This window comes from Lissotriton vulgaris, unplaced genomic scaffold, assembly GCF_964263255.1.
Source record: "Lissotriton vulgaris unplaced genomic scaffold, aLisVul1.2 SCAFFOLD_842, whole genome shotgun sequence".
Taxonomy (NCBI): domain Eukaryota; kingdom Metazoa; phylum Chordata; class Amphibia; order Caudata; family Salamandridae; genus Lissotriton; species Lissotriton vulgaris.
In genome coordinates, this window is record NW_028250691.1 from 297075 (window position 1) to 873790 (window position 576716).

Below are 576716 nucleotides of genomic sequence, written 5' to 3' on the forward strand. Positions count from 1 at the left end.
GGATGAGATCAATCCCTGTATGCCCTCAAATCAAAACATTTCATTTTTTCTCTGCTTGAATTTTCTGGGAGCTAAAGGAAACGTTATGAAACAACATTTGCCACTCGTTCTGTATTCTGGCAGACCTTAGCAAGGTGATTTCGGGTCTTATGGCGCTTAAAACGGATGAAATCAAATGCTCTTGTTTGTTTGATTTAGGTAAATATTAAAAATACATGCAGGTGCTGGTCAACATACATTTCTATATATTGGACACTTGCGGCCACATGCATCAAAGTCCGGTTTTGCGATTCCTTATTTGCGATTTTTAGGGAATCGCAAATAAGGAATCGCAAAATGGGATGCATGATTTAAATAGCATAATATTTGCGATTCGGTAAAAATCGCAATTTTTACCGAATCGCAAATATTATGTGAATTCTAATTTCGATTTCGCAATTCCCATTGATTCCTATGGGCCAAAAGGCCCGTAGGAATCAATGGGAAGGCATTGACATTTTGCTAATTTCAATTCGCGATTCGCAAAATGTTAATGCATTCCATGGGTGCAGGGGGGGTCCAAAGGACCCCCCCCCTGCACCCCTGAAATGTATTTTGAAGTGCATGTTTCACACACACATGTCCTAAGGACATGTGTGTCTGTAACATGACAGTGTTTTAAAATGCAATTTTGAGCATTTTAATACATTTTCGCAAATTACCACGAGGTTCACCCTCGTGGTAATTTGCACCCCCTAATAGCGAATTCGCAATTTTAAAAGTAATCATGCATTGCTTTTAAGGAATCGCAAATTTGCGATTCCTTACAAGCAATCGCATTTTTGGAATTCGCTAAAAATAGCGATTTTTCCAAAAATGTTTGATGCATCCCAAAAACCTATTTAGGAATCGCAAACGGCCGAATTTACCGATTCGCACCGTTTGCACTTCCTAAATAGGTTGATGGCGATGCATGTGGCCGTTGATCCGTTGATTTTTCAGTTGTTTATTCTTTAAAACAGTTTTAAATGTTTTCAGTAATGCCATTTTTTAAATGAAACTGTCAAGCAAAATCACAAGATTGTGTTATTGATTTCATATTAATGTATACAAATTGATATTTGTTATCTGTTAGGTGTTCGGAAACTAAAATATTAAATATAGCGTATATGGTCTGGTCTTTCTGTTAGTATGCTAAGGAACTTCAGAACTGCTCCTCACAAATTGCTTTGACCTCATTATTTACTTTTAACCTCTTGGTGTACGGTACGTGGTTAAATCACGGAAATAAATCTTGTTTCATCTCCTTGACGTGAAATATTGAGGTGCCCGAAAAACCCAGTCTTCCTCACGGGTACAAACCTTTTGGGGGACTCTCCTTGTCATCTGTAAGCTTCATTCCTCCTTGCCTCATCAGCAAAGTTCACTTGAGATGAGCCAGTCTCTTAAAACAGGCACTTCTCCCATCACCTTCATTAACCCCTTCCATGCTGATGACAGAACGGTTCCGTCATCAGCATTGGTTGAGCTGTGCTGATGACGGTACCGTTCCGTCATGACTCCGCCCGCGCAAGGCGGAGTCAGCACAGGCGGAAAATACGCCCCGCACGGAAGGGGTTAACCAAATAAACAAATCCCATCATAAGCACTTCTCCACTTGCCAGGAGTTGCAAGAGCCTCTGTTCCTTAGTCCCTCTATTTAGTACCCAAGCAGCCAAGCAAGCCATCAAAGACGGGCTTGAGCTCACAGGTAGGAATGGGAAGACACAGATGTGGCAGTAAGTACTAAAGATTATCAGTAAGTTTTCAGGCCATAGCTTCTGACCCCACTTCATAATCCCATATTTTCCTAAATTAGGAAATAACCTAGTGGCACATGGTTCGACCAGAGAGCTCGCATGAGATCATTGCTGCTGTCCCACCTGTGTATTGGTTTCCATGACTGCACCTCGCTGCAGAGGGAACAGTTGAACCAAATTTTCAGCGCGGCCTCCTGCCAAATGGGCAGTCAGTACATAAGAATGGAAGTCATTGGCACTGACAATGAAGCAGCTTCATAAATACACAATTATTAAAACCCATGAGTCACATCCTATGAATTTGCCACCATTCAAGTGGATTCTCCAAATGGGACTGTGGTACTATATGGGGCATATTATCAAGGGGGTTTATCTCCACTTTTTTGGCTTTAAAAGCCAAGAAAGCGGAGATAAAATTATCTCCCTATTACCCAGCTGTCGCTAACACCAGTTAGCGACAGCTAGTAGGAGATAGCGACCATCTTGGGCCCCGCTTTGCATGTCAGTGAAATTTATCACTAATGACATGGAAAGTGGGTGTGCCAAGATGTTAGCGACTGGAAACAGTCGCTAACATCGCTATCTCCTATTACCAACTTTTGGAGATATTCGCGCTAAGCGCGAATATCTCCAAAAGCTAACACCTGCCCCTGAGCAGTTCTTAGCCATGTTATCCAATGGTAGGTGGATAACATGGCTAAGAGCATTAGCTCGGTAATGCATGAATATCGCTGACTTTTCAGCGATATTCATGCATTTCGGCCGATTTTTATCGCTTAGGAGATAAACCTTGATAATAGCAAGGTTCCTAAGCGATAAAAATCGCCGCAGCTCGGCGATAAAAATATTGCCGCTAAGCCAACATAGCGATAATTATCGCTAGTTGTTGGTAATATGCCCCTATGTTCCTATAATTGCCATCCAGGCCGCCCTTTGGGATTGGGCAGAAACCTTAAGACTTTCAGAAAGAGCGTCACCGTGGATAAATGTCTTCAGGTAATTATTGCATCAACACTTCCTCTGATGATTAGGGTAGGAACTTGTCAGAGACGAAAAATGCTTTAAGCACAAAGGAAGGCATATTCGCAAAAACCACCCAATCAAAGAACATTCTAAATTAGAGAGGTTTACAGAGCAGGTCCCTAATTTGTATGATATATTGGCACCCAAAAAGAAGGTATTTGAGGGCAGGAATTTAATACCAATAGCCTAGAGCGAGCTGTATGAGACTTAACACTAGCAGCAATCACAGGGACTAACCCTGCAGCAATCTCCAGGCATACACCCTACGGCTCTCTAGAGGTCCCATTGGCAGAGGATTGACTCCTTAATGTACCTACCTTCAATTCAATACCAGAACCCTTATGAAGAATTTAGAACCCGTTCAATTCCTTGATCTTTGTCTCTTTGGAGTAATGCCTTTGGAACGAGGACAGTGATGTGTAACTTCAAGTTGGCAGAGCGATGAAAACGATGTGCCAGTTTTTGCCATATTTCTGCGAAGACCCCTTTGTTGCAGCCCAACACTTTGAACATTCATATAAGCTTGAGTTGAGAAACCCAGTCATTTGAGAGGAGCCTTAATCAGACACATTGTCCATTCTGGCACCAAAATCACCTGGTGAGCAATAGGACCTCGGGCATTCTTATCTAAGTGCTTATTTATTTTGTCATTAGTGCCCAGGTTCGTCTGAGTTACCCTGAATATTTGAGAAGGATAGCATGTGTAACCCATTGACATGGAAGAGATTTAGCTAGCTGTTGTGGGCTTGTGCTGGTTTGTATTTTATTACAGAAGCTAGTGCTGTAGCGCGGGTTTGCTTACATTTGTCTGGGTTCTTGGTTCATGAATGTTGGAGGGTTCTGTGTGAGCAGTTGCTGCCTGGCACCACACTGGGAGAACATGTTACCCCATTACGTATGCACTTAAGGAAATAAAGTGCATCTTTCGAGGATCTACTTGTACCTCATTACTACACCAGCGCGTCAAGTTTCACAGTGAAGGGGGTTCAAAACATAATACCAGACTAGAAAACAAGATTTATCAATGAACACCCAGGCTTGCGGCAGACCTTTGCCAGCTTCTCGTTAGACAAAATGTAACCCTGAAACTAGGGAAAAACCTGCTGGAATTGATTCATTTGAGACTTTAGTAACTCATTGAATTTGGATATGAATTAGAAAGTCCAACTTGGTTGAAATCTATCGAGGTGGATTGTAGGAAGCAGGCTCTTTATGGCCTTTCTCAGGAGAAGACGGTTTTGCGGTTGGATTTATGTTTTCCTCCGTTAGTGGGTTACCAATTTCAGCAAGAAATAAAATGAGAAATTGACACCAGTATGTAATCTTGTAATATTCAGCCATATTTCACTCGAGTGCTGCTGCTAATGCAAGACACTGGTCTTTTTAGAAAAACAAGGGAACCCAAAAACGGGCCTTTGGACCATGGGTAATAAGCTTATTAAGGAAAACAAGGGTCCTCAGGAATTACAATAAACAAATTAATAAAGCTATAGACCACGATAAGTACTATAGTTCAGTTTCCAAACCCAGCCGGGCAAGGAATGTTTTATTTAGGAATAACAACAATTTGGTTGACCTAAGGAGGGTCATATAGGAACTTATCAGATAGGGCACAATCCTGTACCTATCCCGAGAAATTGAAAAAACCTTAGATAAAGGAAAGGAAGTAAGTCAAAGAAAAGATTTAACAGGCAAGAAAAAGTTTTTGGGAGCCAATTGTTGCTTGCAAATTAGTATTCAATCAGAGCAAGTCACAACATACAGTGTCTACACAATAATATGTAAAGTGGATTTCATGCAACACTCTCCGCCGTGGCAGCCCTATTCTTTCCGAGGAAAGGGTTTGCACCCGACACATACAAATAAACCATGTGTCTTTCACATAGCAACTATTCCACATTGTAGGCGTGGGAGGATTATAGGGTGTCTCTTTCCCTATTTCTCTCCTCATATTTTCTTCTCCACGGTCCTAATGAAGCGCTCTAGGATCCGCTAGGGGCCATTGAGTAGCGCAAAACATGTCGACCCCTCACAATTAGACACAATAGCACTTTCACACACGGGTTAATAGAAGTGGTAATTAATTTGTTTCTATTCCCACCCTACCTGCAGAACTAGCATCTTCATCCCCGTTCAGATTTTAGCCTAACCCTTTGGAGCCTCTAATAAATACGTTTGGGTACCAACTGGTTATATTATCTACACTCACCTACACCACTTGGCCCCATATACCCACATGCACAACTGCGGCACCTCCTAAAAAGTGCCCTCCATGAGGGCCCGTGTGGGACTGCAGCGCCACCCCCACAAGGAGCAGTGCCGGATGATGAAGCTTTACACTCGCAAGGGTGTGTGAGGGCACAACAGACACAGGAGTATCACTCTCTCCACTCACACTCTCATTCCTCTTGGAAGACACTCTTTCGTGCAACTAGAAGAGGCTGCACCCCACCCTACCATTTCCAGGAACTAGTACCTCCTTTTGTATTTATACTGTTCTTTGGAGCATCGGTACAGGACCTTTTCCAAGTGGTTCCACGTCCCCCTCTCTTTAAATTGTGGTTACAGGTTCAAATCCCGACCAACGCTTTCACAATGCTATGCTGGTCGCAATGCTAGAATTACACATGTTGCAATGAACAAACAATAATACACTGCGTAACGATACAATCCTGTGCTGGGCAAAGGATAAATAATACAATGCGTAACGATACACCCCAGTACCTTGCAATGGGAGAAATAATGCAATGCGTACCTCTACAATCATGTACTGCGTAATGAAGGAATAATGCAATGCGTCACACCCCAATCATGTACTTTGCAATTAAGAGACAATGCAATGCGGGCCGCTACAATCATGTACTTTGCAATTAAGGAATAATGCAAGGCGTACCCACAATCATGTACTTTCCAATGACAAAATAATGCAATGCGGGCCGCTACAATCCTGTACTTTGCAAGGGATAAATAATGCAATGCGTAACGCTACAATAGTGTATTTCGTTATGCAGTAATAATGTCAGGCGTCATAAGACAGTCAGGCAGTTTGTTAGCAGCAATATTGGCAATGTGTAGTACGCCAATCAACCTCTTCAATAACAGTTGCCCTCCACACGGTTTAACGGTGACTTAAAGTACAGCTCTTTACTCTGGCCCCAGTACTGCCACTCCTTTCGTCAGTACGGGCCCCCACACTGAGCCAAAACACAGGCTCACATCGTCGGTAGGACTGAGAGGCTGAGAGAGTGTCCCTCCGAGCCCGCACCCCGCCCACGTAGTGATCCACGTTACCTGGGGGCTCGACCCCACTCCCCTTTCCTCCTTCCGCGAACTGGGCCTTCAGTGCAGAACTTTCTCAATGGGCCTCAGCGGCTCGGCCTGGCAGCTCAGCTCCTCCGGGCCTGCCGGTCTGCGACTATTAGGAAGGTCTCAGGTGGCCGCAGGGCACACGTACCCTGCGCCCCGAGATTACTTTGCTCTGGGTGCACGTTCACCACCTCATCCTCCTGGTCTCCTCTGGCACGAAGCCACACACACAACACTGATGAGACTCCATGTCGACTCCAAGTGCACACTCACCAGGCACTCCTTCCTGCGGTCTCAGTTGGCACCAAGACACGCACACTGTGTTGCAGAGACTCACTTTCTTCCGGTGCACACTATGATCAGCCGATCACCTCCACAGTCCCAGGTTGCACCAAAGCACGCACACTGCTTTACCGAGACTTACTCCAACTCCTGTGCCCCGATCTCCAGGCGCTCCTCACCAACGCCTTCGTCCGCACCTCGACACACTCACCATGTCCGAGCCTCACTTCAGCTTTGGTGCACTCGATGACCAGGCGCTCTCCACCAAGGTCTACTGGTGCACCCCAACACGCACCCTGCACGCCTGAGACTCACTCCACTTCCGATGCACACGTTGATAAGGTGCTCCTCACCAACTCCTCTTGTGCACCGCAACACGCATCCGCGTCCGAGACTCAATCCACAGCTGATGCACAAACCGACCAGGCGCTCTTCAGCAGCGCCTGCGGTGCACCACGACACACACCCTGCGTATCCGAGTCTCACTTCAGCTTCGGTGCACATGTTGACCAGGCACTCTTCACTAACGCCTCCTTTGCAACACGACACACACGCAGCGCGTTCGAGTCTCACTGCTCCGTCGTGTGTCCAAGATCACAGGGCATACCTTTTGAGGTTCTCCAGCTGCCACAACATGCGCTCCCCACGTTGCTTAAAACTTCTCCGGAAACTTTTATGGTCCTGTGTTTCCAAACAGGGAGCCAGCTCACCTCAGGCCATTGGGGTTACAAGACACAGCACAAAGCACAGTCTTCGTCAAGCAGGGGGACCCTGCGCACCATGCATAGTCCCAACAGCCAATTCCTTGGTTAGAACAGCAAACTGCAGACCAGCCCCAGATCAGGAAGCAAGGATTGGTTCTTCCCCAGCAGTCTCTTCAGTTGCTCCTTCCTTAGCAGAGGTTCCTCTTGACCACAAAATGGGTTCAAGCCTTTTCAGCCTCAATCCATTTCTGTTTCATTCCAACGTTCAGGGGTTCGTTGTGCTCAGAGGTCCCTGACCCCTCCCTAAATCAGTTCTGGGTGTCTCCCTCCCAGTGTCACCTTTCTCCCTTTGATACTGGGGGTCTGGGTCCTTAATTACTCAGCAGGAGATGGGCCAATTAGTTTATTGCACCAGCCCAGGCCTTTTCTCCTCCCAAGCTTCTCCTCCCCCTAATCTTCAGATGCAGAGCAGCCTGGTGCCATCTCAACCCGTCCCTGGGTCAAGACCTCACCCAGCTCCTCTCACCTCTCAGATCCAGACAGTCAATCCATATTCAGCAGAGACACACAGAAATGCTTAAAGCACAAAACTCAGCCACTTTCTAAAGGAGTGGTTTCTGGACACACAGTGACAAAACCACTTTTATAGAAAGATGTGTTAGGACACTGTGAGTTCATATATACCAAACTTCACATCTCCATTTTAAACTTATAGGAAACTAGGCTAACAAACAACACCCAGCCTCCCCCAATCTGTCCTATGGGCAGGATGGCCTTTCAGCAGTGAAAAACGAAATGGAGCGTTTTTCACTGTCAGGACATAACACACACCTTAGTATATGTCCTGCCTTTTACTTACACTGCAGCCTGCCCAGGGGTTACCCTGGACCTACCACAGGGGTGCCCACTGTGTAAGCAAAAGGGATAGTAAGGACTGACAAGTGGTTGCACTTGTCAGGACAACATGCTAACTTAGCAAACTTTGTGCAGGCCCTACACTGCAGGTCTGAGTTCCCTTCTCAGCGCGCTCTTGCATTACTAGCCCTGGCACACACAGTGCACATCACTAGGGACTTTACTAGTAAGGCAAACATACCAATCATGGCCAACCTATTATCATTACACTTTACATAGGGAACCCTTGTACTTTGACACTGATCAGCAGTGGCAAAGTACCCAAAGCATCTAAATTGGCAACTCTATGTCAGGAAAACGGTCTAGGGGGAAAGCAAAAAGTTTAGGGAACTTTAGCCAAAAAGGCCAAGTTCTAATCCTACATAGTAAAATAAATTCACTTATGTACTAATAGACAATGTACTAATACCATAGGAACGTTACTTTAAGGGATCCTGTCACTTTTAGTGGCGTTCCTGTGGCCGTATGGACTTCTCCTTGTTTACAAGGCAGCGTTAAGCCACTTAACGTGGCTGAACACTGCCTTATAAATAAAGCACCCTTTAACGCTATGCTTAGTGTGAAAGGGGCGGGCAATGGTTGTTGTGGTGGGAGTTCCACCACAAGAACCATTGATTTTGACTCTGCCCCATATTTACATGGGTGGCATAAATATGTGGCAGCGCCAAAATTAAGACAAGGGAAAAGCTGGTCTTACCCTGGCGAAAAGAAAAAAAATGCTTTATTTCTCTTCGTTTTTGCTGTTTCTATGTGTGTTACGTTGTGCAGCACACATAGAAACAGCAAAACGCCATTGATTGAAAAATGCTGGGTTGCAACTTCTATATGTGCTGCACAAAGCAGCACATATAGAGATTCTAAAATGTCATTTCAGATTGTTTTTATGCTGGAAGGTGTTCCTTCCCGCACATAATCCTTCCCCTCAACGCAGGCACCCTTGCACTATTGTGCAAGGGTGCTTGCGTTGGAGCTAGACAGCTAAATTAGCACCAGCGCAGGGGGAAACGGAAGGCTTCACTGTATTCCTGTAAATACAGTGCAGCCCTGCGTTTCAGAAGTAGGGGAGCACAGCGTTAAGCCAACAAGGTTAACGCCTCGCTCCGTCACTTCTTTTGTAAATATGCCCCACGGTACTTAGCATACAATATTTTCTAATAAAGGTTAAAAAAAACGTACCCCACCTCATTAAATTAACGGAGCTGTGTCCTAAAATTGTTCAGAGCCAATTAACTATATTTTAACTTGTCAATAGTAAGCGGGGGTTACCAGTCAGATGGTTCATGTTAACCCGACAAAGAAAAACAATAGTCATTGGCCCAATATGTCGTTGCTTTTGTGAACCTGCCTCCATATATTTAGGTAAGCACCCAAGGACACATTGAAATGGAATTGGGTACCCTATTATGAAGGCGGTGTGCATGGCAGACCTCACTCTGTACCTCCTAATGCTCTCATTTTAGCTCTGTACATGGAATGACTTATGTTGTATGGCCCACCTCGGTTGGGAACCCTCAGTTTAATGGGGTCCTCTAAATCTTTGGGCCTTTGCCGGGACTTTCAATAGCAAGTGGGTAACTGGTTTGATATTCTAACCTGGGATCAGTCTTGTGTAATACAGCTTTGTTTGCGACCCTCTTCTCAGTTCTCGTTCTGCCTGATCCTGTGTGTTGTCCTGTGTGGGAGACTTGTATCACAAGCCCCCTTCTTCTTGGATGTTGCACACAGAGTGCTAGATTCTCTTAGGCAATAGGGTTGTGACATTACCAACAGTTGGTGGCGGCTGAGTTACAGTCTGTGTACAGGTTATCTTTATGTCTATCCTGGTATAGAGCTGACTTTCCCTTGTAAATCTGCTTACTCCGTCAGTGTTTTAGGGTTTAGGGTAGTGTTGTGGTGTTTGTGTAGTGTAGGGTCGTGCTGGGGGTAGTGTTTTAGGGTTTAGGGTAGTGTTGTGTTTGTGTAGGGTAGTGTTTTAGGGTTTAGGGTAGTGTCGGGGGTCGTACAGGGTATTGTTTTAGGGTTTAGGGAAGTGTTGTGGTGTTTGTGTAGTGTAGGGTTGTGCTGGGGGTAGTGTTTTAGGGTTTAGGGTAGTGTTGTGGTGTTTGTGTAGTGTAGGATAGTGTTTTAGGGTTTTATGGTGATGTGGTGTTTGTGTAGTGTAGGGTAGTGTTTTAGGGTTTAAGGTAGTGTCGGAGGTAGTGCAGGGTAGTCTTTTAGGGTAGTGTTGTGGTGTTTGTGTAGTGTAGTGTTGTAGGGTTGAAGGTAGTGTTGGGGGGTCGTGCAGGGTAGTGTTTTAGGGTAGTGTTGTGGTGAAACTGTAGTGAAGGGTTGTGCTGGGGATGTGCTTTCTGGTTTAGGGTAGTGTTGTGGTGTTTGTGTAGTGTAGGGTAGGGTTTTAGGGTTTAGTGTAGTGTTGGGGGTCCTGCAGGGTAGTGTTTGAGTGTAGGGACCAGACTGGGGGTCGTGCTAGGGGTAGTGTTTTAGGGTTTAGGGTAGGGTTTGTGTAGTATAGGGTAGTGTTGTGGTTTGTGTAGTGTAGGGTTGTGCTTGGGGAAGTGTTTTAGGGTAGTGTTGTAGTGTTTGTGCAGTGCAGAGTAGTGGTTTATGATAGTGTTGAAGGGTCATGCTGGGTAGTGTAAATGTAGCAAAAGGTCTGGGTGTCGAGGGAGGGTCTGCAGGGGTACTACATTAGGGTGTAGGGTAGGGTAGGGTACTCTCACTTACCTTTAAAACTATTACAATGAGTATACCTTTACCACACATGCATTTGCGTTGTAATGGCATGTGTGGTAAAGGCATAGTCATTGTAAAAGTTTGCTTTGTGATAATTTGCAGGGTCTTGGTTATTGCGTTACAAAAAATGCTGGGTGATGGTATGCGGGGTAATTGATTGCGGGATAACGTCACATATTCCTTTGATGACAGTTTTTAGGTCACCGTGCTATATTAGGGTTGTAACTTAGGAACGGCAAGTACCAAAAGGATCTCGATGATTAAAGAGGTAACCTCCTATGCTATCCACATAAATACAGTTCTGTAATCTGCACGGTACACGCTCGTAGCAGCAGGCACATTATCCCTCTGCACTACTTGAGTCAAAACTGCAACTAGACAAAACTCCAATCACTCTCCAGCAGGAACAATAATCACTAGAGTTATTTTTAGGTCTCGTGTAGCAACGCAGCGCATGCGTTGCCGCCTTGGCGTGATCTATTATCGTTGGTTTTGCTAACGAAGGGTGACAGGAGATGTGCACGCGTATGGATCCCGCGATCAAGTGGGCATGGTGCGCTTGTGCTTTTACTTTCCCACTTTCACTTTTATTCAATGCCGCTTCCATTTGCTTTCCCGGCCTACGCTGGGACAGGGCAGGCCCAGTGTAGAGTCAGACATTTGCTCCAAAGATAGCAATCGGTCTTTGAGGGTAACCTAATAACCAGTGAACTGGGGGAGTTGTTAATCAGAACCATACTGAGGACAGGGGTGCGAGGCAAGTCCCTGTAGTGCAACCCTCCCCCTTCCGGGGATTCCATTTTCAGCCCAAGGCTGCTGCATTTCCGCGTGGTTATAGTTTTGCTGCATTTGTCACATAATTCACCATTTGCTGCATAACCTGCAGATGTGAACATAAACTTTTATTGTTACAAGCTCAAACAGATCAAATATTACTAAAATGCAGTGTCACGTGTTTCAGCGCAGCGGAAAGCCTGTTGCAAACAGGGACTGGTCACCTTTGTTGCTTATTGCTATATCGGGAAGTTACACCCGTACTGATGATGTGAAACCTATGGCCTGGCGTTTTAGCAAGTTTAACAATTAAAAAAAATAGAAGTGTTACTATCACAAAACATGCGCGTTACACCGTATAATTTGCCTTGCTTGCCACGTGATTGACTCAACACTGCCTCCTAATTTGGTCTCCCTCTACCACATATTTCCAGTCAGTGGCCCTGCCTAGAGCCTATTCATGTGGGATTCTCGAGGGCTCCTTATTCTTTTTTTTTAAAAGTTTTTAAAACCTTTATTATAAAAGAGCACACAGCTATTCAGCCTAACATCCCGGAGGCAAGGCAGCACAGAATCAGGAGGAGAAAAGTGCAAGGTGATTCACAGCAGAACATTGCAGGTTGTTTTTTGTTTTTTAAGAAAGAGAACTAAACCAAGAAAAGAAACGCCAAAAGGCGCGTGAGAGTGGCAATGGAGCAACAAAGACATCAAGGAGTCGGCAAAGGGCAGAGGAGGACAGGTAGAGAATCGATAAAAAGAATGAATGTTATAATGGGGAGGGGGGAGGAAAAAGCAGGAGAAGTACAAACAGCATAAAACAGTTGGTGTCACAGGTTACGGTGATGAGTGTTCGTCCAGGGGGACAGGTTCCGGCGGCAGGCACACATCGCCCCTGTACGCATTCCATGCCCCCCACACTTTATTCCATGTCTGAGGCCTCCCCCTGGCTACATAGACCGTCTTCTCTCGGAACATGCACCAATCCATGTTGGCTTTCCATTGTACCACCAGGGGGGCTGTAGCAGCACCCCACTTTTGAGCAATATCACGCTTAGCAACCATATTGCCCAATGTCACCCAACGAGTCTGCGCCGTGTTGTGGTCAGACGGTTCCAAAACATTAAGGAGACACCTCCGTGCCTCTGCAGCCAACACCACACCAGTCACCTCTCCCATAATCCGGTGCACTCTCGCCCAGTAGGGGGCAATGACGGGGCATTCCCACAGAATATGTAAAAAGGTCGCGAGAGCACCACAACCTCGACGACAAAGGCCATCGGGCGAGAATCCCATATGCAAAAGCCGAGGGCCGGTGACATACACCCGGTGAAGGATTTTAAATTGCACCAGTCGGAGACGTGAGGAAATAGCGACCTCCTTAGGGGAGGACACTGCACTCTGCCAGTCCTCATCGTCAAGTTCCAGGCCGTCCGCCGTCCATCCCAGAGGGCTACAAGATCGCCCGGAGGGACCGAAACGCCAACCAGATGGGAGGAGGCATCGCCATCATCCACAGGAGCACCATCCGTCTCACGACCAGCACCGACAACACCCTGACCAGCGCCGAACACCTGCATTTCCAGATCCACACCAACCCGAACACCACCCTCAGAGGCACCCTGATCTACCGACCCCCTGGACCACGCACGCAATTCAGCGAGGACATCGCCGACTTCGTCAGCCCGCATGCCCTCCCCTCCGCTGACTACATCCTCCTAGGAGACCTCAACTTCCATCTGGAGAACAACAACGACCGCAACACCAGCACCCTGCTCGACAACCTCGCCAACCTGGGACTCAAGCAACTGGTGTCCACCCCCACCCACCTCGCCGGACACACACTCAACGCAGTCTTCTCTTCCAGCACAGACATCGACTTCAGCCACGCCACAGAGCTTCAATGGACGGACCACAGCTGCGTCCACTTCACCTTCAAGAGAACGACGACCCACCAACACCAGCAACAGGCCGCCCGCAGAAGCTGGAACAAGATCACAGCAGACCAGCTCGCCACCTCCCTGAGCCAGCACCCTCCTGCCAGCTCAGCGAACCCCAGCCAGGCCGCCGACAACCTCACGAAGTGGATCAGCAACTGCGCGGACGAACTCGCCCCACTGAGGACCCCGCCTAGCAGACCCGGCAGCAAGAAAGCCCCATGGTTCACCGACGAACTCAAGAGCTCCAAGAAGAACTGCCGAGCCCTCGAGAAAGTCTGGAGAAGGGAACCGACACCGGACAACAGGACCTCCTTCAAACTTGCCACCCGGAAACACCACCAGCTGATCCGCGCCGCCAAGAAAACAGCATTCAAGGACCGGTTGGACAACAACGCACACAACTGCAAGGAACTCTTCAACATCGTGAAAGAGCTTTCCAACCCCAGCGCAGGAAACAACGACATCACCCCATCGCAAGACCTCTGCAACTCCCTCGCTTCATACTTCCACAACAAGATCGCGGACATACACAACAGCTTCAACAACCAACCAACGCACACCATGACCGAGCAACCACCCCCCACCACCACCCTCCACGCCTGGACCCCGATCAGCACCGAAGACACCATCCGCACGATGAACTCCATCCACTCCGGATCACCGACCGACCCCTGCCCTCACCACGTCTTCAACAAGGCCGACGCTGTCATCGCACCCCACCTGCGAGACATCATCAACACATCCTTCGACACCACCATCTTCCCTGAGAGCTGGAAACACGCCGAACTCAGCGCTCTACTCAAGAAACCAACAGCGGACCCCACCGACCTCAAGAATTACCGCCCCATCTCGCTCCTCCTGTTTCCAGCCAAAGTCATCGAGAAGACCGTCAACAAGCAGATGGCTCCTTTCCTCGAGACGAACGGATCTCTCGACCCCTCACAGTCCGGCTTCCGAGCCAACCACAGCACCGAGACCGCCCTCATCGCCGCCACCGATGACATCCGAGCCCTGATGGACAATGGAGAAACAGCGGCCCTCATCCTCCTAGACCTCTCCGCGGCATTCGACACGGTCTGCCACCGCACCCTAGTACGGCGCCTCAGCAACATCGGAATCCAAGACAAGGCGCTGGAATGGATCATCTCCTTCCTCGACGGAAGAACACAGAGAGTCCGCCTACCACCGTACAAGTCAGAGGCCTCCGAAGTCATCTGCGGCGTCCCCCAAGGATCATCTCTGAGCCCCACCCTCTTCAACGTCTACATGAGCCCCCTCGCGGCCATCGTACGCAAACACAACCTCAGCATAATCTCCTACGCCGACGACACCCAGCTGATCCTCTCCCTAACCAACGACCCCGCCGCCGCCAGAGCCAACCTGCACGAAGGGATGAAAGAGGTAGCCGAGTGGATGACGACCAGCCGCCTGAAAGTGAACTCGGACAAGACGGAGGTCCTCATCCTGGGCTCCTCACCCTCCGCCTGGGACCACTCCTGGTGGCCTCCCGCCCTGGGCACCGCACCCAAACCGACAGACCATGCACGCAACCTGGGCTTCATCCTGGACCCCTCCCTCTCCATGACCAGGCAAGTCAACAACGTCTCCTCGGCGTGCTTCAACATCCTACGCATGCTACGGAAGATCTTCTGGTGGATCCCCACCGAGACCAGGAAGACCGTCACCCAGGCCCTCGTCACCAGCCGACTGGACTACGGCAACACCCTCTACGCCGGTACCACCGCCAAGCTCCAGAAGAGACTCCAGCAGATCCAGAACGCCTCAGCCAGACTCATCCTCGACATCCCACGAACCAGCCACATCTCCGGACATCTGAGAGACCTTCACTGGCTCCCCGTCAACAAAAGAATCACCTTCCGCCTCCTCACCCACGCACACAAAGCCCTACACGACCAAGGCCCGAGCTACCTCAACAGCCGAGTCAACTTCTACGCTCCCAAACGCCACCTCCGATCAGCCAACCACGCCCTCGCCGCCGTCCCCCGCATCCGAAGAGCGACTACAGGAGGAAGGTCCTTCTCCTACCTGGCCGCCAAGACCTGGAACTCCCTCCCGACCGACCTGCGCCTGACCCAAGACCACCTCTCCTTCAGGAAGAAGCTGAAGACCTGGCTGTTCGAGCAGTAGCGGCACCCCCCCCCCCCCCCCCCCAGCGCCTTGAGACCCTACGGGTATGTAGCGCGCTTTATAAGTGTCACTGATTGATTGATTGATTGATTGATTGGTCTCGCAAGCACAGGAGGAGATCAGTTCGGACATTAATCAATTTCTTATAGGACAGGGAAATAGCACTGTCAGGCATATGGCCATCCAGTATCCTGTCCTCTAAGGGGGAGCTTTCGGGGATCTCTCCCTCCGTCGGCTTGGCAGAGAGCGACGCGTGTCTCAGCTGGGCGTAGCGGAAAAACTCTGAATCGCCCAAACGGTATTCGGCCTGCAGTTGAGGAAAGGTCTTGACTTCGCCCTTAATAACAATGTCGTCCACCCTGGAGATGCCTATGAGATCCCATTTGTCGAAGCCCTTGGTGTGCCACAGCCTGCCCAAGATATCCGAGTCGTACAGTGGGGTAAACCTAGTCAGTCTGCCCTGCCAACCCTGCGCTTTAGTGATCGTCCGCCAAATGTGAACCGCTGCCTTGGTAGGGCCTGACAGGCGTCGATCGAAGGATCTAGAATACAGAGCACGATAGTAGTTGCCACCGCGTAAGAGCCACCTGTCCATTGCGTAGCCTGGGCTATCGATAGGGCCATAGAACCTGTGGTTGATAGCAGTGAGCTGAGAGGACCAATAGTACCGACGTACATCCGGTAGGGCTATGCCACCGTCGTACCATGGTAACGTGAGCTTCTGGATGGCGACACGGGGTCGACCATCCCAGAGCAAGGCCCGTTGCAAACTCTGAATCTCCCGAAAATAGCGGGCCGGAACCGGGTCCTGAGTGTTCTGTAAGGCATACAAGAACCTGGGCAAGGACATCATTTTGAACAATGCTGCCCGGCCCAGGAGAAAGAGCGGGAGTTTGCGCCAGCTATCCACGTCTCTCCGCAGCCGCTGGAGAGGGGGGAGCAGATTGTGGTCGTATCGCGCCTTAGAACTACCGGAAATGTATATTCCCAGGTACTTAAAGCCCTGTCCGGCAATCTGGATATTGCAGCCTCTGGGGAGGCGCGGTGTGTCCCCCTTTAGAATGTAAAGAGAAGACTTGGCCCAGTTGATGACCAGGCCAGAGTGGCATCCAAAAAGCCTGAGCACGTCGCATGCCACAATGAGCGACTTGCAGGGGGAAGTAAGGTATAGCAGAATATCATCTGCGTACAGGGAAACTCTATCTTCAAAGCCCGGGGCCCAGGTTATGCCATGTAAGTCCGGGTGTGTACGTAGCATGGCCGCAAGCAGCTCAAGAGCCAGGGCAAACAGGAGAGGTGACAGGGGGCAACCCTGCCTAGTACCACGGTGAAGGGCAAAGGACGCCGACACGCGGCCATTGACCGTGACATTAGCCAGCGGGCAAGCGTAAAGGAGTTGCACCCAACTCACAAAGACCGGTCCAAATCCAAGCTTCGCCAGCACCGCCCAGAGATAACTCCACTCGAGAGAGTCAAAAGCCATCGTGGCGTCAAGAGAAGCAAGCACCGCCGGTTCCTCGAGGGTGTGGGCTTTGGCCATAACACCATGGAGCCGACGCAGGTTAAGGGCAGTGTTACGGCGGGGAATGAAACCAGACTGGTCTGGGTGCACCAAATCACCGATGACTCCAACCAATCGATTAGCAAGCAGTTTGGCTAGGATCTTAGGCTCCACATTGAGGAGAGAGATAGGGCGATAGGATCGGCACACGTCTCTCGGTTTTCCCTCTTTGTGAATAACCACAATGGTGGCCAGCCTCTGATCTAAGGGGAGGAGGCCCTCGTCCAGTGCCTTCAAAAACATAGTCCGCAGGTGCGTGGAGACCACATCCGGTCGAATTTTGTATAACTCGACCGGAATACCATTGGGGCCAGTCGCTTTACCCGACCTTAGTGCACGGATCGCCAAGGCGATCTCGTCAGCGGATATGTCTCGTTCTAAGTCGGCACGGTCCTCTTCAGAAAGACAGGGAAGGTCAATCGTTGAGAGGAACGCAGCCGAGTCAGCCTCGGAGCGGTCTGAGTTGGAAGTGTAGACACCCCGGAAATAATCAGCAAAGGACTCGGCAATAGCACTTGGGTCCGTGACGGCGACCCCGTCGTCGCCCAAGATCTCAGGCACCACGCGGCTAGCCATCTCGCGCCTGTCCAGCCAAGCCAGCAGTTTCCCAGCTTTATCCCCAACATCGTAGATACGACCTTGCTGTTCCTTGGCCAGGGTAAGGGCAGCATTCGTGGCAAGATCATGGTATTCCGTCTGTTTAAGGGAAAGGGCATGTAAAAGAGAGGGGTCGGGCTCAGGTCCCAGTCGGGACTCGAGGCGCAAAACCTCGTCTTCAATACACGTGAGGTCGGCATCTCTGACTCGCCTGGCCTCCGCAATGAGAGCAAGAGCCTCACCCCTTAACACAGTCTTGAATGCCTCCCACAAGGTAATAGCCGAGCCAACCGAGCCCACATTCTCCGAGAAGTAGAGGTCGATGGCCTTAGCAAGGAGTGCACGAGTCTTGAAATTACGGAAATACCATGGGTTAACCGCCACCGGTCGGTCAGACAGGACGATGTTAAAATCAAACGAGACCCACAACGGGGAGTGGTCGGAGATACCCTGTGCCAAAAAACGGGCCTCAGACACGGCAGACGCATGTGAAGCTAAGGTAAAAACGTAGTCTATACGGGAGAGACTACCATGGGCATTCGAAAGAAAGGAGAAATGGCGGAGCGCGGGATGTAGTAGTCGCCAACTGTCCACCAAACCCATGGAGTCAAGAAAGGAAGGCAACCACAGTTGGGAACTGCGGAGATCTCTCGGCGGTTGGCGGTCCAGGGAGCCAGAGCAGACTGAGTTGAAGTCCCCCCCCCCATTATCAATAGACCATCAGGCAAGGACAAAATGGCGCCACCAAGGTCCTGGAAAGTACTGGATTGTAGGCCTGGGGGAACATAAACTGAAAGTAGCGCGAGGGAACGCCCTTCCCATCTCCCCGCCACTGCAGCATAGCGCCCCCTCTCATCAATCACAGTGACGTCTATCTCAAGGGGAAGGGACGCACGCACCAGGATTCCCGCCCCTCGGGAGCCCGAAGAGAACCCAGAGTGGGCCACCATCTTGTAGCCTTTACGGTTAAGAGCTTTGCAAGAGTTTCCAATCAAATGCGTCTCTTGTAGGAGCACAATATCGGGCATATGTCTCTTAAGCAGTTGGATCACCACCCCTCTCTTAACACGGTCACCCAACCCATTAACATTCCAACTGATCACTTTTAGTTTCCTACCCCCCATTGTCCCGCAACCCGTCCCACCCAACCCCAGCCAACCCAACCATCAAGTGAAAAACAGCAGTAAGCATGATCCATTGCCTAGAGGAAAGAAGAGAGAAAGAACGAACAAACAAATAAACTTGTACAAATGCACCCCCCACCCTGCACCCCTGCATCAGACTAAAAAGCCTCCCCAACCAGCAGTGTGCCTGTCGCCCCATAAACTACTCTACAAAAAGTCCCAGAGGAGAAAGGAATCTCCGCGAACACCTCCCGCCACCCTCCATGTAACGACAGGAAAGTCAGCAGGGTCACTTAAAAACAATACCGACAGTCTCATGAAGCGGGGTCACCAATCGCCGGTGTTACACAATAGAGCCAAGTCTCATAGAACCGAGCCACCAGCCGCACCTCCATCTTGTTCATCTTGAGCGTCCCGACGCGGCGACAAAGTGTCCAACCATTCACTCACATTCTCAGCGAAGTCAAAGAACAGGGCACGGCCCTCATGTTCAATCCGGAGTTTGGCAGGGAACATCATAGAGTACTTATATCCCATGTCTCGCAGTCGCCGCTTTAAGCCCGCATAGCTCTGGCGCTGTCGCTGAACAGCCCTGGTAAAGTCCGGGTAGAAGTGTATTTCAGCGTTCTGGTACTTAAGCGGCCCATGCCGTCTGGACGCCTGCAGGACCGCATCTCGGTCCCGAAAGTTGAGAAGCCGTGCTACGATGGGTCTAGGCGCCACGCCCGACTTCGGCGGGCCGCCCGGCACCCGATGGGCACGCTCCACAGAGAAAAAGTTACTGAGACCAGACGGTGCCAAATGGGTCTTTATCAGGTCCTCCACAAAGAGGTCCGTCGCCGCTTCCTCCGACCCCTCCAGAACTCCGACAATGCGGACGTTCTGCCGCCTGGCACGTCCCTCAAAGTCCTCCAGCCTCCTCGAGAATTGGTCCGCAGTCATCCGCAGGTTCCGGACCTCGGTTTGCAGGTCCGCGACGTCGGCCGTTAGGCTGGAGGTCTTAATGTCCAGTGACTTCACTCGATCATTAGTCTTGCCCAGATCGGCTCTAATGAGAGTAAATCAATAGCCATAGTGTCCACCTTGTGGGTCAAGATCTCATGTTGCTGCTGCATGTCAGCCCGAAAACTGGTAATGGCACCCATGATGTCGCTCAGGGTAGGCTCTGAGCCATCAGGTGAGCCTGTAGGTGGAAGGCTCTTGGCAGAAGATCCCGTGGCAGGCGGCGTCTTCGGCTGGACATATCGCTCAATTCTACTCTGTTGTGACTGTGCTCTTCCGCGGACGCCTTTGTTCGACGTCTTGTCGGGGTCCCCTCTGCCCGCCATGTTGGTTCCGATGAGGACAAAGGGCTGCACCAGCCAAGCCCGAGCCCAGCGAGCCAAGAAGAAAATCCGAGCTAGGCAGTTAGACCAGGCCGATGATAGAACTCACTGTAGGCACTAGCACTCCGCCAGTAGGGACAGCAGGCAGTCACTACGCAGTCCAATCGAGCGGAGTGGCGGAGACCGGAGAGACAATGGCACAGCCCTGGCACGGAGTTCAACTCGACGTAGCTCAGCGTAGGAACCACCGATTCGAAGGCGGAAGGCAGCTCCCGCCTCAGTAGACCACCAGCAATAAGAATCCACCCGCGTGGATCAGGATTTCAAACAGGATATATGAGGAGGATCGGAAGGTCCGCGGAGCTCCGAGCTTACGCGGCCATCTTGGTTGCCCGCGAAGCTCCTCCCCTTCTCGAGGGCTCCTTATTATGTGGGGGTGCAGCAGCCTTGTTCACTACCCCTCTGACTAAAGACCTGAACAGTGTGTGTGGAGTCAAGCTCACCCCAAATCTAATCCCTCCATCCCCTTTTGAGTATACTCTGCCCCAGGGCAAAACTTGCAAATTTCCTGAACCTCACTATCTTTATGGGCCCGGCTTAGAAAGCACTTAGAAGCAGCATACATCCGACTTCAAACGCTGCACATACAGAAAAATAACGAACTTCCCTGGCAAGATGTGGAGGGCAACCTAGGATGTAATCCGGTTACTCGTCGTGCCCCGCACAATATCGAGAAGCTTCTCACTGCTCCACCCTTTACTTGGGAATTACAAGGCAGCATTTGAAGGGAATTGGGTGAATTGTAGGCACGAAGTCTGAGTTCTGGAGACCGCTGTGAAGTGAAATGAAGGGTATGCACGTGTGACCGACTGAAGCACTGGTGACTCCCCGGGGTATATTCCAGGCCTGTTTCAGTGAAGGGAATGGGGTGAATTGTAAGCACAAAGTGTGAGTTCTGGAGACCGCTGTGAAGTGAAGTGAAGGGTGTGCACGTGTGACTGACTGAAGCACTGGTGACTGCTCGGTGTATATTCCAGGCCTGTTTCCGTGCCTTGGGTCTACCGGTAGAGAAGATCAACAGACGAGTGCAGTCTCCACACCAGGCAGCGTGTTCAGGATTGCAGCTGTGCGCCCGGGTCTGTAAACACACAAACGCCTTCCGGAAGAAGAGGCACACCACCAAATAATGCACTTTTTACCAGTCGGTCTTAAATGGCATATCATCAATCTAAAACACACGCTGCTTACCTACTGTCAATCAACTTCTGTGCAAGGGATTCAGACACCAGAGAGCAGACACCACAATAACAACAACTATGTGACAATCAGCCCGCAGCTTTTATATCTACGGTACACTGAATATAACAAGCATTTGCAGTGCAATAGGTCTCGCATTTGCGAGAGTTTGAGCTATTGGCATTGTAAATGACAATGCCTTTTATTTATGTGTTTCGAAAACATGCAATCAGTGCATAAACACACACTTTGTACTTATAGTAGTACTTGCTTATGAGAAGCAAGGCTGTCAGTAACTGTGCCTGTTTTACTGCCAGCCGTGCATTCCGTAAGCAAGGACTGTAAGTACAAAGTGGATATTTATACGCGCTTGCAGGCTTTCAAAATACATAAAGAAAAGACCTTGTCATTTACAATGCCAATAGCTCAAACTCTCACAAATAAGAGCCCAATTGTATTGAAAATGCTTGTTTATTTTTGCCTGAAAACGGCTGGACACTGCAACTGGTGCTTTTAAACTCCTAGTACATTTCTATATACAACGCTCTCATCTGCGCTCAGTGCCAGGTGCCGCTGCACCGGTCACACCACCCGAAAGCCAGCCCTGGCTCCCTATACACTTTAGGTGTGAAATGTGTGTGTCTGTGTGCGAGTTCCTATGGTTTTCCCATGAGGGGTGGGGTAGCTCCAGTTTGAGGACACCCACATTTATGTAGCCTCTAAGGTTGTAGGGTGCTTCATCCCCAAGTGTATGTATCTGATTTGCAATCTGACATCCTTGAAAGGAGCAGGAAGAATTGTTAATATTCACCCTGCTCAGCCCACAGTCAAGCAGGTCAGCCTGTCACATGAGATCTGAAAGACCTGAACAAAGGACTTTGATTAAGATCATGACCACATATGCGCAAAAGAGATGGGTATCCTGCCTACCCCTTACATCCTCTGTCTTGAGCTGCTGCGGAATGACAATTCAACAGTAGTCCCAGTTTGGCCCAAAGGCTGTCTGGTTTCAGAGTGCAAAATACCGTGGACGTTATCCGATGCCTGCTATCCCTAAAGAAACCAGAGGGAAAGTGCTGTTTTGGTAACTAGGGGCCATGGGATAGCTCAACACCTACAGGAAGATGGTCTATGTATTGATTGGTTCTCTGCAAAATGATGGGGACATCTTTACATCTGAGGGGATCTTTGCCTGGCATCCACTGTCACTGTAAATATAAGGTGTCACTCCTTTTTCCTTTTAGGAGCTCTATACACCTGTGCAGAGAAAGGCTAAGACTAGTGACAGTATGACTTGGCCGCCTTCCTTGAAAATATAAGGAATATACTTCAGGGTTAAGAGAAAGACTATGGGGCAGATTTACAAGCCCCTTGCGCCTCTTTTACGCCGCAGTTGCGCCACTTTTGTGACGCAGCGGCGGCGCAAAAGATGCGCCATGGTTCGGGATATTTACAACGTGACGCATCTGGGAGATGTGTCAAGTTGTAAAGCCCTGCGCCATAAGGAGGCGTTCCGGCGCAGGAGGGGTGGGGCGTTCCGGCGCAGGAACGCCTCCTAAAAGTGGCTGAGTGAAATCTATAAGATTTCACTCAGTCACATTTAGGCCAATGCTGCGTCAAACCCCTGCGCCTGTTTGAAGCAGGCGTAAGGCTTGACGCAGCATTGGACAGATAGGGCCCCCCAGAGCATTGCTGGAGCTGCGTCGCAACTCCAGCAATGCGCCACTTTTATGGCACAGATGCGTCACGCATATGTGCCGTTTTTGCCCCATGGTGCGCCGCATTGTAAATGCAAACAAAACAGGTGATGGACAGAATGTGGATCAATGTCACACATTCACCCCAGTCCAAAGATCTGGGCCCAAATCCATCGTTTTTTTGCACTCCACACCACCCTGGGTTAGACAATGGCGATATGCAAATCAGCTCTGACCCTGTGCCCCATGGGAACAGTCCAGTCCGAACTACAAAAGCCATGTCCTTCCCAGAACGGAATCAAGCATCCGAGGACCGGACCGGTTTCGAGGTAACACCTCTCATCAGCCCGGCTAGCTTGACTCCAGTGGTGTGGAGTGCCTGGGACCCACGTCTGAGCATCCCCAGCGCACTTATGGCGGTATTGCAAACAAAACAGGTGATGGACAGAATGTGGATCAATGTCACAAATTCACCCCAGTCCAAAGATCTGGGCCCAAATCCATCGTTTTTTTGCACTCCACACCACCCTGGGTTAGACAATGGCGATATGGAAATCTGCTCTGACCCTGTGCCCCATGGGAACAGTCCAGTCCGAACTACAAAAGCCATGTCCTTCCCAGAACGGAATCAAGCATCCGAGGACCGGACCGGTTTCGAGGTAACACCTCTCATCAGCCCGGCTAGCTTGACTCCAGTGGTGTGGAGTGCCTGGGACCCACGTCTGAGCATCCCCAGCGCACTTTTGGCGGTATTGCAAACAAAACAGGTGATGGACAGAATGTGGATCAATGTCACACATTCACCCCAGTCCAAAGATCTGGGCCCAAATCCATCGTTTTTTTGCACTCCACACCACCCTGGGTTAGACAATGGCGATATGCAAATCAGCTCTGACCCTGTGCCCCATGGGAACAGTCCAGTCCGAACTACAAACTACAAAACTACCTTTAATGAGAGGCGTGGTTCAAAGACTCATGGGATGTGTAGTATGTTTTACTGTTTACTGTTTTTTCTTTGGCTGGCTGCTATTTTTGGAGTAGGAAAGATTAAGAAGCATAATCGGAGCGCTGGTCCTGCCATAGAATCCACCTTGTGTGCACTGCTGTGCTTACTGTACTGGCGGCGCCACACAGCCCGTTCATTCACGCACGCATGCACGCCTGCAGCCCGGGGGCGGGGTAGCCCTCGGGTATAAATAAACGGGCGCAAGACCGCACGTGGTCTTTGGCCCTTACGCTGCAGCTAGTCTCTGTGTGTGTCTTATTCTCAGAGTGTTAGTTAGGCCCCACTCCGAGGCCTAGGTTGTCCTTGCCCCTCAACACACTACATTGGCGACGAGGCGGGTCCCTTGCCCACGCCTCTCCCCGCGGACACTTCTGCTGTGTCCCGCGGTGCTGCCAGAGCCGCGCTCGCGCTACCTGCACTGGAGCCTGCAGCCGGCGCTGTCTTCCCCTGCGGGTGCCACCCCGCTGTGCTGCTTCGTCCGGCCCTGCCGGGGCCGTGGGAATCTCGCACCTGTCGCGGCGCGCAAGGTGAGCCGTCCCGCTGGTGGAAGATTGCGCCTGCTGTGAGGCCCGCGCTACGGCGGCCCCGTGTTGTGCCCAGCGCCTCCTCTCTGCCATCGCTGACGTCAGGCATCGGAGCGCGTGGGAGGGGAACGCACGCAGTGTGTATCGGAGGGACTGACTCGGCTCTCACTGCGTCCCCCTACGAAAGCTCACGCATCTCGCGGAGGCGAGAAGGCCGCCCTTCCGAAGCTCACGCATCCCGCGGAGCTCTATTTCGGCCGTTTCCTGGGCAGAACACGCTCAGCTACCTGGTGCACTGGCCACCACGGCCCAGAGTCGTCAGGAGTGAGTGGGGCACTCCATTGTGCAGCGGTTACCCGGCAGGAAGGCTCAGAGCCCACGTCAAGCTCGCACAGTCAGTCCCAGAGGGTCACTGGTGCTACCACGCCATCAGTGGACGTCTCACGCGCCAAAGATGAACGTGCAGGCGGACGGAGGGGCTGCGGCCACAGGACCAGCACCGAGAGTCCCTACTCCACCTCCAGTACTGCCACTGAATGCAGGACCGGCGCAAGGACGTCTACCACCCCAAGTCCCTGCGCAGAACACTGCTCCCGCCGCGCCAGGCCATGCCTGGCTGCCCCGATTCTGCCATTTAGCAAACTGGCTGAACCAACCACAGCTGCTGCCCGATGGCGCCTATGGCTTGGACGCCTAGAGCACTACTTCGTGGGCGTAAGGGAAACCGACAATAGAGTCAAACGCTCGCTCCTGTTATGCTACGGAGGAGATGAACTGTATGAACTATTCGAGACTTTGCCGGATAGAGGGGACAGCGACGACTACACACGGCGATCACGGCTCTCAACCGCCATTTTGACCCCCGCGCAAACCCTGACTTTGAATGGTTCAAGCTGCGCCAAGCGCGTCAAGCGGAAGGGGAGGCAATCGACGTCTTCTGTGCAAGGTTGCGCAAGCTAGCAACGTCTTGCGAATTGCCAGATAGGACACTGGAGATCAGAGCACAATTGATACAGGGGTGCAGATCCGTTCAACTACGCCGTCTCATCTTGCGACAACCACGCATCAGCCTGGATCCTTGTGCTAGCCAGGTCGCATGAACTCTCAAACGCAAGAGCAGAAGCGATGCAGGCCGCGCTAGACGGTCCTGCGACACCGGCGAAGCACGTGTCGATTAAAGAGGAACATGTGGATGTGGTGCGGAGGCGGCCCCCACCATATGCGCAGAAGAACCAGCCGATGTTCCCTTCCAGGTCCTCGTGTGGGAACTGCGGTATGGACCATCCTCCGAACGGACGGTGTTTTGCACGAGGAAAAACGTGCTCGAACTGTGGGAAACTTAAACATTTCATGAAGGTGTGCAGCGGCAGCCGCCGTGCTGGGCCTAGTGGAAAGAATGTCACCCAAGGGGTATGCCAAATCTCGCTTGAAGACCCTGGACCATGCGGCGACGCACATCAAGCATTCCGGTTGGATGAGGGGGAGGATGATGACGATGTTTTTTTCGTCTCCTTCGTCGGTCGCGATGGATCCAGGAAAAGGCCGCCCCCAATGTGCGAAGTCGACATTGAAGGCTCCCCGGTGAATGCGCTGATCGACACAGGGGCGTCGGTTAAAGTGATGGACAGCATACAATATGAACAGCTTCATCCTCGTCCGCCACTCTTGCCTTCGAAAGCCAGAATCTACACTTATGATAGTGATGAACCGTTGTCCCTACGCGGGGTGATCGACGTAACCGTATCGTGCAACGCCCAGAAGGTAAAAACCAAGTTCCATGTCACAGGGGCAGACAGGGCACGCTGCTCAGTTGCCACACAGCGGAGGACCTCCAACTCGTGTTCTTTGCTAACCAAGTGCACGAGCGTCATGCCGATGCCCTGCTGAGAGACTTTCCGTCATTAATCCAAGGTTTGGGCTGCCTAAAAGGGAAAGTGTTCAAGTTGCACATTGACAGCACCGTGAGACCAACTGCACTGCGGCACCGGAGGGTGCCGTTCCACCTGCGGCCGCAGGTGGAGGAGGAACTCGTCAAACTCGAGAAGCTGGGGGTGATCGAAAAAGTGTCAGGGCCCACTCCAAGGGTATCACCCCTCGTGGTTGCGCCCAAACCAAAGCTAGTAATGCTCTCGTTGTTAGACGAACTGAGAGGCATGGCTGACGGCAAAAAACCGAGCGCCCTGATTTTACTAGACCTGTCAGCGGCGTTCGATACCGTCAGCCATGACCTGCTCCTGGGAAGGCTGGAGGCCTTTGGGATCAAAGGCTTGGCCCTCAAGTGGCTGCGATCCTTCCTTTTAGGAAGGACCCAGAGGATACAACTTGGGGAGTCAATATCTGAAGTGGGCCTCTTAGAGTGCGGAGTTCCACAGGGCTCCGCACTGTCCCCACTTCTGTTCAATCTTTACCTGCAGCCTCTGATTGCATCCCTGGCCGAGTTGGGCTGCAGAGTCTACAACTATGCTGACGATACTCAGCTAGTGCTGAGTATCGATAACACAGGGACAGCACAAACCCAAGCTCAAAATATCCTGAGGTACACCGTAGGGTGGATGACGAAAAACCTACTAAAGATCAACCCGGATAAGACCGAGGTATTGGTAATTCCATCTACCACCTCACCGTGGAGTGATCTGTATTGGCCTGCTGAGCTTGGATCAGCCCCAAAACCTGGTGCCAATGTAAAGAGTCTGGGGATTAAATTAGATTGTGACCTATCAATGTGCAGTCAAGTTTCCGCTGTTGTTGGAACTTGCACGAACATCATCAGACAATTGAGAAAGTTAGCTCCCTTCCTTTCTCATTCTATGATACGTTCAATTGTAGCAGCAACTGTCATCTCACGGATCGATTATGGGAATGCCCTGTATCTTGGCCTCCCAAAAATGTTGACAAACAGACTCCAGGTCGTAATGAACGACGCCGCACGGCTAATCTTCGGAGTGCCCAGACGAACAAAGGCCTCCCCTCTTCTCCAAAACCTTCATTGGCTCCCGGTTAAGGAGAGGGTTGAGTTCAAGAGCCTCTGTATAGCACATAAGGCGATCTACGGCCATGCGCCGGCCTACATCAAAGCTCGCCTGGAAGTTTACAACCCGACGAGAACACTCAGATCATCAGACTCTCAGTTATTGGTCTGCCCCCGCTACAAATTAGTGACTAAGGGAGGGAGAGCCTTCTCTGTTCTGGCCCCCCAATTATGGAACAAGCTGCCTGAGGGGCTACGCAGGGAGATGAATCTCCTACGGTTCAGGAAATCACTGAAAACCCTGCTGTTTAGAAGAGCCTTGATTGCAGTGTAGTCCTGTAGCTGCATCTCTCTCAGGAGTGAACCAAGTTATTGTAATGACATTGATTTCCAAGCGCTTAGAGGCCTGCAGGTGATTGGGCGCGCTATAAATGTAAACTAAAAAAAAAAAAAAAAAAAAAAAAAGCAACCGGGTGCAATAAGGCTATGTGTGGACCGAATAAGGCTATTAAAAGGGAACACCATCTTACACCAACTATGGACGACATAGTAGCTGATTTAAATGGCGCCAAATGGTTTTCCAAGTTGGATTTAAACTCAGGATATCACCAGCTGGAGCTCCATCCGGACAGTCGCAATATCACGACTTTCTCGACCCATGTCGGTCTCCGCAGGTTCAAGCGTCTGAGTTTTGGGGTTTTGGGGCCGCCGAAGTCTTCCAAAATGCAATCAGGGAGACACTATCCGGACTACCTGGAGTCATCAATCTCAGTGATGATATTCTGGTTTTCTCCAAGACTTTAGAAGGGCACCATGGGCACCTGAGGGCCGCGCTCCAATGTCTGGCGGACCACGGGCTAACGCTACACAGGGAAAAATGTTCATTCTACAATGAATCGGTCGAATTCTTTGAATACATCTTCTCTCGGGATGGGCTCAGAGTGGACCCTAAGAAAGCAGAAGCCATCCGGTCGGCGCCCAAGCCGATGTCCACAACGGAGGTCCGCAGTATCCTAGGGATGGCCACTTACTGTGGCTGGTTCATCCCCAACTTGACATCCCTGTCGGAGCCGCTGCGGGTGCTCACCAAGGCAGGGCAACCGTGGACATGGTCCGTGAAGGAGGACGATGCATTTCGAGCGGTGAAGGAGGCCCTAATTGATGATAAGGTCATGGCGTACTTCCGGCCACATCGCCAAACGGAGGTTGTCGTGGACGCCAGCCCGGTGGGGCTGGGAGCTGTTTTGTTGCAGAAGGCGGAGGATCACACATGGGTGCCCACGGCTTACGAGAGCCAGGCATTGACGGCCACCGAGATGCGGTACGCACAGATTGAACGTGAGGCGCTCGCCATTAAGTGGGCGTGCCAGTACTTTCATCTGTACCTGTTCGGGGCATGAGTTCACGGTTGTAACTGACCACAAACCGTTAGTCCCGCTATTTGCAGGGTCGGCCAGGCTTGCGCCGCCCAGGATTGAACGGTGGGCCGTCCAGCTTCAAACATACAGGTTCGAGGTCGTTTTTCGGCCTGGGGCGGACCACCCAGCGGACTTCCTCTCGCGCCACCCGCGCCTCGACTCCGTTACACAAGTGCACGAAGAACTTGAAGAGGTGGAGGAATTTGTGAGGGTCCTGTCACAGGAAGCGTGCCCCAAAGCCCTCACGTTGGAAGAAATTGGGGCGGCCACTGACCAAGATGAATGCCTGAGGAGGGTGAAGCGCACCCTGTTGGACCGAAGTTGGAAACACTTCTTGCACGGGGCGAGTGCCCTCACGGTCGAGGAACAGACTTTTCGCCAACAAATGTGGCGCGCACAGAGTGAGTTGAGCACAGGACCTCATGGCATGGTATTGCGAGGAGCCACCATAGTCATTCCCTCGAGCCTGCAGAAGGAGGTAGTGCGCCTTGCCCACCAAGGGCACCAGGGCATCGCAAAGACAAAGGCGCGACTAAGGGGCAGAGTGTGGTTCCCCGGCATGGACGGCGCAGTGGAAGAGGAGATCTGCAATTGCCATTCATGTACTATAACAAGTCAGGAGCCTGTCCCACATCCTGTTATCACGGAAGAGCTGTGCGACACGCCTTGGTCCAAGATTAGTATTGACTTTGGGTCGTTCCCGGATGGTCAACAAGCCATGGTACTGATTGACTCGTGCTCACGATTCCCAGTAGTAGAAGTAATTCCAACCACCGCGTTTAGTCACAATAAGCCGGCTCTGGATATGGCATTTGCCATGCTAGGATTACCCGATGAAGTACGGTCGGACAACGGACCACCGTTTCAAGGTGCAGAGTTCCAGACATACCTAACCAGGCGAGGCATACGACACCGGAAGATCACGCCGCAATGGCCTCAGGCCAATGGAGAGGTGGAGCGGTTTATGAGGACAATGAACCGGGCACTAAGAATCGGCGTGGAGAAGGGGGAATCAGCTGAAGAATGTCTGTCTCAGTTCTTGAGTGCCTACAGACAAGCACCGCACTGTACCACCAAGTGCGTCCCGGCGCACGTCATGTTCAAGAGACCTCCTCGAGATTGTGTGCCAGTGGGTCCAGCATGGCAGGCCCCAGCGCTAGACCATGAAGCAACCCAAGACCGGAGACGAAAAACAAATGAGAGGGCAAGCCGAGCGAGGAAAGCCGGAGTCAGGCCACTAGCAGTAGGGGACCGGGTGGTCCTCAAGACCCGTCACCATCAATGGAAGTACCTAACCACGTTTGAACCAGAAATATGGGAAATTGTAAACATCCATGGCACAATGGTGACCACATCCAGAGGCACAAGAATAGTGACAAGAAATGTGTCCTGGTTCAAGCGAGTGTTCATGAGAGAAACAACCCAAGAACAGGTGGCTGATGACATGGAAATCGACGAGGACCTGCCAGCTGCATCAGAGATGGCACCGGACCCTCGAGCCAGAGAGCCCTCACCAATCCGAGGGAACCCCAGGTCTAATGTCCCACCACCAGGCCCTGACAGGGCAGCAACAGGATCACCAGAGGAACCAGGGGCTGAGGTACCGCGAAGCCAGAGGTACAACCTGACCCAACTCCCAGCCAGCGGCTCCGGGACTACGCCTGGAGGATGCGCACCACAAAGAACTCTAAATAAGGCTGGACTAACCATCTGTGGGTTTGGAGGGATGTACTGGCGGAGCCACAGGGCCCGTTCATTCAGGCACGCACGCCTGCAGCCCGGGGGCGGGGTAGCCCTCGGGTATAAATAAACGGGCGCAAGACCGCACGTGGTCTTTGGCCCTTACGCTGCAGCTAGTCTCTGTGTGTGTCTTATTCTCAGAGTGTTAGTTAGGCCCCACTCCGAGGCCTAGGTTGTCCTTGCCCCTCAACACACTACACTTACCGTCATTGGTCTTCCGGGCAAACATTTTCGGGTTATGCTGCTCTCCAAACGCTAATTCCATTCAGCAGTCGCATTTCCCACCGATCTCTGTGTGCGGCCACATGGTCAAACAGACCTAAAATACATAGTGATGTGAATTGGTTAACATTGGTTCAAACACAGTCCAGCATCACAAGCAGTACACTACATGGAGGACTAGGGTGACTCATTATTTTGGCTGAACTTGCGCCAATCCTTTCCAAACAGATCACAATAAAAAATACTTAGCATCCAACACAAATCCATCCTACTGGGAGGACAACATTGCCTACAGTCATTATTTTGGTAACTGACTTAAGGGCGTTATAGGTGAACTGTGCATTTATGGGTAAACTAGATAGGTACATTTGTGATCAGATGATGATGCATACTTCAAACAAATCTATTTAAAAAAATTGTAGGGTGCCTGGAATCGAACAAAGTGGGACATTCTAGACATAGCTAGAGGAGAGGAACTAACTTCAAAGTGTGTTAACTTGATGAATGAAAATAAACTCACGCAATGATAAGTTTGGAGAAGCAGAAAGAAAGCAAGATCAAATTTGAGCAGGTTAATGCAGTCAAATGGAAGTGTAATGTTGGGAAAAGCATCAGTAGATTTGAAAGTAAGGGTATCAGCAAAGGCAAGAGCAAATCCAAAGTTATGTTAAAAAATAGCTGCGTCAGGCGTGGTGGGGTGGCATGAGTCATTGGGCCAATGATAAATCATGCCCGGCAAGGAATGTAACCTGCATTAACTATAGGAAACGGAAACACTATGCATGAATGTGCAAGGGCTCAGGTTTTCCTAGTAAGTCTGGTGGGTTAATAGGTGAAGAGGTTGGATTATGAAGGTGATTCAGAAGTTGGCAATGATGCAAATCTTCTTAGTAAAGATATTTAAAATGATTTTAGTGACGAACATTTGTTAACTATAACATATTACGGCAAGGAAAGATTTTCGAAAATAAAAGTTCCCAAGTTCAAGATCGAAATTAATGGCATTGTGTTCTAAATGCTGTTAGATTCTGGAGCTTGTTATTGGGACGGAAAAGTCCTCTGCTTTGTAATGGTCGTGCATCCCTGCCCTGAGTGCCCAACGGTACTATGGTGTGGATACCTAATGTAGATTTTTTTGCCGTAGGCAAACACGAATCATGCGTGTGTGCCATGACATATGCCTGTCTCAGGGATTGCGGTCTTGTTTGACCGGGATGGGGGTCTTACTTTCTACCCTCATAGTAGTGGAAGGCTAGTGCCTTCACCAAGAGTTAAGCAGCACAAGCACGTTGGTGCCAGCATACTGTGTAGTGATCAGTTGTATTGAATAGGCCCTTTTTACCCTGTGAACACTGGAGTGAGACCTATAGGTTCAGTTACCTTTTTAGGTCTCGCCTGTCGATGCGCATGCGCATCGAGCAAGCGAGACTATGGGGGCTTATCCACTCTTTATCCAACTTGCAAGGAATCGTGGCGATTCCTTGCAGTGCCCGTGACTTTTAAGCTCAATGCGCATGCGCATTGAGCTTAAAAGCGCGTGCACATGCCCCCAGCCGCCTGCCTTGCCTACTCTCCCGCCCCCTCACTTCTTGATTGCACGGCCGCTAGGCCGTGCCTCCCCTACTCTCCTCCTCCTACTCTCCTCCCCTCGCCGTCTGTTCCCGCACTCCTCCCACACCCCCGCTCCGCCACCTCCCCTGCCTGCCATGTCGCGTCGCATTTCTCCTCCCCCCTCCCCACAGCAATGCCCTCCTCCGGGTTTCTTCTCACAGCCTTTGTTTTGTGTGTCTTGTCTTTTTTTTTTTTTTTAATACATTTTGTTTCTTGATTTGTCTCTTTTTCAGCGTTCTCACGCCGTTTGTTATTCTTTGTGTACCTCTAAGTAGCTTTAATTCTGAAATGTGGGTGCCAGTTTCACACCCAACCTCCCTCCGCCTCTCTTTCTTTCTTTTTTTTATTTATATCGGAATGGGACATTTATCGCACAGTTCAATGTGTGATGAGAGTACCACTCCCGTGGAAGCCTCGTTCTTGATCAATGGCCGGATCCGGCCTCCGCTGGTCATTATGCCCCCCACACTGCACGGCCCAGTCGCACGCTTATTTTTGTGTGCTATAGCACTGTGCATGCATGTGTTTGAGAGTATTTTGTACGTGTGTGCAAGAGGTATGATTGCAAACACACAGAACACTTAAAAAGCGCACAATCATTTATAAGAAAAATGCCAGCGCTAATTGCGTTGCCAGTGCTTTGTTGTGGTTCACAGTGGCTCGGCTTACACTGCAGAACCTTTCAAAGAGAAGCAAAGACTAAAGTCAGAATGTGTAAATCGTGAGTTCTATTGTTTTTATTGCTGTGGTTTGAAGTGTGATTAGCTTCCGCCTGTCGTGCTACATCAGACGTCAGACTGCACACGCAGCCTAACTTGAAACATCTTGCACCCACTTCTAGGAGTGTGCTTGCTTCCTTCTTGGCAGGAGCAGATGTTAAGTTTCTTTTCTGTTTGAAAAATGCTGCAATTCTTCCTCTACACCCATATCCGTCCTTTCATTGAGGAATTCTTGAATTGTTGCAGGTTTTGAACACATTAACCTGTCAGGAATGCTCTTATTTTGGCAGCTGTGTTACTTTTGAAATGATCTATTTCACTTTGCCTATCATTCCCACATCTACTCGCATCCAACAATTCATTTCCTTCTCTCACTGCCCACTGGCGGGGGTGTCTCTCAATCTCTCTTGCGTTGTGATTGCAGTCACTCGGGTGGCACCAGGCGTTTTCTTTTTTCTTCGCAGACAAGTTAAAGACAAAGACACTCACCTTGACCAGTGCCTGCCGCTGGCACCGCAGATGGGAAATGGACATTTGTCCATGAGCTGAAAGCAGAAGAGAGTCCACAAGTCGAAGGCTCTTAGGCAGATGTTCTGTTTGTATGTTTGTGACTGTCGCATTGTGTGCATAGGTGCAGGTTTGTGTTTGAAGGTTTGCATGTGTTTGTGTGGCTGGGTCTATGTGTATGCTTTATATGTTTGTGGCTGCAGCCATTGTGTGTTTGTGTACCTGTTTTTGTGCATTCCTCTATTTGAGTCTGTTTTGGCACGCACTTGTGAAGGTATATGTGTATTTATAATCTGTGTTTATGACTGTTTTTGTTCGACTTCTTTGTGTTGAGTGTCTGTCTCGGCTCCCTGTGACATCAGCAGTGACATATGGGTTAAAGCTTTGAATGCAGGAAGGCCCGGAACGACTTTCATCTTCCCAATCTCAGTAATACCGCAACACCTGGCAAACCTTTTCAGCAAATTCTACTTGGCCGTCAGTCCGGCAGCCTCACCTCACCATTTCTAGCTTGTTGAAACAAAAAACTAGTACGTTTTTCCTGCTTATACAGTTTACTGCTGGTTAAATAACGTAAGCAGCTTATACGTAATTCATGATTTCTCAAATCAAAGGCTGGCTGTGCATAATTAAATGGTACGTCAATATATTGTCTGAAATATCAGAAACCTTTAAAGGTGAAGGAGAAATCGGACTACAAGTTATTTGCATGTGAGAGGAGTCTACTTATTTGTTCTCATATTGCAAGAGAAACTCCTTCCACCTTTAAAATACCTTTACTAACTGTAATTTTTGGGATGAACCTACATACGAAGGTTCTTTGTATTCGGCTGTAAAAGACTAACATAACGCAATAATATATTTGACTTTTTTTCACAATTGAGTTTGATGTGGTCTGTTCCGAACCTTTGAGCTGTGAATTTTGATCGTGCTTATTTGGTTATCCATTTGGTTTAAGGTTAATGTTTATTGTAATCTCCAATTCAAATTGTGTATTCTAGGAAATAGTTTAGAGATATGGCATTATTATCTTGAACGATTTGGATTTTTTGAAACCATATATTTGTTTCAGCCTCACTCACCCTCAACCCCTCACCCTCACTCACCCTCAACCCCTCACCCTCACTCACCCTCAACCTCACTCACCCTCACTCACCCTCAACCCCTCACCCTCAACCCCTCACCCTCACTCACCCTCACCCTCACTCACCCTCAACCCCTCACCCTCACTCACCCTCAACCCCTCACCCTCACTCACCCTCACTCACCCTCACTCACCCTCAACCCCTCACTCACCCTCACCCTCACTCACCCTCACTCACCCTCACTCACCCTCACCCTCACTCACCCTCACTCACCCTCAACCCCACACCCTCACCCTCACTCACCCTCACTCACCCTCACTCACCCTCACCCTCAATCACCCTCAACCCCTCACCCTCACTCACCCTCAACCCCTCACCCTCACCCTCACTCACCCTCAACCCCTCACCCTCAACCCCTCACTCTCACTCATCCTCACTCACCCTCAACCCCTCACCCTCACCCTCACTCACCCTCACCCACCCTCAACCCCTCACCCTCACTCACCCTCAACCCCTCACCCTCACTCACCCTCACCCTCACTCACCCTCAACCCCTCACCCTCACTCACCCTCACCCTCACTCACCCTCAACCCCTCACCCTCACTCACCCTCACCCTCACCCTCACTCACCCTCACCCTCACTCACCCTCACTCACCCTCAACCCCTCACTCACCCTCACTCACCCTCACCCTCACTCACCCTCACTCACCCTCAACCCCTCACTCACCCTCACGCTCACTCACCCTCACCCTCACTCACCCTCACTCACCCTCACTCAGCGCAACCACAGCATCTTCACTAAATATATTTAATAAACTTTAAGCTATTGGCAATATAAAATAAAATCCATTTTATTTACGTATTAATTAATAATTGTTTTTTAAAGCCATTGATTTTTTTTATATCAATACATATAAGTCACATATAAGTCCCGTTAATACAAAACATGTTGCTTTACAAATGCTAGAGGTGTCACATTTACAAAAATTATAACTATTGGCTTTGTAAAGAAGAAAGCTATTAATTTAGCTATTTAGAAAAAACAACACATAAATAAAAAACAAAAAAATAAATAACACCTATAGCTCAAACTTTACTACTGCGAGACCTATTGCATTTCCAATGCTTGTTAACGTTCTGCTGCTGTGTGCATAGCTCACCTTTGGCCTACATCAGGTACATTTAGAGTGCTTTGTAGCACAAGAGTAGTGACTGCTGCATGTATGTGTACCTGGGAAAGGTACATGATCAAGTTAGAGCAGTTTTGTGCAGTATATCTGTGTATTTTTCATTTATATGTATGCCTGCAAAGAATACGTTACATGAGAGATGTAGAACTGTGTAGCACATGCACAATAAAAACATGTTCTGGATGTGTGTGCTTATGGGAAGTACAATACTTGAAGAATGAAGTGCTATACAGCTTGCTTTTGGTTAGTGTATGTGTTTGAAAATAGCACACCTGGCATAATACAGAAAAACTACGGTACTGAACAGTGTGCACAAACTGAATGTGTTTGCTGAATATATTTGACACATTGCATGGAGGTAACAATACTGGAGTACAAAGTGCAAGTGTGCCTGCAGTGGTACATTACATGGATGACCCTGGGTTCCATTTTGGGAAGCCCGGGCCTGGTGAAAACATGAGGAGTAGAGGAATCCCCTCAGACGGATTTGCATATTACGGAATTCCTGTGAGCTGGGTGGAACACACTGAAGGAAGAGACAGAGAAACCCCCATTATACTTCAAAAGGGTCCTCTTTGAATTAATGACAGATCACACAGAAGTGGGCCTGTACACATCTATGGAAGGAGATGGTACTGATAAGGGAATAATAAAAAGTAGGGCTGGGAGTGACAAGTACAGGCCTCAGCAAGGCCCGTCAGTGCAAAGGGTTCGCCCTTCTGTGCACGAAGTTCTCAGACTATAGAAAGAAATTGGCACGGAAACTGAAAATACAAAAACATAGTTTAATAAACCTTTGAAGGTGGTCCTACAGCCTACACAACACTCTACAGCATTGTGCAGGGTAGCACACAGAACTCAAGCACATAGCCCCCTTTTATACACAAAGAAGGGGTTCATAGGTAGGCGGGTACAACACAGAGCATGATTTAAGACCATATATGGACATTTCTGAACATGATCAATACATGGGTGGAGTTAATGGTTCTCGAGGCCCGCAAAAAGCACATTCCTATCTACACTGATCAAAGACAGATGTGATTCCTACTGAGCATGCGCTAGACACACAAAGGGGTCTATTTATAGAGTGTTGCTGGGCAGATCTTAAGGGCGACTAGCGAAGAGGTAGGACTCGTCACATGGCGGGCACATGGCAATATGTAGCATACAAGATGGAGGACATGAAAACAAGATGGAGTCTGACCATTACGAGAGTTAGAGCGGGAAAACGTAACAAGTGGGTCATATTATCATGTCTTTAGCTAATGCTTAACATTATCGCTTTTTTATTTACAACAGGAGCCCAGAATTAATGACCATATCATTTTGGCTGACATCCAGGTGTGAACTCTGGTCACTTCCATGAACTGTGTTGTGGGTCTATCAACTTTGAAGTATTTCCTGCTGTGCCAGACAACGTTTCAAGAGGGAAGAAGAGATAGAAAAATGTGCACTTCAAAAGAAGCAGAACCTTCCATAAAACCTCAAAGACTCAGACCCTAAATCCATTTGTTGTCTGGAAAAGGACTATAAGAAGGGGCAGTTGAGACCCCAAACTTTGCTATCTGCCAAGCAGCCAGACTGGCTATGTGAGAAGGGGAAGCTCTGCAAGACTTTTGTCACCTGTGAACAGAACTGGAGGCCAAGGCCAGCTAGTCTCCATGCTGGGTGAGGGGACATCTCCCAGGGAAACCAAGACCACCTTCCATGTAAGCTGGAGCACTAGTGCCTACCTGTTTGCTAAGAACAATGTGCCCTATGAGGAGTGGAGAGCATAGGGGGGGGGGGGTCCAGTTGAGAGCCTTACCATGAGTGCTCCCTTTGAGTGGTGTGATGATTCGACTGTGCCCAGAGATCGGGTCATGTACAGGATTGTTTTCGGCAACCTCGTATGCCAGGAGAGGACAACCGTGTACTGAGCCGTGCATTGAGTGCTGTGCGGGGAGTGCTAAACCTTAAGGCCTCGTTGAGGTGAACCCTAATGACATAGGGGACCACTGTTGCAGTATTTGTGTTGCCAGCATTCCAGAACTCATTAACGCCCTATCAGCGACCCTTTGTGCAAGGAGGAGCCACTGTGGTGAGGCCTATTGACCTCAAGGAGTCAACTTTTTTTCCAGTGGTACCTTTGCAGCCTTGTATGCCGGGTGGGGCTGCCAGTACTAAATTGCCAATGATGTTGGGCCATTGCCTGGGACTAGTGTTGAAGCTGTAATGAGTGGTCGAGAATGCACAATGAGGTCTGCCCTGATTGACCCCCGAGGACTGTGGAGGACAACAAGGAAGACATTGCACCCTAGCTGGGCTCTGGTCAGGACCTGGAGGATCGAATTCCCCACCACCTGACCTTCCCTTTCCTCCTGGGGAATATTGACTTAACCCATCTTTGCATACTGACAACTCTGATCACTGGGGAGAGCCTTTAAATAAGAACCAAGCCCCGCCCTTGGGGGCCATGTTGTACAGTTCTTACAAATCTATATAGGATCTGCACTTTTAGACAACATAAACTAAGGGATTGGTGTCCAGACTGATTCCAGACACCCCAAGAGGATATGTTAGTCTGTAGACCAGCTAGCTCACAGTGCCACTATAAGATCCTCTTACCAGGGAGCGAACAGTTTCTGGCAACTATTGAACATGACTATCCTGACCCCTCAGGGATTGTGGAAACAATTCAATACTTTTCGCTCAGTCACTTATGCTCACTCAGTCTCAGAGAGATACACAGCATAACCTGTGGGGACCTTTCAATAAGAATTTATTGAACCAGCATCGTTCTAGTATAAAATACATGTGCTGCAACCAGAATTAGACAGAAACATATGTATACGGTTCTAAGCACCAATAGAGTAAAGAAAAGGTAGAATTCTACCAAAGTGCTAAAATAATTAATATATTCAGGCATATAGATATATAGCAATAAAATTTGTAGTCCTACAATACAAGCCCTAACTAGGTGTACCTACGTGTACCTAGCATGTATGTAGGTATATAGCCAAGAATACCCTTGGGATAGAGCCAACCCCATTACCTGATGTGGGAGAGCGAAGGACCCTGTCTTGGTCTTGAGATGGACATCCTGCAAGGGATGTCAGACCACTACATGCTGGAGTGTCAATTTGCAGGGACCTCAGCGTGGAAGTCTTTCTCCTCTATACTTATACAGAGTTATTATGCAGAAAATAGTAATCCTGCTGCGATACCAAGAATCCTCATGCATAATAAACTAGGCTAGATCTCGGTGAAAGCCACACAACATTTATGCAGTGCCTAACTAGGTAAAAGACACCAAAATTGTTAATGAGTTAAACAAAAAACAACCTGTTCACAGTATAGCATTCTACGAGATTTATTCTCTTTTTTGAAATGTTCATGTTTTTTGGCACAATATTATTAGTGCATGGGGATACAAAGAATTTATATACACTATATACAAACATGTACAACAATTACAAAGAACATTTTATACATTTCATACACACATGGACACTTCAGTCATACAAACAACAGTCACACAAAAAGCAAAAAAACAATAACAAAGAATGCCCACGTATTGGTAACGGATAGCTGGAAATAATTCTGTTTGTGATAATCAGTTTTTAAAGTCTGTATAATACAAAGTTCAACCAAGGGGTCTTTTATCGCAAGTCAGACGAGCTGTCTTATGACATCAGTGAAAAACCAAATACGGGGCAAGGCTGGTCGACGCGTTTCGAACCCCTGTTAATTGTTGGGGTTCTCCTCAGGACCGGGTGGGTTCTGAAAAAATGACAACAACAAGCGCTTACTGAAACAGATTTGATGAAGGGAATGAGAGACCAACTCCATATAAGCCATGGCAACTCCCTACCTTGAGAAAAGTGCACTCGTGTCACTTGTGGGACACCCCCGCGCCGCACGGCCACCAGCTGCTGCGTGTGCCCCAGTGCCTGCCTTCTGCCTCAGCGCCGGCCTCGCTGCCGCCTTGAGCGCTCCTCTTTGGTTTTAGCCGGTTTCTGACTGAAATTTGTGCTTGTTTTATTTGTTTGCCGTAAGATCGTTTGTCAACTGTTTTTGCCTCCGTTTTGACCTGCATTGTTGCCTGTATTTATTGTTCCGTTTCTTCTTCGTGTTTTGCATTTGTGCCTGTCTCCTTCCTGTGTGCCCGCCTACCTCGCCGCCCTCCGCTCTCCCTCCCCGCTTCCCGCCACCGCCATTAGCCCCGCCCCTTTTCTCTTCTGTTCCCTCCCCGCTCCCGCCTCCCAGCTGCTCCGCCCACCCGCGCACTTGGCCTTTAAATGGCGACCGTGCGACGCAGGTGAGTGTGACCCACTTGTGGGACACCCCCGCGCCGCACGGCCACCAGCTGCTGCGTGTGCCCCAGTGCCTGCCTTCTGCCTCAGCGCCGGCCTCGCTGCCGCCTTGAGCGCTCCCCTTTGGTTTTAGCCGGTTTCTGACCGAAATTTGTGCTTGTTTTATTTGTTTGCCGTAAGATCGTTTGTCAACTGTTTTTTGCCTCCGTTTTGACCTGCATTGTTCCCTGTATTTATTGTTCCATTTCTTCTTCGTGTTTTGCATTTGTGCCTGTCTCCTTCCTGTGTGCCCGCCTACCTCGCCGCCCTCCGCTCTCCCTCCCCGCTCCCGCTTCCCGCCACCGCCATTAGCCCCGCCCCCTTTCTCTTCTGTTCCCTCCCCGCTCCCGCCTCCCAGCTGCTCCGCCCACCCGCGCACTTGGCCTTTAAATGGCGACCGTGCGACGCAGGTGAGTGTGACCCACTTGTGGGACACCCCCGCGCCGCACGGCCACCAGCTGCTGCGTGTGCCCCAGTGCCTGCCTTCTGCCTCAGCGCCGGCCTCGCTGCCGCCTTGAGCGCTCCCCTTTGGTTTTAGCCGGTTTCTGACTGAAATTTGTGCTTGTTTTATTTGTTTGCCGTAAGATCGTTTGTCAACTGTTTTTGCCTCCGTTTTGACCTGCATTGTTGCCTGTATTTATTGTTCCGTTTCTTCTTCGTGTTTTGCATTAGTGCCTGTCTCCTTCCTGTGTGCCCGCCTACCTCGCCGCCCTCCGCTCTCCCTCCCCGCTCCCGCTTCCCGCCACCGCCATTAGCCCCGCCCCTTTTCTCTTCTGTTCCCTCCCCGCTCCCGCCTCCCAGCTGCTCCGCCCACCCGCGCACTTGGCCTTTAAATGGCGACCGTGCGACGCAGGTGAGTGTGACCCACTTGTGGGACACCCCCGCGCCGCACGGCCACCAGCTGCTGCGTGTGCCCCAGTGCCTGCCTTCTGCCTCAGCGCCGGCCTCGCTGCCGCCTTGAGCGCTCCCCTTTGGTTTTAGCCGGTTTCTGACCGAAATTTGTGCTTGTTTTATTTGTTTGCCGTAAGATCGTTTGTCAACTGTTTTTGCCTCCGTTTTGACCTGCATTGTTGCCTGTATTTATTGTTCCGTTTCTTCTTCGTGTTTTGCATTTGTGCCTGTCTCCTTCCTGTGTGCCCGCCTACCTCGCCGCCCTCCGCTCTCCCTCCCCGCTCCCGCTTCCCGCCACCGCCATTAGCCCCGCCCCTTTTCTCTTCTGTTTCCTCCCCGCTCCCGCCTCCCAGCTGCTCCGCCCACCCACGCACTTCGCCTTTAAATGGCGACCGTGCGAACGCGCAGCGGTCACGCGCAGCGGGCGCGCCGATTGTGCGCCGAAGGCGAGCCAAAGGTAAGCCCGTCTGCGCCCGTCCGCGACCGGACCGCGCCCAGCGCCAGGACCCCTGGCCCACGAGGACCCCGACCGACCCGCCTGACGTACTCCGCCGCCACCCTCACCGCACTCAACACCGGCCGACTCCCAGAATGCCATCAAGCCACTCCACGACGTACCCACGGACCTTTCAGCTGCCACGCCTGCAAGTTCTCCTGCATCCGGACCAGCCTCGCACCAGCACCCGCCAAGTCGAACACCAGCAGCACCCACCTCAAGTGCATCCTGCTCAACACCCGCTCCGTCCACAGACACGCCATCGAACTCTGGAACCTTCTAGACGCCACAGCCCCTGACGTTGCCTTCCTCACGGAGACCTGGATGAACGCCTCTTCAGCCCCCGACATCGCCATCGCTATCCCAGAGGGCTACAAGTTCGTCCGGAGGGACCGAAACGCCAACCAGATGGGAGGAGGCATCGCCATCATCCACAGGAACACCATCCGTCTCACGACCAGCACCGACAACACCCTGACCAGCGCCGAACACCTGCATTTCCAGATCCACACCAACCCGACCACCACCCTCAGAGGCACCCTGATATACCGACCCCCGGGACCACGCACACAATTCAGCGAGGACATCGCCGACTTCGTCAGCCCGCATGCCCTCCCCTCCGCTGACTACATCCTCCTGGGAGACCTCAACTTCCATCTAGAGAACAACAACGACCGCAACACCAGCACCCTGCTCGACAACCTCGCCAACTTGGGACTCAAGCAACTGGTGTCCACCCCCACCCACCTCGCCGGACACACACTCGACGCAGTCTTCTCTTCCAGCACAGACATCGACTTCAGCCACGCCACAGAGCTTCAATGGACGGACCACAGCTGCGTCCACTTCACCTTCAAGAGAACGACGACCCACCAACACCAGCAACAGGCCGCCCACAGAAGCTGGAACAAGATCACAGCAGACCAGCTCGCCACCTCCCTGAGCCAGCACCCTCCTGCCAGCTCAGCGAACCCCAGCCAGGCCGCCGACAACCTCACGAAGTGGATCAGCAACTGCGCGGACGAACTCGCCCCACTGAGGACCCCGCCTAGCAGACCCGGCAGCAAGAAGGCGCCATGGTTCACCGACGAACTCAAGAGCTCCAAGAAGAACTGCCGAGCCCTCGAGAAAGTCTGGAGAAAGGAACCGACACCGGACAACAGGACCTCCTTCAAACTTGCCACCCGGAAACACCACCAGCTGATCCGCGCCGCCAAGAAAACAGCATTCAAGGACCGGTTGGACAACAACGCACACAACTGCAAGGAACTCTTCAACATCGTGAAAGAGCTCTCCAACCCCAGCGCAGGGAACAACGACATCACCCCATCGCAAGACCTCTGCAACTCCCTCGCTTCATACTTCCACAACAAGATCGCGGACATACACAACAGCTTCTACAACCAACCAACGCACACCATGACCGACCAACCACCCCCCACCACCACCCTCCACGCCTGGACCCCGATCAGCACCGAAGACACCATCCGCACGATGAACTCCATCCACTCCGGATCACCGACCGACCCCTGCCCTCACCACGTCTTCAACAAGGCCGACGCTGCCATCGCACCCCACCTGCGAGACATCATCAACACATCCTTCGACACCACCATCTTCCCTGAGAGCTGGAAACACGCCGAACTCAGCGCTCTACTCAAGAAACCAACAGCCGACCCCACCGACCTCAAGAACTACCGCCCCATCTCGCTCCTCCCGTTTCCAGCCAAAGTCATCGAGAAGACCGTCAACAAGCAGATGGCCGCCTTCCTCGAGACGAACGGATCCCTCGACCCCTCACAGTCCGGCTTCCGAGCCAAACACAGCACCGAGACTGCCCTCATCGCCGCCACCGATGACATCCGAGCCCTGATGGACAATGGAGAAACAGCGGCCCTCATCCTCCTAGACCTCTCCGCGGCATTCGACACGGTCTGCCACCGCACCCTAGTACGGCGCCTCAGCAACATCGGAATCCAGGACAAGGCGCTGGAATGGATCATCTCCTTCCTCGACGGAAGAACACAGAGAGTCCGCCTACCACCGTTCAAGTCAGAGGCCTCCGAAGTCATCTGCGGCGTCCCTCAAGGATCATCTCTGAGCCCCACCCTCTTCAACGTCTACATGAGCCCCCTCGCGGCCATCGTACGCAAACACAACCTCAGCATAATCTCCTACGCCGACGACACCCAGCTGATCCTCTCCCTGACCAACGACCCCACCGCCGCCAGAGCCAACCTGCACGAAGGGATGAAAGAGGTAGCCGAGTGGATGACGACCAGCCGCCTGAAACTGAACTCGGACAAGACGGAGGTCCTCATCCTGGGCCCCTCACCCTCCGCCTGGGACGACTCCTGGTGGCCTCCCGCCCTGGGCACCGCACCCAAACCGACAGACCATGCACGCAACCTGGGCTTCATCCTGGACTCCTCCCTCTCCATGACCAGGCAAGTCAACAACGTCTCCTCGGCATGCTTCAACATCCTACGCATGCTACGGAAGATCTTCTGGTGGATCCCCACCGAGACCAGGAAGACCGTCACCCAGGCCCTCGTCACCAGCCGACTGGACTACGGCAACGCCCTCTACGCCGGTACCACCGCCAAGCTCCAGAAGAGACTCCAGCGGATCCAGAACGCCTCAGCCAGACTCATCCTCGACATCCCACGAACCAGCCACATCTCCGGACATCTGAGAGACCTTCACTGGCTCCCCGTCAACAAAAGAATCACCTTCCGCCTCCTCACCCACGCACACAAAGCCCTACACGACCAAGGCCCGAGCTACCTCAACAGCCGAGTCAACTTCTACGCTCCCAAACGCCACCTCCGATCAGCCAACCACGCCCTCGCCGCCGTCCCCCGCATCCGAAGAGCGACTACAGGAGGAAGGTCCTTCTCCTACCTGGCCGCCAAGACCTGGAACTCCCTCCCGACCGACCTGCGCCTGACCCAAGACCACCTCTCCTTCAGGAAGAAGCTGAAGACCTGGCTGTTCGAGCAGTAGCGGCACCCCCCCCCCCCAGCGCCTTGAGACCCTACGGGTATGTAGCGCGCTTTATAAGTGTCATTGATTGATTGATCATTGATTGAATATATCACAGTCAGTCGTGTGAAGAGTAGACAACCCAATTAAGGGGTGAGGTATCCCACAGGAGAAGTGTTCACAGGGACTATAAGGGAAAAACATATAGACACGCGCTGTATTAAATCATACATTCTCACGAGCCAGCATTCATTCTGCAGGTGCTAACTCGAGGGAGTCATCCTTACCCGCTGTTGTGGCGGCTTCTTGCTTGCCGGCGTGTCCTCTTTAGTCAGGAGCAGTCATTCCTTGGCTGTGGAACAAAGCAAAGAAGCGTTTCAAACGTTGGGTATTTTTGAGTCTGCTGCGCGTCTTCAAACGCTTGAGGGGTGACGATCTACCCGTGATATGGACATACCAGTGGGGGAAAAAAGGAAGGCGTCCGTCCTTCTCTCTCTGGCGTTCGTCTGAGCTGGTTGCGCTGCTGAACGCCGCACTTCCTGGTTCGCTGATAGACTCACAGCGTTCATGGGACTTGTAGTTTGTTAATGTATTAGCGTCCTTGAACAACGGTGGGTGCAAACGTCGGACTGGATTGTAGTCCATTGGAGGACTATGCGATGTGGACACGAATCAGGCAGTCGGTTTATAAATTTCAGAAATCTCGTTTAGACCGCTGATTGCCGTATTAAATTTCATTATTAACATCGCTTCGCGCTGTGACAGTTTTGCATCTAAATCGCCGCCTCTTGGATCCTTTTCGATTTTCGATAATACTGTCCATTTTAAATCACTTTTCACATGTTTACATTTCACCCAGTGATTTACTAATGGGGCATTTTCCACTCCTCTGTGGATTCTCGATTTATGCTGTGTGATGCGATGTCTCACTTCTTGCGTTGTCTTCCCAATATATACCAGGGGGCAAGGGCAGATGATCGCATAAACAACGTTTTTAGTTTTACAATTTGTAAAAGCGTCGTGCTTCCAGTAGGTGTTTTCGAAGGTGAACACAGAGTCTTCTATGGTTTCGTTGCAGCACGTGCACGTTCCACACTTGTGATGTCCTTTGGGGGGAGGAAGTCCCAGCATACTTTGTAGTGTTGGTGCCCTTGCAATGGGTAAGGCAGCTCTAACGATATGATTAGCCACACTTTTCTCTTTTTTGTATGCGAAGAGTGGGGGTACAGCAAAATCCTCATGGAGGTTTTTAAGTAGATGCCAATTGGACATTATAAGTTTCTTGTGTTGATTAGCGGCTGGGCAAAAAGTTGTCACACATACCATCCTTTTAGTGTCCTCTTTAGTTTTTCTTTCAAGTAGAGTTTCACGTGGAGTCCACCAAGCACGTTTCAGGGAGTTCTTTAGTAGTTTTTTAGGGTACCCTCTTTGTATCAGACGATTTCTCAGAAGGTCAGCATGTTTGAAGTATTCATCCTTGCTCGAACAGTTGCGGCGAATCCTTAAAAATTGTCCATATGGTAGATTTTGTTTGAGACTGCGTGGATGATTGCTGTTGAAATGCAATGCTTTATTCCTATCTGAAGGTTTTCGAAATAAGGTAGTGTCTAGGCCTTCTCCATTTGGGTCTACTTTTACGTCCAGGAAAGTGATAGATTCCTTTGATGCTGTAACTGAAAACTGGATGTCACATGTTCTTGAGTTTAACCAGCCAACAAAGTGATTCAAGTCCTCGTGTCCTCCTGTCCAAATGAGGAACACGTCGTTGATATACCTCATGTAGTTGGAGATGCAGTTGCCGTATGGGTTATCGTTATATATGAATTTGTCTTCGAACAGTCCCATAAACAATATGGCTAGCTCCGGAGCAAAGGGGCAACCCATCGCTACCCCTTTTATCTGGTAAAAAAATTCCGCATCAAACGTGAAGAAGTTTTTTTGCAGTGCGAAGCGAGCAAGGTCGAGGATAAAGTCAGTGGGAACTCTGACTGGTCTTTCTCTTTTATCCAGGAATATGGTCAATGTTTCCAGTGCTTGCTCTTGTGGGATCTGGGTGTATAAAGACACCACGTCTAGTGTAACTAGGAGTTGTCTGTTTTGATCGAAACGGATGTTAGATATTCGATTTAAAAACGCAGGGGTGTCTTGAAGATGCGCTGGAATAGTCTGAATGAAGGGTTTGAGAAAAAAATCGATGTATTTCGCTATAGGTTCAAAGAGTGAGTCGCACCCTGAAATTATTGGGCGGCCTGGAGGATTATTTTCATCCTTGTGCAATTTAGGGAGCACATAGAACACTGGTGTTCTCAGATTTTTATTTTGTAAGAACACCAGTTCTTTTGGTCCCACAAATCCAAGGTCAAAGCCTTTCTGAATTACATCAAATAGTTGATTTTTTATTTCTGATGTTGGGTCTTTCCCGATGCGTCTGTAACAATTCTGATCGTCAAGCTGGCGGTGTACTTCTTGTTTATATTTGGTGATGTCCCAAATAACCACGGCACCGCCTTTGTCCGCCTGTTTCATCACGATGGAGGTGTCATTTTTTACAGTCGACAATGCTTCTTTCTCGGCTTTTGATAAATTATACTTCACAAATGTTTTTTTCTTTTCAATCGCGGATATTCCAGATAGAACAGTGCGTTCAAATGTTGTAACCTCTTTAGGAATTTTGGGTCCTTTTGGGCACAAAGTGGATTTTCTTTTTAGGCCTGTTGTTTCTTCTTGAGAGTCGTCAATTACGTCTTGAAAAAATGTTTTGAGACGAATCTTTCGACAGAATTCCAATGTTTCGAGCTTCATCTTAACATAGTCCATTGGTCTGGATGGCACAAAATTGAGTCCTTTAGTCAACACAGATGTCTCTGCTACTGTGAGCGTTCTGTTTGAAAAATTGTAAATTGGTGAATTGTCTAATTCTTGTAAAATTTCTGACGTGTTCTCATTTCCCATGGTTGGGTGTAGCGTGTTCGGCCTCTGGGTTTTTGTTGGCCCCGTCCTAAAAAAGGCTGTTGATTTTGTGGCTGTTGTTGGTATTGATCTGATCGGTTTCCTGTTCTATTTTGTGGTGGTCGGTTGGAATTATCCGGTTCACTTCCTGATGAAGAAGTTGTGTCTGAGAACGTCAAGAATTTCCGACGTGATCGTCCCCGGTTATCCTGCAAAAATCGTCGCGAGTCAGAATGCGTATAAAAATCCTTATTGAGATAGGGGTAAATGGATTCTAATGAGAAGTTCTTTTTGTCCAGTTCAAATTTATTGTTTTTTTGAGTGACTGTGAAATCCTTAAATTCCAGAATTTCCTTCTCAATTTTTTCCAGAAGTGTTTTGGAATCCGTGATCAGTTGGTTTGACTCAATTTCTTTTTGTAAGGTTTCTATTTCCTCCAATTATTTCACTGATGTCCTATGTGCAGTTTCGATAGTTAGGACCATGAGGTCTCTACTGCATTTAGTTTCGATCCCGCTGAATCCCTTCTTATACAAGGGGTCATCCGTAAACACGACCGGAATGTTACGGATGACCAATCCTGCTGGGATGGTACCTGCCCGAAGGTGTTGAAGCAGGAAGTGACCATGCAGGTCTGTCCGAATTTGTTTCTTACGTAGACGAGTTAGTTTATCAGACTCGTTCTGAGTGTTGGCAGTGAGGCTCAAAGTTGCGGAGGCAAATTTTGGAGGGTCCCTCATAAGTTTTTGTATGTGTTCCTCACTAAACGCAAGTGTATCTGTGTCAGCCATAACACAAACAATTGAACGTATAAATAAAAACAGAACAACTAAATGAAAAAGAAAAGAAAATGACAGACTGGTGAGATCCGACAGAATGGAAAAGAATCACCTCCTGTGCACCCATACACACCTGCCCCTCGACTGGGCACGTCCAAATAACTTCACAACAACACTAATACCCTGCGGTAGACAGTTTCCTACCTATCAGGACCTCGCGAGCAGCCGCCCGCTCAATAGTCAAAGAATCAAACAAGGGTCTTGACTCCTATCTCAGCAAGGCTGAGTCCAACCAAACTTTATATAACGAAACAAAGGCCAATGCTGGAAAATCTTCTTAACAGCCAAAAATTCACCAAAATTGATAATGAGTTAAACAAAAAACAACCTGTTCACAGTATAGCATTCTACGAGATTTATTCTCTTTTTTGAAATTTTCATGTTTTTTGGCACAATATTATTAGTGCATGGGGATACAAAGAATTTATATACACTATATACAAACATGTACAACAATTACAAAGAACATTTTATACATTTCATACACACTTGGCCACTTCAGTCATACAAACAACAGTCACACAAAAAGCAAAAAAACAATAACAAAGAATGCCCACGTATTGGTAACGGATAGCTGGAAATAATCCTGTTCGTGATAATCAGTTTTTAAAGTCTGTATAATACAAAGTTCAACCAAGGGGTCTTTTATCGCAAGTCAGACGAGCTGTCTTATGACATCAGTGAAAAACCAAATACGGGGCAAGGCTGGTCGACGCGTTTCGAACCCCTGTTAATTGTTGGGGTTCTCCTCAGGACCGGGTGGGTTCTGAAAAAATGACAACAACAAGCGCTTACTGAAACAGATTTGATGAAGGGAATGAGAGACCAACTCCATATAAGCCATGGCAACTCCCTACCTTGAGAAAAGTGCAATATATCACAGTCAGTTGTGTGAAGAGTAGACAACCCAATTAAGGGGTGAGGTATCCCACAGGAGAAGTGTTCACAGGGACTATAAGGGAAAAACATATAGACACGCGCTGTATTAAATCATACATTCTCACTTCCTGCTTCAGCACCTTCGGGCAGGTACCATCCCAGCAGGATTGGTCATCCGTAACATTCCGGTCGTGTTTACGGATGACCCCTTGTATAAGAAGGGATTCAGCGGGATCGAAACTAAATGCAGTAGAGACCTCATGGTCCTAACTATCGAAACTGCACAAAGGACATCAGTGAAAGAATTGGAGGAAATAGAAACCTTACAAAAAGAAATTGAGTCAAACCAACTGATCACGGATTCCAAAACACTTCTGGAAAAAATTGAGAAGGAAATTCTGGAATTTAAGGATTTCACAGTCACTCAAAAAAACAATAAATTTGAACTGGACAAAAAGAACTTCTCATTAGAATCCATTTACCCCTATCTCAATAAGGATTTTTATACACATTCTGACTCGCGACGATTTTTGCAGGATAACCAGGGACGATCAAGTCGGAAATTCTTGACGTTCTGAGACACAACTTCTTCATCAGGAAGTGAACCGGATAATTCCAACCGACCACCACAAAATAGAACAGGAAACCGATCAGATCAATACCAACAACAGCCACAAAATCAACAGCCTTTTTTAGGACAGGGCCAACAAAAACCCAGAGGCCGAACACGCTACACCCAACCATGGGAAATGAGAACACGTCAGAAATTTTACAAGAATTAGACAATTCACCAATTTACAATCTTTCAAACAGAACGCTCACAGTAGCAGAGACATCTGTGTTGACTAAAGGACTCAATTTTGTGCCATCCAGACCAGCGGACTATGTTAAGATGAAGCTCGAAACATTGGAATTCTGTCGAAAGATTCGTCTCAAAACATTTTTTCAAGACGTAATTGACGACTCTCAAGAAGAAACAACAGGCCTAAAAAGAAAATCCACTTTTTGCCCAAAAGGACCCAAATTCCTAAAGACGTTACAACATTTGAACGCACTGTTCTATCTGGAATATCCGCGATTGAAAAGAAAAAAACATTTGTGAAGTATAATTTATCAAAAGCCGAGAAAGAAGCATTGTCGACTGTGAAAAATGACACCACCATCGTGGTGAAACAGGCGGACAAAGGCGGTGCCGTGGTTATTTGGGACATCACCAAATATAAACAAGAAGTACACCGCCAGCTTGACGATCAGAATTGTTACAGACGCATCGGGAAAGACCCAACATCAGAAATAAAAAATCAACTATTTGATGTAATTCAGAAAGGCTTTGACCTTGGATTTGTGGGACCAAAAGAACTGGTGTTCTTACAAAATAAAAATCTGAGAACACCAGTGTTCTATGTGCTCCCTAAATTGCACAAGGATGAAAATAATCCTCCAGGCCGCCCAATAATTTCAGGGTGCGACTCACTCTTTGAACCTATAGCGAAATACATCGATTTTTTTCTCAAACCCTTCATTCAGACTATTCCAGCGCATCTTCAAGACACCACTGCGTTTTTAAATCGAATATCTAACATCCGTTTCGATCAAAACAGACAACTCCTAGTTACACTAGACGTGGTGTCTTTATACACCCAGATCCCACAAGAGCAAGCACTGGAAACATTGACCATATTCCTGGATAAAAGAGAAAGACCAGTCAGAGTTCCCACTGACTTTATCCTCGACCTTGCTCGCTTCGCACTGCAAAAAAACTTCTTCACGTTTGATGCGGATTTTTTTTACCAGATAAAAGGGGTAGCGATGGGTTGCCCCTTTGCTCCGGAGCTAGCCATATTGTTTATGGGACTGTTCGAAGACAAATTCATATATAACGATAACCCATACGGCAACTGCATCTCCAACTACATGAGGTATATCGACGACGTGTTCCTCATTTGGACAGGAGGACACGAGGACTTGAATCACTTTGTTGGCTGGTTAAACTCAAGAACATGTGACATCCAGTTTTCAGTTACAGCATCAAAGGAATCTATCACTTTCCTGGACGTAAAAGTAGACCCAAATGGAGAAGGCCTAGACACTACCTTATTTCGAAAACCTTCAGATAGGAATAAAGCATTGCATTTCAACAGCAATCATCCACGCAGTCTCAAACAAAATCTACCATATGGACAATTTTTAAGGATTCGCCGCAACTGTTCGAGCAAGGATGAATACTTCAAACATGCTGACCTTCTGAGAAATCGTCTGATACAAAGAGGGTACCCTAAAAAACTACTAAAGAACTCCCTGAAACTTGCTTGGTGGACTCCACGTGAAACTCTACTTGAAAGAAAAACTAAAGAGGACACTAAAAGGATGGTATGTGTGACAACTTTTTGCCCAGCCGCTAATCAACACAAGAAACTTATAATGTCCAATTGGCATCTACTCAAAAACCTCCATGAGGATTTTGCTGTACCCCCACTCTTCGCATACAAAAAAGAGAAAAGTGTGGCTAATCATATCGTTAGAGCTGCCTTACCCATTGCAAGGGCACCAACACTACAAAGTATGCTGGGACTTCCTCCCCCCAAAGGACATCACAAGTGTGGAACGTGCACGTGCTGCAACGAAACCATAGAAGACTCTGTGTTCACCTTCGAAAACACCTACTGGAAGCACGACGCTTTTACAAATTGTAAAACTAAAAACGTTGTTTATGCGATCATCTGCCCTTGCCCCCTGGTATATATTGGGAAGACAACGCAAGAAGTGAGACATCGCATCACACAGCATAAATCGAGAATCCACAGAGGAGTGGAAAATGCCCCATTAGTAAATCACTGGGTGAAATGTAAACATGTGAAAAGTGATTTAAAATGGACAGTATTATCGAAAATCGAAAAGGATCCAAGAGGCGGCGATTTAGATGCAAAACTGTCACAGCGCGAAGCGATGTTAATAATGAAATTTAATACGGCAATCAGCGGTCTAAACGAGATTTCTGAAATTTATAAACCGACTGCCTGATTCGTGTCCACATCGCATAGTCCTCCAATGGACTACAATCCAGTCCGACGTTTGCACCCACCGTTGTTCAAGGACGCTAATACATTAACAAACTACAAGTCCCATGAACGCTGTGAGTCTATCAGCGAACCAGGAAGTGCGGCGTTCAGCAGCGCAACCAGCTCAGACGAACGCCAGAGAGAGAAGGACGGACGCCTTCCTTTTTTCCCCCACTGGTATGTCCATATCACGGGTAGATCGTCACCCCTCAAGCGTTTGAAGACGCGCAGCAGACTCAAAAATACCCAACGTTTGAAACGCTTCTTTGCTTTGTTCCACAGCCAAGGAATGACTGCTCCTGACTAAAGAGGACACGCCGGCAAGCAAGAAGCCGCCACAACAGCGGGTAAGGATGACTCCCTCGAGTTAGCACCTGCAGAATGAATGCTGGCTCGTGAGAATGTATGATTTAATACAGCGCGTGTCTATATGTTTTTCCCTTATAGTCCCTGTGAACACTTCTCCTGTGGGATACCTCACCCCTTAATTGGGTTGTCTACTCTTCACACGACTGACTGTGATATATTGCACTTTTCTCAAGGTAGGGAGTTGCCATGGCTTATATGGAGTTGGTCTCTCATTCCCTTCATCAAATCTGTTTCAGTAAGCGCTTGTTGTTGTCATTTTTTCAGAACCCACCCGGTCCTGAGGAGAACCCCAACAATTAACAGGGGTTCGAAACGCGTCGACCAGCCTTGCCCCGTATTTGGTTTTTCACTGATGTCATAAGACAGCTCGTCTGACTTGCGATAAAAGACCCCTTGGTTGAACTTTGTATTATACAGACTTTAAAAACTGATTATCACGAACAGGATTATTTCCAGCTATCCGTTACCAATACGTGGGCATTCTTTGTTATTGTCTTTGTGCTTTTTGTGTGACTGTTGTTTGTATGACTGAAGTGGCCAAGTGTGTATGAAATGTATAAAATGTTCTTTGTAATTGTTGTACATGTTTGTATATAGTGTATATAAATTCTTTGTATCCCCATGCACTAATAATATTGTGCCAACAAACATGAAAATTTCAAAAAAGAGAATAAATCTCGTAGAATGCTATACTGTGAACAGGTTGTTTTTTGTTTAACTCATTAACAATTTTGGTGAATTTTTGTCCGTTAAGAAGATTTTCCAGCATTGGCCTTTGTTTCGTTATATAAAGTTTGGTTGGACTCAGCCTTGCTGAGATAGGAGTCAAGACCCTTGTTTGATTCTTTAACTAGGTAAAAGGTCAGCACCAAACCCGTTATGTAGAACAGTGATAGGATAAATGTAGGTAAAAGGTTGTGCAACTACGTAGGCCTATATTGGGGTTCATAGCACTTCATGGAGGCATATAATTGTATAGGAAAGAGCATATGTTTCATCAAGGGAGTGTCCATGGATTTCCAGTGAGTCTCTTGTATACACACAATGTCCTGTCAACTTTGTGTACTGCCCAGCACACCTTATGACATTTAGTTGGGCAATTCAGTCCAATTAACTTCCAGGATATCAATTTTACACTGCACTGGGACGTAAACGTAAATTCGTATGAATGCATTCTGTGTGGTACCCCCCTGGACTGGGTCACCCAGCTCACCAGCTAATGATTGTCAACTGTTTAAGAGTGCCCTGTGAAGGATAAACATGTCAAACAACTTCCCAAAAATTACCTACCCTTCCACACTCCCGTCCCTCTCCACACCGTCTACTGGTTGTAACCCCATCGCCCACCCAAGTGTAAGGGAGAACAGAAACACTTTCTGCATGGTGATGAGCCATGCTGCAGCCTGCTAAACCCCTCAGCCCTTCATCTGCGTCACCCCTCCCCCACACCCCAGAAACAAAGCACATTACCTCTAGAGTGATTATTAACACGGATCACTGAAATAATATCGAGCGACAAAATATCGACATGCAAAAATATCGTGGACAAAATATCGACAGTCAAAATATCGAGTTTGCATCTACAAACAGGTAAGTACAAAAATATCGAGTACAAAATATCGTTTACAATAATATAGTTGTAAAAAATATCGACTTTATTAAAAACAGTGTGAAATTAAACTAATATTCAAATTTAATTACTAAAATATACTTAAAAATACTTAAATTAACTTATAATAATTAAATAATAAATGAAAATAATAAAACTAATTTTTTACAATCTTATTTGTTAAAACATATATATATAGTAACATACTATAAAACAGTAGGGAAAACTGACCCTGAACCCAAAAAATACCCCTTTACCCAAAAACTGTAAACTGACCCTAAACCCTAAAAATACCCCTTTACCCAAAAACCCAAAACTGACCCTGAACCCTAAAAATACCCCTTTACCCAAAAACTGAAAACTGACCCTGAACCCCAAAAATACCCCTTTACCCAAGAACTGAAAACTGACCCTGAACCCTAAAAATACCCCTTTACCCAAAAACTGAAAACTGACCCTGAACCCTAAAAATACCCCTTTACCCAAAAACTGAAAACTGACCCTGAACCCTAAAAATACCCCCTTACCCAAAAACTGAAAACTGACCCTGAACTCTAAAAATACCCCTTTACCCAAAAACTGAAAACTGACCCTGAACCCTAAAAAAAACCCTTTACCCAAAAACTGAAAACTGACCCTGAACCCTAAAAATACCCCTTTACCCAAAAACTGAAAACTGACCCTGAACCCTAAAAATACCCCTTTACCCAAAAACTGAAAACTGACCCTGAACCCTAAAAATACCCCTTTACCCAAAAACTGAAAACTGACCCTGAACCCTAAAAATACTCCTTTACCCAAAATTAATTAATATTATTTAATTACCAATTAATTATTAATTAACAATAACAATAAAGTAAATATATTAGCACATTAGCTGTAATTAATTTAATTTAATAATTAATATTATTATTTCCCAATTAATTAATTAACAATAACTAAAAATTATATATATAAATAAATTACTCTAATTAATGTAATTAACTAATTAATATTATTTAATTACCAATTATTTACTAATTAAAAATATGTAAAAAATTATATTAATTAATTAACTAATTAATAATAATTAATTACCAATTAATTATTAATTAAAAATATTTACAAACATATATTAATTAATTAATAATTATTAAATTACTCCCCACCCTTATCCCCTATTAACCCAACATCCCGCTCCTAAACATTAACTACAATTTATATTACTATTAATAACATTTTTTTTTAACCTTTTTTCTACATATTATTGAAATTTTTTACTTTGACTATTTATAAATATTTTGTCTTGTCAATTTTTTTGAGTCGATATTTTTGTACTCGATATTTTTTAATCATTATTTTATTCGATATTTTGACCAACGATATTTTTGTTATCGATATTTAATTATTGTCGATATTTGTAACTCAATATTTTGTCCATTCGATATTTTGGAGTCGACATTTTGTCTGTGCACCGGTGAACACGCCCCCGAGAATCTCTCCCCTGTGTACAATCAAATGTAACGTCACACATCGCTATAATTACAACATTGATACTGTCTGTGGTGAGGTATACTGTTTGCCCCGGCCCCAGAGTAATATTTAATTGACTACATTACCAGCAAAGAGCATTTGAACAGGTAAGAGCCACAATTGGGCACTGATACACCATCCCAGCTCTACAGCATGAACTTCACGTCCCATAAGTATTTTGTCACTTGCGGATTACCCGGCAGGACATTCTGGGTTTCTCCCACTGTTCCTTAGGTTCCTTTCTCTCTTTCAGAGGTGATGCAGGGTTTCGTTTGATGGCCCCAAGATATCCTGAACCTTCTCTGGGGCTTGCACTATGTGTGCTTTAGCGTTCAGGTGAAACCACAAGGCAAGTGTGAATGTCCTTCTATATTGAATTTGGCACCGTCATAATTCCCCCATTACCTGGGCTAGAGATCGTCTTTATTCAGTCTGGTTTGATATAGGTCTTCATGCATCTCAATACGTTGTTCCTGGAATACAATTTGATCGTGTTTTCAAGCCTCTCTCATTATTGTGTCTTTTTATTGTGAGGTACAGAGTTTGGTGATGATAGCCCTCAGTCTTTTTTTTATTTTTATATATTTTTATTTGTATTTTATCATAACTCAACAGTACAGTCATGTAATTAGCAGTACTCACACCACTACTTCCACACCCACCCTTCCCAGAGTTGTACATCGCTGTCACAGTTCGTAACATACTGATTCGATGTCCATAAATTCGATGTGCAGTTACCTCTTAGTATCCCACCCAAAGTCTTCCTGGAGGTGCTCTCGTAGTCGTGCAGCCAGATACTTAAATCACCTCCCTCATAACCCCCCATCCAATCCATGATAATGTCGCCACCTGGTCCAGACCCTACGGAATTTCTTCGGGCACCCCCTAGCTTTATAAGTCACTCTCTCGGCTGCCATGTAAAGGTCCAACCCTCTTCTCCATTCCTCTAATCCCGGCGGTTCCAGTGCCCCCTAGTGCTTCGCTATATCTCTTTTCGCTACCACCAGTGCCAGTACCAGGAAGATTAGGAGAGGGCGCAGTAGGTCCACGTCGTTGGTCATACCCAGTAAAGCCAGCTTGGGCTACGGGTGGAGAGGGACCCCCAAGACCTCCCTCAGTTCCGTGAAGATGTGGGTCCAATAATTTTGTATTAAGTTGCATGTCCATATAATGTGATAAAAGTCTCCGTTGTCTAGACGACATCTAAGGCATTTTGTGTCATCTATTTTCCCCATTCTGTGGAGTCGTACCCTATCGTAATAGGTTCTGTGGAGCACATTAAATTGGATAAGGCGCAGCCTAGACTTAATTGCCACCTCCCGGGGATGCATTAGTACCATGTCCCAATCTAAGTCATCCATGTGTCCCACCTCTGTTTCCCATGTCTGTCGAAGCTTCGCCAGGTCACCTAGCATGTTGTTAGTTAAGGTTTTATATGTGAGTGAGACAGCCTTCCCCTGGATCTGTTCCTGCAAGAGCCGTCCCTCCAACGGTGCGTACTCTGGGAGTCCCCTTAATTTGATGTTTTGGGACCGCCAAGCATGGCGCAGGTGCGTGTATTTGAAGAGCTGTGAGTGATGAAGCCCAAATTCCGTCTTCAGGGCCAAAAAGGATTTCAGTTCCCCCTTGGCGATCACGTCCCCTATGGTGGAGATGCCTATGTCGTCCAATCGTTGGAAGCCTTTCAGTTTATGTAGTTCCGTTAACCACTTGCAGTGCCATATCGGTGTCTGCCGGATGGGTTTCTTCTCCCATCCCGTGCGTTTCGTAGCCTTATTCCATGCCAGTAATGTAATAACCGTCGCTGGGAGGAGTGGTGCCCGTCTAGTACCCCCATAAAGATAGTATAGTAAATTTTGCGATGACATTTTATGTCTTTCTAGGGCATAAGTGGGATGATCTGCCTGAGCATGTAGCCAATCGTTAATCGGGGCCATGTGTTCCGCCCAATAGTAGGCTTCTAGGTTAGGGAGTGAGATCCCCCCATGTATTGGTGTCTCTGGAGAGTAGTCAACGCTACTCTAGGTTGCTTACCCAACCAGAGAAAAGCCCTCAGATCCGAGTGAATTCTAGATATCACCGTTGCCGGGAGTGGATAGTGTTAATTTTGTAGGGCATATAAATACTTGGGAAGGATAATCATCTTGTACATAGTCTCTCGACCTAGAAGAGTAAGTGGAAGCTGTCTCCAGCGGTCCATATCTGCAGTGGAGGTCAGTATAATTCTCTCCAAATTTTTTGGGAACGATAGTATTCTTTTTTATACACAAAAAACTTAGGGGTCTAAGGGCTAAACCAGAAAAGTGTTTGCTAATGTAAATCCTATGTCTGATTAGTACTATAGGAATACAAAGTATAACAGACCAAATCGCCAATAAATGAAACACCTGTAATCGTGAGTCACCCCAGTTGTTTTGGATTCCCATCAAAGTCTTACAAGATCAATATTATCATTTGGTAATCCTTGGCGGGTATTGTGTCTCCTGACCATTGAGATCACATGCATACCCTCTCGGATGGTTCGGGGTAGCGACCACAATCACACAGGTATCACAAATGATGTTGATTCAGTGGGAAAAGTGCAGTGCAAAAAGAAAAGTGTGATTTAAAATAGGATAGGGAACTAACAGAAAAAAAATTTAATAGGCGTTGGCCCCTTCCTGATTAAAAACAAGAACAGACTGGCAAAATCATCGCATTGATAACAAATATCTGCGAGGAGACCAACATGTTTCAGCCTCAGAGGGAGATACCTCAGGCTTTCTTCAGGGTCTCTGTTCTAAGGTGTGCTACTGCCTGTATATGTGTATAAAGGAGTGTGAAAAATTATACAAAAAAACACACAAGTGAAAAGAGCCAGAAAAGGATATAGTGTTCCTTCTTCTGTGCGAACTCCTCTTCGGAAGCAGGTACTTGGTTACTGTAATCGGGGGACAAACATACAAGTGAAACACTTCCAGCAACTCTGGTCTGGATATTACAGTGCAAGAAGTCAAGAACTGTGTCATCCTACGATACTCACCCAGTGCTTCCGGGGAGTGGACCTCACCTCTTCCTGGACCTGGCTCAGGATATGTGAGACCCCGCTCTACGGGAACAGAAACCGACCTCATGGTTATGATAACGGAGGGATCAGGGATAGATCTCCTCTCGTACATACTGCATGAAGTCAAACATGTTCTGAACGTAGAGTATACTGTCATACACCAAAAACGCGCTCCCGTGTCAGTGCCCCTCGTCGCACCCACCCAACATAAGTCAATGTTTCCGGAATTATTACGATGACATGACTATAGGTGTCTCATTCAGATCAGTGTCAGACGTAACCCGCCAGAAGTACTAGCGGAGCTATCGTCTTACCTGTCCGTCGTTGTCTCGAGCTGTGACTGAGTCAGGGGGAGGCTCAGACCAGTATACGTCATTCTTACTTGAATGGTTTGGAAAGAAGTTCACAACCAATCAGCAGGAGCTGCAACGACGTAACCTCATACTGAGGCTCGAACTACTCGATGACGTCATACTCAATACTCGGGTAGTTCCAGTGGTATGCAAAGGACCCCGTGATTTTTCAGTGGCTGGCCAAGATTGCCTGACGGGGAGTTTAGGAAAGACTGAACCAAGGGATGTCGTCATTCAGTCCGTGTTGATCAGTACCTAATTTGTACACCCATCTCTGTTCTTTGCGAAACAGGAAATTCGACACATCGCTAACATGAGCAGGAATGTGTGGTTTTTCAAGAACATGCCATTTGAAGTCATTTTCACTATGATTGTGCTCAATGAAGTGTTTAGTAAGTTTAGAGATGTCCTTTTTGCAACGGAAAGTGCTTTTATGTTCCTGCATTCTCACTCTAACTTTTCTAGTGGTCATGCCAACATACCGTTCGTTACAGATACAGGTGAGGAGATAAATTAGGTTGTTGCTGTTGCAATTTGAGAATTGTCTCAGCTCCCAAGGTCGATCTGTCCCGATATCCACACTCGTGATCTTAGATGTGAGTGGGCAAACAGAGCAGTTACCACAGGGGTGGTGACCTGTTACAGGCGGCAGGTCCCAGAGGGTACCCACTTCTCTCTTAGCAGTGGCTTTGGGACGGGTGTGTATCAGCCGATCCCTCAAGTTTTTTGAGCGTTTGAACGCAAACAGTGGGAGTTCGAGTTTGTCTTTCCCGCTGTTTAGAATGCGCCAATGTTTCTTGATCACTTTCTGAACCTTGTTGGACTTGGTGTTATATGTGCTCACAAGAGTGAGTCGTTCGGTCGGTGGTTTGGCAGGTTTAGGTTCAAGTAGAGCAGCCCGGTGGTTATTGGCTGCTCTTTTACATGAGCGATTCACCAGTCTTTTGGGGTAATGTCTGGATAAGAGTTGTTTAGATAGCTCGCAGGCATGCCGTTCGAAGCTTTCTGGAGTGGAACAGTTCCTTCGAACTCGTAGGAACTGCCCAAATGGGAGATTGTCCCTAAGGGACTTGGGATGCTGACTCTCATACAGTAGGAGTGAGTTCCGTGCCATTGGTTTGCGGTAGAGTTCGCTCTGTAGGCCGGTCGCTGTGCAATAAATCGAGAGGTCCAGAAAGGCTACTCGTTCTTTGCTTATTTCAATAGTGAACCGGAGGTAATCATTTTGGTTATTGAGCCATTCATGGAATTGTAGTACAGATTCCTTAGACCTTCTCCACACTACCAAGACATCGTCTATATATCTCTTCCACCAGATAATAGACGCGAAATGTGGGTTGCTCACATGTAGTACAGTGGTTTGTTCAAATTTGTGAACATACAGGTTCGCCAGGGACGGGGCAAAAATACTTCCTATGCTGGTCCCTGAGATTTGGTGGTAAATTTGTTCTTCATACATGAAAAAGTTTTCTTTCATTGCTATTGTAGCAAGAGCCATGATGAAGGGTACAGGGGTAATGGAGTCAAGCTCAGATTCCTCTAGGATGGTCCGGATAGTATCTAGGGTAGCATCCTGGGGGATAGAGGTGTATAGTGACTCAATATCCAGCGAGACAAGGTAGTCTGTCTCTTGGCAAAAATCAATGTCAGGAATTACCCTCAGGACATCAGTGGTGTCCTTAAGATACGTGGGCATGGTGTGCACTAGGGGTTTGAGGAAATGATCCGCAAATGCTGATAAGGGCTCTAGTAGAGACCCTTGCCCTGAAATGATCGGTCTGCCGGGAGGAGGTCTTTGCGGTTTGTGTACTTTGGGCAGGGTATAGAAGTACGGCATTGTGGGATTTTTAGCCTGTAAGAACTGTGCTTCTAAGGTAGTAACCCAACCCTCAGCTAATGCTTCCTCCACTAGAATCTTGATTTGATGCATCAGCCCCGGAGTGGGGTCGCTGGTCAGTGGCAGATAGGCTGTGCGAATGCTCAGTTGACGGGAGCATTCCATCCTGTATGTTTCTACATCTTGGACCACAATGGAACCCCCTTTATCGGCGGGCTTCACGACTATGGTGTCATCTTGGCATAGTGTATTCAGTGCTTTTCTCTCAGCTGTTGATAAGTTGTTGTAACCTGAACGAGTCGAGTATTGAATTTGGTCAATATCATTTTTCACGGCCATCTCAAAGGCAAGTAGCTGGGGGGGTATTGCATGAGTGGGAGGAAGAAAGGTGGACTTATTCCTGAGACCTGTGTTGTTGTCGTGTTCAAGACGAGTTTCGTCACTGTTTTTCTGTTTGAAAAAGTAGTGTAGCCTAAGTTTCCGAAAAAACTGAGCTAGCTCGATTTGGAGTAGAAACGGGTCCCCCTCGTCTGTGGTAACAAATCCTAGCCCTTTGTTGAGGACTGCTTCTTCCAAGTCTGTGAGTGTACGTTGGCTAAGATTAACTACCAGACTCTCACTTGGGGTGTTGGTTATTCTTGGGCGCCCCTCCTTGTGTGGCTCCTGGTCCCTGCATGTGGACCTGCTGTGTCCTCCCATTGGACCTGAGGTTGTCCCTGTGCCGGTCTTCTTTTGCCCCGTGACCGTCTGGGGCCACGCGCTAAAAAAGGCTGGTTATTGAAATTGGGGAAACCTTGAAAAGGGGCCATGGGTGGTTGGAAGGTGCCAGTAAAACCCCAAGGTCCCGGTGGCCACCATGGCTGGTTCGGCATGTTATATTGTCCCCTGTGGTTTTGGTATCTTCCGCCCCCTCTACCCCGATTGGGGCCAGCTTTAGGTGGCTGATTAGTGGTGACTGAGTCGCTACCAGTATCTGAACTGGATCCAGAGTAATTGGATCCGTATCTCCTGAAGCTTTTATTTGTCCTTCGAGGACCTGTATCTCTTCAGTCACTTCCAACTTCAAGAAAAATAAAGACGAGTCTGATAAAATCAATAAAGAATTTGCTGAGTCCATATTACAAACCAAACTTGAGAAATTCAAAAAAGACTTAGCAAACTTCAAATTAGAAACGGTGTACCCTTACACCAGCGACAACTACAAAGCTCCTGACTTCACTAAAAATGGGAGGAGATACGGATCCAATTACTCTGGATCCAGTTCAGATACTGGTAGCGACTCAGACACCACTAATCAGCCACCTAATGCTGGCCCCAATCGGGGTAGAGGGGGCGGAAGATACCAAAACCACAGGGGACAATATAACATGCCGAACCAGCCATGGTGGCCACCGGGACCTTGGGGTTTTACTGGCACCTTCCAACCACCCATGGCCCCTTTTCAAGGTTTCCCCAATTTCAATAACCAGCCTTTTTTAGCGCGTGGCCCCAGACGGTCACGGGGCAAAAGAAGACCGGCACAGGGACAACCTCAGGTCCAATGGGAGGACACAGCAGGTCCACATGCAGGGACCAGGAGCCACACAAGGAGGGGCGCCCAAGAATAACCAACACCCCAAGTGAGAGTCTGGTAGTTAATCTTAGCCAACGTACACTCACAGACTTGGAAGAAGCAGTCCTCAACAAAGGGCTAGGATTTGTTACCACAGACGAGGGGGACCCGTTTCTACTCCAAATCGAGCTAGCTCAGTTTTTTCGGAAACTTAGGCTACACTACTTTTTCAAACAGAAAAACAGTGACAAAACTCGTCTTGAACACGACAACAACACAGGTCTCAGGAATAAGTCCACCTTTCTTCCTCCCACTCATGCAATACCCCCCCAGCTACTTGCCTTTGAGATGGCCGTGAAAAATGATATTGACCAAATTCAATACTCGACTCGTTCAGGTTACAACAACTTATCAACAGCTGAGAGAAAAGCACTGAATACACTATGCCAAGATGACACCATAGTCGTGAAGCCCGCCGATAAAGGGGGTTCCATTGTGGTCCAAGATGTAGAAACATACAGGATGGAATGCTCCCGTCAACTGAGCATTCGCACAGCCTATCTGCCACTGACCAGCGACCCCACTCCGGGGCTGATGCATCAAATCAAGATTCTAGTGGAGGAAGCATTAGCTGAGGGTTGGGTTACTACCTTAGAAGCACAGTTCTTACAGGCTAAAAATCCCACAATGCCGTACTTCTATACCCTGCCCAAAGTACACAAACCGCAAAGACCTCCTCCCGGCAGACCGATCATTTCAGGGCAAGGGTCTCTACTAGAGCCCTTATCAGCATTTGCGGATCATTTCCTCAAACCCCTAGTGCACACCATGCCCACGTATCTTAAGGACACCACTGATGTCCTGAGGGTAATTCCTGACATTGATTTTTGCCAAGAGACAGACTACCTTGTCTCGCTGGATATTGAGTCACTATACACCTCTATCCCCCAGGATGCTACCCTAGATACTATCCGGACCATCCTAGAGGAATCTGAGCTTGACTCCATTACCCCTGTACCCTTCATCATGGCTCTTGCTACAATAGCAATGAAAGAAAACTTTTTCATGTATGAAGAACAAATTTACCACCAAATCTCAGGGACCAGCATGGGAAGTATTTTTGCCCCGTCCCTGGCGAACCTGTATGTTCACAAATTTGAACAAACCACTGTACTACATGTGAGCAACCCACATTTCGCGTCTATTATCTGGTGGAAGAGATATATAGACGATGTCTTGGTAGTGTGGAGAGGGTCTAAGGAATCTGTACTACAATTCCATGAATGGCTCAATAACCAAAATGATTACCTCCGGTTCACTATTGAAATAAGCAAAGAACGAGTAGCCTTTCTGGACCTCTCGATTTATTGCACAGCGACCGGCCTACAGAGCGAACTCTACCGCAAACCAATGGCACGGAACTCACTCCTACTGTATGAGAGTCAGCATCCCAAGTCCCTTAGGGACAATCTCCCATTTGGGCAGTTCCTACGAGTTCGAAGGAACTGTTCCACTCCAGAAAGCTTCGAACGGCATGCCTGCGAGCTATCTAAACAACTCTTATCCAGACATTACCCCAAAAGACTGGTGAATCGCTCATGTAAAAGAGCAGCCAATAACCACCGGGCTGCTCTACTTGAACCTAAACCTGCCAAACCACCGACCGAACGACTCACTCTTGTGAGCACATATAACACCAAGTCCAACAAGGTTCAGAAAGTGATCAAGAAACATTGGCGCATTCTAAACAGCGGGAAAGACAAACTCGAACTCCCACTGTTTGCGTTCAAACGCTCAAAAAACTTGAGGGATCGGCTGATACACACCCGTCCCAAAGCCACTGCTAAGAGAGAAGTGGGTACCCTCTGGGACCTGCCGCCTGTAACAGGTCACCACCCCTGTGGTAACTGCTCTGTTTGCCCACTCACATCTAAGATCACGAGTGTGGATATCGGGACAGATCGACCTTGGGAGCTGAGACAATTCTCAAATTGCAACAGCAACAACCTAATTTATCTCCTCACCTGTATCTGTAACGAACGGTATGTTGGCATGACCACTAGAAAAGTTAGAGTGAGAATGCAGGAACATAAAAGCACTTTCCGTTGCAAAAAGGACATCTCTAAACTTACTAAACACTTCATTGAGCACAATCATAGTGAAAATGACTTCAAAGGTCATGTTCTTGAAAAACCACACATTCCTGCTCATGTTAGCGATGTGTCGAATTTCCTGTTTCGCAAAGAACAGAGATGGGTGTACAAATTAGGTACTGATCAACACGTACTGAATGACGACATCCCTTGGTTCAGTCTTTCCTAAACTCCCCGTCAGGCAATCTTGGCCAGCCACTGAAAAATCACGGGGTCCTTTGCATACCACTGGAACTACCCGAGTATTGAGTATGACGTCATCGAGTAGTTCGAGCCTCAGTATGAGGTTACGTCGTTGCAGCTCCTGCTGATTGGTTGTGAACTTCTTTCCAAACCATTCAAGTAAGAATGACGTATACTGGTCTGAGCCTCCCCCTGACTCAGTCACAGCTCGAGACAACGACGGACAGGTAAGACGATAGCTCCGCTAGTACTTCTGGCGGGTTACGTCTGACACTGATCTGAATGAGACACCTATAGTCATGTCATCGTAATAATTCCGGAAACATTGACTTATGTTGGGTGGGTGCGACGAGGGGCACTGACACGGGAGCGCGTTTTTGGTGTATGACAGTATACTCTACGTTCAGAACATGTTTGACTTCATGCAGTATGTACGAGAGGAGATCTATCCCTGATCCCTCCGTTATCATAACCATGAGGTCGGTTTCTGTTCCCGTAGAGCGGGGTCTCACATATCCTGAGCCAGGTCCAGGAAGAGGTGAGGTCCACTCCCCGGAAGCACTGGGTGAGTATCGTAGGATGACACAGTTCTTGACTTCTTGCACTGTAATATCCAGACCAGAGTTGCTGGAAGTGTTTCACTTGTATGTTTGTCCCCCGATTACAGTAACCAAGTACCTGCTTCCGAAGAGGAGTTCGCACAGAAGAAGGAACACTATATCCTTTTCTGGCTCTTTTCACTTGTGTGTTTTTTTGTATAATTTTTCACACTCCTTTATACACATATACAGGCAGTAGCACACCTTAGAACAGAGACCCTGAAGAAAGCCTGAGGTATCTCCCTCTGAGGCTGAAACATGTTGGTCTCCTCGCAGATATTTGTTATCAATGCGATGATTTTGCCAGTCTGTTCTTGTTTTTAATCAGGAAGGGGCCAACGCCTATTAAAAAAATTTCTGTAAGTTCCCTATCCTATTTTAAATCACCACTTTTTCTTTTTGCACTGCACTTTTCCCACTGAATCAACATCATTTGTGATACCTGTGTGATTGTGGTCGCTACCCCGAACCATCCGAGAGGGTATGCATGTGATCTCAATGGTCAGGAGACACAATACCCGCCAAGGATTACCAAATGATAATATTGATCTTGTAAGACTTTGATGGGAATCCAAAACAACTGGGGTGACTCACGATTACAGGTGTTTCATTTATTGGCGATTTGGTCTGTTATACTTTGTATTCCTATAGTACTAATCAGACATAGGATTTACATTAGCAAACACTTTTCTGGTTTAGCCCTTAGACCCCTACGTTTTTTGTGTATAATTCAGTCCTTTGAGGGACAATACTTAGGCATTGGTCTTTAAACGTCCCTCTAGCCCTCCCCTACTGTTTGGTTTGTCACAACGATAGTATTCTATCAAGGGTGATGTATATCCTGAGATACTGGAAACCCTCCACTGTTGTTAGTAGTTGCCCTGGCAGTGTCACCCAGCGGCCTCGGCCCCCGGGGTCATACAGGATCGATTTGTGCCAGTTTATTTTGTAATCCGCGTGCCTACCATATCGCTCTAGTTCCAGGAATAGCTCCGGAATAGTCGTCTCTGGGTTTGTAATATATAAGAGTATATCATCCGCGTAGAGGGATATTTTCTCTTGTGCGGGGTTTGTGTCTGCTCTTCTAAAACCGGTGATGTCTACATTTTGTCGGATCCTGGCTGCAAGTATCTCAATAGTAAGTGCAAAGAGGAGGGGGGACAAAGGGCATCCCTGACGGGTCCCGTTCTGGATCTGGAATTCACGAGACAACCTCCCATTCACCCTCACTCTGGCCCTTTGTGTAGTGTAGAGGAGCTGGACCCACTTCTGGAACTTAGGGCCAAAGCCGAACATTTGCAGAACACCCTCCAGAAACGGCAAATGAACTGCATCGAAGGCCTTCTCAGCGTCGAGGGAGAGAAACCAATGTGGTTCCTCTCTTCCCCGCACTTCCTGCAGCCAATTGTGGGTACGTCTAAGGTTCAGTCTGGTGGCTCTGTCTGGCAGAAAACCCGTCTGATCCAGGTGTATAAGGTCTGGGATCACCGACCTCAGTCGGAGCGCCAAGATAGTCGCCAGGAGTTTCACCTCAGTGTTCATGAGGTATATGGGGCGATAGGATGCACAATCCTCTCGCGGTTTTCCCTCTTTATGTATTGGGATTATTGTCGCCAAGGAGAGGTCTGGAGGGAGTCTCCCCTCCTGATAGGCCCCCACGAAGAGACACTTCAGATGGTGAACCAAGAGGTCCGCCGTAAGCTTGAAAAACTCAGCCGGGAAACCGTTTGGTCCCGGTGTTTTACCCGGTCGCAATCTGGCTAGGGCTTCAGAGATGTCTTCCACTGTAATGTCAGCCTCCAGTGCCCTAAGGGCCTCTGGAGACAAAGAGGGCAGGTCCGTCTGCTCCATATATTGTAGAGCTTCCTCGCAAGTCCCCAGGTCTCTGGCTGTGTAGAAGAGTTCATAATGTGTAGCAAACGTCTCAGCAATTTGTGCATCAGAACTAACAATCATCCCATCTGCATCTCTAATGTGGTCCACCCATCTAGCTGCATGCTCCTTCTCAGAACTAACAATCATCCCATCTGCATCTCTAATGTGGTCCACCCATCTAGCTGCACGCTCCTTTTTACTTAGCCACGCTAGTAGTTTGCCTGACTTGTCCCCCACGCCATAAAGGCGATGGAGGGTGGCTAGGGCTTGAGTTTTAGCCTCATCAGTCCCTAGTTCTCTATAATGTTTCCGATTATCAAGCAGTCTTCTGAGAGTCTCAGCATTTCTCGAACTCTGGTATTCTCTCTCTAGGCCCAGGATAGTCTGTTCCAGTGCAATAATCTCTGACTGAAGTTTTCTCCTTTCCTCCCCCAGTCTACTCTGTATCCTGTCCCGCATTACTGGCTTCAAGGCTTGCCAGAAGGTCACCCCCGAATCGACTTTTCCTTCGTTTTCAGCAACATAGACCTGCACATCTGCTCTCAGGATCTTTGCGTTTTGAAGATCCCATGCTGCAAGGCGCCAGGAGGCACCCACATTACTCCGAGTCCGTCCCATTCTTACTAACAGTGGGGAGTGGTCAGAGATTCCTCTCGCATTATATTCTGCGGTGTCGTCCACTGTCAAGTACTGTCTAGACATGAATATATAGTCTAATCTCGAGAATACCTTATGTGCGCCCGAATAGTATGAGTAGACCGTCTGAGTGGGGTGCAACCATCTCCAGACGTCCGTGAGTCCTATATTAGCAATCAGTTGAGATAGAGGGGTCCAGTTCCCCCCCCTGGACGCCATTCCTGACCGGTCCTGCCCTATGTCCATTACGTTGTTGAAATCTCCTCCTACTATTTGAATGGTGTCAGCTGTATCTAGGAGTATGTTGGCTAGTGTCTTGAGCGTGTTTGCCTGTAACTTAGGCGGTGCATATACTGAGATGATCGTGTATGTGCGTCTATTCCATGTCCCCTGGACCCCAACATAAGTCCCAAGAGGGTCTATCCAGGTGCGTGTATTACAGAACGGGGTGGTTTTCTTTATAATGATAGCTACCCCTCTCGAATCAGTAGTGTAGCCCGCATGAGCCAGAACTTTGTGGCGACCCCTGGCTATGAAGGCACAGTTAGTTCCTTTGAGATGGGTTTCCTGTAGGAGAGTTATATCCGGGTCTAGTCTCTTAAGGTAGGAGTTCACCAGTCCTCTTTTAATCCTATTACCAAGCCCAATCACATTCCAAGTCAGGACACTAACTCCCTTGTGGTCTGTAAGTGGTGTAGCTGCGTCACTTGCCATTCAGAGGTACAGATAGTTCAGTGTGGTCGGTCTCTGGTGTAGACGTGTAGTGTGGAGCACTGAAGCACATGACTGCATTCATCCGACTGTCTCCCCCTCCCCCCTCCCCCTACCAACTTCTCCCCAACTGAACTTTGCAAAAACCCTCACCCCCCCCCCCCCTCAACCCCCTCCCCCCCACCTTTCCCCCGTCCATCCCATCTGGGTAACAAGTAACTTACAGGACTTTCAGGTGGTAAAGGTCTGTCGCCCTCCCAATAAAGAAACCCCAACTAATCTATCCTTAAGGCTGTATCTGAACTACCCACAGAGGTCTCCGTATCTCGATGATCAAGCTAGTGATGGCACCGAGCTCCCTATATAGTGTAAACAGATAGAGGAACCAATAAACAAACAAAAGTGGGACGTGTCAAAGGAAAGGGGGTATGTGCTTGTAACTTGCGTGCCCCCATAGCGATGAGCTGCTGCTCCGGATATCAGTTCTATTCTTCATCAGGAATGTGAATCCTGTGTCTCAATGTCCGGATCGTCTGGTGTGCCGGTCGCTCCCCGCTCCGGCTCTCGGATTGCTGTGACTAGAGGATGCAAGGATTGTTCCGCCAGTTCTTCTCCATCTGACGTAGGGCCACCCATGTCTTCTTCCGCCTCCGAGCCAGTGTGGTTCACCAGGCAACTGAACCTGGACCCCGGTGCCGCTTCTTCCTCTGCTGGCGTTGTTAGATTCTGTCCCCCACGTCCCGATATGGAGGGATCAGGATATGGAGTTGTATGCGAGTATCTTCTGGTCCGCTGCTTCTGGGACCTTTGGGCCTTAGGAGGGCTCCTCCGGAAGTTGGCGGCCGCCATTTCGGACCGTATTCTGCTGCCTTCCTCCTCTGCCTCCCGCAACAGCGGGCGTTCCTCTAACCATTGCCAGGCCTCCTCCGGTCGGTTAAAAAAGTGTGACTTGATTTGAAAATTACTTTCAATTTCGCCGGGAAGAGCAGCATGTATGATATGTGTAGATCTAGCAATTTTGCTTTCACTGAGTCATAGGAGCGTCTTTGTTTCTGTACCTCTTGGCTGTAATCCGGGAAGATCATGATGTTCGCGTTTTTCTGGCTTCTCTTAGTATGAGGTCTCTGTCCGCAAAATTGAGAAAGCGTGCAATGATCGGTCACGGCCAAGCTCCCTCCGGCGGCTTCACCAGCAGAGCCCTGTGTGCCCTTTCGATGACGAAACAGTTCGAAAATAGGGCCTGCGGGAAAGTTGTTGTTAGCCAGGAATGTAGGTAGGCCGCCACATTCGTCCCCTCGATGCCCTCTCTAAAACCTACGAAGCGCAGGTTGTTACGTCTTGCCTTGTTCTCCGCATCGTCTACCCTCCATAGCAGTTGCCTGTGTGATGCTTGGAGTTCCGCCCCGTCTTTTTGGAGGGTGGTGAGGGAATCCTCTGCTTCACCGATTCGGGTCTCCGCCGTCGTCACCTTCTCCTTTAGATTCCGAAAGTCTTGGCGCAGCAGTAGGACCTCTGAGCCCACCTCGCCTATTTTGACCTCTAATGCTGCTCTAGAATCCTGTATGTACGTCCTAGAGGCTTGAATCGCCTCCAGCAACATGGCAGTGTCAGTGCGCGTGCCAGGCGCCGTCGGGATCATTTCCTTCTGTGTACAGGCCGTGGCATAGTTATCAATGGTTTCCTGCCGTGCAGTTTTTGCCACTGGATCTCTTTTCCCCATCTCGCCCCCCAACGCTGGTCAGTAGCACTTAAGAAGGCTCTCTCTTATCTCTTCTAAGCCGGTGGGCTTCAGCGGGGGAGAAAAGGGTGGGCGGAGAGGATGAGGAACCGCGATGGTAATCGTGTGTCCCGTCTGTACAGGCCGCTGTCTGCAGTAAGATCACACCACTCGCCAGGTCTCACGGCCGAGAGCGGAATCTCAGCTTGAGTGTTAGTTATAAGGAATCCCACCGAGCACTCCTGTCCTTATGGCTCTAGTGGGGTGCACCCCGTGGCATCAATGGTTATTCACACTCTCTTGGTGGTCGTTTGTGGGGGCTCTCAGGCTGCCCGCATGTCTGGTGCCTCTCAACGCGTCCCCTTTGGCACGCCCGTATGGCTGGTCTGATAGCCCTCAGTCTTGAGCCAGGGGCTGGTCTCGGTGCTCCCACTCTATGTGCATAAACAATAGGCATCTCCATGGGAACCTCTTTGAGAAGTGGCCTACCACAGAAGTAGCCTTTCAAAACTGTCTCAGGCCTGCCAAGTCCATTGGCGAGCTCAGTGGTGCTGGTGCCCAAACTTCCCAAAGGGAAGAAAGGGAGAAACCTGAGATGAGGTTTCGAGTGACTACAGGGGCATCAATGCGATCACAAAGACTAATGCCCATCACATTCCAAGAGTTGATGAGCTTGTTGATAAGTTGGGGGCAGCTAAGTATCTTATTGTGTTTTTATCTAGGAACCTGAATCAATATTACCATTTTATGCCCTTGTACGGCTATAATCAATAATATCCCTATAATGGCATAGGAATCAGATCCATATTTCAGTAAATCTCCCTTGCAGTCCAAGGCACGGCAAAAGCTACTTCCTTAGATTCCTAGAAAGGACAACAAGTTCTTTCAACACACCAAACCTCCAGCAACCTGGGAAATCCCCGCTTGCTTTGTTTTGATTTGTAATAGAACTCCTGCGAGCACTGTAAGAACTGCCAGTTCTTAGTGACATCTTTATTGACGTCTTATGTCTAAACCTTACGTCAAACTCGGCACCTTTCAGGTATAAATATACCAACGTTGCCTTAAGCAAACACACGGTGGTGGTTTTGGAGCAGAACAGCTAGCTACTTGCATAGAGGCCAGCAGCCGCGAAAAGCCCACGGACGCTGCCCCTCCTCTTTGACGCGCTGAGAAAGACGCTGTCTTTTCTCCTGCCGAGAAAATCCAGCTCCGGTGTTTCCAGCCTACCCTTGCAGGTGACTGGTATATCGAGTCCTGAGAGAGAGATACCAGACCTCCTACATTCTATTCCCAAGGTACAGTGCTGACTAAACCCTTAGAGAGAATTCTTGAACCAGATTCTTGGCAAAACCAACTTAACTTAAACTGCTACTTACTTACTCCTTCCCACGTATTAGGCTTAGGTCAGGTACACCGGGGTAGGCGTATTTTAGAAGCACCAGTTGAGCACGTTAGCCAATGTATATATGTATGTATATATTTTATCCGTTTTAAAGTGTCCTATGGCTAAGAAACCATATCAATGCTTTTACAGTATTATTTCATAATACTTCTTTTACTGTACGTACTTTACTTTATATTAAGTATTGCAATTGTGGCAATTCATTTCTCTTGCATGAGAAGGAAGACTGCTCAATAAATAATACCTTTTATTGAAAACGCCCGTCTCTCTATTCTCTGCACTCTGGTGAAACTAAGTACGCACATCTGACTGAGTGAAATAGCTGTCTATTGTTTTCACTTGACTCTAGAGATTTACTCTTATTCTGAGGGAGCAAAGTTGTCATGTTTATGCGGTTGTCGGAAGCTGAATCCCTTCTTGTCTGAGCCAGGGAAGCTGATCCCTTCCTATTCATTCAAGAAAGTTTCCAGTGACCTCTGAGCTAGCTGGCGCAAACCTAAATTAAGTCTAACATAGTCAGTAGAGACCTAGAAGACCTCAGTCCTACGTCTACACTGCTGTTTATGTTATTCCAATGCGCAGAGCCTATAGGGAAAATAGGAACTACACTACATGGCGCCCAACGTTTGGTAAGGCGATAAAACTAACGCAAGACGTTAGAGTAACTCAGTCGTGCTTTTTCACACAGACCCTTTTTCCCGTAAATACTCCAATAGACGTCTGAAGTGGGTGAAAGGTTAGAATCCGCTGGAACTTAGTAGGAAGAGATTCCTATGTAAAGTTTTTGGTTTAGTCAACGTTGAAGGGTACAGTGTTTCAAAATATTGTGCACCTAATCTTTTGTTTCCTTGAAACTTGATCTGCAACAGAAAAACCTTTCTGCCAATAAAAATGACAGATAGTGAAGACGAAAGGGAGGCAGCTAGAATGGCAGCTCAACTAATAGAGGAAGACACAAGTCTCCTACAGAATGACCAGCATGCTATCCTCATTCCGGTCAACATAAGAAAAACTATAACTCTAAAACTTATAGAAAACGGACTGACATCACGAGGTGGTACAGTCATTTTCGTGATAGAGGCACACAAATATCAGCAGACAGAGGTATTCTATTCATGGATAAACTTTCCAGCGGCAAACGCTACAACACACGAGTTCCACTATTACAAAATAAAGGAACCTCCGGAAGAATACACTCCTTTCGAGGATGTGGAAATTCCACTAAATTACCAAGAGCACCTGCTCTGGTTTAACGGCGCCCTAAAAAATAATAATCACATCACCAGGCTCGGTGGCCGGTTCTAGCCAGCTACACACCACATCCAGACATCGAAAAAATGCCAGACAAGGAACTTTTAGCCCAGCTAAAATTACTAATTAAAATTCATAGACAATTAGTCCAATATGTAATGCGGACTGCAACAGTCCAACCAGCTACTAACATTCCACAGCTGAACCCTCATCAGGGAAACACAAACAAAATTACACCACAGAACATACAATCATGTCTTGGTAAAACTCCCGCAAAACGGGAACAAATTCCATTCTGGCTAGCACAAAAAATAACTCAAATAGAGGCAGTATTCCCGAATACTACCCCTAGTGAGAAACACAGAATTCTGACTATCTGCCTTCCAATGGGGGTCACACCACATGTGGAGGATTGTGACACTTGGGGTACAGTCTTTGCTTCCATTTACACAAAACACATGGTGTTCCGTCTCTGGCGGTAATACCAGATGTGCTAAGACAGATTCAAAATGAATACGGTCCAGAACCTGCTTTAACTCTTGGTATGAAATTACTGAAAGATTTCAAGCAGGTGTCGGCTATATTATTAGCCAACATAAAAGGAGAAGCAGCATCTGTGGCGATCCCCCAGAAATTGAAAGAAACAGATATAGCAGACCAACGAATTGAACTTGCCAGAATCATAGAAAAATACTATGAAGAACTAGGTAGAGATAGTTTGGGTGGGAAACCGGTAAAACCCCAACTACTTGAAAATCCTGAAAAAATATTTATAAAAAATAATCTAAACACTCCAAAAAAGAGCTGGGATGGAAATAAACAATCCACTCCCAAAGAAAAAAGATTCCAGTCCAGAGGAAGATCTCCTCGGCGGAGGGAAAGAACTCCGCACCGAGAACACCAGTCTCCCCAAAGGGAGCCCTCTGAAAAAAGATACAACCTTAGAAATAGGGATAATTTGAAAAAGCCTGATAGATATCAAGATATTGATACACGTCCCTCTCGATCTTTTCAGACTTCCTCACAGAAATTGAAAAGAAGAGGACGGTCAGAACACAGGGAAGAGCACGTCAAGTCCAAAGACAAGGAACCTGCTCAAAGTAAAAAATTACAATTTCCAAGAAAGAAGGTAGCAAGTATTAAAATAATCAAACATGCCGAGGATACTGAGGACACAGCTGAAAAACGCAGAGTGGGCACAGACAATGCTAGACAGTGCAGCCGAAGTGACCATAGCTCGCAAGATCCTGATGAATCATCTGGAGACAGTGGACACTAATTAATACATTCAAGTGGAAACTGCAGATACCAGAGTTAGCGAACCTCATAAAATATACAAAATAACATTGCGTATAGAGGGAGATAAGACTAGGAAGGTAAGGGGTCTGTTTTGGGATAACCTCTCAAAAGGCTATGATATCCTATTAGCTGAGAAAGACTGGCCACCGGAGTTTGTCAGGGAGTGCCCTCATGGCGAAGAAATGATTATGCCTGCCTTCTCAAATCATATTCCAATACATAGAAAATACATATCTGCAAGAAAATGGGCAGTAGCTCAAGCACCTGCATTATATAAGAATCATGTAGGATGGGATGAGGACTCTCCTCCTCACAAAATCCAGTTAAAAAGTCAACCAACTGCACAAAGACAGTACCCAATTCAGCAAGAAGCTAAAAAACAGGTCAGGGAGATCTTAGATCAACTTGAATACCAAGGGGTGATTGAAACATGCACCTCTCAAATGAACAATCCTTTGTTTCCTGTCTCCAAACCGGACGATTCATATCGTCTAGTCTTGGACTACAGACACCTTAACTCATGTTGCAAGATATTTGCGGTACAAAATTCGCACAATGCGGCACTAATGAATAACATAGTTCGCAAAAAATACAAAACAACATTAGACATCTCTAATGGATTCTTTTGTCAAAATATTGCACCAGAAAGCAGGTATTTAACCGCTTTCTCAATAATGGGGTCACAGAAAAATTTCTGTTGACTCCCACAGGGATTCAAGAATAGCCAAGGATTATTCTCAGCCAGAGTAACAGAGTTACTACAAATGTATGATGATGAGGCATTATCTTATGTCGATGAAATCTATCTCACAGATGACGACCTGGATACTCACTTGAAAAGAGTGAACACCATAATACTTGGGTTCGCAGCAGAGGGTTACGAATTCAACTTTAAAAAGTCACGAATCGCCCATCTAACTGTCCTATTTTTAGGATATGAATTATCAAGTGAAGGCAAAAGCCTAGCAGACAACTTCTTAGAGAAGTGCGCTGTACTCCAAGCACCAAAAACTGTGGTTCCGTAGTTCGAGGGTCCGTGGTTCATAGGTTCCGAACCCGTTCAATAAAGGTCGTCGGATATAGACGATTTTGGTATCAGCGGACCGCAAATCACGAGAGCGGTGTGTACGAGTGTTTTCGTCATAATCGATCAAAAAGAACACTACGTATTCAGGGATTTCGTTTGAACCCTCGGGTTCCATTTTGTTTTCGGCAGCCATTTTGTGTGGTTACCCTCACATAGGCCGATGACTATGGCCGAGCGAGTCCTTGGGACACGTACACCTTAGCTGACTCCTGAGTGACCTGGCCGAACTGACTCCCTTGCCCGAGGATGACCTCGCTGAGCCAGTTCCTTGTTAAGCAGCTGGTCAGATAAAGATCAAAGAGCAGGACATTGCTGAGTTTACAGTACACTGCACCCACCCTTCTATCTTTCTTCTCATCTGTTTCTGCTCCTTCCTTTACGACATAATCACTGATTTGGGTTGAGATTTTATGATGGGTTTGTCCGGCCTGATCAAACAGGATATTGGAATGTGCTTGGTCATTTCTGGTGGGCTGGACAACGAAAGTGGGATTGTGGTCATGTGCTACTTTCAAAATGTCACGTTCTGATTGGCCAGTTTGTATGTAATCGATGCTAGCCTGGAATGTGATTTTTGGCATAAAAGACCATGCTCCGCTCATTGAATTTGTGCAGTCTCTAGCGAACCACCCGTGTTGTGCTTAGTAGACCTCTGTTCCTGGTTGCAGCCAATAAACCTTGGTCTTTGACGTCATCAAAGAAGTGTCCTGTGTCTCTGTTTGCCGAGGTAGGGGAATCCGAAGACTTCGAGCGTTATCCCTGGCGCTGCTGGGTTCTAAAACCCGGTTGTTCAGTTGGCGCCCAACGTTGGGTGACTTCAGCGGTACCGGTCCAAGCCAGAAGATCGTGAGGAGCTTCGTGTGGAAATTCTGGAGGAAGGCCTGCCACTTCATCGACCCCTGTATGTTGTCGTGGTCCGAAAGTCTTTGCTGCTAGGTTCCCCGCTTTCCGACGGCTATGAAGGACTGCTGTCCTGACTGTCGCCCTGTCTTGGAGCAATAGACGATTTGTAGAGCGAGACAATAGACGGGTCTCCCAGTCCTTAGTTTGTTTTGGTATCCCTTCGAGGATCGCTTTGATTTGGTACCTGCAGGCCCCTAAACCGAGCAACTCGTGTATTCACGAGACTATCGTTTTGAGATTTCCCTTGAAGTTTGAAGCTAGACTAGTGAGCGAAGATGCCTGGTCTTAGCAGATTTGGAAAGATATTTGGTTTTGGTTGTACTAGGGATTCCTGATTGGAGGATTCGTGTCCGGTTCCTCCGATTGGAACTCCGACCTATGAGCTCTATGTAAAACATGGTGTGGGCCCCATCGGATATAATCAATCAATCAATCAAAGCATTTATATAGCGCGCTACTCACCCGGAGGGTCTCAAGGCGCTAGGGGAGGGGGGTCCGCTACTGCTCGAACAGCCAGGTCTTGAGCTGCTTCCTGAGGGCGAGGTGGTCCTGGTTCAGGCGGAGGTGGGTCGGGAGGGAGTTCCAAGTCTTGGCGGCGAGGTAGGAGAAGGACCTTCCCCCTGTGGTGGCTCTTCGGATGCGGGGGACGGCGGCGAGGGCGTGTCTGGTCGATCGGAGCTGGCGTTTGGGAGCGTAGAAGTTGAGGCGGCTGTTGAGGTATCCTGGGCCTTGGTTGTGTAGGGCTTTGTGTGCATGTGTGTTGAGGAGACGGAAGGTGATTCTCTTGTTGACCGGGAGCCAGTGCAGGTCTCTCAGGTGTCCGGAGATGTGGTTGCGGCGGGGGATGTCCAGGATGAGTCGTGCTGAGGCGTTCTGGATCTGCTGGAGCCTCTTCTGGAGTTTGGCGGTGGTTCCGGCGTAGAGGGAGTTGCCGTAGTCCAGGCGGCTGGTGACAAGGGCCTGGGTGACCTCCTTCCTGGTCTCGGTGGGGATCCACCGGAAGATCTTCCGTAGCATGCGCAGGATGTTGAAGCACGACGAGGAGACAGCGTTGACTTGTCTGGTCATGGAGAGGGAGGAGTCCAGGATGAAGCCCAGGTTGCGTGCGTGGTCTGATGGTTTCGGTGCGCTGCATAAGGCGGGGGGCCACCAGGAGTCGTCCCATGCGGAGGGTGAAGATCCCAGGATGAGGACTTCCGTCTTGTCCGAGTTCAGTTTCAGGCGGCTGTTCTTCATCCATTCGGCTACCTCTTTCATCCCTTCGTGTAGGTTGGCTCTGGCGGTGGCGGGGTCGTTGGTGAGGGAGAGGATCAGCTGGGTGTCGTCGGCGTAGGAGATGATGTTGAGGTTGTGCTGGCGTGCCATGGCTGCGAGGGGGCTCATGTAGACGTTGAAGAGGGTTGAGCTGAGCGAGGAGCCTTGAGGAACGCCGCAGATGACTTCGGTGGCTTCTGATCTGAACGGGGGGGGGGGCGGACTCTCTGAGTCCTTCCGGCAAGGAAGGAGATCATCCACTCCAGTGCCTTCTCCTGGATTCCGACGTTGCTGAGGCCCTGCACTAGGGTACGGTGGCAGACAGTGTCGAAAGCCGCGGAGAGGTCTAGGAGGATGAGGGCCGCTGTTTCTCCGTTGTCGAGCAGGGCTCGGATGTCATCGGTGGCTGCGATCAGGGCGGTCTCGGTGCTGTGGTTGGCCTGGAAGCCAGACTGCGAGAGGTCGAGGGATCCGTTCGTCTCGAGGAAGGCGGCCAGCTGCTTGTTGACGGTCTTCTCGATGACTTTAGCAGGGAACGGGAGCAGCGAGATGGGGCGGTAGTTCTTGAGGTCGGTGGGGTCGGCAGATGGCTTCTTTAGTAGAGCGCTGAGTTCGGCGTGCTTCCAGCTCTCCGGGAAGTTAGCGGTGTCGAAGGAGGTGTGGATGATGTCTTGCAGGTGGGGTGCGATGACAGTGTCGGCCTTGTTGAAGACGTGGGGAGGGCAGGGGTCGGTTGGAGATCCGGAGTGGATGGAGTTCATCGTGCGGACGGTGTCTTCGGTGCTGATCGGGGTCCAGGCGTGGAGGGTGGTGGTGGGGGGCGGTGGTTCGGTCGTGGCGTGCGTCAGTTGAGTGCTGAAGCTGTTGTGTATGTCCGCGATCTTGTTGTGGAAGTAGGAGGCGAGGGAGTTGCAGAGGTCTTGCGAAGGGGTGATGTCGTTGATTCCGGTGTTGGAGTTGGAGAGCTCTTTAACGATGTTGAAGAGCTCCTTGCTGTTGTGTGCGTTGTTGTCCAGTCAATCCTTGAATGCAGTTTTCTTGGTGGCGTGGATCAGTTGGTGGTGTTTTTGGGTGGCGAGCTTGAGGGCAGTCATGTTGTCCGGTGTTGGGTCTCTGCGCCAGGCTTTCTCGAGGGCTCTGCAGTTCTTCTTGGAGCTCTTGAGTTCGTCGGTAAACCATGAGGCTTTCTTGCTTCCGGGTCTGCTGGGTGGGGTCTTTAGAGGGGCGAGGTAGTCTGCGCAGTCGCTAATCCACTTCGTGAGGTTGGTGGCCGCTCGGCTGGGGTTCGTTGCGCTGGTGTGTGGGTTGTTGCTCAGGGAAGTCGCGAGCTGGTCGGCTGTGATCTTGTTCCAGCTTCTGCGTGCAACCTGTTGCTGGTGGTGTTGGATCGTGGTCCTTCTGAAGCTGAAGTGGACGCAGCTGTGGTCCGTCCAGTGGAGTCCGGTGGCGTGGCTGAAGGCGATGTCCTTGCTGGATAAGAAGACGGGGTCGAGTGTGTGTCCGGCGTAGTGGGTGGGGGTAGTCACCAGTTGCTTGAGTCCGAGGTTAGCGAGGTTGTCCAGCAGGGCGGTGGTGTTGCGGTCGTTGTTGTTCTCCAGGTGGAAGTTGAGGTCCCCGAGGAGGATGTAGTCAGCGGAGGGGAGTGCGTGCGGGCTGACGAAGTCGGCAATGTCTTCGCTGAATTGTGTGCGTGGTCCTGGGGGTCTGTAGATGAGGGTGCCTCTGAGGGTGGTCTTGGGGGTTGATGTGGATCTGGAAGTGCAGGTGCTCGGCGGGTGCGAGGGTGTCGTCAGTGGTAGTCGTGATGCGGATGGTGTTCCTGTGGACGATGGTGATGCCTCCTCCAGTCTGGTTGATGCGGTCCCTCCGGGTGATCTTGTAGCCGTCTGGGATGGCGATGGCGATGTCGGGCGCTGAGGAGGCGTTGGTCCAGGTTTCCGTGAGGAAGGCGACGTCAGGGGCTGTGGTGTCGAGCAGGTTCCAGAGCTCGACGGCGTGTCTGTGGATGGAGCGGGTGTTGAGCAGGATGCACTTCAGGTGGCTGCTGCTGTTGTTCATCTTGGTCGGTGCTGGTGTAGTGCTGGTCCGGATCCTGGTGAACTTGCAGGAGTGGCAGCAGAAGGGTCCGTAGGTGCGTCTCGGGGTGGCTCGGTAGCAACCCGGGCTTCGGCCGGCGTTGAGTGCGATGAGTTCGGTGGCGAGGTAGGTCCGGCGGGTGGGCTGGGATCTGCGGGGGCCAGGGGTCCTGGCACTGGGCACGGTCCAGGCGTGGACGGGCGCAGACGGGCTTACCTTTGGCGCACCTTCGGCGCTCAATCGGCGCTCCCGCTGCGCGCGGTCGCTCTGGGGGCGTCATAAGAGAGGAGCCTGTACGGTTGGTCAGCTGGGTGTCGGGAGGGGGGCGTCCAATGGGCAAGGGGGGCGGGGTCGGCGGCGGAGGTCTGTGGCGGGAAGGGGCTCACAGGGCGGCTCTGCGGCGGCTGGGTCGTCCGGCGGAGGAGACCCAAGCAGGAAGGGAGAAGGAAAGCGAGGAGGCAGCAGGGGGAAGAAAGAGGTAGGCAGCAGCGGGGCACCAGGAGGGGGGAAGTGCTGAGGGCAGCAGCGAGGCGGCGGAGCAAGGCACAGGAAAACGAGGAGGCAGCAGGGGGAAGAACGAGGTAGGCAGCAGTGGAGCAAGGCTCAGGCAGGCGGCAGGCAGGAGCAGGCTCAGGCAGGCGGCAGGCAGGAGCAAGGCTCAGGCAGGCGGCAGGCAGGAGCAGCTGCGTGGGGGCGACCTCGCCTTGGAGAAGGCTCAGCGGTCGCGGTAATGACATCTGGGTTAAATACACAAGAAAAGACAGTGTCCTACAGTGGCCCCGTTATGGTAGCTTTGAAACAGAGATTTTAGACAATCTCGAAGTTAAACTGTTCAAGAAGAAAGCCCGGCCGGCAATGTTTGACTCTTACCGCATATGGCGAAAAGAAGCCAAACAGAAAGAAATTAAGTTAGCGAAGAAAAATAAACAAGAACGAGGTCTGTCAATGGTGCAAGCTGCTATACAGTTTAGGGATAATGAGGAAGAGCAAGAGAGCGAACAGATGCTTAGGATCCGTAAGTTAGCGGTAGATAAGTGCTACCCAGCTTTGCCACCTAAAGAGCAAGAAGAGAAGAAAGATCTTGTGAAAGATCCTTTAATGTCGCATCTATTGAGTTCGCCACCCCCTTATGCGCAGAATGCTACCTCACCACCGCCGCGAGTTGTAGTTGTGCAACCTCCGGTTGCTTTGCCACCTGCGATTCCTCCACAGCCAGCTCCTCTTCCGTTGGCTACTATTCCTTTGGTGCAGCCTTCTCAAGGGCCGCCGACTTTGCTACCTCCTTCGTCTGCTACTCCTACGCCTGTCTTGTATACTCCTCCTGTTCCGACTTTGGCTTCCTCTCATGTTGTTCCGTCTCCTCTTATTTTATCACCTTCTCCTTCTGCTAGACAAAGAATGACTGCTGCAGTTACTAGTATCTTTTCTCCTCTGTTGGGATCATTTGGCATGTCTCCTGTTGTTGAGCGTAGACAATCACGTAGTCAGTTGCCTGATGCTAATGAACGGACGGTGTTGGATCACATGGCGCGTAAATGGGTTACGTATTCTACGCAGTATGATCTTGAGGGTATTATGGATGTTTTCCATCAATGGGAAGCACCAAAGCAACGATACGTCTTTGATATGATGTGTGCGTTCCTTTTTGAACAATGGGTAGAAGAAGTAGGACAAGCTCCATCTGAGTTGTACCGAATACGTTCCAAGTTTGCGAAAGGGACCGTTCTGGGTCTCGAGATTGAGTAAGCAGTTGCGACATTGTTGTCATTCCGGAGTGCATCTCCTTCTGAGCGACTGTTTGAGCCTGATTCGTCAGTAGGGAGAAAGGCGCGTCAATATCCGATGCGTGAGGTTCCTCCAGTTTGGAGACCTACTGATGGAAATGTTGCTGCACACTTTCAACGTGTCTGGGTACATGTTCCTTGGAAGCGTGTTGAAGTTTTAGCTATTAAGCAGTCTTTGCCTGATCCGCGCAAAAATCCAGCAGGGTACTATAAGGAGCTAACTCAGACTGCGAGTTCGTGCATCATGAATTTGGCAGACATAGACATGTTGTTTGGGAATGTTGTTCCACAGCCTATTTGGGGTAAGATTCGTCACACAGACCATGCACATGAATTAGGTGACACATGGGCTCACCTTAGAGATGCTGATAATAGACAAGTAGGTGGCGCTAAGCCTGAGGATTTGATTACTGAACTTCCTGATAGGATTATTACTTATATGAAGACTTTGATGCCTGAAGTGCGTGTCAATTGGGACAAGTTGTCTGCGTGCAAGCAGAAGAAAGATGAAACTGTGTCCGACTTTTTCACGCGCTTTGAAGAGACCTTTGTAGGCCACAGTGGTCAGGATATGACTACCGAAGGTGGTCAGAGATTGTTTGTCGACAAATTTGTTCATAATTTGCTTCCCGAATTGTGTAATACACTGAAGGATTCTGAGAGTGCTTGGGCCATTTCCACGTCAGCGCAGATTTTAGCTACTGCCCAGTACTATGAAAATAGGAACAAGCGGATAAGACGACTAAGGAATTGAAGACTAAAGTTCTTCTACAACAAGCTTATCCACCCCGTACTAATAATCAACGCGATTATCAGCAGAATCAGCAATATTTGAGAAACTCCCAATGGTACGAGTCTTCTCAACAACGTTTTCCGTATGGGCCTAATCAGTGTGCGTATTGCAAAGAAGAGGGCCATTTCAAGAGTAGTTGTCCGGTTTTGTTACAGCGCACAAATGGTGCTTCTGGTGTGAGGTCGAGGTGCTCAACAAGCGCCTAGAGGTAGAGGTCGTGGTCAGAACACGCGTTCTTTGCCTCCACAGAATTCTATGAATAGTTTTGATCAGCAACAGGGTGCGTCTGGTAGGACAGCTCAGTACTATACGGATGATTACTACGTCGAAGGTGAGGAAGTGAATGGTAATGATTGCTAGGACAGCCATAGACAAAGAGGGGGAGTTGTTTCAGTTCCAGTAGATCAGAGTGAACCCAATGTTGAAGTGATTGCATCAGGTGTGTCAGAGCCTTTTCTGTTGGATACTGGTGCTGCGAAGAGTTCTAACATGCACTCTAAACTCCCTGGCGCACCTTTGTCTGGCTTAAAGAATGTTTCAGTAGGTTTTTCTGGCGCCCCGGTTACAAATCCGATTTCTACTCCGTTGTCTCTTTCTGTTGGACCTCGTAAATTCGAAGCACCCCTCATTTTGACGACCGGTTGTGGTGAGAACTTGTTTGGATTGGACTTGGTAAAAAGATTGTATGCGGCACTATATTGTTCTCCGTCAGGAGTACATCTGACATTGGGTGAGAGAGTGATCTCTCCGATGTATATATCTAAAGATCGACTTCCACCTGAATTGTCTTCTCTCCCTGATTCTCTTTGGGCTACTGGTCCGAATGATGTAGGCCTCTTGGAGATTCCACCGTATGTTGTGACACTGAATGCGAATGCTAGGTTACCGCGTATTCCACAGTATCGTATCTCGAGTGATGGTGAGCGAGCACTTTTGGCGATCATCTACGATCTGATTGAAAAGGGTGTGATCGAGGAAACGAGAGGTAATGTGTGCACTAGTCCGGTTTTGCCTGTTTTGAAGAGGACAGATTCTTCACAGCCTCCTGTATATAGGTTTGTGATCGATCTTCGCGAGGTGAATAAGATCGTTGCTCCGCAATTTCCTGTTGTGCCTGATATCACCGCTTTGTTAACTTTGATCCCGGCTACAGCCACGTGGTTTTCGGTGATTGACTTGAAGAATGCTTTCTTCAGCATCCCGATTGCCATGGAGAGTAGAGATATTTTTGGATTCTCTTGAGGAGAACGAAGCTTCCGCTTTAAGCACGCTCCTCAAGGCTACTGTGAGAGTCCATCGATCTATAGCCAAGCTCTGAAAACGCAACTTCATTTGTTGGTTTTACCTGATGGTGCTGCTCTTATTCAATATGTTGACGATTTGTTAGTTGCTGCTGACAATGAAGAGATTTGTAGAGAGGCTACTTTGTCATTGTTACGTCACTTGTCTGATTTTTATCACAAAGTTTCTCTTTCGAAGTTGCAATATTGTCGACAAGAAGTAACCTATTTAAGTCACCTCTTATCGAAGGAGGGAAGGAAACTGACCCCAGAAAGAATTCAAGTGATTGCGAAAATGAGTGTCCCTACGACACAGAGAGAAGTACGTGCGTTTTTGGGTATTACGTCGTACTGTAGACAGTGGATCCCTAATTTCTCGTTGTTAGCGAAGCCTTTGATAGCTCTTACTGTTAAGGATACTCCAAATCCTATTCCTTGGACTGACGAATGTCGAGAGAGCTTTTCAGAATTACGCAATGCGTTGTGTTCGGCTCCTGTGTTGGGTACCCCCGACTACAGTAAGCCTTTCACATTGTATGTCCACGAGAAAGAAGGATGTGCATTGTCAGTGTTGACTCAACAGTTTGGCGATAAGCAGCGTCCATGTGCTTATTTTTTGTCGACTTTGGATCCGGTAGCAAGAGCGTTGCCGAGTTGTTTGAGAGCTACAGCAGCAGCGGCTGTTTCGATTCGGCAGTCTGCTGGTTTGGTTATGGACAATACACTGATTGTGATGGTTCCACATGCAGTGGATACCTTGTTGAATCGTACCAAGACACAGCACTTAATTAGTGCTCGGTTGTCGGGTTACGAATGGACCTTGTTAGCGAGTCATGTGCACATTAAAAGATGCAACACGTTGAATCCAGCCACGTTGTTGCCAATTTCAGCTGAGACAGATAATGTTGAAGAACAGCATGATCGTTTCCTCAGAACTGAGGAAGAAACGAAAGGGAGGATAGACCTTAGGGATACTCCTCTTACAGAGTGTGATGGTACTTTGTGGGTTGATGGTTCGTGCTTCAAGCTTCCGAATGGCGATACGACTGCGGCATATACTGTTACGACTTTGCATACGATTGTTGAAGCTGCACGTATTCCACACAATTCAGCGCAAGCAGCAGAATTGATTGCATTAACTAGAGCATGTGTGTTGGCGAAAGGAAAACGAGTGACTGTGTACACTGACAGCCAGTATGCGTTTGGTGTGGCTCATAGTTTTGGATGTTTGTGGCGAGAGTGTGGGTTCCTGACTTCGCATGGAACAAAAATCCAGCATGGCCCGTTGGTGAATGAACTCCTTGAATCACTTACTTTGCCATTGCAAGTAGCGATTGTGAAATGCAGTGCACATAAGAAAGTTACGGATGATGTTGGTCGTGGAAATGCGTTTGCAGATGAGGTTGCGAAAGAAACTGAGAGAAATGTGATGAGACGAATGTATGTTGCAGGTCCGGCGAGAGGGGTTCCAGATAGAAGCATGTGTGAAGATACGATTGAGAGTGTGAAATCCATCCAAGCTGAAGCTACAGAGAAAGAGTTGAACGAATGGAGAGAGAGTAAGGGTAGATTGGACTCGAATGGTTGTTGGATTGATTTGTCAGAGCATCAAAGATGGTTGTTACCTGATGCGTATGTGCTCCAAGTGGTTACAATGGCTCATGGGATGGCACATATCAGCGTGAAAGGGATTTGCAAGTTGTTGAGTCGGGTTTGGCAGAATGCAGGAATTCCCAAATGTGCAGAGAATTTGGTTAAGAACTGTATGGTGTTTTTGATGTACAATCCTGGTAAGGGAACTCCAACCCCGGCTGGTCATTTTGCTCCTCCAACGTATCCGTTCGAGGCTTTGCAGCTAGATTTCATCCATATGGAGAGGTGCAACAACCTGAAATATGTGTTGGTGGTTGTTTGCTCTTTTTCTAGATGGGTGGAAGCTTACCCTTTGAAGGACAATACTGCCTTGTCCACAGCGAAAGCCCTTATCAAAGAGTTCTTCCCTAGATTTGGATTGCCGAGAATAATCTGGAGTGACAATGGGAGTGAATTTGTGGGTCAAGTGATGAAGAGAGTATGTGAGGGATTAGGAATAAGGCAGAAATTCCACGCTGCAAATCACTCCCAATCAGCTTGTTTAGTCGAGTGCTACAATTGCACCTTGAAATTAAAATTAGCCAAAATTCAAGCGAGCTCTGGTTTGCAATGGCCAGATGCTTTGCCCCTAGCCCTTCTGTCCACGAGAATGACTGTGCATTCGCGAATGGGTTTGAGTCCGTATGAGGTCGTGTTTGGCCGCCCGGCGAATATTTGGGGTGTGCCAAGACCGACGAAGTTTAGTGAGATTGAACATCCTGTGTTACTTGATTATTTGTACGAACTGACGGCTAAACTGCGTGTCTTACACCAACAGGTTCATGACAGTTTACCACAGCTTTCTGAAGATCCAGGTCACGCCATTGAACCCGGCTCGTGGGTGTTTGTCAAGAACTTTCAGCGGAGCAAGAACGAGCAGCCTCGCTGGACCGGACCCCACCTGGTTTTATTATCTACACGTTCCGCAGTTCGAGTGCACGGCAAGAAAAACTGGATCCACGGCGTACACTGCAAAAGGGCTCCGTTGCCCTTGCCGTACGACCGGTGGGTCCAGAAGAGACTTCCAGACTCTGAGACTGAGACCGTGCCTCGTTTTCTGCCATTCAGCGATGCCCGTTTGATTGGAACGAACACTGAGAAAGAAAGTGACGATCTTCTTCAAGAAGCTGTGCCTCCCTCGAATCGTTTGAACACTACTGAGCCTGAACTCCTGTTCCGCGAACAAACATTGCCTGGCAAAGACCGTTATAATTTGCGGCCGAGAGTCGCTGGACAAATAAACAAATGAATTTTTTTGATTTTTCTGTTTACAGGTTAACTCTCCTCCGAGGAACTACTTTGATTTTTGTTTTTCGAACCGCCATCCGGGTTCAGCTGTAGGGTCGCGGTTGACAAGTCTTTGGAGTGCAAGCCTGAGACAATAGGTCGACGGTTCTGGTTGGCCTAAGGTAGTTGCCCTGGGCTGACAGAGGCATTCCTTAGCATAGAACACCCTACCACCGCGAGCAGCATATTTAGTGAGGATGGACTTCTTCGAGTTGGAGAGACCTGTTGAGACAATAAGCTTTAAGAGCAAAATTTACAAACTAATGACACGAAAAAGATTTGTAATATTGTGTTTATTTATGTTGCTGAGCGTAATGATATTTTTAATTGGTTATGTGACATTTTCTTTTAAAGTGACGTTTATGCCCACTGTGCAACCTACACCTCCTCCTACTATTTCTTCTCATTCTTTTCACCCTCTGCCCGAACATGAAGTAGTTAGAAGATTGGAATTTGCCAATAATTCCTTTATTCAACTTTTGCACCAGAACCAGCTAGTTATGAATACGACAAATTGTTGGATTTGTGGCCTAATGCCCCATACGACCGATAAAGGTATTCCGTACTTGGTTTTGCCTTTCAGCCTAAATGGTTCTATTTGGGCATATAGAACGATGTTCATTTATGCCCATAGTGTCGATCCCCAACGTTCACCGAAAGATAATCCGAAGAATAGTGCTCTGGCCAGGGGTATAGTCGACATGGTTAAAGGGACTAATGCGGTTGAGACTATTCCGAAAGATGAGAGACAACCATACATTGGTTGGGTCGTTACTGGATATGGAGTTAGTCTGAGTGTTAACCAGCGAGCGAAAAGTTCTCCACCGATTTGGATAGTGCCCCATCAGGGTCGCTATTGCCTGCAGGGTAATGGCAAGAATCCGAAAGCTCAGTTAGGGAAGAGTGTCTGCACTGAGACTTATGTATTTACGTCTCAGACTTCCCCAGCGTTTCTAGCAGCTAAGGGTACCTATTTCATCTGCTACGACAAAGCGTATACATGGTTGCCCCCTGACTTTTCGGCACATATTTTGTTTCTTTCCTGTTGCCTCCCACTTTTACAGCTGCAGAAGATTACCATAAGACAAGAGTTGCTAGAGGTGTCTTCAGTAAGGAAGATACCGCAGGGCAAGAGTTGGGAGCTTTCTTTTAGGGTTTTCTGCCGTTCTGGGGACCGATGGCTAACAGCAGGAACATTCGCCAGTTGACGAGAGTGGTTGAGTCCACCATAGTCGAAACTGTCGGTGCCCTTAGTAACTTGACTGCTGAACTCCAGTCGGATCGACTTATGACACTTCAGAATAGAGTTGCTCTTGATGTCATACTTGCAGACCGAGGTGGAGTGTGTAAACTGATTCAATCAAGCTGCTGCGTTTTCATTCCAGACAACGCTCCGTCAGTCTTCCAGGCCATTTCCAGACTACATAAGATCTCCGAGTCTGTACATATAGACAAGGGGGATTGGTCGTTGATGGGATGGTTTTGGGGATTGATATCCACTTGGGGATGGAAGGTTCTGATGATCATTGGGATGGTCTTAGCTATCCTTTTCCTGTTCTGTCTCTGTGTACAGTGTGCTCCTGCTATTTGTGGCCTTTGTGCTACTTCGTGTGCGAGGAGACCTGTCCAGAGAGAGGTACTAAGTACTAGGATGATGCTACAGCAACATATCGATGATCTGATGAATATAGACCTAGATTCAGACTGACATGGGTTTGGGTTTATTGCCTATGTAAGGGCAAAAGGAGGGTCTGTGGTTCCGTAGTTCGAGGGTCCATGGTTCATAGGTTCCGAACCCGTTCAATAAAGGTCGTCGGATATAGACGATTTGGTATCAGCGGACCGCAAATCACGAGTGCGGTGTGTACGAGTGTTTTCGTCATAATTGATCAAAGAGAACACTACGTATTCAGGGATTTCGTTTGAACCCTCGGGTTCCATTTTGTGTACGGCAGCCATTTTGTGTGGTTGCCCTCACATAGGCCGATGACTATGGCCGAGCGAGTCCTTGGGACACGTACACCTTAGCTGACTACTGAGTGACCTGGCCGAACTGACTCCCTTGCCCGAGGCTGACCTCGCTGAGCCAGTTCCTTGTTAAGCAGCTGGTCAGATAAAGATCAAAGAGCAGGACATTGCTGAGTTTACAGTACACTGCACCCACCCTTCTATCTTGCATCTCATCTGTTTCTGCTCCTTCCTTTAAGACATAATCACTGATTTGGGTTGAGGTTTTATGATGGGTTTGTCCGGCCTGATCAAACAGGATATTGGAATGTGCTTGGTCATTTCTGGTGGGCTGGACAACGGAAAGTGGGACTGTCGTCATGTGCTACTTTCAAAATGTCACGTTCTGATTGGTCAGTTTGTATGTAATCGATGCTAGCCTGGAATGTGATTTGTGGCATAAAAGACCATGCTCCGCTCATTGAATTTGTGCAGTCTCTAGCGAACCACCCGTGTTGTGCTTCGTAGACCTCTGTTCCTGGTTGCAGCCAATAAACTTTGGTCTTTGACGTCATCAAAGAAGTGTCCCGTGTCTCTGTTTGCCGAGGCAGGGAAATCCGAAGACTTCGAGCGTTATCCCTGGCGCTGCTGGGTTCTAAAACCCGGTTCTTAAAAACGCTGAAGAACTTACAATCGATAGTAGGCTTTCTGAATTTCGGAAGAACTTACATTCTAAATTATGCAGAGAGGGTTGAACCTCTCTACGAATTAATAAAACCTGATTTTAAACCAATCAATTGGACTCAAAAACTCACAGAAATTTTGAGATCATTGCAAACAGACATGTTAGCTAAAACAAAATTAGAAACTCGTGACAATACACGCAACCTTGTAATCCGAGTCATCCCAGGAAGATGCGGATTCACGTACCTGACCTCTAATGAGGGAGAAACGGTACCAATAGCTTACAAATCATATTTGTACACACAAGCAGAAAAAACATTCAGTCTTACAGAAAATACTGTAAAGGCGGTTCAGACGGCTGTAGCAAAAGAAAGAGCCCAATCCCAAGGCAAAAGAATAACTGTTTTTACAGCAGAATCAGCCTTTGAGGCGTTATTCAGCCCAGTTAATCTAAAAACGGTGGCACTAGATCCAAAATGGATACAGTGGGAAAGTTCTCTTGCTGCAGAAGATGTGACATACTATTTTGTTTGTCCCGAACATGAAAAAACTGAATGATTTGACATATGAAGAAGAATATCCTCTGCCAATCGAAATTCTGCCTCTCCAACAATACTCTTGTATAATCTATACAGACAGATTTGTACAACATTACGATGTGGATAATAAATCCTACAATGCAGCATGCGCGATAGTTAAAGGTCGCTGGCGCTGTGGTAAATTCAGACCAAAAATAACAAAAACTGAATCACTGAGAAACTGTTCGGCTCAGCGAGCTGAAATCAGATCTTTGAAGATGGCGCTTGAAAATGCCGATCGTGAATTCCCGACACTAATAATGTGCGATTCGCATTTCTGCGTAAAATCTTACAATAATGACTTGCAGAACTGGGTTCAAAACAATTATAAAGATGACACAGGTGCCACAATCAAGCATAAAATGCTTTGGGAACAAGTAGTTCTTTTACAGAAAGAACTACAGAAGACTCACGTGATACACACTCTGAGTCATCAACGTGATGGTGTTCATGTTGCAGGGAATTCATTGGCTAATACAGCCACAGCGGAAGCGACTAAACCGGCTTCCGTAGCCACAAAAAAGCGTTCAGAAAAATACATAGACAGGGAAACCATGCTGGCGGTAAAAACGTCTTCAAAAGGCGACTGTGCAGCACTGCCCGTGAACTACCCACTCAATTATACATACGTAATTGACTCCAACTCCGTTCCTTTTGCTCGAAATCCTGGAGTGGGGGATAGAGTAATTCCAAACATGAACAGGAGAGTCTTTTTAATAGCAGACGCACACATGGGTGAAGGTCCGAGGCACAAACAGATCAAGGAATCTCTGACAAAATTACAATCAGAATACTGGTGGCCGGGGATGAGCCTGCAACATTATAAATTTGCAAAGAGCTCTCCAAACTGCAACAGAGATCACAGTAACGAGCCACCCGGAGTATTGCCATGGCCATTTCTGTAAGTTAGCATAAGGCTATCTATACGTAAAATCCAGGGTCCCATTAATGTCTTTTAAGACTAGATTCACTTAAAAATGTGGCCCCAGCGCTCGGCTGACGCCGGAGCTGTTCTAAAAGATTTGCGAGTCTTTATCGGCACATACGCAATTGGCATGCTACATTCTGATCAGGGTCCTGCTTTTATCTCTTGAGCTTATAAGGAGGCCATGACCAGCATGGGCATTGCGTTGCGGTACTCTTGTCCCTTCCAACCTGAGGGAAACGAGATTGTGGAAAGAAAAAACCGAGACATAAAGCAATCTATAACGGCAAAGGTACTAGGTTCGGGTGACGGGTGGGTCCAACATTTAACAAGTGTCCAACTTAGTCTTAAAATTCTGCCAAGAAATTCTCTAAAAGGTTTCAGCCCGTACGAACTATTGTTCGGAACTAGAATGTATATTCAGGATTTAGATAGTCAAACTTCAGTGGTACAAGATAAGAAAAAATGCTTTGACATCAAAGATCGTTTGGCTGTTTTACAGGACTTAAATGAAACAAGAAAAGCCCATAGCAACATAAAGTTCAAACAACAGCCAACAACAACTGAAGATACACCACCTGTCCCAGCAAGACCTGTCTGCATTCCAAAGATTGGGGATCTGGTCAGAGAGAAGATTGCGGTGAAGAAGGAATTTGGGCCTTCTTACAGAAAAGCAGTACCGATCTTAGCTGTCAGCGGAACAAGATCAGTTGTACTATCGCCCCTTGCTGGTAAAAAGGAGAACCGAGTTGTATCCATCGACCTGGTAAAACCACAATCATGTGGCCAATAATAAGTAGTAGGCCCTGTGGACTCCCAAGATATAGCAGAATACCAAAATTTGCTACAATCCAAGAGGTTCAAACTGAGAGACTAATCACATTTGATAAACCTGAAGTGAATAAAAAAGGACTATGCAGCAATGCAATGGAACTTGTGCCTCTTGAAACCCAAATTGAAACAGTTCGTCAAGAAACACCAGTCTACAACGATGTAGCCTCAGACTATGCAAATGAAAGTAAACTTGAAAAAGCAATTCCATCAATTGACAGAACTGCATCTGGCTACTTCATCAATTTCGAGAACTTTTCTGAAGATCAAAGCGACCCTGAAGTAACGCCAGCCACAAAAACGTTTAAAGACAAAGCAACAGAACTCTGTCATCAACTCAAAGAAACCTATCTGATTTCTCCATGGATTGAATTTTGGATTGTGTTAGGTGTACTTTTCCCCCTGCTTTGGCTCATCATGGTACTTTGGTTGGGAAAATTCATTGAGGGAAAATACAGTACAATGGACACAGCAAGTCAGAACATCAACTTGGTCCTAAAGCCACACAAGTCATCTCACATCGAGAAAAGAGATCTATCATCAGTGAATGTCACAGCCATTCCAATACCCGGCGGGGTAGTTTGGGACAAAACGGATTACGAAATCTATGGCCCGGTCGAACTCTTGAAATATCCTCATCAGTTTAAAGTTTCATTAAGTGACTTTGTAAAACCAAGTACATTCTCTGATGATTGGAACTTTGAAAGCATAAATAATATGATGTCAGATTTAGTAATGTCGGCAAAATTTACAGAACATTATTATTTACAGGGTTCATCGAACTATGAACAGATGTATTGCTATAACAACTATGCACATCACTATTTGCATAAATCTGCTCAACCTAGAAATGTTTTTAAATATAATCAATGGGAACATTGTGCAACTCCACCTAAAAGCAGTTTGAAAACATTTTATGAGAAATTTCCATACTTCTCAGGGTTTAACACAAGTGATGCAGAAACATTTTATTACAAACTGTTAGATAAAACAGGGACAAAAACTATGCTGAGAAATACTAAATTGATTTATTTTGAAACGTTTTATGAAAAAATTATTACATTTCGTTTTGATTTCTGGAAGAACAACATTGAAACAAAAACCATCTGGGGTACAAAAGAATGGCAGGTCCAAGGATCAGAAGCATTATTTCGAGCCTGCATGATCCCAGAACAAATAATGTTCTTGAATGACACCATTCAACAAACTACTTGACTTGGCCTAGCCAAGATTAAAGACTTAACCAAACCATCTATTCCAAAGCCAATACCTGATAATACAACCACAGATATTGAGTTAGACGTATCCCAAATTTTACATCAAAACAGAACACATCCTGATTGGAAAAAGTGGTTAATCTGGCCAACAGACACAAATAACTGTCAAGATAGATTCCTGAACAAAATACAGGGGTTAAAAATGACCAGATCAGACCCTAGATACTCCCAGAGACAACATCCACTGATAGTAACAACATACAGTGTAGGGAAATTATGCCTTGAATGGCTACAGACATCCACACTGGCAGAAATTAAGCAACACTTGACTTTACTTAAAGACGGTGCTGACTTGCGCGATTTCATAATGGGACCACGCCAACAGCGTCAAAAACGTTTCATAGCGGCCAGTATGTACGCTGCGTACAACGAAGCTTGGAAAGTGACTCAAATTGAGACAGCAGAGAAAATACGAGAAATTGATTGTATTAATTTGGAAAAATCACTTTCTGTTGTGGACAATGGGTTAATGACTCTGTCCTCCAGAATATATTCACTGGACAGTATTGTATCATCTGCTATCGATATAATAGATCAGGACTTGCTAATGTTACAACATGGCCAGTCCCAATTACGTTCTATTGTACAGCTAGGCTGGACGTTGCAAAACCTGCGTTCGGGCTATGTGCCATGGCGTTTAATCAACACAACGTCATTGTTCTCTATCTTTAACCTTACTGATAAACAAATCAGTTTGGCACAAAAAGGAGCAGACTATACGATTCTGAGCATTGAAAAACTTGAGAGATTACCATTGACAATGTCAGAAAGACCTGTCATTGAATGGATAATACACGGAATAATCACAATTCCAATAACAACTTTCCAATTTAAAAAATGCCAAGAGTATATACCAGCAGGCCAGTATGAAAGGTTGGGTAAAGGGTACATTAAGTCATCATGGAAATTACCTTATACACACACATATTATAGTGACAAAAACCCGAATGTATTTCTTAGTGGTAATAATTGTAAACGATCACTAAGCGGTATACTTCTGTGCCCAGGTATTAATTTACATGGGGCTTGTGAGGGGACGTCAAATAACCTTTCATGCCACCAGCACGGCACATCTGCAACACAAATAGAGCCATTCTTTAGACAACTTTCTAACGGGAGTTACGTTCTAATAACGGATCACAGCTGTTGTGGCATGGTGCCAGGTAAAGCATATCTCGTAAGCGTTAGTTCCATGGTCACTTGCTGTATGCAAGTATTGTATCCAAACGGCCCTCCTGATACAGAGGCGACGATTTGGCCGTCCTTGAATATCTCTTCTATACGAATTGATACTTTAAGCAGAATGAAGTCTGTGCTTTTACAGACAACAGTGCCTATAACGTCATCAAAAGAAACGTATGATCTTCAAGTTGCAAGGAAAACAGCAGAGAAACATACACTTTTATCAACTAATTGCTCCGGGCATTTCGTAGAAATGCTAAGCCAAATCCTAAATATGTCTGATGCCAGTGGTATCGCACATGTATTTAAGACAATTTTTTCTGGACTATTAACACCCTTTGAAGCAGTCCTGGGCATCTTTCCCAATTTTGTCCATTCGGTCTTTGGTGGCCTACCCCTACTTTTGGGACTTGTAGCAGGAATTTAATTTTTGACTCTTCTGCTCCGATATGGCGAGCCAAACCGCAGACAAAACTCCAGCAACAATGGAAGAAACGATCCTAGCTATACGCTATCGTGACCGCATAACTAAAGTCCTTGGATTAGCCCGGCTAAGAGATCTGAATATGACCTGGTTTCTTTCATTCAGACCTATATGGCAGAACTGCATCTTGCCTGTGCTTCGATGTATGCTATGCGGAGAAGAATGCGTGTTGGACAACTGTCTTACACTACAATCAGCAGTACCAATGGATATCGATACTTTGCTAAGTCCTGTAACAGCTCATGCATCGTGCTGTCCCCAGCGGTTACCAATCCTGATGACGGCTTCGTTGAAACTTCACCACTACGACTAGGTGGGAGTGAAGCAAGAAATGAGCAACATCACCCAGGTACGACCTTCTGTGAGCATTGCTGATCCTGACATCGATGATAGCAATCATTCTCACGACTGCCCGGTAACAGCATTTTCAACCATGGTCGAACTTTCACCTGCAGCTGTAGACTGTTTTTTTTTGCACATCTGTCTGAAGTAATGTTCTCCCCTGAACAGAAAGAATAACTTTTTAAGCAAACCGGCACACAGCGTTCCCCTGAACTCTGAATTCGGCCTTCAGCTTTGATAAACAAAAGCTACTGAAAACATTTGGAACTATTTTTTCCCCTGAAAACGAAATTATTTTTTTCCAAATTCCAAAATATTTACCTTTTTTTGGCACATGTACTCTGCTTAAAGTAGAACTATTCTTAAAGAACAGAGCTTCTATTTTTAGTAATTCTAGAGACAAAATATTACCTCAGCCTCAGCACAAGCACAAGCAATTGCATTTATATGTGATGAAATAGTCTTGACCTTCTTTTCTGTATTAAGAGACATTTCATGTGTAATTTTCGCAAATCGTTCAGCTAAATATATATATGCATCCTTTTTTACTGAATGATTACACTGCTTAAAAACGTACAGTACCAATAATCTTTCGTGTATTTCGCATACACCATTTCAAATGCAAAAATGTATTTTGGGGTGGGTTGGAATACACATGCACGTTTACATGTTTACTATTGCCTGGATTACTTGAGGTAATCCCCATTACTCTTAGTCCTACTCGTCCTCGACCCAGTCATAACACATGAGGTATTCCACCCGACAGGAAACAAAACAGGAAACGCTTTTTCAGACTCCACCCACCCTCCTGTCAGGTGCTATATTACACCTCACCACCAGAAGCAAATCCTGATGTACCAAGCACCAAAGGCCCGGCAAGGGAGGGCGGGCGGGTTGTATGACTGGGTCGAGGACGAGTAGGACTAAGAGTAATGGGGATTACCTCAAGTAATCCAGGCATTACCTCTACGTCCCTCGTCCTCGACCCAGTCATAACACATGAGGCATACCAAAGCAACCCCAACGGCCTTTGGCACACCACAACCAGAAACAAGAACAGACACAAAAGCGTGCAGCAAGACATAGTTTATTAAGAAACCAAATCAAACAAGTGGAGGAACCCCCACCGCACGCAGCACCCCAGAGCCAAAATTCAGGCGGCCCGAAAGAGCACAATTCAGGCGATAATGTCGCACAAAAGTGGACTCGGACGCCCAGGTCCCCGCCCGACAGATTTCATCCAGGGGGACCCCATGGAAAGCCGCCCAAGAGGCAGACACACCCCTGGTAGATCTAGCCTGAACACCAGAAGGGCAAGGCAAACCAGAGCCCTGGTAAGCCAAGGAAATCACCTCCTTGATCCAACGACCCAAAGTAAGCTGAGAGGCAGCTTTACCCCTACCAGCCAGACCAAAGGTAACAAAGAGGGAGTCAGAGGACCGAAAGGCAGCAGAACGAGCAACATAAATAGACAAAGCCCGTCTGACATCCAAAGAATGGAGCAAGACGTCAGAGGGCGAAGAGGGAGAAGGACAGAGAGAAGGAAGAATCAATTCCTGGGAGGAATGAAACTTGGAACGAATCTTAGGTAGAAACCCGGGGTCCAAAGCAAGGACCACCGCGTCGTCCAGAAACCTCAAGAAGGGGGGAGAACAGCGCAAAGCTGTAAGCTCGCCCAACCTCCGAGCCGATGTAACAGCGACCAAAAAGGCCACCTTGAAGGACATGAACTTCAAGTCCACAGACTCCAGAGGCTCAAAAGGGGGCGACTGTAAGGCACCCAAAACCAACGAAAGATCCCAGGGAGGAACCGGGGAACGTACCACAGGAGCAGAAAGAGAAAAGCTCCGAAACAAACGGGAAACCAACAAGCCATCCGAAGGCAAAAAAGAATCAGGATCCCGAAATGCCCGGATAGCAGCCCACTGACCCTTCAAAGTGGACAAAGCAAAGTGTTTGTGAAACCCATCCAGAAAAAACTGAAGAACAGAGGACACCGCACAAGAGGCAGGGGACAGGCCCATGGAAGCACACCAAGAAGAGAAGGAAACCCAGTGTTTAGAATATGAGGAAAGCATGGACTTCCTACGGGAAGCCTGCATCACTGTGATGAGGTGATCGGGCAAACCCCGGACCCCAAGAGACAGCCGTTCAACCTCCAGACCGCCAAGGTGAGAGGTACCAACAGCGAGGCCGACTGGCAACTCAGAGGAGACGGGTAGCGGGGCAGGATCCAGGGAGGGCCCACCGCCAGCCGCAGCAGAAGCGGGAACCAAGAGCGGCGAGGCCAATAAGGCAGAACAGCCACCACCTGAGCCCCCACCCGCTGAACCTTCAACAAGAAAGCAGGGATCAGAGGAAAGGGGGGGAAGGCATAAAGTAACCAAGGAGGCCAGAGGACAGTCAAGGCATCCACTCCCCAAGCCCCCTCCTCCGGAGTCCTGGAGCAGAACAGGGGAAGCAGGGCGTCCTTCAGCGAGGCAAAGAGATCCAGCCCCGGAGTCCCGAACCTCAGGCACAGGGACCTGAAAATCCGAGGGGACAGGCACATGGTGATAGAGGACGGGAACCTCCGACTCAAGGAGTCCGCCACCACGTTGTCCACACCCTTGATGTGTTGCGCAGACAGGGCCACCAGATGACACTCGGCCCAACTCGCAATGGCACAGGCCACCAAGTTCAGGGAAAGGCAGCGGGTACTGCCCTGGTGGTTGATGTAGGCCACAGTCACCGTGTTGTCCGACCTCACCAACACGTTGCAACCCAGAAGACGATCCTTGAACAGGCGAAGGGCCCTCTCCACCGCCGACAGTTCCCTCCAATTCGAAGACCGGTGCGACTCCGAAGGAAGCCAACGCGCCTGGATCGCCCAAGGACCCAGAGTCGCCCCCCAACCGGAGGCGCTGGCATCCGTCGTCAAAACCAAAGGGGGCGGAGGATGGAACCACATGCCCCTCGACAGATTGGAGGGATCCAGCCACCATTGGAGAGCAGACACCAATCCTGGGGTCACCGGAACAGGAATCGAGAAGTCCAGGACAGGAAAGGGCACCCAACGCTGAATATGCCACAGCAGCGGCCGAAGATGGACCCTGGCCCAGGGCACCGTGAACACAGTGGCAGACATATGACCCTGGACCACCAACCACTGTAGGAGAGGAGCAGACCTCCTGGAAAGCAACGTCCTCAGCAAGGATTGTAGACGCAGAAGCCGGGACTCCGGGAGAAAAACCTTGCCCATCACAGAGTCGAACACAGCCCCAATGAAGGTCCGCCGAGTAGACGGGTCCAGGTGACTTTTTGGCAGATTGACCAGGAAGCCATGGGCCTCGAGCGTACGCATGGTCAACGAAAGGTGTACAGACATGACCTCCGAAGATGGAGCTTGGAGCAGCCAATCGTCCAAGTAAGGAAACACGGACACCCCCAGTAGATGGAGATGGGCCACCAAGGGAGCAGCCACCTTGGTGAACACCCTGGGGGCGGACCGGAGACCGAAAGGAAGGACGCAGAACTGCCAATGACGACCATCCAGGCAGAAGCGAAGGAACTTCTGATCCTCCAACGCCATCGGGACATGCAGGTAAGCATCCTGGAGATCCAGCGACGTGAACACCCAACCCTCCTGGATCAGGGGGATCACCTTCTGCAGCGTCTCCATTTTGAAGGGTATCTTCTGAACAAACAAGTTCAAGGCCCGAAGATTGATGACAACACGGAACCCTCCCGTGATCTTCGGAACCACAAAGACAATAGAATAATTCCCCAGTCCCCGCTCCAGGCACGGAACCGGGACAATCGCCTTCTTGTCGAACAGGGACCCAACCCCCTCCAGCAACGCCCTCCGGCGAGCAGGGTCTGCAGGTACAGGGGTCACCACCAACCCCGAGGGAGTAGGAGGGGACAGGAACTCCATCCGGTAGCCCCGAGAAAGAACATCCAGCACCCACCGGTCCGATGTCGTCACCAGCCAAGCATGGAGAAACAGCCGCAGTCTCCCACCAACCGCGGACTGACCCCCAGCGAGAGCGGGCACTGGAACGGAATAGTCAGGAGCGAGCCGCCCCCGACCCCCCCTCCGGCTGAGGCTTCTTCTGGAACCTCCGAGGAAAGGACCTGCGAGCCCCCCGCTGGCCCTTAAACGAGGACTGCTGGAACCTGGAAGGCTGGCGAAAGGACCTGGCATTCGAGAAGGACGACCCCTTCTGAGAAGCAGGCTGACGGAACGACAATGAATGCTTCCTCTCCTTGAAGACTTTATGCAGCTTGGTCTCCAGGGCGTCCCCAAAAAGCTGAGTACCAGAGAATGGCAACCTCAAAGCCATAGAACGCTGCGCAGCATCAGTCTTCCATCCTCTCAGCAGCAAGTTCCGACGGGCAGCCACCGAGGAACCACAAGACAATGCAGAAGCCCTGACAGAGTCAAAAGCGATGTCCGAGAGGAACTCCGATTGGCGCTCCATCGACTCCAGCAAATCAGGACAAGCGATCCCCTCCTGCATAGCAGAAAACAAAGACTTGAAGTCAGCCAGCAAGGACTGCGCCACATAAGCCCCATAGACTCCCGACCGCAGAGCCAGGTGAGAGCCAGCATAGGACTTCTTAAGAGCAGAGTCAATTTTCTTGTCAACACCATCCTGCAGGATATTATCCTCAGCCATGGAGGGACGACCAACCAGTGAAGCAACCACCGAATCCACCTGCACCGAATCAGGCAGGGCAACCTCCAGATCCTGCAAAGGATACAGTTTAGACATGAACCTGGGCACAGAAATATGGTCCGGGTCCTTCCATTCCCTAAGGAGGACATCCATGACAAATGGGTGTACAGGCATAGAAGAGGATGCAGGCTTCCGAAACTGCGGCAACACAGTATCCTGGGAGGTACTGGGCACAGGCTCCACCGGGAACCCCATATTCTCCCGCACATGGCAAAGCAGATCAGGCATCAACTCCCTCGAGATGTACTTGCCCTGTAGATCCAACGCCCCCAAGGTAGACTCATCAGAGGAAGCAGCGGAAGAAATGTCCGAATACAGGGGAGTAGCCTCCCCAGAGCGACCCCCAGCACCCTTCTTGGAAGTCTTGAGACTGGACAGAGTCTCCAACAGCAGGCGCTTCAGGCGACCCGTGCCCCTCTGACCAGCACGCCGACCAGCAGGCGCAGAATCCTCACAGTCGGAGGAGGACGAGGAGGAGGAAGAGTACCGAGCAGGAGAGACATGTTTCCTCTTCCTGTGGTGCTTCCCCATGACAAGTAACGACAGCAAAAGCAGGAAATACAGCAAAACGTTCCACACACAGCAACACCAAGGCGTCACACTCCAAACTGAATTCCAGGACAATATATAGGGACTGAAACACTCACCCCCGCAGCTGCATCCACTTCGAAATTCAAACGGAGGGGCAGAAGCAGCCTCCCAGCAAAGACCAATGAGGAACGCAGAAACGGCACTCCAGCTGAAGCGCTCCGATGATGTCATCAGGACGCGCCATCCCGGCACTCAGGCGAACGACAGGGGACCCCGGAGCCCACCCGGGCTCCCGACCATGCCAGACGGAGCAAATGAAGGTGCCACCGGAAGCGTCCCGCTTCCCCACACGGGCTCCACACCCGGCCGATGCACCCGGACACCGGCAAACCGAAACCCCGCCAACCCGGCCCCGCCCACAGGGGCCGGCAGCAGAGAAGCGGAAGAAGCGCGTCCCTCCCACAAACATAGGCAAGTGAGGGACGCGCAGGCAGTCGACTGCCCCTCCCAGCAGCGAACAGCCCGGATCCAAAGCGGAGGCTCTGTGCTACGAAGACAGGAGATCCACGGGGACCCGAGAAGCCCCGCAACCCAGGGTCCCCGACCGGAGGAAAGCCCAGGAAGCCCAGCAGCCCGGCTTAGTAAAAGGTCCCACGTCGGTCCATGAGCTCCCCCAAGGCCCCGCCAAGGAAGACACCACAGGACTCCTGATGCAGGTAAGTGCCCAGCACTCACCCCAGCGTAACCCATCAGCATTCCGACCGACAGGAAACAAAACAGGATTTGCTTCTGGTGGTGAGGTGTAATATAGCACCTGACAGGAGGGTGGGTGGAGTCTGAAAAAGCGTTTCCTGTTTTGTTTCCTGTCGGGTGGAATACCTCATGTGTTATGACTGGGTCGAGGACGAGGGACGTAGAGGTAATGCTTAGTTTTTAGTAAATGATGGACATTCAATCGTGGAGTCGGTATTGTGTTTTTATCTAGGAACCTGAATCAATATTACCATTTTATGCCCTTGTACGGCTATAATCAATAATATCCCTATAATGGCATAAGAATCAGATCCATATTTCAGTAAATCGCCCTTGCAGTCCAAGGCATGGCAAAAGCTACTTCCTTAGATTCCTAGAAAGCACAACGAGTTCTTTCAACACACCAAACCTCCAGCAACCTGGGAAATCCCCGCTTGCTTTGTTTTGATTTGTAATAGAACTCCTGCGAGCACTGTAAGAACTGCCAGTTCTTAGTGACATCTTTATTGACGTCTTATGTCCAAACCTTACGTCAAACTCGGCACCTTTTAGGTATAAATATACCAACGTTGCCTTAAGCAAACACACGGTGGTGGTTTTGGAGCAGAGCAGCTAGCTACTTGCCGAGAGCCCAGCAGACGCGAAAAGCCCACGGACGCTGTCCCTCCTCTTTGACGCGCTGAGAAAGACGCTGTCTTTTCTCCTGCCGAGAAAATCCAGCTCCGGCGTTTCCAGCCTACCCTTGCGGGTGACTGGGATATCGAGTCCTGAGAGAGAGATACCAGACCTCCTACATTCTATTCCCAAGGTACAGTGCTGACTAAACCCTTAGAGAGAATTCTTGAACCAGATTCTTGGCAAAACCAACTTAACTTAAACTGCTACTTACTTACTCCTTCCCACGTATTAGGCTTAGGTCAGGTACATCGGGGTAGGCGTATTTTAGAAGCACCAGTTGAGCACGTTAGCCAATGTATATATGTATGTATATATTTTATCCATTTTAAAGTGTCTTATGGCTAAGAAACCATATCAATGCTTTTACAGTATTATTTCATAAGACTCCTTTTACTGTACGTACTTTACTTTATATTAAGTATTGCAATTGTGGCAATTCATTTCTCTTGCATGAGAAGGAAGACTGCTCAATAAATAATACCTTTTATTGAAAACGCCCGTCTCTCTATTCTCTGCACTGTGGTGAAACTAAGTACGCACATCTGATTGAGTGAAATAGCGGTCTATTGTTTTCACACGACTCTAGAGATTAACTCTTATTCTGAGGGAGCAAAGTTGTCATGTTTATGCGGTTGTCGGAAGCTGAATCCCTTCTTGTCTGAGCCAGGGAAGCTGATCCCTTCCTATTCATTCAAGAAAGTTTCCAGTGACCTCTGAGCTAGCTGGCGCAAACCTAAATGAAGTCTAACAAAGTCAGTAGAGACCTAGAAGACCTCAGTCCTACGTCTACACTGCTGTTTATGTTATTCCAATGCGCAGAGCCTATAGGGAAAATAGGAACTACACTACAATCTGACCACCTGAGACCTGACATCAGGTTATTGGCAGATTGCCCTCACTCCACGAATTAAGGAGAGGTCTGCTTTCTCCACACTTGAAGGTCATTTTCAATTCAAAGTGATTCCCTTTGGATTGAAGAATGCCCCTACCACCTTTCAGAGGTTGGTAAATCGTGTACAATCAGGATTGGAGAGTTTCAGTGCAGTTTATCTTGATGATGTTGCTGCGTTTAGCTTCATCTGGGAACATCACCCGGTCTACCTCAAGGAAATACTTCAGGCTTTGCAGCGGGCATGCCTGACTATCAAGGCAAGCAAGTGCCAGATAAGGCAAGGATATGTAGTATACCTGGGCCACCAAGTTGGTGGAGGCCATGTACACCCTTCTCCAACCCAAGACCCAGACCATCCTGGCTTTGGAAGCTCATAAGAGCCAGGTCAGAGCCTTCTTTGGTCTGAATGGATACTATAGGAGATTTGTGGAGGGTTATGGTACAATTGTGGCAACATTAACTGATTTGATCTCCAAAAAGCAACCCAGAAAAGTTATGTGGACTGAGCATTGTCAAAAGGCTTTTGACACACTCATGGAAGCACTGTGCTCAGCACATGTCTTGAAGATCTCTGACTTGGGATAGGTACAGTGTTGTCACAAGAGAATGATCTGGGCCATGATCAGCCAGTTGCCTTCATCAGCAGTTGACTCCTTCATAGGGAGCAGCGTTGGAGTGCCATTAAGTAGGGAGCCTTTGCAGTGGTTGGGTGACCAGATACACATTGGCTCTTGCAGATAAGAGGAGAGAAGCCCAAGTTGTTAAAGTGGTCCGTTTCCCTACAGGGTATGGACTTCTCAGTGGAACACAGACCTGGGACCAACCATACTAATGCAGATGACATTTCCAGATTCTTCCACTCAAATGATCACCAGGAAAAAACTAGAAGCCCGGGTGCCGAATTTCTCCTGGCTGTCCCTGGTGCTGAAGCAGGAGTCACGGGGGAGCTGGTTTTACTGCTTACATGTTGCTGTTGAGGAAACAGGTGCAGAGGTCAACAATGGGGCCATTGCTGTGGTCGGTTGAAGGTGCTGCAGAGTTCCCTCGGGTTGCAGCATTGAGTAAAGGTGATGGTTGCTGATCTGGCCATTAACAAGCCTCGACAGCGGTAAGGTCAGCAAGAAATTATTTCAAGGTCCGGGGGAAAACGGTAGCCACATGAATCTTGCTGGAGGTCAGGACTATGTTTTCCACAATGTACTGGACCATCTACTGTGGAGCAATCCCCCGGAGGGTCGGATAGCTAGCAATGTTTTGGTTCTGATACATAATTTTGACCTGCAGACTTCAGCTGACTAGTGGCACTAATCCAACGGAGTCTGGAGTTGTCTTTATCTCTCAAAGGGGTACTTCTGTCTGGGGGAACCGGTGTTTGGTCCAGGACGAGGTGCAGTAATGTAGTTTATAGGAAGGTTGCCACAGGTGCAGAGTATCACGCCTGTATTTTGAGCAGCTACAGTTTGGTCCAAGAAGAGGTGCAGTAATGTAGTTTCTAGGATGGTTGTCACAGGTGCAGAGTATCACGCCTGTATTTTGTACAGCTCCTGTTTTCACAGACTTGGGTCTCATCTCTGTCCTTGGTTGCACTTCGAATCAGAACTGACGTTCTGGTGTCAGGGGTGCCCCATAAATCCTAGATAGCCAATGGGCTATTAGGCCCAGCAGCTAATCCGCTGCTGAGGTGACGACATCTGGGGGGGGGGGAGGGGGAGAGGGTGCCTCCTTTTCTACCCAGAACTCTCTATTTTACCACTTTTTAAATTGGCAGAAACCTTCCTTAGCTGTACAGACCAGCTGGCCCACCATGGGATTTGATAAATATATTTTTAGAGTACACTAAAACCTGCAGGTACCAAAGCTCTGGGGCCAGACAGACTAGTCAACAGAGCAGAAAGACCAAGAAATCAGGGAATCTATAATGAAAACGCCAGGTTTTCATGTTTTTAAAAGACATTAGGGAGTCTGTTTCAGGGATATGGATGGGTAGGGTATTTCACAGCTTGGCAGTGGCACCTAAAAGGAACACCCTCCCACCTATCTTTCCAGAATCTGGGAATCATAACTTTTTTGCAGCGAGAGGATCTGAGAGATCTACTGGGCCTGTAGGGATATGGATGGGTAGGGTATTTCACAGCTTGGCAGTGGCACAGAAAAGGAACACCCTCCCACCTATCTTTCCAGAATCTGGGAATCATAACTTTTTTGCAGCGAGAGGATCTGAGAGGTCTACTGGGCGTGTACCAGTGAATTAGTGCATTCAGTTGGCTATGGCCCTTCTTGTGCAAAGGTAAAAAGACTGTATACAGAGCCTAGAGGTGTGGCTAGCCTTCTTGGGGTGTGCACCTCATGGCTCCAATATTGTCCCACCTGCCCAGGTGCAAATGTGCCAGGGGGAGAGCTGTTTCCTCCTTTGGGAGGCAGCCTGGTTACGTATCACAGGTGGTGTGTGCTTTGAATCTCACAACCTTGATGTGCCACTTCACTAGCCATACTGTCAGGGAGGTAGGTTTGATCTCCTTCCTGTCAAGGCCATTGTTTCTCACTGCTAGTAGAGTTCACATCTCTTGGCAGGGGGTCATATTCCTGTCTTGGCAGCAGCAGCTGAAAAAAACCATAGCACAGGAAAGGTTGGGGCAAGCTCTAACCCAGTCACCTAGGTGCAAGCCATATTGACCTCAACCTGAGAATCATGTCAGGGGTGATGGTGCAAGTTGTTTGATCCCAAACATTACATATTTCAGCAGTACCATAATTGAGCTGGCAACCTCAGGGGTGCACAGGTGCCACCTTGTGTTTTTCTGTGGACCGCTTATTACTTATAGTAGCCCTTAATGGAAAATACTGCTATGGGACATATAAACTTGCACTTATAGGTCCTCACCTTTCATATAATGCACTCTGCTTCCTGGGCTCAGGAGGCCTTCCTTAGGGGTGACTGGCATGTATTAAAAATAGTGCATTGAACTTGCCCCACATAGTGAGGGCAAATTCAAGTTCGAGCTGTTTGCACTGCTCCTGCAATCTTCAATGGCAGGACTGTAGTCATCGGTTTCTTAGGTCACTCAGGGTGGCACAAATAGTGCTTCAGGCTTGTGACCATTTTAACTCCCATGCTCTGGGTATCACTCATGCCATTGTAAAGATGTTAAATTGGGGTTACCAATTCAAAAGCATCAGTTTATGGGAGAAAGCACTGGCAGTGAGGCCTGGGCAGCAGGCTCCTGTGCACTTGCAGTGTCATAACCATCAGCATTGGGGCAAAAAGTGTGCGGAGGGTGACCATACAAACATGGCACTTTCCTACTTAAACCTTTAATGGATGAATAGCATTTAGTGAAATATTCATAGGTGAAAATCACTCTGAAAACCTTTTAGGCTAAAGCTTAGGTGACACCTAAAAACAGAAGGGGCTTCTTAGCAAGAACCTCGTTAAAATTATCGCTATTTTAGCGGCAGGAAACTGCTTCTAAAACGGCGATAATGGGCTTGCTAATATGTCCTGCACATCTAACCTGGGCTTCTATTGGAATTCTATAACGCATATTAGCAAGCCCATTATCGCCGTTTTAGCGGCAGTGTCCTGCAGCTAAAACAGCGATAATTTTAACGAGGTTCTTGCGAATATGCCCCAGATTCTCTTTATAGGACTGGATTGTGTTAGAAATTTTATAGAAACTGGGGTTATCTATTTGTTTTAGCTATGCTAGATGCATTGTTATTTTTTAATTAATAGGTCAGTATGGCTTTAAATCATATAAATACATTTTGCAGCCCAGGGCCTCGGGATTATCAGCCCTCCTGCCCCACTTCCCTCTTTCTGATGAGCCGGCACTGTGTGGCTTGCTCAGAAAGCGAGCTCCTTATAGTTGCATTTCAGGCTTGACAGGTTTGTCAGCCAAACAGGTACTAGGGGCATAGTCCATGATTTGCTAGACTCATCATATGGTACATTTTCGCTTAAGATTGGTTTTCTGAACGTAGACAACAGACACTTTGCAACATTGAATATGTATTTCTGCCTAGTCTCTATGCACAGGACCTATCATCAAATGTCAAAACTGCAACCCATTATGGTATTTTTTGTCAAACTGCCACTAGGACACAGAAGGTCCAAGTCCTGGGAATCCCACTCGGGCGCTCGTAAATGTAAAAAGTGTTCCCTCACGGTTGCTGTGTTGGATTCCCCAGGAACATTCCAATCTGGGGCATCGCAGAGATCTTCAGCTGCTGCTGGTGGTAAGCAGCACTCTTGAGGCAGCAGCTGATCGTCACATTCTTCAATGATATGGTAAGTTCCTCTTATGCTTTTCCCTGGTAAGGGGATGATTCTTAAGTCGGGGCTCAGGCACTCACAGACGGTGTCCTATCTTCTTGGCATCAACGAAACCAGGTAAAGCTTCTGAACAGCCCTGCGCCATACAGGGGTTGGCGACATTATTCTCCACCCAGGTGACAGCACAATCGGAATTGCAGTAATATACTTTCCACAGCAGTCCCCTCTGGCATATGGGGTCGCTGACTTTACTCCACATGCAGATGATGGCACGATCAGCACGGTAGTAATGCAATTTTCACAGCGTCTCCCTCTGGCATCTGGCATACAGGGTTGTCGACTTTAATCACACACAAGTGATGGCCCAATCTGCATGGCAGTGATGCTATATTCACAGCAGCCCCCTGTGGCATACGAGGTTGCTGACTTTACTCTGCACATGGGCAAAGGCCCAATCGACAGGGTAGTAATGCAATATTCATGGTAGCCCGTTCTGCCATACAAGGTCATCGACTTTGCCCTGCACACGGCCAATAATTTGGGTTCATCCGCATACGAGAGCCCGCAGCTCTCCACCACATGTACTAACGGATGACAATAAAGAATAAATAACAAGGGGCTCAGTGCAGAACCCTGAGAAACTCCTGAGGAAAGAGTACAGAACTCTGAACGAGAATCTGCAGAAAATACTTGGAATTATCTTACTTTTAGCAATGAGATCAACCATGCGAGGGTGGTGCCCTCCAAGCCAATTGATCTCAGTCTTGTCTGTCAGGATAGAGTGGGACACTGTGTCAAAGTCTGCACTCAAATCCAGCAGTATTGCCATAATCAAGTAGACTTCTTAGGGGATGTACGTTGTTACAACGCATGCTTTTAGCACGCATGCTGTAACAACGCAAGTTTTAAAACGCATTCCTTTACAACGCATTATACTAAGGGGTGTTGGATAGTGAATATTTTAATTTACTATTCCAACACCAGCCCCCGTGAACACTAGGTAAGGTGTTGGATAGTAAATTAAAAGTATTCCCTATCCTAGAGCGCCCCCCAGTGTAATGCGATGTAATGTAATGCGTTTTAAATTCTGCGTTGTAATAGCACTGCGTGCTAAAAGTTGCGTCGTAAACGACGTTTCTCTTTCTTAGGTGCTCTGTGGCCCCTAATAAGGCAGTCTCCGTGCTATAACCCCTTCTGTGTCCCTATAGAGACGGGTGAAGGAGTTGGTGGGCTTCTGTATACGTGGTAAGACTTGCATTTATATTTCTTTCAAAAATGTTGGCAAAGAGGGGCAGATATATGGTAGGATCAAGATTAGTTGTTTTTTTTCAAAGCGGGAGAACCATAGCATGTTTCCATGCTTGTTGAATATAACCCTCTTTGATTGAGCAATTGAGCAGATCTATAACCAATTGTAAGAGATCCAAGGAGCTCTAATTTGGCCTGGGGAAGTGGATCAAGAGCAGATCCTGATTTAATAGACCGTAAGATTGAAAGAAAGCCATCGCAGTCTAGTAACAGCCAAGACTCCCTTTTTTGAGCCATACAAGGCATACCCGGGGATGAAGGTGAGTTCTGAGTGGAAATTGGTTGAAGAGTACTATGCAATTCCACACTAAAAACAACAGACTTTGAACTAGCCTCTAATTGCATTTGAATGGTGGTCAATTTATGTAAAAAATATGGTACTAAATCTGAGCATTTGGGCTGGGACAGAAGAGCAACAGGGGACCATTAACTAGGGTCAAACAATTCTTTAACAATAAAAAGAGTTTTAAAGCAGTTCTGGGTCTTTGCGATTTTATCTGAGTAATATGAAGCTTTTGCAGCTCTACAGAGGGCACGATATTGCTTAATCGCAGTTTTGTAATTAGCTTTAGCTTCCAACTCATACATTTTCCTCCAATGTCTTTTCAAGCCTTTGCATTTTTTCCTCTCTAGATAAAGCATGTCATTAAACCGAGGAGCTGGCAAATGTATTCTAGTTGTAGTTTATCAGTCAAAGGAAGGGAAGATTCTAAGGCCTCACTAATCCATCTATCGACTAAGAGATGGTCAACATCAGTGCATTGTGCTAGATTAGGTTTAGATTTATGAAGTACAATATTAAACACTGGAGCATCTAGTTTGCACCAGTTCCTGAACTTGGATTTGAAGAGCCAGTAGTAAATTGATGAGGTTTCCTAATAAAAAAAGAAACGGCCAAATGGTCAGACCAAATGAGTGGAAGTGGAGCTGTTGTGGATAGACCATCCACGTTGGAAAAGATGGGATCAAACAGGTGCCCCGCCTCATGCGTGGGAGTTAGGTTGCAGAGAATTAGATTAAGAGCATTTAAATCTTCAGTAAGAGTGGAGCCAAGCATGCAAGCGGGGTCTTCTAAATGAATATTCAAATCACCCAGCAGGGTGAAATCAGCACATCTAAGAATAAAAGGGGAAAGAAGATCCATGTTATTAGCCCACCAGGTGCCAGCATGTCCTGGAGGGCCGTAGATCATTGCTCCTGACATCATAAATTTGTATGATAGTGATAGCGAAAAGAAGCAAGCTTGGCAGCCTTCGATAGAGAGATTTTCAATTTTGCATGTAAAGCTGTTTTTAAAAATAATCGCAGTGCCACCACCTATCTTATGCTGTCTGTCACTTCTTACCATCAAGTAACAAGGGGGGGAAGGGCTGTCATTATATCTGGTATAGAAGAATCATTTAACCAAGTCTCCCTGAGAAACAAACCATCTGGATACTTTTCTTCCAGAAATTCAAACAGATCCCGGATGTTCTCCTTAGCCCTAACATCCATGTAGCTTGGGGGATGGTGAGCACATGTTACATAAGGATATTGTGATAGAAACGTGAATGAACATTGATTGCGGCACATAGCGTCTGTCATTGGGTTCATGTCTGTTAAACAACCTTCCAAAATACCCAGGCGAAGTGACAATAGTTGATAAGAATCATACCTTAAGACATCCCGCTGCAGAGAGGCAGAGTTCCTGGACCCTGGGCACGTTCAGGCGCGGACGGGTGCAGACGAGCTTGCCTTGGACGCGCCAGATGGCTAGACTGCTAACCACCACCGAGTAATGGCAACTCAAAATAGCCACCAATTAAGGAAACGGACATTGAACATGTGTTCCCGCCTCCATGTATCAAACACACAGCATTCTTAACAGCAGTTAGAAATTACCCAACATATTAAAAAATAGCGCAGTAAAATCAGTAAAAACACTTGCTAATGCGCCACACGTCCCTGCCACGGCCATGTTAAATAGGGCTGGATGTAAGATGGCTAGACTGCTAACCACCACAGAGTAAAACTCAAAATGGCCCCCAATTGGGGAAACAGGCACTTAACTCGTACTCCCGCCTCAAAGTATCAAACAAACAGAATTCTTAACAGCAGTTAAAAATGACCCAACAGATTAAACGATAGCTCTGTGAAATCATTAAAAAACACTTGCTAATGTGCTGCGTATCCGAGCCACTGCTGTTTAAATAGGGCCAGGTGTAAGATGGCTAGACTGCTAACCACCACCGAGTAACCGCAACTCAAAATGACCACCAATGTGGGAAACAGGCACTTAAGTCATGCTCCCGCCTCCAAGTATCAAGCACACAGAATTCTTAACAGAAGTTAAAAATGACCCAACACAGTAAAGATAGCCCTGAGAAATCAGTAAAAATCACTTGCTAATGCACTGTGCGTCTGCGCTATGGCCATGTTAAATAGGGCCGGGCATATGATGGCTAGACTGCTAACCACCACCAAGTTGCAACTGGTCAGCTGGGCACTTTAGAGAGAAGGCCTCATGCAGCATGTGTCCCTGTAGCCACGTTAGTGGTCAGCCAACTGACCTTTGGAGTCCACTTCTTTGTCCTGGGCACCAGTCGAAGAGGGTCCAGCCCTTTAAATCTACTCACATGCCTCAAATAGCAGGTGCACGCCTTCTGTTCTTCCATAGATCCAGAAAATGTTCAGGTGAGTTGTTAGTGAGGTACCAGCTTTATAGGCTTCACTAGCCAGTGGGTCTGGATGACTCTGGTATACTACCTAACCAATGGGGGAAAAAGTTCAACGAGTCATCCAGGCCCACTTTTACAGTACATTTTTGTTGTATCATAGACTGGGATAGAGTGCACTTTTCTAGGGGAAATTCAAGGTGATACATGCCTTCTGCAGTTGGAGGGAGCTTGTATGCCAGGAAGGAGTGTGTTTAGGGAAATAATCAATGTCTTAAGCTACACTAAACTTTCTGGGGCCAGGTCCACCTCCTACTGGGCTGGTGCCCAATTGTCTATTCTTGGCCTAATAAACAAAGGCCTCCCCTTTCTCAGGTCTCTTTTTATACTAAACTATGAATAGGCAGGCTTCACTTCTATCCCTTTCAAATTAATCAAGTTCCTTGAACCTTCCCAGCTACACCTTCCCCACAGGATGCCCTACATGGGCTGATAGGGATCACATGCCCCACACCCAGCCAATTTTGTCAGTAGGCATAATCAGTTGCCCTGCTCTGGAAGCAGTTTTCACACCTCATTAAGGGCAAGCACTTACAAGGCACCTGGTGGCAGGCTAAAATAATTTAGCCTCCAGGAGCTTCAGGAAGGAAAATGGGGCCTTTCTAAAAGTCACTTTTCTTACATATTTCGTAAAAATCTAACTTCACCATTGATTTGTTTTTTTATAAATATAAAAGATAGCGGTTTCTCTTATGGGCCCCAAACTTCAGATAGCAGAATTACATTTCTAATCTGTACTCTGGTTTTCCTGTAGAAGAGTCAGAGCCTTCCACAGTGAAAATAGCTATTAGGTGCTTGTCACTGTAGGAAAATAGTAACATTACATTTCTATATGTTTTTAGGTTTAAAGTATTTTATTTAGCACAACATACAAGGACAAACATACATCAACAAGGAGGGACTAGGTAGGGCGGGCAAAGCCTCAGCCCCAGCGAAGAACTATCAGGTGCAATTCGTGTGTGCCAGTCCAGTACAGTAGTACATAGTATGCATTGTCGCAGCATGAGGTGACATTTTAATTGCACACACCCCCCCAAAACCCCAAACTACCCAACTCCCCGACCCCCCACCCCACCCCTCGTCCAGTGCACAGACCCTAACCAGAAAAAACACCAAAGCCACCCCCCACAGGGAAAGCGAAATTCTCATCAGTTCACGGGGCTGGCGTTGCCGGGCTCGTGAGTCGCAATAGGCGGAGGTATTTGGGACAGGTAAGTTCTTTAAATTCTGAAAGCAGTAAGGAATGAAATGGTTGCCAAAGCTCATTAAACTGCGCTATATCTCCCGCCGCTGTGAGCGACAATTTCTCCATGCCCAACACGTGCCACAATCTATGGAGCCAGCCAGTGATAGAGGGGGTAGTGGAAGTACGCCAATGTATCAGGATGTTTTGGACAGCTGAATCCAGTGCGATGGCTATTTGCCTACCCCTACGGGATCTGAGTGGGTACATCAGGCCATTCGGGAGTCCTAGAAGGGTGTATGCTGGAAAGCGTGGTAGTTCAATGCCAAAGTTGGAATCAACCTCATCCAATACCTCCTTCAGTAGTTTTCCAGGAGTGGGCAGTCCCATAAAATGTGCGTAAGTGTACCCCGGTGCCCGCACCCTCGCCAACATGTGTCCTCTTTGCTACGGTCAAATTCGTAAACCCGCTCCGGTGTGTAGGACCAGTAGGTGGAGACCTTAGTCAGCGTGTCAGTGAGACCCATGTGGTATGCCAAATGCCTCGCTCTATAGGATATGTGCTCCCCTTCTTTAGGGCTCAATGTCCTTCCCAGCTCTCCCGCTCCCAGCGTTCCCTCCCCGGGTTATAGAGGTGTGTTGAAGGCGTTTGCAGCAACCTATAGAGATCCGTAATCAATTTCGAATCAGATGTACACGACAGTAGCCATTTTTCATACGGAAGGAAGAGCCTATCGGCTGTCTCTCGCACCTGTGGCTGAAGAGCCCAATGGCGAGCTTGCATATAGCGGTGCCTCTCAGTCTCAGGGAGTGAAAACTCTTGGCGGAACTGCGGGAAGGGGATAACCCCTTCTGGGCCATACATGTGACACAGGGCCCTACATCCCGCCCGCCTCCAGTGGGTGAACGCTCCTTGTTCCAGTCCTGGGGTAAAGTCCGGGCTGTCCACCAACGGTGTGAGTGGCGACGGGAACGAGGTGAGGCCATACGCAGTGCTAGTGGCATCCCAGACCCGCAGGGGCACTCTCGTAAAAGAAGCGTACAAGTTTTTGGGTCGGTGAGCCCGGCGTAGAAATGGGACTTCCTGCAGGGGTCTGCCCGCCACTGCCTGGTCCTGAAAGAGCCAGTGCTTATCGGACTCCCACCTACTCTACTCCACGAGATAACGCAACTGCGATGCTTGGAAATATTTACGGAAATCAGGTATTCCCAAACCTCCCGCTTCAGGGGCCAACAGTGAGAGGGCTCTGCGCATCCTGGGCTTTTTCCCCTGCCATACAAAGCGCGAGACATCCGTCTTTAGTTGCGGGATCCATCCGACCGGCGGCTGGAGCGGCAGGGCCCGGAACAAATAAAGCACTTGAGGCAGGACCCTCATTTTAACGGCAGCTATCCTGCCCAACCAGGAGAGGGTTCCATCGACCCAATTCTTCCCAAATCTTTGCGCCCAAAGCTATGTAGTTGGCCGATACCATGGCCGGCAAAGTGGGGGCTATCTGGATCCCCAGATAGGGTACCGCCTCTGACGACCAAACCATGGGGAATAGGTTCTGTAGATGGGCCCTAGTGGTCGGCTCTAGGGAGATATCCAGAGCAACCGACTTTCCCATGTTCATTTTGAACCCCACGACCGCGCCAAAGGAGGCCAGCTCCTCAATGCAGGCCGGCAGGGCCGTTCTGGGCTCGTCAAGCGACAAGATGACATCGTCAGCGTAGAGGCTTATAGCGTGTGTGAATCCTCCCATCCGCACCCCCGTCACCGCCGGATTGTCGCGGACCCGTTGGGCGAATGGCTCCATATAAAGCACGAAGAGTAAGGGCGAGAGCGGGCATCCCTGCCTAGTGCCTCGTTCGATGTTAAAGTCCCTAGAGTTATACCCATTCACGCGAACCATAGCGGTCGGTTGTTTGTAACAATTGAGGATCATGAAGCGGAACTTATCTCCAATGCCTGCCTTCATCAGAACTCGTTCCAGGTAAGGCCAGTGCACCCGGTCGAACGCCTTCTCCGCGTCCACCGCCAGCATCATTCTTTCCCCCGGAATCCGGGAGGCTTTCTCTAGCAGGTGGACGATCCGTTTCGTGTTGTCAACCGTCTGCCTCCCCGGGACAAAACCAGCCTGATCAGGATCTATGAGACCGGGTAAGTGGGGGGCTAGTCGGGCGGCCAAGATTCCGTGTATAATTTTAAAGCGACATTCAAAAGAGATATCGGTCTATAACAGGGGTCTCCAAACCGGTCCTGGAGGGCGGGATCCATGCCAGATTTTTAAAATTACTACATGTATCTCAATGGGGCTATCCAAAAAATCTGGCTTGGATCCGGCCGTCCAGGACCGGTTTGGAGACCCCTGGTCTATAAGATCCACAGTGTTTCGGGTCCTTCCCAGGTTTGGGGATAACAGTAATGGAGGCCCGTAGAAGATCAGGTGGGATGGCCCCCGGTTCAGCAAACGAGTTGAAAAGACGAGTAAGGATAGGGGCCAGCGACGTACAAAACGTTTTGTAAAAGAGCGAAGTGTATCCATCCGGGCCTGGCGCTTTGCCATGCTTAAGCCTGGCAAAGGCAGAGATCACCTCCTCCATCTTGATATCCCGGTTGAGGTGCTCCGCCTGCAAGCGATCGAGGGAAGGTAAGGAGACCGAATCCAAATAAGCGGCCATGGCTGTCTCATCCGGTGGCTCGCTGGTGTAGAGATCCGCGTAAAACCTGCGGAATATGGCTGCGATGTCAACGTCTTCCCTCTGCACCATCCCCGTAGGGTCAGAGATCTCCTTCACCAGCTGGCGCTGGCGCGCTACTCTGAGCCTGTTGGCCAGCAATTTGCCGCAGCGGTCCCCCCCCAGTGTAAAAGGTATGGCGCAGCCGAAGTGCAGCGTACTCCGCTTGATCCAGGTCCAGGGCCGCCAGGAGCTTCCTCGCCTCCCTGAGCTGCCGCCAGATTCTGGGGGCCCCTGTCTGTCGATGTATCTGTTCGAGCTCACGAACCCTATCGGTAAGTTCTTCCCTTTTGGCCTGTCGCTCTTTATTTTCAGCAGAGGAGATCGACAAAAATTCCCCCGGGAGGACCGCTTTCAAGGCTGCCCACTGTGTGGCCCGGGCGGTGTCAGAGTTGTCATTGTGAGTTAGATATTCCCGGATCGCGTCTTCAATGCAGTCCACCACAACCTTCCTGTGCAACAGGGTGTCACGGAGACGCCACGTTCTGGGAGGGCGAGCTGTCGGAGGCAGACACAACGTAGCATCGACCGGGGCATGATCCGATAAAGACAACACGCCCATATCCGACCCCGAGACCAGCACTTGCACCGGAGACGTGACCAATAGGTGGTCTAGCCTCGCATACGTCTTGTGTGTGGGGGAATAATATGAATAATCCCTGTCCATGGGGTGCATGTGTCGCCATAGTTCCAGGAGGTCTACCTCCGCCAGCCGCGCCCTACAGCCGGCGGAGAACTCCCCGACCTGCGGGGAGCGCTGCGCCGACCTATCCATAGCGGAATCAAAAACCAAGTTAAGGTCCCCCCCGAGAATAATGTGTCTATCTTGCGAGGCAGTGATATCCTCAACCGCCGATTGTATTTGTAGAAAGCGTTCCTGCCGTTCATTAGGGCTGTACAGGGACCTGATCGTAAAAGTAAGACCCCCAATCCTAAACCGGTATGCCAACAGCCTGCCTTTCTGTTCGGTGAGCTTATGGAGGATCTCCCCTTTAAAGTGTCTGGCCACCAGTATCGCCCCCCCCCCGCTGTCTTAGTGGCACCGGAAGAAAAGAATTGGGACGGGAACTTATGGGAGCGCATTCTGTGTGTGTCCTGTGGCAGCGGGTGTGTCTCCTGAAGGAGACATATGTCCGCACATGTAGTCTCCAGGAGAGAGAGCACTGCCCGCCGTTTGACAGGATTATTCAGACCCCTGACGTTCAGGGTCACAACCTTAAAAGTGTCAGGAGGCATCGGGAAAGATGTCGAAGAAAGCGTTAAGACCCCGCTCAAATAAGGCTGTGTGTACAAGCGCCCCATACGGTACCAGAGGCTGCAGGGCAAAGAAGAGAGTGTAGATGTTTACACAGTGTCCCCGTTCAGGCAGACCAGGGTGTATGAAATTCGCTAGATTATCTAATATCCGCACAGTGCACTGGACGACCCACCCCCCCTTCCCAATTCCCAGATCCCCTCCCCCCTCCTCCCTCCACCCCTCCATCCCAACTCCCCAACTGTCCCCAACCCCGACCCGCAACTGTAACTTCCCCAACGACCCCCTCCCCTCACCCCTGCTCTCCCAACTGTTCCCAAGATTCCATTGTCCCAGTCCGGTCCTCAACGGACAAGTCTGCGGAAAGTTACTCAAGTGGACGTCCAGCCACTGCCCACCGCCCCCCCCCTCCCGAGCCCCCAAACCTGCATCGTCAGAATGGCAATGTCGATCTCCCCCCGGAGAATATTTAGGCCGTCAGAGCGACTTCAGTAGGCGCCGTGTTTTTAGCCACATCTTGGACTGCATTGGCCATGTCCGCCCGGATAGTGGGTGAGTCTGAACGGGCAGAAGAGGCAGGAGACCTGCGTGCAGGGATCGATTGCCAACCGTCTCTGGTAGCACACCGTCAACGGGGAGCGGAAGTCGCGTCGTCCGTCGCAGTAATGCCAAGTACCCCGCAGGTGTCCTGGAGGGAGCGAAGTTGATGCAGAGTCCAGTTCCATCGGAAAATCAAGCGGAAAGGATGGCCCCATGAGTACTGTGTATTGTGCTCCCTCAGGAAGTCCGTAGCGATTTTGAACCCCTTACGCTTCTGGAGAGTAATTATCGAGAGGTCCTGATACAGAGCAACCTGGTGCCCCCGGAAGCACAGGGACTGCTGCTGACGTGCTTCATGAATGATCCGCTCCTTCAGGGGAAAGTCCGGTAGGAAAGCCAATATGTCGGGAGGAGGCACAGAGGCCCTGCGAGCCGGGCCCACCCTGTGAGCCCTGTCTATTCTGATGACAAAGTCATCTGGCTCTCCCAGTACCTCTCTGAAGAGTTCCCTGAGATACCCAGCAACGTCCTCGCCCTCGTCTCCGGATGGAATTCCCCGGACCCGTATGTTGTTGCGACAGGACCGGTTCTCGAGGTCTTCATTATGCGACTGGAGGTCAAGTTGCTCATCCCGTAGGGGCAGTACCTCCTGCTGCAGCTGCATAATCTCCTCGTCCCTGCAGTGACCAGCTTCTTCCATAGTGGCCACTCGCTCGCCAAGACCATCGACTTCTCTTCGCACCTCACGGACCTCCCCTGCAACTTCCTGCTTTAGCGTTTGGAAATCTTCCCGAAGCGAGCTGAAGAGGGATTCGAGGAAGGATCTAGTCACTGGGGGTTCTCCCCCCACTGCCCCTTGGGAGCTGCTCGATTGGCCCGGTGATTGGTGCCCCCGTTCTTGTCTCGCTGGGCCTCTATTCAACATTTCAGGCAGTGTCTGGTCCCCCTTCCGGGTACCTCTGTTACCGGCCATATCGCCGGTGAGGGAGCGCGCTGTCGCCTGCCGAGCTCCGCAGGTAGCCTCACTCCCGATATCAGGCGTCTCAGATCTGGCTTGCCGTAGGTCCCGCTGATCAAACCGGTGGCCGGGTGGGTAACCCTCGCATCGGAGGAGCTCCGGACTAGGCCCGCTATCACGTGTGGGTCGTTCTGGCGCTTCGAGCCAAAGTCCGTGCCCTAGCGGCAGACACACGTGCCGCCCCCAATCAATTGTGGGGCCTGCTCTGTCCCTCTAATGGACCGTCGACGCTGGGGGGCCGCTGCAGTGGGGATCTCCGCTGGGCTGCACCTCCGGCCTCGCGTAGCGATCAGCGCCACATTCTCGGGCCCAGTCTCCTACCCCCAGGCCCTGGCCAGTCACACTGCCCCAGTCCGTGCAGCAGTCAGCTGCGAAAGTTCCAAGTCCAATCTAACGGCCAGCTGCCACCGTCGGGGGGGGGGGTCTGCCTCAAAGGAGCCAGCCGTTAGGTCTCACACGGTGGTCATCGGCGTCACACCGGGGTTCGGTCTCCCTCTTCTGGGCGCCGGGGCTCTGCGCCTCTCCACCGGGGCTGTACTCTGCCACAGGGGATTCCGCTCCGGCTCCGCGACAACCTCCACTTCCGGAAGAAGCGCGCATCAAGGGTGTGTACTGCTAGGCCTCATCCCCGGCCTCGCGTAGTTTCTTGCGTCGGCCTTCCGGTTCCCAGTTGCACACCTCCGGGCATCTGCACTCAGCTGCTCAAAGCCGTGGCCAGCTACAGAGACTCCAACTCCAACTCCGGACCTCGGACGCGTCTCCGCCACCGGTGAAGCTTCGCCTCAGGAGAGCGTGCCGCTGGGCCTCAACCCCGGTCTCGCGTGAAGATCCGACCCGGGGGTCCCGGTTCACAGCCTATCACCACCGAGCACTGGATATATGCACCGCTCCGTGCAGTACAGGAGTCCTGCCTCAACACTCCAGCCAGCCGCTCCACCGCAGGACTTCCCCAGACTGAGTCGGGCCTCGTGGCCGCGGCCCGCCGTCTTCTCGCGGAGCCGGCTCAACTTCCGCACACCTTCCTAGGGCTCTCAGACAGCGATTCTGAGGGCTACCAGCACCGCTGATGTCCTTGTAGGAAGATCTCACGATCCCTTAGCAGATCCCCGGCCTTTTGGGGGGAGATCTGCAAATAAAGGCGGTCAAGGGGCTCGGGTTCACGGTAGCTCGCAGAGAGTGCGACCGCTCACTCCGCCATCTTGGCCGCGCCCCTTCTATATGTTTTTAAATGGATCACGGACAAAATATCAAAATATCAAAAGACAAAATATTGTGTTCCCAAAATATCGGGACATAAATATCGATGTCAAAAATATCAACATCCTAGCTTCATAATGGTAAGTACTAAAATATCGAAAAAATATATATGGGGTTTATTAGAATGTCAGGTGATCCGCCTGACATTCTCCTCCGCCCGCATGCCATTTCCCTCTGCCATATTAGTATGGGGGGGATTCCGGCAACGGAAAGACCGTCCGTCGCTGACAGCATCGCCCGCCGCAATGCACAAAATGCGAGTTGCCCATGCGGGACCGCCGCACCATTAGTGGGCGGTCCCATTTCCAAGGGCGTCTGCCCACCATCATAATAGACCCCACAGTTGTTAAAAATATCGAAGTTACATTTTTTTTATATGTATTAAAAATAATGTAAAATAAATTAAATAATACATATAATTAAAACAAATATTTAGAATTATTGGATAATGTTAACAATAATTAGTAATAAATGTAATGTAAAAATAAATTAAACATACATATATAAAATGTCATATACATTTACTTAATATTAAATAATTTTAATAAACTATAAAATGTTAGAAATATATTACAAATTATAGAACCGTTGCATGTTGCTGCGATCTCAGAAGAAAGGAAATTTAAGGAAACTTGTTATGATAACATTCAATTTACACTGTGTCATTTTTATTGAAACTTATTCATTTTAATATGGAAAACATTTTAAAGTGTTGTTTTTATTCTGTTTATTCAGTATTTTTTGTTTTTCCGTCTGGTGCGTACACGAATAAATCAGAAGGTTTTCCGACACGTGAGATGGTCACATACAGTTGTTCCTGTGATTAGCACGGATTCTCCAAATCTAGTCCACACACTTGCAGCGATTGTCCTTGTGCTTTGTTGATGGTCATTGCAAAAGCGAGTCACACCGGAAACTGTAAACGTTCAGTATGTGGAAAAAGGTAGGGCTAGGACCTTTCTCAGGATTTGCCCGGCGCTAACCGCCCTTGTACCATTCAAGTTTACCAAGCAATGAGGCAGGCGCCGGAGACCAGAGGGCAGGAAACAGAAGTTTATTCCGACGGAGCAGAACACATCAGATCAGACAACAAGGTATCGTCTCGAGGTGCTCTAACAGCCTCTCGGAGGCCTGGCCTCTTATACACTGGTTTATGGCATGTGACCTTTCTTTATTACAATCAGAACTTTGTAAAGCAAGGAAAAGACATCCCCGTAATCCTCGTGTCAATCCCACCCCCATATACCTTCACAATAGAGGTCCTCAACCTGCTGATAAGAGGAGGGGGTCATCACGCAGCTGAGTGTTCCGTCGAGTCTTAGGATGTGTGCGCCTGATCATTCACAGGGGGTGGGGAGGCCTGGATCAATAGAGGGTCCTTTGAAGGAGAGCAACCTCATACAATAAGGGGCAGTAAATGATATCTCCCGGCTTAGGCAATGGCCTCGGACCTGTGTGGACAATCGGACACGGGGTGAGGGGCCATCAATGGAGTGGTATTCATGCTGCGTGGACAATCCAGTGCAGAGGGGAGGTTTATCAACAGAGGGGCATTCATGGGAGGAGAGGAGGTGTTGGTCAGGCGCTGGCGTGACTCCCAAGGACAGGGTCATGCAGAAGGGTCATGCTCATAAGGAGGAGGGAGGGGGAGCCAGGGTGCGCGGAGGATGCTTGCTGGGTCAGAGGGGCGCGCTGGCGATCGATCGTGGACAGGGAGACCATGATATCTAAAATGGCTGCCGTGCACGTAGTACATAGGTGACAAGCTGGCGCAGATGATGTTCAGATCGCAAACTAAAATTCCACAGTCCTCCCTTTTAACATGTCTCGCCAACTTGTCAGTTTGAGTTTATGTAACGGGGTGCCCGAGACGCCCCCTGGGGTCGGAGTAACCTGTACACCCCCCTTTCTGTTTTCACAGCCCCGACAGGAATCACCGTGCTGGCACTCCGTGGAGGAAACGTACAGCGGAGAAGAAGAGGACAGCGCCGGCGGCCCCTTTAACTGGCCTCCAGCTACTGAGGGGGAGTGGCCAGACTCCGCTAGAAAAGAGGCAGGTGAGGCAGACCAGGTGTGTCTGTACACCGGCGGAGCAGTGTGTAGGAGGAGAGACGCGGAGCGAAGTGGAGACGAGGAGGACGTTGAATGGTGGGAGGACGACTCACCCGATCTACGTCTACAACATCGGATCCAGTCCCGGGAGCTGACGGAGGAGGTGGTGTCCTACGAGGGATTTCCGCGGATGCAGGAGGATCCCCCGGACTACCGCCAGGTCGACATCGCGGAGTTGGAGCAAAGGTCGTTGGTAGTCCGCCCCGCCGAGGAGGAGAGGAGTGAGGACGAGCCACGAGTAGACAACCCCAGGACCCGGGACGACGGAGCGGAGCCCCGCAGCAGCGAGAGTTGTCAAGCAGCCGCTGGAGGAGATCCAGAGCCCGGACCGGAGCCAGGAGGCCATCGACACCGCGTTCCGCCCAGCCACTCCCCCGGAGGGGCGTGGCTCCGCGAGGTACGTGACCGCATAGCGGGTTGGATCGGGAGGAGGGCGAGGCGCTAGAGCGCTTCCCACTTAGATACAGGGAAGGGGACGGAAAGGAGCGCGGATGTATTCCAGTTGCCCAAAAACCCCTATTCTAGAGTAAACAAGCTAAAGACTCAGATACGTTGGGTGCACAGAGTATACCTCCCCTCACTTTCCCCCCCCCCCTGGTGTATGGGATTTACACACGGAAGGCCGTGACAGTAACGCGCTTTTCCATTTTATTTGCATGGGACCGCCTTGAGAGAACGGCACGACGGAGCCGGACGCTGCGGATCGAAGGCGGACTTTAAAGACCAGGAGGACCGAGGGTGTCATCTCCAAGAGCCGGGCTGAGAGGAGTCGCTCACCAAGGAAGCCACCGGGGAGACTCAGAAGCACCGACCAGTTGTTATCAACAATAAAACCATTTTCTTTGATCACTAAGACCCGTCTCCTGCCTCTTCCTGCAGTCCCGCTTACAGTGGTGGAGAATGCGGGCAGAGTGACCATCTGCGACGCCAAGATGGACGAGGTAGTACAGTCTCTGGTAAAGGGGCAGGAGAGGCTAGAGTGGGCCATACAACAGCACATTATTACCTCAGCAGCTGACAGGGAGGCCATGAAAAACGCTGTGGCCGCTAGAGTAATGGAGAATCCCGTTGTAGCGGGACCGGGCACCGCGTCCGCCACAAACCCCCATATCAGTGGGGTGTCACTTCAAAAATATCAGCCAGGCGAGGATCCGGACGCATTCTTGCTCAATTTTGAGAGGGCGGCCCGTGCTTGCGGGTGGCCGGTGCCCAAGTGGCCCTTCTTTTTGGCCCCGCTCCTCGTAGGAGAGGCCCAGGCGGCCTATCAGGTGGCCAACCCCACAGGAGATACTACCTATGAGGAGGTGAAAAAAATAATCCTAGACCACCTGGGACTAGACCCGGAGGCTTACCGCCTCCGGTTTCGTAAGGAGAGGGGAAACCCCGGCGAATCCCCTAAAACCTTGTTCGTGCGGCTCAAGATGGCCGCTGATAAGTGGCTGACCCCGACCATAAGCACCAGGGAAGAGATCATGGACAGGATATACTTAGAGCAATTCCTGGAAGCCCTGCCCTACGCCACCCAAAGGTGGCTACGACAACACCACCACCTCACTACGGAGAAAGCGGTGGAAATGGCGACGACCTTCTCTAGAGTCCAGCCTCGGGTCCCTCAAGGCTGGGAGACCGAGAAACACAAAGCCCCGATGAAAAACGAAAAGAAACCGGTGAAACCTTTGGAAGTCACCCGGACCAGAACATGGAGAACAGAGGGGCCTGTACCATCCGGGCCTCAATGCTTTGAATGTGGCGCCTGGGGACACATCGCCCGGTTGTGCCCCCGGAGGAAACCGCAGGAGGAACCTATGGAGGTCGGGTATCTTCCCAAGGCGGTGATGTTCTCCAGCGAAATGGGTCAAGCATTTAGGGTAAGTGTTGGGGTAAACGGCACCTCTCTCCAGGCCCTGTTAGACTCAGGCTGTCGTCAGTCCGTGGTACACGCTCGTCTGGTTTTGCCCTCCCAGCTACTGGTACAATCCCGGGTAAACATTCGATGCGTACACGGAGATGTAAAGTCTTATCCTGTGGCCATGCTGCCAATAGCACCTGGGGGGAGGAGTCCACATACGATAAGGGTGGGGGTATTGGCCACTCTCCCTGAGGACCTCATCATAGGGACGGATAATCCAGAGTTCCTAAATATGTTCAAGCATAGCCTGAAGACGAGAGGCCCCACCCCCGAATCGGAAACAAAGGATAGGAGTGTCCCTGCCTTAGTGAATGACGAGCCCTGGGTACTCGACCGTAGTTTTCGTTTCTCTCAGCGAAATGACTCCACACTCTCCCACGCGTGGGAAGCGGCCGAGAAATACAAGAACCACCTTCCCTTGCTATACCCAAGGTTTCTGGAAAAAAACGATTTACTGTATAGGCAGGCCCAAAAGGATGAGCCCGACCAACTATTAGTACCCCACTCCTTCCGGGAACAGGTGTTGTTCTACTCACATGCACATTTAGTAGCCGGACATATGGGGGCTGAGAAAACCACGCAAAACCTGCTACGCCACTTTTACTGGCCAGGGATATATAAAGACACAGTGAAATATTGTCAGGAGTGTGAGGTATGTCAAAAAAAGAACATGACCCGGCCCCCGGCGGTTCCCCTACAACCCCTCCCTATCATCGGGACCCCTTTTGAGCGTATTGGCATGGACCTCATAGGACCTCTCCCCAAAACAAAGAAAGGGTATCAGTATGTATTGGTTATAGTGGACTATGCCACTAGATTCCCTGAGGCCTATCCATTGACTGTCACCACCACCAAGCACATAGCCGACCGGATGGTCGAAATGTTTTCAAGAGTAGGATTCCCTAAAGAGATCCTCACCGACCAGGGAACTCCTTTCGTATCGAGGCTCATGAAGGAGGTGTGCCAGCTTCTAAGCATCCACCAGATCCGAACGGCGGTATACCACCCCCAAACCGACGGCCTCGTCGAGCGATACAACAGGACCCTGAAAGCAACCCTAAGAAAGATGTTAGAAATCAACGGAGCAGAGTGGGATCAGGTACTGCCCCTTGCTTTGTACGTTCTAAGGGGCCAGAAACAGAGCAGTTTGGGGTTTTCATCTTTCGAGTTATTATATGGTCGCCAACCCCGATCTCTCCTAGAGATGACGAAAGAAGCGTGGGAGAAGGAAACCCCCGACGAAACCCTGAAAACCTTAGAATACGCCCGTAACCTCCGGTCCAAAATCGGAAAGTTGCGCGAGCTAGCGTATGCCAACCTGGAGAAAAACCAACAGAGACAGAAAACATTCTACGATAAAGGGAAACGATGGAGAAGGATGTCAGCAGGTGATTGGGCTCTGGTACTACTGCCCTCCTCCTCACAGAAGTTTAAGGCCGAATGGGGAGGCCCTTTCAAAATCATCAGCACAATCGGTAACACCAGCTATAAGCTACAACTCACCCCGAGGAAGACTCAAGTTTTCCATGTCAACCTATTAAAGAAGTGGCTCGGACCCCCTCCCACAGGGATACACGTGACGGAACCCCTCCCCCCTCTGTCCTCCAGTACAATAGACCAACTTGTCATTAATGAAGACCTACTGGACACAGATAGAACAGAGCTGATGAGTACCTTAAAGAAGAACGCAGGGGTCTTCTCAGACATTCCAGGAAGGACTACGTTAGCCACTCATCGGATATGTACAGAGCCGGGAAAAATCGTGAAGATCAGGCCATACAGAGTCCCTGAGGCCAGGCGACAAGGAATAAAACAAGAAATCCAGGAGATGTTGAAGTTGGGCGTAATCCGACCCTCAAGGAGTAACTGGTCTAGCCCAATAGTGTTGATTCCAAAACCCGACGGAACCAGACGCTTCTGCATGGATTTCCGCGCCCTTAACGAAGTATCGCTTTTTGACGCGTATCCCATCCCCCGCATAGATGAGTTGATCGAGAAGTTGGGGGAAGCCAAATACATTAGTACCATCGATTTGACCAAGGGATATTGGCAGGTGCCCCTCCATGAGGATGACAGACACAAAACCGCCTTCTCGACCGAGGACGGTCACTATGAATTTACCGTCCTCCCCTTCGGACTTCACGGGGCCCCTGCCACCTTCCAGAGACTGATGAACACGGTGTTGAAGGACTTGTCAATGTTCACTTCGGCGTACCTCGACGACATCGTCATCTTCAGTCCCGACTGGAAAACCCACTTAGAACATCTCCAGAAGGTACTACGGACTCTACAAGAAGCAGGGTTAAAAATCAACGCAAAGAAGTCGCGCCTGGCCTATCAAAAAGTGAAATATTTGGGTTATGTCTTAGGGCACGGGATGATAGAACCCCAAATCGAGAAAGTACGAGCCATAGCCGAGACATCATTTCCCTCATCTAGAAAAGATATGAGGGCGTTCTTGGGATTGATTGGTTATTATCGCAGGTTCATTCCCATGTTCTCACAGATATCGGCCCCCCTTTCTGACACCCTGAGAATCCGGACTCCGGAAAACACGCTTCGCAACCCCACGAGAGAGATGGTAGAGGCATTCACCGCCCTGAAAAAGAGTATCACTTCCACCCCAGTACTGACGTCCCCTGATTTTTCAAAGCATTTCTTTTTACACACCGATGCTTCAGACTATGGGATAGGGGCAGTACTCTCCCAGAAATCCGAGGAAGGGACGGATCATCCTATATTGTATGTTAGCCGTAAACTGTTTCCCCGAGAACTAAAATATGCCACAGTAGAGAAGGAATGTTTAGCGATAAGGTGGGCAGTGGGTAAATTGTCCTATTACCTGGAGGGTAGGCCGTTTACCCTATATACTGACCATGCTCCCCTACAATGGATGGCCCGTAACAAAGGGAATAACGCCAGAGTAATGCGCTGGTTCCTGTCCCTGCAACCCTTCTCCTTCAAGGTGGTACATACCCGTGGAACTGACAATATCGGGGCTGACTTTCTTTCACGCTATCCCCTTCCCGAACGGAAGTGTTCAGGGGGGGAGGTATGTAACGGGGTGCCCGAGACGCCCCCTGGGGTCGGAGTAACCTGTACACCCCCCTTTCTGTTTTCACAGCCCCGACAGGAATCACCGTGCTGGCACTCCGTGGAGGAAACGTACAGCGGAGAAGAAGAGGACAGCGCCGGCGGCCCCTTTAACTGGCCTCCAGCTACTGAGGGGGAGTGGCCAGACTCCGCTAGAAAAGAGGCAGGTGAGGCAGACCAGGTGTGTCTGTACACCGGCGGAGCAGTGTGTAGGAGGAGAGACGCGGAGCGAAGTGGAGACGAGGAGGACGTTGAATGGTGGGAGGACGACTCACCCGATCTACGTCTACAACATCGGATCCAGTCCCGGGAGCTGACGGAGGAGGTGGTGTCCTACGAGGGATTTCCGCGGATGCAGGAGGATCCCCCGGACTACCGCCAGGTCGACATCGCGGAGTTGGAGCAAAGGTCGTTGGTAGTCCGCCCCGCCGAGGAGGAGAGGAGTGAGGACGAGCCACGAGTAGACAACCCCAGGACCCGGGACGACGGAGCGGAGCCCCGCAGCAGCGAGAGTTGTCAAGCAGCCGCTGGAGGAGATCCAGAGCCCGGACCGGAGCCAGGAGGCCATCGACACCGCGTTCCGCCCAGCCACTCCCCCGGAGGGGCGTGGCTCCGCGAGGTACGTGACCGCATAGCGGGTTGGATCGGGAGGAGGGCGAGGCGCTAGAGCGCTTCCCACTTAGATACAGGGAAGGGGACGGAAAGGAGCGCGGATGTATTCCAGTTGCCCAAAAACCCCTATTCTAGAGTAAACAAGCTAAAGACTCAGATACGTTGGGTGCACAGAGTATACCTCCCCTCACTTTCCCCCCCCCCCTGGTGTATGGGATTTACACACGGAAGGCCGTGACAGTAACGCGCTTTTCCATTTTATTTGCATGGGACCGCCTTGAGAGAACGGCACGACGGAGCCGGACGCTGCGGATCGAAGGCGGACTTTAAAGACCAGGAGGACCGAGGGTGTCATCTCCAAGAGCCGGGCTGAGAGGAGTCGCTCACCAAGGAAGCCACCGGGGAGACTCAGAAGCACCGACCAGTTGTTATCAACAATAAAACCATTTTCTTTGATCACTAAGACCCGTCTCCTGCCTCTTCCTGCAGTCCCGCTTACAGTTTATCCCCATAAGGCCACGTATTTCTACTTCATAGAGGGGACTCATGTGCTCATTTCGGAAGTCCAAAGTCTTTGGGCACATACAATTGGAAACAAGGCCGAACAAAGGTGGCAGACATTGGATACCTAGGCAACACCCACATAATATTACAACAGGTATCAGCACGAAGGAAAACAACTTCCAACCCCAATTCTTCAAAGTGTCCCAAAACCAGCTCCCAAGCGACCATCCTTCCTGTTCTTGGTGAACCTCTGAGGACAGTCTGTGGAGGTGTTCAATGGCTTTGTAGACTGAAGGCGAGTTGTCTGGCACGTAGGTGCAGCAGCTGGATCCGATGATGCGGCATGCTCCTCCTCGGTCGGCTAGGACCACGTCTAGGACAAGACGATTTTGAAGGGTCACGAGGCGAACCGCCTGAAGCTCCGCAGTGTTGTTGGCGAGGATGCCAGCCGTGATGTTGATCGTTGTTTCTACTGCCTGGGTCAGGTGTCGGATAGCACGGCTGTTTGCCATTGGGCCCCACAGAGGAACAAGTCCCTTTGCTGCATCCAGGAACTGTGCTCCGGTGGAGTCGGCTTGTCCAAGGTCGTCTGCACGCCTCTGCCGGTGATGGTTGGCAGGGGCTACATATGTGGGTGGAAGAACGAAGGCAATGTAACAGATACCCCTCCAACCCTTCGGGAGCCAGGTGTAAGCTTTGGTGCCACACACAAAGTACATGTTTGGAGAAGCAACAAAGGAAGGGGGGTCAGCCGAGTCCAATGTTCTGGTGATTCGGCAGGCGCTGTGACCCACCAGCTGCGTTCCATGGCCTTCGAGACACACGAGACCTGTGACATTGATAACGGACAGGGCCACAGTTAGAGTGGCAGTAGTTTGTTTTTGCAGATGAGTGAAGGTGGTTCTGGCTGGATTGTGGAGCACCTGTACTTCGACTCGTTCTTTGGCTGGAAAATCTTTGATGAAGGTGGCGCCTGCGAGCGCAGGACACAGGGCAGCGGGGGTCTTTCCTGTTTTGTTCAGCCAGAACCCAGAGTAGAAGTGTGACACTGTCCGGCTGGAGGTGGCGTTGTCCTTGTGGCTCTCTTGCATGAGGATCAACCAGGCGAGGCAAGAGCCGTGAACTGAGAAGGGTGAAGGGATGAAGGGGATGGAGTGTCCAGTGGCATGCGGGAGCAACCCGCAGATCCAACAGTTCGTAGCATTCGCAGCAAGGTTGTGTTGGTGCAACAGTTGCACGAAGGAATTGTTCCAGAATTCCCTGCGCCTTTCTCGGAGCTGAGGCGACAGAGAGATTAGGTGATGCTCTTTCAGGGGTGTTGGCTGTGCAGTAGGTAGCAATGTCTCATGAGCCGGTGTGCTTTCCTCCAGAATCCAGAAGGAGGTCATGAGGAGGAGGCAGAAGAGGAAGACAATGAAGAGTGCGATTGTCTTTGATTTGTGCAGGTTGTCAGTCTTTGGATTTCTATACCGGGTATTTCCTGTTGCTTCCATCATCTTCTTATCTGGCGCTTCCATCATCTTCCTATCTGGCGCTTCCATCACCTTCAAGGGGCTCGGTAGTGGGCAGAACCACAGACTTCGTTTAGCTTCTCTCCCGGCAACCCTTGATTGTGTTTAGGTCACCGTTCTGAGATTTAACTTAGTCCGTGGCCTACTTAGCCGAAACTCCCTCCTTTCGACGCAGGAAATACCCTTCTCTGGATGGCACAGTGGGGTCAGAGAATTTTGCAAGTTCGAGTGCCTCAGTATCGGGATAACAGTCCAATATCGGTCGGTCTTTGCTCAGGAGCTCTTCTTGGGCGCTGACGTTTTCTGTCGTGGCCAGGTTTGCAGAGACCTTCCGGCAATGATGCGCGTGCAGCCAGTGCTTCTTCCCCTCCACTCGGAGTGCCGTTCGGGTGGTGATCAGCACTTGCCAGGGGCCCGTCCACCGAGGTTCCAGACTCTTGGTTCGCTGGAAATTTCGTATCAATACGAAATCTCCCGGTTGGATGTCATGGCCGGGGCCCCTGGAAGCATCGGGGATGGCCTGCTGCACCTTTTGATGAATGACAGACAACGTTTTAGTTAACTTGCACAAATAATCAGACAGTAGGACGTCCGGGACGTCGTGAATGGAGGTCGGTTTGGGAGCAGTCCAGAGATTCATCGGTCGCCCAAACACGACCTCGTAGGGGGTCAAATGGTGCTTGGTGGGAGTGGAGCGCATCGATAACAAAGCCAGTGGGAGGGCATCCGGCCAGTTAAGTCCAGTGGTGGCCACTATTTTTGCCAGTTTCAGCTTCAGTGTGGCATTATGGCGTTCCACTAGACCGGCGGATTGGGGGTGGAAGACTGCATGAAATCGTTGCTTCACCCCCAACCCCTTTAGGATTAATTGGATAACCTCAGCTATGAAGTGGGGGCCATTGTCGCTCCATAAAATTCGACAAAGGCCATAGCGAGGGAAGAATTCCTTCAGTAGCACTTTGGCAGTAGTCATGGCAGTGTTGTCACGGGTTGGATAGGCTTCTACCCATTTGCTGAAGGCACACACAATGACTAGTACATACTTCAGGCTTTGGCATCTCTCTAGTTGGATGTAGTCCATCTGAAGGACCTCGAAGGGGTGATTGGGGGTCCCAAACCCTCCCCGGGGCACTACAGTTCCTTTCCCGGGGTTGTGTTGCAGGCAGATAAGGCACTGTTGAACTAGGCGTCTGGCTGAGTCAGGGATTTTGTCGTTATGCCAGACTTTGGAAATGAGTTCGATCATGGGTGCAGATCCTATGTGTGCGGGGGAGTGAGCCATTGTCAGTATGGGAATCAGGTATGAGTCGGGTAGCAACCATTTGCTTGCATCCTTCGTTCGCCAGCAGCCCTCCTCATCCTTCAAACCCACCCTTTCCCACTTAGTCAGCTCGTGAGGGGTGCTGGCCGACTGTATGTCTCTGATCATTATCCTTGTGTCACTCCATGTTTCTGCTTGTGACCTGGTCATGTACATGCGTGTCACCGTCCTATTCTCAGCTGTGGTTCGTGCAGTGATGTCGGCCAATGCATTCCCTTGTCCGACCAAGTCTGTCACCCTTTTGTGTGCCTGACAATTTATCACCGCTAATCGTTTGGGGAGGAGAACTGCTTCAATCAGAGCGGAGACTAGATCTCCGTGGAGGATCGGGGTGCCGTGGGACGTCAGGAATCCCCTCTCCCTCCACAGGAGCCCAAACTGGTGGACCACTCCGAAGGCATACTGGCTGTCCGTATATACGTTCGTGGTGGTCCCTGCGGCTATGATGCATGCTCGGGTGAGGGCTATCAGCTCTGCTGCCTGGGCAGATCGTTGTGTGATGCAGGCTGTCTCAACTACTGTTCGGACTGTTGTTACTGCATAGGCAGCTGAAGTGGTGCCATCTGGGAGTTTGATGCATGAGCCGTCTACCCATAGCTCTCCATCGGGGTCAGGAAAAGCAGTGTCTCGGAGGTCAATCCTACTCCTAGTTTGTTCGTCCGTGAGGGTCACACAGTCGTGGATGGGAGGAATGTCGGGTCATTTTCAGGCAGGGGTAACAATGTGGCAGGATTCAAAGTCGCGCATCTCTTTAGTGTGATGTGGGGTGCAAGTAGAGTCAACTCGTACCCTGTCAGTCGTGCGCTAGTCAGGTGTTGGGTCTTGGTCTGGTTCAAGAGGGTGTCGACGGCATGGGGTACTAGCACTGTGAGGGAGTTGGAAAGTACAATTCCCTCGCTCTGACGGATAGAGACAGCAGCGGCGGCTACTGCTCGAAGGCAGGCAGGCAAAGCTCTGGCTACAGGATCAAGAGTGGCGGAGAAGTAGGCACAAGGGCGCTGCTTAGGACCAATTGATTGAGTTAGGACAGACAATGCGCATCCCTCCCTTTCGTGGGTGAAGAGGGAGAAGGGTTTGGAGTAATCAGGGGTTCCTAGGACAGGCGCTGAGCAGAGTGCATCCCGTAATTCCTTAAAGGAGGCTTGACACTCAGCGGTCCAAGGAAGCGGGGAGGGGACATCTTTGGTCAGCAGGGCAAGTAATGGTTTCACAATGAGGCTGTAATTAGGCAACCACTGTCTGCAAAAAGAGGTTAGGCCAACCAAAGAGCGGACCTGCTTTTGTGTTTTTGGGATGGGGGTGTCTAGGATGGTTTGGATTCGGTCGGGTGTAAGTTTCCTCCCTTCTTTGGACAGAAGATGGCCTAGGTAAGTCACCTGTGGCTGACAGAACTGTAACTTCTTTTTGGAGACTTTATGGCCATTTTCTGCAAGAAAGTGTAGGAGTTGGACGGTGGCTGTCGTTGCAAGCGGGGTGGTGTCGGCCGCCAGAAGGATATCATCGACATATTGGATCAACACCACTCCCTCTGGTAGCTGGAAGGCATCCAGCTGTCTTTTGAGGGCCTGGCTGTAAATGCTGGGACTTTCAGTGTACCCCTGGGGAGCTCTACAAAATCGGTACGAGCGGGATTTTAAAGTGAAGCCGAAGAGATAACGGCTGTCTGGATGAATGGGGATAGAGAAAAACGCGTTCTTAAGGTCGATAACAGAGAAGGTGGTGGCAGTGGACGGGATGAGGGTCAGAATGGTGGTGATATCTGAGACCACAGGATATTGGGGTACAACCACTTTGTTAATCTCTCGTAAGTCGATGATGAAGCGGTACGCTTTCTCATCTCCTTCACCTTGCTTCTTAACAATAGGTAGGATTGGGCTGTTGCAGACGTTGCTAACCACCTCTTCAACCACTCCTGCATCTACCAGAGACTGAATGATCGCTACCAGTGCCTTCTCACCCTCTGGCGATATCCGATATTGTGGGAGTTTCGGGAGCATAGCGTCCTGTCGTACAGTTATGTGAATAGGATCGATCATCATTCGCCCCACATCAGAGTCGTTTTTGGCCCACAGGTACGGAGGCAGGGTGTCAAGCAGGGACAGGTCAGCGTCAGTTATGGAGCACATGTGTCGTGGGGGACGGGATCTGGGCATGTCTGGGTTGTCGTACAGGATGACTCGTATTCCATCTGGGGAACACCTAATGGTAGCTCGAAAATGTTTCAGTAAGTCAATGCCCATAATGGCGTCAGGGGAATTGGAGGAGAGTAGAAATGTCGCGTCAGTGGTGTTGTTTTCTAGGTCAAAGGTAATAGGTACGGACAGGGGGTTAGTGGAGGGCGTTCCATCGAAACCTATCGACGTTATGTGTGAGCCAGACAAGGGTGCCCTTGGAATCAGTCGTTTTGATAACACACTACGTGTCGCCCCAGTGTCTACCAAGAATGGAGACTCTGTACCCAGGACCTTAGCGGTGACATAAGGACCTTGCTGGTCAACACAGAGCTCAACTGGATCCCTCCCTTGCCCCTGGCAGTCCTATGCAAAGTTGGGGGCATTTTCACCTTCGGACAGCTGATATTGGTTCTGTCGGGGACGGTCAAATGTGTTCAGTCTCCCTGATCTGTCATTGCTGGTGTCGTTGGTGCTCCCTCGTCCTTGTACTCTATTTCTCGGACCACCTGCCACATCCCTGGAGTCTCTATTTCTATTCACCTCTAGCAAAACCGGACACTGGGATTTCCAATGGCCGAACCCTTTGCAGAAGGCGCATTGGTCATTGCTAATGTCTCTCCGTCCAGTGTGGGATGTTGGGGTGTGATCTTTAGGAGGTAGATCTCTGGGGGTGGTTGATTGGTAGTTCCCCCTTTGGTGTTCCCGTCCTACCGCTATACCCTGTATCTGGGCTATCATTACCCTTTCCTTTAAATCTTTCTTCTTTTTCTCGGACGCCCTATCATTCTCATTCTTTTGATGCTCGTAATACTGAGCCATCTGAAGGATAGCTGCGGGTTTGGAGGCCCCCCAACTACTCTCACTCGTCTGCAGTTTTTGGGAGACTTCTTGTGTTAGTCCCTTTACATAATTTTGCACAAACAAGTGCTGTCCGGTTGCGGTGGTCATGTCTTGGCCACTGTAGTCGGAGAACACTGTCTCGAATCGGGAGAAGTATTCTGACACATCTTCCTGGGGTTTCTGTCGACAGGCCGTGACTATCGACCAGTCTACTTTCCTTACCGGGACCAGTGTTTTTAACTTCTGGACCAGTTTGTCTGGGAGTTCCAGTATGTCTTTCACTGGTTTACTCCCCGGCTCTCGCTGTCTATCTAGTTTACCGAGTTGGTCCCAGGTATGTCCAAACAGATCCGTGTGGTCAGCCTTCCGGATTTGCTTCCACACATCAGCTGGCAGGCATAACCCAAAGAACAAGTCAATGTCCGCTAAAGTCATTATTGTCGAACCCAAGGCTGTGCCTAATTCGGTATAAAATGCCGTCGGGTTCTTTCTTAAATCGGGCAGGGTTTGTTTGAAGGTTAGGATATCCTGTCGGTCCCATGGTTGGTAAACCCAATTGTACACAACCCTCCCCTTTGCATTTTCACTATTAATATCATCGCTCGTTCCCTGGCTCCGTGGCGGGATCCAGTAAGGAGCCGCTTCTCTGATAGGCATCATAGTATTGGCTACTTCTGCCAAGGTTGTTTCAGGGACCGCAACCTTGGCTTCTGGTTTCTGTTCCGCGAGGTGGCGGAAGACCTCAAGCATTTGCATGAAGAGCTCCGTCGCCTCACGTTCGGTCCCATCTCCAACATCAATCTTCCTATACAGTGTTGTTAGTTTAGCGGGACCCTTACTCTGATACCTATCTTCATATGCGTTCAGGGTGTGGTAGCTGAATCGCAAGATGAAATGCCGTCTGTGGCTGTCGGCATGTGAATTATATATGCTCATTGTGTATTCTTCGCTCTCCCTTCGTTCTACTAATGTCTTTGCTATTTTGTCGATCCCATCCCGCTCATCTTTGCTTAACCTACTTAGCCTGGCTGATGATTGTTTGCTAGCCTCGGGGTCGTCTGACGAAGTTGTTAATGTGGCTGGTGCGGAGGCCGTGAGGGCCGGTGCACTAGCACTAGGGTCACTTTCACTCACACTCGGGGCTTGCAGGTTTTGTTGGCTGGGAGCATATGGAGGGGGCATGTAGATGATTGGGGGACCTAGCAGTAACTCATCGTTTGCCCGTTGTTTGGAGGGCAGTTCAGGGTAGAGCGCAGAGGGGGTCCTAACAGGACATTGGCCTGTTGACCCTGATTCTTGGTTTTGTGTAGCTTCTTTTCTTTCTTTTATTTCCTCTTCTAGTTGCTTTGCGGCCAGGTGGGCTGCCTTTCGTAATTCTTTCCCTATTTTTGCTTCTTCTCTTTTCTTTCGTTGTTCCGTTTCTTTGCGCCACATGCCGATACTGTCGAACATAGTGGGCGTGGTCTTATTCTTCTGGAGCGCTATTTCTAATGTTTTTATTTTATTTTCATTAAAGGAACCTATCAGTGGCCACTGACTTTCAGGGTTCTTTTTCGTATATTTATGCCATAGTTTAGTGTAAGCTATAGCGACTAGTCCATACTTAGTGAACATGTCCTTATTAGGGGTGCCCTCCAGTGGAGCTCTAATAAGCGGTCCGGGCTAAACAGGCTACCAACCAGTGGGGAGAAGATAGGCATGACGGATTACAACGGGGACAAAAGTCTGCACTACCTATCTTATCACGGCGGGCAAAGACTAGACAGAATATTTCTATTCTCCGTTGTTTGCCGGCGGTGAATACCTCAAATGAACCAATACCGAACAATTGGTCAATCAAAACAATTCAGTGGGGAGAATAAGTGGGCACGAAAAGTTATCGTTACCTACTCTTTCTCTCCCTGCAAAGAGAGACCTTGTTCTTCCCTGTTTGCAGAAAAAGAATCTCCAGACAATAATCCACGAACGACAGTTCGGGAAACAGTGGGGGAGGAAGATAGGCACGACGGATTACAACGGGGACAAAAGTCTGCGTTACCTATCCTTCACTGTTTGCAAAGAGAGAGCCTGTTGTTTTCTCCGTTTGCAGACAGCGAATCTCCAGAGATTTCAACAAAGCGTAATACTAGTATTATCCAAACAAAACAATTTTTTCTCAGTTCGTCGTGTTTACACGACCTTACCCGGACCGCATGGACGGTTTCCTGTCCTCTGGATCCAGCGCCCGATCGTCCTCTCTCCTTCGTGATGTTCGCGGCACTCCTGATGGTTCCCAGTCAGGACCGTAGATCACTCGAGAGAGGTCTGTTCAGAACTAGTGAAGGTCGGATGATCGGCTGTCAGACGAGGGTCTATCGGACACAAGCTCTTCCCGATCGTTGCAGTCGTTCACTCTGTCATCGGGACCTCTCCCACTGGATCCACGTGTCGCTGATGGGCCCCACGCTTTGGGACGCCAATTGTGGAAAAAGGTAGGGCTAGGACCTTTCTCAGGATTTGCCCGGCGCTAACCGCCCTTGTACCATTCAAGTTTACCAAGCAATGAGGCAGGCGCCGGAGACCAGAGGGCAGGAAACAGAAGTTTATTCCGACGGAGCAGAACACATCAGATCAGACAACAAGGTATCGTCTCGAGGTGCTCTAACAGCCTCTCGGAGGCCTGGCCTCTTATACACTGGTTTATGGCATGTGACCTTTCTTTATTACAATCAGAACTTTGTAAAGCAAGGAAAAGACGTCCCCGTAATCCTCGTGTCAATCCCACCCCCATATACCTTCACAATAGAGGTCCTCAACCTGCTGATAAGAGGAGGGGGTCATCACGCAGCTGAGTGTTCCGTCGAGTCTTAGGATGTGTGCGCCTGATCATTCACAGGGGGTGGGGAGGCCTGGATCAATAGAGGGTCCTTTGAAGGAGAGCGACCTCATACAATAAGGGGCAGTAAATGATATCTCCCGGCTTAGGCAATGGCCTCGGACCTGTGTGGACAGTCGGACACGGGGTGAGGGGCCATCAATGGAGTGGTATTCATGCTGCGTGGACAATCCAGTGCAGAGGGGAGGTTTATCAACAGAGGGGCATTCATGGGAGGAGAGGAGGTGTTGGTCAGGCGCTGGCGTGACTCCCAAGGACAGGGTCATGCAGAAGGGTCATGCTCATAAGGAGGAGGGAGGGGGAGCCAGGGTGCGCGGAGGATGCTTGCTGGGTCAGAGGGGCGCGCTGGCGATCGATCGTGGACAGGGAGACCATGATATCTAAAATGGCTGCCGTGCACGTAGTACATAGGTGACAAGCTGGCGCAGATGATGTTCAGATCGCAAACTAAAATTCCACAAGTATTGGAAAGATTATGAGGGCCCTGGGGGTCCGGGTGGCCGATATTTAACACATTTTTCTTTTCTTTTTTTTTTTGCCAGAAACCTTCGCGGGACTGTACTCAACAACTTTTAACAATTTCTTTTTGCCAGAAACCTTCGCGGGATTGTGCTCAACAATTTCCCAAAGTTTCATGCCGATCGGATGAATGGTGTAGTAATGCATAAAGGACAACCAGACAGACATACATTCGTTTTTATATATATAGATATGCATATACATACACCTGTAACATTAAAAAATATATATATTATAAATTGAATTATTAAAATATTATTCGTTTTTAAAACATTTAAAACTACATTCAGTGCAACAGTAGGGAAAGTGTTGGATAGCGGAGCTGAATAAATTACTATTCCCACTCCAGCGAGTGCAACAGTAGGGGAACTGTTGGATAGCGGAGGGGTAAAAATTACTATTCCCACTTCAGGGAGTGCAACAGTAGGGAAAGTGTTGGATAACGGAGGGGAATAATTTACTATTCTCACGTCAATGAGTGCAACAGTAGCAAAAAGTTGGATAGCGAAGGGGAAAAAATTACTATTCCCACTCCAGCAAGTGCAACAGTAGGGAAAGTGTTGGATAGCGAAGGGGAAAAAATTACTATTCCCACTCCATCAAGTGCAACAGTAGGGAAAGTGTTGCATAGTGTAGACATAAAAATTACTATTTCCACTCCAGCGAGTGCAACAGTAGGGAAAGCGTTGTATAGCTAAGGGGTAATAATGACTATTCCCACCCCTGGGAGTGCAACAGTAGTGAAAGTGTTGGATAGCAGAGGGGAATAATATACTATTCCCCCTCTGTCAAGTGCAACAGTAGAAATAATGTTGGATAGGGGAGGGATACAAATATATTATTCCCACTCCAGCGAGTGCAACTGTAGGGAAAGTGTTGGATAGCGCAGCGGAATAATGTCCTATTCCCACTCCAATAACTGCAATAGTAGGGAAAATGTTGGCTAGCCGAGGGGACAAAATTACTATTCCCACTCCTTGGAGTGCCACAGTAGGGAAAGTGTTGGATAGAGGAGGGGTTAAAATTACTATTCCCACTCCAGCAAGTGCAACAGTAGGGAAAGTGTTGGATAGCGTAGGGGTAAAAATTACTATTCCCACTCCAGTGAGTGCAACAGTAGGGAAAGTGTTGGATAGCGTGGGGATAACAAATACTATTCCTACTCCAGCAAGTGCAACCGTAGGGAAAGTGTTGGATAGCAGAGGTGAATAATTTACTATACCCACTACAATAAATGCAACACTACGGTAAGTGTTGGATAGCGGAGGGGAATAATTTCCTATTCCCACTCCAATAAGTGCAACAGTAGGGAAAGTGTTGGATAGCAGAAGGGATAAAATTACTATTCCCACTCCTTGGAGTGTCACAGTAGGGAAAGTGTTGGATAGGGGAGGGGTTAAAATTAGTATTCCCACTCCAACAAGTGCAACAGTAGGGAAAGTGTTGGATAGCGTAGGGGTAAACATTACTATTCCCACACCAGTGAGTGCAACAGTAGGGAAAGTGTTGGATAGCGTGGGGATAAAAATTACTATTCCTACTCCAGCAAGTGCAACAGTAGGGAAAGTGTTGGATAGCGGAGGTGAATAATTTACTATACCCACTCCAATAAATGCAACACTAGGGTAAGTGTTGGATAGGGGAGGGGAGTAATTTCCTATTCCCACTCCAATAAGTGCAACAGTAGGGAAAGTGTTAAATAGCAGAGGGGATAAAATTACTATTCACACTCCTTGGAGTGCCACAGTAGGGAAAGTGTTGGATAGCGGAGGGGTTAAAATTACTATTCCCACTCCAGCAAGTGCAACAGTAGGGAAAGTGTTGGATAGCGTAGAGGTAAACATTACTATTCCCACTCCAGTGAGTGCAACAGTAGGTAAAGTATTGGATAGCGTGGGGATAAAAATTACTATTCCCACTCCAGCGAGTGCAACAGTAGGGAAAGTGTTTGATAGCGGAGGCGAATAATTTACTATACCCACTCCAATGAATGCAACACTAGGGTAAGTGTTGGATAAGGGAGAGGAATACTTTACTATTCATACTCCAATGAGTGCAACAGTAGGGAAAGTGTTGGATAGCGAAGGGGAAAAATTACTATCCCAACTCCAGCGAGTGCAACAGTAGGGAAAGTGTTGGATAGCGTTGGGGTAAAATATACTATTCCCGCTCCAATGAATGCAACAGAGGAGAAAGTGTTGGATAGTGGAGGGGATAAAACAAAAGTTCTGATGGATACTTCTGCCTCTGCATTCCTCACCTTTTCAATACCCCCTGCGCCACCATTCCGCTGGAAATTCTTGCCTAACATGGAATGTTCGAGGTCTTAACTCCCCACAAAAGATCATGCGGGTGTTGGCGTCTATAGATAAGACATGGAATCCAGATAGCTCTTCTACAGGAGACACATCTGGCCACTGCAGCTGCAAACAGGATTGCATATAGATGGGCTGGGTACAAGATCGCCTCGTCTTACTCAACTTACTCTAGAGGGGTAATCATCCTGGTCAAAAAGGGCATACCTTTTACACTTATCACAACTTACACTGACGCTGAAGGGCGCTGCGCTATGGTACATGGTAAACTGGGTCTAGCACTAGTCACCATTGTTAACATGTACAATCCCGTAGTGGACGATCCACAAGTGTTTTATCGTCTACTTACTGAGCTGCGGGTTTGGCTCGAGGCGGCCGTTCTGTGGGGAGGGGACATCAACACTCACCTGGATCCTACTAAGGATAAATCTAGTCCTCACATCTCTCGCACATTGGAGATATCCCAAAGTATTAGGAACGCCATGCTAGAACTAGGGCTGGAAGATGCTTGGCTAATATGCAATGCTGAGACATGTACACGCACGCACACCACACCTGCGCACAACAGCTTGTCCCCCTTAGACTACTGGCTTCTGAATGAAAGGGCCAATAATTGGGTTATGAAAATTGGGACTTTACCTCGCAGATTGTCTGACCATAACCCAGTACATCTCGCTTTTGCTGTTCCCACTAACCCACGTCGTCCCTTCACTTGGCGCTTTCCTGCGGAGGCCCTTCTTGATTTACACAGACACCATTCACAAAGCGATAGTCCAGTATTTTGAGTTGAACGTAGGCACAGTTGACAGCATGTCCACCCTATGGGAAGCTTTTAAAGTAACAATAAGTGGGACGTGTATTAGTACCACAGCGGGCAAATAACGGGATATCAGGGGCCAACTGCACAAAGTAGAGACTGATTTGGCCAAGCTTGAGAGAGTATACAGCCCAACCCAACGGTTCCACGTTGGCTCGCATTCACGAGCAACTACTGGAATATGATTCACTGGCACATTCTGAAACATGCTACATCTCACGCAGACACACTACTAGATCATACAGAGAGGCTGGCCGACCGGGTAGGCATCTGGCGCCTAAGCTCAAATATCGGGATGAGCATCACCATATCACAAAAATAATAGATGCACAAGGAAACGAACATTATGAGCCTCAGGATATAATTGACCAATTCCAGGACTGTTAAACGCTTCTGTGTATGCCTCTCGCAGTGGCCTGGACGATGCAGCCCTAGATGATTATCTATCCGACATTGCCTGCTCGTGGTCGGTGGTCGGCCAGCGTGAGTATCTCAGTTTAACCGTGGATGAGATGGATGTACGGGCCGCAATCCTATCCCTACCAAATAAAAAAGCGCCTGGACCAGATGGTCTCACAGCGGAGTTTTATAAAGCTTATATTGACTTGCTAGCTCCCTATCTACTTGAGTTATATGCTGGAATACATGAGACGGGTACATTACCACCCTCCCTCCGAAAAGCCATGATCATAGCCCTACTTAAAAAAGACAAACCCCCTCTCAGTGTGACACTTATCGCCCCCTTTCATTGATCAATCTAGACACAAATATTCTCACTAAAATACTAGCCACTAGGCTTCAGCCTCTCCTGCAACGACTGATACTTCCGGACCAGTCCAGTTTTTTACCGGATAGATCCATCTCCCACAACTTACGGACCATTTTTGCTATGTTTCATGTATTGAACCCTGATTTCTCTTCCAGGGGATCCTCATCAATAGTCATAAGCATTAGAATATTCCCGCCTACGTGCGGGACCCCGGAAACACTATATTATATGTGCCCCACATATAAATACACATATATATATAAACCATATATATATAAAAAACAAGCAATAGCAGCCAGATCACATTAGAGCTGAAATATGCTGTGAAGAATTTCCACCATACATGAATAATAAGCATTAGAAACAGGAGAAAACAACACCAAAGCTTGTTTAGGAATTGTTTTAATGCTCAAAAAGCAGTAGAAATTCTCATAACTCACTGGAAGCATAGAAAGCTCCCAGGCTGCATTGCAAACACACAGTCTAACCAGACTGAAAAGCTAACCTGTAGCTAAATAACAAAAAACTGACACTGTGCCTTTAAGGCACTCATGACCCCCTGAATCCCATCATGCCTCAGGAGTGGCAGTTAGGCAGTTGTTCTTTCCGGCTCCTTCAGTGAAGGACCCTGGCTAACACAGCTCCACTAATTTTCTGAATTTTCTGCAGAAGATTGCTTCTTTTTCAAGCTTTTTGCTCTTACTTCGACGTCTACCACCTTGTCAAGTAAGATACTGCCTTTTTTGAGCAGTTTGGAGGGCATTTTACTTCGAAAATGCCATCTCTTTTTGATAGATGTCCTTCTTGCAACAGCAAGAAGGCCAAGACAGACAGCCACGAGGTCTGTATTGTTTGCCTGCCTGATGACCATGATCCTGAAACCTGTCCACACTGTGAGAACCTATCAAGCAGGACTCTCAAGGACAGGGAGAGAATTCGGATTTATGGCCTGGCCCACAGAGCTTCGAGAGGAAGGTCCCCAGTGAAGAAGGGCTCCAAGAAGGCCCATTCGTCTTCAAAGAAGAAGTCTTCACGTCCTTCTACCTCAGCGTCGGGCTCGGCGCTGAGAAAAGATCCACAGGAAGGATTTTCCTCTGGGAAGCTGCCGTCGACGGCGGGCTCGCCATCGAGAGGAAGGCCAGGTGCGTCATCGAAGGCGGCGTCTTCGAAATCGCCTCCGCCGTCGTCAACCGGGCGGCGATCGGCGTCGAGGAAGGCTACTCCGCCGCCGTCAACAGGGCGACGGTCGGCGTCGAGATCCGTTACCCCTCCGCCGTCGTCAACCAGGCGACGATCGGCGTCGAGGGACGTCACCTCGCCGTCGTCAACCAGGCGACGATCGGCGTCGAGGAAGGTGACTCCTCCGCCGTCGATGGGTGCTCGTCGATCGGCGTCGAGGACGCGGTCCCCGTCGGTGCAGCAGCAGCGGCGTTCGGCGTCGAGGGTGCCCAATACCCCTCCGCCGTCGTCACACAGGCATCCGACGTCGAGGCATGGCTCTACGTCGGCGACTGACCATCGCCATTCGGCGTCGAGGCAGAGAGCTCCGTCGACGACAGGCCATTCAGCGTCAAGAGAGAAGCCTCCATCGGCAGGTCATCGACGTTCGACGTCGAGGCTGAGGTCCCCGTCGACGACCAGACACCATCGCTCGACGTCACGGCAGAAGACTCCGTCGGCGGTTGCTCATCGCCGCTCGACGTCGAGAGACTATGAACGTTCGCATAGCCGCTCGGGATCGAGGTTGTTTGATCCCCCGACCCCTCGGAAGCGGTCGACGGCGAGAAGGGAGCGCTCGACGTCGAGGCGCTCGGACACGGTCATGGTGACAGAATCTGCTTCTCACCATTCTTCTCATCGGTCCTCGGGCTCCTCTACTGCACACTCCAGATCTAGAAGCCCGGTGCACAGGACCCCTGAACGTCGGCCAGACCCTTCTGCGGGACGCATCCGGCTGTCGCCAAGATGGTACCGGTCCCTGGACCATTGGAGAGACGATGGGGCTACCAGGCGTATGCAGGAATATGCCAGCCCGCGCCACAGGTCAGCTCTCCAGGACATGGTGGAGGAGATAGACAGACGTAGCCCACCCAGGCGCTCCACGCCTGTGGATCTACCCACCAGGGCGCCAAGGGGGTCCCGCTCGCCCACAAGGGAAGCCAGGCGGGTCGGTCGGGGAAGATCTAGATCGCCTGCAAAAGACCCTAGACTGGATAGCCGAAAGGCTTATGTCCCTCGGGGCAGGTCTCCTGAGCGGTCTCCAGCCAGATCGGCCAGGGCATCCCGATCTCCTAGAAGAGACCATCGCCCAAGGGATCGGGTCAGGTCACGCTCTCCTAGACGGGAGGAGCGTCCCAGGAAGTCGAGGGAGCGGGGACGCAGTTCTCACCATCGGCATAGACGTACCCCGTCTACCTCTTCCACTTCATCTACCAGGTCGTCGAAGAGGGACTACTCTCCGACTTTGACAGACAGTCCAACGTCCAGGTCCTCCCCTGTGGATGATATTGGCACATACCTGGACGTTCTGCAGAGAGGTGCACTTAAACTAAACATTGAAATGTCTGTTCCTCAAGTCACGACGACGGTCATTTTCGAGACATTGCACAAAAAGGCCATCTCCAGACCTCTACTGCCGTTGGTCCCAGGGATTTTGGATCCGGTCAAGGACGTTTTCCTGACCCCGGCTTCAATCAGAGCAGTGCCAGCGCGCATCGCGAAGAAGTACAAACCTGCGGCTTCTGACCCGGTGTTTGTGAGGTCTGACCCTCCGGCGGACTCGGTCATCGTGGCAGCGGCGAGAAAGACACATGCGGTTGCTGGTTCGTCTTCAGTCCCACCAGATAAGGACAGCAAGACCCAAGACTCCTGGGGTAGGAAGGTCTGCAACTCTGCGGCTTCCACTCTTAAGGTCTCCAGTGCAGCTGCGCTCCTGGGCCGGTATGACAGGGCCTTATGGGTCTATGGAGAGATTCAAAGCGAAGCTGCCGAAAGAGGATCAGCAGGACTTTGAAGAAACTGTTACGGAGGGGTGTCTGGTGGCTAACCAGATGATCAGCACGGCCGCGGATGGGGCGGTGCTGTCGGGTCATTCCTATGCCCATGGAGTTTGCGCCAGAAGATCGGCCTGGTTGCGACTTACAGGGCTGAAGCCGGATGCCCAACATCGGATTCTGAATCTCCCTTTCTCGGGTTCTGCCCTCTTTGGAGAACACGCAGACGAGGAAATGACCCGAATGAAAACTGAACTGGACACGGTGAAGGCGGTGGGCTTGGAGAAGAAGAAGGAGTTCAAGCGCCGCTTCAAGTCCAACAGGGGGAGAGGGGCCCAGCAGAGGGTTCAAACCCCTCAGTGGTCGCAGAACAAAGCTCAGGGTAAACCCCAGTTTCACGGTAAACCCAGCAGGGGCAGGGGGGGCCGCCAGCAGTCCTCCAACGCCCCGAGAGGAGGAAAGGCCTGAACAGTGGCTTCCTCTGACACCGTTGCCCACTCCGGTGGGAGGAAGTGCATCTCAACACCTGGAGGAGTGGGTCAGCATCACAAGAGATCAGTGGGTGCTGAATATACTGCGAAGTGGTTACAGGATACGTTTCCGTGCTCTTCCAAAGAGCATTCCTCCCAAGAGCTCTTGCCCTCACCAACTGAGCTTGCTCCGTCGGGAGGTGGCGATCCTGCTGCAAAAAAGAGCGATAGAAGAAGTTCCTCGCGCTCTAAGAGGCCAAGGAGTTTACTCCAGATATTTCCTTGTCCCCAAAAAGGATCAGGAGGACAAGTTCAGGCCCATACTCGACCTGCGACTCCTGAACAAGGTCATCGTCAAGGAAAAGTTCCGCATGTTGGCGCTTCACCAAATATGTCCACATCTACAAGCCGGAGATTGGATGTGTTCGGTGGATCTTCAAGATGCGTACTTTCACATCCCGATTGCGCAGCAACATCGAAAGTACCTGAGGTTTGTCGTGGGGCACAAACACTACCAGTACAAGGTGTTACCCTTCGGTCTCAAGTCCGCACCACGAGTCTTCACCAAATGCATGGCGGTGGTGGCGGCTTTTCTTCACAAGAAGGGTCTCTTCATTTACCCATATCTGGACGACTGGCTCCTGAAGGGTTCATCCCCGGTACGGGTAACACAAGATCTGCATCGGTGCCTGCAACAGCTTCACAGGCTCGGCCTCCATGTGAACCTGGAGAAGTCAGTCCTGCGGCCTACGCAATCCATCCACTACCTAGGCTCCGTTCTGGACACAAGCGTGGGAAGAGCGTTTCCTTCGGAGGAGAGACTTTCTTCCATGACCCTGAAGTGCGGGATTCTGCTGGAGTCTCGCCCCCCAACAGCACGACAGGTGGCGTCTCTACTGGGTTCCATGGCGTCCTGCATTTTTCTCATTCCACACGCCAGGCTGAGAATGCGTCCTCTGCAACAGGCCCTGGAGGATCAGTGGGACCAGGCGACAGGTCGCTGGGAGGACCATATCCATCTTTCCCAAGCGACAAAAGAGTCTGTCAGATGGTGGACTCGGAGACACAATGTGATGGTGGGAGTGCCGTTTCATCAACCCATCCCATCCCTATCTATCGTGACAGATGCCTCCCTGCACGGCTGGGGAGCACACATGGGTCCGCTTCAGATTCAGGGCCGGTGGTCTGCGCAGGAGCAGACATACCACATCAACATGCTGGAACTCAGAGCGGTATTCCTGGCTCTCAAAGCTTTCTTGCCAGCGATCACAGCCGACTCAGTCCTGGTTCAGACGGACAATACGACAACCATGTTCTATCTGAACAAGCAGGGAGGCACAAGATCTCGCCCACTGTCTCGAGAGGCTCAAACAATATGGCATTGGCTCCTCGCTCGAGGTCTCACAGTGGTGGCGGTGCATCTTCCGGGCGAGTTGAACGTCAAAGCAGACGCACTCAGCAGGCACTTCGAAGATCAGCCAGACTGGGTGCTACACGACGAAGTAGTAGAAGAACTTTTTCGTTGCTGGGGGCGTCCGTCCATAGACTTGTTCGCAGACGACGAAAACTCAAAGTGCCACGCCTTCGCGTCCAGGTTCCACAGACCGGGGACGCTGGGGAACGCTCTCCTGTTGGATTGGGCAGGGATGTTCGCGTACGCGTTTCCTCCCCTGGCTCTGATCCCGAGAGTGGTGTCCAAGCTCCTCAGGACGAGCATGGTGATGATCCTAATTGCCCCGGACTGGCCTCGGCAGTGGTGGTATCCGGACCTTCTACATCTGTCTGTGTGTCCACACAAACGACTCCCTTGCAGACCGGACCTGTTGAGCAAAATGAACGGGAGGATAATGCATCCCAACCTCCCATCATTGAACCTAACAGCATGGCTCCTGAGGTCCTGCAATACGGACATTTGAACCTACCTCCTGACTGTATGAGCATTTTAAAGGAGGCTAAGAGACCTTCCACGAGAGCATCCTATGCCTTCAAGTGGAAGCGGTTTTACTTGTGGTGTAGGGATCAGCATTTGGATCCGATTAAGGGGCAGGAGGACGTCATATTACCATACCTCCTTTCACTCGCAACAGCTGGCTTAAAGTACGCTTCCATTAGAGTGCATTTGTCAGCTATTGTGGCTTACAGGAAGTCGCCTGACCAGGTGTCCTTCTTTCAGGTTCCAGTGGTCAAGGATTTCCTCCAGGGGTTGAAGAAGGTGTATCCCCCTGTGCGAAATCCTTCTCCTCCGTGGGAATTAAACCTAGTTCTATCAAGGTTGATGTCTCCACCTTTCGAGCCAATCCACAAAGCTTCCTTACAACATCTCTCTTGGAAGGCAGCTTTTTTGGTGGCGATTACCTCTGCACGCAGGGTCAGTGAGATACAGGCGCTCTGTGCAAAGGAGCCTTATACGGTATTCCACCATAACAGAGTGGTTCTGAGGGCTCACCCTTCCTTCTTGCCTAAAGTCATATCTGATTTTCATATCAATCAGTCTATATCTCTCCCTTCTTTTTTTCCAAATCCGGCGACCCCGGCTGAGCGGTCACTTCACTCATTAGATCTTAAAAGAGTGCTGAAGTTTTATTTGGAAATGACTAAGGGGATTAGGAAAACTGACCAACTGTTTGTAAACTATGGTGCGATGAGAACTGGTTTTCCAGCGGCAAAGAGGTCCATTTCTAGGTGGATTGTTTCTTGCATTAAGCTGGCCTATCAACTGGCGGGAAAACCTTTGTTGATGTCTCCAAAAGCGCATTCCACTAGAGGGAAGGCGGCTACAGTGGCTTTCTTGCATGATGTTCCCATGTCAGAAATATGCAAGGCCGCGACCTGGAAATCGGTGCATACCTTTACGAGGCATTACTGCCTCGACTCTGATTCCAGGACTGACACTCAAGTAGGGCAAGCCTCCTTGAGGAATCTGTTTGGGTAGTCGGTTCTGTCTGCTCAAGCTTGTTGATGAGATTTCTGTCTTATCTTTCCTTTGCCCGCAGAGATGAGGAGAGGCTCGCTATTCTATTCTAATGCTTATGACTATTGATGAGGATCCCCTGGAAGAGAAGGATTAGTTACTTACCTGTAATCCTAGTTCTCTTCCAGGGGTATCCTCATCAAAGTCATAAGCAACCCTCCCGCCTCCCCGGGCAAGGAATAACTGTTCATAAGGAGATATTGTTGACCTAAGTGTTATTGGGTTTGGTTTTCAGTCTCCGAAAAGAACAACTGCCTAACTGCCACTCCTGAGGCATGATGGGATTCAGGGGGTCATGAGTGCCTTAAAGGCACAGTGTCAGTTTTTTGTTATTTAGCTACAGGTTAGCTTTTCAGTCTGGTTAGACTGTGTGTTTGCAATGCAGCCTGGGAGCTTTCTATGCTTCCAGTGAGTTATGAGAATTTCTACTGCTTTTTGAGCATTAAAACAATTCCTAAACAAGCTTTGGTGTTGTTTTCTCCTGTTTCTAATGCTTATTATTCATGTATGGTGGAAATTCTTCACAGCATATTTCAGCTCTAATGTGATCTGGCTGCTATTGCTTGTTTTTTATATATATATGGTTTATATATATATGTGTATTTATATGTGGGGCACATATAATATAGTGTTTCCGGGGTCCCGCACGTAGGCGGGAATATTCTAATGCTTATGACTTTGATGAGGATACCCCTGGAAGAGAACTAGGATTACAGGTAAGTAACTAATCCTTACCTGCAGCTGCAATCATGCTTGATGTGACTAAAGCATTTGATTCGATCAAATGGTCATACATGTTCCACATCCTGAATCGTATGGGGTTCCCGTGTGTTTTTATAGGCTAGGTATGGCTGCTCTACTCTGACCCGTCGGCCATGGTGCGGATTGGGGGATTCACCTCCAGGCCTTTCCAGATAGAGCGAGGCACTCGCCAGGGTTGCCCGCTTTCGCCCTTATTGTTTGCTATCCTACTAGAACCCCTCGCATGCGTGATCCATCAGTGTCACAGAGCATCAGCATTGAATTTTAAGCACCGCCCAATTGGCATATCTCTATATGCTGATGATGTGGTGCTGTTTGTCTGAAAACCGCAACAATACCTTGCCCCTGTTCTCCGGAAATACATTCGCTTAAGATTATTTTCCGGCCTCTCAATCAACTGGGACAAGTCGGTGGTTATACCACTAACACCTATAACTACCCCGACCATGGAGTATACCTTATCATGGTCTACAGACCCGGTTAAGTATCTGGGCGTGTGGGTGCATCGAGATCCTGAAGTGGTCGTTGGGGAAAACTACGGAAAGGCTTGTGTAGTCTCTACCACTATCCCTAGCGGATCGCATTGCTCTTATAAAGATGGTCTCCCTACCCTGGTTCCTATATTTATTCAGTAATATCCCTATAACACTTACCACTCATTTTTTTAAGACTGTACGTACCCAGCTGCTCCGATTTATTTGGGGGGGGAAGACAAGCTAGAGTGAGATGGAACACAATCACATTGCCTTATGGCAGTTGGGGATTTAATGCTCCTGATTTCTATATTTACTTTTTGTGTGCACAAGCACAGTATGCATACCATTGGTTCCATCCGTACGCATTCACACCACATGTTGCGGTGGAAGACGGGGACGCACATCCCATTCCGCTTGCGGGAATACTCACACACTCACGCTGAGGAACACCTAGGTCCGAAATAAATACCATATACGCTACCATTGGTGCCTAGCAGGCGCTCGGGAGACTTACGGACAGACTTCCTCTATATGCTCCAGCCCTACCGTAAGCACATCATGCAGCACTCACGGTGACACCAGAACGAGGCTCAATGCGCTTACTCATGGAAATTGGCTTGGACTGTATGCAAGACATTTATCAGGAGGGGCAATTTCTTACGGCTGATAACTTACAGCACATTGTCAACCAATCCCCACTATTTCAGTTCGCCATGCATCGTTTGAAGCTAGCACTTAAAACGCAATATACCACATTCCCCGCTGAGCCGTCCTCACTGATAGCCCTGCAGCTCCTTTTGGTGGCACCTACACGGCGTCAAATGGTCACCAAGCTGTACAAAGCTATACGCGAAGACCAAACAAAGGGATCTGACAGCAGTCTGGCACAATGGAATGACCGGCTTGATCCCCCTCTGACACCACTGGAATGGGAGCATATCTGCGCCCTCACTGGCAAACAATCTCCCAATGGCAACTTGAGGATTATTCACTTTAAATACATTCATCAGGTGTACCACACACCCCTTAAATTACATACTTTTGGCCTTAAAGACATGAGTAATTGCAAGCGCTGTGGGCTATCGTGGGCGGACTTTTGGCATTTAGCATGGCAATGCCCACTGGTGTCTCAGTACTGGGGGAGGTGACACAAGGTATTCAGGAAATCTCAGGAGTTATGGTGGAATGCACGCCATTGATCTGCCTGCTGGGCTATGTACCTCAGCTAAAGGGAGCGCTGGGGAAATTTGTGAGATTCACTCTCTCTGGCCAAGCAACGCTTTGCGTTGACATGGGAGAGCACCTTGAACCCCTGGGTACAACATTGGGTTTGGGATATGGTATAAAGAGAATCTTGAGCTCTGGGCAGAGGACCTCCCGACAGTTTCCAGGCCCAAGGATATATGGGAACCATTACGCAGTTATCTTCTGGCGCAAAATCCGGGGGACGAATATAAGAGTTGAGAAATATTAACTTGAGAAATACACTGCAAGGCACACCAAACATGCAGGGACTTCGCAGATGATATGTGCAAGAATACTCTATGTAAGATCAATCACAATGTTCTGGTTGTTTTGTCTTATGTTGTGATATGTTTGTCAACTGCATCCACCCTGTGTGGCAATGAACATATTTGGCTTTATGAAACTCAATAAACAAAAGTAAAGAAAAAAAAACACTTGCGTCACAATGGACACGCTCCACTCGCGGCACCGTATGATGTAATCTGAGCCACAAAAGGACCTCTTCGGTGTGCTGACGTCAGTTCCCTTTTTTCTGCGCCATCAACGCTTAACGGTTTTTCTAGGAGCTCTCCATTTTCTACTGGAAAACTTTGTATCTCTTGATTGTTTCCTGATGTCTACTTCTAGGTAGATGGGTTTTAAACCCTGCAGAGAGTGCGACGGGCATATGTCAATCACAGACCCGCACGAAGACTACATCTGATGTTTATCTTGGGACCATGACGTCGAAGCGTGCAGAAGCTGCAGGAATATGAATCTAAAGGCGATTAAGGAGCGTGAAGCCAAGCTGTTTATGGCCAAATCCAAGAAGGAGAAGAGGGGTCGAAAGAGGCCGAAGTCTTCTTCTTCTCGCACTTTGAAGTCAAAGAAATATAAGAAATCTAAGAGAAGACATGGCTCTCGGCATCGTTCTTCGAAGGCCAGGGCTTCGAGGTCAAGGTCGTCGACTCCGGTTGAGGGACCTCGTAGGAAGGACTTTATCTCTCCATCCCCTTCAACTCAGGTGACGCCGGTCCCATCTTCCGGTTCCGGGGTCGCCAGCGTCGAAAGGTTCTTTGCAGTATGAAGATTCACCGGCTCCAGTGACGTCACCGGCGCCGAGGGAGACCTCTCCAGGCCAGGTGGCATCACCAGTGTGGGCGCTGTCTACGGCTCCGCAGCTTCCAGTTCGACCTCAGGTGACTCCTCTTCAGGAAGGCATGGATCCATATCCTCATTTTCCTGCTCCTGGGTCAGATTCTTCGCATTTTCTTACTGCGATATTTGGCATGTTTGCCAGGGCCTCTGCTCCATCCGGCGTGCCTTCAGGCCTTTGGCCTTTAACCTGGGGGTTCCTTAATTTTATCCCCAGGCACCCTTCATGCCATTTGTCAAGATCTACGTGGCGCGGGTGAGCGCTGAACTCTACCCCAGTACAGAAGACAGATCACAGCCCGGAAGGCTCAGGAACTACAAGTTCCGGCATGCCAAGCGTGTGCATCACGCACCCGGAAATGAGTATTTAAGGAGCATGGGCCGAAGGGACATTGTCGAATATTTTGATTCCTGATCGGCTGTCCGTTGTGTCCCGTTTGTTCCGTGTTCTCGGGAACAAGGAGCTGTGTCTAGTTCGGCGTTGGAGTAAGTATCGCAGTTTGGAACTACGGTAAAGTCTCCAGGAAACGAGCGGCTGCTTGTTGTACTTTGCATCAGTGGAGTCTTGGTCGAGCGTTGGTTTCTACGCTCCCGAGACGGACAGGAATAGAGACGCCCACCAAAGGAGGTGGTTGCTGCGTCTCTGTTTTGGGTTTTTGGTTGATTACTGAGCCATTCGGTAGAGCACCTGGACTGGTGTTCCCGAGGCCTTTAGGATTACAGAGGACTCCTCAGCGTGCCCCCCCATCAGTCGTTTTCGAACGGCATTTTCGGCCGTTTCTCTGCACAGTGTCCTCTGTTGGCCGGACACCGGGACCGGTGTCCATGCAGAGGACGGTTGGATCTCTGCTCTTATAATTAGGAGTCAACGGCTGATGGGTAACGTATGAGAGACCTTGTGTTGCGAGACTTGAATCGCTCTTTCTATTTTTGTTTTCCTTATTCTATGTGTACTTGTGATTATTAAACAAGAACATAGAAATACAATTGTTTCCGTGGTTTGTTCTGCCATTAGTCCTCGATCCCGAGAAGTGGGGGATTACATAATATTCGACCTTAACATTTCAATCGTCTCCCGATCGAGGCAGACAGAACATGGCCACACTGGAAGATGTGGTGGCAGCCTTGGCAGCCGTCCAAGTAGAGCTTGCGGCGTCCAGGCAGGAGAATGCGGATCTAAAGGCCAGGTTTGACGCAGCTCAGAGGAATCCCTTTGATGCAGGAAACGGCACCGTGCCTACCGCCCCTGCAGTAGTAGTAGAGATGCCTGTGGCTGTTCCTCTAGCCAATCCGGAACGGTACAGCGGAGACCCCGAGACTGTTCAAGTGTTCATGACTCAGGTGGCATTACATTTATCCTGCAAGCCCAAGGCATTTCCCACGAGTCAGACCAGAGTGGCCTTTCTCATCTCGTACCTCGCTGGAAACGCGGCTCAATGGGCGGTGCCCCTTGGGAGCAGGGATGACCCCATCCTATGTGATTGGGGTGCGTTTTGTGAGGAATTCATGAAAGTGTTCGATAGACGGGCGGATACCTACACCGCTGATCGTGAATTACTCGAATTACGTCAGGGCAACCACGACGTAGTACATTATTTAAACGCCTTTCGTCGACTAGTTGCGGAAACTAAATGGCCTGTGTCTAAACAAATAGCCGTGTTCCACCAAGGGCTGAGTGAAGATCTCAAGGATGTCGTAGCACAAATCGACCCCCAGCCCAAGACATGTGAAGGGCTAATAGCATTGGTCCTACGATTGGATCATCGGTTAGGGGAACGCAGAGGAGATCACAAAAAGAGAGTGAAAACCTTGCCCTCCCCGGGGACGCCAGGGGCTTCAGAAAGTAGTGACTCTAATAAGGCCGAGCCCATGGATATTGGGGCCGTTCGGGCCAGTCTTACCGCCACAGAAAAGGAAACCCGACGTAAACAGGGCCTATGCCTGTATTGCGGCAAAAAGGGACATTACGTCCGTGAATGTCCGGCTAAACCAAAGACTATCCGCAACAGGGCGGGTAGGCCTGTAACCGCTGCCATAGATGTCCCGTCGGAAAACTCCCTGACTCCCTGAGAGACGAAGGGACCTCTCGGAGTCGCACTGTCATCCCTTCTTTGTTGAGTCCTTCTGGATCCCCACCACAGCACATCTACATCACAGTCCACATCTTCGTAGACGCCAGGTGGAAGGCGGTAGAAGCCATGGTGGACTCCGGGGCCACTGGTGTTTTTATGGACCAAGAAGAGGCAGGTCGACTGGAGATCAGCCTGGTACCCAAAGAACGCCCTGAGGATGTGTATGCGGTGGATGGAAGACGACTGGTCACAGGCCCCATAGGGCATCACACCGGTGTGCTACCGGTGAGGTATGGAGAAGTTCATGAAGAGGGCATCGATTTTAGCATCATTTGAGCCCCAAAGTACAGGATCATCTTGGGCCTTCCCTGGCTAGTGAAACACAACCCGACAGTCGATTGGGCAACCCACCAGATCAGGATGACATCGCCGTATTGCAGCCAACACTGTGGAGTGCAGACGGTGCACACATCCGGAGCAGCAAGAGAATACATGGTGGCCACAGCGGCCGAGAAAGCAGTTGTGTTGCCCGAAGTCTACCTTGCCTTTCAGGACGTCTTCGATGAGGCTAGGGCTGAAGTGCTGCCCCCGCACCGGGTCTACGATTGCCAGATTGATTTGGTTCCAGGTGCCAGCATCCCTAGCGGCAGGTTGTACGCACTGACTGAACCGGAGAATCTCCATTTGCGCTCATACCTAGATAAACTCCTGGGTTTAGGGTTCATCAGACCCTCAAAATCTCCTGCCGCTTCACCCCTTTTCTTCATCCCAAAGGCCAATGGTGAGTTAAGGGCCTGCGTAGACTTCCGGGAGCTGAACGCTATCACCGTGAAGAATCGGTATCCTCTGCCGCTCATAAGTGTCCTACTGGAACAGGTGAAACAGGCCCAGGTGTACACGAAACTGAACCTCAAGGGGGCATATCATCTGGTGCGGATGCGCGACGGCGACGAGTGGAAGACGGCGTTTAAGACCCGCTTCGGCCTCTTCGAATACCTAGTCATGCTGTTCGGGCTCTGCAACGCCCCTGCGGCCTTTCAGTTCTTCTTAAATGAGGTGTTCAGAGACATCATGGATGAGTATGTAGTGGTGTACATAGACGATATCCTCATCTATTCCAACAATGAGGAGGACCATGTACGCCACGTGGCCACCGTACTCCAGAGGCTCAGAGATCACCAGCTGTTTTGCAAACTCAGCAAATGCGACTTCAACGTAACATCTGTGGAATTCTTGGGAGTGATGCTGAGTCCTGCTGGACAGGAAATGGCGGAACGCAAGGTTAAGGCCGTGGAAGAATGGCCAGCCGCACAGGGGGTGAAAGACGTACAGTGCTTCATTGGGTTCGCCAATTTTTATCGTCGCTTCATCGATGGGTTTTCAGGATTGGTGGCCCCTATTACACAGTTGCTGCGGAAGGCGCAGCCCTTCAAATGGACCGCAGATGCGCAGAACGCCTTTGTAAAACTGAAGAAAGCTTTTATTTCTGCGCCAATCTTGGCTCATCCGAATCCTGACTTACCATATGTGGTGGAAGCAGACGCTTCCGAGGTGGCCATAGGAGCCATACTGTCTCAACGACACCAACACTCTGGGGTGTTACACCCTGTGGCGTTCATGTCCCAAAAGCTGAACCCTGCAGAAAGAAATTACCATATTGCAGAGAAGGAACTCCTTGCCATAAGGGAAGCTTTTGCGGAATGGAGACACTGGCTGATGGGGGCCAGGCATGAGGTGAAGGTGTACACGGACCACCGCAACTTGCAGTTTATGACGGCAGCAAAACACCTGTCACCGCAGCAAATGCGGTGGATGCTTTTCTTTTCCGGATTTCGCTTCCACATCACCTACAGGCCCGGCTCGGAAAACAGGAAAGCGGACGCCTTGTCCCGTCAATCGTCTGCGATAGAATCACCCCCTGCTCCGGTGCACTCAATCATCCCGCCGGGTGCGGTGATAGGGGCGGTACAACCTGACCAGTTCCTAAAAGGGGTCCAGAAAGGAATCTGTACATTCGCATGGAGACAATGGCTATCATGCCATAAGGAATGGAAGACGGTAGACGGCATGCCGATGCATGGCAACCGTTTGCTGATACCCACTCACCGTTTGAGAAAGCAGGCGTTTGCTTGGTGCCACACGTCGCCATGCTCGGGCCATTTGGGGTTCGAGAAAACCGTGTCCAGTCTGGGTAGGCACTTCTGGTGGCCATCGATGCGGTCGGACGTCCGTCGATGGGGAATGGAGTGCACCGTGTGTGCCACAGCGAAACAGGACCACCGCAGACCACAGGGCCTGCTGCAGCCTCTTCCATCGCCCAGCAAACCATGGGAAAGTATTTCCGTGGATTTTATAGTGGGGTTGCCAAAGGACCAGGACTGTACGGCAGTGATGGTGGTAGTGGACTACCTCACTAAGATGGGGCACTTCATTGCCTGCAAGCAAGTACCCTCGGCAGGCCAGCTAGCCTTGCTCCTCCTGAAAAATGTGGTACGGCTGCATGGATTACCCACCACTATCGTATCGGACAGAGGCTCGCAGTTCACGGCACAGTTCTGGAGGAAGTGGTGTTCGGCGCTGCACGTCAAATCGGCTTTGTCTACCAGCTATCACCCGCAGACGGACGGCCAGACGGAACGCCTTAACCAGTCCCTCAAACAATATCTACGATGTTTTGTGGATCAAGGAAAGGAGGAATGGGTTGATCACCTATGGCTGGCCGAAATTGCCTACAACAACGCTACCCACAGCTCCACCAAGTCGTCCCCATTCTACTCCAATTATGGTCACCATCCCAGGTTCCTACCTTTCGTTCACCCGGCAAGAATCCTACAGGTGCCAGAAGCTGCAAAAAGAGTGGCACGCATCAAAAAGGCTCTTCTTCGATCTCGTGCATGTCTGGAGGCAGCCAAGAAGTCATACAAGGCTGCTGCGGACAAGAAGCGGAGACCGGGACCTCTGTACATGGTGGGGGAGTATGTGTGGGTATCCACCAGGAATCTACATTTCCGGAAGCGAAGCATGTTTCACCCTAAATTCATAGGACCGTATCGCATTACCAAGTGCCTCAGCCCAGTGAATGTACGCCTGAATGTACGCCTGTGTTGTGGATCAAGGAAAGGAGGAATGGGTTGATCACCTATGGCTGGCCGAAATTGCCTACAACAACGCTACCCACAGCTCCACCAAGTCGTCCCCATTCTACTCCAATTATGGTCACCATCCCAGGTTCCTACCTTTCGTTCACCCGGCAAGAATCCTACAGGTGCCAGAAGCTGCAAAAAGAGTGGCACGCATCAAAGAGGCTCTTCTTCGATCTCGTGCATGTCTGGAGGCAGCCAAGAAGTCATACAAGGCTGCTGCGGACAAGAAGCGGAGACCGGGACCTCTGTACATGGTGGGGGAGTATGTGTGGGTATCCACCAGGAATCTACATTTCCGGAAGCGAAGCATGTTTCACCCTAAATTCATAGGACTGTATCGCATTACCAAGTGCCTCAGCCCAGTGAATGTACGCCTGTGTTTTCCTAGCCACTTGAGGATCCATCCGGTGTTCCACGTATCCCTCCTGAAACCAGCCGCTAAAGGCGATCGATTGCCCTCGACTCCTGTGTCAGTTGCCGCCGATGTGGAGTATGAAGTCGAAGGGATTCGGGACTCCAAGTGGCGGGGAGGCAAGCTGTGGTATCTGCTGGCCTGGAAGGGATACGGCCCAGAGGAACAATCATGGGAACCCAAGGCTGGCATCAACGCACCTCGGTTATTCGCGGCCTTCCACAAAAAACACCCGAATAGCGCGGGGCCTGTTCGGAGGGGCGGATAGGGGGGATGTACTGTCAAGATCTACGTGGCGCAGGTGAGCGCTGAACTCTACCCCAGTACAGAAGACAGATCACAGCCCGGAAGGCTCAGGAACTACAAGTTCCGGCATGCCAAGCGTGTGCGTCACGCACCCGGAAATGAGTATTTAAGGAGCATGGGCCGAAGGGACATTGTCGAATATTTTGATTCCTGATCGGCTGTCCGTTGTGTCCCGTTTGTTCCGTGTTCTCGGGAACAAGGAGCTGTGTCTAGTTCGGCGTTGGAGTAAGTATCGCAGTTTGGAACTACGGTAAAGTCTCCAGGAAACGAGCGGCTGCTCGTTGTACTTTGCATCAGTGGAGTCTTGGTCGAGCGTTGGTTTCTACGCTCCCGAGACGGACAGGAATAGAGACGCCCACCAAAGGAGGTGGTTGCTGCGTCTCTGTTTTGGGTTGTTGGTTGATTACTGAACCATTCGGTAGAGCACCTGGACTGGTGTTCCCGAGGCCTTTAGGATTACAGAGGACTCCTCAGCATGCCCCCCCCATCAGTCGTTTTCGAACGGCATTTTCGGCCGTTTCTCTGCACAGTGTCCTCTGTTGGCCGAACACCGGGACCGGTGTCCATGCAGAGGACGGTTGGATCTCGGCTCCTATAATTAGGAGTTAACGGCTGATGGGTAACGTATGAGAGACCTTGTGTTGCGAGACTTGAATCGCTCTTTCTATTTTTGTTTTCCTTATTCTATTTGTACTTGTGATTATTAAACAAGAACATAGAAATACAATTGTTTCCGTGGTTTGTTCTGCCATTAGTCCTCGATCCCGAGAAGTGGGGGATTACACCATTCTTGCCGTCGACTCCAGCTTGGCATTTCCCAGCGCCGTGATCCTCCCCTCCGGCTCCTCGAACTCCTTCGGCTGCTGAATCCTCGAGGTCGATCGACGTCAAGGTTAGAAGCCGAGGCCCCTCCATCGACACCGTTGATGTCTTCACCTGCGCCACGTATGGCTGCACCGACGACTATACCTAAACAACGTTCTAGGAGAGAGGCGCAGAAGCTCATTGAAGAGGAGGGATATGCACAGAATCAGGAGGAAGGGGTAATTGTTGACTGTATGGACGAGTTTGAAGACCTTCATGAAGCTAGTGGCCTTGATACTTCTGAATATAACGTTCCATCTGCAAGTGGTGTTGTTGTACAGGACATTGCTCCATACCATGTGGTTATAAAGAAGGCGGCTGATTTACTTGGCCTTCAGCTTCCTTCAGCTGAGGTAACATCTAATATTCTTACAGAAGTTTTAAACACATCTTCGTCAGTTTCTGAGCCGTTGCTTCCCTTTACAGATGCTTTAACTGAACCAATCCTGGAGGTATGGCAGAAGCCTTTGTCTGCTACTGCGGTTTCTCGTTCTATCTCAAGAAGGTACAGGCCTGCCCCTGGTGATCCAGCTTTTTTATCTTCACATCCTACACCGGAAATCATGGTTGTCCAGGCTTCTTGTTCGAACCAGTCTTCTGGTTCTTTCTCTACCATTCTGGGTGATAGGGATTCTAAAAAGATGGAGCAAGCTGCAAAGAAAGTGTTTTCTTCTGCGAGTATGGCTCTTAAGTCCACTAATGCAATTTGCCTTTTTGGATGATATATCCATGCTTTGATGGACTCAGTTGTGCAATTAGCACCGTGGTGGCCTGAGGAAGATTATGCCAATTTCTTCGAAGTCGTTTCAGATTCGTAAGCTGCGGCAAGTCAGGTGATTCAGTCGGGCATGGACACTGCAGACTCTGTGGCTCGTGTGATGGGGTCTTCTGTGGCTGCAAGAAGACAGGCATGGCTTACATCATCTGGTTTCACTGCTGATGTTCAGGCAACTTTGTTGGATTGGCCCATTGATGGGTCAAAACTCTTTTGTTCAAAGGCGGATTCAGCCTTAGAGCGTTTTAAAGACAGCAGGGCTACTGCAAGGTCTCCGGGTCTCCAGGTGCAGTCTAGAGGATACGGCTACAAGAGGTATCATGGATTTGGGAGGTCTGCTTCCTTTCTTGGCCGCCAACAAACACAACAAGGTCAGCAATAGCAGAATCCCTTGTAGAAGTCGTACAGAGGGAAGAATAAAAGAGGTATCAGAGGTGCAGCTCGACAACAATCCTCCTCCTCCTCTTCTACCTCTCCTCCCGCCACCATTGGTACAACAGGAAAGCAGTTCTAGATCCCCCATCTTAGAACATGTTGGTCCAGTTGGAGGTCGGGTGTCCCACTGTCTACAAGATTGGAGATTGATCACGTCCGATCGTTGGGTCTTGAATCTTGTAGAAAATGGGTTCGCCCTTCCCTTTTTGGAGTTTCCTCCTCCTTACCCTCCTCGCCAGTGTTGGTGCTCAGAGGACCACTTACTGCTTTTGCAGCAGGCGGTTCTTACTTTACTTCAGAAAGGTGCGATAGAAGTGGTTCCAGAGCAGGAAAGGTGTCAGGGTTGCTACTCCCGGTATTTCCTAATCCCAAAAAGGACAGTCGCTTGAGACCAATCTTGGACCTCAGGATTTTGAACCTTTACCTCAGGCAGGAGAAGATCAAATTGTTGACCTTGGCTCAGGTTCTTCTTGCGCTGCAACAGGAAGACTGGATGGTGTCCACCGATTTACAGGATGCGTATTTTCATCTTACCATCCTGAAGTCGCATCGGAAGTATCTCCGGTTCACTGTAGGGTCGCAACATTATCAGTTTGCGGTGCTCCCGTTCGGTCTTACTTCTGCACCTTGAGTCTTTACAAAGGTGATGGCGGTGGTACTGGCTCATCGCAGAAGGTTAGGGGTTCTTGTTTTCCCCTACCTGGACGACTGGCTGTTGAAAGCGGAGTCTCCAGAATTGGTTTTGCGCCACTTGCAAGTGACAACTCATCTGTTGTTCAAATTGGGTTTTTCGATAAGTGTAACCAAATCTCACCTGGTGCCTTCTCAGCGCAGCCTGTTCATAGGGGCAATACTGGACCCTTCTGTGTGTCGAGCAGAGGATTCGCGCTATTCAGGAAATTATTCCTTTATTTCACAATGGAGCGGTTGTTTCAGTCCTGAAGGTCCTTCGCCTGCTCGGTCTGTTCGGTTTCTGCATACTGTTGGTCAACCATGCACACTGGCACATGAGGGCACTCTAGTGGTGCCTCCGCAGGCAGTGGTATCAGCACAACAGAGATCTTGTGGAGAAGAGCAGAATCTCCATAGAAGCTGCAGCGGAGCTGACTTGGTGGAGTGTGCAGAGCAACCTGGCTCAAGGAAAGCCCTTTCAGTCTCCGCCGGTGGCCACAGTGATCACGGATGCCTCCTCTCTAGGGTAGGGTGCTCATCTGGGGGATCTGGAGGTCAAAGGTCTTTAGTCTCCAAAGGAAAGGTTGCTTCATATCAACCTGTTGGAATTGCGGGCGATATGTTTGGCATTAAAGGCAGGCTTTCCTTCCTTTCCTTTGCGGTCAGTCGGTTCAGATCCTTACGGACAACACTACCGCGATTTGGTACATAAACATAAACAGGGAGGTGTAGGGCCGTATTGTCTCTGCCGAGAGGCTTTGCAACTCTGGTCCTGGGCTCAGGATGTATTTACAAATCATCTGGCCGGTGTGCTAAATTTTTTCTTGCAATCAGTCTCAGTCGGCGTTACTCGCCCGATCACGTGTGGCGGCTTCATCCGGAGGTGGTCCATCGCATCTTTCAGATGTGGGGATTTCCTTGGTTGAATCTGTTTGCCACTCACGAGAACGCGCACTGCCCAATGTTCTTCAGTCTGCAGTTTCTGTTGCAGTGGGCGTTGGGGGATTCGTTTCAATTGAAGAGAGATTGCAACTCCTTTACGCGTTTCCTCCCATACCGTTGATTCCTCAAGTTCTTAGGAAGATTTGCCAAGACCGGGCCCAAGTCATATTGATCGACCCGGATTGGCCAAGAAGGGTGTGGTACACAGATCTACTTCACCTCTCATTGCACCGCCGCTCTGTCTTCCTCTGAGGGTAGACCTCCTCTTGCAGTCGGAGGGGCAGGTCCTACTCCCCCACCTCCACAGCCTGCAACTTCATGCCTTGAGATTGAACAGGGCAACCTGAGTTCCTTCTCTCTCTCACCGGATATAGTGGATGTTATTTTATCGTCCAGGCGACACTCCACTACGTCTGTTTACTCTTCCCGATGGTCCAGATTTGTGAAGTAGTGGGGAGAGAGAGACATTTATCCTCATAAGGCCTGTTTGTCTAATAATTTGGAGTTTTCTCTTTCTTTGGCACAACAAGGTTGTGCTGTAGCTACTGTCAAAGGCTATTTATCAGCTTTGTCAGCCTTTCTATGTTTGCCGGACCATCCATCTTTATTTAAGTCCCCCATTGTCATGAGGTTCATTAAGGGCCTCACAAATAAGTTTCCTCCCACTCCTTTCATTATGCCTCAGTGGGATTTAAATCTAGTCCTCACTATTTTAATGGGTTCTCCATTTGAGCCTCTTCATTCTTGCCCGTTGAGGCTTCTTTCTTTTAAAACTGTTCCCTTGATTGCCATTACCTTGGCTAGGAGGGTAAGTGAGCTTCAGGCTCCTAGTTCGAAACCTCCTTTCCTGACCATTCATGCAGATAAGTTGGTTTTAAGGACCAGGGCTGCTTTCCTTCCCAAGGTGGTTAGCCCTTTTCATATGGGACAATCTATTACTTTACCAACCTTCTATCCTCCCCCTCACCCGTCTAAGGAGGAAGAGAGACTGCATCGTTTGGGCCCTAAGAGAGCTGTCAGCTTTTATTTGGATCGGACAAGAGATCTGAGGCTGGAAGATCAGCTCTTCGTTGGACATGTTGTGAAGATGAAAGGCAAGGCTGTGCACAAGAGGACCCTTTCCTGGTGGATTATCTTGTGCATCAACATTTGCTACTCCCTGGCCAAGAAGGATCCTCCTGAAGGTATCAGAGCTAATTCCACCAGAGCCAAGTCTACTTCTTCTTCTTTGGCTAGAGGTGTTCCTGTTCTTGATATCTGTAAAGCAGCAACATGTGCATCCCTCCACACCTTTGCAAACCATTTCTGCTTCGACTCTGAGGTTAGGAGGGATGGCCATTTTGCTCGTTCTGTTTTGCAGGATTTTTTGGTTTAGTCAGGTGGACACCCTCCGCCAGGAGAGGTACGTCTTTGGGAGCCATTTCAAAAGGTGAGGAATCCACAGGCAGAAGTATCCATCAGAAGAACAAGTTACTTACCTTCGGTAACGCTTTTTCTGGTGGATACTGTATCTGCCTGTTCATTCCTCACGGTCCCACCCGCCTCCCCGTTGTCCATCTGCTTCTACCCAAAAATGTGTTATTGTAATCATGTTTATGTTTTAATAATGAGAAATGCTTTTCTCTTGCTATTTCTCCTGGTCTTTATTGATTATGCATTTGTGATTTTACATATGTGTATATATTTGATATGCTATGTATATATGTATATATTGAAAATGTTTTGGTCCGCCCGTTTGCCTCAGTGGCACGGATTAAATGGGTGGAACTGACGTCAGACGCCGACGAGGTCCTTTTAGGGCTCTGATGACGTCATACGGTACAGCGAGCGGAGCCTGTCCATTGTGACGTCGTCATCGACGTGGGAGAGCTAGGAAAGAATTTCACGCGGAATACTGGCGCATGGGGTATTCAAAAGGTGAGGAATTCACATGCAGATACTGTATTCACCAGAAAAAGCGTTCCCGAAGGTAAGTAACTTGTTCATTACAACTATTGAACCTAAATCACCAAACAATATAACAATTGCATTTAAATGTAATTACTTTCCACCCTCTACCCCAATAAACACCAAAACACACACCTAAAATATTTACACGGTTTCCATAACTAATTTTACATTGATACATTAATAACAATTAACAACAAATCATATATTTTTTTAAATCTTCACAAAACTATAAACCCCACAACTCAGGCATCAAAATTATTCCACAACTAGAATATTTAATAATGAATTAATGAGCCCTAATTAACACATAATTAATTAAATAGCATTAATTAAAAAATAATTAATTATAAATAATTTACCTCCCCACATATTCCCCTATAAATAACAACACCAATGTTGTAAAACATGACACAATTAACATAATTAATTAATTAATAACAATTAACAAGAAAAATAAAAACAATTAATAATAAATTAATTCACACAATTAGCACTATAAAATAACTAACTACATTTTATAATAAAAATATTTTTAAATGTTTTAAAATTAAATTACTTCCCACCCTGCCCCACTATCGACCCACAACTCGCTCCTAAAAACAAGGGCACAATTAATATAATTACCAATTAATAAATAACTAAAAATATAGTAATTACCACAATTAACAATATTTAATACAATATTATTAATCAATCAAAAATATTAATTATTTAATTGTAATAAAATTACTTCCCACCCTACTCCCCTATAAACACACAACCCGCTCCTAAAAAAATGACACATTTACATAATTACCAATTAATATTAATTAACAACCAATTCATAAATCATTAATAATAAATGAATTGCCACAATTACAATATAAAATATTAAATACATAAATATTAAATAATACAAATATTAATTAATTAATTATAATTAAATTGCTTCACATCCTAGTCCCCTATAAACCCACAACCCGCTACGTAACCAAAACGCAAAATTTACTTAAAATAAAATTAATAACTTCTGAAAATTCAATACATATATTAAAAAACAAATGCAATACTTAGACAGAAAAATAGAACACATACATTTAAAATACATACTAAAATTCATATCACGGGGGCGTGGACAAGATGGCGGAGTGAGAGGTTGCACATCCAGAGCGCTCCTCAGCTTCTGCCCTTCCCGGTGTAATGGTATCCAGGCAGGTTCCGCAGGAGCGTCAGGAATCCGAAGACAATTCCACAGCCTTCCCCTACAGCCTTCCGATTCTATCAAACACTAGAGTATCGAGAGGCTCGCCAGGGGAAAACAGGGAGACAAAACAAGGAAAGGTTGGGAAGAAACAAAAGAAGACTTGACTGTAATCTTCTGTGTGATTGGACAACCTGCTGTGCGGAATTCAGGAGGACATCGGGCTGAAAGAAATATATATTATCTAACAACAGCTTCTACTATACATAAGCCTTTATGTTCTCTATATCAATATGAATGAGGTGGTATGCACTCCGAGTTTTTCAAAGTTAATCCAATATAAACGACCTCCTGTGTTTATTGCGTGCAGAACTAGGTAGTGCCTCGCCCTCAATGCACTGAGTTAAATACATTGAAATGGGGAGCGCAGGTTCCACGCTCAACTCCCAGACGCACTGCATAACTGGATACAAGATCCAACCAATTAATCATCATTTAGCTTTACTCAAAATTTTTCTAATTTAATCCGCGGTTTTTCAAGATATTCTTTTTCTTTTGCAGATCCACATCGTAACAAAATGCATTTTGGAAACTTCTCGTATTTACGTGTGCCCATCCGGACTTCTGCGAAAATATGATCCAAATGCAACCAATAGTTCGGAGCAGCATTTCTTTATTTATAAACCCAATGCATTTCGGGCTGTGTCACCAGCCCTTCGTCGGGGGTCACTGCAAATCAACCAATTCAGGAAAAAACATCAGTACCAAGATATACCGTTTTTAACTTATGCTAAAAAAATTTTAACCTAGTGTAATTCACTTTTGCATTCAAATTTTGTCAAAACATCTATTAAAGTACTCAGGTCCATAATCTCCCCCCACCAACCAAAAACGAAATCATACTGCAACCCACCTGTCCTTAATTGAATAGTGCCACCCTCTTTCCACTCAGTACGCTCTCTAAAATTCTATACCATCCCTCCGTTAGGTCACATTCTTGGTTCATGACTCATATTCAACACTGAACACGTACGTGTTCAAACCTTCCTTACACTTCCCTTCTCCCAACTTTCACCTCTCACTCCCAGCCAATGTAACAACGTTGTCATTCTCCTGTGGACTTCATTACTTGATCTTTCTATAAACTCGTGCTCCTATATTTCAAACAGCTCTACTTAGTGCATACCTGCTTACTCCATGATCTTTAAGCCGCTCGACGTACACTTCCAGCAGCCAAGGAATTCACACGTATCTAGCCCGCTCTTCAACCCACTTTTAAAATGTGCGTGCTCCACCCCCTTCTACGTAAACCTGAAAAAATCACTTTAACATCTTGTTGCCTTTTAACAAACTACAATCCCCATCATACACCTATGCAACATAAAACTGAATATGAGCAGTCGTGCGCAAAATGAGCAACATATTAAATGTCATGTTTGTTATTAAAATATCCTGGACTTCCTGCGTGCAGTTTTATATGCTAGCTTTTCCGTCATCATCTCAATTGCTCTTCCGAACTTGCCGAATGTGGAGCTTTTCTGTAAGTCATTTCGTCAAAAAGCATCTTTTATTCCTGGGTGCAAAACCAACGTGGGGCAATATAATGTAACATGAATGAGGTGGTATGCACTCCGAGTTTTTCAAAGTTAATCCAATATAAACGACCTCCTGTGTTTATTGCGTGCAGAACTAGGTAGTGCCTCGCCCTCAATGCACTGAGTTAAATACATTGAAATGGGGAGCGCAGTTTCCACGCTCCACTCCCAGACGCACTGCATAACTGGATACAAGATCCAACCAATTAATCATCATTTAGCTTTACTCAAAATTTTTCTAATTTAATCCGCGTTTTTTCAAGATATTCTTTTTCTTTTGCAGATCCACATACGTAACAAAATGCATTTTGGAAACTTCTCGTATTTACGTGTGCCCATCCGGACTTCTGCGAAAATATGATCCAAATGCAACCAATAGTTCGGAGCAGCATTTCTTTATTTATAAACCCAATGCATTTCGGGCTGTGTCACCAGCCCTTCGTCGGGGGTCACTGCAAATCAACCAATTCAGGAAAAAACATCAGTACCAAGATATGCCGTTTTTAAGTTATGCTAAAAAAAATTTAACCTAGTGTAATTCACTTTTGCATTCAAATTTTGTCAAAACATCTATTAAAGTACTCAGGTCCATAATCTCCCCCCACCAACCAAAAACGAAATCATATTGCAACCCACCTGTCCTTAATTGAATAGTGCCACCCTCTTTCCACTCAGTACGCTCTCTAAAATTCTATACCATCCCTCCGTTAGGTCACATTCTTGGTTCATGACTCATATTCAACACTGAACACGTACGTGTTCAAACCTTCCTTACACTTCCCTTCTCCCAACTTTCACCTCTCACTCCCAGCCAATGTAACAACGTTGTCATTCTCCTGTGGACTTCATTACTTGATCTTTCTATAAACTCGTGCTCCTATATTTCAAATAGCTCTACTTAGTGCATACCTGCTTACTCCATGATCTTTAAGCCGCTCGACGTACACTTCCAGCAGCCAAGGAATTCACACGTATCTAGCCCCGCTCTTCAACCCACTTTTAAAATGTGCGTGCTCCACCCCCTTCTACGTAAACCTGAAAAAATCACTTTAACATCTTGTTGCCTTTTAAAAGTGTAAGGAAGGTTTGAACACGTACTATTGACCTCTAGACTGATCGCTATTGACCTCTAGACTGCGATAAAACCTTTTTTTTCAACCTTGAGGCTGGTAGAGTACTAGGGTTCTGAGGGTAATTTCCTGTGATAGGAAAACTTTGGGGCATATTATCAAGGGGGTTTATCTCCCTATTACCTAGCTGTCGCTAACACCAGTTAGCAACAGCTAGTAGGAGATAGCGACCATCTTGGGCCCCACTTGCATATCAGAGAAATTTATCACTAATGACATGCAAAGTGGGCGTGCCAAGATGTTAGCGACTGGAAACAGTCGCTAACATCGCTATCTCCTATTACCAACTTTTGGAGATATTCGCGCTAAGCCCGAATATCTCCAAAAGCTAACACCTGCCCTGAGAAGTTCTTAGCCATGTTATCCAATGGGAGGTGGATAAGAAAACAAGTTACTTACCTGTAACTTCAGTTATCCAGTATTGGTATCTTTCATAGATTCACATGCCTGAATCATTCCCCGTCGTCGAGGCGGGAGTCCCACGGTAAATAAAAAAGCAGTGCCAAAAGCACTTTGCAGTAGTAGGCCCTAGAAAAAAGGCCTGAGGCCTATATTATAGTAGCCTATCTACCTCATTATGCTAAAAGACCCAAAGTCTTTGCTCCAACCAATCAGCTCACAGCACCCTCTAGAACCTTCCCTGCAGAGCCAGCTCTCCTCAGATTTTCGTAGCACAAGTGGGAACAAGTATCCCAAACTTAGAGAACTGACTCTCCGGGGAGGAGGGTGGGTTGCATGTGAATCTATGAAAGATACCAATACTGGATAACTGAAGTTACAGGTAAGTAACTTGTTTTCTTATCCAGTATTGGGGTATCTTTCATAGATTCACATGCCTGAATCAGAATAGCAAGCAGTAAGCCAGGCAAAGTCGGTTGCGGATGGTGGGAGACTAATTGCAGTGCACCCCCATGAATGTATCGTCAACAACCAACAAACGCTTAGAGATTGAACCATTACTACATCATGTTCAAGTTCAACATTGACATTACGCATTTTCTTTCTGGAAAGAAATCTTAGGCATCATACAACAAAACACAACATGTTAAATGCTTTCATATATATATAAATACAATCTAATAAATGCATGTACTTTATATGAAATAAGTGAACATCAGTACCTGAACATACTCCTTATGGAAACAGGTGACGTAAAACAGCTTGACCTACTGCCGCATCATCCTGATTTGCTGATTGTAGGCAGTAGTGTCTTGTAAACGTGTGGACATTCTTCCATGTCGCAGCACGGCAAATGTTCTCAAGCGTCACTCCTGCAAATAAAGCCGCAGACGCTGCTACAGCTCTTGTGGAGTGAGATCGAACAGACCTTGTCAATGGTCGATTAGCCTTGACGTGGCAGAATTGAATCGCGGATGCGATCCATCTTGAAATTGTGGCTTTAGTGACCGCTTTCCCCAAAGTATTTTGACCATAAGCCAAAAACAGTTGATCTGATCTTCTCAAAGTCTTGGTTCTCTGAAGATAGAATTTTAAGCATCGCTTGATGTCTAAAGAATGCAATGTCTTTTCAGCCGGGGTTGACGGGTTTGGAAAGAAAACTTTCAGCTTGACAGGTTCATTTAAATGAAACTGGGAAGGCACTTTCGGTATGAATGTTGGATTTGTTCGTAAAGTGACATAGTCCTGGGAGAAATGCAAAAAGGGCTCCTTTATAGTGAAAGCTTGAATTTCTCCCACTCTTCTTGCGGAAGTTAGCGCCAATAATAAAGCAACCTTCCATGTTAAGAACTTTAGGTCGGCTCTATGGATAGGCTCGAACGGATGTTTCATCAGTTGTGATAGAACCGTGTTGAGCTCCCATTCCGGTGGTGAGGGCTTGACTGGTGGATAAGCCCGGAACAGACCTCTCATAAATTGCTTGATTAGCGATGAAGAGCAGAGTGATTGAGAATTGGTCCTCTTTCTGTACCTGGATAAGGCCGCTAAGTGGACCTTTATTGATGAAAAAGAAAGGCCAGATTGCGCTAAGTGTAACAAATAGGGCAATATCTTTTCTGCCGGTGCCTCTATAGGGTGCAAAGCACTAGAGATGCCCCATGCGCAAAAACGCTTCCACTTGAGACGATAAGTCTTTAATGTACTCTGGGCTCTTGCCTTCTCTAGAATGTCCCGGCATTCCTGAGGAATTTGAAGATGCTCAAATTCTAAGAAGTTAGGAGCCATGCGTGCAATTTCAGTGATTGAGGATCTGGGTGAAGTACTTGACCCTCGTTGCGTGACAGTAGCTTCGGAACTACCCGCAGCTTGATCGGTGGCTCCTGAGAAAGTAGCATGAGTTCCTGAAACCAATACTGGCGAGGCCACTTGGGAGCAATGAGGAGAAGGCGACAACTCTCCACTTTCATTTTGCGCACCACTCGTGGAATCAGAGGGATCGGAGGAAAAGCGTATGCATATGTCCCTGACCATCGCATAGAAAGGGCATTGACCCCTGTTGAGGATATCTGCTGGCGTAGTACCGGCATTTCTTGTTCTGTTGGGTCGCAAATAGGTCCAACCTGGGTTTGCCCCATCTCTGAAACACATAGTTCAACTGGCCGTTGTCCAGTTCCCACTCGTGGCACTCTGACAAAGTTCTGCTCAGTTTGTCTGCCAAGGTGTTGTAGAGGCCTCTGACATGCTCCACTTTGAGGGTTATGTTGTGAACTGTTAACCATTTCCATAGCTCTTGGGCTTGTTTGGATAGTGTTGCCGATCTCGTTCCCCCCTGCTTGTTGATATAAAACATGCTTGTGGTGTTGTCCGTTCTGACTAAGACCGAGGATCCCACTATCCTGGGGAGGAACGCTTGAAGAGACAGACAAATGGCTTTCAGCTCTAGGCTGTTGATGTGGCATCTCTTGTCTTGCTGAGACCATCTTCCCTGCACTTGCAGTTCCTGGAGGTGACCACCCCAACCCTCCATGGACGCATCCGTTGTAAGAATAAAATCCGGAGGATTCTGCAAGAATGAAAGCCCCTGCTCCAGATTGCTGATCTGAGACCACCATTGGAGTGCGTGCACCATCCTGTTGGTGACTGTGATGGTGTCCTCGAATGAACCTGTCGCTTGATGCCATTGACAGTTTAGCTCCTCTTGCAGTGGTCGCATCTTTAGACGCACCAATGGAATGAGGTTGATGGCTGAAGAACACATCCCCAGAAGTGATGCATATAGGCGAACTGAAAGTGACTTTCTTCTTGCCAGTTTTCTGGCTAACGTCTGCAGACGGAGTTGTCTCTCTCGAGACAAGGATGCCTTGCATTCCACCGTGTCCAGGCAAGCTCCTAGGAACAACAGGCTTTGTTCTGGATGCATCTGAGATTTGGTTTTGTTGATTGTGAGGCCTAGCGATGCGAAGAGATTGCAGCATGCCGTAATGTCGGCTCTCACTTTGGCTTCTGATGGACCTTTGACTAGCCAGTCGTCCAAATACGGGAAGACCTGCACTTTTGCTGCCCGAAGAGCTGCTGCCACAGGGGCCAGGCACTTCGTGAAAATCCTTGGGGCCGACTTGAGGCCAAATGGGAGAACTTGATAATGGGCGCCTGCCACAGTGAAACGGAGGTACTTCCGATGGTTTGGGTGGATTGGGATGTGGAAGTATGCGTCTTCCATGTCCAAGGAGGCCATGTAATCTCCCTCGTTGAGGCAACTGAGATTGTCCGAGAGGGTGACCATTCGAAATCCCTGCTTCTTGAGATATTTGTACAGATTGCGCAGGTCTAGGATCGGTCGCCATTCCCCTGTTTTCTTTTTTATGAGGAAAAAACGGGAATAGAAACCTGTCCCTCTCTGATGGATTGGAACCTTCTCTACTGCGTTCTTGAGTAGCATAGCTTGAACCTCCTTGAACAATAAGTGAAGACGAGGGGGAGGGGGGCCCCTGGGCGGAGTTGGTGGAGGTTTGGTGATGAACTCTAGGGTGTGACCATGTTGGATCAAGTCTAACACCCACCGATCCGATGTTATATTCTGCCATTGTTGTTGAAAAGCAGATATTTTCGCGCCCACGGGAAGGTAAGGGGTTGGAGGTGGCGCCCAATTGCTCTCACTGTTTCTTGTGACTGTCTCGTCCTTGGTTGTTTGCGCGCCTTCTTCCTCCTTGACGAGAGAAACCAGCCGATCCAGATTGTCTGTAAGAAGACTGGTAGTTTTGACGGTATTGTGGTTGATACTGTCTGCCTTGTTGGTAATAACTTCCTCTGGAAGAATAACCTCGTCCTCTAGCTCCTCTGAACGAACCTCTTTTATATTGTAAGGATCCTAGTGACTTTGCGGTATCCGTGTCAGTTTTAATCATCTGGAGAGCCTCATCGACATGTTTTCCAAAGAGAGACTCTCCGTCATAAGCCATGTCCAGTATTTTCAACTGAACCTCCGGACGAAACGTAGTGGCTTTTAACCACCCTTGACGTCTCAGGACAGCTGCCCCAGCCAACTGCCTGAAGTTCGTATTCGCCATATCTAGAGCGCAGTCGATGGATTCTTCCGCTGCCCGCTCTCCTTCCATTAAAACTTTCCTGGCTTCTTGCCTTGAGTCCTCTGGCAATAGCTCAATGAATCTAGCCATCTCCGACCACATTTGGCGATCGTAGCGTCCAATAATCGCCATTGAATTTGCTATCCTGATGGATGCTTCAGCCATAGTGGAAAACTTCTTCCCAATAAGGTCTAATCGTCGCCCCTCTTTATCTGGTGGAGTAGAAATAGGGGTAGCTGGGTTCTTTGACCTTTGCTGCGCCGCTTGAGAGATTACCGAATCCGGGCGTGGATGGCCAATAAGACACGCCGGACTAGAAAGCGGAGCACGATATTTCTTTTCTATTCTGGGTAACACAGCAGGCACAGATGCAGGGTTTTTCATTATCTTTATGCCTTCCTTCCAAATAAAATCAATCATGGGAATGGCTCTAGATATCTTCCTTGTTTCCTCTTTAAAGTCATGGAGAAAACACTCCGTTTGCTCCACTGTAACCGGGAGCTTAAACCTGGTTGATGCCCTCTGCATCAGGTTGTGAAAACCACCTACATCTTCAGGCGGTGAATCTGAAGGTTGTGGAGTCGGAGGGGACGGCATGGGTATAACATATTCATCCCATGGGTCCGATGAAGGAATATTAGGCAACTCTCCATCTTCTACCTCCTCTTCTGATGATGAATCCAGAGTTTGTGGAGGCAAGACCGGTTGCGGAGTTTCCACAATTGGAGAAACCGGTGGCTGCTGCCGAGGAGGAGCTACCGTATCAGATTGAGGTACTTGCGGAGGAAAACGCTGTTTGTAATCCGCCAGCATAGCCTGTAAATCCTGTATCAAATTAGGCGGCAACTGAGTGACTTCCGGGACTCTAGGCCTTCTCTGATGATCCAATGAATGAGGCACTATGATATCCCCTTGGTAATAGTGCTCAGCGTATGAATCCTCCTCATCATCATCTTGGCACTTGATGACAAGCTCGGATGGATGACGTGCCACACCAAAAGCACCCTCATCATCATCATCTTCATAGTCATCTTCTTCATCATCCGCATAGGTTTCCAGAAGATGAGAAGGCATAAGTGGAGATATGTATGAACCTTGTTGCCTTTTAAAAGACACTAGTTGAAAGTTTTTTGTCGCTATAGGCGTACAAAAGGCCTGATTCCCAGTGGCAGGTCTTAATAAAGCTGGTTCCATCGACCTTGATGACCCCGGAGACCAAGGCGCATCCACTTGTTGAAAAGATGTCGTCGTCGACGGATTTATCGTCGACGAGATCGACGACGAGGTCATCGTCGACGATAGACTTGCCGTCGACGGGGCTGTCGTCGACGGGCTTGACGTCGACGGGACAATCGTCGATGGACTCGTCGTCGATGGAGCCACCGTCGACGGGACGGTCGTCGACGGGGTAACCAATGACGGGCTCGTCGTCGACGGGATAGACGTCGATGCTTTCTTCGTCGACGAGGCAGTCGTCGACGGCGGCGTCGCCGACTTCGTCGACGGGCTCTTCTTAGATGACGAGTTTTTTGATGATGACGGCGTCTTCGTCGACGAGTCGTCCACGAGAGTTCTTTTTGTCACGATACTAATTTTAGTAGACACAATAGGTGTAGTGATAGACGTAGTGGATATCATATCCATAGAAGAAGAGGTTGAAGTGGAGACAGTGGTAACTGGAGAGGAGACAGTAGAAGTCTTACTCACTGTTTTCTTTGCCGGATCGTTGGTGGCTGAGGCTCCAGAGACAGAATGTTTGGATCTCTGTGAAGAGCCTGAAGTAGAGTGGGAGGTCTTAACATGCTTTCTCCCCTCACTTATCTTATCCTCTTGAGACCTCGCCCTCTTGCTAGAGGTAGAGGCTCTGTCATCATCATCCTTGGAAGAGGATTTAAGCCACAAAAGGACTCTGGCCTCCCTATCCCTTAAGGTCTTGGCAGGGAAGGTAACACAGATCTTACAGGTTTTTGCCTCATGCTTGGGATACAGGCAATAAATGCAGTCCTTGTGTAAGTCATCCACATGGACCCTCTTCTTCTTGCATGTTCTGCAGGGTCTGAACAAGGCCTTCTTGTCAGACATCTTGAAGCTCTTGAAGAAAAAACTGAGTCAAGACTCAGGGAGACTCCCTTCCACACGACGTGCGGTGAAAATCTGAGGAGAGCTGGCTCTGCAGGGAAGGTTCTAGAGGGTGCTGTGAGCTGATTGGTTGGAGCAAAGACTTTGGGTCTTTTAGCATAATGAGGTAGATAGGCTACTATAATATAGGCCTCAGGCCTTTTTTCTAGGGCCTACTACTGCAAAGTGCTTTTGACACTGCTTTTTTATTTACCGTGGGACTCCCGCCTCGACGACGGGGAATGATTCAGGCATGTGAATCTATGAAAGATACCCCAATACTGGATAACATGGCTAAGAGCATTAGCTCGGTAATGCCTGAATATCGCTGACTTTTCAGCGATATTAAAGCATTGCGGCCGATTTTTATCGCATTTGCGATAAACCTTGGTAATACCAAGGTTTATCTGCGATAAAAATCGCTGCAGGTCGGGGATACATTTTTGTCTCTAACCAAGCAATAGCGATCATTATCGCTATTGCTTGGTAATATGCCCCTCAGTTTTCCCTTGATACATTCCGGAAAATTAAACCTGCTAAACTTTATCATGGTAAAAAGCCAGGGAAAAAAGCCAAAACGTGGAAAACTGACAGTTTTAAAAATTGGTTCTTAATTTTTTGCCTCATTTTCATGTTGGAAGCTCGGACGAGGGGTTTACTACACGTGGTAAATACCTCACCCTGGGTAATAAGATTTACCACGTGTGGTAAATACCTCACCCTATTAAGAAGAACTTGTGATGAGGGCTTTGCCAGTGGTGTACCAGGTGGAGCGGATTTTGCTTCAGAGTGCACCAGAGTAAGCTGCGTAATGCTGAAATATCAAGGATGAGCCAAGAAATGCTTAAGGAAGAAAAATGTTTATTTTCTTAAAGAAGTGGTCCAGATTAGCAAATTGCTTTATTTGACAATAACAGCAGCACATTTCTAGATTTTTGTGTTTAAGTAGGGTCCTTAAACATTGCGGCTTGTAGTCTTGCTAAACTGTTAGAAAAATGTAAAGATCCAAAATCAAATGTGTTTATTTTTCATTAACCATTTTATTGAATTAAAATAATCTTCACAGTGACATGGTTGAAGATGTTGTAAGGCCATAATGTGTTCACCAGTAACACTTTGAATTTTAACATTTAATAAGTTTAAAAAGAGCAAAGCTAACATGAAAAGCTACATAATGGAGTATGTGCAAAAATTAGCCAAAGCATTATTAATTCATGGTTCATAAAAGTACATATGATGGTATATGTCGATTGATTTCAGCTCTTATTGTGCTAAACAGCCTGTACTTAACAATGTTTGTTCCTATAACTTGCTACACATTTCAAATTATAGCACCCTTTGTTAAGAATGTAATCCGATGAAAGTACTGTAAACCTTGTATTTATTCTGCCATAAAGTGCATTTTTATTATGATCCACATACATCACTGGGAGTTTCAGTCTACGGTCACACAGATATTTGTTCATAATTGTTGGCATAAAATAAAACATCAATCATAATGAGAGTTATCAATTTCTGGTAGGTGGCGCTGACAGCTCGTAAGAAGTTAAATCTATTACTACTTTTCTAATATATTAAACTCGAAAAGACATTTAATGGGCGAATTAAATATCTTGTCTAACTCCCTAAGAACTGAAATCTGCACTTAAACTGTGTCGTAGTTTTGCAAAGTGAACTGTGCAAACATAAGGAAGCATAACAGGAGTTGCCGAATCTTTATATATATATATATATATATATAAACACACAGTTGTGGCTATTCCCCGAGCCTCTGATTCGGCGGGCACACGGCAGGGGTAGCAACCCCGTCAATATTAGCACGTCGTTGTGCTCGCAATAAACTGCATCTTGAATTGAGGCCACGGCTCCTGTGTGGTTTCTTCCCGTGACTGGAGGAGGGAACCTGCCGGCGAAACTGTGTGTGTGTGTGTATGTATGTATATATATATATATATATATATATATATATATATATATATATATATATATATATATATATATATATATATATATATATATATATATATATATATATATATATATATATATATATATATATATATATATATATATATATATATATATATATATATATATATATATATATATATATATATATATATATATATATATATATATATATATATATATATATATATATATATATATATATATATATATATATATATATATATATATATATATATATATATATATATATATCTATCTATCTCCAATGGTCAGTGGAGGCCGAACTTGATGTCATTTATCTTTTCAGTTGTGGAGGTACAGCCAAGAGATAAGTGTCAGCCACGCGTACATGGTAATCTAATAAAGCAAACATATATCCAATCTGCAGTGTGATTGATCCACAGTAAGGGATCAAAACTTCATCCCTGTCATTGAGGCAAGAAATAAAACAAATGTACTAGCGTCTTACAGATTTACCTACACAGTTACCAAGTTAATATAATAGTCCAACAATAAACACTGAAATATGTCCTGGAAAATGTAAACAGCTGGTTTTATTTACCATTATTGTGGGGAACTTCACAGTAGTAAATTCAATGCAAAGGGTGGGAAGTGAGCATTACTAGGCGAGGTATACCTTGTATATTTGTATACGCCCACAAACATAATTTTGAGGCCCTTCACAAGCTCATCCCTGATCCCTTACTGCCATGGAAATGGTGGAAAATGTAATTTTCTAGGACGGGACGGAAACGGACATGCCAGAAGAGGTAGTGAAAGGCTTTTAGACAGAATTGCATTTACTACTACATAGTTCTCTGCCATAATTGTGGAGAAACCCGTAGTAGTATTTCATAATTAAGGGAGGGGAAGTAGGCGTTACCAGTAGGTATCATCAGAAGTATCCATGGTGGTTGATTATAGATCTCTCCTGAGGTTTCTCCTGGAGCAGCCTTAGTTCATAGGCTGTACCAAAAGTATGCTATTGCAAATGCTGTTTTTTTTTAATGCTGCAGCTGAAGGAAATACATTTACTCCCACTGTAATTACAATATAATTTTCCTCCAAATAATGTGCTTATATTTGCAATAATAACCGATATGCTTATGTTTTTCAGACTGATATCCATCACAAATGATTGGCTAGAAATGTATAGGACTATTGTTTTTGGTAAAATCTCTCAATTAAGAAAAATATGTTTTGGCAGTATGCTCTTAAATGCCACACAATCCATCACTAAAAAGCCCTGGTTCATCAAAACTCCTGCCGAGTGGTACATTTCTTTTTGACTGTAAGCTGTTATATTCTAAACTATTTGATATTGTTTAATTTTGTATTAAATTCCAAATCGAGGTTGGATCACATAACATTTTTGTCTGGCGCCAACACGTCTTTGGTGAAAAGTAAGTCAGGAATTAGTGAAAACGCCTTTTGGCACCATATTATGAAAACAGACTTATGGAGATGGTAAAGTGTGACAAGCATATGTGTGTATATTTATTGGGTTGCATTTTGCCGTGGTGGTGAGTTGTGTTTGTTATTGTGCTGACGTATTTTTGTGCATTATTGTTCTGTGTGGTATTGCAGTGTGTTCTGCTCTGACTGTTTTATATTGTGCTCTGTTATGTTTTCGTTAGTTAATTACCACCTAATGCCATACCATTTTAACCCTTGAAGGTGGTTAAATACTGTGTAATTGTATACAGGTCTGCCTCCACTACTCTGTCTCTGAAATGGCACACGTGCCAATCGGGGGAACATCCACATGCTTGCGTTGCTTCAAGCTCTGGCTTGGTTAGTTAACATGCAGGCAGTCTCATCCCATTTGCCAGAGGGATCAGGGATCACTCCACCTGCTGACAGGCAACATTTCTTACTTGTTTTTGCCCCTAAACTCTCTAGCTAATCATAGAAGTGTGAAAAGAGCACGGAATGTGATTTTCATGTTTAGGATCCAACCATGATTGTCATGCAGTATAATTTATTCTTTGATATTTAAACAACTCGGTCCATGATGTTTTAATCTCAAATGTGCACTGCAGGTTAATTTAGATTAAAGTCCATACCCTAATCAATTTAGTTCAACACATGGATTTTGATTTGATTAAATATATTTGATCAATTGAGCTTTTTCAACTCTTGAAATCCCCAGCATGTATAAACTGGTAACTTCCACTGCTAATCCTTAAATAGCTTTATGAACCAGTCTTTTCTCAAGCCGGTTTGCTCTATATAGAATGAATTGAAGCTTATGTAGTACAAAGTGGTCCATATATTTCGGAGGTGTGTGTGTGTGACTGTATTTGGCTGAGCACTGCTTTATGACATTAAAGTAAATCCTCCCACTCTGACTTGGAAAAATGTACGATAAGCATTACAAAATCTAGCCTGTTCTTTTCTCTCACTGTTTGCAAGTACTTGGTTTTATAAATGTAAAATGACAAAATTAATAGTACTTTGGTGCTAGTCATACAATGGAACTAGCACAATTGTGGCGGAAGTTGCTATTAACAAAGTCCTTGAATGCTTCAGATCTAATGTGATCCTAAAATGTAAGTTCAACACAAAAATTGACTTTTTAGGCAGCTGGACTGTTTAGAATTTAAACAGTAGCCAGCTGGAATATTCTAATGACGGTGACATTATGGGGCTGATACTGATGTCAGTGGAATTGCTTCTGCCCGACACCACACTCGGTCCTGGGACCGACCAACACCCGGTCGGAAGTGCCGCCCGCCTGATTACAATGCGGACGAACACTGTTTGGTCGCGCCGTAAACCAGCCATAACACAAGCTCCCATTGAGAATAGGGAGGTGCAGTTTATCCCTGTACCACATGGCAGGCACCGCAAGGTGTCTGCCACAAGATACAGGGATCAACAGGGGGGCACCTTCGGCCTCCAACTGGAGGCTGTGCACCAAAGGGGTCCTTACTTGGGGCATCAAAACATGCTTTCCGACATGGTTTCCATGGCCGGCATGGAAACCATGTCGGAAACCGTGCATCGTAATTTAAAGGGTGGTAAGGCCTGCCCTTGAGAGCACTTGTCGGCTTCTGACTAGCCGAGCCTATCAGAAGCCAGCCGGAATGACTTGCCGGTTTACTTTCCGACCGCCTACATCATAATGAGGTGGTTGGAAAGTAAACCGCAAGGCCTCTTACGATGCGGCCCTGAAGGCTTCGACCACAAGTCCGAGGGGCAGATTTACAATTACTGGCGCATCCCTGCATATCGGCAGGGATGCGCCAGTAATTGTGCGCCGCAGCTCTGCCACCCTTGATGCGCCGCATTTACAATGCGGCGCACCAAGGGGCAAAAACAGCACAGATGCGTCACGCATCTGTGCCAAAAGCGGCGCATTGCAGGAGTTGCGTCGCAAGCGCGACGCAGCTCCAGCAATGATCAGGGGGGCCCTATGTGAACAATGCTGCGTCAATCCTTCCGCCTGCTTCAAGCAGGCACAGGGTTTTGACGCAGCATGGGCCCAAAAGTGACTGAGTGAAATCTTGTAGATTTCACTCAGCCACTTTTGGGAGGCGTTCCTCCGCTGGAACGCCTTCCCCTGCGAAGGTACGCCTCTCCTGGCGCAGGGCTTTACAACGTGACGCATTAGTGAGATGCGTCACGTTGTAAATACCCCACACCATGGCGCATCTTTTGCGCCGCCGCTGCGTCACAAAAGTGACGCAACGGCGGCGTAAAAGTGGCGCAAGGGGCTTGTAAATCTGCCCCCGAGCCTTTATGGGCCGCATCGTAATTGGCCCCTTAGTGTGTGCACATCAATGTTCTAGTGAAAAACATGAAGACTCTGCATTACAGTATTACAGTAGTGTGTCTTCACTCTAAAATCCTTTTATATATATATATATATATATATATATATATATATATATATATATATATATATATATATATATAATCCTATTATATATATATATAGCAACATCTTAATCTATTTGCTTCAAAATGGGAGCTAGAAACTTACAAAAGTTTACATCCCTGAGCCATTTCTTGTTGCAAGTACTCTCGTGCTGATTACTGTAATCTTATTTGGTCTCTTGTATGGCGTATAATGCCTCTGCTTTCATATATCTTATGGTTGTCATGCCAACCGTCAAATGTCAATGAACTTATTTCATGTAATTCACATCTAACTAGTTGTGATGTGTTCTAAGAAAAGCAGTATGACATAAAGACCGAGCACAACAAGTAAAGCAACAGGTCAACAACTCACTTTAATAAAGATTCTCTAATTTCCTAATGACTTTGACAGTGTTTACTGGGCAGCACTGGCTTTCTCTAGATTGTAACTTTTCAGAACACAGCCTGTATGCTGCATTCTGCATCCCAAACTCAATACAACAAAAAGGAAAGTCTGGTTCAAAACATCCATGTCGTCTGACAATGCCTTTAAATGTATTTGTGTTTTCAGTGTTTTCAAATACATGACTGATAAACATCAGTGTCTAACTCCAGGCTAAGATAAACGAAAAGGTGCTCCTTCCCCCTTCTTTAGCATATCTCACAAACATCAAGTCTCAGCCTTAGATTATGCCTCTGATGTTGATATTGGAGAAGGACATGGTTTTAAAATTTAGATTCTGATGTATAGTTTTAACCGCAGATTACGCACCTTGTGAATACCCTCAGGCACCAGACTATATCCTGAGATTTTTTTCTCAGCAATTGCCTCGCATGCTGGTATGTGGCGTCATGCAGCTCCACAAAAAATACTGTCCAAAATGTTTCCAGTATGCCATAGACATGACATTGCTAAGACTACAGATGACCCTTGTGCCAACCTTCAAAAAGTCATTCAAGATGGTCAGGATTCAGCAAAACATGTAATTTGGTCAGACAACCTGGGTAGGGCTGTTGGTACCTAGCTACCTTCAGCCCCATGCCTGGATATGCTCCACAGGATTCTCTGGTGATGTCCAACAATCAATCATGAACATGCCCCGGGACAGCACCCATCTCTTCGGAAACAATGCAGACTCAGCTTTCAAATGCTTTAAAGAGGGCAAAGCAACAGCACCCTACCGCATCTTAGCACCACCCGTACTGCAGTTTCCGGTGCAGCATCTACCCTTTTGAGGCTTCGGAAAGGTTTTGAGCAGAGACCACATCAAACCTTGCTTCGGCAACAACAGGCCTCCAAAGCCTTTCGAGGCAAAGATGGTGTATCCAGCTGACAATGTCCAGGTCCCCAGAGGCAACAAACTACCCAATCTCCTGACCCCCCTGCCACTGCAAAAGTCCTCTAGTTTGCCCTCAGTGATAAATTGTCACCTGGTTAGAGGCTGGATAAGTTATTGTCTCCACAAGTAGCAACGCATCACATCAGAAAAATGGAAGCTGCAAATTGTACAACATGGCGATGCCCTACACTTCCTTTCCATCCCTTTCATGGAGAAGGGATCTTTAAAGAGGGTCCCAGCATCAGAAGGACTGGTTGCTACTCCTGTTACTTTCTGGTGCCAAAAACATACAGAGAACTTAATCCTATTCTAGCTCTCTGCGCTCTGAGCTTTCTCCACAAGAAGGAAAAGTTCAAGATGCTTACTGTGGCCCAAGTTCTGTCTGTCCTAGATCCTGGTAACTGGGTATTGGCATTGGATCTGCAGGACGCCTATTTCTACGTACCCATCCTGCAGTCCCACAGATGCTGCCTGTGGTTCCAAGTAGGCCACAGCCAGGGCGAACAAACTCAGCCGGTGTTGCCTTGCTACTCCGAAAAGTGTCCCGGCGCGGAAATACAGGAAACAGAGAACAAGGATTTGGAGGAGGGCTACTTCCTGCCGTTGTATGATTAGTTTTGTGAGGTAGTAGACGCCTCCATACAACATGGTTCACCCTGGCCTTGGTGTCCCTTAAAAGTAAATTTGAGCAGCTGGCTCAAGGACAGCAGAAAAAGGTCCCACATCAAGCGGACAGGGCATTGATAGGGACACTTTCGAGTGCATCAAAAAGGTCTTCTTACAAGAACAATCGCAGGCTCCAGTGCCAGACCCCTCTGTGCAGTCTCCTCCCTCTCCCTAAACTTTTGGGGGTAACAACTCTCCCGGTTCTGATTGGACCTGGGCCCTTCCAGGCCTTGGTGTCCCTTAGCGGACAAAATCCCAATTCCTACCCCTACTGCTGTCTCAGAATCTCTATCCCTAATAATGGATATGTTAAACCTGGATGATCTCCTTCATCGTAGGTCTTCTATGTAGTCTCCCAACAAGAAGGTCGTGGCGTATGTGCCATTGAGGCTTCGTAAGAAACTGGACAAAGATGTTAGAGCCCGCCTGTGGGTGCAGTGTCCCCGGCCGTTTCTGGAGGGCAAGGTGGTATTATTCCAGAGCTAGATGAGTGTATGGTTATGTTCTTGACAAAATATATTCAGGAACCCATTGATCACTCATGGCGGTCATGCCAAGACTACTTATTGGGTTTCCCAGGGCCAATCACAAAAATATTAAACATGCATAAAGAAGTCAAGCAGTCTGGAAAGCTCATATCTCCCAAAGTTCTTTTTGGATGGGCCCAAAGAGCTATGATTTTGTTGGGCAATGCAAATTATGTGCACTCTGCAGAGAGGCGGCGTTCGCTTTTGATTAAGGTGAATCAATAACTTTGAAATCTGACAGCTTCAGAAACGGGCCCCACTGCGTAGGAAGGATTGTTCAGGGAACCCTTTTTTAAGTAGTTTAGCAAATTTGCTGCCATCTTTAATTCTTTATATAATGCACAGGCATCGATTAAAAAGATTTTTCCCCCCAGGATTTTTCCTGCGGCCGGACCTGACAGGGGGGTGCTCCTTCAGCCGATTTGCTTCCAATGTCTCCCAAAACGGCCAAGGCTCCTGCCGGGACAATACCAAGCCTCTGTCAGATATTACATCTTTTACCCCCCTCGACCCCTCCGACGATCTCATGATAGCAGAGGGGGTGGACGTGGACGCGCCCAAGGACCTACCCAAGGTAATGAATTTCAGTTCTACCCAACTAGAATTGGGAGGAAGATTGTCACTATTTTCAGAGAATTGGAGGGAGGTCACTTCAGAAGTGTGGGTCCAGAAGTGTAGGACTATCCAGGGTTTTCGGCTGGAATTCATGGGGACTTCCTTTCAGGTCCCTCACCCTCTGATTTTTACTGAAAGTCAGGCTGCCCTCATAAATCTGAATGTAACGTAATTGTTGAATAAAGGGGCAATCACACTCTCTGCTTTTCATCAATCAGAATTTGTTAGCAACCTCTTCCTGGTGGAAAAAAGAGATGGGGGTCAGTGTCCAGTACTCAGTCTCAGGGATGTCAACAAATGGCTAGTCTATCACCATTTCATGTTGAAGGGGACCCACCTTCTGTGGGATCTTTTGCGTCCGGGGATTAGCTGGTGCATTTAGACCTCAAGGAAGTCTATATGACAGTTCCTATTTTCCCGCCTCACTGCAGGTTTCTACAGTTTCTTTGGGGTCATTAGGTCTTAGAGTTTTGGACCTTACCCTTTGGCCTGTCAACCGCCTGTGGTGTCTTAAAGCATTTGTGGCATTAACAGAGGATGTGTGTCCAGTGGGAGAACGACAGCTCCTTATTGCTTTGGTTAACCCATTCAAGGGGGTATCTTCTCCTACCATAGCTCAATGGGTGAGATATGCCATGCAAGAGGCAAGTATTGACATGTCAGTGCCCGGAGCACATTCGTCAAGTGGTGCTATGGCCTCAAAAGCTTTTATGTGGTGGCTCGCCTCAAGGACATAGTGCATATGGCCGATTTGTTCTCAGATTCCATGCTTAAGACGTTCTATTTTAAGCCGGTAGTAGACTTGGCTACGATGGTGGTAAGTAAGCTTTGAACGAGCATAATCCTCCCCTTCTGTCCTTACATAGAATATAACATTTCCTGGATATCGTAACAGAAAGTTTTAGTTCTATTAAGGACTCGGAGGCAAGGATGATTCTCACCCAAGTAAGGATGCTGATCCATCCCTAGTGTTTTTACAGGAATGGGAGGTTCAGGAGTTCTCATAACATTAACTATGTTTGGATTTCTTATAAGGATAATTTTCAGCAGTTATTGTTAGCATGCATGGTAATGGTATTTTGTATATGAGGTATTGTGGTCTTATGTTTTAGGAACTGCCGCATCCAAACAGGAGTGAGCCAATGTTGGACGGAATCTTAACTCGGGAAGGCAGCTCTCGCACAAAGAAAGAGGGGGCATAATCAGTGAAGAAGGACTATATTACTTGGACTGTTTACTGAATGGTTCTAATGTTTTTATTTCCCTCGTGTTTTACTGGGAAACGTAATTTGTTTATTAAATGGCTGCTCTATGGAATAAAGTGGAGCAAGATGAACATAATCCTTGCCTCCGCTCCTTAATAAAATTGAAACTTTCCGCTGTGATAGTTAAAAAAATGTAATTCTTCATTATTACCTTTCCCCTCGTTAATGGTCATAACCTGTCTATTTAGTTTAACTTCGGATGTAACAGTCTAAGTACAACAATCATGCAAAATTGAAATATTTTGAAATTTAAAATGAAAGTATTATTCAAATAATTTGCTTGGTATACCAGTGCATCAAGTTCCAAGGCCATTCATAAATACATTTTTAAGCTTGAGTTCTAGGAAGCCTGGACCCAAAGATATTACTTAGTGTTAGATTTTTAAAGCAGAATCTTTCAAGTGTTCTACAGTATTACGAAAACAGTTTCCTTCCATGGAAATCCAGCTTTGTGTAAAATAAATATATACTACAGTGCTCTGCACTGTAATACATATTCAACATAAGTTATTAATTTAGTAGTACCTGAGCAAGTACACAGAGCACCATAGCATAGCACAGCACCAAAGGCAGTAACTCAGAGATTTAAAAAATATTGGTAATTTAAACATTAAAAAGTGTCAATACAGAAAGAAATGAACTCCATCTGGAGGTAAACGTTAGTGCAAACTTCTGTCTTCACTTTGTGGACATCATTATATATTTTTTTCTTTTCATTTTCGAAAAGCAGTAATGCTGGATCTTGAACTTTGTGCAGGAATCAAAGGAGCAGGTCTGAAAGAGCAAAGAAAAAGACAATAAATTACATATTTTATTTGAATTCTGCGAATAATTGTTATAGTGGCTTTAAGATGCAAGAATGTGCTTCCAAGGTTAATGAGTTAAGTACTCGCTATGGAATCTGTATATAACTTGAAGGTTATAAATTGCTTTCAAACTGCCAAGATTTTCAGAATGGGTACCACTAAGCTGCAAAAACACCTATTTTGTACAGTCTCTGGAAAAAGTTAATTAAGTTTTGCATTAGCATTAAGGCATCTCTTTTTAAGCAACTGTCAGAACCCCTGTCAGAGAGCCTCAAGCCAAACCTGGGCTACTGGGTCCAACCGTGGGGGTTGAAGTCTTTCATTCCTGATGTCCCGAGCGGTGACATACTATGGGTCCTGAGTAACTGGGCCAAGTACCGCTTCAGCACTTGACTGTCAGGGGTAGCGTGGGTCGAGCAGTCCAAGGCTTCTCTGGGGGGATAGACTCTGGGAGTGAACACAGGCTCACAACTGAAAATACATGCAGGAGCCACAATAAATGATTGTCCAGTTCAGTACTTGCTTTTATGAAAAAAAGAGTATTTATAAATACAACCACAAAATAAAATACAACATTCACAAACAATACACACAGTTCCCTGAGGTCAGGGCTCTACTGTTTCATAGGCGGGTCCCCGAGTCCCACCTGCTGCAGCCGGATCGGAGCAACCAGAGTATCCAACGGCACCCCCTTTCTGGGCGCTGAGGCATGCATCTGCTGTCTCTTGTAAGTTTTTTACATGTGGATCATGTGGGCATCGGTTGGCTGTCCTCGAGTTCCTCACACATGGTCCTGTGATGGCAGCGTCTGAGGGGTTCTCGATGTTGTGTAAGTTCTTAGGCTCCTCCCACAGATGGGGTGGTACAACAATCCTGGTGCTGGTCCTCAGTCATGGCTCAGACCCTCTAGGGTTACCACAGCGCCTCGTTCCTTTATCGACAGTCTCGACCAATCCACACTTCTTGCTTGGTTCCGGTGCCCCCTCTGGCATATGGGGGTTCACCATTCCTCCACTGCACACATGCTCCGGACCGATCAGCACAGTCTTCACCGCTGCTCACCTGGTATACGGTGGCACCGTTCTGTTACCGCACTTAGGCTTCGGCCTGATCCGCACAGCAGCCCCACCTGGCACGTTGGGTTGCCAACCTGTTACAGCACAAGGGCTACGGCAGATTTGCAAGGCAGCAATCTTCACGGCACCCCTTCTGGCATAGAGGGGTGCCAAATTAACACTGCACTCAGGCAATGACCTGATCAGTGCAGCATTCGTCTCCCTACACCTCACTTCGATATTCCACTCTCTAGGATTTTCCCACCGGACATCAACCCCTCCAGCACTTTCCTCTTCTTCACAGGGGCACACCAGTCTTGGCAAGTAGGCATGCACTGGTGCTCCAGGCTCTTGGGCAGATGCTACTGGATTCCCTGATTGATGTCCCCTTAACCAGCTGGGAAGCTAGCAGACTTTGACCCCCAGTCCTGGTCACAGGCAGAAGTCTTGCCGAGCTTCTCCTTGCACAGCCTGACTGGCTGCTTGACAGTTGATAATTTTGGGGGTATCAATCTCCCTTTCTTATAGTCCATTTCTTGACACCAAATGTGATTTAGAGTCTATGTTGGAGTTCTGCTTTCTTTTGAAGTCCTCTCTCGCTTCTGTTCTTCTTTCCTCCCAAAAGCAGTCTGTCACAGCAGGAGAGACTCCAAATCTGATAGCCATGGGAGTTACTAGAGGGTCACACCTTGGTGTCAGCCACGGTAATATGTGTATCAAAATGTTACCTAAATGCCTTAGCCCTTAGCCCTACTCTCTATGATTCTCCTACCAGCCCCATCACCTTCCTGCGATGTGCCTAGGCCCCTTCCGAGAGAGCTGTCTGTGAATCAAAGATCCACCTTTGAAATACGCTGAAGAGTTTGGCCCTCCCTTCTTCCTTTTTTCCACCCAGCTCACATGAATGCAGCAAATCATATATTTCTGAGGAAAGTCATCTACCTCCTCTGCTCCTATGGGTTTCCCAAAATGGAACCCAGAATCTTCCATGCATTGTACCATTCACAAACACACATACACCCATCACATGCATATAACATACACACACTGCACAACACTACACCTTCCATTTATTGTACCATTATTGTACCTTTCACAAGCACACATATATCCAGCACATGTATATGATACACACACTGCCCAGCACTGCATCATTTCTGTATTGTGCTATTCACTGCACACGTACTCCCAGCACATGTACATAACAAATCCGCACTGTGCAGCACTCCAATTTAGACCAAGGGTGGGTTAAGCACACAGCAGCAGAACTTTAAATGAGTTAGCCTGTGGGCCTCACTCCAGTGACACAGGTAAAAAGGCATGTTGACTCCTACTAATCAGTATGCTGCCAAACTCCTGGCCTTTCTCAACTATGAGGATGGTGCTTTAGGCGCCCCACTCAGTCCAAAAAGATTGCAATCCTTGAGACAGGCCTAGGTCAAAGTGCACACGCAGGAGCTGTGTTAGCCCATGACAACTACAACCAGCATCAGGGATCCAGACATCATCAAAGTTAGGGCACTCAAGGCAAGGGTACACATCCATCACCATGTAAGGGACTATTCTGTCCCATACTGCGATAAAAAAGCACTTTGTTTCTGGACTTTTTTAAACTGAGAAGTTATATAGGAAAAACAAATTAAATATATGATGAAAGAAATGAAAAGATAACAAAGACAGCAGAAACTGTTTCAAGTTACATTGTGCACCGTCTTTAAAATAGACAAGTAAAATACTGAGTTAAAAAACACATTATACGTGACATATGTATGTTACACCAGGCGTATTACTATAATAATAATGGCAATATATATATACAGCACACACAGTGTAAACTTAACTTATGGCACTTAATAATGGTGTTAATTACTAACCCAACGGAATGACATTCATTTTATCGACTTTGAAGTAAAAAAGTTTGAGGTAGTCTTGCAAGGGTTAAAAATATCATGTAGGTTACAAGCTGATGTTTGGAGCAATTACACATCCCACTGAATTATTTATCAAGATCAGATCATATCTTATGGCCAGAAGGTTACACAGGAACCTGTCAAGCAACTTCATTAACACACTAAGCTGTCTTACAAGGATTCACATTTGTGATCCATGGTTTACATGCAGTGCACAGGAGAATGCAGATATTGCTTTCTTGGCTACTTCTGATGAATATTTCTGATGTCAGATTTCTCACCTTTATATTCCCAGACACCAGACTGATTCTGGGAACTTTCACAACAGTGCTCCCAAGCGCTATTAGGAGGCCTCATGTGGCTCTACGTTTTTATTACAGCCCGGCAGTGACAAAGCGGATCGGATATAGACTTTGCTGCTCTGTCAGTTGCTTTCTTACCACACCTTCAGACACTGATCCAACACTCTGCTCTTTTTTTTCATCATTTCATGAATTGATATGAAAGATTTATTTTCTCTCAAAACCTGAAACTGGTGTGTTAGGCAACTATGTCCACTCTAAAGACTACAAAATGTAAGCCATGCAGGTATGACTCATACACATGTCTTCAACAGACACCCATGAGATATGCATTTTCTGTGTTTGGGTTCAAGGCACAATTTCAAGCTGTGTGAGGAGTGTGTCCTCATGAATTGAAAACTGATCTGAGACCGTGAAGCACAGCTGTATGTGTCCGAAAAACGGAAGAAACCTCAAAAGTCCTGCTCAACGCTAGAAGTGCAGATTCACTCCAGCGCCCAAGGTTATTCCTGCGACCCGTCATCATCATGGTTGACGTCTTCGAGTAAGTCTTGGTCCAAGACGAAACAGAAACACGAGAAGATCAAACAGAACTTTTCCTCATCCTGCCACACTGTCTCTAGAGAGGTTTCAAGGGCATCAGTGTGCCACCTGATCACTCTAGGCGCCAGTTCCCACTTTGGTCCCAAAGCACCTCGATTTCCTGGTTCATTGGTAACATCAACAGATCGATGCCTTCAGGCAGGGCATGTTGCACATCTTTGGCACTCTCCTGATTCCTTCTAGTGCACCTTCTGGACACATGGACCTGCATGTGCCTTCAGTTGGGTTACCACCAGTTGATCTGTTAGTCGGTTACCACTAGTGGATTTGTCTTTGGCACTGTCTGTACCCCTCAAAGCCGCTTCTGGTTCTGCACTAGTGTCCTTGCCGCCTCCTGCTCTTACACCAAAATCTGCACCAGTCTCTTCGGCATTGACTTCAGTATCAAACTACAGGCATGGATTTTACTGACACCAGAGTAAGACCCTAAACATATCTTGGTTTCTGACTCTAATCTAAACTTGTCTTGGCCTCAACCGAGTTCATGTCCCATTCGCCATTCATTTTGATTCTGATAGGACACTACTCCTGCTGCAGAACCGTCCTCGGGTGCTCCACCAGATTTTTGGTTCAGACTCTGATCACAGTCTGCCAACTTTTGGAGATGACGCTGCTGATAATTGGGATGTGTTACCCCCAAACCATCATGATAACTGGGAAACGGACTTACTGGAAGCCAGTGAGTTTGATACATCTCCTGATACTGAGTTGATTTCTCCCCCAGGACCATCAACAGAAGACAGTGCCTTCATAATGATCATTAGACATGCAGCCGAGGTCTTGGATCTGCAACTTCCCTCCGGGGAGGTCAAAACTAACATCCTTACAGAGGTCCTGCAACCTAGACAGACTTCTTCTGTGCCCTTGTTGCCCTTTAATGAATCCCTGGCTGACACACTGTTGGGAACATGGGCAAAGCCTTTTTCATGCCCTTTGGTGAATCAGCAGGTTGCCAGGAGCCACATGCTGGCACCAGGCAACCCTGACTTCTTAACACAGCATCCCACTCCTGAGATTCGAGCTTCTACCAGCAAGGTGAAGCTCAGCTCCTTCCCTATGATCACCACAGCAGAGTCCAAAAGGATTGAATCATTTGGAAAACGAATGTTCTCCTCAGTCAGCCTATCCTTGAGGTTGGTCACCACAAATTGTTTGCTTGGCTGATACACTAATGAACTTTGGGACATGGCCAATGAGATCTTGCAGGCCATCAGTGGATTCCGTCGGGCCTCCCTGGCGCAAACATTCAGGATGGATAAAATGTAGCTAAATGTGCATTCAGTTTGGCCTGGGTACCACAGATTGCTTAGACCTGGCAGTCGGTACCAGTGAGGTCCGCTGTCGCCACGCATGGATGAGATCTCCTGGGTTTCAGGCCTCCCATATGGATATGCCATTTGATGGGTCTCGCCCAAAGCCTCAACTTCGGAAATGACACCGCCTGCACCAATGCCTGGCCCCACTGCTGAAATAAGATCTCAGAGAGAGGCCTAGCATCTCATTGAAGAGGAACAATACAGGGAAAGGCTGCATGAAATCCTTAGAACTGACTCAGACACCCTGGACATAGGCTTGGATCAAGATGCACAAGGAGAATTTTAAGGCCTATCATCTGCAAGTGGCTTGGACACCTTTTTTGAACTGGCTATTGGCTTTCCTACTGGACCGCCAATGACTAAGGTGATGTCTGTTCATAGGATCATAGTGAAGGCTGCAGAGGCCCTAGATCTGCAACTCTCGACTGCAGATACTAGAACTAATGTCCTCACGGAGGTACATCTGCCATCAGCCACAATAATGGAGTCTTTACTCCACTATAACGTGTCCCTCCTAAAGCCAGTCATGGCAGCATGGGAGAAACCTTCCTTGGCCATGGAGGCTAACAGACGGCATGGCCGCTGGATGGCCCTGCTCTGGGTGATTGGCCGTTCCTCTCTATTCATACGTCACCTTAAAACTACATAATAAAGGCTTTCTTACTGCTCTGGACTATCAGGAGGGTTATTCCCATCCACCCTACCTGACAGGAGGACAAAGCTCCTAGAGGCATGGGGAAAGAAGTCCTTTGATGCGGGGTGCATGGTGCTAGAATCCATCAATGCCAACTGTCTTCTAGCAAGATTCACCCATGCCCTGTGAAATATGGCCCAAATGGAAGTACCCTATGTGCCGGAAGACATGCACCAGCACTTTCAAAAAGTGGTTCAGGATGACCAGAACGCCTTAAGGTTCATTATCAGTATGGGGCTGGAAAAGGTTGACTCGATTTCCTGGGAGATGGGGACCTCAGTCTCTATCAGGAGGCACACCTGGCTTAGAACCTCAAACTTCTCAGCAGATGTACAAAATAGCTTGATAGGCCTACCATTTGATGAGGAACCCCAGTTTGGCAACAGAGCTGATTCCGCTTTAGAGCGCTTAAGACCAGTAAGACCACAGCTTGTTTCCTGAGCTTGGAGCAACCTTCCATTTGAGGTATTACGGTACATTCCTTCATTTTTGTGACTTCTCCAGGTGCTTTTCTTTTTGCAACAGGCAACAATATCAGCCATACATTCAGCAGCAACAACTGAATCCAAAGCTCAGACAGTACAGAGGTTGACCCATAGGAAGGGGCCCATGCTCCATTCCGCAACCTTCCACGTACTCCTCCTCCTCCTACCCCCACCTTCAGGAAAGCAAGCCTAGTTTACTTCCCAACCTCTATCCTCCATCGATAAGTGCCTTCTTTTCTCTCAGCCTGGAAGGCTATCACATCGGACCTGTAGGTTCTTCAGATTGGGGAATGCAGTAACACCTTCCCTTTCCTTCAGGCTCTACCCCGTATGCTCGTCTGCCTTCCCCCACTACCCTAAACCACCTGACCATGCTTCAACAGGAGGTGGCAGCACTTCTGAAGAAGAGATCTGTGGTGTTAGTGCCAAAATAGGAAAAGGGCCAGGGATCACTTGGTTTCATGTTGCTGGTGCCCAAGAAGGATGGCTGCATCTGATCCTGGACCTCAGAGACCTGAACTTCAAAAAAGAGAAGTTCAAGATACTGACCCTAGTTCAAGTTTTACTGGTGTTCGACCTTATGACTCTTGATCTGCTGGATGTGTACTTTCACATATACCTACCCTGAGGTCTCATTGGAAGTATTTGCAGTTCGTGGTGGGTTTTGCACACTACCAATTTGTGGTACTGACTTTTGGCTTGACATCAGCACCTTGAATTTTCACAAAGGCGATGGCATTGGCAGTGACACATCTCAGGAGTGATGGGCATCCCTATCTTACTGTATCTGTGCAACTGACTAATGAAACCAAGTTTGCCAGAGGTTGTGTGGCGCCATTTGCAGGCAACAGTATCCCTATTGTTTGACCCAGACTTTTTATCAACAAGCCCAAATCTCACCTGCCGCCCTCCCAACGACTCAAGTTCATATGGTTGGCACTGTACACCACCTTTCTCTGTGCCTTCCCTCCACCTCAAAGGATTGCTGACATTCTGGAAATTATTCCATCCTTTCAGCATGTCACATTAATTTCAGTTCTAAAGGCTCTCAGATTTCTAGGGCTGCTAGCTTCCTGTGTTCTCCTAGTCGTGTATGCATATTGGCGAATGAGGGACCTGCTGTGGTGCCCCCACAGACATGGACTACAGTACATGGGAGATCTCTTGGGCTCCATCGTGATCGCCCCCAGCACTGCTATTGAAGTGGCTTGGTGGGGGAATGAGACGAACCTGCCATGTAGGATGGCCGTCTCCCCATCCAGCCGTGGCTACGATAGGGATGGATGCCTCCACCTAAGATGGGGAGCTCATCTGGAGGATCTGGTGCTCCGAGGCTCTGGTCTCTAGAGGAACAGGTTCTTCACATCAACCTGTTGAAACAGCAGGTGATTCAGCTAGTGCTCAAGGCCTTTCCTCCTTCCAAGCACAATCCATCCAGATCTTGACGGACAGTACATCTGTAATGTAGTATGCTAGCAAAAAGGGATTAGATTCTCACCTCCTTTGCCTGGAAGCATTGAGCCTCTGGTAATGGGCACATGGCAAATCACCTTGTGGGGTCTCTGAATGTCATAGCAGACAGCCTTACCTGGTGTTATCTTGCCGATCATGAGTGTCGTTTTCTACCAGAGATAGTCTAGGACATCATTGCCCAGTAAGGGACTCTTCAGGTGGACTTGTTCACCTCTGAAGATAATGCTCATTGCCGATGGTTCTGTGCCCTCCAGTATCTATTGAAGGGAGCCTTGAGGGACGCATTTATGTTGCATTATGTATTTCCCCCCATACCGTTGATTCCTCAGGTTCTGAGGAAGATTTGCCGAGACCAGTTCCAAGTTATTTCCATTGCCCCAGATTGTCCGAGAAGGCTGTGGTAAGCGGACCTCCTGTGCTTCTCCAAATGTCTCACACTACAACTTCCACTCAGGCTGAACCTTCTTTCCTAGTCGGGAGGAATGGTTTTTCACCGCACAGTCCGAGGCCTCTTTCTACATGCTTAGAGATTGAGCGGGGTTATCGGAGTTCCTTTCAGCAACCACAAGAGGTGGTGATGTCATCTTGTCAGAGCTTTGCCTCTCCACCAAATCTGGTTACTCAGGCAGATGCAGCAGCTTTTTTGCTTGGTGTGCGTACAATAGTGTGGACCGCTTACAGGCCAAGATGCCATAGGTACTTTCCCTTGTGCAATAGGCATTGCCAAAGGGTATTTAGTCACGTAGGCTGCATTCCTATGACTGCCGAACCAACTTCCTTTTTCAAATTACCCATAGTTATGTGTTTTCTAAAGGAGTTGACAAATATGTACCCTCCAACCCCATTTGTTGTTCCCCAGTGAAAGATTAATTTAGTTTTGACTTTTCTTATAAGAACCCGGTTTGAGTTCCTGCATAGAATGTTAACTCTGATGACTGTGTTTGGTGGCCATCTCTTCAGCCAGAAGTATGGGCGAGTTGCAGGCTCCTAGTCCCCGAATGCCCCCTTAACTGTTTTTACCCTGACAGGTTGGTGTTGCAAACCAGGGCTGCTTTCCTTTCAAAGGTGGTGAGTAAAGTAAGTAAAAGAATTTATTGTTCAGTGCAATTTCAATTTTTTTTTTTTACACATGATGTTTGCAGAAACATGGCCAACAATTACAAACATAATGTAAGTTAAAACCTCTAACTCAAATGGGTAAGGAGTTAATTAAGATACTGGAGAAAGTGTAAACAGTAGGGAACAACTATGTCATTATTGACTGAAGGGTAGACTAGCAGCTGAGTAAGGAAAAAGCAGAAGAGAAAGTGCAGGGAACAGCAAAACTCCATGCCCTCTTTTGTTTTATGTTTGGGATGGCAACAGATTGGCAATGCATGGCGCTGGAACTTGGAAAAAGCTAAAAAGGTTGCTTCAAGTCAGTTAAGGGCCACAATTAACATCACAGTGTGTCAGTAAACTTGGGACTTTCCTTCCCTGAGCAATAGGTAAAGAGCATGATGTGAAGTGCAGGGGGCAGGATGACTCCAAAAATGTGACAAAATAACGGCGACTAGACAATAGTAGTACAAAGGAGAAGGTACACGAAAGTGGAATGGAGGCCAGGGACAGTGGAACGAGGCCACGATGTTATGCAGGCTTGACAAAAAAGTGCCTAGTACCAAGATACACAGAAAAGAAAAAACATTTTAAAGTACAGCTAGGTAAAACAAAGTGATTGTGGAACAGCCGTGCAAATAACAGAATTGAGCAGTAAGTCAGTTTTAAAGTCCAGCTTCCAAAGCAACACTGTTGTTAGTAAGTTTGGGCATTATGCGTAGCTCGCAGAGTTCTGAAAAACTCCACTCTGCGGAGCAGTTTTTTTCCTCCCTCGCTTTCGTCAACGTCAAGTTGGTGAGCGCAAGCAAGGAAAACCCACCTCCTAGTGAGATTTTTCCTCGTTCGTAATTGTCAACATCAAGTTGGAGAGTGCAAACGTGGAAAATCAACCTACCGGCAAGATTTCTCGACGCAGGTGGTCAGATTTCTCATTGCGGGTGGCCGTGTATGCTCGCGTGTTGAGAAAGCGGCTGCTCGAGTAAAAATCTACTCGAGCGGCAGAAAGGAAGCTGCGCCCACTTGCGCTGTGCATGGTGCAGTTTGCGATGATTGCACTGTGCGGACTAGCACCTGGAAATGAAAAGCACCATGAGCTGCATTTATCTAACACACTCTACTGCTCGTGGAGCGCCGCGTAGCGCGGTTGAATTTTTTGCACTTCGTGGAGTTCCACGTAGCGAACTCTGCTAACTCCGCGCAGACCTAGTTGTAAGCAGTTCCTAACTTTGCATCAGGAAGGGACAAGGGGAACCCATTAAATCGCTCGGGCCATGGGTAGCAAGTATTTTTTCAAAACAACAAGTGGTCCTGAGCATACGAGAAATAGGAAGAACAATGGATATATATAGATCACAATGGAGTGCTGATCTTATCAGATGGTCTCTCAGATTTTTGCTTTTCTCAAAAGCAAATAGAGGCCTCTCTAAATGAATTGGGCCTGCATTTAAAGTGGGCCAATGCTTAAGAATAGATTGCCGGATTTTGTTGGAAACAGGAGAGAAGGTGGTTACGCACGCTATCCGTTCAGTTTTGTTCAGCCCACTTTAAATGCAGGCCCAATTCATTTAGAGAGGCCTCTATTTGCTTTTAAGAAAAGCAAAAATCTGAGAGACCATCTGATAAGAGCAGCACTTCCAGCCTCTACCCCACCTACCACAATTGAAGCTAACTGGGGTCTTCCTCCTATCCTTGGGCACGTTAAGTGTGGCTGCTGCACGATGTGTGAATTCACTATTGAGGCAAGAAACTTCAGCCACAACAATGTGACATTGACAATGAAAAGCTTTACCAATTGCAACAGTCATAATGTAATTTATGCCATCCTGTGTCCTTGCCCAAAAATGTACGTCGGCCAGACAACTCAGAAAATAAAAACTCGCATTGGCCAGCACAGAAGCCGGATACGCTGTGGGACCCCAAACGCACCGCTAGTTGAACACTACTCCGAATTGCAACACACAGTGGATGACATCAAGTGGACAGTATTGAAGACAGTGAAACTCCCTCAAAGAGGGGGCAACCTGGCCCAACTCCTCAACCGAGAGGAGCTCAAGACAATTATTCAATTTGATACCATCCACACAGGGTTAAATAGAAGTGAGGACTGGACAACTTTGCTGTAAACTGCCCTCAAGCACTAACTTTGTCTCTGAACCACTGTCATTCCGAAAAGCACGTGACTTTGGCCCTGAACTTCGGTCATTCTGAAAAGACAATTTGTTGTATATGTTAGGCAAAGTATAACTTTTTTCATGCAATGCTGAAACTCGATGTTTTTATTAATTACTTTTTCCTGAAAAAATGTTGATCGAATACTGATGTTCACAAATTGAGCACTTTTTTATGGCACTTATATTAAATTAATTGCACATCCCTCACCGCCACCAGGTCCACGTAATTGCCCCGGAATTCATTTACCAATCCAGCTCCTTATGAGCCTCATCCCAGCCTAAAATGTCCACCCGTTTTCCACCGGGAAGCGGGCCTGGGTTCCAGGCTCCCCCGTCACATGACTCGCGGCACCAATCATAGCGTTCGAGCACTTTCCCTCCCCAACCACGTGACTCCCGTCACATCCAATAACCAGTGAGTGCTCACATTTCACAGTAGCGTTCCACTGTGAGCAGCTCGAGTGACCGACGCCTCGGAGAATTGCTCTCCACCACCGGTAAGCTCCTTGAAGCCACGCATATAATCGCGAATGCAAATACTCCCCGAAAACGCCGAAATCACAGGCGCCTCCTTTTTTACTTTGCCCACAGCGGACCAGTTAACCGTCTGGCCGCACTTCCTGACTCAGCGCTAACTCAAGACGCTGGAGGACGGCGATCCAGCCCAGGAGGCAATCGGTAATATAGCGCAATAGGGCGGCGAGCCCCCGGCCACCTCACCTCACCCTACCCTGAGTCCATTAATTTATTAATTCTTGTATTCTTTCTTTTCCCAACCGAGGTTCCCTAAAGAAACAATCATACCACGCTGCATTCTCATTTTTCTGAAACAGACTTCTGCAAATCCTCTGCAGCCACCAATAAACTACGGTAACCTTTTGAGCACAATATCCTATATTTCCTGAACTTAGTAGAACACTATAATGAATTTAGAATTTGTTTACTCTATAGTAAAATATTGCCATAGGACCAGATGTTCCAGAGTTATCAATCACAAGACCAGTTATTCCGGTGTTACCTCACCGTGAAACCCCTAAAGGTAATTCTTGCAGCTCCCCACCCTGACAACATTAATAGCACGTAAACAGAGCGCAATCAGTAATATCAATGTCTATTCCAGATTGAGCTTCATCAATTCGAGCTCCCATACAGACTGTATAACCACATCCTATGGAACGTTTTACCCATTAAGGTAAATAATGGCCCAAATGATATTCTGCCATTCCTCTCTGGCTGCAGACTTTTCCTAATACCATTTATTTCCAACAGAATAAACGTGGTTGACCCGATTTGAACTCTCTCATCTGAAGCCAATTCCATCTCAAGCCAACCGCTCGGTAGGTCCCTGCCGATAAGCATGATTCCCCCCCCCCCCCCCCCCTGCCACTCCACCAAACACACCAGTTTTTACCAACACAAGCCTCACCAATTTGCACGGCTTACCTACAGATCGAGAAATCACCTTCACTCACAAGTCCAGTCAGTACCCCGACACCAAAAAGGATGACCTTTCACAAACCATATTTATATTGCATGAGCTTCAAAGTCTTGGCATGGAAGAGTCACGCCTCACGGCAACACCTACCACTGCGTTTCCGAATGCAAAGTCTGTAGTTGCAATGTGAGCCCTGACTGCTTAAATAACGACTGTGCATATATCTTTTGCCTTTTCCCTTTCTATTTTCTCTATTTTTTCTCAAAAACAGGTGTGTTATATAACTGTGTTCAGGCAACATTATTTCACTTGTCCTGATGATGATCCCATGACATCTGAGCTGGGGATCGAAACGTCGACCTTAGAGTAGTTCATACATGTACTTCCCGGATACTATTGGTTGTATGAATGACTCCAGGATACACTGCTAAATGTATAACTTAAACCAGTGACCTGCAAGCTCACACTGTTTGCCTGATAAATTTTCTTCACTTACCTTTACTTTCCCACCTTTTCCTCCTTGTAAGGCACAGGACTGTGCCCCAATTTAACCCTTATTTCTTGGGTTATTTGTTTGTATTTTTGAGATTACAAATCTATTGAACCAATAAATATTCCTTGTCCGGCTGGTCAAGGAATCCTGAACTATATAGAGCTCCATTGGGATCTATATATATCCATTGTTCTTCCTATTTCTCGTATGCTCAGGACCACTTGTTGTTTTGAAAAAATAGTTCCTAACTTTGCAGCAGCAGCTTAGAGGAATTTGACAACTTTGACGTTCAACAGAGTACTCTGGATTCAGGCCAGTAAAGACCAAAGGTAGTGACTCCATTCCATCTGAGTCAGTCCATCACCCTCCCAACTTTCTACCCTCCCCCACCCCACTAAGGAGGAAGAGGAGCAGTTGCATCGGTTGGCTCCCAAGCGGGCCATCAACTACTATCTAGACTGTACCAAGGACATATAGCTAGATGAACAGCTCTTTGTTGGATACTTTGGCGCCAAAGAGGGAAAGCAGTGCAGAGAAGGACCCTCTTAAAATGGACCATCTTCTGCTTTGGCCAAGGAAAACCATCCAGGAGGAATCGCGGACCTTTCAACGAGGGCCAAAGCCACTACTTCCTTCTGCCTTTGACACAGGTGTTCCCATAGCAAAGATCTGAAAGGCGGCGATGTGGGCATCCCTGCACAATTTTGCCACGCCCTACTGCCTGGACTTTAAAGTGTGTAGGGACAGACAATTTGACTAGTCAGTTCTGCAAGATTTCCTTGTTTAACCATCCATCCACTCTCCTCTGTAGGCATGGAAGTGCTCTGTAATCTGTTCTACAGTTGAGGAACCTGCTGGTAGAAACATCCAGCGGAAGAAAAAGTTACTTACCTGTGGTAACAATCTTTCTGGTGGAAACCCTTTCTACTTGCAGATTCCTCACGACCTACCTGACTCCACTTTTGATGGATGCGTTATTGGGAAAATTAAGTGGATTCCACTTTTATTTTTGGTATTGCACTAATCTGTTGATATCAATTTACCTCTCACCTTGAAGGCTTGGAAAAAATGGTAGGACACTGAAGCAGTGGATGCAATATGGCTTTGATGATGTCACCTGATGCCAATTCCGGAATCAATCTGAAGGCAGGAGTCCCTACTGGCAAAGTAAGAACTTTAAAGTTTCTGGATCCTCTCTGATTCCTGGATTTATTCTACAGGTGAGTAATTTGCAGGTAGAGAATCCCCCTGAAAGATTGTTACTGAAGTAACTTTTCCTCCTGGTGGATCGCTCTCTAACCTCAGATTCCTCACCATCCTCCCACCTCCCTGTTCTGTGTAATGGTCTCTTTTCCCATCAAAAAAGGACCAAATCTAGAGAGCTTCACACTGGATCCTCTAATTAAGTTTTAGGCTCCATGTCTGAGGCTGTACATAGAGTTAAGATATAAATTGACTTCAGACCACAGCCGTGGCATCTATATCTGCACTGCTCTGTCACATAAGGGATGGAACAGTCAACTATTAGCCACACAGTACCATGTACTGCTGTGAGGAAGCACTGCTGTGAAAAGCTTTCAGATCAATTCTCACACCCGGGCAGTACTCTAGCACCATCGCTGCTAGAGATATTTTTCTCCTGTGCTGAGGACCAATACAAATGGGTGTGGTCATGACGAGCTGAGCTTGTCATGAGCACACGAACACTGTGCCTCATGACGAGCTGAGCTCGTCATGAGCACGGAAGGGGTTAAAGGTGAGGAATCTGCAGTTAGCTAGAGTATCCTCCAGAAAGATCATTACCGTAACATGTTCTTTCATGGTAATTCAAAGTTGTGACCAGGGGATCATTGACATATCTGCAACATGAGCATTAACTATCTGGATACATTAACTCATTTAGCTGTTTACCAGCTTATACAACTAGATAGCTGATAAAGCTAGTAGAATAGCTCACTTTGTTAATGAGCGTAATGGGGTAAACCGATGGCAGTCTAAAGATCACAGGTTTGAATCGCATTGTAGCCGGCTCAGCATTTCATTCTGCCTTGTGCTAATGTAAGACGTTCTCTGAAAAATGCTCTGCTTATCCTTGGAGCCAAATCAACTCCTAAGGCAAGCACTTCCAACATTATTTCCATTTGTGGTATCCAGCCAGCCCTAATGCTACCTTAGTGCTTGGAAGCCACAAAGAATAATATTCTATGGTACAGTACACATCCAAGTGCTCTATTTATGCTCGCTGCCTGAAGCAGCTCTTTAGTTAGCCCACATCAAGTGTGAGACAAGTGGATTATCCAGTTATTTTCTTTTATGAGAACGTTGTATCTACATTTGTTAACACATAGAAAACCTAATTGTTCACATTTATCTTAAGTTCTCAAATTGCATCATCACAAGTAATGGTTACAGTAATCACATTGTAGTAACAGAGCAGCACACAATGATACATCTTGTTTAGGCTTGACATGTATGGCACTTGTGCTATTCATGGCATGCATACTGATTTCTATATTTACTCTAAGGGGCTTTTGGTCCGCTTACATTAGCCATCAAATTGTTTTGCCTTTAAACCTTCAGCCATTGACTTGCAACCTTGTCAATAACATCATGTTCAGCCCCAGTAGTATTTCAGTTCCCACTTCCACTGCAAAGCCTGAGAACCTATTTGACAGTCCCCGAGTGATACAGTAGCACTGGGGAACGAGTCACAGAAGTCTCAGAAAAAAAGAAAACGTTTTTCCAAGAGACTATATTCAACAGATTTAACATGTTAAATAAGCCCATTGAGACCCATTTTTAGGTCTCGCGTGGCGTACTGCGCACATGCGCAGTCGAGCTCGCAAGATTTTATGTTTTAGAGTGTACTTCACTGGCGAGGGTTAAGCCCCGCCCCTCTTCTCCATTGGCTGGCGTCCTAAACGGTGGCCAGCCATTGGAGAATAGGTCCTAGTGACGTTCTTCTTTCTCTTTAAGGCACGTCCTTTTCAGACTGGGTTCCTTCACTTACTGCTGAAGTAAAAGGTTTCTTGTATTCTTTATGGGTTCAGATGACCCCATAAAGAAGATACAGAAACCTTTACCACAGCAGGAAGTCGGGGCACCCAGTCTGAAAAGGACGGGGCTTAGAGACAAAAGGCTATGTCATGGCGAGCGCTCGCTGTTACGTTGTCCGTCATCTATAGTGGATTAGGCTATTTGAAAAACATGACCGGGAGACAAATTACAGTTGTCCGTCATCTATAGTGCATTAGGCTATTTGAAAAACATGACCGGAAGACAAATTACAACAAGCATTGGAAATGCAATAGGTCTCGCAGCATTAGAGTTAGTGCTTTTAGAATTGTTTATGGGTTTTTTTTGTAAATCTTTAGCATTTTTGTTTCCTGTAGCCAATGCTAAAGAATTACAAAAAAAAAAGCCATAAACATTTCTAAAAGCTCTAACTCAAATGCTCCGAGACCTATTGCACTGTGTGAGGGTGAGGGGTTGAGGGTGAGTGAGGGTGAGGGTGGGTGAGGGTGAGTGAGGGTGAGTGAGGGGTTGAGGGTGAGTGAGGGTGAGGGGTTGAGGGTGAGTGAGAGTGAGGGTGAGTGAGGGTGAGGGTGAGTGAGGGTGAGGGTGAGTGAGGGTGAGGGGTTGATGTTGAGGGTGAGGGGTTGAGGGTGAGTGAGGGTGAGTGAGGGGTTGAGGGTGAGTGAGGGTGAGGGTGAGTTAGGGTGAGGGGTTGAGGGTGAGTTAGGGTGAGGGATTGAGGGTGAGTGAGGGTGAGGGTGAGGGGTTGAGGGTGAGTGAGGATGAGTGAGAGTGAGGGTGAGTGAGGGGTTGAGGGTGAGGGGTTGAGGGTGAGTGAGGGTGAGTGAGGGTGAGGGTGAGTGAGGGTGATTGAGGGTGAGTGAGGGTGAGGGGTTGAGGGTGAGTGAGGGTGGGTGAGGGTGAGTGGGGGTTGAGGGTGAGTGAGGGTGAGAGGGTGAGGGGTTGAGGGTGAGGGGTTGAGGGTGAGTGAGGGTGAGTGAGGGTGAGGGGGTGAGGGGTTGAGGGTGAGGGGTTGAGGGTGAGTGAGGGTGAGGGGTTGAGGGTGAGTGAGGGTGAGGGGGTGAGGGTGAGGGTGAGTGAGGAGTGAGAGTGAGTGAGGGGTTGAGGGTGAGGGGTTTAGGGTGAGTGAGGGTGAGGGTGAGGGGTTGAGGGTGAGTGAGGAGTTGAGGGTGAGTGAGGGTGAGTGAGGGTGAGGGTGAGTGAGGGTGAGGGGTTGAGGGTGAGTGAGGGTGAGTGAGGGTTCAAATCGGTTTTTGGGGGGTAGCTTTGAAATCAGTAGTCTTCGATCTGAACCGGGAGGGTTGGAATGTAAGGTGTCTGGCAGTGGATTAATGAGTCATGACCTGTATTTAAGACCATCCGCCTCGATATCAGGTGAGACGAGATTTACTCGTACAACCGTGGGCTTCTGAGCAGAGCTTCGGGCATAGACACTTTGCTTTTAAAATAAATTAAACACTGCTCTTAGTCCCAAGTCAGACACTATCACTGACGCTTTGGGAGCTTACGGGATTATTGCCCCAGCTACCTTGTCAGCGAGGGAACGAGAGAAGCACCGGGAAGCCAGCAGCTCCCAGTGCACTACAGGAGGCCTCGCTGCGGTGAGTTAATCGACCTCTATACAAGAACGCCCAATGCCCTCCCGCATGCCAGAGTCCACAGGGCCATTCGTCAGGAAGTGGTGCGTGGCAGCGCAGACCTCAGCGTGCGCCGGCCCTGTGCGGCTGGGTCGTTCTCTCCTGATAATCAAGGGTCAGTTCCGGGGCAGCTAGAGAGAGACCTCTTCCGCTGCAGAAAGGTTGGCTGGCCCACCTTTTTTGGGGCGGGTTATGTGTTTTCTAACCAATGGCAGGGTAAACTGGAAAATACAGCCACAAAGACTCTCCAAGCTCCGCCTATCATCCTGTCAATCTGTTTAACACCAGTTTTCCGATAATCTTCTCTTGTTTTGTAAATTGAAGTTTAATAGAAATGGACTTAAAGTAGAGACGCCCGGATGTTTGTGATCTTCATTTGGAAGTTTTCAGGTAAGGCTTACATGCAGGAACATTCCGCCTGGATCCGGAAAGTTAATGCGTAGGATGTTATCGCTAACCGATTGAGTAAACGGAGGGTAAGTGAGGTACAGGAGAGCTAGGGATTTAGAAATACCGAAGACATACGTCGGATAGAAAAGTGTGCCAATTTGGAACAGGAGGCAGAGTTGCAGCAGAGGTTGGGGAGGCGTTGTAGAGAAGTCACGGCAGAGAGAGCAATACAGGGCACATGTATACTTAATGTGGCAGGGAGGAAAGAGGCACTGATTCAGGTCTGTGATTCGGAAAGAGTGACTGACTGCAACAAGATCGTAAATGTTGATGTTAGGCAGGTGGCAAACATGGTAGCTTAGGGCAGGGGAGGGGGCGGAGCGGGGAGAGGGAACAGATGGAGCGAAGGCTGATAAGGGGAGGGGGGAGGAGAAATGCAACACGGCGGGCAGGGGAGGGGGCGGAGCGGGGAGAGGGAACAGACGGAGGAAATGGCAGATAAGGGGAGGGGGGAGGAGAAATGCGACACGGCGGGCAGGGGAGGGGGCGGAGCGGGGGCCTAGTGCGGCTGAGGGAACTGATGAGCGCGCGCTTTTAAGCTCAATGCGCATGCGCATTGAGCTTAAAAGTCACGGGCACTGCAAGGAATCGCCACGATTCCTTGCAAGTTGGATAAAGAGTGGATAAGCCCCCATAGTCTCGCTTGCTCGATGCGCATGCGCATCGACAGGCGAGACCTAAAAATGACATCGGGCAAGAATAAAATGCAACATAAAACATTCAATGATTATTAAAGTGTTTTCTTCTTTAACCCTTTCGATGCTGATGACGAGCTCAGCTCGTCATCACCCACGGGTGTCGTGTGCTGATGACGAGCTGAGCTCGTCATGGTGCCACTAAAATGGCATTTTCCAGCACAGGGGGGGAAAAACGCCCGGCAGACATGTGGTTAAAACCCGAATATTTGTAAAATAGCCTCAAAGATAGTTTAATATATATTTTTTTAAATTAGTGATATGTAATTTTGCCACCTACGCCGTTGTGGAGTGTGCAGGGTTTTATAAAATGTTACTGCTTTAAGATGGCCGCTAATATTACTCCTTTGGAATGCGTTGTTTCGGAGTGACATCTTTGGCGAACAGACTCTTGCGTGATTTGCTAGAGGAGCAGAACACAGGGAAGCGGGAGTCTGGGGCGGAGGATCACGGGCACCGGAGCTGGCCAAGGAGGGAGTGACTGTCGCCCGGGCTCCAGGAGGAGGCAGCCTCGATGGGGAGAGTGGCACGGCGTGAGGTGCGGGGCCGAGGAGGGGCTGCACACCGGAGCGGAGCTGCGTGCCAAGGATCTCAGCGCAGCGGGTGCTGCGGAGCCGGGACTGGGGGCAGCAGGGCAGAGGGGTCTGACGGCAGGAGGAGCAGTGCAGCCAGGAGCTGGCAGAGGAGATGTTGGCAGCTCGATGGATGGGCACTGAGGAGCAGAGCTCCGGGGAGCGGGAGTCTGGGGCTGAGGATCGCGGGCACCGGAGCTGGCCAAGGAGGGAGTGACTGTCGCCTGGGCTCCGGGAGGAGGCAGCCTCGATGGGGAGAGAGGCCCGGCGTGAGGTGCGGCCGCAAGAGCAGCAGGGCTCCGGGGAGAGGGTAACCGACCCCTCACCCCGTCCCTCCTGCATGACACTCTTTGTCTGTAGGCTTCTCCCCAACTACCACTCAGTACGTGTGTACCCTTGTTAATGAGTCGACCTGCTCGTCCTCACTCCTATATGTATGCCCTTTAACCTCCCATTCTTTCCTGCATACCCTTCCCGCAGAGCCCTCTCCCATCTCCTATGTCACCACTACCCATGATGGGCACACCCCGCCCCTCTTGCCTGTAGCTCTGCCACCCTCGCCACTGCCGGCAAGCCCCTTCCCATGGGCCTGTCCTCCCTCATCTTGCTTGCCTGCATTCCCTCTTCTTGTGGATGTCTGACTATATTACGCTGTTTGAATACTCTCTCCTCCCATGTCTCATCCATGTGCCCTTTTCCCACAGCTGATTTCTGCGGGGCATACCCACGGCCTTGTTTCTTTCCCCCCACAGTGTTTCTGCCTCCCTCATCTTAAACTATCTTTATCTCTCTCACTTTCCACCTGGTGCACGCTTCTTTCGTTCTCTCCTTCACGCCATTTCTTATCCCACCGCCCACCCTTCTTGGTTCCCATTTCTCCTCCCCGGTCAATGTCTCTCTTCACCCACATCATCGCTTTCGCCACCTTTCCTGCTGTTTCGTATCCAGAGTGCTATGGGCCACAATGTAGTCATGGGTTATTTGCCCCCAGCCCCAAGTGACGTAGTTATAATAGCTGTAATCCGAGTGTCACTGCATCAGCTGTGCACTGAAAGCTAACCCTCTGCTCGCCTCTTCCTGCCTCAGACCTCTCTTTCTTTCTTTCACCTTTTCCTCCCCGTGAAGTCGCTGTGGTCTCTTCCACCCATCAATTCGATCCTTTATTAGCCTAAATATTCCAACTGTCCGTTTTATTGCTCTCATCTGATCGGCTCATGTCCATCTCTCCTTCCTTTCTCTCTCCCAGAACCATTTTTCTCCCTCTACCAGATTCTTTCTACAACATGTCCTCCATTTCCTCATGTTAGGCCCGTCTCTTCCTTTCTTAAACTCCCTTCCTGATACTTGTTTTACATTTAGCGTTTTGGCTGGAGCTGAGAGCTGCCCTCTCTCTCTCACTCTCTCTCTCCCTCCAAGCAGGGAGAGAGAAAAGAAAGATAGGGGCTGTGGGAGGAGGAATGCTGCATGGCAGCTACAGAATGAGCCACCGCTCCCCGAAAACAGCCCCACATACCCCTCCCGAAAATCACCCATCTGCAACACCAAAAGCGACCCAAAGGACATTCTCACCAAAAACCCTGGTCATAGCGTTGAAAAATACAACCCCTCCACACTGATTCCATCAAGCTCAGAGAGGGGAAAAACATGTTTTGGAGATTTTCTTGCTCAACTTGTTTTCTTCGCAAACTTGCTGCAAAGTAAACAACACCCGGGGGAAGAATACCGAGAGCGGGTGATAATTGCCAACGCAGATAGGATACACCAAGAGCCGCGTGGTCGGTGGCTCTGTGTATGTGTGTGTGGCTCTGTGTTTGTGTGTGTGTGGCTCTGTGTGTGTGTGGCTTTGTGTGTGTGTGGCTCTGTGTGTGTGTGGTCCTGTGTGTGTGTATGTGGCTCTGTGTGTCTGTGTGTGTATGTGTGGCTCTGTGTGTGTGTATGTGTGGCTCTGTTTGAGTGGCTCTGTGTGTGTGGCTCTGTGTGTGTGTGGGTGTGTGTGTGTGTGTGTGTGTGTGTGTGGGTGTGTGTGTGGTTCTGTGTGTGTGTGTGTGCAAATGCAATAGGTCTCGCTTTTGCGAGAGATTAAGCTATTGACATTGTAAATGACAATGCCATTTATTTCTCGGTTTTCAAAACCAACACATAAATGAAAAGTTTGTCATTTACAATGCCAATAGCTCTAACTTTTGCAAAGGCGAAACCGTTGCATTGTAAATGCTTGTTTGAAAATGTGACAGCGTATGGGAAGCTGGCTCCTCATATGGTATACCACAAAGAGGTATACCATGTAAACAGTCCAGGTATTCCCTTACTAATAGAAAGGGGCTTGTTCTAGCGATTCCAAGGTGCTCTTCTAGGGGGTAGTGTGGTCGAGCAGCCTTAGGCCTTTCAGAGAGGAGTGCTAGACATATGTTGCACACACACAGCCAATAAATGACACACATGACTAAATAAGGAGAACCCCAAGGAAAATCACAAAAATGTATTAAAATAACACATATCTTTATGTAACTTTAGGCACCAAGTTAATCAAAATCATGTAGGTACTTTTTAAAATAGCAGGTTTGAAGAAGGCAGTTTTTTATACTTTAAATCGTAATTGAAGCACTTTGTGGCAATGTTAACTTAGGAAGAAAACATACGCTGCATACAGTCACTTAACAGCGACATACGGGACCATTCCCTGGGTCTTACGGTAAGTATGGGGCAAGGTCCCAGGCAACAACAACCGCTATCCTCGGGAGGAAATGGGGCTTTCCGATGCAGAGGTGTGTCTTTCAGCTTCTGGTGATTTTGATATTTTAAATCCGAATTCAAGCACTTCTTGGTAATGTTAACCTCTTGAGGAAAAATATGTATTGCATTTGGACATTCATCAGCGACTTACAGGACCAGTCTTCAAGACTCAAGGTGAGTATGAGGTAGGGTCCAAGAAAGCACCAACAGTTCACTTCAGGCAGCACTGGGGCTGCCGGATGCAGAGGTGCCTTACTCTGAGTGCCCCATTAAAGTTTATGCAGATTGATTGGTCTGTCGAAAAATAAGGTGCAGGTTCAGACTGAGCGGCAAGTCAGGCTGAACCAACAGGGGGCTTAACTCTTACAATACCCAGATTGGGGGATGCCTTTGGGACTTTTTTCCAGGGGCGATGAGTGCAGAGGTGTCTTTAGGGGTCGGATTTTCATCACTGTGCGCAGACTATGTCGGGAAGACCCCTGTGGGCAAATCCAATGTGGGCTTTGTCCCTTGAGGGCTGGGGGACCACTATGGCACTGTTGGCCCACTTCAGCTTGGGCTCAGAAGCACAGGTGCAGTGGTGTTTTGCAGTGTCGGGTTGTTAGCTGTCCAGAGCACTTGAGGTGCCTCCTGGGGGAAGCAGGTTTGCTGTTCCATTTGAGTTATTGAAGGCAGGCAGTCCGTCCAGGCTGTGGAAAAACAACAGCGGCAGGACAAGATGTCTTTGGTGAAGTTTTGACAGGGAACAGCAGACTGGCAGGTGGGGCTGGTGCCAAGACATTTGCTCTTCCTCGGTCTTCTGCCTTCACAGCTCTTCAGTGTCATTCTTCTTCGTAGGTGGTCAGGTTCTTGGTCCCACGTTGGTACCGTTGGCCCATTTCAACTCGGGCTAGGCAACTCGGGTGCATTGGTGCTCCGTTGGCCCATTTCAATTTGGGCTAGGCAACTCGGGTGCAGTGGTTCTTTCCGGTGTCAGATTTTTGCAGTCCTGGAGCCTCACAGCTCAGTTTTTGGTACCTGCAAGATGCAGGAGAACTGGATTTCCTGAGTCTTCTGAAAAATGCTAGTAGTCCTTCCATGCTTTGGAGGATCAGCAGCTTGCAGAAGAGACAGATTTGGTGTAATTTCCACTGGATTCAAGCTAGCCTGGCTGATGAGGAATGTTACCCCGAAAACAGTCCAGGGATGCTTGTTTCCAGTCCAGGGAAGACATGGCTTGGCAGATTGGTCTGGACTGTTCCCATGAGGCACAGGGTCAAGACTGATTTGCATATAGCTGTGTCTGAAGTGGGTTAACAAAGTGAGCTAACAAATGATGATGGATTCAACCCAGATCTGTGACTGGGGGTGAGTGTCTGAAAAGTTTCAGCGCTCCATCCATCATCTCCTTGTGTTTGCTTTGTTTGCCGTAAGTTGGCAGGGTATGACCAGACGTGGGTCCCTTTCTCACTTTGCCACTGGATTCAAGCTAGCCAGACTAAGGAGGGGCGTTACCCCGAAACAGGTCCCAGAATGCTTGTTTCTGGTCCAGGGAGACATAGCTTGACAGTTCGGGCTGGACTGTTTCCATGAGGCACAGAGTGAAGACTGATTTGCATATAGCTGTGTCTGAACTGGGATAATGAAGTGAGCTAAAGAGTGATGAAGGATTCAACTCAGATCTGTGACTGGGGGTGAGTGTCTGAAAAGTTTCAGTGCTCCAGCCATCATCTCCTTGTGTTTGCATTGTTCAACCTAATTTCGCAGGGTATGCCCAGACGTGGGTCCCTTGCTCACATTGCCACCGCATTCAAGCTAGCCTGGCCGATGAGGGTTGTGAGCCGGAAGCCGGTCCCAGAAGGCTTGTTTCCATTCCAGGGAAGACATGGCTTGGCAGTTTGGGCTGGACTGTTTCCATGAGGCACAGGATCAAGACTGATTTGCATATAGCTGTGTCTGAAGTGGGGTGACAAAGTGAGCTAAAAAATTAGGATGGATTCAACCCAGACCTGTGATTGGGGTTGAGTGTCTAAAAAGTTTCAGCGCTCCATCCATCATCTCCTTGTGTTTGCTTTGTTCGCTGTAAATTGGCAGGGTATGCCCAGACGTGGGTCCCTTGTTCACTTTGCCACCGGATTCAAGCTATCCTGGCCGATAAGGGTTGTTAGCCCAAAACCAGTCCCAGAATGCTTGTTTCCATTACAGGGAAGACATGGCTCGGCAGTTCGGGTACGACTTTTCCCATGAGACACAGGGTCAAGACTGATTTGCATATAGCTGTGTCTGAACTGGGGTGGCGAAGTGAGATAAAGAATGTTGATGGATTCAACCCAGATCTGTGACTGGGGGTGAGTGTGTGAGAACTTTCAGGACTCCATCCATCACCTCCTTGTGTTTGGTTTGTTCGCCCTTAGTTGGCAGGGTATGCCCAGACTAAAGTCCCTTGCTCACTTTGCCACTGAATTCAAGCTAGCCTGGCGGATGAGGGGTGTTACCCCAAAATCGGTCCAAGGATGCTTGTTTCTGGTCCTGGGAGACATGGCTTGGCAGTTCGGGCTGGACTGTTTCCATGAGGCACAGGATCAAGACTGATTTGCATATAGCTGTGTCTGAACTAGGGTGATGAAGTGAGCTAAAGAATGATGATGGATTCAACCCAGATCTGTGACTGGGGGTTAGTGTCTGAAAAGTTTCAGTGCTCCAGCCATCATCTCCTTGTGTTTGCTTTGTTCAACCTAATTTGGCAGGGTATGCCCAGACGTGGGTCCCTTGCTCACTTTGCCACCGGATTCAAGCTAGCCTGGCCGATGAGGGTTGTGAGCCGGAAGCCGGTCCCAGAAGGCTTGTTTCCATTCTAGGGAAGACATGGCTTGGCAGTTTGGGCTGGACTGTTTCCATGAGGCACAGGGTCAAGACTGATTTGCATATAGCTGTGTCTGAAATGGGGTGACAAAGTGAGCTAAAAAATTAGGATGGATTAAACCCAGATCTTGGACTGGGGTTGAGTGTCTGAAAAGTTTCAGCGCTCTGGCCATCATCTCCTTCTGTTTGCTTTGTAGGCCCTAAGTTGGCAGGGTATGCCCAGACGTGGGTCCCTTTCTCACTTTGCCACCGGATTCAAGCTAGCCTGGACGATGAGGGTTGTTAGCCTGAAACCAGTCCCAGGATGCTTGTTTCCGGTCTAGGGAAGACAGTCTTTGGAGAAATGCCAGCAGTGCTTCCATGCTTTGGAGGATCAGCAGCTTGCAGAAGAGACAGCTTTGGTGCAATTGTGGAGAGTAGGCAAACAAGCCAGCAGGGCTGGTGCCAAGTCAATTGCTTCTTCGGCAATTCTTGCTTTCACAGCTCTTTGGCCCTTCTTCATCTGTCGGTTGACAGGCTCTGATTTCCTGGTGCCAGGGCTCCCCTATATACTGACTTTAAGGGTGTAGGGGAGTGTAGGGTAGTGTAGGGTAGTAGCCAATGGGGCTACTTAACATTCGGGTCACCACGCCCCCCTATATGACCACTTCCTGGGGTAAGTGGGCATACACTGTCCAAGAGATCCGAAATTTGCCATCACCAAGATGGTCATTTCTGAAAAGTCGCATCCACTTCAGGTAGCCCAGTTAAGGGGTGGAGCTCACCTAGCTAATTTACCCATCTGTCCAGGTGCCGAAGGGCTCTGGAAAAATTGGGTTGGTTTCCTCTTCTGTGAGAAAAACCAAATTCGTAAACCAAAGGAGGTGGGCATATTTGATGCTCCCCGGCCCTGGAATGCTAATCCACAGGTCTTACTGTGGTGGTGGATGCAAGGCACCCCTTGCTTAAACAAGATTGGTTTGTGGCCCCCAGAGTGCAAAGGCCCTCACCCTTGGGGATCAGAAACTCACCTCTGGTGGCAGGCAGGTCAGAACCAGTCAGTCAGCACACCAGTGTCTGGTACATTTTTATGGGGCCCTCTAAGGAGCCCTCTATGTGCATGTATTACTCAAGCTGAAACTGGCATCAGCGCAGGTTAATTAATACAAGATGTTTGATACCAGACATCCCTTTTTTCAGTGAAGCCATCATGTTGCTGGGGAACTCGTTTCTACCAGTGTCTAGCACATGTTTATAAATTGGCTTACCTGTTCGATTGTACTGGCAACAATGGAACTGACCAACACAGGATCATCTCTGCATGTGCGTTGATGCCCTCACATGTAGCAAATGCAACCTTGCCTTAGGAATAAATGTAAGGCCTGCTGTAGGGGTGACTTACCTATACTGCATGCAGTGTCAATATGCATGGCACACAGGCTGTATGCCATGTCGTGTTTCCACTTTCGTCTGCACTAAGACAGCAGCCTGCAGAGGCAGTTTGCATTAGATCTGTGCATGGTCCCTTAGGGTGGCACAAACCGTGCTTAAGGATCCTCTTTAGTAGCTCAGGTCCTAGGTACCAGATGTACCATTACTAGGGACTTTCAGAGGGTAAGAAAGATATTGCCAGTTGAGGAAAACAATTGTACGGTTTTGGCAAAGAGATCCATCACTGGGGGCCTGGTTAGCAGGAACCCAGTGCACTTCGAGTCGAAATCACATCAAATACCAGACAAAAATTGGTGGTGGCCATGTTGAAAAGGGCACTTTTTTACATAAGGATGTTACAGAGTCAGAGAGGAACTGAAAATAAAGGACCTAAATGGACTTAAACTAAGTGAGTTTTTGAAATCCTATTGAAAGTGTAATATATTGAATAATTCGCAGTTATTTAAACTGTTGAAGAATGCAAATAACCCAGTATCGCAATGGGTGTGCACTGGCACTGGATCAGTTTGATTTTAATATTATGCATGTTAGAAAAAGAGGAAAGCACCCTCTTCCCTTTTTGCAGTAGTCTCAACTCCACTACTTTCAAATTCGCACCCATTGTTCTGCTCACTGTTAACTTTTCACCATGAAGGACGGGGCAGAGGCTTGAAAGGGACAATGTCTTGTGCTGAGATCTACCGAAGATGTGTCTGAACTAGGGGGGTGAAGTGAGCTAAAGAATGATGATGGATTCAACACAGATCTGTGACTGGGGTGAGTGTCTTAAAAGTTTCAGCGCTCCGTCCATCATCTCCTTGTGTTTGCTATGTTCGCCCTAAGTTGGCAGAGTATGCCCAGACGTGTGTCCCTTGCTCACTTTGCCACTGCATTCAAGGTAACCTGGCTGATCAGGCGTGTTATCCCGAAACCAGTACCAGAATGCTTGTTTCCAGTCAGGGAAGACATGGCTTGCCAGTTTGGGCTGGACTGTTCCCATGAGGCACAGGATCAAGACTGATTTGCATATAGCTGTGTCTGAACAAGGGTGATGAAGTGAGCTAAAGAGTGATGATGGATTCAACCCAGATCTGTGACTGGGGGTAAGTGTCTGAAAAGTTTCAGCGCTCCGTCCATCATCTCCTTATGTTTGCTTTGTATGCCCTAAGCTGGCAGGGTATGCCCAGACGTGGGTCCCTTGCTCACTTTGCCATTGCATTCAAGCTAGCTTGTCTGATGAGGCGTGTTACCCCAAAACCGGTCCCAGGATGCTTGTTTCCGGTCCTGGGAGACATGGCTTGGCAGTAGTTCGGGCTGGACTGTTTCCATGAGGCACAGGATCAAGACTGATTTGCATATAGCTGTGTCTGAACTAGGGTGATGAAGTGAGCTAAAGAATGATGATGGATTCAACCCAGATCTGTGACTGGGGGTGAGTGTCTGAAAAGTTTCAGTGCTCCAGCCATCATCTCCTTGTGTTTGCTTTGTTCAACCTAATTTGGCAGGGTATGCCCAGACAGGGGTCCCTTGCTCAGTTTGCCACCGGATTCAAGCTAGCCTGGCCGATGAGGGTTGTGAGCCGGAAGCTGGTCCCAGAAGGCTTGTTTCCATTCCAGGGAAGACATGGCTTGGCAGTTTGGGCTGGACTGTTTCCATGAGGCACAGGGTCAAGACTGATTTGCATATAGCTGTGTCTGAAGTAGGGTGACAAAGTGAGCTAAAAAATTAGGATGGATTCAACCCAGACCTTGGACTGGGGTTGAGTGTCTGAAAAGTTTAAGCGCTCCATCCATCATCTCCTTGTGTTTGCTTTGTTTGCTGTAAGTTGGCAGGGTATGCCCAGACGTGGGTCCCTTGTTCACTTTGCCACTGGATACAAGCTAGCCTGGCCGATGAGGGTTGTTAGCCCGAAACCAGTCCCAGAATGCTTGTTTCCATTACAGGGACGACATGGCTCGGCAGTTAGGGTACGACTTTTCCCATGAGACACAGGGTCGAGACTGATTTGCATATAGCTGTGTCCGAACTGGGGTGGCGAAGTGAGCTAAAGAATGATGATGGATTCAACCCAGATCTGTGACGGGGGGTGAGTGTTTGAGAAGTTTCAGGACTCCATCCATCACCTCCTTGTGTTTGGTTTGTTCGCCCTTAGTTGGCAGGGTATGCCCAGACGAAAGTCCCTTCCTCACTTTGCCACTGAATTAAAGCTAGCCTGGCTGATGAGGGGTGTTACCCCAAAATCGGTCCAAGGATGCTTGTTTCCGGTCCAGGGAAGACATGGCTTGGCAGTTCGGGCTAGCCTGTTCCTATGAGGCACAGGGTCAGGACTGATTTGCATATAGCTGTATCTGAACTGGGGTGGCAAAGTGAGCTAAAGAAAGATGATGGATTCAACCCAGATCTGTGACTGAGGTGAGTGTCTGAAAAGTTTCAGCGCTCTGGCCATCATCTCCTTCTGTTTGCTTTGTAGGCCCTAAGTTGGCAGGGTATGCCCGGACGTGGGTCCCTTGCTCACTTTGCCACCGGATTCAAGCTAGCCTGGCCGATGAGGGTTGTTAGCCTGAAACCAGTCCCAGGATGCTTGTTTCCGGTCCAGGGAAGACAGTCTTTGGAGAAATGCTAGCAGTGCTTCCATGCTTTGGAGGATCAGCAGCTTGCAGAAGAGACCACTTTGGTGCAATTGTGGAGAGTAGGCAAACAAGCCAGCAGGGCTGGTGCCAAGTCAATTGCTTCTTCGGCAATTCTTGCTTTCACAGCTCTTTGGCCCTCCTTCATCTGTTGGTTGGCAGTCTCTGATTTCCTGGTACCAGGGCTCCCCTAAATACTGAATTTAAGGGTGTAGGGGAGTGTAGGGTAGTACCCAATGGGGCTACTTAACACTCGGGTCACCACGCCCCCCTAGATGACCACTTCCTGGGGTAAGTGAGCATACCCTGTCCAAGAGATCCGAAATTTGCCATCACCAAGATGGTCATTTCTGAAAAGTCGCATCCACTTCAGGTAGCCCAGTTAAGGGGTGGAGCTCACCTAGCTAATTTACCCATCTGTCCAGGTGCTGAAGGGCTCTGGAAAAATTGTGTTGGTTTCCTCTTCTGTGAGAAAAACCAAATTTGTAAACCAAAGGAGGTGGGCATATTTGATGCTCCCCGGCCCTGGAATGCTAATCCAAAGGTCTTACTGTGGTGGTGGATGCAAGGCACCCCTTGCTTAAACAAGATTGGTTTGTGGCCCCCAGAGTGCAAAGGCCCTCACCCTTGGGGATCAGAAACTCACCTCTGGTGGCAGGCAGGTCAGAACCAGTCAGTCAGCACACCAGTGTCTGGTACATTTTTATGGGGCCCTCTAAGGAGCCCTCTATGTGCATGTATTACTCAAGCTGGAACTGGCATCAGCGCATGTTAATTAATACAAGATGTTTGATACCAGACATCCCTTTTTTCAGTGAAGCCATCATGTAGCTGGGGAACTCGTTTCTACCAGTGTCTAGCACATGTTTATAAATTGGCTTACCTGTTCGATTGTACTGGCAACAATTGAACTGACCAACACAGGGGCATCTCTGCACGTGCGTTGATGCCCTCACATGTAGCAAAGTGCAACCTTGCCTTAGGAATAAATGTAATGCCTGCTGTAGGGGTGACTTACCTATACTGCATGCAGTGTCAGTATGCATGGCACACAGGCTGTATGCATTGTCGTGTTTTCACTTTCGTCTGCACTAAGACAGCAGCCTGCAGAGGCAGTTTGCATTAGATCTGTGCATGGTCCCTTAGGGTGGCACAAACCGTGCTTAAGGATCCTCTTTAGTAGCTCAGGTCCTAGGTACCAGATGTACCATTACTAGGGACTTTCAGAGGGTAAGAAAGATATTGCCAATTGGGGAAAACAATTGTAAGGTTTTGGCAAAGAGATCTACCACTGGGGGCCTGGTTAGCAGGAACTCAGCGCACTTCGAGTCGAAATCACATCAAATACCAGACAAAAATTGGTGGTGGACATGTTGAAAAGGGCACTTTTTTACATAAGGTTGTTACAGAGTCAGAGAGGAACTGAAAATAAACGACCTAAATGGACTTAAACTAAGTGAATTTTTGAAATCCTATTGAAAGTGTAATATATTGAATAATTCCCAATTATTTAAACTGTTGAAGAATGCGAATAACCCAGTATCGCAATGGGTGTGCACTGGCACTGGATTACCCATTAGTTTGATTTTAATAGCATGCATGTTAGAAAAAGAGGAAAGCACCCTCTTCCCTTTTTGCAGTAGTCTCAACTCCACTACTTTCAAATTCGCACCCATTGTTCTGCTCACTGTTAACTTTTCACCATGAAGGACGGGGGAGAGGCTTGAAAGGGACAAGGTCTTGTGCTGAGATCTACCGAAGATGTGTCTGAACTAGGGGGGTGAAGTGAGCTAAAGAATGATGATGGATTCAACACAGATCTGTGACTGGGGTGAGTGTCTTAAAAGTTTCAGCACTCCGTCCATCATCTCCTTGTGTTTGCTATGTTCGCCCTAAGTTGGCAGAGTATGCCCAGACGTGTGTCCCTTGCTCACTTTGCCACTGCATTCAAGGTAGTTTGGCTGATCAGGCGTGTTATCCCGAAACCAGTCCCAGAATGATTGTTTCCAGTCAGGGAAGACATGGCTTGCCAGTTTGGGCTGGACTGTTCCCACGAGGCACAGGGTCAAGACTGATTTGCATAAAGCTAAGTCTGAACTGAGGTGACGAAGTGAGCTAAAGAGTGATGATGGATTCAACCCAGATCTTTGACTGGGGGTAAGTGTCTGAAAAGTTTCAGCGCTCCGTCCATCATCTCCTTATGTTTGCTTTGTAGGCCCTAAGCTGGCAGGGTATGCCCAGACGCGAGTCCCTTGCTCACTTTGCCACTGCATTCAAGCTAGCTTGTCTGATGAGGTGTGTTACCCCAAAACCGGTCCCAGGATGCTTGTTTCCGGTCCTGGGAGACATGGCTTGGCAGTTCGGGCTGGACTGTTTCCATGAGGCATAGGATCAAGACTGATTTGCATATAGCTGTGTCTGAACTAGGGTGATGAAGTGAGCTAAAGAATGATGATGGATTCAACCCAGATCTGTGACTGGGGGTGAGTGTCTGAAAAGTTTCAGTGCTCCAGCCATCATCTCATTGTGTTTGCTTTGTTCAACCTAATTTGGGAGGGTATGCCCAGACGTGGGTCCCTTGCTCACTTTGCCACCGGATTCAAGCTAGCCTGGCCCATGAGGGTTGTTAGCCCGTAACCAGTCCCAGAATGCTTGTTTCCATTACAGGGAAGACATGGCTCGGCAGTTTGGGTACGACTTTTCCCATGAGACACAGGGTCGAGACTGATTTGCATATAGCTGTGTCTGAACTGGGGTGGTGAAGTGAGCTAAAGAATGATGATGGATTGAACCCAGATCTGTGACTGGGGGTGAGTGTGTAAGAAGTAACAGGACTCCATCCATCACCTCCTTGTGTTTGGTTTGTTCGCCCTTAGTTGGCAGGATATGCCCAGACGAAAGTCCCTTGCTCACTTTGCCACTGAATTCAAGCTAGCCTGGCTGATGAGGGGTGTTACCCCAAAATCGGTCCAAGGATGCTTGTTTCCGGTCCAGGGAAGACATGGCTTGGCAGTTCGGGCTGGCCTGTTCCTATGAGGCACAGGGTCAGGGCTAATTTGCATATAGCTGTATTTGAACTGGGGTGGCAAAGTGAGCTAAAGAAAGATGATGGATTCAACCCAGATCTGTGACTGAGGTGAGTGTCTGAAAAGTTTCAGCGCTCTGGCCATCATCTCCTTCTGTTTGCTTTGTAGGCCCTAAGTTAGCAGGGTATGCCCAGACGTGGGTCCCTTGCTCACTTTGCCACCGGATTCAAGCTAGCCTGGCCGATGAGGGTTGTTGGCTTGAAACCAGTCCTAGGATGCTTGTTTCCGGTCCAGGGAAGACAGTCTTTGGAGAAATGCTAGCAGTGCTTCCATGCTTTGGAGGATCAGCAGCTTGCAGAAGAGACAGTTTTGGTGCAATTGTGGAGAGTAGGCGAACAAGCCAGCAGGGCTGGTGCCAAGTCAATTGCTTCTTTGGCAATTCTTGCTTTCACAGCTCTTTGGCCCTTCTTCATCTGTTGGTTGACAGGCTCTGATTTCCTGGTGCCAGGGCTCCCCTAAATACTGAATTTAAGGGTGTAGGGGGTGTAGGGGAGTGTAGGGTAGTAGCCAATGGGGCTACTTAACACTAGGGTCACCACGCCCCCTATATGACCACTTCCTGGGGTAAGTGAGCATACCCTGTCCAAGAGATCCGAAATTTGCCATCACCAAGATGGTCATTTCTGAAAAGTCGCATCCACTTCAGGTAGCCCAGTTAAGGGGTGGAGCTCACCTAGCTAATTTACCCATCTGTCCAGGTGCCGAAGGGCTCTGGAAAAATTGGGTTGGTTTCCTCTTCTGTGAGAAAAAACTAATTTGTAAACCAAAGGAGGTGGGCATCTTTGATGCTCCCCGGCCCTGGAATGCTAATCCACAGGTCTTACTGTGGTGGTGGATGCAAGGCACCCCTTGCTTGAACAAGATTGGTTTGTGGCCCCCAGAGTGCAAAGGCCCTCACCCTTGGGGATCAGAAACTCATCTCTGGTGGCAGGCAGGTCAGAACCAGTCAGTCAGCACACCAGTGTCTGGTACATTTTTATGGGGCCCTCTAAGGAGCCCTCTATGTGCATGTATTACTCAAGCTGAAACTGGCATCAGCGCAGGTTAATTAATACAAGATGTTTGATACCAGACATCCCTTTTTTCAGTGAAGCCATCATGTAGCTGGGGAACTCGTTTCTACCAGTGTCTAGCACATGTTTATAAATTGGCTTACCTGTTCGATTGTACTGGCAACAATGGAACTGACCAACACAGGGGCATCTCTGCACGTGCGTTGATGCCCTCACATGTAGCAAAGTGCAACCTTGCCTTAGGAATAAATGTAAGGCCTGCTGTAGAGGTGACTTACCTATACTGCATGCAGTGTCAGTATGCATGGCATACAGGCTGTATGCCATGTCGTGTTTTCACTTTCGTCTGCACTAAGACAGCAGCCTGCAGAGGCAGTTTGCATTAGATCTGTGCATGGTCCCTTAGGGTGGCACAAACCGTGCTTAAGGATCCTCTTTAGTAGCTCAGGTCCTAGGTACCAGATGTACCATTACTAGGGACTTTCAGAGGGTAAGAAAGATATTTCCAATTGGGGAAAACAATTGCACGGTTTTGGCAAAGAGATCTATCACTGGGGGCCTGGTTAGCAGGAACCCAGTGCACTTCGAGTCGAAATCACATCAAACACCAGACAAAAATTTGTGGTGGCCATGTTGAAAAGGGCACTTTTTTACATAAAGTTGTTACAGAGTCAGAGAGGAACTGAAAATAAAGGACCTAAATGGACTTAAACTAAGTGAGTTTTTGAAATCCTATTGAAAGTGTAATATATTGAATAATTCCCAATTATTTCAACTGTTGAAGAATGCGAATAACCCAGTATCGCAATGGGTGTGCACTTGCACTGGATTACCCATTAGTTTGATTTTAATAGCATTTATTTATTTATTTATTTATTTATAGGTTTGTACCGCGCTAGGAATCGACTCCCGGAGGAGTATCTCTGCACCTGTGACCTAGAGAGCGTTTTCTGCGAGTCCAGAGGAAATGATTTATGATTGAAACAAGAAGGTCTTAAGTTGTTTCCTGAAACTCAAGTGTTCTGTACATTTCCTAAGTGCCAGAGGTAATCCATTCCACAAGGTCGGGCCGGCTACGGATAGAGCCCTGCCACCCTGCCTTACTTTTTTAACAGCTGGCTCTGTTAGAAGCAGCTGGTTACTGGATCTGAGAGATCGCACCGGAATGTACGGTACAAATTTGTCTGCCCATTGTGTTGGCCCTAATTCATTTAAGCTCTTGTCGATAAGGCAACAGATTTTAAATATCACCCTTTTCCGAATGGGGAGCCAGTGTAATTTAGCCAGGAGTGGTTTAGATGGCGTTCTTGGAGGGGCATTTAGAACCAGCCTTGCTGCTGTGTTCTGAACAATCTGGAGTTTAGCTTTGACTCCCTCGTTGGCTGACAGCAGGAGCCCATTACAATAGTCTAAATGACTAAGGATCAGGGCCTGCACCAAAGTTTTCTGGTGGCATCCGGTATTAAGGGAAAACCTTTACGTAGAAGGCCGATCACATGAAAACAAGTTCCCACCACTGAGTTTGCATGTTGCTTCAAGGAGAGATCTCGATCCAGGCGCACCCCCAAGTTTTTCACGACCAGTTTGGGTTCAGGTACTGGCCCAAGATCCTGCGGCCACCAATCTGGGGTCCATAAGATCTTAGCTTCTCCAAGCAGCAGGACCTCAGTCTTCCCCACATTACATCGAAGGCAGTTTGATGACATCCATTTGGCTACTGCCTTCATGCCATTGGAGAAAGAGACCTTCATTTCGTTCGTGAGATGCCTGAAAGGATACAGTAGCTGGGTATCATCCGCATAAGATACGGGGATGAAACCAAACTCTCTCAGGATGTTTGCCAGGGGGGCCACGTAGATGTTAAAAAGAGTCGGGCTCAGACATGAGCCCTGTGGCACCCCCTTGGCAATCTCCATTTCAGCTGAACGAAACGTACCCATGCTAACCGTCTGGGTCCGGTTGGATAGAAAGCTTTTTAGCCATGTTAAAGCTGTGTTCTTCAGCCAATGTCAGCAGATCGTTCGAGTAAGATACTGTGAGAAGCAGTATTGAATGCTGCTGACAGATCTAGCAGCACCAGAACAACAGAAAAGCCTCTATCTTGATATCTATAAAGATCATCTGTTACTGATAGTAACACGGTCTCCGTGCCATGTTTAGGCCTGAAGCCAAACTGGGAGTGATTCAAGCAATTGGTCTGCTCCAGAAAATTAGATAAATGCCTATTTACGTGTTTTTCAGCTAATTTTCCCATAAAAGGGAGGAGAGATATCGGTCTTAGATTAGACAGATCTGTCCATGGGATGGTAGAAGTTTTCCTGATCGGTCTGATCGATGCTCTCTTCCATTCTGGGTCAGTGAATTCTTGTCAGTGAAAGATTCACAATTTTCTGGATGCCTGGGCCCAGTATATTCCCAACAATTGGCATTATTCTTGCTGGAATGATGTCCAATGGGCTTCCAGTTTGATTTGATTAATATAGCCATCTACCTCATCTAAAGAGATAGGAGGGAATGTGCAAAGGGAGCTTGAGGGGGAGTTAGTTGGGATGTGTGGCATTTCCACTCCTCCTGTGGCGGATAGATTAGCATTAGTAATGTTATTATAGATCCTGTCGATCTTGCTGGTGAAAAACTGTGCTACTTCGTCACATAATTGCTGTGACGTCAGCTCAGGACTTTCACAGGCTGCTGGCTTAACAAAGTACTGTAGAACTTGGTACAGCACTCTAGGGGCATTTCCTGCAGATGATAGGAGGGACGCAATGTGAGTCTTGCGTGCCAATCGAATAGCTTTATGGTAAATGGAAAGAGCCGACCAGTAAATATTCCTGTCATCTTCTTTGTGGGATGTTCTCCATACTTTTTCCAATTTCCTTGCTGCCCGTTTTAAAGAATGTAAATGCTCCGAAAACCACACTTCCTGCTTCTGAGCTGGGCGAGTTTTGAAGGTTTTCATTGGGGCAATTTTATCCACTGCTAACTGCATAGCTTGGTCAAATTTGGCTAGGACATTGTCCACTCCATCCGTGGAGCATACAGCTGGCTCAATGAACCCTTGCTGGAAGGTATCCGAATTAATCTTGTGCCATGGTCTCCGTGTGATGGGTAGTGTCATTATTTGTTTTTGGGGTTTCTCTGGCCTAGAGGTATGAAATTCCATAATGTAGTGATCTGTCTAGCTCACTTGTATGGGGGAAGAAACAGTTAATGGCATGTGGTGTAGTCGCAAAGATAAGGTCCAGGGTATGCCCTGCCAAATGCGTTGGTCCGCTATTAATCTGTGTAAGACCTAATAGTGCCAAGTCAGACAGCAGGGATTGCACCTCGACACATTCTGTGATTTCACTGTGGACACTAAAATCGCCAAGGAGTAAAAAATTACTTCCGGAGATAACATGGCTGGCCAGCACTTCCAGCAATGTAGTGGAGAAGTTGGCACATGAGCCCGGAGGGCGATAGACTAGTGCCCCTTTCCGACTCATACTACGTGAAGTTTCAATCTTAAAAATTAATATTTCCAGCTCAGGAGTACTCCGTTCCTCTAGAATGGATAGTCGTATCTAATTTTTATACACAATAGCGATGCCTCCACCCGTTTTAACTGAGAGATCTAATCTGACTATGTGGTAGTCCTGTGGGATCCCTAAGGTGATGGCTGGGATCGTGTGGGGCTTTAGCCATGTTTCGGTTAGAAAACATAGGTCTGGCTGTGTTGATGAGATAAGCTCCCAGACTTCCGCATGGTGTTTGGGCAGTGATCTAATATTACACAGTATATTCCTATAACCCAATCTTGGTTCAGGCTCTGTCTTCCCTACAATAGAAAGACCATGTCCGTGATCTTTGTCCTCAACATTGGCCTGAAAGTGGCAAGTGCGACATGAAAACGGGCCTGCTGGGGGATATCCCACCTTCCCTGAACATCCCAACTGTGCGGGCGTCCACATGCTTAATAATTCTCGTGATGAGTAGCTTACCCGGTGGGTGGTAGGCGAATCATGGATACCGCTTATAAGTGGCATGGCCCCTAGTCACGTCCTATCGCGGACGGGCGCAAACGGGCTACTCTTTGGCTCCTCTTAGGCGACGTCTTAGGCACACTCCTGCACGCGACCGCTGCGCGCTCGATGGGGGTGGAGGGCTTTGTAGCCCTTACTGTTGTGGGAGCTAGAGCGCTAACCGCTCGTGAGGCGGAAGTGTCTCTGGCTCTGCCTGTCCGCCCTCCGCTCAACGGTGTTAATCACCGAGTCGGACCGAGGCGTGCAGGCGAGTAATCGAGCACAGAGCGTCCCTGAGGGTCAGTGTAAACAAAGGTATTAAATCGCCTTAAAATCGCATTAAACCTACAATTTTACTATTGTTAAAAGATATCCGTTTTTATAAAATCTTAAATGTCACTTTACAGTAAGTTAAAATATTTCCTTGAGATTTTACGGAAACAAACGCTGGCTAGCATCAAAGCCTGTCAGGGAAGACTCTGCCACCGTCCACCCCTTACCGCCAAGCGCCGTTGCTCCTTGCTGCCTTTGTAGCCCTTACTGTTGTGGGAGCTAGAGCGCTAACCGCTCATGAGGCGGAAGTGTCTCTGGCTCTGCCTGTCCGCCTTCCGCTCAACGGTGTTAATCACCGAGTCGGACCGAGGCGTGCAGGCGAGTAATCGAGCACAGAGCGTCCCTGAGGGTCAGTGTAAACAAAGGTATTAAATCGCCTTAAAATCGCATTAACCCTACGATTTTACTATTGTTAAAAGATATCCGTTTTATAAAATCTTAAATGTCACTTTACAGTAAGTTAAAATATTTCCTCGAGATTTTACTGAAACAAACGCTGGCTAGCATCAAAGCGTGTCAGGGAAGACTCTGCCACCGTCCACCCCTTACCGCATGTTAGAAAAAGAGGAAAGCACCCTGTTCCCTTTTTGCAGTAGTCTCAACTCCACTACTTTCAAATTCGCACCCATTGTTCTGCTCACTGTTAACTTTTCACCATGAAGGACGGGGCGGAGGCTTGAAAGGGACAGGGTCTTGTGCTGAGATCTACCTAAGATGTGTCTGAACTAGGGGGGTGAAGTGAGCTAAAGAATGATGATGGATTCAACACAGATCTGTGACTAGGTTGAGTGTCTTAAAAGTTTCAGTGCTCCGTCCATCATCTCCTTCTGTTTGCTATGTTCGGCCTAAGTTGGCAGAGTATGCCCAGACGTGTGTCCCTTGCTCACTTTGCCACTGCATTCAAGGTAGCCTGGCTGATCAGGTGCGTTATCCCGAAACCAGTCCCAGAATGCCTGTTTCCAGTCAGGGAAGACATGGCTTGCCAGTTTGGGCTGGACTGTTCCCATGAGGCACAGGGTCAAGACTGATTTGCATAAAGCTATGTCTGAACTGAGGTGACGAAGTGAGCTAAAGAGTGATGATGGATTCAACCCAGATCTGTGACTGGGGGTAAGTGCCTGAAAAGTTTCAGTGCTCCGTCCATCATCTCCTTATGTTTGCTTTGTAGGCCCTAACCTGGCAGGGTATGCCCAGACGTGGGTCCCTTGCTCACTTTGCCACTGCATTCAAGCTAGCTTGTCTGATGAGGTGTGTTACCCCAAAACCGGTCCCAGGATGCTTGTTTCCGGTCCTGGGAGACATGGCTTGGCAGTTCGGGCTAGACTGTTTCCATGAGGCACAGGATCAAGACTGATTTGCATATAGCTGTGTCTGAACTAGGGTGATGAAGTGAGCTAAAGAATGATGGTAGATTCAACCCAGATATGTGACTGGGGGTGAGTGTCTGAAAAGTTTCAGTGCTCCAGCCATCATCTCCTTGTGTTTGCTTTGTTCAACCTAATTTGGCAGGGTATGCCCAGACGTGGGTCCCTTGCTCACTTTGCCGCCGGATTCAAGTAAGCCTGGCCGATGAGGGTTGTTAGCCGGAAGCCGGTCCCAGAAGGCTTATTTCCATTCCAGGGAAGACATGGCTTGGCAGTTTGGGCTGGACTGTTTCCATGAGGCACAGGGTCAAGACTGATTTGCATATAGCTGTGTCTGAAGTGGGGTGACAAAGTGAGCTAAAAAATTAGGATGGATTCAACCCAGACCTGTGACTGGGGTTGAGTGTCTGAAAAGTTTCAGCGCTCCATCCATCATCTCCTTGTGTTTGGTTTGTTCGCTGTAAGTTGGCAGGGTATGCCCAGACGTGGGTCCCTTGTTCACTTTGCCACATGATTCAAGCGAGCCTGGCCGATGAGGGTTGTTAGCCCGAAGCCGGTCCCAGAATGCTTGTTTCCATTCCAGGGAAGACATGGCTCGGCAGTTCTGGTACGACTGTTCCCATGAGGCACAGGGTCAAGACTGATTTGCAAATAGCTGTGTCTGAACTGGGGTGGCGAAGTAAGCTAAAGAATGATGATGGATTCAACCCAGATCTGTGACTGGGGGTGAGTGTGTGAAAAGTTTCAGCACTCCATCCATCACCTCCTTGTGTTTGGCTTCTTCGTCCTTAGTTGGCAGGGTATGCCCAGACGAAAGTCCCTTGCTCACTTTGCCACAGGATTCAAGCTAGCCTGGCTGATGAGGGGTGTTACCCCGAAACCGTTCCTCGATGCTTGTTTACGGTTCAGGGAGACATGGCTTGGTAGTTTGGGCTGGTCTGTTCCCATGAGGCACAGGGTCAAGACTGATTTGCATATAGCTGTGTCTGAACTGGAGTGACAAAGTGAGCTAAAGAGTGATGATGGATTCAACCCAGATCTGTGACTGGGGGTGAGTGTCTGAAAAGTTTAAGCGCTCCATCCATCTTCTCCTTGTGTTTGCTTTTTTCAACCTAATTTGGCAGGGTATGCCCAGACGTGAGTCCCTTGCTCACTTTGCCACCGGGTTCAAGCTAGCCTGGCCGATGAGGATTGTTAGCCCGAAACCAGTCCTAGGATGCTTGTTTCCGGTCCAGGGAAGACATGGCTTGGCAGTTCGGGTTCGACTGTTCCCATGAGGCACATGGTCAAGACTTATTTGCATATAGCTGTGTCTGAACTGGGGTGGCTAAGTGAGCTAAAGAATGATTATGGATTCAACCCAGATCTTTGATTGGGGTGAATGTCTGAAAAGTTTCAGTGTGCCGTCCATCATCTCCTTGTGTTTGCTTTGTTCGCCCTAAGTTGGCAGGGTATGTCCAGACATGGGTCCCTTGCTCAGTTTTCTACTTGATTCAGGATAGCCTGGCTGATGAAGAATGTTACCCCGAAAATATTCCTGGGATGCTTGTATCTAGTCCAGGGAAGACATGGCTTGGCAGTTTTGGCTGGACTGTTCCCATGAGGCATACGGTCAAGACTGATTTGCATATAGCTGTGTCTGAAGTGGGGTGACAAAGTGAGCTAAAAAATTAGGATGGATTCAACCCAGACCTGTGACTGGGGTTGAGTGTCTGAAACGTTTCAGCGCTCCATCCATCATCTCCTTGTGTTTGCTTTGTTCGCTGTAAGTTGGCAGGGTATGCCCAGACGTGGGTCCCTTGCTCACTTTGCCAAAGGATTCAAGTTAGCCTGGCTGATGAGGGGTGTTACCCCGAAACCAGACTCAGGATTCTTGTTTCCGGTCCAGGGAAGGCATGGCTTGACAGTTTGGGCTGGACTGTTCCCATGAGGCACAGGATCAAGAAAGATTTACATTTGGCTGTGTCTAAACCGCGATGGCAAAGAGAGCTAACAAATGATGATAGATTCAACCCAGATCTATGACTGGGGGTGAGTGTCTGAAAAGTTTCATTGCTCTATCCATCATCTCCTTGTGTTTGCTTTGTTCAACCTAATTTGGCAGGGTATGCCCAGACGTGGGTCTCTTGCTCACTTTGCACCAGATTCAAGCTAGCCTGGCCGATGAGGGGCGTTACCCCGAATCCGGTCCCAGGATGCTTGTTTCCAGGCCAGGGAAGACATGACTTGACAGTTCAGGCTCAACTGTTCCCATGAAGCACAGGGTTAAGACTCATTTGCATATACCTGTGTCTGAACTGGGGTGGCAAAATGAGCTTAAGGATGGTGATGGATTCAACCCGGATCTGTGACTGGGGTGAATGTCTGAAAAGTTTCAGTGCACCGTCCATCATCTCCTTGTGTTTGCTTTGTTGGCCCTAATTTGGCAGGGTATGCCCAGACGTGCGTCCCTTGCTCACTCTTCCACTTGATTCAAGCCAGCCTGGCTGATGAGAGATGTTACCCCGAAACCAGTCCCGGGTTGATTGTTTCCAGTCCAGGGAAGACATGGCTTGGCAGTTTGGGCTGGACTGTTCCCATGAGGCACAGGGTCAAGACTGATTTGTATATAGCTGTGTCTGAAATGGGGTGACAAAGTGAGCTAAACAAATGATGATGGATTCAACCCAGATCTGTGACTGAGGGTGAGTGTCTGAAAAGTTTCAGCGCTCCATCCATCATCTTCTTGCGTTTGCTTTGTTCGCCCTAAGTTGGCAGTGTATGCCCAGACGTGGGTCCCTTACTCACTTTGCCACTGGATACAAGCTAGCCTGGCTGGTGAGGGGTGTTACCCCCGAAGCCGGTCCCAGGATGCTTGTTTCTGGTCTAGGGAGACATGGCTTGCAGTTCGGGCTGGGCTGTTCCCAAGAGGCACAGAGTCAAGAGTGATTTGTACATAGCTATATCTGAACTGCGGTGGCAAAGTGAGGTAAAGAATGATGATGGATTCAACCCAGATCTGTGACTGTGGTAAGTGTCTGACAAGTTTCAGTGCTCAGTTCATCATCTCCTTCTGTTTGCTTTGTAGGCCCTAAGTTGGCAGGGTATGCCCAGATGTGTGTCCCTTGCTCACTTTGCCACTGAATTCAAGCTAACCTGGCTGATGAGGGGTATTACCCCAAAATCGGTCCAAGGATGCTTGTTTCCGGTCCAGGGAAGACATGGCTTGGCAGTTAGGGCTGGCCTGTTCCTAGGAGGCACAGGGTCAGGACTGATTTGCGTATAGCTGTATCTGAACTGGGGTGGCAAAGTGAGCTAAAGATAGATGATGGATTCAACCCAGATCTGTGACTGAGGTGAGTGCCTGAAAAGTTTCAGCGCTCTGGCCATCATCTCCTTCTGTTTGCTTTGTAGGCCCTAAGTTGGCAGGGTATGCCCAGACGTGGGTCCCTTGCTCACTTTGCCACCGGTTTCAAGCTAGCCTGGCCAATGAGGGTTGTTAGCCTGAAACCAGTCCCAGAATGCTTGTTTCCGGTCCAGGGAAGACAGTCTTTGGAGAAATGCTAGCAGTGCTTCCATGCTTTGGAGGATCAGCAGCTTGCAGAAGAGACAGCTTTGGTGCAATTGTGGAGAGTAGGCAAACAAGCCAGAAGGGCTGGTGCCAAGTCAAATGCTTCTTCGGCAATTCTTGATTTCACAGCTCTTTGGCCCTTCTTCACTGTTGGTTGGCAGGCTCTGATTTCCTGGTGCCAGGGCTCCCCTAAATACTGAATTTAAGGGTGTAGGGGAGTGTAGGGTAGTAGCCAATGGGGCTACTTAATACTCGGGTTACCACGCCCCCCTATATGACCACTTCCTGGGTTAAGTGGGCATACCCTGTCCAAGAGATCCGAAATTTGCCATCACCAAGATGGTCATTTCTGAAAAGTCGCATCCACTTCAGGTAGCCCAGTTAAGGGGTGGAGCTCACCTAGATAATTTACTCATCTGTCCAGGTGCCGAAGGGCTCTGGAAAAATTGGGTTGGTTTCCTCTTCTGTGAGAAAAACCAAATTCGTAAACCAAAGGAGGTGGGCATCTTTGATGCTCCCCTGCCCTGGAATGCTAATCCACAGGTCTTACTGTGGTGGTGGATGCAAGGCACCCCTTGCTTAAACAAGATTGGTTTGTGGCCCCCAGAGTGCAAAGGCCCTCACCCTTGGGGATCAGAAACTCATCTCTGGTGGCAGGCAGGTCAGAACCAGTCAGTAAGCACACCAGTGTCTGGTACATTTTTATGGGGCCCTCTATGGAGCCCTCTATGTGCATGTATTACTCAAGCTGGAACTGGCATCAGCGCAGGTTAATTAATACAAGATGTTTGATACCAGACATCCCTTTTTTCAGTGAAGCCATCATGTAGCTGGGGAACTCGTTTCTACCAGTGTCTAGCACATGTTTATAAATTGGCTTACCTGTTCGATTGTACTGGCAACAATTGAACTGACCAACACAGGGGCATCTCTGCACGTGCGTTGATGCCCTCACATGTAGCAAAGTGCAACCTTGCCTTAGGAATAAATGTAATGCCTGCTGTAGGGGTGACTTACCTATACTGCATGCAGTGTCAGTATGCATGGCACACAGGCTGTATGCATTGTCGTGTTTTCACTTTCGTCTGCACTAAGACAGCAGCCTGCAGAGGCAGTTTGCATTAGATCTGTGCATGGTCCCTTAGGGTGGCACAAGCCGTGCTTAAGGATCCTCTTTAGTAGCTCAGGTCCTAGGTACCAGATGTACCATTACTAGGGACTTTCAGAGGGTAAGAAAGATATTGCCAATTGGGGAAAACAATTGTACGGTTTTGGCAAAGAGATCTATCACTGGGGGCCTGGTTAGCAGGAACCCAGTGCACTTCGAGTCGAAATCACATCAAATACCAGACAAAAATTGGTGGTGGCCATGTTGAAAAGGGCACTTTTTTATATAAAGTTGTTACAGTGTCAAGAGGAACTGAAAATAAAAGACCTAAATGGACTTAAACTAAGTGAGTTTTTGAAATCCTATTGAAAGTGTAATATATTGAATAATTCCCAATTATTTCAACTGTTGAAGAATGCGAATAACCCAGTATCGCAATGGGTGTGCACTTGCACTGGATTACCCATTAGTTTGATTTTAATAGCATGCATGTTAGAAAAAGAGGAAAGCACCCTCTTCCCTTTTTGCAGTAGTCTCAACTCCGCTACTTTCAAATTCGCACCCATTGTTCTGCTCACTGTTAACTTTTCACCATGAAGGACGGGGGAGAGGCTTGAAAGGGACAGGGTCTTGTGCTGAGATCTACCTAAGATGTGTCTGAACTAGGGGGGTGAAGTGAGCTAAAGAGTGATGATGGATTCAACCCAGATCTGTGACTGGGGGTTAGTGTCTGAAAAGTTTCAGCGCTTCATCCATCTTCTCCTTGTGTTCAACCTAATTTGGCAGGGTATGCCCAGACGTGTGTCCCTTGCTCACTTTGCCACTGGATTCAAGCTAGCCTGGCCGATGAGGGTTGTTAGCCCGAAACCAGTCCCAGGAGGCTTGTTTCCGGTCCAGGGAAGACATGGCTTGGCAGTTCGGGTTCGACTATTCCCATGAGGCACATGGTCAAGACTTATTTGCATATAGCTGTGTCTGAACTGGGGTGGCTAAGTGAGCTAAAGAATGATTATGGATTCAACCCAGATCTGTGATTGGGGTGAATGTCTGAAAAGTTTCAGTGTGCCGTCCATCATCTCCTTGTGTTTGCTTTGTTCGCCCTAAGTTGGCAGGGTATGTCCAGACATGGGTCCCTTGCTCAGTTTTCCACTGGATTCAAGATAGCCTGGCTGATGAAGAATGTTACCCCGAAAACATTCCTGGGATGCTTGTATCTAGTCCAGGGAAGACATGGCTTGGCAGTTTGGGCTGGACTGTTCCCATGAGGCATACGGTCAAGACTGATTTGCATATAGCTGTGTCTGAAGTGGGGTGACAAAGTGAGCTAAAAAATTAGGATGGATTCAACCCAGACCTGTGACTGGGGTTGAGTGTCTGAAATGGTTCAGCGCTCTATCCATCATCTCCTTGTGTTTGCTTTGTTCGCTGTAAGTTGGCAGGGTATGCCCAGACGTGGGTCCCTTGCTCACTTTGCCAAAGGATTCAAGTTAGCCTGGCTGATGAGGGGTGTTACCCCGAAACCAGACCCAGGATTCTTGTTTCCGGTCCAGGGAAGACATGGCTTGACAGTTTGGGCTGGACTGTTCCCATGAGGCACAGGATCAAGAAAGATTTACATATGGCTGTGTCTGAACTGCGGTGGCAAAGAGAGCTAACAAATGTTGATAGATTCAACCCAGATCTATGACTGGGGGTGAGTGTCTGAAAAGTTTCATTGCTCTATCCATCATCTCCTTGTGTTTGCTTTGTTCAACCTAATTTGGCAGGGTATGCCCAGACGTGGGTCTCTTGCTCACTTTGCACCAGATTCAAGCTAGCCTGGCCGATGAGGGGTGTCACCCCGAATCTGGTCCCAGGATGCTTGTTTCCAGGCCAGGGAAGACATGACTTGACAGTTCAGGCTCAACTGTTCCCATGAAGCACAGGGTTAAGACTCATTTGCATATAACTGTGTCTGAACTGGGGTGACAAAATGAGCTAAAGAATGGTGATGGATTCAACCCGGATCTGTGACTGGGGTGAATGTCTGAAAAATTTCCGTGCACCGTCCATCATCTCCTTGTGTTTGCTTTGTTGGCCCTAATTTGGCAGGGTATGCCCAGACGTGCGTCCCTTGCTCACTCTTCCACTGGATTCAAGCTAGCCTGGCTGATGAGAGATGTTACCCCGAAACCAGTCCCGGGTTGATTGTTTCCAGTCCAGGGAAGGCATGGCTTGGCAGTTTGGGCTGGACTGTTCCCTTGAGGCACAGGGTCAAGATTGATTTGTATATAGCTGTGTCTGAAATGGGGTGGCAAAGTGAGCTAAACAAATGATGATGGATTCAACCCAGATCTGTGACTGGGGGTGAGTGTCTGAAAAGTTTCAGCGCTCCATCCATCATCTTCTTGTGTTTGCTTTGTTCGCCCTAAGTTGGCAGTGTATGCCCAGACGTGGGTCCCTTACTCACTTTGCCACTGGATACAAGCTAGCCTGGCTGGTGAGGGGTGTTACCCCCGAAGCCGGTCCCAGGATGCTTGTTTCTGGTCTAGGGAGACATGGCTTGCAGTTCGGGCTGGGCTGTTCCCAAGAGGCACAGAGTCAAGAGTGATTTGTACATAGCTATATCTGAACTGCGGTGGCAAAGTGAGGTAAAGAATGATGATGGATTTATCCAGATCTGTGACTGTGGTGAGTGTCTGACAAGTTTCAGTGCTCCGTTCATCATCTCCTTATGTTTGCTTTGTAGGCCCTAAGTTGGCAGGGTATGCCCAGATGTGGGTTCCTTGCTCACTTTGCCACTGGATTCAAGTTAGCCTTGCTGATGCGAGGTGTTACCCTGAAACAAGTCCCAGGATGCTTATTTACAGTCCAGGGAAGACATGGCTTGGCAGTTCGGGCTGGAGTGTTCCCATGTGGCAGAGGGTCAAGATTGATTTACATATAGCTGTGGCTGAACTGGGGTGGTGAAGTGAGCTAAAGAATGATGATCGATTCAACCCAGATATGTGACTGAGAACGCATGTCTGAAAAGTTTCCGCGCTCCGTCAATCATCTCCTTGTTTTTGCTTTGTTCGCCCTAATTTGGCAGGGTATGTCCAGACATGGGTCCCTTGCTCACTCTTCCACTGGATTCAAGCTAGCCTCGCTGATGAGGGATGTTACCTCGAAACCAGTCCCGAGTTGATTGTTTCCAGTCCAGGGAAGACATGGCTTGGCAGTTTGGGCTGGACTGTTCCCATAAGGCACAGGGTCAATACTGATTTGCATATAGCTGTGTCTGAACTGGGGTGGCGGAGTGAGCTGAAGAATGATGATGGATTCAACCCAGATCTGTAACTGGGGGTGAGTGTGTGAAAAGTTTTAGCACTGCATCCATCATCTCCTTGTGTTTGCTTTGTTCGCCCTTAGTTGGCAGGGTATGCCAAGACGAGTGTCCCTTGCTCACTTTGCCACTGGATTCAAGCTAGCCAGGCTGATGAGGGGTGTCACCCCGAAACCGGTACCAGGATGTTTGTTTACGGTCCAGGGAAGACATGGCTTGGCAGGTCGGGCTGGACTGTTCTAATGAAGCACAGGGTCAAGACTGATTTGCATATAGCTGTGTCTGAACTGGGGTGGCGAAGTGAGCTAAAGAATGATGATGGATCCAACCCAGATCTGTGACTGGGGGTGAGGGTCTGAAAAGTTTCAGTGCTCTGTCCATCATCTCCTTATATCTGCTTTGTAGGCCCTAAGTTGGCAGGGTATGCCCAGACCGGGTCCCTTTCTCACTTTGCCACTGGATTCAAGTTAGCCTGCTGATGAGGGGTGTTACCCCGAAACAAGTTCCAGGATGCTGGTTTCCAGTCCGGGGAAGACATGGCTTGGCAGTTTGGGCTGGACTGTTTCCTTGAGGCACCGGGTCAAGACTGATTTGCACATAGCTGTGTCTGAACTTGGGTGGCGAAGTGAGCTAAAGAATGATGATGGATTCAACCCAGATCTGTGACTGGGGTGAGTGTGTGAAAATTTTCAGCGCTCCATCCATCATCTCCTTATGTTTGCTTTGCAGGCCCTAAGTTGGCAGGATATGCCCAGACGTGGGTCCCTTGCCCACTTTGCCACCTGATTCAAGTTAGCCTGGCTGTTGAGCTTTGTTACCCTGAAATAAGTCCCAGGATGCTTGTTTCCGGTCCAGGTAAGACATGGCTTGGCAGTTCGGTCTGAACTGTTCCCATGAGGCATAGGGTCAAGACTGATTTGCATATAGCTGTGTCTGAAGTGGGGTGAAAAGGTGAGCTTAAAAATGATGATGAATTCAACCCAGATCTGTGATTGGGGGTGAGTGTCTGACAAGTTTCAGCGCTCCATCCATCATGTCCTTGTGTTTGCTTTGTTCGCCCTAAGTTGGCAGGCTATGCCCAGACATTGATCCCCTGCTCACTTTGCCACTGGGTTCAAGCTAGCCTGACTGATGAGGAGTGTTACCCCGAAACCGGTCCCAGGATGCTTGTTTCTTGTCCAGGGAAGACATGGCTTGGCAGTTCGGTATGGACTGTTCCCATGAGACACAGGGTCAGGACTGATTTGCATATAGCTGTGTCTGAACTGAGGTGGCGAAGTGAACTAAAGAATGATGATGGATGCAACCCAGATCTGCAACTGGGGTGAGTGTATGAAAAATATTAGTGATCCATCCATCATCTCCTTGTGTTTGCTTTGACATCTACCTTAGAGACACTCTTCCCTCCACCAAGTCAACCACCTCCTCCCCACCTCAAAAAATCAAAGAGTTGCAGAGGCTGTCAGCGATGTCCTAGGGTGTTTTCACGCCTCTTAATTCACATCAGCTGTTTACAGACAGCTCAAAATCTACTCTATCCATGGTTTCTAGCCAGTCTTGCCTGCCACCATGTGATTTTGGATCTTCTCAGGGTGACAGTGTGAAGGGAGCCAAAATCGCTTGACACGTGGTCGCATCATGTGAGTTGGCAAGTCTGTCTTTAGTCCAGAGGTTACTATGCTAACTAATTTCTAACCTATAGCACTCCCTTTAATTCAACCATCGTGATCAAAATAGGAATTTGCAGATGCACCTCATTCCTGCACAAGGACATCATCCCTTCACTTCCAGTACTTTCATCTAGAGATGGCTATATTAATTCGCCTTAATCCTGTCCTGTAATACTCTGCTACTTGAGAAAACCGCATAAATCCTTACCGCGCTTCACCCCTATCCTGTGTCATGCTAATTTGCCGTTCAACTTTTTTTTACCAACACACTGTTGCACTCCTGTGACGGGTTCGAAATAGTAGGTGGCTTCAGAACAGAACTAAATAGTATGTACTGGCAGCAGGTGAGCAACAACTGAAAGAAGGCAAGGCACAAAGAAGGGGCTGAAGCTGTAGGCTTCTGCTTCGATCCAGGTGGCCACAGATGTGCCACACTTTGCTACTGGCATTTAGTTTAATGGAGGAGCACTGGACTCAGGTATTGGGGAACTTGGCTAAAATTCAGGCAGAATCAGACACTAAACTAGGCCCCATCTTTCCTCAACACACACAGGGTGTAGAAGGATTCATCAAAGGCTGGACTCCTTGGCTAGAGGATGGTCAAAACGTGAGTTCAGAACTGGCTGAGAGGTCCTGCATTCACATTCTGGTAGGCACAATTATATCATGTCTTGCTGTAATAATAAAACTAACTTCAATTGAGTTAGCTTGAATGTCACTTCAAACCCTAAACCTGAAAATAGATAACAGCAATAACATCCAAATCCCCACCAATATGTAGGTGCAGGCTGTGGTAGGGTCCTCTGCTAGGCTTAGGAAGGGAGAGCTCATTTGGTGCGGTTGAGGCCTCTCATCCAGCCTTAAGTTTGGTCTACATGACATCTCACCCCCAAGAGCATCTGGGCTCATATTACATAAAACACGTATTGTTCTTGTTTCTTCCACAGCACACTTTTAAGCAGGTGCGCCCTATTGCAATGAATGTGGTGTCCCCAGGGCACCCATGAACTCGCAATGCCCTTGAGCAGTGCATTAAGTAAAATACAAAGCGGCTGCTTCAAGGCCGCTCTGTGTTTCTATGTGTGTGGAAACCCATAAGCACTATAAAGAAAGGTTAAAGATCCCCCTTCAGGTGAGTGGAGTGAGTAACTGGGGGCGAGCCTCCTTTTTGTGGTAGACTTTCAGTGTGTCTCCTACGGTCATGTTTACCTCAGCGTCTGCATCTGTAATACGTTACGGGTGCAGCAGCAAAGTGATTCTATCATTTGCATGGGGCCATGCCTCCATGCGAATGAGGGAACACCTTCTGAAGGTAGAGCTGGCGCTACATGTGCATTAGCACTATCAATATTACAGAAGGGGCCACACATTCATCTGCAGCCCCTTCTGTAATGCCATAGTTTTTCCAGAGGCGCTAAAAAGCATGTCAGTTGTGGCCCCCGGGCACTATCTGAAATGTGGCCCCTAGTCAACACTTACCCTGAACAGACCTTGCTTCTTTCAGGTTTGTACCCTCTAGGTAAAGATTAAACAATACTCAGGAGTGCGAACGCCCCCCTTTGGAGTTCGGTCCCAGATATAGGAAACACCCATGATTGTTTAATATTTGGTGACCAGTTAATTAAGGAATTGCCATAGATGTGCTTGCGTCTATGCTCAAAGCTTTTTAATGGAACTTGTTGAGGGATGGGCCTCTTTAACGACCACTTTCAATCAAATTAGTAGTTCTAGTATTGTTAGATAGATTTCTGGACTTTTTAGCAAATACTGTGTGTTCATGTGGGAATGTCCACAGCATGGTGTACAGTCGTGACCCCCTTACCCTGGGCCTCCATCAGCGAGTATCTGGTATCCTGCTTTTGTACTATGTGTGCAAACACCTAGGCCTGACTTTGTCTTACAGCTGGTCCTGGACTTGGAGAGATGGACCTCTGTAATGACAGGATGACTATTGTCCCGGTCACAGGTTTATGTGTGTGCTGCAATGTTCGCAGCACACCATGTTTTGGAGTGATTATAGTATCAGAAGGCCTTCTATCTGTGTCATGTGAGTGGGAGCCTACTGGCCCATTCACCGAAAGTTCTAATTCTGACACTGAAACCATAATATTAGCACAGATATCCAGTGCATCTGGATGTATGCTTGTATGCCAGTGAAGTTCGACACGCATCACAGGAGTGCCTGAGTCAACCAAAGTGACACATGCTTGTGGGATCTACTTTGGAAGCCCCTGGCCTGTTCATGTGCACAAGATGGAGTTGAGGTTGTTTTCTCAGACAATTACATGTTTTGCTGACATTCGTTAGACTGGAGAGACGGAACACAAAAAGCGGGTAAAGAGGGAAAAGGCTTCCCAATAGAAATTCGATTAGGTCCTTTATGATGCAGAGGTCTGCTGATTAGCCTTTCTGCAACTTCCATTTGGTGGATGTCATAGGTGAGGGAAGGGACTGCAGTTTATGTTGTCAGTATTTGAAGGGTCCTTTAGAAGGGCAGTAGGTATTTGTGTCTCTTCCTCATCGCTATCAAGTGGTTCTTTTGATAGTCAGGTGCAGACTGCTCACACACACTTCTTTGTTCCTCAGTAGTGGGTGCTTCAACATGGAGACGGCCATGTTGTGAAGAGTATCACTCAAGACAGAGGCTGAGGCTGGAAGGCAGCCTCAGAAGGACATATGAAAGAGGAACTGATCAAACTGGTTTTGCGAAGACAGACAGAGAATCCACATTCTTTATCTGCCAACTTCAAATGAAAGTGACCCACTTGTTGTTTCAGTTCCAAGGTCTCTCTGACCAAGGAGTGGGTGCTCCTCCAAATAAGTACTGCTCAACCAGGGCTTGTGTCCCCCAAAGGTGAGGAGACATCACCTGAAGTGTGAGCTGGAGAAAAAACTACCTGACTTGTCCCGGGAAATCAAGTAGACCTGCCAGAGAGAGAGTGTGAAGAAGCAAGCTAACCCTGCAGGATGATCTAACTGCTGGAAGGGGCAGATGACCGTGGTGCAAGGGCCCATCCACTATCCATCAGATACTCATAGGCTGCATAAATGGCGTGATCGAAGTTGTGGACAAGTTCCAGAGATCCTTGGAGAAACTGCAGCACTTCTGAAGCATGCCAGAGCAGCCCCCAATGTCTTTCTCATCATGGTACTGTTGGAAGGGTGATATCCCCAACATGTGGGGAGCGTCCCCAATCCGCACTCAAAATTCCACAACAAAAAAATTCTAAACGTATTTCAAGTTATTCCAAGAAATTTCTTTCTTTTCTTTCCACCATTAAATTCTTTTGCAATTAGATGTCCATCAGCATTTATGATTTATTTTGATTCAAACTCATATATTCTTCAAATTAACATGCCCAATGCATTTCAAACTGCGCCCTTCGCCAGGGGATAAGTCCTATGAAAATAGAAGAAACTTGAACTTTGTGCAAATGTATGCAATTTTAACATTCTGAAAAACAGTCCATACTTCTGATGTTGTTAGAAGGTGGCAATGTTAATATTTCCAATAGGTCCTACATGCTGGTGCTTAAAAGACCAAGATGGTGAGAAGGCCAAACATTATTTGGAAAAGCCCGAATAGTGTAACTTGTGAGAAAGAGAGCATGAACTCACATCTAACTAAAAAGAACTGTGCAAAAAAAAAGATACCAAATCAATGTGGTGAAGCAATCACTGTGTGTCACTCGCTTTAGGCCAAATACCTGTGATTTGAATGTAACAAATTTTGAACAATAATAAAGAATAACTCACTTAAATTAACCAAGCATGCCTCGAAAAAATGTTTAACTTGCTCATCTTTTTAACCAATCCAAGGGTGTCGCCCTAAAAAGTAGTCAATTTACTAAACAATTGAGTGAAATTAAATCCACACTATCATACAGTGCAACCGTTGGCTTACCCGTTAGAGCGTGCTATGAATAATAAAGTCTACCCGTGTTACGGTGTGTAGCTACGTATTAAAGACGTGATTAAGAACGCAGATAAAAACCCTTAATTCACCCGGAAGTGCAAAACGTGATTTAGACTGCAAGTGAGCTCAAATCAAAAAACTTTATAAAAAATGTAATGGCAATTGAATAAACTGAAATTATAGAATTATACTCATTACAAAGCAAATGTAGTCACTGAACTCTCTAAAGGTTGCTCACATCACCCCGGTGTGAGAAAATGACTGCCTGTGTATGATAAAGTTCTATCTTTGAAAAAAACATCACGGTCTAAGCGTGTGTCTGTCTGTGTGCAATAAAGTTATAGCCTCGAAAAAAAAATGTGTATATTTGTTTACACGCTAAACCTTAAAAATACAACTCTGCAGAAGAAAATTTTGCTTTACAAACAATGAAACTCAACAAAGTTGCTCGCTAATAGAAGAAACAGGGAGTACCATCATTAGTACGGGATCAATCCGATCTAACATAAACAATTGTTATATATCTCTAAAAAAGAAATCAGTCAACGTCTACATGCCAGCACATTGATTAAATATCATAAAATACAGCGCATCCCAAGGGGTTTAAGGATATCTTTGAAGTCAACATTATGCAAAAACAATACCAAGTTCACCGAAAAATGATATGCCATACTTAACAAATGTTCACTAGATCTAATTTTGTTGATCATTGAAGAATTATCAAAATTATTGGAAGAGTTGATTAAGGAGGCCTGTCAACTCAAACAGGAATTGACATAGAAAATGATGAAAGAAGACTGGGATAAAACACTTAAAGATATAAATATTGAATTGGAAGAATGCTCCAAGGAAATCAATGAAAGAAAGATTAGAACATTTAAGAGAGACTCTATTGACTACAAGCTTGGAGAAGTTTATAATTAGGCAGATATCTATGCTTGCGGAAGACAACAAAGGCCACACATGGTAAGATCTACAGACACTGAAGTTTCATCCTCACATGGATCTCAACATAAGAATAAACCTTTCTCTCAAAGTGATAACAAAAGATCTGACAATGAAGGTTCATTTACATCTAGCAGAACCACAAAGGAGACGCCCTTTTTAGAGAAAGGCCTAGGACCACAATTCGAACCGGGGGGGAGGGGTCACAAAAAAACAACAACCAATTGCAAAATTTACGAGAAGTCAGAAACTGTAGTTATTAATATTTCAAAATATCATTTAACAACTTTTCAAATTAAGACCTTACAGAAGGGGACATCTTTCATACCAACTTACCACTCTAATGTCTTGGAGGCAAAAATTAGCCTTTACAAATGCATGAGGACTCTCAGATTAAACATTTCTTTGAAAACATCGTGGAACATCAACAACGTTCAGAGAACAACACATTATTAGGATTAAAAAACAAAAGCATGTTTGTTGCTCCTATCAGTCATAAAGAATTGGACACATTCAAAACGGTTGTGCAACAAGACCTTCAAACTATCTTTAAGAAGCAGACATCCAAATCCACCAATATTACACAAAAATAAAGGCAAGCACTCATTCCAATAGCTTCCAATCAAACTATACCTGTTTGTCAAGCAGACAATGGAGGAGTGTTGGTAATCATGGACACAGAATTGTACTTGTAAAGTGTGAACACTCATGTACAAGACACCAACATTTACATGAGACTATCACCTGACCCTACCATAGAATTTCAGTGGATACTTACAAAAGTGATCCACAAGGCCATTGAAATCGGGACTATCACAGAGGAAAAGTAGAAATAGCTCATTAAAACACATCCCAGTATTCCTTACATATATATGATCCCAAAAATTCAGAAAGATCTCTTAAACCCACCATTCAGACCCATTGTGTCCACTGTAAATTCTATTAATGAGCCAATTGCCAAATATCCAGATAAACATCTCCAACCTTTAGTACAGAACATATCAATATACCTCAAGGATACCAGTGATTTTTTGAATATCCTATAAAGTACCAAACTGGATTCAGTCAATAGATGTTAAATCAATATATACGTCTATCCCCCATAATTTGGAGGTACTAGTAGTGGAATCTTTTTTGATCAATTAAGATAAAGACAAGGACTTGAAAGTATTCTTCATGAAGTTACTACACTTTATGCTCTATCACAGTTATTTTAAATGGCAAAAGAAGTTCTTTGTCAGGGACATCCATGGGAAATTGTGCTGCCCCATCCTATGCAAATTTGTTTATGCACAGATTCGAACTAGACAAACATTTTAAATCAACAAGAGTGGATTGATAATCATAATGTATAGAAGATACATAGATGCTATTTTCACATTATGGAGGGGATCTAAAAGGAATTATCAGAAGCAATCGAAGAACTCAACGCAGTAGATGAAAGAATTGGATTTACTTCAGCAACCAGTATGTATAATATCAAATTTCTGGACGTTCATATTACCAAACAAGACGACCATCTTACTACCAGTGTTTGCACCAAACCATCTGATCTCAATAATTTACTTCATTATACCAGCTTTCATCAACCATTACTCAAAAAACATTTACCAGTTTTGCAAATGTTGAGGCTGAAACGCATCTTCTCCATTTATCAACTTTACAATAGTTTGCCCACTATGGTAGAAAAGTTCAGACAAAGAGGTTATCCAAATCAAATTGTACAAGAGGCCATCCACAATGTAGAAAATAAAACCTGTGAGAGGTTGCTGCATAGCACAGACAAGGTCAAAGGCAAAGAAAATAGAATGGCCATTGTAACTATGGGCCAGATGTAGGTGGCCCATTACCGGTCGGTAACGGCCAAAAGTAACGAATTTCGGCCGTTACCCACCGGTAATCGGCTTTTCTTATGTAGGGGGCTGAAATTAAGGATTTGGTAATTTACCGAATCGGTAATATAAGGAATCGGTAAATTACCGATTTCTTAAATACCGATTCGGTAAATTACTGAATTCCTAATGTAGGGAGCACTTAAATGAGTGCTTTTCCCATGTTAGGATTCGGTATTTACCACCAACTACAAGTAGGTGGTAAATAACGAAAAAAAACACAAAAAGCAATTTAATGCAAATTGCTTCAGTGCCATGTTGCAGAAATACATGCCCTTAGGGCATGTATGTCTGCAACATGTGCACCCATAAACAATTGAGGGGTGCAACAGGGTGTCAAAGTGACACCCTGCCACCCTTCAATATTTTCCCCCTTTTACCGAATCCAGGCCCATAGGAATGAATGTCAATTACCGAATTGGTAAATACCGAACCTTAACGATTCAGTAATTTTTACAGAATTCTTAGCTACATAGCATTTACCGATTCGTAAATACCGAATCAGTAAAATTCGGTATTTAGGAATCGGTAAATACTATTTACCTACATCTAGCCCCGAATTCTCTACCCGAAGCTACAGGATTAAAAACACCATACTGAAATATTGGCCAATGTTAGGAATGGAAAAAGACTTTAAAGGACTGTTTGACAATCAACCCAGATTTGCCTATTTGCGTACCAAAAATGTAAAACAAAGTCTGAACAAAAGACATGATCAAGACCTTCAAAACTATCGAGGGACTTTGCCATGTATGAATTGTGGGAATTGTAATTCCATCATACAAGGTAATACACTTTTACGCCCAACCCGAGGCACTACCATCAAACTAAAAGTTACAGCTATGTGTAACACCAGTAATGTAATTTAAATGTTGAAATGCCCATGCGTACCCGCATACGTGGGAAAAACAGAGAGAAGAATTAAGACACGCCTTAATGAACAAAAAGTAACATAAGTCTATCAATCAATCATTCGGGGGTTTATGATCCGCGCTACTCACCCATGAGGGTCTCTAGGGGGTGGGGGATGCAGGTCCAGATTAGTCGAAGAGCCAGATCTTGAGGCACTTCCTAAAAGTGTGCACAGTGGGGGAGCATCTGATATCGACTGGGAGCTCATTACAGGTCTTTGCTGTGACGTAGGAGAAGGCTCTTCTGCCTGCTCTGGTTCTGCGGATGTGCGGGGTCTCTGCCAGGTCGGCGGAGCGGAGGTTCCTTTTGGGTATGTGGAAGGAGACACTTTCGTTTTGGTATTTGGGTCCGATATTTGGAGGGATTTATAGGCATGAGTGAGTAGCTTGAAGGTTACTCTCTCTCAATGGGGAGCCAGTGGAGGTCTCATAGTGGCTGGGTCATGTGCTCGTGTCGAGAGGCTCTGAGGACAAGTCTGGCTGCGGTGTTCTGGATGGTTTGGAGCTTGCGTAACAAGGGTTTTGTGGATTCCGACGTAGAGGGTGTTACTGTAGTCCAGTCTGATGGTGATGAGTGCTGGGGTGAACGTCTTTCTGCATTCGGGGGGGGGATCCACTTGAAGGTCTTGCGGAGGGAGTTGAAGCAGGTGGAGGCCATGGCGTTGATCGGGCGACTCATGGTGAGGGCAGAGTCTAGAAGGATGCAGAGTTTTCTGGCGTGGTCTGATGGAGTGGGTAGGTTACCGAGGGCGGAAGGCCACCAGGTATTGTCCCAGGCAGTGGAGGAGGTTCCAACGACGAGGACCTCTGCCTTCTCCGAGTTGCGCTTACGGCAGCTGTTGTTCATCCAGGCTGCAAAGTCTTTCATTCCTTCCTGGAAGCTGAGTCTGGTGTCTTCGAAGTTCTTCGTGAGGTGAGAATGAGCTGGATGTTATCGGCGTCGGAAATTTGCTGAGCCCATGCTGTCTAATGATGGCGGCGAGGGGGGCCATGTAGATATTGAATAGCGTGGAGCTGAGCGAGGATCCTTGGGGTACTCCGTAGTTGATCTCTGAGGGATCGAAGAGGAAGGGTTGGAGTCTGATCCTTTGAGTTCTGCTGGTGAGGAAGGAGCGGATCCAGTCGAGGGCATTTCCCTGTATGCCGGGGTCGTGGAGTTTGGCGGCGAGAGTGGGGTGGGAGACGGTGTCGAAGGCTGTGGAGAGGTCTAGTAGTATGAGGGCCACAGTGTGGCCCTGGTCGAGTAGCATGCGGATGCCATTGGTGGCTGTGAGGAGGGCAGTGTTGGTGCTGTGGTTGCTGCGGAATCTGGACTGGGAGGAGTCGAGGATGGCGTTCTCTTCGATGAAGGTAGTCAGCTGGGCGTTGACAATTTTGTCTATGACTTTGGCAGTGAAGGGAAGGCGAGAGATGGGCCGGTAATTTTTCAGGTCTGTCGGGTTGGCCGAGGGTAGCTTGAGGAGGAGCTTGACCTCTGCCCGCTTCCAGTCGTCAGCGAAGATGCCGGATTCGAAGGAGGTGTTAATGCTCCTGCATAGTTCAGGTGCTATGGCGGAGGTGGCTCTGTGGTAGATGTGTGGCGGTAGGGGTCCATGGGGGCTCCTGAATGGGTGTTCTTCATGGTCGTGGCGGTGTCGTCGGTGGTAGCCGGTTTCCAGGTGGTGACGGTGGGCTGCTTGTCTGTGGTGGAGAGGAGGGTGGTGTCTGGAGTCTGTTTGCTGAAGTTGTCGTAGAGGGCCTTGATTTTCAGGTGGAAGTAGGAGCTGAGCTTGTTGCAGAGGTCCTGGGATGGTGTGACATCCGTGGCTTCGCTGGGGTTTTTGGTGAACTGCTGTATGACGTTGAAGAGTTCTTTTGCGTTAAGGGCGTTGGTGTGGATTTTGTTCTTGATAAAAGTCCTCTTGGTGTCAATTATGCGCTGGTGATATTTATTCATGGTGTTCCTGTAGATGTTCTGGTCTTTGGTGGTTTTCCTGTTCCTCCAGAACTTATCGAGGCATCTGCAGGAGCGCCTGGCATCTTGGAGGTCGGTGGTGAACCAGGCGGCCCTCAGGGGGTGTTTTCTGACAGGGTGGCGGAGGGGTGCAAGCTTGTCTGCGCAGCTGGTGATCCAGTGGTGTAGTTCTTTGGCTGCAGAGTTGGTACTGGTCGTGGCGGAGGGGGGTCATGGAGGAGGATGATGTTGAGGTGTTCCTCTGTGACCTTGCTCCAGTTCCTTGGTGGCGGGCGTGGGGCGGGCTTGGGTGGGGGGTGGTGTTGAAGGTGAAGTGTACACAGTGGTGGTCAGTCCAGAGGGGCTGTGTGGTGTGCTGAAGTGAATGTTTGTCCCTCCTGCAAAGATGGGGTCGAGGATGTGTCTGTCTCTCTGGGTGGGGGTGGTGATGAGCTGCTTTAGTCCGAGGTTGGCGAGGTTGTCCAGGAGGGTGGTGGATTTGGGGTTGCTGTGGTTGTTCAGGTAGAAGTTCAGGTCTCCGATGAGAATGTAGTCCATGGAGGCTATGTCGTGGGGCATGACAAGGTCGGCAATGGTGGTGGCGGGACAGGTGCGAGGCCCAGGGGGTCTGTAGGCGAGGGTCCCGCACAGAGTGGTTCTATGGCTGGTCTGGATCTGGAAGTGGAGGTGCTCAGTGTTAGAGAGGGGTGTTTCTCGTTCTAGAGGTGGGGAGTCGGAGGGAGCTCTAGTGCATGACGGTGAGTCTCCTCCTGGGCAGTGAAGGCAGTCCTTTCTCTGGATCTTCTAGCCTTCTTGGATGGCGGTGGCAATGTCGGGGGCAGAGGTGGAGTTGGTCCATGTTTCCATGAAGAAGGTGATGTCTGGCGAGAGGGTGTTGAGCAGGTCCCAGATTTCCACGGCGTGTCAGTGTAAGGAGCTCACGTTGAGGAGGATGCAGATCAGGGGTTTGGTGGTATGGGTGTCCAGCGTTGGTTCAGCGGTTGTGGGGGCCTGTCGATGGTGAAGGATTGTTGGCAGTGTAGGCAGGAGAACTGGCTGTGGGTGGTGTTCAGCGTCGATCTCTGGCAGTTATTCCTTCCGGGGTTGAGTGCGAGGAGGGTGGCGGAGTTGTATCGGTGGAAGGTTGTAGATCCAGAGTTCCTGGCGCTGGCTGCGGTCGGGTCGCGGACGAGGACGGGCGCAGACGGGCTTGCCTTTGGCACGCCAGCGGCGCAACCACTGCGCACAAACTCTGCACGGCCACACAGCGGCCGCCATTAGGTTGGGGAGGTGGAGGGAAGCGCAGCTGGGAGGCGGGAAGCAGGAACCGGCAGGGGCCATGGGGGCGGCAGCGGTGGAAAGGGCACGGAGGGCAAACAGGCACAGAAAACAGCCAATCAAAAAAAGCTGAGGACACAGTACAACCACTGGCACAATAAGACAGGCACACCAAAGACACAGGCACAATAAGGAGTACAGGCACAACAGTGATACAGGAAACAATAAAGAATACGGGAACAACAAAGACACAGTGAAGAGGCTGGAAGGAAGACAGAAAACAGGCACAGAGAAGCAGAAAAACAGCATAAAGACAGACACAGACAGAGCGGCAAGCAGAAGAGCAAGGCTCTCCCACTGGACCAGCAGGGTTGAGGCGCAGGCAGGAGCCTCAATCACCTACCTGAGCAGCAGTGCCCAGGGCACGGTGGCACTTAACAGCACAGCTGCGGGGGCAGGGTCATTTCTACCATTAGGCCAGACTAGGCAGCCGCCTAGGGCCGGCAAAAGGGGTGGGCGGCAAAAACATGAGTTCTCTCCACACCTCAACAGTAAAAACGCACTGCTGTCCTCTCTCTTTTGGGCCCCAGCAGTTCAAGAAGCCCCTAGAACTCGACCGTTCAAGAGTTTTGTATGTTAGTTTCTCCAGTACATCCTGTTCTAGGGCCTGTGAGTCCTCGCGCTCTCTTCCTTTCCTATCTCCTTTATCTGTCCGTCTGTACCTCTCACAACTCTCCTCCCCTTACTATTCATTCTTTTAACATTTTGTAACTCACCAGCGCCAAGTGCGGTTTTGAACGACACGTAGCGCTACACAAATACACTGACAATTCCAGGAGCCTTGGTTTTAGTGAGGAAACGCAAGTGTAGGTGTTCAATAGGCCGTGAGCTCTACACAATTACCTATTTTATTGTTAATAGTTTTAACATCCTGTAAAGTCATCGAGATAAAAAAAGGGTTGTGTTTTGTACCACACTCCAAGCGTGGGATAAAAGAACTGACCAGCAGAAATGCATTTGGCTCGAAGGTCGATTTAATGAAATGCGCTCATCTCCACCATCGGGGTCAAACGTGTGCCCACCATCTCGGATCACGTAGAGGCAGGAATGGAAGGAATTTTGAGATATGACCAAACAGTTGTAGAGATATTGGAAACAGTACCCTCAGATGTGCCTGACAAGTCAGGAGTGATTTCTGCTATTTAGAAATACTAGATTTTTAACAAAATCATGTTATGTAAACGCAGGCTCTAGTCAGTGTTCCCTTTAATATTAATTCCCCTTTTTGTAGTGCCCGTGCTAAACTGAGCTGCTTCTTCGTGCTTAATGTATATTTAACTGGATAGTCAGCGAAGCTCATTTTATTGCTTCGGGAGGCGCTCTCTGCTACTCAGAATCCCCTGCATCAACTCATGATCACCTCAGTGGCGCTACATTAATGTTGTTTACTGAAAAACTCAGAGCCACCAAATCTTTTGGTGGTTCGGAGTTTTTCAGTAAACAAGAGTGCAGAAAGGGTGACGTCTTTGGGCGCTATGATGTCATGGGTATTCGATATCCAATTATTAAATTCCTTTGCCTTTAATGATAACATTAGGAAAACAAGCTACCTAGGTCCGACGCCCCAGTAAAGCTATCTTGGTTCACTTTAGCGCATGAGCGGGTTAGAGGGGGAGGAATAGTATTTTTAAATGTATTTTGAGTGACAAGGGTGTTAAAAGACAGGGACAGCTGTGTGATGTGACCAAACAAGAGGAAAAGGCCTTTCGACACTAATCAAATTATGCATGGTAGCGATGTGTTTGAGAGTGTGTGCAGCCTATCTGTGGCATCTTTAAAAAGTAGTGGGAAGCTAGAAGTTTAGTAGCTTCTGGGTCCTAGGAGTTTTCCAGGTGAGAATTAAAAATTGTCAAGAATAGTAAAACTGGGACTTTAAATAATAAAAGGTGCCAGCAAGGAGAACATGAAGTGAGTAAAACCTGATCTGAGGCTTGGGGAAAGCAGCTGTGCCTGCAAAAGGCATTTATTTCACATTTATTGCACAACTCTACCCAGCTAAGGCTTCGGTGCTCTTACACAACAGCAGAATTTGAAATGCCAGGACTTAAGAACTAAAGTAAACCAGTTACCTGCGGTAAGAGATGTTTGAAAATATCCAAACTGACAGAAAGCGGGAGGGAGAAGATGCGAGAAAGCAGTGAAGTGTAAAAAGGTGAATAAACAGGGGGCAAGTTTGGGCAGTGGGGGAAGTAAGGTGTAACGAATGAGAGCAAGGGATGGAGCGGCATTTCTCAATTCTCGCCTAGGGCGGCATAACATCTAGAAACGGCCCTGTGCGGGGGGATAGCAGGTCTCTGACCAGGAGGTCAGAGGTCTTGCTCGCACTCCCTCGCAGCGGCCGCCATTAAGTAGGGGAGGGGGAGGGAAGCGCAGCTGGGAAGCGGGAACTGGGAACTGGCAGGGGGGAGGGGCCACGGGGCAGCAGCTGCGGGAAGGGCACGGAGGGCAAACGGGCACAGAAAATGCCCAAAGAACAATGGAGGACACGGTGCAACCACTGGCACAATAAGACAGGCACACCAAAGATACAGGCACAGTAAGGAATACAGGCACAACAGAGATACAGGCAACAATAAAGAATACGGGCACAACAAAGATACAGTGAAGAGGCTGGAAGGAACACAGAAAATGGGCACAGAGAGGCAGACACAGACAGCATAGGCCAGCAGAAGAGCCAGGCTCTCCCACTGGACCACCAGGGATGAGGCCCAGGCAGGAACCTGCGGCAGGAGAAGGGCCTCAAACATCTATCTGAGCAGCAGCGCCCAGAGCCCGGTGGCAGTTAGCAGTGGAGATGCGGGGAGAGAGCAGATCTATGACCAGGAGGTACGTACGAAAAACTTTAAATCCACTGTTGCTGTACATTTTGACCTTAACAAGTCAACTAAGGTTCCTGATCCTCGAACAAGTTCTGATCACGGCTGGCAGGGACAAAACAACATTTTTACTGCAAAGCCAAATCTATTGGATTAACCGCCTGGATACAGTTAACCCCAAGGGCCTCAATGAACGAATGGATTTCAGCTGCTTTATTTAGATCCCCATGCACTCTGGTTAAAATATTCAGTCCAATTAGTTGAAGTTCACCATGGAACAATGGGGAAGATTGTACTTCCAGTTAATTGCGCATGTTATGTTTTTTCATATGTTTTTCATGTGCATATGCGATGATTTTCAAATGTATTTTATTCATATCACACACCGTCATAGCAAGGTTGACCAATATTCGGATGGCCAATATTCACCAATGGCATGATCAGTATGTTAATCATAGTTTGAATTTTCTAAACTTTATCAATCTTCTGGATAATAATGGCATAGTGCTACAGTTTAAATAGGATGATACTAAGATGAAGATATCTTTCAATAATGTCATTTTTCATTATTACATTTTACCAGGGTTGTATTTTCAAGGTTTAGCATGTAAACAAATATACTCAATGTTTTTTACAAGGATATGACTTTATTACACACAGGCAGACACGCTTAGACCTGGATGTTTTTTTACAAGAATATACCTTTATTATACGCAGGCAGTCATTTGCTCACACAGGGATGTGTTGAGCAGCCTTTAGAGACTTCAGTGAATAGATTTGCTTTGTAATGAGTAGAATTCTACAATTTCGGTTTATTCTGTTGCTGTTACATTTTTTATAACATTTTTTGATATGAGTTCACTTGCAGACGGTCTCAATAACGTTTTGCACTTCCGGGTGAATTAAGGGTTTATGTATATCTGGGTTCTTAATCATGTCTTTAATACGGGTAAACCAGAGAACGGGCTACACGCCGGAACATGGGAAGACTTTATTATGCATACCATGCTCTAACGGGTAAGCTGACGGTTGCACTGTATGATAGTGTGGATTTCTTTTCAGGCGGTTGTTTAGTAAATTGACTACTTCTTATTTTTAGGGAGATACCTTTGAATCGGTTAAAAAGTTGAGCAATTTAAATAAACTGCACCAAAGCGAACAGAGGAATACAGCATTGCCAGCGTGTTTTAGCGGCTTACCCGTTTTTCAACCAGGCGCGACCTTCACCTCTCGGCGCACCCGCTCCGCGGGTGCCCCATCGCCTGCATCGAGTAGGGAATCACACCTGCTGTTGGGAAGACCACTGAAGCGGTGAGGAGAAAGCGGAACCGGGCGTGTGGCTGCAGCGGGGCTGCGAGCGTGCGGGGACTTCAATTCCCAGAAGTCCCTGCTAGACCGACGGAGAGCTTCCGGTCCGCTCTCCCTGCTGGCCCGCCCCCCGCCCTCCTGAGGCTTCAAATTAACATCACACTCCCGCAGCGCGGGACGCAGCCCGGGCTAAGACTGGGCAAAGACAGGGCCGTTGTAGGCCGTTTGAAGACCGGACCGGGCCATTTCTCTTGGTTTTTTTCTTTTTTTTGGGTCTCTGCAGCTACCACACCTGATTTTATTTTTTTATACATATTTATTGAAATATCCTTTCCCCACAATGTCCTCACGAGAAACTCGGAGCAAGGCAACCAAGACCTCCAAAAAAGCTACAGGCACCTTAGATGACTTTATCACCAGGACCAGCCTCTCCATTGATAATGAAATAACTAAACTCCAGCACAAAGTATCAATCGAACTCGAATGTGCTAGGAGGCTCTCAACTGAACTTGCGCTCAGGAAAAAATCCTCCCTAGGCAGCATTGCTACCTCTAAAACTCCTGAACGCATTTCTGGCCCAAAACCAATTATAGCCCTAGCCGAGGTGCACTCGATAGTAGAGGAACCAATTCCTCCTATCAATCACGAACCCCATGGGCCTTCGGCTAGGGCTGAGCCAGGAAGTCCACTAGAGTTGATTGTCTTAAAGGAGAGTGTTGAGGTCCTTCCAGATGGGGCGTCCTGTAAGTCACCAGTAGAGACGATACCTAACATATGCCCATCACCTACCTGTCGGCTGCCAGTTGAGACAGAGTCTACCAAAAATAAATCCCCCGTCAAGATACCATCCAAGCACAAACGAAAGCGCAAACATCTAACCGCATTCGCTAGAAAAAAAGCAAAAGTAGCACTAAGCCATAACATTAAGGGGGGTACACCAAACATGCCTACTGTAACACCTGAGATCTCTGTACATGATGTAGCGCTAGTAACTGCAGAAAATACTAACAACAGCATAGATGAGCAAATCTCTATTGCTATGTCTGATCATCTAGTTAGTGAGGGGCAAAGAGTCTCCTGTGTTATGGCAGATCAAGATGGTGGAAGGGAAGAATTTTTAAAATTAGTGTGGGAGACGCTTAAGAGACTACTCAAACCACTAGAAGTTAGGTTAACTGGTATTGAGAACCAGCTTCTTGAAGTTGAGAAAAGTGTTATCACTCTTTCAAGCATAAGTCTCAACTATACTGAAGCGCCTACAGTCACCCAGCAAGCTCCAGTCCCTGTCCCGGGTACATCAACGAATTCACATACTAGCCTATTGGATGTGCAGCAAAAAAAGGTGGGGATAGTAAGTAATTCAAATACTAACCAAACAACTAGCACTAAAACTCAATCGAATCCAACCCCCTCAACTTCCTCAGTTGTAAATACCACTAGCAAATCCATGCAGAAAAATCAGGTCCACACAAACACTTCCCAACCGTCAATTCCTTCTTCTTCCCACTCTTCTAATCAGAGTGCATTAGCCTCAAACAAACCTCAATCCAATCCTCCTGTTTACCCCTACACTACTTCCGCAGGCATTCAATCTTTGCCTGACAAATCCTTTTCAAATACCACCTATAAGCCAAACCACCAGATTAGTCATAACCACAATAATTTTAGAGGAGGGTACATAGATCTGCCACCAGACGCTAGTCCATTTGTAGCTGTTCTCACAGGGGTGCCAGAATTGGATAGTCAATACGAAGAAAACTTTCAATCGCTAAAAAATAAAGTGATTTTTTGGCTAAATAAATATAAACCCATTCCTAACCAGACGAAAAGCAAGATCCTTATGGTTAGGAGAGTTCCTTGGGTAGGGCCAACGGCCAAAACAATCACGGGTGACTGTATTGTCATATCCTTTGAAGAACCCCAGAGTGCTGAGCAAATCTGCAATTGGAAATCGTACGGTGTGAATCCACCTATTGAAGCCAGACCCTTATCATTCTTCTATCCTCCACCCAGACCTATTCATCACGGCCCTAAGTGGAACCCTGTCAACCAGTACTATGGCAGTGCTCCAAACTTGGCTAGACATGGTGACTACAATATGTGGACTGGTGCTCCAAACTTGGCTAGACATGGTGATTATAATATGTGGTCTGGCATTCCCACCTTTAATAGATTTAGTTGTCTAGATGCTGTGGATTGACTTGCCACTATGCCTGACTGTATCTATGAATTATATGACACCTTCTGTAGATTGGGCAAAGGCAATTCCAAACCTAAAGATGTTCTACAATTGCACGATGATGACCGGTCTAATAGGAACATGACGCACAGGATTATCCCAGATTCCCAGAAAATGGAATTATTTTACAAAGCTGGAAATATATGTAAAACCGAGTGTGGTCGTGATGGGAGATTAGTTACTGCAGTTAGAGAAAATGCAAAGGCTGCAGAGAAAAATATAACAAATGTGCAGGTAGGCGGCCTACCTAACCAGTGTGTAGTCAATTCTCCCCCTGACAATCAGAGCACTGCTCCTTGTCTACTTATCCTATCATGGAACATCGCAGGTGTCTGCAAGAACTTAAAAGACCCTGAGTGGGCAAACTATATTGACACCTGTGACATTTGCCTACTACAAGAAACTTGGGCTTTAGAAGTTCCTCACCGGGTAGGATATAAAACTTACGGTATCAAGGCAGCTCAGTCTGATAGAGGAAGACCATTAGGGGGCCTATTAATCTGGCTAAAAATCACCCTGGTCATGCGGGTTGACGTTGTTGATACAGGTTCTCCGGATATTTTAGTCCTAAGGGTCACTCCACCATGTGGAAAGGAATGTTACATCGTCAATGTCTATAACAGACCGACCAGTCACTCCAAGGTGTCAACAACACTAGAAGCCCTGGATATACTATTGAAAAATGTAATTGGAGATACCCCGGTCATCTTGGGAGGGGACTTAAATTGTAACTTTGAACCTGTCTTGGGAATCTCTGATGTGTTCGAAGAAGAGGACATAGCGTACAACATCCCCCAGCTTGAAACCACCAAACCTGTTAAATATTCAACATTGGCCAGCCAACTACTAAGACTTACCGCAGACCACGGCCTTAGAGCAGGCAATGGCCGACTCCCATCGGACCTGCAAAAACAACCAACCTTCCCTAAAGCTAAAAGCAATTTAGACTTCATACTTGTTTCTCTTAGCATCTGGCACTTTTTGATTGATTTGAAAGTAGTAAGCAGGGGGGAAAGTGATCACTATCCTGTGGAACTTTACATCAATACGAACATGGTTAGTGACACCACTTTAACTACAACTGAATCCCATGCCAGCATATGTGAGGACGTCCACATAAACAACAACAGACGTGCAGTAAGATGGCCACGTGTTTTGGCGGATGGTAATGCCTTAGCGCTGGTGTATTCTCTTTTTGACCAAACATTTGCACATATAGCTGACTACGCCTTCCTACCTGATCATTTTGAACATTTTGTCGATCTACACAAAGTCTTCTTTTCCGAACTAAAAACGCATCTATCTAAAATGCCGAGAAAGAAGAAGCAAAACTCAAGAGTGGCCAACCACGGAAAGTTATGGTATGACCACTCGTGTAGAACTGCAAAATCAAACTTATTGTTTGCCATTAAAAACAAGTCAAAAGAAGATGTAAAACTTGCAAGGCTGGAATATAAACGCACATTAGAAGTGTCCAAAAAACTTTGGGAGGAATCAATCTGGGCCGAAATGCTAACCGCTGCAAAAACCAATGACAATGTTGGCTTCTGGAGGCTAGTGGCTAATGGGGGTCATGCTGGGAGAGCTGTGAAAGATGTATTCCTGGACGAGATGACCTGGGTAACTCACTTTTCAAATTTGAACAAACAATACGATAGTGACAGCCAATGGAGCTTAAGGTCCCCTCCTCCTATTGAACCTCTCAACTTCACATTGGAAGAGACAGTAAGGGCGATCAACGAACTTAAAAACTCTAAAGCCCCTGGTCCGGATAAAATACCGGGGGATCTTTACAAACATGAAGTTGACGTCTGGGCCCCCTATGTGAACCGTCTGTTCAACGTTTTATCCTCAAATTGCAACTTTCCAGACAGTTGGCGGGCAGCGGAGGTTGTGCTAATTTTTAAAAAGGGGGATAGACTGGTACCCTCCAACTACAGACCAATTAGTCTGATGGACACGCTCCAAAAATTATACGCCAAACACCTGCTATACAGGATCAACGACTGGCTTGAAGTCTCGAACATTATCTCCAAATTCCAAGCTGGTTTCAGGAGTAAGACCAGCACAACAGACCAAATTTTTCGATTTTGCTGTTTGATTTGGAAATATGTGCAGCTGAAAAAAGGTCACTTGTATGTAGCCTTCGTTGACCTGAGGGCTGCATTCGACCTAGTCCCACGCAGTCTACTTTGGAAAACCTTACAAGAGATAGGTTTACCAGGATGCCTCTTAGCCCAAATAGTTGAGCTGCATGCTGCTAATTTCGCAAACATCAGGTGGGGCCCAAATGGCGAGTTGACACGTAACATTCCCATTGAACGTGGGGTTCGCCAGGGATGTGTCCTGGCCCCTACCCTGTTCTCTCTGTTCATTAATGATGTCCCAGACTATTTAAATGCTTGTGTTAATGATTCGCCGCAGCTCAATGGAGTAAGGGTGCCTGCGCTGCTCTTTGCAGACGATACTATCCTCATATCGCAAACAAAAAAGGGCCTCCAGGCACTCCTTAACTCCTTCAGCTGCTATTGCCAGACAAAGGGCTTGGAAATTAATGCAAACAAAACCAAATGCATGTCATTAAATCCCAGTATACCAGATAGAGGGTTTTTGACCCTGAGTAGCCAAAAACTAGATACTGTGGACAACTTTTCCTATTTGGGTGTTGTACTCGACTTCAAGCAAAGCTGGAAACCCCAAATCGAGAAAAGTAAGATAACATATGCCCAAAATGTCAAACCAATTTTATGCAAAATGAATTCTAGCACAAGCAAAAGTGTAACCCCGGTTTTAGAACTTTTTAAATTTAAAATACAATCTGCTGTGCTATATGGAGCAGAGATATGGGGCCCATGGTCAAAGAATAGCTTTCAAATCTTGGACAATAAATTCATGCGGGCTTCTGTAAGGGTTCCCAATAGTACACCCCTTTTACCACTCCAACTTGACCTAAACTTTAGGAGAACAGACCATCTAGTTATTTTAAGGCCATTATTATTCTGGGTTAGGCTTTGGACTACCCCTGAGTTGATAGATTATAGAAATGGTCTACAAGAATTGATGTCTCTTGATTCTTTTAACTCCATCCATTGGTTAGTGCATATTAAAAAATGGCTTACACTCTTGGGCCTATATTCAATGTGGGAGACTCCAGATAAAATGCCTACTTTTTCCAAACTAGTAGTTAAGCGAGCTTTCTGGACCCACATGAGTAGAGAACTAGTAGATGGAAGTAGTGTTGGTTCCGCAGTTCAGGCTTTTTTATCATTTAAGGATGAGTTCTGCTTTGAAACATTCCTGGACGAGATAGAGCCACCCATTGCAAAAACTCTTTACCTAAAGTTCAGATATGGGACACTTATGCTAAATTACAACACCGACAGATGGGCACAAAAAAGACTGGGAGCCTCAACTGTTAAAACAAAACGCAGTGTTGCCCTATGTGCTCCAATGACTGCTCTGAGAATGAGGTTCACATGTTTTTTGTTTGTAACGCATACATGAAACCTAGAAAGAAATGGCTGAAACCAATGTGTAACCTTCTGGGGACTAGGTCCTGTTCAGTAGCCTTTAGGATCATGAAAAGTAATTCAACCCAGTTTATTGTATTTAGTATAAGTAAATTTCTATACTCTGCTTACATAATCCGTAAAAAACAAGGTCATTGTCTTTGAGTTGGAAAAGTGTATATGTTTACATAACCCTTATATTTGTAATATTTTTTAACATAACTTTTAAAAACTTCTTTGAAATGAAATATACTGCGTGATTGCTCCTAAAGAATGAATTGTAATAGCTATTCCCTCCCCCAACATTTTTTTAAATACTGTCATATTAATGTTTGATTTTTATGTATGTATGTGACTTTTATGGCCAAATTGGCCGAAATAAAGTATTTTCAGAAATAATAATTTGAGGCATGCTCGTTTAATTTTAGTGAGTTACTCTGCATTATTGTTTAAAATCCGTTGCATTCAAATCACGGGTATTTGGCCTAAAGCGAATGGCACGCAGTAATTGCTTAACTGCGTTGATTTGGTTTGGTATCTTTTGTTTCCCTTTTAGTTTGATGTGAGTGTATGCTCTCTTTCTCACAAGTTACACTAATTGGGCTTTTCCAAATAACCTTTGGCCTTCTCACCATCTTGGACTTTTTAAGCACCAGCATGTAGGACCTATTGGAGATATTAACGTTGCCACCTTCCAACAACATCAGAAGTACGGACTGTTTTTCAGAATGTTAAAATTTTATAGATGTGCACTAAGTTCAAGTTTCTTATATATTCATAGGACTTCGGCGCAGCCCGAAATGCGCTGGGCATATTAATGTGAAGGGCATATGAGTTTGAATCAAAATAAATCATAAATGATGATGGACACTTGTAAGTGCAAATTAATTTAATGATGGAAAGAAAATAAAGACATTTCTTGGAATAACTTGAAATACATTTTGAAAAGTTTTTGAAATTTGGAATTTTGAGGGCGGATCGGGTACGCTCCCCACGTGTTGGGGATATAGCATTTTCTTTTGATGTATAACACCTCATACTCAGGAGGACTTACCAACCTGTACCAAAAAAAGGGAATACTTGACTACAATATTTGCAAGTGAGTGCGTGAGTCTCACCATTAGTTTGACTGATACTATTAGACAGGTCAACATATAACCAATTGGACTCCAACCCCACCTTGGAATACGCTAAGACTTTAAGAGGCATTATTGACCAGGCACACAAACAGGGAACCATTACAGAAAGGACGAAGAACTTCCTTATAACCACCAATCCCAAAAGCCCGACATTAAGAATGGTGCCTAAAATTCACAAGAATCTCAGAAACCCCCCCATGAGACCTATTGTCTCCACCAGAGGGAGCATACATCAACCGATAGGACAATTAATTGACAAGTACCTCCAACCATCGGTGCAATCTACCCAAACATACATAAAGGATACTTCGCAATTTTTACTCAAATTACAACAAATCCAATTTAACCCAAAAGAAAAAATACTGCTATGTACTGCTGATGTTTGCAGTCTATATACAAACATACCCCACAACATGGGAATTGAAGCAATGGAATCAGCCATACTGAAAATGGATGTAGACCAAGACTTCCAACTGTTTCTGATGGAGCTTATGCAGTTCACCCTATACCATAGTTACTTCAGAGTTCAAGACAAATGGTATCAACAACTCACAGGGATGGCAATGGGCAATTCGGCCGCACCTGTGTATGCGAATATTTTCATGCACTGGTATGAAACCCAACATGTACTAAAGGACACCAACTGGACAAACCATTTGAAAATGATATCAAGATATATTGATGACTTTTTCATCATATGGACAGACACGGAGGAGAAATTAAGAACCCAACTCAGCATATTCAATTCCATTGACCAAAGGATCCAACTAACTTGGGATATCTCTGACACATCAGTGAATTTCCTAGACGTGAAAGTCACAGTAACCCCAAATGGATTTAGCACAGACCTCTATGTTAAACCCACCGACAGGAACAACATGTTATTGCACTCCAGCTTCCATGAACCGAACTTGATTAGAAACCTACCATATTCCCAAATGGCAAGGGTCAAAAGAATCACTTCAGACCAAACCACTCTCAACCTAAGACTGAGTGAAATGTCAAACAAATTTTTGAAAAGGGGTTATCCAAAAAACCTAGTGGATGAAACCAAAAACAGAATTGACAACTTGGAAAGAACTAAACTCTTAACACCAACTTTAAAATCTGAGCAAACACAGATAGTAGTGGTTTCGAAATATTCTACTAACAGCAAAAAATTCAAACAAATTATAATGAAACATTGGACAATCCTTAACCTTGAACCTGACTTCAACAAAGCATTCAGTCAACCCCCGCTATTTGCCTACACCAGAGCCAAGAATCTGGGAGAAATTCTACAAAGCCAACCCAATGATACTACCATATACACCGGAACCAAACCCTGCCTAAACTGTGGCAACTGCAATAACATTATTAGGGGACACACCATAAATCTTCCAACACAGGGCAACCCGATAAAACTACGAGTTAACGCCACCTGTGACTCCAGCAACCTAATATACGGGATAAAATGCCCATGTGGGAAGATGTACGTCGGGAAAACTGAGCGACGCATCAAAGTGCGTCTCACTGAACACAAATCCAACATCAGACTAAAAAATTCGAAGTCAGCCTTTTCTGCACACTTTGTAGAACAGCAACATAATGTTTCCCAAATAAAGTATATCATTCTGGAGACTGCTCTTAAACATGAAGGGAGAGACAATAATAAATTTCTTCTAAGACGAGAGAACTATTGGATCCACAAACTGTCAACCCAGAAACCCATGGGTTTAAATGAGAGTATTGAATTTTCGTGTTACCTCTGATATAATTGCTCTGTAAACCGATCTTGCTGTTATTGTGCATGTTCCAAACACCTTTGACACTACATAACCCAGTTTTTCACCTGACGTTATTCTTCTTGCACATTAGCCACATGAATAGCTCACCGCACACTATAGACCACTTATAAGCCAGTTCGATCCCCCGAGTTTCATACATTTTTCTTCCCCCAATTTTTCTTTAACTGGTATATTTTTTACCAGGAGATACGCAATTTCACATATTGTAGGAAGGTGGATATCTGACTATGGTTACCCCCAAACTTTTTGCCTGGTGTTTAGCTGGTTTTTGACTTAGTTGGCCTGGGATCCTGCTATTCAGGGCCCCAGGCTGATTGCTCTCTCCTTAAAATGGACTCCATGTACCTTAGGTGCATAACACAATTGGAATTGGTTCACCTTATAGGCCCCTGTAACAGTGTACCATAGGTACCCAGGGCATAGGTGTAGCCAAGGCCTGCCAGGGGCTGCAGCATGTATTGTGCCACCCCTGGCCTGGCCTCCATATTTGACACAACTGGCTGATCACTCAGCTGGGGTAAGTTGGTGTAATCACCTCTTACTTAGGTACAGTATGCCTGTGCCTAACCCTAAACTGGACACATATGTTCCTATCAGCCACTCCTATGGAAGGCCTCATCAATCCTGGAGGCAGATGGTGCTCTAGCATGAGCTGAGCCTGTCTGCAGATGTCGGGAACCACTCCCTAAGCTGTTCCGGGATATTGCCATACCATATACTCTTAAGTGCATTATAATCCTCGCGGTTAAATGCTATCTTTGGTTTGGCTTTATCAAAACATGTCGAGTAAGGTGTCATACGAATTGGAATACTATCCCCTCGCCAGTTCTGGCGACGGGGATAGCATTCCACCCTTCTAGAGGGACACGACATGTGTGTAGCCTTAACCCCGGTTAAAGTTAAACAGAGCCTCAGCATCACAAAATGGATGCTGCCACCACAGACACATGTCTGACCTCCTGCTGCTGGGAGTCCTTCCAGCGAGGAGGGCCTGGACAAAGGGTTTCCTGCCTGGGGAGGTGCGAGCACCACCCCAGACAGGGTTTTGTGTATTGGGTAGGACAGGGCTGAATAGATTGAGACATGCCTGGGGCACACAAGGTGTCCCTGTGCATAAGCCAGCCCAAACCGGTTCTGGGGCTTTCCAGCCCCAGTCCTGGCGAGGAGCTGGACAAAGGAGAGGGGGTGTAACCACCCCCCTTCCTGGTCCCACCCATAGGGGAGGGACCTAGCAGGAGATCCACCCCTCAGATTGGGAATAAGAGAGGGAGCAGTGCCATTGCACAGCAGATCATCCTGAAATCAACTTTAAACAAGAAGAAGACTGGACTTCGACATTCTGCTGCACAGAAGACTGAAGAGAATCTCCCTAGTGGCCTAGGAGGGGCCACCCTGTGAACACAGGCATCACCCAGCGCCTCGACGTCTGCTTTGCCGCCGCCTCCCGCCGGAGCCCGAGTGCAGATCCTGACAAGACACAGCTTCCCAGACTTCTCTCAGCCCGATCCACAGTCCCTGCAAAGAAGGGACCCGTGGAGGCACCGAGAGACGTGGGAGCGGCCATCTTGAAAGACCCCCAAGACGCTGACTGCGCAGCACCCGAGGCACCCTCGACTCTGTGCTTTGGGGTTTGAGAAGCCCCACAACCGAGCAGCATTTGCACCAAAGATCAGCCCTCCAGCATCTCCACGATCTGCGTGGGGCCCTTTTGCTTTGTGCCACTCGACTCGCCATCCCGGCCGCTTGTCACGTGGTCAGCGGCCATCTTGGCGACGAAACCTACGATTTACACTGTGGGTCTGGTTGCTCCAGACCTGTCCTCGCTCCTGTAGAAAGGAGTACCCGCTCTGACCTTGCTGGTCCGAGTAATAAGCCTTTTTCACTTTCCCCGTGGCTTGCATTAGCCAAGGCTTGTTTGCTTCAATCGAGTTGCCGACACCGCCATCAGCTAGAGCCTTTGAGGGACAGCTCGTGATCGACTCCTGGACGTCCTGGACCTCTTCGTGTCCACGTGGCTGCAGAGAGAAGCAACACCTCATCACCTGTTTGCACCCGACTTTGCCTGGTTCCAATCTGGTTCCACGGTGGTCACTGGTCAGTGACTTTGAACATTGTCCCCTCTGCTTTCAGGTCTTCACCACTTCAGATCCACCCTTGGATCCACCGGACACTTCTCCTTCACATCGCCTGCAGCATCTTCAGCTTCAAGCGCCAAGAACCTGCGTGTCAAAACCCAACGCCACTTCGACCCTGTGCACCCACTTCCTGTGGGTGAGGTAACATTGCAAAGCCGGTGTCCCTACACTGGTACACACCTCTAGGGTCTGTGTCTTAAGTTTTGTTCCTCTAGGTTCAGCGGAAGTGCCCTTAAACTAACTTTGTACTTTTTACACACCATAGACTTTGTATTGAAAAGTGCGTGCACTTTGAACACTGCACCCGAGTCCCGTGGGCCTCTCCCGACTTAGTCATTGCTAGTCTCGAATAGCTCCAGCGATTCCCAAGGCCCTAGGCCTCTTCACTTTCCTCCTGGTATCTCTTATACCACTTTCTTAGTATATGGTTTAGGTGGCCCCTAGGGCTCATCCATATTGTGCAACTTTTGTGTATTTTAAACTGTCTTGTGATTTAACGCTTGTGCTTCTGTGCTCATAAAGAGTCCAGGGGATTTTATAGTTAATAAATCAATATATATTTTCAATATATATCTGTGTGGTGTCCCTTTCATTTGGTATTCAAGGGGGTTGTGTATGGTATAACAGCTGGCTTCACATGCCTTTCAGAGTTTAGCCTAAGACTGCTTTGTCCACGTTACCACTAGGATAACTGGTCTACAAGGTTGAATTACAACCATCATCATAAGGGTTGCTTGGCATGGTACAAAGTGATCACTAAGAATTAGTGAGCATTATATACCAGGCCAACTTCTCACACATATCCATTAATTCGGTTCTTACTATTAATAAACCTGCCCATAGCCTGTCATATCTTGACAACTCGGCTTTATAACACGAAGCGATCCGATCTTAAGTCTTTTCTTTACTTCAACCACACGTGACTCACCACGTGACCTCTGAAGCTTTGAATTTATTAACGCGGGAAGCCCTTGTCTTCACCGGCGTTTCACGGAGACGAGTACCGGATAGAATGCTTCACCCGTAACCATTCAGGTCAGTTTCAGCGCAAACAAAACTACATATTGGAGCGCACTGTTACACTTTTCACGTTCATTAGCATTGATGGAATTCTCACGTTTATTTACCTTCTCTAGATTTCTATCTACCGTTCAACTACAGGCATGTAAGTGAATCTCTGAACCCTGCACTTTTTAAACACACTAAGCATGTTTACAATCCCCAGCACTATTTTCCCCACACTACCGTTCATTTTTAATCTGTATGTAACGCATGGATTGTTATGTAACCTTATAAGCACATGTCCCCTATGTGGTTTTTTGAACAGATAACGATGATAAGTACATGATCCGCTCATACTAATGTTCACCCATGTTATTGCTTCTAGTGTCAATTCCCTGATGAAGGGCATGCCTCTAAATGCCCGAAATGCATTGGACACGTTATGACATTGCCTGATTTTGCATGTTGACTACAATCATGAAGAAATTTGAAATGCATTGATATAAATCATTACTAAAACCATGAAATAAATGATGAATTATAACGAATACTGAATGGAAGTGGTTTTCTTAACCTAAGGAAACGCAACATCAGTGTGTGCCAATTAGGGATGGTACCAGAGTTTCTCTGGTCTCACGTATCAAACTATTAGAAGTGTGCCTGCGTGGTTCGCCTGACTAAAGCTGGGATCAACATTTGCTCAATGGCACACTCTGTGTGCTTGCAACTTCGAATGGCATGACTGCAGCACCTGATACAACGTGATGTGCCACTCCAACCTCCCCATAAGTGAAGACTGTAAACTGGTGTTGCCTGTCCAGGGAGCCTTCGAGTGATTGGTTAACCTGGTGCTGATTCCAAGGGCTATGCTGCCCCGAAGAAAGAGGCTGTTGCTAAAGGCACTGTGTGCGCCTGGCAACTGAGGCATTCAAGATGCCCAGTGCCCAACTAGACTGCTGCCATCTGGCCCCAACCAGCTCTTAGAAGTACTCAGTTGTCATTAGAGCCCTAAACCAAAGAGGACTGCCGAACAGCTACTCAGTGAGACTGCAGTGTCACTGATAGTATACTCACTGGAGGATTTAGGCCTGCTGAGCCCATGTTGCCCGTCTATGCTGAGAGACTGCTGGAGCCAGTAAGAGACCCAGCACCAGTAGCTGACACTTCTGCTACGACCCACTGAAGACTCAATGCGCTGTCTGCAGCCACCTGACTTGAGCTGGATGCCCATTTATCATGTACTTGGTCCTGCATACCAACTGTGAACACATCCGCTTGCTGGAGACGGATTGCAGCTCTAAGCCATCAGAAGAGTAATGGGTAAGAGACTATAGGGCCAACGTAGCCAAGAGGTAGATGTAGAGGTCAAGAGAATCATCATCAAATGGCAGCAGAAGGTCTCTGGCCTTAGTGTATGTGAATGTATAAAAGTGGCAACATCCCCTCTTTGGTTGTTTGGGCTCAAATGCTCTGTTGGTGATGGTCAGTCATGTTCTAGGTTTGCACCTGCCCCTGAAACTATCACATTTCTACCCTGTGATAAGAAACAAGAGATTAAGTAATATACTATTTTTAGTTCATCCCTCTCTCGCCCACCTCTAAGTGAGCGAGACTTTTCATAAAATAAAACTCTGTCCTGTAGCTGTACTATACTTAGGAATTATTATGTTTATTTTAGCACAGTCTGATGGATAGGTAACAGTTGACCCAAACATATAAGTTCGATTCATGGCATAAGTTATTCAGATCTTGAGGGTCAGTTCCCTGGGGTGGAGCTGACCCATCTTTAGACAGTTTGGGTCTGTGCTTTGTGATGGTAAGTTGTTTATGGAATTTGTCTAGTAAAATTGTCTAGTAGAATGTAAAGGAAGAGACTGAGTTACACTCTTTGAGATGTGTTGAATGTATAAGTTCCCGGTAATAAGAGGTCAGTCATATTTTGGCTAGATTGCTGAGCATTTGTGAGTGTGTGACTTCTCTGAGTGATGATTATTTAGCATTAAATGTAAAGATAAAGGTGCAGTGTTCACAAGTCATCTAAAAGGGAGCTACAGTGTTTGTTGAAAAAAAAGAGAACATCTCACTTTTTTCTACTGAACACTCATATTTGCCTCTAGAGGTGGTTGAGTTGGTTTTCTTACTGTCTTGACTAGATTTTAGGGGAAAGTTTACTTGCTCAATTTCCATTCTAATAAAGGATATCTTGCCTTCATGACTTTGGATGAAATAAGGGGGAAGGTGATCAGAAGTGATTTCAGTAATTAGTGGGGACTGGAGGCTCGGGCTTAAGCATCCCTTCAATTGCAATAAGGAATTCTAGAATAGGAGTTGAAAATACGTGTCTGAACTTATTTTTTAAGAAAGAGTTGAGCTGAGAAATATTAATTGAAGTCTCTGAGGACGTTTGTTCTTAAATGATGTTGAGTCAGAAGTAAAAAACCTGCTAAGGTATTCCACAAAGGTTATAGTTTCACCTTGCAGTGGTAGATAACATGTAGTAAGGTGAACTTAGGTCTTTCGTTTTGATTATCAATATCACCCACAAGCACCATCGCAGACTTTATCACCCCCCCTGATTCCTGACTCATGCGCCTTCATCCTCCTCGGTGACCTCAACTACCACCTGGAGGACATCACCAATCCCAATACAACAAACCTTCTTGAGGACCTGTACAACCTCTGACTTACTGAGCAAGTGGAAAGCTCCACACACATTGCCTGACACCTACTGCACCCCATCTTCACCAGCATCAGCAACATCACAGTATACAAGGCCACACCGATCATCAGGTCAGACCACACCCTCATCAACATCAGCCTGCCCATCCCAGACCACCGCAGAAAGACCATCACCAAATCTTCATGACCGGACTGGAACAAGATCTCAGAAGTATTCTAGTCTTCCAAACTAAGACGACACCATCCTTGACACCACTACAACTTCCCCAAATCCATCTACAACTTCAGCATCTGAATCACCGCCTGCAAAGATATCCTGGCTCCTCTCGAAGCCAACAAAGCCACGAAAACCAGGCCGTTAGCAAGCTGATACACAGAAATGCCACTGAAAGCAACTTAAAGATGCAGACAAAGGGTCTGATTTATATTTCAGGGGACAGGATACTTCGTCACAAATGTGACGGATATCCCATCCACCGTATTACAAGTGTCATTGGATATAATGCACTTGTAATACAGCGGACAGAAAATCTGTAAAGTTTGTGACAAGTATTCTGTCCACCAAAATAGAAATCTGACCCAAAGTCAGAACACATCAACAAGAGCACCTACAAATCCACCCTCAAACTGTACCATCAGCAAATTAGAGCCACCAAACGCTCTGCACTCACCAACTGCATCAAAAGCAGCTCCAGCAGTGCCAAGGAAATCTCTGCCATAGAGAAAAACTTCACCTTTCAGCAGCAATCTCCACCAGCATAGTTCTCTTCAGGACCTCTGCACCCATCTGTCCCTATTCTTCAGGAACAAGATTACCAGCATCTACGAAAACCTCCAGTCCCAACGTGACCCTTCCACCCTAGCAGTCCTGCTGCCCACCCTGAGGACCACCCTCTCCATATGGCCAACCATCACCACACAAGAAACGGCAGCAACCGTGCAGTAATACACTCTGAGGCATCCTCGGATCTCTGCCCTCACCATGTCTTCATCAAGTGACTGGACCCCATCAGCGCAGGTTTGCTCCAAAACTGAATAAATCCGTCATCACATCCACCAACCTGGATGTCTAGAAACAAGCCACAGTACCCCCCTCCTCAAGAAAGACCCTCAGCAGACCCGAAGACTCTAGCCAACTACCGACCCATCTCCCTGCTACCCTACATGGCAAAAGTCCAAGAAAAGATGATAAACAAACATTCAGTCAACCACTTCAATATAACCACCTCTTCAACACCACTCAGTCTGGATTATGGCCCAACCACAGTACTGAAACTACCCTCATTGCCGCCAGGGACGACATCCAGATGGTCTTGGATAGAGGTGACATTGTGGCCCTCATCCTACATGATCTTTCCGCAGCCTTCAACACCGTTTCTCACGTCATCCTTAGCCACGTCTGCATTAAGCCAGCATCCAAGATCGGGAACTTCACTGGATTTGCTCCTTCCTGGCAGGCTGCACCTAGTCACCCTGGCCCCCGTCTCCTTAGACGTTGTCAACGTCATCTGCAGAGATCCACAAGGATCCCTACTCATCCCCACTGTGCTCAATACCTACATGTCCCCAGTCTGCAGCATCATCCTCACCCACATCACATCATGTCATGCTGAAGACACACAGGCCATACTCTTCCTCTCAGACAAGACATCAAAAACCCAGACCAAATTCTGCCATTATGATCGAAGTTGCCATATGGATAAAAAACAACCACCTCAAACTCAACATATACAAGACGGAAATAGTAATCTTCAGCAAAGACCCCTCGCTCTGGGACTCCACCTGTTGGCCTGCCAAACTCAGATCCACCAAAGGAACCTGAGAATAGTAACTGACAACCAACTCACCATGACCGGCCAATTGAATGCAATCTCTGTCTCCTGCTTCCACAAACTCAAGATGATCAAGAAGATCTTCAAATGCCTCCCCACCAACATTCGTAGAACCGTCACCCAAGTCCTCATCACCAGCAAGCTGGACTACGGCAAAGTACTCTATGCTGGAATCAATGCTCAACTGAACAGAAGACTCCAGACCATACACAATTCTGCAGCTAAGCTTACCCTTAACCTTCCAACCTGATTCACATCTCCCCACAGCTCAAAGAGCTCCACTGACTCCCAATCCACAAGCAGTCACTCTTTAAACTCTTCATGCACAAATACTAAGCCTTACACAACATTGGCCACACAACTCAACAACCACATAATCTTCCACAAATCTACCAGGCACCTTTGTTCAGGTGGACTCCTATTTACATACACCCCCTGCATAGGCAGAACCAGATCCTGCAGTTGTGCCTTCTCCTACCTCAACCCTAAACCCTGAAACGGACTGCCCATGCACATCAGAGTCACCTCTTCAGTTCTTGAATTCTGCAGGAAATAAAGACCTGGCTCCTCACCTAGCCCCAACCCTGGCTTGGCCTATAGAAGCTCCTGTTTCAGCACCAGGATACCCTATTGGGAAGTTGTGTTCTTCACAAATACACACAACATAACATAGCATAACATAACACCATTACCGGGATGAGGTTTATTTGTGGTCTCAATGATGAGAACATAAGAACATTCTTGAAAGTTATTAGAGATAAATTCTTAGTCATATTCCTTTAGCATGTCCTTAATGTGTGTGTTTTTGCTGAGAAGGCTAATGGTTCTGCAGGTGCACGGTTATTTATGCTTTTGTGTTTTGAATCATTCTTTAAAGTAGGAGGTGGACTATGTATGGGATGATATATATTAATGGTCCTGCAGGGGCAAGGTTATTTAGGACTTCATAATTTGGACAATTCATTAAAGTATGAGGTGGGTCATGCATCAGAGGAAATGTGTTGACACACTGTGGTGTTCTCGTAGGAATACACCATAGTGCAGGTGCTTTTGAGGTTGGTAGCGATAGATCTCCCTTTAATAGGGAGGACATTAACTTTAAATGAGAGGGCAGTAAAAACGGAGGCCAAATAAGTTCTTCTAAGTTCCTGTTTAGTCGAACAGTTCGATTGGTAGAGTGGGTCAGCACTATAGGAGTATTTGACGTGGGAGGAGGAGCTACATTTTCTGTTCTAGCAGTGAGTCTTAGTTTATCTGTGAGGATAGGGTTGGTTTTCTTTTAGGGATGATGTGAGGAGAGAGTTTTTTGAGAAAGGCTATAATAACGGTATAATAAGTATGAGTGAGAAAAGCCTGGAATCTCAGTTCTTTAACAGCAAGATGTGGGGGCAAATTGAAAAGGAGGATAATGCAGATGCGATGGATTCTGCCTTAGCTGTTATGAAAACTTGGGTGAGGTTGGGAGGCGGAAGGTAACTAAGAAGGAGTGTGCTGGAGAAGGAGGTGTAAGGGAATGATCTAGGATGTAGGAACTATGTGTGGATGTGTAGATGATCCTGAGGATGTGGATGGAGAAGGGGGGCCTACCTTTAAACTCCTTGTGAAGGGAAAATTAGGAGATGGGTGAAGGAGATGTTTTTCAAGGAGAAGAAGGATCCTTCCCAGAGAAGGTTAAGAAATATTGATCAAAGTTATCATCTGTAGACTGGATCATAATCTTGCCATCAAAATCAATATATATGACACTGACAAAATTACATGGAATTTTAGCTCTGTGGTATACATTTAAATATTTTCAGAATATTACCTTCCACATGGAGGTAAGATGATGATGAGGTATTTTTTTTAAGGCTACCGTTTCACACTATGTGATGTGATCCACAATGAGTGTTTCAGAAATTGCTCATACAAATATGTTTAAAGTGTTTCGCAACATTTTTTTTAGAAAGGCTGGAACGGTACAGTATTGTGAAGGAATGTGGATTGGCTTTCATCAGGCAGTTGGAAGAGAACAGATTAGGGCAGAACTGAGGGAGAAATGGAAGGGAGGAGCGGGCATCATCTGGTTACACTTTTTGTAAATCTTTAACACCAAGGCTAAAGTACTAGGTGAAAGTCTTTGACTGCAGCAAAATAGTGCCCCTTGAGAATAGGTTCTGAGCAATTCTTTCTAGAAACAACACAATTTTAGAGGCCCTGAGCTTGTTATTCATGATAAGGTGGGTGTAAAGTGAAATGCAGATAAAATAAGTACTGATAAAAACTGTACTCTAGCAAACTAGTGTTTCAAGGGGTCCAAAACTGAGTTAGAAACTAATGTTCCAAGCTAGTTTATTAGCGGCTCATTAGCACACTTTTCAGGCAAAAGGTTTAGGCAGTTCTCCACAGACTAATTGCACTGCATAGGTAGGAAAAAACACGGAGATGCAGGGACTGGCGTGAAATCTCCAGGCCTCCACACAAGGCACGAACATTGCAGCAGATCCACATAGAGGTGGTTCCTATTAAGCCTCTGCATTGGCACAAAATGTGCACATAGTATGGCGGAGCTAGGCAACCCCAGACTCTGTTAAAAGATGAGAGAGGTATAGCAGAAACACTCAAGACTGTTTAGCCACCCATCAGTCAGATGGACAGCAACTGTAGGAAGGCGCATGGGGGAAAATAGCCACAACCTCAATCTGGTTTCTGGCCTGAGGCCAGCTCATGTCTTATCTGAGTGGTAATTCTAGTATCAGCAGATCAGTCTCTAGAGCAGTTGTAGGTAGAGACGAGCACACTACAGCCAAAACACAAAAGGAGCTGCTACTGAGGTTCATGCCTGGGGGCCTGGATGGCTCTCTGGCTTGAGATAAAACCAAGGACATAGAAAATCATTCCAGTTGGACAGTGATGGTACAATCTGGGCTTGACTTCTTCAACCTCAGGGAGGGATCGTGACCAAACCGTGCCTTACAATGTGGTTCTCTTGGTTTTTTACAGTTGGGCATCTGACCATAAGAGGGGTTCAATCTAAGGTCCAGTGCTGAAACAGAGATTGGGTGATGCCCAACCAGGGGCCAGAAAACCAGCTACAGCTTTGGCTTAGCTCTGTCTTTATATCTGAGACTTGGGTCCACCTAAGGTGCCTGGGCCAAAGGGATGACTGGGAATTAGAGACATTTTTGGTACATCCCACATTATAGAATTAGTCTCCTTTGCCAGATGCTAAGGTTTGTAGCCAGTTTGCGACTAGTGCACCGCGATCTGTTGTAGAATGCATCATCCACACATTTTGTTTAGAACTTCTGATAGGTTTGTTTGCCGTTTGGAGCTTTACTAAAACGTATTCTGTTGATTCTGCTTTATAAAATCAAATCTGCTGCTCATCCCTTCAGATGACAAGTTTCTCATGCATTTGTTACATAAATCTGGAGGGAGCCTAATCTAAATCTTTGGATGAATTTGTCAAGCATATTTTAAATTTTGTCTGCAACATCATAATTCAGTCCAGGTGGAGTAAGAACAAGCAGTGCACAATCTGGTGTTAGATAAGCACTTCAGGTATGTCATACTTGTTTTCCTCCTTTTCCCAATTAAAGGCCTGATACAACAAGCATTTGCAATGCAATAGGTCTTGCATTAGGAAAGTGTGAGCTATTGGTATTGTAAATGACACATTATTTTTAATATGTGTCGGCTTTGAAAATGTATAAGTTAATAGCATCATTATTCACAAAGCCAATAGCTTACACTTTCCTAATGCGAGTCCTATTGGCTATGGAAATGCTTGTTGGCAGCAAGCAAGAACAGTGCTGTTGTGGTGCTGAGTGATGATGTGGTTGGGCTGAGTGATGTGGTGGTGTATTAGAGTGATGTGGTGGTATATTAGAGTGATGTGGTGGTGTATTAGAGTGATGTGGTGGTGTTCCAGAGTGATGTGGTGGTGTCCCCGAGTGATGTGGTGGTGTCCCCGAGTGATGTGGTGGTGTCCCCGAGTGATGTGGTGGTGTCCTCGAGTGATGTGGTGGTGTCCCCGAGTGATGTGGTGGTGTTCCTGAGTGATGGAGGGTGGAGTTGGAGGGTGGAGTTGGAGGGTGTGTGGTGGTGTTCCTGAGTAATGGAGGGTGGAGTTGGAGGGTGGAGTTGGAGGTGGGGGTGGAGGGTGAAGGTGGAGGGTGGAGGTGGAGTTGGAGGGTGGATTTGGAGTTGGGGGGTGGAGTTGGAGGGTGGAGGGTGGAGTTGGAGGGTGAATTTGGAGTTGGAGGGTAGAGTTGGAGGGTGGAGATGGAGTTGGAGGGTGGAGTTGGAGTTGGAGGTGGAGTTGGTGGTGGAGTTGGAGTTAGAGGGTGGAGCCGGAGTTGGAGGTGGAGTTGGTGGTGGAAGGTGGAGTTGGAGGGTGGAGTTGGAAGGTGGAGTTGGAAGGTGGAGTCGGAGGTGGTGTTGAAGGTGGAGTGGGTGGTGGAGTTGGTGGTGGAGTTGGAGTTGGAGGGTGGAGTCGGAGGTGGAGTTGGAAGTGGAGTTGAAGGGTGGAGTCGGAGGCGGAGTTGGTGGTGGAGGGTGGAGTTGGAGGGTGGAGTTGGAGGGTGGAGTCGGAGGTGGAGTTGGAGGTGGAGTTGGAGGTGGAGTTGGTGGTGGAGTTGGAGTTGGAGGGTGGAGTTGGAGGGTGCAGTTGGAGGGTGGAGTTGGTGGTGGAGTTGGAGGTGGAGTTGGAGGTGGAGTTGGAGCTGGAGGGTGGAGTTGGAGGTGGAGTTGGAGGTGGAGTTGGTGGTGGAGTTGGAGTTGGAGGGTGGAGTTGGAGGGTGCAGTTGGAGGGTGGAGTTGGTGGTGGAGTTGGAGGTGGAGTTGGAGGTGGAGTTGGAGCTGGAGGGTGGAGTTGGAGGGTGGAGTTGGAGGGTGGAGTCGGAGGTGGAGTTGGAGGTGGAGTTGGAGGTGGAGTTGGTGGTGGAGTTGGAGGTGGAGTTGGAGGTGGAGTTGGTGGTGGAGTTGGTGGTGGAGTTGGTGGTGGAGTTGGTGGTGGAGTTGGTGGTGGAGTTGGTGGTGGAGGTGGAGTTGAAGCTGGAGGATGGAGTTGAAGCTGGAGGATGGAGTTGGAGGGTGGAGTTGGAGGGTGGAGTTGGAGGGTGGAGTTGGAGGGTGGAGTCGGAGGTGGAGTCGGAGGTGGAGTTGGAGGTGGAGTTGGCGGTGGAGTTGGTGATGGAGTTGGTGGTGGAGTTGGAGAGTGAGGAGATTGCATGAAGAGAGAGTTAGGTGAGGTGGCATAGAGAGGGTTAGGGGGTGAAGGAAGGGTGGGTGAGGAGATGGTAGAACGGAAAAGGGAGAACACGGAATGAGCAGAAAGGTAGGACACGGATACAACCATTGTGGTGAGAAAGAAAAAAAAATACCTTAACGTATCACAATAGCGCCAGACATAAGAGATGACGTATTAAAACTCTGATGTTTCCTGGCATACCCCAGTGACTTATGAAGCTGAACCCCACATTAATCCGTAACCTGTGTGTCGTGACAGGGGTCATAGCTAATGGGCCGATCTGGAGATTCATCTGACATAAACGTATTTTGAGAAGGGACATGTGTATTACCTCCATCCTTCATTACATTGCAGTAGCCCGAGTGCTTCACCAACAATAATAATAATAATAATAATCCACATTTGTAAAGCGCACAATCACCCGTAAGAGTCTCTAGGCGCTGGGGGCCATCGGGAAGATTAAGCAAGCTATTGCCCAGAGTCACATGGTGCTGGGGTAATCTGCCACCGGTGCCGGGGATCGAACCGTGATCCCAGATTCCGGAGTCAGTCGTCCTGGCCGCGGCGCCACAATAAAGCAGAAGTGCCTCTGGGAAGAATTCTTAGTGTTTTGTGATTGGACAGGGGTGTAAACATAATCCATGTGTACGCAAGCGAACGATGCTGATTTTTTTTTTAGCATGAACAGTTTGTTTGAAAATTTGTGGCAACTGAAAATTGAATGCTGTAGAAAGCAGGTGAATCACTCCCTGTGCTCACTTGAAGAAAGTGTGTGGGTGTCCTGTCTTATTCCACGAGGTTCAATGCCATACTGTTTTTCATTAGAACCTTTCAACAACAACATGGATTCCTATTCAGATTTATTTCACATAGATTTATCTGACGTAAATATGCGGAAAATCTGACATAGATGTGACTCTTATGGATAAAAGTTGGACGGCTGTTGTGCTCTAGTCTAGGCAGCTTATCAGAATGTCCCTATTCCTTGCGCCGTAGTTGCGAGACTGACTATCTTGATGCAACTTTTTTTAAATAAAAAATATTTTCATGTGTGTATATGTTTCCGGCTACACACAACTTGGAAAATGTAGTGGGAAAATATGGTTTGGAAGACATTTAGGGCCAGATGTGTCAAGGCCTTTGCGACTCGCAAACGGCCGATTTGCGATTTTTGTAATGTATCAAAAAATCTCAATTTAAGGAATTGCAATTATTTGCAATTCCTTATTTTGCCATAGCATTTAAGGAATCGCAAATTTTGCGATTCCTTAAATGATATGTATGACACATTTTTGCTTTGCGAATTTGTGTTAAGAAATCGCAATTTACCACCAACTTGTAGGGCATGTATGTGTGCCACATGCACACACATGTAGATTTGAGGGGTGCAGCAGGGTGTCTTTGAGACACCCCTGCACCCTTGAAATAATTCTCAAATTGCGATTAGCAATTTGCGAATTCGCAATTTGAGAATTGTTGCACTATCATTCCTATGGGCCTCCTGGCCCATAGGAATGCATTGAAAATTATTCTTTATTTGCGAATTCGCAAAATGCGAATTCGCAAATAAAGAATAATAAGGAATCGCAAAAAAATTACGATTTTGTACATACATACCGTTTTGCGAATTCTAAATAGCGATTCGCTAAAAATCGCTAATTAGAATTCGCAAAACGGTATCTTGATACATCTGGCCCTATATTTTTTCTTCACGTCTACACCTTTCAAAAAGCAAAACATGTATTTCTCATTTAACGAAAAAAAAATCTTCTAATTTAACCAAAGATACTGAAAATGTAACACTCAGATATCACTAGTTGTGTGCCACGCCTGACTAATTAAATTAAGTGCCTGCATTAAAAACGAGCATTGACAAAGCCAATAGGCCTGGTGTTAATGCCCCAACACACACAGATTCAGGTTCCTGTGTCACTTGCACAATTGCGCATGTTTTATGAGCGCCTGGGAGAAGCGGAAATGAACCTTGCCAAAAAGTTTGGACGTACAGCAAGGAAAGAGTGATTACACGTCTTGCTGCATAATTTGAAAATCGTTCTTTTAGGAAGTGCATGGTTTCTTCTTAGGACAAGTTTCCAAATGTGATATTTTTCTTGATTTATTAATACTAGCGAAAATGGCATAAACCACGTAAGAAAACATATCTTATGATCGATATGGGGCTGTGTGAGAGTTGTCAGAAATGCTACATAGGTGTGCCTGAATGTATTATGTACGTTCACATCGCTAAATTAGTTTCATCGGCTGACTTGCAGAACAAGAAAAGTAAGGGGCTGTAGCCTCAGCTCCTGGGCTCCGGGCTGGAGCGCTGGAGTGCCCTGTCTGCTGTTTTGCCCGTGGACTAAAGGATAGGACGGGGGAGGGGGCAGGCGCTGGGGGATGGTCCTGTAAACGAGCGGTGGAATAAGAATCCTATTGCTAAACTCAAACGTCATAGGGACATCACTAGGAGAGGTTGCTGTATCTTATGGTGATTTCCAAACCCATATTAGTGAAAGATAAGATATTCCTGCACTGTGCTGTTTTATGCTGAACGTCGGGATTCGCAAGCCTCTGAGAATGAAGCTTTGCTAGATGTGACTCTTATGGATAAAAGTTGGACCGCTGTTGTGCTCTAGTCTAGGCAGCTGATCAGAATGTCCCTATTCCTTGCTCCTTAGTTGCGATACTGACTATCTTGATGCAACTTTTTTTAAATAAAAAATATTTTCATGTGTGTATATGTTTCCGGCTACACACAACTTGGAAAATATAGTGGGAAAATGTGGTTTGGAAGACATTTAATTTTTTCTTCACGTCTACGCCTTTCAAAAAGCAAAACTTGCATTTCTCATTTATCGAAAAAAAAATCTTCTAATTTAACCAAAGATACTGAAAATGTAACACTCAGATATCACTAGTTGCGTGCCATGCCTGACTAATTAAATTAAGTGCCTGCATTAACAAGCAATGTCCTGAGCAAATGTTGGGGGCCTGAAGCAGTGGAGTGGGAGAGGTGAGGGGGGAGTCACAGGGAGATTAAGGGACAGAAGGCAAGCGGCCGTGTAGTGCAGGCGGGGGGTGGGGAGCAGAGCCTTTGAAGAGCCAGAGTGAGTGAAGTGAATAATTAGGGGAGGAGAACTGGCAGGCTGATAGGCAGAACGCTCAGGCAAGCTCGTGCACGAGGAATGCACTTCCCAAAATCCGCTGGAGAGCCCTTGGCCTTAAGTATGGTTTGGCTGCATTAGGGCTCTTTTCCTATTCCTCGGGAATAGGAAAGGGGCGAGCCCTAAAAAAACAGTTGCGAGGAACAGTCCCAAGGGAAAAACATGTGTTCCTCCTTTTATCATGATTTTTTCCTTTTTTATTATTTCCCAGAGAGTTAGAGCATTAAAATATATTAAATACTGACAATGTATGAACAAGTATAGAAAATATATAAATGTCATTTGTATAAAAAAATTATAATATTTAGTATATAATTTCATAATACAGCGGAGAATAAAAAGACAGCAGCTAACCTCCCAGTTTACTTAGGGCTAGATGTAGGTAAATAGGATTTACCGATTCTAAAATACCGAATGTTACCTATTCGGTATTTTAGAATCGGTAAATCCTATGTAGCTAATAATTCGGTAAAAATTACCGAATCGTTAAGATACTGTATTTACCGATTCGGTAATTGCCATTTATTCCTATGGGCCTGGAGGCCCATAGGAATGAATGTCAATTACCAAATCGGTAATTACCGATTCAGTGAAATAGGGAAAGAGTCAAGGGTGGCAGGGTGTCACTTTGACACCCTGTTGCACCCCTGAATAGTGTTTGTGTGCACATGTGGCACACATACATGCCCTAAGGGCATGTATGTCTGTCACATGGCACAGGTGTAAATGAACAGATTTGCATTTACAGAGGTATTCGTTATTTACCACCAACTAATAGTTGGTGGTAAATAATGAATCCTTAAAGCACAGAAGCACTCTTTAAAGTGCTTCCTACTTGTCATTTACCGATTTGGTAAATACTGAATCGGTAAATGATGATTCGGTAAATATCGAATCGGTAAATACCGATTCAGTATTTACCGAATCTGTAAATTGGCCCCCTACATAACAAAAGCCCATTACCGGTCGGTAACGACCGAAATTCGTTAATTTCGGCCGTTACCGACCGGTAATAGCCGTCCTACATCTGGCCCTAAGTCTTATAACATCTTAAGACAGGTACATTTAAAGAGAAATAAAATAACAGGCCCCCAGTCCTGGCTAGTCCTTCCCTCCCTTAGGAGTGAGGGGCAAGCTAATCCTTATAGCCTAGGCCACCGGTCAGCCAATTGGTCATGGGGGACCAGATCTTTTGGTCCCATTTCTTAGCCCGCCTACCCTTACAGTTACATAGGGCTCTTTCTTGATTATATATACCCATTTATCGGCCCAACAATGCCTGGAACGTGGGAGGCTCTGGGTCTTTCCATCTTGTTGCTATTAATAACTGAGCTACTGCAACAGAGATAAAAATAAAGTTTATCTGAATCAAATCTAGTTCACCACTGTTATCATACCCAACAAGCATCATGAGTGGGCTAATACACACTTTTCTCTAAAACATTTCGCCCAAATTTTCCATACCGTTCTTAAGTGGATGTCATTTTTCACAGCTATGGCACATGTAAACCACTTCGCCGGGGCCCTCACTGCATCAAGAGCACTTATCTTCCCTTTTGTCCCTTCCGAATAGCTTCGCTGGTGTAAAATATAAGTGTAAATCATCTTATAGTGCTGGGCCCTCAAGTTAGATGAAAGAAAAATCTTCATTCCTAATTTGATTGACATAAATAAATCTGTGTCTCTCTCCGCTAACTTCCTGGCCCAATCAGCTTTGAGCTTCTCCAGGTCGTCCAGTATTATATTCATCCGGAAGTTTGCCTTTCTTCGGAAAAACAACAATATCAGTGCTCTGCCAAGATTTGGAAGGTAGCCCATTCTGCTGCACTCCTACAGATCTTCGAGAAGCAGAGTTAATTCTAACTGGAGCGCCTTTTATAATTCAAGAGTAATTTTGGTAGGGCCTGCCGCCTTATTTGAAGCTAAGAAATGTAGTGCGTTTATGACTTCTTCCAGTGTGATGTATGCTTCTATCTCCCTATTTACTGCTGGATTGATCCTTCCCAAGTACCCCCTGCCCTTACTTCTCCCACCCCGGATAGGAAGTTGGGCATCCTCATGATATAATTTTCTACAGAATTCTTAAAATACGCCAAAAATGTAATTAGGATCCATTACAGATAACCCGTCTTTCCTTTTAATCATAGCAATATTATTCCTAGCTACCTTCTGCCTTGTACGTAATGCTAAAAGTCTCCCAACGAACTCTCCATAATTTTCTTTCTTATATGCTTGAAATCCTTCTGTGATCCTCTTGCTATAATAACTATGTATCTCAGCTTTTACCATAATAATTTCTAAATGTATTGTGCCTCTTCCTGCCCCTGCCTTATCATTGTAGTATGATTTTGTTCCAGTGTTTATAACCTTTCGAACAACCCTGTGATCTCAACCTCTTGCTGCTTCCTCCTCCTTGCAACAAAACTGACATTTACCCCCTCAATCCTGCATTTGAAGGCATCCCAGATCACACCCGTGAGGTACTATATCGATTAGCATCAAAATACCCTACCACCCAACGTCTCGTGTGCTCAATAAAAAATTATTAGAAAGTAATTTCCTGTCAAACATCCATTTGCCTGGCCCATATAGCTCCCTTGGACTACAATATCCAAAACTAAGGGATGATGATCTGACAAGAGCATAGCTAATTTCATAATTCCTACTTTATCTAATATTCCTGCAGAAAGTAAAAATAGTCTAACCTGACATATTATTTGAATGGGCAAGACAAATACTTACATCCTTATTCAAAAGGTTTCTTGCCATCCCACACATCAGCAAAACCATGACTGACCATGAGTGAAGCCGCAGTCCTATGAACTTGAGGTTTTCTTCCCTGAAATTTACTCACTTGAATCCCACCCACCTCCTGGTGTATATTTAAATCCCCATAGATTATCAGTGGGTCTGACAGGATGCCAGTGTCACCTGCAGGTCTTCCAGCATTTTAGGATGATCCTGATTCGAACCATAAATGGTGCAGATCATCAACCCTATAGCGAGTTCAAGCACTGGTTTACACTTTGCTGGCCTAATATTACTTCTGGTGTAGATGGCGACACCTCAATTTTTGAGCATGCCAATAATGCATACCTTCTGATTGTCAACATTTGCCTCTTACCCCATGGAATATGTGTTTTTCTTGTTTACATATTATATCAGGGTCCAACAATCTAAGTATCTCTCCTATCCTTAAACCCTTAGCATTGTCATTCAAACCACCCACATTTACTGAACCAGTGGATATTTTACCCATTTGGTATCCAGATAAATGCCATTCTACTTTTTCTCCAAATCTTTTTTCCCCAACATTCAGAAAACCTTCCTTGTTCCCTCTTTGGCTTTCGTTTAGTGTGATTTTCCCCTCGAACACCCCACAGCCCCCTTTCCTCACCCTCAACCCCTCTGCCCCAAGCTTCTCCCCCCTCCACCCCCCTTCTTCAACCCCCTTGCGGTCTGCAACCCCACTCCCACCACCTATCCCCTACCCTCCCAGCCCTGAAAAGCAATCAGACTGCACATCGGTCTGTTAGAGATGGGGGCAGCCTCTCTGGCCAGTGATCAGACCAATACGAGCTGACCCTCTATTCACACTGTTGTTATGCCCCTTGATTCAGTGAATGAAAACACAACCTTTTTATTATATTAGACCCACCACCAACCCCCTTATTAGCTTTTCAAAATATAAGCCTAGAAAAAAAACAGGAAGGAAGTGGATCCAAAGAGAGAGATGAACCCCCACCATTATACACTTGACTCCAATAAAAAAAAAATTGATTTGATTTGGGAAGTAAAGAACTGTGTCCGGTTCCCCCAAATCATTTTTCAAATGTGCTGGATTTGTTTAGTAGGCCTGTTCCCCCTTATCTTGAAATTGTTTAATTCATTGCCGCAAGTGCCACTGTCTCTCAACAGTTGGGTGGCAAAAGTCAGGCCAAACAAAAAATGAAAAGTCTCCAAAAGGCGGGTTAGCTTCGGGCCTGGCATTCTGGAAAATTGATTGTCTCAAGAGGAAATTCCGAAAATATACCAAAATGGCTCATGGCCTCATATCCTCTCTAGCTAATTGTTTTCTGGCAAAGGGCACCCTGTGGTGGTTTTACACCTCCTGGGCCCAGTCCCAACCTTCTAATTCTGGGAAAGACTTACGTAGCAACTCCACCATATATGTACAGGCATCCAACCAGCAACTTGGGAAGTAGCCTTTATACCGCCTCCTACTTTACTATCAGGACAAACAGGTAGAGTCATTTACCTTGTCTGCGTCAGGCAGAGTATTCAGCAAGTTTGTTCCTCCATCTGTGTTCTTCTCTCAAACACAGGTTCCTTTATCTCCAAAATCAGCGTTTCCTTGGCTGGGTAGGATGCCTCGCCGCCATCAAGCTAGCCTCCTGCTGGCGTGAGCCTTCTATCATGCCTGCCGAGCCTCGTAGAAGCTCCGATACTGAAGAGGCAGCTGGACGTTGAAGGGACTTTTAGGCACATGCATCAATATTGCATTTTGCGATTCCTTAATTGTGAAAAATAAGTAATCACAATTAAGGAATTGCAAAATGCAATGCATCAAGAAATTGCTAAAAAAATGGTGATTTCTTAATATTCCTTAATTGCAACTCGTAATTTGAGAGTCGCAATTAAGGAATACCTCCCCATTCATTCCTATGGGCCTAGAGGCCCATAGGAATGAATGGGAAGACATTCTCTATTTGCGATTAGCAATTAGTGAATCACAAATTGAGAATGCGATTTCAAGGGTGCAGGGGTGTCCAAAGGACACCCTGTTGCACCCCTGAAATCAATCTGTGCACATATGTTGTGCACACACATGAAACTTTGAAAAATGCACAAAAGTGCATTTTTCAAAGTTTTCGCAAATTACCATGAGGTTCAACCTCTTGCACAGATCAATTTCAGGGGTGCAGGGGTGTCTTTTGGACACCCCTGCACCCTTGAAATCGCATTCTCAATTTGCGATTCGCTAATTGCGATTCGCAAATTGAGAATGTCTTCCCATTCATTCCTATGGGCCTCTAGGCCCTTAGGAATGAATGGGGAGGTATTCCTTAATTGCGACTTGCAATTTGCGAGTCGCAATTAAGGAATTTTAAGAAATCGCTATTTTTTTAGTGATTTCTTCATGCATTGCATTTTGCTACTCCTTAATAGCGAATCGTTATTTTTCGCTATTAAGGAATAGCAAAATGGGATCTTGATGCATCTGGGGGATAGCCTTTTGCTTTTGTCCCAAATGCTCATCTAGGTTGGCCAGATATTGTTATTGCTTCAAACACATTGTTGGCTAGGCTTACAGTGCTTATTTTCCGGCTTTCATTCTGACCAATTTGAAGTATCCTTGTCCTGACTTTTATGTCCAGGCAATTCAGTTTGTAGTTTGGTATGTAGAATCAGAAATATTTTGTTGAATATCGAATTTCCTCTTTTTATAATCTTTATAAGCTTTTTGTGGTAAGATGCTTAAAGAAATGTACAGAGCCTTTTCCTGTCAACTTCCCTCCCGTTGAATCCATGTGTTTCAAGTGGGTGGTTTTGAAGCTCATTTATTTGGAGTGGCATGGGTTTTAGAACTTGTTTGGGAATTGGTGAATTTCAGAACATTCTTATATGTAGATTAGTCAAGATACTCCCCGAGTTTTGAAGTTTTTATTGTAAAGAAATTGTGCGTGCCTGTTAATTATATTCTTCACACCTTGCCATAAATAGGGAATTTCTAACTAAATGGCAATCTCATGATTACATTAAAGAGACCCAGGCCCATGTTTCTTCCTGTTGAAGAATCCAACGGAGGGAGGCATTCTGTTTCTCCACTCCTTTTTTCCCCTCTGCTCCTAGGCATGATGGATGTTGTTCTTTATCTCTTCTGCATCTTTTTATTGCTGTTTTAGCTCCAGTTCGGCATTCGACTTAATTACTTGACATCGACAAATAAAAAAAAAGCACTGGTAAAGCCAATAGACCTGGCGTTGCTGCTGCCCCTTTTGGCCTTTTTAATAGTTTTGTATTGAGACACACATTGCATAAAAACATGCTTTATCTAAAAGCATATATGTGTGTGTGTGTGTGTGCGTGTGCGTGTGTGTGTTTATATATATATATATATATATATATATATATATATATATATATATATATTCCAGCGAACGAATCTACTATATATATAGTTGGAAAAAGTAACAAGCACAATAGAAAATACAGTCATTAATCTCACTGATCTTGTCTTATCAAGAGCTGAAGAACAACTGCTTTCATTAGGACTTTCTTATTGCCCGCCAAACAGGTTTTCTTACAACCAAACAAGAATAGATGATTTTAAATTTATTCGAAAAATTAAGCTCATTAAACATTTTCAACTTGAAACTAAACGTAAAAAAACAACTGATACCATCTCAGCTGAAGATCCGGCCACTATTTTTCAAGTACAAGACTTTACTGGCTTACAAAACCTATATGATTTGGCCTACATGGATGACTCACAAACCACTCCTACTGTGAGTCAAACCATCAATGTCAATTGTCTAGTTACCAGTCCTTTTCGTCCAAAATCAACGTTTCTACCGATAATGCCAAGAGATGAGGTGGATGTTTTTAGTGACAGAGTAACTATAGAATTGAAAGCTTTGAATAGACAAGTCATGACCCAAAAGAAACAACATGACTATAACAACAGCCAATATCATTTGCTTGTAAAAACAACTACAGAATAACAACAATGTGATAATAAAAAATGCTGATAAGGGAGGAAATACAGTTTTGTGGCAAGTAAAGGACTACGTGATTGAAGCAGAAAGACATCTATCTGATACTTCTTGTTATGTAATATCCACTCCATTCCCAATGTCTCAAAGCCATGACAAAACCCGAAAACAGATTGCTATGTGGAAAAGACTTGGGTTATTGTCCAAGGATGAATCTAAATTTCTTAAAAACGAGCATCCAATTACACCGAGTCTGTATTTTCTCTCTAAAATACATAAACAAGTCACACCTACTCCCGGCCGTCCAATCATCTCTGCCATTGGGAGTATGAATGAAAACATTTCCAAATATATAGACTTTTTTTCTGCAACCCCACATGATTAATTTAACATCATACCTGAAAGACACTGCTGACTTCTTGACCAAAATTATGGATTTGAAATGGTGTGATGATTATCTGTTTCTGGTAATGGACATAGAATCACTTTATACATCAATTAATCATCATGATGGTATCAATGCTTGTGAATTTTATTTAAACAAACGTGATATATGTTTTCGAGAGCATAATGCAATGTTGATAAACATTATTAGAATCTGTCTTACTTCTAACTTCTTCCGATTCCAAGGTCACATCTACCAACAGCTTTGTGGCGTGGCAATGGGCTTGTGCTTCTCCCCCAGTTACTCATGTTTACATGTGGGCTTGTGGGAGGAGCACAAGCTCAAAACCGCGCACCGAGGTTGGTTGCCTAATATTGTCAACTATTGGCGATTTATCGATGATCTGTGCATAATTTGGAGGGGGACAGTGGAGGAGGCATCAACATTTGTATCTGATTTGAACATAAATACGCTCAATTTGAAATTCACAGCTAGTATAACTTCAGATAAGGCTGAATTCCTTGATGTACAGATGCTTATAAAAGATAACAAACTTGAGACCCGTTTACACCGTAAATCTACAGCGGGCAATTCAATTTTTCATGCCCACAGTTCCCATCCTTCCCACACTATCAAAAGCATCCCTTATGGGGAATTTATACGCATCTGTAGAATTTGCAGTGATATTCCATCTCTGGAACAATGTCTAATTGAATCCAAACAACGCTTCCTTAATAGGGGTTATTCAGAATATATTCTGAAACAAGCCTTAATTAAAGCTACATCATTTGACCGCAAATCCCTACTCGCACCTAAAAAATCTGGTAATAGTAGTTCAGAATGTTCAGTCAGACTCATTACCACTTTCTGTGCACAAGAGCGTAAAATTAGGCGCAACATCTGTAGTGAATGGCCTATTGTATTAACTGATGTTTTTCTAGGCCCCATACTACCTATCACACCAAATATAACATTCAGGAGGGCGCCTTCAATGCGAGATGCATTGGACAAACCATCACCGGAAGTTCCTCCAAAAAAACCATGGTATCAGAAAATGGGGTTCTTTAAATGCACTTCCTGTCGCGCATGCACATTTGCAAAAAACAGCACCCACTATATGACAGCTTTTAGTGAGGTTCCTGTACCTATTCGTGAACATCTGACGTGTAGGTCCGAGTCTGTAGTCTACAAATTAAAATGTACCTGCAATCTCGAATATATTGGGAGCACTAAACTCCCATTGCATAAGCGCATATTACAGCCTATAAGAGCTATTGTCAATAAAGATGAAAATTACCCTGTGGCAAGGCACTTTCGGTCAGTGCACAACAAACTTCTGAGAGATCTTGAATACACTGTACTGTGTTCGGTACCCCAGCCCGGACGGGGTGGTAACCGAGAAAAACTACTCAGACAAAAAGAATCTCATTTTATTCTATCTCTCGATACCAAGGCTCCCAGTGGTCTGATTTTAACGGAAGATCTGAATAACTTCCTGTGAAGTCAACTAAAACAACTAGTTCTTTCAGGCAACTCATATGTTGTTTTTGATGTTCCATCTTCTTATACACCAGACTGCATTACATTGATTTGATTATTGCATGAAAATTTAAACAACGATGTTCTCTATCAAAAATTAATTGAAATAATCTCTAGATACTAAGTCGGGACTATACAAAACTGTCAGAATTGTACACTGGGCTGTGTCATACACATATTTCTTATATTATTTGTGGGTTACAATAATCATGATTTATGTTTTGATTTTGCACTCTTTAAAGCACTTTTTTTTTACAACCAATAACAAAATCTAATTTTTAACCGTATAACAATTACTCATATGCATACTCGATACAATCTTGTGATTAATATAGCAATTTGATGAATTGTGGGAATAATTATATGAATTGTGTATATTCGTTTCATTACTGGCACTTGTCAAAAATGATTCTCTTTCTCAGATCATTTCATTTTGCTAATGATTCAATCCATTTATCTTAACGAGAATGCTTTGAGTTGCTAAAATGTATAAATATTTATCTACATTTAAATTGTTTTTAAATGGCGTCCAAAGTGTACATATTATGTGTATAGCCAAAGAAATTGGTCCGTCATCTATGTCTACACTGTCTTTCACTGTGAGTGTTGCACTTTAGTTAATTTGTCCTACCACTATGCTGTGTATATAATGTTCCATTTCCCTGAGTGTGTTATGTGATCAAGCTCCCTAGAGGAGTGAAACGCGTTGTGGGATGGGCATTTGTCCTTGAATACAAATAAAATCTCTACTCTGCCACCTATTTGAGGTTTTGGATTTGCTTTTGTGCGAATCTCTTCGCTGCTACCACGAGGTTTGGAGGTCTGCACCTGGTGTTCCCGTCACCCATTGACGAGAGCAGGGACATTTTCTTAATATATATACATATATATATATACATATATATATATATATATATATATATATATATATATATATATATATATATATATATATATATAGTAGATTTGTTCGCTGGATCTTAAAAAAGCAAGATCTGAGAAGCATTATTCTTGTTTGTTTATGTTTAATAAAAACAGATCTTTGCCCTAAAGTTTTGAATCCGTATTAGGCTACACCATCACCACTGGGGTGCCCAATGTATTTTATCTGTGCACAGGTGGACTATCACAATAGGAAGCCTCTCCGGAAGACAGCGCTCTAGCTTGATAGAATTACTTGGTGCTTCTTGTGCAGCAGGGAACCAGCATGTTTAGAAAGTGAATATAATTCTCACTTTGACACATATATTCTGTATGGATACTTTAATTTTTCAGTTGTCATCACATTTTAAATCTGCTGCCATCAGTAAAGGCTCTCTGATGTTCTCAGATCTGCTTTACTGACTGCCGAATCTCTGCTATCTATCTTCAGCATTTAATGTATTTCTACTTGGGGCTAAAATATTTTATTGATGACACACGTTTGACTTTAGGGTTGCCTCTTCAAAGTATTCTTGGTGCAGTAGGTATGAAATGTTCTGAGTTTGTTCGCGGAGATGAAAAGGGGCGTCAGAGGAAGAAAGATGAAACCTAGCTGTGCTGTAGTAACCCTGCTTCAATGTTCATTTTTCGTGGCTTTTACTGATCGAATAAGCACTCCCTATGGGCTTTGCTTTACATTTTGATTTTGGTAAACATGGGTTCAAGCAGCTAATTCAGGGAAAGGAAATACCAAAATAGAAAATATATTCATGGGTGTGACAAATATTATGCTAAGGAATAGAAAATCGCCAGATTTCAGTAAACAACAAAATACATGTGCCCCCCCTTATTTTCTTTACTGAAGTATAGCTTCTAAGCGTTTACAGATTTTTTTCCACAATTACAAATTGTTAAGATACAATAATTAATAAATGTCACAAGATAAAACACAGTTATCCATACAAGTGGTAAAGTGTGATTGCCAGCAAAATAAGTATTGCTGGAAAGACATTCCCCTTAAAGCTTTTTCAGATCATGTTTAATATACTAAATGTTAACAAATTAGTGTCCAAGCAGTTACTTGTCATTGTCTACGAGGGAGCATCATAATAGGAAGAAACACCATATCGATAAGTACAAATTTTAGTGAACTTGATAGATCCGTTGTCCATCTGTACTCCATCATAGAATACTTTATGGCAGGGTTCTTTCTCCAAAGTCACTCCGCGAGGGCCGGATCCATGCCAGATTTTTAAAATATCCATTAAATCTGGCATGAATCCGGCCCTCTAGGATCGACTTTGGAGAACCCTGCTTAGAGTATCACATTGAAGTCTTGCTCCCTTATGCTCGAATGTCGTGTGTCATTATTAATCATAAGCCCCTAATCGTTGACATCATTAGAAGTCCCAAATATTAGGAATCATGTTGGTTTTAGTTTTATGTCCCCCATTGAGGATATCTGGACGCTGTGGAGAAGTGTGGCTCAGGGGTTAGAGGCGGCAGACCCGGAAGCTGAGATCGGCCCTGGACCAGGGTTCAATTCCCCGCCTCGGCGGGTCTTGGGCTCAAAAAATTCCACGGACTCGATAATTCTCGCTCCGGTGCCTTCTCAACTCACGGGTTCACACTCTGCGACTCTGGGCAATAGCTTGCTTAATCTCCACAACGGCCCCTCGCGGCGGGATGCCTGGCTTTCACCTTGTGGATACCCTGGCGGGGTTATCTCACAGGGGAATACCAGGACGGGTTCCCTAAGCAAGCGCCGGGAAACCCTTTGTGGGTAGCTGTGCGCTATATAAGCTCAAATACATTTACATTTACATTTACATTACCTTTTCTTGTGGTTTACCAAAACATTGATGGAGTGGCCAAATCTCTCAATTTGCGTTTACGTTGCCATTTTCTGACCTAGTATCAGTCCATTTTCTGTAGTACGCTCTCGTTTTTGATATTAAATGGCTGTATTCCATCATCGGAAAAATGTGTTACTTATTGTCTCATGGGCATACCAGTCAGAGATGGGCGTGCCAGTGTTTCTACTATCTGACATTAGGCTTAAGAGTGAGGATTGGTGATCACTCAAGACATTAAAGACGTTTGCACCCATCATTTGAGTGTAATTTTAGGTTTCCTAAGACTGGTAACACAACTCTTCTCAATCTAATACGAGGAAATGCATGCTTATGCTGAGATTTTCAACAGAAAAATTAACGTACTATCACTCCTTTATCACAGGTAAATTCCCTTCCATCAGGTTAAGTACTAACCTAATAGATATCGTTCATCCATAAGGAAAGCAGCATGATAGGTGAAGAGTTAGTGCAACCTCTTGGCATTCCATATCAATGAGACATCATTTGTATCTAAAATGTTGTGTACGCCCTGCCCCTTAACTTATGGTTTCATATCTCTAGAAACAAATCAAATGTGTCAGTGTCTATCTTAGCATCACTGTCACGTTTCCAGTATTGGTCAATGATTTTAGTAGCCATGTTAGATTTTCATATATCCATGAGCAAATAAAATGCACCTAAACGAGAATCATTTACATAAAGGTTGTGATCAAGGCTTGGAATTATCCGAAACACATTAACATCTGTCTGCAATTTTGAAATAAACCAAAGCAGTTGCCACGTCACCTGATTATGTTTGGGCTAACTAGATGGAGCCTGTAGCTTCCCTCTGCTGCACCAACCTTGGTTGGGAATCTGGTAGAACTTTGCAAGCACAAACTTTGGAGATGACATATATTCACTGAAAACCACAGTGAAAGGTTCAGCGAACACAAATCAAGAAAACACCTGAAATTCACCAGTTATGGTTTGCAACACACACCATAACTCACATCGCCTGCCATGTTTTGCCCGTAGTAGCCAGTTTTATTTTACCTCTGCCTATGACAAAGTGGTGAATTGGGTATGGCTGGCAATCTTTGGCCTTGCACTGCAGGGATTGGCTATTGCCTAACCTTCATCAACACCAGCAGCACTTGCCTATCCTAATCACAATTTTAATGAGAATTGTTACTTTTAGGTAAATTGACTCCTCCTGTACAGATATCAAATTGTGCGGCGGCATGATCGCAATTTTACCATAGCAAACTCGATTTAAAAAAAAAAAAGATTTTGACTCTATTTTCACGCCTCTGAGCTTCCCCTTCGACTCCCCTGAAACTTGGCACATTTCACACTTCTTCCTCCTTTGCTGTGGATTTTCTTTCCACAGTGAGAAAACGTGATTTTGCACAAAATTGAGAATTTTAAGATGGTGAAAACATTTTGATCTCTTGTGTCAGCAGATCTCATTTGTCAGTTTTGAAAAGCGTGATTTTAAATAGCCAAGATTTGGTGTATTTTGCTGTACCTTCAAGCTAAATTTCCGATGGGAGCCAAAATGGGAAACAAATGGATCCTCCTTCACCCTTCATCATGCCTCAGTGAGACCTAAATTTAGTACTCACAGTTTTCATGTGCGCTTCCTTCGATCAACTACACAACTGTCCTATCAAGCACCTTACAATTGAAACAGCCTTTCAGGTTACCAATAACATCTGCTCGGACTGTCAGTGAGCTCCAGACTTTGTCATGTGAGCCTTCGTACTGCAACATGTTCCTGGACAAACTGGTCATTTGCACCATAGCATCCTTCCTTCAGAAGGTAGACACTTCCTTTCATGTATGCCCATCACCCTGCCTACCTTTTTAATGTTGCCGCATCCCTGTAAGGAATAGAAGCAACGCCATCGATTGGACCCAAAAAGAGCATTGACGTACTACCTTTTCCGCACAAAAGAGTTCCGGGTAGATGACCAACTCTTAGTGGGGTATGTCGGAGCCAAGAAAGGGAAGGCCGTTCAGAAATGAACCATCTCCCAATGGATCATGCTCTGCAATGAAATCCGATACACGTTGGCCAAGAAGCAACCCTAGAGGGTTTGCGTGCTCATTCCACCAGAGCAAAGGCTACGACCGCTGCGTTAGAATGCAGAGTTCAAGTCCTCGACATCCACCAGGCAACAACTTGGGATTCTCTGCATACGTTAACGAAGCACAACTGCTTGAACAATCAAGTCCATCAGGACGGGCACTTTGCCCATTCAGTGATGCAGGACTTTTTGGTGTGAAAGTGTTTCCCAGACCCACCTTCGAGGAGGTATTGCTTGGGTATCTATTCTGATGTAATGAATTTCCAGCTAGAAGTCTTAATCAAATGAAGAAGTTACTTACCTTCAGTAACACTCATCTGGTAGAGACTCTGTCTAGCCTCATATTCTCCAAAGCTCCTCAAACGGATTTATAGGGACAGGGCATTCCACTTTTAAGGCCCTACTTTTACACACCAGTGGTCAGTGTTCTTCATGGCTCAGCACTCCTGGTATGTAAAGTCGTGAAAAGAAACTGATATCAGCATTCTGGAATGGCGCCTATATGGGCACAATGCCCGTCACTTCCAGTGCGGACGCCACCGCACAGATCCAAATGATTGCACCTACCGGTGCACAGGGGTACTCCTCACGAAATAGAGTCTCTACCAGATAAAGCTTTACCGAAGGTAAGTAACTTGTTCTTTAGGGCACGAGTTATAGTTACTTGAGATTACTATAATTAATACATTTCAGTTGTTTGTTTAAAATGGTATGTATTAACTGATATTTTCACCTAACTATAAAGTCCCTTCAACCTTTGGTTTTGTTAGTGTATTTTTGTATGTTTTTTTATGTAAAGTAAGATATTATTACAAATCCTAACTGTAGTGTCACTTTAAACCTTTGTTATTTTCTGTGAATTTCTATTTTTTTTAACATAAAGTAAAATTTCCTCTTGCATGGTTCCCACGAATGTAGTAGGACTATGGATTAGGACAACAAAACTTCATATTATTGGGACTGAGTCTTCTTATATCATCAGTAAATGATGGATGGGCTAACTCACAGTACCACATCTAAACCTCCAGACTTATAGATACTGTCAGCAACAGTGCCATCACCAGTATTTGACTACTGCTTTATGTAAGATATTGACATGATATATATCTTTATTTTTTGGGGAATATTATGGATGTATGTATAATTTGGATTTGGATTTCTTTTCTGGCGTAACTGTCCTGTAGACAATTTCAATTTGCTCTCTGGTATGTTGAAATCCAGGAGTCACCCCACAAAGGTGTAATGTCGATGTTCAGTTCTGTTTTCAATTCTAACGTCTGCATTGTCTAATATTGTATAATCCGTTTTTTGCTTTGTATCACAATTTTGTAAAAACAAAATATATATATATAGATAATGAGAGCAAGCTTGAACATGACCACACTTATTCCCAAGGAATTTGTGTAGAGGGATCTAATCCTTTTGTTTGTTAATTTTGTATGCCCATGGTTTCACAAAGAGAAGAGACAATAATACATTTCAAAATGTTTATTGAAAAGATCTAATCCTTGTATATAAAACATTAACTCCGATTATTAGACAGAAGAGACACATCATTGTTATAAGCATTATTAGAATGGTGAAAACTAAAAATAATTCAACTATGTTGATAATTCCTAATATTACTCCTATCAATCATTAATACCAATACACTAGCGAGAGCATGGTGGGAGTACCCTTCTGCCAGACCCAGTTGGAATTGTCTAACCCCATACCTTGGTTTATTGTCTTAGCAAGTAGGCCTCAGTGCATTTAAAAATGTACTGTGTCTTAGTGTGCAAGCCTACACACCTCTGCCAGTGAAGCTATCTTCCTTCTTAGAATGTATATCAGGGTCTGTGGAGCTCTCTTCAGTATCCATGATAACTCCAGTGTGAAGTGCCTCTCATCCAAATACACAACGGGTGCTACTTAAATAATAAAACAACTGCCTTTTCTCATTCTGCACTAGAGTCAGAAAATAGTGAGAGGGTGGGCCATCTCTTGGCGGTCCGGACTAGGCAGCAAATAGCCCAGTCCCATATTCGGGAAATTCAAGATCTGTGTAAGGAACAGTTTTGATTGAGAAGGAATAAGGGCTGCCTTCCAGAGATTTTTACCAATGTTTATATACCGAGGATGCGGGAGGGGACTCTGGGGACTTTATACGATATCTGAACTCAGTGATAATGGGGAATATAGGAGAGGAATCCCAGGAATATTTAGGTCAACCAATTATGGCAGAGGAAATCGAGTTAGCAACCTCCGCCCTCGCAGCGGGAAGGCAGCTGGAATGGATCTTTTTTCCGGAGAGTTCTATAAGATTTTGTCCCCTTGCCCCAATAAGTACCTGCTGGAAATTTTTCTGAAAGTGCAGGGAGGGGAGGCGCCACCTGGGTCATTGGCCTTACTAAATATTGTGGTGTTCCCAAAAAAAGGGAGGTCTCCATTAGAATTAGGCTCATACTGGCCGATTACCCTAATGAACAGTGAATAAAATATACTCCAAGATCTTGGCTACAAGGCTGGCTGGAACAATCATCAAAATCGTGTCTCCCTGGCAACACAACTTTCTTCCAGGTCGAGGAACAATTGTCCACATCAGGAGGGTAATCACACTTTTTTTTTTTTAAACCTTTATTGTACCTTCTCATAGTTACACAGCAAGTCGCCTACAACCCCGAGGGGCCGGCCGCTAAAAATAAGAAAAAATAGCAGTGATAGCCATGCATAAATGAAGTCCATACGTTAATTACGCTACTGTAGTGAAAGGGCACATCACTAAAACGAGTTGAAGGTATTTAGCCAAAATCACATTACAAATTAAGTGAGGTTTTCATTTTTTGTTTTTTGAAAAGAACAAAAAGAACAAGCAGGAAATCACATTGCGGTCATTGAAAAGTAATAGTGCAGGTTAGCTGTATGGAAGATTCTTAGGACAGTATAAGTTGCTATGTATTGTCCGGGGATCTTATCCGGAACGAGGAAGGACATTCCCCCCCCCCTCATCTCTACCCAAGTGGTGTTCCTATCTCTCCCTCCACCCTTCACTCCACCCCTCCCTCATTATCTGATTCCAACTGATCATCTTCCGGCAGCGGGTCACAGATTTTGCCACGGTACACATTCCACGGGGACCACACCTTATTCTACTTGCCCGGGCACGCACGGCTCAAGTATACCGCCCTTTCAGTTATCATTATCTTGTCCATATTCATGCACCACTGCAACTTCGTTGGCAGTTCTGCCGCCCCCCAACGCTGAGCAATATCTCGCTTCGCCACAATCATTCCCAACGTCACCCAGAGTCGACTATGTCTCGGTAAATCTGTTGGTTCCCACACGTTTAGGAGACATCGCCTTGGTTCTGGGAGGAGTGAGATCTCAAGATCCTGGGATACAGTGCGCAGTATTTGCCGCCAGTAATTTTGTTGCGTGGGTAGTCCCAAAATGTGTGAAAAAAGGTACCCTCTTCCCCACAGCCACGTAGACAGAAAGGGTGTTGTGTTCTGTGGATGCGGTGTAGCAGTGTTCTTGGATAATATACTCTATGGAGAACCTTGAGTTGGACGAGTCTCATCCTAGCCGAGATGCCCACCTCTTTCGGTGACGCCAATGCCTCATTCCATTCGTGTTCATCTATGGCGTCTACTTCCCGCTCCCACCTTTCCTTCAGGGGAGCCAGCGGGTCTGGCGAGTTGTTCAGGAGCTTACGATAAGTCAGCGATGTCGCTCTTTCCGCCATAAAGTCAGTTAGGAGGCGATCCTCCAGCGGGGAGGACCCAGCTAGAGTCGACCCAGAGGGGATGGCCGCGAGCAGAGCATGACGTATTTGTACGTAACGGTATGATTCATGTGACCCTAGGTCATATATTTCTCTCAGGCGGGTGAATGAAATAACTTCACCCTGCTCCCACATGTCGCCCACCGTGGATATTCCGATGGAATCCCAGTGGGAGAAACCCTTGCTATTTCTCAAGTTACCCAAGGCGCGTGTATCCCAGAGCGGGGTGAGTTTGGTGATTTTCCCCTTCCAGCCCAACGCAGCCGTCGCCGTGTGCCAGGTTTCCACAGTGAGTTTTGTGGGCCCTGATAAGAGTCTTAGTTTTCGTCGGTCATAGAGTGGGGCAAGTATGTTGTTAATGCCCAGCTGCGCCCTATCTGCTTGAAATGCCGGATCAGACTGTGGGACGTGTAACCATTGGTTAATGGGCTTAAGTTGCGCTGCCCAGTAATACAGGTGCAGATTCAGCAGTGCAATGCCCCCATCGTACCAGCCTCTGCATAGTTTAGCCTGTGCTAGTAATCACACTTTTTGACACAGCGGCACTGAAGGGACACCCTATGGCTTTAATAGTCTTGAATGCTGAAAAGCATTAGATAGGGTCTCCTGCCACTATCTCTGTTTTATGATCGAGAAGATTGGCTTAGCGGCATGGTTCGGCATTGCCTTGAAAGCATTGTATCAGCAGCCTATGGCTAGAATTTCCATGATTGGTGGCCAGTCGGAACTTATAAAAATACAGTGAGGCACTAGACAGGGATGTCCCTGTTCTCCCTTGTATTTGCTTTGTATGCCGATCCTTTGATGAGGAGCATAGTAATCAATAAGTTAATTCACCCTATCAGGTCACATGATTGGGAAACAAAAACATTGGCTTACGCCGATGATTTGGCAATAGGTACTACAGATCCCGGGGTGGCATTGAGAGAAATAGATGAAGAGGTTAAGCAGTTTGCCAGATTTTCGAGATATGTGTTAAATCAGGATAAGACCCAAATTGGTAAAACATAGAAGTGGAATGGTAGAAGGGCTACCTATTTGGGGGTAAATATAGTAGCTGATGTAGATAAAATTATACAGACAAATTTAGATTCATTAATTAAAAGTACAAGGGTAGAACTCTGCAGAGTAAAAAACGTACAAATGTCTCTGATGAGAAGAACTAATTTGATCAAGATGTTTTTTCTTGCCTAAAATACTCTACTTTTTTAGAGCTATCCCTCTCGAAGTAGGGAACCAATGGTTTAAGGTTATTGAAGGGGTGATCTCTAAATCTTTGTGGGCATATCCTAGGCCAAGAAAGGTATTGAAATATCTGACCCTCCTGAGAGAGTGCGGGGGCTAACTGTACCTAATATAAGAATCTACTTCTGACCCACTGCCCTGCAACAGATGTCTATTTTGTTGGGGACAATAGGAGAGGCTTATTAAAGTACCACCCCGTATCAGCTTCTGATTGGGGATGCAGTGTGGGGGAGTAATTTGGAGGCAGCTTGATCATGGGTACTACAAAAGAGTTATTTTTAAGATCCTCTGTTGCATGTTTAAAATATTGGCAGCGGTTCGGAAGAAAGTAGGGCTGAGCCTGCTAAACTTTTATATGTCATTACATAAAAACCCTAATCTCCTGGTAATCTTTCAGGACTCCTATATGAATCGTTGGGAAGAGGTAGCCATTTAAAATTAGGAGATTTCTTCCAGAAGGGGGAAGTTATCTTGTTTGAGACCCTACGGCACAGGTTTAATCTAGAACACAGCAAGTTTTTAAAATATCTTTCGATCCGTGATTTTTTCTAAAAAAAGCGGGAGGGGCTGAATGATTTTATAGGATTGAACTAGTTGACAGAGTCTTGATTAGGAAAACTCCCATCAGGAAGTTTTATCAGCCGTTGAAAGGGCTCATACCAGATGATATGGAAAAGCAGGAAAAATGGTGTGAAGAGAAGGTTTAGGCCAGAATACACATCTTCTTTGAGTCTCGAAATCTGGCCCAGGTTATCTCAATTTCCATCTCTTTGCAAGCACAGCACTTTTAAAAACTATCATAAATTGTACTGCACTCTGGGGAAAATAGCTAAATGGGGGGGAACCAGAACCGTGCAATGTCCCCGATGCCATTCATATGGGGCGGATCTGATACACATGTTCGCAACCTGCCCGGCCCTAGAGGGCCTGTTTAGGGACGTTACTGAGTTCATGGAGGGAAGACTGGGACTAAGTATAGTATTGAGCCCACAGCTTATATCACTTGGGGTTAGCAATGATAAATCCCTAGCCAGGCACAGGCATTTGTGTTTATTGCAATGTAATGACTGCTTTTAGGCTGTGCTTGGCTACGGCATGGCAAGACCTTTCTCCACCTTCGTTCCAACAATGGCTCGTTTGTCTAATGGCCATTTATTGCATGGGGGTTGCAGTATATGCAAAAAAGCAAGAGGGCTAGGAGGAAACGGTCAAAGGTGTGGGCTCCTCTGACGGCAACATTCGAGGAGGGATAGTAGAGTATCTTTTCACTTTTCTAAGATGTGGGAATGGGGTCAAGTGGGTAATTTCTGCACCATGTGTCTTTTACGTAGGAAAGATAGGAATATGTGCATAAATGTTTGCTCTGTGTATACAATGCAATATGAATTAATTTAAGAATGGATTGTCCACTTGGAGGGGTGGGTAAAAAGTAAGCCATAAAATGTGCAATAAAGATATGTTTTGAAAAAAGAACCACAAGGTAACTAACTTTAGTCTTTAAGATTCCTGAAAGGAATGTAATTTAATAAAACATCCTGTTTAAGGTTTGAATGTCAAAACAAAATTAGTAAGCCATTTGTATTTTTTTACATTCATTTTGACTAATAAAATATATAATTTAAACTGTAAGGGGCCTGATTTTGAGTTAGATGGTTATAGAAGACCTCTGATTTGACTAATAAAATATATCATTTAAACTGTAAGGGGCCTGATTTTGAGTTAGATGGTGATAGAAGACCTCTGATTTGTAGAGGAAGTGCTAGATCAAGGAGAGAAACCACAAGTGGATTTTCTAACATCATAACTATATGCTGGAGGAACGTTTACTGGAGGATTCTCTATTTCTGGCCAAATATAATATCAACCCAATGCAACAAGTTTTGTACTCTGAACCAGATGAAAAGTTCACTACTCTATCCAGTTAGCACTGTCATTATAAGCTCTGGGTTCTCGCAGATTGATCCAGCTTAACCAATATCTGTAGAACCAAACTACTGAAACTTCATTCTATACTCCTTTAATGCCCCCTCATTTCAACTTGATTAAACTCTGAGTTCTTATATAAGAATCTGTAAAATGTTGGCTTAGTGGATAAGGCTGTGGAAGCAAAAACAAACCTGAATGAGAAAGTTAGTGAAGGAGGAATTCTCTCGATTGGGAGAAAGATATCTAAATATTTATTCCTCATTTATTTATATACAAATGTCGTGATGACCTTCAGATGAAGTCTTAGGGCCAGATCAAGAGTTTGGCAGACAGTACTCGGTCCGTCAGGATGAGAGAGGACATTTCATTCGCCACCATGATGGACCACCATTGCCAAATTGAGAGATCACTGACAGTCCTCCTGACCCTAAATAAACCGGACAGGTGGACTATAATTTGTGTTTCAAAAAAAAGGGAAGGGGGACTAGGTGCTTGTTATTGTCCAGTACCCGTGCTCCATGTAGTAATCTCAAGCCAAACAGCGGGTAACTGTTCCAAAGTGGGCACAATAGAAAAAAGAAGAAGTAGAAGTGGGAACCGGAGAGACCTAGGTCAAACCCCCACAGACTAGAGGCAAGTGCAAGTCTTGTCTCTTGATGCCCTCACACATCCAGAGGGATGTCATGCTTCATCATCGGCATTGCTCCTCGTCGGGCCGGTGCTGCAATGCCCTACGGGCCCCCAAAGGGTCGATTTAGTGGAGATCTTTTGGTAACACCAAATGATGAGTGAGGGTGTGAGATTGTGGGTTTGTAAGGAAAGGTGAGTGAGTGAGTGAATGATATAACTGGCTAGAGGATACCAAAGAGAGATAGGTTTAATGTGTGGGTTCCCCTGACAGAATGAAAAAAACCGTAGGTTGTGTGTTACTGACTAGGCTATAATGTGCCTCTGTAACTCTCAGTCAACATGTTTTGTGCCCTAAAAAATGGCCATAATGATCTCTGGCACTTCTTCAGGACCAATAAAGTGAAAAGAAACCATGAATGGGTATAGAACACTACTAAAGAAAAACGCATGGAAACGCATAAAGATTTGCTGTGGAGGACCAGATTAGCCAATAGTGAAAATTAACAAAATTAACTAATACCTCCTCAGTCACCCAAAAGATATTGCATCTAAAGATCAAGAACAAAAGCAGTACAAAATGTTTTTTTTTTAAATTTCATAAAAACATGGTGTGGAAAAAGCAATCAAAATCTCTGCTCATTCTTTTTCTTCTGCCAACCACTGTCCCCTCCCAAATATATGTGAACATCCTCAATACACAAACATATCTGTCTGGCAAACTTGAAGGCTGATAGCAGTATTTTCCTAATCACCAAAAACTAAATTAAACTCTACATTCCTGACCCTTTAAAGATCGTGGTAATTTATGCATTATTATCAGCTTGTAAAATGTTTTGCCAAAAACCTCCAACTTTATTACAGATTTATAATCTGTTTTACTTTTTGAAATGCAAGTGAGAAGATTTCATGATATTTCAGCCACTAATGAATTACAGAGATAGTTGTATGTCTTCTGCAGGGGGTAATCCTAATTATCATAGTTTAACAGAAATAGCCTTCCCAACTCCCTTTGTTCCAGTGCTCTTTAGGAAAGAGACTGTTGTTTCCACAGAGAGATGAATGCCTTTTTTATGGTCTGACTTGACAGCTCAGCTGATTTCACTAGACAATTATGTGAGAATCACCAGGAGAGGGACTTTAGATCTGTCCACATGGTGGGTTCAAGGAATATATGTTTTGATTTAATAGAATTTGTATGCATCCACAAAAAGAAGTGCTTACCGCCCACACAGCTTGAATCTTCAGGAGCATACAGATGACATTGTAAGGCTATTAAAGTGTTACAGATAACTATATTAATTACTGTGTTTTCTCTGGCATAAGCACAGGTGGGACAAAGGGAATCATTAACCTTCATGTATTTTTAGGTCTTGCTTGACAGTGCAACTGCCATATGTTCTTATGTGATCAACAAAAAAATTACTTGCAAAGTCCTACTGAGATGGACTTGGACTCCATCAACATGTTGCTCCTCCTGAGTACAGGATTTGATTGGGCCAAATGTGTGAGCTTCCAGTAAAAACACTGCATGTATTGCACTTTTTGGCTTGCGAGAAAGTGTATACTTGATGCAGCAGGACTGAGTTGCTTATGGTAACAAGCCAATGATCATGACTATAGTCCTGATCTGTTTAATATGAAATGCAATGGTAAAGGATTAGGCCTGATGTTTTTATTGTGATAAGCATATGTTAAACTTGATAGGCATTTAGGTATGTATTGTTATTACTCTATATTAAAGCCTACAAATAGTTATTTTGTTGCATGGACTCTCACAGATTACTGTAGTAGCCAAGGGGATTTGACATTGGACACCCACTCTAACAACATCTGGGAGGTTTCACAGTGATGATTCTTGTTAGGCCTTTTTGAGATGGGCTGTATATTGTATTGCAAGCTGTATTTTTATAAATAATTTTAGATATATAGGTGTATGCAGTATGGTTGCCAGTTTATGTGCAGTTGAATAAGTCGCTGTAAGGTAAAGAGTAAAGCCAATGTTAAAGGGTAACAGCTGTATCAGTTCATTAGGAAAAGCATGCCAGATTTCATAGGTTTGATTTGTTTACGCGACGGGTACGCTAGTAAAATATATTGTGTAAATTGTAAGGGGCCTAATTTTGAGTTACATGATAATAGAAGACATCGGATTTATGGAGGAAGTGCTAAATCAAGAAGAGAATCTACCGCCATTACTATATGCTAGAGGAAATTCTACTGGTGGATTCTCTAATTGCCCGAACATAAATCAAACCTAAAGCGTCAAACTTTGTACTCTGAACCAGATTAAATGTTCACCACTCTTTCCAGTCTGTACTGTCACTATAAACTCTAGGTTCTCCCAGATGATCCAGCCAAACAGATAGCTATAGAACCCTCTAATGCCCCCTCATTTCAACTTGATTCAACTCTTGTGTTCTTATATAAGGCCTAGCGTACCCGTCGCGCGTTGCTGCGATCTCAGAAGAAAGGAAATTTAAGGGAACTTGTTATGATAACATTCAATTTACATTGTGTCATTTTTATTGAAACTTATTCATTTTATTATGGAAAACATTTTAAAGTGTTGTTTTAATTCTGTTTATTTATTCGAGTGCTTGTGGCTACACGGTATGTTTTGTTTTTCCGTCTGGTGCGTACACGAATAAATCAGAAGGTTTTCTGATGCGTGAGCTGGCCACATACAGTTGTTCATGTGATTAGCATGGATTCTCCAAATCTAGTCCACACACTTGCAGCGATTGTCCTTGTGGTTGGTCGATGGTCATTGCAAAAGCGAGTCGCACCGGAAACTGTAAACGTTCAGTATTGGAAAGATTATGAGGACCCTGGGGGGCCGGGTTGCCGATATTTTACACATTTTTCTTTTTTTTTTTGCTGCCAGAAACCTTCGCGGGAGTGTGCTCAACAACTTTTAACACATTTTTTTTGTTGCCAGAAACCTTCGAGGGAGTGTACTCAACAACTTCCCAAAGTTTCATGCCGATCGGATGAATGGTGTAGTAATGCATAAAGGACAAACAGACAGACATACATTTGTTTTTATATATATAGATTTGTAAAATGTTGGCTAGTGGATAAGGCTGTGGAAACAAAATCAAATCGTAGGGTAGCCTGGAATGTTCTTATCATTGGCGTGTCAAGATTTCACGTCCATACTCATCCTTCTCAACCTCAGATCTAGACTTGGAATTGGACGAGAAAGGATCACTTCCTCTGCTAACGTTTCTGCCCAGCTACTAGCATAGGACCATTGTGTGGGATGGAACCTATTTCTTGTATTCCTGCTCCCCAGAACTTGTTCTAGAATTGGAGAAACTAGTTTCCTTATGTGGCCTCTTTGAACACCGAGTCCTGAGTCTGGTATGGACACTATGCTCTTGGTATGTGTCTTGCCTGGCTAAGTCTTGTGTCCTGAGAAGGAAATGCTGGCATGTTGAATATTCCTAGTTGACTGGAAATACTGGCAATTCTGTGTGGACTCAGCTGACCGACACTCTTATGAACCATATCCCTTTAGCTTGTTAAGTACTTGGGAACTGTGAGGGTCCTATGATATCTCCCAAGGATCTCAGTTAGGAAATGGATGGTCACTGGGGCATACCCTGAAGTGTCATTCCAGAGAACAATCTGGACGGCCTGCACTATCATTGCTCAGACACAGTGAGCATTATAGTAAGTGACTCTAACCCAGACTCCCAAAAAGTCACTTAAGCTGAGGTATGATAGTAAATATTCTTGGTGAACTGCTGCCATCAATTGACTATTTAAAAAAAAATACTAGCTTTGTTTTTTGTACTGAATGTTTCCATCTATTCATGTCACCAGTTTGTAAAATGGACCTATGGGACAGACGAGCATTAAGTCCTTGCCCGGTTTCTGTATCAAGCCTTTCAAGGCTTCTGTCATGCTCTTTGTGTCTCCATTGGCTGCTTTGAGATAGTTAAAGAGTGCTTCAAGAAGGGAGGAGCTGGGGCGAATCTCTTATAGAAGCGGGCTATAAACTGATCTAGATCTGTGGCTTTGAAGGTTTTAAGTTGGTGAAAAGCCTCCAGTATCTCCGCAACAGTAATAGGCTCACACTTCATCCACCGTTGCAAAGTCTGGGAGACAGACTTGTGTCCGAGGGGGTTGAGGTGGCAATGTATAAGGACTGATAAAAAGTCTGAAAGGACTAGAGTTTTCCCTTAGGTGGGCCATGGACAGCGCACTTGGCAGCCTTAATCCTCCCAGAATTCTGCAGGTCTGATCAGCCCTCAGCATATCTTTCAACATGGTCCCTGATTTGTCAACCGCCCTCGTGAAAGCAGGCCCCAGTCTGGTAAGAATTTAATTGGCCTTGTCTAGTTCTAATGTACGTACTTAGCCTCTCACTGTGAGAACCCTCTGCCAGGATTTGTTGGTGGGGTGTGTTTATATTGTTTGTTCAAGTTCAGAGAATCAATCCTGGCGAAGTTAAGACACTTGTTATGTGTTGGAAAGTGGACATTTGCAATTTAAAACAAATTGTAATGAATTGAAGTGGTTTAATTCACAGTCATGTATTGAGGGTACCATCTCAGGTTGAGATATCGGCAGTTCAAAACTAGATGGCTGATACAGCAAGATCAGCCCAGCTGCCGTATCGTAGCATTTGCTCTATTGCTGGTCAATTACCTTATACCACCCCGAAATCCATAGGGAACTATACCTCCCTCTACCAATCGGTGACCAGAGCTGCCCCAGAGGATATCACCTCTTTTGTGACTACAGTGCCATCCCCCTGCATCACTCATGACCAGAAAGCAAAATTAGATGACTCCATCAAGACTTTTGAAATACGGGAGGCAACATGAGCGACAGGCAGGACCCAGGTCCCCATGGCATGCCTGCTAAATTCTACAAGGCCTATACCTCACTGTTAGTACCCCACTTGCAGTCACTGTATGAGGATGCTCTAGAAACCTCTTACCTTCCAGTCTCTCTTCAAGACACACTCCTCATCTCCCTGCCAAAGCCGGGCAAAAAACTGGAGGCTCTAGGTTCGTACAGGCCATTAGCATTGCTGAACACAGACAAAAATCCTGGTGGATCGTCAGTGTGACGCTATGATAAAATAGGGACAGAGTAGGGATTTCCGTTTCAAGGGACATTTTCTCGCTCAAAGTGGGTCATGTAAAAAACTTGCCAGACTGCCCTTGCAACAAAAGGTACATTGGGATGACTACCCTGGCAGTCAAGATAAGAATTATGGAACACCACAGTGGCAGCAGTTGCAAAATAATGACAGCAAAAAATGAGTGCTAAGCCTGTCATTGCTGCTAGCACCATGCGTTTGTTGGGGGGACCACAGTCCCCATCAGGCGTCCCAGCAGGAGTCGCCCACATCCTTCCTTCGTGCCAGGAGGTGCTGAAAAGCTGCTTGGGGCTCCTGTGGCGCTGGAACCAGTCATTGCTGCTAGCACCGTGCACCTTTGTTGGGGGGACCACAGCCCCCACCAGGCATCGTGGCAAGAGCTGCCCACGTCCTTCCTTTGCACCAGGAGGCGCTGGAAAGCTGCTCGGCGTTCCCGCTGCTCAGGCGTGCCCGGGCCACGGGTGGCAAAGCCAAGCCAAGGGCCGGTCCATCTGCGCCCGTCAGCGACAGGAAGTGGCAGGGCTGGGCCCCCCCTCTTGTTTGTGTAGTTTTTGACAATCATTCAACCTCCTGTTCTTCTGAGACTGTAAGTTCTGTGACCTTATTTTGTTACCTGTTTCATGTGGCCACCTGTATTATTGTTTATTCTAATTTTTTATACATTTATGGATACAAGTAACTGTGTCATATAAATCACTGGGAAAAGGAAATGTCCCTGCTCTGCGCTAGCAAAGTCACCATCAGGTCTCGGCAGTCAATCGTGAATTTTATCACAGGGGCTATGGAGGCATTCGAGAAGCAGATTTTAAGTGTGGAGGAAAGTCTTACTACATGTACTGAGGGCGGACCCAATCTTCCATGTTTGTGTTCAATACCATCAACTATCGCGCAACCTTGTAACTCGCTAGTTGTGGGCCCAGTCACTTTGGAAAAGGATGAAAATATCTCGAGTCCACTCCTCTTGATTCTCGTATTGTTCACCCGCCCGTCAAATGCCCAAAATTTTGAAGCAACACAGAGCTGATCCTGCTGTATCCTCAACTGAAGGATCAGTTAAGGTAAAAAAAAAAACGTTCTAGCATGGATGCGGACAGACATCCCCAAGCCCGTTAGAGTTGGGGATACTTTACTGTCAACAGCACCATTGGACCATATTTCAATGGCAGCATCTGTCCAAGCTTTAACAGAACTAGTGAAGACTACTTTTAATTCTATAACGGATAGACTTAAGGCCATTGAATACGCCATGCAAACTTGTGTAGAACGTTTGGGCTTCGCTAATTTGGGAGGTTCAACTGAATATTTTAGTAATAATGGCTTAACTTCAAGTCAATTTGTAACCCTTCCGCTACGACTGCCTGATTTGGGGAATTTTAAGATACCTGTCTTCTCTGTCCCAAACCTGGTGCCCCAGCCCCAACAAGCAATAGTCTCAGAGAATAGGTCTTCTGATAAAAGGGCCTTCCCATTATCTCGCCTAACAACTGTAGCTTGAGAGCTGCTGCTGTCCCTCTTCTGTCTACCCATGATAGATTAGACCTCCCCCCTCTGCGACTCCCTATGTAGTTAGCCTGGCCAATGTCCCAACAATGTGTGCATCCATGGAAGAAGCATGGGATTCGTTAAGAAATAAGGGGCAGATGTATCAACGCAATTTTTTGTCGCAAACGCTGCGATTCGCAAAAAAGCAGCATTTGCAACTACAAATTTAATGGTATGTAGTCGTAAAATCGCATCGCAAAATTAAGGAATCGCAAAATTTGCGATTCCTTAATTTTGTCTAAGCCTTTAAGGAATCGCAAATTGCGATTCCTTAAATGCTATGCAACAAGCATTCAATTTTTGCGAATTCCCCTTAAGCAATCGCAAATTACCACCAACTTCAAGTTGGTGGTAATTTGCGATTTCTTTCACAAATTCACTTTTTGGCACTTGTGAAGGTGCCATATGGCGCACATACATGCCCTTAGGGCATGTATGTGCGCCATATGCGCACACATGTTCATTTCAGGGGTGCATCAGGGTGTCCTTATGACACCCTTGAAATGATTCTCAATTTTCAATTCTCAAATTGCGAATCGCAAATTGAGAATGACTTCACATTCATTCCTATGGGCCTCCCGGCCCATAGAAATGAATGGGAAAGTATTCCTTAATTGCGATTTTGCAATTTGCTAATCGCAATTAAGGAAAACTAAGAAATCGCAAAAAAAATGTGATTTTGTACATACATCCCTTTTTGCACTTCTCAAATAGCGATTCCTAAAAAATCGCTATTTGAGAATCGCAAAGACGGATGTTGATACATATGCCCCTAAATCACTTAATTGGCTAAATACTAGAGTTGGTCTGGGGGGAGTACTCTTTGCGGATTTTAAGATGGCCAGATGAATTGTGTGGGTGGCAGAGGCCCCAAAGTACTGAAGGACGATTGTGTAGTGCTCTCTTTTATATCTCCAGCACTAGTCAGCGGCCTACTCAGAAAAATTGGTTCAGCATCTTTAAGTTCAAATTAAATCTCAGTTTTACCATTGAGGTTCTTTTGTCAACCACCTTCACAGCCCATAATTCAACCCAATGTACTTACACAATCCTTCCCTCACCCACAATCCTTACCTCAACCGCCAATTTCTAATGCAGAGTACGCCTGCCCATTTACGCATCCTATTGCCCTGTCTTATAGGTTCGACTGTCCTTCTAGCCTTACTGGGGTTGACTGACCTAGGGCAGATATGCCGAATGGGGATATTTTAGGTAAATCTGCCCCTACAATTCTGACCCTTAACAGCTGCCCACAGATAGCTGAGGAACTGTAAAAGGTAGACACCAACGGGTAGACGAGGACTTACTAAACACACAAGAATCTGTGGAACAGACTCCCTTGAGAAGTGAGATTAGTATGGATTCTATCACACCATCTGTCAGTGATATTTCTATTTTATGTTGGAATGTAGTGGGGCCCCATAAGTACAATATACCAGAATGGATAGATTTTACGTTAGGTTTTAATATTATGTTCCTGCAAGAAACATGGGCGTTGAACCCTTTCATTTCAAAGGTTTTAAGACGTTTCACTCTCCAGCCATCCCATCGAGATACGGAAGGCCTAGGGATGGCCTTTGCACCTATGTCTCTAATAAACTAGTCTCCTCCAATGTAACTGTAAAGTCCTCTAACCCTCTCTATCAAATTGTTCAGGTCGACCTCTCAGCAACCTTTTCACTGCTATCAGTTCATTTTTATAATAACGCACTTGATGTAGATATATTGGATAGCTTAAGCCAACTGATGCTGACCTGGAATTATTAATTGATATGGAGAAAGTGAGAAAATCTTGGGATTGGGGGTGACTTCAATATTCAACCCTGCCAATTGTCAGCTAATGTTATGCACCTTTGTATTGTATTGTAATTGCATTTATATAGCACTTACTACCCCTGACGAGGCGTCGTAGCGCTTTTTCAGCGAGTAGCACGCTACTCCGGGACCCATTGAGGATTAGTATACTAATAGTGAAACATGCAAGTACATTTTAAGTGGTGGATAGGTTAGTCAGTTATTTGGATTTGGAATGATAGCAGAAGGATAGAGGAGAAAAAAAAGGTTTGTATTTATATAGCGCTTGTTACCCCTGATGGGGTGTTGAAGCACGCTACTGCATAAGCCCATAAAGGATTAGTGGTGAATTAGTATGGTGAAATATGAAAGTAATCTCAGTGGTGGATATTAGTCAGTTATTTGGAGTGAGAAGGACAGCGGAGGGATAAAAGGGGAAGAAAGGTTTGCATTCATATAGCACTTGTTACCCCTGATGTGGTGTTGAAGCACGCCATAAAGGATTAGTGGTGAATTAGTATAGTTGAATATGGAATTTGAGAAGTGAACATGTTAGTCTGTTAATTTTGATTGAATTGATTGAAAATGGTTAGTGGAGGGATAAAAGAGTGAAAGATATATATATTTTTTAGGTCTTAGCAGTAGGAAGAGGCTTTTGGATGAGTAAAGAGGAGTTTTGAAGGGGGGGGGGGTCACAGGGAAGAGTTTAGAAAGGTTTGTTTTGGGAGATAGGTCAGGGGGGTCGCAAGCAGCCCCTGGGCTGTACTTTGAGTATCCCTGATATAGCCTGTACCTTGGTGCCCCTTGCTTCCTAATATGAAAAATACAACATATTTAGGGCACTGCTGCACAATTATTATTTCCCCTACTTCCAAAGGAGCACATGACGCAATTCTTTCACGCTCTTCACTGGATATCTATTGAGAAACGGTTGAAGATCAAACCTCTCAGCACCATCCACAAAGCTACTCAAGGAACAGTTCCAATGCATCTCCAACGAATGTTCCAATGATATTCACAAAAACAGAACACTACAATCTAGACTATCTCCAAGAATTATTAAACCCTGCTACATAATGAAATCTATGGCATATTTGCCTATTCAGTCCAGTTTGCAAGGCTCTGTAACTCGATGACAGACAAAATACGGAATATACAAGAAGACTGGACTTTAGAAAGGAACTAAAAGCCTGACTCTTACAGAGATAACCTTCCACACTACTGCAATAGCGGCACTGAAAACTAACTCTCTCTCAGGCTTATGGACACCATTTTAAAGCACTAACGCAGACGAATAGTCGCAATACAGAGAAGGCAAACAAAGTCATTTCCAGCTAAACCTAAGAAATAACTATGCTCTCTTGAATTTCCTCAAGTTTACCCACACGAAAGTATACAATAAAGAAGTAGAATTTTACCGGGCTGCATATAAATAACTTCCCCACAGCAATCTCAATCTATGCCACTCTCTGTAAGACATACTATCAACCTAAATATAACTGGATCTTAGCTAAGCATGGGCGAATTTTGCGAATTCGTGATCCGCGAATTTGCGAATTCGCGATCCGCAAAATTCGCGAATTTGTGCGAATTTGCAGATTTTTGTTTTTTTGTGTGTTCGCAGGGTTTTTTGCATGTTCGCGGGGTTTTTTGCGTGTTCGCGGGGCTTTTTGTGTCTTCGCGAGCCGCTTGCATAGCGAAGTTACCCATGCAGTCATTTATGGGAGAGGGAGAGAGAGAGATAGATAGATAGATAGATAGATAGATAGATAGATAGATAGATAGATAGATAGATAGATAGATAGATAGATAGATAGATAGATAGATAGATAGATAGATAGAGAAAGAGAGGGAAAGAGAGAGGAAGAGAGAGAACGAGAGAAAGAAAGAGAGGCCGGATCTCTGAAGGGCCAGATTCCTGAGTTGCCCCTACAGAACATACAGCTTTTTATTTTTAGCAAAATGCATATGAAAATTGTGCTGTAAAGGTCTCTTTTAGTTTAACCCCTCCTGACAACTCAAAATGGGTGTATTTGCCATCCTCTCCCTTCTTCCTGTTTTTTATATCTGTAAGTGCTTCCTGATGAGGTTTAATTCCTTGGACAGGTGCCTCGTTGCCTACTTGTAACTATTCTCTAACCCTGCTTCAAGGGTCAGAGCAGGGTCAGAGAATAGTTGCAAGTAGGCAACGAGGCGCCAGGAAGCAATTAGCAGCAGGTGTCCAAGTTGAAGTTAATTTGTTTGTAACCCTTTTGTAAAAGGTTACAAAGAAATTAGGTTCAACTTTTGCACCTGCTGCTGTAACCCTTGCTTGGCTGAAAATTCGTCCCCCCTGATTCGCGGATTTTACCGCGATTTCGCAAGATTCGCGGATCGCGAAATCGCGGAAAATCCGCAAATTCGCCCAAGAAACGGATTTTACGCCCACCCTTAATCTTAGCCCACACCCTGTATGACGTGACTGTTGTGACACTTTAACGAATTAGGAGTCCACTCGGACTAAGTCAATGTTGCAAGATGAGCGGACAACCATAGGTGAAGAGATCTACTATACACAGCAGGTGAATTGTAACACTAAGTATTGTGGGAATTATGTTTACCATGCTGTCTATTGCTCCAATGTATACGGAAATTGTGATTTGTCCTACCCAATGGTATGTAAAGGCATGACTCTCTAATGAAAATATGTTTTAAAAAAACAAAAAACATAATCCCCCTGCAGGTCTGGCTCCAGACTGATCAGCCCTTACTTACGCCAACATGAGGGAGACTAATACAATGCATCCTGGCAGATTATCCCCCTCCCACACCCCCTTCAACAGCAGTGGCCATTCCCAGCAACATAAGCCAAGGTGGGCACCCTTCTGCTGTGAACCACTCAAAACGTTTTGAAAGGAAGAAACCACATATAACCAGGAATCTGCAGAGATATTCTTAGCCACCAGCCTACAATAAACCTGCAGGGCTATCTCAAACTGTTTTCATACACCACACTGTTAAGCGCTGCACTCCCAAAAAAGATAAGAGCAGCACTCTGGTCACTAAGGCATGTCACCAAAATGCTTCCCACAGTCTCAGGCATAATACAACATCCTTACAAACATGCAGTCTAGTACGGCTAACTGGCCAGGCAGGTGCTTTGGCACATTTGATGGCAGTATGGGAAAAAGCGTTATAGATTTTTTGCTTTTCCCTAAGTGCTATTCTGCCCTAGTTAATCATTTTAGGCCCTAGTTTTGTAAATAAGCAAGGGGCTTGTCATCATACCCTAGCTGTGGAGAATATCGAGCTCTCCTGTTTGAATGGCTTTACCCTGCGGTGGCCTATGGTTGACCCGCCTAGATTTCTATTAATTAATCATCCAGCAAAGAAGGGCTTTTGAGATATGTCTGGATGAGTCAGCAAAAGCTAGCGCAGTATTTGAGGCCTTTAATCAAATTAGTAAGGGAATTAAGTCAGGGCTAACCGCCAATCAGAAGAGAGGGGGTGGAAAACCCCAGGGCTGGTTTGACCACGCCTGCACCCAGGCCCACAAAAAGTTGACAAGAGCTCTAAAAGAGACACCTAGTAATGCCACAGAAGTACAAAACTGTAGGTGGACTTATGGGCTAGCATTAAAAAATCTTTAAAAAGGCCTTAAAGAGGAAGCGTGGTAAAAAACTGTACAAGGCAAGCCAAAAAAGGACACCACAGCATTCTAGCGAGTCATAAATTCCCCCTTCTTCAGTGATGCCGATAAGCCCAAAATTGAGGTTGCAATAACTGACGAAGACTGGGTAGCTCATTTCTCTAAATTATATACAGGCTCAACAGAAAGCGGTCGAAATAGCCCAGGTTCTGTGTCGGTAGCCGATTCTCTTAGGTCTACACAGTTTGATTTCAACTTCACATTGGATGAGGTGAATTTGGCTTTGGGAATCGGGATCAAGTAAGGGAGGAAACACACCAGGCCCTGATGGGATCCCGATCGATCTTTTAAAATCCAGCACTGATCTCTGGGGACCTATTTTGACTCTGGTTTTCAGATCCTGTCAGAGTGTTGGTTTCCCAAGTTCCTGGTCTGAATATCATATTGTACCAATATTCAAAAAGGGTGACCGCACCTTATAGACCCATCTCTTTGCTAGATTCTCTAGTTAAAGTGGTTGGTCCCATACTATTATGTAGATTACAGGAGTGGGCGGATTGCAATAACATTATGTCGGATTTTCAATATGGTTTTCGCCAGAGAATTGGGACCACGAAGCAGGCCATTAACCTGAACCAATACCTACATGGCGCCCAGGTCCTGAAGTTTAAGATGATTAAGTCTTGAGTTAAACAGTGGGCACCAGCATAGCTCAATATTTCCAAGAAAATGCTGGCACAGCGACGATTTCCTCAGTGGAATGGGACGCTTTTAAAACAGTTGACCTACTAATGTTCCTGGCGAATTTGGGAGAAGTGCTCCGGGGAGCAAAGGATTTGCTCCGTGACCTTGGCAGGGTGGCGGAGCTTCGAGTAAATTGGGCGAAATCCTGCCTTTTTCTGACCATTGGTGATAAAGACGGTCCGCAAGAGACTGCTGGGGTGAAATGGGAGTATAGATGTCTGACATATTTAGGGACGCAAATATATCATGCAAAGGGAGATCTGTTGGAGGGTAACATAGGTAGAGCAATAAGAGGAATGAAGGACAGCTTCACCTTTTGGGGGGCGCTCTCTCAGTCAGTAGCTGGACGAGTGGCCGTACTTAAAATGGTGAACCTCCCAAGACTCATGTACTATTTTGGGACCTTACCGGTTTGGATACCGGCACAATTGTTTAGTCAAGTTAAGATCGTGGTCACGCGTTTCCTGTGGGGTACCGGCAGAAGGAGGTTGGCGCTGAGAGTTATAATCGCGAGCAGAGGGGGGTCCAGCAGTGCCCGATTTTGAGGCCTATTACCTGGCAGCTCAATTACAGTGGCTCACGCAGATGGTTGCGGCTCGGCTCAGAGGGATGGGAGAGGCGAGGGATAGTTCCCCGGCGCTCCGAGTTCTCTCCCAAATTGTCCTGAAGTTGCCTGTCCAAACCCAAGATCCCACTGGGGACCTCAAAGTAGCGAGGCATTGTTGGAATAGGAGTCTGAAACAAGCACGGAATGAATTTCCATACGAGCCTAACATCCCTCTGTCCATGTGTGAGGCATTACCTCATGGGGGTACCTGGAGGGGATTGGCGAGGTGGAGAGAGAAGGATCTGACCACTGTAGGGGATTTATATGAGGATGACACTATGCTCCCCTTTAACGACTTGCAGGTCTGTTATGATTTGACCGGGGGGGACATTTTACTACACTCTGCACTCACTGCGGCTCTTTGTAAACATTGGAAGGGGGGTCTCATTGAACCTCAGATATCACTGGGGTGTCAATACATAGTGACGGTGCCAGGAACTTTTAAAGCAGTTACATGCCTATATAGACATATGACACAGGAAAGGTTGATGCCCCTAAATGTGCTGCGACTCAAGTGGGAGGAAGACCTGGGCCGATCTTGTGGAGAGGGCGTGGAAGAGCTCCAGGAATGCCTGATTTCAATTATTGCATTTTTACATATTACACAGAGCCTACCTCACACCAGCGAAAATGAATAAATACTTTGACACCCGCATGGTGGCATGTCATCGGTAGAGAGCCGATTTCCGCCATATGTTTTGGGATTGCTAGCAATTAAACAGCTATTGATTTGACGGGGTGACCTTACTGACTGAGATCACTGACAGGGAGTTGGAACCGGTCATACAACCTTGTCTCCTGCATTGGTTCCCCCACACGGCCTAAAATAAGATTACCAGCAAATTCATAGACATGGGCCTCCTATTGGCTAAACAAGAAATCACTATGTATTGGAAGGCACAAAGAGGCCCTAGCATAATCAGATGGAAGAAGGAATTCATTAAATTGGCGGAGTGCGATGGAATACTTAGGGTGCAATTAGCCAAAAGAGCGGGAAGTGAGAGGGTGCTAGAAGCGGCAAAGGCATGGGAAACCTTAGTGGTGCTCCTAAAGAACTCAGACAGTGATAATGATGAAATTCCCACTATTGCACCTCCTGAAGTAGCAGATTAGGTAGTCTACCCCCGTGCTCTGTGACTCATGAAGGTACTATGTACAACATGCAGGGCGACCACGCCTCCATTGCGGAATAGTTATTAAAGTAGTCTTTTTAGTACATTGGCAAAACTTAAGCATAGTAGACCCAACCTAGTTTCCAATGTTGACTGTATGTGACATGCGGGGGTAAAGGAATGGGTGGGGGTAGTTATCAGCGGCTAGACTCGATTTAAGATAGCTGCCAGTACCGAATTGAGGGCAACCGACTGTGGCAGATAATGGGATTCTTGGGTGGTGGGTGGAGGAGTTGAATATCATGCACGGGTTAGTTAATACAATCATGTAGTCCACGATGGTAAAATTGTCCACCCCATTGTATGCATCGCATTATGAACCTTTTGGAGAATATGTGTGTACAGGCCTGCAAACTTCAATAAAGGTTGTTAGAAAAAAAAATCAATCTGAGCTTACTGTTCGGCAAATATACACACATAAAACGTGGCAATCTGTTTTTAGTTTTTGTGGATTTATCGTCCGCATTTGATTGTGTTGTTCACGACAAACTCTGGCCTGAAACCATCATTGTTAATTTCCTCAGATATCTGTACTCAACTACCTCTGCAAAGATCCGGTTTGGGAAAAGCTGCAGGGGAATGCACAAGATCGTTTGGCATCAAAAAAGGGGTTCATCAGGGGTTCGTACTAGCTCCTTTTTAGGTCGAGCCTGGGAACATGCATCCGAAGGATGCGGTCCAGGTGGAGAACTATAGCTAGCTGACTCGGGGGAATGAAGGACAAGAAACTGCCACGCGCTTCACTCCGGCTGGATTCAGCTGCGTGCACGCGCACCCAAACTCACGCATGCGCACATCACAGCCACACACATACACAGCCACACGCATACACAGGCACACCCCCCCGCCCCTGCACCTACACACACACTAGCGCACCTACACGCACACACAGAGACCCCCCACACACACACGCACGCACACATACATACAAAGACCCCCCTCCCCCCGCCGCCGCCGCCACCGCAATCACACACATACACACACACACACACACCAGCACCGGACCCCACTCACCGGCTACGCAGGATTTCTCTTCTCTGGGGCGGCCCCGGGTCTCTCCCTAGCTCACGGGAGCCCCGGGCCGCGGGAGGACTCGGCTTCTTTGCTCCATCCCGGCGGGCAGCCAATCATAGCCCAGCAGCAGGCGGGACTTCCTTCTTTCTTCTGGCCCGGCCTACGTCTTCTCTCCCGTTGCCTGGCTTCCTGCCTCAGGGGTCCGCCAATGGCAGCGCGGCACTGAGCAGGGAGGGGGGCACAGCGTTTCCTCTGGAATCCCGGGCCCGTCGGCGGTGATAATTTATTTTTACAGATGAGAATTGGATCCAGGTGCTCAGACCCATTTAAAATATTGATTAGCATTTGGACTGCAATGAACTATCCGTGCGCCACGTTTGCACTACGGGGTGCTTCCTCGCCTTCCGCCTTGAAGGCAGGTTTCTGGCCGCAAGGGGGTTCACTTTCCAGTGTGTTTGAGTAAAGTAAGAGGGTGCCAGCGCAAGGGGTTGTTTGGGATAAACTGTTGGACTGCGGACGGAGACGCTGCAGAAGGAATGTCGGCTCTGCACGGAGGAGGTAAGGTGGCGCCTCTAGCGTAGCCACTCAGCGCTGAGATCCCCGTACAGCAACTCAGCCTTTCATCCTTCCGAGGAGCAGGGCTGGCCTTTAGTAATGGTGGCCAAGATGCATCCACCAATCGAGTAGCATGTCTGGGGCTCTTAAAATCCTAATGAACTATCCGTGCGCTACGTTTCATCCTTTCGAGAGCAATTCAATGAGTACATTGAACCGGATTAAAAGGAAGCGCCTGTTCTTCGCGGTGTTTGGCGCGTGCTTTAGTGCTACATCTGCACTGATGCAGCTCGTCTGCCAGTATCACTTCTACCTTTCTTTCCCTCACATCTGGCCACGCGCGCTCCATGCCAGCTGCTCCGATCTGCGCCTCTGTGTGCCCGAGATGGTGTTTACAATCGAGCCTCGAGCACTGACCTTTGCCCCATGTCAGATATGCAGTTTGTCCACGTCTGTTTTTCTCGATGTATCCTGCAGCTTACATTTCCCGGAAGTTGTTCTACATTTGTAGTCTATGACTGAATTCTACGTGCGATTTGTGTTAGCTTGACGATTGTGGCTCATGGGGAAGACCCTTCTAATAATGCCTTCCCACTTCAGCAATGCTGTGTGATCTTGGACAAAACACGTTACCTGTTCTACAGATCCCATACCTGGTTAAATCGGTGGTGTTTGAAAAAGAGCTCAAAATCAGTGTGCATGCTATAGAATGACTGGCCAGGACATGCAACAACTGCAGAAATGCTCAGCTTTTTAATCCTCATCTCTGCATGTCTGGGCCTGTCAGCCCCAGAGACAGACGGCTCTTAAGTTCCATCATGCAGTTGCTGGTGGCTAGGGGGCCCCACATTAGATGGGGATGCATCGAGGGGCGCCATATACATGCTGTGCAAGTCATGCCCATGTGTGAGAGGCCCATGTTCAGTGTGAGGTGAGCAATATGCACGCATCAGCTGCAGACCGGGTGGTGTCTTCAGATGCACAGCGTTTTTGCACATTAATAGCCATCATTCGTGTTTAAAAGGTCTCGCTTGCTGTATTTGCACAGTTGTGTTTGAAAAAGTACAGGTTGTTGCATTAGCACATGAATATTCACCATTCGTGTTTGGTTGTTGCTGCTGAACAAACAGCAGTATGTTCAAATTTCACAAACCAAGAGAAGCAACTCTGCTTTTGAGTTATGGTCGCCTTGATTTCATGTCGCCCAAACTGTACGTATTACATGCGATTAGTGCATGGTTACCACTGAAGGCCACAGCATCACTCAGGACCACTGAAGGCCACAGCATCACTCTGTGCAACCATTCAACAACAACTGGTTCTAATATGTTCTCTCAATGTTTCAAGCTTTATTACAAATGTCACAAAAATATGTTAATATTTCACTTCTGTTCTTGGATTTTCATCACAATAAAATACACTGAACATAATCTTCCCAAAAGTTATTTACAAAAGTTTAAGCTATTGCCATTATAAATTACAATAACTTTTATCTAAGTATTAATTATTGAAAAAATAAAAGCCATTGTTATTTGTAATATTAATACATCTAAGTCATGTAAATACAACACATATTGCATTACAAAGGCTATAGGTGTCACGTTTGCGAAAGTTAAAACTATTGGCATTGTAAATGACAAACCTATTAATTTCGCTATTTTCAAAACCAACACAATAATTAAAAATTTGTCATTTACAATACCAATAACTCAAACTTTCCTAATGCGAGACCTATTGCATTGCAAATGCTTGTTTATTTAATCTATAGCTTGGGCAGCACCCTTGCGAACACATGCACCGATTTGCCCCAAATTGGACATCGGCCTATACCGGTTCTGCTATATGCGAATGATGCGGTGCTTATGGCCCGCACCCCATTGGCGTTGCAGCACCTTTTAGATACATTTTTACATTTTATAGTGAATCTGGGGTTATTAATTAATACAAGTAAAACATTTGTCATAAAGCAGGCCTAAGAATATCCAAAGGACATAATATTTTAATAGGAAAAGCATTTTTACCACAAACGCCCTCCTTTTCATACTTGTGGATTTTATTTGATGGCGAAGGGAACTGGTCATGTGCAGTACTCTCGATAAGGATGCAATTTCTTAGATCGATTACAGGCCTGTGCAATTTTTCAAGGCAATTGGGTTGTAAACATCCTAAAGAAATGTTAACTATTTACAACGCCAAATGCCGATCAATCGCGGTGTCTGGTACTGAGCTGTGGGGGCATGCAAATGTGGATTCATTACAGCTGCTAGAAAATGTTTTTTTTTTATCTTCTTGGGCTCCCAACCAGCTGTTCTAACTTTATATGCCACTCAGAATTGGGAGCAACTTATTTAGCAGATCTGATAAAGGGGGTGTAGCCTATTCTTCTTCAACACAAGATCTGGACTTCAGGCTATATGGGTTTTAATCGAGCTATTGTACAGGACTGTTGTGGTTCAGACCTTGCCTTGAAAATTCCATGGCTTAAATATATTAAGAAATTTATGTCTGACATTAGCCATCCTGAATATTACAATAATCCTGAAACCCTGAAGCATATTACGAGGAAAACACTAAGGTTGGAATGCCTAAACCTATTGGAGGATGTGAGATTAACGGTGGGACTAGTTAAACCAACTGTACAGCACAATCAAATGGTTTTGACCAGCTTCTCGATGCAACCGTATTTAAGAAATGTGTTCTTAATGTCCAACATAGGTTTACTTTGACACGTTTCAGGCTCGACATCTTTCATTGTCTGAGGAGTTTTCCAACTACAAATAATTGGTCACGTCAACGTACTGCCCTTGTGATACGATGTGTAAACAATCGACCATGCATGTACAGTTCTTTTGTAAATTTTATACAGATCTGAGGATCTCTTTTTATGAAACCCCTACTGAAATCCCTACATTTTAGGCAATGTAGACTGGCGTATTTATTTCTACAATTACTTCCAAACCATTACATATGCGTGGTATTAGCAAGATTTTTGAGGGCTGTTATCTCCCGAAGGAAGTCATTAATTGCTGTATGCTAATTTGTACATGTTTTTATCTGCATTCGTTTTTTTACTTTTCTCTTAATTTTTAACGTATTGGTATGTATACTTTTATGATTCATCACCTGAATCGAATAAAGAAGATTTGATTGATTGAGTGCTGACTACCTCAATGAGATACGCTGGACAGTTCTGGAGACATGCCCACAAATGAACAAAGGCATTTTGTTCAAAAGAGAACAAAGTTGGATATTTTGCTTGGCCACACACATAACAGGCCTAAACGATGACATGCCTTGAAGTGAGATGGCAACTTAACTTCACCACTCGCTGATGGTCCTCTCGTCCTTTATCATTTACTAAAGGTTTGTCTACACCTTCTACCCTTGGCTAGTACACTGGATACAGGCTTCCCAGTAATATGGGCAGTGACCCTTTAGAGACTTAATTATAGACCACCTTTATCATCATACCTGATCCTCAATGAGTACACACCCTCTTTGCTCTTTTCAGCGCTCCAATCAATAGCTTAGCTTTGCTGCCAACCTACCACTCCTCCTCCTCATTACACAGCACGCCTCTACCACCCCATCAGGCGTTCGACCTTTTTTAAAGGGTTTCCCATCAGTATCCACTCCTTGCGAGTAACACACCGCTGGTGGTTTTTATATCACATTTAATTTGAATTTGTTATTGAAACCTACATACACGCCCAATATGGCGCCTGAAATTGGACGCATGCTGCCTTCATTGCTGCTGACATTCTTTGATGGCCGGTTTCCCCGCTATACTACTCCATGATGCACCCTTCAGTTTTTAAGGGTCTCTCAGCATCCTTCATTCTTAGAAAACAACGTATTCGTGAAGCCTTTCAATTGATTTTCCTTGGTTACAAGCCATCCACACATACGTCCAATATGGCTCCCGAACTACTCCATGATGCACCCTTCAATTTTCAGGCGTCTCCCAGCATCCTTCATTCTTAGAAAACAACGCATTGGTGAAGCCTTTCAATCTATTTCCTTTGGTAACAAGCCATCTGCACATATGACTAATATGGCGCCTAACACTGGACGTGCACAATGTTTCACACAGATGTCCTAACATCGTCTCTCCCCCTATAGCGCACACCGGCAATCACTTGCCGTGCGAGCTCTCCCTTCAAAGTGTCATCCGCTGTACTCGCCAAACACCTCTGTGGTGGCAGAGACGGGTAGGTTGTCGCGAAATGTGCGCCAGGACACTGTAAATATAGGACCAAATGTATTATCCTATTGCTTGCCCCTTTGGGCAAAGTGAGTCACCTCAGGCAATCTCAGGGCTCTGTTAACCCTGCCCCACCTTTTGCCTTTAAGTTCATAGCCCGCCTAATAGTTGTGGCATCTGCCACTTGCCGATGCGGTTGATTACTTACCAAAATTGGGTACATTCAAACTATATTTATATTCTGGCACTGCTGTTCTCTGATCTGCTCATTATGGCATGTACACTAAGAGTTGCCACCTCCTGTTTGGTGTGGTGTCATGTTGTTTATGTTAAACGTTGTGTTTTTTTCATACTATTGTTTTAAAACTGTGCAATACCGCAACTTCACAATTAAGGGCTGTTCCGCCTCAGTACAAGTTTTTTCCATTGAGTAATTGGGCTCCTGTATGTACAGGCATTATTTGATTCCTGCACTTTGATTTTTTGTCTTCTTTCATTCCCGGTCGGTTACTGAAAATAAGGTATTAATATATACTTCTATGATAATGATTGGGTGCTACCTACAGTCTTATGCACTTGCAGACACCCAATATTTTGTAGATTAGATCCCTCGTCTTGATGAATTGCTGCGATTGACAATGACAATAATTGGCAAGAAACATGTTGACCATTTTTTACACTACTTTTTAAGCTGGACTGTACCATTGTATCCACCTCCAGCCGCTTCTTGTTTAAAACATAACAGGGGGACCCACTCATTAAAGAAGTTAGGGTACTCCTTAGTTATTTTTGGACCCACGTTACACTAATCTACTTCACATCACACACTAAGCACCACCTCACACGATTCACATCGGCAAAACGAAAAGAACTCAGGCACAGAGCCCCCCCTGGGGGGCGTTGGGCATTGCAGCACCAACCCGACGAGGAGCTGCCTGATGATGAAGCATGACACCCATTCGGGTGGTTGAGGGCTCTTGCTCCTGAGCAAGCAGACCCCCACGTCTGTTTTCTCAGTCAACACCCGACCTCATTCCTTTCTCAATAGCAACTGCATACTTCGTCAATAGCAACTGCATACTTCGTTGATACACATAGTCTAATTGAGAACTTGTATGCTGGACCTTGCACTCCTAGTCCCTCCTTTTTAGGTTGAGCATCAGCGCACATGTGCTGTCTGCAAGACCTGCTGTAATCACTCTATGGAGTGTAATTACAGTTGCTGCTTTCCATTGGTTCAAAACTCCACTGCTCTTGTTTCCTGGTTCCTTATTGGCCGGTGCTCCCGATACATCACTTTCATTTGTAAATCAGGCGCACCGGCAACTATAGTTTCCTTACTCTGTAGGTCTTTACCTGTTTCTTTGGGGACTACTTAATTTATTTCCTGTTAGTAATTAAATATGGCGCCCACTTCACGGGCCACTGTACCATAACTTTTATACATGCGGCCTTCACGCTTTATGGTTAGCACAGTGCCCACCATGGCACCTGCTTTATTGACTGCCATGAGCATAACTTGATCTACACAGGCACTTTAGGTTTCAGCCCAGCGCCCACTTTCATGTTTGCAACACAGGCGGACGCTGTGCATTATGTTTCAACACAACTCTCTGTAAGCTGGAGCTGTGCTTTATGTTTCAGATCGACTCTATGGGCAGGCGTTGTGCTTTATGCTTCAGCATGACTCTCTGTGGGTGGGCCCTCTGCTTTATGTTTCAGAGCGACTTTGTGTGTAGGCGCATGACTTACTTTTTGTACAACCTATTGTGCTGCTAAATCTTTAACATCACATTAACCATTTAAATCCACGTTGCAGCAAAATGTGTCCTTTACATTCTTCACTGTAATGAACTCTTATTGGGATGAGCTTTGTTCTCCAGAGTTTATCTAAGAATGTAGGGTTAAAGTCTTGGCTCCCTATGAGTATTTTGTGTGAGCATCTGTAAGTGGGTTTACATCCCTATGTAATGATCATTACCGGTTCAACTCTGTTAGATTCTCTGTTCAAGGGCGAGGAGCTGTTGTTGTTGCTCACCACATAGGACAATGTTATACAAGGGAATATTAATGACATTTTAATGATGCGATTTATGCTTTCATGTTTACTTTTCCTGTACCTGGATATTGATATTTTTTGCATTTTGTAATGGCTTTAGTTTTTTAGATTGCATCACCCTTTTCCTTTATATTTCCGGTTTGTGTTCTAGTTTATTTTTATTTTTAACACAGGGAGTTCGAAAAAAAAAAAAAAAAAAAAAAAGTGCATTGAAACTTCTGGACTCTTTTGTGTTTTTAGCGGAAGGTTTTAAGGCCATATTACGGCTGAAGAGCTAGGTTGCTCATCTTCATTAAGGTACCCCAGTGGAGAACCAGTCTAACCTCTCTGTGGCCCATGTTGCCTCTGATAATGCTCAGATGAACAAATGCTTAGCGTCATGTGGGTCGGAGAGGTGCCAAACCAAAACCGATGTGGACGTATTCTGTGAGTAGAATCATAAAGACATCGAAGTAATATGCTAGAAGCCTTTGTATGTCGCCCAGTCTGCCATCATCCTGTTTTTATGTGCTTGACAGATTCAAACTAACCCTGGTTTTTAGTTGGGCAATGGCCGTTTGATCAGAGTACAGAGATCTAGAAGAGATGCTGATGAGTTTCAGGTTTCCATATTATAGTTTTATATGTTTCTATAAGGCACTCATTCTGCCAATCGTATAGCCTTGTGATGGCATTGCTTTTGGTAAATTTATGCCCAGGTTTTAAAAATTCCATCACTGACGTCATTCCGTTGTGAAATGCAGTTATCGTTGGAATAGTTGTTGATAATTAGATGTTGAACAGGCTGGTGGGATGTTGCTGGAGGTTTATGCCAACTATGTAATTTGACTTTTAGGAGTTGGTTGCCGCTTCAAATAACTCCTAAACGTCCCGTCCTCATTGTTAAGGGACTTTCAACAAACCCATGCAGATTCCCGGTTCCTTATCTCGGCTCCCGATTCAGGCTTGGGAAGTTTTCTTTTTTCATCTGATTTTAAACTGAACCACGAAAAACGCTTTGTATTTGTTGTTACTCAGTATCTTGTCAAACATGATTTATAACGTTTACACAAAGGCATGTGATTTTCACTGTCCTGAAGAGGATCCCATAATCTGCTCTTAAGGGATCGAAACGTTGTTGACACCATATGTACCATATGTTTCTAATAGTGCTGAATTTCAAAATGCAATGGTACTTCTCTGTAAATCAAGTCTAAAATATTATTGTACACAGACTTTATGTTCTTCCCTGAAACTCCGCCCCACCCCTCCCTTCTATGTTCCCCATGTATGTTCTTGAGTTGGATGCAGGTGGCGTCCCACTAAAAAAATGTATTTGATCCTTTTGTCAAAACGAGTATTAATGAATAAAAACTGTCCGGCTGGACAAAGAACATATTGTCTATTGAGCATATGTTAACCAAGTGCTCTTTAAAACTTTTTTCTGTCTAGGGACCACTGTCCTAAGTAAAAAACACCAGTGGTGTAGCCATTCCCTCAATGCCCTGCTGTTAGTTGTGGCTGCTAATTGCGGAAGTGGTGGGAACCACCTATCCAGCGCGGTGTTGAGCACAGCGTTGAAGTCTCCTACTATTAGCTATAGGATCCCACCCCAGGGGGATAGCACCCTAGAAAGACTGTGCCAGTAATATGATTGGTCCGTGTTAGGGGCGTAAATGTTTCCTAGTAACAGTTGCTTCTCATCAAGGCGGCCCCTTACAAATACATAGCAGTCGTATGGGTTGATTACCGTCTCGCCTGCCATTAAGGGAACTCCTGGCCTTATCCCAAATAATCGTATCCCTAACATGTGAGGAGTAGCATCTGGTGAACAGCTTTCCCGGCCATTGGCTCTGGAGTCTGTGGACCTCTGGCTGTGCAAGATGTATCTACTAGAGGAGTGCTATGTTTGTTGCTCAACGCTTGAGGTAGGAGTATGTTTCATATCAACACACCGGTGTGTGCATTCCGCGCATGTTCCCAGTGAATATGTTAGTGGCGGGCATAGTTTGCATAAGTGGGAGCCTTGGTGTGAGTAAGCTGGCTGTGTACTGGGGGGGCGATTCAATGTCATTTCTTGTGTTGCAGGTGGGGGCCACTACCATGTGATCAGCCTCTGCATGTTTGCACTAAGTAACCTGTCATAAAACAGAAGACGGTTAAGAAACAGGAAAGAAGGGAGAGAGAGGAGGATCTAAATGGGTGGAGAGCAGAAGGACAAAGTGTTTCCGTCCAAACTTTGAACTATGGCAAGTGGCAGTTATCGACTAGTGAGCGCATGAAGCCTTATTTTATGTGATGAGGGACCAGTAGAGGTTAGCTTATGAGGCTAGGTGGGTATTTTGTAAAGGTATGTGACCCAAAGGGGAAGCCCTCCCTCCCCCCATTATATCAGTGATTGTGAGGCATGTACGCGGTGATGCATTGAGATATATGTGGCATCAGCTTTAACAGTTCAAATTTTCTCATAAGCTGTCTGCGGCGTTATGTATGGAATCAGCCTCATATCCCATTCAGTTGGCCATGTTGCAGAGTAGTTATCATCAGTGAGGGACTGGTCTTATGCGTCAGATAGCACTTTTCATGGTTTCGGTACTGAATCTTTGCAGCTGTTTGCAAGGCCCTATCGTCTCTCCTGTAGTACTTGTTCTAGGTTGGGAACCACTGGCAGGAGTAGAGACTGGTGTTTATTACATTTGCGCTTTCCCCTGCGGGGCTCTGGGGGATCCGTATTCTCCTGTGTGCGTGCTATTGAGCGTTGCATCATTATATTGTGCCCAGCCACCTCTAGCCAGGTCCAGCTCTCTTCCGGCAAATTGAAGAAATGAGTAGATCCGCCTGATATTACGCTAAGGCGGGCAGGGAACAGGAGGGAGTATTGCATGCAGAGTTCCCGTAGCTGTTTCATGACTGCCAGGAATGTTCCTCTTCTATTTTGTACCCCCAGGGCATAGTCTGGGAAAAAGAGCACTTTAGTATTGTCTGTATTTGTCTCCCCCAATTTTCGAGTTTCGCGAAGTACAGCATCACGGTCCCTGAAGTTGAGGAGACAGAAGAGGAAGGGCCAGGGGCGGGCTACCAGAAGAGGTTGGCCCGCTGGCACTCGGTGGGCTCTCTCTACCACAAAGTGAAGGAAAAGCCCTTCAGTTGGTAAGAGAGATTTCAGCCATTGCTCAGTGTAGGACACAGAATCCGACCCTTCTGTGCCCTAAGATTGTCCCACAACGCAGATGTTGTTGCAGTGGGACCTCCCCTTCGCATCCTCTATTCTGCGCTCCATTGCTTCCATGCGATCTCCCAACGCTTGTATGTCTTTTACTGCAGCTTTAGTTGCAAAGCAAATTTCAGCTAGCTCATGTTCTGTTTCCTCCAATTTATCCACCGATCTCCGGTGGCCTGCTTGCAGTGGCGTAATGTCTGAATAATCTGGTCTATGTGCCACGAGGGAGACGTGCGCGTCTGAGTTAATGAGGATCAGTTTCTCAACTGCCTGGAGGATGGAGTCCTGTTTTGATTCCAGTGTAAGGGCCACCGCCAGCGTCCTGTGATCCTATTCAGGGGAATGAATGCTACTAGCAGGCTGCTGGGCTGCAGGCCCCGTCCCGTCACGTTGTCTTTCCATTTCCGATGGGTTGTAGGAGAAAGGCAGTATTACTTTATACTGTTTCACCAAGCGCTGTTGGAGTAGGGAGTAAGGAGGGATGCAGTGGAATCTCCTGCTGAGGTCGGTTCAGGTATGGGGGTATGGCAGCAAATTCCGACAGTGTCAGGTTAGCTTATTGCCCTGCATGCGGCGTTCATAGGATGTTTAGGTACATGCTGAAGGGAAGTGGATTCAGGCCCACTCACATACAATTTCCGCATGGACGTTTATGCATAGGGACGCACTGAGTTCAGGCGCTTCCGTTTTACGTTATTGCAATCAGATCGTGAGAATCTCAGATCATATCTGTGTGGTGCTCTCTTTTCCCCTTCTCCAGACAGGTGTTATCTTCTTATAGGGAGGGCTACTGTCTGGCGGTATATTGCCAGGGGGATTAGCACAAACCTGTATATCTTGCTATGAGCCCAGCATTGGTGTCCTTCAGCACTGTGTCCTCCGGTGTAATAGCGCATCGGGTCGCTGCAGTTCCACCTGCCACCTGAGGCTGAGTGAGGACGTTAGTGCCGTCTTTTGTGTGTATGGGGTCAATAGCTTGGCCTGGGCCCGACAAGACCCCTGGGCCTCATCAGTGTGCCGTCGCCCCATCTCCTCAGCTGTTCAGGGCACTGTTAGCTCGGTGGAAGCGACAATGCTGATGCTCCAAAGAAGTATGCGGCAGCACCCAGGATCACGCAAGTCAGGCCGCAATGGGCTCCACGTTGTGCAGCGGTTCGCTGCGTCCTCAGGTAGGAAGGCACAGCCTCCAGGCCACCACGTCTTCACCATTATGCATGGGGGTTTGTTGTCAGTCCCTCGCATGTATCTCAGGAGCCGCAAGCCTAGGCCCAACAAAACTTCCAGGCTCCAGCAGCGAGCGTGGACGTCCGTCATCTTCTGGAGTGGCGGGGTAGTGCCTTGGCCCCAGCCCGCAGCTCCTCACAAGGGCACCCACAATCTCACAGCGGACCCACGTGAATGGCCAGGCACCTCTTCAGATCTGTCTGGGCCTGCACCCCAGTTTCTTGGGTGCTCGTCACCACCAGGTGCTCTGTCGGCCGTTGGCCCGTCCCCTGCACCCGCAGACTTAGTCGATGGTTACTGAGATTAGCCCGGTTAGAGTACTGCCAGGTCCCCCAGAGCAGGATGCGCTCCCTGCTGCCAGGCATCATCCACTTCAGCAGCTCATGTGCCAATCCACCATGCAGGCCCAGGCTCAATACGCACACCATGTCATAGCGCGTAGCAAGTGCCACACAGCTCCCGCGATGTGAGTCCCTCTAAATCGCAACAGGTTGTGCTGTCACCTTATTGAGCTTTCTGTCACTACGGTGACACAATCCACTGGGAAGCCTGATAAAACTTCTTTCAGACGGCCCTGGAAAAAGCTCAAATTGGAGGATTTCCATCGTCTCCTGCTCACCACCCCTCTGGCTCACTCGGATGACGTGGCAACCGGGTATTCCATCTTTTGCACCTGGATTGTTAAAGTCCTTGACGTACTAATCACAGCCGGTTGGAGTAGGAACCGACACTCTCAGCCTAATCCCTGCTACACGGAGGCACTCAGGTGTATTAAAGCTACCTGCCGACAGGCTGAAAGAGCATGGAGGAAGAACTATGATAAAGACCTGAAAGTATGCTACCTGGCCAAGGTAAAGACATATCACAGAGATGTCTGCCGGGCCCGAGCTGATTACTATGCACGGGAGTTCCAGGCGAGCTCTAACCCGTCCAAACTGGTCTTTAAAGTCTTGAAGGAGCTCACAGTAAACAGACTTCCCATTACTGAGATCTGTTCTCTTGCCCACTGTGAGCCGCTAGCCAGCTTCTTTGTGGAAAAAGTGAATGCCATCTACCGCTCTTTTCCCAAAGTTGACTCTGACAGTACGACCTCGACATTACGTACTTCTCAATGCTTGGCCTCTTTCCCTATACCATCGGAGCAGGAGTTCAATCTCCTAGCAGCCAAGGTCAAGTCTGGCTCACCAGATGATCCTTTGAGACCTGCCCAGTTTATGGACTCGGCATCTCTTTGCCTTCCCCCTATCCGCCATCTGGTGGAGCAATCCCTCACCATCGGTTCAGTTCCACCTAGTTGGAAGGCTGCCTGCGTCATGCCCATCATAAAGAAACCTGGTTTGGATCCGTCGAAGCCGGAGAGCTATCGACCTATCTCCCTTCTTCCCTGGGTGGCAAAGATTACAGAGGCCCATGTTAATAACATCTTAACAAACCATCTGGACCAGCACACCTATTAGATCCTACACAGAATGGCTTTAGATCTGGACATAGTACAGAGACGGCACTCTTATTCATGGTCGAACATCTCCGCTCTGTAGTAGATGCAGGTCAAACGGCGGCACTGGTCCTCCTGGACCTCAGTGCCGCCTTTGACACTGTATCTCACACCATTCTTATTCGAAGGCTTGGTGAGGCTGGTATTTCAGGCAGGGCGTTGCATTGGTTTCAATCGTTCCTTTCGGAACAAACCTTTCAGGTTGTAATGCCACCGTTTAGATCCAAGTCCCATGCCATCACTCAGGGAGTTCCACAGGGCTCGGCGTTGAGCCCCACTCTCTTCAACCTCTACGTTCAACCTTTGGCGGAGGTTGCGAAGAGTTGGGGTCTCACTATGGTATCATACGCCGACGATACCCAGTTGGCGGTGGCTCTCAACGGGGACTCTGGCCAACCGGCGTCGAACTTTGCGGACGGTCTGAGGGCTGTTGCTAGCTGGCTTACGTCCAACTGCCTTCAACTCAACGCCCTCAAGACTGAGGTGATGGTGCTGGGGAAACATCCTGACCGTTGGGGCGCCAGCTGGTGGCCTAAGGAGCTGGGACCTCCCCCTAAACCTCGGCGTCTGGCTGGATTCCAAGCTAACCTTCTCGTACCACACTAAGAAGGTGGCATCCACGTGCTTCGGCATTTTGCGTGGTTTGAGGCCTATCCTCAAATTTTTTTATGCCTCTACACGCCAGATGGTAATCCAAGCCAGCGTACTATCAAGGCTCGACTACGCGAGCTCATTGCTCTTGGGCGCCAACCAGGTGGAAGTCCTGCGACTTCAACGGGTACAGAACTCGGCAGCGAGAGCCCTGGTAGGCCTGCCACGCTTCTGCTCAGCCCGTAGCACAATCTTCAACCTGCACTGGCTCGCAGTAATCAGGCAGATAGAGTTTAAGGCCCTCTGCTTTGCCTTTAAAATTCTTAAATGTGATACCCCCATCATCCTTCAGCACCTTCTGTCTTTGTACCCCCCATCGCGCAGTCTTCGCTCTGCTAGCCAAAGTCTGGCACTTGTCCCCCGCTTTCAGAGATGTAGACTGGGTGGCCGATCATTCACGGTCTTGGCCTCAAAATTATGGAATGCACTTCCAGCCCACATCCGCACCCTGGATGACCTTTTTACTTTTAGAAAAGCTGTTAAAACCCATTTCTTTCCTCTGCCTTATTAATTAATTACTTCTTACCTTTTCCGTGTTTGTTATGTTACCTTCACCAGCTACAGCGCCGGGACGCCCCTTAGCTGGGGCAGCTGCGCGCTCAAAAAATTCAAATAACATAACATAACAGATGGTGTTGCAGGCTTCTAGATTTAAAATGGATAATTGGGCAAAGCTGTGGAGCATACCTAGAGTGTGTCCGCCATCTTGGCTGGCTAGCCACGGCCCCAGGACACGCTCTCTTCTAACGCTTTTTAAAAACTAATTATAGCATGGGCGTCGATCACATTTCCAATACAATAAGTCTCGCATTTGCAAGAGTTTAAGCTATTGGCATTGTAAATGACAATGCCTTTTGTTTATCTGTTTTAAAAACAACACATAAATAAAAGCCACTGTCATTTACAATGCCAATAGCCCAAACTCTCATAAATGCGAGACCTATTGCATTGCAAATGCTTGTTGTATTAGTTGTCTCCCACCTCTAGACTACAGCGGACCTCCTGCACTCGCTGGTGTTCACTATTAATGTGCTAAAGTCCCACCTCAGTCCCTGACAGATGCTCCCTTTCATCTGAGCTGTGCTGGATAGTGCAGTTTCGAGTTTATCCTCCTAAACGGTGAATCCAAGATATTCAGGCTATGATACCAATGGTTCAGCCTCGATCCTGGATTTTGGTGAGACTGACTCTACAGCTGCTGTTCCTCATGACCTCCTGCATTCTGCTTGTGACACATACCCGCTGGCATATATGGGCTCTGCAGGGGGACATGGTGTTCCATTGAGCGCAGCATCAGGGGAATCTCTCTTACATGGAATTGACCTTGTAGGGTGCTGCAAAAGATCTACAGTGGTGGTTAACAAACCGCAATTGGGTCAGTGGCTGACGTCTCTCCCTGTCCCAACCAGAGCTGACAGTAGTGACAGATATGTCACTCCTGAGTTGGGGTGGCCATCTGGGAGAGGTGGTGATTAGAGGTCTGTGGTATCTGGTGGAATCCGGGCTCCACACCAGTTCTTTGGAGCTCTGAGCAATCCAGCTGGCATTGAAAGCCTGTTTACCTTCAGTCAAGGGAGGTTGGTGCATGTGTTCATGGAGAACACCACCGCCATGCAGTACTGCAACAAGCAGGGTGGGGTGGGTTCATGGACCCATTGTTAAGAGGCCCTGCACCTCTGGACATGCCTGGAACAGCAGGCCATATCCCTGGTGTTTTCAACACCTGGCGAGTTCTCTGAACGCCAGTGTGGACTAACTCAGCCAAAGATGCCTAGCAGATCACTAAAGGCATCTCTATCGGAGATACTGCAAGATCTCTTTCAGCAGTGGGAAGAGCCTTGGTTAGATCTGTTCACTGCTGCAGAGAACGCTAAATGTCAGAGGTTTTGCAGGCTGGAGTTTCCAAGGCGGCTCTTCCTCTGAGACACTTTTTGTTCTGATTGGAGCTCAGGCCACCTGCACAACTTTCTGACCATACCAGTTCTGCCCAAAGGTCTCAAGAAGAACAGGAACAACCGGGCCCAACTTATCTTTGTGGCTCCATACTGGGACAGAGAGTTTGGTATCCTGAGCTATTGCCCATTCGGGTGGACCATTTGTCACAGCAGCAGGAGACGGTTCTCCAGCCTAACCTGTTGATGCTGCATCTTCATGCTTGGAGGTTGAGTGGCGACAGTTGACAGCTTCCGGCCTGCCAATCACAGTCTTCAATGTCATCTTGGCAGCCAGACATCCCTCCACCAAATCATTATACTTGCCGTTAGGGCTCGTTTGTAGCTTGGTGTGCAGAAAAACAGGTTGACCCCTTTTCTGCCCCCCTTTCAAAAGTTCTTCAGTTTATTCTTTCTCTTGCCCAGTAGGTCTCTGCTTTGGGCACCTTAATGGGCTATCTTTCTGCCATCTCACCCTTTCTGTGGTTGCCAGAAGAGCCATCCCTAGTCAAATCTCCTATTGTAAATATGTTGCTAGGTCATCCTGGACCCTGGGCACCCCCCAACTTTTTGCTGACTGGAACTGGTGGTAACTGACTCTGACTGACCCTGGGCTCTGTTTAACCAGGCCCAGGGCCAGTGCCAAGCTAAAAGGAACACATTAGAATACAGTTAAGACACCCAACATACACTAGGGTACACTATGGTATGGTGGGGTACCCCTGTAATTGGCATGACCTACCCTGTAAGCCCCTAGTAAGTAGTAGGGCAGGGGATTGAAACTACCTAGAAGTCTCCAGTATCTTGGGGCATGGCAGTTTAGAGGCCAGCAGATTTTCTGCACTAGCATGTGTGCAGTGCTGAAGCCTGAGGTCAGTTTAAAAGCATCCCTGGTGGCCAGAACAGCTTTTAAACCTTAAATTGTGCCCAAACTCGACTTTGGGGGTAGGGGGCCTTAAAAATGAAAAACCTACCATGTTTGTGCATATTAGTGACCCCCAGGGTCACCCCAAGGTATCCCAGGGGTGGGGGGTCAGTTATCTATAAGGAGCGCCCTTATAAATTGAGTTTTTATATGCCTGGGTAAAGTGAAATTTTACATTTCACTCCCCACAATGTATTAAAGAGCTGCTTGAATTCGACTTTGATGCTAGAAGAATTGGGTAAGGATTATCTGCAATATTTCTGCAGATTCAAAACCCCTGAAGTCTCCCCTAGTTGCATAGGGGGTGGGGGTCAAGTAGAAATTAGGGAAATACTTATTAAATATGGTTTTATAAGCCTTGGTTCTTGAAAAGTGGCCCAGGTTATTTTCCCTATTGCAAACCCCATAGCCCATAGGTTAACATGGTAGGAAGTGATTGATTAATAAATATTGATAGGAGAGGACTAGCCATACCATTCAAAGACTTCCCAGAATGGTAGTAGTAAATCCAACAATATTATATTGTTACATTTCTCCTAAAGTGTACATACAATAGGTTATGAGACTTTCTTGTTTGTAAGTCCAAATTCAGCCTTTCAGTGGTCTGCCCTGATTGGTCAGAGTTAAGTGGATTAGCCAGGTTGCTGGGAGGGCAGTGTGCTGTTCTATAGGAATACCTGACCAGGAGGTGGCGTCGTAAACTACGCTCTTCAAAGACAGAGGGGAGGCCTGGGTTTCAGTCCACTATGACAGTCTTGACCCAGAGTCAGGGCTAGGCTTAAGGAAGGTATGTGCAGATAGTAGGGGGGTGTTTAGCCAGCTCTTACCTCCTTACTGGAAAATCAGCCATTATGGATTTGGAAGAATGATGCACTCTGGGACAAACTAATGCCACACTCCACAGGATTTGGTCATAACTATGAGGAGTTGCCCTGCTCTCATTGGTCAGCAGTGACCTGGTGCTTGACCCAGAGAATTTTGAATAAGTATCTGAGAGGGGCAGAGCCCTCCAGATATTCTGCTTGAAACTGAATGAAGCAAGAAGTGCCCCGACCTCTGGAGACTGCACCAAGTGAAACTGCAGCCCTGTGGATTACCTTGCTGCCAAAGGACTCAAGAGTGGAACTCCCTGCAAGCTACAGGTTAACAGAGCTCACCTGGACAGCCCCACAAAGAATTCAAAGCCTGGAGTACCAGTGGATTTTTAAGGGTTTTGTTCAAGTGGATTGCGGAATTGAAGTTTCACACTTTCAAGGACCCTCTTGGAGATTCCAGAACCTTGGATTGTGTGTTGGATACTTTAGGACCTGCAAGCAGAACACCAGGAAGGTGTTCTAACTGGACCCCGCTTGCTGAAGAAGGCGGCCCACTACAGTGTTGAGAATTCTTTAGAACAATTTATAAAGGTGTGTCCCTGATAGAGAAAACGAAATGACTTAAGGGGAACTGTCGGTTTCTAAGCACTAGAAAGTAACTAATCTTTAAAAAATCATATCTCTGGTTCCCTACAGTGGATTATTTTCATTTTGGTGTCATTTAAAAGATAAGAATATTACCTATTTTTATAAATTGGTGTTGTTTTTTTATTTTGTGTTGTGTCTTAATTATTTACTGAAATTGTGTTTTTAAATGCTTTACATACCTGTCTTTGAAGTTAAGCCTGTCTGCTCGCAGCCACGTTACCAATGGTTGAGCAAAGGAATACTTTTCTAAGACCTATGCTGAGTCCTATCATGTATTAGTGGCCTTATTGCCAGTGGCAGACCTACATTTGCCCTGACCAATAACCCACTTTCCAACAAAATAGGTTTATGAAAGGTCTCCAACACATGTTCCCACCTTCACCCTTTATTGTGCCTCAGTTGGACCTAAATTTAGGGCTCACTTTTCTCATTTGTGCTCCCTTTGAGCTGTTACACACAACTGTCTTTTCAGGCTCTTTACAGTCAAACCAGCCTTTTTGGTGGCTATAATATCTATTCGGAGGATGAGTGAGCTCTGAGCTTTGTCATCTAAGCCTCTGTACCTCAACATCTTCCCAAACAAGCGGGTCCTTCACAACAGAGCTTTATTCCTTCCGCAGGTGGTCTCTCCCTTTCAGGTAGGCCAATCCATCACCCTGCCTACTTGTTTTTCATCCCTCTAAGGAAGAGGAGAGAAGCCACCATCTGAACCAAAAAAGAGTGTTGTCATTCTATCCTGACTGAAAAGAGTTCTGGGTGGACGTCCAACTCTTCGTGTGATATGTCGGAGCCAGGAAAGGGAAGAAACAGACCATCTCCGGATTGATTGTGCTTTGCATTAAAATCTGCTATGCATTGGCCTTGAAGCAACACTCAGAGAGTTTACCTGCTCATTCCACCAGAGTAAAGGCTGCAAGCACTGTGTTAGCATGTGGAGTCCTGGTCCTGGACATCTGTCAGGGAGTAACCTAGGTGTTTCTGCACACACTCACCATGCACTACTACCTGGTGATCACTGGACTGGGAAGAGTCCAAGACCCTCCTAACTCACCCAGGCCGCCGTCCACCCGCACTAGCATCCCCACGGCCCGCTAACGAAAAAACCCAAAGCAGAGACATCCCCCACCAACTGCATGCTCATAAACTGCAGATCAGCCATAAAACAGGCCACAGAACTATCTGAATCCATCCTGACATAGACATAGCATTCATCACTGAAACCTGGCTCAAGGACTCCTCGGCACCTCTTCTAGACACTCTTGTTCTCCCAGGTTTCACTATCACCAACAAAGACAGAAAAGACCAAAGAGGAGGAGGAATATCAGTCATCCACAGAGACAATATTTCCATCTTGGAAACAGACTCCCTCAACTACAACACATTTGAGTGCCTAACAGTCAACATCAACACAATCAATAACAAAACACTAACCTGCAACCTTATCTATCACCCCCGAGGCAACTTCACCACTTTCACAGAGCACCTGTCTGACCCGATCGCCCACTGCTCACTACGAGAGGCGAATAATCTAATTCTGGGAGACCTCAACCTACACTGGAATGAAGATAGCAACCCGCTAATTCAAAATCTGAGCGAATTACTTCATAGCAACAACCTCTCCCAACACTGCACAAAAGAAACTCACAACAAGGGAGCAATCCTTGATGCCATTATCGCCAAACGTGACACAATGAAGATAATCCACACCCTGCCCGTAGACAGGTCTGACCACCACCTAATCCTCTTCCACCGCACTCAGCCAGCCACTCAACAACCCTCCATCCAAGAAGAACCCAAATGGACCAGAAACCGTACCCAGATCAACATAACCGACCTAGAAGAAAAAGTCAATTCCCTCTTCTATACCTCCACGGGGGACCTATCCACGACAGAACTTACTGACCATTAAAACACATCCTTGACATCCATTCTTGACCAGATAGCACCTCTGAAACAAAAAAAAGCCAGGAACATTCCCTCAAGATCCTGGTTCAATACAGACATCAATAACGAAAGGCGGCAACTCAGAGCCAAAGAAAGACTATGGAGAAGCAAACCCTCCACCAGCCTACTCGAACAACTCCAAGCAGCTCGAAGAAACTACAAAAAACACATACGTAAGGAAAAGTCGAACTTTTTCTGCTCTGCCCAAGACAATGCAAAAAACAGGCCCAACGAGCAGTTCAAAATCATCAAACAGCAAACCACCAAACTCCAGGCCTCTAAAGAACTATGTGAAAACTTTGCCAACTTCTTGGAGGAAAAAATCTCCAAGATTGAGCTCTCACTTAACGTCACCACCAACCACGCCGGTGTAAGCATGCCCCCACTCCCAACTGAAAGCACACGCAGACCCCTCACTAAATCCTTCAATCCAATCTCGGAAGCCAAGGTTATCAAAATAATCTCCACCTCCAAACCCACCTCACATGTCCTTGATCCCATACCTTCTCAACTGACCAAGAAACTCAAACTCACAATAGCCCCGTTCTGGTGCAGAATCATTAACAGCTCCCTGAGAAATGGCATCATACCAGAATGCCTCAAAGAAGGCCAAACAACACCTTTACTAAAAAAAACAGGCCTGGACTCCATAGACCTGAACAACTTCAGACCCGTCTCCAATCTCCCCCTCCTTTCCAAAATTCTCAAAAAATGAGTCCTTTCACAACTGACTCAGCACATGGACAACATCAACCTTCTTGATCCCCACTAATCAGGCTTCAGAAAAGGCTACAACATGGAGACGGCGATCCTTAACATCACAGATGATATTCGCGAGTCACTCGATAACGATCACTGCTGCCTACTCATTCTCCTTGACCTATCGGCAGCCTTTAATACAGTAGACCACCATCTTCTCAAAAGGCCCTACAAGAAAGGGTGGGTGCAGATGAAACGGTCCTCTGCTGGTTCACCTCCTTCCTCCACAACTGATCGCAAAGGATAAAAATCAAAAACTTTACCTCCGACCTCCACCCCATCAACAGGGGTGTGCCTCAAGGTTCAGTGCTCTCACTACAACTGTTCAACATTTACATGGAACCCCTCACCTCCATACTTAAAAATGCCAATATCGCCTTCCATCTATATGCTGATGACACCCAGATCTATCTGGAAACCTTCTCCCCTGATGTCATCCTCCGACTAAACAACACCCTAAAAGAAATCCATCACTGGCTATCTCTAAATCACCTTAAACTTAATCAGGACAAAACAGAGATCCTCCTCATCTCCAACAAAGAAGAGAACCCACACATTGCACAATGGCTTAAAGCTCTGGATACTCTAAAAGACAACCTCGCCCTAGCTAACTCCGTAAAATCACTAGGAATCACCCTTGACCCCAAACTGGACATTACCAAACACATAAAAAATTCAGCAAAGACCGCCTTCCTCAACCTGAAACTTCTCTATAAAATTAAACCATTCATTCCCAACAAAGACCTCAAACAAGCCACTCAAGCACTGGTGCTATCTAGACTTGACTACGGTAACGCAACCCTAACCGGCACTGCAAAAACTCACCTAGCCCCCCACAAAACAACCCTCAATGCAGCAGCCAGAATGGTCACTGGAGTCAAGAAATATGACCACATCTCTCCTGCTCTAAGAGATATAAAATTGCTCCCAATTGACCAGCGGGCGTACTTCAGAACAGCCTGCCTCACGCACAAAGCACTACACACAGGGAAACCGGACTACCTGGCCGCCAAACTCAAAAAGGCAGGTCAGACAAGGAACCTCAGGAGTTCCAGCTCCCTCCTTCTCATCCCCATGAGAGCACGCAAACAATCAACCGCTGCAAGGTCTTTTGCGGGAAATGCGGCCAAAATCTGGAACTCCATCCCAGCAGACATCCCGTCCTTCACTAAATTCAAAATGCGCTTTAAAGCCCTCCTCCTCAACTCCATTTGACTCACCACAGCCAAAACCGAGGCTTCCTCAGGTCTCCTGAACTACCACATCAATGCATACAACAAGACCACCCCAAGACTCCTGAGCTACCTCATCAATGCATGCAACAAGACCACCCCAAGACTCTACTACTACCTCAAGAATTTGCAGCACCAGTGGACTTCCAAACGCTTGTTTGAGACTGCTTTATTAAATATCACCACTGAAACACTGTTGTAAAGCACTCCGATACCTCCGGGTCAGGCTAGCACTATATAAAACTCCGTAAATAAATCAATAAATAAATAAAAATTCCTGCAGGACTTTGTTGTGTGAAATTGTTTCACAGACCTACCTCCGGCGAGGTATTGCTGTTCTAAGGTAAGAAATTTGCGGCTAGAAGTCTCGATAAGATGAGAAATGTACTTACACCTAATCTGGTAGAGACCCCATCTAGCCACAGAATACTTCCTGACCCACCCATCCTCCCTACTCTGTGAACGTATTTCTAGGGACAGGGCTGTTTACCATTTCACACACCAGTGCTCAGTGTTCTTTATGGCTCTGCGCTCCTGGTGTGAAAAAAAACAAAAGAAACTGAATTCAGTGGGCTGTGGTGGCGTATCTATAGGAACCACACATGTCACTGCCACATGGGTGAAGAAAAGTACAGCTAAACTACACCACCACCTAGGTGCACGGCATACTGCTCACAAAAAGTTTCTGGATCCAGTCTGACGCCTGGAGATTTTATGTAATTTTTTTAAGCTGGAACTCTTTCCCAGAGGCATAAAGGCGCTGTAGCCGATTGTCCAGAACTGAGCCATGTCCGTAGACTCACCCTAGTAAGTAGTAGGAGGTAGCACTGTCTGTATACTATAGAGACAGGTTTTAAGTGTATTTCTAAAAGACAAAAGCTCTGTGATCTGTGGTAGAGAATTATAGAGTTTGTCTGCAGCGACCAAGAAGGCTCTGTATCCCCATTTCATCTTTCGGATCCTGGGTACTCAGACCAAATTACGATGTGCCGAGCAAAGGTTTCTTGCTGGAGTGTACCAATGAAACATCTCTTTAATCCCAGGAGAGCTAGTAAGATAAAGGGCCTTGTGTAAAATACAGATGGCTTTAAACATTGTGCTTTTTCTAATGCCAAAAGGTTTCTTTCGCCAGGTCGAAAATGGCAGTTTAACCTGCACACACAGACTCTGTAATGGCAGAACTCTGCAGTGGCAGGCTTGAGACATGTTTACAGTGCTACTTAAGTGGGTGGCACAACCAGTGCTGCATGCCCACTAGTAAAATGTAATTCACAGGCCTTTGACACATGTAGTGTCACTTTACTGGGGACCTGCAAGAAAATTAAACATACCAATTTAGTATAAGCCAATTCCACAATTTTTTAAAGAGACAGCAGAAGAACTTTAGCACAGGTTAGTAGTGGTAAAGTGCACAGAGTTCTAAGGCTAACAAAACGAATTATGCAAAAATTATGAGGAGGAAGAAAACATTTTTGGGATTTACCCTGCAAAAAAGGTCCAGGTCTACCAGTTATCCCTACAATAGATCTTTTAGGACCAATATAGATCCAAACTTTTGTTATTGGAAACACACAATGCGATATTTAATGATGTAACAGGCGAACAAAAGACACCTACAGCCTAGTGATGACTTAACTAGGTCTGGTAGCTCAGATCTAGCCCTAGTGCCCCTTATAGAACTAAATGAAGTTGTCACAGCCCCAGGGAAAGTGCCAGGCCCATATGGGGTACCAGTTGATCTTTTTTTTTATATAAACAATTTTTGTTGATCAGGATGACAGCCAATACATTTCTTACATAGTAAACATATAAGTAAACATATAGGCACCATTACCATCATTGGATTACATCATTAAGAACAAAGTAAAATGCCTACTCGGAAAATAATTGATAATAGCAGCAATACCAAGTATTAAAGTGCCAGAGTGCAAACAGTGCAATGCCATAAACAATAACAATAATAACTGATATAAAGGAGCAAAGGTGAAAACAGCAGAATTCAAACCCAAATAGCTAAAATAAAATCAATTCACAAAATCAGATAAACAATTTACCGACCTTCAGTAACGCCTTATCTGGTAGAGACTCTGCCTAACCACAGATTCCTTACCGACCCTTCCATCCTCCCCACTCTGTGAGCCAACTGCAGTTTAAGGAATACCCTTCTCTGAGACCTAGTTTTTCACATTAGTGGTCACTTCTCATCGTGGCTTCTGTATCCTGGAAAGTAACTGAATTTGATCCTGCTTGAGCTGCCTAAAAGCAGGGAAGTTGATTTAGGTGCACGCCCGAAGCAGGAGCAATCATGTTTCTCAGCCTCAGGGCCAATATCTGGCTCATTGAGGGGGGCCACACACAGGCCCCGCCTTACCCCAATATAAATTGCCCAGGCCCCGGAGGATGGGGTACTGGAGGCCAGTGTCTGGCTTGGGGATGGGGGGTCAAACATGTCCACTTCCCAAATTAAATTTAAAAATATACTGCACCACCCTGGGGCATGTCCCACCATGGGTGGATTTTAGTGGAAAAGGGTGTCCCACCATCAGGCCCGGACTGGCCGTTGTGGGCACCGGGCAATCCCCCAATGCGCCGCAAGGGTGGGGGCTGGTTTTGGGCCCAGGGGGCCGTTTTTGTCACAGGGCCGTTTCTGCAGCATAACTGCAAAAGCGGCCCTGTAACAAAATCGGCCGAAAACCGGCCCGCCAAAGAGCTCGAGTGCACCCCCAGGGGGCAGGCCGAGCACTTTGCCAGGGCCGGTTTTGGTTCTCAGTCCGGCCCTGCCCACCATTTTTTGTTAAATTGCAACATGGAGGGCTTTTCTGGGACACCTCCATGAGGACTAGTGGTCAGGGTATCTCTACGCTGCCCCCACCTCCACCCCACTCCACATTTTATGGTTGTTTTATTCCAGGACTCTGGGATGGAAACTTGAGACCAGGGCCAGACTGGCTACCAGGCGTTTTGGTCAGTTGCCAAACAGGGGCCTGATTTTATTGCCGTGGGGGCTGATTTATGTTGACCGGGACCTGCATTTGCTTCTAAGTAAAGAAAGCAAAACAAATGGTTTTAAAGCATACTTTATCAGATGAAGCTCCTGCTGGCCTACCCTTAACTATCTTCATATTCATCAAACGCAGAGCCCTCACAACTAATATAGAAACCATAGGTGGTGATATATGCCATGGGCTCAGACTGGGCTCCATTAACACTGTTTTTCATTCAAGATTGTGTACCTGCATTTTTGTATTCCCTAACTTTGCATTGCTGGTGCCTTCGGGAAAATAAATAGGGCAATGACATAGAAGACACAGAAAGAAGCAGGCTGCTCAAAGGCAGAGAACAAGTAGTTTGTCCAGATTTATGCATGTCAGTGTTTGCATGCCTTAGCGTTATAGTCAGACACACTTGCTTTGTCAGTGCTTAATAAATAGTATGTCAGGATCTGCAAACAATTGAAAAGCATTGTAATGGTCCTAGAAACAGTCTCAACACATCATTTCTCACCTATCATGGCTTTATTACCACTGACAATTTAAACATACCTTACTGGACATAAGCGTGACACCAACATCTGATGCTCAAAATGTGTACTGGAAGGACCATGGAAATGTACGGTTTTATTCACAGGATCTGCTGGCAAGGGCTTCTTTGGCGGGCTTGGTTTGAAAGGATCCTACAGCGAAAAATGTTAATCATTTTTAAATCCTTAAAAACTAAATGAATACTGTGCTCCACAAGTTGATATCACAGATTCCCAACATATATTCTCATCTTCCTTGCCAATATATACTTGTCCTACCTAGTAGTTGCAGAAATACCATAGAGGGGAAGGGTAGAACTCACCAAGTGGTCAGACTTTCCAGCACTGCAGGGGAGGGGCAATGGCAGAGCACCATAAAGTCAGTAGTGAGACTCACCTGTCAGATTTCTCTTTGAAAAGACTCGAGCATACAGGATACCATGTAAGCATGGGCGAATTTTGCGAATTCGCAATCCGCGAATTTGCAATCCGCAAAATTCGCGTGAATTTTTTTTTTGCGTGTTCGCGAGGCGCTTTGCGTGTTCGCGGGTGTTCGCGAGGCGCTTTGCAATTTCGCTGTTTTTTTTTTGCCTGCTTAATCACTGCCACCCTCTCGTTTTTTATGCCCATCTGCCCTCTGTACCACTCGTTTCTGTGCCCTTCTGCCCTCTGCCCCACTCATTTTTTGTCCCCTTCTGTCCTCTGTCCCACTTTTGTGCCCTTCTGCCCTCAGCCTCATTTAGAATGGCGCCGGCAAGCTGCCAGCGCCATTCTAAAATAGCTAGAAATAGCTTCAACAGGAAGCACTAATAGATAAAGTAAAGCAGGTGCTCCAGTTGAAGGTCAAATTAAGTTACACAATCATTAATCACCCCAAGTTTGGGGTGATTAATGATTGTGTAACTGAATTTGAGCAGCACCTGCTTTACTTTATCTATTAGAGCTTCCTGTTGAAGCTGACCTTTGTAACTATTTTAGAATGGCTCTGGCAGCTTGCTGGCGCCATTCTAAAAGAGTTACAAAAGTCAGCTTGAACTTTTGACCCAATCCGTTCCACTCACGGATTTTGCGGGAAATTCGCGAATCTCGCGGATTGCGAATTTACCGAAAATCCGTGAAATCCGCGAGCGGAACGGATTTTTCGCCCATGCTTAATACCATTGACCCTGTGGGAGAGGGTAGTGTGAACTGTGGCTAGAGGAATTATCAGGCAAAGAGCGTGTGCAGAGGCTGGACCACGGCATCCAGTGCCCCATTATCTTAACTTCCAGTGCTTGGGAGGTCATGTTATATTGATTTGTATAGCGCACTAATCGCCCATGAGGGTATCCAGGCGCTCAGCTGTATATGCTGAGGAGAGGTCAGCATCTATAGAGAGTGCTGCTAAATGCCAATGCCTCTACGAAACTAAGGATTCTCATATGAACATCAGAAAAGGCAGTCGCCAGTTTAAGGTTGCCAGCCAGGGAACAAACTACCAGAAATAAGAGGGCAATAGTCAGCAGCCATCAGTATAAGAGAAGGTTCTCTCCAGATGTAGCATTCAGCCACCAAGATTGAGGAGTCCTATTTCCATGAGTGCCTTCCACAAGTAATATCTGCTTTCAGGGGAATGAAGGAGACGTCCTTTAAGCAAGTAGAATTCAATGGCCACCTATCACAGAATCTCACAGATACTCTCAAGTTCAACTATTTGTACATTTTAATACACACAATGTACTTCTAAAACTATGTAACAAAAACAGTTTCCTTGACATTGTGGACTGTAAGAATTAAAAGCACACCCAATAAAGTGAACACAGAGACTCACAAATTTCAAGGAAGATATGTGGACAGGATCCTCAATCAGTAATCAAACTACTAAGTTTGTTTGCTGTTTGTAACCCAAGTTGAAGGCTGCAGTAATACCTTGCAGTACACAAAAAAGTGATTGAAGGAATGCTTGAATTAATGTTAGCTACTGGTGATCACTCGGGCCTCATCCCAATCCACCGTTATTCTGCACACCAGGCCACTTCAGTTTGGACCCAGCTATATGCAAATTAGTCTTGACCTTGATACAATTGGAACAGTCCAGGAGCAATATGCTCTTTAAGAGTGTAGTTGGAGTCCAGGGTGAAGGCAAGTGACAAGGCATTGAGTAAAAGTTGGGGTTCGAAGCCATTAAGGTTCATGTCATTGAGGTGGGTTTATAGAGTTTCTTGTTATTGTTCTTCAGTCCGGAGAAATGAATCTCTAAATTAAAGGCAGCTTCAATCGAAAAGCCACAGGATTGATCTGAAAAGTTATCCCAAATGTACCAAAAAATCATGAGCAAAACTTTACTGCCATTGAATGAACAGAAAGAAGGTGAGACGACAGCTAGACTTACTCTCCAGGAGCAAAATGAGCCAAATTTGATCATTGTTTATCAACATATTCTTTTATTGTAACTTTAGAATGGCAAACGATTGTAGAAACAATGTTTCCTTACTTCTGTAACTCACTCAAATCATCAGTAGCTGCTGGAACCAGAGAAACAATACAATTTGAAAACCTTTGGAAGAAAGATGACATTTTGGGGATAATATGAGCTGCATTATTGTAAGAAAATTCTGAAGTTGCTAAATATGTCACTCAAATGTCATGAGTTGCATTAAAGTTGAACTGTAGATAGTGCTCTAAACCTTAATTAGTTTGCTCTGTTTGTCCGTTGTACTACAGGTGATAGCCAGAGGAAAGAACTTTTCCAGTTTCTAATGCTTTAACAGATTGTCTAAAATTATAGTATAAGTCAAGCCATGAACACCCAAAAGATAAGTCAAAAAGCCTATGTCCCATTGCTCCAGCTGGTGGTGACTTAGATGAGTAAATGGGCCATTTTGAAAGGGTGTCTACTATAAGCATTACACAGTGTATGGTGGAAGATCCATTATAAAAATATGTAGCATTGTACACTAAGGGTCACCAGTAACTGGTAATGGGTGTTGTTATTCAAAAGGCCAAGAATTTTAGGATTTTTGCAGAGTACACATGGGAGAAGCAAGAATGAGTTCTAGAACATCGCATTGAACAGTGGGACACTAAAAATAGTTGTAAAACTAAATCTAAAGTAGTCTCAACTCCTGTAAGATAAGAAATGGCTCATTCAGGACACATTTTTATCACTTCCAATTATAATTCTTTATTACGCTCAAAATTAGCTTGTTGACTGAAATACAAGTCATTTAGTTGTACTAGAGGGTGTTTCGATGATGAGCTCTACCTTTCTTAGGCTTTATCTGTTCTTTAACCCTATTGATCATGTCTTCTATTCCTACCGCACACTGGGAAGGAATTACCGACTTTTCCTATGAAAGCAATGACTCAGGGTAAGAGTGAAACAGACATCAAGCAACACTTTTTTTGTACTAGGAATATAAGCGACACTGTGCAAAGGAAAATACCCATCTAACTTGACGGCTTTTCCTGCAATGAACATTTCTCAAACACTGTGAATTTTGATGATTATTTCAGTTTTCAAGTGGTTCTCTAGGGCTCATCAACAGGTATCTCCATTCTCTACATACCAGCTTCATGACTGGGAGCTTTCTTTCAGATACTTAGGTTTTGCTCTATTTCTGAAACACCACGAGATAGATAAAAACCATGATGTTCTTGTCCATCATGTTCTTGCTCTTATAAAGAAAATGTTGTTATTGCTCTAACTCCTTTTTCTTAAGAATCTGTTTCCACAATAAACTTCTTTCAAGTATCAGGATTACGCAAAAATGGTGCTTCACTAATCATCTGTTTCAGTGTACTAATTGTCCCAACCAAACATTTGTGTGATCCACAGAAATGCCAGAGGCATTCACTGTAAATCCAAGATACCTAACATTTTCCTTCTCAAACTCAAACTTCAAAAGTGTATAAGACAAATGATACTGCTGAAGTCTTGTAACTCCAAACATGTGTATCCTTGATGTTCCACAAAGTCTTTGAAAACATTATTAAAATAGAGCAACACAAACCCATTTTAGACATCAAGGAATATTGAATTCACAAAGCGCTGAAGGATTACAGGAGCATTGCAGACCACAACGGTATTATTCAGTATTCAGAATTCCAAATTGGAACGCAGAAAGCTGCCTTCCAATAGTCACCTTCTTTTCGATTAAATAGAGACCTACCTGGTAAATCATGGTTACTAAAGGCTCATTCGTCGTGGACTAACTACAAGATGTCAACTTATTTGAACTTCATTAATCAATACAAGATTGAATAGCTTGATCTTCTTAGGTAGAAGGACGACAGGTTCGCCAGCAGATGCATGAAAAGGCCACTGTTAAACCAGTTTGCAAATTCTGCTGTGAGTTAGCCTTTCTGATGGATACATCTGCCAGTGAATTCCTCACCTTGTGAATATCCCCTGCGCCAACAGCATTCGAAATTTTTTTCGTAGCTATCCACGCCAACACGGACGACGTCACAGAAGCATGGCTCCGCTCATGGCTCCACTGACGTCACCGAAGCCATAAGAGTGCCTCGTGGGCGCGATGACGTATGTTCCCTTATTTCTGCGCCATCAACGCTAACGGTTTTCAGGGACTCTCCGTAGCTTGTGTAGTTAATTTGTATTTCTGGATTGTATTTCTGGTCTTCTCTTGTTTCTTTCCTGAAGATGTTGTTGAGGAAATCAGGGTTCAGGCCTGTAGAGAGTGCGGAGGACATATGTCCATCACAGTTCCTCACGAAGATTGTGTCTGGTGCCTGTCGTCGGATCACGACGTCGAGGGTTGCACTTGCTGTCGCAAGAGGAACCCGAAGGCCGATCAGAAGATTGTATAAAAGCATGGTCCTGCAGTGGAACCGAAGAGTGGTTAGCTGCTATTAAATGGGATGTCCTTCATCTTAACACTCGGTGACCAATAACTTCTAGCATAACAGTGTCAGCGTAATTGAGAGAGACAAATGTTAAGGGCAAGCTATCAACAGTTTAATTACTTCTGAAGACTTCTTAACCCTTGTAGGAATTTTATTTTTTGTGGTCCAGTCCTGATCAATAAACATTCCACTGATGCTACAATCCAGTAATGCATAGGTGTTAACAACCTTCCCATCTTCTGTTCTCATTACAGTCAGTAGAAGGAACAAATGAGTATCAGTATTGTCAAAGGACTTCTCGCAGGTCCTACTTGCATAGGCACCTCTTCAGACAATGGGTTAGGAGAAAGTTCTGATCCAGCACACACAGAATCTCTGAAAAAAATTAAAATATTTGTTGGTGGAACTTTCTTTTTTCTTTTTATATCTCGTTTGATCTATGGTCAATCAGCAGCTCTAGATTGATAAATTCAGAAAATGAAGGACGCTGCAAAAAAAATCTCCTAATTTCTTCTTTCAGTCCACATCAAAAGAGTCATCTGTATCCTTTCAGCTATCAATGGATGAATGAAAATGAGTCACATAAGTCAATATAACCTCCTTGTTGACTATCACACAATTATTCCTCAGTGGAATACCTGAAGTCGTTACATTGAAATGTCTTGGTAAAAGGCTATTAAGAAGGCGTTATGATCATGTAAACAAGCGCCAGAATTAATTGCTAGATGAGTTGCCCAGACCAATGAAGCTCCAATAAGGCAACCAATTAGGTACCTGACTTTAACTCGAGCATGACTAATCTACGAGACGTGAAAAGCAAAATATACTGTAAAAGAATGCAAAATACTCTTATTTTCACTGGGTCCCTATAAAAATGTGGGCATTTGAGGAAGCTACTGGGATATCTGTAGACCGTAATACCAAGGTCTGCTTTAGTGCCAAATTCTTGAGGTGCAATTGTTGCAACTCTAGTGCTGGGTCCAAGGAATGATCCATAGCATTACCAAACCTAGAGTTACTTGCGTCTTAAACTTTCAAGGTCTCAATGCTGAGACTGTCTGTGTAGTTCCCTTCTTGATTTCCTGAGAAAAAGGCCACTCGCCGCAATAGCAACAGTGCCACTATGCATAGAAAAGTATACACGAAAGTTGTCTCCAGAAGAGTGTGCCAGTTTGGAGGAATAGGGGAAAAGAATGAGATGGAAAATAAAGGAACAAATGTGCTGCAATGCATCCATCACTTGGAAATAAGAACTGACATCACGGGGAAAGACTCTACTACTCCATCATGGTTTGAGAACCTCAGGTAGAATTCTATGAACAGACCACCATCTAGTAAAGAAAAGTTTTTTAAGGCTTATCCACTCATCAAAAGTTTGCATTTTCACTGCTGCTCTTATCCCCCAGTGCCCAACAGGGCTCGCAAATACTCCCCTGTGTGATGTGAGCACAGAAATGCCAACGTAGTCTTGGCAGTGAGGGCACTTAGTTGCTCGTTGAATCCCACCAGCTTTACGGTGCAGTGCGGTTTAAACGCACAAACTATCCATCAATAGCGTTCTGTAACAAAGTGACAGGGTGGCCATGAATCTCCACTCGCTCAGACATTTCACTTATTTAAACTACTGTCGAGCGTGTGACACTCACCGAAATTTGATGATTATGTTCCTAAAAATTAATCCCCTCTCGCAGACGCCATGTCTCCCTCACTTGCTACTTTCTCCTTTCTCTGGCGTCATGTGACCCATCTGGTGACCTATTCCCGCCCCAATGTATTGTGGGTTATGTAGTCCCTCATTATACCAGGCGACTAGCATGACTGTTTGCACACACTGGTCGGCCCTAACTCCCCTTTTTTGCTAGACTTTTGAGCGGGTGTTGACTCGAAAAAAAGGGCCTAACTCCCCTTTTTTGCTAGAATTTTGAGCGGGTGTTGACTCGAAAAAAGGGCCTAACTCCCCTTTTTTGCTTGTATCATAAATGGCGGAGTTCAAAGACTGGGCGCAGGGAAGGTCTTTTGAGTCACCTTATTGGTATTCTGAGAACATGGCGACTCCTCCCATAGGCCACGGTGCCACCATGCACAAAACAGTGTACGTGAAAAGTGTTGTGTCTTTTTAGGAGAGTCTGACGATGAAGAAATCTCAAAGCGAGAACAAAAAAACAACTTTGTTTGGAGATGAAGATTTATACTAAAGTGATTATTAAGGCAATAAACACCCCTTGACATTTATGAAGAGAAAAGCGTCAACCACATATTCAGAAGAAGTGTCTAGTAGAAGTTCCATCTGCAAGAAGCAAAAACTTATTCCAGCATCTTGGATTGGGAACTTTGGATAGCATCCTGTGGAGCGACGATCGTCTTGGAAAAGGCTGTGTTTATAAGGTTTCTGCACACTCCTTTCTTGGAATTCATAGCATTCATTTGGCAACAAAGAAGCCCAATTTTGACATTCTACACACCACACTGATTTCTGCATTCCCGCTGCCATCCGTTATGTCTGCCAATCCAAGCGGCCTGTGGAACACCCCTCTGGGTGAGCTAGGTTGCTGAGAGCTAAAATCAATCCAGGCGACAAAGACGCTCTGCCTAGCAGTGGACGAGACAGCCAACAATGTACTTTCCGGCTGCACATGAATCTCTACTTTCTCTTCTGAACATGTGAAGTCTCTGGTTTCTGTACTTCTCTTGTCACAAATGTATCACTTTATTATCCAGTTGTGACTCTTCTTTTATAATCCTAACTGGATGGTTATGTCATTTATTGGTGTGGAAGTTGTGGAGAAGTGAGTGACATTAAGATTATCATTTTTAGAAAGCATATCAATAGGCATAACCAGAATTCTCATATTTGAAATGGAGATAGTGGGGAGCTGGTGCTAAAGCATCTAGAAGGCTCTCAGTTCCAGTTGTTCCTAACCCCTCCATTCAGTTAGGACACAGCTTGCACATGTCCGCCTGGCTAGTGGCAAGGCAAAACATCTACGGACAACTTGCTTAGGAGTGGATGCCTAGTTGGATCAAATCTAACATGTCGGCAGACTTTCCAATATGATAGGGCATTTCACAGTCCTGCTCATTTATTCAGACTGTCACTGCTAGAAGTCTACATTTACAATAATTTCTTGTGTACTGGTACTGTCTAGCAAAAAGGGGAATCTGTAGCAGTTTGGAGTTGGACATCACGTAAAATGACTTCCTTAGTTGTGTTTTCTTAGCTTTTGGTTGTTTTCTGAAGCATCAGAAGACAAACAGTGGACGACTCAAGACATCATCACAATTGTGAGCCTAAGCTCTACCATCAGTCAAACCACAGCACATTGTTCAGCTAAAGACCTCTATTGCATCATCATGAGATGGTTCTATTCAAATGTTCTGCTCATGATTTGCAGGCCAGCATGCATGAGCAATCAGCGAGAACTCTCGTGAATTCAAACTATCCAGGCAAATCATTTAGAACAACGTTTAGAACTGAATAACACATTTAAACTTCAAGATAATCTTACACCCCAGTTTATTGATCACAAAGTCAAACACCTAATGCTTGTTAAGTTGGACCAGCCTCTCAAAATGTGAATACACGTATTCCATGCCAAGTTAACTAAACCAGCCTAAAGAACGTGAGCCACTAATACTTATGAATAGTTTCCTGAATTAGATGTCTGACAGCGAGTAGGTTCACAACAGGTGCAGGACTATTTATGATACTTTATCTACTAGGTAAGATGAGGTCTAGAGAATCAGTCTTGGTAACCAGTTTCACTGACACATACCCCTACTTCGATCAACCAGTTTTACCTGAGAAATCCTACCTAACTTTGGGTGGAGGTTAGAAGTAGAGTGCTGAGTACTGTAAGGAATATACCAAGTGTATTGATTGTTGCCTCTGAGTACAAGCCACTGCATTTGGTATTAACCAGTAACATATCCAAACCTGCCTGGTGATGGCCTTATTATTCCATGACTTAAATGTACCAGGGTTTGTTTTCTATAAAAATTGAATAAAACATAAATGGCAGATGCCTTATTAATTTCTATGGGAATGAGCTTCCATTTGGTATTGTCTCCAAAGAGGATGGTTAGCTAGAAATCTGAAATCCAGAAGGATTTCTGGATAACATGTCCACCTTATTGAAGATATCTTGCTTGTCAACTTGAATATCTGGCGAGGGGAGGTTGTCAATTGGGGAGGCGTTTTATGGGTGAAGGAAGCAGGGAGAAGCTTTCATTTACTCTCAAAGGTGTGTTACGTTAGAAACTAATAGGAATGTTCATTGCCTAACAAATGAGGTGGGAGTAATCAGGTTTGAAAGCTAAGGTTGATCAGAAGTTCTTTAGGACTTGAGACAGAATGCTGTTATACTAATGATGATCTATAACAATAATTGGTGATGTTTCTAGATGTACTATAAAGTCCACATAAATTGCATAGGTTTGGCAATTAATATATTCTTAAGTGTGCATGGAACAGTTGCATGTTGCAGGTGTTTGGCATCCATATGAAAAGAGTATTTCCTAATGACGTTAGGAACTGGGACAAAAATTCTGTTTCAGAGGTACATGCATGCCCATATTCTATTTAGTTTGTTGGAGGCTCTTATGTATCGGCAAGAATTGTATGCAATTTCTGGGTCTTCCTGAATCTTAGTAATATTGCACTTTGAATTTAACTAAAGCCAATGTAATAAGGTGCTCAAGATACATAAAAGTGAGGCAAGCACTACTTGCCCATTAGGAATGCTTACCAAATACACTTTTTTCTCAGAGGAACGGATTATTGCTAATATCATAACCTGAAGGCAATACAGAGAAGCTACATGTTTTCAGAACAAAATAATGTTTTACTTTCTCGTCTATTCTTAGGTTAAACCCAGTATGCCTAACATAATCCTTACTTCCCTCCCCTCCAATACCCGGAAGGAAGTTGATTGTGGTGATCACACAATTGTAAAGATGTTTAACTTTTCTGTTTTACCTGGGATTTTCCAAATGATGGGTTCAATGAAACGGACCTTGGAGGCACAGGCTGTAAGGCGTATTGTGGTGTAGGTGTCTGTGGTATGTCAATGATCCTTACTGGATGACTGATTTCAGTGCGCCCGCAAGGTGGTAGTCTTCTTGTCCCATCATCCTGTGAAGTTTAAGACAGAAAGAGACAATCAAAAAGTGTTCATGATTTTCTTTCTCCTTTGCTGTACCATTGTTAATATTCAAAGCTAGGACCTTTCTACAATATTAAATTCACTTTTTGCAGCCAGTCCGAAAAGACCCAGATCACTTTGAAACCAAGGTCAAATCAAATTCCTTCTTATATAAAAGGTTTATTAGTTTACTATAGCAGAAAATTGAGCAAAATTATCAAAGTGGGATGGGTATACCCAGGTAGTCATTGACTGGGGTGTAGTTGAAGGCCAGAGCGGACCCCGAGCGCTCTGATAAACCCTGCTCAGTAATTTCCTGGCACGGTTCTCGCTTTGATAATGTCTCTTTACATTTGTTGTGCAATTCCTAAAGTCATGTACTAGATGGTAAGTGTTTTCATGATTCTCTGTCAGTAGAATGTTATAAGGTATAACAACTGCTGTATTATTTTTGGTTGTTAGGCGTCTCTGTTTATTTTTATCCTGGAGAAACATGAGCTTTCAATTGAAATCTATTTTAATGAATTGCTATTTGTGAAGTGCATAACAAAATATCTATCTTCGCGTGTACACCCGTTTTCCAGCTGGAAATAGGTTTGAGCATCGCCAGCATACAGTTGGATGTTGATCTGATACTTCTCTTTGAGTTGGGCCAGAGGTGCATGTAAATTTTGAAGAGCAGGTAGAAAAGCGGTGAATGTTGGAGGACACTGGAGGAGGAGGAGGAGGAGGAGGATTGCGACACCCTGATGTGGTCCAGAAAGGAGCCACACACCTTCAGCATGAGGGAAGAGGAGGGCTGTGTTTACTACTATAGAAAGACGAAATTGTGAAACGTTCTGGTGCTGAGTCTTTAGATCTTTAATTTCTGAGGCAAAGTGAGCCCAGATGCTGGAAGTTGCCAATCCACCATTCCGAGGCAGTCCTCTCAGCGTGTATGCCAATTCTCATTGACTGCCACCTATCTGCTGATGTTCATTCTGAGGAGCTGCCAATGAGGATCTCGCCAGCACAAGCACTAGGGCTAGGTCTCGAGCTCCATGCAGCGGGTCATCTGTAGCAATGGTTGGCTGCTGGTACTGCTGCTGGTTGCTTCCGGGAGCGGAGCCGCTACAGTGGGCCAGGAATCGCCTGGCCATCGGGTCTGAAACAAATCCCCTGTTATTTCCTCCTGGGAGCTTCAGTATAGAGTTTCTTGGGAGTTGGGAAAGCGGGATTGGAAGACCCCAGGTAGCATTTTGTGTGGAGTTGGAACAGGCTGTTTCCTGTAACATGCATGCTTCGGTGCCCCACTAGGTGCTATTTTCCTGCCACACACAGAAAACTTTAGAGCACACACATAATGGTAGTGAAAACACACCAATAGTCACCCTATCTGCAGGGTGAATGTGCCATTAGACTCGTCAGAAAAAGGGCTTCAGGACATGGTGCATGAAAGGCCTTTGGGTCAGTCTCCTGCTGTTCTCGCTCTCCTTCCAGTTTCTTATCAGCACTGGCAAAGATTACAATTTTGTTAAAGAGCTACCAGGAATAACACCTTTCCGTTGCTGCTCCTATCCCCCAACTCCCTTATAAACGCATGCTGGCTTCTCAAAAGACACACAAACAGCATGTTGATAGTGTTACGGTTGAGGTAACCTTCATTACAAAACTTCACCGTTTCACAAACAATGATGAAGGCAATTGAACCCACACCATCCTCTGCCCTGGGCATTAATCCCATGGTTTTCCATAGCAAAGTGTTCCAAATGACATATTAAGTCGGGTGTGGACACCTGAAATGATTAATGTAAGAGCCAAAATGGCCAAGTGTTCTTTTGGCATATTTAGGTTTGCATCCAAGTTAGGCTCAAGACGGATACCAGACATGGTGTACCTATATCGCCATAAATGTGTTGCTCTGGCCCTATATGGCTCAGGAGTGTGGGGCCATTGTAATAACAACATGCTCCAGGTTGAGGAAAACAAATTTGTCAAAAAACTCCTGTGTTTACCATCTTCTGCCTCAACAAAGCTGATCCATCAGGAGGTTGGTCTAGAACATCTATCTGACTTGATCAGATTAAGACCCCTGTTAGTATGGAGATCTATATGGGCTAAGGAACAGACTGGTTTTACAAGAAAGATTATTTTAGATTGTCTTCATATGGACAAATGTTCCCGCATCCCCTGGCTTAACTATATTATCCGAACATTTAATGATGTTTTTAATCTCACGGTGCGTGATAACCCTTCTTGTGTTTTAGATATCCCGAAGAGTGAGATTAAACATGAATTTCTGAGGGTTAGCATGGTGAAGCGTAACGCAGCTACTGCTCAGTTCTCCTCACATGTTTTTTACGACAGATACACTAAGGAAGAAATGGGGCTTTCAGGATACCATAAATTGGTTACTATCCGATCCCACCAATATGTTTTGACAAGATTACGGATGGGGATTGTTCATTTGCTTGTTGCGTATCCTGTAATGAAGACCTATACTGCCCCCTGTCCGTGTGATGGGACCACAAAGCAAAGTACGGAGCATTTTTTATTGTTATGCCCTCTTTATCTCCACCTTCGAAAAGTATATCTGAAACCGCTTTTCAAAAAATATAATGTATCCACTATTGTATCGGCCATGGGGCTTTTATTTGGACTTAATTCACAGGACATCTGTTTTTTTACTGCTGTATATATTTTAAAATCGATAAGCTTGAGGAAAAGCACCCTTTTTTGATATGTGATTAACTTAAAACCTGCTGTACCCTCATGTTTTATTACTTATGTATGTATGTACTTTTATGATTATTAATCAATGATCGAATAAAGTTTTTGAATCGAATCGACATATTAAGTCAGCGGAAGCATCGGATATGAAAGTAGACATAATGTCCTGCCTTCCATTTTACTTACCAGTGTGTTTTTAATAACATTGTATTTTTCACACATGGTGTCAGTCACCTTGATTTAACGTGATGTATTTTAACTTGAAATAATGTACTTTAGCTCATGAGAAAGCTGAACACAAAGTTGTTTCCATTGTTAACTGGCAGGAGGCACCTGCCGCAATGTCAAAAAACCATGTTGTGTGTTTCCCTACAGTCCATGGCAGGCACCACACGGTGCCTGCCACCTGGTGCAGGGAAATGGCCAGTGCACAACCACCTTCCCCCAACACAAGGGGGCCCTGCATCGACTCCAATCCCCGCCAGCCTTTCCTGGCATCCTCGGAGCCATGGGTGGGCATGTTCCCAAAGTGGAGCCTTTTTCCTCTCTTTTTCCATCATGGATACGCCTGACTGCATAACGCTCAGTATGACCTTTACTTTTCTCACACAGAGTATGACCAAAGGCATCCCTCTCCCCCATATTGGACTCATTATGCCTTATCAAGGCTTATAACATGTATGTTTTTTGTCAATCACGATAAACAGAGATATGCGTGTGTTTGTGTCTGTATTTGTATATGTTTATGTGCCTAACGGATTTATGGTATCACTAGTGCTCTCTTAGTTTAGCAGGAAAATATATCATACGTTCCACAATGGTGTAGTGTTTATTAAGCATAATAGGTGCAACATGGCCATCATGCCATATTTTACTAACTCTATGCCTTTATGTACCATTGCAGATTTCAGATAAATAATAACAATTAGGAGCTTTTGTTTTGATATTTATTATTTCGTTTTTAATCAGCATGCAGTGAGCTTCAAGATAACAGTAGTGGTATCAGGAAGTAGATCTCCTTGGTCCTGAAGAAAAGCCTTGAGGTAGGGCTTCAAACATGTTGACATGTGAAATCCACAGACATTATCCTATTGAGATTCCTTGTTTTCCCACTTTTTAATAATACTTGATAGAGGTGCGAATAAATAATATCTTTCCTACTAGCCAGGTATTTTTAATTCCTCTTAGAAAACCCTCCATCCCACTCCTATCTTTTTTCATCTGGAATAGTCTAATACCATCAGTCCTCCCACATACTGGTAGGTCGCAGAAGGCCCTGTTCCACAGTGGAACGGGAAGAACCCAATGATGAAGCATGCCACCAAGGGGAAACCCTGGTGGGTGAGGGTTATTCAAAGAAATGTTCTGCCTTCAAGAACATCTGAAGGGTAAGAAAGAAGTTTCTAAGGACGGAGGGACTATCTTTGTTTTTGAGGCAGAGAAATGACAACTTTCTAAAAATTTCATTTCTGAAATAGTGATATCAATTCCGACTTGACCAAGTAAGTTGGAGTTTAACTTACTGTTGAAATGAGTCCTTGGATCATGGTTCAAGCTGCTCCCAAACTAAAGTTAAGCATTATAAATTGTTATACTATAACCCAGTGTTTTCTTGTCACTGTGAACAACTTATTTGTAGGTTTTTAGCTTCCAGGACATATGTTTGTCCTACTTTTTAAATACCATTCACTCTGCCTTGTTGGCCTTTAAAGCTTACCTTATGGGTGAATTATAAATTCTTAAGCTGAAGGTTTACTACTGCAAACCTAATGTGAAGCTGATAACCTACCATTTGGCTCCTTGTGCGCCCATCACCCGAGGTAGAGGTCTGGATTCTTTGCACTCTCAAATCAAGAACTGAGTGAGGAGTACCTTGAAGAGTATGTGATGACTATGTATCCTGTTCTTGCCACTTGAGCCTTCTATCTACCACTCTGAGGCTTTTCCAGAGTGTTAAATGTCTTCACAAGTTCTGGATTAATTACATTACCCAATGTAATGGAACCAACCTGTTTGCACTAATTGTTAAGATGAATATGCTGGGAAATTCAAACCTTATTATTTTTGTTCACTAGAGATCTGACCGAGTGAAGTCACAGCATGCTTAAAAGACCTTGGGCCTCATTTATGAGGCTTTGCGTCACTTTTACGCCGCCGGTGCGTCACTTTTTGTGACGCACCAGTGGCGTAAAAAATGCGCCTTGTTGCTTTATATTTACAAAGTGGCGCATCTAGGTAGATGCGTCACTTTGTAAATCCCTGCGCCACATTATACCTAAGCCTGGTATAATGTGTGCAAGGGGGGGCGTATTGACGCAAGAAAGGGTCATGGAAGTGACGCAGTGAAATCTATGAGATTTCACTGCGCCACTTCTAGGACTCAAATGCGTCAACATCTTATGCCTGCCGCACAGCAGGAGTAAGACTGACGCAGGCCCTTTCACATGGGGCTTGCTCCATGTGAAAGGACACATTGCTGGAGTTGCGTCACTTTTGTGACACACTCCAGCAATGCGTCACTTTTGCGCCTACAGATACATCAGAAATACTGACGTATCTGTAACTCCTTGCGACATGATGCGTCATACTGTAAATATGACGCATCATTGGTGTCGTAAGGAGGGCGCAATGAAAAGTGACGCCTCGCTGTTTTCACGCAGCGAGGCGTCACTTTTCATAAATGAGGCCCCTTGTATCTTGCGCTGACTTCTGCGTGAGCCTGTGTGGCCAGGATTTCTTTCATGTTTGTAACCCGCTGTGTCCAAGGGTTCCACTCTGTATATTCCCTACCTTGGAACCTGATCCAACCATTTAAAGCACCTTTTTAAGTGTTATACTACATTTTAACTGGCTCATGCTAGAAATGACAGGATGGCGTAATCCATTTGCTGCCCTGCATATCACTTAATCCCAATTCAGCAAAAAAAGAACTGCTGTGACACACGTGGATCTTGACAAGTGTTCTTTCCCAGAGACATAGATAGGGCCCCATGGACGTCCATTATAACAGGTAGCTTTCGTGACTTTAATAATACACTTCGCTTTATTGACTTTTCTGTTTTGTATTTAGTTAAAGCACCTTTACTTTTTCAGAACCTCCTTGGCTTAGATAAAGGTTCTTTATTAGTTTATCTGTATTCCATTTTGAATTGATGTCTACATTGACAAACCCCGTGTTTAAGTAATGTGTGAGCTCTACTCATGCTACTAAAGGATGCCCAAAAGTATGTCAAGCTTGACTCTGGCCCACCTATGCATATTTCTCTGGCAAGGGTTTCGTGGGAGATTATCCAGCCACCATCCACCCTTTTTTCTGCTAGTATTTTCCTTAAATGTGTAGCTTGTTTTGCATATTTCCCCCGACCCTACTAGATTACAAATGATCTTCCATAAGGAAATACATTTTACTTACACAAATAATGGTAAAAAATGTTCAGCTGGTTGTAAGGGCACAATATCGGTTTTGCCCTGCCTATTCACAAGTCTAAATAATGTGCTTACCTTACTAATTTGTATTTGTTCGGGCTTGAATAATATCTTTTTCCTGAGTCTTCTGTCATGGTCCTGAGGTACCTCACTTGAACACGAAGACCTTGTCGGGCCCATTGATCTACAATGTAAATGTATACTTGTTGAATAAAATATTTTGAATTAGTATTTAACTTCAATTGAAAGAAAGTCTTTGAAGAGATCATTCATTACTAACAAATTGCACAGAGCACAAAAAAAGTCTAAATGGTCAAATGATTTTGCAGGATTAAAATAAATATAGATTTTTTTCCCTGAAGCTGCTAGCCTATTAAGATTGCTCTTGCAGTCTGTGGGGATGCATCTTTTTAACTCCCAAGAGATCGTTCTAATGAAGCTGGCATTTAAGAAATATTGACCTTCAACATGGAAGCTCAACTCACTTGATGGTGTTCAGATCAAAAGCCATTGCGTATGATGAATTCATTATAAGGAAACTTTAAAGAAGGCACAGATCATCCCATTTTATAATTGGTTGATTAGAAAGAGCTCTTTTGTTAAAAATACCTGATCCACAAAGTTCGTGAGAATAAAATTCTAGCGGAATTGGAAAGGCAGAGCAAAACTAATGAATTGTGCAGTTTCTGAATCCAGACCTGTGTTGTGTTATTGCGGTGACTGTGTTGCTGTGTTTATTTAGTTTGAAGGAATGCGAGAACACTTTCTTTGTATTATGAAAGTGTTTAGTGAGGTATTTGGTATGACCTAGAAGTGCCAGAAGGAATTCGAACTTAAATCTGCTAGGATATGACTTCTATTGAGTCGATCTGATTGACTTCTGAAGAACCACAAGGGCTCTTACATCTAAACTGAACTGTACCTGTTGCTATTGACTTAGTTATTTCCATTGCACATGACAGTTAATCAAAAGGAAGTATTTGTACCCAAAAAACATCTATCACGCAGTCACTGACCATTAATTTTACACAGTGGGCATTTTTTGGGAAAAGGGAACTGTTATATCCTCATAGTGTTATTGTATGTTATCCAGCCTAGCTGTCTCCTAACTGCTCAGCCAGAGTGAGAGATGGTATTGGAATGTTGGTGTGACTGTGATGAATAGAATGCCTGGGTGCCTGTGTGGATCCGTGGTGACAGTTGGAGATGGGCTGAGCAGCAGGGAGGCTGCTCTTGGTGGGGCTAGAGTAAGGGCTGGCAACTGGAATAAAGAATTATGTATGTATTTACTGGGAATCAATAAAGAAACCAACAAAACTCTACCTGGCTGCTTGTCATAGGATACAACATATTTTGGCAACAACCTGGACTCAAGAGTAACCGCAGGAAGCTTGTTTGGAGCTACAGGCAAGCCAGCCGCACCAGTGTCCTTGTCAACGGACGGTCCCACCCACCAGTGTCCTTGTCATCGGACACCCAGCCTGGACATGCTCCATAGACATTACAACATTTATGGACTTTTATGCTGGTGGATGTTTGGTCTAAGGATCACCAGTTCCACATTCTTTTGTGTCTACCACTTTGATGCTTTCATTTTAAAAGAAATTACTGGCTGCACAGATGCAAATTATGGACTCTCTTTACTTTGCTTAGAGGTTGCTTAGACTGTTTCAGTGAGAGGTCTTCACAGGCACACAGGAGTGATGTGGCTGTACTAATTTTGTGCTTTGGAGTAACATGGAGAGGGCAATTAGTGGGTTTGAGGAGTGCCCCAACTGGGACTAATTGCGCTCGTGGTTATTTGAATTAAAGCTTGTCTACACTTCTTATTGTTTGGGTCTGCGTGGGATCAAAGGATCAACCTCCATGCCACAAACTTGTATTGTGCTATTTATTTCATGGACTTTTCTGGTGAGCCCATTCAAGTTCTCTACAGTTTTTTTCAAATATGGCAACCTGTGGCATGTGTCAGTTTAACCGAAATGGATGTGCGCGTCATTTTCAGCGCGTGCAGGCTTACCTGCTTCGATTGGAGTGTTGTGGAAACCCTGCAACTTGCTGAGCTATGTCAGCATCATCCAAGTCAGTTTTCTCATCATCGTTCTCTACGCAGCTTGGCACTGCTGAGCTATATCTTGCTGCTTACAGGCACTGTGAGCCATCCGTCTCTGCGTTCCCTGTGTGCCGCCATGTTGGAATTAGCCATATCATACAAGCACGATCCACGGAGGGAGTTTCTTTTCTGGCGCTAGTTTCGCTTTGCCAGCACTGGATCAGTCTTGCAGCAGACCCAGGATTTCACAGTGGTTTCCGCGGCACTGGAGACTCGCTGGAGATGCAGGTGCTGTGGTAAGTGCCAGCAAGGACCCCCTGTGGATACCAGAGCCTCGCTTGAGATGCAGGCGCTGTGGTGAAGTGCCAGCAAGGACCCCCTGTGTGCTATGTCACACACAATCTGAACCTTCATTTTATGTCAACCAGGTTTTTTACATTTTATATTTAACGAAGATCTGATGTGCCTGGTGGACGTTGGTGTATCCAGGTAGATTGCGGCTCATTTCTTCTTTTTTTTTATTTCCGAAGGCTCTGGTAAAGCACCGGGATACTCCAGGTACTAATTTTTTGTACTCCATGTGCATGTTGATGACAGGCCACAGTGGACAATCGAGGGGCAGCCGCTAAGATGTTCCTGAAGCAGGGCCGGCTCTAGGCATGTGCAAGCTGTGCACCTGCACAGGGCCACCAAACCCCAGGGGCCACCATGCCAATATATATCCTTAATATATTAATCCTCTGAGGATGGATACATATTTGCGTGGTGGCCCCTGGCAGGGATTTGGCGGCCTCCGGCTTTGTTCCACTTCTAAACTCCCTGACCCCCCCTCTTCACTGGCCTCCACGCTCCGCCCCGCCCGGACGCCCTCTTCCGGGCCCCCTACCTACGCTCCCTGCCCAAGGCCACCATGAGCCTAGAGCCGGCCCTGCCTGAAGTCACGTGGTGTTGGAAATGTGTTCTGTTCTTTACGTTGGCTTAAAGTAAGAGAGGGTTTTGTGTTACTATGACATGTGCTGTATTTCAATGGCTCACAGTGTTCTATGTGAGCATCATCACAGTTTTTGGGTCCCAGATTCAATGCACTTATGCTGTCTCCGGACTATATCTTAAAAATATTTTAACCACAGTTCTGTTGAACAGTTGTGTATAGTTGTTTTAGTGAAAATAATAACTATCTGAATTTGCAAATATGTGAGACATCTCTCACATCTTCTTGATTTTGTGATGTCTATGATTTAGTTGTGATAGTATACATTCTGCCTTTGCAAATGTGCGATACTACGCACTCAAGAGGAATTGTTTGACAACCTATTAGTTAGAGTATGGGAAAAATGAAATTTCATAGCTACCCTTTCTCTAGGGAGCTTCTAGTTGTTCTCCTCAGGTGGTTACACCACAATTTAGGTTCCCTCACGCAAGGGTGGTTATATGTCTTGGTGGATGGTTCCCCACCTCTCTGTTTGTTGTTCTTCTATGTCTTTTGTGATGTGTGTAAGTCGTTGTGCTCTACATGTCACTTCTTGTCTGTGTATAGGTTGCCTTGCGCTTCACTTCCTGTTTACTTGTGTGTAAGACGCCCTGCACTTCACATGTTTTGGGTTTGTATGTAAGTCGCTCTGCGCCTCAAATTTTTCTGTCTTGGGTGTAAGTCGCCCGCGCAACACTGGTTAGTGTTGTGTGTGTAAGTCGCCCTGCGCCTCACCTATTGTGCTGTGTAAGTCGCCCTGCACATCAGGTGTTGTTGTTGTGTGTAAGTCGCGCCGCGCATCACTGTGTATACAATCTGTGTAGTTCACCTTGTGCTACACGTGTGTTACGACTTACCCTGCTCTGGGTTGGTCTCTTGGGTTTTGTCCCTTACATGATTGTTTCACCCTTTTGCCTGTTTTGGTTTTGGTATTTGTCTTGAGGTGTGGTCCTCCCTTCATTACATTTTTGGAATTGTTTACTGGGAAGGATGGAGCTATTTCTTGTCATTGATTTATTCTTGCTTGTCAATATGTTTCTTTTTCCTTCAGTTTATGCTGTGTTCTTACCCTTGTGAAGTTGTATTTAGTTTTGCTTCCCTTGGTTTTAACTATTTCATCTTCTGTATATTTTCTTGTTTTGTTTATAGTTATACCCATGTTTTTCCACTCTTTCATTTTTCATTTAACCCCTTGGGCGCGGCTGGAATTCCCCCGCGGTGCGGGCGAATTCCACGCGTGCGCAAATCAGACGGCCGGGAGCCGTCTGACGCATGCAAGGGGTTGAAAGGAAGGGGATAATGTTATATCATCACAGTGTTATTGTATGTTTTTCAGCCCAGGTGTCTCCTAGCTGCTCAGCATGAGTGAGAGATGGTATTGGAATGTTGGTGTGACTGTGATGAATGGAATGCCTGGGTGCCTGTGTGGATGAGTGGTGACAGTTGGAGATGGGCTGAGCAGCATGGAGGCTGCTCCTGGTGGGGCTGGGGTAAGGGCTGGCAACTGGAATAAAGACTGATGTATGTAATACTTGGAACCATTAAAGAGACCAACAAAACTTTTACCTGGCTGCTTGTCATAGTATACGACAGGAACATCAGGTTTTTGCAATTGCTTCTTGGGAAAGAATGGATTAGTTGGGTGCAGTTGTGGGAAAAAGAGCTGGCCGGTTTTTCTATGTTGGTAGATCATGAATTTGAGTCGAGGATTCGGTGTACCCAAAATACAACTATCACGTAGTCACTGACCATTAATTTTACACAGCGGGCATATTTTGGGCAGAAGGAAAATCTGGTTTTTGCTATTGCTTCCTTGAGAGAATGGATTAGTTGGATGTAGTTGGGGTAAATCATGCAGGACTTTTTGTCCTGTGTCTGTAGATCATGAATTTGAGTTTTCAGGCATGGACTACACCAAGGTGCCTATGGTCCTCAACGTGGTCTAGGGATGTGTCACGTTCCAGCGATAGTGAAGGGTACAGGCTAAACAAAAGGACCAATAAAATGGCTAAAACGCTGGGCTGTTCAGTCATGCTGATTCCCTAGTGGATCGCCTGCCAGGTCAACTTGTGCCTAGACTTCTGATTGCGGAAGGCCTGTGGCCACCACCTACCCAGTTATCTTCCATGTCAGAGCTACCCAGTAACAAAAAGATGCCATCCTGGCACTATCTTTCCCCCAACTTACTTCTTAGCTTTAGACCTCCTCCTTCACACGTATACGTGGGGTTGGGGAGGCAGGCCTCTAATCTTCCTGGCCAGTATACTGAGCCATCACCATTTTGAATCTTTACATGTTCTAGGGCATCACGCTTCTCACGGTCTTCAAGACTGCTTGTTCCAGCTCTATTTCTCTCCAGCAGTATGCATGGGTACAGTTGTCCCCTACCTCCTCAATAATGAATGTCTATTCTTGTCAACCATAGGGCGCCCCTGTCGATGGATCCATTTGGAGCTCTGCCCTCCTACCATTGTTTTTTTAGACCATATTGTCTGCTAGAGTGGATTATATGATTTACCTGCACTAAAGAGCAGCAGAGCTGTGCTCTCAGAAGTACTAGGGTAAGCTCTCCCTGCTATGTAATTTCTCTGCTAGTGAGAACTATTTAGTAAACTGATGAAAAGAAAAACTTGCCACCACCAGAGGAGCAGCCCATCTGACATAGTTTCTGAATAGCAATTATGAAAAGGAATTGTCCTTTTTAAATTTGTTTTAATGGCATTTCGTATATAACATAGAAAACATATTTTGCAGTAATGAAAAGAAGTTGTTATGAACAAAACTTTAAGATCAGCAAAGCCCTGCTGTCTTTGAAATCGAAGGAGTGGACAAAGTGAAAGGTTGCTGGATTGCCAAGTAAATAAAATTCCTAACAAAACATTTGGAGATATCATCTAGTGTGCTGGTGCACAGCAGAGCTGTCAGCTGTTTTTACGACACGGTCTTAAGTGCAGTTATACTGAAATGCATACACTCGGAAATTCTTCACGTTAGTGCATTAGGTGCAGACAGTGCAGCCAAGAAACAGAGCAGCGTTTGCCTTTCCCTATTTCCCAGCGTGCTGCCTGAGGCAAATGTTATATGTACGCGCTTTAGACAATCAGGGCCTCATTTATGAGGACCCTTTGCACCACCAGAATGTCACTTTTTGTGACATACTGTGGCACAGGAGCCTGCTCAATATTTATGAGGCAGCAGTACGCCACTTTGAATTCTGCCTCATAAATATAGTTCCCTTTAACGCAGTTTTCTGTGTTAAAGGGGCGTTCCTGGGCTGTTGCTGGGGGTGTTCCCAGCCACATCCATGGCTTTTTGACACTGCCCAAGATTTACGAGAAATTGTAAATCTGAGGCAGCGCCAAAAACTTACGCCTCCAGCATTCTGCAGCACACATAGAAAAGGAAATAACCCTCTTGTGATTGTTTTTGTGCGGGAAGGTTTCCCTTCCTGCACAAAAACTATTTTCCCCTCAAAGCTGGCACCCTTGCACCATGGTGTAAAGGATGCAGCACGTTGGCGCACGGCAGCTCATTGTGCGCCAGCGCTGGGGAAAAGGACAGGAATGCGCTGTATCTCATGGATACGGCTCATTCCTGCCCTTTTCTTTTACCGTAGGGCAGCACAGCAGAGAGGCCTGCGGCAATGGCCTATTGTAAAACCTCATAAATGAGGCTCTCAGTAAATTTACAAACAGGCACATGGCTCTGCTTGCACCACTACACCCTTTCATGAAACGGTTGTTGGTCTAGTTGGGGCCATTATGCAGTGTTGTGATCAGAAAGAGGATTTTAGCAACTAAGCTTATGTTCCATGCTTCTGACCCGATTTTAACCAAACCATGAAGCTTGCACCATTGTGAGCAATCATATATAGTGCTAACCATAAGCATCCAGGCACCCAGGAAGCCTACACTATAAAGCAAGCAACTGCGAACTGCTCTTTATGATGAGATGAGTGTTGAAGCCACAACAGACCAATAAGAGCCTGAGATGTTTCAGGGCGTATCATGTGCTTAACTTATGAGCACTGTCTGAATCGACTATTCCCTTGGAAAGCGAGGTAGCCTAGCAGCTCAGACAGGAGCACGGAGCTCAGTGAGACACAGTTGTCAAGGGGTATCAGTCCAAGGCATCCCGACTCTGCCTATCATCCTTTCGAATAGCTTCAAAATGAGTACCCTTGAATTAAACAACGGTAGCTTAAGCTTCCTTATTAAAGCTTGATTTAGTAGTATGTGAAATTAACATCATACGCACAACGGAGCCCATTCTGACCTGAAACATACAAACGAACATGGGGAAGGGAAGCTGAAGAGAAGCAACAACACCCAGGTGACAACAGGAGCTGCGGAGGAACGGGAGGGACGTAAAAGAAGGAAACAGAAAGACATCCCCTGCTAAGGATTCTGAATAAGTGCTCCCATGAACACCATTGTGCTGTTCCTGCGATATAGAAGGGCGTGGGGGAATTGCTACTGAGGATCAGGAACTGGGAAATAGTTAAGTGACTGTATCTTGCAATGCGTTGGGGATTTAGATGTGGGGAACAAGCAGCATGATGACTGTACCATATCAAGTTATTGTTCTTATTTTGATTTTTGTTCGCATTCTTTTTCTTTAATATGTTATGATGATATATCTCACTGAGTGCATTTGACGTGGTCTTTCTCGAGCTCCGATGTGAGGCAGAATGTTAACTGCAACTTAATAAAAAAGAATGATTTAAAACTCATACGCAGACTGTATGGCAAATCTATGGATGCATAGGTTGTAATGAGTGTACCCTATTCATAACCTTTTAGCAGGCCATTTAGAGTTTAGTTGATCATTTGCCAAAATACTAAATTTCCTTAATTGTGTGATATTCAACCTTAACATTAAATGGTAAATAACACCAAGAAAGAGTGTTTCCACGTTTAAAGGTGCAAAGTTAACACCAGATCCACATTTGAAAAGAGGTGAGCATTTTGTGTGTTGTTAGTGTGCTATTTCTGTGGTTGAGATCTGGTGATAACCCTCTATTTTAAATAGTAAAATAATCTTAAATGCTCAGATACCCTCATATCATTTCTCTAACATGATTCTTTTTAACAGTTCCTAGTCTGAAAGTTATATTACTTTGTTCTCTTCTCTCCTGAACTTGAACCTACTTCATATTGCAGAAGGTACAGTGGCAACACATCTTCACCATGTCTTATTGCTCAAGTGCATTTGATGGTGGATAATGGAAGCACATTTTATTTGCCACATCAGCAATGCATATGTTAGAAGTTAGAAGACTTTGGTGAATTTACTTTATAGGTATTTGAGTTTGATCATTCCACCCGTGGTTCACCAATTAATCGTACTGCAATCAGGCCCTGCTTGAGATTGGGATCTAGGAGGGCCATGAAGAAGCATGGGTGGGCCATAAAGATGAGCAGTGTTGTCCAGGGTCCACCAGGTTTCTGAAAGCGGAGTCTGGGCCTGCTTGACAGTCTTGTACGGATGGGAACTGCATACCATACCTGCTGCCAGCTTCTGTCTACTCGTTTTTACTGTGTATTTCTAGAGGTTTAAATCTATGGGCATGATCTCTTCTGCTTTCTCCACCTCACACTCCTTTCTCTCTGTCTCTCCTTCCTCTCGCTTGACTTCACCCTCCTTTGTCCTCATTTCTCACTCACCTCACCCTCTACTTCCTCCCACGTCACGCTCTTCAACTCATCCTGCTCTTGGTCCACCTTATCCGCATGTTTTCAGGCTGTGCCCTTCTCTTTCTTCTCTTCACGCTTCTCTATTTCTGCCTTATTCTGTTTTCACTCTCTCATCTGACCTCGCCATCCTCTCACTGTAATTCAACTCCACTTCACCTTTCTATTTCCACCTCACCCTTCTCTCTCCACCTCACCGTTCTATCTCCCCCTCACCCTACTTTCTCTTCCTCACCCTTCTCTCTCTTCCTTGCCCTTTTCTCTCTTCCTCATCCTTCGATATCTTTCTCACCCTCCTCTCACTCTTTATCAACCTTCTGTCTTTCTGACGCCCTTCTCTCCCACTCACCATCCTCATTTTTCAAACTATCCTCCCTCCTGCCTCAGCCTCTTCCCTATTAACCTGCTGTATCTCTGATTCACCTTCTCCTCTCTTCACCTCACCCATCTCTCTCTCTCCCCCACACCCTGGACTCACCATCTCAACCTCTTCTGTCAGCCTGAATATGTGACGTTACAACGCATGCCTACAACGCATGCCGTTGCAACGCCAACTTTTACCCCAACTTTCTGTCGGGGAGCACTTGAAGTTGGAATTGAATAATTTTCTATTCCAACCCCAGTGTGTGCAACAGTGGGGAAGGTGTTAGAGTTAAATCCAAAACCTTCTACCCACTGCTACACACCTTTTTTGTTGCAACAGCATGCGTTGTAACGGTTGCGTAGTAAAGGCTGTTTCCCGTCAGCCTCACCTTCACTGCTGGAGCCTATGGAGTACTGATTTTTTTGCATGTAAAGGAACAAGCAGTGTGCATGTGCTTATGTGAGCGCCTGTGTGTACGTAATTGGGACTGGCACTTCTCTATCTTTGGTTTTGTTCTTCACTGGTAGCTCTCCACTTTCTAAACTGTGGCAGCACTAATGCCTGGATTATATAGAGCATACTCATGAGCACAAATGAGATCTACAAAGACCTAGGATTATGCTTATTTTAGCTACATAAGTGAGGTAACAATATGAAGAGCAATCAAAGTTGCAACTTGAGCAACAACCCCAAGCCAGACATCAAATGTGGGACGGTTTTTACCCTTATCTACCACATCTGCTGACGTTGATGGCTGGACTTGTAATTTGGTGGCTATTTTCTCAACCACTATTTTATTGTCAGTAGTTTGAGCAGAATGTATTTTAAGGGGAACAGAGGAAACGTGCGGCTCATGTAAGTGCCTCAAAATTTAACTTTCTCTCCTAAACAGTGATTGGCATGCTTTGTCATTTTTCCCATTCTCCTGTCTCCCACCAATCTCTCCCACTCCCATCAGGCTTTCCCACTATCATCACCCCCTCTTTACCCATCACCCTCCGGGTCATTAAATCTCTACTCCCTCTCACTCACCCACTATCCTTTAGCCCATTCACAATCTTATCTGGCCCTTCCCCCACCACTTATAAATTGCTCATGACCCTCCTATGGGAATCCTTATCTGGCCCCTCCCCATCACTTTTAATTTGCTTAAGACCCTCCCTTGTGACCACCTTCATTTCTCATCATCCACATCCTTCACAAGCATCATCCTCCGCCTTCACATTTCTGTACTCCTCTCCTACTGCTCACCTTTTATCGCCCGACTCAGTACATGCTTACTCATCCCCCTACTCGCATCACCCATTTTGCTCATCATTATCATGCTTCATGCAAGGTACTTCCTCAGACTCATTTTTAATCTTCCTTCATCCACCTCTCATACCATCTTCTTTATTCTATGATGCTCATCTTCCCCTAGTCCTCATTAATAAACCCTCTGTGAAATAGTTGTTCTCTTCCTTTTTAATCACTTCTTTACTCTTGTTTCATCCATGTGTTCGCTTACCATTCTTTGGTCTTATCCTTCCTTTTCTCTTTTTCTTACTCATCGTTTTTATCTTCACTCTCTCCTGTGATCAACCTCCATCTCTGTACCCTATAATATTTTCCTCTTGTCAAGATTCTAGAATCTTTTTTTTGTTGAAATATTTTTATTGGCATTTTCTTAATTGCAATATGAAAACATTCTTCAGTAGCAAAACATATTGACATATTCAGTTCGACATCTGTATCATATTCAAATAACAGTGATGGACATTCAGTTGGTCGCATTATACACCAGTACATCCTCAGGAGGCTCCTCCACCTCCTCCATCTGCGTACCCACCCTAGGAGATTATTGTGAGTCCATAGTATTCCAGCCATAGCTTCCATATTTTCCAAAACTTTTTGGGGCAGCCCGGTGCTTTATAAGTCGTCTTTTCCCCCAGCATATACATGTCCATACTCTTTTTCCATTCAACTAGGGATGGAATCGTCTCCGCCCCTCATGCATTAGCCAAGTCACGTTTCGCTACCACCAATCTCAATTGGAGTAAGATTAACTGTGGCCTGGGGAGGTCAATTTCAGTGGATATTCCTAGCAGTACAAACTGGGGATTAAGCAGAACTGTCCCTCCCAGAATATTCTCTAGTTCCTCCAACAGTGTAGCCCAGTACCGCTGGATCTTTGAGCAGTCCCATACTGTATGGAAGAACGTACCCTCTGACGATCTACAGGGCAAACAATCAGGTGTCTCTGCCCTCCCTATACGATGCAGTCGTGCCCTGTCATAGTACACTCTGTGCAGCTATTTGAATTGAATCAATCTAAGCCGTGATTTAATGGCCACCTCTCGAGGATGCATCAGCGCCATTTCCCAATCTAAGTCCTCCATCTCTCCCAATTCCGACTCCCATGTCACCCGCAACTTCTTTAACGTATGTGGCTTATTATTAATTATCGTTCTGTATGTCCATGTGACGCTCTTTTTACTCTAACTCCCCCATCAAGAGTCGTCCCTCTAAGGGCGCGTATTCAGGAATGTCAGTTGTGTCTATGTGTTGCACCCGCCATGCATGGGCCAGTTGTAGGTACTTGTAGTGTTGGGTTGCGTTCATATCATATTCAGCCTGAAGGTGTGGGAAAGTGACCAGCTCTTTACGGTGCAGTACGTCCTTAAGTTGTGAAATACCTAGCAGGTCCCATTGTCGGAAACCTCGCAGCTTCGTGATTTCCTGGAGCCAAGTCCCCACCCATAGTGTCGTTTCTCTGGTGACCCTGCCATCCCATTTCATTTGTCGTTCAGCCTGTTTCCATGCTGTTACAACAATCCTTGTCACAGTCAGGAGCTGTGCCGTGCCCTTCTCTCCATATATGTAATGTGTGTGCGGACGCTGAATGAATTGTGAGTGTTCAAGTGCATATGTGGAATGATCTTTATCCATGTACTGCCATTCATTTATCACCACTAAATGGGCCGCCCAGTAATATGCCCGAAGATCCGGCAGAGATATTCCTCCATTATATTGATTTTGTTGTAACGTTGCCAGTGCAACCCTCTGTGGTTTCCCATCCCAGAGAAATGTCCGTAATGTGTCATCAATTTTCTTAAACACCTCTGCTGATATTAATTGATAGGTGTTTTGTAATACGTAAAGAAATTTAGGGAGCACTATCATTTTATACAGTGCTGCTCTGCCTAACAGTGTCAGCGGTAAGGCCCTCTATCTCTCCACGTCTGCGCGAAATTCCCGAAGCACCCTGTAAAGGTTATGATCCAGTGCCTTTGCCTTATCGGTTGTAACATAGATCCCTGGGTATTTTATGCCCTCTCGTGCCAGTTGGAGTCGGCTTGGGCCAACTGTGTAACCGCCGCTCTTATCTACTGGGTATAAATACGACTTCCCCCAGTTGATTTTATATCCGGCATGTGCACCATAGTTTTCACAACTGTCCATGATTGCGGGGAGTGCAATTCCGGGGTTTGTGACATACATTAACATGTAATCCGCATAAAGGGATATGCGTTCGTCAGTACCATCATTCTCTCCTCTTCGAAACCCCGTTATATCCAGGTGCATTCTGATCGCACAGGCTAGGGGTTCCAGCACTAATGCAAAAAGTAGGGGGGATAGTGGACATCCCTGTCGAGTGCCCCTACCTATATGGAAGTCCTGTGACACCACCCCATTGACTCTGACCCTAGCCATATGTTTTTCGTAAAGTACGGCAATCCAGCGCCGAAACTCCAGACCAAATCCGAACTCCTCTAGTGCAGACATAAGAAAGGGCCAGTGCACAGTGTCGAATGCCTTTTTGGCATCCAGTGACAGGAAAAGATGTGGCTCTTCTCGTTTGTTTGCCACCTCAAACCAGTTATGCAACCTCCTCAAGTTAAGTCTCATCGACCGTTTAGGCATGAAGCCAGATTGGTCACTATGAATAAGCCCAGGGATTACTGCTGCGAGCCTGTTTGATAGAATTCTGGCTCATATCTTGGTCTCTAGGTTTATGAGAGAGATAGGGTGATAGGAGCTGCACACCTGTGGTGGTCTGTCCTTTTTTGGGATTACTGCGATCGTGACTGTCCGCAAGTCTCTTTGGAGACTTCCTATCTCATGGGCCTCCAAGTATAAGTGGAGGAGATGCGGCTCAAAAAGCGTTGCGTGTTGCTTGAAAAATTCCGGAGGTAGTCCATTAGGTCCTGGGGCCTTCCCAGTCTTCAACTGACCAATGGATGCCATTATTTCTTCTGTTGTAATCTTCTCGTCTAGTGTCTTTGATTTGCTATCTGTTAATTTGGGGAGCCATAGTGTTCGGAGATATACCTGTATCTGTGACGGCTCAGCTAGCTCGCGTTGCATGTAAAAGGCCTCCTAATAGTCCGCAAAAGCGTTAGCTATTGCAACCTGAGTTAAATGGGTTAGTCCGTCCTCCGTCTGAATGTGAGAAACCCACATGCTATCCAGCTCTTTTTTGCTAAGCCACGCTAGCAGTCTACCTGTTTTGTCTCCTACATCATACAGAAGCTGGTGCATGGCTTGTATCGCGTGTTGTGCATCTCTTTTAGCCAGCGCAAAATATTCCTGCCTAAGGAGTTGTAGGCTGCGGAGCAATAAGGGATCGTCACCCTTACTTGCCTGTGATTCAAGCTGCAGGATTTGAGATTTCAACCCGGAGATATCCTCCTCATCTTTCTGCTTTTTATGGGCTATTATATTTTGTGCCCAATCACGCAATATAGATTTGTATGCATCCCACAATGTAATGGCAGAGTCCACCGAACCCACGTTCTCTCTAAAATACAACTCAGTATCAACCCTGTTCCCTAGCCACCTGATTATCTTTGAGTTCCCAAGGGTATAATTTCCATTCCCCGTTCGGTCGTTTTACATGAGCTCTCACCGTGAGCCATAAAGGGGAGTAGTCTGAGAGACCCCTTGCTAAATATTCTCCCTCTCGTATCTCTCCTAGTTCTCCCACTGGGGTAAATATGTAATCTATCCTTGAAAAAGCTTTGTGGGCCCTGAATAAAAGGAGTAGGCTCTCCTCTGGGGATGTTGCCTTCGCCATACATCCATGAGTGCTAGTGTATCTACAAACCATTTAAGTGGCGTCTCCTTGGGGTCTACCGTTGGGACAGTCTTGCGGTCACTTGTAGGGTCCATCACATCATTAAAGTCGCCCCCAATAATATGTGTGTCGGAGCCCGCCTCTAGTAAAATTGCTGCGAGTTTCTCCATCGTTTGCCTCTAGAGCTTGGGTGGTGCGTATACACTAATAAAGGTGATGTGCCTTCTTTTCCACACTTCCTTGACCGCTACATATGTGCCACAAGGGTCAGCCCAGGTGCGTTCTAGTCTAAAGGGTGGGTTTTTCCTAATGAGTATTGCCACCCCCCTCGCCCCGGTAGAGAATCCAGCATGGGCCAATGTTTTGTACGCCCCTCGACCCAGAAACCCACACTGAGTGCCCTTTAAGTGAGTTCCTGTAGGAAAATTACATCTGGTTTCAATCTCTTACAGTATGCTGCCACCAACCCTCTTTTAACCTTATTCCCCATCCCATTCACATTCCAGGAGAGGATCGAATACACTTCTGAATTAGGTATAGCCATCTCGGTGATGTACAAAGGTTAGTCCCTCAGCGAACTCTCTTCCCCCTCCACTCTGTTGTTGTTTCTGCAAATCCATGATGTCTGATGCATTCTTGTTTTGCCACTCAACTGTAACGGAACCCCAACCCAAATCCCCCACCCACTCTCCCAAGCTCCCCCAATATCCATCCGACTATCCCCAGGGTCAACGGGACCAACTGCGTCGTGATCAGATTGGTGAGGTCTATCGACCACCCCCCGAAAACCTTGTTGCTTAAACTGTGTCCTGCCCCTCCAGCCTCTCCCCGTGTAGAGCCTCTGCCCCCCCTTGGGCCAAATGTGAGTGGGCCCTTAAGCTTTAGAGTGCAAAGCCCAGTAAATTGGACAGGTGTTCCCACTGCAAATTACAATAGCCACACAGTCCAAACCTGGGAAAAAAAGGGGGGAGGGAAGTGGGGTGGGGCGCGGGAGGTAAAAACAGGGAGTGTAAAAGGGAAAAGGGGATTAGTGGGTGTAGAAAGTCAAAAATCACAGGGATAGGACACCTGGGATAGTGCGCAATGTCCTTCTGTGGTCCGGTCACTCCGGAGCTCTTCGGGCCATTTAGTGCTCATCAACTTCTGCAGACACTGGTTGGTTCGGAATGTCTTTCCCATTCCCAGTGGCAGTCTCTCTCGTACCTTCTACTAGGTTAATGTTTTGCAGCAACGGATGATCTTCCTCCGAGTCAGTCGTAATGTCTTGATCTGTGCAGTCTGCCGAGTGTCTCATGACCGTTTCCTTCAGTTTTCCTGTTCCTATGGTGCTGTCTAGGCGTTGCATGCTTTCTGGGTCCAGCGCTTGCAGAGTGGTCACCGTCAGTATTCTGTTCCTATATCGTGTCGATCTAAGAGTTGTGTTTGGGACAACCTCTGTATTTCTCCTGATACGCTGCTGAAATCTAGGTCTATTACTGCGAAGTGACCGGACCGTCCCAGAGCACAGCAGCACATCTCCAGTGACTCTCGGAATGGGGCGTTCCTCCAGCCAGTGCCACGCCTCTTCCGGAGTGTTCAAGACCGGGCTTGATAAATCACTTTAAGTTTGGCAGAAAAGAGGAGCATATATATGATTTGCATTTGTCGCAGTTTGTCCTTCACTGAGTCGAACGTTTTACGTTGCTTCTGTACCTCCCGCGAGTAGTCTGGGAACACAATGATCCTTGTGTTTTCCAGCCTGATTTCCCCTTTTGCCAGAATGCCCTGAGAAGTAGATCTCTGTCTTGGTAGGTAAGGAACCTTACAATCAGTGGTCGCGGGGTGCTCCCGTTGGGGGCCTGACCCAGGTATTCTGTGTGCTTTCTCTATAATGAAACATGGTGAAAAATGAACATCCGGGAAGTTAGCCAATAGCCACTTGCGCAGGTAGGCACCAGCATCCGTCCCCTCAATCGCCTCTGGAAAGCCAAGAAAGTGGAGATTATTTCGTCTGGCTCTGTTTTCTGCATCATCAACCCTCCAGAGGACATCCTTCATGGCAGTCATCAGGGCCGTGACCTCACTAAGCAGTGTACTGGTGGTATCTTCGACTTCCGAGATACGGTGTTCCGCTTGAGTGACTTTCTCTGAGACCTTCCTCAGGTCTTGAGGTAGCAGGTTGACATAAAGTTTAATCTCATCAATTTTACCTTCAAGCGCCTCTCTAGAAGACTGGATAGCCTGCAGGATAACATTATTATCAGGGGGACCCGCCGGGCCCGTGGCGGAGGGATCCTGCGCCTGCAGCGGCTTATTGAACTTGTCCATTTCCCTGTTTCGGTGTTTTGGTGTCCTTGTCCCTCGCCATCTGAAACCGTCGCTCAGGGGGAAGTCAAGGCGCAACCGATAGTGGGCCCGGGGCGGTCACCTCAGCCCTCCGACCACCTCCCATGTCGCCCTCGACGATTAGGGCCCAGTATGTATTTACGCTCTCAGTTCTGTGATGAGTTATGCTGCCAATCCCCTGCAAGCTATGTTGCACACCTCCAACTCACCACAAGTATGACCGTCTCGGCGCCATGGGCTTCGCTATGTCTGGTGAGCAGCCACAGGGGCGCCCTCAGGCGTCTTGTGCGTCACCCGTGGGCCTTTCTTTAGTGCCCCTGTGTCCTCCACACCTTCAGATATCTCAGAATGCTTCCCCTGATAGGTGTCCCTTATGTTCTACCGTCCGGGTGCGTCTCCTGCTTTACAGAATGACCCACACCCTATTGCAGGCATGATATGCAGAGCTATCAGTTCTAGTATCAGCCCAGCCTCCTCAGTCCCGCTCCCATCCACCGTTCCACTGGAGCTACAGAACTGTTTCACTCAGTTCTCAGGGGATTCCCAGCTCCCACTCTGCTCCTTGTCTGGTTCTGGACTGTCTGTGCCACTCCTAGTCTGCCACCTTCCCGCAGTTCGGCCAGAGGACGTCCCAGCATTGGCCTCACTATGCCCAGTGAGCAGCCGCCGGGACTCACACATGCGTCTTGTGCATCACTCGTATACCAGCCATTTGTGTTCCTGTGCCTTCCACCTTCAGGCGTTTCAATCTGTTGCCCTCAATATGAGTCCTCTATGCCCTTCTGCCCTGGTGTGCCCTCTGCTGTCCCCTCCAAAGAGCGGGTATCCACACCCGGGCGCAGGAGTCTTGTGCAGTATTGTCAGCTCTAGGATCAGTCCAACCCTCTCATTCACGCTCCCACCTGTTGCTGTACCGTACTCGTGGGAGTCCCAGGACCCAGTCTATGTCGTGTCTTGTGCAGGTCTGCCTATGCCTCTCTTGGTCTGCTCCCTGTGTGCTGATCGGCCAGAGGGTGTTGCACCTGCGAACTCAGCAGATCTTCCCTCTACTTTAATGTGGTGCGCGCTACTCACGGCAGGGTCGCTGAGCCGATCGTCTCTGGCTCCATGCACCGCTCCCCTGCAGCGCACTTCAATTGACACGCTGCAAACGTCAATCAATCTATCAATCAGAGTTCTTGTAGAGTGCGCTACTTACCCATGAGGGTCTCAAGGCGCTGAGGGGAGGGGGGTGCTGCTACTGCCCAAAGAGCCAGGTCTTGAGGAGTCTTCTGAAGGCGAGTAGGTCTTGGGTCTGCCGTATGTGGGTAGGGAGGGTGTTCCAGGGCTTGGCAGCAAGGTAGGAGAAGGATCTGCCACCGGAGGTCGTTTGTTGGATGCGGGGCACAGCGGCAAGGGTGAGGCTGGCGGAGCGGAGCTGGTGGGTGGGGGATGTAGAAGCTGAGTCTGCTGTTAAGGTAGGCTGGTCCGGCGTTGTGGAGTGCTTTGTGTGCGTGGGTGAGGAGCTTGAAGGTGATCCTCGTGTCGAAGGTGGCCGACAGGTCAAGGAGGATGAGGGCTGATGTTGTCTAGTTGGCACCTGATGTCGTCTGTGGCAGCGATGAGGGCTGTCTCGGTGTTGTGGTTTCGTCTGAATCTGGACTGGGACGGGTCCAAGATGTTGTTGTCTTCCAGGTGGCGGGTCAATTGCCTGTTGACGATTTTCTCAATGACCTTTGCCGGGAACAGGAGCAGGGAGATGGTCCGGAAGTCCTTGGGGTCCGCCTGGGCTTTTTGAGGAGGGTGTTGATTTCGGCGTGCTTCCAGCTTTCCTGGAAAGTCGCTGATTCGAAGGAGATGTTGATGACCTTCCATAATTGGGGTGCAATGGCTGCATCTGCTTTGTTGAATATGTGGTGTGGGCATGGGTCTGACGGAGATCCTGAGTGGATGGAGTTCATGACCTTGCGTGTCTCGTCATCGTTGACGTTGGACCAGGAGGTCAGGCGGATGACGCAGGTGGTGTTCACAGGGGAGGTGGAGTCTGGCGTAGTCAGGGCGGTTGTGGTGTTGAAGCTGTCATGGATGTCAGCGATTTTGCGGTGGAAGAAGATGGCTAGTGAGTCACACAGTTCTTTTGAGGCGGGATGTCGTTGGTGTTGGCTCTGGGGTTGGAGAGTTCCTTTACGATGCTGAAGAGTTCTTTGCTGTTGTGTGCGTTGTTGTCCAAGCGGTCTTTGAAGGAGGATCTCTTGGCTAATCTGATGAGGTGGTGATGTCTGCGGGTGGTGTCCTTGTGGGCTGCGTGGTTGTCCGGTGTGTGTTCGTGGAGCCATATTTTCTCCAGTTTCAGGCATGCGCGTTTGGAGGACTGGAGCTCGTCGGTGAACCAGGTGGCTCTCTTGCTGGCTTGACTGTTGGTGGCTTTCTTGAGCGGGGCGAGGATGTTGGTGCAGTCGTCGATCCACTGTCTGAGGTTGCGGGCTGCGGCCTCTGGGTTGGTGGGGTCAGTGCGTGGGTTCTAGGTGAGGGTGGTGATTAGCCGGTCTTCGGTGACTTTGCTCCAGCAGCGGCGAGGCAGCTGTTGGGTGCGGTGGTGCGTGGTTGGTTTCTTGAAGGTGAAATGAATGCAGCGGTGGTCGGTCCAGTGGAGTTCGGTGGTGTGGTCGAAGGCGACGTGGGTGCCTGTGGAGAAGATGGGGTCCAGCATGTGGCCGGTAGAGTGGGTGGGTGTGGGGATGAGTTGTTTGAGGCCGAGGTTGGCGAGGTTGTCGATCAGGGTGGCGTTGTTGGCGTTGTTGTTGTTCTCGAGCAGGAAGTTCAGGTCCCCGAGGAGGGTGTAGCCCATGGAGGCTAGTGCGTGGGTGCTGGCGAGGTCGGCGATGGAGTCGCTGAACTGAGCCCGGGGTCCGGGGGGGTCTGTAGATGAGTGTTCCTCTGAGGGTGGTGTTGGGATCGGTGTGGATCCAAAAGTGCAGGTGTTCGGCGGTGTTGAGGGTGTCCTCTGCGTGGGTGGAGACCTTGAGGGTGGACTTGTGGATGATGGCTATTCCTCCTCCGATTCCATTGGCGCGATCCCTGTGGGTGATCTTGTAGCCGTTCGGGATGGCTATGGCGAAGTCGGGCGCCGAGGAGTCGTTCCACCAGGTCTCGGTCAGGAAGGCCACGTCTGGGGCGGAGGTATCGAGCAGATCCCAGAGCTCGAAGGCGGGTTTGCGTGTGGAGCGGGTGTTGAGGAGTATGCAGCGGAGGTGGTTGGGTCCAGTCCTTGGAGGTTTGGTGGTTCTGTCGCAGGTGAAGCTGCAGGTGCAGCAGGAGAAGGTCCGTGGGTCCGTTTTGGGGTGGCCTGGAAGCAGGTGTGGTTTCGGCCGGCGTTGAGTGAGTGGAGGCTGCTGGCGTCGTAGTGGAGTCTGGTGTTGTGGCGTTCGCAGGGTCCAGGGGTTCTGGTGCTGGGCACGGTCCAGGCATGGAGAGGCGCAGACGGGTTTGCCTTAGACGCGCCTTTGGCGTGCCAGGGCATGCCCGCTGCGCGCATCTGCGCAGCTGCCGCCATTTTAAGGGGAGGGAGGAGGAAGGAGCAGCCGGGAGGCGGAAGCCAGTGTATAGCGAATGGGTGCGGGGCGGGGCCGCAGGGGCAGCAGTGGCGGGAAAGTGAGCAGTGGGCACGGGGGGGAGGAAAAATAGCACCCAGGAATGGACAGCAAAGAAACCAGGGATGCAGGGCACAAGCGCTGGTGGAGCTGCAGCAGGGGGGGCGACCTACCGTGAAGGTCAAGGGTGGCTCTCCTCACCGCACAGCTGCCGCCACTTTAAGGGGAGCTGGGAGGCAGGAGGCAGGGGATAGCGAATGGGCGTGGGAGGGTGGGGCCACAGGGGCAGCAGCGGCGGGAAAGTGAGCAGTCGGCACGGGGTGCGAGGAAAAATAGAGCAAGGAATGGGCAGCAAAGAAACCAGGGATGCAGGGCACAAGCGCTGGTGGAGCTGCAGCGGGGGGGAGCGACCTACCTGTTGGTCAGGAGTGTTTCCCAGTCGGGGAACGCCTCACCTCCCGTGCAGCGAGCGGCTCGTCTTTCCTGCACCGGCTCCGGAGCGCGGGAGTCGACCTCTGTCACGGCATCGTCGGGCCCCTCAGCAAAACCACACAGATGCTGCAGCCAGTCCCCAGTGTGCACCGGGACAAGTCCTCCTGCACCCACGTACCTCGACCGGTACGGACCCAGCCTCCACCGTTCAGTTGTCGCTATGCAGCATCCAGTATGTCACCGTTGCGACACAGGATCATCCGGTATATCACTTGTCCTCCCCGATGCTCACACCGCCGCCATCTTATTTGCGGCCAGGTCTGCACCGTTTCGTCTTTTTCAGGCAGGTACGAGCCAATTCAGTCTAGTTTGGGGTCAATCAATGCATGTACAGAGTTTCTTGGCATTCGGTCCGTGTTTTGTGTGCAGGATGTGCCACTTGAGCTCTGGATCACGCAGGATCTTTTCTTGGCCCTCGGAGCTCCGGAATAAAGATTCTAGAATCTTAGGGCGTGGCCAGCAGCATGATGGACTAGAAGTGTCCGTCCGGAGCTTCGAGGGCCAAGAAAAGATCCTGTGTAATCCAGAGGTCAAGTGGCACATCCTGCACACAAAACACGGACCAAATCATGTGTTAATCACGTGGATCATGTTTGTTACCCATTGGAGTCACAGTTCTGAAGGTGGGCTTGGGTTTTTCAGGACTTACGAGGAAAGGACACCACTGCTTCAACAGCTGTGAGTTAGTCTTTAGCTAACATCATGTGTTTTATAAGAGAGCTATGCACTCTACCTTTTAAAATGCCCCTAAAACATCACATTTCTTTGAAGCTTAAATAAGTGTGTTGTTGTTTATCCAAATCAGGAAAACCAAGCAATTCAGAGTTTTTATATTGATGGAAGGACATCAAAGTTTTGTTTTCCTATAGTGCTTGCAGTCTGTAAAAAAATGTTTATTATTTGGGGTGGTCGACATGGTCTTTCACTCAAGACGATTCAAAACGGTGCCATTATCAGTGTTTTTTTAAAAATTAATATAGTGCTACAGGGCTTTAAGTGAGATTAAGGAATTGAGGGGTCTCTAAAAGGGGCATGAACATGTAGATATAGGCATGGCTTAAAACGAACTACGGGGCATATTATCAAGAACTGCGTTAAAATTATCGGCGCTTTAGCTGCAGGAAACTGTAAAGCGGCAATAATGGGCTTGATAATATGAGCTTGTGAATTCCCATAGAAGCCCAGGTTCACACCAGAACCTGGGCTTCTATCGGAAATCACAAGGGCATATTATCAAGCCCCTTATCGACGATTTAGCGGATGTTTCCTGCCGCTAAAGCGGTGATAATTTTAACACTGTTCTTGATAATGTGCCCCTACATTTCTATGATTTCCATAGTGTGCCACTCAACTGCTATTATTAGAGGTTTCTCCAGGTTTTCTGTCATTGCATCCAGATGTATAACACAACAACTGGCATGCACCTAAAACCAACACTCTATTGGCTTCATCAATTGTTGTCTCTGTGAGCTCTGCTGACAGTTCAAGGATTGGATGACCAGGTATTCTGAACTTCTTTTAGACCCAGGGACAGGCACGCGCAGTGCCTTCAGCCGTAACTCCAGAGATCTCATATCTCGAGGCGACTCAGTTCGAAGTATGCACTATTATGCAAGAGAGGTCTGCTGCACAAAGAAAATGCAAAAACAACACCCTGGACACGGATAACACTCTTTTGGAGTGCAAGATTAAGGTAAACATGTGAAAGATAGACAGTACTACGTCACTAACATGGATTATTTTAACGTTTTTTCATTCGTTTTTCAGCAATTATACATGTTTTTACTAGTAAAGCTCAGTGCTTCAATATAGGGCTCGATAGGGGCTTGTTTCAATGTCCGTTTTAAATCACTATCTGGTTTGAGACCCAGAGTGAACTGGCTCACCTGGAGAACAGATCCTGTGCACTAGGGTGACCAACCGTCCGTAAATTTCACGGACAGTCCGTAATTTTGGCTGTCTGTCCGTTGTCCGTGAAGGATTCTTTAACGGACGCCATTTGTCCGTAATTTTAACCGGGCACAGCTTGCCCCCACCTCCCTTCTTGACTCCGATGCTGTATGAAAGCTCAGACCCCCAGCAGCACTGTAGAGGCACAGCGGGATGGCAACCCTCACACCTCCAGCCCTTGATGAGCTGTTAAGAGGTGCTTGAAGGTGACAGAGGGAGGGGCTGCAGGTTCAGGAGCAGGGGGCATCCATTCACATGCAAACAGCCCTGAATGTGTCTTGTATCTGCTATTTAGAGGGGGGCTCACACATTCCATTTCTACCCAGGGCCCCAAACATCCTAGACTCGGCCAGATTACACCCCTGATTACACCGAGGCAGCACCTGCTTCTCTTCACCGAGCTTAATTACTGTCACTAATTTGTAAGCAAACCTCGGTTCTTCAAACATGTATAATGTAATACAATAAAGAAATGACACAATCGCACCCACACTGATTAACAAAGTATGGAGGACAATCAGTTCAATCAGTTCTCTTAGAGTATATCCTGTAAGTACTGTATATCACATTGGGGGATGGCATTTTGGACAGAGAGCCTGTCTTCTCGTTGTCTTGTGCAGGAGGGGGCGAGAAGCCCAAGATGATACTAGAATACTGCATGCCCACCCCTCTGCCCACCCTGGTGGATCACGTTCCCTCTCCTGTGATGACTCCTGCTCCTGTCCCCCCATGTGGTGGCTCCAGTCCACCCCCGCCTGTGATGGCTCCTGTCCCCCATGTTGTGGCTCCAGTCCACCCCCGCCTGTGATAGCTCTTGTCCCCCCCTGTGGTGGATCCTGTCTCCGCCCTGGGTGGCTTCTGTCCCAGTCCTGGAACGGCCCCAGCAGCGAGGGTGAAGTTCTTGATGGGCCTCTTCTCAAAAGGGCTCAGCTCAAAATTAATATGGAAAGGTGGGCGAGTAAGTAAGTGAAGGGATGTGTGAATGGCTGGATGAATTAGTGAAAGGGTGAATGGATGAATGAAAGATTGAATAAATGGATAATGAGAGAGGATAGATGGATTGATGAGTGAGGGGAAGGATGGAGAGAAAATGTAAATAGCTGGATGTATGGGGAAGGGTAGCTGGATGATTGATGAGGGGAAAGATGGATGAGGGGAAGGATGGATGGATGGAGGGGAAGGATGGATGGATGAGGGGAAGGATAAATGGATGAGGGGAAGGATAAATGGATGAGGGGAAGGATGGATGGATGGATGGATGGAGGGGAAGGAAGGATGGATGGATGAGGGGAAGGATGGATGGATGAGGGGCAGGATAAATGGATGGGATGGATGGATGGGTGAGGGGAAGGATGGATGAAAGGAAGGATGGATGAGTGGAAGGATGATGGATGTAGGGGAAGGAAGGATGGATGGATGAGGGGCAGGATAAATGGATGGGATGGATGGATGGGTGAGGGGAAGGATGGATGAAAGGAAGGATGGATGAGGGGGAAGGATGGATGGATGACGGGAAAGGATGGATGATGAGGGGAAGGATGGATGGATGATGAGGGGAAGGATGGATGGATGATGAGGGGAAGGATGGATGGATGGATGGATGGATGATGAGGGGGTGGGTGAAAGGATGGATGATGAGGGGAAGGGTGGATGGATGGATGATGAGGGGGTGGGTGAAAGGATGGATGGATGGATGGATGATGAGGGAATGGATGGATGATGAGGGGAAGGATGGATGGATGGATGGATGATGAGGGGATGGATGGATGGATGGATGATGAGGGAAAAGGATGGATGGATGATGAGGGAAAAGGATGGATGGATAATGAGGGGAAGGATGGATGGATGATGAGGGGAAGGACAGATGGATGGATGGATGGATGGATGATGAGGGAAAAGGATGGATGGATGATGAGGGGAAGGATGGATGGATGATGAGGGAAAAGGATGGATGGATGATGAGGGAAAAGGATGGATGGATGATGAGGGGATGGATGGATGATGAGGGGAAGGACAGATGGATGGATGGATGGATGGATGATGGGTGGGTGAAAGGATGGATGGATGGAGAGTGGGTGAAAGGATGGATGGATGTATAAGTGGGTGGGTGAAAGGATGGATGGATGGATGATGAGTGGGTGGGTGAAAGGATGGATGGATGGATGATGAGTGGGTGGGTGAAAGGATGGATGGATGAGTGGGTGGGTGGATGGTGGGTGGGTGAAAGGATAGATCAGTGGATTGGATGGTGGGTGGGTGAAAGGATGGATGAGTGGGTGGGTGGATGGTGGGTGGGTGGATAATGGGGGGTAGGTGGATGAGTGAAATGATGGATGGATTGATGGATTGATAAGTGCAAGGGTGAATGAATGGACATATGAGTGAAAGGGTGGGTGTAAGGATGGATGAGTTAGTGAAAGGGAGGGTAGATGGACAAAAGGATGAATAGATGTGTGAAGGAGTGAAATGATAGATGGATGAGTGATAGGGGCAATGGATGGATTTATGAGTGGATGAGTAGATGGATGGATGGGTGGGTGGGTGGGTGGATTGATGGAAGGAAGGCTAAGTGAAAGGGTCGATGGAGAGAGAAAGGGAGGATGGATGGATGACTAAAAGAGTGGATGGGTGGAAGGATTAGTAAGTGAAAGGATGGCTGGATTGGTGAAAGGGTAAATGGCTGAATGGATGAGTGAATGGATGGATGGGATGAAGAGTGGATGGATAAGTGTACAGATGGATAGGGGTAAAGGGTGGATGGATGGATGGATGGATGGATAATGGAGGATGAGTGAAAGGATGGATGAGGGGATGGATGAGTGAAATGATAGATGGAAGGATACATGATGGATAGGTTTGCAATTGGTTGAATATGTTTGGAAATGGCTGGGCTTACTTATATACTATTGCGCGACCTCTGATGTGTCTGTAAAGCGTACCTATTGTCCTAAAGTTTTGTCCTGAATTTTGACCTCCTGTCCTGAATTTGTGTCCTGAATTTTGACCCTTTGTCCTGAATTTTTACACTCACCGTCCTGAATTTGCACCAATGCCAGTTGGTCACCCTACTGTGCACACGCACGTGTGGTAAATAGTCCGGGTGTAAGGACTAAAGATTCTACTGAGAGAAAGTAGTTGCTTCAAAAAAGAACGTAGGGGATCGAGATTTGTGTGGATAACGTTTTTTTATAAGTCATATAGTGGACAGTACAGTAAGATAGTAGCCAGCCGACACGTGTTTCGTCACACCGTGTAGGTGGTGTAACTCATCAGGGCTGTAGGGCTACAGAAGTGGCAAGATCGGTATGGCATGGCGCGGTGGAATAATAAACCCCGTCCGTGTGTGTACTGAAGGCGAAAAACGCCAGGGGGCTGCTGGACAGTCAGGCCGGAGGTGAAGGGTACAGGGCAGGTGGCGTCCTGTTCTTCGAAACGGTACCTGCAGCAAAGAAGGAGCGCGTCTGGGGGCGAGCGGCATCTGGGTAGTGACCTGGCTCACCTATAGTGCTATAAGCAGAGCCACTGGAATTATGTGCTTCTGCGGCTCCAGGGTATTTCACATAATTAAGGATTTGCCATATTTGTCAAAAATTCCACCACCTACTACAGAATTTGCAGATTTTAACAAGATAAATAGTTGTTACTAGCTCAACGGTTTGAAAGTTAGTTAAAAAAGAAAAACTTATTGCAGCGTTGTGGAATGCCCGTCACAAAGTTTGATTAGCCACCTTACAGTTTCTTGTTGCAGTATTTCGGTGTTTAAAGTGGTACTAACGGGGTATAACCTTCTCCAAGACAGTGTTAACGTGTGGAAATGTGAAAATACTGAAGTAATAGTATCTTAAAATGCGCAACATTACACAATTACAATTCGCCTTCTTTTTGTCACATAATTCAGTCAACCCTTCCGCATAATTTAGTTTTCCCTGCCGCATAATGCAAGTGGTCCTGGCCATAATTGCGAGTAATGCTACAGTAGAAAGAAAATATATCAAAACACTATGAAGATAAATATATATCCCGGTCGTATACTCATTTTCACCTTCTTTTCTTACAGTGACAAAATCCTTCACACTGTTTCTGCTGTAAAACAGTTTTCATCTCCTAATGACTGTGGTGATGGAAGCTTGCGACCTCCATACAGTGAGGGGTGTCTCAGGTACCCCTTATGTTAACACGTGCACAGTAACAACAACAATTCCCTGTGACCTCACCACTGTTCCAAGTCACTTTAAGTAGCCCAAAGCATTGGTATTATAGATACAAGTTGCACAATTAGACTTTTCTGGTGAGGCTGCAAGCCCATTAGGGAAAAGAACATAAGATGATTTTCTGCTTGTGAGAGGGCCTTGGAGCTATCGTGGGTGTGTCAGGCCCACCCTCTAGAACCAGGCCTCGGTACAATGCTAGTGACACATTCACATTACCACGTCTATTGCATGCGTTGCCATGGCCAAAATAACTTACGCACAACAATTGCATAGTGAAAAAATTAGAATTTCTTAATATTGTGTTAAAAAAAAAGATTTGATCATATTCATTGTAATTTTGAAGAATATGTTTTCTAAGAAGAAATATGTGGTATACCTGAGTTTTTCAATGGTGGTCTTTCTGTTGGCAACCAAGAACGGTATTAATGTCTTCCTTTTGAGGTAGGTAACCAAGGCAGCTGCAACGAGGCTTAGAGTCGTCACCAGTGTTCCCAGTATGGTGTTCCTGTTGTCTGAAAGAGAAGCAGCGTAGGTTTGTAGGTAATGCTGGGAGTCAAGCAGACTGTCTTACTCTTTTGATTAGCATGAATGTTGCTGCCATTGTAACATCCACAAAAGCTGGCGAACCTACTAAGAAATCTAACCACACAGAACTACGGGCCATATTATCAAGAAAGGGCGATACATTAGCGCCGCTTTTATCGGCAGGAAACTGCCGCTAAAGCGACAATAATGAGCTTGATAATATGCCCTTGTGAATTCCCATAGAAGCCCAGGTTCTGGTGTTAACCTGGGCTTCTATGGGAATTCACAAGGGCATATTATCAAGCCCATTATCTCCGCCCCGTGTACAGATAACAATCAGTCCTCAAAATAATTTGTGTATCTCTCCCACATATGGGCCCGATTATGTTGTAGAAAGATGTTCTTGTTTTTGTCAAGTACATTAGGTGCCTGTCCCTTTCTGAGGCAACTGCACAGAGTATTCCATTAGCGGAAACAACGTGAACGCCAGAGGTTAAATGGTGATGCAGATATAAATGTTTTAGCGGTAAACATGGGGACATGCGATATTTTAATCTCTTTGATTCAAGCCACTAATTGAAAGCACAACAGCTAAGGGCAGTAAAGCTGTACGGCGTGCCTGCTGCCTCCTTGATTTAAACGAACATTTCTTGACGTGGATGATTCATGTCTGTTACATAAACCTGCTGAAAGCTAAATGTTCATCTAAGGAACTTTAGGCATGTTGAGCCTCTGCTGTGACCAATATCTATGACTGTTTATTCTGTTCTTTCTCCACTATGCTTCTTTCTTGCATCACACTACTTTCTTTCAACCTCTATACTATTCTCATTTGTGCTCTACTTCACTTGCATGTAATAATTAATGACATTCATTAGCAACAACACAATCCCCTTGAGGTCGGGGCTCTAGTGTTTGGCAGGCAAATCCCTGTCCCATCCTCTTTGTAACATGGTCGGGTTATTCCCTATTAACTGGTGGCTGCATCCAGGGTATGCGTACTGCTAGGCCGTACTCAAGAGTTCCCCTTCTACGCTTTAGAATTAGTCAAACGTGTCTATGGCGCCGCAGCACTGTCATCAGTTCAAGTCTTAACTGTGCCTGTAGCACTGAAGTGTATGTTGCTGTGAGTGCCCTGACAGCAGGCACTTGAGAGTTCTGATCTTGTATGGGGAATTCAGACTGCTTGCAGGCTCCCTTCCTGGGGGCGCTCTCAAGAGATGCTCCCAGCCTGCAAAAATGCTGTAAGTTAATCTTACCCTTCAGCTCTCGTCTGAACTCCAAAAAGAGTGCACCAACGTCTGTGGCTCTGTACTGTGCTCAGGGGTCAGTCAGGGACAGATCTCTCACTGTGTGGGCTCGACCTGTAGATCGTAGCCCAGTATTTACTCAGACGATGGCCCAAAAGTCTTGGCAACGTTGTTACCAGCAGCCCTTCCTGGCATACGGGGTTGCTGAAGTGCTTTACAAATTAAGCACTGAATCCTCTGTTGCAATTGCCTCCACCACACCGGTTAGGTGTCTCAGTGCTATCGCAGTAGAAACTTCAACAGTGGCCTACTATGGCATTCGGGGTCAATACATCGGGCGGTACAGGCTTGGCAGTTCCCACACCGCACTCAATACACAACTCAGTCCACAGCAGCCCTCTCCTGGTATACGTGGATCGCCAAGCCAACACTACACCTGAGCAATAACCCCATTGGTGCGCAGCTGTTCCCTCACATATTCCTCAGGAAGGCTCCCTAATGGACCTCGCTCGGTCACAGATCATACTTCCTCACAGGGCACATTGGTCTTAGCAAGCAGGCAAGCGCTGGTGCTCCAGGGCAGATGGACTTGGTTTACCTGGGTGACATCCCCTCATCCAGCAGGGAGACTAGCAGGCGTTGGCCCCCAGTCCTGGTCATGAGCAGAAGTTCTGCAGAGCTTCCCCTTCTCACAGAGCCCATCTGGCTGCTTGGCAGATGACACATTTTGGGGTCTCAACCTCCCCTTCTTATAGTTCTTTTCCAGACACCAGATGTGATTTAGGGTCTAAGTCTTCGAAGTTTTATGTAGGAGTATTGCTTCTTTTGAAGTGTAAATTTTTTCTTCTCTTCTTACCCTCTTAAAAGTCTGTCCCAGCAGGAAAGACTCCAAAGCTGAGTGTCCCACAACACAGTTCGTAAGGTCACACCTGGATGTCAGCCACAGTGATATGTGCATGAATAGGTTAATCCTGGCTTCCAGCCCAACTCTTTATGACTCTCTTATCAGCCCAATCTCCTTCCTGAGATATGTCCAGGCCCCTTCCTTGGTATCTATCACTAAATCAAAGAGCATTCCTCTGAAGTGTAAAAAGGGAGTATCTTCCTCCCTTCCTCCAGTGTATACCATCCAACTCACAGGAATGCAGCATACACAAATGTATCTCGGGGGATTTCTTTACTCTTCATGTCTTCACCAGCCAGGCCTGGACTTCCCAACATGGAACTTAGGGTCCTACATGTAATGTAGCACTGCAGGCACACTAACACTCAGTGTAAATTCACAGCTCACAAACTGTCCAGTACTGTTACCTCCAGGCATTGTGCAACTACAGACACACATACATTTGGCACACACATTCAATCTGCGCACACTGTTCAGTACTGTAGCCTTTATGTATTGAGCTAAGGTTTCCTTTTTGCAAACACACGCACTGCCATGCACTCAGTACGTGCACCAAACCTTCATGTACTGCATGTACTGCTCTATTCTTGTACTATAGCCCTCCCAGGCACCCATACATCCAGTGCAAAGTCATTATTCTTGCGCTGCGCAGCACTCCACATCCACATGATATAGGTCAAGGGTTAGTTGAGCACGCAACAGCGGTACTTTGAAAAGGTGAGTCCTGTAAAGCTCACTACAGTGTCACAGGGTAAACCGGACCTGTTCACTACTACTGTTTACTACATGATATGCTGCCACCACCGCATTTGTGCTGCTTAACTCTCAATGAAGGCAGTAATGTTCCACCACTATGATGGCAGCACTTTGGGTATCCCTCCCAGTCCAACATGTCCTCAATCTGACAGACAGACCTATGTCATGGCACACATGCATGAGCCATTACTAACCTATGATAAATAAAATTAGAATTAGGGATCCAGGCAACAGTACATTTGGGCAGGCAGTGCAGGGATACACGTATTTAACCATGCAGAAGACTTTTCAGCCCCAACATTCATTCAGCTTAGAATTTCTTCTCTTCTCTGCTTTCATACTTTCTATTCTTCTGTCTGCTTTCATTCCTTTCCCATTTCCATTACTCGCCCTTTCCTTCTTCCATGCACGCTCTCCCCTTCCTGTTTTAATCATTTTGCCTCTCTTTTCAATAATTAATTTTCTCTCTCAAGCTTTCTTTCCTCTTTTGGTCGTTTACAAATTTGTATCCTTCCGCTCCTTCGCTCATCCCTTGACTGCCTCTCTCCTGCTTTAATTTTGTCCTTCTTGGCTTTCATTAGTTCTCCCATTGTCTTCCTTTCATACCATCTGTAGAAAATACTCCTTTTCTGTGTGGTCTCCCGGATATTTTGCCTTTTCATGACACTATATTTTTGCTGGCTTTATAACACTGTTCACTTTAAAGAGCCTACCGCTCCCCCTTTAAACATGGTCGAATTGGCATATACCTAATTGGTGTAATTAACTTACTTATCAGTCCGTAGTATATGGTACAAAAATGCACACACAGCCTATAACTAAATGTCAGTAGTGGACTTCAACACCTATTGTGCCATCCACTATTGTGAACAGTGTTGAAAATGGCTTGAGGCCTATCAGTGCAGGCTGGCTGTAGAAGTGTAAAAACTGCAATTCGTCTTGTCTAATTAAACCCTTTTGACAGGTTTAAACCTTACTTTAACATTTTTATAAGCCACCCCTATATAGACATTATAGCCCACCAGGCATGGTACACAGTATTTAAAAGTGGGGTATGTAGAAATGTAATGTTATCATACCTTTACAGGGGCTAGCACCAAAAGCTATTTTTCATTGTGGCAGGCCTGGCTGCCTTATGTAAAAAAAAATGAATACATATTAAAGTCCCAGGAGTTTAACTTGGGACTGGGACCAGCTAGAAAAATAATTAAACTATTTGTTATACTTATCAAAATCCAATTCAATGGTCAAGTCAGATTTTCAATACATATTAAGGAAAAGTAACATTTAGAAAGTTACCTATTTCCTGTTTGAACTTCTGCCAGCCAGTAATTAGCATATGAATAAGTGTGAAAAAGGTGTGAAATGCATCCAAGGAGCAACCAAGCAGACCTGTATGGGCAGAGATGACCCCTCTGAACCACACAGAATATGCAGGGTGGGGGTTTACTTGAAAGGACGGGAACAGGATGGTAAGGCAATTTTTGTATATCCACTTTCTGGTTTCTGAGAAACCCTGCTTTGTCCTACCAGACTTTTGTCCCTGGGTTTACTGGGGGTACAGTGGCTGCTTCAAGCTGGAGTTTGGTGTAGAAGTGAGATAACACCATGGTTAACATAGTACACAGGCCCCACACACACCGCCAGCCCTTTCAGCTCAAGTTTAGTATGGCAGTAGATTTTTTCTGTCTCGAAAATTCACAAATTGGGTAGGGTTGGATCCTGGACCGTTTACTGCATTGATTATGGCATGCTCAGAAGTAATTCCCACCCACTAGCTCATTCTGTGTATAAACGTGCATCTCCAGGCACCCACTTCAGAACACTTCTGGAGCTGAGGAAAAACAGAAATGGACTACACCAGCTGTTTGTAACCTGAGAGGACCACTGAAGGACTGGACCTGCTCCTTGTGCACCCAGGAAGAAAATGGACTCTAAGGGCCACAAGGCTGACCTCCTGTTCAAGCTAAACAGATACAACAAGCTGCAAGACACCTTCCCGGCAACTGCCCATGTGACCAGTGGTAACTGGACCTGGTCTTGGCACTGCCGTTGGCCTCTGCCTGACACCCTGTGAGTCTCTAAATGCTTCTCTTGAGGCCCTGGGTGACTTTAGAATTATACTCCTTTGGTGGATTGGGACTTAAAGGACTAAGTCCGAAGGTAAAATCTTTGGCCAGGGCAAACCGGATTGGTGTACTCGATTCACGGTCCATCGCGGTCAGCCTCAAATTGTGCCTAGATCCCAGTCTACCACAACCATTGACCAGCATTGACGCTTTGCATTTTTTGGCTCTATTTCTACTTAAAACATTTAAAATGCACATCTCCAGTTTCTCATATTGGATTTTTGACATTTTGGAGCCATTTTGTTTACAAATTAGTCTCTCTGTTTTTCTAATTCTGATTGTGATTTTTATTGTGTTGCATTTATGCTTTGTTACTGTTTTGGTAATGCATAAATACTTTACACATTGCCCTAAATTAGGCCTGTCTGCTCTGTGCCATAACTACCAAGTAGTAGACTCAGGTTAATTAGGTGACTTTAAGGGTTCCCCCTAACAGGGGTTGTGATTATTCCTTGAGGTGAGTAGAAACCCATTACAAATAATCTATTTTTTACACCCTCTCTTTCTGGACCTCATACTCCAATCCCTTTCACCCCATATCCTGCTCTAATTCAGATTTACTCTCTCTCTCCCTTTATGTCCTTGCTTTCCCCCGGTTTCTTTCCATTGTGTAGATTTCTCCTACTTTTGACCTATATTTGCCTGGTCCATATTTTCTCTTTGACTCACCTTCTGACGTCTTCTGTGTATGATGTACTTCATTCCTTCTTGTGTCTTATCTTACTCTGTTTCAATTTCCTTCTCTCTTTTTGTATTCTGCATGTTTCATTCACTCACCATATCTTCTGTTAGTACGCCCGTCTCTTTCTTACACAGTCTATTCTTCCTCCCTTCTGATTTTCATGTTTATTATTCCCTCGTTTATTGCCTGTTTCTCCCCCTTCTTCAAACAACGACCCTCTGTCCCTTTCTTCTGCTTACGTTTTTAATTTACTCTTTACTTTCTTTGGCCCCTTTTTCACTATTTGTTTTGTTTCATTTGAATATATGTCGATACTCCGCAATGCAAAACAACGCATACTTTTACCACAAAGTTATTAGTTTGCAAGTACCATTACAACGCAATTTTTTTCTACGCATACCATCACATAGCAAATTCCTGGAAATGGTTTTGAAATGTCATTACAATGGATACCTTTTCCCCGCATACTTTTTCCACACATTTTTGTATCAAAAACACCCCTACACTACACTAAATTCTACATCCAAATACTCTACCCTACACAACACACTACCCCACCACGACACTACCCTTTCCCCAGACATGTCCCTACACGCAAACACTACCCTACACGAACCCCTCGACACTACTATAAACCCTAAATCACTACCCTACACTTCTGAAACACCACGACACTACCCTAAACACTAAAAACTACCCCCTGCACAACCTTCCCCCACCCCCAGTCCTGTTCCTACGCTCTAACATTACCTGCACGGCCCACCTGACATTAGCCTAAACCACTACCCTACACTACACAAACACCACTTCCCTAAACCCTAAAACACTACCCCCTGCACGACCTAACACCACCCCCAGTCCTATCCTTACACTCCAACACTACCCTGCACGACACCCCAACACTACGCTAAAACACTGCCATACACTAAACAAAAACAACAACACTGCCCTAAACCCTAAAACACTACCCTACACTACACAAACACCACAACACTACCCTAAACTCTAAAACACTACCCCCTGCACGACCCTCCCTCACCCCCCAGTCCTTTCCCTACACTCCAACACCTGCATCACACCACCAACACTACCCTAAACCCCAAAACACTACCCTACCCTACACACTCACCACAACACTACCCTGATCCCTAAAACACTATCCCCTGCACAATCCTCCCCCGACCCCCACTCCTGTCCCTACACACAAACACTACCCTGCATGACCCACAACACTACCCTAAACCCAAACACACTACTCCTCAAACACAACAATACTACCCTTAAACCTAAAAGACTACCACTGCACGACTCACCCCCTACCTTAAACCCTTTACAATTACACAGCCCCTCTTACCTCTCTCTTCTCATGGTTCCTTTCTTCTCCCTCCAGCGTTGTCAAAGGGGCGGAGCTCTGTGCTCGTCGTTGTCCTCACAACGATGTGGATCGCATTACAACACTTGCGTTGTAACAGCGCATGCGATGTAATAATATGAGTAGTAAAGGCTATGCGTTGTTACTGCGCATGCGTTCTTACTCTTGCGTTGTAATGGTATACGAAGTAAAAGTCGCGTACTAATGGCTGTTTACCGTTTCATTTCCCTCCCTTCTTGTTTCATTCTGGTACCTTCTTCCTTTCGTTCCTTACCACGTTTCTGCATTCCCACACCCCGTCCTTCCCTCTTTCTCCCTTTTTACACCTACAAATCCTTCTTCCCACAGACTGCCTACTTTGCTTGCATGCTGCCTTCTCCTCCTTTCCATTTTACTCCCCCTTCCTGGTTCTTCATGTAGTACTTCTTTCTTTCGTTAATTTCTTCCCGGAAAAAGGAACCTATAATAAAACATATTATGTGGAGTATATCGCACTTGCATGTGATTGGCTGACGTACAATATTTTTCGGCAGAACGCAATTATTAACTTTATTTATAAATCTATTTGATGCTGGAGGCTCACGAGTGTGCAGTATTTCCATGTTCATAAATCATTAACAGTAACTAGACTAAAAAGCCTTTCAGGCACGCTTCAATCCGTAAAAGCCACACCAGCGGTGTATTGTAAATTAACTGATCCAGTGGGTGAGTAGCACTAAGTGGTTTTTTTCTAGGGTATGCGGGAAAGCAGGTGAATAAGTGTTTGATTAAGTGAATTAGACGTGAGTAATACATTCTGTTGTTCCAGATAGCGAAATTGTATTTGTTAAAGGTAGGTATTACTCTTTAACTGATACATGACTCAGATGTTAATCTGAATTATTCTCTTTAATGTTTACGTCACCCTTGTCACCCAGCTCGCAAGCGCCTAATGCAACACTCGATATATGCATGTAGATGTGTATACCCTAATCCTAGGTGGTAAACAAGGGATAACAGTAGTATACACCGTACAAGGGGGGTGACTCTGGATCGTGCACAAAGTGGTGGGAAGAGGAGGTGGTGTAGTTTTCATTCTTATTAAGACCCAGGAGGCGATGGGGGGACTCATGCTCCTCATCTATTGTTAAAACTTTCAATGTACATCATTCTAAAAGGCACCACATTGCAGCTGCAGGTCATTCATAAAAAGAGCTGCCTATTTTGGCACTGGGGATACAGGTTCGAATTCCGGCATCCGCGCAGCACCCTGTAATTCTCGGCAAATAATTTAACCTCTCTAAATTGGTAAAAAAAAAAAATGAATATGAACTTGTGTAACATAATTGGTGCTCATGTAAAGCACTAATGCAATTCAGGTCCACCAGTACGTGCCATATGAAACTGCGAGAGAAAAAATGGAGCCCAGCACCTGATAACATTTTATTGTAAACACGTTCCCTTACTGATTACAGACGCAGGACTAGTGAAGCCCGCTGCTGCCACTGCTGTTCAAGACGGTATGCGACATTTACAACGCAAGCGTTACAACGCCGTACCATTACGACGCGGTCATAACAACGAAAGTTGTTACAACGAATTGCGCTGGGGGGCGCTCAAGGATAGTAAATCGTTTAATTTACTATCCCAACACCTTCCCTACTATCCACGGGGACTGGTATTGGAATAGTAAATTAAAAAAAATTAATTTGCGGTAATAACGTACATCCAAGAATTTGAATGTGCCTGCCAGTTCCAATTTCCCCAGTCCTCTTGAACCAGCAACCCACAATGTCTGAGCTTGTAAAACAGAAACTACTCTCAATAGGTAAGCAGAGCTCCATCAGAAGAGTGAAAGGATTGAGGCGTGAGGGGGTTTACCTAAGGATGACCTGTGGGGGTCACACCATGAAAGAAATTGTAGATTCGCCAGGCCAGTTAAAGATCCTAATGGGAAGGTGGGAGGTGCAGCGCAGCCATTGTACATAAAGGAGCAGGACGAGACGACCAGTAGCCTGCTAATGTGAGGGCAACGCGAGTTCTGTTGGTAGGCTGTACGTCCTGTATTTTCAGAGCCTTCAACCCTAATTATTCTTGCAGAAGTGGGGCCTGGGTTGAATTCACTGCTTTCCTAGCACAGCTGAATGCCTCCTCCGTTCATGGGACAGGTGGTATTTCCAGGCCACTTCCTACTGCAGTTCCCCCGGACACCTGTCCGCTCCTCCTCTCTGGATGCTCCGGCTTCAGGCCCTGCTCTGTGACCTTCTGTATTGCAGAGCCCATATCACAGATGCTGCACCACAATTTTGAAGTGAAAGGCAGACAGGTGCATTTATTTTGCATCCGTCTTCACTTGGCCATGTCGATCGTGTTCCAGGTCGCAGTGTGAGCATCTGGGGGTGACTTTGGACCACAGCTAGGCATCAGCAGTCTCAATATATCTTTGCAATTCAGGTAGGCTATCAATTTTGCACACTTGTCAATTCAATATGCGGGATAATGTAGAATACTGTTAGCTACATCCGGGATGTGGATTCTGTACTTTTTCTTGTCCTTACTATTGTAGAGTGCATAGTTCGAACTGAGGGACACTACTTGTTTGCACGATTGAGAGCTCCTTAGCTGTGGTTGGTTGACGGTACTGTCAGTTTCTCACAGTGTCTGCCTGTGTCTCAAAATGGTGTTCAGAATACATGGCCATCCAATCATTGGACTCTCTGAAGAGCGCTTAGGGCAGTGGTCACGCATTTGAGTTGTAATTCTGCGCAAACGGGTGTGATGGGGCCCACATCATGGGGGTACCAGTTGTCAAAAATTTGACAAGGTGAAAATAAAAGAAAATGCAGTGGTTGTTCGCTACTGAAAACTGATCCCTCACTTATACGCCCTACCACTTTCAAATTTCACCAGCCACCACTGGTAAACATGTTTTCGAATGTTACACAAGTAGCATGCGATCCTTTTCTGTGACTACATAAGAATTATATTCTCACAAGGATGCATCAGAACCTTCAGATAGTAGGCTAAAAGCCAGCCCAATGACATTTTCCATACATTTTCCTGGCCATTTCAACTTTTATCAATTACAAATATTGAAAACTTGAGAGTTTTAAAAAATTTCATCTGTGTTAACAAATGGAATATCCATAGCCCACCAGTCAGTTCTAATCAGCACAATAATCTGTGTTATAATTCTAGACCACTCAGATGTCTTATGTAGAAGCTCACTTGTAGTATACAGTGAGTATCCACAGCATTAACTGCCTGCAGTAATTGTATTTCCAACTTAGGTGTGGTGACTCCTGAATGAGGGTAGGATCTGTTTCCGATAGTTACCCCCACTTTCTTGCTGATGTGTCACTGTTTTCGACTTAAACTGGCTGGGATCCTGCTATCCAGGACCCCAAACTAGCTGCTTTCTCCTCTAAATTGATTGCCTGTCCCTTGGGTACACTCCAGATTGGATTCTGGGGTACCCTTATAAGTCCCTAGTATATGGTATACTATGTACCTAGGGCATAGGTACCCCAGAGGCCTCTCATTGGCTGCAGCATATATTGTGCCACCCTGAGAGCCCACTCAAACTGACACCACAGGTCTGCTACAGCAACCTGTGTAAGGTGGTGCATACACCTTTTACTTAGATATAGGTTCACTATATCTACCTTATGTCACTACACATATAAACCTTTCAGTCACCCCTATGGCAGGCCTTATCAATCCTGAAGGCAATGGGCAATATGTTTCATATGTCCAAGTGTATGCAGATATAAAACACAATCAGTAACGATCATTTTATTAACGAAATCTTTACCTGTATGGTTCCAATAGGATGAAATCATACCCCTCCTGTGATCCTACAGACACAGTGCAATGTGACTCATAGGTCTACGTATGAGTGGCAATGAATCCATTCAGTAACCATCTCTTTATTAACGCACCTCTACATGTGTGGTTACAAATTAGGTTGGAATAATACCCCTTTAGTAATATTATTTCCTTTTACCCACCCTGATTAGGTTGCCTGCCCCCCTCCCTTTGGTCCTGATGAAGACCTCGCAGCAAGGGCACAACTATTCCCTGCATTGATAAGAGGGTCGAAACGTCGACAACTACTCTCCTTGTGTCAACTTCACGCCACCATCATAACATTAATTGTATTCTGTGAAGTATGTTGATCTGATTTAATTGCCAAACACGTTGGCTTTTTTGGTTGTGTATAATACTGCCAACACTGTTTTGCTCAATTGACTGGTTTTACTGTCACTTTACACCTTCCATTACCACATCCTCACTTGATCACTTCCTCCCCTTCCCCCTCGGGGCACCGTATAACCGCCAAATACGCTTGATAATTTGTTGTGTATATTTATCATACTCTATCCCTTTGTGAATTAAAACATTGTGGATCAATTTGTTGTTTTGACAATTAATTCTTTGAATTGTGTATATTGTTCTATGTTTACACTGGGACCCCTTCCTCCTAGTACACTATTATTAGTGGTCAGCATATACCAGGCCAACTTCTCACATTGGTGGCAGGAGTGGGATTCAAGCTGGCTATTGTTTTACCAGATAATCTCATTGAGTGACTAACTGAAAACCACTAAAGGTGTTAGGTACATATAAATCAAGACTTAGAGTTGGGTAAATCAAAGGTCTGGCACACCCTTTCTCCAACTCAAGAGAGTTTCAGTTCCCACTAGGTTAAGAAGGTGCCTACACCACATAGCACTAGTATGTCTTCGAGGGCAGAAGCCAGTGGGCCTCTGCCAACTAAGTATGACCCTATCCCATTCCAAGAATTAAGAACTACATGTACATCTAGGAAACTGAAGACAGGGAAAAACCCACGCACTCAACCCCTCATAGAGGCTTTGCTTTTAGATGACCTCAGAAAGACCCCAGGGTCTAATGAGACAGGCAAGGTGGGTGGGACAGCAGAAGATGAAAGGCCAGGAAGTGAAAACGTCTATGACCTAGACTCTAATGCTGACCAGGATGATCAGAATGATTCAAACCTGGACAATCCAATTCTTCCTATGGATGAAGGAGAAGGTCTCAGTGGTCCTCTCTTCACTACACCAGGAAGAGTTAACAGTTTACCAAGAAGATCAAGATCTCCTTCTCGTAAATCTAATCATTCTGGTAATTCTGTAGGGACCTCAGCTTCTCATAAAAGGGAATCCTCTTATGATAAGAAATGCCAACTGCTTGACTTTGAGAGAGCTAAGCTCAGAATCAAGAGAGAACAATTGGCCTCAGATAGGGAATCCCTGGAGCTTCAGAGAGCTTCAAAAGGGTTGGGGCTAGAGCCCCATTGTGGCAGCAACAGTGGCTCTAGAGGTAGAGAACATACTCATGACCATAGGAACCTAAACAAGATTGTCCCTTCCTACCAGAGTGGGGATGACATCCACAAATGAATAACTGCACTTGAGAGGGCCTGTAAAGTACAGAGGGTCCCTCAGGAGCAGTGGGTAGCAATCTTGCTCTCATTTGCAGACAAAGGTGGAGACAAGCTCCTCACTGTTAGAGAAGAGGTTGCTGATAATTACAAAGTCTTGAAGAGTGCTCGGATTGATGGGTTTGGCCTAACCACTGAACAATACAGGATTAAGTTCAGAGATACCCAAAAGGCACTGACTCAAGACTGGGTTGACTTTGTAGATTGTGTTACTAAGGCTCTGGAAGGCTGGTTACTTGGCAGGAAAGTGTGTGATTTTAAAGGATTGTACAATTTAATTATGAGGGAGCAGATCCTTAATAATTGTCAAAATCAGTTGTTGCATCAGTACCTGGTGGACTCTGATCTGACCTCTCCCCAAGAATTCGGCCAGAAGGCAACCAAATGGGTCAGAACCAGGGTGAGGCAGAAGGGTCGGAACCAATGTGGTGACTCCAAGAAGCAAGATTCAAAACCCTCAGACAAGGGTGGGGAAAAAGGTAAAGACCAGAAGTCTTCTCATGGGCCCCAAAAATCTTCTACTGGTGGGGAGTCACAATCCAACAAGGAAAAAGGCTAGAAGAAGCCATGGTGTCAAATCTGTAAAGAGAAGACCCATTGGACAAGTGATTGTTACAAGTCCAAGGACTCAACTCCAACCACCACTGCCCCTAAGGCAAGTGTACCCCCTAGTTCAGCTCCAAGTGGTGATACTCAGAATAAGGGTGTAGTAGGGTTAACCCTGGGATCTGAGATGGACTCTGGCCTAGTTATAGTTCTCACTCAGGCTGTACTGATCTGTGATGGAGGCATGGATATTGCCTCCTTATTTGTCAGTCCCAGTAATCTGGGCAAATACAGGCAGCAGCCTTTGATGAATGGAAAAGAGGCCTTGGCATTCAGAGTCACAGGAGCAAGTGTCACCATGGTGACAAACGATCTTGTGGCTCCTGAGCAAATCATACTTGGTGAGATGTACCAAGTGACCAATGCTAGCAATGTCAGGACAGACCATTCCTTGGCAGTTGTTCATTTCACCTGGGGATGGGTAACTAGCCCTAAGAAGGTTGTGGTAAGTGCAGACCTCACTCTTGAATGCTTGTTGAGAAATGGTTTAAAAACATCAGCTTGGGCTGAAGTTGAACCCAGGACTCATGCAGAAATGTTGGGTATCCCAGCAGATGTGTTTGCTATGACTAGGTCACAGGCAAAAAAGACTTCCACTGAACAGGCCCTTGGATCCTGGAAAAATGGACCAGGTGCTTCCAAGAGGAGGAACACTAGGGGTAATGCAGTTTCTTCCCACCCTGACTCAGAGAACAGATCAGTCTCTTGAGGGAGATGATCTTAGTCCTGAAGAAGGAACTGTCCCAGAGGAGCTTGAGCCTGACCAGGTTGAGTTCTTGGGGACAGGGGGCCCTTCCAGGGCAGATGTGAGCCAGGAGCAGCTGAGCTGCCCCTCTCTTGAACCCCTCAGACAACAAGCTGTTGCTGAGGCTGCTGGGAGTGCCAGCGGGTCCCATAGGATATACTGGGATGATGGACTTCTATACTCAGAGAGTATAGACCTCAAGCCTGGAGCTACCACAAGGTTGGTTATATCTCTGAAGTTTAGGGGCTGCCAATTGACACTGGCACATGACATCCCATTAGCAGGTCACCTAGGCCAAAACAAGACTTGGGACATGCTTGCCCCTCGCTTTCATTGGCCTCATGTCTGAAGACACCAAGGAGTTTTGCTGCTCCTTTGTCACCTGTCAAGCCAGTGGTAAGGCAGGTGGAAAGTGGCTGTGTATTTTTGAGGAACTGCCCTTCACTAGCCGCTTACACTTTTGTCACTGCTAAAATATTTCTAGGTTGTTTTTATTGAATGCGATAAATAGATCATTGTACACATTTTGTGTTTGGAATCCTGACACTGACCTTTTTGGGTTGTTTCACTGCTATATGGCCGGGATGCCCGTCACCCCCTCCCAACACAATCCCCAAGGATGGGTAGTCAGACGCAGGCTTGAACTTTTGGAAGGCGGGAGGGAGTCACCCTCCCGGCCGTATTTATTAAAATATGAAACAAAATTTAAAACATTAAATAAAAGTTTCATAATCATGTACAATTTTACATTTATTACATTTCGATGAAGACATGTTCTTTGGCTAACCTTAACAGATCTCTAATACAAAGGTTTCCTAGCCGAGTCTAACATCCTGCAAATGCATACATTCTAAATTAAAATTGTACATCCTAGCATTAAGGGCCAACGGCAAGGTCTTAACCGGTGTCAGATCCCTACTACCAAACTCTCGCCCTCACGGTGTGAGTGGCGCATGCGCAGAGGACTGTACCCTCATTGCCAACTGTAATTTCCCTTGTCGTGGTGGGGTCCCCCTTTCCACTCGACGCCATCTTAAAGGTCGTCCGAGTTCCCGTGTGAGGTATCTGTAGGAAGGACAGCGTGGACTCCCCCCCATCCCCACACTCTATCCGCCGTCGCGGATATCCGGCCCCCGGGAAATTAGTAGGAGGGGCATATAGCCGCCTCCTCCCCTGGGAGGGGCCTATGGCCGTCTCCCCTTAGGCGACCCATCCTTAGTGGGTGCCGCCTCCCCGTGGGAGGGGCCAATGGCCGCCTCCCCCGGGCGCTCCCATCCATTCTGGGTGGCGCCCCCCTCTAGGGACCTTGAAATTACTGCTCACCGATCATGACCTTACCGCCACAGGCCGGATAGTTGACCGACTATCCGGTCCCCCCAACTCCTCCTAAAGGTCATGCTTCCTCAAACCCCTTAGCCATGCTATGAAGTCTCCTACGAGTAAATCATTCCCCTCCCGGGACAGGTGAACCCCATCATTCAGATACATGTGATCACCCCGAATACACCCATGAGGAATGCTATGCAACTGCGCAGAGCGAAACAATTTACCAATTTTATTGTTTACCCTCTTCACCGAATGGTTCAGTGCTGACACCGAAAGGCCCCCCCGCCATACCTTCCTGGGAATCATGTGGGACCAGGCAATCGTGGACCCCGGGAATCTCTTCGACAACCAGCTAACAGCAGCCAAAACTTGTTCAAACAACACTCGTCTACCCAGTGTCACCATGTCATTGCCCCCCAGGTGTACTATGACCACAGATGGCGGTGACCTTTGCCGCCCTAAGAGACCCTCAACGAATGACTCGAATTGGTCAATACAGAGCCCACCCTTCCCATGGAAGGCCACTCTGTACCCGTATTCCCCAGTTGCGCGAGTCGCGTCACCTGCTTTGAATACGTCCGCGGCGCGCCTCACGTATGAGTGGCCCACGACCCATACCACTCTCTCTCTAGACGGTGATCCATGACCGCTGGTCTCCTGGTACTGAGTCGACTGCAAATTCCGCCCCGCGTGACAGGCTCGCGAAACTCTAATTCAAACAAAAGACAAGAAGCGTGAGTGCATGTCATTGACTTGCAACAAACAAAAAAGTGGCCTGGTCAGAAAACTGTAAGTGTGCCGCAACTGAACTAGTGCCCCAAGACCATTAGTAGCACTAGAAGTGATGACCCGGGTCTGCTAAGAAAATTGGACTTCCTACAGTATTCATCTGGGCTCAGAGGAACTGGTAGGACTTATCCAATGTACATTAGCGTGCATCACCCTTTTTTTGATTTGCAGTCGCAGTTTCCCAATGGTCCTGAAGAAAGCTAAGACCAAAAGTCAATACAGCTGAAACATGTCGACCTCCACTCACTTTGCCCACATATAGTTATTATTTCAAACTATTTTGGCAATTTTAATCTTGACCTGAGCGCCATACTGATTAAAATTAATTTTGGCCCTTGGAGTCAATTTTACTTTCACGTTTTTCACTTTAATTTTTTGCACTGCACCCCATTAGCATCACCAGTGAAGCCCAGTGGTCTGTATCTACACCATGTTAATCCATCTCTGCACCATGACTAGGTGCACTGTTTGAGAATTGGATTGGTGACATCTCCCACATGGCGACATTCCACCAAATGGGTGGGCTGATGGGAATTTTCTTAGCAGACCCGGGTCATCACTTCTAGTGCTACTAATGGTCTTGGGGCACTAGTTCAGTTGCGGCACACTTACAGTTTTCTGACCAGGCCACTTTTTTGTTTGTTGACAGTCTTTCTCAGGGCATGAGTGGTTTTGGTCGTTAAATATAGCCCTATTTGACCCTCCCTACGTTTATTCTTTGCATGTCATTGACTTTACAACATGTGCAATCGCACATACCTTCTGAAGCAATTCGAGGACCATCGTCCCAATTGTTTCACCTCATCCGCACTCTGACCCCTGGCTGTAGCCTCAGTAGCAGCGCCTATCCTAAAGGAGTGGGTCCCAAAATCGCCCGGGTCCATGCCCGCAGCAGCGATTGTCAGTGCTAACACCCTCTGGAACTGAAACCTCGTCAGTGGGGTGCCATCATTGTGCCTCAGCAAACTCCCCCCCATGAAGCCGCCCTTAGTGCCAAGTATTCCTCTATACACATTATCGGGCACGTGGGGGACCCTCGCACGCGCTGCACAACAACACTATTTCCCGTAGCCCCCTGGTCGGTCTTGGACCTGGCTATCGTGACTACCATTGAATCACCCCTAATTAGGACGTGATCCCTGCACAAGCCTATCTCAACGTCTTTCTTATTCCTTGCGACCAGTTCGCTCACCCGCATAGCCCCATGGAATGCTAATGCGAAAGCTGCGCGGAACAGAACTGCTTCGTACTGGGAAGAGCATGTCTCGACTAGTTTCGCCATGAGTATGGACAACCTTTCTAAGCCAATCGGGCGCCTCTCATCTTGCTTGCGACCCTCAAGGCGCTGCCAGCCGCGAAGGGCTTTTTTCACCAAAAAGGAACCCGTTGGGTCCTTTATGCCATGCACCTGCGCCATGAATGAAATGGCCGCCCTATGCCTATTGGCCGTTGCCGCTGATCGGCCTTCTCTGTGTAGTGCTACCAAGAACCCCAGGAAGGATTCCTCCTGACCCCAGTTCTGATTCCCTGTCGGACCCAAAAATGTGCAATAGGAACGAAACGCTCCTTCGTATGCTTTCCTCGTCCTGGGGGCTAAGCTTGCTGCCACGAGGTCTTGTAATCCGGGGCACCGATTAGCCAAAGTGTTTCAGGGAATGGTGCCGCCACTAGGCCCGCTGTAGGTAGATAACCCCTGAACGCCTGCATATGTGAACGAGAGAGTGCATCAGCCACATGATTCAGTACGCCCGGCACATGTTTCGCCCTGAACTGTACATTCAATCTCATGCAAAGCAGCACAACTTCTTTCAACAATCTCAAGATCCATTTGCAGCGTGCTGCCTGTTGGTTAATGCATTCAACAACCGACATATTATCAGACCAAAATACCACAGAGCGGTCTCTGAACTCGTCTGGCCATGCCATCAGAGCAACAAAAATAGGGAATAGCTCCAGAAACCCAATGTTACTTGTGAGACCGCTGGAGTGCCACCACGCCGGCCATGTTTGCGCCGACCATCGGTTACCCAAAATGGCGCCAAATCCCACGCTCCCCGCCGAGTCAGTCCACAAACCTAGCTCGTCTGAAGACGCTGGCGGCTTGCTCCATGCTACTCGACCGTTGAAGTCCGCCAGAAATGCCAACCAAATGCGCATATCCTGGCGAACCTCTGCAGACAGTCTCGTACGGTGGTGTCCTTCTTTGAGACCAACCATAGCTTGTGCAATAGAGCGTGAGAAGGGGCGGGCCATTGGTATAACTCTCAAGGCAAAGTTAAGCTGACCCACTGTTTGCTGTAACTGGTGCAGGGTCACTTTCTCCTTACTAAGGCATAGCTTCAGGGAAGCCCTAAATTTGGCTACCTTTCCCACTGGCAAACGGAAACATCCCTCCACAGAATCGAGCTCAATCCCCAGAAACTCCAGTGAAGTAGATGGTCCAACCGTCTTACCTGGTGCCAATGGGACTCCAAACTCCCTCATGAGGATGCAAAAGTCCTGTAGCGCCTGCGCACATTTTGTGTCGCCGGCCGCTCCTAAGAACAGGAAGTCATCTAGATAATGCATAACATGCCTATGCCCTGTGGCCTCGGTGAATGCCCACTCTAAAAAACAGCTGAATTTTTCAAAATAGGCACAAGAAATGGAGCAACCCATCTACATGCATTTATCCATGTAATAACTCCCTTGGAATGCAAAACCTAGCAAGCGCTGATCCTGTGGGTGTACCGGGAGCAACCGGAACGCCAATTCGATATCCGATTTCGCCATCAGCGCCCCAGGGCCCAGGCGATTTAACATGGCAACGGCATCATCGAAAGATGCGTACCGCAATGAACAAACTTCTTGGTCAATGGCCTCGTTCACCGAGGAACCCCTTGGAGCAGACAGGTTATGGATAAGCCTAAACTCCCCCGGGTCTTTCTTCGGGACCACCCCTAACGGGGAACAGATGAAATCCGCCACCGGTGGGCGATGAAAAGGCCCTGCCACTCGCCCTAAGCTGACTTCTTTCGCAATTTTTCTCTCTACCACACTTGGATTATGTTGCGCCGATAACTGGTTTTTACAAAAGGAGTCCCCTCGAAAATCCCCCGCCGGGATGTGGAAGCCGTGCAAGAATCCCTTCCTCAACACCCCAGCGGAGACATAATCAGGGTATTTGTTTAACCAAGGAGTCATAGCCATGAGATCAACGGGTGTAGGCAATTGGTCACAACGATCTACCTCACTCCTGCTTGGACCCTCCCTTTCCTCCCGCCCTGTTATTTTTCGATCTACATGAACTCTCACAGGAATTCCCACAGCCCGCACACACATGCTTGAACCTACATGTTCCTTGCGGTCTGTTACAGTTGCCTCGATTGAAGCCCCAACAGACCCCCCGCTTTCCACCATTGCCGCCGGTTTTCGGCTGGTGATTGCCCCCGGCGCCTGCTCGAAAGGGAACCGCGGGCTTTTGGCGGGAGACCCCTGACCCACTCCCGCCCGGCGAGGATGTACCTGCCACCCCCGGCAGGAGCTGCTTATGCCATGAGACCGAGTCGAGGCAGTCCCATGTCAGAGAGGCATCATATTCTTTCGCTTTTCGGAATTTCATGTCGTAACCTTTCCATTCTCCTCCCTCATACATTGCATAGAAATCCATAATACGAGTTTGATAGCAAGACAGTTCAGTTAATACCTCGGGTTTACGTTCCCCCATAACTGCAGTAAATATTGCAAAGGCCTTTGCCCAATTCGTTATCGTTTCATCCACCCTGATCTCCACCATCTTGGCGCGCCACACGCTCGGGTGCCACAAATCTTTCTGGGTTTTAGCATATTCCATCTCGCGATGGTCAGTTAATAACGAAAACATATTGACATACTTGTCTCCCCATATCAACTCTTTTGTGGCCATAGGGATGTGCTGTGCCACCCTCTCCCGCCTTGAGGGTAATGAGCCCTCCCCCGCCATTGGCAAAGCAAGCTTACCCGGTTCGGTCGTTGGCCCCGCCGATTTCTCGAGACCAACTGCCGGTCCTACCGGTGTCACCTGTGGGGAAACAAAAGGAAGATTCGCCTTTGCGGCATCTCGCGACTGCCGCAACTGCTGTATTAGTAACTTGGCCTCTTCGGCCGTGTCTCCGGGCGCCTTGGCACCCCCTGCTTTCTTATTGAGCCATGTGGCCAACTGGGTGGCCAATTCAGGAGGCATATCCTCATCGTTAGCGGGGGTAATCACAACCGGGATCGGTTGACCCGCGTCTGGGATTGGTACCGGGCCGTCAGCTGGTGTGACCGGGGTGGCCGGGGGCACCTCAGGGACCGGAACCTCCCCTGAAACCGCCCTCTTTTTGACCCGCTTCCCTCTACCCTCGGGGACGATTCCTGGCAAGGCCGGGCCTATTACCTTCTTAGGGTTACCAGGATTGCTCAGTGCAGCCAGTTGCTTTTTGACGTCCGCCAAACCTCGGCCGATCGATGGGACTTGTCCGAGTTTCCGCTCCATGCCAGCCATTCGGTTCATCAACAGGCGTAGCACCTTATCCGTCTCGGAACCCTTTCCTGCTTTCTTGCCAGCCATGGTTTCGATTATCGGCTCCTTTAGACGAGCAACGAGGTCCTGGACTCTTCGCCTTAGAGTAACTGAAAGAAAAACAACAAGATTACAAGTTCTCAAAGTTGCTGCTTCTTCTGTCGAGGGCTCACGAGCAACGAGTGGGTGCAGCCTTCAGAGCACAGGAACAAGATTCCCGCTCTATTTATTCTTCTGCGGGAGGGCGTGTACCCTCCTCCGGTACGCCTACTGGGCGTGGTCATTGGTGTAGGTGTCTAGGACAACCCCTCTTGGGCGGGAAAAGGCGCGCCCCGGCTACGCCGCTTCGGGCATTCCAGCCGGGACACGCCCCCCGCCCAAAATGGTTTCCCGGGAGGATCGGGGCACCCAACCATACGTTCGGGGGGACCGAGTGGTCGCCCCTTTCCATTAGTGCCGGTCTCCCTTCCCCGGTCCATCGCGGGTCTTAGTCCCGTTTGTGTGGAGGGAAGAGGTATTTCCGGCGGCGGTTGGCGGTGTAGCTTCCAGACCGGGCCTCACTACAAAGGGGCATGCAGTGCGTGGCGCGCAGCGGACGCGCGTGAAAGTGGCTGTGTATTTTTCCGGAACTGCCCTGCGCTAGCTGCTTACGCTTTTGTCACTGCTAAAAAGTACAAATTTTAAAATATTTCTAGGTCGTTTTTATTGAATGCGATAAATAGCTCATTGTACACATTTTGGGGGTCATTAGGATCGCGGACGGACGCAAGTCCGTCCGCGACTCCAGAGCAGGAGGGAACCTCCGCATGGCATGCGGAGTTCCCTCCTGTGCAATTAGGATGTGACCGCAACGGTTGCGGTCACATCCTCTATTTTTAACATTGCTGCGGGTGGAGCTTCAAGCTGCACCCGCAGCAATGTTAAAAACGCACGCATTGAATTTGTATGTAGAAAGTGGCAGGCACCGTGCGGTGCCTGCCGCTTACTGCATACAAATGCAGGAGGGTACCATAGGTACCCCCCATGTGCACCCCCACCCCCCCTTCACCTAGGGGGCCCGCAACGGGCCCCCGCAGTGAAGTTACAACTGCTTTTCCACGGCGGAAAAGCCGCCGCGAAAAAGCATGTTTCCATGCACATCCTAATCTGGTTGACGGTGTCTGAGAGACACCGTCACCATATTAGTGCTTTTCCCCCGCGGTTGTAAGCCAACCGCGGAGGAAAAGCTGCGGAAGGAAACCAGGACCCACCAGCCATCCTAATGTGGCGGTGGGTCTTGGTGGGTCCGCAGAGGATTTTCCGCATCCTCCAGGCCAGCGGTGGCTTCCGCCGGCCCGGAGGATGCGGAAAATCCTCCATCCTAATGAGGCCCTTTGTGTTTGGAATCCTGACACTGACCTTTTTGGGTTGTTTCACTGCTATTAGTGCCGGTCTCCCTTCCCCGGTCCATCGCGGGTCTTAGTCCCGTTTGTGGGGAGAGAAGAGGTATTTCCGGCGGCGGTCTAGCTTCCAGACCGGGCCTCACTATAAAGGGGCATGGAGTGCGTAGCGCGCAGGGGATGCTCGCAGCGGTTGTGCCAGTGGTGCGCCAAAGGTAAGCCTGCCTGCGCCCGGCCGCGCCAGAACGCCGCCAGGAGCCAGGGACCCTGATCCTTTATCTATAAAAAACAGGTATCCTACACAATTGTCATATAGTAGGCAAGAGCTTTTAAATGTACACATTAAATTGCCACAAACCTGTAAAGTTGGATCATGGCCATACCCTGAAGGCCCATTTTCCTGTCGAGGTTGTCATTTCCACTCAATCCCTAATTCAACTAGCTGTTCAAGTGATCCCTCCTATTAAACCTCTCATAGAGGGTGGAAAAATATACTATGTAACATCAGGTCCCTGCCTAAGCACTCGATCGAAGTCTGGGACCGTGTGTCCTCAATACAACCCGAGATATGTTTCTTCACTGAAACTTGGATAAAACCTCATACGGTCCCAGCCATTACTATGGGGATACCAGAGGGATATAAAGTGATCAGATTAGATAGACCAATAAAGACAGGAGGGGGGGGGCTTAGCCATTGTACATAAAGATGATATTAGCATCTCTGCCCTAGACAACGTAGTGACGTAATAGTAGAGATGCTAATCTTCAGAATAGACATGCCCCTACAGGAGAGCTGGAAGGGGGCTTTAATCTATCGCCCGCCAGGACAGCTATTGGACTTCTCCCTACAACTGGTGGAGTGTCTCGCTCTCCATGTGAAAGAAGGAAATAGCTTCCTATTATTAGGAGATTTTAATGTCCATAGCGAATCAAATTCTTATCTTGATGTACAGACTTTTCTGTCAGATCTATCCCTCCTAGGCTTGGTGCAGTTAAATGAAGGCCCAACTCATATAGCTGGCCACACTTTGGACATTCTCTTTTCCAATTCTTCTAGGATTAAGTGTAAAGTAAACCTCCTCAACAACTTACCTGGTCAGACCATTTAGCTATATAATTTGATATCCAGCACATCAATAATCCTAAAACCTCTAATCACGCTATACCGTAACTACGGAGGCAGTGGCAGAAGGTATCAGCAGAAAATGTTCAAAGTACATTCTTGAAACCGCAACTTTCTGCATCAGATCACACCGAGGAAGCCCTGTCAAAGTTTAACTCTGCGGTTATTACTGCTATAGATCATATTGCACCGCTTAAACCATTTTTGAGCCAACCCAAACGCCGGCAAACAGCATGGTTTACCCCTTCTTTACGAAGCCAGAAACAAATATGTAGGAAACTGGAAAGAGTGTGGTGCTCATCTCATAACGAGTTAGATAGGGAAAGGTATGGCGCCTCACTGACCAGGCAGCTCGCAAGACGCATCTTATGTGTCAGCTGACTCAGGCTGGAAATTTGCCTAAACTTTTGTACTAAATTCTTCAATCCTTTACCAACCCAAAAGCATGCGAGAGCTTAGAAACCCCGTCTCAAAAATTATGTGATGATATTGCCTCATACTTCTCCCAGAAAATTGAAAGCATATATGAGAAAATAATAGCAGCTGGCAACTCGTCACAGACCCCTATGGCTTTGGCTCATTTAGAAATGAGGAATCAACATAAGCTAGAGTTCTATCCCCACATTACTTTAGCAGAGGTTGAAACCTTGATTCTTAGAATAAAATATGGATTTACCTATGGATCACATCCCAGCTAAATTCATCCCTTCTTGCGAGAATCAGCTGTCCCCGGGGGTGCAAGATATCATCAACCTCTCTCTTTTAGAGGGATATGTTCCACGAGAATGGAAGGTTGCCCAGGTCAGACCTATCTGCAAGAAATCCAACATCCCATGGATTGACTTCTCTAACCTTCGTCCCATCTCCCTTCTTCCATTCTGGAGCAAGATAATGGAGAAACACGTGAACACCCATTTATCTAACTATGTCGAATCGTCTGGTAGTTTAGATCTTTCCCAGTCCGGATTTAGGCCCAAGTATAGCACCGAATCTGAGTTACTTATAGTAACAGATAACATCAGAATGGCCCTAGACAAGGGTCATTCTATGATTCTGGTGCTATTGGACCTATCCACGGTGTTCAACACGGTCTCCCTTAATGTCTTGCTCAAAAGACTGGAGGAAGTTGGGTTAAGAGACTCAGCTCTATCTTGGATGGAAAGCTTCTTGTCGGATCTCTTTCAGACTGTTAACCTGGGCTCGTATCAGTCGGCTCCGGTGAGCATGACCAAGGGAGTACCACAGAGCTCATGTTTGAGCCCAACTCTTTTTAACATCTATATTGCTCCCTTGCCCAGCCTTGTGAGGACAAATGGGTTCATCCCCATATCAGTTGCTGATGATACTCAGCTTCTTTTCCCTTTTGATACCTCTTCACCCTCGGTACACCTGGCGTTCTCCAATGGGATGAGGGCTATATCGCACTGGATGAGGAATAACTTCCCCCAGAGCAATGTGGGAGAGACTGAGATTATGCTGCTGGGAGAAGCTCCTCGTCTGTGGACCCCAAACTGGTGGCCAACGGATTTGGGCTCCCCTCCATCTCCCAAACTTATAGTCAAAAACCTGGGGATCCGACTTGACCACAATCTTAGCATGAAAGAACATGTCACCCAGACAGCGGGCGCATGGCTTTATGTAATCAGTCTGCTACGTCGAGTCTTCCCTCTTCTTCCAGACTCTGCACGAAAAACCTTAGTCCAGGTGCTGGTATTAAGTTGCCTGGACTATTGTAATGGTCTACTGATCTCAGCAAATGATGCCCCACTCGGTAGACTACAGGTGGTGCAGAACACGGCAGCTCGCTGGTCCTTAACGCTCCACCCGGACCCCCTCAGCACCTCTTCTTACAGAACTGCATTGGCTTCCAATCCGTCAACGGATTGAGTTTAAAACATGCTGTATAATTCACAAGGCTTTAGTCAATATGGGCCCATCCTATCTTGCGGAGAAATTTCGACTTTATGTCCCCTCTAGAACCCTACGTTCCGGTATTTAACATCTTCTGGTGGTTCCACGAGTAAAAAAAGGCCAGATTAGGAGGTAGAGCCTTTTCATATCGGGGACCACAGCTATGGAACAAACTTCATCTTCCTTTAAAACAGTGCTCTGAACATCTGCAATTTAGGAAAATGCTATGTGGAAAGGGTGTGGAGTAAATTACAAATTTACCACCTATTATCACCCACAATGCAATGGGTTAGTTGAGAGGTTCAACAAAATCCTCAAGGGCATGATTAAAGGTCTCCCAGAAAAGCTTAGGCGCAGATGTGACATACTTTTCCCCTGCCTTCTCTTTGCCTACAGAGAGATCCCACAGAAGGGGGTTGGTTACAGCCCTTTTGAACTTCTGTTTGGACATCCAGTTAGGGGTCCATTATGTCTAGTGAAGGAGGGATGGTAGTTACCTCTCGAAACCCCTAAACAGGATATTGTGGACTATGTACTTGGTCTCCGCTCCAGGGTGGCTGAGTACATAAAGAAGGCAACTAACAACCTTGAGGCTAGCCAGGAATTGCAAAAAGCCTGGCTTGACCAAAAGGCTGTCTTCACTGTTTACCAACCAGGACAGAAAGTATGGGAGTTGGAGCCTGTGGCCCCAGCAGCCCTCCAAGACAAATGGAGTAGCCCTCATACAAAAAATCAGCGGAAGGGAGAGGTTACCTACCTGGTGGACCTTGGAACTCCCAGGAGCACCCATAGGGTGCCCGGTGTCAATAGGCTCAAACCATATATTGACAGGGCAGCCCCAGGCTTGCTCATGGGTACTGATGAAGGGCAGGAGGAAGAGAGTGATCCACTCCCTGACCTGCTCTCACAGAACCCTGATGATTGTTCAGTTGATGGTGGAGCCTTGGCAGGCAGCCTCACTGTCCAGCAGCAAACAGATTGCAGAAAAGTTCTTAGTCAGTTTAGACATATGTTTTCACTGACTCCAAGTTAGACTACATGGTGCACTCATGAAGTGGACACTGGGGACAGTCTGCCTGTTAACAATAAGATTTACAGGCAACCTGACCATGTCAGGGACTGCATCAGGACTGACATCCAGAAGATGTTGGATTTGGGAGTGATTGAACCCTCAAATAGCCCTTGGGCTAGTTCAGTAGTCTTGGTACCCAAACCTCACACCCAGAAGGGTAAGAGAGAGATGAGGTTTTGTGTTGACTACAGGGGTCTCAATGCAGTCACTAGGACTGATGCCCCTGCAATACCGAGGGCAGATGAGCTTATAGATACTTTGGCCTCAGCCAAGTTTCTGAGCACATTTGACCTGACACCTGGCTACTGGTAAATCAGATTAGCTGAGGATGTAAAGCCAAAAACAGCATTTTCAGCTCCTAGTGGGCACTACCAATTTGTGGTGATGTCTTTGGTTTGAAGAATGTACCTGCCACTTTTCAAAGGTTGGTGAATAAAGTCCTTACAGGCCTGGAAGCCTATAGTGCAGCATATCTAGATGATATTGCTGTCTTTAGCTCCACCTGGGCGCATCACCTGGTCCACCTGAGAAATGTTTTTGAGGCCCTGCAGAAAGCAGGCCTCACTATCAAGGCCACCAAGTGCCAGATAGGGCAGAGTCAGGTTGTATACTTGGGCCACCTTGTGGGTGGAGGTCAGGTTCAACCATTGCGGAGCAAAATCCAGACCATCGTGGACTAGGTTGCTCCAACCACCCAGACTCAGGTCAGAGCTTTCTTGGGCCTGACTGGGTACTATAGGAGGTTTTTCAAAGGTTAGGGATCCATAGTGACCCCTTTGAATGACTTAACTACCAAGAGAATGACCCAAAAAAGTTCAGTGGACAGTAAGCTGTCAAAAGGTATTTGATGACCTGAACAGGCCATGTGCACTGCTCCTATTCTGCAAAGTCCTTACTACTCCAAACAATTCTTTGTCTGAACAGATGCATCTGAGTTGGAGGTAGGGGCTGTGTTATCACAATTGAATGATGAGGGTCAGGATCAGCCTGTAGCTTTTATTATCAGAAGGCTGACCCCCAGCGAGAAACGTTGGTCAGCTATTGAGAGGGAAGCCTTTGCTGTGGTTTGGGCTCTGAAGAAGCTGAGGTGATACTTGTTTGGCACTCACGTCATTGTTCAAGCAGACCATAAGTCCCTCTTATAGCTAAAACAGATGAAGGGTAAAAAAAACAAATTCTTGAGGTTGTCCATTTCCCTACAGGGGATGGACTATACAGTCGAACATAGCCCTAGGTGTAACCATGCCAATGCAGATGGACTCTCCAGATATTTCCACTTAGAACATGAAGACTCTACTGGTCAAGGTTAGTTAGTTTAATGTCCTGACGTTTGGGCGGGGGGGGTGGGGTGGTTGTGTGCTATCCAGGACTAAAGCCTAGCTGCTTTCTCCTCTAAATTGATTGGATGTGCTTTAGGTACACTCCAGATTGGATTCTGGGGTGCCCTTATAAGTCCCTAGTATATGGTATACTATGTACCTAGGGCATAAGTACACCAGGGGCCTCCCAGGGCCTGCAGCATGTATTGTGACACCTTGAGAGACCACTCAAACTGAAACCGCAGGTCTGCTATTGCAACCTGTGTAAGGTGGTGCATGCACCCCTTACTTAGATAAAGGGTTCACTATTTCTACCTTATATCACTACACATATAAACCTATCAGTCACCCTTACGGCAGGCCTTATCAATCCTGAAGGCAGGGTGCTGGGTTTTGTGTGAGAGGGTGCCCATGCATGAGCAGAGCCCCTCTACAGCCTTTGGAATCTATCCTCTGGTGTTGTTAGTGATGCAACCAAACCATATATACTTAAGTGCATTATAACCTTTGTTGGAACTGGGGTCACCAGTCCCCTAGGGTAGCATGGCACGAGCGGGTAGGCATCCGAAAGCACATGTGTTAAGCGATCATGCAGCACACACTCACACTGAGACAGAAACCTGGGCACGCAATTAGTGACACCACTCCAGTGAGCTTATGTAAAAACTCAAGTCAACTTTATTAAGATAGAGCAGGTTCAGGGTATTAGGAATTCATCATAAAATTAGCTTCTTAGCTCTCTTTTCAGATACCTGTGTGTCAACACTTGGCATTAGACTTCCGTTGAATAAATATTAGATATTCCATTAATATTAAATATTGGATAAATACATTTTTAGTAAAACACAGGCCTGACCTATGCCTTGCTCCTGGTCAGCACCTGCATCAAATACATTAAGGAGTTACAACAGAAAGCATTTCAATAAATAACAGTAGGTTTCTACTTTTTACTCCCCAAGCAAAGCTGAGCGTTTCAGAACAGCAACATGTAAATAAATCACTGTAGGCTTCTAATAAATATAGCACTACGTGGAAGTAAACATTTCATTAGGAATAAACAACCTCGTGGGTAGGTATAACCTTTTTAACAGGCAAGCCTGCGCTTAAAAGACTTGAATTAGGCATACACAATCTTTCAGTAAATGTAACACATTCCCTTGGCCGTAGCCTAGATTGACATACCACCTTCTGTGAAGCAGGAGTAAAACATTTCATGAGGCATGAGGAAATCACTGTTTCATTTAACAGGTCTTAAACATAGCTGAGGGCCTAAGCAACTCCCTAAAGTAGTTTCGCCTTAGTATATACCCTTCAACAGTTAGTTAGGAAGACCCACCTCTTAGACACAGGTACTGCACTTCCTTATTCAGGAATAAACCTCTCCTCTAATGGGAGTAACCATTTCCTTATATATCTAGAGGCCTACGGGAACCACTACATTAGGCTGGAGTAAACATGACATGTGGCCCAAGAAACATTTCATTACGTAAGTTTAAGCGCCCCATTACCTAAGGCAACCAGTTAATTACTCTCATTGAGCCAGCATAGGCATTTTCATGTGGCAAGAACAAGCGTTTCATTGGGTAAAATAAACACCTTTCTTTAGGTAAGGATAACCACTTTCTGAGGCAGCTAAAAGCATTCAGATAACACTGCCTTAGGCAGAAGTATACATATCCTACGTTTGGGGGCAGAACATTTTAGTACCTAGCTGCAGGGGTTTCAGGAAACCTGGCCCTAGGCAGGATTTAACATGTCATCAAATAGGCATAAACGGGTCATTAGAACCCAGGCCCCATCTTATTAAGTCGGAACAAAACCTTCCATTAAGCCGGTACAAGCATTTCATTAAAGCATTCAATCAACATATCCCTATGCAAGGATTAACATTTGATTCCAACTGGTCACTTTAGCAATAACCTTCTAATTGGCAGACACAAAGTCCTCCCTGAGGGCTTTGCTGACAATCCGGGGCTCTTACCCAGTTCAACGGGGCCAACGGGGCCCAACACAGTCTCCCTCGGGGAAGGGCGAACTCAGGCCTCCTGCCCTCCTCCCCGGGGGGGTTTACCTTTTCCTTCGGCTCATTGAGGAGCCCTTGCGCCGGTTCTGGGGTCTGACGGGGAGAGCTCCGGCCCTCTAGTAGGCCTCCCACGTCCTTGGATCGAGGCCCGGCAGATTAGGGATAGCCCGGGGCCTCTGATGCAGCAGTGGAGGCCCCGATCCGCCAAGGAACAGTCTTCTCAGCAAGTAAGTGCCGGCCGCCAACCACAGCGCGGCCGGCAAAGGGGCTTGACACTTGCAGCCAATGGCTGCGCGGCAATGGGCGGGGGTGCGGCCGATGACGCGGCGCACCTCCGTCACGTGAGGTGAGGTCGAGGCTTCACGGCCTGTAAGGCCCAGCGCGACCTGACAGGAATTCCGGCGGCCCTCTCCTGACACCGGGGGCTGCCGTGGAGACTCCCTCTGCTTGGCCTGGGCTGCGGCGGTGATCGCGACACACAGCAATGCTGCGGCGGCCCTCTCCAGGCACCGTGGGCCGCCGAGGACGATGACTGCACTCACAGCAGTCCCACATGGACAACCGGGGCGGCGGTGGTGAGTGGACCCGGCCTGTGCCTCTCCACAGCGCTAAGAAGCAGGATGGCGGCCAAAGCACCGCAGGGGTCACAACAGGACCGTATGTACAGCGCTTTACAAGGCAATAGGGTTTTCGAGGCAGCAACCTCCTCCAGTACCTCAGCGCTCCTCATAGGGACAGCAGGAGAGCGCTGGAAAGGCAGGGCTGACAGCACATTTCATTTCAAATCACTTTTGCGCAGTCCAGCGCCTGGAGCAGAAATATAGCGCTTGTATGGGTGCCGCAGTTCTAGGGAGACCAGCGCTCCTCCCGGGGCACACAAGAAAGCGCTTGAGGGGCAATACAGCTCGACTCAGTTTTCAGCAGATTAGCAAGGCAGCTCAATCAGGACAGCAATCCAGGCAGATATAGCGCTTCAGGATTCTAGCGCTTCAGGGCCACTATAGCCTCAAGAATCACAGCGCACTCTGGCAGCATCAGCCGGTTCAGTGCTTCTCACAGGGACACAGTAGATAAGCGCTTGAGGGGCAGTATGACGCTTAGCCAGCAGACAGTTTCTTTAAGTTGGCATCAGGTCAGCCGGTCCAACAGGACAGGACACACATCCGTGTCAAACCAACCAAAGGGATCCCAGGTGGCGTCAGGGGGCGCGGGGAGCGACACAGCGCCAATACCTGGTTGATTTCTTAATAGTTCTGTGGTGATTTTGTTTCTTCTTGGCGCAGCTATATCTTGCGCCCTTGTTTCTTCCTAGCGCTTTATGTTTCTTGCGCCCTTGTAAGTTTCAGTCTCTTGGTTCCTTGAAGGGGGTTAAGTTGATGGCTGGTGTTAGATCTCCTCAGCCAGTTCCCTTCAAGCAGACCGGGGGTTCCCCTTCCGCCGGGCCAGGTCAGAGGGGCAAATTCAGGACACCTCAACACTTGATAGGCAGCACCTAGGCCCTGTCTCTACCAGTGTCATAGGCCCCTGTCTAGGCCCCACCGCCTAAAGCTCCTGCGTAGGTTCTCCCCCAGGTCTGCGCTCCCTCAGTCTCCTCAGAAAGGTTCCCTCCCTTTCCTTTTATAGTGCCAGTTGACAGTTGGTAATGGTAGTTGGTGTCACCTCACCTGTTCCAGAAGGTTCCAGGAGGTTCTAGTAGGTTCCACCATTCTACCTATGGGCAGGCTGGCAGGCTAAGATGGATACATTGCCTGAGGGTTCCAGCCAGCCCCTGGCTACTAGAATGCGCCAACGTAGACCACGCTGCAGCAGCAGGGGTCAGTGGCGGCCATGTTAGGGGTAGGAAGTACCTGTACTTTAACACTAGTTTTACACTACACAGGCCCTTCTCCACCACACAAGGCCTACACACTGTTGTTTCAATAGGGGCATTCTAAATTAAAAGGGGATAAAAGGTGAAAAATTTTGGGGAAAGGGCCAAGTCTCACAACCTTGCATTAATGCTAACTTTAAAACGGCTGCATAGAAACATGTTATGTTATGTTAGGTTAGAAAATTTATATAGCGCTACAGCTACCCCAGCAATGGGGTGTCCCAGCGCTTAACCAAAAGTATACATAACCACTGCTCAGATGAACCACTTGCAACCTAATCCCTAGGAAACAAATAGGTATTAATTGCCTTCCTAAAAGGTAGGTAGCTGCTTATACTACGGATATGAGATGGCAAAAAGTTCCATAGTTTAGCAGCCTTAAACCTAAAAGCTCTACCTCCAGCCCTAGTTTTCTTTATCCGATGTACTAACAGCAAGTTATGGCCAGAGGAACGGCGGTGGCATGTGGGCTCATAGGGCGTGACTAAGTCTTTCAAAATTTCAGGAGAAGCCAATCTCCAAGCTTTAAAGACCACACAAAGGGCCTTAAACTCAATACGCCTTTTTCATAGGAAGCCAATGTAAGCGCCGTAGGGCACTCGTGGCGGAACTGGATCTCGGTAATCCCAAAAGTGTTTTGGCCGCCAAGTTCTGGATCCTGTGGAGCCGATTAATCTCGGACTTATTGGATCCCAGGTACAGAACCAATCCATAGTCCAGGCGTGACAAGATTGTCGCCTGGACAATGATTTGACGGGTGGAAGCATCAAAAAATCTGAAAATCGGTTTGAGCTTCCGCAATAGTCCAAAGCATGTTTCTGCCACTTTCTTGGTTTGGATTTGATAGCTGAATGTCTCATCTAACCAAACCCCTAAATTCTTCGCTACCATCTTTGGAATAGGGGCAGCACCAAGATTGGTAGGCCACCAAAGGTCGCCCCAAGAGTCTCTATCTTTGCCCACTATCAAAACCTCAGTTTTAGATGCATTTAGTTGCAGACAATTAGCTGACAGCCAGTCCACCACTAAAGCTAGGCTGTTTCGAATATACGCTGCAGCTGGGGCAGTATCACAGCCATTGGTGCTAGATAGAGCTACCACCAGCTGCGTATCATCTGCATATGATACTAAGGTCAGATTCCTGCTCTTCGCTAGCAATGCCAGTGGTATAACATAAATGTTGAAGAGCAGGGGGCTCAAGGCCGAGCCCTGCGGCACACCTTGTCTAACCTTAAAGATGTTCGAACAGAAAGGGGGCACATCCACTTGGAACGCCCGCTCCTCCAAAAAAGAGGTCAACCAACTCAACGCCAATCCCTGGATCCCCACTTCTTCCAGGCGTCGCAAAATAATAGAGTGGGACACCGTATCGAAGGCGGCACTCAAGTCAAGCAATAACAGTGCAGATGTTTTGCCGCCATCGAGGGCGGCCCAGAGATGTTCAGTCACCGCCAACAGTGCTGACTCTGTACTGTGGCCAGGACGAAATCCATTTTGCGAGGGATCAAGAATGTTATTGGAGGATAGGAACTCAGATAGGGTGGCGTTGACATGTGCTTCCAAAATCTTTGCTGCCCATGGAAGTTTTGAAATAGGTCTATAGCTCTCAACACCAGCAGGATCTAAATTCGGTTTCTTCAACAATGGTAAAACTTTAGCTTGTTTCCAAGAAACAGGAACTGAGCCGGCGGCAATGGATGCATTCAAAACTTGTCCCAACGGCTGCAAAATTATTGGAAGCAGTTTAAGGGAATGGGCTGGTTTCAGGGGATCCAAAGGGGAACCAGATTTAATTTTAACGCAAAGTGCTTCTAAATCTGAGTTGGATATCGATGGAATCATGTTCAGCGAGGCGGAAGACAGCCGCACCAGCTCTAATGTTTGTGCGACCACCGGAAAGGCCTTATACATCTTTTCCACCTTCGATATAAAATATTCAGCCAGGTCCTCACATTGTTTATTTGACCGAATGGCTGATTCACTGGTGGCCTCGGTTAATGATGTGACCAGTGAAAAGATACTCTTAGCCTTATTCTCGGCAATCTCTAGTTGTTCTGCATAGAAGGAGGCCCGAACCACCTGAATCCTTCTCTGATAGTTCTTTATAGCTAACCTATATTGATTTTTAGCAGATGTATCATAGTTTCGTCTCCAAATACGTTCAAGCCCCTTACATTGTTTCCTAAGGGTCGCCAACTCTGCATTATACCAGCGGCTACCCTTAGCTTTACGGACAGGCGTCCACTTTTCCGGAGCTAGCTTGATGATCTAAAGAACGTCTGATCCATAGTAGGAATTCAGCATAGCCCTCTGTAGGGTCCTCAGCTAACCTAGGGGTTGACACATGAAGCTCATTAGCAAGATTATCCCAGTTAATCTTATGCCAGGCACGCTTGAGTGTGTATTGACGTGAGCTTCTATTTTTAGGCAAGTCAATCTGTAAGTTTATCTTAATCAGATAGTGGTCTGTCCATAATATTTTATCAGGTTTATACACCTTCAAAGTCTTTAGATTTGAAAAAACTGGGTCTAAAAGATGGCCCGCTCCATGCGTAGGTCCTTGCACCAATTGTGCCAATTGACAAGCCCCTAGATCTGCCAGAAAGTTGACTATGTCCGGATCCTCCAGATTCTCAAAGTGGAGGTTTAAATCTCCCACCAGCGTAAAGTTAGCCCATCCCAAGGCAAGCCTACTCACCTGTTCCACACAGGCTAATCTGAAGGTTTTTGAGGGACCGGGCAATCTGTATATTAGGCCGGAGAATGTAAACTTCTGGGAGATTACAACATTGTCGTGTTTGGTGTCAAACACCTTGGAATCATACCTCCACACCAGTAACTGGTGTGAGAGGTATGATTACACCCTCCAGAGAGGGAGAAATATGACCAGACCGGTACACCCGGTACCAGCTTTCTCGACCCTGGCATCACAGGATGGATGCTGCAAGCCACAGACACGAGCCTGCCCTCCTGCTGCTGGACGAAACTCCAGCAAGGGAAGGCATGAAAAAAGGTTTCCTGTCACAGGGAGGTGTGACCACCTCCCAGACAGGCTCTAGTGTATTGGGGCTGGGTGGGTGCACTCTGAGAGTGCTTTGATGTCTGCACTGGGGGCACATTTGATGTCCCAGTGCATAGTCCAGCTCAAACCAGTTGCAGGAGCTCCTGCTCTGGCACAAAACTCGACAAAGGACATGGGTGTAGCCACCCCTCTGTTCTGACCCTCCCATAGGTGGGTCCCCAGAGTTTGTCCCAGCCCTTCCTTGGGTATAAAGTAGGAACCCATGACTGCAGGACTTTAGATTTTACCTGGACTAAACTCTGCTACAGAATCTTTCGACAATCTACGCTTTGCTGGACAACTGAAGAATCTCCCTTGGAGTAAAGGAGTTACTCCCCTGCAAGGCAGGCACCTGGAACACATCTGACTGGTTTTCATCAACGAATCTCCTGAGGACTCAGAAGATTTATGCAACACAGGAGGTGGGTTCCCAAGTGTCTCCGAGATCGACTATTACTCTCAGCAAACCTGAGACCCGCAGCCCTCGGGGGCACCGTGCAACCCGTACCCCTGTGCCCTGTGTCCTTTTGCAGCAACATATGCTTTTTGGTGATCCCTGAGGCTGTGCTTTGGGCTACTTGTAGTCCTGACCCCGAGCAGTAATTGCACTGAAGATTTCCAGCCTACACTCCACGAGTGTTCCGTGGGCTGGTATTTTGAGATTCATCTCGAGGTCCCTTCACGATCCCTGGTCCCTTGGTCTGTGGGTCCCTGTGAAGGTTACTTGACTTTCTGTGGGCTTTCCTGGTTGCTCCAGATGTGCCCTGCCTCTCCTTCACTTGGGGAGTCCCCAGGACCTTGCAGTTGCCATGGCTTGTTGGTGTTCAATCCAGACATTGAGCCCCCAGCACTCGACATCTTTTTTGGGACAGCTCACCTCCAGACTTTGGTTGTGGTCGACATCTCCTGGTCCCCGTGGCTGCAGAGTCCAGCTTTACCTCTTCTCAACTGAAACACCCAACATTGGTGGGCATTTGTCTACTGAGCCCCTGGTCACGCTGAAGTGACCCAGAATCTGTCCCCTCTGGTTTCAGGTTCTTCTCATCTCCGATCCAGGCTTGTATCACACGGACACTTTTCAGCTTCACTGCAACAGGACTTTACAGCATCACACCATTGAAACAACGAAGATTCCAGACACCACTTGACACCTATGCACCCGGCTTCCCTGGGTGAGGTAACACAGGTACTACGGTACTCACAAGAATGCTGACCTTAGAACCTTCTAAGTTTGAAAGGGTTTGCTTAAAGTCCTCTCCTAAGTGTCCTTTATCTCTAAAATTCCAACCGCAACTTTCCCATAGAGTTGTACGGAGCTCGCTTTCTGTGTTCTCACACGGCTGCCGTCGTCCGTGGATCCCCTGTGTCACTACCTTGGGTGGGTCCTTGGAGTCCCAGTGATTCTACGTGCTCTAGGCACAATGTCTAGTCAAGTAGTACTTGTTATACAAATTTCTTAGTATATGGTTTGGTCTCCCCGTGGAGCCCACTGTGTACTGTGCTATTTACTGTCGTTCTAGTGATTTAATATTGTGTGCTTTGTTCTCTAATCTCATAAAGAAGTTAGTAGAGAGTGTTTAGTAATAAATACATATATTTTATATATTCCTTGTGTGGTTTTCCTTTCATTTGGTCATTCAGGAGGTTATAATCTGGTAGACCAAGCTGCTCTACATTCCTTCGAGACTTAGCCTGAAGGCTGTTCTCCATAGCTACTACTAGGATAGCTTTCAATAAAGGTTGTCTTTAACCTAATCATCAATAAGTGTTGTTTGGACTGGTACAAGGTGCCCACTATAATTAGTGGTCAGCATATACCAGGCCAACTTCTCACAACTCCGTTTACTCTTACTTCAGAATCCTCTAAGAAAGCCTTACAATACTATATTCTTTAGTTTGGTGGGCATATCAGGCAAGAATGCTGTCAACGTAGAAATTCCAAGTAAATTATATATGCACTTTAGAAGGTGCAATTGAATAAAATCACACCAACAGCTGTTCCTCCACAGCAACATTGTGTGATGCTAAATTATGAATAAACCAAGAATCAACAAGGCCAATATGATTAGGATACAACTGTGCAGACCTATTGGCTTGTTTGATGCGCACGAACAGCAGCTGTCATGTTTTGGAGAACCAAAGAGCGCACAGGAGCCAAGGTAGACACCTCTATATTCTTTTTTTATTTGTACACAGGTATGAACATATCACCGGCCATGCATCGCAAGCAGGTCCTCAACTGTTCTGTACCCTCCCCTTCCTGTCCCCAACACTTCCTGCTACTTACCACAACTGCCCAAGAAGTGGTGTCTTCAAGTTCATGGTGTCCAGGACACCTCCCCACTTTTTCGACAGCGTGACTGAGAAGGCAAGTGCCTGATGCGAGAGAGATATAGAGTGAGAATATTACATGGTTTCATATGTTTTCGATCAGCCACTGGTGTTTCCAAATCTGTCATATTAGGAGGAGGCCACCCAGTGATGGGGCAGGTCTTTCTTTGGCTGCTTCATTTAGTTAGTTCCTTTCGCAGTCTTTTTTGGGCTGCATTGCATCTGTCGCTCCGTTATCTTTGTTTCCATGCCATACTTCCTCTTCAGCTATGTTGAATCTTTTGAAGTGTGAGATTATGGAGTGGGACCGAGACGTGGCAATTATCATATTGCCTTTAACCCTGGGGACAGTTAGGGCCTGGGGTAAAAGGAGTGTCCGACTTCTGGGTTTGCAACTGTAGCACTAACATTTGGTCACTGGATTTGAACATGGGCATGTGACTGCTTAGCTTTGTGTGTGTGCTTGCTTTTTTTATCTTCACCATGGCCTTTCGGAAGTGAGACGCTATCAAATCATGATCATGACCTTGTCTTTTGGTTGTGAAAGTTGGGTCTGGCTCTTTCTCCATAGTGCAAGTTCCAGGGAGCACTTCCCTGTGGAGCTATGGAGTGTGTTACAACAGTTGCTACCATAGGGCTTGGCCAATTAATATGTGCGTCTGCTTCGTCCTTTGCACTTCCTTCTCTGCAGTGGCCATGAATCTCTTGGCCATGCCACTGGCTTGCGGCCACAGAGGTGTACTTTTCTGATCATGTATTCCCCAGTACATCATGAACCTGTGAAACTCTTCTCCTGAGCATGGGACCCATTGTCAGTTTTGACTGCGAGGGGGTCAATCCAGGCTGCAAAGATTTCATCAATGACAGGTGGTGTGGCAGTTGCTAACGTTAACAGCACTTGGCTTACCAGAGGGAAATAAGAGTACTCATCAATGAGAACCAGTAAGTTTCCCCCAGTTTCCAGGAGGTCGATAGAAGTCAGCTGCCAGTGTTGTCCATACTGCATCTGGGAGGTCAGACATTTGTTTAGGTCTTGAAGGCTTTCCTGTGGTTTGACATAGTGGCATGTATGAGTAATTTCTTCTAGCAGACGAGCTAATCCTGGAATATCTACGCTCTCTCTGAGTATTTTTTTGGTTGCTACTGTCCCCTGTGACACGTGCGAGATTGATGATTTACTGATGTAGTCCGAAAAATTACTATTCTGGTGCCACAAAGACTATTTCTTGTTCTGTTTCAAACTCCTCCTCTTGATGTTTTTGAATGCAACTACCTTGTCTTTGCGGACTCCTGTGTCATAGTGAACGTTATTAACGTGTCTCCACTGTTGTTTTTTCATGACGTTTCTCACCTCCTCCAAAGTGCTGTCACTGCATGAATGTTGCACAAGTTCTTCAGGCTTGATATATCTTGGAGTGTTCTGTCACAGCTCATAGTTAATGTACTCCTCTTCCATCGATGATGTGGTGCACATGCTTGGGAGATTGTGTTCTGAGGGAGACTTCTAACTGCAGATTCCTCACCATGTGAATTCCCCAGGAGGAAGATTGGATGTGGAAACTTTACAGCAATTCCTTCACTTGTCATTAGGTTGGGTGGTGCGCTGTTCTTCATTAGCTCTGTTACGGCTTGGGTTTGACAACTATATATGCATCACATCTGCATGCTGGCATTAGTTCCTTTCTTGCTGCGCCTTCCATCACAGATCCAGACCTAGCAGTGCTGCCTCTTGACAGAACTTTCCCTCAAGAAAACTTGTTTTTTCTATCAAAACTCTTACTGCGTGCAGATATGAGCCCCAAAATGACAGGGGTTCAGTCTGTGTTGTGATTGTCAATGACAGATGCAGTTAACAGAAATTTTCAAAGTAGGCCTGGGGTGTTTCGGCACCCAGCACTACACAAACTCCTGCTTGTGTTTTGCTAAAATGAACCGCGAGGACATTTGAGAGTGCCTCTAAAGCTAGCAATTGCTCAACTCTGGAAGAAGTTGCAGAAGCAGTGCCGGACCCTGATCAAGGCGTGTTCATGCACCTGCTCCTGGGACGGATACCAAGACAACTCCACATCAAGATCCAAGACTTCAGATAGGTGAAAGAAACACAAACAAAACAAGAAATCAAATCACGGTTCTCCATCATGCGACCAATTTCATGCGACTCTCCGGGTACCACTAAGCCTTGGAGCTGCTCTACAGAGCTGATTCCACAAGTGCTTTTACTTGACTTTGCCCCCCCCCCACCCTTCAGCGGACAGCCATGGTAGACTAAATGTGTCATTTGATGGAGGCCTTTGCAATCATCTTTGGTACTCCATCGTATCCCTCTGGAGTGCCTCCGGGCCCTAAGGATTTAAGGTGGATCCGTCCTGAATACTGACCTCACCACCTGCCCACCATCCTCAAAATATGGCACAACTTGCTCTAGCCCCAGCGCAACGTTCAATGCCATCAACAATGCCGAAAACACCTAAACTGGCTAGAGCCCCGATTCCAGACCTGATTGTTTTGTTTGAATTGGAAGCTAAACCCCTCGGTCTCCAACATGTTATTTTACTTTTTCTGACGCTAATTAGCCATTTTACGGTCAGGATGTTGAAGGAGTATATTTAATTATGAGGGCAATGTTTTCGAGGAAAATGCCAGTGGGTTGGATGTCTCTCCTGACATTGACTTAAGCTTACCTAAACCTGTGGCCACAGAAGAGTCTACTTTGCAACAGTCATCAGGAAGGCGGTCAAAGTTCTCAACCTCAAACTACCAATGCAGGAGGTGAAAATCAACATGTTGACAGAGATTCTTAACCCGGAAGCTACCACTCAGGAAGCTCTGCTTCCTTTCAATCGGAACTTAGAAGTTGTACTTATGGGCAACTAGTTGAAACCAAGATCTTCCCCACAGGTCAACAGACAGGCTGCAAGACGGTACAGCCCTGCTACCGGAGGCCCAGATTTTCTGATACAAGATCTGACCCCAGAGAGCTTGTAGATCTGCTACACAGGCCTATCTGAGTGTCCAGTAGTCCCTCATTAACATGCCGTTCGATAGCTCAAAACGTTTCAGGGCAAGGGCTGACTAGGCCCTCGAGAAATTTAAAGAAAGCAAAGCCACTGCTTGCTCTCTGGGCCTAGCTCAGGCAGCTCAGCAGTATCCTCAACAACAACACCCATTTGGGGGATATCTGCAGTGTCACTGCCAAATGGGCCTCAGTAGCAAAAGGACTGTCAGCTCTTTCAAGAGTAAGGGCTGGGGAGCCGGTTAACAAAGTGCAGGAGAACAAGGGTAGCACACTTCTCAGACCACAAACCCTACCCCACAGCCAGAGAAGCAAAACCATTTCAATTTGTCCTTGGCAGCATAGGATCACCGGTAGAAGGTTGGGTCACCTTTCACCTCCCCCGTGGGGACTAGTTAGTTACTAGTTATTAGGCTGGCTGCCTTCACACTGGGTTGCACGCACTCTTTGGTTAAATTGATCGTAGCAATTATTGTCTATTGATTATTCAGTGGGAGTGCGCGGACTCTCCTAAAGTTTAGCTAGAGGCCTATGCCCCATATTCAGTCTTCGTCCTCTCAACTTCTTCTTCCAGAAGAACAAATTCAAGATGCTTACCCTGGCCCAAGTTCTACCTGCCCTGGCTCTAGGAGACTAGATGGTGACACTCGGCTTGCAGGAGGCATATTTTCTTATTCTTGGACTGTAGTTCCAGGTAGGCCAAGACTAGAGCACTTCTAATCCTTTGTGCTCCCCTTTGGCCTGACCAGTGCACCTTGGGTGTTCACAAAGGTGGTGGTGGTGGTGTTAGTCACATCCCATCTGCAGAGATTGTGTATACCAATCTTCCCATAGCTTGACAACTGGCTACTGAAGGTGACTTCACCTCAAGCAGTCATAAGCCATCTCCAGATGATGGCGGACCTGCTGTCATTGTTGGTTTTCCCCATCAAGGTGGCAAAGTCGCACCTGACTTGTTCACAGCTTCTCCCTTTTCATCTGAGCCATCCTGGATATAGTACTTTTTCAAGCTATCTGCCTGCCTCAACGAGTCCAAGACATTCAGACTGTAATCCAGATGTTTCAACCCTTGACCTGGGTCCCATTGAGAGTGGCTCTGAGGCTTCTGAGCCTCTTAACCTCCTGCATCCTGCTTCTGGATCACAACAGGTGGCCCATGCAGGCTCTGTATTGGGATTTGAAGTGTCGGTAGGCTCAGCATCAAACAACCTGTCAGACTCCAGCCAGATGTTGAAGTAGAGTCCAAAAGGTCTGCAGTGGTGGCTGCTTGACAACAATTGGATAGACGGCAGACTGCATCATTGCTAGGTTGGAGAGGTCACCTGGGAAAGGTGGAGATCAGAGGACTCCGGTCTGTGGTGGAGGCTCACTTCCACATCAACTTGCTAGTTGTGTGTGATTCGCTTGGCACTGAAAGTGTTTCTCCAGATTATTAAAGGGGAATGGGTGCAGGTGCCCATGGACAACATGAACAACATGTGGTATTAAAGGGTGATGTGGGTTCTTTTAGAAGGCTTTGGAAGTGCATGTATGCAAAGGGCGTCATTCTGATGACCCAGGTCCTGAAAAGATCTTTAAACACTGGAGCTGACATACTCAGCCGACACTGGCTATCATATCATGAACTGTGGTTACACTCAGAGGTGCTGCAGAGCATCTTCCAACAATGGGGAGTAACTTGGCTTGATCTATTTGCCTTCCCAAGGCAGTTCTCCCTCAAAGATGCGTTTCACCAGAATTGGAGGCCGGGACACCTGCATGCCTTTCTGCCCCCCATCTCATGCCGAGAGTATTCAAGAAGATCAATAGAGACTGGGGCCAAGTCATCCTAGTGGTCCCAAACAAACTATCAAGCAGCGTTCCTTCACACAGTAGTCACACCCTTCCACATAGGACAATGCTGATTTTCTATGCAACGCCTCATCTATCCAAGGAGGAAGAACTGCCTCATCTCCTCGACCATAAATGGGCACTTAGCATGACTCCACTGAGGAATCTTCATGACCACACAAGGCTCAGAGGAGTCACTCAGGACAGATTCAAGCCTGGCCGCAGCAGCATGAGGTCACGTGTGTTCTGCCTCCTTCTCGCTTGCTGACACCGGGAGTGTGAAGGAACAGACAGGCTGACCGAGCAGCCCTCCCCAGTAACTGAAGAAATGAGCAATCACTACATGGCTTCACAATTAGCCATTACAGTGATTGGTCATGTTCCGTGGGAAGAGCCCCCCAACCCTGCAGTTCCCCACATGTGCAAAAACTGCGCTCAGCCAATCCAGACGCTGCATGAGAGCAGTGCCAGGATTGGCTTGTGCAGGCAAATTCACCGCTCATTAAGAGACCAGGTTGCAGCTTTGATCAACTTCCGCTTCCCTACTGTGCAAGTGGAGAGAAGCCTCTCCTCTGTGTGTCGAGTTGGCCGGAGAAAGGCAGATGGCCAACCCAACATGCGCGCTTTGTGCCATAAGCTCACTTCCACTGGTATGCTGCTAATATGTAAATGGAAGCCCCACCTCCTTAAGAGCAGCCGACGCCCCACACCATGGCTAAAGGCTGACTGCCCTGGGCTGAATAACAAATTGAAAGTTGTACGTGTATTAATAAATATTTATTTACATGTAGTAGGGGCCAATTTATGAGTGTGGCAATGCCCTAATGGATGCACCGCCTCTGGAGATGAGGCTGGGATCTGTCTTCGCTCCTCTGCTCACCTTTGTTTACTAGATGTCATGTTTCGAAGAGGCAAGAAGAACACAGAAGTCAAGGTGCCTTTTTCAGCAACGGCCCGTGCAGGAAAGAGAGGTGGGGCTGGTTGTGGGGGGCGGAGGATTTCAACAGAGGACCACGAGGGAAATTTAAATAAAAATTAAATTCCCCTTATTGTCGCCAGTCAAAATTCCCACCCCCGCCCCCCACAACCAGCCCCACCTCTCTTTCCTGCACAGGTTGTTGCTGACAAAGGCACCTTGACTCCTGTGTTCTGCTTCCCTATCCGAAACACGGCCCCCTCTGCCCCACCACTCGTCCCTGGACGGGCCGCAGCTAGCCTTTGTATTCTTTATTTCTTTGCAAACAGGTATGGGCATAATCATGGGCCATGCATACGAGCAGGTCCTCTTCCTTCCTCTTCGTCCCCAGGTCCTTGAGTTTTCTGTTTCTCTCTTTCCTGTCCTCATCACTTCCTGCTCCCCCCCACCAGCCGCCCAGGAAGTGGTGTCCTCATGGTTCTGGTGTCCATGAGAGCAGCCATATTGAAATGCTTTATATTTGGCTTCAAGAAAATTATTCTAAGATGGCCTCCATACGTTCAGCTGCCAGAGACCAACTTGAATGGTTTAAAAGCAAAAATAAAAAAATCCCAAGTAGCCCTTTTGGGCATACATACACACATGCATGGTTCGGCATTTTATATTGCTTTGAAAGCCATTCCAATTAGCTACCAGCGTTATAGCAGTGGAGGGCAAGCAGGGTTCCAGAGGAACTCATTTTTTAATAACGAGAGCGGGAGCACGAAAGACGGTGGGATCACAGAGAAATGGGGAGGAAATAGTCCCTCACAGACAGTAATCTTATGTTCTGGCAGTAGAGAAAGGATACAACTCAACCAATCACATAAGGGTGAGACCAAAATGCTCTTTGGGGGAAACCAACGCAAGAATAGGGACAAAAGCTATTGAATCAGAAGCAAAGAAGTGAGATAGACAAACCATGTTATGTTATCTTAAATAAGGGACTGACATAAAGCCCATTCAGTTTTCTGTATTGTTCACAATTGGCCTTCAGCAGCAAACTGCTAAATCTGTCTAGGCAAGTCCTCAAAAGGATCAGCTTTGGAAGGGTGACTCTGCATGCACTTTAATGTGGGCTTAGTAGTATATAAATATTAGTGCAATGGTTTCGATAGCGATGTTTTACTCTGTTTTGCTTTCTGTTTTAAAGGGGCAGCCATGGCAACCAAAAGATTTTAAGGAGCACTGTAGTGTGAGACATATTATTTAATTTAAAAATGGAGTTGAACGGGTGGAACATTGCTTTTTTATATATGTGAGATTGTTTTATTGTTAATTGCTTCAATTAATTGCAAACAATAAAATATAATTTGATAATCAATATTTATTGAATTTTCTGGAGCAAACAGATTCATTGGTAGCAAAGCACAAAGCACAGTTACAACAGTTCCCCTCCTTGGCGACAACACAAACAGTACGATCACCCTGAGTAGTTACTTTAGCGTCCATATACCACATTAACATGGCAAGACATGGACCTTCAAGATGGGATAAAAAGCCAAACCATTTGCCCCACACTTTACCAAACAGTTCCGGGCAACCCCGGGCCTCAAAAAGAGACTCCTCTTGTATCCCACACCAATTCACGCCCCTCCTCCATTTCCGCAGCGTCTGGGCCGCAGTCTGGGACCAACTCGCTGCAATGTCCCGCTTCGCCACCGCCACAGCTGTCCCCAGGAAACGCTTGTCAGCCCTAGAGCCATCTAATCCATCAAATACCCCCAACAACAAGTGTCTAGGGTCGTGGGGGACCTCCAACCCCAGGGCCCGTGTGAGTTCAAGTTCTACCCCCTTCCAGAACGGCTCAAGGGCCTGGCACGACCATACCATGTGGTAGAAGTCTGCCGAAGTACAGGCACAGCGCGCGCATGCCGGGGAAGCTCTCATGCCGGCTCGGAAGAGACGTGCCGGGGTGAGGTACACCATGTGGAGGTAGTAAAGTTGGACCAGGCGTAACTTATAGGATGTAGTCAGGCTTTTGGGTGCCATAAGAGCATCCCGCCAGTCCGCTTCTTCTAAAGGATCCACCCATCCCTCCTACCGCTCCCTAAGCCGATCGAGAGATGTAGGGCAATTGTTTACCAGTGTTCGGTATATAATGGACACACCCCACTCCCCAGGTTCCCCATCATCACCTGGGCTTCCAGAGGGCTAAATTCCGGGAGAGAGGTGGGAGTTGGAAGGTGTGTGTGGAGAGCATGACGGAGTTGTAAGTATTTATAAAACTGGGAGTGGCGAAGGGCATGTCTGTATTGCAGGTCTGAAAAGGAGCGCATGTGATCCCCAACCCACACGTCCCCAAGCAGCGAAATCCCCACCAAGTCCCAATGGGGGAAGCAAACAAAACATTTTATCTGATCAACAAATGGTATAATATTTCAGATAGTGTTGCGAAAATAACAGTGGATGGGTGGAAAGCGGTACTGTAAACTTCTGCACTAAAAACGTTCTCTGTTCTGTTGATTCTAAAACAAGAGGCATACACAGTTATCTCTTAAGACAGTTCAAAATAAATGTCTCATATTCACTCACCTGCAAGTCTAATTGGTCCACTGTCCAAACTGCCTCCTAAGCCTGGTTTGTCACAAAATGGAGGGGCCCAATCTGCATCACAGTGGCAGTTTTTTTTATTGTTACACACCTTAAAAATATCAATATATTTTAATTTTAGAAACATTGTTTATGACAAAATAATAGGTCAAAATAGTTCTGAATCACTTACAGACAAACAGACAATCCTAAATCATAACTGTTAATGTGTTACCTGACGTGCTTCGCTATGGAATGAGAAAATGTATAATACTTGCCGTTGAGCCACGGCATTAGGTGATTACTGATAGCAAGGCAGTAATACTAATGTTCTTGGATACTTTTCTCTACCAAGTGAGGTCTGAAATCATTTTACACTTTGAACACTCCAAAGTTATTTACAGAGTATTCCCTGTTCTAACGTGAAATGCCAAGCTCCTGTCTGTGTGTTTGCACCAAGTTTTAGGCTTTTCGCATGGAGAAGTGAGTATACTGCACTTACGTATGGTAGTAATATTTGCACGTATGTTCCCTGCGAAATCCCACCACTACCTGCTAACTCATTTGGAAGAGAAGAAGAAAGCAAGTGGCATAATATCCACTTTTGCCGTAAAATAGCGTGTGTCACTGGAAATATTAAAGCATTATGCTTAACTGGTACCATACCCAAACCTCAGCCCATCAAATTCATTCCCATCACTAGGGTGGAAAGCTGCATTCTTAGGCTAACCCGTTAAAAAGGGAGAGAGTTGTCTCAATCTGCAAAATGATATAACCGTAGAAAAGATAGATTTTTTATTTCAAGGTTCACTTCTCGTTCGTGCAAATTCTGTCTTCTAAAAACGCATTACACCTTGGCTGTATCCGTGTTAGTCTTTTTTGCATTTGTGTAGTGTGGGTTTGATCATTCCTATATCACCAAGGTGCCTCAATAGGTATGATGCGGTTCATAATGTCCCCAGTTCAAAATGACAGTGGCGGTGCGTCCATTAGGGTGCTGGGGTGTTGACCCACGCGGCCGCGCCCGCAGCTCCCTTGGCAGCTGTCTGAACTGACATTGCATGTCAGTCAGCTTGACACCAGACTGCCCACCCTCTTCAGAGTCTGAAGCGGCTGGGCGGTCCGGCGTCATGCTGACGGACATGCATTGTCAGGCCAGGGGGTGGCACGGAGTGCACAGCAGGCAGCAGCACAAGTGTGCATGCTGGGTTTAGGTCAGATAATTTTTCAGACCAGCCAGTCATGCGCACTAGTGTTGAGTCTGACTGGCAGCTGCGCATTAAGAGAGCGAGGGTTGATCAACATCACAGCCCTCTGTCTCCTAAAGGGTGGGCTGGCGGCGAGTATCCCTGCTAAGCCAATCCTGGCGCTGCTGAAGCAGCGTCAGTATTGACTGAGAGGGGTTGCCACTCCAGTGACGCAGCTGTTCCTGTTGAGAAGACGTTGAAGGCGCCAACGCGGGACCCCGGCTCGGTAAGTTAAGTTTTCTTTTCTTAAATTGTAATATTAAACTCTCCTGGCCCCTGCGCGACCCCCGCGAGTATTAGCCGCGACTGCCTTCTCCCCTACCTCAGCTCTTTCTTTGAGCTTTCTTCACTCACACCGTCAGTGGTTGCAATGGGTGTGATCTTTTATCATTTCACACCAACAGTTCCCATTCTGCTTGTTGCATATTCCCAAAATTACTGACCAGACCCTCGCTGCACTCATCTTGGTTTCCATAATTTGTTATGCACTTCAACCTCTACATACAGTGATGTCTCTTCCTTCCACATTTCTGCTACTGTCCCGCACTCTCAAGGCCTCTCCTTTCTCCTTCATGCAGAGTTCTCCTTCTCCTCTTCTCCCAGGTGCACTGAACCCGAGGCACCTGCAGCGCCAAATGATGCTTACGTCTATATCTGTTTACACCTTGACACTCAATATGTAACAGCAGGTGTGAATTATTTTAACTATGTACAGTGCTGTAAAACCCTCTGACAGAACTTTACATGGGCAGATACTGTCAGTTACTACCTGCACTCTGATCTTAGAGGGACCAGCACTGCTGCAATGCTTTTAGTGGGAGAGTACTGGAACTTCTAGCAGCAAACAGGTACAAGGTGTACATTTATTTCCATTTCAAGCACTGCTCTTACATCTTCGTGTAATGCCCATGCTATATAATACCACATGACTAAATAAATAAATAAATAATGGGTTTGCGGGTCACCACACGCTCCCATTAGTCCTCATTCTGTATCGAAGCAGGTGTTTGCCCTAGTCTCTCATTAGTCCTTCCTCTGTCTCTGCCCAGGTATAACACTCGTTAGTCCTTCCTCCGTTTTGATCGAGGCAGGTGTGTCACACCGTAAGTGCGGCTCAGGTGAGTGCTGCAGGGAGTCGGAGGAGGAAGCAGGTGAGGGGGGCACAGGGGTTGAGGGTCCAGCAAGAAAAGTTAATTATTAAGTAAGAGAGAGAGGAAACACATTGGAAAGCGAAGGACGATAATAAGGAGGGAGGGGAGGGGGATATCGGCACAAAAAGTTTGGTTGGTGGATCAGATGGGGATTCAGTAGGCGCTGAGATGGGGTACCCAATGAGGTAAAAAGTCAGGTATGGCCAGGAGACGGATGGAGCAGATATAGATGGCGACACTCATGGTGCAATGTGTTCTATATCCGTAAGGGCTGCTGTCAGCTTGGAATTGCCCCCGTTTTGGAGGAGAAGTCTGGGAATCTGCTTCTTTGAGGAGAGTGGAATAAAAAGAAGGCAGCACTTCCTGCACCCCTCTATCGCCCCCGGCATGAAAGTCTTGGCAAACAGGTCTCTGTTCCTTTAAATTCTCACTTGGAGGTGGAGGGATAGTTTGTAGGTCTTTTTCTTTGTATGTTTTGTTAGAAAGTACCCAACTGTTGATGGTCAACTCAGTGAGGTAGGGACACTCAAACCCTCTGGCAGGTGCAGCCAGCTTATGAAGGGCATTGGTTTTATGTACAAAAGATGGGTATTTGTACCCTGCACCTGGACTTATGCAAGTTACCGGCACTGTCATCAGAGGCTCGGGATGCATGGATGAGTGATGAAGGTCTATCACCAGTTGATGTCGCGTCTATCTTGCGTGCAAGAACTTAAAATGGCTTTCAGCCATCATGTGGGGATCACGTAGGCACCCCAATGCATAAACAATTCCATGGATTGTTTAGATCTGTTTTTATCGGCTTTCTTAGGATCTAAGTAAGGAGACATGTTGTTTTGGGATACTGTCCCGAGATCTGTGAGACCTGCCTGTATGCTACAGGTCGTGTAAGGGCGGCAACCCGGAAATGGGGAAACCTAGTATGCTTTCGGGGACTAGCTAGGCAGATTTCCTGATTTGAGAGACTACCACGAGAGCAGGGAGACCGGTCTTTGTTATTGGGTGTGTATCAAATGCATCCAACAGTGAATGGTGAGTCTGTGTTAGCGCAGAGTGAGTTGTGTGGCTGTATGAGTACACTGGATGAGCTGTGTGCCCTCATGAGTGAGGGTTGAGTGGTGTGAATACACTGGATGAGTGGTGTGACCTGAGTGCAGGGTGAGCAGTCTACTTTTGTGAGTGTAGGGAGAGCGAAACAGTGTGCATCTTTGAGTGCAATACAGCGAAGGGTGAGTGATGTCTGTGTGAGCGCAGGTTGAGCAGTGTGCCTGTGTGAGTCCATGGTGAGTGATGCGGATGGGTGAATGCAGGCTTTGTGATGTGTCAGGCAAGGGTGAATAACGGGTCTATGAGTGCAGGGTGGGTAGTGTGCCTATGTGAATGCAGGGAGAGTGATGTATCTGTCCAAGTGCAAAGAGACTTGTCTGGCTGCTCCCAGAGATGTGTTCGCCAAGCCACCTCTTTCTCAAATTTGCTTGAAAATGCACCATTTGCCCACTTTTTTTTCAACATTTTCTCGGTGGAGAACCCCTCCGAAACATTTAGTTGGTTTGGGCTCGCTCGCTACGTTCACTCGCCACAGTGCAGTATTTACGCCTTCCCACTTTCAAATGTCACCAGCTGCCACTTGAAAATGAAGCCATGCGCAGCATTTAACTGGGCCGGGTCACCATTTTGAGAGGCAGCTGCATGTCTTCTACTCCAACCTGATCATAGGCATCATGTTTCTGACACTGAACAAGTGTAATGCAACCAAACACACCTATTGGCAAAAATGCTTACCAAGCTGTACTCAGAAAGAAGAGTGTTATTAACTAATGGTGATGTTGTCATTGGGCATCTCGTTTTGACATTGTTGGACATGTTTTGAAAAGGTTTTTTTCTGCCACGACTTGCTAAATGCAAAGTTGCCCCATCTGCTGGTGCAAGTGATTTTCTGTTACCAAAATATACAGAATTGTATGCAAATATTATGGGTGGAGTAGTGGACTGCCTTTCCTCACATCTCTACAATATGTAGAATGGTTGCTTTGAATTCAAAGCTGCCTGGATAGAGAATATGGAAATGGCCTACAAACAACTGTCACCAGAGGGAGTGATGGTTGCTGTATTTATCTGATAGAGACGTCTTGCTGCCTGGGGGGCCTCATGGATCTGATTCTGAATCTTGGTTGGCGCCGGCCTTGCCAACAGACCTTTCCTGGTGCCGACCCCGATGTCAATTCTCCCAGAGGGCCGCCCGAATCGTCTGGCACTGACGGAGCCCAGAGGCTCGGGGTCATTGCCTGTACATTTTAAAGATGTTTCAGGCATGGGAGAAGTGGGAGGGGTCTTTGAACACTTTCGAACTACAGTTAGACTATCATGGTGAGGATTTGGACTAGTATGAGGAGCTTGCTGAGGCCAGTTGTCTGGACACCTCTCCAGATGCTGGTATGCTCTCTCTACCTACTATGGCTAAGGAGGGGGCTTATTCTGCTATGGTGGTAAAGAGGGCAGCAGAGGTTCTTGGCCTACAGCTGCCCTTGGTGCAAGTCAAGACTACTCTCTTGACTAAAGTACTTCAACCTGGAGCTTCTTCATCTGAACTCCATTTGCCCTTTAATGAGGCACTAACATATGTCCTTCTACGTTCATGGTCCAATCCTAGCACAGGGCTCCTGTGAACAGGATTATAGCACACCTCCATTGCCCTGCACTGGGTGATCCAAGGTTCCTCAGTCAACATCCTACTCCTGAGAGCTTGGTGGTCCAAGCCACGACGTCCCACGGCGCATTCCCTTCTGCTCCTCCCAGACAGGGAATCTAAGAAGCTGGACGCACATGAGAAGAAGATGTTTTCTTCTGCCAGTCTGGCATTGTGGTCGGTGAACACTGAATGCCTATTGGGCCGTTTCTCGCACACCCTTTGGGACACGGTTGTGCAAGTAATGCCACTGGTCCCAGAGGAGGCCCGGAGCTTGCTTTCCCAGGGAGTGAAAGATGGGAGAGATGCAGCAAAGTTTACCATTAGGTGTGGTTTGGAAACGACTGAATCGCTGGGTAGAACTGTTTTGTCGACGGTGGCCTTGCGGCACTACGCCTGGCTGAGAACATCTGGCTTCTCGGGTGATGTCCAGGCCAACCTTATGGGTATGCCCTTTGATGGGACTCATCTCTTCGGAGAGAAGGCAGACTCGGCACTGGAGCACTTCAAGGACTCACGGGCTAAGGCAGTCCGCTGGGACTCTTAGTGACACCTCGTGCCCAGTCTGCTTTTTGCCCCTTTTGAGGCCACGGAAGGGGTTTTCAACCTAGTCAGCCATACCCCAGCCACCGTCCTGCACAGACTGCCCAAGTTGTGTGGGATGTGGACGCGGTGCATTCCGGCCTTTAAGGAAATGGTAGCCAGAGGTAGTTTGCCACTCGCCCCAGTAGCTGCAGCCTCTAAACCTTCCGAATTTGGTTCTGCAAGACCATGGGTGTCCAGTTGGAGGGAGAAATCAATAGCACCTCCTCCAGTGGCAGTCCATAATATCGGACAAATAGGTCTTTCAGAACATTCGGGATTGGTGCTCCCTCCCTTTTCTATCTTTTCCTCCTCCTTTACCACTATCTCAAGAATAGCTGGCGGAGGATCATCTTCTTTTGCTGAGAGAGGAAGTCACAGCTCACCTGGTCGAGGGGGCTATGGAGAGGGTTCTGGTTTCAGAAGTAGGCAGTGAAAGCTATTACCGCTACTTTCTGATACCCAAAAAGAACAAAGGTCTTCATCCTATTCTAGACCTCTGGACCTTCATTCTCTTCCTAAAAAAGGAGAAATTTAAGATGCTCACGTTGGGTCAGGTCTTGTCAGGCCTAGACCAAGGAAACTAGCTGGTAGCGTTGGTCTTGCAGAATGCGAATTTTCAGTCAGTCAGTCATAAAACTTTATTTCGATCGTATATAGATCTTAAAAAGTACATAGCCCCTAATAAAAATGATACTGGAAAAAGGCATATGCTTTTTTTCACATTCCCTTCCTGCCGACCCACAAGGCGTTACCTGCAGTTCAAAGTAAGCCACGAGCACTTCCAGTTCACTGTGCTACCCTTTGGCCTTACCAGCCCCCCATGGGTGTTCACCAAAGTGATGGTAGGGGTCGCATTTCATCTGCCTAGGTTAGGGGTTCCAGTCTTCCACTAACTTGAGGACTGGCTGTTGAAGGCTTCCTCAGCCCAGACTGTTGTTTCGCACCTCAAGACTACGGCAGACCTCCTGCATTCACTGGGGTTCACAATAATGTGCCAAAGTCACACCTGACTCCTTCTCAGATCCTTCCTTTCAGCTGAGCTGTTCTGGATACAGTGCACTTTTGGGCTTGTCCAGGATATTCAGTTTATAATACCGATGTTTCAGCCTCTTTCCTGGATTTTGGTGAGAATGACTCTGAGGCTGCAGGCACTCATGGCCTCCTGCATCCTGTTGGTAAATCACAACAGGTGGCGCATGCGGGCTCTGGAGTGGGACCTGAAGTTCCAGTGGGTGCAGCATCAAGGGAATCTCACCGATATGGTCTAGTTCTCAGAGGGAAGTACAAAAGACCTACTATGGTGTCTAACAACCTGCTATTATGTAACACATGTATTTGTAAAGTGCACTTTCACCCGTAGGTATCTTGGCGCTGAATAACAGATGTTTATTGTTACCCAACTCAATGGTACTCATTTTATTGAACTCAGATGGAAGAAAGGCTGAGTGGATCGCCCGGAATTGAACCTTTGGCCATTAGGTCGAACACAGGCCACCTGCAGTGGATCCATTAGTCCACTGAGCCACCAGACCGGCTATTGGGTCAGATGCAGACCCCTTTCCCCTTCCCCAACCAGATCTCACAGTATTGACAAATGCTTCACTTCTGGGATAGGGTGGCCATCTGGGAGAGGTGGAGATTAGAGGACTCTGGTCTCTGGGCGGAGTCGGGGCTCCTCATCAACTTGTTGGAGCTGTGAGCGATCTGACTAGCACGGAAAGCATTTCTTCTCTCTGTCAATGGGAAGTTGGTGCAAGTGTTCACAGACAACACGACTGCCATGTGTACCCTCACCAAGCAGGGTGGTGTGGGGTCCTGGACCCCTTGTCAAGAGGCCCTCTGCCTCTTGACATCGCTACAACAGCAGGGCACGACCCTGGTAGTTCAACACCTGGACAGACTCAGCCTTTGATGCCTAGCAGATCATTAATGGGGTCTCCAGTTGGAGGTGGCGCAAGGTGTCTTTCAACAGTAGGGAAAGCGTTGGTTAGATCTGTTTGACTCTGCTGAGTACACACAATGTCAGCAGTAATGCATATTTGAAATTCCAAGGCAGCTATCGCTCGTCGACGCTTTTCGTCGCGAATGGAGCTCAGGCCTCCGGTATGCCCTTCTGTCCATACCACTTCTGCCAGAATTCTCAAGAAGATCAAAAACAACCAGGCCCAAGTTATTCTTGTGGCTCCAGACTGGGCACTGAGAGTCCGGTATCCCAAGCTGCTTCGAATGAGCATCAATCCTCCAATCAGGCTGGCTCTTTGGGAGGATTTTCTGTCGCAACAGCAGGGGAGGGTCATCCAACCGAACACGTCAACTCTCCACCAACTTGGGTGGAGATTGAGTAACGACAGTGGATAGCTTTCGCCTTCCTCCCAAAGTCTGTAAGGTTATCTTGGCATCCCTCCACCAAGGCGGTATACACCTGCCTTTGGCAAAAATGTGTAAAATATTGTACAGAAAGGTCTATTTATTTACCCTCTTTCTGCCTCTCTTTGTGATATTCTTCTCTTTATTCTTACCGTTGCCCAGCAGGGCTCTGCTCTAGGCACTCCTAAAGGCATTTTTTCTGCTCTGTCTGCTTTCCTGTGGCTGCCTGACCAACCCCCGTTATTCAAGTCCCCTATTGTGAATAGGTACCTGAGAGGGCTTGTACATACATTTCCCCCTATGCCCTTCATAATGCCCCAGTATGATCTCAACCTAGTTCTTACTTTCCTCATGTGTGCTCCCTTTGAGCTACTACATATTTGTCCCCTATTGTTGCTTACCATCAAAACAGCATTCCTAGTGGCTATTTCATCTGCCAGGAGGGTTAGTGAGCTAGAGGCTTTATCTTTCAAGCCTCCGTATCTCATGACATTCCCAGGTAAGGTGGTGCTTTGCACCCTACCCTCATTCCTTCCTAAAGTGGTGACCCAATGCCACCTGGGTCAGTCGGTCACACTGCGCACCTTTTTTGCTTCTCCTCATCCCTCGAAGGAAGAGGAGCATCTCCATTGTCTGGACACAAAAATAGCATTGTTGTTATACAATGATCGCACAAAACAGTTCTGGATAGACGACCAACTCTTTGTGGGTCATGTGGGAGATAAAAAAGGTTGGGTAGTGCAGAAACGAAGCATTTAGCACTGGGTCATTAATTATATGTATTAAGATCTGCTACGCCCTGGCTAAGAAGCAGCCTCCTGAGGGCTTAAGAGCCCTTCCCAAAAGGGGGAAGGATGCAACCACGGCTTTGGATCTTGGAGTGCCAGTCCTGGACATCTGCCAGGCTGCAATGTGGGCTTCGTCAGTTCGGTCCTGTAGTACTTTCTAGTCTAGTAATTTGTCTGCAGCCCTCTGTAACGAAGTATGGCTTGGGTATCTATTCAATGGTAAGGAATCAGCAGCTAGAAGTCTCCATCAGATGAACAAGTTAATTACCTTCTGTAACACATTATCTGGTAGAGATAATCTAGGCTGCAGATACCTTACAGACCCACCCATCCTCCTCGCTCTGCGGACTCATTTATAGGGCAAGGATTGCTCCCTTTATGGGGCCCTTGATTTGACACACACTAATCATGGCTCTGCGCTTTAGGCGTGGAAAAAGGTAAAGTATTTGACTTCTGCGTGCCTGGGTTGCACCTATAGAGGTGACCGCCACATCACATCTGGTGCCAATGACGCCACGCGTAGCCGATCAGAGCCACCCGACGGTGCGCAGGACACTGCTCATGCAAAAGTTTCTGGTTCTAGTCTGACGCCTGGGAAATTCAAAGGTAAGGAATCTGCAGCTATTTATTTTCTCTACTAGATAATGCTTTACTGAAGGTAAATAACTTGTTCATTCTGTATTAAATGATGCCCCTCTCTATTGATTCAGATTCAAGTAAAGTGTGTCACAAAATAGATGTTATTGTAGACTGTCTACCCTTGTTTATCATAGAAAAATGGTTGCCAAACATTAATCCCCATGCTTTACAGACATTTTATTTGAAGGCAAGAGTACATTTCTGCACTGAGAATACATTTGACTCAAGTTAAAAGCAGATGGAATGTTGGCTTTATTAGAATTATACTAATAATACTAAATAAATCAGCCCTAATCACAACACTTGACTTTGCAAATTTCTTATTGAGTTATTGAACTAATATGCTTAAAGTGATATTTAAGCTAGGCTAAATTTTTCTTGATCAACTGGCCAAACATTTGATCTTAGAAACAGTATTAGGCTTTACTGACTTTGTTTAGAACTTTTCCCATTATATACTTGAAGCGTTTCTTATTTTAGCGGAACTACAGTCTACATTGCATACTTGGATGCATTTTGACATGATCAACCATGACGGTGTAACCTAGTCAGTCCCAGACCAATGAAGCTGATTTTTTTGCTGCTTGATACTCTGTCATCAACTGTAGTAAAACCCAAATTCGTTTTTCTAGATTCAACTTTGACATAAAAGATTAATCTTCTTCCCTGGAAATTGTCATGAAGTGTTCACCTGGAAATGTCACCTTTTTAAGAAAGTTGTGAAGACTATTATGGGAATCCAAGTGTGCCGGTGAACTTTGTTGTATCATGGATGTGTCTCTCTAGGTTACAGCATAAAAAAAGCCTACTCTGTTGACACTTGGTTTCTCCTTGCATATGTACAGAGGTGCTGGTGTCAGTTTGTATTCTCAGCTGCTTGGTATGAAAATGATCATGGGACTTAGGGTCATATGTACTTCTACTTTTTGTAGTTATTTGAAACTGCAAAATGATCCTTTGGTATGTACCAAACACAATTTGTGATTTAGCAATACATTACAGAATCACAATTTAGGTTGTGACTACATACCAAATCTGTATTTGGAAGGTCAGTGTTTAGGGCATGGGTACTCACAAACTTTCTCTCGGGGGCCAAATTTACACTGTGGTTTGTGTCCGAGGGCCGCACCAGTGGGGGCGGGGCTAGAGCAACAACAAAAAAACGGACCATGAGGTTGATAACTGGTCCCTGCAGCGGACACCTTCGTCAACTGAGCTACCAGACCCGGCATACACACATCTCTCTCTCTCTCCCTCTCTTTCTCTCTCTGTCTCCCTCCCTCCCTCCCTCACTCTCCCTTACTCTGTCCCCCTCCCTCTGTCTCCCTTTCCCTCTCTCACTCCCCCACCCTGTCTCCCTTTCCCTCTCTCACTCCCGCACTCTGTCACTCCCTTTCCCTCCCTTCCTTCCCCTCCCTCCCTTTCCCTCTCTCACTCCCTCACTCTGTCACTCCCTTTCCCTCCCTTCCTTTCTCTCCCTCCCTTTCCCTCTCTCACTCCCGCACTCTGTCTCCCTTTCCCTCTCTCACTCCCTCACTCTGTCTGTCTTTCCCTACCTCACTCCTCACTCTGTCACTCCCTTTCTCTCCCTCCCTTTCCCTCCATCCCTTTCCCTCCCTCCCTTTCCCTGCATCCATTTCCCTCTCTCACTCCCTCACTCTGTCTCCCTTTCCCTCCCTCGCTCTGTCTCCCTTTCCCTCTCTTACTCCCTCACTCTGTCTCTCTTTCCCTCCCTCACTCCGTCCCTCTGTCTCCCTTTCCCTCTCTCACTCCCTCACCCGGTCTCCCTTTCCCTCCCTCACTGTCACTCCCTTTCCCTTCCTCCCTCCCTTTCCCTCCTACCCTTTCCCTCTCTCACTCCCTCACCCGGTCTCCCTTTCCCTCCCTCACTCCCTCACTGTCACTCCCTTTCCCTCCCTCACCCTCATCCTCCCTTTCCCTTCCTCCCTCCCTTTCCCTCCTTCCCTCTCTTACTCCCTCACCCGGTCTCCCTTTCCCTTCCCTTTGTCTCCCTTTCTTTCCCTCTCCCCCGCTCTCCCTCTGTCATCTCACCCTGCCTCTGTGATAGCCCGGGCTGAGACAGCTTCGGAGCACACACACATATAGCCGCACCGAGCGCATTAACAGGTCTTTAAAAGACCATCAGCATGTTAATGAGGCTGTGTTGTTCACCTCTTAGCGCCCCTGCAGCTCCACTCTAACTATGGCAGGAATTGCCCGGCCGGCCCCCACAGAGCAGCAGAGTCTCGGAGTCGCGCTGCTGTAACTTAGTTTGCAGACACTCTTTAAAAAAAAAAAAATTACAACACTGGTATGATGTGTGCAAGGTCCGCGGGCCGCCAGGGAAAGCTTCCGGGCCGCCAGCGGCCCGCTGGCCGTACTATGAGTACCCCTGCTTTAGGGCATACCTTCTAAATAGCCTTTAGGAATGGGCTGTAGTAACATTTTGTGACTAAGATCCAGTCACAAAAACGTAATATCTGATAGAGATTTCAGGCTGCAGATTCCTTACTTTAGAATTTTACCCAGGAGTCAAACTGGATCCAGAAATTTCCAATCAGTACCTCTGCGTGCCAGTAGGTGGCATCAATCAACTCCAAGTCAGCATCGGATGTGACGTGTGTGATGCCTATGTAAGTGCCACCGCAGTGCGCTGACATAGTTTCTTTTGATTCTGTGCCAACAGGGCAGATCCAGAGAAAGCTACCACAATCCACTTTTTAGACTAATGTTTCAACATTTTGTTGACTCTTTTTGAGCATTTTGCTCCCAGTTTGTGAGGGCTGCCCCCTAACCCCCTAAAAAACCCAGTGGCATTTAAACCCTGTGGCTCCTGTCACAGACACAGGTCTGTGACAGACCCTCACTTGATTTGCCTCTGGTGCATGGAGCCAAACCAAGACGCCAAGACATGTTCCGACTGCTGCACCATGAATCCAAAGGCAGTTCAGGAGACTTCCCTGAACTCCTGGTGCCAATCGACTACAGGATGCAATCGCGTGGAAGGTCCTCGGCCCATTCACGGAGCAATTACCAGCACTCATCATCGTGCTCAAAGTCATTGTGTGTTAAGTCTCACAAAAAAATCAAAAAGATCATAGTCGAAGTACTCTACCGCTCTGGTCTAAGCCTTTAGGTGGGAAGAGAGAATGAAGCCACCGTTCTAGGCCCTGCTCCTACACATTAGCCATGGAGCCTAAGTCTAAGCATGCTCCGCATCTCCCAGAATTTTCCAGAGTTGGAGTGACCCCTTGCCAATTTTAAGAGTTTAAGAGGGATAACCTCATATTTGGGCAGGCCATCCCTTCTGAAGTACCTCCAGGCCCCACAGGTTCAGCGGGTGCCCCTACTGGATTCCAGTCAGCAGGTCCTCCCCCCAGTCCCAGTCGGGCCCCTTTGATCAATTTCTGGATCTGCTCCAGTCACAAGACTACGACATTCCCCAGAGCAGCTTTCTGTGATGTCATTCTTGGTGATGCTGATTGGGCCAGAATTCTCACACTGTTTGAGATTTGGTTCTGCAAGTGCTTCCCATGGTCTTGGATGAGGTCTGAGCCTTCCTGACCCAGGCTTTTGCCGATAACAGGGAGGCAGCAAAGTTCACCATGCTGCAGACTGGGTATAATGGACTCGAAAGACAGTGCAGTTGCATCATCAGTGGCATTCTAATGCCACGCCTAGCTGAGATCTACTGGCTTTTCGGGGGATGTCTAGGCATCCCTTATGGACATGCCCTTCGATGGCACCGGACCCTTTGTCGACAAGGTAGATTCGGCGCTCGAGCACTTTAAGGACAGCAGGGCCACTGCCCGCTCGCTAGGACTTCACAGCCCTGCACCAGCCCCATTCTTTCTTTTGCCCCTTCTGTGGCTATGGAAGGTACCATTCACGTCCACAAGGCCAGTAGGATTCCCAGTCCATTCGTGTCAGCGGACATGGTTCCCACATGCCCTGTTGGACCCAAGGCCAAAGGATCCATGGGGAGAGGAGACACTGATATCAGAAGTAGATTGGGGTTGCTACTCCAGCTACTTTCTGCTGCTCAAAAAAGATGGAGGAGTCAGCCCTATACTCAACCCAACCCCTTCTCAAGATGAGAAATGCAAGACGTTCACAATATCTCAGGTCCTGTCTGCCCTGGACCCTGGAGACTGGATAGTAGCATTGGACTTGCAGGGCACCTATTTTCACAGTTGTCCTGCATGCCCACAGGCATTATATGCAGTTCACGGTGAACCCCGAGCACTTTCAGGTGACTGTGCTCACTTTTAGCCTTACCAGTGACCCTCAGGTGTTCAAAAAGTGATGGCGGTGGTCGCAACCCATCTGTGGTGGTCTGGTTTCCAATCATCCCCTACCTCGACAACTAGCTGTTGTAGGAAGGTTCGCCCCAGGCAGTCATCTCCCATCTTTAGCGGGCCCCATGCCTTCCCTGGGGTTCACTATCAAAGTGCCAAAGTCATACCAGGTCCCATAGACTACTGCCTGGTCTTATAAAATGTTCATAAAACTTTTCATTTTTTTTTTTAAATGCTTCCCGCTTTCTTTAAAAAAAAGAAACATTGCTTTATTTGAAAGCAATCACTTCACATGGTGGTCTGGTGACCCCAGCAGGTCACCATCCCTGTGATGCAGCAAATCATAGAGTGGATTGCAGTTTGCTACCTAACTCATTAATATTCATGTGCTAGGTCAAATTGCGACCCAATATGATTCAGTATTTTGTGAACTGACTAATTAGTTCGTAGATCGGTTCACTAAATACCACTCTAACCGCAAAAATACTGGTCACTAATTTGTGACCAATGTTTAGTACAAATGGCCCTTAGAAATTTACTGATCAGTTGCATGAGTAATGAATACTGAACTTGTTCACATTCCAAATGACTGATAGATTCAAAGTACCCTGTAAAAGAGCAATAATTCACTTCATTTAACAGTTATGGGTATGTAGGGAGAGGCAATGATGAGGAAGGGTTTGTGAAATGCTAACTGGTTTAACAGCCCATCAAAATAAAAAAAGCTTTCTTTTTTTTTAAAAGATGTGAATATGGAATACGGTTAGAGACATCAGTCCAAAGTTAATTAATTTTCTAAACATGATTAAAATATTAAAACTATATGAGAGAAAGGAAAGTGAATATTAGGCAACGAATTGGGAAATACTGTAGGTTGGATGTGGTACGAAGTCCTCGCACTCTGGGTTGACTTTTGCAGAAAGCACCATTTGGGTCACAGTGCTGTAAATATTGGGTTTGGAAACTGAGAACTTTCATTTTATTTGCCTTGCTTAAGGTTTGTCACCAATCATATACTATGTTGGCCTTTTAAAAACTGTTCCAACAGTACTCTTGAAAAAGTCCTGCCTTGACCAAAAGAAGAGAAGACTTTCTTGCTGCCTGCAGAGAATTCGCAATTTCTCGATGGAACAACCTGGAGAAACATTTGTTTCCAGTTTTAGGCGGAATGTCTGGGCCTTGGCAACTGCTCCAAAAGTTAAGGAATGCAGCATAAGAACAAATGGGCCCATGTTTTGTCCAGGGAAGTGTGCTTGCTTGGTGCAGCCTCTCTCCCAAAGCAGATGGCACAGAGTACCCAACCCAGCATATTACTGGAAAAGCAGCTGGACATTTCTTCATCCAGTCTGAGTGTCTGAGGAGTGAAGATGGCCCTGTTTACTTAGGGAGTTTGAGCTGCTGCAGTGGAAATCTAGGTGCATGTTGCAACTGGACACTTTGCCGTGTACCTCCCAAAATGTTACCCTGTGGGCTGATGCCTAAGAATGCTTTGCCAAAAGTGTTCAAAAGTTAGGCGCACCAAGGAAGAAGATGCATAATGTTTTCTGAAAGTTAGAGGTTAGAAAGTTTTTATCTCTGCAGACCCGGAACACAGTAACAAAGTTTCCTATCCAAGATCCAACTTCGCCAGTAAAATTTTGGAGGTTTGTCCCACCCACAGTTTGTTCACTAGAGTATGAGACTACTGAGGGAAACTCACAAAAAATGTATCCAGCTTTGTGCATGTGGAGACCTATTCCGCCACAGCTTCCAGTCTTGTCCCACTGACGGTTTTTAACCTCCAGAAAAATTCTAAGTTTGAAAAATAAAACGTATAGGGCCAGATGTACGCGCCTTTCATTTAGCGCATCGCAATTTGCGACACATTGTGAGTCGCAAATTACAAGGCGCTAAATGAAATGTACAACAGTGTGTTTACACTGTTTTGCGATTCCCAATGGGGTCGCAAATTGCGAGGCTCCTTAATATTAATGAGCTTCTTGCAATTTGTTAGCCCATTGTGAATGCCAGCCCTCCCAGAGATGGTGGCCTGCTGGGCTCTGCAGACCACCATGTCTGGGACAACTTTTTAATAAATCAGCTTTTTTTTTTTACTGCAGCCCGTTTTCTTTAAAGGAAAACGGAATGCATAAAAAAAAAACACAATGAAACCTTTTACTTTAATTTTTTAAGGGCAGGCAGTGGTCCCTGGGATCATTGCCTGCCCTTAAAAAATTATTTTGTATGCATTTTTCAAAGGGGAAGGTGTCCCCTGCGTACCCTCTTCCCATTTGCAAATGCTGCATTGCCACCTATTTGAAGTAGGTGGTAAGTGCATGTGTTTTGCGACTGCAATTGCAGTAGTAAAACATTAGTATATTGTTTTGAGACTCGTTATTTGGAAGGGAGTCGCAAAACATATGTAGCGAGTCACCAAAAAATGGCGATTCGCTTAATAGGCTATGTACATGGCCCAATATGTTTTTGCAAGCGCAAACGGGTTAGCAAACCCGTTTGCGCATGCAAAAACGGGTCGTACATCTGGCCCTTAATTTCCACTCTACCACAATGGATACCTAGATGCAGTTTCTCCCTCACATTTGTATGAGCAACTTGTATCTTGCTGCATTCCATTGCTGCTTTATCAGCAGACAAATACTCCAGTACGATCTTTAAGGTAATTAAGGATATTTCGGAGCCACCCCAGCAATAACCTATGATTCCCTCCCATGATTTCTGTGACAAAACAGAAAAAGTCCTGAAGATCGTCTTCTTGTTCTTAAATGCGGAGCGCCTTCCGACCCTTGCATGGCCTCCACACTTAAACTGGCGCCGGATCTAGTAGCTAATTTTCTGTGTGCTGTATTGAATGGAATACTCTTGTCTAGTTGCTACACAGCTATCTGGAAGGAAGCAACTGCTCTTCCGCTGCTTAAAAAACCCAATGCTGACCCCTTGGAGCTAAAGAATTTCCGTTCTATCTCCATTCTTCCCGCACAGCAAAAATCCTGGAGGAATTCATTAATACTGAATTGATAAAATACATTGACTCACAGGAAATTTTAGATCAACTCCCAGAATGGATTCTGCGCTGGTCACAGCACCGAATCTGCCCTTATTGCTGCCACTGACTGCATTCAGCTGCAGGAAGATCAAGGGGGCTTGGCGGTGTTGATTCTGCTTGACTTATCTGCAGCCTTCGACACAGTTTCCCCAGCGCGCATGGTCCAACACCTGCGGGACGTGGCGGTCACAGGAAAAGCCCTGCAGCTTCTCCATTCCTTTATAACAGGCAAAATATAAACAGTCAGCTGTGGAGGCCTCAGAGCGAAAGCTTTCGCCCTCCCATGCGGGGTTCCTCAGGGCTCTTCGCTCAGCCCCACTCTTTTTAATCTTTATGTGACCCCTCTGGCCGAGCTGGTGAGATTCTACAGATTACAGGTGCTCTCCTACGCGGCAACCCCCAAATTATTGTTTCCATCACCAACGCCCTGCATTTAGTCGCAGAGAAGTTAAATCTATGCAAGTCAAAGATCAATTTGGGCAATTCTTTAAAGACTAATACAGACAAGACCGAGGTACTACTTTTTGGACCACAGAACTCCATCTGGTCTAATGCCTGGTGGCCTTCAGAATGCAGGCCTTTTCCAGCCCCAGTAAAAACAGCTAAAAACCTGGGGGTTATTTTTGATTTGGACCTCACCTTTTTTGCCCAAGTCAGTCGCACAGCAGGTACATGTTTCTATATTTTAAGGACTCTCAGAAAGGTACTTCCACTCATTCCCTCTGAACTGTAGTGTAATACATCCCTAGAAGCTCTTTATTTGAGGGAAGGGGGGGGCAACCTATATTTTTTGCTCAAGTCGTCGGATCAGCATAGACATTTCGAAGCTGTTAGTCTACACAGATTGAACTTCAAATAGTAAGAGAGCATAAACCTACCAGAATAAGCACCAAGCGGGCTGACAGAGTTAAATGTTTGCTGCTGACATCTTTGTGATCAACAGGACGCGTGTTAGAATTCCAGTAATGCTAACTTGGCCTTTCATCTTTCAGAGGTCAATACATTAAGTATATTTAGAATGGGCCATAGTATAATTTGTTATTTAAATATCTTAGAAACTGTAACAGATATATGAGTCCTACAAAAAGTATCACCTACCTCCTTATGGGTGTCCAATTAGGTGGAAGCTGTTCAGGAACAGGTCAATTATAACCTGTTTACATGTTGGCAAGCAGAATCACATTGAGAAATTTGGTAGTAGAATACAAATGCCACTGCAGATGTATATCTTTATGAGGTCATATGAGGAATCAAGGATGTTAGTACTGCTAGCATTCAACTTGTTACGATGAAAAATAGAGTAGGAAATAAGTATCATAAATCATAATGCTTACTCCATGACGGTGGCATTTCGGCGCACATTCATGAACACCAAATATACTTGTATTTTGGCACTGACGATTGAGACATATCTGTGAAAATAGAAATATAGAATATGGTTAGATTCACTGCAATTATTACAGAAAATAGAAATTAGATAAACAATTGTAAATCAGTGTTACCCAACTCAGAAAATGATGTAACCATGTGCTAACAATAATTAACATATAATTTGCATTCAAATTTCTACAACTACACACAATAAGCAACTTACCTACTTTAACACTATATATTTTTAAAGGGCTGAATGTAGTAGTCTCATTAAAGTAAACCTGACACCCGACTAGATTAGCAAAATAGATAGTTTTTGTTTAAGGGAATAACAGTGTCATCACATAGAGAAATCCATATGTGGGGAACGCAATGCTCCCTGCTTGGTATAAAGTGGTGTGCTCCTGCCCGAGTGCTCAACTGCAGGTATGTGGTATTCTGGTTTGGGATTTTGGCCCTAGCTTCACGTTAATGTGGTATGTATGCAGAAGCCTGGGGTGGAGGCCCACTTGCTTCTACTTCAGTGTGCTAACTAATGCTAATATCGCAAGTCTAAATTGTCTGTTTTTCCTGCGTGGTATGGTACATTCATTGCGTGCATGTGTGAGCCAGACTAATGAAGGCCTGTGGGTTCCATTTTGGAAGTACCTGACCTGTTTCTATGATGAAGATTGAGGTGTAGTTGTTTTCCCAGACAATGGAAGTGTATTGCTAACATTCCTGAAACTGGAAGGAGGAGATAAGGGTCCTTTTCACTTACAAACAAACATACAGGAGATATCAAGTCAGAATATGTGTTGTAACAACACATATTCTGACTTTATATCTCCTGTATGTTTGTTTGATATTGATAGGGTTTTGAGATATATAGGTCATTAAACCAACCCATAGACCCCCCTCCACCTTTTCCCTTTCTATCCTTTTCACTTACACCTTTTGCTGAGAGGAGCTTCTGACTAGCTTTCCTCCAGCACTGACATTTGGTAGATGGTGGGTTTAGAAATGGGGGTCTCTAGTTGGCCGATGTAGGTACCTTGGTCCAAGTACGGACCCTTCTTCCTAGTCAGGGTAAGGGGGATACACTTCTAAAATAACCCCTGCTCTCCCCCTTGGTAGCTTGGCACGAGCAGACATGCTTATCTCAGAGGCAGTGTGTAAGGCATTTGTGCATGCATACAGTAAGACAGTGAAAACACCACAAATGCACCCCACCCCAGTTTAGAAAAATAAGGAAAACTTTATCTAAACCAACAAGACCAAAAACCACATAAAAATCTAACATACAATACTATAGAAATAGTTACTAGGCAAAATGACCTTTAATTGCAGGAATAATGGGAAAACACAGTTCCTCCGACTCTGTAGCTCCGCCCTGGGCTACCTCGATAATGAACAAGACAGACTCTAACAATTCAAGCCAACCGCATCAGTATGGGTCAGCTAAAGCGTCAGCAGACTCGGAGACAGTACCTTTCTTGTTGAGTCCAACGCGCCGATGCGAGACGGTCGGGGCAACCGTCGCAGTTGCGATTTGAGATGGACGCTTTGCAGTGTGTGGTGTCCTCACGCCTCGGTGCAGGCAGCGGCTCGTTGACGGAGTTGGTGAGACCAAGACTTGGATTGCACGGTGAGATGGTGCTCGATAAGGTGCTGGCAGGTCACGGTGCGGTGACGAAGCCGATTGATGTTTGTGTCAGGCAGCGATGGAGTTGGTGACGTCTTTGCAGCGTGTAGCGAAGTAGTGCAGAGTGTGGTGCCCACATGATGCGGTGCAAGCAGCAGCTCATGGATGGAGTCTGTGAGACCAGGGTTGTGTTGTGAAGTGAGTCAGTGCTCTCTGCAGTGCCTTCAGGACACGGAGTCTGTAACGGACTCGGTGACGGAGTTGGCTGCTCTTTTCTTCTGCTGCGACTGGAACCAGCGGAACCAGAGAAGGTGCCCAGAAGGATGGTGAGGTCTTTGCTGTTGCAGAGACCTCTTGAACAGGGGGCAAGCTCTACTTCAAGCTCTTGGAGATACTTTATCAAGCAGGATGCACACACAGTTCCTCTCCTTGGCAGAAACAGCCACTGCAGGACAACCCCAGACTGCACACAGCAATGGGGTAGTACTCCTCCTCCAGTTTTTCCAGCTCTTCTCCGTTGGCAGAGGTTCCTCTTGAAGTCCAAAAGGGATCTAAAGTTCTGGGGCCCAATATTTGTTCCTCAAAATCCTTTGTTTGGTGGCAGAGAAGCCTGAGCTCAGTCAAAACCAGTTCTGTCCTCTCTGGTGCAGCTTCCTGGCAGGAGGTGAAGACAGCATTGTGGAAGGCAGACCTGGCACATTCAGGTGAAAGGAAATCTCCACCCACTATTCTAAATGCAGACCAGGTCTATTCAGCACAACCCTGACTCATCCAGACCTTCTGGAGCCACTGCACATCCCCAGCCCCTGTCACTCCAAAGCCAGACAGTCAATAAATACACATCCTACCAGAGGCAAACTGGATTGCTAAAAAAAAGTGGTATTTTCAAACACAGAATGAAAAAATCACCGTCACTGAAAGATGCATTTTAACATTCTGAGTTCATTCTGAGGCATAAAATAACTTTATTTTCCTACCTTATTCCCAGGGGTAGTTATGCTTATAAGATGTTATAAGCAAACTCCCATTCTATCCAATTAGAACAGGTCTCCTTGCAATAGTGAAAAACGAAATTGGCGGTATGTTTACTATTAGGACATGCCATACACACATTTCACATACACTGCACCCGGGCCACAGGGGTACCTTGGGCCCACCTCAGGGGTGACTAAAATGTAAGAAAAGCAAAAGGATAGGACCTGGCAAGTGGGTGCACTTTCCAAGTCAGCATGGCAGTACTAGACTGCACACAGATACTGCAGTGGCAGATCGGAGTCACATTTACAGGCAGCTTGTGTGGGTGGCACAATCAGTGCTGCAGGCCCACTAGCAGCATTTGATTTACAGGTCCTGAGCAAACACACTGCACTGCACTGTACTAGAGCCTGACTAGTAAATCAAATATGCCAATCATAGAACCACTAATCCATAGCTATAATTTACAAAGGGAGCACTTGCACTTTGGCATTGAACAACAGTGGCAAAGTGCCCAAAGTATCTAGACCAGCGAAAACAAAGTCCAACACACAGCAAAAATACAGGAGCCAAATGCAAAAATACAGAGGAAACCCATGCCAATGGTGCCTGGTCTAACAGTGGGGGTGAGGGTGAAGAGTGGGACTGCAGTCTCTGTTGGTAAGGTAAAAGTAACCCTTTTAGGTGAGGGCAGCCTTTTATCTCTTCCCTGGTTATTGCTCACTGGAGTTTTTAATAGCCAGGCAAAGAAGAAAGCAAACACCTCTTTGTGCCTGTGTTGTGGGTGCCCCCGGTTGGAGACTACACTGCTGTGAGGAACATCACTCTGCACAAGGGCTGTATCTGAACGAACAGCTTGGAAATGCCACTTGAAAGAAGAACCATCTCAAACAAGTTGTAAAAGTACAGACAATGAATCCACATTTCCTGTCTGCTTTACCTTATAAAAGTGGTAGCCGCTGTCTCACTTATTATTCCAGTTCCAAGTACTCTTTGACCAAGGAAGGTAGGGCACCACAGAATACTCAGAGTCCTTCTATGCATCCAGAGCTGGTGTCTGCCTGACAGCCAGCTTTGCAGACTTGAGGGGAGCATCACCTGAAATCTTGCCAACCAGGCAGGAAGTGTGACTGTCCAGAGTATGCCAGAAGCTGCTTGACCCCCAATGATGTGTTGGTCTGCCAGAAGAAGGAAGACTTTGGAGAGCGATCTGCGTCCTCTGAGGCATATGGCATGTCTCTCCATTCAAACAGTTCCATGTGTATGAAAGCATCATTCTAAAGTAGACTGGGCCGCTGCAACTAGGAACTGTGACCAAAATGACTGTGCCACTGAAAACGCAACTGTACTGCCACCAATAAACTGTGCTTGAGGCATACTATGCTGCTCCTACTGTTCGCAAGGTTATCTGCTACTGCAGCCGAAAACTTTCCCTCGGCTACCCCTGTGCTGCCATGAACTTTGACTGCTTATGGCCCTACCACTACACCTTAACCTTTGGACCTGTGACCTGGTCTGTGGAGAATTATGTTTTAAGTCTGTAGATTAAAGTACCTTTCTTTACGAAAATAAAGCACTTGGTTGGACTTTCAATTATTGTGCTGCTGGGTGACTGCTGAATTCTGAGCTTAGGCATCCCCACAATACCTCCCTGAGAAGCTTGGGACTGCTTACCATCACTTCCACGGAAAGTCAAGTGCTGAAACAGATGTACATGGCCCAGTTATGCAGAGCCATAGTAGAACGGACCCTGAGATAGAGGCAAATAACCCACAGACCATGCTGACCACGCAGTTGAGGCCAGTAGCCCCTGCTTACGGCATGACTCCCGTAGCAGGGTCTTGTTAAAGTTATGTGTTTCCTGCGGCCGCGTTCCGTGCCGTTAACACCAGTGGGGCAGTAGGAATCCCCCCGTACACAGTCCCACTGGTGTTACCTGCACGGACCACGGCTGGTTTCTGTAGGTATTTTCCTTCTAACTACTAGGAGCATTTGGCAAAAGTGCTTCTGTCAATTTAGGGGGAAAAGTGGAACTTCCAATCGGCTCGCTATGTTGTGGTGGCATTGCAGACTGATCGGGGTCTGTTTTTGGCAAACATAAAATCAATGTCCCCAATCCAGTGCATAGGTGACATTGATGGTTTAATTCTGCCCTAGACTGCTGTGCTATGCATTGTCATCTTAGGCGGGACAGAAAAGCTTGAGAAGTCATAAGTTGGGCAGGTCTTTTGATGCCATGGAGTTGATAGCTTTTCACTGACTGGCCCTCCAGAAAGGTGTTCCATAAAGAAGAGCTGGCTAAGGCTCCATGATATGATATGAGCAGAATTTATGAAGTGCAGCAAATGCCCGTAAGCGTCAAGGTGCTGTAGTCCCAGCGGACCACTCTGCAAAGAAGCAGGAATGCAAATGAACTCACTCTCTCTACAGGGTAAAAATTCAGGTCTTTAAGGCTTCTTCAAAGGGAGAGTGCATTTTAACACAAGTCAGATGATGAAGTGGCAACTTCCACAGCCTGGCCGCCAGAGCAGAGAAAGCTCTGCCTCCCCATCTTTTCTTCCGAACTCTGGGCACAGTTACCAATTTGTAATACGCTGAACAGAGATTTCTCCCTGGCGTATACCACTGAAACATAGCATTAATTTGTTCCAGACCAACATGATAAAGGATGGTATGCACAATGCAGAGTGCGTGGAACATTATGTGCTTTCTTATTAGGAGTCAGTGCAGATAATGTGGTGCCTTGGACACTGACTGCCATTTCAGAATATCCAGGGTGAGCCTTGCCAGCAGATTCTGTACTAGTTGCAGTTTGGCTTGAGTGTTCTTGTTGGTCGTAAGGTAAAGCACATTACAATAGTCAATCCTAGAGGAGACCAACACCAAGGCTACTTGTTTCCGTGATGGAAGGCGGATGAATATGAAGATTTTCTTCATAATCCTAATGTTCCAGAAACAGGTTATTATTGTGCGATTAACCTCCTGGTCCAGTGAAAGCTCACTGTCCAGGATCACCCTTAATTTCTTTGCCATGTCTGCAGGAGTAGGTAAGATTCCTAGTGTGTCAGGCCACTAAATATTGTTCCACATAAAAGCTTGTGTACCGAAGCAAATCACCTCTGTCTTCTCACCATTAAGCTTCAGATCATTTATTTTCATCCCCCTGCTACCGCTGTCACACAGCTATTAATGTTAGCTGCAGTGGCATCCATGCCTATAGAAATCAACACTATTATCTGGGTGTCATTGCCATATGACACTGCTTGTCACTGAAAGGAGCGTATGAGCCTGGCCACTGGGACGATGTAAAGATTAAATAGCGTGGGGCTCAAAGATAAGACCTCAGCACCCCACAAGGCAGGGAAAACACATCAGAATGAAACTGATTCACAGCCACCCTTTGAGATCTGCCCTCAAGAAATGTCTGAGATACCCAATTCCTGTAAACGTTCGATCAGCAGGGATGGGGAGATGGTATCATAGGCTGTGGACAGATCCAATAGGATAAGCACCGCCGCCTTCCCTGCAGCCTCTAAGCATCTAATACTATCAGTGGCAGTGAAGAACGCTGTTTCTGTTTCATGATTTTTCCGGAACCTGAACTGAGAAACCTCCGTCATTCCAAGCACAGTGGTTCACCACCTTTAATGAGGCTGAGGAACCCAGAGGGAGGAATAATGGATGTTAACTGATTTTGGCCTATGCCTTGTTACTTCTCAATTCTAAATTAGGCCCAAAGACATATTTAGTACTTCCAAACCCCCACAAGATCTAAATGTAACTACACACATATAGATGTAACAGTCTATATGATACCTTTGACCCCATTTGTTAGTTTTGATTGACCTCAGAAGCTCCCACTGTAAAAATTGTTTGGATATTGTGACAGGGATAGCACACCAAGGAGAACAAGTGACCCATGGATGGAAGAAATAGAGAGATCACAGAGAGAGTAACAGTGGAACCCTTTGCATGGGTGAGGAAATGAGCCAATGCAACAGTTGTCTGCCCTCTCAATCCAAAATACCTTATTGCGTCCTGTCATCATCCTACCATGGTGGGCATAGCCCCTTTTTCTTATCTAAGACAGTAGCCTGCATATAAGGCTGGCTCCCATGGTCAGTACGGCAGCAGGAATTGGTAGGCAAGGTAGCTATCCATCCTAAGAAAAGCATCAGCTGTGATATAAAAGGAAACAGTGAATCATGTGTTTACAGAATGCCAGTTCATGGAAATGATGAAAGAGAAAAGAGGGGTCGGTTTCCAAATGGAGATCTCGACAGTCAGGGAACCAATTGAGAGGTGAGTTTCACCTAATAAGGAGGGAACACACATACATGGTCCTATCAGGAGAAATTCAGCCCAGTAAGAGGAAATATTAACAGAAGGAATGTATGAAAGATGGAAACAGGATGAGGTAAGGACTAATGGACATGGAGACTGCTCACTGTTACCTTGAAAACGGTCCCAGGATGCTTGTTTCCGGTCCAGGGAAGACCTGGCCTGGCACTTCGCGCTGGACTGTTCCCATGAGGCTCGGGGTCAAGGCTGATTTGCATATGGCTGGGTCTGAACTGGGGTGGCAAAATGAGCTACAGAACTATGATGGATTCAACCCAGATATGTGACTTGGGGTGAGTGTCTGAAAAGTTTCAGCGCTCTGTCCATCACCTCCTTGTGTTTGGACTGCTCACTGACATCAGGATTTTTGTTCTCCCGAACTGGAGTTTGGGAGTAAAACCCCTTTATCTTTTACCATGTACTTCGGATGAAAGCTGTTTATGCCAATAACCTTGAAGACAACATACACTAATTTACTGATGAAGGCCTAAGGATAGTGCACATGGACACTGCAGGAAATTGACACTAACACTCTTAAAGACCTGCTTTAACGGGAATAATGAATGAATTGCTAAAAAACAAAATACTGGAAAGAGAATAAGAGTGTGACCATAACATTCTTTATTTTTTAATGTTTGAGCCTACTGTGAAAATAAAGCACCTCTCTGGTCTATTTTCATAACATGACGTCAGCATTCTCTGTCAGCATCACAGATATGCAGCAACCAAAAAAAGCCAATGTTAAATAGTTAACAAATAAAGATGTGAGGGCCAGATTTGCAAAGCACAAGTGTAAAGTTTGAGCTGTCCAATGTGGCAGGTTTTATGTTCACAACATTCCAAATGTGAATATCCAAAAGCAAGCACTGGCAAAGCTAATATGTCTTGCCTTTAAAATGTGAGTGCCAATCTGTTGGCCTTGTACATGCTTGTCTTTAAAGTATTGTTAAAAAAAATAAAAGTCAAACATTTCAAAATTCTGGAGGAAAAGTAGACACATATCTCAAGGTACCTCAGAACTGAACATTGAATTCATTGTTTTCAATCTTTATAAATGACATGGTTTATCTTCCACATACCTTTCATTCAGGAATTTTGAATAGAATGTAAAGGCAAATGCTTGCCAAGGCCTAATTTACTTTCAACAGTATTCAGCCTTTTGGTTCTCTTTAGCAGTCCAGGAACAGACTTATTGTCCTCTTGGAGAAGTGACAAGACCTTCTGCCTCAGACACCAGGCGAAAGAGTGCATCAGATGGTCCTTCCTTCAACACCATAAAGGTCTTGGTGTCCCAAAGTTGGTGTTTTTAAGCAGTATGTAGAATGCACAAAAAACACCTTTAAAGTCCATTTTTCAGACGTACCACGTAAAAATGTTATGTTAAAAGAAATTTATACAGCGCACGTACACCGGGTTGGTTTCATGGCGCTGCCCTGATGGATACCTGTGCCCTAAGGAGTTACTCATAAGTCTGTCGAAACAGCCAGGTCTTAAGACGTTTTCTGAAACCTAAGAGGTCAGCGCAAAAGTGGATTTCACAAGGATGCGCGTGTGTGTGTGTGTATATATATATATATATATATAAATATATATATATATATATATATATATATAAATATATAAATATATATATATATATATATACACACACATATATATATATAAGCCATGTGAAGTATCATATAAAAACGACTATATCATTCTGCACCTTTGATGCATGCCCCTCAATCTACTACTACTTTGCTTGCCTATTAATTTATGCTCACAGCACTTGTACAGCCCTTTGGAAAATACCTCTTGCAGTGCAGATACCTTATGACACCAAGATATGTACATAAATGGCCTCCCTCTTCACAAGGATAGGAGGAGAAAAATAACGATTGGATAAAGTCAAACTTAAGTGCTAACCATTCACCGTTGGATGAACCAGGCTGGCTTGATAAAAGGTTTAATTTGTCTTGTGTGTAACTGATGGACAGGTAAGTAGAACAAGTATTCACAATCATGAGGATGGGTGTCCAGCAATTCAGCTCACAGCACCCATTGTGTTATCAAGTCCCAATGTTTTGTCGCTGTCTTTTTCCCAGCTGTTTAGGATAAAGGTGGGAAGGACCTATTAAGTGAGTAGTCATCAACTCAAATAAAATCTCCACCAAACAATACCATCTAAACATGTCCCTTGAGTAGTTCTGCAGCTACCTCATTTAAGAGACCAACTCAGAAAACGCTTGGTACATACATACATATCAAAGGCAAGTTGCCACTCCATCATGAAATATAGTCCCTCTCTATCACTCTGCACGGACATTTTCTCAAATAGTAAAGTAGCATTAACATGATAAAAGAAAAAGAATGTGTATTGGAAATGAAGACATTATGTTGAGAAAAATGTATTTATGCTAACATTAGTCAATGTAGGCCTTGAATTCAAAATGGCAACTCTACTCGCAGTCATCTTTCAGCACACATAATCTTGTCATTTCTGTCTCACTCTGCACACAGAGGATTCATGCACCAGGGACCTTGTATAGAATGTTTTGAGATGTATTGTAATGCCACTTTCCCAAGTTCGAAAAGATTTTTTTAATTTATTTAGAGTCCTGTAGCACGTTGTTCTGTTGAAGGTAAATGTTCCTAAGGCCTCACCTATTGGGATACCCAGTGAGATTTTCGTGAGAACGTGTCAGTGTATATTATGCAACAATATTTCTACTAACTATTGAGGTGCCAGAAAGGTAGCAGGGATGGAAACTGCATTATGTGAATCTGAGCTGTGCAATTTCATAAACGGTATCATTATTCCAATACCCTGATTGGTTCAATTTGTGCGATTTTAATATAATTGTATACATTTATGGTTTTCATTTTATTTGCATTATAAAAGAAGCCCATTCCTGAGGGTCTTGGGCTCACTCTTCCATGGCTTTTAGGATGCAAGTGCAGGTCGATATGACCGCTGATGTATAACTTTGATGTATTTCTTAGAGCTGAACTATATTTTGTTCTGCTTGTTCATTTCTTGCATTTTTATTTTTTATTTTATTTTTTTCTGAGCATCGTGATAATATTTGATTTATAAGACAAATTGACTGATTCTCACCATTCATTTTGTTTTCTGTAAGCCTTTAAATCTTTCAACAAATCTTCATGGTTTCATTTTAAATTTGTGTCATTCTTTACTGTAAAGCCTAGTGTGCGTTATATTAATTTCTGAATTGTTATTGCATATCAAATCAAATTGTTTTACAGGTCCAATACTTTGGAGATTAATACTGATCCTGGTCCATCGGAAGCTCATTAGAAAAAGTGGTAACAGTCCCCCTGGCATCTCCCAGATGTGCAACTGCCCTCAATGATCACTATAACTCCCCTATGACCAAAATATTCGACTTAGCCGCCCGCTAAAACTCAAAAGAATACCTGACAAGGATAAAAACCCTGTTGAGGCCTTGTCGAATTTCAACGAGGGGGATAAGTTCCGCAGAGCAATACATTTGCTCTATAGGAGTCCGTCTGCCTCAATACTGATTAATGGGGGTCTATCCGAGCCATTTCGGGTAACGAGGGGTACAAGACAGGGTTGCCTGTCTCCTCTGTTATTTGATTTATATATTGAGCCGTTTGCGCAGAAATTAAGAGAAGACACCCTAATTAAACCTTTTGTTTATTGCGAATGGGCTAAAAAAGTAGCCCTTTATGCGAATGATATTATGATCTTTTCATCAGACGTTAATACAGCATTCCCAGCGGCTATAGACTTAGCCCTGGAATTCGGAAGGGTTTCAGGATATGAGGTGAATGCCTCCAAAACTGAGTCAATGTCATGGAATGTTGACTTAAATATCCACAGAGAAACATCAAGTGTCAACCTGCGGTACTTGGGGATAAATATAGATAAAGATATAAAATTGATCGCCCCTTCAAACTTTGCTATAGTAGCAGCGCAGTGCCGAAAACTGATGAGAGCTTGGGGGCATCTCCCGCTTACCATCTTGGGGAAGGTGAAACCTTGTTAAAATGTCTATACTGCCAAAGGTTTCCTTTTTATTGTTTTTTGACCCGAATATAATTTCAAAGCTGCAGAGCGAGATTTCCTCATTTATTTGGAATAACATGAATCCAAGAATTGCTTGGAAAAAGATAAGGCGACGTAGGAAGAAGGGTGGGCTGGCAGGCCCTGATCTCCAGGCTTATGCGTGGGCATTTCAGTTATCACACGCACGAATGCTTTTGAAAACACCTACGCTGCATAGACTCATTACAGGATCAAGGAAATTCGACTACATATCACCACACCTGAAGGCACTCAACTGGCTACCCTATGAAGCCTGTATTCACTTAAAGATTGCTTGTATTACTCATAAGGCGTTACACCACAATACCCCGCAGTTCCTAGCCCAAAAACGTACTCTATCTGGAGGAAACAGACATTCCAGGAACAGAGATAACCTACTCCTGACACCCGCAAGGTTCAACAGGACTAAAACCTATAATAGAGCATTCTCTGGAGCGGCACCAAGAATCTGGAACTCGCTTCCGCCATTCATCAGAAAAATCACATCAACGCTCCTCTTCAAAAAGGAAGCAAAATCATTCCTAATGAGCAAACTCCTACCTTTGAATCTGCACAAATTCTAAGCCAGCTTCAGCCGCTATATCGACGATAATACTTTTTCAAGCCCGATTTGACTCCCTATCGGAGAGCTGTTCTCTACTCTGCCTGTATCCCCCGAACTTTACTATGTCCTTGCTGTCACTTATTTGCTTTGTTGTTTTATCTGTGTTGTTGTTAACAAATGTGCTTTTATTTCCCTGCTCACTTTGTAAAGCACTCTGTTACCCTATCTTGGGTCTGGTTTGCGCTATAAAAAACTCTAAAAATAAATATGAAGAAGGGTTGTGTGATGGTGCTCCTGTTTCCATTGTTTCGCCAATCTGGCCCCCACTGTTCCTGTCAGGTGTGGCTACTGGAGAGAAACAAAATGAGCTTCAGTGCACTTAAAAAATACTAGCATTGTTTGTTTTGGTTGGTCTAACTAGGCCCTTATATTCAAGGCCTGTAAAATGTATTATTCCTGTCATCTTCACAGAATTGTAGTTGGGTTGTGATATTAGCAACTAGTTGCCACTAGTAACAATAACACAGATGAACAGAAACCCACCCCGAGGCACAACATCAAACTAACCCACCCAACATCAAAAGAAACCAAAAGCATTATTTAAGAACAGAATAAAATATAATGAGCATGAAACAAACCTGGCACCAAAAACACTCCACTCCCTCTGTGCCAAACACTAATGTTAGGTGCAACATTCTTAGGGGATCAGATTCTTCATGTGGGGAGTCACATTGTCCTAGATGCAAACCAAAATCGGGGAACGAGAGTGGGGGAAGCCAACAAAAAATAGGGTTAGACCACTAGATGTTCACCACAACCTCTCCCGCATGTGCTTGCCACAAAGTTGTTTATGTTGCCAGGCTCATCAAAAAGTAAAATGCCCTAACTACTAGGTAGTGGGGGACCACAGCATCCATCTCCTCAAAGGAGTGAACACCAGCAATTGCCACAACAGGATCATCTTACTCAATGACATAGGGGTGACTGATAGGCCTGACAAAAGTAGTTCAGTGACAGCTTCAGGAGCTGTTATCGTTGGTAAATAATTCTTAGTTTCCTCATAATGACAGATTATGTTACAAAGTCTAGTGTAGGGGTTCTGGATGGTTCCTGCATGGTGACCCAGGGTCTCCAGGCATAACTGGATGATCAATTATTCGGTTATACCCCTCTCAACCATGCAAAAGTTCCCTGCATGTGGGAGAGTATGGAAGAAGAATAGCTACATTTCTTTTTCCCTTCAGGGAGACGGGCAATAAGACCTCTTCTTATATGATTGGTAGGTTTGTTGGCTTAATCCCAGGATTTCCCTCAAGTCACTAGGAGACGTAGCAGCTTCAGCACATCCATCTGCGGAGAAGAAGCTCTTGAACTTAGGGGAGAAAGACTTCAGATCACTGACCATACTAGGTTAAACTACTCCATTTTTTCCAGCTCAAGACTCACCTGCAATCAATCCTAGTGGCAAAACGGGGCAGTTTCCTTCCTGTGAGCGACTGTTCCTGTGGATTGTTCTGGTGGGTCTATAGATCCGACTAGGTTTGTGAATCCAGTGTCTTCTGTTCAATGATATCAGCAAGCTGAAGATCTATCTCGATTGCCCTCAAACTGCCTTTGAGTGTCTTGCATATGGGGTCTGCAATGAACTTGGGCTCCTCTCCAACCTAGCAGGATGGGGCATATGCAGCATAAGCAATGACAACCATCCAGCTCTTCCTTATAGTAGTACGATCTGAGATCTAAAGTGTAGTCCCTACTTTTCCTTTCTCAAAAGCCGGGAAGGGGGGGGAATAGCAGCTGAAACTCGTCTTGCTCAACTATGCACCATAATCTTTCTAGCACCTTGCATTTAGCACTTTTTTTTTATTAATGATAAGGTAGAGTTACTAACTAAGGAAGAAATATATATTTTTAAGTTTTACCTGTGGCTGGATTGGATTTGAATTGCTTCATGTTTTCATCATTTTCACACTCACCCTGACGCCCCACAAAATCCCAAACACCCGCCCCCAATAATGTTGGATCTTTCCGTTTTGAACGTGTGTTTTATCGTTGATACTACATCATGATTTTAGCAAGTTAACTTCACCCAACGCATGCTTTGCAGCCAACAACTGAGAGGAACGTGTAATCATTTTTTCAGTGATAAAACGAAAAACTCCGCTATTTAATGTGCACTGCATACAAATAACATAGGAAACCAATGGTTACCTTCAGCAAGGTCTCAATCAACAACTCAGGTGGCTGTTCTATTATTCTAAAGATCAAGGTTTATTTTAAGTCCCTTACATGCAGAGATGAGAACAATTAGCAGCAGCCAGGGATAAAGTAATTCCGTAATCATCAGGGACTCCTCACCAGAGTCGAATTTCCTCGAGGGATGGGACTCTAACAACCACACGAGAATGAACTGGCAGGATGCATATTTAGTTCAGATTTAGAGGGGCTCTGATGTCATCATCACTAAGCACAACTGGATTATTCGCACCAACGCAAGCTACATTCTCCCTGCTGTCTAAATGCATTGCTGTATGATAAGATCTTTCCTAAGAAGCCAAGCTAGTGTTTTTTTATAACTCCCAATCCACAGAGTGTGGGCAAACATGGAGTTAAATCTTTATTTCGGTCTTTGCAGCAACAGCATATTAGCGCAAGTGCATGCCACATGGGCAGATTACAGTGGGTCAGGAGCCACCTCTGGGAAGTCTGTGCCAGAGGGAAGCTTGGAGTAATTAGTGCACACAGACTGCTGCTCTACATGTACAAATAGATAACATGCTAAAGGGAAACAAGAGACTGGAAAACGTTGATAAAATGACAATTTAAAACAGGCAGTTTACATATGCCTTCTCCACTCTTTTGTCCATGGGTACCAAGCCTTACTTTTCCATCTTCACACTTTGTGCCAGCCAAGACGAGCCCGGGGTCGGGCATGTCATCCCCTAGGTACACATGTGTTCCACGACAAAGAATCCGCCCTCCTTCCTGCAAGGGGATATTTGTTTCTATGGAAACGGCGTTGGTGCCAATTACAGGTCGACTTGCTCCTCCTTGGCACTGTATTTTTCCACATTTAGCATCTCTAAAAAGGACAAAAAATGTTTTTGACAAACCGACAATAGCGCCACAAACTGTTGAACATATATTTTGCAAAAGGCGCCCCACCTGCTTTCACATTTTGCGAAGGAGCCGGCGGAGTTTTTGCCACAGTTGCCATAAGGATCCCCTGCAGAGTTTACCCTTTCAAAGCAGATCCCGGGCGCGGGCTTAGCACCTGAAACAGAAGCAGAAGCAGACACTCACTTTCTGTTGACGCTAGTTGTTTTTTTTTTTAACAATTTTTCATTAATTCTAATGGTGTCGCAGTTGGAAGTAAAACTAGATTAGTGTACAATTTCTTCTGCCTGTAGAAAAATTCCCTGTGAAATATGTTTGCTTCCTCTGCATGCTAATTCTACAGACTAAAATTATCTTTTTAACAATTATGGATCTTTCCTGGTTCTATTCAGTAATAAAAAAATCTTTTTTTTTTCAAAAGCTTGTTTATGGTTTTATGGAGCATCTTCGGATAAAATACAATGGCAAGTCAGCCTGGACTTGGAACCAGGGTGCATATGGATCAAAAACGATTTTTGCGATTCTCAAATTGCGATTTTTAGCTAATCGCAATTAGAGAATCGCAAAATGCAATGTATGCAGGATTTGCTGAACAATTTGCAAATCCTACATATTCCTTATTTGCGATTCGCAAATAGAGATTCGCAAATAAGGAATTCCTTCCCATTCATTCCTATGGGCTTGGCGGCCCATAGGAATGAATGGGAAGAAAATCTCAATTTGCGATTCGCAACTAGAAAATCGCAAATTGAGAATGCAATTTCAAGGGTACCAGAGTGTCAAAAGGACACCCTATTGCACCCCTGAAATATGTATGTGTGCACATGTGGCACATATACATGCCCTGAGGGCATGTATGTGCGCCACATGGCAGTTTGAAAAATGCAAAAAAGTGAATTTTTCAAAGAAATCGCAAATTACCACCAACTTGAAGTTGGTGGTAATGCAATTCCTTAAGGCCAAATTGCACTTTTTCCGCGCTTCCTACATTGCATTTAAGGAATCGCAATTTGTGATTCCTTAAATGCAGTTGCAAAATAGATAATCACAAATTATGCGATTCTCTAATTGCGATGCCCTTTTGGGATGATACATCCCAAAAGGCCTTTTCCTGTTTGCAAACGGACTGATTCTGAGAATCAGCCTGTTTGCGAACAGGAAAAGGGCTTGATACATATGCCCCTAGATGAGTTATTTGGTTCTGGATTTCGTCAAAGCCTTTCTTCACATCATTTTACCACATAATTTGTATTGAGGACATAAAAGCAACAGAGAGAACTACAAGAAAACAAGGAAAAAAAAAATATTGCCAAAGTCAACAGGTCTGGCCCTGGCAAGCTGGTGCCATGATTTTTTAAAATAAATATAACGAGCGTATGCTGCAAAAAGAATAATAATTTAGAATTTTTTTTAAAAAAACATCTCATATAATTTTAGTAGAACAATACAGGCGCTTCCTAGCAGGAGGGTGCATTTAGAACAGGTTTAGCAACGCTTTTTAGTTTTAATATACAACATAGTAAATATAGAAATATGATGGGATAGTCCAAAGATTAGTCCAGCAATTAGGTGCCTAAAAGAAGTGGCATCTATATTCCAAAGTGATTCCTTAAATTATAAAAGTCAAATTCACAACACTCTAGGCACCATACGTTTTTTAGAAATTGGCAGGCAGATGATTATGAATTTATGTTACTTTATTTCAGGTCCTCATGCTATGAAGCCGAGTTTTCCTATACATTTTGAGAACTTGGAGCATTAGTTGAGGGCAGTGAGGACCCACCTCAAATAATAATCACAATCTATATAAGGGTGAACACCTAAAGTCACCAGTTAAAACTATCCTAAACCCTATGGTAGCTTGCCACAAATCAGTCAGACTTAACTTTGAGATAGTTTGTAAATATTTATGCAGCAATAATGTGAAAACACAACACAAGATAAATCCCAAACCAATTTTGAAAAATACAACACATTTTAATAAATAAAATGATACCAAAACAAGAATAATCCAATAGGTAGAACCAGCAATATTGATTTTTAAAGTTTGAATCAAAAATAGTGCACAAAGAGCCAACCACGATTTTATGGTCGCGTTACACTGAGTCAAAGTCAAACGCTAAGGCAACTGCGGTGGATAGCCAGTCGGATAGAGAGGCCAGGTTCATCCGGATGGAAAGTTTAACTTTGGAGTTGGACACTTTTATGGAGGAAATAGAAAAAAAGTGGTTGTCCACGAGATGCCGGCAGAGCAAGCTACAAGCTAGATCCGGCCTGGCAGTAGATGCTGCCACCGGACGGGAGAGGTGGGGCAGTGAGGGGTGTGAATAAAAAAGATTTTCTTTTTTAAAACACACTTACCAGGCTACGGCAGGCCCGCCGGCAGCCGCCTCTCCTCCGCCCTCTTGATCACCAGCTGGCTGCCGCCTTTCCTCCATCCTCTTCATCTCGAGTCCGGCAGCAGAAGGCACCCGGGCTCCCGGGCTCCCCACTGCCAATCACAACACTGCAATGGAGCGTTGTGATTGGTCTGAGCGCCATGGTTTGGTGCACAGACAAGCAGTGGGAGCCTGGGAATTTCTCCACCCAGGCTGTAATGCAGCCTGGGTGGAGGTCCACTCAAAACAATTTTAATGAATGTGGCCCCTACCCTAAATAAAAAATGGAACAAGGCGCCATAGCTACATTCAAGGTTATGGAGACTATGCACTTGTCGTGAGAATGAAGGTCAACATGTTTCTTGCCTATTTAACTTATTAGATGGCAATTCATCAGGACCAATTAGATCTACCTACACTTTTTGGTAGTGGTCAACCAGGAAAAGGGGAGTGTGGGTGACCACCAATACAGCACCCTAAAAAGTGGTACCTTGTAGATCATAGAGACACAACCCATTTAGGGTCACGGTTGTCTGCCATCAGTACCGGCACGTGTAGACACTCAAAAGTAGTGTCAGTTGCTTAGAAGTCCGAGCGCAGTGATCCTACTCCCACGCTGCCGGTCCAGGTAGGGGCTTCCCTACACTAACCCACACCTGGTTCTGGAAAGTTCTTCCCTACCCTTGTCAAGGCTCCAAGAAATCTGGTGTGACAATACAGGCCAGGCCTGGTGTCAGATTCCTTTGTGTGAGCTGAGCTGGAGACAAGCCTTTGAAGTGCACAGCTCTTCCCCCAGCCATCCTGACAGGATGACCCATCCTGCCCACACATGGTCCCCTTTGTTTCACATTCTGGGAGGAATACACAAACCCTAAAAGAAGAGCCATTCACAGTCATGTGACTTATGACACAGGCAGAAGGCACAAATGTTAGGAGAAGAAAATGCCAACTTTCTCAAAGTGGCATTTTCAGAATTGTGACATAAATTCTGACTTTACCATTAAATAGGATTTTAAATTACATTTAATGTGGGTGTAAATAGCATATTTCTATCTGCTCCCAATCCCAAGTTATCACTTATTAAATGTAGTAAGTCAGTGTTAGTCAATGGGAAGGATAGGACTTACAACAGTGAAAAACAACTTTAGGAGTTTTTCACTGCCAGGACAACTTTTTAAATACAATTCGCCAAGTCCTGTTAGCTTTTAGGACCTACCTTAGGGGTGATTTATTTGCATTAAAAAGGAAAAGGTTTCTTTACCCAGGTTTAAATGGCAGTTTACAAATGCACTACAGGCTGTACTGCCAGGCCTGAGATATGTTTTAAAAGGCTACTTAGAGGCCCAGTGAGTGGCTCAATGATTGCTGCAGGCCCAGTAGTCACATTTAATTTACACGCTCTGGGTACATATAGTACCACTAACTAGAGACTTAAAAGTAAATTAAATGTGCCTATTAGGTTTAAGCCAAATTTACCATGTTGCAAGGAGAGCTCACAAACACATTAGGTACTGGTTAGCAGTGCACAGAGTCATAATGCCAACAAAGAAGGAGTAGTGAAGGAAAAGGGTTTGAGGAATACCACACTAAGGATGTATTTTTTATTTAATTTAAAGAGTTTTATATAGCGCTAGCAAGACCCGAGGGTATCAGAGCGCTTTACATCAAGTAAGTCAGCAATGCAGTCAACACAAAAAAAGCAGTAAAAACCCAGTTCAAACAAAGAAAGTAATAATAATAAGCATATTGATTTGTGACAAATCCAGTTCAGGGAGGGGTGGCAAAGGAGTGAGACAGGAGGTAGGTGAAGTGGGGGCGTTCTAATCTAGATAATTGTATGTTGCAATGTGCGAGATTCCATGTGGAGCATCAGCTATCCGTTCAGACTCTTTCTGTTGAGAAATAAGTCTTTGAGCTGGCTTATGAATTTAGGAAAGGATGGGTTAGTCCTGATATGGAGCTCCAAATTTTGGGCGCGTTCAGGGCCGGACTGAGAACCAAAACCGGCCCTGGCAAAGTGCTTGGCAGGCCCCCCCACTCCTGGGGGGTGTGGGGGTGCGACCACGCTCGTTGCCAGGGCCGTTTTTTGACCGATTTTGTTACAGGGCCGTTTTTGCAGCAACGCTGCAAAAACGGCCCTGTAACAAAAACGGCCCCAGGGGCCCAAAACCGGCCCCCACCCTTGCGGCGCACCGGGGGATTGCCCGGTGCCTGCAACAGCCAGTCCGGGCCTGGGCGCGTTTCCAGTGAAGGACCGTGATAAGGCTTTTTGTTTGAGAGTTTCTGGAGGAATGAGAAGTAGCTTGTTGTTACTCCTGAGGTTCCTTGTCTGACTGGCATTGATGAGTTTGGAGGCTAGGTATGCCGGTTTACCAGTATCCAGGGATTTGTGTGTGAGACAGGCGGTTCTGCAGCTGGTGCATATTTCGATTGGGAGCTATTTAAGTTCTCTGAGAGCAGGAGAGATGTGTTCGTATTTCTTAACTCCAGTGACCATATATATATGCATATATGGTGCTTCTAACACGAACAAACTATGATAAAGAAGCCTACCTTCAACTGAACGACAGACAGCATTATGAAAGGGTCAATATGGCAACCATGAAAGCCACTCAGCAAGAGTATTATCAGAAACTTGACAAATGGAGGAGTAATAAAATCTTGACTGACGACGAATACAAGTACTTGAAAACAGTCAATCCAGTAACCCACTTGATCTATTTTATACCGAAAGTCCACAAAGACTTGTTAAACCCACCCAGCAGACCGATTATCTCTGCCAGAGGTGGGTTTTTAGAAAGGACATCAGTGTACATTGATTTCTTTCTGCAGGAACATGTCAGAGCTTTGGACTCGTATATCCAGGACACTGGGGACTTACTGCTCAAAATTCAAAAGATCACATGGAGGAATGATTATTGGATGTTAGCACTAGACGTGACAGTGCTCTATAAGAGCATTATACACTCTAATGGGGTTGCTGCTTTAGACTTTTATCTATCCTGTCGAACAACGTAATTCAAGGACCACAACAACATGTTAGAACAAATGCTTACATTTTGTCTTGAAAATAATATTTTCATGTATAATAATCTCCTCTATCGCCAGTTGCAAGGAGTGGCAATGGGGGCCAGTTTCTCCCCGAGCTACGCCTGCTTGCATATGGGGGCTTGGGAGGAACTGGTCTTCAAAGTCAAATATGGGGCAACCTTTAATGCTAATGTGGTTGCATGGTATCGCTTCATTGACGATTTGTTTGTTGTTTGAAGAGGGAGCAAGGAGGAAGCTGTTGAGTTTGTGTCCATGATTAATGACAATGTGTTCAATCTCAGGTTTACTGCAACTATAAGTGAGACGGGTGTTTCCTTTTTGGATACAGAGGTATACATTAGTAACAACAAATTAGAGACAAGATTGTTCAGAAAGACCACTGCAGGTAATACTATTTTACACGCAGGTAGTGCGCACCCAGCACATTTGATAACCAGTATCCCTTACGGAGAGGTGCTCCGACTCAGAAGGGTGTGCAGCTGCGAAGCGGATCTGGAATTAGCCCAGAAAGCTAGCAAGAATAGATTCCTTGAGAGGGGCTATACTGAACGGGTCATAGATAGTGCTATAGCTAAGTCAATGCAAGTGACCAGGCAAGACCTACTTGTTAATTATAACACTACAGCAGTACCTGCCGCATCCGCTATACCTGCTAGCACAGTGATCAGCCACCTGCCCAAAAAAATTTATTCAGAATCATAACGGGTTTCAGTAGGTAACACAAGGAGTTTTATCAAATTATCAATCGTAATTGGCCTACAATTCTCTGTGATCCCGTTATTGGTCCATCATTACCACGGAGAGCCTCCATTACATTCAGCCGGGCTCCCTCTATGAGGGACCGATTGGTCAATACCAGCCTAGAGGTTATTGAAAAAACAACCTGGCTCTAAACCAACAGTGGTTTATTTAAATGTAAAATGTGTACATCCTGCACTCATGGCATCAATAAGAAAACATTCACAGATGGCTTTAGTAACAAGGAGCACCGGATAAATAAGGTGCTTACTTGTAAAACTGAATTTGCCATCTATGTCCTTCAATGTCCCTACCAACTTAGATACGCTGGAAGAACAAAAAACGCAGTGCATAAACACATTCTGCAGCATCTAAGGGCTATAGTGAATCAAGATAACACCTATCCTGTAGCCAGGCACTTCTGGGACTTTCACCATAGTGACAGTAAAGGACTCAAATTTTATGTAATTGATGCAGTCATTGCAAGTAGACGAGGTGGCAGCAGGGAATCCAAATTGCGTAAACTGGAAAAAAAATACATTCTACAACTAGACACCAAGCAGCCAGGGGGCCTCAATCTTACTGAGGACTTACACACTAGTCTGTATTAAATTTAGATAGGATTCCTCTGTTTAGGAAATACAGTGATTTTTTTTATCTTAGCAGTAGAGATCTTAATGTGGTCTTAACTATTTGATAATTATTTATTGTCTTAACTATATATTTCCTAATATGTCATCCTTTATTTATATCAATTTTGGGTAATTTACAGAGGAGTCCCCCATACAAGTCAGTATATACAGCCCTTAGTCCTGGCCTTCCCAAAGGTGGGAAATAAATAGCTGCAGGATATAATTAGCCACCCTGTTTTTCGTTACCATTCATTGGAACTGAGTCTTGCTTAAGTTTTTGAGTTTTTTTGAACTCTTAATCTATTTATACACAGTGATTTATTTTAAATCGTACTAATATTGATTCTTTACTGTTTACGGTACATCATGGGTAATTAGGAACTCCAGAGCTGTTGGAGGGGTGTGACTGGGCTCAGTCCATCCCAATGAAAGTTTTTAGTTTCCCGTATGCATATAGCTGATTTTAATGTAACATTATGCACTTTAACACTTGCACTTTTTTTGCACATTATTGAAGGATAAAGATCACGGAGAGAGATTTTTTGTACTGGAAGACAGTAACGTATTATACTGTAAGAATTCATCCCAGGATTTTTTTCGGATGTTCTATACTGAACCTTAGGCAATTTAATATGTATACTATATGGTAATTCGCAGTTGGCAATAGCTGGTATAAGGGGTAACTATTTCTTATACTGTGCAGATTGAGGCGCACCAGATATAAGACTAGGATGTATTTTACTGTCTGGTTTTATCTCGCTATGTACTTGCATCATGGATTTAACCCAGGACGTATGCTAATATTAAATAGGCACCATTAGTTAGTATTACTAGGAGATGTCATTTTACAATGTGGATATTACTATGTACTTTACAAACATCCTAGTCTAATGTATACAGCGATATTTTGCACAAATGCACAAATTTGCACACATTTAGGACATTTTTGTATATTATTACAGGCAATTTCAATGCTGCAAGTGTTGTTTTCCCCTTCTTTGGCTATGTGTACATTTATATTGTTTTACATGACTATTTTTACTGCCACAGAGCAAATTTTAGTATTTCTTCAATGTCTACCATTCATTTTATCACATGATCGCTTTTATTCAATGCACAGTCACTTTAAAAATGGTGGTTTCATTTACTCACGTTGTCATGTGATCAAGGCTCTCAGGAGCTGAAACGTTATGGCAGTAGAACAGCACAAAAAAAAATAATTAGCATCTATTACTTGGTCCTTGTCTGTGTTTGCTGAGGAGTATATATACATGTTTATACACACACATATATATATATATATATATTCACACATATACACGCACACATAAACATGCATATATATATATATATATATATATATATATATATATATATATATATATATATATATATATATATATATATATATATATATATATATATATATTTATTCCTTGTACTCGTCTCACACCACCAGGAATTCGTTTCCAATAGAGACGAGGCGAACCCACACACACATATATATACACACATATATATATACACACACATACATATGTACACACACACACATATATTTACATACACACACACACACAAATACATATCCCAGTGGCAGCTAGTTAGAAAGAGGGAGGGGGGACGTGTTTTCCCCAGTTCATTTTTCCAGAAAACAATTGACAGAAAGGAAGATCTTGCTCCGGGAAGTGTGCTTTTGTGCAAATCAGTTCAGCAGTGCAACGGGACGCAGTAGGAATATGGCGCTATTTTCCTAGTGCAAAATCCACCCTTGAATCCAAAAACTGATGCAAGGAAGCATATTCCACTACAAAAATAGCACTGTCATATACCACCCTGCGTCCTGAATTCTCTGCAGTGTTTAACTTTTAATAACTTCAGAATATGTAAAGCGCCAGTGCCAAGTGGAATGCAGTGGTTTCAAACTTTAGAACCCAGTGCATATCACTCTGCAGTGCATATCCCTCGGCGTCCTTAGATTCTCTGCAGTAAAAACGACAGAGTATGATGACGTCAAGGGGTATGCACTGCAGTGGTTTCTAAATAGGGTCAGAAAAGGAAGCAGTTCCGTTATGTTTAAAAACCACTACCGAATAAAGTTTAGAAACCAACCACTGCAGATTAATTACACCAGCAGAGCAGCAGAATGTATCAGTAATTCCGTGTTACAAGAGTAACAAGAAATTATCAAATTCCTCTGAATCGCTGGCTGAATTAAAATTCTTGCCCAGGCCAATTCATAACTGCAATTTTTTCCTGGTGATCCACCAGAGGGCAGGAGGACCTATGATTATTCGGAGTCAACAATAAAAATAAAATTTTCATTGGGGTAAACCATTGCTCACACACCACCTGCAATGCTGATGACCTCACCCATGGTGTGCCACACATCCATACAATTTCTAATTGAGTTTCCACTGACCAACCAGTGTGAGCACCCACCGCAAAGATGTCTTATGAAGAAATAGCCAACATTACCACAAACCGAGCAGACACATTCGGATTTTCCAGCGAAGAAACAAGTCAGATTTACTCACTTATTCAAGAAGTTGACCCTTCCACAACCAGCACCTTCTCCACCCCAAGTATGCTAAAACAGCTGCTCTATACATCTAAACGTGTTATTAACCAGCGCCTGCATGCTGGCACTTTAATAAGGTATCATAAAGATCAATGGATCCCAAGTGGATTACGAATCGCATTAAAACCTACACTCTGCAGGAACAACCCCAAATTTACTGAGCGTTGGTACGCTATATTAAACGGCTGCTCCCTTGACCTTATCCTTCTACTTGTGGAGGAACTTGCAAAAGTGATTGAAGATTTGGAAAAAGAAATTAAACAGTAAAATCTATATAGTAACCTAACCAAAGACGAGCTAGATAAAGCGCTCAATGATATCAACATACAACTGGATAAATATACGAAGGAAATCAGTGACGGGAAGATACTCAAATACAAACGCGATACCATGGATTACAAACTGGGAGAGGTTTATAGTTGGGCGGAGGTTTACGCCCAACGGAGACAATGTACACCTTTCAATCAGTCATAAGATGATGGCAGTTCTACATCAGACAGCTCATCCCAACGAGGTGGTCCAGAAACTGGAAGGTTCCAGAGACCCGCACAAACTTCCAGAACAACAGAAGCCATGAGATCAACTGAAAAAGATACAACTGGAGGTCCTTTTTTAGACAAGGGCCCACCCACAATCATCGAACCAGGAGATGCTGTAGACACAAGAGAATCCACGACTCCCATAGCACAGTCAACAAGGAGCAAAAAAAATTAGTGATTAACATTTCCAAAATAACCATAACCAACACGCAGTTGACCACACTACAACGTGGAATCTCTTTCATACCAACCTATCATTCTAATGAATTGGAAACTGAGATAAGTGTATACAAGTTCATGAGAAGCCTGAGACTAAGGCACTATTTCTCTAACGTCATAACACAAACATACTCCGGTTCAGAAGACACATGCATGAGTCTGAAAATCAAAAGTAGCTTCAATGCACCAATCAGCCACAAAATCTTGGATTGTTATGAAACCATCACTATTAATGCAATCAGAGACTTACACAAAAATCCAAACTCCAAACACAGTAACTTCAACATCAAACAAAAACAAGCCATCAGTCAAATCATCAATAACAAAGATATCACATGTTGTAAAAAAAGATAAAGGTGGTGCGCTGGTAATTATGGACTCACAGTTCTATCAGGAAAGTGTAACTGCCCACATATCCAATCCAGACCTATACATGAAATTGTCCAAGATCCAACTGAAGTGTTTTTAGATATACTGAGAAGTATTCTTGAAAAAGTGTGTACTATGGGAACTATCACTGAGAAAGATAAAAAAAATACTTGATCCAATCAAATCCTAAAAGTCAGAGTTTTCATATGCTCCCGAAGATTCATAAAGATCTCAGTAGACCACCCTTCCGGCCAATAGTATCTACCAGAGGCTCCATTCACGAACCCACAGGAAAATATATTGATATGTATCTACAGCCATTGGTGAAGGAAATGTCTACATATTTGCGCGATACGACTGATTTTTTTAACAAACTTGACCAAACTTCACTTGATCCTGATGCTAATATCATACTATGTACCATTGACGTGTGTGCTTTATACACGTCAATTCCACACAACAGGGGTTTAGAAGCGATTGAATCATTTCTCCTGCAACATTCAATCAAACAGGAACTAAAAGTCCTGTTACTGGAATTAATATAGTACACCTTGTACCATAGTTATTTCTTATATGATGGAGTGTATTATCAACAATTGGTTGGTACATCAAAGGGAAATTGTGCAGCCCCCAGCTATGCTAATCTATTTATGCACAGACTGGAACTCGATCACATTTTGAACAACCCAAGATGGTCTAACAAAATACAAAAAATTTGCAGATACATAGACGACATCTTTCTCATATGGGTTCTCAGAGTTCATCACTTACATTAATGACATCGATCATATCAAATTCACACACTAAATGAGTTCTCAGAGTATACTTTTTTTGGATGTACTAGTCAAATATCAAGACAACAAACTGCAAACGGACCTATACATTAAAACCACAGACAGAAACAACACACTACATTTTGACAGTTGCCACCCTTTTTCACTGAAAAAACATCTACCATATTCGCAACTGCTTAGGGTCAAAAGAATCTGCTCTCAACCACACACATACATCAACAATGAAGAGATGATTCTATCAAGGTTTAAAGACAGAAAGTACTCAAGCCAAATTCTGGATTCAGCAAAACAATGAGTAAGCAACCTCAGACGCCAAGATTTATTGTCTATCCACACGAGACAGAAATCCACTGATAGACCTGTTTTTGTTTCAAAATTTTCAACTAAAAGCTTGCAAATTAAACAAATCATCATGAAAAATTGGCAAATTATACAAACTGAACCCGACTTTAATGGAATCTTCAATCATGTTCCACTTTTTGCGTTTCAAAGATCTAAAAACATTAAAGACTTATTGGAAAGTACACCAATAACACCAGGTACCAAATTCACTGGCACTAGACCATGTCATAATTGCAGTCATTGTCACAGTATTATCCAGGGCAACACATTGAATCACCCACCCTCAGGGAAAGTAATGAAACTATTCACCAATGCTACATGTGATTCAAAGAATTTGGTATACCTCTTAAAATGCCCCTGCGGATTACCCTATATAGGGAAGACTGAAAGAAAAATAAAGGTCCGTCTAACAGAACATAAGAGCACCATCAGGAACAAGAGTATGAAAGCTCCGTTCGCTGCACACTTTGTCAACAATAATCACAACATCAGCCAAATTAGATTTTTGGTATTGGAGATTGTCCCTCTTAAATAGGGTGTAGACAACAGGAAGAGACTACTACAACGCGAACTGATTTGGATAAAAAGACCGGATACTTGCCAGCCTAAAGGTTTAAATGACCGGATTGAATACAGCTGTTTTCTTTAAAGTAACATTAACCGTAAACCATATGTAGGAGGAACGATTTCATTTTTCATTTTCTATTCATATTTCAGTGGTTAACATTCATGTAGTTATCTTGTTATATTTACATACTCAGTTTTAATTTATTAAGGCTTGCACTTTATACATCCTCTTTTTGACTGTGTTCACAGCTAGCTTTATTTTCATTTACCTTGTTTTATTTTACATTTATATGTGTATGCACAGTTGCATTAGGCATTTGAACTGTCCCTTGTGAAACCAGCTGATATGGATCATTTCGTCACTTTCTTCAACAACATTTTCCCATAATTTAATCGTGGGTCTCTTTATTTGTTTTTCTCAACATTTTAATGACTATTCGTCACCGTTTTTCCGATTTGTAATCATTCAGATACGTCTCTGTTAGACCTGACATCATTGGCTTGAGTCTCTCCTCCATTTTTTCTGTTTGCCTCTACTGTTTTACGATGTTTTGCTGGTATATGCTTTGGGCGCCGTGTCACTGCTGATCAGTGCCATAGCGCAAGTGCTCCCGATGTTAAATTGATGTGTCTATTGTATCCATGTTTGGCTTATTTGGTTTACTGTCAGTCCCTAGTCTAGTGCACCAGGAGTGCCGGGGCTTGTAAATGCAAATACCGCTCGTGGGCTTGCAGCACGGGTTGTGCCACCCACAGGAGCGGCCCTGTAAAAGAATGTCTACGGGTCGGTCATTGCAAGACCCACGTGCAGTCCTGCACTGCCACGTCGGCTGCGCGGGTATACCTACCTGCCAGCCCCCCAACCTTCCCTTAGCTTCATGTTAGTCACCCCTATGGTAGGCCCGTGGGCAGGGTGCATTGTAAGTATAAGGTAGGACAAGCCTGACCAAGTTGGCATGTCCTGATAGTGAAGTACCGCCATCTTAGGGCTTCACTATTGCGAGGTAGCCTGCTCTCCGTTGGATAGAAGGGGCCGCCGGGATTATTAACGCTATAATCCTAGCTGGCTCGGGGAGCATGGTGCAATGTCGAGTTTGGTATCCCTGAGCTCGGGGTTTAATTACGCATCCGTTGGTGTGGATGGTCTTTGGACTCTGGGTTCGAAAATAGCACTTTTAGAAAGTGTCTATTTTCTTGTCTAACCATATCTGGTCTCTGCTGGTCTTGCGTGTGTGTGACAGGAGCTGGGTGGCTCCAAGAGGTCTGGATGAGTCAGTGTGGGATGAGTGGGACATTACGTTGAGAGTAGGGGGAGAGTAGTTGTTGATAGCCTGCCTTGCCTGATACAATGCTGGCTCCACCTCCTGCCGAGCGACTGATGGCTCTGTACCTGCCATGGACGATCCTGGCCCCACCTCCTGCCAGGAGGGCGATAGCTCTGCTCCTGCCAGTGTCAATGCTGGCTCCACCTCCTGCGGGGCGTCTGAGCACCCGGCCCGGCTCAGTGAATAGGCCAGGTGCTACTGCCTAGCTCCACCCACCGCAGACCCAGGGTGTTGGGAAACCCCCGGCATAGACAAAGGGATCAAAGACGAAAAGGGGTATAAAAGGAGGACCCCTGAACTAGGAAATCAGATCACTTCTGACAAGGAACCCTGTAACCAAGGACAAGAAGCCTACTGATCTAAAGGACTGCTTACCCCTTCTGCCGGTGTGCTGTTGTTGGGGGAATCCCGCGGTGCTTCTTTATTTTTGCCAAGGAACCAGGAGAGAGGAACTGTGTGTGTACTCTCACGCTTGCTAAGAAAATCTCCAAGGACTGGAAGAGTGCCAGTCTCCTGCCGAAGTCTCAGGGCCAACAGACTTCACCTGCTAAAAAGTGCTATCCGCTGGAAGCTGGAATCCAGCACCTCCGAAAGGAACAGCAATCACGACGCCCGGACGCTGGGCCCAACCGACGCCAGCAGCAACGCCAGTGAGTAGGAGTACGGCTCTAACTCCAGAGGACCTCGTGTCTGCCCCGCTGCTGATCGCATCAACCGTGTGCCCTTCGACGCCGTGAGCGCTGCTCACTCTGCGCAACTACTTCATCGACAACGCCTGCTGAGGCCTGATCGACACCGAGACGCGACGCCGGATTGCTCGACGCCGCTGATCATCGTGTGCTTCATTTTCCTAAGGTACTGTGCTGTTGGGGGTCCGTGTGACTCCAGGCCCGACGCAGCGCTCCTCGCGGTCGACGCCATACCTGTGGATTAACTCTGCCTCGACGTTGTGTAGCTCCCGTGTGAGTTACCCTGTTGCTAAGAACTTTGTCCCCAAGAAGAAGATTTGCTTGATACTAAAAGACTTGTGTGCTAAACAAGAAACTACCTGTGAACTATCCTTTTTCCTTCCCGAACGTATTTATCCCGATTGTGTACAGTTTTGCCGTTATCTTGGTCTTGTGCTAAGCCTTATATAAAAATACTTATTTTTATAATACTACGGTGTCGTGTCCATTTGTAGCGTATTCACTGTATTACTGTATGTGGTCATAATTGCTTAACGCACAGCCTCTGAGATAAGCCTGTACTGCTCTGCCAAGCTACCAAGGGGGTGAGCAGGGGTTATCGAAGGGTGTGATCCCCTTGCCCTAACTAGAAAAGGAGTGTCCCTATTTGTCAGACGTGTACACCTCTGCCAACTAGAGACAGCCGGTTCTAACAGTCTCTTATATTATTATCTCAAGATGGCTGCCCAATAGTTAGTCCATCTTCGAGTTTTGACTCGACACTCACACACACGGCCGGGTCCGTCTTTGAGTCTCATTACCGTCCTGTCACCATTTCAAGATGGCCACTACACAGAAGTCCATCTTTGATTTTTCTTAGCCATACATGCGATTACTCTGACGAACTTCGACAGACCCGTATCGGAGCTTCGCGTTACCGATAACATTCTTATGAGGAAATCTTGACACGCCGTCTCACCAATCTATGCGGTAAGATTCACAGTACCCCGTTTATTCCTATTTCTTAAGTGGTATTGTCGTGATCACGATCCTTGACTCACATCACACACACGTCAGCTGGACTACTATCATTTCAATCTCTCATACTATATCCCAACGAGCACTTGTTTTTTTTCACATCTGTATCTATCCATCAACCGTAGAGCACTCCTTGGTTATGCTTCACCCTCAGTCTTAAGCTTCATGTATCTCACAGTTTTTCATGTTCGGCAACATGTGAGTTCTTTATCATCGTTCACCTTAAAAACAACAGTCACTTCGTATTCACTTACCATGTATTTTCAGCGTTTTCACCAGCATGTTCACCCTACACTTGGGCTTCTTGTAGGCATAGTCAGCATTCCCAAAGAGTAAAATTTAGACTTTCTTAATTTCAAATTATATGTGAATCCCCTGAAGAAGGGCTGGGTCCCGAAATGCATAAGGATACTTACATGGCAATTTGAGATGATATCAAATGATGGAGCGATTGTCATATGCTATTGAAATTTGATGGAATTGATCTACAATGTGACAATTTTGAAGAAATGATTTAAACAAAAGACTGGATTAAAGAAGTCATTACATTGATCTACCAATGAGTGATTGAGAATTCTTACATTTATAATAACGGATTACATAAATACTAATTGTAGAGACAAAATCTCAGAGGAGTGCCCGTGGGTACAGTGCCATTTGGTTGGCGCTGCAACTTTCGTGTACTCACCCTTGTTGTGACAGATGCAATTAAAATTATAGAAGAATTCAGAATTAATGCAACCAATTAGGTAAAAACAAATATAATGTTGTTTAAGCCTGAAGTGCTATGCATTGATGTTTTTGCATTTAGGCACTTTTAGTTATTGTTTTTTGTCAGGTCTAACAGCACCACTTACACCTTTTTATGCCATGTAATTTACTTATGTTCATAAATATAAGGAGTTTCTCAAACAAACCTGCCTGGGTCCGTAGAATTTCTACATAGCATTTTGGGCTAGAAAGAGGAAAATAGGAGGTCGTGTGCCTGATGTTCACCGAACCACATTGACCGCACAGTATCACAGTTTACAGGCCACTCAATGCAATAGCAGGTCCCTAATGTCAGCAAGGCGCATTCTTAATTCAGATGCCGTGTACACTTTAAATAAAGCTATTTCTGAGGGTTCTCTAACTATGGACTTTCTGTATTTGTGAGATTTCTAGAATCACTTATTTTGTCAAACCCTAGCTCTTCCAATTTAGAGAGCCGAGCGAAATTGGCCACCTTCAACCTTTACATTAAGTAGATAAAACATGAATTACTCCGTTTCCCTGCATTATCTAAGATGACAGTTCTAGCATGTTGAAATTTTAATTTACATTGACAAAGCAGAATATTCTATTAGGTGTTACTGCCAAGTATCCAAGCATGAATAGTAATGTTTTTGCGTGTTTTGCTAAAAGCCTCATGCAAGGATAGATGAATCAGAAGACAACTAAATTATGATAGATTTTTTCCAAAGGTGATGAAATGAGTAAAAGAAAATCTTTCAATAAGAAATGCCGACATGGAAGCCTCAATTAATTATCTAAACTTCACACTAAGAAGGTTCCCTAACAGGATGTCATTAGCTGTAGAGCAATTCAGTGATCACATGGACAAACTGTAAAATCTCGAAGAGTAGCTGCTGGAAAAAGCCTGCATTTTAATATGCTCATAATTAAAGTCTTGTAAAAAGGAACGCAGGAAAAATATCCTAAGAGTAGTTGGCATCCTGTTGAGAAGTCCAAGATTCATTCAAATTATTTGAGTAATTATTGTCAAGCATGCTGTGTTAGAAACGTTTTGTAAATCTAGTGCTCTTTAACAGAATCAAAAAACGCTCCAAGTATTCGTTAGTCGCATAAAAACCCTAGGTAGTCCTCATAAAGCTTCACATCAAAGAATCTCTACTGTTCGACCCTCAGGGCCCTAAACTGTATTGTATGCAGACACTTAAGGTTTCCGCCTTAATTTCCTTAATGGGAATACTAAGGTTAATTAACATAAATTGAGTATTTTTTATTATCATTAAAATAGTTTTATGTGGAGCCAAATAAAAATGTCCATACACTGCCAGTCACTTCTATGCTGAAAAAGAGTTTTCACTATGTTAGGGAAGAATGGTGCTAATGCGATTTAGATTTGGCTAATCCGTGCAGCACTTTCGCTGCTGGAATCTAACAGAATTCAAATAAGTAATAGGATTAGAAGTGGAAACCTTACAGTGAACAATGACTTATAGTCCTTCCATAGAGTGACTGCTAAATGAGTAGGTCGGGAATCAAACCTATAATAAACCCTTGAGCACTGCTTTACTCTTTTGTACCTAAATGCAGAGGAAAGGTGCTGCAAAAGCTGTAAAGAACAGTAAAATCCATAGCAGCATTCGGTAAAAGAAGAGTAGGTTATCCTTTGAAAAGTTATTTCAAATATGTCAGATATGTCATAACTAACTCTTACTTTGAGTAACAAGTTGAAGCTATGTGATACCAATCAGATGTCTATTCTTTTTCATGTCAGTGCACCAATACACATTAGAGATAAAAACATGATGTACATGAGTGGGGAATGAGGGTGGAGGGTGCGGGGAGACATCTGGGAGGGTGACCACATGAAGTCCTTTCAGGACCTCCAGATATCGTTCTCCTTCCACAAGTCATAGTTTTTCCGTTACCTTCAGCTCTGTCGCACACTCCCTGGATACCGAGCAGAACAGACTGAACCCTCGAATACAACCCCTTTGGAGGCTAGGCATCTTGGTGGCCCACTGATTAAGGGGGTGTTTCACAGTTGTAAAATGCCCTGGTCACCCACTTCCCTTGTATCCCGCTTGAGGGAGCGTCAGGAGGGGTGGCCTGGCCCATTGGAGGAGGTAGAGTGAAGAGAAACATGTGGGCCCGTGCCTTGACCTTCTCAGCCCGGTTGCACCTCATTGAGTTGAAAATCATCCATTGCACCTACTATATGCACATGTGCCTGTGGAGGGCTCGAAGGCTCCTTGAACCCTCCTGCACTAGGTGTGGGAGGGACTCGGGGATTTCTATATTTCTGCCACTAACTGAGCTTTTGGGCCAGTCTCTCGAGGTGTCCCCCAAGATCGCGTTGTTGGGTCTGGTGAACGACCTGTGGGGCATGAAAGGGGACCATACCTTAGTGGGGCTGGGAATATTACTGGCGAAAAGGGATGTGGCCAGATGCTGAAAGCCGCAAATTGCCCCAATGCTGAAGGATTGGAGGACAGGCATGGATTGCTCTGCGAATCTGGATGAGCAAATATACTGCACCTGATGATGACCCAAGAAACATTAGAAGTTATGGGGAAAATGGTGTTCGTATTATGAGCTACACTCCAGGTCCACATTTCCCAGGTGGTGGGGATGGTTGATTGTGGGTAGAGCCCAAAAAAGTGTCTGGGTGATGCTGATCCATTACCATGTAGGAAATCCTTTGCTGTTAGAATCTCAAGAAATCTGACTATATCACAATTTATTTATATGTACTCATACGGAATAAAGGGCCAGCAAGTGCAAAATATCTAATATTAGAATTTTTAGCATAATTAGAAATCTTCAGGGAAGCCAGAAACTTAAAGTAAGATGGTGGGTACTTTTTCTTTGTATAAAGCAACTAACATGCTACCTTGCAGTAGCATTGTCATGACTGGTTTCGGCATTGCCAAAAGTCTTTTTTCCAGGACTCAATGATTTCCCTGTAGGTAAGCACTGGAGCCTCCCAGCCTGACTTGGACAGAGTTACAGAACATCCTGCTGATCAAAAAAGATTTGACCATTTCTAGGCATGCCACTTACAATTTTTCAGGTGTGGCAATATCAATCGCCCCACATTCAATTGCAGAAAATTCACTATTATCTCAAAGTGATTTTTGTCAGGTGCTCAGCGTGATGATAGGGGCATAAAGCTGCGAAATGAATACATTGATTTGAACATAGTGTGTGGATCGCAGCTAGCTTTGGAGGTGGCTAAATTAGTTATCCAGGGGTGAGTAATCAACAGTATAAAAGAGCTGAATCAAGTTTTATCCTGTAGATGGATGGGATGGAGGTTGGGAGTGGTAATACAATAGAAAGGTCTGATCAGATGGGGTCAACTGGGGATCTAGAGGAGTGTAGTAATGGCACACGGTTGCTATTTGAAATGAACACTAGGATCAGAAACTAGTACAAATACTACTGTGTAAAAAACAGCCTGCTTGCTGGGGAAAGGTGTCTTAGGTCATCAGAGTTTGAACCTAATGCATCAGTAAATCAGAGACGTTTATTAAGGGGATAGTTGGAATACAGAGGAAGATTTAGAATGAGGCTATTGCAACATTTGAGCGTGTTGAGCAATACCAAACTAGTGAGATATGAGAATATTGTAAATATATTACATTGACAATGACCTTATGTGGCAGCAGAATTGTGAAAAAATGTAAGTATTTAGGAATAAAACTCAAATGATACAGGCACATAGGGCAGGGAGAATAGAGTTGGGGAAGCGGATGAGGAATGGCGTGTCTAAGAGGTGGTTAGTGAGATTATAATCAATGGAGAGTGCAATTCAGGGAAAGTATGTTATGTAAGCCAGTGTGGTGGAGGTGAGTAGGTTATGCATTTAGAGGTCGTCTGTGACTGTTGAAATGTAATAATTTGTTAGTTTTCGAAAAAAGAACAGATGGAGAGAAATTGATGCTTCAACATTTTGCCATGTGGTTTCTTCAATGCCGGTATACCTACTGCAGTTACAAACCACATTTGTGTGGGAGTTTGAACAGGTAAATTAGATGGTTCTTGCTGGTGAGGTGAAGGACATTGATGATGGTGGTCCACGTGGTTGCACACACTGGCATAAACATACAAACTTCAGTGTGAAAGCACTGCAATACTGCGCCTTTCCGAATTCCGTTAATGATCCAAGACAGAATTCAAACTATTTTCCTTCCTTTTAAATATAGGATCATACTTTGATAGTTGTTGCACCACTGCTCCTTTAACTTTAATTAAGCCCCAGTGTAGCCCACACTCTTTCCCTCCCCACTCACATCCCCCTCCTTGTCTCCTACTGCACCCTGGTTTGGCATTTCCAGGTTGTGGAGAACCAAATTCTCTTAAAGGTGTCGGTCTAGACATCTGGGCAATATGTGAGGGTATTGCCCCGCTCTTCGGGTCATTGCTGAAGAAGAGAAAGAAGAGAAGAAAAAAGGGCTGGGAGGATGGGAGAGAACATTCCTTAAATCAATTAGAGTATCTGTTAGAATTGGGGGTCTCTATTGTTTTTAAATTATTATATTTATAAGCATTTTAACAAAGACATACAATGTCCAGAAATAAAAAATCAACGTTTAGATTACATTATAGATACATCTACCATCCAATACGCTGCAGATCATCAACATTACCATCAATCATACCATTTCGTTTTATACCTCAATGCACAGTTAAACAGTTCGATTTACTTGAAGATAATCAACCAAATACATCCAATAGACTCGTGGTGTGGAACCAGTGGGCAGCTCTTCCTCATATGTTTTTAGGGTATCTTTACAATAGGCCATATCTTTAAGCCATTGCTTGGTTCTTGGGGCTTCTCTGCCACCCCAGCATAGTGAAATTCTCTGTTTAGCCAGGAGTAAACCTATCATGCAGAATTTACGTTTGGTAGCTCGTACATTATTGATGAGTCCCAAAAAACATATTCGAATTGTGCACTCAATAGTAACTCCCACTATTTCACCCTGCATCTTCACGACCTATATCCAATATGCACTAATTAAAGTACAGTGCCCAGCGAGGTGTATAAAGGTGGCATTGTCTGCACCACATTGTTGGCATTGTGCATCTGAGCGGAGAACACATTTGTATAGCCGATCAAGGGTATGATATGTTTGATGCAGGTACTTATAGTGCAATAGGCGCAAGTTCCCATTCGGAGTGAGCATACTAGTTATGGTGCCGCAGACCGCCCATTCCTCCTCTGTGAGGTGATTGTCGAGCGTGTTGTTCCACCGCTCTAATGCTTTGTGTATAGTATCATCAATGTCTCCTTGAAGTTGTGTGTACAATTTTGTCACCACGTGTGTATTGTGTGGCGTGGTAATAAGCAGTTGTAGGGTGTTTAGTTGTGGTGGTTCGTTAGGATAGGTGGGATAGAGGTTCATGATGGCTCCCTGTAACCTGTGATAAGTAAACTGGAACAGTAATGTCTGATTACTAATATATAGTAGTTCTTTGGGTTCTATAAAAGTACCATTAATGTACAAGTCGCCCATTGTATTTTTACTTGGGTTACCAATAACTCTGGGTGATACTGTAAAGGCACCGCAAGTGTGTAGAACAGTAATTTATGCGCCATCCTTCCCATCTGCCGCCACGCTGCATTAGTAGTATCAATAGTATTAATTTCGTGGCGGTGAAGCAGGGTTCGACGATGAGGCAAAATGGCATTTAGTGGGATGGGATGTGCATCACCATCTTCAATCGCCACATGCGGTAGGTAGGGGACGTAGTGATACCAGTAATGTGCATATTGCGCTTGCGCACATAAATAATAGAAGAGGATATCCGGGACCTTAAACCCTCCTTTGGAGAAGGGTAATGCGAGGGCACGCAGCTCACTGCGGGCTTGCTTACACGCTCATATTATTCAGTCTTTGGAATACAGCTTTCGTGGGGTGATGGGGATGTTGTTAAAGAGGTACAGGAGTTTAGGTAGGATGACCATCTTGACAATGGCCAAGCGGTCTGCCAGTGATAAAGGAAGTTGTATCCAGCTCTCTATTTTGTCTTCAAGCGTACTGATTACTGTCCTGTAGTTCATACGAATCACTGTGTCGGGATCACGGTGATACCATATACCAAGATATTCAACTGGGTCCGTCTGCCATTCAAGTGGAAACTCTGCCGAATGCGGGCGTGTGTTCTCAGTTAAGGGGAGAATAATGGATTTAGACCAATTAATTTGGAGGCCGGATTGTTGGCCAAATTTAATATATTCTCTCAGAAGAGGGGATACATTTGTAGCTGGGTCTCGTATATATAGCACCATATCATCTGCATAGAACAAGATATTGAGTGACCTTTGTGGAAACTGGAGAGCAGAATATTTATGACCCTGTCGTATTTTGCAAGCCAGTGGCTCTAGAGCTATTGCAAAAAGTAAGGGGGACAAGGGGCAGCCTTGTCGTGTGCCTCTTGCAATTTGTATAGCATCGGACACATACTTATTAACCTTTAATAAGTTGTATATAATATTCGAATCCAATGTAGGAAGATTGGGGGGAATCCCATTCTTTGTAATATGGAATTGAGATAGGTCGATTCGATTGAGTCAAATGCTTTTGCTGCATCCAGTAGGACTGCAGCAGCTTGCATGTCTGGGGTCAGATAGTGCGATAATGCAAATAGTGTTCTGGTGTTGTGAGCCGTTGACCGACCAAGTATAAACCCCGATTGATCTGGGAGGACGAGATTGGTCATTAGTGGTTTCAGGCATTTTGCAAGTAGTTTGGCCAGGATTTTAGTATCCGTATTTATTGAGGACAGTGGTCTGTAGGATTCACACTGTTCGGGATCCTTCTTGGGTTTCAATAGGGCATGAGCATGGCTTGTGTTAGTGTGGGGGTAGAATCATCTGTTAGTCAAGGGCGTCCCCATACATTTCCACAAGGTGAGGTGCGAGTTGATCGATAAACGCTTTATAAAACTCTTTGGTGAAGCCGTCTGGGCCAGGTGCCTTACTATTTGGGAGCGATCGGACCACCTCAGTGACTTCTTTCACTGTCACCGGTTCTGAGAGGTATTCTCTCTGTGCATCTGAGAGCCATGCTATCGCCACATCCTCCAGATAGGACAGAATCTCAGGCTGTGTGGCAGTAGCTCGTGATGCATACAGTTCGCTAAATGTTTCCATAAATGCCCGCCATATGCTCTTTGTGCCGTAGTGCGATGTACCACTATCGTCATTTATGAAAAGAACCGTTGGAGACGTATATCCTGAGCAGATTTTATTTGCCAAAACACAAACCGGCCTTCCCCCCTTGCCGTATGTGCGTGCGTTTTTCCGTTTTGATAGGTATTTGAGTTCATCTCCTGCAAACTCCTGATATTCTGACATGACCTTTCTAATGTCACCGAGAATAGCCGTTTTTTGCGTGTGTTCATATTCACGCTCCAAAGTGCTTAATGTGGTCTCCCGATTGGCGAGTTGGATACGGATATCTTTTAGTATACCCGCATTTGTGCTAATACAGACTCCCCATCTGGTGGCTTTGAAGAGTGAAGACTTCCCACAGTAAACTAGGATCATCAGTGGAGGGCTGATTGAGCGTAAAGTAGTCAGTAATGGCCTGTCCAATGGTGGTGGTGTATGCAGAGTCTAGCAGTGCTTTTGCATTGAATCGCCACACATATGGTGGGGGTGTGTAATGAGGAGGTTCTACGGTCAAGAACACCGGGTTATGGTCAGAAAGGGTTTTGAATAAGTGTCGTATGCTCCACGTCCAAGAGGCTATCTCCTCCCTCCCCAGCCAATAATTGATACAGGACCAGCTATTATGGATCACAGAGGTATGTGTGGCCTCCTTGAGAAGCAGATAATGCATCCTCCAGATATCTACCAATTTTGTTTCTGTCATAATATCTCGCAACACACCCACCGTTTGTTTATGCGGTTCCCCGGAGGGGCCCGATCTGTCCAAGTGTTCCTTTAGGTGAGGTTCAAATCACCACCCCATATCAAGGCCATTTCAGGTAAGTCATTTAGTTTACGCAAAATTGATTTATAAAAGTCAGGATCGTCCACATTCAGGCCGTATGTGTGTATTAGACCTATTCGCTGCCCTCTAATGTGTCCAGTTATAATAACATACTGACCCAAATTCTCTGTCACGGTGTTATCTATATGAAATTGCATCCCCTTCTTCACCAAAATTATCCTGCCTCTTGAGTATGAGGAGTATATGGAACTCAGTACCGTTTCTGCCCACCTTCTCCCTATTATACATTTATATGTAGGGGCTAGATGAGATTCTTGCAGCAGGGCAATATCTATGTGTAGCTAAGCAAATACCTGGTGTATCTTTTTCTGGTTATTAAGCCCTCTGACATTCCATGTAAATAAGAAGTGCTGGTCGTCATCTATCTCTGTTTGTTGGTGTGTGCTATGCATGTGGCTTGATTGCGCTTACTGCACTCAACTAGCGCACGTGTTGTAGTTATGAAATATACGGTGATATAGCAATGATTGGAAGCAGCCTGGATGATCGCAGTGCATTTCAGAAACGGTAGTCTGAAAAACAATCCCCAATCCCGTCCCTCACTCCCCCGCCCACTTTGGCATCCCAATCACGCCAAAGACATACCCTTATCAACATTTTCAACATAACTAAAACTGTGTTGGGAGCACCCGCATGGGGGGATCCGCTGAGTACGCGCATCACCATCCATCTAAGTGGATGTGGTTGGGTATTACGCATATAGTTCGGGTGCTTAGTTAGAGATAGAGAATGTACCCAAGTCACTAGGGATATCACTGAGTTATCTCTTTCAGATGCGTTGGGTAGCTCGCAGTTCTTGGCCTAAATATGCCACATACCGGTGCATCAGATTGCGCCCATTATTCCATAGGGATCTTTGACACAGCAGTACATAGGCTATATGTCCATCTAAGTCACCTTTGATAGAGATATGGGGCCGCAATGCTGCAATTTCATGTAGAGCCGTTAGCTATCAGTGCACAGATAAATACAACATTATATCTCAGCTTATGGTTAGCAACAGTCTTTCTAAGGGCAAGTGTTGCATTGGTGAGCTAAGGCTATTTATTAACAATAGAGTCCCTTCTCAGGGACGGGTTAATATCTGTACATGGTATACATTACCACCAGCGGAGGTTAGCACACATCTCGCCCCGTTAGTCCATCAGAAGTACATGAGTCGTATTGTCATAGTGCATATGGCTGGGTCTATGGCCCGTGCCCGTCTTCCCAGCTGGTGGTGGTGGAGGTAGTTCGATAAGGGCTACATAATTGGTTGTGTCCTAATCTGAATCCTGGTCCGTGTCTTGCGTCTTTCTTTTAGTGACTACCTTTTTTATGAATTCCTGCGCAGCTTTTGGCGTCTGCAGTATTGTTGCTCGCCCATCACGTTACCCACAGTCTGGCTGCGTAAAACATCGCATATTCAATGCCCAGTTCTCGAAGCTTCTTTTTTGCAGGGTTAAATTCTTTGTGCGCAGTTTGCACCGTCATTTTGAAGTCTGGGTAAAAGGCCAGGTCATTTCCTTGGTAGTTAATGTGTTGTTTTTCTCTAGCCATCCGCAGAATTGCGTCACAGTCTCTGTAATTGAGAACCCTTGCGATTATGGGTCGCGGCGGGGCGCCCGGCAGAGGTTTGGGCGCCAGTGATCTATGAGCCCGCTCTATAATCAGTACTGAGGAGAAATTGTTGGTTCTAAAGATATCACCTAGCATGTCTTCCTTGTCATCCTTCCTGTGTTCGTGCTCCCAGGAACTCCCGCAATCCTTACATTACTGCGGCGCGATCTCGCTTCCAAATCTTCAGCTTTGTTTTTATGACCTCTAGTATCTTCTCCATGTCGGTGCATTTACGTTGTACTATGTGACTCTGCGAAGGAGGCACCCCTATAAATGTGTAAGGTCTGGGAGCAGGGAGAAAAAAAACTCAATACAATGTTGTCACATAAACAAGCTCCCTCCTGACCTATATCACTTTACCATTAACTCTTAATGCAACTTTATAGAGTTTCGGGCAGTCTCCAAAAATATTTCTCAACACGTTAGTTTCATTAGATTTTCACCTTTTTTTTCTTTTTTCTTTATATATTTTTCTTTGTACAAAAATAAATTATATCCACATGTGTTTAGTTATAAACATATCTTCAAATTCATTTTTCCAAATTGATACAGTTCTCAGTAAATTTTGCTTTAAAAAATATCAATTATTCATACTGTCCAATTTCAAATGTCTGTTTGATACTTACAATAGCTTAACATATCAACACAATAAGTGTAATCTCCTTCATACATAACCCATTCGCTGCTACTCTACAGTCATACTGCACGCTCTCCCCATCATACTCACTCCCAGCCCAACACTATGTACACAAATAGATAAACATATGGGGAGTATATTCTACCCTCTATTATTGTGCCAGGAGCGTCTGACATCCCAGATTCCAGCACAATAATAGATGGAAGAATATACTCCCCATATGTTTATCTATTTGTGTACATAGTGTAATTGACTGTAAAGTTGCATTTAGAGTTAATGGTAAAGTGATATAGGTCAGGAGGGAGCTTGTTTATGCGACAATATTGTATTGCGTTGTACTATGTGATTCATCTTCCACTGCAGTTATGCGGTCTTCGGCTGCATCTAGGCGTTCACCTTGTTTATCCAATTTAGCAGATATATTATCCACTCTTTGGGTGAGCGAGTCCATCTTCCCATTAATAGACTGGAGACTTTGCTGTATAGCTTGGAGGGCGGCCTCAATTGCATTGCCCGTTGTTTCCTCCGTCTCCAACTCTGTGTCCGAGTGCACGGTTGAGCCTTTAGGGTTGTGTTTAGTGTCGAAAGTCAGTTTTGGTTGTCTGTCTGGCTTTCCCATAATAGCAGGGGTGATAGGGAGTATTTAGCATCACCAGGCTTCGTACAATTACTCCTTAGGGTGGGATCCGCAGTGTGCTGTGTTGTAGCTTTATTGCAATGTTGTAATGCAGAGGTGGAGTAGACAATCACGTCAGAGTCCAAAGCTAGTCACGTATTTTATATTGGAGCACATGAGTAGATGTTTGGTCGCTATCAGTTAATATGGCAGGTTAATTCGGGAGTATCCACAGCAGTGATAGTTATGTCCCTTTTGAGCCTGAGCCTGTCGCCAGCAAGACACGTTTTCGGAGGTATGGCAGGGCGTGTTCGCCGCACTCCAGTGCCCCAGGAGAGACCTTGGCGCATGCCGCAGTCCACTCCCCCACAGGTAGTAAACTGATCCGTTTGGAGGTCCCACGTCAGTGCCGCCGATAAGCCAGCGTGTTGGCTGGGGTTCCCGGAGACAGTGTTTCAGGAAGTTAGATGCCTGTCAGTATCCGAGACAGCCATCCGCAGGACACGACGCCTCCCCCATTCGGCAGCCAGGCCATGAGTTGTGCACAATGTTAACAGCCACGCCCCAGCAATCTATAAAGTTAGGTTTATTAGGCCGTGTTGACACATTGGCTGGTTAGTTTAGCAGCACATTTCAGGATAGGCACTTAGGAAACAGGAAGCCTCGGCGCAGGCGATTAGCAAGTCGGTGCCCGTCGCTGTGGGTTCGCTGTGATGGAAGGCGCATAGGTCATCGCAGGGTGTTGTGCAAGGGAAAATTAAACACTTGCCAGATCCCTGTAGAATCGCAATGCCAGCCAGGCCTGCCGCCTCCACAGGCCACAATTATATCACCCGGGTGACTTCGCTGCTGCTCGGGTCCACCATTTTCTGTTGCGCCATTTCACGTTATCTGCCACGTAGGATGGGAAGTTTGTCAAGAGGGTATAGTTCTCAGTTGGGATCAGCAATCAGCACATCCTTATTGCTAGAGTGTCGCTTCATTGTACGGCCCATTCACGGCTACTTAATGCACTGGTATGCAGCACGAGCATCCCGCTCCGTCTGAATTGGACATAGGGCGCCACCATCTTGAGATCGCCAGGCCCACGCTCTGCGCGTACCCCTCACCTACAGTTTTCTCATCGCTGGGATCTCGGACGGTGATTTTAGTCTCTCTCAACTGCTGCTGAGGTGTTCCGATGCATTGGGCAATGTTTTGTTTGCATCGTTTTACCCGTAGAGTTTCTTTACAGTCGGATAATGCCCCCGACCAGCGGAGCAGCCTCAGGAAGCGGTCATCTCACAGCGCGCCCTTTAGCGCCCCTCCGGGGGTCTCTAGTTGGCAGTGACTTGCACCCTGTTCAAGTAGGGACCCTTCCTTCTAGTCAGGATAAGGGAGTTACACACTCCAGATAACCCCTGCTCTCCCACTTGGTAGCTTGGTGCGAGCAGACAGGCTTATCCCAAAGGCAATATGTAAAGTATTTAAACCCAAACACACTGTAAAACAGTGAAAACATCACGACACCCTACCAGTTTAGAAATATAAAGTATCTTTATCTAAACCAAAAAAGACCACAAAAACAACAATCCAACATACATGTACCAAATACCACTTTTAAAAGGTTTCAAGCAACTCTGTCCATAGAAATATATGGATGCAGGATTTTATACAATTTACCATCAGATGCATCAAAATTCACGAGGTAATACAGCCGCAGAAAAGTGAAGTGTCAAAAAAACAGCGATGCGTCGGCCCCATAGTCTTCGGGGAGGCGATGCATCAGTTTTGCTGCACTCAGGAGAAGTGTTGCATCAAATCCGTACTGTAAGGGGTCGCGATGTGTCGTTTCCAAGATGATTCTGGTCTACGGGTGATGCATTGGAAAACTTGTCGCACAGGTGCGATGCCCAGAAATCTGGACATGCTGGAGGTCGATGTGGCAGTGACAAAACATACTTTGCTTTGATTTCTTCGGCTTGGGTCCCACGATGTGTTGATTCTTTAAGCCGCACAGCAGGGCCTGTGTCGCCGTTGGTGCAGTGATCTCGGACTTTGGAGGCCAGTGCACTGGATTGGTGTGGAGTGGATTTTTGAGCCACTGACAGGCGCTGCGTCGATTCTTTGGCTGGGTGGCAGCGGTGCATGGAGATTTTTCCTGCACAGCAGTGTTGTGTCGGAAAAACCGTCTTTGAAAGAGCGATGTTTAAATTTTCAGGTTTCTTTAGTTCTTTGCAGCAGGACCAACCTTCAAGGGTCCAGAGCTTGAGTTGGCATCACAAGGCAGGTCAGAACTCCCGGCAATTGAGTTCCATGATGCTACAGGGGAAGTCTTTGTGTCCCAGAGACTTCAGAAGAGGAGGCAAGCTCTCCATCTTGGAGATCTACTTTAAGCAGGATACCACAGCAGGTTCTTTCCTCTGCCCACATACAGAAGAAGCAATGACAGGCCAAAACCCAACAAAGCAACACACAGCAAAGGGGCAGTACTCCTCCTGGCAGCTCTTCAGCTTTTCTTCTTGGCAGGGTCTTCTTAGTTCCAGAAGTGATCTAAAATTCTGGGGTTTTAGGTCCAATACTTATACCCCATTTTCCCTTTGTAGTCTTTGTTTCATGAATCTATGAGCTCAGTAAAAAACAGTTTGGTCTTCCCTGATCCAGCTTCACTACAGGAGGTGGAGACAGCATTGTGCAGAGCAGACATAGCCTATGCAGGTGCTAGTGAACACTCCTCCTACCACTTTAAATGTAGAAAGGTCTATTCAGCCTGGTTATGAGTCACCCAGGGAAGGCAGGACACACCTCAACTCCCTTGTGACTGTCTAGAATGAATGCACATCCCCAGCTCCTGTCACACAGTGAATACACAAACAGGCAGAGGCACACAGGATGGTTAAACAAGAAAATGCCCACTTTCTAAAAGTGGCATTTTCAAGCAGACAATTTAAAAACCACCTATACTAAAAAGGTGGGTTATTAAAACACCAAATCTCTAGTTGTTCCCAATTGAAAGTTACATTTGTAATGTTTCAAGGCAGCTCCAATGATAGCCTATGGAAGAGCTAGTCCCTTCAATAGTGAGAAACTAAATTGGTAGTATTTCACTATTAGAACATGTAAAACACACCAACACATATCATCCCTTCACCTACACTGCACCCTGACCATGAGGGTACCGTGGGCTTATGTTATGTTGTGACACGCCACGCAGGTAACAGAGACCGAATTGCCACATCGCTGGAGCGAGTGGTAAAGGGCTCCCTTTAATTTTAAATCACCTCTGCTTAACAGACCCTGCGCTCTTTCACTTTTAAACCAGCTTAATTTGCTTTTAACTTTCACAAGCACTCACCTTCTCATTCTCCCCCTTCCCCGGTCCACCACTGACTTAGTCAGATTGTTGTGGAGGGAAGGCAGGACCGGAAGTGATTACTACTTCCCCTTGCTTGCGGCGCAGGTTAGCAGGCTAGTTGTTCTGCCCACCCTGAATACAAAATGAAGCATTCACACGCGCCTCGCAGACTTGCCAAGCAGGTAACAGAGACCGAATTGCCACATTGCTGGAGCGAGTGGTAAAGGGCTCCCTATAATTTTAAATCACTTCTGCTTAACAGACCCTGCGCTCTTTCACTTTTAAACCAGCTTAATTTGCTTTTAACTTTCACAAGCACTCACCTTCTCATTCTCCCCCTTCCCCGGTCCACCACTGACGTAGTCAGATTGTTGTGGAGGGAAGGCAGGACCGGAAGTGATTACTACTTCCCCTCGCTTGCGGCGCAGGTTAGCAGGCTAGTTGTTCTGCCCACCATGAATACAAAACGAAGCATTCACATGCACCTCACAGACTCGCCACGCAGTAACAGAGACCGAATTGCCACATCGCTGGAGCAAGTGGTAAAGGGCTCCCTTTAATTTTAAATCACATCTGCTTAACAGACCCTGCGCTCTTTCACTTTTAAACCAGCTTAATTTGCTTTTAACTCTCACAAGCACTCACCTTGTCATTCTCCCCCTTCCCCGGTCCACCACTGACGTAGTCAGATTGTTGTGGAGGGAAGGCGGGACCGGAAGTAATTACTACTTCCCCTCGCTTGCAACGCAGGTTACCAGGCTAGTTGTTCTGCCCACCCTGAATACAAAATGAAGCATTCACACGCGCCTCGCAGACTTGCCAAGCAGGTAACAGAGACCGAATTGCCACATTGCTGGAGCGAGTGGTAAAGGGCTCCCTATAATTTTAAATCACTTCTGCTTAACAGACCCTGCGCTCTTTCACTTTTAAACCAGCTTAATTTGCTTTTAACTTTCACAAGCACTCACCTTGTCATTCTCCTCCTTCCCCGGTCCACCACTGACGTAGTCAGATTGTTGTGGAGGGAAGGCGGGACCGGAAGTGATAAATACTTCCCCTCGCTTGCGGCTCAGGTTAGAAGGCTAGTTGTTCTGCCCACCCTGAATTCAAAACGAAGCATTCACACATGCCTCGCAGACTCGCCACTCAGGTAACAGAGACCGAATTGCCACATCGCTGGAGCGAGTGGTAAAGGGCTCCCTTTAATTTTAAATCACCTCTGATTAACAGACCCTGCGCTCTTTCACTTTTAAACCAGCTTAATTTGCTTTTAACTTTCACAAGCACTCACCTTATCATTCTCCCTCTTCCCCGGTCCACCACTGAAGTACACAGATTGTTGTGGAGGGAAGGCGGGACCGGAAGGGATTACTACTTCCCCTCGCTTGCGGCGCAGGTTAGCAGGCTAGTTGTTCTGCCCACCATGAATACAAAACGAAGCATTCACATGCACCTCACAGACTCGCCACGCAGTAACAGAGACCGAATTGCCACATCGCTGGAGCAAGTGGTAAAGGGCTCCCTTTAATTTTAAATCACATCTGCTTAACAGACCCTGCGCTCTTTCACTTTTAAACCAGCTTAATTTGCTTTTAACTCTCACAAGCACTCACCTTGTCATTCTCCCCCTTCCCCGGTCCACCACTGACGTAGTCAGATTGTTGTGGAGGGAAGGCGGGACCGGAAGTAATTACTACTTCCCCTCGCTTGCAACGCAGGTTACCAGGCTAGTTGTTCTACCCTGTTCTACCATAAAAGCACAATGCCATTCTGTTCGCGCAGCGGCCGCGCCAAAGGCACGCCGAAGGCGCGCTAAAGGCAAGCCCGTCTGCGCCCGTCCACGCCAGAACGGGCCCAGGGACAGGAATCGCTGCCCCCTCTCCTTCAGCCCCTAGAATCTACACTCGAGAGACACTACTGCAACTCAGACAGGTCACTAATACACCATGTCTCCACGTACTCTCCCTGGAGGAACGACAAAGCAACTGCACTCACTGCTCCTACACTCTATCACTATCCCCAAAGAGAATTCCACCCCCCATCAGGCACTCAATCAGCATGGCCCTGCTGCACTGCCGGTCCTTACCCAAACACTCTGAGAAAATCAATATGCTTCTCCAAGACACAGAACTAGATGTTCTGTTTCTGACAGAAACCTAGTTATCCCAAGCTCAGAGCCAGACATTGTTCAAGCCCTCCCCCAAGGATACCTCACCCAACGTCTCGACAGAGCCACTGGAAAAGGCGGAGGAATCGCAATTATTCACAAAAGTCACCTCTCCTGCCGCATATTAGATAGCCCGATCCTGGATTGTGAAAATGTCCATTTCATCATTCAACTCTCCCCTTAAAAATCATTTTCGGGCATTCTCTTGTACCACCCACCAGGAACACATGGACAGTTCTGTAGCTCCCTGATAAAAGCTATCATTCCTCAAGCCTGCTCCTCCTCCAACTTCACAATACTGGGAGACCTAAACCTCCACTTTGATGACCCATCAGACAAAGTGGCAGGGGACCTAACACTCGACCTGGCTTCCTACCACCTCCACTTGAAAAGCCACTTAGGCACACACGTACAAGGCCATTTATTAGACCCCATCTTCTCAAACATCATCGAACTAAAAACGAGTAAGCCCCTCCCCATCCCCTGGTCAGACCATTTCCTTGTACCATTCCACTGGCAAACCAACACCGAACCACCCCGAGGGCCTCCACCTCGCTTTTCAGAACACCCATGGTCAAAATTAGCCCCGGTGGACTGGAGACGCGAACTTGAAATCACCACACCCTCATTCAAACCTGACCCAGTCTTAGCAAACGAGCAATTCTCCGCGTGGATAGAAAATTCACTAGACCAAGTACTACCAAGAAAAATCTTACCTAAAAAAATGGAACCTTCAAATCCCCTTGGTTCACCCCAGAACTACGCAACCTGAGAATAAATGCAAAAAACTCGAACGCATATGGAGGAAGGACTGGGCCCATAAGCGGAAGCTAATGTACAAAACTGCGGTCACGTGTGACTCACGCTCAAGCATGCGTGGCGTGACTTGTTGGGTAAGAGTTAAAGGGCTAGAGCTATTGTATGCAATTGAAACTTTATTGATATGTTTGAACATGACAAACAGGCATGAAACTGACACAGAGAGATAAATAGAGATAAAGAAGAATATCTTAGCCTGGAACCTGGTAAACAATGGCAACAGAGCAGACACACTAATTGTAATTCGAGTCACGTAGTGTACTTGAATAACTGCCCCTGCAGACTCAGATATGTGGCGATGACCATGAGGAGGATAAATCAACACATTTGTGAACATCGTAGTAACATAAGATGCCGCAAAACCACCATGAAATTGACTGAACATTTCTTGCAATTCAACCACACCCCAATGACCTCAGATGGACCACCATTGAACAACATGAGCAGAACACTGGGTCACAACATGCACTGTTTGAAAAGGAGCAACGCTGGATAAACCGCTTGTCCAGCCACTTATCGGGTCTCAATGACGCTATCCCATGGGGGTCAGTGATGCGACGATAAAAAAAAACCTGGACTTTGATGCAGCTTCGACTCCTTCCTCATGTTGCCTTGCCCACTATCTCCTAATATGAGGGTCAGCACTTAGATCCCTGGTACCATATGGCACACTATGTAATCGAGTGTTATATCTGGTGGTGACTCTGAAACGCGTATAACTACCCCTAGATAGTGATAAGACATGAGGACTGAGGGCTGTATACCGTAGATCAGATGTCTTCAAACTGTGGGGCGCGACCCCCAGGGGGCCATGGAGCCCTGGGAAGGGGGTCGCGCATTCCCCCGCCTCACTTTGCCTGATTTCAAAAACATTTGCTTTGGTTTTGGAAAAGGAGAGCGGTCCTGAGGCAGCTAATTTCGATCGTTTGAAATGCTTCAGCTGAGACTGCTGAAACTCCTGTTCTGTGAAAGGCTTTTGTGTCAGGGTGCCTGGCCACCTAAAAGAAATGCAAATATGCCCCACAGGGCCGGCTCTAGGTCGGTGCCATCAGTGCCATCGCACCAGGCCCTGACTTGGGATGGGGGCGCCATGTTAATTGTTTAAAAAGCACCCGAGATCACCTTCCTTGTCCCAGCAATTTTAAAGCATCAATAAAAATGTCAAAGTGATTAATGTTCTTCCTGGAGAGAGCTTCGTCTGGTAGTAGAAATTTTGACTCATTGTAATATGCCTACTGCAATGAAAGTGTTCAGATCACTAAGTGCATATACTATAAATAGGTCAATAGGTTATCGTTTTTGTCAGAGAGATTCTTTTGTTGCTTCCAGTTTATAAACTAAAATCCTAATACAGAGCAGTAAGCCATTTACTGTCATCAAAGTGACACATGCAAACTTCAAGGAAAATATTAAAGCTACGTTTTGTTTTGCCTAGTCTTTCCTTATTCTGATATTGCAAAAACATTTGGGTAGAAATCAATTCTTAATATTAAACAATGGTGTTACATTTTAAATTCTGAATTTATGCTTTTCCAGACCAAAGACCCTCAAACTATACTACATACCTGTATGGGTGACATGTGACTCCTACACCTTGATGTCCTCTGTCTTATGTACCATTTCCTGTACACTGATTTACACACGTATGGCTGTCTCCAATCACTGTATGTGTGATGTAAAGTGTTCTGACACTTTAAACAGGTATGAGTGGCGCTATAAAACTAAACAAATCTAAGAGACAGTGGTTTTGGAGACTTGGGGGGGATTGTCAAATGATGGTAGTGAGGGGATCCATGGCAGAGGGGGTCTTTGAGGGGGGCGCCAACTAACATTGTCGCACAGGGCGCCACCAGTGCTAAAGCCGGCCCGAATGCCCCATTATTTCATCTGAAACTGTAAAGGGTGCTTGAGACCGGTGAATCACTCCAACCTTTGTGATGACAAAGAGTTGTTTTTTTGAGTGGTAGTGCAAAGAGTAAACAACTGGGCTGTGAAGTGTTTGCTTTTAATCATAACTGTACTTACACAGCCCTTGGTACCCCTAAGGAGGTGTTGAACTAACAGTTATTTAAAAAAGAAATTGCATTACATAAGCCCTGGGATTCCTAAAATCAAAATTTTGGAAGAACCATTTTATTTAAAACTATTTATACATTTTGTATCAGTCTATATTTTACTGTGTGTAATGCAATGCAAGTATAAAATAACGACTTATATACTCACAGTGCTTTCTGTCACAGGCTGTGATCACGTAGCACTAAAAATACACGAGTCTCCTTTGCACCAACCAAGATTTAATTCTGTGTCTCCCTGGTTACACACAGATCTATGCAATGCATTAACCTCATCACTGCGGCGCTAATTTCGCCACAGTGCTGAACATTCCCATCGCGGGCGTGGTCATGACGACTCCCGGCCGTCATCAGCACACGCCCACCATGACTCATGACGGCCGGGAGTTTAACTAATAGAGGTTTTATAATGTTCTGCAGCGCTTTTCCCACTGAGCAACAACTTTTTACAATTATTTTTATTTTACACTGCCCATTATTGTATATGTAGGTACCTGATGGTGAAAGACCTAAAAAACATACAGAATATTTTGGGGCTTATTTATGAGAGGCTTGCGCCACCAGAGCACCAGTTTTTTTTATGCTCTGGGGGCGCAAGTGTCTTAACCATACCTATGAGCTGCGCAAAGTCACCCTGCATGGCTTTGCATGGCCTAATAGATATGGAATAAGACAAAGCAGGGATAAGTTGCTGCCTTGCTTAACTCTGCGTCAAGGAGGTGTTCCATGTGCGCTGCATGGGTGTTCCCACGCAACACCCATGTATTTTGATGCTGCCCCATATTATTAAAATCAATAAACCTGGGGCAGTACCAAAAACGCATGTCTCCCCAGTGTAAACATTTCTCCTCGTGTTTTCTTCTTTCCATGTGTGCTGCATTCTGCACCTCACATAGAAAGGGGAAAACTTCTCTTGGGATTATTTTTGTGAAGGAAGGTGCCCTTCCTGCACAAAAACAATCCTGCCTATATTGGGGCTAGGCAGCAATTTGTGGCCAACGCAAGGAGAAAGGACAGGAATGCACCGTATTTTATAAATATGGTGCATTCCTGCCCTTCCACATTGGCATAGGGCAGCGCAGCAAGAGGACTTGCAGCGCTGCCAAACCCCAATTCCTTATAAATGAGACCCTTTGTTTTTAGCTACACCTTTCACCACACCCCCATTTTCCCTGACCTTTGGTTTGCCAAACACGGTTTATTATTATTTCCCACTGTAAACATTATTTTGTGTGGGAATTGGCAGCGTTTACGGTTGTCGATGATGAGGAGTACCAGGTTCTAGAACTTTTTATCGAGAGGGGGTCCTTACTCCTAAAAAAGTTTGACAAGTGGGTCTCAGCATCAAAAAGTTTGAAGATCTCTGCTGTAGATGCACCACTGAGGTCTCATACTATATCTACGAACAGGGTCAACAGTTTTGCTGATAAATGAGGCTTTAATTATACGTGGTGACTAAAACAGTGGTTAGGAACAAATAGACCCCCTGGTCTAGATCGTCAAACCGACTTTCTACTATACACAGGGATATATAGAAGCGCAAATACGAACATTACATTCTGATACCTCCGCCTTCTTTATCTCTCTGTGTCAGTTTCATGCCTGTTTGTCATGTTCAAACATATCAATAAAGTTTCAACTGCGTACAATAGCTCTAGCCCTTTAACTCTTATCCAACAAGTCATGCCACGCACGCTCGAGCGTGAGTCACACGTGACCACAGTTTTGTACATTAGCTTCCACGTAACGCCCCGACAGTAACATTCGGGCCGTGGTTTAAGACAGTAGCTCACGGGAGGGTTTCATCATAATCCAAGTAAGTGTAGTGTGGATGGTGAATGATGCGTGATGGTTGCTAACTGTAAGGTGCCTCTTATGGGACAAACTTAACTAAGAGACACTTGTTGTTTATTTTAAGAACTGATACGGCGAGCATAACCCCCACCGCGGAGCACATGCTGTGAAGGCACCACAGCGCTAATGTAAGCCGATCAATATGAGGACAAATTTCTTTTACTTGCTACGGTGTACATACTTCCATGTTTGGAGCAGTGTGCAGCGTGACTATCAACTCATGCTTTGAAATATAGGGCTACAGCTCTGATTGAGTTTGTTTGTCATGGCTATGGACACGGGGGGATTATTCCCGCATGTAGCGCGAGGAAGCTCTTTTCAAGAAAATAAATAAGCTCTCGCACTAATTCCAAGTGTGACCAGACCTCCAAAAACGTGTTGAGGTCCCTTCTCACCAGTGTAACATTTTGCACGACCACTGGTGGACATGGGGTTGTAACAGATGGTGTTACTTATAGATATACACCTCGGGATATTTTTGAAAGAGAGTGCATAAAGTTACCATGAATGCCTTGATGTTTGTTATTTCTCTTTCAGACCTGGGCCCTTGGAAAATTCCGGGAGCGGCCGTGGGTAAAAAACAGTGAGTTTTTATCGAGCACAATACACACACACAACCCCAGGTCAGGGTACGCCTTAGCGTTCGTATACCACCGAGGGGCTGCCCTCATGGTCCTGATGAAAGCTATGCTGAATCAAGCAGTTACTAGCAGAAACATGTCGACCTTTTTTCACAATTAAATCAGGATACAGTTGGTTCAATTTTATACCCAACACGTGTCCGTCTCACTTGGTTTTATTGATCGCTTACTGCTCTTTCATTAAAATTGTTTTTGGGAGCAGTTTGCCATCTTTTAAAAACACTTTCACTCACACCTTTTAACTAGCACACAGCCTGAAAAAACCTGCTCCACTGTAATTCAAGTGTGATAACATACCAGGGAGACACTCGGTCTCCCTGGTGGGAAGCCGATGATGAAGCATGTCACCAACTAGGTTGGTAAGTGAGGGTTCTTTTAAAAACAGAGGTTTTTTCCATCACATACCCACTCCCCTCATTTTTGGTTGCAATTTTCACTTTTTCTTTGCGCCAAAAGTCACTCTTTTGTAGTTGATCAGTACATATTAGGGTACTAAGAGTGATTTCTATCCCTATCTCTCCTGTTGTTGTCATATATGCAGTTTTAAACTGCCATTTCGACCTGGTAAAATAAATCTTTTGTGACTCACAAACCAGGTGGGGAACGGACTTCTAAGCTGGGTGGGGGGCCGAGAGGAGCTCAAGAGGGGAGTACACCCTCCCGTGTAATGGCACTATTTAACAACAAGTACTCCCTTGGTTACCTAACTTGCTGTTACGTGGTTAAATTAACTGGAACAATCTTTAAACTATAAGGAGGTGGTATGCCCTATGTGAAGCTGTTAGCACCACTCATGCATGGGAAAGGAGGCACGTCCTTTTGTTATATTTTCCCTCACACACCCTAGTGGTGTCATTTCTCATCATCGGGACACCCTGACGCCTAGAAGTCAGGGTGGGCTCGACCGTCTTTCAGGGAGCACTTATTGAGATAGTTTTGGCCAGGGGGATAAAATTTAAAAATCAATGTCAGATCCCAGGGTCCCTTTATTCTTAGATCTGACAGAGATAGTAAAAACAAAGTATAAAGGGTCAGTAGGGATATTATGGTCCTAAGACTCTAATGCCAACATATTCTTGTCTGACTCTGCCCCATAAAGGGTGCTGGACTTTCTTCAGGGCGTGAAACCCTCTGGAAATTGGGGATAGTAAGAGAAGTTCCCTATACTATTTAGGATAAGGGCAGGTAGCTGCATTTGTATTGTTATGCATGTGTGCTCTTACCACAGTGTTCCAAATACTATATTGGTGCCATCCGCTGAAAATGCGTGTGAGTTTTCAGCAGCCTCTATTGAACTCACACACATATCTATGGCTTCCAATTTATTCTGGTGGTGGTTTTTTCTGCTTCTTAGCACTTGATTTTAATACAATCTTAAACATTGGATATGTCTGGGTCTACTATTTGGATTTTTGTCGATTTGATGTCAAATAATTTAGTAAATTTACCTCTTTTTTGTTAAACTGGAGTGGGATTTTTTTAATGTTGTGTTTTTACTTTATTATTGTTTGTGTGCTGCCTAAATATTGAACACATTGTGTCTAAGTTATACCTACCTTTGTTTGTGCCAAACTACCAGAGGGTTGATCACAGGTTAATTTGGAGTAACTTGTGGTTCACCCTAGCAAGAATTGTGGCTGGTGCTTGAGTAGTGTTTCACCCTCCTCAACCAATAACCCAGTTTCCTACACCAATAGTCAAAAATGACCACTGTGGTCTCCCAACAATTTGAGAGCACAGAGACTGTTGGAAAGTGTAGTTCATCATCAGGGCACCATCCTATAGAGACCTCTTCACCAATGTGAAGTCTCACACCAGACAGCACTGAGACTCTGTGAGCACTGCCAGACTTTCCTTCTCTAAAATGTAGTACTGTTTTGGTAACCCGGAAAGTTGATAGAATTCACTTTTCGATGCTCTAATTACCCTATGATGACGTGTGAGTTAGCATCATATGACTAACTAATGCATTTCGTATATACACTTATGCTGAATTCATATTCTTACCTATTACTTATATTCAAATGTATGCGTGACCATATTAGTTTCTTAGCTTAGCCTGTGTGCCACCATTTTGTGTAACTTTCTGTGCCTGCGGGTTCTGCTCGCTCATGCCCCTCCCGCAGGAATACAGAAATATACTAAGACAGCAGTTTTCGTTTCTCGGCTTACTGTGGCCGAAACTAACAAGTTCCGCTATCTGCAATGTTCTCATACCCAGAGGCGCCGAAGCCTAGCTCCATGGCCTTGAGCAGAGATAATAATGTATCCCTTGCAGGTGCAGATGCCTGCTGTATGAGAGCATTGTCCACTGTTCTGAGGCTCGGTAACTTTCCACAAGGGGCGTACCCCATTTACTGTATTGCGTTATAATGTATTGCTGTGATGCAGAGAGTCAGTCCTCTCGTTCGCACTCCTAGGAGTGAGGTCGGACAGGGCCCTCTCATATGAGTGTTGTTTGGCCTAATAAAGATTTTTGTTTATACTTCTCCACTGTCCGGCTGACTTCCTATAAGGTAATTATAGGTGAGTGCTGTAAGTCACTCGGGTGGATTTGAGCCACGCTTATCAGATGGCGCCCGAATAGGGACCCCGCGATAAGGATCTTTTCTCACCCGTAAGTGGGTAGCAGAAGACCGGGGACCCGCTGGTCGGCACAGTGGGCCCGGGATCCCATTTGATGCCGAGCTTGGTTCTCGCAGCGCTGCCCCACCCTGCTGATCGGGAGAGGTCCCGGTTCGGATCTTACGCCGGGGTCCAGAAGGCGGAACTTGAAGCTGACCGTGTTGGTCCTGGCAGCCGGAGGTGGAGAACGGTAGAGGTCGGTGCCGCCTACGGAAGGTGAGTGGTCCACCTGTGATTGCTGCAGGAACGGGAGTGTTCCGGGAGACTAGAGTGTCTCCGATGGTTTGAGGAGCCGGTGTGCTCCTGGGGCTAGTGTGCTCCGGGGAACTCAGAGTACGAGTTGGTGCTCTGACAGACTTGACGGGGTTGGGGATGTATTTCGAGGTAATTGTTTGTAGTGATCCGACCGAATGGTACTGTGGTGAAGGCGTGGCTCATTGTGGGTAGACTCTGGCGCGCTTACCCTGAACTCCTAGTGTGGTGATTCAGTGGAGGTGTGATCCGGGTTTCCCGCGGTAAAGTGCGCAGTGATCCACAGTGCCGCACGGGTGGCGGATTTGTTCCCCTTCCTCAGAACAGTTAGCGTACTGTTCGGTCTGCGGTAGAGTCCAGGTTCCCCAGGACTTGGTCGACGGGCCTTGTCCCATTTGGTAACACGTGTTTGGAGATATTGTATATGTGTACGTGGTTCTCTGATGTACGTCTATATGTTTGTGTGTGAATGAACTTGAGTTGTGATTCAAGATAAAGTAAAGATGCCGTGTTTTAGCAAGTTGCGATGTTTTGGATGCTGTTGTCGACCCTCAGATACTAGACTGGCCGAGAGCCAACCTGCACCCCCTGAAGGGACACCGAGTTTTGATATGTATGTTAAACATGGACTGGTCCCGATTTTGTTTGGTACTTTGTGGCATCGGTACACTGCTGATAATGTGGATTTACAATGGCCTTTGACGGGTTCTTTTGATGAAGCTAAGTTGGATTATTTGCAAGACAAACTGTTTGCTAGGCGTAGCCGTCAGAGTATGTTCGACTCTCTGCGAGTGTGGCAGAAAGAGGTCAGGAAACGCAAGATGCGAGAGGAGAAAGAGGAGTATAAAAAGTCCACCCAGACTATGGCGCAGAAAGCGAAGGAACAGGTGGGAAATGAGAATGCACTACGCATGGAGCGCGCAGATAGACTTTGTAGGTTGAAGGAAAATAAAAGTTACGTAGTGAGAGAGGACGACCCAGATGAGATGGAGGACATTTTGAATGCCCGGCCCCCTCCCCCTTATGCCCCGCAGCCCTTGTACCCCTCCTTGCCACTTTCGGCCCCCATTCCAGGTCCTTCAGCGAGTGCCCTCCAACAATCCCTACCCTCGACACCCCTCGTTTCTCTACTCCAGACCACTTCACCCGCCCCCTCACCATTTTCTTTAGCACTCCCTACTGTTTCAGCTAGTACCACCCCCAGTCAGGAGATGCTAACACCGAGTCGCGGCGCAGGTAGCGGATTGTTTTCACAGGTACGGAAGCTGCTTACACGTTCTACAGTTGGTTTAGATGAAAAAAGTATGGTGGCTAATCAGGCATGCCAATGGGCCAGGAATAATATTTATTCGTTCGAAGATATTTGGTCCACCATGAAAGATTTTGAGCCCTTGATGCAGCAGCACGCTTTGTGGCACATGTCTAATGTATTGATACCGCTATGGGAGCAGGGGTATGGAGGCGTGGCTCCGGCGGTTTTACGGGATATACAGGCTGGGGCGTACAGAACGAACACGGGGGTGAAGGAAGTGATGAGTAGTCTGCGCGCGCTATTGCAATACAGGAATGAATTGCCCTCTGTCGGTACACCCCACTTCCCAGGTCTCCACCCAATGCGAGAGGTGCACCCTATTTTTCATCCTGAGGTCCCCGAGTTGTTAGACCCAGTCACGAGGGCTGTCACACGGAACAGAATTGATGCGCATTTTCAGGAGCAATGGGTGTATACGCCATGGAAGAGAAGCGAGGTGTTGTCATTGAAGGCTCAGCTACCGGATTCTAGAAAGAATCCGACCGCCTATTATAAAGAGCTCACGGAAGCAGCGTCTTCTACTGTGATGACGTTGGCTGATGTGGAATTATTTTTCGGGCTTTTGGTCCCGGTTGATGTGTGGCGACAGGTGAAAGGTACGGATCATACGGAGGAGCTGGGAGGTACATGGCAGGAGTTACAGGATTGGGACAAGGAGCGTAAGCCAGGGGAGAAGCCGAGGGCTGAGATATTAGCTCTGCCAGGACGCATTATAAAGTATATGCATTCTCTCATTCCCCCGAAAAAGGTAGATTGGGACAAATTGACGGCTTGCAAGCAGAAAAAGGATGAGGCGGTCTCAGATTTCTTTACGAGGTTTGAGGAAACGTTCATGGATTTTAGTGGACAGGATGTGTCACAGGATGGAGGGTTACGACTCTTTGTTAACAGGTTTGTCACAAATTTATTGCCTGAAATATCAGCTAGACTGCAAGCGTCCGAGAGCACGTGGACGACGTCCTCTCCTTCGGGAATACTAAGTATGGCGCAATATTACGAGCACAGGAAAAATGAGAATAAGGACAAGCAGGAGAAGAAGGCTAAAGATTTGAAGACGAGGGTTTTGTTGCAGCAAGTGGCAAGAGGCAGAGGAAGAGGTGCGGCGCTGAGTCGGGGAGGTGGTTTTGGGAGAGGTGAGAGTAGGGAAAGGCTGGGACCGAACCAGTGCGCCAAGTGTAAGCAGGAAGGGCATTGGTGGCGAGACTGCCCGCTGCTCCAGTCAGGTACCGGTCCAGGAAGAGGACGAGGACGAGGTAGTGGTGATTTTGGGAGACAGGCTGCACGATCAGAAGGAGGCGGGAGACCCGGAGGCAATTACTTTGACAACGGGACAGATAGACAACAGTCGCAGAGGAGTGGGGGCCAGTATTATAACGATGATTATTCAGTGGACGATTTGACAGGGTTCTCCCACAACTAGGACAGCGTTGGACAGAGCATGGGACCAGTACTTATGGAAGTTGATCAGAGGGGACCTTATGTCGAAGCCGACTTACTAGGGTCTCAACAGAAATTTCTAGTGGATACGGGTGCAATGAAAAGTTCAGTGGCTCGTTCTCGGGTCCCAGGGGCGGCTCTGTCTGGCAAGAATAACATATCCGTGGGTTTTGCAGGAACTCCGGTGATTAGCCCCATTTCTAAACCTCTCACGTTAACGATTGGCCCTTTTACTGTTGACTCACCGTTTTTATTGACATCGAATTGTGGAGAAAATTTGCTGGGTTTAGATTTATTGAAGAGATTGCATGCCACCATTTATTGTTCTCCGGATGGCGTGTACCTTACTCTAGGCCCCAATGTTGCCCGCCCACTACAGTGCTTTTCAAAAGACGACCCGTTGCCACCTGAGTTTCGAGGCATACCCGACAGCTTGTGGGCTGCCAGTGATAATGATGTAGGGAGAATGGATATTGCCCCGGTGTCAATAAGAGTGAAGGTGGGAGCCAAATTGCCCAGAATTCCACAATACAGAATACCTAGAGAGGGTGAGAAGGCCTTGTTACAAATAATTCAAGAGTTGATACAGTCTGGAGTTGTAGAAGAGACTGATTCGAATATATGTAACAGTCCTATTTTGCCTGTACTTAAAAGACGGTCACCTGATGCAACTGATAATACTCCTGATGTCTATAGATTTGTGATTGATTTGCGGCAGGTAAATAGAGTAGTGGAGCCACAGTATCCGGTGGTCTCGGACATCACTACGATATTGACAATGATTCCACCTTCGGCCAAATATTTCTCTGTCCTGGATTTGAAAAATGCTTTCTTCAGTATTCCGGTACATGAGGACAGCCGTTACCTCTTCGGATTCTCATTGGCTGGCCGAAGTTTCCGCTTCAAGAGAATTCCCCAGGGGTACACGGAGAGTCCGAGTATATACAGTCAGGCTCTAAAGGCACAATTGGATGACCTGGTACTTCCACCTGGCAACGTAATGTTGCAGTACGTGGATGACATCCTAATAGCATCGGATGATGAGCAGGGTTGTCGGGATGCTACTGTAAAATTGTTACACCATTTGGCAAAGAGGGGGCATAAAGTGTCCCTTCCGAAGTTTCAATACTGTCGAACGGAGGTCACCTACCTCGGTCACCTCCTTTCGAAAGTGGGGAGGAGATTGACGCCGGAGCGCATAAAAGCGATCACTAACATGCAAATACCTAACACGCAGCGAGAGGTGCGCGCGTTCCTAGGCATAACATCGTATTGTCGTCAGTGGATACCTAACTATGCGTTACTAACAAAACCCCTATTGCATCTGACTACCAAAGAAGTGCGCGAACCCCTACCCTGGACCCCCGCATGTCAGGAAGCGTTTGAGTCACTAAAAACGTCTTTGTGTTCTGCGCCAGTTCTTGGAACACCTGATTACCAGAAGCCTTTTGTTCTTTACGTGCACGAGGCGGAAGGTTGCGCGTTGTCTGTCTTAACTCAGTGTTTTGGGGGGAAGCAGAGACCGTGTGCATACTTGTCTGCAGTGCTCGATAATGTGGCAAGAGCGCTGCCGAGCTGTCTGAGAGCCACGGCGGCTGCTGCGGTCTCTATAAGACAATCGGCAGGGCTCGTGCTGGGATCAGATCTCACAGTAATGGTACCGCATGCTGTGGATATTTTACTGAACAGGACACAGACGCAGCATTTAACAAGCGCTCGTCTGACGGGTTACGAGATGACTCTTTTTGCGCCCCATGTAACAATTAAAAGGTGTGCCACATTGAACCCCGCCACCTTGTTACCTATCCCCACAGATACTGACACAAATGATGATGACATACATGACTGTTTGTATAGGACCGAAGAGGAGACAAAGGGGAGGGTGGATCTGACAGACAGGCCTATGGAAGAACCGGACGGGGAACTGTATGTCGATGGATCCTGTTTTAAATTACCAGACGGTACATCGACAGCAGCATATGCAATAACAACATTACAGACGGTGGTAGAGACTTCTAGAATACCTTACAATTCTGCTCAAGCTGCCGAGATTATTGCCTTACTGAGAGCATGTGAGTTGAGTGAGGGGTTGGATGTGAACATTTACACCGATAGCCAATACGCCTTTGGCGTGGTTCATAATTATGGGCGACTTTGGGCAGAACGGGGATTCTTGACCTCCCATGGACAACGCATCCAACATGGTCCACTGATATTACGACTGCTAACGGCACTGACATTACCCAAAAGATTGGCTGTGATAAAATGTAGTGCACACAAGACAATAGTGGACGATGTCGGGCGAGGCAACGCTTTTGCCGATGAGACAGCAAAAGAGACTGCTAGAGAAAAATTACCACGAATGTTTGTGGCAGGACCAGCACGATGGGTCCCAGATATTCATATGTTTGCAGACACGGTACAGAGTGTCAAGAACATACAGGGCAAAGCGACGGATGAGGAACTGAGAGCATGGAAGGATGGGCAGGGACGACTGGATGCGGATGAATGTTGGACAGATGTGACAGACAAGAGACGATGGATGTTACCGAATGCGTATGTCCTTCCAGTAGTGACGATGGCAAACGGGCCTGCCCATGTGAGTGCCAAGGGCATTTGCAAATTGTTAGACCCGGTGTGGAGCAATAAAAATATCTCTAAGATGGCCACCAATTTGGTTCGTCAGTGTATGGTGTGTTTGAGACACAACCCTGGGAAGGGTACCCCTGTCCCAACTGGAAATTTTGCACCCCCCTCTTTCCCTTTTGAAGTGATTCAGATGGATTACATCGAAATGGAAAGAGTCAATAACTTAAAGTACGTCCTTGTAGTTGTATGTGCTTTTAGTAGGTGGGTGGAGGCGTTCCCAACGAAAGACTGCACGGCTATGTCTACTGCAAAAATGTTGATAAAGGAGTATTTCTCCCGCTTCGGATTACCTAGGGTGATCTGGAGTGATAATGGCACGTCCTTTAATGCTGAATTAGTGAAAAATATATGCAAGGGTCTACATATCACCCAGAAGTTCCACTCAGCCTTGCATCCTCAGGCGGCAGGACTGGTGGAACGGTTTAACGGCACGCTCAAGCTCAAGATGGCCAAAATATGTGAGAGTACAGGTCTCCGTTGGCCAGACGCACTTCCCTTAGCTTTGCTTTCCACAAGAGTCACTGTAAATGCAAAGATGGGCGTCTCCCCGCACGAGGTGGTATTTGGCCGCCCGGCCAATATCTGGGGAGTGCCCCGACCTAAATGTTTTTCTGAAGTTCCTTATCCTCTGTTGACAGATTATCTGTATGCTTTGACTAAAGATCTTCGTTCTATTCATCAGCAGGTAGCAGACACTCTGAAGCCGTTGCCGGAGGGGCCTGGACACACCATCCACCCAGGGGATTGGGTCGTGGTGCGACGATATCAGCGAAAGTCCTGTTTGGAGCCGAGATGGTCGGAGCCTCGTCAGGTGCTCCTCACTACACGCACGGCGCTTCGGATTGAAGGCAGAAAAGCGTGGACCCATGCCTCTCATGTGAAGAGGGTCCCGCTCCCGTTGCCCTATGACCAATGGGTACAAGATGGCATCGCTGACCAGGAGTCTGAACATATCCCGAGGTATGTTCCTTTCTCGGATGCTTCATTGATTGGAGAAGAGCGAAGCGGAATTGAGAATACTGTGAGCTCTACCACTCCTTTTGTTGCTAGCAAAGAGATATCGGAAAGTTCAGCATCTGCCACTGATACACCTGCTTTGTTTTCTGACCCCGAAGTGCCAGGGAGCACTCGCTACAATTTGCGGCCCCGAAGAAAATAAGTATGATGGACTAAATACTGGAAGAAGGGCTTAGTGGACATTCTGAAAAAGAAGATTTAGTGGTAGGGATGGACTTGTAAGAGCCCTGGTGTTTAGCCGAAGATTGTCCTCTTTGAGACTATAGAGTGGCGCGGGGCCCAAATTAAGTGCTTCCCCTATTTCAAAGTGTTGACCAGCGACGTTGGAGTAGGTATGAACGGTACAAGCCTGCCTGTGAGGCTTTGAAGGACACAGGGAGAAGATCCCTTTTTTAAGGGTTGAAGAACCCCTCTGGCCGGTTGAGGATTGTCTGGGACTATTTTTTTTTAGTAACAGTGTGATTTTTACCTTTTTGATTTTTGATATTTTTGTACGATTATTAGTAATGTATCCCTTTGGGCGGCCCATTCCTGATGAGGAGCAGCCTTTTGCAGCTCCCCCGAGACGTGAGCCTGATTCCCCCTGGTTGGCCCTTCCCCGAAAGGGGAAAATAGTAGTGATAGTCATTGTTTTAATTGCCTTTCTGGTGACTCTTGGTATACTGTTTTTCCTAGATAAGCATTATCCCGTTCATACATTTGCACCCACACCTACTGCTGTTCCGGAACATAAAATGATAACTGTCGATTATGGTGAGAGGATGATACGAAAAAATTATAAAGACAATGTTTTTATTAAGACTTTGCATCATGCACATGCCACTACCAACATGACAGATTGCTGGGTTTGTGGGCTTTTACCTTCTGCTGCCTATAAGAAAGATAGGTTCCTCGCTCTCCCTTTAACGCCAGTGAATAGTTGTGTGGGGTGGTATACTCTTATAGGTCTTGTTAAATATTTCCAGCAGCCAGATTCTTTGACTCCACGCCTGCAGAATAGGGGGTGGACAATGACAATGCGAGTGCGGCCTTTGCCTTCAGCTTCCCTTGGACGAATATACACTGACGGACGTTTTGACCAGACTTTTATACAGACATGTGAGAAAAAGTTGGGTCGTTTCTTGACACCTAATGATACTGATCGACTAAGGGATAGTTTCATGAAATTGAACGCCACTTTGTCTTATAGGCATCCCCCTAAGAATAACGACAGCTCCAAGTCTTTGATACCCCTGGCTGTGGTAGGTCCTCCTCCATTTTTCTGTATAGAGGGAAGGGGTCCCATCAAGGTTGGAAATAGCTCTTGTAATGTGACTGCTTCAATACGCCTGCCCGTTAGCCCCTCCTTGATTGCCCCACCCAGTGTCTATTTTGTTTGCGGTGGAAATGGATACTTATGGTTGCCTGAGGGTTGGGGTGGGGTGTGCTACCTGGCTTATATGATTCCTCCCGTGTATGTGGCTCCCTCTGATTACCATAGAACTCATCGACGATTCCCCAGTCCTCAGGAGCAGCCGCAAGAGCAGCGTAAAAGGAGGGAACTTCAGGTAGAGGACGTTGATCAGACAGATACCTCGTATCAGCAATGGACTGATTTTTCTAAGGGTCTGCTTCCTTTCTGGGGTCCTATATTCAACAGTAGAGCCATTAGACGACTCTCTAGGGTAATGGAAAAGGTGGTTCTGGTTGAGGCTGACATTACGACTAACATCTCTGTTGAGGTTCAGGCCATGAGATTATTTACGATCCAGAATAGGATGGTCCTTGACGTCATACTAGCTGATAGGGGCGGGGCCTGTCGCGTCATCGGGACCTCTTGCTGTGTTTATATCCCTGACTCCGCCCCGACTGTTAACTTGGCAGTGCAAAAATTGCATAGATTAGCGACTGAATTGCACCAAGATAATGGGACATGGTCTCTCCAAGGGTGGCTCTGGGGTGCCTTTTCTTCCTGGGGTTGGAAAATACTGATGGGTTTGGTTGGAGTGGTGAGTGTAATTCTGTCATGCTGCCTTTGCATATATTGCCTTCCTCCATGTTGTTCAATGTGTGCTGCAAATATACGTCCGAAAAAGAAGTTACATGGTCAATATGCCACTTCTATGATTACTGAAATTCCTGCTGATGCAAGTTTCTTAATGTTTATTGCAGAAGACGTTCTAGACTGAGGTAGTACAGTCCTGCCCCTAGAATGGATGTCGGCACTACCTTTGGCAAATAAATGAGGCTATAGTTAGCCAATGATGCTAAAAGGAGGGTCTGATAGAATTCACTTTTCGATGCTCTAATTACCCTATGATGACGTGTGAGTTAGCATCATATGACTAACTAATGCATTTCGTATATACACTTATGCTGAATTCATATTCTTACCTATTACTTATATTCAAATGTATGCGTGACCATATTAGTTTCTTAGCTTAGCCTGTGTGCCACCATTTTGTGTAACTTTCTGTGCCTGCGGGTTCTGCTCGCTCATGCCCCTCCCGCAGGAATACAGAAATATACTAAGACAGCAGTTTTCGTTTCTCGGCTTACTGTGGCCGAAACTAACAAGTTCCGCTATCTGCAATGTTCTCATACCCAGAGGCGCCGAAGCCTAGCTCCATGGCCTTGAGCAGAGATAATAATGTATCCCTTGCAGGTGCAGATGCCTGCTGTATGAGAGCATTGTCCACTGTTCTGAGGCTCGGTAACTTTCCACAAGGGGCGTACCCCATTTACTGTATTGCGTTATAATGTATTGCTGTGATGCAGAGAGTCAGTCCTCTCGTTCGCACTCCTAGGAGTGAGGTCGGACAGGGCCCTCTCATATGAGTGTTGTTTGGCCTAATAAAGATTTTTGTTTATACTTCTCCACTGTCCGGCTGACTTCCTATAAGGTAATTATAGGTGAGTGCTGTAAGTCACTCGGGTGGATTTGAGCCACGCTTATCAAAGTAACACACTGTAAGCCATTCCTTCTGCCAACGGACTCTTCAGCTCTGTGCTGAATTTACCCCTACTAAATGCCTTTTGTCTATACTGCCCTCTATTGTTTTCTTTTCGGCTATGTGTGATGTGTAAGGTGTATGGTTGTATCCTCTCTGAAACCCTGAACAGTTTAAAAAAAGGTTGGTGCATGCATGCCTGTTTATAGGCCACATAGGGCTTCAAAGGTTTGGGGGTGGGACTGGCTTAATTCATTTAGCCTGATCTCAGCTTCAAAGGCTGTTTTTGTGACAGAAAGATTCTGAAAATCATACTGACCCTGGACCTGAGCTGATTTTCCCCCTGCTAAATCCTGTTTTTTAGCGACTCCCGGTTTTCTATTTCAAGGCGTGTTTTAATGCAGTTCTGCAGTTGTGGGTCTTTTAGTGGTGCAGGAACCGACTTTGTCGCTATGTCATTATGATATACACTTACTGTAAGTTGGGCTTGTTCTGTGTTTTGTTCCAGTTTGTGGGAGAACGTATTTCATCTGAGGAGCCTGTTTATATGAGAGAGAGAATGTAGAAGTTGTATTCAGCTGGAAATATTCTCTGTCCGACCAAAACTCACTGTGACGTCACAGCGTTTACTTAGGATGGTTGAGCTGGTATTGACTGAGTCGGTCAATTAGAGTTGGAGGAAGGAGCGAAACTAAGATGTTCAGGGCCTCTGTCCTGTTGATTCTCTGAAAAGGCTACTTCCTCCGAAGGTCACAGGGTAATTTTACCTACGGCCTGTCTCATGCTCATCATGAAAAGGCCTAGGTCCCTGTGCTAACTATTTCAGCGAGTTGAGCCATCCCGTTTTTCATTGGAATGACGAGATGAGAGGTAAACCTAGAAATTGTAGAAATAAAGGTGAGATGCCAAAATCCGAATTCAGCAACATTGGCAAAATGATATCCCGATACTAGCAGAAGATAAACAGCAGGAAGGACATATCGGTGATGCAGGGCTACGTAAAGAGACCCAAGGTATTACCTATCCGGTTCAAAAACTGTTATGCAACAGATATGTGCCCTTTACTCAGTGCAAAAACTGCTTGCAGTTATGTGCCAAAGGTGTGTTACTGGGTCAGACCAGGAAAAACAGCCATGGCTTTCTTTTGACGTAAAGCCCGGTTTACTAAAATAGCCAGACCGGGCTGTGCACCTAGTTGAAGAAGCAAATGTAAACAAGGGAAAAGGTACTAATTTTAAAAAAAGATAATGCACTGCATGTGTTCTTCAGTCTACAGCACACATCCAATTCAAGGGATTGTGTATTGGAATGGTATGCTTCCATTGTAAATCTTGTGCTAGACAGCGCACACTCATCTCTGCACTACAGTGCACTGCTGTGCATTGAATCAAGCAGCCCTGTTTGAGCACCAGCAGAGAGAGTGCCAGGAGGAACAGGGTAATCTTAATGGATATGGTTCTGTGCTGTATTCGCCCCCTTACACAAGGCAGCGCAACAAGGTTTGTTGGTGTGTTGTGTGAAAAGTTAGTACATTTTGGTCAAGATGTCACGATGCTCCCTTAACCCCTTGCGTGCATGCATTGGCCAACGGCCGTCGCGAGCACTACCTCGGTAGTGCTGCGCACATCCGTTGGCCAAGACGGCCCGCCGTGCCCACTCAATACAACTCCTGCACTGCGGCGGAATTTGCGCCGCGATTAAGGAGTTATTGGGCAGAGATTGAGGACCACACAAAATATCAGGTGAAGTCTCAATACATCCTCACTTAGTGCCCAGACCATTATATGAATGAGTTTATTGTATATTTAAACCAGAAGAATTGTTTGGTACTTTATATACCCAGGTGGTTCGTTCCATCCTTTTATGATTTTGAAGAAATCAAATAAAAGTATTTATTTCACTCTCTCTCTAGAGCCCAGACCGGGCAAAAGTTGCTCTCAGATATAGGAGGCAAATCAAGTACTGGAAAAGCAAGGGATCTAGTATGGTCCCAATCCAGCAGCTGCTATTGTGCCAGATTGAGATCTGGTCTGGCTCCAGTGAAATCTATTATGCAATTGGCCAGTGTTCTGGCACAATTTGCAAACACTGGGATTCCAAAAAAATTGTAGAATAAAAAAAAGTGTATCCCAAACCACCAAATCAAAAGCCTTTTCTGCATCTAAAAGAAAAACTAAAGCCGGCACCTTACGTGTTTCAAAATAATCTAAGGCCTCAACCAAATAGTGAGTGTTAGTGATGAGTTGACGACCTGCAATAAAACCATTTTGATCTGAATGAATCAGATGCGGAGAAATATTATTGAAGCGTATTGAGAGTAATTTAGAGATGATTTTATAGTCCGAATTAAGCAAAGTTATGGGTCTATATGAGTTAGGATCATTTGCTTCCTTTCCTTTTTTCAAAAAGCTAACCACAGTCCCGTCATAGAATGATGATGGGATTGAACCACCTTCCAGCATGGAATTGGATAATAAGAGTAAAAGTTTAGATAGGGAGGAGAAAAATATTACAAAGAATTCTCCGGGGAAACCGTCTTGTCCACAAGCCTTACCCTGTGGAAGGGATTGAACTACAACTTCTAGTTCATCTTCCGAAAATGAAGATGCCATTGCTGCTTGCTCCGTCCTAGATAGAGTAGGAAGATTATACTTGTTTAAAAAAACTTGTTTAATCTGTTTTGATCCGTAATATGATGCGAAGTATAGATTTTCTTGTAGTGAGACAACATATTCTGTCCTATCTCTGCTGCGTCTGTGGTATCAGAATCATTGATTGGAGATTTAAGAGAGTGAATTAGATTAGCTGCCGCTTGTTCTTTAACCTGCCATGCCAAAAATGTGCCCGTAAAATTGCTGTGTTGACATGTTTTTTGGGCTTGCCTGCAGAAAATGTCCTCACTTCTCTCAAAATAATGTAGGCTCAGTTCACGTTTTGCAGCATTTAATTGGTTAATCAGCCTAGCAGATGGATTCTGATACATTTGTTCTACCAAATCCTGAATATTCTTCTGTAATAGATTCTTTGTATCCCTGAACGCAGCTGATTCCCGCGCATCCCTTCCAATAGCAATCCCCCGGATAAATGCCTTAAGTGAGTCCCATACCATATGGATAGAAGCAGTTCCCAAATTTCGATCAATAAAGTCCTTTATTTCATTTTTCAATAGAGTCACCCAAGTTGCCTCGGCCAGGTATGCTTTATTGAACACCCAGCGTTTTACAGCACTAGTGCTTTCCTCAAACGTCAGTTATAATGTTAACAGAGCATGATCAGAAAAGCCATTGTGTAGAAATCTTTGATAACTGTTCTTAAAATTTGAGGAGACTAGAAAAAAGTCGATGCGAGAGAATGACCTATGTCTTCCCGACCTGCAAGTATATTCTCTTTTATGGGGATTAATAAGTCGCCACGGATCCACAAGATCTAAAGTTCTTACATTGTTCGTAATTGTCTTAAATGTTTTAGGTTTTAGTTGTTTTTTACCACCCGTGCTGGAATCTAGTTTGAGGTCCATAAGTGTGTTAAAGTCCCCCCAATCACAATATCACCTCCGACCAACAAAAGAGACTGAAACATTTCCTCATAAATTTCTGAATCATCGTTGACTGGGGCATAAAAGCTTACAAATGTGATAGGGGATGGCCTATTCTTAAATTTACATGTTGCCCATCACCATCGACCCCTGTTCTCAGCCTTTGATTGCAAAATCTCTATCTCCATATTCTTATTAATAAAAAGTGCTACTCCCCTCTGCGACTCTGAAAAAAAGGAGAACCCCCGATATGAGGCCCACCCGTTAAACATGGAAAAATTGTCAGCTTTTGAGAGAGGGATGTGTGTTTCTTGAATAAGAATAACAACAGGATTTTCAGTTAAGACCCATTTCTCTATTGCCCGCATTTTTTTAATTGTTTAGCCCGTTCACATTAAACGAAATGATTTTTTTACTTTTTCTAAACGTTCTGATAGTATTTACTTAAGTTTTGTAAAAAGATTACTCCCCTTTTGCATGACATACCCCCTTTTTTTTTAACAAAATGCAGTAGTTCAAAGTCCATAAACAGAATACTTTTATCTTCAGCTGGCAGACCAAAAAATGAAAAAATAAAAATAATAGAATTTTGCCAAGACCTGTATTTTTAAATATTTTTTCCCCCCTGACCTTCCCCCCCCCTCTTCTTCCATCTGTGGCACCTCCTTGCTCTTCCTCCCTCCTTCCACGCACACCAAAGGATCCGCTCCCTTCCATTTGAGGAGTCATGTTGATACACCTCTTCAACCTTCCTGTCCTGCCCTGCCCCCACCCCAACATAGTGCACCAAATAAATCACTTAGTGGACAACAATGCCCAAAAAAAAAAAAAGTAGTCTATCTTAAGTCCGAATTTAGCCATTTTGAACTCCATGCAATAGCTCTTGTGCTGCCTCTACATCAGATAGCATGTAGAATTTACCCTTGAAGATCACTCTAAGTTTTGACTGCTGAGCTATCATTGCTTGTGCCCCATGTGCTTTAAAAAGATGCAGAATTTTAACAAATTCTTTCCTTCGTCTTGCAGCCACCGCAGACATATCTGAGAAAATCCGGCATTTCACTGTGGCATTCACCGGGAACTGTCTTTGTCGAATTGCTCTGGCTAGAATTTGCTCCTTTACCCTAACATCAGCAAAGTTAATGAGAATAGTCCTAGGTAACTTGGAATTCGTAGGGAGGTGTGCAGGAACACGATGAGCTCTGGTGATCGTTAAATCTCCTTTATGTTCCGGTATCACCCTCTGTTGTAGAAATGTAGAGACCCATTGGAGCATATCTGACCCCTCAATTCCTTCGGGGGCCCCCACTATACGTAGGTTGGATCTTCTATTGTAATTCTCAAGATCATCCAGCTTATTCTCAAGAGCCCTAGATGTTTTGGATACGTCTACAGTCTCTTTTTTTTTCTGCAACCATTTGATCCTCGAGAGAGGAAATCCTTTCCTCTGCCTCAGTTAGACGGGCTGGAAAGGTGGACACTAGCTCTTCAATGTTGTCCATTTTATCCAGCCTCTGATGGATAGCTGACAGCTCCACGTTTTGTGATCTCTTAATCTCTCTTAGTTCGTCTAAAATTAGGTTTAGCATGTCTTTTTCGGACATCTTCATCTCTCCTTCTGTTTTCGTGTCCATCTCTAATTACAGGGGCTGTGGGGCCTGCCACCTCCTCTGCCAGTTTACTGTTAGATACAGAATCCAGTGAATCCACTGTTGTTTGCTTTAAGTCAGACGTCGAGACAGATGCTGCTGAGGCATGTTGTGCAGACGAAGCTGAATTCAAAGAGGGGCTGTCAGTTAGACTTGGTTCGCTTGTGCAAATTAGATGGTCCTGGGTTACTGCCCCATTTACAGCTATTTCAGAGATCGGATTATTGGTCGCAAGAGTTTTCTTTACAAACAGAGGAAATTGTTTGGGCGGAGGGGGTGGTTGTGCGAGAGGTTGAGGTGGGGCAAGGATATCAGACCTATCACCATTGTGGAACTCTGCAGCTTTGTCCCCCACACTCAAATGCGCTAAATCTTCTGTTAATCCATCCTCTGTCTCTGAACAGTCCGATGAATGCACTGAATCCACCTCCTTTATATTACCTCCATCTTTTAATTTAGCCATAGCCTCAACCTCTTTTGCCTGCTGACGGCGTTGCTTAGCTTTGCGTGCATTTAGAATCTTCCCCATACCAGCAGTGTCTCAGTAGCTCAATCACTCAGCAGCACAGCTCTTCACGGGTTAAAGAACACTCCCCAAGAAGTTATTGCAAATATATTATAGAGATATTGCAGAGGCTTCCACAGTTTTTATTCCCCTTTAATTATTTTTTCTTTTTTTTAAAATACAAGCAGATTAGCCCTGATCACTTTCAACTTTTGTTTTCCTTCAAAGTGAGCTCCTCTGCTCTTTTTAAATGTCGAAAAAAGGGGGAAACGTTTTTTTTGTTTTTTTTAATATTCAATGTTCCTTTTCAGCGATAGCTCTCTTATAACTAGTTATTAATACCAGACAAAGCGTTACTTCATTAATTCTCCGTTTCCTTTAGTTTTCACAGTTTTTACAGTTTATAGTTTATAAGCAGTTTTAACGCTTCTTCGCATTTTTAAATAAAATGCAGTCCCATTAGAGTAACAGGAATAACTGGTAGGAGCCGCCGTTCACTATCCTCAATTATGTGGCGTGAAGATTTGAGCCTAATTCATCCCAGCTCCGCAACTCGAGCCAAGACGGTTTTTGAGAAAAGAAAGCCACCGAGGATTCCCACCAAATATCAAAGACACTTGCTCCAAAAAATAAAGTATTCAAAGAGTTCAAAGAGACGCCAGCTTTTACTTTTACTTTGCTGAAAACAAACACAGCATGTCTCCTCTGCACCTACCGCGACTTTCACAGTTGCGGATCCCAGTGCAGGCTCCCCTCAGAATGCAGACGCCGTTTTTTTTGTTCCAATTCTTTTTTGGCTTGGAGGCGACGGACTCTTGCTCTGGCTCGTACTCCTGTGAGTTTGACTATTAAAACGGCAAACTATCAGTTCTGCTCCGTTTTTCCCTTCCACTGAAGGACAATGAAGGACAATGAAGAGCACCGCTGAGAGAGATAGGAGATGGCAAACTATCAGTTCTGCTCAATTTTTCCCTTCCACTGAAGGACAATGAAGAATAATGAAGAGCACCGCTGAGAGAGATGGGAGATGGGAGATGTAGTTCTCTCCACACAGCAGCCGTTGTACAGAGATTCTGCAGTTCGCCAAAAACGAAATCTTTACTTAAAGCGCACCTTCTAGATAAAAATTCTTTAATCACCAGTGGAAGCAGGGATACGCAAGAGGCTCTAGTCCTTTAGATGAAGCAAATCCGATAGCAAAATATAGCGCTGACAGAGCCTAGTCCTCAGCTGAAGAGCTAGCCCCACCTCAGCGCGCAGAAAAAAAAGCCTCTCAGTTTTCTTCACGGCCACCAGCACATTCGGAACTGTGAGCGTCTCCTGCTTTCATGCTTTCAAAGCCTCCGTAACCCGAACAGCCTCGACAACCGGTCTGAAAACCACTCAGCAGCAGGAAAGAGCACCTCAAGGAGCCAGCCGAAGTATCGGGAACACCATCCCGAATCCACCATCGCGCATGGTAGGAGGGGCGAGGGTTCAAGGGTGGGACTCACAGGTGCTACGTGGAGGAGTGGAACTCCACCGTAGCGGCCTTCCTTGAATGTACTATGTTGTTTTGTTCCTGGAACAATTTGCAAACACTGGGATACATTCAGAAACACCCACACGTTGAGAACTTTGCGTTTAGAGCATCCACCTAGATTGGGTGTGGGAGGTCTCTTACTTTCAGTTCAGTTTATCCCAACACTTCATTTACCGGGCTGTCAGCCCTCCTTTTGTTTGATTCATCTTGGAGGTGAGCTAGCTATAGCCTTACACCATGATGCCAATACAATCAAGGAAATAACGAAACTGAGCTGAAGAAAGATTGAGCAAAAACAGAAAGGTTCTGAACTCATGACTTGCAGTTTGCATGCAGCTCCTAGAGGACGGTTCATAACTCACTAATCCACTATACTAACCACCAGAGTTATCTTACCAATATTACACCCTAGAATTTTCTGGGTACACAAAGGTATCTGCAGCAGGTGCCTTAATGCCCTAACATATTTTAAAATGCAACCTGTGCCCAATTCAGTAAACCAGAACAGATTTACTATCATGTTTCCTTATTGCCAATTTATATGAGTTTCAAAATGTATACGCATTCTCATGACTCTGGTCTCGCGACTCCGCCCTTTCTACCGCCTGATCCGGTGTAGGTTTTTTACATTCGGGCAAAAACACAAATAGATGTCATCTGAAAATAATGTTTCCCAATCATCCTCAAGGATCCTGAACAGTTAATATGTGACATATGACTCGATACCAGTGGCTGGGAACTAAACTTCTCAATTTGTACAGTCAGAGTTAATAGGTGATACGTTGTGAATACGCCAAAGGATTATGTAAACTGTTTTAAACTAACTGAAGCCCAAAACTCGGTCACTGACTGTGTTTATTGAGGCACACATGGTGACAGCCTGGGGCAAGCATAAGACTAGTAGCAGGTAAAATGGGAATTTTTCGCTTTTCAGTGGCCTCCTTGAGTGGCAAAAAATATATATCACTCGGTAGGGCATCCTGGAGGATTGCCATCTCTTTAGCCAAGTCGAAGAAAAAGAAAGAAGATGCCTACCTTGTCAGAACATTTGAGGGAGTACTGTTGCTGGGCATTATTTGACGCCAAACAATACATTAAATGAAATCACTTTACTTTACCAATGTATCCGGCATTATCAAACGATTTTAAGAGAGGGCTGATGCACACATATTTAGACTAGCAGGATTCACAGAAACATAAGAGAGCACTAGTCACCCAATCTGAAGTGCGGCTAGTATTGTTTTGGGCAGACTGTTCAAGCAATCAGGAATGCCTCTACCCATTCATTATCTTTACACCCATATGCAATGGAGGCAATGTAATCAATATCAGTTGTATAAAAAGCATTCCAATACATGTTAAAATGGGACGCCCAAAGAGTAGGGCATCCCTGGAATTCAGTCTATATCACAGAGTTCTCTTTCCATTTGAAGTTTGAGTCGGCTGTGATTGGTTGAGAAGGTAGGGGACCTGTCTGCTGACTCAAAGTACAGCCCATGACGTTTCGCTTATATTGCACTGAAGGGGAAAATAATAGTGCTATGACTCTACATGCTACAGAAACCTGCAGCAAGAAACAAGTGTGTTTGTGCATGTGTGTCCTTAGTAACTTTATGTGAGTATATCATGAGCAAGCTACAAGAATCAGTGCTTATCTGTACTAGTTATCTGATTGTGTTTACTGACTGCATAGGTCCTTTTGAATTAGATACAGCCACTAAAGAAAAGCCCTATAGTGTGTATGGTCAGATTTTGACTGCCCTACACTGTCCTCTCCCGATGACAGACTGACGTGATCTCTTTTCAGCTAGCTGAATAGCAGATTTGTTCTTTTAGATGCGCTGTAGAACTGGGCTGCAGAGTGTAGCATGTGATACAGAAAACAAATTCAAGAACACCAATATAGAGAACTAGTTGACCCAAGCATGTTAGATGGATTTTAAAAGAGAAATGTTGCTTACCATCTGGTAGAAAACAATTCATAGTATGTCTTTTTAGGTCAAGCCTACCAGACAGAACAAGCTGTTTGGAAGAAATAGACCCATTATGGACTTACCTGGAACTTAAAGGCCACTCATTGCTTACCATTGTTTGGATTTTTCTCACCCTCAGTTGCTTTCTTCTTCACACTCTTTATCTTGTTTGTCCCTCCCTTGGAGCATAATTCTTTACCATCTGTCTGACTGGTTGGCTTCTATCCTCACTTTTAGGAAACTACTTGTTTATTTTTGCTAAAGCATTCCATGAGAATGCTTGTGTTTTCCATCTCTCTCCCTTGTGTACTTCATCCCCTCTACACTCCCTCCCTTCCTGTGCTCTGTGCTGCTTTATCGCTCATGTGATTGTCCCTCTATTACTCTTTTAATACTTTTTGCAGAGGACCATGCAACAAATTGCTGCTAGCACTCCATCTTAAAAAGTGTGGTTTTGTGCAGCGTCTTCTTCACTTTTTTTTATTTACCGATCCATCTGTACCTGTGGTTCAAGCGATGGTACCCACTCCTTAAATTCTTTGGTTCCACTGACCTTCATCTATGGGCTCAATACAGATACCTGCCTTAATCTGCCAATATATAACTGCTTAGCATGTCACTGTTCCCACTTCGCTATGGCCAAACATGTCATCCTATAGTTTAAGAAAAGTATAATTCCAAGTATACACACTTTATACGATTTTGGTGAGCTGCTAATGTAGGAATAACAGTGATGGGCTTATGTGTCTATGACCTCGACCTGTTTTGCTGTGTGTCGTCTGCAGTTTGAGAAACAAAAGTGAAGAGATGCTGTGCTCTGGCACAGCGTCACTTCACTTTTGAGTTAGTCGGGATAATTTTGGTCAGGACCAAGAGCCACTGTGAGAGGTGTGACCGGGAGCTCATAAAAGCTGTTGTATTTAACTTCATTGGAAGTGGGATTTGGGTGTATTTTTGTGGCTGTGTTTCTAGCCAAATATGTGAGATGAGTGAGTATATTTGTGGGTCTGTGACCTATCCCATATTGAATTTATGAGAAAAGGGCGCTAGTGCTAGAGTACATTTTTTTTGTTTGTTTTGGTCTAGAGAGAGAAGTGGTGAATACTGATAGAGAACTAAGTATACAATAAGTATATATCTGATGTTAGCTTGGGGACATTATATGGTGCAACATATTTCTTAAGCATAAAGGCTTCTTGTGCTGGATGACTGAAGGTGATTGGGAAGATTAAACGAAGATGGAAGCGAAGAAGCAAAAAGACAAGTTTTGAGTTCAATGAGTGTTTCCTTCCTGGAAGACGTTGCCGCAGGCTAGTTCAGATGTGATCAGAGGCTCGGTTGTAGCCCTGATGTTGGACTCTGAAAGAATCCAATCTTGCTTTTGAACTATAACTCTGCTAAGTATGTTTCATCTGAAACACAAATCAGTTATTTTTCTGTATCGTTTGCTTGCACCAACAAGGTGCTGGCTACATTAATATTGCAAGAATGGTTTTATAGTGTTGCACGGTGAAGGTGAGCATTTTGTAACGTCAACAGGTCTGCTCAACAATATATGGTTGAGGGTGTCTAGTCATTATGAGAAAAAATATACGTGGGCAATACAGAAAACTGCATATTGTATAAATGCAATGATAGTGAACTAATGGTGTTTTAATGGAAATACAAACAACTGTGTATAGAACAAGGCCATTAGTTAAATTCTGATGAATAAATAAAAGGACGTGCGTTGTAAATTTATGTGTGGTAACGACTGTAACCAATACTCCAAATGCAAGATCTAATGTGTGGTGCCAAAGGGTTTCTCCCTCGTACTCTTACTGTTAAACATGTATGTTTCCCCGCTGGCACAGTTAATAGAACATTATCTTTTCAATTTCAGACATATATTGGACCATGTTACTATCCACCCAAGCCTGAAAAGGAGTCACCTGTCAGAATCCCATTGCAAAACAACTGGTCCATATTCCTTTTAGGCGAGGTGCGAAATCATTGGGACTACGTTTTGACTCGATCTCACCACAAATAAAGAGAATCTTGAAGTTAACAATTTCTAATTATACATGAAACATAACTTTCTAACATTCATAAGGATGAACCTTTGAGTGGAATTGATGGAAGCCTAGTCATGGCACACTTGGACTAATATATCAAAGTCTACGCAGCTTCCAAAAAACACCAACCATGCTATTAGGAGTACACAAATAAGAAACCAAGCTGAGTCTTATCCTGAAAAGAAGCCGGCCATATAAAACTGGTCTTAAAAGAACATCATTAGCTCCCTGATGACACTAGAATTAACTCCATTGCCCCCTTTCCTGTGCGTAGACCAACAGAAATAATGTCTGAAGCAATCTACAGAGGCTTGCGCCACCTTTGGGCCTATCAGTGCCTTTTGGTTGGCCACTTTTTGTTGGCCACTGCACTTATCATCTGTTAGCCTAATTTCAAGCGACTAAAGCACCGGGGCAGGTCACTCAGAATACATGAACTGATAAGAAAATCTCATTAACCATCCGTGCGTAATAACCCTAACAAAAGGTTTGCCAGAAAACTCTTGAACTCCAAGTTGAAATAAACTGTGACTAGGATCACTTTTGGAAAAAAGTACACAGGACCCTCTTGCTACAACCCAAAAGGCTCCCCCATTCAACAGTCATTTACCATCACATAACTAAGGGGAATGAAACAAGCAAGAAGGAATCAACAATATGGCCTCAACCCAGTTGAGAGACTGGTCTCAACATAGCTTTTAAGCTTGCGGCCATCAAAGAATGTCAAAAAGAGGACCCATGCCATTACACTTCCTTAAAATCTTCACTCAAACTCTCACTCTGTTGCTTACCTGAATCTAAGTGCCTAAATGCTTTTAGGTACATTCTGAACACATTTCACTAACACACTCCCAAAGGCTTTGTTTCAATATTCATTTATTGACAGTTTTTAGCATAGACATATTGTCTTTCCACTACTTTAGAGCGTTTGTTTTACAAAGGTTTATGTGAATATTTCTATACTTTGAGCAACAGACACTGTTGATGCCAGTGATAGAGAGATGAAGACAGAGGTTACACAAAGATGCAAAAACTTAGATAGAGCTGTTGTTTCAAGGGTACTCAAAACATCAGTGATTGAGAAAGAAATGTTAGCCTGCATGTGGGTTGTGCATAAGTGTGGGAATCTGCTCTGTGGCACTAACTTGCAGCTTAAAATATATCAGAAGCCTGTATGTATATTTTGTACAAACCCAATGCTCATTCTGAAAAACATACTGTAAGATTACCCAGAGTATCCACTAAAAGACTTTAGTACAATTTCACTGTAGTTCATTTACCCGGGTGTTCCACCAAAAAACAGATATTCTTTCCAGGTTTCCAATGCAACCTGATACTGACAATGAAATATGTTTCATTGTCTCTATTGATGTCAATGGCCAAGCGTGCATTTCCAAAGATGACTGGTTGTAAGCAGTATTTAATGATGATGAGTTGCACAAAGTGTTTCAGTTTGTAATTTATGGTTGGCCTAACAAGAGCATCCTTACAGGGGATTTTACAGCGATTTGCTAAACAAATTCTTTCAAGCTGTTGAAAGAATTCTTTACTGGGGTGAGCAATTGGTTCCCACAAATCCTTTAAGATGTACATTTTTTGATTTGACTCATGTTGGGCATTTGGGGATAACTTTGAATAAAAAAGAGGTTGCGTGAAACATATTGGTGGCTGAAAATGGATTTTGAAGTAGAACAGAAGGTGAAGGGGTGTGAACTTTGCACCAGGGCAAACATCTGACGATCAGAACGCCGCTTATTGTGACATTAGAGTTACCAGAGTGTATTGGAGAAGATAGTCATAGACGTTTTAGGTCCATTCTCTAGAATACATGTGCCGTAGTATTGATGGACTGTCCATCCAAATGGATTTAAATGGAGTTTGTCAGAATTCTCAACACAGCTACAGTAAAAAAAAAAAATTCTCACGTGAAGGGCTTCCCAAAACTCTTGTCACCAACAGAGCTGTGTTATTCACATCTGGTGCTATATTAAAGTTCAGAAAGAGCTAACAGATTGAAACGGTCAGCTAGACATCACTAATAGTTTATATGTCGAGACTGCAATTCAAAAGCATGCTATCAGCTTCTCGTGGCACTCTACTACAGGGATATCTACTTTCCAGGCTCTTGGGGGGTAATTAGTATACACTGGCTGTACCATTACTGCATAAAATTAGTACGTTCAACTTTTAATTGTACTTCATGTAAAAAGGAAATTGGGACAATGTCAAGGCAAAGCAATTATTAATATGCTCTCTATACAACACACTTAAGCATGTGAAGTCTAGGAATTTTCAAATTGTTGAACTAGTGAGGCTCAAGATTCCAAGATTAGTTAAAAAAGGACTATTGAAATGTAGTGATGTCAAAAGAATTATTGCTGTTTCTGAATTTGCAGTTGGTATAGAAGGGTAGTGTTAGACCTGGTACCATTGGCGTGAGTCTCCCTTCCATTTTTCGCTGTTGTCTCCTCTGTTTTTGATATGTTTTGCTGGTTACATGCTTTGGGCACTGTGCCACTGCTATTCAGTGCCACAGTGCAAGTGCTCCCTATTGGAAATTGCTGTAATGGATTAGTGACTCCACGATTGGCTTATTTGATTTACCTGTCAGACCCTAGTACAGTGCACCATATGCGCCCAGGGCCTGTAGATCAAATGCTGCTAGTGGGCTTGCAGCACTGATTGTGCCATCCACAGAAGCTGCTTGTAAAGTGTGTCTCAGGCCTGCCATTGCACAGCCTGTGTGCAGTCTAGTACTGCCTTGTCGACTTGGTAAGTGCACCCACTTACCAGTCCCTAAACCTTCCCTTTTCTACACGTTACCACCCCTAAGGTAGGCCCAAGGGCAGGGTGCATTGTAAGTAAAAGGTAGGATATGCCCTGGTGTGTGTGGCAAGTCCTGATAGTGAATTACAGCAAATTTCGTTTTTCACTATTGCAAGGCTACCTGTCCCCATAGGCCAGAATGGGCAGTTTGAATATAACATCTTATCATTCTAACTGACCCTGGGAACATGGTAGAAAAACTAATTTAGTATGCCTGAACTCTGAATGTTAAAATACATCTTTTATTGAAGGTGATTTTTACATTCTGTGTTTGAAAATACCATTCTTAGAAAGTAGGCATTTTCTTACCTAACCATACAGCCTGCCTCTGCCAGGTTGTGTATTGCATGTCTGGTTTGTGAGTGACAGGAGGGCTTGGGCTCCAGCAGTCTGATGAGTCAGGGCTGGGCTGACTATGACCTTGGCTGTCTAGAGAGTAGGGAGAGAGATTTCCTTTCACTCCCCTGAGCCCTCATAGAATAGAGAGTAGGCTGAGGAGATTTCCTTTCAGCTACCTGGACCAGGTCTGCTTTCAACAATGCTGCCTCCATCTCCTGCCAGGAAGCTGCACCAGTGAGGACATAACTGGTGTTGGCCAGGTACAGACACTCTCTGCCTTCAGAGAACAAAGAAATTAGTAGTATACATATTGGTGCCCAGACCCCAAGACTTTAGATCTTGAAGTGTGCTTGCCTCCTGCTGAAGTCTCAGGGATACAAGACTTCACCATCAGCTCCCCCTGAATTTCCTTGCTGGGAATTCTGTCTGTAGAAGCCTGCGTATTGTTGGGAGCTGGAAGCGCCACTCAACGAGAAGAAGCGCCGCATAGCAGCTGTTACTGTCGCATCACCGGAGAAGCATGCCGCTGCCACAGAGGTCGCTGTCGCATCACCAGAGAAGCTTGTTGCAGGGCCTGTCGCGGCTCAGAAGTTCCAGAGTTCGCTGCACGGCCGTTGGGTGTGCACCCATCGCCTTCACATCGTTGCATTGCATCAAAGACACCATCTTGTCACATCGCACCGGATCGCCGCATCACATCGAGGCATCATCTTGTCGCATCGTAACCAGAACGCAATACGAGATCGACGCATCACCTCCTCTCCGGTGAGGAACAGACGCATTGCACTGAGGAACAGACGCATTGCCTCCCCCAAAACAACTAACCGACTCATCGCTCTCCCTGCGAACCTTTTGTTTATCTTGTGTTACGCATCCAAAGGTACTTTGTGAGAAACGTGTTGCATTTACCATCAACGTTGAATTATGCTATTTCTACCATTTAAAAGTCATTTTCATAATACTGTATTGTGGATTTTCGTTGTTTGGGCCTTGTGTTAAGTCTATATAAAGAATACTTATTTTTATAAAAACCTGTGCGGTGTCCATCTGTAGTGTTTTCACTGTATTACTGTATGTGTTCACAAATGTTTTACACACTGCCTCTGAGATAAGCCTTCCTGCTCATGCCAAGCTACCAAAGGTTTGAGCAGGGGTTATTTTAGGAGTGTAGCCCCCTTATCCTGACTAGAAGCAAGGGTCCCTATTTGGACAAAGGTGCAACCCATTGCCAAATAGAGACCCCCAGTTCTAACAGGTATGTTGCTCCTATTAGTTCAATTCAGAGTGATGCAGGCCACAGACCACCTCAGATTCCATTCTCCTGTTCATCTAACTTTCATGTGTTAAGATGAAGATATTGCTGTACTGTATGGCACTGTGCGATTGCCTCCAGCCAGGCACGCTGTGTCCACGAGGCTACTCGCCTACGCTCAAGTCCTCTAAGTCAAACAACAAAAGGATCCCGGCAGGACCGGTTGCAGCCACGTAGCTCTCCCCCATGTCAGGAACAATTATTCATAAATGTATAAATAAACTTCTTATAATTATGTGTCCTTGTGTGAAAGTTGTCACTATGGCACCTACATGTTTTTTCTTTGTATGATGTGGTATTACTGCATTTCAGTAATGGAGTAATACTCAATTTCTTTAAAAAAGCAGATCTGATAAAGGTACAGTAACCGAATTGCCCTATATTTTATTACATTCTGTCAGGCACGCTAAAAGGCTTATCTGAAGCTCACTTTTGTGGTTGCAGATTCTGTGATATCCCAAATCACAACGTTTGCAGCTACAAAAGAGTGGTTTGTGATTTGAAAAACACTTTTTGAAAGTGAAAAGAATCTTCCTGAATTGGAAAAAGGTGTTCTGTGACTCATTCCAAATCGTAATTGTGAGAAGACATAAAAAACACATTGGTTCCTAATAAAGTATCAGTGGTTTGGGATTGGAGTTGCAGTCACACTCTGTTGAATCAATGCAGATGCCCGAGTTAGGGTGGTGACTGATTCTCATATGGGAAGCTGTCCCTGTTGAAAAGGCTCCATTTTGGAAGTCATGTCTAGAGGCCTTGGGAAGAGCAGAAAGTGGCCAGGTAAATCCACTGCATGTTCCCTGACCAATGCCTTTCCAAACAGATTTTTTAAATTTTAAGTCACTCCTGTCCCTTTAAAGGCGTGGGCTACTTTAATAACAATAGGTTTCCATTTGGGAATGCAAACTCAGAGATGGAGGTCTGCTGTTACATGCAGCCCACCATTCCTGTGCAGTGAAAGAAAGAACACATACAATGATAGTAACTCAAGGTTACATTTGTTCCTGCTGCGCAGCTTTGCGGGCTGGGCGGGGCTGCTCTGCTCTCTGAGCTGGGGAGGAGTGGTTTGCCCTCTCCAAGTGTGCAATGCTGTTTGGCGGCCCTCTGGGGCTTTCCAAAACAGTCATGCACACTTTGCATGTTCTCCATGCAGGCTGCATTACAGCCTGCTTGGAGAACATGCCCAGGCCCCATTCCCTTGGTGAGCATCGATCCGCTGCTCTCAGACCAAACACAACACTGCATTGCAGCGTTGTGATTGGCTTAGGGGAGGGAGCCTGGCTCCTTCCTGTTCCGGTGCCAGAGAAGAGAGACTGAGAAGACATGCGGAGAGCGGCTTAGGGGAGGGAGCCTGGCTCCTTCCTGTTACAGTGCCAGAGAACCCCAGAGAGGAGAGACTGAGGCGACGTGCAGAGAGCCGCAAAAAGGTATGTTTTTTGACTTTTTATTTTTACATCACAATCTCCCTGCCCCAACACTCACCCCCATTCCCCCCTTCCTGCCTGCCCCACCACTCCTGATTTGTGATGGCCTCCACTGTTCTTGTGTTGGTAACCACTTGCTTGGGGTCACAATTAGCGACCGGCCTAATTATTATTATTTAGAAAAGGTCGATTTGCAACCCTGTGAGAACGGGCTGTTTGAGAAGCCACCTGTAAGTAATGTTATGTTATGTACAGTGTTTAAACACAACTTCCATCTCTTGACACTGAAGCTGAGAGGAAATGTTACTGAGTGTACAGTTGTCTATTAAGATTTTTTCTAAAGACCAAGTGAGAGGAACAACCCTTTTGATGGCTAGGAATGCTGTTCTAGAGACGAATATTCAACACATCTAAGTATCTAACACAGTGCTCCATTTCTTGAAGCAAAGGTTAGCCAACAGTTTAGTCAAAGATGAACAGAGGCCTCAAATATGCATGTAGTTTGAGAACTCAGACCTTAAAAAAGGTGGAAACGTTCGATAGAAGTACATAGATCAAATCACAAAATGACAAGCAGATCGCAAAAAGTCTGTGCACAATTTGCACCCAGTACATGCGACCTGCCTGCACATACTAGGTACTCTGTGAAAAACATTAATAGTATCACAATACTGATAACCAAAGACAACAACCAAAATGGTTCAGCTGTTCTTAATTATATTGCTCAGTGCACATTAAAACAATTTATTTCAAGCAGGGCCAGACTGGGAAAAGCAACCAACCCTGGTAGATTGCTGCTCGACTGGCCGGGGGGTGAAGGGTGCTAGAGAGAAGCACCGCTCCCGCTTTCGTTACAGGGGGCCAATATTGCAGCACTGCTGCAAAACCACCCCCTGGGTGGCGCCGAGACGCCCACGGGTATTCACCGCACTCTACAAATGTCAATAAATAAATAAATAAATAAACAAAACCGGCCCCTGTGGGTACATAACAGCTCACAACGCCCAGTGACTGATACTGCCAGTCCGGCTTGATTTCAAGAGACCTGTTGTGAATAGTATCACAAGGCAATTAAAAGTTTGGATTTAAAAACTTTCCACCTTGCATTGATCTCTCTGCATATATGTATATGTGATCTGTGTGTGAGTGTTTGTACTTATATTGTCTCTCTCCTTCTGCCTGCATTATACCAAATGACATACATATTGACTTGTCAGTGGTTGTTCTGATTTATAAACCCAGGACAAAAGGGTTGTTCTCAACACCAATCACATTATTGTACCAACAGAGCACTATATAAACATGTTTTAGTTGCTCCTTCATTTTTAGGTCTCGGCTACAATCAGACCAGGGGGTCTGTAGGAAAACTTCTTGTTTCCAACACATAATATATGTTTAGCAGGGGGATTGGTTCAGGCCCTTGCCCATGATTGGTTGGCTATGTTGTTTATCTCAGTTGTTTTCTTGTGATGGCTTTCCTCCCTATTGTTGTTTGTTTGTCCCACCCAAAAGCCTTTTGGACTCTCAGTGTTCTGCTTGGATGACTTGTACCCTTCCACTGCTGTAGTCAGGAAACTATCCTACTGTCCTACACCTCCCTCCCATCCACCTCTTAGCCTGTCTGAAGCGGTGATGCTCCTACTGTCTCTCACTCCTCCTGTGTCAACTAGTCATACCTATGCTCCTGCTGTTTGTGTCTACCACTCTCTCCCTGTCTGACCAGGGTGCATCGACATCCCATCACTCCTCATCATAATGGCAGAGTTCCCAATCTCCATCGTAGCCTCTCCACCTCTCCGTGGTCGAGGTGGAGAGGCTAGGATTCAAACTTGGGTCTCCCATGGTAAGGGCAGTTACTTATCCATTGTACCACTTCTTCTGCCTTATATGCCAGCTTGACCAGTCATACCCATTTTGTTTTCAATAAGCAATAAGCTTTTTGTCTCACGCTGAACTGTTAGCACCTGCTCGTGTTAAAACTGTTAGCACTTGCAGGTCCGACATGAACATTTATTAAAAATGAAAAACGTTTCCTCTCGACCAACAGCTTGCTCTTTTACCTCAGCCTATTTTTGATTTTCTAGGGTCAGAACTAGCAAGGCTGGGATTAAAATTAGGGTCTACTGTGGGAAGAACAGTGAATTATCCACTCTACCACACTTATTGCCTTGTAAGGCAGGTTGGCCTGTCAGCTTATTGTTTCTGGTAAGTCTTTTGTCTCTGGAGCACTTGCTAAGCAGTGCATGCCGGGCTGATATGACCAATTGTTAAAACCAGAAAATGTCCTCCCTTCCAGTAACGTGCCCTCCCCCTGTTATTTAGTCTAGATTTGCTAGGAAGTATGAGGCTGGAATTCACAACTTTGGACTATGTAGCTCTTGGTAAAGCAGGTCGCGTTTGTAGTTTTTTATGGTGTTTGTTGGCTGTAAGAGGGCACATTTTTCCAAGAAATGTGGTGCTAGACTTTTTGCCTTAATTTGTTCGTAGTTTTGCCAGGATGCATGCTTCCGGTCCAGGGAGGACCTGGCTTGGCAGTTTGGGCTGGACTGTTCCCATAAGAAACAGGGTCAAGACTGATTTGCTTATGGCTGGGTCCAAACTGGGGTGGTGTGGTGAGGTAATGAATGATGGATTAAACTCAGATCCTTGTGACTGGGGGTGAATGTTTGCATTGTCCAGCATTCCGTCCATCAATTGTTTCTTTTTCATTTGCATTAATTTGACAACTAGCATCCCAAAAATAGGACACCGAGATAAGCAACCTTTGTTTTTTTAAAGTTGGATTTGTAGCCATGTTTAGCAAATCCCAAAACTATGTGATCTACCATGGCTGGATGTGTGGTTAAGTCATCGTCTGTGAGATATATGTCTTTGACATAGGACAATCTCATGTAAAATTGATGTTACTCAGGCAGGCAGAGACAGCCCTGGGCTGTTTCTATGCCCCTGAGGAAGTCTGCAGAATTTTTAATGGACCCCTAAAGTGGTAAACTCTACAGTCAACCGAAAACAAATTTCTGAGACAGGTCGTTGCCCTCCCCCAGAGCACTCCACTACTTCCCCTCAGATTAGACTTGGGAATTCGACCTATAACGGAAGAGCTTGGACTTAAACCCCTAACATTTTGGAGGCGTCTGTGGTGTAGCCCAGATCTTATAAACTATAGAGAGGATCTACAAGAATTCCTGGAGTTACGGAATGCCAAGAGGATCCCGTGGATGATGTACGTCAAGGGAATGCTAGAGGAAATGGGCCACCCGGAGCTATGGATGGATCCTTTAAACACCTGCCTAAAGACTCCAAAAAAGGTTCTTGTGAGAGCATACCAAGAACTGATGCTTACAAAAGCTATTGATGCCACTCGAGAAGGATCCTTGACACATTTGTTCCTAAAAGTGAAAGACTCCTACTGTCTCGAAAGTACTCTAGACGCTATCTCTCCTGTATTAACGAGGAAATTATTTTTACAGTGGAGATATGGAAGCCTCCCCCTAGCTTCATTTACAGCGTCCTGGTCATCCCGCTCCACCATAGAAACCTGCCCAGTGTGTGCTCATCCGAAGGAGGACGATGTGCACGTTGTTTTTTTCTGCAAGGGATATGAGAGGAGCAGGAAATACTGGTTAGTCCCGTTACTCAGGAACTTGGGTTTTAGATCTTTCCAACCTGCTTATAGAGTTTTAAAGACAGACCTCTCTCCCATTGTAGTTTTTGCCCTCTCGAAATTTTTAACCGCCATGTGGTTCACCCGAAGCCGAGTGGTCAAAAGACTTGTATAATAGCCTCCCCGAAAGTTATAGTCTATTTTCACAGCACCCATTGTTTTTAAAAATGTTTTAACCATTGGATCACATTGTGTTTAATCCGTTTTTAATTGTGTATAAATGCTATGTCTCTTTTATGATCTGTGATCGAAATAAAGATTTTTGAAAGAAAAGGTAAACACTCCTAAGTCTCTGCTTTCAGCTGCTATATTGTAGCATAAAAAGCCATTTGAAATGTCCAAAGTTGTTTTGCTATTTTTGTGCCTTAGTGCTGTGCTGTGTGAGTTTTATATTGCAAAGGTGCATGTATGACTGTTTAAATGTCTGTAGTCTAAGACTAGGCGATAGGATTTATGTGGTTTAGCTACTGTAAACAAAAGATTGTTCATTAGAGATACAAGCCTCAATTACTCCTTGATATTCAGGTTGTGTTCGAATTTCTCTAACTGGTCGTTTAGCTTCATGTTTAATTGGATATTGTGGTTTCACCGGTGGGCTGGACTTTATAGGTATGACGTGATAAGGTGCGTTTTTATCCTCCCTACATGATTGTGGTATAATGCCGGGGCTTGTGCAAGAGCCCACTCAGCAGCATACACTTGTTTGACAACTTCAGGCACAACAATAACGAAGGGTGGTATTAGGATATCTTCCCCTTCTGGGACTTTTCTAACAAACGCAGGTGACCAATCCACTTCAGCCAAGAGAATGTAATAAGTGTTGGTTAAATTTTCCCAGAATAATACTTTAATAGTACGCTGTATGTCACCCTCAATTAAAATGTCCAAATATACAGTCTGCTAGGAGAGCTAGCCAGCTGATATGGTGTTTCAATTTGAATAAATTCATTAGTTACTCTTGTAATCAGAAACTCTTAAAGATTCTGGTAAACTATGGTGACCTCTGCTGCTATGTCTATCAGTGTCAATGCCCACATCTTGTTCAGAAGTAGTGTTCTCAATATTTAGTGGAAATACTTGCCACTTCCTTCTTTTTAAATTGGGGTTTTTATTGTGGAATTTTCTCTTCCTTTTTTTATTATAATGCCAGATGAGCATTGTGAGTCCTTTCTTGGTTTTACATACTCTTCTATTCTGCAATCTGATCATCCGAGAAGGACGTGTATCAGTGCACTGATACCTAGCTGTCCGTTTCAGTGAATCAGGGCAGGTTATAACGTTTTTCAGTGGACTCAGGTTGTAGATATCCATCCCATGTTTTTATTTTCTCTTTGCTTTTCTGTTTATCTCAGCTTTTATTTTTTTAAGAAGACTTAGGTGCCTGTTTGATGTTATCCTTTTCCGAATGAACCTTAAGCTGTGGTTTATTTGGCCTATCTCCCAAATTATCTTGACATTTAGAAGTGTAGGTTTCAGCAGTAATGTTTGGTAGTTTGAGTTTTTGATTCACAACTGTGTGAGGCGTTGGCATACTGCCAATGCTGCTGCCTCCCCTTTTATACTATTTGGCGTAATTGGGAATTAATTTCATCCACAAATCCAGGGCAGGGGCAGCCCCGTATTTATTTTGAATTTGTTTTAGAACTTCAGGCTAAACTGCAATTGATGCTGTACCATGTGTATATTATAGAAGGCAGAAAAGACTGCCCCTGTTGACTCAATCATCTACTGGGGGAAACATACCAAGTGGTAGGCACATTGTAAGAATTCCATGTTTGTCTTAGGGTCCCATGTAGGAAAACTGCTCGTTTTTTGTGCCATCCAGAATGGAATTTCTTCCCGTCAGGCAGGAACTTTACCCATAATTGCGTTGATAGTAACTGGACTCATTGCAGGTGCAGCAAACTGTGGCTGTGCAACATGAACATCCCTTGCTGGGGTTGCTGTTATTGTTCACATAACAAACTACATGCAGCATCTGTAAAGTCTAATTAGACCTGTGTAGAGAGTGAGAGGGTCTGCAACAGTTAATGGTGCTAATGATGGGTATGGTGTATAGGACTGGAAATGTTGCTTCCTCATTGCTGAGGGGACCCAGGCTTACATTGTTTGATGCATGTGGGAGGGTGCCTTGGAACCAATTCAGTGTTTCTGATATGTTAGTGATATTTCTAAATCGTCATATGCCCTATATTGGGCTGGTAATGCAGCTGGAGTGTATGTGTGGAATGTTTGTGTGTTGGCGTTGGCTGCAGGGAAAGTGACCTATGAATAGAATACCTCGGTTCATTTGCCTCAACCACAAAGGTAACATCTCTCTCTGTAAGAGGGAGCTCTTGTTGTAATATTGATGTTACAGCAATTCTTGAACTAATTGGAATAATTGCTGCTTGAAAGATATTTAATTAATGGAATTCAGAAGATTTTACTATAGTGGCGTGATCCTTTTAAAGGTTTAAGCTTGATCAACCTACTGACAAAAATAGGCATTCAGTTATTCGGTTGGAGACAGCTCTAAGATACCAAGTTAACTATTGTATCAGGTTTGCAACTTTGATGCAATGTGATTAGAACAGTGCTTTTATTAAATAAACTGCCTCTGAGCCACATTCAACAGAGGAACACTTCTGTTGAGTTTGCCCTAGAACTCAGTGCACTGTGACAGAGATTCAGCCCTGTTGTTGTGGGAGACAGTTAAAATAAAGTACGTTTTGGCATACAAAATCAGGAGTCCCCACCTGAATCAGGTCTATTTGCATTTATGCTTCCTGATTCATGTGGGGACTCCCGATTTTGTAGGCCAAAATGTACTTTATTTTAACTGCTTCCCATGTAAAACTGCCTCTACTTTAATATGTCAATGATAAAAATATAGATGTTCTATTGTGTTACTCGCACCTGCAGCGTGTAGAAATTCTTGATGCCTATGTGTGGTCAGCTGTTACGGGCTTCGTGTTCCAAGCGTATCAGTTAAAGCAAGAACACCGGAGAAGCTATGTTGTTTAATGGAACACATTTTTCAGGAGAAAATCAATCTTTATTTTTAATTACACCATTTACAAGATTATAAATATACACTTAACACTGTTCCACGAATGTTTTTCAAAACCTCCCACTTTACAGTTTTAAAATGTTGGCATGTATGTGGAAGGCACTTTGCAAAGGTTGACTGGTATGCTTTCCAGGGATGTAGCTTGGTCAGTAAGACTGGCTTGAGTGTGAGCATCAGATTTTACTACACTCATTCTGGCATATCATGGTTATCATTATATGAGAAGCAGAGAATGAGGATGGCTTAAGGGCCAGTGGAAAGGGAAAAGACTGCAGATTGTGAGGAAGTACTCAAAACACAGTATCTTGTAAAATAATCATGTTTTTTTTTAAATATATTTTTCTTGGTATTTACATGTCACAGAGTACAAAGTGACATACAACAAATAGCCGGTTTGTCGGGCATTTACATAGGGCCCCCCGGGATTCAATGGTGGTTGTACTTACATCAGGTTCAGAGATTGGTTGTACAGTATTCTCGACTCTGCCCCTCGTTCTTGCGCCCATATAACCTGGAACATATAGTTTGGTGTGGGTGGTTGCAGTTTAGTTGGAAAATACAAAAAACGTGACATAGAACATAAAATTGAGGTGCGGTTGTTTAGTGTCAGGTCGACAGGTCGCCTTGGAATCGTGTTCGGCTGGTTTGGTTCTGGGTTTTTGTTTTTCATGGCAGTTTGTAAGGGTTTAGGAATGTGTCTAGTTTCGCCCACAATCCTCTGTTGGGGTTCTTCCATGGTGTGTGTCTGAGTGCAGTGTTGCCGCCCCTCTGAGAAAAGTTACCCAGTTCAGCCACCCTTTGAATGTGACTTTGGAAGTATCTTTCCATTTGGCCAGGACTGATTTGACTGCTGTTGTCAAGAGGAAGTCCAGTAGGAGTCTGTCCTGTTGGGTGGGTTCGTCTGTTGTGATATGGGCAGTGGTAGTTGTGGCGAATGCTCAGTCAAGAGTGCAGCCTATCGTTTTGTTGATGAAGCTGACTACCTCCAAAACAGAGACGAGAGTGTGTGTTTTTTTTGTCTGAATATTTAAAAATCCCAAGTGAAATCCAACAGATACCTTACCATACCCGATTGAAAGCTCATGTACCCAACTATTTGTTAAATTACACATTTATTAGGCAGGTTTATCACCCCAAACACCCCCTTTGAAGCTATGCCCCTGATCCTTTCAGTTGTTTAATACTGTATTTAGGGTTTTTAGCTGGTACCAATAAGGTGAAACCTTTATAAAGCAGTAGGCTTTGTCAGAGAAAATGTTACTTTATTCGGGATGGTGACTCAATCGTGGCGCTCCCATCTCCAGCCAAGCATCAAGTGTCTGGAGATGGAATGCTATCCAGAACATAAATACACCGCGGGAATCTACATAGCAACTTTACACTTTGGTATATAGAATACAAGTTACTTTAAGTTATAGAAACCTTTGCCCAGCCTTTTCTTACTGCATAATTTAGTCACCCCTTGCACTGGCAATTCAGTCTGTGTTTCTGCTATCACATGTGTCACACATATCAAGTATCTTTGCATTAGGCCCTAGGGGCTATAACCTTTTCTGTTAGAAATTCATCCTTTTTGACATTAAGGTTTGCTTGCAATGGTCCAGGGTAGTGTAACACCTTACTCTGATTTGTTTCTAACTTTATGGTTCATTTCATCATTGCTATCAAATACTGCACTTGAAGCCTCCTTTGTGCCTGCAAGATTTATGTGCCACAGGCACAGAATATAACTATACTCTTGAAGCTTCTCCCCGTTGAATTTTCAGGACAGTCAATGTACAGTATATTGACTTTTCTAAACTATTTAAGACTCAATCAAGTGTAGAATTGTGCACCCCAGGACCGTATTATTTTAAAGTGCAGGCCACTTGTGTTGAACTATAAAATTATTTGTTGGCAATGGAAATGGAAATAAATGTTTTGTTTCACGCCGCTGTATGTATAGTGTTTCAAAGCAGTTATCACTCCTCTTACTGAAAGACTTCGACACATTAACCTAGGACGGCTTGCTTCTAAGCTTAATGCACGTGCCATTAACATTTTACGCTAGGGAGCAGCTCTGCTTTCATTTTCTGCTGCTATCTTTCTCTCTCTAGGCATTGCAAGATGAGCCCGACAGCCTGAGAAGGTTCATAATTTCATTTGCAGGTGGTTACAATTCCTACGGTAACCTGCTTCTTTCTCCACTTAGCAGCTCGCTTTGTATATGGAGCTAAAAGAAATGATCACATCACACCCATACTGTTGTCTCTTTGCTGGCTTCCTATTGAAGCAAGGTCAATTTTCAAGACTGCCTGTGTCACCCACAAAGCCTTGCACACTTCCACCCCACGCTATTTGGCTAATAAACTCAAAATCTCGGGCGGCTCTAGACCATCACGCAATGTGGAAAACTTACTGCTCGAACCTCCTACCTTCAAAAGGGAAAGATTTATGGCTCCATCCTTCTCTGGTAATGTGACCAGAATCTGGAACTCACTTCCTCCATCCCTCTGAACCAGCACCTCTTTCCGGACCTTCAAAACTGATCTTAAAACTCTCCTCCTTCAAAGGCACTTTCTGGAATAATTCAACCCATTACCCCCAGTTCCCTTATGTTCTCGTCCCGTTCATAACTATGTGGAGATAACCATCTCCTGACAGAAAAAAAGATCAGAAGAATGCTGGGACACTAACCCTGCCCCTCCCACCGGGAGTACATAAGGGGTACTTACCCAGCATTCCGCCTGTTCTTTTTTTCTGTCTGTCGACAGAATGGTCTTGGATGCTGGTGCTGCTCCTGCCGGGCTGGGGTGGCGGGGCGCTGCTTCTCTCCTCCCCCCGCTCAGCTGCCTGGCTTTGCGGGCGAGGGTGTTTTGCGTTGGTCTGCCTCCCGCTCTGCCGGGCTTGCTGGGAGGCAGGGCTGTTCCTGGCTGGAAATCCTGGTTACCAGCTCTTTGCGGCTGGTGCGCCGCCTCCTGGTTACTTCCGGGTCGCTGAGCGCATCTTGCTGTGGCCTGGCGGGGTGAAAGACGCACTGCGCTTGATGTCCAGTGGATTTTCGGAGCCGGATGTTGGAGTGGGGGCCGTGTTCCTGTTGGTGTTCCGGCCTCCAGTCTGGGTAAGTCCCGCGTAGCGGTGTTTTGTTGTTTCCCCCACTACTGGGAAACGGTTACTTGCAATGCCTGCTTCTGCTTCCCTGGATTCCTTTACCGCATATGCATGTGTGTTGTACTCTATTTACACAGCCTCTGTTTGAACCTGCCTGTCTTGCCTCCCCTTGCAACTCTGGCATGTATGCCTCTGCCTCCAGCGCTGCCACTGTCGGGTGTTCGGGGCCTCGCTCCCCTCCTGAAAGCAGGCTGGCTCTGTTCCATGTCTCGCGCTGGTGCAGGCTTCGCACGGCGAGTGTCCCGTGTTCTCTAGCGGAGAGGTTGGTGGCCAGTGGCCTGGGCTCCCGGATTGGATGTTTGAGATCCGGGTTCGCGTCTAGCATCGGTGCAACGACCTGTATTTCTGGGCTACTCACTTCAGCCCTGTGCCCGTGGACGGCGCCTGGATGCCCTCACGGCTGTTCGGCCGCCCTACATAATTCTTCAAGTGTACTTACCTGTGTATACATTGACTCTGTATGCTTTGGGCTGCTGCGGCCGTCTTTGTTGCTCTCCGGGCATTTGGCTTGGTCTCCCTGTGCCTCGTGCTGTGCTTTATACAGCGTTCGCTGCTTTGGTTGCGTTCGCTGTTTCTGGCTTCTGTCATTTATGTTCCGACCTTTGTGTTGCCTCGTTACGTTGTATTCATGGCATTAGTCTGGGGATGCCGGGGATTGGACCTGTGGCCTCATGCATGAAGTACATGCAGGGTGTGTCCGTCTATACGCCTTTGGGTCATTGACGGTTTTTCACTCCTGTTCTCTTCCTGCACTTGGTCTGCTGTCACTCTTATTGTGGGGGGCTGCGTCACGGGTGTTGCACAGTGTTTTTGTTTGGTGTGAGCCTGCACCATGGCTGATCTGTATGCTGCCTCTTGTGCAGCTTGGCTGATGCTGTGTTTCCGGAGTCTCCGTTTGGTGTTGTGCTTCATGGTGCTGCCGGATTTTGGGCCATGGAGTCAGTCTCACTTGTGTGATTTCTTCGGGTCTGCCATGGGTTCTGGCCTGGGGGGATGCACTTTCGGCACGATACTACCATGGTTCTCCGATTGGGTGTTGCAGGTCTTCGCTTGGTCTCCCGGGGGGCGTGCTTGTGGCATGCTTTGCTTCTCCTGCACTTTTGATGTCGGGGAGACTGTCAATGTGGCCGTAGATGTGCTGCTACCTTTTCCTCGCGTTTGGCAGGCTCATCCTGGCAGGCTGGGGCCTGTTGTTGGGGTCTACTCGGGTCCTGGGTTCTATCACCGTTGTGCCAGAAAGTGGATTTGCTAGTCATTTTTCTCCTGGTGCTTCAGGTCTGTGCTCTTTCTTCTCGGCTCTGGCGTTGCCTTCGTGGCTGCATTGGGCTGTCTGTCTGGTTGGGGGCCTTGTTCCTGGTGGTGTTCCGGCCTTCCCTCTGGGTTTGCAGGGGCTGTGGCCTTCTTATTCCGGTGGGTGCTCAATTTTTTTCCCGTTTCGGATTGGGGGGGGGGGGGGGGGAGCGTGTTTATGGCTGCCTCTCCTCCTGTGTGCTGTGGTCCGTCTCTTTCGGGATTTCTCGACCCTGGCCTGTGCTTAGCCTTCCCTGTGTCTCTGGAGTGGTGCTCTGGGCTCCGGTGCCTCTGTGGGTCTCTGCCATGTGGCTTGTCCTGGGTGGTGTGGCTGTGGTACCGGTTTTTGTCTCGGTCATCCTGCTGCGGTTCTGCTTCTCATGGTCCCTTTCCATGTTGCCTTGCCTGCGCTTCTGCGTGGTTCTTCCTAGCCCTGTCATTTGGGCTTGGTGCTGGAGATCCTTGGTTGTGTCCTGGGCCTGGTATTGCAGTCCTGGCCTCCGGGGTTTTTGCCTGTGGCCTTTCCTCACTGGGGATGGCTTCTCTCCTGGGTGGGGTCACCCGCTTGGGTTTCTGGATGAGGTTGTATTCCTCTTTTGCTGCTTCCCTGGGCTGCTGGTTCTTGGCAGGCGCTGTGGTGCCGGTTCAGCCTCCTTATGGGTCTGTCTTCCTTGCCGGTGTGCTTGGGTTGCCCTGGTCGATCCTCTCTGCTGCGTGGTGTTCTGGGCGCCGTGCCTGCTCTAGTGCCTTGGTGGATTTTGGCTTCCCCTGGGGTGTCTTGTGTTTGACCTCTTGGCTGTTGGCTGTGCTTCTTCCTTCGGCCTTTCCTCCCTGCTTCTTTTGGTCTCCCCTGGTTTCAGTGGTGCTGTAGAGTGGATGTTCTTTGGTGCCTGGTTGGTTTCCCCGGGTACTGTTTGCCTCTGCTGGGTCTCTTCTGGCCTGCGGTGTTCTTCTCGGGCTTGGTTGGCTGTGGAGGGGGGGTGGTTTTCCTTCCTGGTGGTCTTTTTTTGCCGGTGTTGTGCCTCGGCTTTTCCCTGGGCTCCTGTCATTCCGGGGGCCGTGTTTCAGTCGCCCCTAGTCTGCTGGCTTGCGGTTGTTTCTGCTTGTCCTTCGGCTGTAGCTTCTTGTGGTTGCCTGTTGCCTTCTGCCTTCCTCCCTGTTGGCTCCTGTTCTTGGCTGGTCTGCTGGTTTCTGTTTGGTGCGACTTACTCGGGGTTGCCTGGTTGTGCTCTTGCTTCAGTCCTGGCCTGCCTGATGGGGCAGTATTGGGGTTTGGTTGGGTAGCTTGGCACTTCTTTGCGGGTGTCTTTTCTGCCTGTGGGTGGTTTTTCCCTCTGCTGTCGGGTTCCTGTTCTTGCGGGTGTGGTGTGTTCCTGACGTTGTGGCCTCTTGGTTTTGGCTCTGCCTGTTTGCTTCTGTCACCCACTCCTGTTTTCCCTGCTTGCCTCCTCTTGGGTTTCGTTTGGGCAGCCCCGGGTCTGTTTGCTCTCTGGCCTGTGCTCTGCTGGGGCCTTCCCTTCTTTGGCCTTTCCCCGGTTTTGGGTTGGGCCTTCGGCTTTGGTTTCCCTGCTGTGTCCTTGGTTGCCGTTTTGTGTCCTGGGGGGTTTTTCCCCTGCGAATGCCCTGCCTTGGGTCGTTCCCGGCTGTGGGGTTTGGTTTGCTTGTGTTTTCCTCCCTGCCTGCTGTTGCTTCTGTGTTCAGTTTGTTCTTGTGTTTCCTCTCCCCTTGTGGGTTGGGTTTCCTGGCTATGATGTTTGGGCCTGTCCTGCTCCTTTGGGACTTCTGGGGGTTGTTGGCCCTCGGTCTCGCTGGCCTATGCGTTTTTGCTCCGGCCTTCTGCTTGGGCTCGTCTCTGCCTGCCCTGTCTCTGGTTGGGCTTGGCTGTGGTTGCTGTTGGCTCCCTTTGAGTTCCCTTGCTGTGGTCTTGGGTTCTCTGGGTAGTTTGTATGTCCGTTTGCTCTCATTCTCTGGTGTTCGGGTATGCCTTCTTTGGGCTGTTGCTTCCGGCTCCGCTTCCCTCTAATTTGGGGTTGGCGTGTTTTGCTGGGCTGAGTTCTGGGGTTCCTGTGGTTCCTCCTGTTCCCTTTTCCTCTTTGTTTTTCCGGGTCTCTTTGTCCTGGTTGGCTGCCCTTGTTGGCTCTTGCTGCTCGGGTTTCCTGGAGGTGCTGGTTCCCTTGGTGAGTTGTTTCCTCGTCTCTCGGTGCCTGGTGGGTTGGCTTCTGGGTTTTGTTCTTCCTTCCCCGGTGCCTTGGTTTTCCCTCTTTCCTTGTCCATGGGCTCTGTCTCGTCTTCCCGGCTGGGTGCTGATGGGCTGTTGGCTACTGCTGGCCCTTTTCTCTTGGGGCCTGATGCTCTTTTGTGAGGTTCCAGGGGTTTGTCCTCGGACCTCTCTGGGGTTGGGTCATTTGCTTCCCTTCTCTTCTGGTTTGGTCCTGCCGTTGGTGGGCTTCTCTGCCCTTTTTTCCCAGGGTCAATCAATCAATCAGACAAATTTGTGTAGCGCGCTATTCACCCGTTAGGGTCTCAAGGCGCTGGGAGGAGGGGGGAGTCGCTACTGCTCGAAGAGCCAGGTCTTGAGTTGTTTCCTGAAGGAGAGATGGTCCTGGGTCATCCGTAGGTGGGTGGGGAAGGAGTTCCATGTCTTGGCCGCCAGGTAGGAGAAGGATCTTCCTCCGGCGGTGGCTTTGCAAATGCGTGGGACGGTGGCGAAGGCGAGGCTGGCGGTCGGAGCTGGCGGGTGGGTGTGTAGAATGTGAGGCGGCTGTTGAGGTATTTGGGGCCCATGTCGTGGAAAGCCTTGTGTGCGTGGGTGAGGAGCCTGAACGTGATCCTCTTGCTGACGGGTAGCCAGTGCAGGTCTTTCAGATGGGGAGAGATATGGCTGTGACGGAGATGTCCAGGATGAGTCGTGCAGAGGCGTTCTCTATGCGCTGGAGTCTTTTCTGGAGTTTGGCTGTGGTTCCAGCGTAGAGGGTGTTCCCGTAGTCCAGTCGGCTGGTGACGAGGGCCTGGGTGACCGTTTTCCTGGTTTCGGTGGGGATCCACTGGAAGATTTTTTGAAGCATGCGCAGGGTGTTGAAACAGGATGACGAGACGGCGTTGACTTGCTTGGTCATCGTGAGGGAGGAGTCCAGGATGAAGCCTAGGTTGCGTGCATGGTCCGTTGGCTTGGGGGCGGTGCCCAGGGCAGGGGGCCACCAGGAGTCATCCCAGGCAGAGGGGGATGGTCCCAGGATGAGGACTTCCGTCTTGTCTGAGTTCAGTTTCAGACGGCTGAGCTTCATCCATTCCGCGACGTCTTTCATTCCTTCCTGTAGGTTGGCTTTGGCGGTGGTGGGGTCGTTGGTGAGGGAGAGGATCAGCTGAGTGTCGTCATCGTAGGAGATGATGTTTAGGTTGTGTCGGTGTGCGAGGGCTGGGCCATTGACGTTGAAGAGGGTCGGGCTGAGCGAAGAGCCTTGAGGAACGCCGCAGATGATTTTGGTGGCTGCTGAGCGGAAGGGGGGGAGGTGGACTCTCTGAGTTCTGTCGGAGAGGAAGGAGATGATCCATTCTAGAGCTTTCCCTTGGATCCAGGCGTGGTGAAGGCGGGTTGTTAGGGTGCGGTGGCAGACTGTGTCGAATGCGGCCGATAGGTCGAGGAGGATGAGGGCAGCAGTTTCCCCATTGTCGAGCAGGGACCTGATGTCGTCGGTAGCTGCGATGAGGGCGGTCTCGGTGCTGTGGTTTGCTCGGAAGCCGGACTGCGAGGGGTCGAGGGATCCGTTAGTCTCGAGGAAGGCGGAGAGTTGTTTCTTGACAGTCTTCTCAATGACTTTGGCCGGAAAAGGGAGGAGTGAGATGGGGCGGAAGTTCTTGAGGTCCGTGGGGTCCGCATGGGTTTCTTCAGGAGGGCGCTGAGCTCGGCATGCTTCCAGCTCTCCAGGAAGGGGGCGGATGCGAAGGAGCTGCTAATGATGTCCGGAGTTGGGTGCGATGGAGTCGGCTTTGTTGAAGATGTGGTGTGGGCAGGGGTCGGTTGGGGAGCCGGAGTGGATAGTGTTCATCGTGCGGGTGGTGTCTTTGGTGCTGACCGAGGTCCAGGTGCGGAGGGTGGTGGTGGGGGGCGCTGGTTCGGTGGTAGGGTGCGTGGTCTGTGCTCCGAAGCTGTTGTGTATGTCGGCGATCTTGCGGGTCGGCTTTGGTTCTTGTTGGTTGGGGCTTCACCTTTCTCTGACCCTCTTGTTCCCTGGGTGTTTCTTTCTTTCCGGGGCTTGGGTTTGGCTGGTGTGGATTTCTGTGCCTGGCTTTGGCTCCTGTAGCCCGGTTTTGGCTTGCTGGCCTGGTGGCTCTTGGCCTTTTTCTTTGGGTGGCCTCCTGGCTGTTGTTTTTTTCTTGCCTTCCGTGCTCTCCCCTTTTCTGGTTAGCTGTGGGGTGTTCCTGCTGTGGCTGGTCTTCTGGATGTTCTCCCATTGTTTTGTTGGGTGCGTCCAGGTTTGGTGGAGCTCCCTCATGTCAGGGGCTCTCTCTGGGGTTTGCCCGTTCTACTTTTTGCTTCCTGTGGTTGCTGCCTTGGTGTGATTTCCTGGGTTGGCTTCTGTTTTGTTTGGGAAGGCCGGCTTTTCTGCTTTGGTATTCGCCACATAGTTATGAATGGGACAAGGACATAAGTAATAGAGCATTACCCCAAGGTCCCTTATCAGTAATCTTCATTACTCCGGGTCCCGTTGTCCTCGTTCCATTCATACGCCCACGCCCTTCCTCCCGGATGGCCGGCCTTCCTGTTGTGGGCTTGGTTGTTCAGACGGAATGCTGGGTAAATACCCCTTATGTATTCCCGGTGGGAGGGGCGGGTTAGTGTCCCAGCATTCTTCTGATCTTTTTTTCTGTCGGGAGATGGCTAGCTCCACATAGTTATGAATGGGATGAGGACAACGGGACCCGGAGTAATGAAGATTATCGGTAAGTAATAGAGCATTTCTTGACCCTTACGACCATCTAATACTCACATGAGGTCAACTTTGTAAATATGTATTTTACTCCTGTTTTAACCTAACGCTGACACCTTTTTATTTTTACAATATAAATATGCAATAGTTAGAGTTGGAACTGCATATATGTAACTTGTTAGCGTGCTACGTCTTTCTTGTGTACCTTTATACTATATATATGTAACTTGTTTAGTCTAACTTGTGTACCTTATGTAACTTACCTGGTTCTTTTGTAAAGCGCTCTGACACCTTTGGGTAGAGTTCGCGCTATATAAAACTACAATAAATAAATTACATCTTGCTAGAGACAGCTCTGGATCAGGGATAAAGAGGCGGAATGGTAGGACATCGAATCACAAGTTCTGCAAGTGATGCTCGTTGCCAGTGCCCTTGCTGCACCAAGAGCAGCCGGGCGGACTCATCACTCATGGAGCCTCGTGGAGCGGAGACCCTCTGCGCTGTTGATTCTGCGAGGCCTCATGTGCATGAGTCTTTTCTTTTTGTTAGTATTCGATTAGCAAAGCCAATAGCACGACGTTTGGAATCCGAGAACTGTTGGCTTTGCCAGTACTTTTTAGAATAGCCGCATTAACTACCCCGAGTCCTTGAAGCACACACACTAACAGCAAGGAACTTTAAAAGACGCAGGTGTTCAAATGTTATGAACCATTTGTCAAATCTGAAGCTGGAATTCACTTTAGTTTTTTACCCCGTGTCAAGTTAAGAAATGCGAACATACTGTTCTCGATAGGGCAGGGATTGGAGGGAAATGTCGAGGATGGCAGAAAGCATGCATTAATCAGAGCCTTTTCCAATGAAGAGTTTATGCCATGACCTTGGGAAAAAATGATTGAGCCTTCTGGGTCTGAAAATGTTAGGTAATTTTTTTTCGAGCGTTCCCATCACGAAAGAAGTTTTCATCTGCTCAAAATCCCCGTTTCCCTTGAAGGGGGTTCTCTACCGAGGGAACCGCCACCGCTCGTGTCAACGCGAGGCTGAGCGAATCCTACGGGTGTTTTATTTTACACGATCATAAATTATATTTTCCAAGATACTGAGCGGGGGTGGGGGGGGGGGGGGGTAGTGGAGAGAAGTGCCAGAGTGCATGAATCAGTTGAGCAGAGGAGAAAAAGATATACATCTGACAAAGTCCTAATAATTAGCGCACAGTGTACTACATCAGTGCTGGCAGACTGTAACAGAGTGATCTGCATGGCGGAATCTGGTCTAACTCAAAAATACAAGGACCTGTCCCATTACTGACAGATCAAGCACGTTACTGGGGAACGTCAGCCAGACAGACGTGCTACTGCAGGGCGCTGCTTCTACCCTTTCCTTGAGTAATGTAGTTTTGCCCAGCAGAAGTTCAGTGCCTCACGGGAAAAAAATCTACACTTTGAACTTATGCAGTGTGGATTCCAACTAAGAATGTCGGTAAAATACACATTAAAAATATGTTATACAGCTTATTTTATTGCCTCCAGTTGAGGGCTTCATTTGCAAAAAGAGCTAGCATTGGCAATGCCAATAGGCATAACCTCTTAACTGAAAGTGCCTCTTTAGTTACTGGTAAGCATAGGCACTGAAGTCACCATTCATGCACTCTGTCACTCATGCAAACATTCATCCACCTACAGAACTGCAATAGTCAACTTGCATATGCAAGACAAATTAATAGAATACAATTAGAAAATAAACCTGCAGCCACCTGAACACGATGGCCATAAGTTCACTATAAAAAAATACAATTAAATATACTAGTGGGCGATAATCTTGAAATGAATGGTATTGTGTAAATTCCATCATTGTTTTACCTTTCGAACATGGCTATCATTCTTAGAAGTGATGTTCGTTGGCCATATTGAACCGGTAAAACAATTATATATTATCGAAATTGACATACCAAGATGTCGCTCAGTAAACCTTGCACTGAGTAATCATCTTGGAATAGTAGTGTGAGTCAGGGTATCATTGTTGTACCAATCCAAGGTGGCTAACATATGCTTGTAACAGTGGAGGCCATATTAAAAGGCTAAAATAAAGATATACTATTGACACCAATACAGGATGTCTGCACAAATTAGAATTAGTGCAGCACTCTGCAGATGGAATCATAGACAAGTGAGCGTCATGTTAGCACTGTTTTGAGAGCTACAGGACACTCTAAAAAACAAAACAAAAAAGAAGGAAATAAATTAGATGTGGCCTATAAAACAAGAACATGGAAAACTACAGAACTGAGACATGAGCCCCGGCTCATGTCTCACATGCGGTCAAATTAAATGACATCATTCACAGGGTAACTCAGCCAATGACCAAAGTGGGCTGACCTACTTCACCCTACTGTGTGCTGAATGTGTTTGACACTCAAACAGGCCAGTGGGGCCGGATCTAGCGCTCCTCTGTGTATGTGTTTCTAATGTATGTGTGTATATGTATTATGATTTTACGGCTACTAGAGCCTGGTACACAGCCACACCTTTTAGGACATCTTAAAATAATCTAGCAAGGAAATTCACAGTGCAAAGCTACTGCCCCCAGGGTTTGTCCGAGGTAGTCACCAAAAGCAAAACTCAAGTCTACTACTGTAATCTGTGAGATTCCATGGCATGCAGACTAATATCAATTCATCCTTAAAAGCATATTGACTTTTAGATATGCTTTTTACAAGAAAGGCTCACTGACTTTGTTGTAATTTTCCACTGTACACAGATCAGACCTTTGGCACCTGACACAACTTTGCCCAATGAACCAATTAGGTTTATTGCTTTTATCTTTGACTTATCAGATTAACCATGTTATTGGGCAGGCTCCGGGAAACCGGGGTGACCGGCATGGCCCTGGACTGGCTGGCCTCATACCTCCGCAACAGGCAGCAATCTGTGGCCCTGCCGCCTTTTCGATCAGCCATAAAAGATGTAAATCAGGGCGTGCCGCAGGGTTCCGCAATCAGTCCGATTCTTTTTAATTTATATCTTCGCCCTCTAATAAGTTTGATTAAGTCATTTGGCATTTCTGTTATCAATTATGCCGATGACACTCAACTTATTTTTTCTTTTGATGGCAGGGAAGCGGTTTCCATGGAATCCTTTCATCGTTGCATGACTGCAACGGCGGACTGGTTGCGTCAGAATTCGCTCCAGTTCAATGGAGCAAAGACCGAAGTTCTCCATTGTTCACTGGACCGACTGCCCCGTCCTTTACCCGAGGGGTTTTGGCTTTCTTCTATTCTAGGCACGGTAGCGGCGGCAGAATCCGCCCGCAACCTAGGCGTCCTGTTTGGGCCTAGCCTCCAGCTGGATGCCTTCGTCAATAAAACCACGGCGACTTGCAAGCTATTACTTCGCATGCTACGGAAAATGCTTCCATTATTTCCCCCCGCGGCAAGGGCGGAAGCAGTGCGTAGTATCATCCTCAGTAGATTAGACTACTGCAACGCACTGCTTCTGGGGGCCCCTAACACTCTGGTCTCGAAGCTGCAACGGGTGCAGAATATGGCAGCCAAGTTGGCCCTTTCACGACCGCGGTCTGCCTCTTCTTCTCTTGCGCTTTCGGATCTTCATTGGCTCCCTGTCCAAGAACGGATCTGTTATAAATCTTCCTGTTTGGTCTTCAGAGCTCTGCATGGGCTGGGGCCAGTGATGTTGCAAGATATATTTTCCTAGTACTCTACCGCTAGGACATTGAGATCTTCCTCGGCGTTCCTGGTGACAATTCCCAGGATAAAAAGGGTGAGGATGGGTGGTCGCTCTTTCAGTTTTGCGGCCGCCAAACTATAGAACTCTTTACCGATGTCCCTAAGGTGCAAACAGGACTTTATGTCTTTTAAAAAGGATCTCAAAAGTCACTTCTTCCCGAGAGCAGTGTAGTGTTAAACATCTGTAGGTAATGTTTTGGTCGAAGCGCCAGGATACCCTTTGGGTGACAGCTGCGCTCAATAAGTGTGACTACAATTACAATTACAACTGAGGTCTACTGTGTAAGCATAAGTCTACCCACAAGGCAACCCTCAGTTATACAGTGATACAATTACAAATATGTACAACATTACAGTTGATAAAACAATACACATCACCTACAAATAGAGGCTACCAAGGATTATCACAGTGGAAATCTGCTTCCATGGCTTGTCAGAGGGGAGCCACCAACACCAAAGCCTTTGCCTGCTACAGCAATCTGTGAGACTCTAGACAAGCCTATACTAGTCTACAGGATTTAGCACAGTGTAATAACTATCCACCCCCAAAGGCCTATTTCATTCCACATATGTTTTCCACAGTAAGGAGTCATGCTCACTGCATTCGTAGTAACTTTTCATAATAAACAGATCTGACATAGACATCTAGCTGCAGATTCCTTTCCTTTGAATTCTTCTCAGGCGCCAGACGAGATCCAGAATTCTTTTTTTACAGCAATACCTCTGCTCGTCGGTAGAGAGCGTCAAGCAACTCTGTAGCGTCGTCGTCCACCAGATGTGACGTCGACAGAGTCCATATAAGTACTCCACTAATGCCCTGACAGCAGTTTCCTTCTTTTCCGCGTTTCCAACACAGATCCATATAGCAGTTTCTCAGGCCAGTTTTTGGTCTTTCTCAACATTTTTTTGTTGACAGTGTAGTGTACCTTTTTACTCATGTGCTTGGAGTTCTGTGGGTCTTGTGAAAGGCAGATGTCAGCCACATACTCTCACACTCTTTGTATGTGGTGCTTTAAGGAGCAATTCTATATAAACAAAAGGGAGAAGTATCACCACAGGACCGGGAGGTGGCCCTACTGGAGATGGGGAAATTTATGAAGACTCAAGGAGAATTGTTCCTTGTATTAATAAACCCCTCACTCACCAACCTGGTTGGTGACATGCTTCGTCATCGGGGCCCACCCGGATTGCCGAGTGCCATCCGGGTGTGCTGCGACACTTGAATTACAGTGGAGCTGTAATTTTTTGGTGTGTGTGTGTGGGGTGGGGGGTTAAAAAAACAGAAAAAAGTGATTTAAAAATTGACACAGTATACCTTCAATAAAACTTTAATCTGAAGGTACTGGACAATAATAAAAACAAAGTGTAAGATATTAAAGAAGGTTACAATGGCCGACTATATCTATGTGGAGAAAAAAGGGTCTACATGTTTCAATCTCTGAGCGGGATTGCCAGGTTTTCATCAGGACCATATAAGCCTGGGCGGTCTGCGCACGCTAAGGCGCACCCAACCCTAGGCTAAGTGAAAAATAATATTTGAATGTAAAATCACAGTCAAAAAAGGGGCTGACTCTCATAAAATTTGGAGTCTGAAAAACCTGTGGAAGGAGACAACAAAAGAAACAAACAATTTAATACATGGCTCTTACGTGGTTTCACTGTTTGAGGTGCTTCATGCTTTCCCTATGGTTCAAGTGCAAGTACTGGTAAGCTAATTAGCTGGTACTGAGATGTGGCGTGAATCTAGTATGAGACTGATAGGTGCATACTGCTGTCAATAGTGATTCACAATGCGAAATACACTGTGTATTGTAGGCACACGCAAACACTATCAATGCACCCGTGTAAATACTTACTATTATAATATGATAACGCCATTCGTGCTTTAAGGGGCACCATGACTCTGAGGAGTGAGACTCCTGTTGGAAACTTCACCCGAAAGGCATTGTGGAATCGCTGCATGAAGTTGTTAGCAGCATGGTTGTCACATGCTTTATATCGTTTGCGGTCTTGTTGTCGCTCCAGAAAACACTTGAGAGCCCACTCCAGAAGTCCTCCCCATATGTGTCCTTCGTCCTCGACATCCAAAGGTAAGTTGAAACACAAGTGGTCCTAGTCTTTGTTGTTACACTTCATGTCTCTGATGCCTCTTCTCGACCTCCTGTTGAGGAATTGGGACAAGAGTCTACCCCGCGCCTACCTGTCTTTCCTGGAACCGGGGTAACTCTGGCCCAGAAGCGGGAGTACAATTCCTCCCCATATACCATTTTGGGTCTTAACCTCCCTCTGCTGCGCGTTTCAGCCCTAAGGAGGTTAGCGGAGCCTTGACTGAATCCACGCCGGCAAGGTCGCCCTCAGCTTCAGTTAGGTCCTTTGGATCCGTAGTCGAATCTGTTTCAGCTCCGGTACACAGCCCTTTGGGGCTCTTACCTGCGAAGCCAGTACCCGATCAGCCGACAACAATGTCGGCGGAGCCGATCAATACTATGTCATCCCTCCTCGCTGAGACATTACCACATGGACGCCAGACAGCGTCGCAGCTTGAAAGCCATTGGGGGTGTTGCCGGAGGGGCAGTTCACCTTAGACAATTCTAAATAGGGTATGTTGCTTGTATTGTGCTGATGCACTGTTGCCTTGTTTCCTGTTCGATGGGGACCATCTTCTGTATGCCTCATAGGAATTCCTAGATACGTTTCTGTAAACTTTAGTATCCCTTATCGCGGACTTCACTTTATGTGCCTCTGGAAAAATAGTGGAGGGGGTTTCTGCCTTTGCACCAGTACCCACCTTTTTTTTAATCGGTGTGTCTCTCCTCAACTTGGGGCATTCATTAAACTCTATCTGGCATCCTTCTTTCCCTAGCAGAATCAGGGAGATAGATGGCTTACTCCTTGGTCTACGGTATATTGTGTGCTTCTAGCCTAGGCAGTGTTCCCACTTAGATCCATTATCAGTGCATTGGCACTTTTAATTGTGCTGCTCTCGCTATGAATTGGCAAGAAGGGCTCCTGCCACTGATCTCTCAGGATTCCTTGTTGGGGTATCTTATCTTTTTTTAGGTAAGGGGTGGATAAAACTCATGACCCTATTATCCTGTGCCGCCGTCCTTGCTGTTCATCCTCTGCTTCGTCCCTGTGAGAAGCTGTTATGTACTTTTCACTTTGGGGAAATGCCTTGTACCCTTGTTTCTACAGGCAACACTTCTGACCGTTCAGATAACAATCACAACATTTAGCTAACAAACTAGTTGTTCCTCAGATTTCGCCATGTACGCCCTTTTTTCAGTGTTTGTGGCTGTGTTTCATCTTAAGTTTCTTTCTTAAACATGTTTTCCTTAAACATTATGGTTCCATATCTCTTGGGATTGGTTTACAAGGCAGCTTGGTGCTCCCTTCAGATTTTTTCCTAAGAGTTCCTCTCACTCCGCACAGGATGTGATAATGCCCCTCAGGGGTCAGTTATACCACTTCTACCTTATTTTACAAATTCCGTCTGCTTGAAAGATTATTTCTGTCTCCCTTCTCTTCTTTTGGAAGATGTGGGGTCTTTCTCCTCCATAGTCATGGTATAATGAAGGTTGTTTGCTGTGCTTAGACTATACCTTCCAGTAATTTTTCTGGGTTCTGTCTCCTGTAGAGACAATCTTTCCAGACCTCAACACGTGTTGTGTTAAGTTTTAACGGAGTAAACCCATAAAACTACCCGGCCTGGGTCAGTGGTACAGTGTGAGAGAGCGTAAACTAACCAAAATGTAGAAATGCATCACACTTACACGTAGTAAGCACAAACCATGAAGAGAAATGCCATGAGTGCTGATAGTAACTACATCTATATTCTGAAATTATGTAGTTAACTTAGAGAATGCATATAGAAGTGGAACTAATGAAGACATGAGTGCAATGTATAACTTTATTAGATATGATTAATCATGGTCCATGTTAAATGTAGCTGCTAATAGGAAGATGGCGTGCTGTGAGCACAGAAAGAGACAGGCCTCATGCATGGCCATGACAGAAGGAATCAGACTGGTATACCTTTCATTTCTTGGACCGCACTCATGTTATGATTACATTATATTATTCAGAAGGACTATATTACATAGATGTGAGTTCTTTTATTAATTCACAAAATGTGATACTATGTGATTTTATTCAACGTGAATATTCTTGAATCTATGTTGTGCAGTTGTCAAATGCAAAATGGCATACGGAAACGTAGAACGTGGTAGGCCTCAGGGCCTGAGCAAGGCGGGAGGGGGAAGGCGACTGAAATATACAATGTGGATTGCACTAATGTTTAGAATTAATGAGTGGGTTTTTGATTTACAGATGTGTTTACTTAATCAGTAGAATAAGAGTATTAACATGCTAACAATTAAAGAAGAAGTCGAATATTATAAAACTGTTGTAGGGCTGGAAAGCTTTAAATGTTGATTTACACGTATTAGTCTGGAAAGGGGAATGTTGTGACGCAGGTGGAAAACCATAAGATTTGGGACTTGGCTCCAAATGTCTGTCTGGAAGAGAAAAGGGGGTATTCAATTATTAAATATGAATAGAAGCCTGTTCTTGAAATGGACCAGACATGTAGGAGGGTTCCGGAATGTTTAGGGGGTATCAGCGGGCCGGAGAAGCGTCTGAAAAGCAAGGTCGACTCTAACCGCAAGGCCTCATCATGGAAACAGCCAGAAGCTACACCACGTGAGGGGCGTCTCACGAGGGGCGTCCTAAATGTTGTTGTGATTTTGTATTAGGGACAGCACCCCTGGGTGGAGTTAGAGCAGACGCCTGAGGACCCTTTAGAGAGCGGATGGGTAGGCAGAGAGGGGTCATGACTGGAGAACTATAGGTTTTCATCAAGAGTTCGAGAGTGGGTGGCTTCCTTTGGGAGTCATTCACTGCTGACACCTTTGATAGGTTGGGACTTGGTTAAGTAGGGATACCATCTAGTGCAGGGTAGGGAAAGCCTAACCTGTAATTTCTTTCCGCCTGTAATGAGCGATAGATTTCAATACGTGTCTATGCTAACGGCACTATTGTTTTTAGAACTGGTATTGATAGTTTCCGTTGTTCGTCTGAGGGCTTTCAGAGAACACGTGTATGTAGTTGGGCCCGTGTATTTGGTGAATCTCATCTTGAGATGCTTGTACTTACAACTTATAATAAACCTTTGAAAGCTAGAAGTTGTTTGTGATCCTTTGAAGCAGAGTCCTTTACTGGGGGAACTAATTTGGTAAAGATGCACTTTATTTCTCAATGACAGGCAATAAAGATTCAGTCGACCAGATCGGGGTTTTAGATCGATAGTGATAAGGTATTGATCAAAATCTCAGCCCTATCAGTTGGTAGCTATAGAGAATGGTTGCCTTCTTGAGGAAGGTGATCTAGGCCAGGTTAGATTACCCCCAGGCCCCTAGAGATCGATGATCGGAAGAACCGCCCGCGGAAGAAGGACCGGATGACGTGAGACAGAAAAGCAGCAGTATCGGTCGAGAGTGAGTATAAAGGGTCATGCGTGTTAAGATTGCGGTGTCTTGTATTGTATCTATGTTGTAATGTCTGGCGGAGTTGAATGACTGTAGAGAGACTGTGGAACAGGTTGTGAGCGCGCGCAACCGGTGGAAATCTTAAGTTCAGAGAGAGCTTAAGTGGTTCGGGTGTATCGGACACCCAGAGTAATTGTTAACTAGTGTGAAGGGGGTCATGAGGTACCAATGATCACCCGAAGGACCAGATAGGGGGAACGTAAGAGTGAGTGCGTGAGTAACGGACGCTGGTCGGAAGTTACTGTGTGTGAAAAGAACCTATCAGAGAGACGATAGACATCTCGTCAGTTAAGTTGACAATTACAGATAGACTGTGGACGTACAGTCGAGAGAAGTGACCGCTTGGTCGGAAGTAGTCATTTTTCGGTGTGTGAATGGGACGCATGCATGACCGCGAAGAGAGCTGAGAAAGGAGGGGTGCTGCTGCGAAGCGGAGACTAGTGACGTCAGAAGGTGCCGCGCTGGGATTGGTCGGCCGGTGAAAGACCGCGCTGCGATAGGCCAGCTAGCGAAGTCGCGCTAGGATTGGTGAATTGTCATCAGGAAGTAAACAGAGCATTCAAGCTGGAAATCTTGCGCATAATTATGAAGTGTTTTAAATGGTTAAAAGCGCTGTTTAAAAGAGAACGTAGGGGATCGTACGAGGGGGAAGAAGCCCCGCCGGAGGGTACGCCAGCTCATTACATGGGGGTAAATGTTGGGCTGCACACGATTCTGTGGATTTCAGAGTGGAGTAAGATGACAGATGGAAATGAGGAACTCACGTTCCCGAAGTACGGGACGTATAGATTAGAGGTGCTACACAGACTAAAAGCAGTTATGACCGCTACGAGACCCTTGCCTAGACCAACACAGTTTGAAGCCCTTAATGCATGGATTAGGGCAGCGCATGAAAAGAACATGAACAGACGACAGGAAAGAGTGAAACGCTCGGTAAGAGCAGTACAGGATGCTAAGTGGGATGAGGATGCTAAAAGATGGAGGGCGCATAACATGGAAGTAAACAAATTGTATCCAGTGTTAGAGATGCCCGGAAATAAAAGCCCCCTAGAGGAGGATGACGAGAGCGAGACAGAGGACAGCCTGATAAACAGATTATTGACAGACAGGCCACCCCCGTATAACAGAGCAGAAGGAGATGCCGAGAAAGGGGGGGGCAATGCAGGAGAGCATGGGCCGCTTCCCGGTTCCGATTGGGATCCCGCTGCAAAGAAAGAACTGTCCCAGCCTAGCCAAGTGCAACAGGTGGTCGGGAGGTTTGTGGTGCAAAAAGCGCCAGAAACGGCGTGTGCCACATCCTACGCATTACCTGATGCACTACAGGTACCTGTTACCATAGGTCCTATAGTGTCGGTATATGACCCAGACAGGGCTAGAGGGGAAGAGCGGGTACGAAGGGACAGAGAAAGAGCAGAGATGGCAAGAAGGAAGGATACGATCAAATCCCCAAGTCAGTTGCCGATACCAAGAGATTGGAGCACCCCAGCACACACAACAGGCGATCTGGGGGATATTAGATGGCCAGAGGATATGAGGGGACCAGGACGGAAATCTTTTCAAGAGTTCAACGAGTACATGAAGAAATGGGATGAGGCAGTTGAGGCTCAAAAGAACATTATAGCGGCAGAAGCTGAAAGGGAAAGTCAGGACAGCAGAGCCCGGACTCACTGCGGGGCTGAAGAGAGCAGTCCGGAGTGGGACGGAAGGGAGAAAGACAGTAGGGGATTCACCCATTGGGCCCGGAGTGGAGGTAGATCAAACCTGGAAAATGGGGGCCCAGAGAACGGGGAGGTGTCTCGCCCGATACCTAATGAAGAAGACAGGAGGGCTCGGGAGTACAGGGATAGCTTTAAGTGTATCCACTGTGGGCCCAGCAGGAGGGAACAGAGTGGGAGTTGCGAGAGGCCGTACCATAGTCCTTGCGACGACGGACATGAGCGCAGCCCAGGGAATATGGGAAACCAGGAGGGATCGTATCAGATACTGAGTGATACGAGGCCAAGGGAGAATGGAGACCGAAAGGAGAGTAGTAGAGAAACTTACTGTGAGAAGAGAGGAGAGAATGGGCAAGGTGAGAAGGGGGGTAACAGGCCCGTGTTCCATCACCTTCCAAGGTCGGATGGCCGAGCATGGGATCTGGAGAGATGGGAACAAGAGAGAGCACTCCCCAACTCTCCAGAACCCAAACGTAGGGCCCGGAGTTGGGATGGGAGAGACACCTGTCAACCTCCCTCGAAGGAATTATTGCGAGCAGAAATAAAAGCCAAAAGACTCGATGTCTCCAGCTTAAAGTCAGATCTCGATGACATGGTAGATGGTACCCTGCCCCTAGAAAGAATAGACATCTATGAGCAGGATGAAATTCTGTTCATAGCAAAGGACGTAACTCGAAAGGCGAGAGCAACCCATGAGAAATTAGTGGAACTAGCAGGCAAGTACATGGTAGACCTGTCAAGAACCAAAGCCTTACAAGGCAACCACAGGCTACATTACACAGACCGAGACCTAGATGAGAGGCGAACCATCGGATTGAAAACACACATAAAGGAACTGATCACTGGAATAAGGACATGGAGGGCCCTAGATAAGTGGGAAGAGAGGTGGTCCAAGAGAGGGACCGTCAGGAGAAGCACACTTATGATGACCCCAGGAGGACAGCAGGGAGTAGAGACATACCCTTTGAGGGAAGTCGCAAATGGGACCTACGTCCACGTCCCTTGGAGTAGGGGGGATTTAGCTGCTTTTACCACCTCTTTCCCCAAATTGCGGGAGAACCCAGTGGAGTGGTACAAGCAAGTTGAGAGATTTGTGAAAATCTCAAAGGTCCTATGGATAGATTTAAACACGCTGTTTGACATAGTAGTACCAGGAGATTTGTGGACCGCATGCAAAGTTAGTGCTGAGTGGCCCATCATAGAGCCAGACAGAGACGCTAGGACTAATGGGCCGGCCGAAAGTGTGATGGCAAAATTCGAAAGAGTAATGACGTGGCTGAAAGAGAAAGTGCCAATGCAAGACATAGATTGGGTAAAAATTGACCGAACGAGACAGGAACCCAAAGAGACAGTACACGAATACTATGAGAGATTGCTGAAGGCGTTTAAACAGTATAGCGGTCTGGATGTCATGGATCCGAGGGACATAGGGCAGTTTGTGTCCAAGTTTGTCCTAGGCCTGAGACCGGATTTAGTTTAGTTTAATGATCCAGCAGCACTTGATTTGTTGGCAAAATAAACCTCTGGACGAAATACTGAGGTATGCTAGGTACTGCTGTGATGAAATAGACTCCAAGGCTAAGAAACTAAAGGAGAAACTGATGGTGGTACAGATGCAGGCAGCAGGAAAGGGGGGACAGCAGCAACAGCAACCAGGAACCGGTACTGGAGGAAGGAAACAATACAGCCAGAACAAGGGCAATGAGGAGAACTCCACCTTTAGACCTAGGATAGATGTAGCTACCTTAAAGAAAACGACTAGGTGCCACCAGTGTAACGAGCTGGGGCATTGGAAACGCGAGTGTCCCTATAATATTGAGATAGGAGACCAAGAGGTGGAAGAGGAAGAGACTCAGAGTGCGCCTACAAGAGGGATAACGCAATACCAGGGAAAGGTGCTCAAAGGGGGGCCTCCTCCCCGAGCCCAGTTCCCGCAGGCACCCAGAGTAGGGACTATGGGTAAGACATACAGACAGATGCCTCTGTTTGTAGGAGGAGAGGAATGCTATTATGTGGACCCACTAACTGGACAGAGAGTGGAAAGAGATGACTGCATCCTCGGGGCAGCCCTGGAAGTAGACCAAAGGGGACCCTATGTTGAGGCCGAAGTGGCAGGGTTCCCCACGACATTTCTAGTGGACACAGGAGCCACTCGATCCACGATCAGATCAGCCGCAGTCCCAGGCCTGCCCATGTCGGGGGAGACCATACAAGTGGTGGGGGTCGCTAACAAGAGAATGACCAGTCCCTTGACTGAGCCCGTGCAGGTGAAAATAGGGAAGTACAGTGAGGAGCACCAGTTTGTGGTTTGCGATTCTAGTCCTGTATGTCTGCTAGGAAGAGACCTTTTGTGCAAATTGAACTGCACTATATACTGTACTCCGCAAGGAGTGGAGGTACTGACAAATGATGATGATGCAGACTTTAAAGTCGCGAATTCCAGAATATGTGTGGAGCTGTATCCCACTCTGACAGTAGACGAGCTCCCCTGGGACTTGAGGGAGACAGTCGCTCCAGAAGTGTGGGATTTCACTGGGGAAGAGATTGGGTTGGTGAAAGGAGTAGACCCAGTGAAAATTGTAGTGAAACCTCATGCTGAGTTCCCAAGAACACCTCAGTATAAATTGACACCAGAAACGATCGCAGGTATACAACCCGTGATTGAGTCCATGATTAAGCAGGGAATACTGAAGGAAATCGTGGGTAGTCCATGTAACTCCCCGATTATGGGTCTGCAGAAACCTAATGGGAAATTTCGGATAGTGCAGGACCTTAGAAAGATTAATAACATAGTCGTTTCGTGTTGTCCAGTGGTACCGAATCCATCAGTGATACTGTTCCAGATACCGTTCCAAGCGGAATGGTTCACTGTAATTGATCTTTGCCAGGCTTTCTTTTCGATCCCTTTGGACGAAGAAAGCCATTTTCTTTTCGCATTTAAATTAGAAGGTCGCGTCCTAACATGGTGTCGTATTCCTCAGGGGTATACAGAGAGCCCATCGATCTTCAACCAGCTCCTGAAGAAAAATCTTGAAAGTCTAGTACTGCCCCAGAGGTCAGTTCTGGTCCAGTACATAGACGACCTCCTTGTGGCGTCAGAGACAGAGGAAGCTTGCAGGGTGGACTCTATTGCTTTGTTAAACCATCTAGCCGAAAATGGGCATAAGGTGTCCCCGGGAAAATTGCAGTACTGCCTGACAGAGGTGCAGTACTTGGGACACAGAATTGAGAAAGGGAAACGGAAGGTGTCACCAGACAGGATAGAGGCCATCATGAAGATGAGTGCACCTAAAACACAGAGAGAAGTCAGGATGTTTCTAGGGATGGTGGGATATTGTCGACAGTGGATCGCAAACTTTTCACTGAAAGCAAAGCCCTTACAAAAACTGACGCACAAGGAGGTGAGTGATCCGGTACCATGGGACAAAGACTGTTTGATGGCGTTCCTGCAGCTGAGAGAGGACTTGTGTCGTGCTCCGGCTCTGGGAATGCCAGATTACGATAAACCATTCTTGCTCTACTGCTGTGAGAGAGAGGGATGCGCGCTGTCTGTGTTAGTCCAAATCCATGGGAATGCCCGTAGACCAGTCGCTTACTTCTCGGCTACCTTAGACCCAGTAGCCGCAGCGTTGCCCGGATGTCTCAAATCCGTTGCCGCAACAGGTGTCAGCATTGAGAGGTGTGAAAATATCGTAATGGGGCACCCGTTAGAGGTGCATGTGCCCCATTCTGTTGAATTGTTGATGACCAGGACCAAAACACAGCATCTGACAAACAGCAGGCTCACGCGCTATGAGCAAGTCATTCTTGCTGCAGAGAACGTGACCCTCAGGAGATGCTCTGTTTTAAATCCTGCTACCTTGATGCCACTTCCAAATGATATTGAAGATGATGATGAATGTACAGACCATGACTGCCTCGATGTGACTGAACTATGCACCAAACCAAGACCCGACATCGTAGATGAGCCACTGACCGACCCAGATGAAATTTTCTTTGTCGATGGCTCATGTGTAAGAGATGAAGTTGGGCAGTTGAGAGCAGCTTACGCTGTTTGCACAATTACTGGAGTAGTGGAAGCTGGATGCCTGGAAGGAGTACACTCCGCTCAGGTAGCCGAGATTATTGCCCTGACGCGTGCCTGTCTGGCAAGCAATCGAATTCGAGTAACCATATACACTGACAGTCAATATGGTTACGGGGTAGTTCATGATTACGGGCAGTTGTGGTCTCAAAGAGGGTTCATGACCTCTTCAGGCTCTCCCATTCGCAATGGAGAGTTTGTGCGCCTGCTGTTAGAAGCATTGCAATGTCCAGCAGGTATTGCTGTTGTAAAGTGTACCGCGCATACCAGAAACATGGACTTCGTGTCACAAGGCAATAGATATGCCGACGAAGTCGCACGGTATTGCGCGGAGACAGGATACTCTTTCACAGAGGTGGAAGTGGGTGGAATAAATGTAAGGACTGAATTAGCGATGATATTGGAAACTGTTGATACTTGGGACGAACTGAAGGAAATGCAAGAAAATGCTCCTGACTGTGAAAAAGAAACATGGCAAAAAGCAGGATGTGTAGTGGGGGAGGCCCATTTCTGGGTTTCAGCAGATGGCAGAGCAGTGTTGCCCAATGAGATGGTGAGCCCAATGGCCCGACAAATACATGGTCCTGTCCACTTAGGAAGAGATGCTATGCTGAGAGTGTTTAGACAGACCTGGTTTAACCCCAAGTTCAGAGTAGCAGCTGAAGCAGTGTGCCAGCGTTGTGTGACGTGCCAGCAGTTGAATGTAGGGAAGAAGACACCAGTTGCACTGAGCCACATAGGGAGGTCAGGAGGTCCATTCAATCGAATACAGATAGATTTCATCGAAATGCCAAGGTGCAGCCGCCTCCGTTATATCCTGGTGGTTGTTTGCGTTTTCTCTAGATGGGTTGAGGCATATCCTACACGCAGGTGCGACACCCTCACAGTAGCTAAGATATTGCTCAGGGAGCTTATCCCGCGCTTCGGGGTGCCGGCCTCTTTGGAATCGGATAGGGGAACGCATTTCAACAGCTCGCTTGTGAAAATGATTTGCGCAGCTTTAAATATTGATCAGAAACTACATTGCAGCTACCGACCGGAAGCTTCAGGAATTGTGGAACAGATTAATGGCACCATCAAGGCCAGAATTGCAAAGGTGTGTTCATCAACATCCTTGAGTTGGCCTGATGCGTTGCCATTGGTCCTTATGAGCCTCCGTAGTACCCCGGATAGGAGAACTGGTTTGTCTCCTCATGAGGTACTGATGGGAAGAGCAATGAGGTTACCTTCTGTCCCAACTGCTGCATTGATTAGCATCACAGATGATATGATCCTGGACTATTGTAAGGGGCTGTCTGACGCCATTCATTCTGTGTCCCTTCAGGTGCAGGCTGCCGAGGTACCATCGTGCCAGGACCCTTGTCATGACTTGCTTCCTGGGGATTGGGTCCTGGTGAAGAAGCACGTAAGAAGCAGCTGCTTGGATGTTCGTTGGCGTGGGCCCTTCCAGATCATCCTGACCACAAACACAGCCGTGAAAGTGGGAGGCCTGCCCAATTGGATCCACGCGTCGCATACGCGGAGAGTTCCAGCACCTCTGATAGAAACAGCTCCTCTCTCGGATAGACGTCCAGAGGCGGACCGAGAAGCCATAGAGGGGGCTAGCCAAGCTGTAGAGGTGCCAGAGGAAGCAGGGAACGAGTCTGACCAAGCTGAGGACGGTCAGTACAACAGCGAAACAGACAACGCTACTGAAGGAGAAAGTAGCTGGGAGTACGAGTCAGACACTGACAGGTCTGACAGGGAGCGTGAACCAACTAGGAGAAGAAGGAGTAGAAGGGTACGCGGAGAAGCTGATTGGCCGCAGAGAAGGAGCTCTAGCCTAAGGTCAACTCTGGAGAGAACCCTTCCTCCGATATCAGAAGACTCAGACCCAGAAGACGGTGCTCAGGGCGCTGAAGCACCAGAGTTGAGGAGGTCAAGAAGAGTGCGTGTGCCTAACAGAAGATACTCCACCCCTGAGTGGACATATCTGGTGACAGATGGCTTCGAAACCGGTGACGGGGAGGATCAGAGCGGTGGTGGTGTCCAGTTCTGAGCCCATCGTGACAGTGGAGATAAGATTGTTAGTGCCCGGTGTCGAACAAGAAGGGTCTCTGACATTCATGCTCCCCCGTCCTCCCCGCCTCAGCAAGATAAAGGACATGTTTCTCACAGAATTGCAATTCCCTGATTTTGGTTCAAAGATATCAGCCGCAGAAGAGCACAACCTTCGTCTGGAAATATTGAACTTTGCTGTCGAAGCTGCAGGCGAGCGCCTGATAGTGGATGCTTAAAAGACTTTGTAAATAAACGAGAAGAAAAGAAGATTACCTAGCGCCTAGGAAGCAGAGATTCTTAGGGACTCTCCCTGAGATGATGGAGAAGGGCTAGGGTTGTCTGTATTTGAACTAAAAAGAACTTTGGCGGAAAGGGTTGTCAGCTTCCAGTTGCGTGGTTCTCAGGACAAAAGGAGTAAAAGAGACAGTAAAGGAACGAAGAAAAGAAAGGAACTTTGTGCTAAGTTAAGAGAGAACCACACTATCTGACGAAATGGAGGCCGGTACCCAGAACCACAGAGCGAAATGTATAATAGGTACACTAATAGTAGGAGTGATAATACTAATAGCTTTAGTGGTAACGGTCTCTTATGTAAAGGGACGTGAGGAGGAGGCAAAGGTAACTGATGTGGCATCTGCAGAAGCGCTTACACCCACCATTGCTGGTGAGAAAGGGGAAAACACACACAAGAAAGCGTTATTGGCTGCAGAAGCCCGCAGGTTACATGTAGATGAGTCCCAAGGTGACTTTAGGTCAAATGCTTATGCAAAATTACTGTATGAATATGTAGATGCCATGGAGGTCAAGGACTGCTATGTCTGCATGCAGTTGCCGGCGTCTGTAGATGAGGGCATACGATATCATCACCTCCCGCTGACATATGGCATTACTTGTAGCTTGTTGCTTAGTATATTTTATGGGAGAGATAGTTTTGACTATTATTTCTCCAATTATGATGCAGTGTTACCAGAAGTCCCAAATTATAAACAGATGAACAAATGGGACTACTGGAAGAGTGAAGACAGGTTGGCAAAATTTTTCATTCCTTGGATTACGTTAGATACTTCACATGCCCGCAGAAATAACCTGACATGTAAGGTGTCAGAGGTCGAGAAAAAGTTTATAGGGCAGGTGGATGATCGGAATAGGAGACAAAAGATTTTGAAGAAATCAGGACAATGGAAAACGGATTGGACCGAAGAAGAAAAGGCACACAAGAGAAAGGGTAGTAGTGGTCCAATAGCTTTAGATAGAACGCAGAGAGGAAAGTTATGTCTTCATAGAGCCAAAACGTATTATGAAAATGTATACGTGGGAGAGGTTAGCTGTGAACATGCTTTCAATTTGGAGTATTACACCAAAGACTTCCTGAAAGGAATGCAAGTGATTCCTAACGTATATTTTGTATGTGGGAGAAATGCCTACGTGAAGCTACCTGATAATTGGTATGGCTCATGTTACTTGGCAATTATCTTCCCTAAAATATATCATGCCCAAGACTTAGAGATAATTGAGGGCAAGACATCATCGAGAGGAAGGAGGGATGTGAGTGCAGAAATGGTTGGAGATGTCTTTGGAGCTGTGTTCCCACTTCTGGGATTAGCTCTTAATGATGTTAAAATTAGACGGCTCGCAACAGTCGTAGACAGGTTGTCTGCCAGTACTGCTCAGTCCTTAATGCTGGTAGAAGGAGAGATGCAATCGATAAGGGCTATGGTTCTTCAGAACCGTCTTGCCTTAGATGTCCTATTAGCAAAGGAGGGCGGAGTCTGTAAGGCTTTGAAGGTCCAGGAATGTTGCACCTACATTCCAGACAATTCAAAGCCCCTTGAAAAGGTTATTAGGAACATAACTGATATTCACAAGGAGATCGAAGACTTGAGCAGAGAAAATGTCTGGGAAAAGGTGGGCCAGGGGATAAGTGACGCAGGAGGTTGGCTCACCACCTTAGGCAAAAGCTTTGTGTGGAAAATACTGAAACCTATCATCATAATATTGATCTGTGGGATTGTGTTGTGGGGATTGGTGAGGGTATTCAAATGGTACAGATCAAGAAGGTCAGAGAGAGCTCGGAGTAAACAGCTGCAGAGATTGGCTGCCATACAAGATAGTCAGTACCGAAGTCTGAGGGCGTTGGAAACTCAGAAACGAGTTATGCTAGCAATCACTGCAGTTTAAATGTTGATGATGACCCCGAGAGGTCATCAAAGGGGGGAACTGAGAGAGCGCAAACTAACCAAAATGTAGAAATGCATCACACTTACACGTAGTAAGCACAAACCATGAAGAGAAATGCCATGAGTGCTGATAGTAACTACATCTATATTCTGAAATTATGTAGTTAACTTAGAGAATGCATATAGAAGTGGAACTAATGAAGACATGAGTGCAATGTATAACTTTATTAGATATGATTAATCATGGTCCATGTTAAATGTAGCTGCTAATAGGAAGATGGCGTGCTGTGAGCACAGAAAGAGACAGGCCTCATGCATGGCCATGACAGAAGGAATCAGACTGGTATACCTTTCATTTCTTGGACCGCACTCATGTTATGATTACATTATATTATTCAGAAGGACTATATTACATAGATGTGAGTTCTTTTATTAATTCACAAAATGTGATACTATGTGATTTTATTCAACGTGAATATTCTTGAATCTATGTTGTGCAGTTGTCAAATGCAAAATGGCATACGGAAACGTAGAACGTGGTAGGCCTCAGGGCCTGAGCAAGGCGGGAGGGGGAAGGCGACTGAAATATACAATGTGGATTGCACTAATGTTTAGAATTAATGAGTGGGTTTTTGATTTACAGATGTGTTTACTTAATCAGTAGAATAAGAGTATTAACATGCTAACAATTAAAGAAGAAGTCGAATATTATAAAACTGTTGTAGGGCTGGAAAGCTTTAAATGTTGATTTACACGTATTAGTCTGGAAAGGGGAATGTTGTGACGCAGGTGGAAAACCATAAGATTTGGGACTTGGCTCCAAATGTCTGTCTGGAAGAGAAAAGGGGGTATTCAATTATTAAATATGAATAGAAGCCTGTTCTTGAAATGGACCAGACATGTAGGAGGGTTCCGGAATGTTTAGGGGGTATCAGCGGGCCGGAGAAGCGTCTGAAAAGCAAGGTCGACTCTAACCGCAAGGCCTCATCATGGAAACAGCCAGAAGCTACACCACGTGAGGGGCGTCTCACGAGGGGCGTCCTAAATGTTGTTGTGATTTTGTATTAGGGACAGCACCCCTGGGTGGAGTTAGAGCAGACGCCTGAGGACCCTTTAGAGAGCGGATGGGTAGGCAGAGAGGGGTCATGACTGGAGAACTATAGGTTTTCATCAAGAGTTCGAGAGTGGGTGGCTTCCTTTGGGAGTCATTCACTGCTGACACCTTTGATAGGTTGGGACTTGGTTAAGTAGGGATACCATCTAGTGCAGGGTAGGGAAAGCCTAACCTGTAATTTCTTTCCGCCTGTAATGAGCGATAGATTTCAATACGTGTCTATGCTAACGGCACTATTGTTTTTAGAACTGGTATTGATAGTTTCCGTTGTTCGTCTGAGGGCTTTCAGAGAACACGTGTATGTAGTTGGGCCCGTGTATTTGGTGAATCTCATCTTGAGATGCTTGTACTTACAACTTATAATAAACCTTTGAAAGCTAGAAGTTGTTTGTGATCCTTTGAAGCAGAGTCCTTTACTGGGGGAACTAATTTGGTAAAGATGCACTTTATTTCTCAATGACAGGCAATAAAGATTCAGTCGACCAGATCGGGGTTTTAGATCGATAGTGATAAGGTATTGATCAAAATCTCAGCCCTATCAAGTGCGTTCAAGAAATGGTCGTGGTAGTTACTTTTTTAATTTATATTAAACATACAAAAACTCGAGAAAAACAATTCACCACAAAGAATTCTGATTAGATTCAAGAGAAAGGAAATTTAAATTCCATGAGTAACACAGTCATTCAATGCAATTGTAAATCAAAGCATTGATGGTTCGAAATGTAACAGCTTGAATACATTCGTAATGCATGTGATATTTACAGTGCTCTCAATGTGACAAGAAGAAAAAGGGGATTGGGTAATGGTAGTTAATTGGTGAGTGAGGGACAGGGTAAAGGTATAGTGACATGGACACAATTACTATTATATACAATAAGACCTTTCCAGCCTAATATAGGTCAATAGTTCCCATATATACATAGCTCATAGACACATATTAATTAGATTATTCTCATTCAGTGAGCTTGTTGGTATGCGGTAGATGGTCTACGTTTCGACCCCTGGAAGAAGGAGGGTGAATGGTTCCTCACTGTGGGGACTTCGTCAGGACAAGATTGGGTTTGGAGCACCTAGAAGTGAATAAAACGGTTCAGTGTGGTTGTATGTTAAGTATCTGTGGTGAATGATCTGAGTGGTGATCTGAATTGCACCTACTTGTGAAGGGAAGGACGGACAACAAGTAATCCCAAAAGGCTCCTAAAAATCTAAACAGAGACAAATAGTTTAAGTATTAACATGTAGTAGGGGAATTCTGCGTTCCGCACAAATTAAGAGAGAGGTACAAGGATTCACTATGTTGTTGTACTGGCATACGGGGTGGTAAATCTCCCGATGCAAAGTTGAATCAATCATAGACAGGGTCTGTAGGGGAGAAAGAAAGGGGGTTGTTCAGGGACATATCCTCCCTCAATGTCAAGGAAAAAACGGGGCATCATTGTATTGCGCCTGTGAAATAAATTTATGGGAGAGAGGTGGTATCCCATTAATTTGCCAACCTCTCATGTGTGCGTATTGGAATGGTGAATGATCAATAGGACAAATACACTGGGCCCCTGAAACAAGGATAAATTCTCACAGGGAAATAAACTTTTTTAGAAAAAAGCAATAGCACCGGGCTATGCAGCAACATTGGCTGGAGGTACCACAGGACAATGCCACTTTTCGGTGGCCTTTATTTCAATATAAGAGGACAAGAGGAATCCCTCAAGTGCATAAGAATTCCAAGAATGGACTGATTTTCAAGCGGATACAGTGTACCGCATACAGAGAACAATTCATTTAAGTCCATCAACATTGAGATTTACCATACTAGGAAGAACCTTTGGTGGAAATGTAAATGTAAATGTAAATGTATTGGCATTTATATAGCGCACTACTTACCCGTAGGGTCCCAAGGCGCTTCGACCGCTGCGAAACCCTTCCTGGCTTCCCTGAGAGATGGTCCCTTAATGGGTATCTCCAGGGTGAGACCAGGCATCCCCGGCGGTCTGGTGGGGCCGTTAGTGAAGATGAGGCAAGCTAATGCCCAGAGTTGCCGAGTGTGATCGCTGATCAGAGTGGGCACCGAGGCGAGAGAATTATCGAGTCCGCTGACCCTGGTCCAGAAACCTGCCGCGCCGGGAATCGAACCCTGGTCCCGGGCCGTCCTCTGCTCTCGGGTCTGCCGCCTCTAACCAGTGAGCCACACTACTTCACTAACACTCCCACATATTTCAGCTTGATTCCGATCAAGTGGTCCATTTTAGATCATTCATCCACAAGAGAGGAGGAATCGGCAAGATAATTATCTTAGGAAAACAATATACAGTATTCACTGGTAAAAGAAAAATCCTGAAGAAGTCATTTGCCGAAACGCGTTGGTGGTATTCTGCAAATCACTACCAGTGTCTTTTTTTCTTTTTTGTTTCTATGTTCACAATATTTTCAAATCTACTGTAAAAAAAAGGAGTTTGGTTTTATGTCCATAATATGTTTAAATCTACTGTATAAAATCAGACAAAATGTGAAAAATCTGTTATGTAATTCTAATTGTGATCAAATTGGTGGTTGAACCTATTCAAGCAATATATGCAACAATATGCATTTATCCATGTGCATATTAGAAAAGTGAATGTAGATATATTGTATATTTTTGATACTACACAAAAAACAAAAACTAATAAAACGAATAATATTTTCTTAACTGGATTGATACAGTGTTTATTATGTTAGAAAGTATCTACAGTTAGCGCACAGATTTTTTATATCAACAGCACTGAGCCCGGTGCTATTGCTTTTTTCTAAAGAAGCCTGTCATAGTTACATTCTCAGAACACGTATGAGCAGAATGCGTGGGGTCGGTGAGCTGAATCGTCAAGCTCGTCAGACTAGGAAAAGTTAGACAAACTTAGCCCGTTGGCATAAAGTCAAAGACGAGATTGCTACGAAACCTGGCTTAGTTAAAAACACAGAGCCCGTCTGCATAAACTGCGCGGGGTCGGTAAGGTGAAAAAGTCATGCTGGGACAGTTTAGAAAAAAGAAAGTTATTTTAGTGCATTTGCATTGAGTCAAAAAACATGATTGTCAATAGCTTTACGCACAAAAAGTACAGAATCGCGGACACGGAATGGATAAAAGCGCTTGCACACAGTGGTCGAGTGCTGGCTGACATTGAAGGAATAAAGTTATCATAAGGGCACTACCCCAAACTAATTACATCAGGTAATTCATGCTGACAGAATCAAGATTGCACGTTAGTGAGACCAGCAGGGTTGGTCAGCGACCTAAAAACTTACCTTCTCACACTGGCTCTGTGGCTCTGTCAGTGATTCGGGTCGAAGAGCTCACATTAGAAGAAGGCAAGTTCCGCGGCGTGCGTGCACCGCGAGGTGCAGCCGCTCGATGGTTGCTGGGGGCTCGTCATGCGTTCAGCCAATGAGATCCAGGGGGTGGGTCTCAATCTCGGTAGCGCAATGTCCGTTTCCTAGGTGATGCATCCAGGGGGTGTGTTTTTTCTCAAGACACGAATCAAGGTGGTTATGATGTGTGCCATCTACGTGGCAGAGAAGCATACCTAATTAATAACAAGTGCGACCTCTGGTTCGGGGAGCCCTGTTAAATGCTCATTCAGAGCAAAGCTTTATAAGGTATATCGATCGGATCTGACATTGGTTTTAAGCATAAATAACAATGGCAAAATAGTAAAGGTTAAAAACCTCGTTCCTTTTGATGCGTAAAATAAACATAAATATGATGTACCAGTGGCATGGTATGGTACAAACAACGCATACTATGCGCTAGACAGTTTGAAAATAGTTAGTACAGACATATAGGTAAGGACGTCGTTTGCAGTGTTGGCAATAGGCAAAACTAAGAGATATTCATCACATAAAATACTATAAATGCTGAGTTTCAGTCATAATATGTACATTGTTCATCATGACGGTAAGCAAGGCAACAAGGCAAAAAATTCATACATTATGCTGAGCATTCTAAACTCCTCAGTTCGATGTAGGTTCTGGCCAGGTGATGCAGATCTAACATTAAGCCATTTTACCAAAGAGCAGTTCTCATCTGATGCTCTAGTTGTTTTGACCAAACCTAGAATCATGTCAATCTATTAAAGAGTGGGTGGACTCAAGAGTTGTGCTAGGTAATGCGTGTCTATTCTTGTGTGTATATGTCTCAAAGAGATACAGTGATCACTTTGACATCTCTATTCGGCTTGTAGACCAGCCATTTGGGCATAAGTGGCATCTTGTTCATTTAGACCATTTGTCACTGTATCTAGTAAATGCATCCACTTACATTCCCTAATGTTAAGGATAGGGCATAGGTCACCTCCCCGTTGGCCTAGGATCACCTTCTCCAGCACTAGCCATTTGATCGATTCAGGAGTGTGCATCTGGATAGAGAAATGTTCCACAAGGGGGGCTCCTCCTTTTTTGCATCTGATTCTGCTACAATGCTGTAGGATTCAATTTTTCACTTTCTGCCTAGTTTGACCCACGTACAATAGGTCACAGGGACACAGAATGGCGTATATCACGTCAGAGGTGTTACAGTTTGTGTGTGCTTTCAGGATGATGATATGATTTTTGTAGCTAACTATTTTGGTTTCAATACACATTGAACATGCCTTGCATTTTGTACATTTGTAATGGCCTACCACTTCCGGTAAGTTCCACATTGTCTGAAACGTTGGACTCGTGGGCATGTCTAGTAGTGAACGAACGACTTGGTCCTTGATATTGTTGGCTTTCTTAAAAGCATGAATGGGAGGCTCCAGTATTTCTATGGTATAAGAAATTAGTTCCCAATGTCCGTTAATTATCCTTTTGATGCCGTTGCTCCTTGTGCAGTGGGTAGTTACACATATCATTCTGTCGTGGCTTGTGGTGCGTTGTTTTGGCGTTAGCAAGGTTTCTCTGTCATTGTATCAAGCTCTCTTCCTAGCTCTTTTTACCAGGCTCCTGGGATATCCTCTTTTCAAAAGGCAGGTGATCAAGTCGTCTAATGCTTTAAAAAAATCTTCTTTCAATGAACAGTTCCTCCAGATTCAGAGAAACTGGCCGAAAGGGAGGTTATCTCGGAGTCCTGTAGTGTGGTGACTTGTGTACCTTAATAGCGTATTTCTTTCCGCCGGTTTCCTGTAGAGGGTGGTATAGAGGTGGTCATCTTTAAATTGTATGCTAATGTCCAGGAAATCAATAGTGTGCCTGTCAAAGTGCATGGTGAACTTGATGTCATCAGACCGGCAGTTTAGCCACATGAAGAAGCTTGTTAGTTCATTCTCTTCACCGGTCCATATGAGGAAAACGTCATTGATATATCTTGGCCATTCAGTGATGTTGTTCCTGAATGGGTTGTCTGGTGATAGTATATGATTTTGCTCAAAATTATCCATGAAAAGGATTGCTAGGTCTGGGGCGAAGGCTGCCTCCATTGCTACACCCTTGCTTTGGATAAAGAATTATTTTTGAAAGACAAAAAGGTTTTTAGTCATTGCCACTTCCAGCAGTTCCACTATGAATTTGGTCGGACGTTAGTGGGTTGTGATCTTTTTTCAAGAGCTCTTGTCATAGATTCCAAGGCTGGTGATTGGGGGATGCTGGTGTAGAGAGAGACGATGTCCATGGTTACCAATATTTGTTTGCTCTTATCAAATGCCATCTCATCTACCAGATTGATGACCTGCATAGTATCTCGCAGATATGTTTTGGGTGTTTCTGCGAGTGGTTTGAGGTAAAAGTCCAAGTATTTACAGACCGGCTCCAGGAGCGATCCACACCCGGATATGATTGGGTGTCCCTGTGGTTTGAGTGGGTCCCTGTGTACTTTCAGTAACGTGTAGATGGTTGGAATTCGAGGCTGGTTCACCACCCACTATGCCAGTACAACAACAGAGTGAGTCATTGTACCTCTCTCTTAATTGTGCGGAACACAGAATTCCCCTACTACATGTTAATACTTAGACTATTTGACTCTTTAGATTTTCAGGACCCTTTTGTGAGCCCGATAGGGATCGCTCGTTGCCCGTCCTTCCCTTCACAAGTAGGTGCAATTCAGATCACCTCTCTGCTCATTTACCACGGATACTTAACATACAACCACACTGAACCGTTTTAATCACTTCTAGGTGCTCTAAACCCAATATTGTCCTGACTAAGACCCCACAGTGAGGAACCATTCACCCTCCTTCTTCCAGGGGTCAAAACGTAGACCATCTACTGCATACCAACAAGCTCATAGAATGAGAATAATCTAATTAATATGTGTCTATGAGCTAAGTATATATGGAAACTATTGACCTATATTAGGCTGGAAAGGTCTTATTGTACATAATAGCAATTGTGTCCATGTCACTATCCCTTTACCCAGTCCCTCACTCACCAATTCACTACCATTATCCAATCCCCCTTTTCTTCTTGTCACATTGAGAGCACTGTAAATATCACATGCACCACAAATGTATTCAAGCTGTTACATTTCGAACCATCAATGCTTTGATTTACAATTGCATAGAATGACTGTGTTACTCATGGAAATTACATTTCCTTTCTCTTGAATCAAATCAGAATTCTTTGTGGTGAATAGTTTTTCTAGATTTTTTTGTATGTTTAATATAAATTAGAAAGGAAATACCACAACCATTTCTTGAACGTACTCAACACGTGTTGGGCTTTTATGCACTGCAACTCCATCTGTTATCTCAATTTTTTCTTACTAGCACTTTGTTCTTGGACTTCCACTTTCGTGGGGGCTTGTTTCCTACATGACTATGTATTCTATCTTGTATTTGATGCTTCAGCCAGATCCTGTTCTGCCAGATACCTCTTTCTACTGGATTTAAGACTGGTTATATGTCTAGGTCTTCTGTGTGTTGACCTCTGTTACAACTAGATCTTTTTATAGACCTAGGTGGTGTTCTTCATTTCTATATTCTAGCAGGGTTTCTTTCACCAGCTGTTTTCTTTTTTGATTATCTATCAACTGCCTGATTGTAACCATATCAGCCAGGAGTGTTGTTTTCATGTTTGATTGCCATTATTTTTCTGGGGTGTGTGATTTCCTCCACTACCTCTATTGTCTTATCCTGCACCATGTTGCTGGTTACCCTGTTCAGATCTAATATACTATACTTTTGATTCTGTCGGTGTCACAGCTTCGGTATGTATGTTATATGTGTTTATATCTATATATGATTTACCATCTTACATACACAATTTTATGGATTTTCTACATCGGATCAACAATACCCCTTGGAAACCAAGTTTCATCATGGCCACGATCGACGTGGTCTCCTTGTACACCTCAATAATTCATGAGGATGGTCTTAAAGTGTGAGAAAACTTTATGAGATCATGGTCCCTCAACCTATTGAGTCATACCAAAATGCTCCTCGAAGTGATGTCCTTTTGTCTTACTAACAATGTTTTTATCTTCGATGGCAAGTTCTATAGGCAGAATCAAGGAACTGCCATGGGGAAATCGTTCGCTCCAACATATGCGAATCTAACGATGGGCTTTTGGGAGGCAGAATGCTTGTGGTCAGAAAGCAACAACATCAACTTGGAGAGGGTGGTGCTATGGGTCCGTTATATCGACGACCTCTTCCTCATATGGGAGGGAGAGGAGGATGATATGAAGGATATTCTATCACCATTCAACAACAATTCTCTTAACCTACATTTTACCTATACATACAGTAGGAACTCTGTTAATTATCTAGACATAGAGATCTACATTAAGGATGAGAGAATATGTAACACCCTTTTTATGTAAGAGCACACCGTCCAACAGCATTCTATCAGAAAAGAGCTCACGCCCAAAAGCCCTAAAGTGGAGCATTCTGTACGGAGAGTTCCTGCAGGCTTGCAGGAATTGCTCTGAGCAGGGGGAGTACACAAGATAAGTAGACGTGATGTTTGATCGATTCCTGAGGAGGGATATCCAGTTACAGTCTTGGAAAAAGCACCGTAAAGGGCCACCAACCTAAAGAGAGAGGATTTACTGTTGCTCAAAAGCACTGTGACACCAACTGAATCTACTGCTGAAATAACAAGGTTTAACATGGATTTAATAGGTCCAATACCAAAGTCAAACAGGTAATCATCAAACATTGGAATATTTTAAAGAAAGACCAAAATCTGAAACCGTTTATAACAGAACATACTAATATTACCTACAGAAAGGTACCGTCGCTGGGCGACTTGCTGACACAGTTACTCCGCCAACAGAAATGCCCAAAAAAACACCTGGCTATCACACAAGGGGTTCGTCAAATGCCCCAAATGTAAAGCCTGTAACTATGGCCGCAATATGGTGGATATAACAACTATCCAAGTTTTCAAGAAACCCATCAAAGACAGTATCACATGTGAAACTACACATGTGGTTTATCTGCTGGAGTGTGGATACAGTCAACGCTATGTTGGAAGTACAGTGAACAAATTAAAACTATGCAACCTCCCGCATTTGCGGGCTGTGACCAACAAGAACTTCACATATGTGATGGCCAAGCATATTTGGAAAGAGCATGAAGGCATTCTAGACAAAAACAACTTGTTTTACTCTGGCATTGAACATATCCCGGTGAAGATCAGAGGAGAGGATAGAGAATTGGCTCTGAGGCGCGCAGAATCGAGATGGATAGTGACTCTGGGCACAGAAAATCATTGGGGCCTGAATACGGACCTTTCTGTAAGACATTGAATGACTCTGGGAACATTGGATCAGGGGAGGAATATATTTTTATATTCTTATATAGATAATTCTTTATGTGTTTGTATTTTTATCTTCTTCCCACATCTAAATTTAAATTTGGTAATCCGTGGCCAATAACCCATTGCAGCAGTTGGAGTCTCGCTTTTTCTCCATGGACATGATTTCTTAATTGCATTTTTGAATCCATGATCTGGCTTTTAATGGAATGTATGTTGCAATATGAAAAGTATCTTAACTGTGTTTTAACATGTGCACGAGCCACTTTCTCCTTAATAGTGTACAATTGCATTAAGCCCTTGGGATGATATGGTATCAACCAGATGCCGACCTTTATGTCTTGGGTATTAATGCATTTTCATCAAGATGGTTACTCTAGTATGAGCACAAGCCACCTTAACTTTGTCCACTCTGGCTGAGAATTCCACTCAGTACTTTATCCTCTCCGTGCGGTGCAGATTTACCGCCGATGCTGGGCCCTAATGAAAACGGGCGTGGTCATGACGGAACGGTTCCGTCATGAGCACAGCTCGACCGATGCTCATGACAGAACCGTTCTGTCATGAGCATCGAAGGGGTTATACATATAAATTCAAGGTTGATGTATACCACTGAGAGGAACTTTTTCCCGTTTTTTTCTATACGTTACAAGAAACATGCACAATGCACTTTGTTTAGAATGTTTACCTAAGCATGAGTCTCTTTTTTCCTTCATGGGCAGTTAATTGCATCTTGAAACCTCATTTCTTTCTGTAAATATGCAGATTTAGGACCATGTTAGCTACGAGTTTTACAGTAAATATGCACAGTGCACTTTAACATATCAGAGTATGTACTTAATATATATCTAGTATATCTGGCCATGAGTCTTGAACAAACCTGATGATTTGTGCACTTTAACTTATCTTGAGTATGTTCTTAATACTTATCTAATATATTTGGCCATGAGTGTGAATAAACTTGATAATTTATGCTATGATATCCGATTTCGGACATCCAATACTGGTGTTATTTGCAGTATTTCTTCTCCCTTGCTATGCCTTGACCCAGCTTTAGATCCAGGATGAAATATTGACTTATTGAAACATTTGACACAGCTCCTATCTTGAGGGATGTTTGCTTAAAGCACAGTCACAGATGAGTCATTCTGATTAGAGGTAAAGATGAATACTTCACCCCCAAAATGATTCACTTCAAATTTACCTGTCTAATTTTGTTACACCTGTGATGCTATTTTGTATTGACACTCCACGAATGATTCATATAATTCTGTATAATTTTCCATTCATTTTGGTACATTCCTTTTGCTAGATGAAACTTTCGGAAAGTCTCAATTTTTACAGGTTGATTTATATGTCCCTGACTTTGTGTACTTTACAAGGTTGAAATGTCTGTTATATGCCTATTTGCATTACGGCTGACATATTTCTAAAACAAACTTACCTTTCTGTAACCAACATAAACTAATATAGACGTTTTTTGGTTGTGCCCACTTTAAAACTTATGTTGTTTTTACTTGGTGATGTGGAAAGGGCAGTGCTTTCCCTTTAAATTGACATTCTTTACTTCACTCTATGACCCAGTAGAAGGTTCAAGCCGAAACGCGTAGGTCATCTTTGTTTGTATGCACCTCTGCTGTACATGGCCCCATGACGAATGGAGGCTTATTCAACAAAAAAATAATAAATTACCTCGTCGCAAAGGATTGTGTTGTGCCGTTCTTCTGCTCGCCCTCGTGACGTGTGGTGAATTGGAGGGCGTTTCTGCATGAAGGCTGAGAGGAAATATATCTATCTATCTATCTATATCTATATATATATATCTATCTATATCTATATATCTATATATCTATATATCTATATATCTATATATATATATATATATATATATATATATATATATATATATATATATATATATATATGAATAATCCCCGACTTCCAAGTGCCCGATAGCACAAATCAGGACACAAACCACACGGCAAGTAGTTTTCAATTGCGTGATTTATTACCACCAAACAGACATGACGCGTTTCGTCCGATGAACCCGGACTTGATCACATAACATGCCATGACCCCTTCTGTGCATATATACTGCTCTTGGTCATATCAAAATATATATATATATCAAAACAAAACCCTTTCAGGCATAGAGTGACGCATAAAGTATGCAAAAAAGAAGGCGAGAACTCTGGGTAGTTCTCCAGTTTAGGTGGAAAGCAGCAGGATGGCACTGTGCTAATCTTATGCTTAAAAACTTTGATAGAAAAACAGACATTTGAGTTGAGCAGATCTAGAGTGTTGCTGGTGTTGAGAGTGCTCTAACAGGAGCTGCTTTCCACCTAAACTGGAGAACTACCCAGAGTTCTCTCCTTCTTTTTTGCATATATATATATATATATTCCAGAAAGGGATCGCTGCTTCTTGCTGAACAGCCGCACACGTGGAGGGGTACTCGCCAGATTCGAGGAAGCACACTCGAAGAAACTCTTGGCAAAGAAACGTCTTCACGTGTATTCCAACCACAGACGAAGCAAGACCCAAATTCGGTGCAAAAGTATTTATTTAGTGCTCATCATCTTTGGTGATGAGCACTAAATAAATACTTTTGCACCAAATTTGGGTTTCCCTTCGTCTGGAATACCTGTGAAGACGTTTCTTTGCCATATATATATATATGGTGCATGTGAACAAGGGCTTGCAGCCCGAAACGCGTTATGCATTTCCTGCAACAAACATCTAACCTGGATTAAAGAACTGTTACCCTATCTGGTGGTCCGTCTCCTGCTTGGCGCTTCGCTAATCTGTGTGGTTGGAAGTGGTGTTTTGGAGTTCTTCGTGAAAATATATATATATATATATATATATATATATATATATATATATATATATACTAGCAGCCCGTCCCGACCTTGTCTGGGAGCTTTCAGGCTTCCCCCTACCCCGCCTGCCCCGACATTGCCCAGCAGCCCGTGCCGTGGCCCGGCCCTCCCCTGCCTGACGCCTGACCCGACTCTCGCCTGGCCTGAGCCAATGGAGGTGTTAGTCCCCGTCCCCCGCCTTCCCCGTCCCCCGCCTGCCCCGACATTGCCTTTTGTAACCTCCCGTCCCCCGCCTGGCCCGACACCCGCCTGCTTACCTCAGCCGCCGCTCCTGAGTTGACAGCTCCTTGCCGCTCTGCTCCTCACCGCCTGTCCGCCGCCGCTCCTCCTCCGCGCCATGTCCGCCTCTCCGCTGGTCGCACTGCCGCTGGCCTGTCCGATTCCTTTTTCCCCGTGTTTCTCAGGGCAGGTTTAGCTCACATACTTGTTTTATGCAACAAGGAGCCCTGACTCAGTGGTATTGGCTAGTTTCCTTGGTCCTTCATCCCAGACAAACAATGGTTTGGATACAATGGGGAGAGCTATGTAGTATTTATGTGTCTATGGAGTATTCTTTTCCAACACTTCTTTATTTTTCTGCCATGGGAAGTGTTTTCCCCATGCTTTTCAATGTCTTTAGGACTTCAGTTCCCTACGGGTTTTACCACAGTCTTTCTGGGGGAGCATCTCCATTTCCTCACCTAAGTTCCTAAGATAGCCCAGTCACTCTATCTTATTACAGACTGGCTAGTCCTATTCAGGGATCTTTAGTGGGATCAGTTTGCAGACCCTCCTCCAGGGACGGTACTGCTTGGGTATCTAATTCAAAAGTAAGGAATCTGCTGCTAGATGTCTCTATCAGATGAATATGTTACTTTTGGTAACGCCTTATCTGGTAGAGACAGAATCTAGCCGCCGATTCCTTACCTACCGTTCCATCCTCCCCATTCTGTGAACTGGTTCTCCTTTTGCTTAAAAGATCCCTTTCTTCTCGGCAGTCTAATGTCTTTCATAATGACTTTGTAATTGTTTTGTTATAAAGGCGTTCAAGAAGGCAACCACGCACCACCACACTCAACAGCTACCTCGCCGCTGCTGGGGCAAAATCACAGAGAACGAACTGACGTCCGCCCTCGCCCTGGACCCTCCAACCGACACCGCTGACCCTGACACCGCCGCCCGAAACCTCAGACAGTGGATCAAAGACTGCGCCAACACCCTAGCCCCGCTAAAGAAGCCCTCCATCAACCACTACAGCAAGAAAGGCGCCTGGTTCACCGTAGAACTACAGACCTCCAAACACACATGCCGGATGCTAGAGAAAAAATGTCTCCAAGACCGCACGTCAGACAACCACGCTGCCCACAAGGACGCCATTCGCAGACACCACCAACTCATAAGAACAACCAAGAGATCCTCCTTCAAAGCCCGCCTGGACAACAACGCTCACGATTGCAAAGAGCTCTTCAGCATCGTCAAGAAACTCTCCAACCCCAGAGCCAACACCAACGACATCCCGCCCTCGCAAGAACTGTGCGACTCACTGGCCACTTTCTTCCACCGCAAGATCATAGACATCCACGACAGCTTCAACGCACCACCAGCCCCGACCACGACTGACCCCACCCCGAACACCACCTGCACCGACCAGCTGACATCCTGGGCCCGGGTCAACGACGACAAGACACGAAAGATCATGAACTCCATCCACACGGGATCACCAGCAGACCCCTGCCCACACCACGTGTTCAACAAAGCAGACACCACATTCGCACCCCAACTACGAAAGGTCATCAACATCTCCTTCGACTCAGCGACATTCCCGGAAAGTTGGAAGCACGCCGAAATCAACGCACTTCTCAAGAAGCCCAAGTCGGACCCCAAGGACCTCAAGAACTTCCGCCCCATCTCCCTGCTCCCCTTCCCGGCGAAGGTTATTGAGAAAGTCGCCAACATACAGTTGACCCGCCACCTCGAGGACAACATCCTAGACCTGTTGCAATCCGGATTCAGACGGAACCACAGCACTGAGACAGCCCTCATTGCCGCCACAGATGACATCCGACGCCAACTAGACAACGGCGAAACCTCAGCCCTCATCCTCCTGGACCAGTCACCGGCCTTCGACACGGTCTGCCACCACACACTAAGAACACGCCTCCAAGAAGCCGGAATCCGGGAAAAAGCCCTAGACTGGACCACCTCCTTCCTCTCCGACAGAACCCAGAGGGTCCGCCTCCCACCCCACCGCTCCAAAGCTACCAACCTCATCTGCAGCGTACCCCAGGGCTCATCCCTCAGCCCGACGCTGTTCAACATCTACTTGGCCCCCCTCGCTCAAGTGGCCCGCCAACACGACCTGAACATCATCTCCTATGCCGATGACACCCAGATCATCCTCTCCCTCACCAACGACCCACACACCGCCAAATCCAACCTCCACGAGGGAATGAAGGCTGTCGCCGAGTGGATGAGGAGCAGCCGTCTGAAGCTGAACTCAGACAAGACGGAAGTCCTCATCCTCAGCCCCACTCTGTCTGCCTGAGACGACTCCTGGTGGCCGACAACGCTAGGAACAGCACCGACGCCCACGGACCATACACGCAACTTGGGAGTCATCCTCGACTCCTCCCTCTCCATGTCCAAGCAGGTCAGCGCCGTCTCCTCCTCCTGCTACAACACCCTCTGCATGCTTCGCAGGATCTTCAAGTGGATCCCGATCGAAACCAGAAGAACGGTGACCCAAGCCCTCGTCAGCAGCCAGCTAGACTACGGCAACGCACTCTACGCAGGAATCCCTACAAAACACCTACAGCGACTACAACGCATCCAGAACGCCTCCGCCCGTCTGATCCTCAACCTCCCCCGACTCAGCCACATCACCCCCCCACCTCAAAAACCTTCACTGCGCAGCTCCGCCAGCCTCGCCCTCGCCGACGTCCCACGAATCCAGTGTACCACCTCCGGAGGCAGATCCTTCTCCTTCCTCGCTGCCAAGACCTGGAACACCCTCCTCACCCACTTGCGGCAGACCCAGGACCTGCTCACCTTCAGGAAACTCCTCAAGACCTGACTCTTCGAGCAGTAGCAGCAGCCACCTCCCCCCCCCCCCGCAGCGCTTTGAGACGCTCATGGGTAAGTAGTGCGCTTTACAAGTTCTGTGATTGATTGATTGATTGGTGCTCATTTTCCTTGTGTCAACAACAGCAGGACTATAGGCGTGCACCGCTGTGTACCTTGAACTCGTGCGCCGCTTCCTCCATGGGCAGTGCCGTTTGGGAGCTGTGCTCGCGGGGCAGGCTGCACACCACGCAGATCCCTCGCTGGTCGTCCCTGCAGAAGACCTTTAGCCGCTCGTCGTGCATGTGGCACCAGAAGTGGCCGCCCTCCGTGCCCAGCTGCAGGCTGAAGCGCTTCAGCCGGTCCGCCATGGTAGCCAGCTGCACGTTGGCCCTCAGCCTCCCCTGGTCTGAAGTCCACTTGCACTGCGGGCACGAGAAGTTCGCAGACAGGTCCTCCACGTGTTTTGAGATACATGGATGGCAGAAGTTGTGGCTGCATCCCGTGGTCACCGGCTCCGTGAAGAAATCCAAGCAGATGGAGCAGGTGGCGCTTTCATGGACGATCTCCTCAAGGTGTGCGGCCGCCATGGGCAGGCCAGAAGCAGCTGCCCTGTGCGCGGGTGAGTTCAGTTCACCTCACTCTGTTTGCTGAGCCTGTCAAGGGTGCGGGAGTGGCACTGTTATAAAAATGATGTCTTATTTTAGATGGTACTTTAACCTGTGCGTTATTCAGAATGATTGAAATTCAGCTAGATAGCAGTGTAGTTTCAAGTAGTTGAGAATTGCATTGCATCAATTTTAATTCCCTGTTCGCTTAAAGGATCAGCTAAATTTGCTCAAGAACTTAGCTAAAACGAATGCAGAATCATTCAATGTTTCTAATTTCCCATGTTGATAGCTGTTTGGCCTGGCATCCTTGGCGCGAGTCCCTCAGACATTTTTCCTCCCACCCTCCTGTTTTTGCTGACCTTAGGATTCTGCACACTTTACCACTGCTGACCCGTGCTGAAGTACTTGTGCGTTTTCCCTAAAATACAGTAAGCAGGGTTGAAGTGGGGTAACAATTCGGCCCTGGCAGGCATCTCACAAGAAGTGGCCCACTTTCACAGTTTGCAACCCTGTGTAAAACGCTGTTTGTTTAAAATCATAGCACTAATGTTTGTAAACATTTGCAGTGATAAAAGTATTTTAAAGTTTATAGGCCGAGTAACCCTTGCAAAGACTGTAAACAAAATGATTTCACCGCAACACACCCACTGATATTTCTGGCGCTCAGCTTCAGGGCTATAAATCTCGTTCTCACCCTGAGGGCCACGACTTTGCATCTCAACCTTATACCACGCTGACCAAGCTCAGTCTCAGCTCCCTCAATGTCCTGTCTGCCACCAGTCCCTCAGGCTTCTTTCATCCTGAAACGTCCTTCCATCCCATATACCCGCAGGTCTCCAGAGGACCATACTCACTCTTAGGTCTTGAGACTTCTCTACACCCTCTGGGACCAGTTTGCGGTAGTAGGCAAAATATAAAAGCTGGCACTCAGTAACCCCTCAAGGTTCTCGGTTACATCAGTTAGTTCACAAAGCACACAGTTACCCTTGAAATCCTTTAGCTCAATTAGGCTTTTACTCACACTCGGATTCGTGATCTCGTGCTGACAGAGAGGTCCCCAGAGGTTACTGCTCTCTCAGGTGTCTTGGAATATTTCTATCCCTATGGTCCAGTGATAGCCCTCTTCATTCTTTGGCCTTTTACACTCCCTGTGGGCTTTTTAGATATTCACAGTATTTTTACAGTACTTACGAGAGGCCCTCCAGTTCTCGGAGACTGGTGAAAGGTGGATTGCTATTTTTGTTTTACTTGCTGCTAGAATAACAGGTACGTTATGACAAATGTGATAATGCTAGTTTGTAAATACAAAGAAAACAAGCATTAAAAATGCAATAGGTCTCGCCTTTTGTTAAGTTAAAGTCATCTGCTTTGCTATACAATACCATTAGCAAAGCAAATGGCTTTAACTTAATCAAAGGCAAGACCTATTGCATTTTCAATGCTTGTTACTGCGACTGGAACAGTTTGTTGTACTCTCGGTTGGTGAGCATGTCTGCTGTTGGTCAGCGTCGGATTGGTAACGCGGGCATTCAGGCAATGGCCGAGGGGCGGTGTCCGAGTCCCTGCTGTGGGCTGCTTTTTTTGAGCAGCCTGTGGGCCGATTTGGGCGCGGTCTCTTTTGTTCGAACAGCCAGCGGCCCAGTGGGTGTCTGGGTGGCCTTTCTATAGGCAGATGGGCGCTCGTTACCTCCTGTTTAGCAATAGGCAGAGGTATCACTCCCTTTCTCTCACTGGCCCGCCCATTAACGTGTGCATACTGAGTAGGGGCAGGGGGCCTGATCAGAAGTGGCCTCACTTGTTTCCAGGTGTATTTCAGCAGTGTAAACTACTGTGTCAATTATTTTTTACCCCCATTCTCTCCCCGAACCGCCCCCCCCCGCCCCTTTCCTTTTTTTATAGGATTACATGATTAGAAGATTACGCCGAAGCAGTCATTTGAGGAAAGGCATTATTCAAATGTGGGGCGATTTTTTTTTTTGCGTGCCCGGGCCGATTTTCAATCCTAATTCAACCCTGCTGTTGGTAAGTATAATTGAGGTATGCTCTAGCAGCGTGGCTTGAGTGCCTGCTGTAGCAGGACGGCCACGTGCTCCGTTCCGTTTACGTCGGGTGGCCAGGCTTCCTCACGCTTGGGTGAGGGCATGTTGCGTTTGTTTGGCCTGCCAGGCACTCCTGGGCCGTGGTGGGTGCGGGTTCCTTGTGTGGGCTGGCTTCATTTAATGTGAGGCGGTTTGAGATGTGCTTCGCATTGAATAGGGGGGGGCATGACCTAAGTCCCTGCAACAGCGGGACGGCCGTGGGCTCCGCTCCCTTCCCTTCCCTTGGGAGCCGTGTTGTGCCTGGGGTGTGGTGGGTGCTGGTTCATGGTACGGAGCAGGCCGCTTCTGCTATGGGCATGTTTTTGAAAGATGCTTATCCGGAGGAGGTCCATGGATGTGTGAAAAACGCAAAGATGGGCCTGATTGTTTTTTGTGGTTTGTGAGCCCAGTGGGGAGTGTGCTATGATTGGCCAGCAGGGTGGAATCGTGTTTGCTGCTACATGGCCCATTGGTCAGTGGACGTCTCGGCAACTATGATTTAGGATCTAATTGGACTGGTTTGCAGGCCAATTAGTTATGGTATATAGATGGTGTGCTTTATCTGGCCTCTGACTCGTCGTGGAGGGGGAAAGAGGTCAGAAAAGTGTTAGCATTTGGAGGAGGGGGTGATCGCTGGGTCTCCAGCTGCTCCTTCCTTGGCTGATATACAGAGGATGATAGAGGCAGCTGTTTCTGCTGCTTTTCACCCCAGGGAGGCAGTGAGGTCTAAAATGGAGAAGTTGGATGCCCCTGATACTCCTGATCCTGACTGTGATTGAAAGGAGGAGGTGGAAGGGTGATTTATTCATGGGGCTGACCTTCGCAGTATTTTGCAGCATGTGCGGGACAATAGGGGTTTCCTATGCCCTTGGTGGCAGAGCAATCTGAGGTTTTATTTGCCAAGAAATCAGAGAAAGGAGCCTGAATGTCTGCCCATCCATAAGTCGGTCCGGAATGTGCTGAAAAGGGAATGGAGGGATGTGGACAAACAAGCTTTTCCCTCGTTTCTGGCAAAACATTATCCATTACAAGGGTTTTTGGATGAGTTACCTTCTGTCGTGAAGGTTGATTCGCTGTTTGCAGGACTTTCTTAGAGCCAGCCTTGTGGTGTCGGAGGATACAGTACCTTCAGATCCTGGGAATAAGAGGGTTGAAGGGGCTCTGAAGAGGTCTTTTGTGGCTTCCAATTTGG

The 576716-nt window shown here is 46.3% G+C and overlaps 1 protein-coding gene and 1 pseudogene across 1 annotated transcript; both read right to left on the reverse strand.

Annotated features, from left to right (window-relative positions):
• Window positions 1-183322: 183322 nt before the first annotated feature.
• LOC147663160 (disintegrin and metalloproteinase domain-containing protein 12-like) lies at window positions 183323-463791 on the reverse strand. The gene is made up of 10 exons (XM_086950624.1): window positions 463788-463791; window positions 454664-454772; window positions 454382-454580; window positions 439903-439980; window positions 421768-421876; window positions 376670-376805; window positions 349686-349794; window positions 343310-343465; window positions 333512-333642; window positions 183323-183383 (listed from the first exon to the last, which is right to left on the reverse strand). Exons 1-10 carry the CDS (start codon window positions 463789-463791, stop codon window positions 183323-183325), a joined length of 1092 nt encoding a protein of 363 aa, XP_086806750.1.
• A 109196-nt stretch (window positions 463792-572987) lies between these two features.
• LOC147663161 (E3 ubiquitin-protein ligase TRIM17 pseudogene) lies at window positions 572988-573425 on the reverse strand (annotated as a pseudogene).
• Window positions 573426-576716: the final 3291 nt, after the last annotated feature.

Bases quoted from the DNA above. Each gene is read 5' to 3' on its own strand.
- LOC147663160 (XM_086950624.1), bottom strand. The intron at 439,981-454,381 runs GTAAGGCTTGGT...CTATTTTCACAG, and splicing joins CAAAGTGTGAAGATGGAAAA to ATATGTCTCAATCGTCAGTG. The intron at 349,795-376,669 runs GTATACCACATA...TTTACATTGTAG, and splicing joins ACCACCATTGAAAAACTCAG to ATCAATGGGCCCGACAAGGT.